General features: G+C 41.6%; 4 protein-coding genes, 2 long non-coding RNA genes and 1 other non-coding gene across 13 annotated transcripts; 4 read left to right on the top strand and 3 right to left on the bottom strand.

Annotated features, from left to right (window-relative positions):
- Window positions 1-97,997: 97,997 nt before the first annotated feature.
- On the bottom strand, window positions 97,998-98,099 carry LOC140707921 (U6 spliceosomal RNA). Its single transcript, XR_012088051.1, has one exon. It is a non-coding gene; the product is annotated as a U6 spliceosomal RNA (small nuclear RNA).
- A 67,719-nt stretch (window positions 98,100-165,818) lies between these two features.
- C1QTNF7 (C1q and TNF related 7) lies at window positions 165,819-212,516 on the top strand. 2 transcript variants are annotated; one of them, XM_073001049.2, is made up of 3 exons: window positions 165,819-166,015; window positions 187,834-188,061; window positions 210,976-212,516. In XM_073001049.2, exons 1-3 carry the CDS (start codon window positions 165,949-165,951, stop codon window positions 211,605-211,607), a joined length of 927 nt encoding a protein of 308 aa, XP_072857150.1. In that variant the 5' UTR covers window positions 165,819-165,948; the 3' UTR covers window positions 211,608-212,516. The 2 variants fall into 2 exon arrangements, with proteins under 2 accessions (XP_072857150.1, XP_020662247.1); XM_020806588.3 differs by having other exon boundaries at window positions 165,851-166,015; window positions 187,834-188,079.
- Window positions 212,517-234,589: 22,073 nt separating this feature from the next.
- CC2D2A (coiled-coil and C2 domain containing 2A) lies at window positions 234,590-378,930 on the top strand. Of its 5 annotated transcripts, none has more exons than XM_020806583.3 (34): window positions 234,590-234,757; window positions 240,017-240,105; window positions 241,214-241,312; window positions 243,521-243,622; window positions 245,279-245,458; window positions 247,765-247,927; window positions 251,183-251,319; window positions 262,005-262,136; window positions 263,910-264,119; window positions 264,554-264,660; window positions 277,322-277,462; window positions 277,956-278,112; window positions 285,121-285,359; window positions 289,794-289,971; window positions 304,823-304,979; window positions 315,738-315,885; window positions 319,117-319,255; window positions 320,384-320,587; window positions 326,031-326,123; window positions 327,149-327,240; window positions 338,073-338,240; window positions 340,535-340,640; window positions 343,680-343,789; window positions 344,190-344,286; window positions 348,141-348,242; window positions 348,389-348,565; window positions 352,695-352,898; window positions 354,051-354,140; window positions 354,792-354,905; window positions 361,187-361,321; window positions 362,880-363,002; window positions 377,258-377,316; window positions 377,857-378,034; window positions 378,589-378,930. In XM_020806583.3, exons 2-34 carry the CDS (start codon window positions 240,046-240,048, stop codon window positions 378,775-378,777), a joined length of 4,590 nt encoding a protein of 1,529 aa, XP_020662242.2. In that variant the 5' UTR covers window positions 234,590-234,757; window positions 240,017-240,045; the 3' UTR covers window positions 378,778-378,930. The 5 variants fall into 5 exon arrangements, with proteins under 5 accessions (XP_020662242.2, XP_072857151.1, XP_072857152.1 ...); XM_073001050.2 differs by having other exon boundaries at window positions 234,618-234,757; window positions 239,999-240,105; XM_073001051.2 differs by lacking the exon at window positions 234,590-234,757 and adding an exon at window positions 243,860-243,914 and having other exon boundaries at window positions 240,026-240,105.
- Window positions 360,857-368,923, bottom strand: LOC144589451 (uncharacterized). The gene is made up of 2 exons (XR_013545553.1): window positions 368,812-368,923; window positions 360,857-361,017 (listed from the first exon to the last, which is right to left on the bottom strand). It is a non-coding gene; the product is annotated as an uncharacterized LOC144589451 (long non-coding RNA).
- A 10,749-nt stretch (window positions 378,931-389,679) lies between the features above and the next one.
- Window positions 389,680-484,041, bottom strand: FBXL5 (F-box and leucine rich repeat protein 5). The gene is made up of 11 exons (XM_020806573.3): window positions 483,841-484,041; window positions 445,553-445,768; window positions 442,600-442,695; window positions 438,651-438,840; window positions 426,354-426,536; window positions 425,305-425,430; window positions 417,023-417,171; window positions 416,730-416,812; window positions 405,097-405,810; window positions 402,664-402,812; window positions 389,680-390,409 (listed from the first exon to the last, which is right to left on the bottom strand). Exons 1-11 carry the CDS (start codon window positions 483,922-483,924, stop codon window positions 390,333-390,335), a joined length of 2,067 nt encoding a protein of 688 aa, XP_020662232.2. The 5' UTR covers window positions 483,925-484,041; the 3' UTR covers window positions 389,680-390,332.
- Window positions 412,474-415,089, top strand: LOC144589450 (uncharacterized). Its single transcript, XR_013545552.1, has 2 exons — window positions 412,474-412,597; window positions 414,670-415,089. It is a non-coding gene; the product is annotated as an uncharacterized LOC144589450 (long non-coding RNA).
- A 34,676-nt stretch (window positions 484,042-518,717) lies between the features above and the next one.
- LOC110085956 (ADP-ribosyl cyclase/cyclic ADP-ribose hydrolase 1) lies at window positions 518,718-569,069 on the top strand. 2 transcript variants are annotated; one of them, XM_020806580.3, is made up of 8 exons: window positions 518,718-519,535; window positions 545,806-545,935; window positions 546,569-546,704; window positions 547,098-547,180; window positions 549,538-549,614; window positions 554,123-554,215; window positions 567,486-567,572; window positions 568,763-569,069. In XM_020806580.3, the coding sequence occupies exons 1-8, from the start codon at window positions 519,297-519,299 to the stop codon at window positions 568,824-568,826; spliced, it is 909 nt and encodes a 302-aa protein (XP_020662239.1). In that variant the 5' UTR covers window positions 518,718-519,296; the 3' UTR covers window positions 568,827-569,069. The 2 variants fall into 2 exon arrangements, 1 of the variants encoding a protein (XP_020662239.1); XR_012087568.2 differs by lacking the exons at window positions 567,486-567,572; window positions 568,763-569,069 and adding an exon at window positions 552,901-553,090 and having other exon boundaries at window positions 554,123-554,214.
- The last annotated feature ends 7,647 nt before the right edge of the window (window positions 569,070-576,716 follow it).

Below are 576,716 nucleotides of genomic sequence, written 5' to 3'. Positions count from 1 at the left end.
GATGAAAAAGAAAAAGAAAGACAGCAGAGATGGAAACCTGAGTGCAGTTGGGCTAATTGGCTACCAGATTTTCTGATTTACCAGTTTGTAACAGTAAGGGCCCAGCCTTGGAGGGCTTTATCTTTGGTTCAATATTTGGACCTAATATATAGGGCGTATGTCGATTACCTGGGTCACACATAGTTGCTCTATGATGATTCATTTCATATGAGAGCTGCGATACACCCCAATTTGTGCTGGGATGAGCCCCACCCAGGGCTCTGGCTTAAATATATTACACCTGCACATCCTAACGTGAGCGACAGTTTGACAGTGGCCATTTAATCCATAGAGCAAGCCCTAATCCCACCGCTAGGACCCCCTCCACTCAAACTACTTGGATTTGCTGGGAATATAACTCCTGTGGAGCATATGCTGAGAAAGCTTGTAAATTCAGACACAAATTTTCATTGTGTGGTGTGCAACACACTAGCATTAATTGTTTTCATGCCCCCACACATAAAGAGGCAAGGGATGCTGGAGTGAATAGAAAGCAGGACGTTGGCACAGGGGGCACTGCTAAAGGGTCCCAGCCCAATTAAAGTTGATGTACTGGATAGATGGTTGTTGGCTTACCCCAAGGTGGAGGATGCCAAATACTTGTCAAATGAATTTAAACTTGGTTTTAGGATTCCTTTTGTAGGTGAAAGGAAAGGTAGTTTTGCACAAAACTTGAAATCAATGCAAGGTATGGAAGTAGTTAGGGAGAAGATGGGTAAAGAAGTCAAAGAAAGTTGAGTCTTCAGCCCCTTTCAGGCCCTCCCCATTATCACACTTGCAGGTCTCCCCCCTAGTGGTTGTTCCTAAAAAAGCCAAGGGTGAATACAGACTTATTCACCATTTGTAATACCCAGAGGGTGACTCAGTTAATGATGCCATTTCACAGGAGTTGTGCTCAGTATGATATACTTTGGTGTGCATGGTCAAGTCTTGTGGTTTCGGGGCAGAGATGTCCAAATGCGACATTTAGTCAGTGTTTCATCTTCTTCCCGTGCATCCGTAGGATTTCTATTTGTTAGGTTTTCAGTTCCAAGGGGACTTCTATATATATAGGCCTTTACCTATGGGGTGCTCCATATCCTGTGCTGCATTTGAGTGTTTCAGCTCATTTTTAAAATGGAACCTTAGGAGCAGCGCAGGGCATGGCAGCACTACTCATTATCTAGATCACTATCTTTTTTGTGGTGAACAGGGGTCAGAGATATGCAAATTCATTCTTGAAACATTCCAGAGCATGGTTACCATCAGCCGAGATAAAAACACAAGGTCCATGCATGGTTTTGACCTCTTAGAAATTGAATCAGATACGAAGCTCCAGGCTTACAGGCTACCTGACTCCAAATTGAAAGACTTAGATCAAAGGCTTAGAGAATTAATAAAGAAAAAGAAAATCTCCCTTAAGGAGTTACAGGAGCTGGCAGGGCATCTGAATTTCGCATGCCCGGTGATTGCACCGGACAGACCCTTTTTATGATGACTCTGCAAGGCAATGAGTGGCCTCAGACGGCCATTCCATCAAACAAGAATGATAGTCGGTGTTACGGTAGCTTGGAAGCCACCTGTCTGTCATTGCTGTAGCGGCATGTCATCTGCCAGTAGCGTGAAGGAAGGTGGGACATAAGGGGTGGAGCCAATGTATATAAGGGGAGTGAATGGTTGTGAGTGCTTTAGATAGGGACTGGTTAGGGACCGGTTAGGGTGTTAGGGTTTGTTCCTATTGTGAAGAACTGTGCTATATAGTAAGGGTCTGTGAGAGAGTGTGTGAGTGTGTGGTACTTTATTAGTTATTGCCTTATTATTTGAGTGATTAAAGTGATTTACCATTTCTTTTGTTATTACCAATAAACACAAGTTTTTATTTTCCAAATCATTTATTAGTCTGAAGAGTCTTTTGAGGGAATGGTTGGTGGCAGCGTGAATAAAGTGAGTGTGTGAGAGTAACGTGGCAACTCCTTGGTGATGTGTGAGGAGGCTGTCACAATAAAACTGGTGTCCAGCGGCGGGATACGAGTTGTCCAGTAAAGCCTTGACCAAAGTGACCAGAGCAAAGGTTTCAGTTAGGGGCACCTGAAGTGGAAAGCGTGGGTTACCTTCTAGGATTTGGCTCACGGGGAGCAAATCTAGTAGAGGCACGCTATAACTTCAGTGTGTAAACTGAGTGTGTCCTTGTCCAGCTCTGTGGTGTCCATTCTGTGAGGGAAAGTGACCCAAAAGCAAAGGCTGTGGTGGTTTGGTCAGCGTGTCCAGAGTTAGGGAAACTCTGAGGGGACATAGCGAAGACCAAAGGCAGCTAAAAGCTGAGGGATCTCCATTTAGAACAGCAGAACCTAGGTGTGGGTAGAGCTGTATTAAATTTAGAGTGGTGCCAAAGGCAAAATAATAAAGTATCCTTAGTTTGGCAAGGGGCCCAGTGTAAAAGGGCAGAAGCCAAAGAATCTTAGTTACTGTTGCTGGCTGTGTGCTGGTGAACACTGCAACTAAATATCACAGACCATAGCACAGAAAGGAAAAAAAGTGACTTTAATCAGAGGCTTGAATCTAGAGAGAAGAGCCTTTTGTGTGAATAAAATGCCCTTAACCTGTAGCAAGAAAACTGAACTTGAACCAAGATCTGCTGAGATGGCAGCTAGTTCAGATGAAGAGTTTAATGGATAAGAGGCAAGATTTTCCTCAGCGCAAGAGGAAGAGTCCTCTAGAGAAAATTTATCAGACCTCAGAAAATTTGAGTTAGCACAAGCACATGAATTCAGAATGAGGCAATTAGAACTGGAAAGAGCGAAAATTGCCCTGGAAAAAGAAGAAAGAATAGAGAGGGAAAGGATTGCCCAGAGAGACAGGGAGGCTGAAATAAAAAGAGAGAAAATTGTTCTGGAGAAAGAGCATATGTCTTTTGAAATTAAAAGGCTGGATATGATAAATCAAAATAATAACTGTGATGAGATGGTATTTGTAGTTAAAATCTTGTAAGGAACATGGGTTTTGTAATTAAGAAATGTGCAAGAGAGGGTCCATCTTGGTTCTCTGTATAAAGGATCTGTGCTATGCTGACATGCTATGTTTGCTAGTGAGAGCGAGGCGGGTGCTATTCTGAGAGCATGAGAAAGGACTCTGTGTGATAAGATAGATGGGTATTGTTGTGACTGCTAAACCATGTTACACATGGGAGAGAAAGTCATGTGGTACAACAGGACTGTTTGCCTAGCAACACACTCTGATTGGATGACATCGTGGGAACGAATGATAAGCCCTTACCAGTTACTCTTGAAAAAGGAACTTTTCCACTATGGACATTGTCTTTTGGGACCTACTCTTCAGTCTCTCGTGACTCACTCATGGCCTACACACATTAATTGCCCATACTAAGGGAATTTTCATGGACTATTTCTTATGGAATACCCCTTATGGACTATAATCTTGGATTTTTCTCAGGACAATGGGACATGTGCTTATTCTCTTGGATTTTTCTTTGGTACAGTATTTTTCTTCTACAGGATTATTGAGGACTATGGACTTTTTCTGACTTGATTGAAATATTCTGTTTTTCCTAATGGACTACTCTATTGGAACAGTTTTTGTTATTTTTTCTTGGCTTTTTGTATTCTTGTAATATTTTTTGACACTTGCATATTTTTCATGTTTTCTTTACATCCCTGCAACTTTGTAAATAACCAGCACAATGCTTAATTGCTTGCTTTGGCCTAGATTGGTTTTGATACTTAAGAACATGCTTTTTCTTTAATAAAATAATGATTATAAAAATCAATTGGTTTCCTGAACAGTAAACTTGTCTTAGGGTCATCTGAGAGTGCTGCCTTGGCCTAGCATACTTAAGGAGTCCTGCCTGTGGTGCAAGGGAAGTCTAAGGACTACAAAGCCCACATGGTTTTCTATTAATAACATTCAAAGGTACAAGAGTGTTCTTATTAGGGCAGACTTGTAAGAAGGAGAGTTGTTTCATGGCTAGCTGAGCTCTAGGACTCCCTCAGCACCTTTTAGCATGTTCAGTCTCCTGATTACTCTCTGTCCAGGCATACACACGTGCTCTCGGGTGCCATATTTGCTTACAATAACAACAGAAATTCCAATTCTGAAGAAGGGCAGTTGTCAAAATCAGATTTAAAGAAATTTCCTACATTTAAACAAGGAGACTGTCCAGAAGCATTTCTAACTCTTTTTGAAAGGGCATGTGCAGATTTCTATGTCAGAGAGTCAGCGAAAATGATAATTTTAAGATCTCAAGTTAGTGGGTGTCTGGCCGAAGTCTATGCTGACATGCCAATCGATATGATTAAAAATTATTCAGAATTTAAAAAGATGGTGTTTGCTAGGTTTGGCATAAATGCAGAACAGCTGAGACAGAAATTCAGAACACTGTCAAAGAAAACAGATGAATCTTACACACAGCTTGGTGCCAATGTAGTTAAATGTTTAGATAAGTGGTTAGCGCAAGAGGGTGTGCAGACAATTCAACAATTTAAAAATATTATAGGGTTGGAACAGTTCTATTCCCTTTTACATGGTGAAATTAAATACTTGGTGAAAGACAAATGACCATCAGATGTTAAACAGACAGCTGAGATTGCAGATTTCATTTCCCAAATTAGAAAGCCTATGTATTCTGAGGGAGAAAACATGAAGAAAACATGGGAGGACAACACTAAATATTTCAAAGGGCAAGTTAAGAGCCAGCAGAAATTGGGCGGCCATTTTGTTGGAAAGCCTTCAGAACAGGGCCAAGCCAAGAGCCAGATTTTGGAGGGAAAAGAACAATTAGCTAGAAGAAGCTCATGGAGTGACCGAATTTGCTTCAATTGCCATGAGAAGGGCCATATTGCTTCCCAATGTCATAAAACAAAAGAAAATAAAGAAATTTTACCTCAGAAAATGAATTTAAACAAGGCCAAATCTGTTTACTGTATTCAGAATGATCAGATAGCTTCCCCTAGAGAGGAGCCTGTTGTCATGGAAACGCCAGCAGAGGGCTCTACAATTGATACATTTAGTGGAGAGGTCTCAAGTTATGACGATAATCTTCCTATTACTGAAATAAGACACTGTCTATGTATAAGAACTGATTCCCAATTATTTGAATCAGCTGGTGATAATATAGGAATATTTGAAAACAACTATTTAGCTTTAAGAGACACGTGCTCACAGGTTACCCTTTGTCACCCTGATATTATACCTCAGAGGCACATTATTCCTAATGAACATATGACAATCAAAGGGATTGGAAAAGAGGTGATAGTTTTGCCTGTAGCAGAAGTTTTAATTTGTTATCAAGGATGGCAAGAAAATTGGCGTGTTGGAATTTCCTCACAAATACCTGCAGCAGTACTTATAGGGACAGACCTCCCAAAACACGTTAAGAGTGTGTTAGTAATTACTCAATCACATCAAGAACAAACTGAGGCAGCTGAAAACGTTACTGACTGCCAAGGGGGAGATGAAAATATACCCCAAGCTGAGGCATTTTCACTAGAAATACCACAGAAAAATATATTTTCCCAAGAGCAGCAAGCAGATCCCACTTTAAAATGTTGTTTTGATAAAGTGGCTAGCAGAGAATTATCCCCTGAATTCCCTGAATGATTCCTTATCAAACATGGTTTGCTGTACAGAGAAACTCTGATGAATATTTCTAAAGGGGGACAGGAGATTAGATGCTAATTAGTTGTACCAGACAAATATCGATCAATGATTTTAGAAAGGGGACATTCAGACATATTTGCTGTGCATTTGGGTATAAATAAAACCAAACAGAGAATAACTCAGAACTTTTATTGGCCTGAAATAGGAAAACAAATTAGAAATTTCTGTCAGAGATGTGATGTGTGCCAAAAACAGGGTCATAACCGTGACAGGACTAAAGCTAAGCTGTGCCCTTTACCAGTAATCTCCACACCTTTTAAATGTATTGGAGTAGCCATTATTGGACCATTACCTAAAGTTACAAAAAGGGGAAACAGGTTTATTCTTACCATTATTGATCATGCCACAAGATACCCTGAAGCCATTCCTTTGAGAAACATTGAGACCCATACTGTAGCTGATGCCCTGGTAAACTATATGAGTAGGATGGGTCTTCCTTCAGAGATTATAACAGATTTAGGAACATCATTTACATCCAAACTGATGAAGAGATTGTGGCAGATTTGTGGCATTAAACATTTAGAAACTTCTCCCTATCATCCTCAAAGTAATGGGTTAACAGAGAAATTCAATGGGACCCTTATGAGAATGATTAAAGCATATTTAGCTGAGAACCCTAATAACTGGGACCAGAAATTACAATTACTTTTATATGCGTACAGATCAGTCCCACAAGAGAGTACCGGGTTCAGCCCTTTTGAATTACTATTTGGGAGAAAAATGAGAGGTCCACTTGATCTAATTAAGCAAAATTGGGAACAGGTTGTAGAGGAAGATCCTCAAAATGTAGTCACCTATATAGACTCATTAATGAACAGCCTCAAAAGAAATCTAGAATTGGCTGCTGAAAACTTAAAAGCACAAAAAAATTTGGTATGATAGAAAGGCTCGAGAAAGACAGTTTAACCCTGGAGATGAGGTACTGATGTTGAGACCCATCAAGGGAAATAAGCTACAATTAAATTGGGACGGACCTTATAGGGCCATTTACAAAATGAGTGACCTTAATTACATTATCGAAGGAGATGAACACCTAGGCAGGAGGGTAGTTCATGCAAATGCCCTTAAGCCATATTATAGAGAAGAAAAAATGTGCTTTTTTCAATGAAAGCAGCTGAGAAAGAAGAACATGATTTGCCATTCTGGGAAGGAAGGGGTGAAACTAAGTTTAACCCAGAGGACATGAAGATCAGCCCTGCTCTAACTATAGAACAGCAGAGTGATCTAAAAGCACTGGTTACTAAGTATCAACAGGTTTTCTCAAGCAAACCTGGTGTAGCCAAGGGAGTGTTGCATAGAATAAAGACGGGTAACGCACCCCTGCAAGCTGTAACCCCATATAGAGTAACTGGACCTTATGTAAATAAAGTGCGCCAAAAGTTAGATGCTATGCCAAAAGATAACATTATAGTACCATTGTCTAGCGCTTGGTCAGCTCCAATAGTTCTAGTGGATAAACTGGATGGAAGCATCAGGTTCTGTGTAGACTACCGAAAATTAAATGCAGTGACCAAACCAGATGCTTACCCCATGGCTAGACTTGATAACCTGATTGAGACCATTGGGGGTTGTCGTTACATTTCCTGTTTGGACATAACTAAAGGGTTCTGGCAAGTGAGAATAGACCCTAGGGACCAAGAAAAAACCGCATTCTGTAGCCCTTTCGGCTTGTTTGAGTTTCGGGTCCTCAGTTTTGGCCTTAGAAATCCCCCAGCTACATTCCAAAGGCTGATGGACAAAACTCTACAAGGGCTCAGTGCATTTACAGTGGCTTGTAGACGATATAGGGATCTTTAGCAACACCTGGCAGGATCACCTATGTCACCTGGAAATAGTAGTGCAGCGGTTGAAAGAAGCAGGGTTAACAGTAAAAGCCAGCAAATGTCAACTAGGAAGCCCTAAAATGAAGTACTTGGGTCATATGGTAGGGGGAGGTGTAATCAAACCCCTAGAGGCCAAAGTAGAAGCCATACTTAAGTGGCCTAGACCCAATACTAAAAAGAAGATAAGATCCTTTCTGGGTTTAGGGGGATATTATAGAAAATTTATCCCCAGATTTAGTGAAATTGCAGCGCCTTTAACCGAGCTGACAAAGAGTGATGACTGCATCCCATGGTCCAAGGACTGCGAGGTGGCTTTCGGGAAGCTAAAGGAAGCTTTAACCAACCACCCTGTGTTGCATGCTGCAGACTTCAACAGAGAATTCATCATCTACACCGATGCATCTAATGCTGGGGTAGGAGCCGTGCTGTGCCAGTGTGATGACTACGGAGACCAGCATCCCATGTCCTACCTGAGCAAGAAACTCCAAAAGGGTGAGAAGCACATGTCTACCATCGAAAAAGAATGTTGGGCCATCGTGTACGCGATCCAGAAACTGAAGCCTTACATCTGGGGAAGACGCTTCATTTTGTGTACGGACCACTCACCTCTAATGTGGCTAAAGACAATGAAAGCCCAGAACAGTAAACTAATGAGGTGGGCTCTTCTTTTGCAGGACTATGATTTTGAGGTTAAGGTAGTCAAAGGGACTTTGAACTGTGTCGCTGACGCCTTATCCCGAAGACCAGAAGACGACGGATGATCTAAGTTGGACTCTTGAAATTTATAAATAAGTTTAATATGGTTTTAAAAGCATGTGGTTATTAAAGTAATGTTTTTGTATATGTGTATGCAATTAATTACATAATTGTAAGTATATTTAAAATGATATAGTTGTGTAACCTTGTATAATATTTTATTGGTAAGTGTTATAATATGGGAAATGTATTGTTTAATGCTGTGTTCAGTTGTTTGGGGTGAAAAGCACCTTAGCTTTCCCCCACAAAACAACTTTTATAAGGGGGGAGGTAATGTTATGGTAGCTTGGAAGCCACCTGTCCGTCATTGCTGTAGCATCATGTCATCTGCCAATAGTGTGAAGGAAGGTGGGACATAAGGGGTGGAGCCAATGTATATAAGGGGAGTGAATGGGTGTGAGTGCTTTAGATAGGGACTGGTTAGGGACTGGTTAGGGTGTTAGGGTTTGTTCCTATTGTGAAGAACTGTGCTATATAGTGAGGGTCTGTGAGAGAGTGTGTGAGTGTGTGGTACTTTATTAGTTATTGCCTTATTATTTGAGTGATTAAAGTGATTTACCATTCCTTTTGTTATTACTAATAAACACAAGTTTTTATTTTCCAAATCATTTATTAGTCTGAAGAGTCTTTTGAGGGAATGGTTGGTGGTAGCGTGAATAAAGTGAGTGTGTGAGAGTGACGTGGCAACTCCTTGGTGACGTGTGAGGAGGCTGTCACAGTTGGTATGAGAAATGACTTCCAGGTATGGCTCCAATTCCTAGATGGTTTTAACAGTATTTCTTTTTTGAAATTAGAGATAAACTTGGGAATGCCTTGCAGGTGCACACAGATGTGGCAGGATATAGAGGATATGGAATTTACTTTAGAGGGTGGTAATGCGCAGGAGCCTGTCCAGACAAATGGGTGCAGTCTGACATTTCCTGTGACCTTACTTTCTTGGAGTTTTTTCCCATTTGGGGTGCCTTGTGGCTATGGTCCAGTGAATGGGCAAACTCTGTCATTTGTTTTTGGTGTGACAACCTGGTGGTTGTTCACATAGTTAATAACTAACCTCTTGCTCTGAAAGAATAATGTGCTTAGTTAGGGCATTCATGCTGAGAGCCTTGCAGTTCAGCATTACCATACATGCTATGCATATCCCCAGTGTGGACAACAGTATAGCTGATGCTCTGTCCCGTCAACAGATCAACAGGTTCAGTGAATTGGTGCCAGGAGCCAGCAAGCACCCAGAGTTACTCCCACCAGAGGTTTAGCAAATTGGAGGGAAGACGCTGGCCGAGCGATAGGTTTGCCATTGGCCCCACGGATGCGTAAAGGGTGCGTGGCCATGAGTAGAGAATTTCAGGAATTTGGGGGTCACATAAGCTTGGGCCAAACATGACCAGCTCCAGTCTAACATATTCAGCAATATATGGTCTTCTTGAATAGGAAAGGATTGTCCAGCAGCTCAATCCTGGGCTAATTGGCAGCTTTAGCATTTTACGGTAAGACACAGGGTTACCAAGATTTCACTTCAGATTATCATATAAGGAAGATGTTGAAAGGGTGGGCCAAGGAAAAAGCAAGAATACCTGACAGTAGAGCTCCCATAACACCTGCCATACTGGAAAGACTTAATCAACATTGGGATAACCTATGTTTGAACGCTTACGAGGCGGCCCTGTTCAAGGCTGTGTTCTTAGTAATATTCTTTGGAGCCGTTAGAACAAGTGAGGCAGTTGCAATGAGTAAGTCGGACACATCACTAATGGCCTTGCAGAGACAGGACATCCTCATCGAGAATGGCCCCCTATTGATACATATATGACAGTCGAAGGCTGATCAGAGAAGGAAAGGAGTGCATATTGCGTTAGGCAGGTGTTCTATAAATAGCATATGCCCCAATCTGGCCATGGAGGCATATTTGACCTCTAGGGGTCAACATCCAGGCTATCCTTTCATACTTAGTGATGGATCACCGTTAACCAAATACCAATTTTGGAAATTAACAGACAAGGTGCTATAGCAATCTGGTGTGTTGGTGTTACGCATTGGCACTCATTCATTTAGGAGAGGAGAAGCGTCAGCAACTGCCACTCTTGGTTATGGCTTGGAAGATATTAAACTTCAGATGCTAGAGTTCCGGCTGTTAAAGGTGTTACGTTTGTGTTTTCACTTTGGTTTAGGCTTGTTGCTGGCCTTTTTTCTTTTGTTGCAGGTGCAGAGAGGCTCCAAGTCCTGATAATTGGGCATAGCCATGCTGCGAAATCACCGTGGGGAAGCAACTTAGGACTTGAGGCCTCAGCACAACTGGAATGGTTTGGCAGGAGGGGTATGCGGTGGGATGCGTTCCTACATGCAGTGCCTCATGGTCCTCATAGCTGTCCCCCCCATGTGTTAGTTGTTCATCTTGGTGGTAACAACTTAGCTAAGTGTAGCGAAAAGTCATTAGTATTAGATATTATACACGATTTGCATCTGTTGAAAACCGAGCACCCTGCAATGGCCATTCTGTGGTCCACAATAATACCTAGAGCACAGTAGCATGCAGATTGCCCACCACAGTGCATCAATACAGCTCACAGATGAGTTAACAGGGAAGTTTGCCAGGCTGTCAAAAGTTATTGGACAACACATTATTAGTTTGAATACAGGCATGGAGTTATTCTCAGACCAGGGCATGGAGTTATTCATTCATGATATTCAGAGGGGCCTGGGTTCAGTTATTTATAGTTTAGGCATGCAAGGGACTTAGTCATGTTAGTCCCTTTGCCGTGGCGGGTAGTGTGGAATGAAGTTGGATCGGTGAGTCCTAAGAGCACAGGAAGGTTATAGCTCACCCAACCTCCCAGCACTGCAGATGGTGAGATTACAGCATGGGGGGAGGGTGCACTGGGGCCTCGCACAGACCAAGGACCACCAAACATGTGGGGGCTTGAGGCCCAGGTGAAGTCAGTGCCAAGGTGGCCAGGGTTATGCTGTCTTGACAACTGCACAGGCTTGAGGCAGAGGACTCGCCCATATTGGCAAAGGGTCCCAGGAGACCCAGTTATTACTTTCTGCACTACAGCATCCCCCCTCTTTGTTATAGTTTAATAAAGTGGGGCCCTGGTTTAACCCAACTATCTTGTCTCGGGTCATTATTTCGGATGGGGTGACAAATAAAAGCGACCTTGGATTCCCTTGCCTCCGGCAAGGCACCTGGGAAGGATAACATCCCTGCTGAAATGCTGTAAAGAGATCATCACCACCGAGCTGCATGAAATCTTTTGTCTTTGCTGGAGGGAGGGTGGAGTACCACAGGACATAAAGGATGCAAACATTGTCACATTATATAAGAACAAAGGATACAGGGGTGACTGCAATAACTACCGTGGCATCTCTCTTCTCAGCGATGTAGGGAAGTTGCTTGCCCATGTTGTGCTGAAGAGGCTCTAGGTGCTTGCAGACAGAGTCTATCCAGAATCACAGTGTGGATTTCAAGGTAATAGATCCACCACTGACATATTTTCCTTCAGACAGTTGCAGGAGAAAGGTAGGGAACAACAACAGCCACTCTTTGTGGCCTTCATAGACTTGCAAAGGCCTTTGATTTGGTTAGCAGGGATGGCCTTTTTAAAATACTTTTGAAGATTGGATGTCCACCTCAACTCCTTAGCATCATGAGGAAATGAAGGCCACTGTAGTTTTTGATGGCTCAACATCAGATACTTTTCCCTCCGAAGCAGAGTGAAACAGGGCTGTGTCCTCCCACCAACCCTGTTTGGGATCTTTTTTGCTGTTATGATGAAGCACACTTTTGGAACTGCAACAGAAGGTGTCTATCTCCAGACTAGATCAGATGGAACATTCTTTAATCTCTCTAGATTGAGAGCAAACAGCAAAGTCCAGCTGAAATGCATGCGGGAATTCCTCTTCATCGATGATGCAGCTGCTGTTGCCCATTCTGCTGAAGACCTTCAACAATTTATGAATCATTTTAGCAAGGCCTGCCAAGACTTTGGATTAACAATCGGCCTGAAGAAAACACAAGTCATGGGCCAGGGTGTGGACTCACCTCCTCTATTACCAACGAAGGGGGAAGCGCTAACTTTTTGGGATTACAAAGTGCTGATTTTTCTACAGAGACTGAAATCATGTCTGAGAAACTTGGCTCAGTGCCAAAGTTGATATATCCTGTGATGCTTTTGGAAAAGGAAGGGGATTCTAACCAGCCTAATCTCCAAGTTGTGAATGCTAGTAATGATTCTGGAATGTCTAATATTTGTTTGAATAATAATATGACTTTGGGATCGATGCAGGAATTGACCAAACAAACAGGTGATACCGTTAGGCCTAAAAGCATTCCTGAGGCTATGCAGAGAGCTCCCGAGGGAAATCAGATGCCACAGTGGCCTCTTGAGACCAAACCTGATAGCACAGTTAATTCAGAAAGAACACCAGCAATTCGGGTTTACAAGTGCATTGCATTTCTTGACCCAGAGATTCCTGACATTACACCTGTGGTAACAGAGGTAGACCAAGAGAATAATGAGCAAGGTGGAGGAAGTGGAATTGAAGACATTGATCAATTTAGCCCAGAACAGATATTGGAGTCTGTGTTAAATCATTACCAAGATATTTTTTCGAATTCACCTGGAGAGACTAATATGGTGAAACATTCTATTACAGTTAAAGATGGTTTGACCGCTGTTTCTGTTCCTATGGACCTAGAAGGGACTAAGGGCAATTTAGTGTCTGGAACTGTTGAAAGTCTTATTTCACAAGGAGTGATTGAACCATGTAGAACAGCTGTATTCAATACTATTTCAATGTGTCAAGGCGAACAGGATGATCTCAAAGTGGAATTAGATTTTAGCCAGTTAAATAAGTTCACTGAGACAGAGACTATTCCTACAATCAATGTTGACACGTTGGTAGAAATTGTTGCAAACGCTGAATGCATTTCTGTGGTTGGAATAAAAGGAGGGCTTTATCAAATTTTAATTAAAGAGGAACATCGCCCTTACACGTCATTTACTTGCTCTAAGGGAATTTACCAACTCAGAAAGTTAGCACCTGGAATGAAAAATACCTATGTTACTTTTCAGAAATTGGTTGATGAGTTGCTTGGTGATTTATACTACGTGGTTGGCTATGTAGACAACATTGTAATTCACAGCCCTGATCCAATGTTACATGTAAAACATATAGAAACGGTACTTCGCAGATTGAGGAGTGCAGGATTGAAAGTGCAAATGGATCATTGTGTTTGGTTTGATGGCAGTGTACCCTACCTAAGATATCGGATTGGAACTAATTGTTCTCTACCTGAGTATTTCAGAGTGAAAGCTATTAATGATTGGCCTGTTCCTACAGAAAGAGAACAGATATTGGTATTTTTAAGATTAGTTGACCATTTCCAAGGATGCATTAATGGTTACAGTGATTTGGTGTCACCTCTAAAGAAATTAATAAGAAAAGCAAGATCTGTTGCAATGGAGTGGACACGAAAATGCAACCAATCTTTTGAGTGTTTAAAGATGTTACTTATAACGGAACCAATCTTGCAATCAGCTAATTTTGCTAAACCCATGATAATTCAAACTGCTTTTTCAGAAAGAGGTCTGAGCGCTATCTTATTACAAGAAGATAACAATAAGTTTTTACACCCCTTAGCTTATGTGGCCAGAAAATTAAAGGAGAGAGAGAGGAAGTATAATTGTCAGGAGGGAAATGCTTATTCAATTTTGTGGGCTCTTCACGTTTTCAGAATATATGGATGTACACGGAAAGTGGTTATTCAAGCAGACAAAAATGCTTTGACATTCTTAGAGAGACAGAGGTATCGAAGTCCAATATTAATGCAGTGGCATTTCAGATTGCAAAAATATGATTTTGACATTGAACATCTACCTGGAAAGAAGGCCTTAATTGCTCACTGTTTATCTAGAATGTTCAGTGCAGATGCAAGGGGAGAAAATGGCTAGAATTGTTAAAGCTCTGATGTTTAATTTTCTTGATATTCTGTATGACAATGTTCCTGAGCATACATAGAGTGTTTTATCCATTATCATTTCATGTCAGTATTTTAGTCTACCAAGATATTGTTATGTTAACCATTGTTTCACTATTTTACTGTTTGATGACTAGAGTATTATCTGAGCATATGCAGAGTGATGTATTTGATTAATTATGCTAACTTGTTTATTCTTCTGTTTTTCAGACTAGTAGAAGTGTCTAACGCAATTTTCTCTCATGTATTGCTAATACTGTGATTATAATGATTCGTCTGTATCAATTGTTTTGCTAGTTCATAAGCATATTTGAAATGTATTACCCTAGGTTCAAGTTAATATTTTTCTCTATTTTGTTGATGTTGAATTATGGCATCTCATCTTATTCAGTTATCAAAATTAAAACTTAAATTGTTTGAGAATTTTGTTAATCTTCCAGGGGCTTGTGATGAGATGGGTTTTTGAGTTAAAGTCTTTTAAGGAATATGGGTTTTGTAATTAAGAAATGAGCAAGAGAGGTTCCATCTTGTTTCTTTGTATAAAGTATCTTTGCTATGCTGACAGGTTGTTTTCTAGGCAAGCGGAGAGAATGTTATTCTGATAGCCTGAGAAAAGGACTCGGCGTGATTAGATGGGAATTGTTGTGACTTTTTGTGAAACCACAGTAAACCCAAATAACATCTGGTGTGTATGGGAAAGAAGTCATGTGGTGTAACAGGACTGTTTGCCTAGTAACGAACTCTGATTGGATGACATCGTGGGAAGGTGCGATAAGCCCTTGCCAGTTACTCTTGAAAAAGGAACTTTTTGCCTATGGACATTGTCATTCAAGATCGACTCTTCATTCATTCGTGACACACGGGACTAACCTTTACTATACTGGATTACCCTTGGACTTATGGGCTTTTTCCTAAGGACTATGCATGGACTATTTCCTATGGACTGTTACCTATGGAATACCCTTTATGAACTTCTTTTCTTGAAATACTTCATATGGATTATATTCTTGGACTTTCCTAAGGATAATGGGACTTTTACTGAATTTTTCTTTTTAGTACAGGATTCTTGTTCTACAGGATCACTGAGGACTATAGCCTTTTTATAACCTACTTGGATTATTTTGTTTTTCCTAATGAATTACTGGACTGGAACTGTTTTTATTCTTTTTAATGGCTTTTTGTGTTTTTGTAAGGTTTTTGAACACTTTTCTATTTTTCATGTTTTCTTTGCCTCACTACATCTTTGTAACTATCCAGCACAATGCTAGTTTATTTGCTTTGTTTTAATTTGGCTTTGATACTTAGAAACATGCTTATTCTTTAATAAAATAAAGATTATAAGAATCAATTGGTTTCCTGAACAGTACACTTGTCATAGGGTCATCTGAGAGGGCTACCTCGGCCTAGCATACTTTAGGAGTCCTGTCAGTGGTGCAAGTTAAGTCTAAGGACTACAAAGCCCACTTTATCTTTTCACAGCAATATCTGAGAGTACAAGGGTGTTTTTATGTGGGCAGACTTGTAAGAGGGAGTGTTGTAGCATGGCTAGCTGAGCTTGGACTCACTCAGCCCATTTTAGCATGTGCAAACTCCTGATTGCTCTCTGTCCAGGCTTACACGTGTGTTTTCGAACCCGTGTTTGCTGACACCATCTCCACACAAGAATTGGAGGGTGTTCATGACTTTGTGTACCTTGGCTCAATGATCTCTGACGCTCTCTCCCTAGTTGTCAAGCTGGATAAACGCATTGGCAAAGCAGCTACCATGTTCTCTAGACTCACAAAGAGAGTATGGCTTAATAAGAAGCTGATGGCATATAGAGCCTGTATCCTGAGTACACTTCTGTACTGCAGTGAGACTTGGACCCTTTGTGCATGGCAGGAGAGGAAGCTGAACACCTTCCATATGTGTTGGCATCACCTGGCAGGACAAAGTTCCAAATAGAATAGTCATAGAATGAGCTGGAATTTTTAGCATGAATACATTACTGAAAGAGCGATGTCTATATTGGCTCGGGCATGTCGTGAGAATGACTGATGATCGGATTCCAAAAGATCTCCTGTATGGAGAATTAGTGCAGGGAAATCGCCCCTGAGGGAGACCACAGCTGCGATACAAGGATATCTGCAAGCAGCATCTGAAAGCCTTAGGAATAGACCTTAAGAGGTGGGAAACCTTGACATCTGAGTAATCAACCTAGAGGCAGGTAGTGCCTCATGGCCTCTCGCATTTTGAAGAGACACTTGTCCATCAGGCCGAGGCAAAGAGGCAGTATCGAAATCAGCAAATTCCGGGAGCTGGAAAGGGGACAGATTGTATTTGTCTTCAGTGTGGAAAGGATTGTCACTCTCAAATTGGCCTTCTCAGCCACACTAGATGCTGTTCCAAGTCCTCTATTCAGAGTACGTTACCATAGTCTCTCGAGACTGAAGGATGGCTAATCTAAGTTAGAAGCTAAGACAGTGAGGTGATGGACACACATAAGAACAATATTTTAGGCACAAAACTCATTGAATATGACTCTTTCATTAATTTTCTCCAAACCAGTCAAAATCAGAAAATTATGACCCAGAATGACAACCTCTAATGAATGTAAACCAACCAAATTCACTACACATATGTAACAAAATGAGACTGAAGCAGCAAGCCATGGGACATCTTCATTAACCACATTTCCATTCTCATTAAGGCAGAAAAATTATATTGTGCAAAACTGCCGATAATGGCAATTTCCAAGTAACACAGCCCAATGAAGTTCACCCATTCCATTCTGTTCCAGTTATTACTAGGTTCTACAATTAAATAATGTGACTTGTTATGCTGAAGCCAATGTTCTGTCCCTCTGATAAAGAATGTGCCTAGGGAATAGAGGAAAAGTGCAGTGCTATGTTTTTACAAGAAAGGGGCTTAAGCTGCTGTGTTTCTTTTCTTTTTTTCTTTTAAGTCATCAATCAATGACCTAAGTGCATTAGGTAATTTCATGGACGAATCTTTTCTAATTGACGAAGAAAGGGAGAGAAGAGTACAAACTTGTTTCTTGTTTCCAACACCTTTCGGTCATCTTACAGAGTACTTTTTTTATTACAGGCATAAACATTTTTATATTTTAATACTATACAACAACAACAGAAAAGGAATATAGTTCCTAGAAATTTTATACCCTTAAAGAAATAGTAGACTGGCACAATGTTATTATCATAGCCAAAAAGCATTAATCATTCTATAGGCTAATTGGCTGGAAGAAAAAAAAAAACTAACTGATTACTAGTGTACAGAAAAATAAATACCAGGCATATGAAGTCTGATTTGCCAGGTATTTAACTTAAACTGGCCAAAGAGTCTGTCAAGAGGAGCATTTAAATGGATGCCTGCAGGAATCAGCCATCAAAGGCCTCTTTATTTGTTAAAGTTGGATTATTTTTAAATAAATTACAGAGCACTTCCACTGAATAAAGAGAGCCTCAGTGGTTGTGGCATGCTGTACATTTCTTAATTGAGCCACAGAAATTGTAAATGACTGACTACAGGACTAAGTAATAACCTTTAAATATGCTGATAGGGCCTGATACTTTTATGCAAAACCCAAGCATCTGGGGTTCCTAAAGCTACATTATCAGGAGGAAAATAGAAAGCTGGGATGCAGATTTTTTAAAAACGTCAGACTTTAAAAAGAACTGATGTGCTGTGAGAGATGTATGCAAATTTCACACAACACATTTAGTTTGTGCCTGAGATTTTTCAACAGTCAATCTGTAATAAATTTACAATTTAAGTTACAGAAACTGCTCCTCTTGGAGTTTTTTTGAAACAAAGCTCCTTCAGGAGAAGAATCAATGGCATTTTGCCTTTGTTTCAGATAGATGTGCTACCAAAAAAATCTGCATTTCATGGCATCGAAATGTATTGTAAAATAAATAAATAGAAGAGTGTGGTTTAAAAAATTGAAATGTGAGTTGGCTGGGCTGGGCTAAGGGAGAGGAACCAACAGTGCCAATTTCCCAATTTAATAGCACCACTTAAAATGATAATTTGTCATCTAGGAAATCCAGCAGTGGATTTTTGTCAAACTGGAGCTGGGAAAGATAAATACAGAAAAACAAAGGGAGACGGCCTTATATTCTCAGCCTCAGAAAGTGTCTTATGTTAGTCCAGAGGGCTTTACCTCTCCTGGGTTGTCAGACAAAACAGCCATCTTTACCACCTCCACTAGGAGATGTCAGAATTAGAACCTGGTACCTAGGTACATCACCTTGCCAACAAAAGTCCGAATAGTCAAAGCTATGGTTTTTCCTGTCGTGATGTATGGAAGTGAGAGCTGGACCAAAGAATTGATTCCTTTGAATTGTGGTGCTGGAGGAGACTCTTGAGAGTCCTCTGGACTGCAAGGAGAACAAACCTATCAATTCTAAAGGAAATCAACCGTGAGTGCTCACTGGAAGGACAGATCCTGAAGCTGATGCTCCAGTACTTTGGCCATCTCATGAGAAGAGAAGACTCTTTGGAAAAGACCTTGATGTTAGGAAAGTGTGACGGCAAGAGGAGAGGGGGACGACAGAGGATGAGATGGCTGGACAGTATCTGCGAAGCAACCAACATGAAATTGACACAACTCTGGGAGGCAATGGAAGATAGGAGGGCCTGGCGTGCTCTGGTCTATGGGGTCATGATGAGTTGGACACAACTAAACGACTAAACGATGACGGCCTGGGCCATGGTAGACCACTTCTGAGTATTCTCCCTGAAAAACACTGAAAAAGGATCACCATAATTCAGAGCTGACTTAATGACACATGTTTGATGATGATGATCATCATCATCATTGTTGTTGTTGTTGTTGTTGCTGTTGCTGTTGCTGTTATTTATTACTTCTGGTCCAGAATGCCAATCAAAGCTATGGTTTTTCTAGTAGCAATGTATGGAAATGAGAGCTGGACCGTAAGGAAGGCTGACCACTGAAGAATTGATGCTTTTGAATTGTGGTGCTGGAAGAGACTCTTGAGTCCCCTGGAGTGCAAGGAAAGCAAACCTATCCATTTTGAAAGACATCAACCCTGAGTGCTCACTGGAAGGACAGATCCTGAAGCTGAGGCGCCAATATTTTGGCCATCTGATGAGAAGACTCCCTGGAAAAGCCCCTGATGTTAGGAAAGAGTGAAGGCAAGAGGAGAAGGGGACGACAGAGGATGAGATGGTTGGAAAGCTACCAATATGAATTTGACCAGACTCTGGGAGGCAGTGGAAGACAGGAGGGCCTGGTGTGCTCTGGTCCATGGGGTCACAAATAGTTGGACACAACTTAACAACTAAACAACAACAACAAAATGAAAGCAAGCTTTATATGTTCACTGAATATTTATCTCAACTTGGGTAAAATGTTCTTTTATTTGTAGAATTGAATTTCAGTTACTCTGAACATTTGGGTAGAGGGAAGTAGAGAAGATAGTTTTCTGATATTGGCCCAAACCCTGTTTCTTGGTATACTAAATCAGTGGTTCTTAACCTTGGGTTACTCTGGTGTTTTTGAACTGCAACTACCAGAAACCCCAGCCAGCACAGCTGGTGGTGAAGGCTTCTGGGAGTTGCAGTCCAAAAACTCCTGAGTAACCCAAGGTTAAGAACCACTGTACTAAATCACACTAGCATAGGCCCATTGAATCAATGGGAATTTGGAAAGTCAACTCTTCTATGAGTTCCATTGATTCAAATGGGCCTACTGTAATTGCAGATTACTTTAGCAAAGCAAGTGTGGTGATACCTGTGAACATGCCCTGCTGCCTTGTCACAATCTGTGTTCTGTCTCAGGACCAAATTAACATGAGCCCAAGACAGGCATGGGGTTCAGGCTGCACAGAACCATGTTTGGTAAATGTTCCCTGTTTGTATTTGTGAAGGCTTTCACGGCCGGGATCTAATGGTTGTTGTGGGTTTTTTGGGCTCTTTGGCCGTGTTCTGAAGGTTGTTCTTCCGAACATTTTGTCAGTCTCTGTGGCCAGCATCTTCAGAGGACAGCACTGGCAAAACATTAGGAAGAACAACCTTCAGAACACGCCCAAAGAGCCCAAAAAACCCACAACAACCATGCTGCCTGTTTCTGTGTATGGAGAAACACCTATTTTGGATTCCAGCGGGGGAAAAAACTCAAAAATATTTCCATTTGAATCAATTAGGCTTACGGGTGGTTTGTTCCATCAAATTCCCCTTGACTCAATGAGCCTATTCTAGCACAATTTACTACACTAAGCAACAGAATCTTGACCATCATCAAAGATTTTAGGTGTTTCTAAAACTTTCTGGAGTGCTTCTTATTTTAATAATATAAAGAAACGAAGGCTCCGTTTCTGAGAATTCTAACCTTAGACTCGCCTTAGCTTAATGCATCCCACCTGACATTTTCCTGCCAGTGATTCTGTCCCAGGGCCAGAGGGAGAGACCATTTTGATAAGTTCAACTTCCTTATCTCCAAGTGACTGAGAATTGGACTAGTCACACCCACAGTGGCCTTGACTCCTGTCATTCTGGAGCAGTTGAGCTGCGCTGTTTCTGGGCAACCTGGGAAGATTTCTCCCCAATTTTTCACCCTGAAATTCTCCAGTTACAGAAAAACCACCTCAAATGAATTAAGTTATCCATTTCCATAGCAAATTTCCAACTTAATTCATCACTTAGTTAATGTCAATATGCTAGTGACATAAAAAGGTACATTTTTTCTGTGAGGCTACTGTACTAGATACAGTCCACATCATATATTGATAAACTTGATGGAAAGTCTACCTTAAATAGACATTTATCCCACTCCCATTCTTCCAGATGAAGAGCTGAAACATGTGGATGCATTTCATGTTGGCAGAATTGGGTCTGGATTAAGCTATTTAAGCATGCATCACCTCAAACCAAGGGCTCCTCAATTCTAGTAGCCCTTCCTTCTGCTCCTAAATTCTGTACATTATTAAGTCAGTGTGACAACCCCAGACCTACTGGAGTATACCACACTTTAATTAAGCTGCCACCAACCATTCCCTATAAGGAGTCACACAGACCAGGAATGGATTTTACTAAACAAAAGAACAAGGTTTATTTAAAGAACAAACAGGGTAAATAAAATGATCAAGTAAATAAGATACTGTAACGTGGCGTAGTCTCAGTCATGTACATACAACAGTTTGGTTCCCCTAGAACCCTTTAAAGTACAGCACAGACCCTGAACCTATCAGTTCTGGCTACCTATATAGAAACCTGAACCTATCAGGTAGGTACTAACTGACACACAGTTGTACTCAGTCTGACACACAGACTCCAACTCCTCTTCTCCACATCAGCTCCAAATATATATACAGTACAGCTCCTCCCCCCTGATGTCCCGCCTTCCACTCCCCATAGGATGGAACTTTCCCTCCAAACCCATGACAGACAGGTACCATCAGTGCTGTATGTAACAGTCAGTTATTCTCATAATGGAAGAGTAAGAATTATTGACCCAGTTGCACCTGTATCTTGATGGGTCTTCTTATATTTGGAAGGGATATACAGGGTTAGTAATGAAGAAACACAATTTGGTGAGCATCCAGATGAATTTTATGATAATTTCTATTTTGAAGACTTGCTGCTTATGGTTGTGGGACCTATGTGCAGGGCATGGATGGCCTTTTTGACTAATCAGACCTATTCACCAAGAGCTGTGGAGCACTGGAAGGAGCAGCTATAGAGGGTAATCATCCACAAGAGTGTGGATGCTGCCCTAGGTAGTGGAGAGGATTTCTCATCCCTTTTTTTATGTTCTCTTCCCCCAGGATATTCATCAGGTAGAGCTGATAGGAGGATATGGACTTACTTCTGTTGAAGTAACATTCACCCGGTTCAAACATTCACCCCGTTTTAATTGTCTTGTGGGAAGCTGCAAATTGTTGTTCTGAACTTCATTCAGAAACAGCAAAAACAAAAACTGTAGGAAACAAGAAAATGATCAAATAAAATCCTCTGTCACACAGAAATTCATTAAAATAGCCTAACTTTTTTTTATCAACTAAATAGGTGGAGGATTTTGTCAGGCTATTTACACAAAGCTATAAGAATTCAAAGAGCTTTTGTTCTACCAGGTGATAGGCTGCAAATATACCCAGGATATGGGTCTGTTTCTAGTCTTTGCAAGAAAAAAGATCTTTAACAATGATATTTAACACTGTGCTGCTTACTTCAAAAACATGGGAATCCAGATCACTGTATACATTGATGGTATAATTCATGACTTGAAGAACGAGTGGGCAGATGGGTAGGTGTGCTTGATCACAGACAATGACCCTGCTTTTGGAAATGCCCTTATTTTCCATCCAAGAAATATTATGAGATATGTATGGTTTATGTAATCCAATTGAACAGAGCAGCAAAACTATTTTCACTAGCATAGCTACCCATGCAACCTTTATTAAATTTACAAAAGTATTTGGCTGTTGCATTTTGTGCTAGTAAATATTCTCTCAGGATTTCTGACAACAAACTGTCACCTGACATAAGTTTTCAGAGGGGAAATTAACTCAGTGTCTGGGGAAATCTGAACTTTTGGATTTCCATTCGTAAACTGAAAATTACCTTAACTGAGGCGTTCATAAACTGAGGTACTACTGTATTGGGACCACAAAACGTAGCATCCACACTAAAATCAAAGAACATGAAAGACACTGCAGACTAAAACCGGAAAAATCGCCAGTAGCTGAACATGCCCTGAAACAAGCACAAAATGAAATCCTATTTCAAAATACAGAAGTACTGGACAACACCAGCAATCATTATGTTAGACTACATAAGGAAGCAATTGAAATCCACAAACATCAGCAAAACTTCAACAAAAGAGAAGAAAGTCTAAAACCTAACAAAGCCTGGCTCCCAGCACTGAAAAATACAGCCTGCAAAAAGATCAATGAACTCTACCCAACCACAAGGACTGGTGATCACTGCACACAAAAGACTAGCTAACAACACCTATCAATCACAGTAACAGATTATCACTCCCCTTATAACAAAAACACCCCAATCACCATAATCACGCAATGTCCTGAAAAGGACAAAAAGCTGATCCCAGAGCTACAAATACCCAACTGTCCCACATACTACATCACAACACAGACAGAGTTCTAACTCCTGTCTTCTGAAGATGCTGGCCACAGAGAATGGTGAAACGTTAGGAAGAAAAACCTCCAGAACATCTTGGCCATGAAAGCCTTTGAGAATTCACCAAATATTATTTGACTGCAAGACCCAGAGGCCCTTGCCAGCACAGCTGTGGTGAATTCTGGAATTTGCTGTTCACGAACTTCTGGGACCCAAGGTTTAGAACCACTTTAGAATATTTGGTATGCTTCTAAGGGCAAAGGATACAAGTGGTGCATGTCATGGGAGTCATGGAATGCTGTCCGTGTTTTCTCTTAAAGCTCATCAAATCACAGAAGAGAATTCATCAGGTCCAGGGGCAGAGGAAGAAGTACCAGAAATGGCCGTGTGAGTCAGTAGACACATTTTGACGCACATAGCATGATGCTGTATTTTGAGGCATTCAGCATGGGGTAGGAGTAGTTAAAGGGACAAGGGGGGGAAAGTTGGTTAGAAACTGGTCTGTTATGCAGTGGATGCAATAATGAGATATAGTGGCTTCTTAGATGGGAATGGGTGTGTAGGATGAGGGTTCTGCCCCTAGCTGCAATTCAGACATCTTCAATGGGCAGAAGGGTCCGCTTATGCTGCAGAGTATGTGAAAACCAGAAAATAATGTGCTGTTTTCTTTTGGGGGTTAGTGAAATGTGTGGAGGCAGGAGGGTAGCCCTTGCTGGAGTCTCAAGCACCAAGCTGCTGTAGAGGTCCTTTCAGCCTGGCTGTTCTGTATGTTCTGCATCACTCTTTATCAGTTGTGCTTGTGACTGCCATCTTATGTGTTCGTGGAGATATATCACCTCTGAAATGGAAGGTGGAAATACTGTGGCACAGGGGTTCCTGCAGAGGGAGCGAAAGGACAGCTGTGTCTAGGAGGTCATCTTTGACTGGGTGGCTTTATTTTTAGGTTTATGTGAGTAAGTTTGTTTCTGACTGTGTCCTCTCTGAGCACATGGTCTGAGAAGGCGGGGTTTCTTCTGAGTCCCTGGGGGTGAAGTCAGCAGCTTAGCTCCATACAAGTGCTTCCAGCAGCTTTCAAGGTCAGTTCCTGCAGAGGGAGCAGAAGGAGAGCTGTGTCTGGGAGGCCATCCTCAGGTGTGTGTGTGTGTGTGTGTGTTTAGGTTTCTGTGAGTAAGTTTGTTTCTGACCATGTGCTCTCAATGCTTGGCAAACAGGCAAGGCAAACAGGGGTGCTTACACAGTGTTTAACAAGGGTTTTTAGGGACAGTATCAGACTTCCTTTCTTTCTCTCTCTTTTTTAATTGACTGACCTTATTGTTCAATACGGAGAGTGATGGAGTCACTCCAGTCACCTGCAACAGCTGTGATATGTTTGCCAAAGGATTGCCTGGCTACAAATGCATCAAGTGCAAGTTGGTGTCCCACTTGGAAGATAAGGTCCGGCAGCTGGAGGCCCATGTTTATAATCTTCGGATTACTAGGGAGCATGAGGATTTCTTGGATGGGACAGGGAAGACCATCTTCAATACAGTACATATAGAAAACATCATTGAGGAGGAAGGCAGTTCACAAATACAGGAGGCAGACACGTGGAGGAATGTCACACACAGAAGTAGAAGGCCCAGGAACCATACAGAGAGTTTGGAGCTACAAAATAGATTCCAACCTCTCTCCCTTATTAATCAGGAAATGGAACAGCAGCCAGAGCAGCAATATCAGTCTGCAGAGAATATCCAGAGGACCCAGGAACAATCTGTACATCAAGTGTCCCCTACCAAGCTTCAGAGGAGACAAGTTGTGGTGGTTGGGGACTCCTTGCTCAGAGGAACAGAAGCCACAACGTGCAAGCCTGTCAAGATGAATCGTGATGTGTGCTGTCTCCCTGGAGCCCAAATTCGTGATGTAACAGAGAGACTGTCAAGACTCATTAAGCCCACTGACACCCTTTCCTTTTAGTTCATATGGGAACAAAAGACACTGCGAGGCATAGCTTTCAGGACATCACAAAGGATTATGAGGATATGGGTAGGAAGCTGAAGGACCTGGGTGTGCAGGTTGTAATCTCATCTCTCCTCCCTGTTGAAGGACATGGCTCACGAAGGGAGAGAAGAATATTGGAGTTGAACAACTGGCTCCACAGATGGTGCTGTTAGGAACAATTTTGCTTCATATCAGTAAATGTAAATGGCCTAAATTCACCCCAAAAAAGAAAAAGGGCCTTTCTACAACTACAAAAACAAAAATGTGATGTTATTTGTATCCAGGAAACCCATATGAAAAGAAAGGACTTGAAATTATTAGAATGCCCAAGATTAGGAAAACTATTTGCAGCTTCAGAAGTGAGTACGAAGAAGAAAGGAGTTGCTATATACATCAGGAAGGAATGGGAACCTCACCTGACTTTTGCCTCAGAGGATGGAAGGATAGTAATGGTGGAAATTCAAAGAGAATCCAAGAAATTGTTAATAGTCAATGTCTACGCACCAAATGGAAACCAGGAAAATTTCTACAAACAACTGCAACGGGAATTGGAAAATAAAGACTATGATCATTACTGTATAATTGGAGATTTTAATGCCGTCTTCGACAGAGAACTAGATACAAAATCAGGAAAAATAAGCAAAAAGAGGAGAAACATCATCCCCAGAAAGTTTTTACAACTAGCAGAAGAATTGAGTATGGTGGATGCATGGAGAACATGTAATCCAAAGACAAGAGACGATACCTTTTACTCTAACAGGCATAAATCATGGTCAAGGATTGATGCATGTTGGATCTCAACAAACCTGATGAGAGAATTAGAACTAATAGATATTCTCCCCAGCACATTCGCAGATCATAATCCAATTAGGTTACAAATTGGCAGCAGACCAAGAGAATTCAACTGGAAACTTAATATATTACATTTAAAAATGAAGAATTCAAGAAACAAGCAAAAGAAGAAATGGATCTCTTTTTTAAACAGAATATAATGCCGGATATTTCAATGCGCACAGTCTGGGAGGCAAGTAAGGCTTTCTTTAGAGGAATTGCTATAAGATTTGGAGCAAAATTAAAAAGAGAAAGACGGAAGAAATATGAAATTCTAGAAAACAGTTTAGCTCCGAAAGAGAAGCAGTTAAAACAAAATCCAACAAATAAAGATTTGATAGAAAAGATAAAACATATACAACACCAAATAAATATATTGCTCACTGAAGAGACCGCAAAGAAGCTCAAATTTGCAAAGCAAAATTTTTTTGAGAACGCAAACAAACAAGGAAGATGGTTAGCATACAAATTAAGGAAAGAGAAGGAGAAGACAATAATCCGAACTTTGAAGGATGAAAAGGGAATAGATAGATTTAAACAGGAAGAAATTAAAAAAAATTGCTGAAGATTTCTACCAGAAATTATATGAAAAAAAAGAAGTAGACAGAGAAGCCCAGGAAGAATATATACTGAAACACAACGATATGAAATTGAGCAAAGAACAAATCCAGGCCTTAAACAAGCCCATAACGTATGCTGAAATTATGGAAGCCCTTAAAAAACAAAAAAATGGGAAAGCACCAGGTCCGGATGGCCTACCAGCAGAATATTATAAAGAACTGGAAGAGGTGCTACTTCAGCCGTTTAAGAAGTTAATAGAATGCGTTGAGGAAGAAGGAGAAATACCAGCAACATGGGCCGAGGCAACAATTTCTCTTATACATAAGGAAAACACGGAAGGCAAAGAAATACAAAATTATAGGCCGATTTCACTACTGAATGTAGACTATAAAATCTATGCCACTATTTTAGCAACTAGAATGAAAAGAATTTTAACCCACTTGATCCGTCAAGATCAGTCTGGGTTTCTCCCCAAAAGACAGATGAAGAATAACATAAGAATAGTTTTAAATGCCATGGAATATTACGAAGCACACCCGGAGAAACAGATGGCCATGATATTTTTAGATGCGGAAAAAGCCTTTGACAATCTTGACTGGAACTTTATGATACACATGTTAGAAACACTGCAGATTGGAGAAAGATTTATGAAATTAATCAGAGCAATATATACTGAACAAAAGGCAAAAGTAAGAATCAACGGCGAATTATCAAAAGAAATTCAAATACAGAAAGGTACTAGGCAGGGGTGTCCACTCTCTCCACTTCTATTTATTCTGACTCTGGAAATACTTAACGAACAAATTAGAAATAAAAAGGAATTGAAAGGATTAAAAGTGAAAGGTCAAGTTTACAAACTCCAGGCCTTTGCGGATGATCTAGTTATTATACTGGAAGAACCATTGGATTCAATCGAAGACTTAATGATAACACTAAAAAACTTTGGGGACATGGCAGGAATGAAAATAAACCAAAAGAAGACTAACCTACTTACCAAGAACATGACAGAACAGGAACGACAAAAGTTAATAGAGAAGACGAACTTCCAAGAGGAGAAGAAAATTCGATATTTAGGAATACAAATCACAAAGAAGACAAGCACATTATTCAAGGATAACTATATGAAACCAATGAAGGAGATACAGAACAATTTGGAGAAATGGGATAAATTACAATTATCGTTGTTGGGAAGAATTGCGGCGATTAAAATGACTATCTTGCCAAAAATCTTATTTTCATTTCAGTCAATTCCTATCATGTTAAAGCAGTCATTTTTTAAAGAATTCAATAAGATAATTATGAGATTTATATGGCAAGGGAAAAAACCAAGAATTAAAATTAAGGCTATGCAAGATGCTAAGCAGAGGGGTGGCTTTGGTCTTCCTGACTGGGAATTGTATTACAGAGCTTGTATTCTAGATTGGATAAAAGAATGGATAACTTTAGAAAATGATAGATTACTTAGCTTGGAAGGACATGATTTACAACTAGGCTGGCATGCTTATTTATGGTATAAAAAGGACAAAGAACAAAAAAATTTTAATTCACATATGATAAGGAAAGCTTTGTTGGTAACGTGGAGAAAAATTACACAAGTTTATTATAAAATACCTGCATGGGTGTCACCCATAGAAGCCTTCACACAATCCAATCTTATGACAAAAGCAAACCTTCTAAGATATCAAGAGCTATTGAAAAAGGATGGTGAGTTAAGATCTAAAGAGGAATTAGAGTCGCAGAATGTTTATTTAGACTGGTGGCCTAGAATTCAGCTAGAATCCAGATATACAAAAGATAAAATAGAGGGTTTCTACTTCGAACAAACTATCTTTGATAAACTGTTATTGGGTTCAAAAGAACAAATTGTTAAGAAAATGTATAATTATATGTTGGAAATTCAAATGCAAGAGGAAATGGTTAAAGAACCTATGATTAAGTGGGCACAAAATATAGAGCACAACATTGATATTGATCAATGGCTGAAAATATGGCAAAATAACATAAAGCTCACAAGATCGGTTAATTTTAAGGAGAATATATATAAGATGTTCTATAGGTGGCATATGACCCCTGAAAAACTGTCAAAGATGTATACTGATGTATCAAATAAGTGTTGGAAATGTGAAACACAAATGGGAAGTTATTATCATATGTGGTGGTCGTGTGGGGTAGTGAAAAAATACTGGAAAAGAGTGCATGTTATGTTACAACAAATTCTGCTTTGTAAAGTACCACTAACCCCAGAATTGTTTCTATTAAGCATGATACCCGATAACATAGATAGGTCAAAGGAACATATAGTTATATATATTATTACAGCAGCCAGAATTATGTATGCTAGAAATTGGAAAAGTACAGCAGTGCCGGAACAAGAAGATCTGATGGAAAAGATACGGGAAATAGCCGAAATGGACATCTTATCGGAAATTATGAAGGACCAATCCTTGCAAAGGGCAACAGAAAGATGGGACTTATTTTATAAATGGACTGAATTAACAGGTAGTAGCTGAATATATATAGTGAAATGTGAACCTTATACATAAGGCAGAAAAGAGTAAATAGAATGATTTTGGATTTGATATGGCAATAGGTATAGATTGGATATTAGTATGCTATGATTTCCCCTCTCCCTCACAAATCCCCTTCCCTCACAAACCCTAACCCCCATGTCCCTATGTCACCCTTTATGTAAAAAATAAAATAAAATTATATATAAAAAAGGAACAATTTTGCTTCTTGGACCACAGTCTGCTATTTCACAAAGATCGTCTTTTGGCAAGGGATGGGGTGCACCTCACAGCTGTTGGCAGTAATGTTATTGCTAAGAGGTTCACAAATCTAATCAGGAGAGTTTCAAACTGAATTCGGGGAGGGGAGGGAGACAATAGTTTTCAGGACAGAAATTCAGCAAGTGCTGGTGAGAAAAGCCCATCAGGGCAAGTAGTACTAAACAACAACAAGGGGGAGAAAAACACACTAAATGTCTCTATACTAATGCACAGAGCATCGGAAATAAACAAGATGAACTGGAACTCTTAATACAGCAAAATAAGTATGATATAAAGGTATCACTAAAACCTGGTGGGATGAAACCCATGACTAGAATGTAGTTATTGGGGGATATAAACTATTTCTGAGAAATAGACCTAGCAAGAAAGGAGGAGGAGGAGCTTTATATGTTAATGATGTTTATACTCACGAAGAGATCCAGGACTTAAATCCAGGAACCTAGGTTGAGAGTATCTGGGTAAAAATTAAGGGGGAGAGAGACAAGAGGGATGTCATTGTGGGGGTATACTACAGACCCCCAAGCCAGCCAGAGGAGTTGGATGATGCCTTCCTGGAGTAGATGGTCACACATTCAAAAGGGAGAGATGCAGTAGTAATGGGAGATTTCAAGTATCCCGATATATGTCAGCAGTCAAATTTTGCCAAGAACATAAGGTCCAGTAAATTCCTTACTTGCCTTGCAGACAATTTCATGGTCCAAAAGTTGGAAGAGGCAACAAGGGGATCAGCTATTTTAGATCTGATCTTAACCAACAGGGATGACCTTGTTAATGGGGTACAAGTGGTGGGATCCTTAGGCGGGAGTCACTACGCTGTCTTGGAATTTGTTATACAGTGGGAAGGGGAAGCCAAGTGCAGCCAGACATGCATTCTAGACTTTAAGAAGACCAATTTCAGTATATTAAGGGAATTACTGGCTGTAATTCCATGGGCAAAGATATTGAAAGAGAAGGGAGTTCAGGATGGATGAGAATTTCTTAAAAGGGAGATACTAAAGGCACAATCTGAAACTGTTCTAATAAGAAGGAAAAATGGGAGATGTCTAAAGAAACCAGAATGATTGACTAAAGAACTTTCAGCTGAGCTAAGTGTTAAAAAAACATGTTCAAGAAATGGAAAAATAGGGAAAACACCAAAGAGGAATACAAGTAAATAGCCAGTATTTGTAGGGGGAAGGTAAGAAAAGCAAAAGTGCAGAATGAACTCAGGCTTGCCAGACAGATTAAAAACAATAAAAAGGGCTTTGCTAGTTACAGTATGCATGCAGCAAAAGGAAAAACAAGGAAATGATAGGTTCTCTGTATGGAGAAGATGGCCAACTACTAGTAGAGGACAGGGAACTTCTCAACACCTTCTTTGCCTCAGTGTTCTCCAAAAAGGAAAATAGTGCTCAACCTGAGGGACAAAGAGCAGGTGATGTAGTGGGGGAAATGCAGCACAGAATAGATAGAGAAGTAGTACAGGAATACCTGGCTACTCTAAATGAATTCAAGTTTCCAGGGCCAGACAAATTACATCCAAGGATATTAAAAGAACTGGCAGAAGTAATTTCAGAACCATCTTTGAGAATTCTTGGAGAACAAGAGAAGTCCCCACAGATTGGAGGAGGGCAAATATTGTCCCTATTTTCAAAAAAGGAAAAAAAGAAGACCCAAATGATTATCGCTCAGTCAGCCTGACATCAATTCCCAGAAAAATTCTAGAGTAGAACATTAAACAGACAGTTTGTTATTATTTAGGAAGCAATGCTGTCATCACTAAAAGTCAACATGGGGTTCTCAAAAACAAGTCATGACTAATCTGATCTCTTTTTTTGATAGAGTTACAGGCTTTATAGTTGAAGGGAACACTGTGGATGTAGCATATCTTGATTTCAGTAAGGCCTTTGACAAGGTTCTGCATGATATTCTTGCAAGGAAGCTAGCAAAATGAGGGCTAGACAGTGCTACTGTTTGGTGGATATGTAATTGGTTGTCTGACCAAACCCAAAGGGTGCTCACCAATGGCTTCTCCTCATCCTGGAGAGAGATAACTAGTGGGGTGCCTCCGGGTTTTGTTCTGGGCCCTGTGCAAGTCTTTATCAATGACTTGGATGAAGGAATAGAGAGTATGCTGATTAAATTTGCAGGTGATACCAAAGTGGGAGATGTTGCTAATTCCCCAGAGGACAGGATTAAAATTCAAAATGACTTTGATAGTCCTGGGCCAAAACTAACAAAATGAATTTCAACAGGAAGAAATGTAAGGTCCTACACCTAGGCAGAAAAAAATGAGCTGCACAGATATAGGATGGAAGACACCTGGCTAGACAACAGTACCTGTGAAAGGGATCTAGGAGTCTTGGTAGACCACAAACTGAACAAGAGTCAGCAGTGTGATGTGGCTGCCAAGAAAGCCAGTGCAATTCTTGGTTGCTTTAATAGTAATATAGTCTCTAGATCAAGGGAAGTGATAGTATCACTCTATTCTGCTTTGGTCAGACCTAACCTGGAGTATTGCGTCCAGTTCTGAGCACCTTAATTCAAAAAGGATGTTGAAAACCTGGAACATGTCCAGAGGGCGGTGATCAAAATGGTCAGATGTCTGGAAGCCATGTCCTATGAGGAGTGGCTTAGAGAGCTGGGAATATTTAGCCTTACAAAAAGAAGGTTAAGAGGGGACATGATAGCCATGTTTAAATATTTGAAGGGATTTCATGTCGTGGAAGGGACAGGTTTGTTTTCCATGGCTCCAGACACTAGGACAAGGAGTAATGGCTTCAAAGTACAGGAAAAGAGATTCCACCTGAATCTCAGGGAGAACTTCCTGACAGTCAGAGCTGGTCGGCTGTCATGAGTGCAGCTGAAGACCTGGAACCAGAAAGGTTAACTGAGGCTGAGGAGAATGCTGAGCAATTGATGGCCGCTTGGAGAGCCGACGCTTAGCACAGGGCAGTTCCCGTATCCTGCAGTCACCCTTGACAGCCCCTAATACCAGACCAGAGGATTCTGAACCTATGCAATTGGGAGCAGCTCGGCCTCGCCTCAGCCCTGAGGAAAAAACGCCGCTCCCAGAATTTTTGTCTGTACTGTGGGGGAGCAAGACACTTTGCTTCTGGCTGTTTGATTAAGCGGCGTAACCTCGGCTCTGTGAAACCATTGCCAGTAAAAGAATTGCCCCATGTCTGAATGGACCCTCAGACGTGGAGCACTTAGCTGGATCTCCTGAACCATACCTTAACATCCCGGGACCATTCCTTGTACCAGTTAAAATCTGCCTGCCGGATGGACGTTGTTTGTTTGTTCATGCCATGGTCAACTCTGGGGCGGATCGCTGTTTCATCGACACAACTTTTGTGAAACAGCACTGGATCCCTGTACAAGATAAAGAGATCCCGACCCTAGTCGAATCCATAGATGGACGTCTCCTCCACTCCAGTCCTGTGATCCAAGAAACCCAACCGGTCATCCTCCAGGTTCAACAGCATCAGGAACAACTACAGTTCAACATCGCCCGCATGCCCCATTTTCCACTTATTTTGGGACTTTCCTGGCTCCGAACCCATAACCCCCTAATGGACTGGACACGAGGATAGTTAAGTTTCAGGGGTCCGTGTTCGCATCTGGGTCCACCAGCTACCTTGGCCGCAGCAGGGTCAACAGACAAGTCCGTAATTCCCTCAGATTATGAGGACTTTGCTGATGTCTTCGAGGAGAAGGGGGCTGACCAACTACCTCCGCACCGACCCTTTGACTGTGCTAATAATTTGGTGCCTGGGGCACCCCTTCCTGTGGCACAGATTTACCCCATGTCGGAACCCGAACTCGCAGCCTTGAGGGCCTTTCTTGATAAAAATCTGAAACGGGGATTCATCCGGCTATCCACGTCACCTCTGTCTGCACCTGTCATCTTTGTTAACAATAAGGATGGGGAGCTCCACCGCTGATTACAGAACCTTGAATAAGATAACTATTAGAGACCACTACCCTCTACCATTGTTCAGCGAACTTCTGGATCGCCTTAAAGGGGCACAAATTTACACCAAGTTGGATCTCTGTGGTGCCTATAATTTGGTGCAAACTGGTGCTGGCGACTAGTGGAAAACGGTTTTTGAACACGTTATGGCCAGCAGGAATATCTGGTCATGCCTTTCAGATTAACCAACGCTCCAGCGGTGTTCCAGCGATTCATGAATGTCATCTTTCAGGGCTTGCTTGATCGCTTTGTAATCATTTACCTGGATGACAATCTGATTTATTCCCGAGACCCCGCTTGGCATATGGAACATATTCACCAGGTTTTACAACGGTTATGAGAACCTCGACTCTATGCCAAGCTGGAGAAATGTGAATTTAACCTGCAAGAAGTCGAGTTCCTGGGTCACATTGTATGTCCCCAAGGAATCCAGATGGACCCAAAGAAGATAGTGATGGTACTGAACTGGCAGAAACCTCGGAACCGTAAAGACGTACAACAGTTTCTCAGCTTCGCGAATTATTACCGTCAGTTCATACCATCTTACGCGGATGTAACCACGCCACTGACCCGCCTCCTCCAGCCCAAAGAGCCATTTCTTTGCACTCCGGAGGCAGACCATGGCTTTACCACACTAAAAACCCACTTTACCACTGAGCCCATTCTACGCTATCCGGATTCCCGGCTACCGTTTACCGTAGAAACAGATGCCTCCAGTGTCGCCCTGGGTGCAATACTGTCCCAGCGGGAGGACCCCTCACAATCCCTGCAGCCCTGTGCGTTCTACTCCCGGCAGTTCACACCCTTGGAGCACAACTACGCCATCTGGGAGCGAGAACTTTTGGCCATCAAAGCTGCTTTTGAGGTTTGGAGGCATTACCTCGAAGGGGCCCATCACCCAGTCCAAGTTTTGACGGATCATCGAAACCTGGAACACTTACAAACAGCCCGACACCTTAATCAATGCCAAATCCGATGGAGTCTCTTTTTCTCCCGGTTCGACTTCTGTATCACCTATGTCCCACATACCTAGAATCGGAAAGCTGATGTATTGTCCCGTAAACCAGAATACGTCGTTCTAACCTCTGAAGAACCTCCAATCACACCTATCCTGCCTCCTTCAGTCTTTGCAGCTGTAACCACTCACTCATCCCTGGTTGAAGAAATTTGAGCCAGTCAAGCTCGAGATCCCTGGGCCAAGCAACATCTGCAGGAACTTCAAGAGGGCTCTGTCAATAACTTTACCAACCACCAGGGCCTCCTATTACATTGTGGATGCTTATTATTCCTCCGGGGCCCCTCCGAACCAATGTCCTCCATCTGACTCATGATTCCCCTCCTGCAGGACATTTTGCTCAGTACAAAACTCTGTACTTGCTCACACGAGAGTTTTGGTGGCCCCAGGTTCGAGCTGATGTCACCCAATATGTTGGTTCCTGTGAGGTTTGTTGTCGAGCCAAGGACATACCAGCCAAACCTTCAGGTCTGCTACAACCATTACCTGTACCAGCCAGCCCTTGGGACCCAGTATCCTTGGATCTTATCACAGATCTCCCGCAGTCACAAGGGTATACTTGTATCTTAGTAATAGTGGACCTGTTTACTAAGATGGCTCATTTTGTTCCATGTTCCAAACCTCCCACAGCTCCTGACACTGCCCAACTCTACCTCCATCATGTTTTCCGTCTACATGGGCTCCCAACGCACCTAATTTCTGATCATGGTTCCCAATTCACTTCCCGGTTCTGGCAAGCCTTACACACCAGTTTGGGTACCCAGGTGCACTTGTTGTTGGCATATCACCCCCAAACAGATGGACAGACCGAGCGTACCAATGCCACCCTAGAACAATATCTCTGCTGCTACATCTGATACCAGCAAGATAATTGGGCTACCCTGTTACCCCTGGCGGAATTTGCTTACAATAACACTGTACCCACATCTACAGAACAGACACCATTTGAAGCCAACTATGGGTACCATCCTCGCTTTTTCCCAGCTACTCTACCATCAACCATGGTTCCTCCTGCCGATGCCCATATATGTGAGTTGCAGGCCCTCCAAGACTTACTCCGAGAGCAGCTTCAGCAGGCTAAAGAAGCTTATAAAACAGCGGCCGACCGAAACCAGGAGATCAGGTCTGGCTTTCCACCCGTTACCTACGCCGACCTGGCCGATCCCGTAAGATGGACCCTTGGTTTATAGGGCCCTATGTAATCCTGGAACAAATCAACCCTGTGGCCTTCCGGCTACAACTTCCAGATACTCTCCGTATCCACCCGGTTTTCCATGATCTCTCCTTGTTCCTGTCTCAGCACTGGACCCTGCCCAACCTTCGCCCCCGGCTCCACCTCCACCTATTCTGATCAATGGCAAAGAGGAATATGAGGTCCGTCAGATCCTGGATTCCCGAATCCACCGAGGAGGTCTTCAGTATTTTGTGGATTGGGAACGTTATGGTTCTGAGGATCAATCGTGGGAACCCACCAGTAATCTACACGCCCCTGATTTGATACCTATCCCAATTAACCCGGCCCATCTGAAGGGTGGAGACCTGGGGAGGGGGATAGTGTCATGAGTGCAGCTGAAGACCTGGAACCAGAAGGGTTAACTGAGGCTGAGGAGAATGCTGAGGAATCAGAGACACCTGAATTGCCTCCAGATTCTCCTTCCCCAGCAGACAGGCTTCGGGCCAGGCTTCGGGGAAGACTTATGGCAAGGAGGTCGGAGGATTGCTCGAGGGCTGTCCACAGAAATATCCGGTCAACTAGCCCTGAGTATTGACAGGATGAAAAGGTTTCCAGCAGCTCAAGGGGCTGCTTTGCTATAAAAACAGCTCCTAGTCAGCTAAGAATTCTGTGGAAGCAACAAGTCAAAACCTCTGACTTGCATCCACACTCCTACAACCTTGAACCGTGTTCCTGACTCTGGACTCTGACCTTGGACTACGTTGTGTGTTTGCCTCTGGACTCTGACCTTGGATTACGTTCTGTGAGTTGGTTTGGTAATTGGATATCGGCTTTGCATTCTTGTTATTCCTGACCTTGGACTGGTTTATCGGACTTCAGCTGTTGTAACCCCTGGGAACATGACATCGGCAGTGGAATATGCTGCCTCAGAATGTGGTGGAGTCTCCTTCTTTGGAGGTTTTTAAGCAGAGGCTGGATGGCCATTTGTCGGGAGTGCTTTGATGGAGTTCCATCAAATTTGATGGGGTTGGACTTGATGGCCCCTGTGGTCTCTTCCAACTCTGTGTTTCTATGATTCTATGAGGATGCCACCTTGGCTGTGTGAATGTATTGCTGTTTGAGACTGCCAAAAGCCATCCCTGAAAACAGATGGGGATAAAAATCACAGAATAAAAATTACTGGAAAGCATATTATGCAGAACCCCATCTATTTTATTTTATTTGTTTAAAATATTTTACTCCACCTTTCTCCTTTAAATAAGGACCCAACATTAAAAACACAAAAGCTAAAAACAGTAAGGTATATAAATTTTTAAAAAGAATTAAACATTATTTAATTCCTCAGGCAGGCAACCACTCTGATGATGAGGCAGGGCAGGGAGTCTCCTTGCACAGCCAATTAGTGTCTGGCTGCCTAGGAGGTGGGAAAAGTCTGGCTGGTTCCTGCCTGTTGGAGCACTGCTGCCAAAGGACCCCAGCAGCTTACAGAGGCTGGAAAATGGACTAGGTGGCCTGGATAAAGGAAGATGGAACTCAGCCCCACCTGTGGTGCCATGCTTCATGCCTTATACAAAGCCCAAAGCCCGCATCTCTAAATATGAATTCACTACAAGGCAAGGTTGAGGGAGTTAATTTGCCTGCTGCAGCCAGGCCAGGGAAGGTACTATCTCAGTTTCTCTGTGTGTCTTGACAGACTCAGTGAGAATATTCTCAACACCAAAAATTACTGCTCCTTTTCAGATTGTATGTTCTAAAGGAATCTCAGTTGTTTGAACACCTAAAAGAGATGAGTATGCCCTACATTACTAGACTTCAGACTTTGAGATTTGGTGCCTACATTTAATCCTTCTTAAAAGACAAATGATATCAAATGTAATTTTAAGTACATGTCTATTTTTTATTTACCCATGTCTTTTTTGTACCTTATCTGCTTCACCTGAATGCTGACACCACCAATGTCAAAGGAAAGGTAGTCTACAAGATCCCCACTTGTGCTCACCAGCATTCGAGCAGGGGAGATGCCACACAAACAAAAATCACAGAACCTGACTATCTTTTTTATCAATTTACCACTTCTCACCCAATTGTGCAAAAGATTTTCAATTTGTTTTTCAACCAGTCTTCTGGTATCTATTGCTTGAAAACATGTTATGATAACCATAATGTGCTGTGATAAATGTCTGTTTGTGGAGGACTAATTGACTGTGGCTCATTCACCCATATGATCATAAGCGATTGATCATGCTTACATGTGAACTTACCTTAATTTGATACCCTTGAAGACAGAAACAAAATTCAAAATGATCTTCATAGGCTGGAGCACTGGGCTGAAAACAACAATGAAATTCAACAGGAATAAGTACAAAGTACTGCACCTCAGAAAAAGAAACCAAATGCACAGTTACAAGATGGGGAATACCTGGCTCAGCAAAGCTACAAGTGAGAAGGACCTTGGAAGTATCGTAGATCACAAGCTGGATATGAGCCAACAGTATGATGTGGCTACAAATTGGAACAAGTTCAGAGGAGGGTGACAAGGGTGGCCAGGGGGCTGGAAACCAAGCCCTAGGAGGAAAAACTGAAAGAATTGGGCATGTTTAACCTTGAGAAAAGAAGACAGACGGGTGATATGATAGCACTTTTCAAATACTTGATCGGCTGTCATATGGAGGAGGGGTGGACCTGTTCTCAATCATCCCAGAGTGCAGGACATGCAACAATGGCCTCAAGTTACAGGAAGCCAGGTTTCGATTGAGTATCAGGAAAAACTTCCTAACTGTTAGAGTACTAAGACAGTGGAACCAATTACCTTGAGAGGTGGTGAGTCCTCCAACACTGGAGGCATTCAAGAAAAACTTGGATAATCACCTCGCACATATCCTTTGACTTGTATTCCTGCATCGAGCAGGATATTGGTCTTGATGGCCTTATAGGCCCCTTTGAACATCACTATTCTATGATTCTATGATTGCAGCTGTGTACTCAGACTTCACATTCTAGTGTTTTGGTGGATTCAGAAAATGGAGATCTTAATTTTTTCTTTCCATTTGCATCACTTTGTTTGCCCTTGATACCAGCTGAACATGATCTTTGTTCCTGCTACTGCTCTCATTTTTGAATATGGAGGATGCTAGTAGAATAGTTGATATTATTTGCTTCTTCATTCTTCTTGCTTCTTCATCTTATTTGTTTTTTTAAAATACATTTCTATCCAGCCTTTCTCCACAAGAGGGCCCAGAACACAGAACAGCAAATTAGCAAAATCAGGAATCTCATTTTTTAATGTAAAAGTTACAGCCAATTAAATGCCTTAATTCAAGTAATGTTATCCTCCCGCTCCCAAGAAATAGTCAAATAAATCCCCAGTAGTGATAGAACTTTCAGTGCTGCAATAAATGCATTGCTTTTTACATCATATTCATCTTCCTGTATCATGTGGGAAATGGTCCTCATCACCCCATGCCAATTCTACTACATGCTATTTCTCTAGCCAAAAATTTAAAAATGAAGAGAGTGAGTTGTGTTGACAGAGGGAAGGGAAGGGAAGGGAAGGGAAGGGAAGGGAAGGGAAGGGAAGGGAAGAAAGAAAGAAAGAAAGAAAGAAAGAAAGAAAGAAAGAAAGAAAGAAAGAAAGAAAGAAAGAAAGAAAGAAAGAAAGAAAGAAAGAAAGAAAGAAAGAAAGAAAGAAAGAAAGAAAGAAAGAAAGAAAGAAAGAAAGAAAGAAAGAAAGAAAGAAAGAAAGAAAGAAAGAAAGAAAGAAAGAAAGAAAGAAAGCTTTATTTTCTAAGCAGACATCCTACCTAAGTGTAAGTTACTGAAACATAAAACTGCAAGACAGGAGTGCAGGATGAAATATGATGTAACTGGTTGATTTTCCTACATCAGGAAACAGGCTTAGACATTAAAATTCTGGGACAATGTTTATGGAAAATAAAGATTCAAGAAGACACGGGGGAATATACAGCTCTATGGGCATAGAAGCATAATATTTTCAGGGATAATATGGATAAGGCTATCTAACTGCTACAGAAAGGCAACCAATTATACAGGGAAGGAATCTATGAAACAGTTATAAGATACTTATTGCCCCCAAAGGACAAGGACAAAAGGAAATCAGAAAACAGATAAGGAAGGCCTGTAGAAATAGTTATATTAAATGATTGGGAGACAGGGGAGTATCCATTTACCACTCGACATAAAAAACATCTGTAAGATTGCAGCAGAACATTGTGTGTTACCACAAGGCCAATCCTGAGTTGTCACCTTCCTTTCTTTTTTCAGTTGCAGATAAATAGAACAGGCAGAATCCAGTGCTGAATGTCTAGTTGTATCAAACACATTCCTCAAGGCAAGCACAAGGACAAAAATGTTACAGTTTATGCCTGTTATAATAAACCAACAGAATACTATATTTTGTCACCAGATATTTGTGTTGTGTATGTTCCAGAAAAACATCTACTTCTGCTTCATTGACTACACAAAAGCCTTTGAATGTGTGGACCACAGCAAACTATGGCAAGTCCTTAAAGAAATGGGAGTGTCTGATCACCTTATCTATCTCCTGAGAAATCTATATGTGGGACAGGAAGGAACAGTTAGAACTGGATATGGAACAACTGATTGGTTCAAAATTGGGAAAGGAGTACAACAAGGCTGTATATTGTCTCCCTGCTTATTTAATTTATATGAAGAATACATCATGCGAAAGGCTGGACTGGATGAATCCCAAGCCGGAATTAAGATTGCCGGAAGAAATATCAATAACCTCAAATATGCAGATAATACCACTCTGATGGCAGAAAGTGAGGAACAATTAAAGAACCTTTTAATGAGGGTAAAAGAGGAGAGCCCGATAAATGGCCTGAAGCTCAACATCAAAAACAAAAACAAAAACAAAAAAACTAGGTCCCATCACCTCCTGGCAAATAGAAGGGGAAGATATGGAGGCAGTGACAGATTTTACTTTCTTTTCTTTCACTGAAGATATTGACAGCAGCCACGAAATTAAAAGACGTCTGATTCTTGGGAGGAAAGCGATGACAAACCTAGGCATCTTAAAAAGCACAAACACGAAGTCGGATATGACTTAACAACAACAACTACAATGTTGTGCAGCTAACACAAAGTTTGCACTTGGCAGCAGACAAGATGATGATGGAAGCCAGAGCTTGGGTGGTAGCTGCATTTGCTCTTCTGCTGACACTGTGTTGGCATCCATAAATTAAATGAATGAGGTGTTTAGTGCAATATGGTGAAAGTGGCTCTGATTCTTTTTGCAACATAGTAAGGTGCCATAATTAGACTATTACCTAGTTAGCACCATTTAACCTAGATTTTAAGTATGTCACACCTGGTGCCCAGTATTTTTTTTTCCTGATCAAATGTTTCAAAACCAATTTGAATTGATCCTACTGTTTTTGCTCTTAATGTATTTTATTTTTTGCTCTGCCCCTAGGAGCCTCCACTTTTTTCAAGCCAGAATAGTTAGAGCAGAACTTTCCCACATGTGATCAGTTGATTCATTCTTTTAAAGATGGGACGTATGTCTGTGGATGGTGTTTCAGTGACATAGGTAGTTAGGACACAATGTTCATCTGATCACCTTATCACTACTATTGATATACTAGCTTAGCACTAAATCACCTCTAGACAAGGGGGTTTTATTTAAAAAAAATGACCAAATATGAAATAAAAAACTTACTTGCAGTATGTGGTGTTTCTGTAAACATTAAGAACTTTGGAATGCTGCCACCTTTTCCAGAAGACTGTACAATGCATTCAAAACTAAGCAGATTGACAGCAGACCATTAAAAGATTGGCAGAGGTGGGAGCAGAGGAAGGGAGGTGTCATGATCCTCACATGGTCCCTGCTTGTTTCACCAAACTAGGAGCTCAAGCTACGTGCCCCTCAGCTGCCACCAGTTGATTACATGAACATAACCTATTATTAATAAACGAGGTCCAGGCCATATGTCATTTTAAAAGAACCAAATAGAAATTGTTTATTGTTATAGATGTAGATAATTCAAGCAATGTTGTTAACTCTTAACAAACATCCTACTTCACCCCACTCTCAACCACCACTTTCCTGCCCAAACTCCAAAACCTTCTCTCAACTCCCTCTCAAAACTCCCCATCTCTCTATTTCCTAACTCAAATAAAACTCTCTATCTCCCTCTGTCTCCTGTTCAGTCTTTTATATCTTGTGACTCCACTCCTCCAGCACTCCCATTGGTCTATGCAGATAGCATATGAATATTCATGACCTGGGCAGATGCCACAGGAGGAAAGAAAGGGAATAGTGCTCTGAAATACAAATTATATTACATCAAGTATGAACATTGAACTCCCAAATCAATCCACAGCACCTACAGTATATGGTCACTGGCTGCAAATTCAGTTGTAATGCAGGCTGCAAATGAAATCACAGCAAAACTGAATCAGAGAGCTTCAACTTGCCAGTGTAATCACAATAAAAAGTTACTTTCTTGGACTACTACATCCCCTCCAATCCAATTTCTAATATGACTCCAATTACCTGCTATAATATAACCTATAGTAGTGACAGGAAACAGCAAGTAGTGGAGTGAGAATTTTAAGGAAAAAAAGCAAAACATTGGAGATGCTAAACTGGATTGGCTTTTGCTTTGAGAGAGAGAGAGAGAGAGAGAAATGAAATATCAAATATGGCAAATTAAAAATAAAATTAGTGATTTTTTTGTCTGTAATAATCCAGCTAGCTTGCTGGATCTCTCATTGATTTAGGTATTTGGCTGCAGGGCCAGAGGCTAGGAGTTCCCCACTGTGCCTCCTAGGAGAAGAGCCAGACCTGTGTGGCTTTGGACAAGCCACACAGTCCTAGGATGCCCCCCCTCCCAAGAAGGGAAGGGTAAAATACCTCTTAGTACTCCTTACTTAGAAAACCCTGAAAACAGTTGCCATAAATGAGAATCAACTTGACAGCAATAATCAAGCTATCTCTCAAAATAAAAAAACATGGTTTCCCCAAATTTCTGCATGAGCCCCTTTCTCCTGCATTTCCTCTTGCAAATCATATGGCAATATGCCACACATGGGGGATTCCTGTGCTCATAGATCTGTAGGGCTTTTGCCATCATTGAAACAGATGACAAAAAACCCTAAACAACTGCTGTCTCATGAACAGTGGAGTAGTCATGGCATCCCATGGGGGTTGAAGCACTAACCCTCCCAGATCACTCCCTAGTGGTTCTGTCAGATCACATTTCTATTCCCCTCCCTCACGTAGCCACGATCTCATGTCTCTTCAGACTGGCCCCTTCTTTAAAATTACCCTGTATTCACATCTCATAGAGAGAGATATAAATATCTGTCTCACTTGAGACACCCCTTCATGGATATATACCTTAATGTGGCAAGGGGGTTTGAGTGTATCAGTGAAGCTGAAATAAATGTTGTCAGGAGCCTACACTACATTACACACCTGGATCCCTAGCAAAGTCACCCAATGTTAGGGTTGCCAGACGCCCGGCAAAGAGAGGACATGTCCTCCTTTTGAAGCTAAAGTCCTCTGTCCCGCAGGCAAAGCTAAAAAGCTTTAAAATGTCCAGCTTTTCTATCTTCACCCCCTTCCCATGCAGCCAAACCTCAAAATGTAAATCACCTCTCCCTCCTTCCTTGGTTGTAAGGCACTTGTAAATCCTCCATTCTGATTGGAGATAAGCCAATTTAACTGGTCACCACTGTGCAACAAAGCCTGGAGCAATCATTGATTGCTTCCGGGGGAGGTGAGTGAGAGCACAAGGTAAAACTTCAATTAAGAAGGGAAGAAAGGTGCGAGAGAGTGACTGGTGGCTTGACAGAGCTTGTTTATAAGATTGTAGAAAATTTAGGGAGGGAGGGAGGGTGGGTGGGTGTATGTGAGTGAGAAAGAGACTTACTTTTATAAAACCATGAAAAAAGGTTGTTACTGCAAGGGAGAGAAGGCTCATAGGTATGAGGGAGGGATGGGTGGAAATGGACATGAGAGGAAATGGACATAGTGAACTGAAGCAACTGATTGAACATTGAGGAAGGGTTTGTGTGTCTGAGGGAGAGGGAGAGAGAGACACACACAGAGAGACTTGATTTTTCCATAAAACCATGAAAAAAGGAACATTGCAAAATTTAATCTCCATTGCATTTAGCTCTGCTGAGAACAGCAAGTATTTCAAGATTCTTTTTAGACTCTAAATCGAACTGGGTAGAACTGGAATATTTAGCAGACACCTAGTAAAAGACAACTGACACACCTGGGACTAAATTTCTGAAGTGTGTAGCAATCATGTTTCTCTGTTTCTCATGCCCATAGCAGGCAAAAGTATCATAGCTTATTCCCAAATCTGAATCCCAGTCTCTCTGCTCCTGGTCCTGCTTTGACTGCTACACCAAACAAAAGGTCTTACAAACAAAAGACTGTGACTTTCTTTATTGAGTCAATCCATCTCATGTGCTGGAAAACAGTTCTCCCAGATTTGGGGGGGGGGAGTCCTGCAGAAATCGAATCCACACACCAATACTGCAATCTTAAATCATTTGTGCAAGACAAGAATGAACAGTTTTTTTGAAAGACTCTTGCATGAACAGTGGAGTTTATTTTTCCAAAGTTGCCCAAATGCAAGTTGCTTTTCAGAGTTACTTAAAATTTGTGAATTATTCTTCTGTATTCCTGGACACAATGGCAATGTGGAAAGAGTATTCTCCTTGATTAATGCTCAGTGGACAGAGGAAAGGAACAGACTCTTACTTGACTCTGTAAAAGGAATCATTTTCACAAAGTACAATTTGAAGAATATTACTTGTGAACAGTTTTATGCATATGTGTGTAACAGCCACCCTCAAACCTCAAAGACTGGTTGCTACTTCACTTTAAACTCTGCTGCCACCAACTTATCCTTGAAAATCAAGCGAAGGACAAGTGTAACTTTGAAAAACAAAAACTGGTTTATTGATTACAGGAAATAAAAATAGTAAATCACTGGTAAAGAATCAATAAGTCAATCACTGTAAATAAATCACTGGCTTACACAGACTATTTCACACTGACAGGCTCTCTGACTCACTATAACTAACAATCACTTTAAACCCTCAGCTCAAACTCTCATCTCTAATCTATCTCTCAAAACTGATCTCTCAAACAGCATACACCCCTTTATATCCCAGCTCCTCCCCCTTTAGCACCACCTTCTGTCCCCTCATTGGCTGCTGTTCCACTGCCCAGCTGTGACAGACAGGTGAGGGCAGGGCTGAATGTTACAATGTGATTTCTAATGAAGATCTTCTGCGAAAAGTTGGCTCCTCTGAGAAATATGCCGTGTAATTAATAAAAATTAAAAGGTAGTAATTGTACAATTAGCTGTTTAAATAATGTTCTTTGGTATTTTGAAAAAAGCCTCCATTGAATTTATTTTTATTTTTTTAACATGACTGTTTCTTGGTCCAGTTCACTAAGAGACGTTTATTGGCAGGAATTGTAATAAAATTGTATTTATTGTGGGTTTAATGTGGATTCAAATGAAACATTCAATATGTCCTCCTTTGTCCTCCTTTTTGTCTTTCTATGTCCTCCTTTTGGTACCAATGTATCTGGCAACCCTACCCAAGTTGGAATAGTCACAGCTGAGACCCCAGATTAAGATACATCTTCAAGGCTAACAGTCACATCATCAGAAAAGGATGGATAGTTCTGGAGGTGATGGGGCAGCAGCTACTGGAAGAGATAATGGCAGTGTCACTCAAACTAATTTTTTTAGTACTCCACAGAAAGTGGCAAAGAGAACCATTACAGAACCTCTTTGTCATGCAAACCATATGATAAGACAGTCTAAAATGAAACAAGAGATAGTGCTGGAAGATGAGACCCCCAGACCAGAAATTGTTCAATCAGTTACTGGAGAAGAGTAAAGGACAAGTACAATTACTGCTATTGCTAAAAATGCAAGATTAAAGGCAAAAAGACATTTAGTGGTTGATTGGCACAGAAGTGAAAGGTAGGTCCAATGTTGCACAACACATACAGTTGGAATGTGGAATGTGAGAAGTATGAATCATGGTAAATTGGAAAGTGTAAAGCAAGAAATGTAACATTTAAACACTGCAGTGCTTGGTGTCAATGAACTAAGGTGGGTTGTAGTGGGATATTTTCAGTCACACAACTACAAAGGGTTTCCCCCTAGAAGTGGCAAACTCAGAAGAAAAGGAGTGGCTCTAATACTGAAGCAAGATGTAGGTTTGCGGAAAACGTATCAACATAACCATCTTTCAAATCTATGCTTTAACTTCAGACAATGAAGAAAATGAAATTGAAAGTTTTGTACTTACATCCAGGAGGAAACCAATCATACATCAAAACAAGACACACTTATGTAACTGGAACACAAAAGTGAGAAACAAAGCAGAACTAAATTTTGTTGGAAAATTTAATCTAGAGGAGAGAAACAAAGCAGAACAACTCACAGAGTTCTGTGAAGCCAACGATCTGTTTAGTACAGATGCATGCTTCAAGAAACCAGACAGATGACTCCACATAGACATCATGAGATGGTCAATACAGACATCAAGTAGACTGCATAATTGAAAGCAGGACGTGAAGAAGCTATATTGTTTCTGCCGAAACAAGGCCAGTAGCAGATTGTAGTACTGATGATGAACGATCAATAACCAACATTAAAGTAGAACTGAAGAACAGTAAAAGAATCTAGTGCCAAATTATAGTTATAGTATATTCCTGATGGATATAAAGTCTACATAAGGAACAGATTTGTATTACTAAATTCAGTTGACTGAGAACAAAGAACTGTGGGTTGAAACCAAAGTTATTATTAGAGAAGAATGCAAAAAGATAATTCCTGTAATAAATGAAAAGAGAAAATAGTAAAGGTCAGGTGTAAAGCAAACGTTTATGAGACAAACACGGCACCCGAAAGCACGCATGAATGCTCGGACAGAGAGTAATTTGGAGATTGGACACACTAACACGTGCTGAGTGAGTCCCAGAACTCAGCTAGCCGTGAACAACTCCCCATCTTACAAGTCTGCCCTAATAAGAAAACCCTTGTACCTTTGAATCTTTCTGATAGAAAATCATGTGGGCTTTGTAGTCCTTAGACTTATCATGCACCACAGGCAGGACTCCTTAAGTATGCTAGGCCGACGCAGCACTCTCAGATGACCCTAAGACAAGTTTACTGTTCAGGAAACCAACTGATTTTTATAATCATTATTTTATTAAAGAATAAGCATGTTCTTAGGTATCAAAACCAATCTAGGCCAAAGCAAGTAAATAAGCATTGTGCTGGTTATTTACAAAGTTGCAGTGATGCAAAGAAAACATGAACAATAGACAAGTATTCAAAAATATTACAAGAATACAAAAAGCCATTAAAAAAAAAAACAGTTCCAATAAGGTAATCCATTAGAAAAATAAAATAGTCCAATTATGTAAGAAAAAGTTCATAATCCTCAATAATCCTGTAGATGAAAAATACTGTACAAAAGTAAAAATCCAGTATAGGAAAATGTCCCATTGTCCTGAGAAAAATCCAAGATAATAGTCCATAAGGAGCATTTCATAAGAAATAGTCCATGAAAATTCCTTCAGTGCAGGTATGGGCAATCCATGTGTGTAGGCCATGAGTGAGTCACGAGAGACTGAAGAGTAGGTCCCGAAAGACAATGTCCATAGGCAAAAAGCTCCTTTTTCAAGAGTAACTGGTAAGGTCTTATCGCTCCTTCCCACGATGTCTTCCAATCACAAGCTGTTGCTAGGCAAACAGTCCTGTTGTACCACATGACTTTCTCTCCCATGGGTAACAGATGTTATTTGAGTTTCTGTGGTTTTCAAAGAGTCACAACAATACCCATCTATCTTATTACACAGAGTCCTTTCTCATGCTCTCAGAATAGCATTCCCTTGGCTCTCACTAGCAAACAACCTGTCAGCATAGCAAAGATCCTTTATATAGAGAATCAAGATGGAACCTCTCTTGCACATTTCTCAATTACAAAACCCATGTTCCTTACAAGATTTCAACTACAAATTCCATCTCATCACAATGGTGACAGAAATTGTGGTGACAGAAAGAATGCAAAATCAATTTGCACTGGTTATTATAATGTTTTATGTCTCTACATGTGGTTGAACCTTGAATACAGTTGTTCAACCACTATCATGTAGAGAAAATAAATCATTATAATAACCAGTGCAAAGAAATAGAGGAGAACAGCAAAAACGGGAAAACAAGAGATCTCTTCCAGAAGATCCAAAAAATCAAAGGGAAATTTAAGCCTAGATTAGGAATGCTGAAAGACTAATAGAAAAGCACGCTATCTGATGGGGAGGAAATAAACAGGAAGTGGAAGCAGTATATTGAAGACTTATACAGAAGAGATGGCAGACTACTTTGAAGAGGAACCATATTATTAAGAACCTGTGGTTCTAGAAATTGAAGTGGAAGTTTCTCTGAAAGCACTAGGAAGAATTAAATCATCAGGGTAGATGGGGCACCATTAGAACTATTTCAAGCCACAGAGATGAATCTGTCAAACTCCTAAAAAGAATATGTCAACAAAGAGGGAAAACAAAACTATGGCCCATGGACTGGAAACATTCAATATAAATTCCAAGGAGTGTAGTAAGTATAGAACCATTGCTCTAATTTCCCATGCAAGCAAAGTGATGCTGAAAGTGTTAGCTTAAAAGCTTTTACCTTATATGGAGTGAACGATGCCTGATGATCAAGCTTCATTTTGAGAAGGAAGAGACATTCAAGATCAGATTACAAATATCTACTAGCTACTCATGCACACCAGAGAACTTTAAAAGAAAATCAATCTATGCTTTATAGACGACATCAATACCTTTGACTGTGTAGATTGTGAGAAGCTATGGATTGTTCTGAAAGATGTGGGTGTACCTCAGCACTTGATTGTCCTGATGCTTAACCTGTATTGTGGACAAGAAGCTATCATTAGAACAGAATATGGAGAGACAGAATGGTTTCCTATATGCAAAGGTATCAGACAAAGGTATATTTTATCCAGAGGTGGGATCCAGCAGGTTCGCACCGGTTCCATGGAACCGTTTCCTAAATCTGATAATAGTTCGCCGAACCGTTTCCTAAAGGCCAGGTGACCAGCGAGGAGCGGGGGGGGGAGGGGGGCTATGTGTTTTTTCCCAAGTTAAACGTAACTAAGGCTGTTGCTCTGACAATTTGTGGAGACAAATGGCACACATTGATCGTTCACTCAAAAACAGGAAGACAGCTATCAGCTTTTTAACACTAGTAAGATTTACCACCAGGCCAGGGTTAAAGCAGAGCAGATCAACATATCAAAGGAACTATCCAGACCTTCAGGCTGGGGGTGGGGGTGGGGGCTGGAGGGACTGAGAGGAAGAGGAGGAAGAAAGGGCACACAGAGCATGTTAATTCAAGCATGCATGCTGCATTTGTCTCTGTGACCAGCATCTTCAGTGGACTGTTCAAACTGGCTTTCACAAGCTTTCATTTTTAAGATTATTCAAGTAAGTAGGTAAGTATAATACATAAAGCAGACTATGTCTGAGCAAAAAGCCGCTTTTTATTAAATATTTCCCTGCCTTAGCTGTTTGCCATGCAGTCTTGAGAAATGGAAGGAGGAAAATGAAATGATATTTTATCATGTAAAATATATTTTGAAAATTATTTCAACAGGATTCCCTTTAGGACCTTTTAGCATTTATGTAATTGTTATTGTGTTTGAGTTTAGAAAATTTGATACTTCTATTTTTTGAAATAAAGAAATACCTGAACTTTGGAGAAAAAAGGTCAGAAGCCTGTTGGTGATTAATTAGTTATGCAAAATTAACTTACAGCAACTAGGTTTTCAAAGAAAGTATATGTTTTTAAAGAGTGATTTTACAATTTCCACTCCTAGTGAATTTCCATGGCTGAGTGAGGATTTGAACCCTGGTCTCCAGAGTCCTAATATGCCAGACTATTCCTGTATTTGTGATTAACACATGCTTAAGTTTAATTGTGTTCATCAGGTGCCCCAAGAAACATAACCACATTTTGCCACCATGAGTTAATGCTTTTTAACATGAAGTTAATTTGCCTCCCTCCAGTGATGTCCTTTCAAGGGAAAATGAACATTTATGATATAGGCCACTATGTTTAGATTTTCAGGGAGGGAGGGCATAACATGCCACTTTTTTCATTGGTATGCAGAAATCTAGTATTTAGGATCTATGGAAAAACTAATGGGGAACCAGGCTTGGTCAGGAGGAGGGGATGGTATTATATTTTATTATGATGATGATTAAAAAATTTAAAAGCTGGTAAGGGCATTTATTTGCAAAGGCTTTCATGGCCGGGATCTGATGGTTGTTGTGGGTTTTTCGGGAAGAGCAACCTTCAGAACATGGCCAAAGAGCCCGAAAAACTCACAACAACCAATTAAGGGAATAACCTTTCAACTTTTTTGGAATTGGCAGTTAGATGCAGGGAATCCATACAAAGCCTGTGGTTTCTACTTAGGGTGACCCCAGGAATGAGCAATCTCCAACATGGCCTGGCCTCAACAGCCCTGCCCATCTGTTGCAAACTCAAGCTTGTGGTTTCCTTAGGGAGTAGGTCTATCTTGCATTTAGCCTTCCTCTTTTCCTGCTGCCTTCCACCTTTCCAAATATTATGGTCTTTTTCAATCTATGCCTGCCTTCTCATGATGTGCCCGAAGTAGGACAGCCTCAGGTTTGTTTGTTTGTGTGTTTTTTTCTTTTTGCCTCTGGAGATAATTTAGGCTTAATTGGATCGAGAACCCACTTACTCATCTTTTTTGGCAGTCCAGAGTATCTGCCATACGATCTGATCAGGCCAAGGGTGTCTGCAAAGATGATCATAATTTTGTTAATTGGGACAGTCCTCTGTGTGTCAGCAAGCTGTTTTAAGCTTCTGTTGTTGTTACATGCTATCAACATTGCCCCTTTGTGCTGTCCTCAACAGCCCTGCACAGCTACTGCAAACTCAACCCTGTGGGTTCTCTGATGGTGTCAATCCATCTCACATTTGGTTTTCCTCTTTTCCTGTTGCCTCCAGCTTTTCTGCAGAACCTGGAATGGGGAGGGATTAAATGATTGTGACGTTGTTCAGAGACCAGTTCCAAATCCCAGGGTGGCAGCCCTCTCTTGCTTGTGCTACAGAAAAAGCTTTGTTACTGTTGCTTTGTGGTAAGAACTTTTTCTTCAGAAGGGGTCAGAGAATTTGAGAGTTATTCTCAAGTTCATCTTTGCTTTACATGTGTGTTATGTGCCATTCAAGATGACCCTAATGGGCCTTTCAAGGCAAGTGAGATATTTAAAGATATTTGAGATATCTAAGGAGTGGCTTTACGTTTTACCAGTTCCACGCCCTCAGTGAGTTTCCACGCCTGAATGGGAATTCGAATGCAGGACTCTGGAGTCCCAGTCTGTCCCTCTCTGAATTGCATTACTTAATGTTAAGGGTTGTTGTGAAAGGCAGGATGTTATTATTTGCAAGCATATAAGCATGTCCTATTTTGTCTCTGTGAAAAATTTGATTTCTCTTGAAAAATTTCTCTGGAGAGAATTCTACTTCACTGTCATCATTAATACTACCAGCCTACAATTTCGTTACAAATGTGGTAGCTTTGGGGCATGAAATAGGAGCAGTCTAGAGGTAGCTTCCAGTAAACATTTATGGAAACAAGTCATTGATAATGTTAAACTGCAGTTAAGAGAACAAAAGCCAGAGGAACTTCGACAACCACATTGTTGGTGAATTGGGGGGTGGGGGGCGGGGGGAGGAAGTGTCTGGCAGCCTACTGCTGAGTCAACATGTTTTTACATCCCTGTCTTGTTCCTTGTTCAATCTGTATATTTCCATAACTAGATAGTGCTGTAGTAGATAATAATGTACTGATGAAGGTATGTGAAATCATTCAGGGCCACCCAAAGACAATTCGTGAAGTAGTGTGAAGCAGAAAATCCTGCAAGCACCTCTCCCCAATATTGTCAGTAAAAATACAACAAGTAACCCTAAATTACTAATAATTTCCTGCCATTTCATGACATGAGGTAGTTGTCACACTCTGCATAACTACAGGCTTGACCCTGAGGCAGTGGTTGCTGAGGTCTCCAGGCTTAAAAGGAAGGTCCCTTCAAATTCCAGATGCAGGGAAGGGGGATCAGGAGACAGGCGTCTAGTTGTCTCTTTGCTCCCAGAGGCATCTGATGGGGCCACTGAGAGATCCAGGATGCTGGACTGAGATGGGCCCTTGGCCTAATCCAGCAGGGCTCCTCTTAGGTTCTTATGCGGTTTTACTATTTTCCCATGTGTGCAGATATGGGGAGAAAAATGTGTCTAATTTTCTATATTTTAGACACAGACTGGGTTTTAGCAAATTAAAGTTTTGTGTAGCACAACAGCAGTTTAAGGAAACTTATGAGAAGCATAATTCTCTTGAATAATTTAAATATAATATCTATGTACAGCAGGGGTGAGCAACGTCTGTTGCCCCTGGTCTCAATTTTTGCCGCAAAGTCTGTAAGTTGCAAAGTCCACCTCCTTCTTCTTCCCAAAGCGGCTAGAATTCTAATTCTGGTTTTCAAAAAGAGTTATTTTGTGTGTGTGTGTGTGCGCGCGCGCATGCTCAGTAATGCCAAAGGGCCCTGTAGATATTTTGTAAGGTAATGTTTGTAAGCCGCCCCGAGTAGACGTTGTCTAGAGGGGCGGGGTAGAAATTGAATAAATAAATAAATAAATAAATAAATAAAATAAAAGTAAATCCCTACACCTGGAAGAGCAGTTGTTCACATTCTTTTCACCAGGAATCTTCTGAAGTTTTAAATTTCTGGTCAAATTTCTTTGTGTGTTGCAGTAGAAGTACAGAGATCCACAGAGCAGATGTGACAGGGTTCGTCACTAGGGTATGACAGTTCCTTGATTTTTGATATGGGGAGAAATGGAGAGGTCGAGTTCTTTGGAATAGAAATTTGATTAACAGCTTTAATGGATTTGTCAGCAACAACTTCTGCAGGTGTGCAAAGCTGGCCTCCAGTTAACAACAAACTGAGCTATCAGTCATTTCAGGAGCAGGAAAGGGGAGGGAAGCAATTTTTACTGGTGAGCTATAGGGCGAAATTGGAGGTAAAGGAAAGATGTGTCAGTTCTCTGTCAAACTTGGTCATAAGCACTCACTGTGAGGGGTGTGTGTGTGTTTGTGTGTGCGTTTTTGGCACAAGCCCATGGTGAGGGTAACAGCAGTGGTATGCCCAAAGAGATACAGTACAGTTATCCAGATGTCTTAATCATGTGAGAGGTAGTTGTGATAATAGGCAGTAGGGAGACCACTATGGAAGAAACCCTCATCAGATCCCACTGTCCTGGGCATTTATTTATTTATTTATTTATTTATTTATTTATTTATTTATTTATTTATTTATTTATTTATTTATTTATTTATTTATTTATCAATCAATCAATCATTAGGACATAGAACCGGTTGTTAATTTATTTGAATCCCACCACTGATTTTATCCCCTCATCTGTTCAATCTATATGGAGAACATATCATACAGAAAGCCAGACTAGATTTACATGAAGGAGGAGTGAAAATTGTTAAAAGAATCATCAATAATGTAAGATATGCAGACAACACCATCATACGGGCAGAAAGCAGCAAAGATTTGAGATTACTTTTTAGGGAAAATGTAGAAAGAAAGTGTCAAAGGCAGACTGCAGTTGTACATTAAGACCAAAATCATTACTACAGAAGAACCACAAAACTTAAATTTTGATCATTTGACTTAATATCAGATCATATTAAGCTAAGACTCTGCAAAGCATTCCAACATTTGTATTAAGGGGTTAAAGGAAGCTGGAGCTGGAGAAGAAGATTTATGAAAAACTATTCTATCCTAGCTGAAAGAAGTTGCCCTAGAACAGGACTGGGGTGTTTGGGACATGGAAAGAGCTCATAGAGTGGTTGTAAAAAGAATTCAAAGTGATCTGAGACACATCCTTGTGAGGTTTTGGAGTTATAAAAAGGAAATTTTTATGCAGACCTTTATGGATCGCCCAGGACTCTTGAAGATAAATGGGAAAGCCATAAAAGTTTATAATAACGTCAAAATGGACAGAAAAAACTGAATATAGTTGGGGATACCCTGTGTTTTGGAGGGTTTTATACGATGGAAGATTTCATTGTATGGTCCCTGTTGAAATGGCTCTGGCAAAATTGAGAATGGTGAGAACATGCTGAGTGGCTGAGATACAGCAGGTGACATTTCTTGCTACTACACAGACAATTGGAAGCCATGAGAAAAGAGAGTCAGTGTCAGTGTGAGTGACTGTTCAGACAGATTTCATGACTGTGTCTCTTTGTTTTCTGCTAATAAAATCATTTGGTTATTGTTGGTAAAGATACTTTTTGATATTATTGCAGTGAATTTTGTAATAATATATTTTGACTGAGCCTCAGAATGGATTGCTGGCTGAATTTGAAATATACAGTAAAATAACTGATGCTGTTGATGAGAGTGCATCCTATACAAAGCAAAATAAAGCTTCTTCCAGTCATTTAAAATATTGCTGTTATAGCAAAGAATATCTGTCGAGATTCTCCGCAAGAAACTTTAAATAAACATTTGATGCACTTTAGGGTTTTAAATATTGGGTTAAATCTTGGCCTACAGCAACAAAAGATATTTAAAGGGGGTATGTGGTAAAGAAAAGGTAAGAATCACTACCTTAAAGGAAACCAAAGGCTTGACTTTGCAATTGTTGAGCTGTTGAGGAGAGCACATTTTGGAAAATGTGCATCTATAGGATCACTAACTTAACAGCATGCAATATCAATAACAGCAATTGAGACAAATTTCACTTTTGGCTGGGGGAGGAACCATGTGCATGGGAAAGGGAGATATTTCATCCACTCTTTGCCTGTCTACCTGCTTTTCTGCTTAGGATGGCTCATTTGCTGTGTGGTTTTTAGAGACCCACTCTTTGTCTGCGCATGCACACAAGTTGTCAGGTAATACACATCTGCTCCCCCACCATAGTTGCAAATAAGTCACAAAGTTGAATATGTTAATGTGTGTGTATGCACGCCCTGAAAGAAAAGATAATGTTTCTAGGTGTATAAGTCTTTTTGGAGGACTCTGCACTTCTGAATTTGTGACTATCAACCAGACTATCAATAGTTGTGCATGACAAAATGTCATGATTTATTAGTTCTCTCTCCCCATTTCACACCTCAAACAATGCTGTAATATAGGTTTCGTGGAGAAGTACTGATTGGGCCAAGGGCACCAAGTAAGCTAGGTGACTAAGCAGATGCAATTCTAATCATACTTTTGTGACACTTACTCCTGAATAAATGTGGCTAGGATGAAATGGTAAACATTTATTTAGGCAATCCTTTTTTTATTAGATTGCTATCAGTATCAACAAATAGCAAAGCTCAGAAAAGTTACTTTTTTGATACCAACTTCAAATGTCTCCTAGTCAGCTAGCCATGCTGGGTGAGGATTTCTCAAAATTATAATCTAAAAATTAACTTTCCCCATTGTTTCATAATTACAAAACTGTGGAAAAATGTGCAAATAAATTTAACTGACAACATTATATAGATTTTAATTTGCCTTAATTAAAATTAATTTCTCTTTCATATTCCCAAAATATTGCCTCAGTTGGTACATGAAATCTTTATGTGTAAAGATTCTGTTAAACCTTTAAAAAAAAAAAGTTAAAACCATAATTGTAGCAAAAAATGAGGTGTGGGGGAAGAGGGGCAAGAGAAGAGGGGAATTATCCCAGCAGGCCAATTGACTGAAAAGTCTGGGACACTACTGAATGTGGCATTATTTCTGCTAGTCATGTTTCTTTCCTACCTGAGTTCCAAAGTAAGCTAACTATGTAAGCAGGATTGAAATACACAATCCCCTTGTGACTAGAAAGAGCAAAGCATTCTCCACTTGTGGTTTTCTTGAAATGACCCTGCATGGAATATGTGTTTAAAAACACTGAAACTCTTTATTAATCAAGTACTTCAGTTGACAGTGCCAGCATGAAGTTTCGTTTATGATTCAAAAAAGGAACGCTTAGAAAATGGCATGAGCTAGCATCTTTCTACACAAAGAAAACCAGAATATTTTTTTAAAAAAATCAGTAGCATAGTTGAAACAAATATCTGGGCAGTTAGTGGAGGGGGGGGCAGAATTAATTCATCTGTTATAAATGTGAGTGGGAACCACAGAATTTGGTTGTTTTGACAATCTACGGTAAAATGTAGCAAAGCCATAGAGATGTGAATTCCAGTAATACAGTAAGCAGTTGGTCAGCAAAATAACCCTAAAGCATTTATCTCCTTCCACAATTTCTGCTGATTTCAGCATTGGTGCCCCTCACCCTTTGTTATGCCAATGACCCATATCATAGATGTATTTGAGGGAGACCAAAGTTAAGCTACTTGCAAATATGAGATTTGAGCAAATTTCACCCAGCTGTAAATTACTGGGAGTTTAAACTTTAAAGGGTATGATTTTGTTCATGACAAAGAGAAGGACATCCGTTTTTAAAATTTGGTGGCTTTCTCAAATGAAATTAAACCGTTCAACTGAGATACAATATGCTCACTATGAGTTTATGAAAAACACATTTTCCCCAAAAAAAATTTTCAAGAATTACACACTTATAATTAAGGCAAGGGTTTCTATGACCTTAAAATATCAGAAATATCCAAGCATTAATGACCTTAAAATCCTTTAAATAAGACAAATTAAACCAAATATATGAGTTTGCAATTTTTCTGAAATTTGCACCTAAGTTTTAAAAATCTGTGATCATGCACACAAAAACATTAAAAGGTTTATTCTTTTTACTTCCAGTCCAGAAGTGCTAGTATTGAAGGAATCAAATGAATGAATGAAAGTAAAATGGTCATATCTGGATTAGTTTTTGTCAATGGCAGAATTGCACTGGATGATCATATGCATCTTGAGGTTATCAAACTCAGAACTTTTGTTGTCTCTTAGTATGTATCTGGAGAAACTCTGTTTATGGTCACTTGATGTTATAAGGACAAATTTGAAAAAATCCAACTCATCTGGAGACAATTCTGGCTCAAAGTCAAAGTTTGCTTCATGTCCATTTAGAATGCTCCTTATTCTGCAAAGTATTGAATAACTCACATTAGAATGCAGCACTCTTTGCAGTTTGCCACTAGTTTCTTTCAGCCACTTTGCTCACTTTAAATCACCCTCAGTTTTTTTAAAAAAATTCAGTGCATCACTAATTCCTACAGTTTCAAGGCAAGTCATTGCTCTTGATAATCAACTGAAGATTATTTTATATAAGTTAAGTTTTCAACCAAGGTTTCAGAAAAGGAATATTGTACCATCTTGATGGAGGAAGATTCAGAAGAGTCAAATTCTTTAACTATCTGATGCAAGGAATTATAATTTGTTGTCAACTTGTTAATGTTTTCTGGACATAAGCAGAGTTAGGAGATATCAAGATGCAAAGATACTATAACACTGAGAGTGTAAAATTCAACTTAGTCTATTTACAAATACTGTATACAGAGACCATAGATTTCAGATATTCAACTGGCAGCATGACATGAGAAGACACAATATTTAGCATAGAAATAAATGATCTGACTTACAGCAGATAACATATCCCCTTTACACATGTCCTTTTATACATTCTTGGAACCAATCACAAAATACATCACTTAATTTTACTCTTATATAAGGTTAAATCATTTTCTCCAGCTGCACAACCTTAAATCTTCAGCCCTGGTACACACCTGAATCCACTTAGTAGATGACTCAGATTATTTCAGCCATTTTACTTTCACTATACAACATTATATTTAATACATGTTTAGATCAAAAAAATCTCAACACCCCTCCTTAAATTAATTGTTGTATAGACCAATTTAATTACAGTGGTGCCTCGCTTAACGGGTGCTCCGTTTAACGAACAATCCACATAGCGACGAAGATTTTGCGATCGCAAAAGCGATCGCAAAACGATGTTTTCAATGGGGGAAAATCGCTTTGCGATTTTCCCCCTATGCCCCATTTTCGCGCAGCTGATAGGCGGGGCTTCGAGCCGATGGGGGAAGGGATTCCCCTCCCCATCCTCCGGAGCTGTGCTGAAATGCCGGCTTCAGCGTCAGCTTCAGGAGAGGAGGGGGAAGGGATTCCCCCCTCCGGAGCTGGGCTGAAATGCCGGCTTCAGCCTCAGCTTCAGGAGGGGAGGGGGAAGGGATTCCCCCCTCCGGAGCTGGGCTGAAATGCCGGCTTCAGCCTCAGCTTCAGGAGGGGAGGGGGAAGGGATTCCCCCCTCCGGAGCTGGGCTGAAATGCCGGCTTCAGCCTCAGCTTCAGGAGGGGAGGGGGAAGGGATTCCCCCCTCCGGAGCTGGGCTGAAATGCCGGCTTCAGCCTCAGCTTCAGGAGGGGAGGGGGAAGGGATTCCCCCCTCCGGAGCTGGGCTGAAATGCCGGCTTCAGCCTCAACTTCAGGAGGGGAGGGGGAAGGGATTCCCCCCTCCGGAGCTGGGCTGAAATGCCAGCTTCGGCTTCCCCCAGCTGACCGGCGGCGGCGGAGACGGGGGTGAGGGGTGCTTCGGGGAGAGCGGGGAGGCAGGGCAAGGCCCGGGTGTTCCGGCGGCCCTCCTCCCAGCGCTGCGGCGGCGGCAGCGGCGGAGATGGGGGTGAGGGGTGCTTCGGGGAGAGCGGGGAGGCAGGGCAAGGCCCGGGTGTTCCGGCGGCCCTCCTCCCAGCGCTGCGGCGGCGGCAGCGGCGGAGATGGGGGTGAGGGGTGCTTCGGAGAGAGCCAGGAGGAGGGCAAGGCTCGGGTGTTCTGGCGGCCTTCCTCCCGAGCCCTCGCTCGCCCACTGCCCAAGGACGCCTGGTGTCTCCCGGGCTGGCTAGCTGGCAGTGCTTTGCTATGATCGGTTCCCTGCTTGGGGAACTGATCATAGCAAAGCAATGCTTTTTTAACAGCTGATGGCCAGTTCCAAAATGGCCGCCTGTTTTCTGGAGGTATTCCTCGCTCACCGAGGCGGTGAAAATGGCCGCCCCTATGGAGGATCTTCGCTGAACGGTGAGTTTTTGCCCCATAGGAACGCATTAAACAGGATTTAATGCGTTTCTATGGGGTTTTTTGTTCCGTTTAGCGGCGATTTCACATAGCGACGTTAATCCTGGAATGGATTAACGTCGCTATGCGGGGCACCACTGTACTTAGATAAACATGTTTCTAAATGGTCAATGGCTTTGTGAAAATATCAGCAATATTATTTTCACTTGGACAATAATGTCATCTATCAGTTTTTGATCCACAGCACGCTTCACATTGCAAAACTTTATGCAAATGTATTTACTTCTACTTTTCATTCAACTTCTACTTTTCATTCTACTTGGGTAGAAGTGCACTGTGTAACACTCACTTCTTACCTAAAGAGAGGATAATGTTTGGATAGGGAGTCACTGTGGGCAGAAATCTACCACCTTTCTCTGAGGTAGGTCCTCTAAGCCTCAGAGGTGCATAGCATATGCCCCATGGACATGCCTGACCATTAAAGAAAACTTTTGCTTACTCTTAAAGCATTTAAGCATGGGCTCTGTTTCCTCAGAACACACAGACAGCTCTGCTAGGAAGGACCTCCCAATAGTAGAAAGTTAGTGACCTATTCCATTCCACTGGATTTAAGTGTAACCTTGCTGTTCAAGAGACTAGTTCTCAATGAGTTTTATACTTTTTATTAAGAAAATACAGATTCTTAGAAACAGTTTGTCTGCAAAAGCATTAGCACATACCCAAAGATTGCAAAGCTTAAATAAAGCTGCTATTTCTTATCAAAATAAGAAACACTAAAATCTAAGCTAAAATGGGCTATTCCCACCTCCTCCTTTCTCTTTTCTACGCTACATTCTGTAAGCATTCCCTCACATACCATAATCCATTCAAAAAACTCCAAAAAGCTCAAAAAGCTAGAAAAAGGTTAAAGAAAAACTTAGAACACATTGCATCATCCATCTTTTTCTTACATCTCTCAGACCTCCCACTTTTTACACTCAGTAGTTGTAAATCAATTAACTTCAAAGAGGCATAACACAATTCTCTACCAAGAACTCTCATGAAGACCCAGGTGCGTTATCTTCTCCCAATTAGGGATGGTGTGCCTGTTTTCCTCTTCACTGGGCCTCTTCATCCTTGCATGCTATCTGATTCCTCTCTGTACCAGACAAACGGTAAACTGAAAAATGATCTCATGGCCTAACACATTTCCAATGCCTTAAAATCATTTCACTTCGAACCTAACAGTCTCCATTTTCTCTGACTACAAATCCCACTCTCTTTCAGATAATCACACACTGTGACAGGTAAATCAACTTTAATGTTCACATCTTTAAGTAACTGAACAAACCATGTGATTTCTCCACATAAATCACTTAATGATGCATATTCTGCTTTAGCTGTGCTAGTGGAAACTAAATTTTGTTTTCTAGATTTCCAGCTTATTAAACCCTACCTAGATTTATTGCCATTCCTGAAATTGATTTCTTGTCAATCTCATATGAACCCCAATCTGAATCAGCATAACATTCTAAGTTTAGATCATTAGATACATTTAACTTCAGTTTACAATTTATTGTTCCCTTTAAATATCTCAACACCCTTTTTACAACATTCCAGTGCTTCTGCAAAGGTTTTGCAGCATTCTGACTTAAAATGTTTACTGTTGCTGCAATGTAAAACCTCAAGCCACCAAATGTGTCTTATATTGCAGGGTATTATCTGGCAATGTTTTCAATTTGTAAACCCATCTGCAACCTACTACATTTTCATCTTCTGGCAATTTTACTGGTGAAAAAACATCATGCTCCTGTAAAAACTTATACTCAGTTAACATTGCTTCTCTCCATTTTTCTTGTTGCACATGAGGCAATTTTAACATCTGCTCATAACTCTTAGGTTCAGAAATTGCCATGTTTACATATGTTGCTGTAAATCTCTCAGGTGGAACATCAAAATTAGACCTTTGTGAGCATCTTGGAACAAGTTCCTCAGCTTCATTGTTCCCCTCCTACAACTTCATTCTCTTTTTTTTCCTCAAACTTTTCTTGTCTGTTTCTAGACAGTGGCAAAACTATTTCACTGTTCGCATGTATTTGTGATCAATTTTCATTCTCACAAAAATTAGCTAATCTGCTAATTATTATATTTCCAAATTGATCACTGTCAGTTATTGGTCTCATAAATGAGATCAAAAACCACGAAACAGGAAAATCCAGGCTTCCTTCACTCCCGATTGAAGTTAACTGCTTGAGTCAAACACAGTTCCGGGACATGAACTCTTGGAGAACCTGCATTTAAGGCTGTTTCGATTTTACTAAAAAGAAACCACTTAATACCGTATCTTTACTGTTCAATGACTCAATCTTGGTAACGTAAGGCCAAATTCATTATCTATAGGGAAACTGTTCTGTTCAAAGGACTAGAAAGGCCAATTATTAAACAACATGAGTTTATTTAAGTGAACAAAGAAAACATTTCTCTACAGTTTCATTTCTAAGCAACAGCATAACGTTTCAGCACCTTCTATAAAAATTAACTATTAAACAAAACAAAATCTAAACTATAAACTAAGGTAAACAAACGATATTCTTACGCAGTCCATATTGTTAAATCAGGTTCCTTCGCCATGTTTTCAGATACCCAAAACTCTCTTCTTCCTTCTCTCTCTCTCTTCCTGAGTTCCTTTTTTCCAACCTCTTGGAAATTTCTCCAACCTGCCCCTTCCTGACATGTTCGACCAATCAAGAAGGAAAGAATTAGCATAGGGTACGCCCTACTTTCCCACCAACACCAAAGAATTGTTTATACTTCAGGTTAGAGATATTTTGACTCTGCTGTGTTTTTCACTCCAGCTGCAGCGATAAGGTTAGCGACATGAAGCTGAAAATAACTACTAGTAATTTTCCAGAACTTAGCCTGTGTCAGACTCAAAATGGATTTCTCTATGGTTAAGACATAACTACATAACCCATCTCTAATTAGAAAAATACACTTCATCACACCCCCCCGCTAAATTTCTTCTAAATTCAGAACAGTTATTCTGAGCTAATTTGAAGTAAATTGATAAAACAACTAAAAGTAAGTGATTATATATGGATTATAACAAACAATAACAGCAATACAATCTTTTGGCACACCATTCAGATATACAAAAAGGAAACAAGCATGTTAGTTTATTAACCACAGTAACTACTCCAACCACCTTTCATCTTCTTTAGCGGTCAGGAACATCTGGATCTTCGCAGTACATCCTGGAAAGTCCATCTGCCACCACATTTAGCTTCCCAGGTATATGTTGAACTTCAAAATCAAAATCCTGTAATGCTAAACTCCATCTTAACAATTTTTGGTTCTGAGACTTCATCTTTTGCAACCAGACTAAGGCTCTATGATCAGTTTGGAGTGTAAATTTACGCCCCCATAAATAAGGTCTTAAAAGATTAAGAGACCAATATATAGAAAGAGCCTCTTTTTCAAGGATTGCATAATGTCTCTCTCTTTCCAAGAGCTTTCTAGAGAAGTATGAGATAGGATATAGGTTCCCATCCTCCCCTTGCTGTAACAAAATATCTCCTAATCCAAATTTTGAAGCATCGGTTTGCAAAATGAAAGGCTTATCAAAATCAGGTGATTTCAGTGTAGGGGCATTAATAATCTTCGCTTTTAAGGTTTCAAAAGCCCCTTGGCACTCGGGGGTCCAATTAACTTTGACAGGCTGTCTCTTCTTAGTTAGCTCTGTCAGAGGTGTAGCCAATTCACTGAAATCAGGGATGAATTTCCTATAATAGCCAACTACACCTAAAAATGAACACACTTGCTTCTTAGTTTTTGGAATAGGCCAATCGTTGATAGCTTGAACTTTGGCTTGCAGAGTATGAATCTCACCTTGACCAACCAAATGACCCAAATACGTGACCTTCCCTTTCATCCATTGACATTTGCTAGCTTTGACAGTAAGTCCAGCTTGATGAATTCTAGACAACACAGTTTCAACATGAGACATATGAGAGTCAAAATCAGAACTGAAAATAGCAACATCATCAAGATAAGCACTAGCAAAAGGTAGACCTTTTAAAACTTTATCTATCATTCTCTGAAATGATGCTCCTGCATTTTTCAATCCAGATGGTAGCCTTTTGAATCTAAAAGTGCCTACATGAGTGATAAAAGCGGTTTTATCTCGTGAATTTTCGGCTAAATCCAGCTGCCAGTAAGCATTCTTTAAGTCAATTATGCTGATAAAATTTGCCTTGGCTAATTTTTCAATTAAATGATCCATTCTAGGCAATGGATAAGGATCTGAAACAGTAACACTGTTTAACTTTCTGTAATCAACACAGAACCTTATCTCATCAAGGATCTTACCAGTAGAATCTTTTTTCGAAACCAGTACCACTGGAGATGAGTATGGGGATGATGACTCCTCAATTACATCCAGAGATAACATCTTTTGTATCTCCTGTTCAATCCGTAGAGCATGATCGCTAACTGCTCTGTATGGACTAGACCGAATTGGTTGATTATCAGTAGTGATAATTTCATGACTGACCAAATTTGTGTAACCTGGCTTATCTGAAAAAACATCTTGATACTTTTCTAGGATTTGGTACAGCTTTTCCTTCTGGAGTGAAGTACCTGTCAAAACAAGATTGTCAGACCAAGTACCAGCATCTTCTAATTCAGCTAGCATATCTACAGGCTCATATTCAGACTGGTAACAAGCAACATTATATTGCAAAACCATTGCAGTTCTGTCTTTATACAATTTCAACCTATTGACATGGTAACTTACAGGCTTTTTATCAGAATTCAACATTTTTACTAAATAATTGTTATTCCCCAGTTTCTGTACCACTTCCCCTGGACCTTCCCAGCCAACTTCTAATTTAGAAGGTCTGAGGGGGTTTAAAACAAGAACCAAATCTCCCACAGCAAATTCCCTGTGCCTGGAATGTCTGTCATGGTAGAGCTTCTGGGTTGATTCAGCATTTAGCAAATTGTCTTTAGCCAATTTTTGCACAGCTAACAGTTTCTCTTGCAGATTTCTGACAAAATCAGCAACTGGAACTGTGCTGCTTTTCACCACACCTTCCCAATCAGATTTCAGGAAATCCAAAGGTCCTTGTAGATTCCTCCCAAATACCACTTCACTTGGAGAGAAACCACCAAGAGAAGTATGAGCAGAACTTCAATAAGCAAATAAAGCAAATGGTAACAGATCATCCCAAATGTTACCAGACACCTGTACCATGGTCTTGATCATCCTCAGTAAGGTTTGTTGACCTCTCTCGATTAACCCATGACTTTCAGGATGACAGGCAGAGCTAAATTTTATTTCTATTCCACTAAGTTCACAAATTTTGTCCATTAAGGAGCTACGAAATGCCCCCGCCTGATCGCAAATTATCTGAGATGGTACTCCAATACGTGAGCACAAGTCTATGATGATGCGTGCGATGGTGGAAGCTCTTAGATTGCTCAACGCATAGGCCTCAATCCAACGACTAGCTTGGCAGATGAAAGAGATGATGTATTTCTTCTTAGACTTAGTTGGAACAAAAGGTCCCATGACATCCATTTGCAAACACTGGAAAACTTGATCAGGTATTTCCATCAAGTGCATTTCAGACTTTGTTATATCTGTCTGATAACCAGTCTTTTGGCAATAGTCACAAGAGCTGACATAGTCCTTCACATTTTTGTTAATACCAGGCCAATAAAAATGCTGAGAAATTCTTTTTAAAGTTTTTTGCACACCTTGGTGACCACTAGATGGATTGTCATGAGCTAACACAAGAATCCTCAGTCTGTATTCCTGTGGTACTACAAGCTGTTGTGTGGGTTGCATGTTCAAGTGTGATTTGGGATGATATTCTCTATACAAAAGTCCATTTTGGCCCCACACAAAGTTAACTTGCTGTGGTATTGGGTTTTGAGCATAGTCATCTGCTTGTGCTCTCAAGGAAGCTAGTGAAGGATCAGTCATTTACTTCACTTTAAACTCAGCTGACCCCATAGGCACTGATTCCTCTATTTCTGCTTCTGTATTAGCTGCATTCCCTTGTTCTGCCACTAGATGTTGCTGCTGTTCTAAGTTTGTAGTAGGGACAGCTTCATCAGAACCACCCCCCAGTCTCTGCTTTTTGGCTTTGGGAACGGGTGACCACTTTAACAGTAAGACCTTCTTGGCTCTGCTTGAAACTCAAATAGGTGAGGTCATTTCCCAGCAAGAAGTCAGGTTTCCCCTCATGAGTGAGGCAAAGTTTAGTACCACGCCAATTTTTGAACGATAATTCCACAAACGCGAGAGGAATATGTTGTTCTCCCGCCTCACCTGAACCATAGGTCCTAATGGGTAACCTTAAATTGTCCAAAATCAGCTCTGGGTGCAAAAATTTTCGGGATATGGAAGAAAGTTCAGCACCAGAATCACTATAAGCATTTAAAACCACCTGTCCTTCATCAGTATGCAAAATCACCTCCTCAGAATAAGTCTTCATAGCCCATTCTTTCTGAGATTCAGGGATCACACAACCTGGGTCCATTAGGGTATACTTTTTCCCCTGTGGAGACTGTCTCATAGTTCCTAATTCTTCTCCTGCACGAACATCTAATATTTGAGACACATAGTAGTTTACCGCTGCCTGTCTATCACTGGCTAGTGAAGCGGTAGTACTCACGCTGGGTTGATTCTGTCTAGGCACTGTACCCATAACAGATTGGCTTTGAGTTGGTACTTGTTGGCTCTCTGGGGTGTTAGGGCTTACCAGAGATACTTTGGGTGTGCCTCCCTTAGATTTGCGTGGCGCAGGTACCGGTTCCTAACATCTGACTTCCTAGCTTGACTAGGGGGTCCTTGAGATAGTCCACAGTCCTTTTGTAGATGAGGCCCACCGCATTTAAAACAAGCAAAAGTGGGTCTGCTTTGATTTGGAGCTAAACTCCTGCACTGATCAGTTGAAGTCTGCCTATACTCTTGATAGTAAGGCTTTTTAAAATCAGGCTGGCTTTGTCTCTTAGGTGCCTCTGCTCTAGGCGCCTCTGCTCTGGCTCTAGGCGCTGGTTCAGGCTTCCTAAACGATAACATTTCGTCAGTCCTCAGCGCAAGGGATTGGAGGTCTTTAAATTCTCTTTCAAGCAAAGAACTCCTCAACTCTAAAGGGACCAAGTTCATAAATTGCTCCATGAATAATGCCTTTCTCATATCTGCTACAGATCTGATTTTCAGAGTCCAGCCATTGGTCTCCTAAAAATTCCAGCCTGTCAGCTAAAGCTGCATAACTCTCATTAGGCAGTTTTTTGATTTTTCTAAAATTCTGCCTCAGTAGCTCTTTTGTATAACCAAATCGTTGTTTAATAACCCAAACTAATTCAGACCAATCATAATCTTCCTCAGCCACTTTGGCTATGATTGTGGCCAACTGTCCACAAATTTGGGTACGGAGTAACTTAACATACCAGTCCCTAGGTATCTCCAAATCTTGGCAAGATTGCTCGAAATTCTTAAGGAAGCTTAACACACAATCACCCTCCTGGTATCTAGGTAGACTTCCCCTATCCACACTGGCTATAGAGTCTTTAATTGCCTGTTTAGCCTTTCTCTGTTCTTGCACCTTCTGCTCTCTGCACTTAGTCTTTACTTTCTCAGCCTGATTCAAAGTGTTAACAAACTCCTTTTGGGTCCTCACTAGATCTGCAACCAGCTGGGTTAACTTCTCAGACGCATGCATCGGTGTGGGTGGATTACGCCCCCCCGCACCAGACGGATTCTCACCAACGGCTTCCTCTGTAGGTCGGGGTTGGGGATGTTGCTCCTGCACTCGCCCTCTGGAATTTCTCCGGCTTGGAATAGGCAGTGGGTCAAACTCCTGGGGGTACCCACCCTTTTGTAAATCCAATTGGTCTTCTTCTTCAACCGAATCTTCAACAATCGATTGCTCCTCGTCAACCTCCGATTCCTCCATCAGCAAACGCAATTCGCTGGATGTTTTCCTCCGGCCAGTTTTCCTCTCAGTAACATGCTGAGCCATGCTGACTGCTTGCAGCCGCTGAGCTGTAAACCTCCCACTGTTTCGGCAATCAATTACCGCCAGCCATAAAACTGCCCTGAAAACCCTGATAAGGTGCCGTGACCTAGCTGTGCCTAGCAACGAAAAAGCTCACTTCAGAAATTTACACTTAGTCCTTTAACAGAATTCGCCCCCACAACTGACCCTTCTCAGCCAGGGCTTCAGTTGAAAAAAAAATAGAGCAGAAAAAAAATATTTAAACAGTTAGCAGGACAACCCACGCTGTGTTGCTGCCCTGTTTCAAACTGAACCCAGGCCGTGCCTGACCCTCAGCTTCAATTTACCACAGCATCTGGATAAATCCAAAGCAAACTGTGTGTAAAAAGAAAGCACGGGTGTAACACTACTGAAATCAGGTTGTAAATCAGGCCCGTGGATCATCCCACCGCGGCCACCATGTCAGTTATTGGTCTCAAAATGAGATCAAAAACCATGAAACAGGAAAATCCAGGCTTCCTTCACTCCCGATTGAAGTTAACTGCTTGAGTCAAACACAGTTCCGGGACATGAACTCTTGGAGAACCTGCATTTAAGGCTGTTTCGATTTTACTAAAAAGAAACCACTTAATACCGTATCTTTACTGTTCAATGACTCAATCTTGGTAACGTAAGGCCAAATTCATTATCTATAGGGAAACTGTTCTGTTCAAAGGACTAGAAAGGCCAATTATTAAACAACATGAGTTTATTTAAGTGAACAAAGAAAACATTTCTCTACAGTTTCATTTCTAAGCAACAGCATAACGTTTCAGCACCTTCTATAAAAATTAACTATTAAACAAAACAAAATCTAAACTATAAACTAAGGTAAACAAACGATATTCTTACGCAGTCCATATTGTTAAATCAGGTTCCTTCGCCATGTTTTCAGATACCCAAAACTCTCTTCTTCCTTCTCTCTCTCTCCCTGAGTTCCTTTTCTCCAACCTCTTGGAAATTTCTCCAACCTGCCCCTTCCTCACATGTTCGACCAATCAAGAAGGAAAGAATTAGCATAGGGTACGCCCTACTTTCCCACCAACACCAAAGAATTGTTTATACTTCAGGTTAGAGATATTTTGACTCTGCTGTGTTTTTCACTCCAGCTGCAGCGATAAGGTTAGCGACATGAAGCTGAAAATAACTACTAGTAATTTTCCAGAACTTAGCCTGTGTCAGACTCAAAATGGATTTCTCTATGGTTAAGACATAACTACATAACCCATCTCTAATTAGAAAAATACACTTCATCACAATCACAAAACCTGTAGCTTTTACTTCCTGTTTGATAGCCTAAGAAAATTAATTTTCTTGCTTTTAGGGCTACCTTTCTTTCTAAATGTTTTTGATACATGAACCCAAGCATGACAACCAAAAATTTTGGTTGCACATTTCACGGCTTCACCCCAATAACCTCTGGGTAAATTTGCATCAGCAAGTAAGAAATCTAACACAGTTTGAAAAACACAATTTCTCCTTTCTGCCAATCTATTTTCAGCAAGTGTGGCTACACTTGAGCACCTATAACAAATTCCTTTCTTATTAAGCCAAATAATAAAATGTTGTGCTAAAAACTCTCCCCCTTTAATGTTTGAATAGCAGCTATGAAAGTACAAAATCTTCATTCTACTATGGCAACAAACTCCTTAAATCTCTGGATGTGCTTTTATGTTTCATTATATTCACATAGCTGTAACATGAATAATCATTTGTTATTGTCAAATAACCAACCTTTTGTGGGTTGAAGTGGCCACAGAACATCAAAATGAACCAGCTGAAATATATTTTCATTGATCCTAAGAGATAGGAAGGAAACCAAGGAGTCAAAGTGAGAGAGATAAGTGGATTTTTCTCTAGAGTAACATCAAGAAAGGGCATGAAGTAACTCATAGGAATTGCCCAGACAGAAGCACCATGTACTCTACTTAAAGAACTGTGTGCTTAGTAGAACAGGAAGTAGACAGGGTCTAGAGGGGTGGGGTAAAAATCAAATAAATAAATAAATAAATAAAATAAACAGGAAGGGGTGTGTCCTTAACAGGAAGAGCTGTGTGATTGGCCTAAAAGAAAGGGGAGTGTCCTGATTACTGCTGAGGTCTATAACTAGCAGCTGTGAGTTCTGGGAGGGACCTTTGATTCCTGACTCCAGGCAGAGCACAGCTGACAAATAAAGCTAAAGGCAGACCCAGGGAGCTTGCCACAGGAGTTCACTGGGGGAGGCCAAGGGGGAGACCACAAACATTTTTTTTCTTTCTTTGGGTTTATGTACAACTACATTTAAACTAACAAAACAAAAGGGACAGGTATCCTAAACAAACAGCTGAAAGTAAAAAAGCTAGAAGGGATTACGGAGGGTGGAGATAATTCAGTATTGGTTACCTGCAAAGTTTGTGCTATGTTTGTCTTTGTTCCTGAGTGCAAAATGCAGTATACATGTAAAAAGTATAAACTGCTGGCACTGTTAAAAGATAAAGTCAGAGACCTGGAGCAGCTATAACAAGACTATAAGGGAAAATGATACAACCTGAGCAGCAGCAGCTGTCAGAGGGGGCATACTAGACATACTATGCTCCACAGGCAGGACTCATTAAGTAAGCTAGGCCGAGGCAATACCATCAGGTGACCTACGACAAGCTTACTGTTCAAGAAACCAATTGATTTTTATAATCATTATTTTATTTTTAAAAAAGTAAATTCCATAAAGAAAAATCAGTTTATGCAAAAGCATGCAAACAATCATTTTGCAGGTTAATTACAAAATTGTAGTGAAGTAAAGAAATCATGAAAAATATACAAGCATCCAAAAATAGTAAAAAGAATTCAAAAATCCAAGAAAACAAATAAAAGCTGGGTTAGAAGGCAAATAGGAAGATGCCTCCCCTTTAGTCCAATCACGTAATCCACTAGGAAAAACAAAATGAAGAAAATAATCCAAATGAGTAAGATAGTCCAAAGTCCATCATTATCCTGTAAAAAGAAAAATACTGTACAAAAGAAAAATCCTGTAAAAGAAATATCCTATTCTATTAATTCTACTACTGCTATAACCTAAGCCATCTTGTTCCCAACTTCCTCTTCTTCAAAAACCATGAATCATGAATGAATCAATCCTTGTCCATAGGTAAAAGTTCCTATTCCAAGCGTAGCTGGCATATCCTTTTCTTCCTCTTCTCATGCTGACATCCAATCACGGTACGAGGTTGGGGCAAACAGTCCTTCTGTACCTCCTGACTTTCTTCCCATGGGTAACAGTTGTTATTTGGGTTTCAGTGGTTTGCAATGAGTCACAACAAAGTCCATCTATCTTATCATGGAATGTCCTTCTCATGTCCACAGAAAAGCGTTATCCCATCTCTCACTAGCAGATACTTTGTCAGCATTGCAAAAATCATTTAGGCAGAGAATCAAAATGGAATTCCTCTTGCATTATTTACCTACTACACAACCCATCTTCAGTACAAGATCTCAACCAAATATCCCATCTCATGACATTGCTATCCTTGACTTGATTCTCAGCAACAAAGAGGACTTGGTGGGGGAGGTGGCAGTAAGAAGAATTCTAGGTGAGAGTGACCATGTCCTTCTAGAATTCTTGATTTCAAAGGAAAGGAAAAGAAAGTGTAGTCACACAGGTCTGTAGGATTTTTAAAAAGCCAATTTTAATAATCTCAGAACAAGGATAAGTAAGGTTCCACAGCAGGAGATCCCGACAAGAAAAGGAGTCCAAGAAGGGTGGGAGCTTCTTTTTTTTAAAAAATCTAAAGGCAGCACTACAAACAATTCCAAGAAGTAAAAAAGATGGGAGGCATTAAAAAAAGCCAGAGTGGATTTGCATAAAGCTCAGGGAGGACCTAAAAACAAAACAAAACATGTACAGGTAATGGAAAAAGGCCATGCCACCAAGAATGAGTACAAACAAGTAAACACAGGGATGACATTAGGAGGGCAAAAGCTGAGAATGAGCTGAGGTTAGCTAGAGACACTAAAAGCAATAAAAAGGCATGTGAGTAGCAAAAGACAAACAAAAAACATAGTGGCACAGCTCCGCAATGGAGATGGGAAAAAATGATAATAGAGGAAAAAGAAAAGGCAGAGGTGCTCAATTCCTATTTTAGTTCAATCTTTTCCCAAAAGACAGACTATGAACTTCTAAAGAAATTGGAAGTGCAATTGGGGGCGCAGGATTGCATCTGGAGATAGATAAACAAATAGTCAAGGAATACCTTACCACCTTGAATGAGTTCAACTCCCCATGGCTGGGTGAACTGCATCTGAGCGTACTGAAGGAACTGGCTGAAGAACTCTCAGAACTGCTCTCCATTATTTTCTTGAAATCATGGGAAACGGAGGAAGTGCCAGAGATGATAAGATGAAAGCAGGAGGGTAATCAAACTGTGAAAAAGGAAAAAGGTGATTTATATATATAATATATATATAAGGACAGGGTAAGGAATACAAAAAGTAAAGGGAAAAGGGTTAAGGGGATAGGAGAACACAAAATATACCATCATCCGATCAATTCATATTATAATAACAAATCAACTTTTTGCTTTTTCACAGTTTGATTACCCTCCTGCTTTCATCTTATCATTTAATTTTAGTTTAATTCTATGTTACTCCAACACTATCTGGTAACTGCAGCCATTTATACAATACATCCCATCGTTCAGTTTCCTTTAGAATTGAACAATCTTTCAGCCCATCTGACAGAATATCCATTTTTATCACTTCCCATATTTTCACAATGAGATTCTCTTGTTTCCGTATCTCTGCTTTCTTATTTTTAACATAATGCCTTTTAATTTTGGAAGCTGCATAGGTCACTGGATAACTCTCTATCCCATCTATGTTACCTGGTGTCATGCCCAATAAAGACGGTTCTAAAGTTTGTGCAGCTTCATTTAAGTTTTGTTTGGCATCTAATGTCCCCTCTTTCGTCACTTTCATCAAATCTTCTATTTTGCTAAGACCTTCATTCACTTGCTGAAATCCTGTTATTATTATCTTTTGCATAGTAATCTGCCATTTCTTTCTATTTCTTGTACCACTGTTCCAAAACTTTGGGATTGAACAGACCAAGTCTCCATTTGATGTCTTAAATTTTTGGAGGTCATCTCAGGCTTTCCAATGAACGGGGTTTGTATAGATTCTTGTGTGGAGATGGTAACAGACGGAGGTGAGTCCATGCCCTGGCCCATGACTTGTGTTTTTTTCAGGCTGATTGTTAATCCAAAATCTTGGCAGGCGTTACTAAAATAATTCATAAGTTGTTGGAGCTCTTCAGCAGAATGGGCTGGATCATCAGTGAAGAGGAAGTCCCGCATGCATTTCAGCTGGACTTTGGTCTTCACTCTTAATCTAGAGAGATTAAAGAGCTTTCCATCTAATCTAGTTTGGAGATAGATGACTTCTTTTGCAGTTCCAAAAGCGTGCTTCAGCATGACAGCAAAAAAGATCCCAAACAGAGTCAGCGTGAAGACACAGCCTTGTTTCACTCTGCTTCAGATGTCAAAGGGAACTGATTTTGAGCCATCAAAAACTACAGTGCCCTTCATTTCCTCATGGAAGAACCTGATGATGTTAAGGAGTCGAGGTGGCCATCCAATCTTGGGAAGTATCAAAGGCCTTTGTAAGATCTATGAAGGTGGCTATCATTGTTCCCTACATTTCTCCTGCAACTGTCTGAGGGTGAACACTGTATCAATGGTGGATCTACTAGTTCGAAATCCACACTGTGATTCTGGATAGACTGTCTGCAAGCACCTGGAGCCTCTTCAACACAACACAGGCAAGCAGCTTCCCTACAATGCTGAGAAGAGAGATGCCATGGTAGTTATTGCAGTTGCTTCTATTGCCTTTGTTCTTGTACAATGTGACAATGTTTGCATCCCTCATGTCCTGTGGTGCTCTACCTTCCCTCCAGCAAAGATGAAAGATTTTATACAAAGTTTGGAAAGGGTGGAGCTGGAAAGGAAGAGGGAAGGAGTTTGGAAGAGGTGGAGATGGAAAGGGGGAGGAGAGGAGGGGGTGGAGATGGAAAGGGGGAGGAGAGGAGTTTGGAAATGGTGGAGCTGGAAAGGGGAAAGGTTGGAGATGGAAGGGGGAGGAGATTTGTTTGGAAGGGGTGGAGATGGAAAGGAAGAGGAAAGGAGTTTGGAAAACAAAGAGCCCGGAAGGGAGAGGGAAGGAGTCTGTGCATGCCTTGCAAAGATCCCTAGAGGATGCAGGGGAGAATTTGAAGGGTGCCCAGAATTAACAGAAAAGTTGGTATAACAGAAATGCTAGAGAAAGAACTTTCAGTCCTGGAGAGGAAGTATTAATGATAATACTAATAAAAGGGAATAAGCTTCAGTTAGCTGAAAGACATTTAGTGGGAGAGGGAAGATAAAGCCCCTAGATGGAAAGATAGAGACTATTGACACATGGCCCATCCCAAATCCCCAAAAGAAAATCAGAGCTTTCCTTAGGACTAGCTGGATATTATAGGCGGTTTGTACCCAATTTCAGTGAAATAGCCACACCATTGTCCAATTTAACCAAAAAGAAGCCAGTGGAGAACTTTTTGTGGACTCCAGAGTTCCAGGAAGCCTTCAACCATCTTAAGACACTGCTGACCTTGAAGCCTGTTCTTGTTGCACCAGACTTCACCAAGGAATTCACCTACACTGCTCTACACTACATATACACCATCTACACTACAACATCGGACTTGGAGCCAATCAGATGACAGCAGAAATTTACATCTGGTAACGTATGTGAGCAAAAATCTCCAATCTAGTGAAAGACATTTATCGACCATCAAGAGGGAATGTTTAGCCATCATTTGGACACTGCAGAAACTAAAGCCCAACATGTGAGGAGAGATGTTCATTCTTTGCAATGACCATTCTCCATTAAAATGGATGAGGACTATGCAATCTAAAAGTAATAAATTGACTAGATGGGCCCTGATGCTTTTTTTGCTTTGATTCTACATGACTTTGATTTTGAAATCAGAAGTGTCAAAGAGTTCCTGAATGTGGTTGTGGATGCTTTGTCCTGAAAACCTAATGATTAGAAAAAAAATTATGTTATATACAAATGTTTTAACTGTATGCCGTTGCTGATTAGTCGTTAAGTCATGTCCAACTCTTTGTGACCCCATGGCCCTTCTGTCTTCTACTGCCTCCCGGAGTTTGAGCAAATTCATGTTGGTTGCTTCAATGACACTGTCCAACCATCTCGTCCTCTGTTACCCCCTTCTCCTCTTGTGTTCACATTTTCCCAACATCAGGGTCTTTTCCAGGGAGTCTTCTCTTCTCATGAGATGGCCAAACTATTGGAGCATCAGCTTCAGGATCTGTCCTGTATGGTAGTTGGAGTATTCTTTGGCACTACCCTTCTTTGGGATTTGGATGTAGACTGATCTTTTCCAATCCTCTGCCCACTGATGAGTTTTCCAAACTTGCTGGCATATTAAGTATAGCACCTTTACAGCATCATCTTTTAAGATTTTAAATAGTTCCACTGGAAGGCCATCACCTCCACTGGACTTGTTGTTAGCCATGCTTTAGGAACAAGATGCCGCCGATGGCGGACGGCTAGCGCGTCTCTCCGCCGCCTTGGTTCGCCTCTTGGCTTTTATTTTTATTTTTCGCTTTCCTTTACACTTTTTCCTTCCCTTTTTCTTTTTTCTCTCTTTTCTCTTTTGCCCCCATCCGCCACCCCTCCTTCTTCCTTGATACCTGTGGCCGGAGTGAACCAGGGCTGCGTGGCTGGAGCGGGAGCTCGCAAGCTGGGGCTGGGTAAGAAGCAGAAGTTCAAGTGCGATCTCCTCCGGTTTCCTGGCTGAGTTCAGAGGCTCTGGAGCTTTTTTGGTCATCAGAGGAGTCGTTCTCCCCCTCCCATCCCAAGGCGCTGGTGGCTGAGCTCGGAGAGAGCTCTGAATCCTGGGCTGTGGGGAGCTGAGCTGGAGCAGACGGACGCGGCCGAACGGGGCCGGAGTTGGAGCTCCGGACGCGAGGGCTCCCCTGCCTGTTCCTTCCCTGATCTCCAGAGGCACCCCAGCGGAGGCTCCTGGTGGAGAGACCCAGCAGTGGAGAGTTCAGTGGCTGGCACTCGGAGACTGGTTAGATCCCCGGCGGAGTGGGTGGACGGAGTCAGAGCTCTGAGACCGGAGGCAGCCATGAGGTGCAGGGTCTTCGCGGGAGCCAGAGGGAGCCTGTGGGGTTGTCGGAGCATCAGCGCCATGTTAGAAGATCTCTCCCCAGGTCTCCCTATCTCTGCTTGTTCTTCATCTGTTAAGGATGTCCCCCTAATTGCTTTTTTAGGTTGGGAAATGGCAGGGTCTGAGCCTTCTCCAACCTGATACTTGGTGTCTCTGACCCTGTTGATTTATAACATCGTGGACCCCGGGCCCATTGCTAAAAACTGTTACTCCTGGCCCTTTAAAGAATTCTGTAAACCAGCGCTGCCATTAACATCACTAACTCTAGTTACATCAGATAGAACAAGGACACGTGGGGGAGAAGGACTGCTCTGGGTGCCATGTGGGGGATAATTAAATAATTAAATAGTTTTTTCTCTATTTTAATTGTTACTTTCATTTTGATATTATTATTTTTGTATTTAATTTATGTTTGCCTATTTTATGTATATTATTTACATGATCACTTATACTGTATATGGTTAATTTTCTTTCTCTTTGTTACTTGATTTATTTGTATTAGGTTAATTTTGCTTTTTATTTCCTTTCCCCCCTTTCTTCCCTCCTCCCCCTTTTTTCCCCAACATGTCAACAGCCCCACCCACATGGGCGGCCACACACTTGACCTGGTCTTTTCCTCCAATTGGAGCGAGAGTGGTCCGATAGTGACTGACCTCGAGTCAGTTCCTTTGTCATGGTCGGATCACCACCTAATAAAATGTAACCTCAACATGGCCCTCCCCCCCTCGCAGGGAGCAGGGACCAATTGTTATGGTCCACCCTCGAAGGCTACTGGATCTGATTGGATTCCAGGATGCCATGAGAGGTGTCACGGCTGACCTGGCTGGCACTCCTGTCGAGGCTCTGACCAGCAGCTGGTTTGCTGCGGTGGCTAGGGCTGTAGACATGATCGCACCTAAACGCCCTCTCCAACGCAGACCCCGCCCAGCGCCCTGGTTTAACCAGGGCCTCAGGGTGTGGAAGCGGATTAGGAGACGGCTAGAGCGCAAATGGAGAAAGGACCCGACGGACTATAATTGGATAGCTGTTAAGGTCGCCACTAACCTTTACCTGGCCAAGGTAAAGGCTTCCAGTCGAGCATACTTCGCTAACCGGATAAGCGAAGCATCCAACCAGCAGGCGGAATTATTCCGTATCGTGTGCGACCTATCCGGAATTGGTCCGGGTGATGCGCCTCCCCCTAGTTTTTAACCGGACCAATTTGCAGCATTTTTAAAATCTAAAGTGGAGGCCATCCGCTGGGACCTCTCTCCTTTTTTGAATACAGTGAGTTGAGCTGAGATGTCCAGCGCTCCGTCTTGCCTGGAAATTTTTGATTCCTTTCAGCCAGTCACGCCTGATACTGTGGCCAGGGTGCTTGATCACTGTCGTGCCACCACCTCCTCCCTTGACCCTTGCCCAGCCTGGCTAATCAAAGCGGCCAGGCCTACAACAACGGAATGGGCCACTGTAATAATTAATGGGTCTTTCCTGGAGGGCAGATTCCCATCTGCCCTCAAGGAGACACTCATTAGGCCCATTAGGAAGAAACCAAGTTTGGCGGCGGACGAAATTGGCAACTACAGGCCCATCGCCAATGTTTCTTTCCTAAGTAAGGTAGTTGAGAAGGTGGTGGCCGACCAGCTTCAAGCGCACCTGGATGAAACAGATGCCCTGGATCCATTTCAGTCAGGCTTCAGGCCATGCCATGGTACAGAAACGGCATTGGTCGCCCTGTGTGATGACCTACTGAGGGAGGCTGACAGGGGAAATGTGTCACTGCTGGTCCTCCTCAATATCTCAGCGGCCTTTGATACCATTGACCACGGTATCCTCCTGGGGAGGCTCTCTGAGTTAGGAATTGGGGGCCTTGCCCTGGCCTGGCTTCATTCCTTCTTGGAGGACCGCCTCCAGAGAGTACAGCTTGGGGAGAGTGTCTCGGCCCCGTGGAGTCTCAATTGTGGGGTTCCACAGGGGTCGATTATCTCCCCAATGCTGTTTAACATCTATATGAGGTCGTTGGGAGGGGTCATTCGGGGATGTGGAGCTCGGTGTCATCAGTATGCCGATGATACACAGCTCTACATCTCCTTTCCACCTACCACAGGAGATGCCGTTCTGTCCCTTCAGCGCTGCCTGGAGACCGTACTGCAATGGATGCAGGAGAACGGGCTGAGGCTGAACCCAGACAAGATGGAGGTACTAAGGGTGGGTGTCCCCACAGTGGGGGGTTTAGGAAACTCCCTCTCTTTCGGGGGGGTGACCCTCCCTGCCAAGGATGGGGTCCACAGTTTGGGGATCCACCTGGACCCGGCGCTTACTATGGAATCCCATGTGGCGTCCGTGGTCCGAACCGCCTTCTATCATCTTAGGCGGATAGCCCAGCTGCGGTCCTATCTGGATGTGGGGGCCCTCACTACCTTGGTGCATGCGCTCGTAATCTCAAGATTGGACCACTGTAATGCACTCTAATTGGGGCTGCCTTTGAGGCTGATGCGGAAACTTCAGGTGGTGCAGAATGCTGCGTCCAGACCTCTCAGAGGTGTGAAAAAATACCAACACATTTCACACACTCTGGCCGCATTGCATTGGCTGCCCATCTGATTCCGCATCGACTTCAAAGTGTTGACGCTTACGTATAAAGCCCTAAACGGCTTAGGGCCTCGATACTTGGCGGAACGCCTACTTCCACCAAGATCTACCCGTGTCACTCGTGTGAGTCAGGGGATGAGGCTGAGGAGCCTAATGCCGAGGGAGGCCCGGAAAGAAAAGACAAGAAATCGGGCCTTCTCGGCGGTGGCTCCTCGCCTCTGGAATAACCTACCCCCTGATATCCACGCAGCTCCCTCACTGGGTATTTTTAAAAACCAACTAAAAACACTGATGTTTCGGCAGGCCTTCCCCTCAGCCAATTCCTGACTTTCACTTTCTTACCTTTTTCTAGTGTCTGTCCCATTTGCCCAAAGTTTTCCCCTTATTTAAAACTGCTTTTAATTACATTGTTATATTATTGTTGTAAACCGCCTAGAGTGGTCTTAACTGACTAGGCGGGATTAGCTAGGCATCCTTCAGTCTCGGAAGACAATGGTAACGTGCTCTGTATGGAGGACTTGGAACAGCGTCTAGTGTGGCTGAGGAGGCCAATTCGAGAGTAACAATCCCTTCCACACTGAATCCAATCTGTCCCCTGTCCAGCTCCCTGGTTTTGCTGCTTTTGTGACTTCCTCTTTGCCTCAGCCTGCTGGACAAGGGTCTCTTCAAATTGGGAGAGGCCGTGATGCAGTGCCTGCCTCCAGGCTGAACGCTTAGATGTCAAGGTTTCCCATCTGTTGAGGTCTATTCCTAAGGCCTTCAGATCTCGCTTGCAGATGTCCTTGTATCGCAGCTGTGGTCTCCCTCTGGGCCATTTCCCTGCACTAATTCTCCATACAGGAGATCCTTTGGAATCCGACCATCAGCCATTTTCACGACGTGCCCAAGCCAACGTAGACGTCGCTGTTTCATTAATGTATTCATGCTGAAAATTCCAGTTCGTTCTAGGACTACTCTGTTTGGGACTTTGTCCTGCCAGGTGATACCAAAAATCCGTTGGAGGCAACGCATATGGAAGGTGTTCAGCTTCCTCTCCTGCCATGCACAAAGGGTCCAGGACTCACTGCAGTACAGGAGTGTGCTTAGGACACAGGCTCTATAGACCTGGATCTTTGTATGTGTCATCAGCTTCTTATTGAGCCATACTCTCTTTGTGAGTCTAGAGAACATGGTGGCTGCTTTGCCAATGCGTTTATCCAGCTTGACATCCAGAGAGAGGGTGTCAGAGATGGTTGAGCCAAGATACACATAGTCATGAACAACCTCCAATTCTTGTGTAGAGATGGTAATAGAAGGAGGTGAGTCCACGCCCTGGCCCATGACTTGTGTTTTCTTCAGGCTGATTGTTAGTCCAAAGTCTTGGCAGGCCTTGCTGAAACGATTCATGAGTTGTTGGAGGTCTTCAGCAGAGTGGGCAACAATGGCTGCATCATCTGCGAAGAGGAAGTCCCGCATGCATTTCATTTGGATTTTGGTCTTCGCTGTCAATCTAGAGAGATTGAAGAGCTTTCCGTCTGATCTAGTCCGGAGATAGACACCCTCGGTTGCAGTTCCAAAGGCATGCTCCAGCATGACAGCAAAAAAGATCCCAAAAAGTGTTGGTGCGAGGATAGGCGGGATATTATTATTATTATTATTATTATTATTATTATTATTATTATTATTATTATTATTATTATTATTATTATTATTATTATTATTATTATTATTATTATTATTATTATTATTATTATTATTATTATTATTATTATTCTAAGGCCCACTTGACTTCACTCTCCAGGATGTCTGGCTTAAGGTCAGCAGCCACACTATCTGGGTTGTCTGGGACATCTTTTTGGTGTAATTCCTCTGTATATTCTTGCCAGCTCTTCTTGATGCCTTCTGCTGTGGTGAGGTCTCTACTATTCTTGTCCTTTATCATGTCCATCTTTGCACAAAATGTTCCTTTAATATCTCCAATTTTCTTGAACAGATCTCTGGTTTTTCCCTTTCTATTATTTACCTCTATTTCTTTGCATTGTTTGTTTAAGAAGTCCCTCTTGTCTCTCCTTGCTATACTTTGGAAGTCTGCATTCCATTTTCTGTAACTTTCCCCAACTCCCTTGCATTTTGTTTCCCTTCTCTTCTCTGCTATTTTAGGGCTTTGGTGGTCAGCCACTTTGCTTTCTTGCATTTCCTTTTCTTTGGGATGGTTTTTGTTGCTGCCTCCTGTACAATGTTACGAGCCTCTGTCCATAGTTCTTCAGGCACTCTGTCCACCAAATCGAGTTCCTTAAATCTGTTCTTTACTTCCACTGTGTATTCATAAGGGATTTGGTTTAGATTATACCTGAGGAGCCCAGTAGTTTTTCCTACTCTCTTCAGTTTAAGCTTGAATTTTGCTATGAGAACCTGATGATCAGAGCCACAATCAGCTCCAGGTCTTGTTTTTGCTGACTGTATAGAGTTTCTCCATCTTTGGCTGCAGAGAATATAATCAATCTGATTTCGATATTGCCCATCTGCTGATTTCCATGTATAGAGTCGCCTCTTGTGTTGTTGGAAAAGAGTGTTTGTGATGACCAGCTTGTTCTCTTGACCAAACTCTATTAGCTTCATTTTGAACTCCAAGGCCAAACTTTCCTGTTCTTTTTATCTCTTGATACTCCGCACTTGGAGTATTGCATACAGTTCTGGTCGCTGCACCTCAAAAAAGACATAGTGGAACTGGAAAAGGTGCAGAAGAGAGTGACTAAAATAATGACTCGGCTGGGGCATCTCCCTTATGAGGAAAATCTACAGTGTTTGGGACTTCAGAGAAAAGGCACTTGAAGGGGGACAGGATTGATATGTATACAATTACACACCTAGTTAGATTGCTAATGAAGAGATCATGAAGCACTTTGTCGAAACCTTTTCTGAAGTCAAGATATACTATGTTTACAGCATTCCCTCTGTTTGTCAGGGAGGTTACCTGATCAAAAAAATGAGATCAAATTAGTTTGGCAGGATTTGTTCTTGACAAATCCGTGTTGGCTTCTAGTTATTACTGCCTTGTTTTCTAGGTGCTTGCACAACGACTGCTTTACAATCTGTTCCAGGACTTTGGCTGGGATTGATGTCAGGCTGACAGGCCTGTAGTTCCCAGGTTCCTCTTTTTTGCCCTTTGTGAAGATAGGAACATTAGCCCTCCTCCAATCCTCTGGTGCCTTACCTGTTTCCCATGATTTTCAAGAAAATAACGGAGAATGGTTCTGAGAGTTCATTAGCCAGTTTCTTCAGTACTCTTGGATGTTGTTCATTCAGCCCTGGAGATTTGACCTTCTTCAAGCTGGTATGATATTCCTCGACTATCTGTTTATCAATCTCCAGCTGCAGTTCTGTACCCCCCCACCACCACTTGCACTTCCAATTTGTTTGGAAGTTCATAGTCTGTCTTATTGGAAAAGACTGAACTAAAATAGGAATTGAGCACCTTTGCCTTTTCTTTGTCCTCTGTTATCATTTTTCCATCTCTATTGAGGAGCTGTGTCACTGTGTCTTTTGTTTATCTTTTGCTACTCATACCTGAAAAAAATTTTTATTGCTTTTAGCTAACCTCAGTTTATTCTCAGTTTTGGCCCTCCTAATGCCATCCCTGCATTTCCTTGCTACCTGTCTGTAGTCATCCTTGGTGGCCTGGCCTTCTTTCCACTTCCTGTACATGTCTTTTTTGGTTTTTAGGTACTCCCTGAGCGTTTGTGAAGCCAGGCTGGCCTTTTTTGCTGCCTCCCATCTTTTTTTCTTGTTGGAATTGTTTGTAGTTGTGCCTTTAGAATTTCTTTTTTTTAGAAGCTCCCATCCTTCTTGAACTCCTTTTCTTGTTAAGATCTCCTGCCATGGGACCTTACTTATCCTTGTTCTGAGATTATTAAAATTAGCTTTTTTAAAATTCAGCAGAAGTGTGTGGCTGCACTCTGCTTTCATTTCTTTTGAAATCAAGAATTCTAGAAGGACATAGTCACTCTCGCCTAGAGTTCCCCTTACTGCCACTTCCCCCACCAAGTCATTTTTGTTGGTCAGAATCAAGTCAAGGATAGCAAATCCTCTAGTTTCTTTCTCCCCTTTTTGTAGGAGAAAATTATCAGCCACACAAGCCAGGAATTTCTTGGAAGGGCCATACTTGGCAGAATTTGCCTCACAACATATATCTGGATAATTACAATCTCCCATCACTACTATGTCGTCGTGTCTCTGAAAGCCCTGCAATTTCTTTTTCAAAAGTTTCATCCGCTTCCTCTCTTTGATTGGGTGGTTGGTAGTAGACTCCAGCTACCAAGTTCCTTTTGTTTTCTGCCCCAACTAGATTGATCCAGATGCTCTCGATGGGACAGCCAATCTCCTCCTCCTGTATTTCTGTGCAAGAATGCTTGTTTTTGACATATACTGCAACTCCACCTCCTTTTTAATTATCTCTGTTCTTTTTGATTAGTTTATATCCCTCAATTGCTGTATTCCAGTCATGGGTGTCATCCCAACAAGTTTCAGTTATTCCTATCAACCCATACTTACCCTCTCCCATCAATACAACATTGTGTGTCTTTGAAAACCCTGCAATTTGTTTTCCTAAAGTCTCCTCCATTTTCTCTCTTTGACTGGGTGGTCAGTAGTAGATTCCAACTAACAAGTTCCTTTTGGGTTTTTTCCCCAATTTGATTGATCCATATGCTCTTGATGGGACAACCAATTTGCTTCTTGTGTGTTTCTCTGCAGGAATGAATATTTTTGACATATACTGCAACTCCACTGCCTTTTTTTTATTCTCTCTGTTCTTTTTGATCAGTTTATATCCCTCAATTGCTGTATTCCAGTCATGGGAGTCATACCACCAAGTTTCAGTTATTCCTATCAACCCATACTTACCCTCTCCCATCAATACAACATAGTATGTCTTTGAAAACCCTGCAATTTGTTTTCCTAAAGTCTCCTCCATTTCCTCTCTTTGACTGGGTGGTCAGTAGTAGATTCCAACTAACAAGTTCCTTTTGGGTTTTTTCCCCAATTTGATTGATCCATATGCTCTTGATGGGACAACCAATTTGCTTCTCGTGTGTTTCTCTGCAGGAATGAATATTTTTGACATATACTGCAACTCCACTGCCTTTTTTTTATTCTCTCTGTTCTTTTTGATCAGTTTATATCCCTCAATTGCTGTATTCCAGTCATGGGAGTCATACCGCCAAGTTTCCGTTATTCCTATCAAGTCATACTTACACTCTGGAATTAAAATTTCCAATTCTTCTTGTTTGTTTCTCATACTCCTGGTACAGTGGAACCCTGACTTAAGAACTTAATCCGTATTGGAATGGTTTTCGTACATCAAAACGTTTGTAAGTCGAAGCAAAATTCCCCATAGGAATGCATTGAAAACCATTTAATACATTCTGGCTATTTTTCGTTCTTATCTAGAGGTGCCATTTGCAAGTAGAGGCATTAGTTCCCTTAGGAACCGGTTAATCCATACTCTACCACTAGGGGGAGAATTTTTTTCTTTGTTCTTCTTTTGACGTAAGATGAACTTAGGTTAAAAAAAAGGGCAGGAAAGGAGGAAGGAGGGAGAGGGAACACCTTTTAAACACAACACATTTTTTCCCGTTCACAAGTCGAAGCAAAATTTTGCGAACGGAGCGGTTCATAAGTCAAAATGTCCGTAGGTAGGGACGTTCATAAATTGAGGTTCCACTGTATTCATATACAGACACTGTAGGTTTTGTGATTTGTGGCCTGCCTGCATTCTACATTTTTATCATTTTTATGATTATGGTTATGATTTTTTTGTTGCTGTGATTATTATTGTTAATTTTATTATTTTTGCTCTTTTGATCAGTTTGTTATATTTCTCTTATTGTGTATAAGGCTTCATTTACCCTTAAATGTGTGCTTGCATCTCCCTCCCCATTCCCATTAAGTTTAAAGCCCTCCTGATGAGGTTCTTCATGCTGTGGCCATACACATTCTTCCCAGTCCTTGTTAGATGCAAGCCATCTCTTGCTAGCAGTCCTTCTTCCTGGAAGCTTAGCCCATGGTCCCAAAAACCAAACCCCTCTCATTGAGAGCACCTTTAACTGACCTTTTCCCAACCTCTTTTTTTGCCAAAAGCAGGCCAGACATCTCCTGTACCCACCCACTCAGCTCTTTTCTCCTCCTTACACAAATATATAGTCTTCAACATGGTAATGCATGGCAAGGGGAAGTGGAAAAGCTGAGTGGTATGGGTATTTGAGCTCTGCTATGAATGGCCAAAACACTAGTATGGAGGGTCAGATCAAGAGAGGTGTGACAGAAGAAACCATGCAGACATGAAGAAACAATGTCATTATTGTATTTTTTGTAAGAAAGGGACAGGAAAAACAGCAGTAGATGGTGCCACTTGAGGCAGGGAGAACAGTGTGGGTCCGAGGAAAAATGCCTTGAGGGTGATAGTAGTAAAGAAGCTGGTTGGAGTGTTGCACAAAAAATGCTTGGGGACTGGATGTGGCTCACAGGCTGCAGGTTGGGGACCCCTGCTTTAAAGGAATTTTTTTCACTGTTTAAACAAAACCTATATTTTCAGTCTGTTCCTCTAAATATCTCTCTGTTTATGAATGTATACAATGTATCATTTTGCAAAGCTCCTGCTGGCAAGCCTGTACTATGCATACTCGGTCTTATAACAAAGTGGCTGCTTTTCCCTTTTGAAAGCTCTTCTTTAAGGATCAGTATTTCAGCCTCTGCAGCCTGGATTCTTTTCAAATAGAAAAGCAGATCAACCAACTATTCTGTTTTAAGATAAACAAGATTGATGTTTTCGATGCATGCAATCTGTTTTACATATAGGAACATTAACAGTCACCTTTATCTGCATGCGGGAGGCATTTTTAGTTTTAAAAATTCTAAATCAAAAACTCTTTACTCAAATCTCCCCAAATTTAACCTTATAAAATATTGATTTGCTCTGCCAGCACAAGATCATTGCTGCACTCTCATGCAGCAGTGACATGTACTGACAAATATATTAGTAAGAATCCCAGTTCTAGTTAATGAAGGTAGTTATGCCATGGCTGCCCCTTCATTTCTTGAGATCAAAGGCAAAGATTTTAAAAAATTAGAAAAATAACATGGAAAGATTTTTACTGTCTAAGAGTACAGAACACTACAAATTTGAACAGTATTTTTTCAAAATACATCATAATTCACATGTCAGAATGATTCTGTAAGAGGGATTGCCACCTTCACACCATTACTCTTTCCCCTTACTTTTAAGTAATCCATGAAGGAATTAACTCATCTCTGGTTACATATATGGTTTTAAATTATTGGCATAATAAACTCTACGTATTGTGCTTCTTCATAAAATGTAAATTTTTATCCAGGTCCACTTTGCTCTCATGCTTTAACATAGTACTTGCACTGTGCAAACTGGCCTTAGCACTAGTAGCTATTACTGCTCTGGTTTCTGATTCCAAGTATTATCTGATGGTGCCTCAGAAATCATCCTAGTGCTTTTCAGCTTTCAATGGTTATCATTCTGTAAATTTGACTCTGTCTTGGAGCATGAGAGAGTGCAATTCCTGGTAGCAGTCAGAAAAATAGAAAAGTGCCTGCATGATCCAAGCCCATTTCACCAATAAGCCATAAAGATTTTTTTTTAATTGCCAAATGTTCTTTCAATTCTAGGCCAAAGACAACCTAGACAATCCATATTCCTAAGTCTGTCTGCCCGAGGATATGGCTTATTTGCTCTTTAATTGGCAGGTATAGACAACATTTCAGCTATAGAGTGAACCAAAGCTTAGTGTGAAGGCAACTTCTATTTCAGTTAACATTTTTTCTCATTTTAAGTCCTCTAGGAGATGAATAATAAGCTTCAGAAATCTAAACTACTAACACTTCTGAAATAGGTAGCAGAAGAGATTTATGAGATCTCTTTAAATGGACTAGTGTGGTCTGACTGTCCACTAAGGCTGTCAATCTCAAAGAAGCAATGCATAAATGTTAGAGCCTCTCCTACAGGGTATGAGAGGAAACATTATCCAGAATGTTGCTGTGATTGATGGGGTGAATGGCAAAGCAAACATTTAACTTTTCATTCCATCGCTTCTAGATTTTGGCAAATATCACTTGAATATGGAATATTTATCAGACAAACAATGGCAGTAATATTTTCAGGGCAGAGAAAGATGGGAAAGAAACTTTCATATTTCTGGTTTTCATGCATACTTGTAAGAGTGCTCAACTGTAAGATTGTAGAAAAATGTGGGTTTTCTTTTTCTTTTGCTGCCACTGGAAATGCTCCTGCTTAGAATTGTTCTGGGTTCAAAGGGCATAACTGTTGGCTATTTAGTAATCTTGATGTAAATTTCAAAACATGGGTGGAGGCATCTCCATCACAGACTAATTTGTTTGCTTGTTTGCATGCTAACTAATCGGAGGATCTTGTTTTTCCCAAGCTACAAAATCTCTGCCCTTGTTCTTCCCTTCTCCTCCACACGTCTTTCAGAGACTCCATTCTTGGGTCAGATCCTTCTTCATCTTGGAAGATGCTAAGTCTCCAGGCTGCATCTCTGCACCCTGGAGATCCTCCCAGTTGCATGAGCTGAGAAAACAAACCTTACCTTTGCTACTTTTTCTTCTATCAACTTTAAGCCTAATGAGTGCCTGTTTCAGAAATGAACTTTAAGTGAGTAAAGTATACAAAATCTTTTTATACTTAAAGTTTGCCTCCTGAGTCTTATTTCCTAAATGCTAGGCTTTGGTGAGGGTGGATACCAAGAACAATTGGGTAAAAGGTAGGGTTGCCAGATACATGTGTATGAAAAGGAGGACATAGAAAGCCAAAAAGGAGGACAAAGGAGGACATATCGGGGGGGGGGGCGCTCTGTGCACAGGGTGGGCGGGGGGGCATGTCACTTTTGGAATTAGGTATTGGGTAGAATAGCTCTTTGATCATGGGACAATACCATAACCATTCAACCTACTCAATCATGAAAGGTCAAGACTGGGAAAGTTACATTTTTTTGGACTACAAAACTCAGAATCTACTGGCTACTGTGTTTTTGTGTTTTAATTTTTTTTAAAAAAATAAAAACAAAACAAATCTACATATACACTTACTGGGCTCCCAGGACCAATGGAGACAATTATTCTTTCCTTTAATGGAGACCCATCCCCCTTGTTTTACTTATTGATTTTTTAAATTTTAATAAAAGCATAATAAAGTGAAATAAAAAGTTTTAAAAGTTGTGTGACAGACTTGAAACACTTTATAAAAACCAGAAAAAAACAGAAGGTATGGATTTCTCTCAGCTTGAGAAATGCAAAGGGTGGAGAAAATGGATTTGCAGACACACAAACACACACACAAAGCCATTTTCTCCACCTTTTGCAATTTCTCAAGCTGAGAGAAATCTGCTTTTGTGTGCAGCATGAGGGATAACTCTGCATATCCTCCTGGACCTGGAAATGCACTCTATACATGCCCCACAGTCTCAGAGCAGAAGGGGGGATAAAAGTGCCTCCTGTTTCCCGGCTTTAGGAGGAAGGAGGGACCGGACTGGCCCCTATGTCCCTGGCTTTGAATCGTCATCCCCTCTAAACCCCAGAACAGCCTCCCCTCTAGCAGAAAAGCAAGTGCATTCACTTCACTCCTGTCCATTTCCATCCATTTCTCTCGCACCTTCCTGCCTTATTCAGCTCCCAGGCAGAAGCAGCCATCCATAAGCTGGGGATTGATTGCTCGGGGCTGTCAATCAGGGCAGAAGCAGCCATCCACAAGCCAGGGATTGATTGCCCGGGGCTGTAGCCCTAAACAATCAAGCCCCCTTATCTCCCTCCGATCTCTGAAAGAACCGGATGATTTACAAGGGCCTCAACCAAAGAAGTAATGGGGAGAGGTTTGGCTGCAGGGGGTGGGGTGGGGGTGGAGATACAAAAGCCAGACATTTTGGAGTTTTTTAGTTTTGCCTGCCAGATGGAGGACATGCTCCTCAAAAGGAGGACATGTCCTCCTTTTGCCAGACGTCTGGCAACCCTAGTAAAAGGGGTCTTCTACAGCTAATTCTAACCTTAAGGAGCAGGCCTTCCACTGTGCATTTTTACTGGAACTTAAGCAAGTTTCCAGAACTCTCAACAATAACAAAGAGGGCTCTTGTGGTCCTAGCCTGTAGAATTACTCCCCATTTTCCTTCATTTTTTCTATTCTAGATGTATTCTGGAATGGCGATGCAAATTCTAAATAAATTACAGAGCACTACTTAAATGCCCCAAAATACAAATTCCAACTTGGGTGGAGGGGTAGGCTTAAGGCAAGTTCTTAGTAACCCCCTTTTTATATAGTCTATGTGGTGCTGGAGGATCATAGAGGCAGAAAATTGGATTCCAGACCTACTACAGTTGCTCACCCCAAACTAGACTCTTAATTGTTATGGTGTTTTGGTTAAATCATGTCCTCATTGGGGGAAATCCTGTTTGCATAACTTTGAGCCAATGTAACCTTGATTGGGCACCAGAAACATTTAATTAAAATTAAGTAAAAATATCCCATCCCCCTGTTTCATGTTCCATGGCCACCCTGAAGTACCCTTTGCCCTGGGGAAGCCATGGGACATGGTAATGGAAGACATTAATTGCCACCAAACCACCACCAGTGGACCTGATCCCATTAGTGATTATAAGCAGTTATTATTTACCATTAAAGAAAATAGCCCTGTCTCCCTGTGTCCTGAGGCAAAAATGTAGCCCTAGGGAGCCTTGAAGAGGGAATAAGACATTTTTAATAAATTTAATTTAAATGTTTCTAGAACCCAGTCCAGATTACACTGGGGCAAAGTTGTGCAACAGGATTTTGCCCTTTGTGTCATTATAGAATCATAGAAAAGTGAAGTTGGAAGGGGCCTACAAAGCCAACCCCCTGCTCAATGCAGGAATACAATCAAAGCATATCTGCCAGGTGATAATCTAAGTTTCTCTTGAATGCCTCCAGTGTTGGAGCACTCACCAACTTCCGAGGTAACTGGTTCCACGATCATACTGCTCTAACAGTTAGGAAGTATACCTCTGTTTATTCATGACTATAAATTGTTTTTATTTTGGAAAAGTAATTAGAACATTTTAATTTGAAAAGCATGATCTATTGTACTGAGCATGTGACAGGTTGATGCAGCAGCAGCAGCTGTGGGGATTGCTGCTTTAAACCACAAGTATCGAAACCTACTACACTCCATTTGGACCTGTGAAAAATAATAATAGCCAATAGGGCCTTTTAATTGCCATATTCAAATTGCCTAAGAGGAAACAGCAAAATACAATTCCATTGTGTAGAAGTGGGGCAATCAGGACTTGGAAAGAATTAGTTAGAGGTTAAATGTTAATGTTAGAGAGCAGGCGGCATAGGTGGGGCTCGTCAGCCTTGGAAGGCAGCCCATCTAGGAGAAGGAAAACTCTCAATTCAAACCTCCACTGCCTTGTGGCTATTTCCACTGATGGAAAAGGCTTCAGGAGTTAACCTCGAGACAAAATCCGGAGCTGGAGTTCTGGAGCCAATTTGTGTCATTCTGGCAACTCCTGCGACGTTACTGGAACCAGTTGTATTGGCTCTTGCCTTTCCACTGGACTATTTCAGTGACGTGGAGAGGGGGGATTTGCTGCTTGGATAACAGCCTATCCTCCATATTATTTTACCCACGCGTCATGCTCTGGAGAGGACGCTCCAGCTTCACATACAGCGTCAAAACAACACGGGAAGTAGCAATTGTTTAAGGTATTGTCACTCTCGAATTGGCCTTCTCAGCCACACTAGATGCTGTTCCAAGTCCTCCATACAGAGCACATTACCATAGTCTTTCAAGACTGAAGGATGCCTAACTAAATTCTGTACTTTTTTGGATCAACATCAGAGAAAGGCTCTGTAGCGTTCTCTTAAAACCTAATGCTTAAAAATCATTTGAAAGGTAACACTAAAACAGTTTTGCATGTAAAAAAATTTAGGTGGCATGATGTCTGCAGACAGCATATGTCAGTTCACTTTTCCAAATGTAAAAGTACCAATTGATTGATTGATTGATTGATTGATTGATTGATTGATTGATTGATTGATTGATTGATTGATTGATTGATTGATTGATTGATTGATTGATTGATTGATTGATTGATTGATTGATTGATTGATTGATTTGGCTGGATGGTTCCATGAGTTAAGTACCTGACTGCAGAGTCAGAGATTGGGAGTTTGATTTCCCAGTGTTCATTCCAAGAGAAGAACCAGCCTGTGTAAATTTGGGAGAGCTAAACAGTCCAAAAATGCCCCTAGAAGAAGGGAATGGTAGACCACGTCTGAGTACTCTGCTTTGAGTACTCTCTTTAAACTGTGGAAAGTCAGAATTGAGTTGATGCCACTATTATTTATTTAATTAAAATATATTTCCTCAAGATGATCCAAAGTAGCTTACAGTATTCAAACAGATAACATCAAAAGCTAAAAAAAATAAAATTGATTTACATGGATCTGAGCAGCACAATTCTGGTTATACTGTACACAGATTTTTTTCCAAATAACTAAATAAATATTTGAATAAATAAATATTCAATAAATACTGTGCTGATATTCATCACCAGCATGTGCCTTGAGAAAGGTGGGTCTTAGACCTCTTATGTTGTTGGTGGTGGTGTGGCAGCTCCTGGTCTGATTCCAGAGGCCTGACCAGTCCCTTCCCTTGGTATAGCTGCTCCACATGGTGGCTGGAGAGAGTGCTGGGGATTTCCAAGAGGCTGACACAGGTCGGGTTAGAGGTTGGTGAGTGGGTTTGGTTGTGTTAATCAACTGTTTATGCTTTGTAGTTACTTTTTGGGGGAGCAAAAGAATTATACATGGATTTTGAACTACATGTGGGCTTGGTGCCCCGAACTCCAGTGTTGTTGAAGGGAGAAGTATAAATTATTACAATATCAAAAAACAGTTAAACAGATTTTAAGTTTAAAAAATAATGGATGTCATGGTATAGATTATTAATGTCAAAATGTGATTTATGATTGGGATTTGTAGTCATGGAACATTGTAGAAGGAATTCATATTGGTTCTGTGTTGGCATGACTGTATGCTTCGAGAAGCTTTTCTCCTCGAGCTGAATGGAAAATTCCATGTAGCAGCCTTGCCCTGAGATGATAAGGAGCCACGACACAACACCGAGACGAGGAACAACACCTGTGCATCTCGTGGGAATCAGAGGTGTGGTGAGAAAAGACAGCCCTTTATGCTGATTGGTTAACATCGCAGAAGAGTGAAGAAGAAGGGTGGTCCCATAAGAAAGAAAATAAAGAATGGAGTGAGAGATAGGTGTTGATTGATTTTAGGACTGAGAATAGTTTTGAGTCCCAAATGCTAGTTTTTAGAGTTATGCTAAGATGTAGTTCAGAGAAAGCATAGAAGAAGGGGGGCTATGCCTGTCCTGCCTTCTAAGCTATTTTTTAGTTTTTTATTTTATTTTGCTAGCTGGAATTTGTTAAGATTCTAACTGCAATGCCTTATGGAAATGTACCTTATGCTATGCTTTTGCAACAAACTGAATATCTCTAAATACTTTATTTTTTCTAATAAAACAATAATTCTTAAAATCTTAAGTTTGGTCTCTTGAACAGCAAATCTGCAGAGTCTCATAGTAGAGGGCCACAGAGTGTGCTACCAGACTCCTTGGCAGACTCTTGGCAGACCCAAAACTCATGATTCCTATCTTTGTTTTTTCTCCTTTAATTGCTAATTAGAACAGACTTGTGGAAAAGGGTAAATTGTACTGCCTTGCTCGGTTATCCGGACTTGGCTCAGCTTTTTTAGAAGTGCACTTACACCCGGACCCTCTCTGTTCGACCATCAAGTATCTCTAAGGAGAACTTGGTGATGACAATGGATAAAAACAATTTCCAGTGGTCCCCAATCTTTTTGGGACCATGGACCAGCTGAGCCTCTGAGGAAGGTGGGGGCCCCCCCACAGGTGCACACAAGTGTGTACACACTCTTGGGTGCATGCATGAAGCAGTGGGGGAGCGCCCACCCACCTGCCAGTGCTGGCATGAGTGTTCTCCCACCCTTTCGCAGGGGGGCCTGCATGCCCCCCATGTGCACACCCATCCCTTCAAGTGGGTGCTCAGGCACTCGGATGCATGCATGAAGGGGTGGGGGAGCACTCACGCCAGCGCTGGCATGCGCACACATGCACAAAGCAGCTGTGGGGAGGGGAGTGCATGTAGGGGGAGGTCTATTTTCGCGGCCTGGTCCAGCTCAGGCCACGGACCAGCAGCAGGCCGCGAACTGTCGGTTGCAACCTCTGGTTTAAAGTATTCTGAAAACACTTTTTTAAAAACAGCAGGTCATTTTTAAAGAACCACCTCTTAGGCAACAGTTACTGAGAAAAAGTCTGCTTGAAAAGAAAAGTTTTTCCTGCTTATGTGGAAGGATAGCAAAAAAGGGGCCAGCCTGCATACCTTTCTGACAAAGTTTCACAGCCTGGGAGAAGCAAATACAGTGGTGCCTCGCAAGACGATGTTAATTCGTTCCACAAAAATCATCGTTAAGCTAAAACATCGTCAAGTGAAACACAGTTTCCCATTGAAATGCATTGAAAACCGGATAATCCATTCCAATAGGAATGAATTGTTGTCGTCAAGCGAAAATCGCCATAGGAAACATCATTAAGCGAAACGCAGTTCCCCCATTGAAATGCATTGAAACCTATTCAATGCATCTCAATGGGGAAAAAATTACAACAACAAATTAAAAAAGAGTCAAAACAAAGTCAAATTTGGTTAACAAAGGGTTTATTAAGCACACTTTAACATCATAAATACTGTGCAGGTGATTTCAAACATTTTAAACAGTAAACTTTAACTTTATAAAACAGAAAAACATTTAAAAAACAGCAAACATGAGGCAGGAACTTTAAGTTTTTTAATTTTAACTTTATAAATAACATAGAAAAACATTTTAAAAACAGCAAACATGAGGCAGGAACATTGGTTTGTACAAAACTCTTTAGAAAGTGCATCAACATACAGAAAGTCTTCATAAAGTGCACAAACATAAAGAAACATTACAGAAATTTTTAAGGACATTACAGAAACTTAACATTTTAACATTGCACCATAAACATTAAATAACAGTAACTTTTAACATTTTTAAACTGAACAAGTGAGGCTGAAGTCTCTAAACCATCTGGACCAGTGTTCAATGCAGGGACCTGGAGGCACACAGAACTGTCCCCAAGTCACAGCAGCAGTCTTCTAGGAGGATGAGGGGGAGGAAGAAGGCAACTGGGCACCAATGGTGGAAGGAGCAGGTTCCTCTTCCTGTCTTGGCCTCTTCATGAGGAACCTCTCCATGGTCAGCTGCTTCTGTCGTCTTTAGAGCATCCCTCTGAAAGGGGACACGATCCTTTCATCATAGGAGTTTGAAAAGTTATGTGCCAGAGCCGTGTCCAAGTGGTGCCACTGCGCTACAGTCTGCACAAACTGCCAGCAGTGCAAGAACTTCTTCAGGTCGCTGGTGGACAGCTGTTCCTCCTCTGGCTCTTCTTCCTGCTCCTCCATATCCTGTGCCTGCATCTCGACCAGCTCCTGGGTGGACAGTTCCTGGTCATGTCCCTCCACCAGTTCAGAAATATCCTCCTCTGTGACCTCGAGGCCCATGTTCCTCCCCAAGGTCACAATATCCTGCATCACTGTGGACTCTGGTGCAGGCGCAGAAACACCAGTAGCAACACAGTCTGGCCAGAGCATGCGCCACGCAGAGTTCAAGTTCCTCTGGCTGATGTCATCCCAGGCCATGGCAATCAACTTCAAGCAGGTGACGATATCAAAGTGCTCCTTCCAAAATTCACGGAGGGTGAGGTGGGTGGCCTTGGTCACCTTGAAGCACTGCCGGAAAAGCTCCTTCGTGTACCTCTTCTTGAAGTTCGCTATCACCTGCTGGCCCATTGGCTGGAGTACTGGGGTGGTGTTAGGTGGCAGAAACGTTATTTTAATGAAACTGAACTCCTGCAACAAGTCGTCCTAAAGGCCTGGAGGATGGGCAGGAGCATTGTCCATCAGGAGCAAAGCCTTCAGTGGCAGGTCCTTCTCCACAAGGTAACGCTTTACAGCTGGGCCAAAAGCATGATTGACCCAGTCCACAAAGAGGACGCGGGTGACCCAAGCCACTTCACCCTCAGCCGGGCTTTGTCCACCTTGTGCTTCTTGAAAGCCCATGGATTCTTGGACTGATACACCAGCAAGGGCTTAATCTTCAGGTCCCCGCTGGTATTGGCACAGAAGAGGAGGGTGAGACAGTCCTTCATGGGCTTGTGTCCAGGCAGCTTGCTCTCCTCTTGCATCAGGAAGGTCCTTTTGGGTATCCTCTTCCAAAACAGTCTCATCGCAGTTGAAGACCTTCTCTGGATGGCACCCCTCTGTCATCACGACCTCCAGGAACTCCGTAGCAAACTCCTCAGCCGCAGTAACATCGGAGGTGGCAGCCTCTCCGTGCCTCACCTTGCTGTGGATGCTGGATCTGGTTTTGAAGCATTCAAACCATCCTCTGCTTGCCTTGAACTCTTCTGGCTCGGCTGAGGTTCCGGGCTGTTGCTCCACAAGGTCCTCATACAAGGCCCTGGCCTTCTCACAGATGACGGCCTCAGTCACTGTGTCCCCTGCAAGCTGCTTCTCCTGCATCCAGATGACAAGGAGCTTCTCCACCTCCTCCAGGACAGCTGGCCGGTTCTTTGCGATCCTGGTGACACCCTTCGCTGCATCCGTGGCAAGGATCTTCTCCCTCATCGCTACAATGGTGCCGATGGTGGATGGATTCCTGTCGTACTCCCTGCTGATGTCCATGATGCACTTGCCTCCATCGTACTTCCGAAGGATCTCTTTTTTCATCTCCAGGGTAATCTTCTCCTTGGTCGGCTTGCCGACCTCGGCAGAAGCAGGCTTCTTGGGACCAATGTCAGCTGTTGCTATGTTAAAAAAAATGTCAGTGCTTTACATCCACTTCACCTACCTTTTGCTGTCCCAGAAGCTATGGAGAACTAGACTGCAGACCACACCACGCCACACCACAGGCGGATGCCTGACCAAAGAAATTTAGAAAGAAATTAGACTTAGCATAACAAACCCCCCCCCCCAGCACAAGGTAAAAAGAAGAAAATACAGGAGAAGAAATGTAGACCTACCTCTTCCTGTCCCTGAAGCAGCAAACTCCACGCAGGCCACACCACAGGAGAGGAGGCTGTCTTAACAAAGAAATTTTTAAAAAATTAAACTTAGCATAACAACACCCCCCCCAGCACAAGGCAAGAAGAGGAAAACACAGGAGAAGAAATGTAGACCTACCTCTGGCTGTCCCTGAAGCAGCCAACTCCACTGCAGGCCACACCACGCCACAGGAGGATGCCTGACCAAAGAAATTTTGAAAAAAATTAGACTTAGCATAACAACACCCCCCCCCCCAGCACAAGGTAAGAAGAGGAAAACACAGAAGAAATGTAGACCTACCTCTTCTTGTCCCTGAAGCAGCAAACTCCACGCAGGCCACACCACAGGAGAGGAGGCTGTCTTAACAAAGAAATTTTTAAAAAATTAAACTTAGCATAACAAACACCACCCCAGCACAAAGTAAGAAAAAAACAGCATAACTCCCCCACCCCAAACAGGAGAACAAATGTAGACCTACCTCTGGCTGTCCCTGAAGCAGCAAACTCCACTGCAGGCCACACCACACAAATGCCACATGAACCGCAGGAGGGTGCCTTACCAAAGAAAAAGAAATTAAACTTGGCCTAACCTCCCCCCCCCCAAAAAAAACAGGAGAACAAATGCAGACCTACCTACCTTTTGCTCTCCAAAAAGTTCTGGAAAATGCCAACATCACTGAAGACCACACCGCACTAACCTCACCAAAAGGATGATGCCTAAAATAAAACTTGGCATTACCTTCCCCCCCAACACAGGAGAAGAAATGCAGACCTACCTTTTGCTATCCCAGATGTTCTGGAAAAGTCCACCCACTGAAGGCCGCACACCACCACAGAAAGGATGCCTACAGTTAAAAAAAAATCAAACTTGGCATCAGACTTTTGCATTCAAACCCCCACAACAGAAGCTACTGTATCCCCTAAGTTTCCCCTGCAGGGTACCCAAAATTTTAAATCACATTTCTGCACTTTTCTCCCACACCGAACCAATGCAATAGCAGATCCAAATTCTCCCAGGAAAATTTTTTAAAAAGGCAGTCCCCCCCCCCAAAAAATAAGAATGAAACTTCTGCAGAACTCTCTCACACCCAAGGAAAGCAATCCAAGGGAAAAAAATTCAAAAAGGCAGTTTTAAACTTTAAATGCCAATGCAAGACTCTAGCCATCCCAAAAACACCCTGCAGTTCCCCCTCAAAAAATAAGAATGAGACTTCTGCAGAACTCTCTCACACCCAAGAAAAGCAATCCAAGGGAAAAAAAATTAAAAGGCAGTTTTAAACTTTTAATCCCAATGCAAGACTCTAGCCATCCCAAAAACACCATGCAGCCCCCCCAATAAGAATGAGACTTCTGCAGAACTCTCTCACACCCAAGGAAAGCAATCCAAGGAAAAAATTAAAAACACAGTTTTAAACTTTAAAATCCCAAAGCAAGACCCATCCAGACAAAAAGAACCCCTGCAGTTCCAAAAAAAAAATAAAATAAAATAAAAATGAGACTTTTGCAGGATTATCTCCCACCCAAGGAAAGCAATAGCAAGGCAGAGCAAGGAAAAAATTTAAAAAACACTTTTAAAATTTAAAATCCCAAAGCAAGACCTAGCCAGACAAAGAAAACCACTGCAGTTCCCCCAAAAGTAAAAATAAAATTAAAAATGAGATTTATGCAAATGTAAACTTACTTTTTGCTGGCTGGCCAAGAAGTTCTGCAGATCTCCAGAACAGACTAAGGTTGCTCCTCACGAAGTCAGCCTTGGAACTCCACATGCAAAAGTAAAGCCAGGCTGCATGGGGAAGGGTTTTTAAACCTTCCCGGCACAAGGCACAATGCATCCTGGGTATTAACAGTTGAGATTTGAACCCAAACAACAAAAACAAAAACAAAAACCCTGCAGACTGGCACAAGGCACAATGCATCCTGGGTATTGACGGTTGAGATTTGAACGAAAACAACAGAAAAAGAAATACCCTGGCCAAAGTTGTCTTGCAAAACAGTGACTTTTAAAACAATTGTATTCCGAAGCGCGGAACCCAAGCTGTCAAAAACATTGTAAAGCAAAACAGGGACTCAAAAATTAATCGTTGTGCGAAGCAAGGCCCCGAACATCGTTAAGCGAAAATTGCCCATAGGAACCATTGTAAAGCGAAGTGTAAAATCGCTCCAAAAAGTCATCGTTAAGCGAAGCAATCGTCTAGTGAGGCACCACTGTACTTCTTATGTTTCCTTTTCAAATTTAGATTTATACCAGATAACCCAATGTAGGCTAGCCTACTAAAATCCATATTTGACACAGTCAAGAATCTATTGTATTTCTTAAGGCTTCTGAGAGTTATAATCCAAGACAAGGCTCTGGTTCAGCTTATTGCCATCCCCAGTGTTTCTAATATTTCCACAGCTCAAACTTTGGTCATGTCGTAAAAGCGTTCCTTAGAACTGCCTTTACACGAAACAGAGAGGGATTCAGAATGATCCATCCCTATTGCCAGCAAAATCGGGTCCTGTAATTTTGCTCTAGGCGACTTCTCACTCCTTCGCCCACGTCTGTCTCGATTTTAAATAAACAATCTGGAAGATCTGCTCTTCCTTTTTTTATTACTTTAGGACCCTAATTTGGTAGCGTAAATGCGGCCAGATCAAATAATATATTTTTAAAGTAGCTAATTTTACCATAGTAGCTGTGGTCTAAACAAGGAGCCAACTTACAGACAAATTGTCTTTTTATCTTTTATTAAAACAAGATAGCATTCAAACAAACATACTAAAGCATAAGTCATTAATTATTTCCAATACCCCAGCCTTCACCACCAGATATTTCCTCTATAAAACGAAAACAATAGACAGTCTAGCTATATCTTAAATTAACATTCTTACGCAGTCTCCAAATTAAAGTCCTGCCAGATGCATCTCTCTCCGTGTGTCGTCTCTGGCTGTCGTGCAAGCAAACTCTCCCCCATCTCTCTTCTTCATCCTTCTCCTTCTCTCTTCGTCCATCTTTCTTAAATTAAGCCATTGTGTCCTTGCCCGTTGGAGTTTTGATAAGATAAGGGTCATCTTGTTCTTCTTGATTTTTTTTTCTGCTGGAAAAAGAACTGACCTTGTACATTTTTTTCTTCCTAATTAACACCTGGACATCAGTCAGCTTCTAGTTGTTTTGTTGCTGTTATGAAACAAAATCCATCTCTATTCTACTTTTACAATTTTCATAATCAAATTCATGACAGGTCATACCTCAGATTCCAAAATGGCGCAGGGGCCATGCTAATCTTCTCTGTATCATTCCAATTTTAGTATATGTGCTGTGGAAATTCAAAGAGAATCTAAGAAATTCCTAAGAGTCAATATTTATGCACCAAATGGAAATCAAGAAAATTTTTATAAACAATTGCAGTGAGAATTGGCAGATAAAGGGTATGATCATTACTGCGTAATTGGAGATTATAATGCTGTCTTTGACAGAGAACTAGACATAAAAACAGAAAAACCAAGTAGAAAGAAGAGAAGCACGATTCCAAGAAATTTCTTACAATTAGCAGAAGAATTAAATGTTGTGGATGCATGGAGAACATGTAATCAAAAGACAAGGGATTATACTTTCTACTCTAACAGGCATAAATCGTGGTCAAGGATTGATACATGTTGGATATCAACAAACCTAATGAAAGAATTGGAACAAATACATATTCTACCCAACACATTTGCAGACCATAACCCAATTTTGCTACAAATAGGAAGTAGAACAAGAGAATTCACTTATACTACATCTAAAAAATGAAAAATTTAAGAAACAAGTAAAAGAAGAAATGGACTTTTTCTTTAAACAGAATATGAGACCAGACATCTCAATGTTTATGGTATGGGAGGCAAGTAAGGCCATTTTTTTAGAGGAATAGCCATAAGATTTGCAGCAAAACAAAAAAGAGAAAGACAGAAAAAATACGAGACTCTGGAAAGTAGACTAGCCACAGAGGAGAGGCAGCTGAAACAAAACCCAACCAACAAAGAACTGATAGAGAAGATAAAATTTATACAACACCAGATAAATATATTGCTCACCGAAGAAACCGCAAAGAAGTTTAAATTTGCAAAGCAAAATGTTTTCGAGAATGCAAATAAACCGGGAAGATGGTTAACATACAAATTAAGGAAAGAGAGGAGAAGATAATAATCCGAACTTTCAAAGATGAAAAGGGAATAGAAAAATTCAAACAGGAAGAAATAAAAAAAAATTGTTGAAGATTTTTATAGAAAGTTATATGAGAAAAAAGAAGTGGATAGAGGAGCCCAGGAAGAATATATATTAAAGCACAACAAAATGAAATTGACTAAAGAACAAATTCAGTCCTTAAATGAGCCTATAACATATGCAGAAATTGTAGAAGCCCTTAAAAAAACAAAAAAAAATGGGAAAGCACCAGGCCCAGATGGGCTACCAGCGGAATACTACAAAGAACTGGAAGAGGTGCTACTCCAGCCATTCAAAAAGCTGCTAGAATGTGTTGAAGAAGAAGGGAAAATACCAGCAACATGGACTGAAGCGTCAATTTCTCTTATACATAAGGAAAACACGGAAGGTAAAGAAATACAAAATTATAGGCCGATTTCATTGTTGAATGTGGACTATAAAATATATGCGACTATCTTTGCAACTAGATTGAAAAGAATTTTAATCCACTTGATACATCAAGATCAATCTGGGTTCCTACCAAAAAGGCAGATGAAGAATAATATAAGAATAGTTCTAAATTCCTTGGAATACTACGAAGCACACCCGGAGAAACAGATGGCCATGATATTCTTGGATGCAGAGAAAGCCTTTGACAATCTTGATTGGAATTTTCTGATATATACGTTGGAAACACTGCAGGTTGGAGAAAGATTTATGAAATTAATTAAAGCAATATATACTGAACAAAAGGCAAAAGTGAGAATTAACGGCGAGTTATCAAAAGAAATCCAAATACAGAAAGGTACTAGACAGGGGTGTCCACTGTCCCCACTCCTATTTATTTTGACTCTAGAAATACTAAATGAACAAATTAGAGATAAAAAGGAATTGAAAGGATTAAAAGTAAAAGGCCAAGTCTATAAACTGCAGGCTTTTGCGGATGATTTAGTCATTATACTGGAAGAACCACTGTATTCAATAGAAGCCTTGATGGCAACGTTAACAATTTTTGGTGACATGGCAGATATGAGAATAAATCAAAAGAAGACCAAAATACTTACTAAAAACATGAGAGAACAAGAACGACAGGAGTTAATAGAGAAGACGAACTTCCAAGAAGAAAAGAAAATTCAATATCTAGGAATACAAATTACAAAGAAGACAAGCACATTGTTTAAAGATAACTACATGAAACTAATGAAGGAAATACAGAACAACTTGGAAAAATGGGACAAACTACAATTATTGTTGCTGGGGAGAATTGCCACGATCAAAATGAGCATCCTGCCAAAAATCTTATTCTTATTTCAGTCAATTCCTATTATACTGAAACAGTGCTTTTTTAAAGAATTTAATAGGATAATCATGAAATTTATATGGCAAGGAAAAAAACCAAGAATCAAAATTAAGACAATGCAAGATGATAAGCAGAGGGGCGACTTTGGTCTTCCAGATTGGGTTCTGTATTATAGATCTTGTATTTTAGATTGGATAAAAGAATGGATAACTCTAGAAAATGATAGATTACTTAGCTTGGAAGGACATGATTTGCAACTAGTCTGGCATGCTTATTTATGGTATAAAATGATAAAGAACAAAAGAATTTCAATTCACATATTATAAAATACCTGTATGGGTGTCACCGATAGAGGCCTTTACTCAACCCAGCCTTATGACAAAAGCAAACTCTTTAAGATATCAAGATCTATTAAAAAAGGATGGTGAACTAAAATCTAAAGAAGAGCTAGAGTCACAGAACATATATATTGATTGGTGGCCTAGAGCACAGTTAGAATCTAGATATACAAAAGATAAAATAGAAGGCTTCTACTTAAAGCAAATGATTTTTGATAAACTTTTATTAGGTTCAAAAGAACAAATTGTTAAGAAAATGTATAATTATATGTTGGAAATTAAGATGCAAGATGAAATGGTCAAGGAATGTATGATTAAGTGGGCACAAAATATAGGGCATAATATTGATATTGATCAATGGCTGAAAATATGGCAAAATAGCATAAAGCTTACAAGATCGGTGAACTTTAAAGAGAATATATATAAGATGTTTTATAGGTGGCACATGACCCCAGAAAAATTGTCAAAGATGTACACAAATGTATCAAATAAGTGTTGGAAATGTGAAACACAAGTGGGAAGCTATTATCATATGTGGTGGTCATGTGGAGTAGCGAAACAATATTGGAAAAGAGTGCATGCTATGTTGGAACAAATATTGCTCTGTAAGGTGCCATTAACCCCAGAATTGTTTCTATTGAATATGATACCTGAAAATATAGATAGGTCAAAGGATTATATAGTTATATACAGTACATAGTTATGGCAGCCAGAATTCTATATGCTAAAAATTGGAAAAGACCAATGGTACCGAAACAAGAAGATATTATTGAAAAGATATGGGAAATAGCTGAAATAGACATTCTATCAGAAGTCATGAAGGACTATCCCTTGCAAAAGACAACAGAAAGATGGGATCTATTTAACATGTGGACTGAATCAACAGGCAGCTTGTGAATAGCATATATTGAAAAGAGAACTCAATCTAGAAAGCAGAAAAGAGTAAATAGAATAACTTAAAATCTTGATATGGCAATAGGTACAGAATGGATGGAAGTATGTTATTGTCTCCCCTCTTCCTCATCAATTCCAATTCCCTTTTCCTTTCTGTCATCCCTTATATTAAAATTTTTTTAAAAAAGATTCCAAAATGGCCACCAGGTAAATAAAATGGCCGCCCACAGTGTTTTCACGCCCTTTCCTCGCTTACCAGGCAGCAAAAATGGCGGCCGCATGGAGGATTTTTGCAGAACACTGAGTTTTTTGCCCATAGGAATGCATTAAACATGTTTTAATGCATTCCTATGGGCTTCTTTGTTCCGCATAGCGACGAGTCCGTATAGCAATGATTTTTTGGAACGGATTATCGTCACTAGGCGGGGCACCGCTGTATTATGTAATCCTTACCAAGTACCAAATCCTTAACAAGGACACCTCAAGCAGGAGAAATACATCCAATATATTTAAAATTTATAGCAGAGCAAAGCATTTTGAGCTGTAAAGTCTGAATTGTCACATATTAAGTATTATTTTCTTTGCTAATGGGGACCACCCACAGTACTTTATCCTTGATACAGACCATATTTCCTATTATCATGGGATTCTTTCAAACAGGAGGCATTTGTACTGCCTATTTCTTGACCTCTTTATTCTGTTTTTTCCTGCAAACTCTTCATCTCCTCTGAAGACCTCTACTTCATTTTTAAAAATGAAAGACTAGAACAGGTTGCTGACACAGTACATATCTTGTTCATTGCTGTGCCTCATGTGTAGCTCTTATGCTTTTTACACAAAGGCAACAGAGCATTCCTTCCAGATGCCTGCTTACTGTCTTCTCTCCCTTACACCCCCTCAATTCCTGCTGAGAGACAGAAGTGGGGAATCTATAAGTAGGCTGCCACCTCAGCCTGTGACTGACCCAGGAAATGGCAGAGTACTAACCAGCTTGGAAGAAGGAGGGCAGTGCTGAAATTCCTCTGAAAATCCTCAGCTAAATTTCAGACAGGAAGAGCTATATGACAATGAAAACAATTACTTTGAGAGGTGGGTGGGCTACAATGCTGAAGTCATTTAAGAGAAAATTAGACAACCACCTGTCATTACTTTGATTTGGTTTCCTGTATTGAGTGGGGAATTGGATTGAATGGCCTTATAGGCCCTTCCAACTCCATTACTCTATGATTCTATACCATAAACTCCACCTTCTGGGACAAATATGTATGAGAAATGAATCAGAGGGTTGAAAACAGACAGAAAGGTCCAAGAAAAGAGGCAAGAAGCAGTAAGAAGTGTGATAAGGAAAATATCATCTGGCTCTTAGGAGAAATTCTAGTATGCTCAATCCCAGAATAGGAATATTTTTGTTATTCGGTACTGTCAAGTTGCATCTGACTTTTGGTGACCCTGGTAGGGTTTTCAAGGTATACAAAATATTTAAGGAGTGGATTTTCCATTGACATACACATGTCCAGTGAGTTTTTATGGCCAAGTAGGGATTTGAGCCCAGGTCTCCTAATCTGACACTCTGTCACTACAAGAGAACCTAAAAGGTTCAGGTGCCCTGTTTGGAAGATCCCATGGAGAATACTGTTTTTGTGTGTATAAGACACCCCCATGTATAAGACGGCCACACTTTTCTAACCCAAAAGAAATCTAAGTGGGGCTTAGCAAGTGGAGGGGAAAACAGGGATCAAAGCCCTGCAGGATCACTTTGATCCCTGCTTTCCCCTCCACTTGTTTTTCTCTCTCCTCTGGTTACTTTTGTTTATAAGATGACCCTTAATTTTTAGTCTAAAGATTTAAGACAAAAGTATAGTCTTATACATGGAAAAATACGGTATTTTCGCTTTCCTATTTATGATACACATACTTACAGAACATGCAGAAGAATGAGGGAGGGGAGGGTCGAGAGATGCAGATTTTCTTTCTAGTTCAATAGTTGGATAATTTTACTTAGTATAATAATGTTGCTCAGGAAAAAATCCTAATCAGTAAAGGGGAAAATTCTCTCAGTGTTTAACCAATGCATTTTTACATCTACTATAATAACACAATGCAACTTAATGAAAAATCTACATAATGATAAAGTTTCACAAGATTTAGGGTTTGTGAAGCTCAACATCATGTGCCATAAAATCTACAACATTTAAGTAGGTATTAAGAAGTGCTTTACAATTGTAACTTCTTTCTCATTACAAGCACTCTTAAATAATTTACTTTTCAGAGAGAGAAAAGCTGCTTAGAATACCAAACAAATATGTACAGTCATATTTCATTCATTCCATATAAAACCATGAAAAAAATGTTTTCTTAACAGTACAATAGTTCCCTCTAGTGGCGCTAAGAAGACAACAGCTTCTGAGGGCCATATAAGGGACCTGAAGATGCATGCTGTTCAAAGGAGATTTTTAAAGTACTACTCCACCAGTGTCCATAACTGTCCTGAATGAACAGGATATAGAAATATGATCAGAAATAATATCTGCACTGGACTTTATCAGTGATTCTGCTGCTTGTGCACTTTATCTATGGACTGTCAGGAATTAAAATGGGGAGTGGGAATCATACCTTATGGAAGAAATTTCTGCAGGGTGGAAGAAAATTCTGCAGAGTGCTACAGTAAGAAGAAACCAATAAAAATGAGAATTATTTCTATCATGTAACTACTCAGGATATTCATTACTTTTGGAGAAAAGTGTTGAAATGAGATGGACCAGGGATATTTGTGTATTTGTGACATAGCCAAACAGCAATGAATATACACATGGTACACATAATACCACCAATGTATGTTGTTCATCAGGAATAATGCTGCATCAATAGGAAAATATATATTTAAAATATAAAACTGTAGAGTAGATGGAAGTAGAGGAGAGTGGTTCTCTGTCATCTCCTTCAATGTTACAACAATCCACCAAATATATCACAGGATTGTCATCTCAGATAACACTGCCCATACCTTTATTTTGGTGCAGACTAACCATCTGCACAGGCTACAGAATGGCTAATTAGTAGCACTCCAGATCATGCCCCCAAAACACACAGTAGCATTACCTCTGTGCCAAAAATGAACAGGATAGTGCTAAATATTCGAGCCACTGCTGAGCCACGCTTTGGCAGCACGGGTTGCCTTTGCCTCCTTCCCAGAATATCACAAGACCTTTGAGTCTCATGTGAGTGACCTGAGAGGAGAAGAGGGAACAATAGGCGATTTAAGGACTGTTCACTCCTCTCTCCACCCTCTTCCTTTGCTGTCACCCCCCCCCCTATATTCTAGTGTGATTTTTTCTGTTTGCCTTGGGGGCTGAATAGGAATGTTTGACCCGTATCCTGATTAGCATTTGGATGCGGAGATTTTTTGCCTGCCCCACACTGGAAAAGGTGTGCTGGCAAATTTAAAGGTGGAATTCTTTGGTCACACAGGCGGGTAGTGTGGATAGAACAGGTTTTGGTGAGTCCCATAGCAATCTCAGTAATGTATAGTTCATCTGACCTCCCAGCGCTGTGGATCATGTGATTACTGTGCTATGGGGGAAAGATGTGCTGAGGTCACACCCAGACCAACTGTCAACAAGGCTTGAGGTCCAGCGGTGGTCAAATCTGGGGCGTCCAAGTTCCTGCTGTCTTTATGACCATGAAAACTTGGGGCTAGGGACTTGCCCATTTGTCTGTTAAGGGGTCTCTCTCTCAGGGATTTTTTTATATTAGTTGCCAGATTGTCATAGAATTTGTCTTTCACTTCTTTTGTGGAGGAAAGTATTAGTGCATATGCACTAAGGAGGATGACCGTTCCCACTGGTGAGTGGAGCTGCAGAGACAGGATTCTTTCACTCCCCACAGTAGGTGGAGCAATGGATCTCAGCAGAGTATTTCTGACCTCAAAGCAAACACCATGTTCCCTGGTCTCATTCAATGGTTTTCCCTGCCAGAAGAATGAGAATTTATTTTCTTTGACAGATCCCATGTCTGGCAATCTCGTCTCTTGCAGAGCAACAATGTCCATCTGCAGTCTACTCAGTTCCATGTCAATGACAGCTGTCTTGCACATGTTGTCTATTTCCTGCAGGTCATCAGCAAAGCAACGGGTCATTGTCCAAACATTCCAGGTGCCCAACTTTAGGGAAGATGTTTCCTTGTAATTGTTGCATGGTGCAGGGTTATGTGAGGGTTCAGTCTTTGGGGCTGTCTGTTCTTCAAATAAAGGACAAGTCGGTTTAGGTAAATCAAAAGGTTCAGTATTTATTGCAACGTCAACTCCAACAGGGTTCACCCCTAAAAAGGGGTTCAAAGATTCCTGCAACATATTACTCGCCTTCAATGGGGTCCATAAACCATTTATAAAAGGGTTTGTCGTCTCTGGGTTCCAAGGTCCTGTTAATAACGGCACAGTCCCCTGCCCAGGGTGCAATTCTTCGTCCAGCGATATCAGCGGTAAAGTCTCTTCATCCCCGCTCCACTCACCCCAGGACGACCCATCTCCTCCATCGACTCCCCAGGGACCGGGTAACCCCCCAGGTTCCTCAATTGTTTTTTCCTTTCTAGCTCACGGGCTACTGCTTCCCTTTCTTCCCGGAGCTTCCTCCTCCACTCCTTGGCCTCTGTCTCACCCCAATACGAAGGCTGAGGCTTTAGACCAAGCTGACGGCATTTCTCCACCTCTTCATGGGGGACACGGACCTGCTCCCACTTATGGGTCCAGGGATCCTCCATCCAGATCCACTCCCACCCCCCCGGTATCTCTGCCGGCTTCCCTCTTATATCTCCCGCCGCTGCCTCAATCTCCTCCCTCCGTCTTCCCGCCAAAGATCCCCCGGGTTCCGGGGTAAGGGTGAACCCTTTCATAGTCACCTCCAAATCTCCCGTATCTACCCCCTTATTTAGGGTAAGGGGTTCGGCGACCTCTTGTTCCCAATCTGGGGTCTCCACGCCTTTCTCTTCCCGACGCGTTGGGGACGGAGGTGGGGATGTTTGAGTGTGAAGGGTTCTCTTCGAGAGCGATGGCATTCCCACTAAGGCCTCCATTTTGGGGGCCTCACATACCCCCCCATCCAAGAGTGCCGCTCGCTCCTCCTCGCTCCGCGCCCACGGACCCTGCCGGGAAAAATAATCAACATTGGCATGTTCTAGACCCTTACGGTACTTTACATGAAAGGAGAAAGGCTGTAGAGCCAAGTACCAGCGGGTGAGCCTGGGGTTAGTTTCTTTCATATGGTTCAACCACTGTAAGGGGCATGATCCGTTATCAACGTGAATGGGGCTCCTTGCAAATAATATCTTAAAGCAGGGGTGTCAAACTCAAATTCATAGGGGGCCGCATCAGCAGTTTGGTCCCCATCAAAGGGCCGGTCTGGCTCCTCTCCGCGGCGTCCGGTTCTGCAAAAGCCTTGGCCCTAGCAAAACAGCAACCTATACTTATCTGTAAGTAAGCTCCATTTGATTCAATGGAATTTCCACCTGAGCAGACAGGTACAGAAATGCACTGCAAAACACAGGACCTTCTCTAATTTTTAATTCTCCCTCTGCGTGCAACCAAAAAGTCTTTCCTTTTAATGCTGCTACCAAGGGGAAGAAAGAAAAGAAAAGAAAGAGAGAGAGAGAGAGAGAGAGAAATAGAAAGAAAGAAAGAAAGAAAGAAAGAAAGAAAGAAAGAAAGAAAGAAAGAAAGAAAGAAAAAGAAAGAAAGAAAAAGTGTTTTGGGGGGAAACGAACCTCATTGAAAGGACAGGAATGTAATTTTATGTTTCTTTGCGTCCTCTCGTTAAAAAAGAAAAGTACTGGAGTGTATCCTGGGTTGCTACACACACACCCCTCTCTCTCTCTCCCCGGGGCCGTTTCCAACCAGCACGTTACAGGCAGCCCGAAGAGGAAACGTTGCTTGGGATCTTTCTGCCTGCTCGAGAAAGATCCTGCTGTTCAGCCTGAAAGGCACCGAGCAATTCTTGCTGGCCTCATTTCTAATGAAGAGGCGCGGGGTCGAGAGCGGGGGGGCAGAGAGAGAGGCATAACTGTTGTGGCGGCGGGGCTGTGTGTGTGTGTGCAAAACCAAAGTGAGGACAGCAACCCCTTTTTCGGATGCAAAGAGACTGCAGTGGGGGGGCTTGGCACCCAATGGCCGGAGAGAGAGAGGGAGCAAGCGAGGAGAGGAGACCGACTCTCCGCGGCCCCTTTCCAGCTCCCTCCAACCCTTCGGGGAGAACACAAAAGAAGCCTCCTGAAGGGGCGGCTGGACGGCCACTTCTCTCTCTCTCTCTCTCACACACACACACACACACACACACACACACACACACAGGCCCCTTGAGGGGCCGCGAACTCGCCTCCCTGAAGCCAAGTCAGGGAGGGCAGGCGGCCGGCCGGCGAAGCCCTCCTCCTCCTCCTCCTCACCTCGTTCCCTCAGACTCACCAAGAAGGAGCAGGAGCTGAAGCGCCATCGCCACCGTGGCCATCTCGCGCTCTCTCGCTCTCCCCCCTTCCGCGGCCAGCCACCACCTCAAACCCGCCTTCACTCCATGCCCCTCAGGAACCGCCACCCGACTCCCTGCACCCGGGGCTGCTGCCGGCAGCCACCACACTGCACTCTACTCCACCCTTCACACACACCACACTACACACCCACACCCGGGATGAGGAGGAGCTTCCGGCCGGGAGGAGCATCCCGCTCCCTGCCAGGCAGGCCGGAACCCACTCCTTTTTACCCGCCCGTCTCCTTAACAGTTAAGGAGGCACGGAGTAAATTCATTGAAAAAAAAGGGGAGGCTGCAAGGCTGGTGGCGGCTCCGCGGGCCATCCGACGAGGTCTGGCTGGCCGGATTTGGCCCGCGGGCCTTGTGTTTGACACCCCTGTTTTAAAGCATGGGTTGCCCATCTGATGGCCAGGGCTTCTTTCTCAATCACTGCATATTTCTCTTCCCTTGGCTTGAGTTTTATACTTAGATATAATATAGGATACTCAACCCCCTCTCTGATTTGAGATAAAACAGCCCCTAACCCACATTCGGAGGCATCAGTGAACAGCACAAAGGGTAGGTTGAAATCAGGAGAGAATTGTATGGGTAATTCACAAATGATTCCCTTTAGGGTCTCAAATGCCCTTTCATGGGCATCAGCCCACTTAACCTTTACTGGGGCTCTCTTTCTTGTGAGATCCGTAAGCGGGGCAGCGATCTAGGCAAACTGTGGAATGAATTGACGGTAGTATCCAATTAATCTCAAAAATTGCTGAACTTCCCGTTTAGTCTTGGGGCGGTACCAATTTGATATCTTGGTGACCTTCTCTTCTTGAGGCTGAATTTCCCCCTGCCCTACTTTAAACCCCAGGTACTCCACTTTGTCCAGTCCAATTCGACACTTCTTGGGGTTTACAGTTAACCCAGCTTTCTGAAGCTCCCTTAGCATCTTCCTCAGGTGCAAGAGATGTTCCTCCCAACTAGAAATAAACACAATGATGTCATCAATGTAAGCGGCCGCCCAACCTCTGCGATTCTAACAACCTATCCATGAGTCTTTGGAAGGTCGCGGCCGCCCCATGGAGACCGAAAGGCATTTTTACAAATTGGAAAAGCCCCTTTGGGGTACAGAAAGCCGTTTTCTCCCTATCCTGGGGTCTTACTGGGATTTGCCAGTACCCCTTCATGAAATCAATCAAACTCAAGTATAGTGCACTCCCCAGCTTCTCCAATAGATCCCCCACCTTGGGCATAGGGTACGCATCGAATTTCGACACTGAATTCACCTTCCGGAAATCTACACAAAACCTCAAGGAGCCATCGGGTTTGGGCACTATCACAGGGAAGCTTCTCCATGGCCCCTTAGCCGGTTCTATGACTCCTATGTGCAACATTTCATCTATCTCCCTCTCCATAACTGATACTACATGGTGAGGCCATGTTCTCCCATTTTCCCTAACTACAACACCTGGTGACGTCTCTGTCGTATGTTCCACCAGTGATGTTTGTCCAGGGACTTTAGAGAACACTTGGGGAAACTCCTTCTTTAATGCGAGGGCCTGTCTCCTCTGGGTTTGAGTAAGCACATTTCCCACCGTAATGTCCTCCTCCTTTTCCATTTCATCCACCTCCTGTCCCAAATCATCATCAGCTTCCCCATCGAAGAAGCATTCACGGTCTACCCAGGCTTTTAGTAGATTTACATGGAAAATCTGTAGTTTCTTTTTCCTATCAGGGGTCTCTACTTCATAATCTACCTCACTAACTCTTCGGGTTACCTCATATGGCCCGTGCCATTTCGCCAAAAATTTAGAGGTTTCCATTGGTAGCAACACCAGCACCTTCTGCCCCCTTTCAAATTCGCGGGGCTTGACCTTTTTATCATACCGCTCTTTCTGTTTCCCTTGAGCTTTGGCCAAATTAACGTGAGCCACCTCCCAAGCTACCTTCAGATTGTTCCTCATCTCCACTATTTGCTGCAAGGCAGTCCGTGATGCATCTTCTCCTTCCTCCCACTTTTCCCTTACCAAGTCCAAAATACCCCTGGGCTATCGCCCATACAATAACTCAAAAGGTGAAAAGCCTGTCGAGGATTGAGGGGCTTCTCTCACCGAAAACATCAAAGGATTTATAAACACATGCCATTTTTTGGGGTGTTCCAGTGATACCTTCCTCAACATCCCCTTTAGGGTGCGGTTGAACTGTTCTACCAAGCCGTTGGCCTGCGGGTGGTAAATTGAGGTTCGCAGGGGCTTGACCCCCAACATATCCCACATTTGTTTAAAAGTTACACTCATAAAATTGGACCCCTGATCCGTCAACCCCTCCCTAGGGAGCCCCACCCTTGAGAAAACCCCCAGAAGTTCCTTTGCCAGCACTTTAGCTGTAATTGACCTCAGGGGAATGGCCTCGGGGTATCGGGTTGCATAGTCAATGATTACCAGTATATACTGGTGGCCGCCTTCAGATTTAGTCAGGGGGCCCACTATGTCCATGGCACTTCTGTTGAACGGTCTGTCGACTAAGGGCATAGGCACCAACCCTGCCCCTGGACCAGTCTTGGGTTGTGTCAACTGGCACTCCGGGCACGATTTGCAGTATTCCTCTATTTGTTTCACCATGTTAGGCCAGGAAAATCTCTGTCGAATTCTTGCCAGGGTTTTCTGCATTGCCAGATGTCCGGCTACCAGTAGGTCGTGAGCCCAATGCATCACCCAGCCCCTTAAATGTTCAGGGACCACCAAGGTAGCTTCTTCGCTCTGTTCCTTTTTTTTTTTTGTATTTTGTATTTTTTATAAGGGATAACAAAAAGGAAAAGGGAATTGGGAATAATGAGGAAGAGGGGAGACAATAACATACTTTCATCCATTCTGTACCTATTGCCATATCAAGATTTTAAATTATTCTATTTACTCTTTTCTGCCTTCTAGATTCAGTTCTCCTTTCAATATGTACTGTTCACAAGCTGCCTGTTGATTCTGTCCACTTGTTAAATAGATCCCATCTTTCTGTTGCCTTTTGCAAGGGATAGTCCTTCATAACTTCTGATAAAATGTCCATTTCGGCTATTTCCCGTATCTTTTCAATAAGATCTTCTTGTTTCGGTACCGTTGATCTTTTCCAATTTTTAGCATATAAAATTCTAGCTGCCGTAACTATGTATATAACTATATAATTCTTTGACTTATCTATATTTTCAGGTATCATACTCAATAAAAACAGTTCTGGGGTTAATGGCACTTTACAGAGCAATATTTGTTCCAACATTACATGTACTCTTTTCCAATATTGTTTCGCTACTCCACATGACCACCACATATGATAATAGCTTCCCACTTGTGATTCACATTTCCAACACTTATTTGATACATCTGTATACATCTTTGACAATTTTTCTGGGGTCATGTGCCATCTATAAAACATCTTATATATATTCTCTTTAAAGTTCACCGATCTTGTAAGCTTTATATTATTTTGCCATATTTTCAGCCATTGATCAATATCAATGTTATACCCTATATTTTGTGCCCACTTACCACATCTCTTGAATTGTCCACCAAGTCCTTCTGTGAGGATCCAGGCTCCGTAGAACCCCAAAAGCCCAAGAGTTAATATCGTGGAGAGTTCTAGTGTCCCAGGGGTTTTTAACCAAACAGTTGGATGCGCTAACACAGCAGGGAATTCAAACCATATGCAGCCTCACCCAGATAAAAGGCAATCTTCCGGTATTTCCAACTTCTACTGTTTTTTTCCAGAACCAGATTAGTAGAAAAGGATAAGAAGAAGAAACAAAGAAAGGAAGAAAAGAGATCTTGCCTTTCCCACCTCAATATTTCCACAGTTCAGTTTCGTTCTTGCTGCAAAATCTCTGAAGAAAAGGGAAAAAAGCTCCAAAGTCAATTAGATATATAAAATCTGCCAATAATATTCTGCTTTCCTCCAGTAGGTGTCTTCCTCTCCTCACGCACAGTCTATCCAGTTCAATACATTGTGCATCCACTTAACAACGGCTTCTCCTTTCAGCAGACAAAGCAAGAGGGGGGGGAGTTTTCTCTCCGTAGAAATAAACCTGGCAATGATATTCTGCTTCCCTCCAGTAGGTGTCGTCTGCTCCCCATACACAGTCTATCTAGCAGAGTCGATTGTACATTGTAAATCCACTTAACAAAGTATGTGGCGGGGGGGAAATTTTCCCCCCACAAAGATAACATGTCGTCTCAAAGCTTCGGTACTCGATCTGTTATTAAAAGTTCTGTCAAGTACTTTGCCACAGTCAAACAGGATCAGTCCACAATTATTTAGTTCATCAGCAATTCCCAGGCACAGTCTTATTTTTCTGACCTTGGCACGGTCCGGCCAGAGTTAGTTTCGCTTTTAGGCTAGTTCATTAAAATAGGACCGTGCTTCAAAAGATTTGCCGCTTCTAAGCTTTCTTTCGGTCTTATCTCTTTTATCAGTTCGTTAGCTTAAAAGGCTCCAAGTTTTATTTATTATTGTCCATTTTTAACTGCAATCATCAGCTCTCCTCTTTCCTTGGACATTCCGGAGTACTCACTGCTTTTTGTCACCAAAATGGCGCTTCCGTTCCAGCTTGTGCCTCGTGGATCTCTTCAGAGGGAAAAAAGACAGGCCGCCGCCCCTCGATTCTTCCTCCGATGCCCACGTTCGGTCCAGAAGAACTTCTCCTAGCTCTTCCTCCACCCTTTTGGTCTCCTAAGGGTGCCAAGCTGGTCGGTTTTCGGCATTCCTCAGGAGCTTCACCCGAGTGCAGCCAAACAGTGCAGTGACAAGCTCCGCCTCCCGCTCTGTTCCTTCTTGTATACATGGTATAACAAACCCTGGCGCAATTCGAACCCCTCTCCATTGACCAGGATTTCACCCCCCCGCCGTGGCCTTTTGTAACGACGGTCCGAAGGAAGGGTCGTCTTGCTGCAATCCCCTTAATTGATCTTGGGATAGCTGCAATACTTCGTACTCCCCCTTTTCCCTGTCCTTTTCGCTAAGGTATCCATCTTCTACTTTTCGGGCTAGGTCTTCTAGGCCAGGCCAGTCTCTGCCTAGCAACATCTCTCTGGACAAGCCTGGGACCACTCCAACCTCCAGCACTGCTTTCTGGGTTCCGATGGTCACATCCACCCGAGCGGTTTCGTATTCCTTTGCATCCCTGTGGATGCATTTTACCACTACAGTCTCTCCTAGCCGAGGGCCCTCTAACTCCCTCACCAGTGACCGGGTGCATCCTGTGTCTATTAAGGCCCGTTTTCTTAATCCACTGACCTCGGCCGTTATGACCCGCCGGGGATGATGTTGGTCACCCACCTTGGCCAGGTTCGCGTATATATTCGTCCATGCGCATTCCTCCGCTGGGCAGAATTTCTTTATATGGCCGAACTGGCCACACACGAAACAGGCCGCCATTTTCTCCTTACCCTGGTTCCAGGTTGGGGCCAGCTTGCTCTTTGCCGGGTCCGTCATGATCGTCGGGCGGGGAATCCTTGATCCGGTCGGGTTAACGAACTCGATCCAGTCTGGGCCTTGCTTCTTGGGGACCACGGCCTGGTTTCCACGTGTAGCTCCTACGCTCGCCATCTCTGCCACTCTCTCTCTGCCATGGGGTTTTTCTCCCCCTACTGAGGGGCGGTTCGACCATGGTTCCTCAGCTCCTAGATAGTCCTCCAGGAGGGTGACAGCGCCCTCTACTGAGGTGGGTTTATGTTTCACTACCCAGTTCCTGGGTCTTGTACTCAATGTCGATATCAACTGTTCTAATATCATCAACTCAAGCACCTGTTCCGCCGTTTTCCCTTTTGGCTGTATCCATCTCGTGGCGTTTGTGATGAGATAGGTTTTTGAGTTAAAATCTTTTAAGGCATATGGGTTTTGTAATTAAGAAATGAGCCAGAAAGGTTCCATCTTCTTTCCTTGTATAAAGTATCTTTACTATGCTGACAGGTTATTTTCTAGGCGAGCAGAGAGAATGTTATTCTGACAGCCTGAGAAAAGAACTCGGTGTGATTAGATGGGAATTGTTGTGACTCTTTGATAAACTACAGTAACCCAAATAACATCTGGTGCGTATGGGAAAGAAGTCATGTGGTGCGACAGGACTGTTTGCCTAGTAACGAACTCTGATTGGATGACATCGTGGGAAGGTGCGATAAGCCCTTGCCAGTTACTCTTGAAAAAGGAACTTTTTCCCTATGGACATTGTCATCCAAGACCGACTCTTCATTCATTCGTGACACATGGGACTAACCTTTACTATACTGGATTACCCTTGGACTTATGGGCTTTTTCCTAAGGACTATGCATGGACTGTTTTCTATGGACTGTTACCTATGGAATATTCTTTATGGACGTCTTTCTTGGGATACTCCATATGGACTATACTCTTGGACTTTTCTAAGGGTAATGGGACTTTTACTGGATTTTTCTTTTTAGTACAGGATTCTTGTTCTACAGGATCACTGAGGACTATAGCCTTTTTATAACCTACTTGGATTATTTTGTTTTTACTAAAGAATTACTGGACTGGAACTGTTTTTATTCTTTTTAATGGCTTTTTGTGTTTTTGTAAGGTTTTTGAACACTTTCCTATTTTTCATGTTTTCTTTGCCTCACTACATCTTTGTAACTAACCAGCACAATGCTAGTTTATTTGCTTTGGTTTAATTTGGCTTTGATACCTAGTAACATGCTTATTCTTTAATAAAATAAAGATTATAAAACTCAATTGGTTTTCTGAACAGTACACTTGTCATAGGGTCATCTGAGAGTACTGCCTCGGCCTAGCTTACTTAGAGTCCTGTCAGTGGTGCTAGTTAAGTCTAAGGACTACAAAGCCCACTTGACCTTTTCATAATAATATCTAAGAGTACCAGGATGTTCTTATGTGGGCAGACCTGTGAGAAGGAGTGTTGTATCATGGCTAGCTGAGTTTGGACTCACTCAGCCCATTTTAGCATGTGCAAACTCCTGATTGCTCTCTGTCCAGGCTTACACGTGTGTTTTTGGACCCGTGTTTGCTGACAGCGTTTACCCTCATCTTTTGGGTTATGGTTCGGGGGTGGGTGCCTGGTTTCAGTCGTAACTCTCTGAAGCGCTTGCAATAAGCTTCTTCATTCAAGTTCAACGTGTTCAGTATTGCGGTTGTCACCTTCTCATAGTCTCCTGCTTCCTCTGGGTCCAGTGTGTCCACTATCTCCTGAGGCAATCCCGTTAGGTATGGGGTTATAATTAGTGCCCATTGCTCTTTCGGCCATCGTGCCGATACTGCTACTCTTTCAAACGTATTCAAAAATGCCGCCGGGTCATCCTTGTCAGCAAACACGGGTTCAAAAACACATGTGTAAGCCTGGACAGAGAGCAATCAGGAGTTTGTACACGCTAAAATGGGCTGAGTGAGTCCAAACTCAGCTAGCCATGCTACAACACTCCCTCTTACAAGTCTGCCCACATAAGATGCCCTTGTGCCCTTTCTCTATTGCTGAAATAAAACCATGTGGGCTTTGTAGTCCTGAGACTTATCTTGCACCACAGGCAGGACTCTAAGTAAGCTAGGCCGAGGCAGTACTCTCATGATGACCCTATGACAAGTGTACTGTTCAGGAAACCAATAGTCCATATGAAGTTTTATAAGAGTTTTATAATAGTCCATATGAAGTATTTCAAGAAAAGAAGTTCATAAAGGATATTCCATAGGTAACAGTCCATAGGAAATAGTCCATGCATAGTCCTTAGGAAAAAGCCCATAAGTCCAAGGGTATCCATAGCTATGGTTGCAAGATGGCGCCGATGGCGGACGGCTAGCGCGTCTTTCCTCTCCGCGTTTTTCCGCTGCCTTGGTCCGCCTCGGTTTGCCTCTTGGTTTTCTTCTTTTTTCTTTTCTTTTTTTTTCCTTTTTCTTTCCTCCCAACACTTCTTCACTTTCTCATTTTTATTTTTTATTTTTTATTTTTTCTTTCATTTACTCCCTCCTGCTCTCCCCCACACATACCCTGCTGATGTGAAGCAGGAGCCTGCGTTTCTGGCCGGGAGCTCGCAAGCAGGGAACGGAGTTGGAGCAGGAGCAGGAGAGGGCTCCTCCGGTTTCCCGCTAGGCTCGGAGGCTTGGGAAAGCGGCGGGCGTCGGTCTGGTGTGGAGGCGATTGTTGGAGGGGAGAAGATCCATGGGCTGGTGACGGACGCCCTGCCCCCCTCCCTGGAGACGAGCCTCGCCGCCCTGGACGCTGGACGCGCCGGGGAGATCTTGCCACGGGGCTCTGGCGTTGTGGATGGACGCCGCTACCAGCGAGCGCGGAGCATAGGACGCCGGGTTCGCCTGCGGAGCGGTGGTGAGCGGCTGCCTGAAGGAGCTTGGGGGACCCTTGTTTGCCTGGGAGGTGCCTTGCCCCGGTGGAGTTGGTGGAGGAACGGGGCATCTCTTGCAGACTGGGACCTTGGAGGCGCGCCTGGACGGACTGCTGGACCTGGGGGTAGTCGAGAGGGTCCAGGATCCTGCAAGCATCAGCGGGAGCTGGGAGGTCGCCGGAGCGTGGGAACGCCGGCGCCATGTTGGAGATTCCCCCCCAGCTCCTTCTTCCCTCGCCTGCTTCTTTGCCTCAGCCTGCTTGCTGCCATTTGATCTCCCCCCAATTGGATTCTTAAGGGGGGAAATGGCAGGGTCCAAGCTTTTTCCAGCTTGCTTACTAGCGCTTGTGACCCTGCCCTGTGTCCATACTGAGACCTCTGAGCCCGTTATTGTGACCTGGGACTCCGGCCTTGTTAATGAAACGCTATTGACTCCAGTACTATCTAAAGGGTCAAAATCAACTATCAGAGAAAAACAACTTTTGGCTATATGTGGGGGATAACCTTTGGGGGAATTCTGTAGTTATACTGTGAACTTTTTTTTTTTTAAATGTTGTTTATTGATATTGTTAATATTTTTTTTTGTCAGATTACTTTTGTTTATTTTATAATTGTATATGTTATTTATTTTGGGTTAATTGATTGTTTGCACTTAGTTGTCTTTTCCCTTTTTTTTCCCCTTAAATGTTGTTTAATTGATATTGTTAATATTTTTTTTGTTTTGTTTTTGTTAGATTACTTTTGTTTATTTTATAATTGTATATGTAATTTATTTTGGGTTAATTGATTGTTTGCACTTAGCTGTCTTCTCTCTCTCTCTCTCTCTCTTTTTTTTTTTTATATGGCTTGGAAGGCCTGCCTTCCCAGCGAGGGGCCCCAGAATATTTCTGTGATTACGGGTAGGGGGAGATATGGCGTTGGCTCCGTCCCTGCTCGTGTTAGAAGAACTAGGGACAGATGTTCAAAGGCTGTTCCTTGTTCTGAGACGGAGACCAGCCCCCAGTATCGAGGTAGCCAGACCAGCCTGCCTTCCACTCTACGCCTGGTGTTGTTGAACGCCAGGTCTGTATCCAATAAGGCCCAGGTAATTCAAGACCTTATTCTGGAGGAGGATACAGACCTGGCTTGCATAACCGAAACTTGGATCGGCGGAGAGGGGGGTCCCCCTCTAGCTCTCATCTGTCCGCCCGGTTATGCTGTCCAACACCAGGGCAGACTGGAGGGTCGGGGGGGGAGTAGCCATTGTCCATAAGTCCAGCTTGGAGGTCACTAGGCGCTCCTCGGTGATAAAGCCGGGTCTTGAGGCCCTCCACGTGTCTATTGGGGCCAGGGATGGTATTGGGATCTTGCTGGGCTACCGTGCTCCCCGCGACCCAGCCACCTCCCTACCGGAGCTGGTGGACTTCGTCTCCGCGACACTGTTGGGTTCCCCGAACCTATTGGTGCTGGGGGATTTCAACGTGCGCGCGGGGGCGGAGACCTCTGGTCCAGCTCTTGAGTTCTTGGAGACCATGGCCTTCTTGAACATGTCCCAACATGTCAACGGCCCCACACACGTGGGGGGTCATACACTTGACCTGGTTTTTTCTACCAATGGGAGTGAGAGTGGTCTGATGGTGACTGACCTTGAGTCGGTACCCTTGTCATGGTCGGATCACCACCTAATAAAGTGTACCATTAAAATGGCTCTCCCCCCCTGCAGGGAGCAGGGATCTATTGTTATGGTCCGCCCTCGAAGGCTACTGGATCCTGTTGGATTCCAGGATGCCATGAGAGGTGTTACGGCTGACCTGGCTGGCGCTCCTGTCGAGGCTCTGGTGGATGGCTGGTTTGCTGCCGCGACTAGGGCTGCTGACATGATCGCACCTAAACGCCCTCTCCGCCGCAGAGACCGTCCGGCACCCTGGTTTAACCGGGACCTCCGGGCGAGGAAGCGGGTCAGGAGACGGCTAGAGCGCAGATGGAGAGGGGCCCCGACGGATTTTAATAGGATAGCTGTCAGGGTCGCTACTAACCTTTATCTTGCTAAGGTAAAGGCTGCTAGTAGATCATACCTCGCTAACCGGATAAGCGAGGCGTCCAACCAGCAGGCGGAGTTATTCCGTATAGTACGCGACCTCTCCGGAGTTGGTCCGGGTGATGGGCCTCCCCCTAGTTTTTCGCCGGACCAATTTGCAGCATTTTTTAAATCAAAAGTGGAGGCCATCCGCCGGGACCTCTCTCCTTTTTTGAGTACAGTGAGTCGAGCTGAGATGTCCAGCGCTCCGTCTTGCCCGGTGATTTTGGACACCTTTCAGCCTGTTACGCCTGATACTGTCTCCAGGGCGCTTGATCGCTGTCGTGCCACCACCTCCTCTTTGGACCCTTGCCCGGCCTGGCTAATCAAAGCAGCCAGGCCGTTAACAACGGAATGGGCCACGGCTATTATAAATGGGTCTCTCCTTGAGGGCAGATTTCCATCTGCCCTGAAGGACACACTCATTAGGCCCATTAGGAAGAAACCTAGTTTGGCGGCGGACGAAATTGGCAACTACAGGCCCGTCGCCAATGTTTCCTTCCTTAGCAAGGTAGTCGAGAGGGTGGTGGCCGACCAGCTTCAGGCGCTCTTGGAAGAAACAGATGCCCTGGATCCATTCCAGTCGGGCTTCAGGCCGCGCCACGGCACAGAAACGGCTTTGGTCGCCCTGTGTGATGACCTACTGAGGGAGGCCGATAGGGGCAAAGTGTCCCTGTTGGTCCTCCTCGACATCTCAGCGGCCTTTGATACCACTGACCACGGTATCCTCCTGGGGAGGCTCTCCGAGTTGGGAATAGGTGGCCTGGCATTGTCCTGGCTCCGTTCCTTCTTGGAGGACCGTCCCCAGAGAGTTCAGCTTGGGGAGAGCGTCTCGGCCCCGTGGAGCCTCAATTGTGGGGTTCCACAGGGGTCGATTATCTCCCCAATGCTATTCAACATCTATATGAGGCCGCTGGGTGGGGTCATCAGGGGGTGTGGTGCTTCGTGTCACCAGTATGCGGACGACACGCAGCTCTACATCTCCTTTTTGCCAACCGCAGGAGAAGCCGTCCTGTGCCTCCAGCGCTGCCTGGGGACTATACTGGAATGGATGCAGGAGAACGGGCTTAGGCTGAACCCGGACAAGACGGAAGTGCTGAGGGTGGGCCCCCCCACAGTCGGGGATTTGGGAAACTCCCTCTCTTTTGGGGGGGTGACTCTCCCTGCTAGGGATGGGGTACGCAGCTTGGGGATCCATCTGGACCCGGTGCTCTCCATGGAGTCACAGGTGGCATCGGTGGTCCGTACCGCCTTTTTTCACCTTAGGCGGATAGCCCAGCTGCGGCCCTACCTGGAAGTGGGGGCGCTCACCATCTTAGTACACGCGCTCGTAATCTCAAGATTAGACCACTGTAATGCGCTCTACGTGGGGCTTCCTTTGAGGCTGCTGCGGAAATTACAGGTGGTGCAGAATGCGGCGGCCAGATTACTTAGTGGAGTGAAAAAATTCCAACATATTTCGCCCACTCTGGCCGCATTGCATTGGCTGCCCACCAGGTTCCGCATCGACTTCAAAGTGCTAATGCTTACGTATAAAGCCCTAAACGGTTTAGGGCCTCGATACCTGGCGGAGCGCCTTCTCCCACCAAGTTCTACCCGGGTCACACGGGCGAGCCAGGAGGTGAGGCTGAGGAGCCTAACGCCGAGGGAGGCCCGGAAAGAGAAAACAAGAAATAGGGCCTTCTCGGCGGTGGCTCCTCGCCTGTGGAATAACTTACCTCCTGACATTCGCGGAGCTCCCTCGCTGGGCACTTTCAAGAATCTATTAAAGACCTGGATGTTTCGGCAGGCCTTCTCATAAGATTATTTTTGATTTTCTTATTTCTTTACTGTCTTTTCACTTTTACCTGTTTTGTAATTTGTTGTTTTATTTTTATTGTATTTTAACTTTGTTGTAAGCCGCCTAGAGTAGTCTTCGCGACTAGATAGGCGGGATATAAATAAAATAAATAATAATAATAATAATAATAATCCAGTACAGTAAATGTTAGTCCCATGTGTCACGAATGAATGAAGAGTCGGTCTTGGATGACAATGTCCATAGGGAAAAAGTTCCTTTTTCAAGAGTAATTGGCAAGGGCTTATCGCACCTTCCCACGATGTCATCCAATCAGAGTTCGTTACTAGGCAAACAGTCCTGTCGCACCACATGACTTCTTTCCCATAAACACCAGATGTTATTTGGGTTACTGTAGTTTATCAAAGAGTCACAACAATTCCCATCTAATCACACCGAGTCCTTTTCTCAGGCTATCAGAATAACATTCTCTCCGCTCGCCAAGAAAACAACCTGTCAGCATAGCAAAGATACTTTATACAAAGAAACAAGATGGAACCTCTCTTGCTCATTTCTTAATTACAAAACCCCATATTCCTTACAAGGCTTTAACTCAAAAACCCATCTCATTACAGTCCTGAGGGCCCATCTTTTGTATTTTGATTGGTGGACACTGCACAATGGGGTTTCTCCCTTCCGTTGATACCGGTTGGGGGGACAGTCCTAGTTGCGTTCGGCCTAATTGTTCTATGATTAGCTTTTGCTGGTCCGCCAACTGTTGCATGAGGGATTCTTGCCCCTCGGTTATTTGTCTTATCCAACGGTCCTTTTCCTTTTGGTGTTGTGACAGCCCCCCGCATTGGGCGCCAATATGTGAGGGTTCAGTTTTTGGGGCTGTCTGTTCTTCAAATAAAGGACGAGTCGGTTTATGTAAATCAAAAGGTTCAGTATTTATTGCAACGTCAACTCCAACAGGGTTCACCCCTAAAAAGGGGTTCAGAGATTCTTGCAACATATTACTCGCCTTCAACAGGGTCCATAAACCATTCATAAAAGTGTTTGTCGTCTCTGGGTTCCAAGGTCCTGTTAATAACGGCACAGTCCCCTGCCCAGTGTGCAATTCTTCGTCCAGCGATATCAGCGGTAAAGTCTCTTCATCCCTGCTCCACTCACCCAGGACGACCCTTCTCCTCCATCGACTCCCCAGGGACCGGGTAACTCCCCAGCTTCCTCACTTCAGCTATATGCCATTGTTTTTTCCTTTCTAGCTCACGGGCTACCGCTTCCCTTTCTTCCTGGATCTTCCTCCTCCACTCCTTGGCCTCTGTCTCGCCCCAATACGAAGGCTGAGGCTTTAGACCAAGCTGACGGTATTTCTCCACCTCTTCATGGGGGACACGGACCTGCTCCCACTTATGGGTCCAGGGATCCTCCATCCAGATCCACTCCCACCCCCCGGTATCTCTGCCGGCTTCCCTCTTATATCTCCCACCACTGCCTCAATCTCCTCCCTCCGTCTTCCCGCCAAAGATCCCCTGGGTTCCGGGGTAAGGGTTAATCCTTTCATAGTCACCTCCAAATCTCCTGTATCTACCCCCTTATTTAGGGTAAGGGGTTCGGCGACCTCTTGTTCCCAATCTGGGGTCTCCACGCCTTTCTCTTCCCGACGCATTGGGGACGGAGGTGGGGATGTTTGAGTGTGAAGAGTTCTCTTCGAGAGTGACAGCACTCCCACTAAGGCCTCCATTTTGGTGGCCTCACAGGTTATACATCTGCTTGTCAGCTTTCACCTTAAACCCCATGCACCCCATAAGCTTAACAAACAATGGTGAGGTAGCACCTTAGTGGCTGGGAGCTGCCCAGCTTAAGGCAGGCGGTAGCTAGCTAGTGAGGTGCAATGCCCTCTCCCACTGTGAGAAGTAGCCCCCTGGCGTCATGCTCTATGCCAATTGAGCAAAGACATAACCGGTAACTGTTACATCCTGTGTTATTTTGAGACTATATGCGAAGCTGGAGTGTCCTCTCCATAGCATGAAGCCTGGGTAAAATAATATGGAGGATAGGTTGTTACCCAACCAGCAAATCCCCCCTCTCCACTTCACTGAAGTAGTCCAATGGAAAGGCCAAAGACAATACAACTGGTTCCAGTGACATTGCAGGAGTTGCCAGAACAGCTTGAACTGCCTCTGGGACTCTGGCTCCGGATTTTGCCTTGATTTTAACTCCTGAAGTGTTTTCCATCAGTGGATAGAGTGGATATAGCCACAAGGCAGTGGAGGTTTGAAATCAGAGTTTTCCTTCTCCTAGATGGACTGCCTTCCAAGGCTGATGAGTCTCATCTACCTGGGCTGCTCTCTAATAGTGCTTCCTAAGAGAACTCCCAGAGTCCAAATTATCACTTTCCACCAGAAGATTTTGTAAGCTGCAAGGGAAATATGACTCCTTGTCACAGAAAATGTCCCTGCATGTCAAGTTTGATGCTGTAGTTGACAAGCAATCAGGAAAGTGACCTTGTTACTCTATCAATGTAAGCTTAGCCACTAAGGCACTTATTTTCTGCTTCTTCCAGTGGTATACACACTTGAGAGGCATGTAGTCCAGATAGAAAAGTGGATGCTTCAAGTGGAAGAAGGTGGAAGCCAATGAAGAAGTCCCAGAAAAGGACATTAAAATTTTATATTCTCAAAGACTTCCACAGCCAGGATTCAATGGTTGTTGCAGGTTTTTGGGCTGTTTGGCTGTGTTCTTGAGGTTTTTCTTCCTAACGTTTCACCAGTCTCTGTGACTGGCATCTTCAGAGGACAGGAGTTAGAACTCTGTCTGTGTTCTGGTGTAGTATGTGGGATCAGCTTTTTAGCTGTGGAATCAGCTGTTTGTTCTTTTCAGGAGATTGTGTGATTATAATGATCAGGGTGTTTTTTTGTAATGGATGTATTGTTGTGATAAGGGGGAGATGATTTGTCATTGTGATTGATGGGTGTTGTTAGCTAGTCTTTTGTATGCAGTGATCACTGGTCCTTGTGGCTGGGTAGAGTTCATTGACCTTTTTGCAGGCTGTATTTTTCAGTGCTGGGAGCCAGGTTTTGTTGAAAGTCTAAAAGTCAATGAAGAAATTGAAATACCTACATATTTTGTATGTTTTGGTTCAATCATCAATTCTAATGGAGATTGCAGCCAAGAGATCAGGAGCCTCAGAAGAGCAGCAATGAAGGAATTAGAGCAGATAATCAAATATAAGGCTGTCTAACTGGAGACCATGGCCAAGATACTCCACACTTTTGTATTTCTGATCGCCATGTATGGGTGTGAAAGCTGGACAGTATAGAAAACTGAGAGGGAAAAAGTTGATTCCAATGAAACACTGTGCTAGAGGACTGTTTTGTGGATACCTTGGACTGCCAGAAATATGGATGCTAGAAGAAACCAACCTTGAAATATCTCTGGAGGCAAAAATGACAAAACTGAGGCTGTCCTACTTTGGGCACATCATGAGAAGGCAAGATTCCCTAGAAAAGACAATAATTCTGGAAAAAGTTGAAGGCAGTGGGAAAAGAAAAAGACCAAATATGAAATAAATTGACTTCCTAAAGGAAAAACAGGTTTGACTTTTCAGGAACTGATTAGGATTGTCAAGGACAGGAGAGATTTTGGAGATTGTTCATTCAAAAGGGTTGTCATGGGTTGAGGGTGAATTGATAGCACATAAAAACAACAACAGCATGAAGTGCCCCTTGCATTTCAATTAGAGTTTGCATATGATAGCGTGCTCATTTGCGAGAAGACATTAACATATGTCCCAGGGTTCCATGAGCAATGTTTTTCCTACCTGGGCATCTGGGGGCACCAGCTAGATAAGATGCTACGTCTGGAAATATGGAGTCTTAATGAGTACATTCTGAACTCTTTTGGAGCAGCTGTTGTTTTCTCTAGTACTGTAGCCCATAATTCACTGAGCAATTTTTTTGTCAGCCTTCTTCAGTTTCTTAGCCCTTTGAAGCATGATCCTCCTTGTTGGGGACAATGTGGCTACCTCATTGAATATTACTGTTTTAGGGAAGAACTGCAGGAGAACACATGCCCAGTAATGGTCTCAGTTCTGTGAGGCATGGAATGGAGGTATGGAGAGGTGGTGGAGAGGTGGTTGCTGTTTTGTTAAAAGGAATGTATCTACAAAGAGCAGGAAGCATCAATACCACACAAGGGGAATCACACTAAAAATGACCCTTTGCATGTGTCCTGCAGCACTAACAAGCACAGGCATCTGGGCCTGGCAGCAGTGTTGCATTAACAAAATTTTGCTGCAGAGCATGTAATAAGGGAGTCTTGATCGGAAAGAAGTAGCTTGATATAAAATTCATCAGGTCACCCTGAATATCTGAGAATAATTGGGCTCAGGAGGTTGGTGCATAGACCTCTACTAGAAAGACAGTATAGTAAGATATGACCTACAGTTTCCACTTGGCCATTGTTACACTGACACAGGCAGTCCAAAACAGGTATATGTTGAAATCTTCCCTCCATGAGCTTAGAGGATAAAACGTTAAGTCTTGCTAATGTGAAAGCTCTTCTGGTCTTTGTTTTCATTGTGCTAGTCAGATATAAGGATATCGTGAAGGCATTATTAGTAACAACATTGTATTTGCCTGACTGGCTCATATGATCTTGAAGTTCTATGTCCCATGTTCTTTGTTTGAGTGCTGCTTTAGCACCAACATGCCCCATTGCCAAAAGAATGCTGGTGGAAAAACCCATTGCCTTATTTCTTTTGTGAGTTGGAGTTTCCAGTCTTATTGAAAGGAGTCAAAAAGTGACATCTGTGCCAAGCCTTCTGAAGAGAAGCTTTAGCCAGTAATTAAACAGAAGGACTTTGGGAGAGGTGGGGCTTCATTGCGGTGCTGAACAGATCATAGAGGATGATCCCCAGGATGTAGTTACCTACATAGACACGCTGATGAATGACCTGAAAAGGAACTTAGAGCTAGCTTCAGAAAATCTACATACTCAGAAAGCTAGACAGAAAGCCTGGTACGACAAAAAGGCGAGAGAAAGACACTTTAGCCCTGGAGAGGAGGTGTTGTGGTTAAAGCCTCTCAAAGGGAACAAGTTACAATTAAATTGGGCAGGACCATATAGGGTCATCTCAAAAATGAATGACCTGAACTACATTATAGAGAATGAGGAACACCAAGGCAGGAGGGTGGTGCATGTTAACTCTTTGAAACCTTACTATAGGGAGAAACAGAGAGTTTTATTTGCCATGAAAGCAGCTGATAGGGAGGAGCATGAGTTGCCTTTCTGGGAAGGGAGGGGTGAAGTTAAATACAACCCAGAAGAGGTGAAGATCAGCCCTGCACTCACCCTGGATCAGCAGAGAGAACTGAGATCGTTAATCACCAAATACTATAAAGTCTTTTCAAATAAACCTGGGGAGGCTAAGGGAGTGATGCATAGGATTGATACTGGAAATGCACCCCCGCAGGCAGTATCCCCATACAGGGTGACGGGACCCTATAGGGACAAAGTGTGTAAGGAGCTGGATGAGATGCTCAAAGAGAAGATTATAGTTCCATCTTCAAGCCCTTGGTCCGCTCCAATAGTTTTGGTAGATAAACCGGATGGGAGTGTCAGGTTTTGTGTTGACTATAGGAAGCTGAACCTGGTGACCAAACCTGATGTAACAACCTCCTTCTCTATTTCACCAAGGAGGCCTGTTACACTACATCAACACTCTCTCACACTTCAGGTAGACTGCCACCAACCATTCCCTATAATGAGTCACACAGACCGGAATGGATTTCAAAAACAAAAGAACTAAAATTTATTGATTGGTACACACTTGGATTGGTAAACAAATAAAACAAGAGACTATTTAAATCAAGGCACTAGCATAAACAGACTCTAAATGTTTGTTCCTACAGAACACAGAGCTCACACAGAACTCCACAAAACTCAATACAGAACTGCTCCAGCAGAACTTAAAACAGAACCCCCTCATGACACACTTTCCCCAATATATATATCCATCCCAGCTCCACCCCCTGATGTCCCGCCTTCCTCCCACTATTGGATGTTAAACTCCCTCCAAAACCTTGAAGGACAGGAGACATCATAGCTGGCTGTAACATCAAGCAAAACAGAACTGGAGAAAGAGGGCAGCCTTGTCTAGTGCCTCGGCCTAGAGCTATTTGTTCTGTCATCCCGTCATTAACTATTACTACAGAGGTATTCTCCAAATATAATTGGTCCATTATCCCCCTAAATTTCTTTCCAAAACCCCAACCCTTTAACAAGATCTTTAATGTTGGCCATTCCACACAATCAAAAGACTTGAATATATCTAATGATAAAATACCTGCCTTCAGTTTATCTTTTTCTATATTGTATATAATATTCAAGACCCTCCTAGTTAAGTTCTCCATTTGCCTACCCTTTAAAAACCATTCTGATCCTCGTTAACATACTTTGTAATAAACTTATAAATTCTATTTGAAAGTGTTGCAGTAAAAATCTTTGCATCTTGATTTAATACTGAAATAGGTCTGTATGAACTTGGGCCTGCTAGATCTTTATTAAACTTTGGGATAAGAGTTATTAATGAATGTTTCCAAGAATCTGGTATTCTCTCTCCTTCCAATATTTCATTATAGAGCACTTTTAGCCTAGGGATCAATATTGGTTTAAAAGTTTTATAATATTTTGATCCTAATCCATCAAAACCTGGAGTTTTACCATTTTTTTAGTTTATTAATAATCTCTATAATCTCTTCCTCTTTTATCTCTTTATCTAAACCTTTTTTAATCGTTCTCTGATAATTTACTTTTAACATTATTTAACATTAAATCCTGCCTGCACATCGGTCAATATATTTTCTGCTTGAAGCCAGTCTGAAAGCCTCCCCAGTGGATATCTTGCATACAATTTACTGATAGTACTAAGCAGGCTTATCAGACAGTAATTAGCAGGGTCTCCTCTCTTGCCTTGTTTAAATATTAGTACTATAATGAATACACATTTTATAATTAATCCAGGAAAATAGGGAGGCCAGGACTGGGGCCCACAAGTCCACGTTTGCCTTCAATAAGTCTATTGGGATATAATCAGCAGCAGGAGCTTTACCTGATATTGTTTGGCAAATTAAGGAGGAGATTTCACCTGGGGATACCGGGGGGCAATTTGGTAAATTTTCATAAATTGTGAACAAACCTGAAGCACTCTCCAGATGCATAGCATTAATCCTTTGGAAATACCATCCCTAGACCATAAGGAAGGGTGCAGCAGTTGGGTTTGGAGAGTTGTCCTGCATACGCCCTGCCACAATCTTCCAGAGTCCTTACGTTTGGATGCTAATATCAGCCCTTCCCATCTCTCTCTCTGAGCTTGATATTTTTTCCTCCTAATCAAGGCTTTGTAGTTTTTTAGAGTATGAACCAGTCTGGAGGAATCTTAGCCAGCTTCTGTGTTTTGTACCACCCGTATAGGGCTATTAGACCATGCTTTGCTGTTTTACATTCTTCATCATAGTTTTAGAATGGACGGCTTGGGAGGGTCCAGGCTTTAACTTTCAGATAAAGTTTGTCAGATAAGATTGCAGATGATTTATCGACCCTTTATAGGCCTCTAGGGCAGCTGAGATTGAGTCAGCTGGTACAATGGAATTACCGAATGAGGAAAGGAACTCAGTTAATAGTAACTGTCTTGTAAGGGTGACCATTTCTGTGGACCACTTTACTCAGGCAGCTCTTATTTCAGCTGTCCACGTGAGGGCCAATTTGCTATCTGCAAATACTTTAGTCACTCTGCAATTGATTGATACGGACAAAGGGAAGTGATCACCATCAGGGTGGCGTTCCACCCCGAAGTCTCATATTAAGTCTACCAGATCCTTGGAGACCATAATGTAATTAATGGTTGAAGCTCCCATTGGTGAGATGAATGTATAGTCCCCTGGCCTGTCCCTCTCAATGCACCCATTTAGTAGGGCTCAATCCAGGTTGTTTGCCATCTGCATTAAGCATAAACCTGCATAATTACAACCTAGATCCTTAGATTGTCTTGGGTATAGATACCAGGAGGGGATACAGTCTGGGGGGATCATATGAAATCGAGCATAGATAGCCTCATCATTTTCTCCATTCCTAGCATTAAAATCCCCTAGCACCATTAAAGAAGCTATTGGATATAATAAAACCAGGCTATCAATATATTCTGTTAGTTTTGCCCAGTGGTCTTTGGACTGGGTACAAGCTGGCTGCGGGGGGATATAGACACTGTTAAGCAACAAGGGCTATATAGTAAAATTCAAAATGGCCACCAGTGCTAGGTTACAGGTGGGCTACAGGTTTATAACTGATATCTGCAGCTTCGTTGTTGTAAGAATGGCCATGCCACCTTTTAACCGGCTACCTTTTTCACTGAGAGCTGATTTAAGGGTGTGAGTTGCAAAACCAATATTCCCTCTTGTAGTAATAAAATGTCAGAATTAGAGACACTCTATAAAGGCAATATCCCCAACCTTGGCTTGCCACCCTGCAATATTCCAAGACAATTTTTACAACCATCTTCCTGTGATAAATTATACCAAGTTAGTGGGTTAAGTGCTGAGGAGTCTCCTTATCTATACCACACATTGCAGTTGACTCCTGACCAAGCGCTGATTGCATAATCCCGCTTCATCTGTAGCACTTAAATCCACGGTGGTTAAAGGAAGTAGAAAGCTATCAATCCTGTGTCAGATCATTTTGTTTTGAACATAATTGCCACTACTAAATTGGCACTTCCAAGCCTCATTAAAATTTGGAACTGCTTCAAAGTTTTGCTGATCTGTCCTCATCTGATTGGCAGTGGATTTCCTCCTCATCTCATTGTTTCCTCTAATCTTTCTTCCTTTATTTCTTGTATACCTGCCTCTGCTCTCAATAAGGACAGGGATAGAGATGCCCACTATAGAGTCAGAATTCTGAGGCCATTGGCTAACATGTTGTTCTTTTGAGCACTTAGTGTGTGGGCTCTGAGTGCACCAGCTAGAAGGGACAGGGTCAGCAGACATTCAGTGTATGTCGTCATGGGGTGTATACTTGAGCTGGTTGATGTTTCCATCTTGCTGTCTTGTGTTGTTCTTTCCTTTCAGGGTTGTGTTGTTGACTCTCTGGTCCCTTTTTGATCACTTATCATTTAGATGTAAATTATTGACATCATGCTTCTTCTTTGGACTGGTTGTGGTAGAGTCTAATAATTTGAATAGGGGATTGAATTTCAAGCCTTTGACTTTCTTGCCCATATGTTTATGATCCACTTTGAACGTTACCATCTTGCACTTGGTTTTCCTTTCCTCTGTTATTTCAGTGGGTAAAGTCAACCTGGGGAGGTTAGTTTTTACCAACTGAATGAAGGTTCCTTCGCTGTGTAAGCATCAACACCCCCTATGAGAGGCCCTGTGTAGACTAACAGGTCCTGATTTAAGGAGTCAGTTTTAGTACTGACAGCTTTGGGGGCAATGGAGTTTTTACAAGCTTCTGCCAAAGGGCCTACACAGAGGAGCAACTCCTCCAGGGACAGGCTGACAATTCTATTTATAGTTTCTGGAGATAGATTGTAATAGTCCATGTGCCCTGGGCCTTTTTCTCTGGAAGCTGGGCTGAGGGCGAAGGCCAGGTATGTTTGAATGGATGTTTTGCTGAGGTTTTCTTTCTGGGCTTTCTTTTTGTCTCCCGACCATATGGCCTAGGGGTGGGACTTCCTGCTTTAAAAGAGCGTTTGTATCTGGCCTTAATATGGTAAATAGGAAAGCCAATTAGATTTGCATAAGCCTGGGAGTCAGGAAAGTTTTAAGGATCAGATCATACTTTTGCACTATTAAAGAGCAGGCCGGGTAGGTGGGGCTCGTCAGCCATGGAAGGCAGCCCATATAGGAGAAGGAAAACTCCGACTTCAAACCTCCACTGCCTTGTGGCTATATCCACTCATGGAAAAGGCTTCAGGAGTTAACCTCGAGGCAAAATCCGGAGCTGGAGTCCCGAAGGCAGCATGTGTCGTCTGCCAACTCCTGCGACATTGCTGGAACCAGTTGTATTGGCTCTTGCCTTTCCATTGGATCATTTCAGCAATGTGGAGAGGGGGGATCTGCTGCTTGGGTAACAGCCTATCCTCCATATTACCTTACCCAGGCTTCATGCTCTGGAGAGGGCACTCCTCGATTCAGAGCATGTTACCATAGTCTCTTGAGACTGAAGGATGCCTATATGTGCCCTGGGTCATAAGTGGAGTTGTCCTCCTTTTTTTGCCTTGCAGGACCTTCTGGGGTCATTGAGGGATGTTCACTTTTTGTCACATGGCCCAAGATAACAGTCATAAGTTGTTAATTTCTTGAAGAGTATTTCTGATTTCCACTAGGAATGTCTGCATTGACCTGACATTGTTGGTTTATCTAACTTATCTTGATGTGCTTGAATGACTGCGGGAGTGGCTATAAAGGAAATTAAAAGACTATGAACCTTTGATTCTAATGTAGTAGTTTCATAAATAGGTGCTTCTGTAATGGACGGCTTTAACAGGGTGTTATTGGGCTCCCTTTGAGGTTAACACCTGGGCCCTTCATCGGGCTCTCTGATAATGTGATGGGGGCACATAAAAAATCAGATGTCCTTAAATTGCCGAAGTCCATATACACCGTGCTACTAAGCTGGCTGCTGTTTGAAAGCTCACCTCCCAGAGTCTGCTCATTCTAGTAAATCTATTTGTGGTGTTTGAGATGTTTCCCCATATGTTGGGAGGCGATTACCTTCATTCTCGGATACAGGAACTGATAAGGGAACTACCCTGGATTTGGAGGGCTCTATATAAGCAGCACACTTTGCTTTGCTCTTTGGATATCAAAAAGTCTGTAAATTTGGGTTGTCATGCCTTCCCTGTTGCTGAGTTATATTCACTCCTATCAATTTGGTTAGGGAAGTTCCAGAGGGACTGGAATGACTGTTTAGGATTGTCATCGCTTTCCTCCCAAGAAGCTGGTGTCTTTTAATTTCGTGGCTGCTCTCACACCATCTGCAGTCATCACAGAGCCCAAGAAAGTAAAATCTGTCACTGCCTCCCCTTCTGTTTGCCAGGAGGTGATGGGACAGGGGCCATGATCTTAGTTTTTTGGATGTTTAGCTTCTGACCATTTTTTGCACTCTCCTCTTTCACCCTCATTAAGAGGTTCTTTAATTCCTCCTCACTTTCTGCCATCAGAGTGGAGTCATCTGCATATCTGAGGCTGTTGATATTTCTTCCAGCAATTTTAATTCTGGCTTGGGATTCATCCAGTCCTGCCTTTTGCATGACGTATTCTGCATATAGGTTAAGCAGGGGGACAATATACAGCCTTGTCGTACTTCTTTCCCAATTTTGAACCAATCAGTTGTTCCATATCCACTTTTAATGGTTGTTTCCTGTCCTACGTATAGATTTCTCAAGAATATATAAGGTGGTCAGGCACTCCCATTTCTTTAAGGAATTGCTATAGTTTGCTGCAGTCCGCACACTCAAAGGCTTTTGCATAGTCAATGAAGCAGAAGTAGATGTTTTTCTGGAACTCTCTGGCTTTCTCCATAATGCAGTGCATGTTAGCAATTTGGTCTCTAGTTCCTCTGCCCCTTCGAAATCCAGCTTGTACTTCTGGGAGTTCTCGGTCCACATACTGCTGAAGCCTACCTTGGAGGATTTTGAGCATAACCTTGCTAGCGTGTGAGATGAGTGCAAAATTGTATGGTAGTTGGAGCATTCTTTGGCACTGCCCTTCTTTCGGATTGGGATATAGACTGATCTTTTCCAATCCTCTGGCCACTGCTGAGTTTTCCAAACTTGCTGGCATATTGAGTGTAGCACCTTGACATTGTCATCTTTTAAGATTTTAAATAGTTCAGCTGGGATGCCATCACCTCCACTGGCCTTATTGTTAGCCATGCTTTTAAGGCCCACTTGACTTCACTCTTCAGGATGTCTGACTCAAGGTCAGCAACCACACTATGTGGGTTGTCTGGGACCTCCAGATCTTTCTGGTATAATTCCTCTGTGTATTTTTGACACCTCTTCTTGATGTCTTCTGCTTCTGTTAGGTCCCTACCATTCTTGTTCTTTATCATGTCCATATATGCGCAGAAGGTTCCTTTAATATCTCCAATTTTCTTGAACAGATCTCTGGTTTTTCCCTTTCTATTATTTTCCTCTATTTCTTTGCACTGTTTATTTAAGAAGGCACTCTTGTATCTCCTTGCTATTCCTCGGATGTCTGTATTCAGTTTTCTGTAACTTTCCCTTTCCCTTTTCTTTGGGATGGTTTTTGTTGCTGCCTCCTGTACAATGCTACCAGCCTCCATCCATAGTTCTTCAGGCACTCTGTCCGCCAAATCTAGTCCATTTTAGTTCACTGATGCCCAGGATAATGTTTATTCTTGCCGTGTCCTGTTTGACCATATCCAACTTACCAAGGTTCATAGATCTTACATTCCAAGTTCCTATGCTGTATTTTTCTTTGCAGCATCAGACTTTCCTTTCACTTCTTTGTGCATCCGCAGCTGAGCATCCTATCAGCTTTGGCCCAACCACTTCATTAGCTCTGGAGCTACTTGTACTTGTCCTCCACTCTTCTTCAGTAGCATGTTGGACACCTTCCGACCTGAGGGGCCTATCTTCCAGCGTCATATCTTTTAGCCTTTTGTTTCTATTTATGGGGGTTTCTTGGCAAGGATACTGGAGTGGCTTGTTAGTTCCTGCTCCAGGTGGATCATGTCTAGTCAGAACTCTCCACTATGACCAGTCTGTCTTGAGTGTCCCTGCATGGCATAGCCCATAGCTTCTCTGAATTACTCAAGCCCCTTTGCCATGACAAGGCAGCAATCCATGAAGGGGCCTATTTCTAAGTGCCTATTGTGATGAGATGGGTTTTAGAGTTAAAATCTTTTTAAGGCATATGGGTTTTGTGATTAAGAAATGAGCCAGAGAGGTTCCATTTTGTTTCTTTGTATAAAGTATCTTTGCTATGCTGACAAGTTGTTTTCTAGGCGAGCAGAGAGAATGTTATTCTGAAAGCCTGAGAAAGGACTCTGTGTGATTAGATAGATGGGAATTGTTGTGATTCTTTGATAAACCACCGTAACCCAAATAACATCTGGTGTGTATGAGAAAGAAGTCATGTGGTGCAACAGGACTGTTTGCCTAGTAACATACTCTGATTGGATGACATCGTGGGAAGGTGCATTAAGCCCTTGCCAGTCACTCTTGAAAAAGGAACTTTTTACCTATGGACATTGTCTTTCCAAGACCGACCTTTCAGTGATTCGTGACCTACTCTTCAGCCATTTGGGACTCACCCTAATGTCTTTCGAGACAGGCTGGTGGCCTACCTACATGGACTGGTTCCTATGCTTTGCTGGATTACTTTTGGACTTATGGGATTCTTCCTAAGGGCTGTGCATGGACTATTTTCTATGGACTGTTCTATGGAATATTCTTTATGGACTTCTTTTCTTGGAATACTCCATATGGACTATGCTCTTGTAATGTTGTAAGGACTATGGTATATTTACTGGATTTTTCTTTTCTAAGGACTATGGGACATATAAGGGATTTTTACTTTTGTTAAGGGATTTTTATTCTATAGGATCACTGAGGACTATAGCCTTTTTATAACCTACTTGGATTATTTTGTTTTTACTAATGATTTCCTAGACTGGAACTGTTTTTATTCTTTTTACTGTCTTTTTGTGTTTTTATAAGGTTTTTGAATACTTTTCTATTTTTCATGTTTTCTTTGCCTCACTACATCTTTGTAACTAAACAGCACAATGCTAGTTTATTTGTTTTGGTTTAATTTGGCTTTGATACTTAGTAACATGCTTTTTCTTTAATAAAATAAAGATTATAAAACTCATTTGGTTTCCTGAACAGTACACTTGTCATAGGGTCATCTGAGAGTGCTGCCTCGGCCTAGCTTACTTAGAGTCCTGTCAGTGGTGCAAGTTAAGTCTAAGGACTACAAAGCCCACTTGACCTTTTCACAATAATATCTGAGAGTACCAGGGTGTTCTTATGTGGGCAGACCTGCGAGAAGGAGTGTTGTATCAAGGCTAGCTGAATTTGGACTCATTCAGCCCATTTTAGCATGTGCAAACTCCTGATTGCTCTCTGTCCAAGCTTACACGTGTGTTTTCGAACCCGTGTTTGCGACACCTATTTCTATGTAAAACCATTCCCAGACACAAAGCAAAAAACAGCTTAAGAAAGTGAGACCCTGAAAATTTGTTCTCTGTTCTTTTTTAAATATCATCTTAAATTTTTTTACAACCAGACACAGAATTCCTTTTCCAACATTAATGGCTATTTGGCTGGGAAAGGGTTTAAAAGTTGTCCTCTTGAGAATCAGCTAACTGGGTCTTGACTGACTGGACCAAAAATTTAGATTTCCCTAGATCTGAAGCTGATTTCCCCTTTGAAGACTTCTGTCAGGAGCCTGAGAGAAATCCTGAGAGAATGTTTACTGAAAGCACTAAGGGCTGAGACAAAGACAAGTACTCTGTACTTCTGTAAAGCAAAAATACTTTGAATATGCCTTACAATATTATATGCAAATTCCCTGGAAAGGACTGGAAAATATCAGTCTACATCCCTATATGGCAAAATGTTCATTTCTGAAGAACTGTCACTCCATTACTTTCTTTAAACCAAGTCTGTTTTTTCACTCTTCAAAGAATTCCTGTCTTCTGACTGCTTCTGTGATCTTTCCTTTCCTCCAAACATCTCCCTTCCTGGCCCACAAAGCTGCAACAAAGCATCTGCATTGGAACACTCTTGCCATACATGCTTGGTTTATAACATAGTCAATGCTTTCTGTTTTGAAAGGTCTTTTTTGAGGATCAATATTTCAGCCGTGCAACCTGGATTCCTTCCATATAAGAAAATTGAGTCATACCAACCATTTTCTTTAAATATAAGCAAGATTATTATTCTCATTTTATTTGATCTATTTTTAAATCTGGTGATGTTTAAGGTTGCTTTTTTAAATACAGGATAACACAGTTATACGTTTATAAAAATCGTAACTTGAAAATACTTTGCCTAAACATTGCCAAATTTGGCACAGAGTAAGAACAGACTGTCTGTTGCTCTGTGTCAAATTTGGTGCTGATCTGAGTCTCCCTCCACCTGTGTGCCTTTTCCATTCTCTGAGAACTTATCTGGGCTGCAATTGTCTCTATCTGGGTTCTCCAGCAGCACCTATGCAAGCTCTCCTTCCCCAGCCCCTGGTGCACTCATCACCACCAGGCCCAATTCCAGAAGAGGGACTGTGGTTTTCAGTGAGGACATGTATGGGAAGGAGAGCAGCAAGACACCACTTGAAACCAGAGAAGGCAGAGGCAGGAAGGAGGGTGGCTAGGAGGCCAGGAGGAGTCACGGGAATCAATTAGAGGGTTACCTTATGGTCTACTGCTCAGGTGTGGACTTGATATAGGAACTCCAGCAGTGGAAGGAATGTGGTGAGCATCAGGCAAGCCTTGAGATGTAGCAAGACAAAATCATCCCAGGGGTTCTTATGACTATTGAGTAGATATTAGGCAGTGCTCTGGTGTGCTACCATGTGACTTCTGGTCTGGGTTGTGTGGTTTGGGAATGGCCCCTATGTTAGCCTGTGCTGCATGGTGTCAGTGCAACTAGCAGCATAGTTTGCACGATTCCTTCATCTGAGTTGCAAATCCCAGATGTGGGCCCAGCCCAGTCTTTAATGGCTAGGCCTCACCGTAACTCCTGGCCTGGGTTGCATGACTACCCACCCTATGTTGCATGGCATGGACCCATCTTACAATTTGGCTTGTGTGATCCCACTCCAGGGTTGTATGACCAGCTGATCCTGTGAACTAGGATTGTTATCCTGTGGCCTTTTACTGTCATTGCCACACTGCAGACTTAGGGGTTCCATGGGCCTGGTTGGTGGTATCCACCTATCACCAATCCTGTGGTTTGATCCTCCATAGTCGCAATGTATGCATGTCTCTTCTGTGTCCACAGATACATGCTGTGAATTGTGTTATTCCTCTCACACTAGTGCTCCACTGCTAATATGTCTCTCATCTGATTGCTGTGGATACAATGTGGGTTGTGCCTAAGAGATGCTTGCATTTCTGGCCAGCTGCCAGGTGATGCTGTGCCACCCTGGCACAGGCTCTGGGGCAGAGGTTACTGCTGGTATACCACTGCTTGCACTTCCCTACCATGCTTTAGTGGTATGGGAATTAGGGCCCCCAGTTGCTCCATATCATCCACTGTTCTGACTTGCTCTTCTGTTCATCTTAATTTTCCTACAGTGTGGCCAATTGTTGAGGGTAAAGTCCATATGGTGGCAACTGTGTCACAAAGTGGATGTAGGTTCTGGTTGTATCTGCCAAGTGAGATGTGTCTGGGAGAGCAGGATGTAGGTGGGTCAACAGGTACAAATGGCAGCACGCTTTAGACAGGGTCTGCTCAATGGGGGGGCCTGACCAGAAAAGGTGGGTAGGAGGCTGCTTGATGGGGGAACCATGATAATTTGCAGGGGACAGTAGGCCAACAGGTGCAAATAGCAGGCTGCCAAATTGTTGTGTAATGGCTGTGGTGGAGACTTTATTCATGTACACTATCACTGCACAAGGGCTTTGTTCTGCTGTAGCTTCATTCCCTGCTCAATACCAGATGCACTGTGCAAGTGCAAATGAAATGCTAGTTAAGGGAATTAAAGGTGTTTAGGTCTGGCTGCTCTGTAAGACAAAAACAATATTTTCAAGAGTTAAAACTGTCTGCAAGACCAGAAGCAATTCCCATATTTGATTATTTTACTATAGTTGTGGACCATGTGTATATTTCTCTTGGGGTATATGTTCCAAGTCCAGTTTTGTGATTTTTAGTGTGTCTTTAATGTAGTAAAGGTGATAAGTAGATTCAGAGTTAAAGAAGGCAACTGTTTAATGGAGAAGTAATATTTATTTATTTATATATTATTTGAATATCAAAGTTGATGATAAAATTAATCCATCCAAGTTTTTGAGTATACAAATTACAGATTTGGAAGTACTAGGGGGAAATGACTTTGTGCAGGTAATTTGTCTTGATAACTGTTTCAAAGTGTTACCTGAAATTAAGGGTCGCGTACTCACAGAGAAGAAAAATAACCAGACTTGGGAATATTATTTGTAAAACAGGTTGCTATTGGAAGCATAGCCCCTCCAACTACCAGGGTCCCAAAATGGCAAGCAAAGGTACTCAGATTAGGAAAATACTAAATCTAGGTATGGGGAGGATGTACTGTACTTATTTGCAGAGGACACCACAATGGAAAGAAGCTGAGGTGTCAGAAGACTACAATCTTGCTCTGTCTGGGCTTGATCCTGTCACTTTTCCACATGGTGGTCTGGAAGGAGACCACATGCAATTGGCTCCTCAATTCCTCCAAAGAGAATTACCTATTCTGTGCTCAAGCCCCAAACTTTCTGACCTAGGGCCTTGGGCACCAACCCACTTGGAACATCTGAAAGAAACTGGATACTAAACACCAGGGAATAGGGTTGCAGGGGCCACTCAACAGTAGCTGCTGTTCCAGAAGCCCACTCGCCCTGCTTCCGCATGATGCAATGTTTACTAGATGTTGTCAACCCACCATGCCCCTGACATATAGGATCAGATTCTGTAGACACAAAGGACAAGAGAAAATACTTACTTTTGTGAAATAATCTGTTATTGCCTGCACCATGGAGTGGTGTCCAATAAAGTGGAAAGAGAACACAAATTCCTCACATCATGAATGTGGGTATGTTTGAAGTGATTCTTCCTGCCAATAATTATATGCTTATTTTTTTATCTGCTGTTTTATTCTGTCAAGTTTTGATGTACAGTATTTTCAGTTTTATTGGTTATTTTAAAGCAGTATATATTTCTTTTGTAATTCTTTGTCATTATATTATGCACAAAAGATGTAAATGAAAGTGCTAAATGTTTCTTAAAAACAGTGGCTTCAATATTAGTGTCATAAGCCAAAATAGAGTATGCCTCAAAAACACACTTGCACTATAGAGTTTTATTTATTCTTTAGCCAGGAAATAAAAGGGGAGGAAGAACCAAACTACATCAGTACAGTATTGTCTTTATGAGTGTTCGATATTTTAAGGTGATAGGCAGAAACAGCTGTTTCATAATGCACTGTGAAAAGGTTTGAAGTTAAGCATGGTTAGACAAAGATTTATTGTTCTAAAAAGCCATATGATCTTGGTTATAATAAAGGTAATGGGACTCATGCGATAAGTTTTCCCAGCTCATCTTGAAGTGCTCTTCCAGCAAGATCTCTCTTGTTTTTCTCTGTTCAGGATCATTTCATTTGCCACTCATAGAAACCTCAATGATTTAAAAATAATAATAGTACAAATACAACACCTGACCTCTGACCTGATTTCCTTTGATTAAAGCTCATTTTATAAGAAAACAATGACTAATGTCTCTTCCTTTCCCTTCAATAAAGTCTCACATATAATCTTTCTATTATTCTTAATATCTTATTCCCCCAATAAGAATTCTTGTGTCTTGATTGGGTTTCTCAGAATGGGTGGAATATTATATCCATAACCTACTGGAGCGCATTTCTAAGCAGCTATGTTGGCAAAGCTAATTTTGTTTTCACAGGTGTTTATACTTGGAAGGAGGTTAGTCAGAGTCTTGAAAAATCTACTGCATGAGTACATTACAGGAGAATAGTGTGCTGGGGGTCTTTGAGCTGTTAACAGAAGGCTGAGAGGGGAGAAGGAAGGGCAAATTAATCATTTATGATTTGTTTATATATTGTCTTACTTGTAGAGTCCAGAAAAGTGGATTCCAAGTTTTTTCAACTGCAGTTTGACATGATTTGTGATATCAGAAAAATGCTATCATGTTTGAAAACTTAAGAATACAAACACTTCCTGTTTTTGTCAGTTGTAATGTCTAGATTCATAAAAATAATCATTTGAATTAAACAAAAGCAGGACTTTGTTATTATTACTATTATTTCTATTAGTAATTTTTGTTTTTTTGTTAATTCTTTTACCCCCTTTTGATTAGTTACAGGTTTTAATTCATGGGTTTTGTATTTAATTTTATCTTAGGGATCTTTTACTTGGGGGAGTAGTTAATTATGTTTATTTTTATTTTATACTCCTATCTTCTTTCTTCTGGAGTGGGGAAGGCTTGTCTTTTCCAAAGAAGGGTGCCTGCGATTCTTATGAGGCATGCATCATTTCTGATGGTGACGGGTAGAGGGAGATATGGTGCCAGGAGGAAAGTTGCCCATTTCATAAGCTGGCCTCAGTCTTTAATGTCGATCCCAGGTTCTAATATTGTGGCCCTCACACAGATGCAAGATAATCAGCTCAATCCTTTGCCCTCTGCTCTAACCCTTTTGTTATTGAATGCCAAGTCAATCCAGAACAAGTATCAACAACCTTCCTTCCTTCCCTCCCTCCTTCTTTCTTTCCTTCCTTCCTTTCTTCCTCCCTCCCTCCCATCTTTCCTTCCTTCCTTCCTTCCTTCCTTCCTTCCTTCCTTCCTTCCTTCCTTCCTTCCTTCCTTCCTTCTATTCTTTCTTTCATTTTCTCATTCTTTCTTCCTTCCTTTATTCATGCCATCATTCCTTCCTTCCTTCTTTTCTTCCTTTCTTCCTTCTTTTCTTTCTTCCTTCCTTCCTTCCGCCCTCCCCCCTCCTTCCTTCCTTCTTCCTTCCTTCCTTCTTTCTTTCTTTCATTCATTCTTTCTTTCTTCCATCCTTCCTTCCTCTCTTTTTCTTCCTTCCTTCCTTCCTTCCTTCCTTCCTTCCTTCCATCCTTCCTTTCTTTGTTTCTTACTCCTTCTTTCATTGCTTCCTTTCATTTTTCTTTCTACCTTCCTTCCTTCCTTCCATCCTTCCTGTCATGAATTTGATTATGAAAATTGTAAAAGTAGAATAGAGATGGATTTTGTTTCATAACAGCAACGAAACAACTAGAAGCTGACTGATGTCCAGGTGTTAATTAGGAAGGAAAAATGTACAAGGTCAGTTCTTTTTCCAGCAGAAAAAAATATCAAGAAGAACAAGATGACTCTTATCTTATCTAAACTCCAATGGACAAGGACACAACGGCTTAATTTAAGAAAGATGGGCGAAGAGAGAAAAAGAAGGACGAAGAAGAGAGATGGGGGAGAGTTTGCTTGCATGACAGCCATAGACGACACACGGAGAGAGATGCATCTGGCAGGACTTTAATTTGGAGACTGCGTAAGAATGTTAATTTAAGATATAGCTAGACTGTCTATTATTTCGTTTTATAGAGGAAATATCTGGTGGTGAAGGCTGGGGTATTGGAAATAATTAATGACTTATGCTTTAGTATGTTTGTTTGAATGCTATCTTGTTTTAATAAAAGATAAAAAGACAATTTGTCTGTAAGTTGGCTCCTTGTGTAGACCACAGCTACTATGGTAAAATTGGCTACTTTAAAAATATATTATTTGATCTGGCCACGTTTACGCTACCAAATTAGGGTCCTAAAGTAATAAAAAAAGGAAGAGCAGATCTTCCAGATTGTTTATTTAAAATCGGGACAGACTTGGGCGAAGGAGTGAGAAGTCACCTAGAGCAAAATTACAGGACCCGATTTTGCTGGCAATAGGGACGGATCATTCCGGATCCCTCTCTGTTTCGTGTAAAGGCAGTTCTAAGGAACGCTTTTACGACATGGTGGCAGCGGTGGGATCTGAGCCTTACGTGCCGTGTTTACAGTATAGTGGCAGATGGGATTTGATTCACGAGCCATGGTGGCTGTGTTTGGATACAAATCCATGTGCCGTGTTTATGCCATGCTGACAGCTTAAATAGTTGCAGCTTGGGTTGCGCTTTGCTCGAGGGCTGAATTAGCGCTAGTAATTCTTTTATGAAGGCAGATGAGTGAGCAAGCAGATACACACTGCTAAATAAAGGACAAGAGAAATTCTCTGGCGTGAGCTTCAGAGCAAAGCAGGGAAGGTTGTAAATTATTGTGACTGGAGAAGATTCCTATGCAGAAAGCTCAGGCTAAAGTGATGCAAGGAGAGATTCTGCCAGTGGCTTAAGAGTTCTAAGGGAACAAGCATTGTGCTGTTTAAAAAGTGCCAGCTCGATTCGCTCAGGTGACAGAGTGGCAAAATTGTTTTCAGTGTAGCAGGAGTCTGTAAGGAGCCAGCCAGGATAATAAAAGGAATTTAAAAGTAATTAAATAAAGTTTAAAAAGGGAAAATTTCCTACCCGAAGCCAGAGCCAAAAGGATTTCCTGGAGGGAAAGTAGGATTAGTCAAAGCTGACAGTTTTATTGTTTTATTGTTTCTCCCGGGGCTTAAGTGCTTCGGCCAAGGCTGCAGGGAGGGGGGGAAAAAAGGAAAAATGGCTTTTAGCAGTCGGTTTTCACTGCCTGAATTATCAGTGGATAAGGAGATTTTGGAAGCAGTGGAACACTGGGAAGTAGATAACCCAGAGGATGAAGAAGATGCCCAAAGATTAATGGAAGCAAATCCAGATGTAATTAAACCTAAAGTGAAGCCAAGAAAGGCACAGCAGTACACTGGGACGGAACAAGTTCCAACTCAGCAGGACTTACTAACAGAAAAAGTTCCTGATGAAGAAGTAATCACCCAGAGGGGAACAGCAGGAGCAGAGGCCAGCAGCAGTCCAGTAGATGCAAAGGATATAAGTTTCAGGTTGCAAGAACAGCTTACCCTGATGATGGCAGACTTCCTGGGTTGCCAGAAGCAATGGGTGAATGCACACACAGCTAGTGAACTTCAAGCAAGAAGATACCACGAAATGAAACTACAGATTTTACAGAAGGAAATTGCTGAGAAACAACAAGCCAGAGACTCGATATTTAACATTGACAGGAGAAACATACCATATTACCAAGAGGGCGATGACATTTTTTCATTTTTATCACTTTTTGAATTTTCGTGGGCTGATCCGAATGTGCCAACACAATTATATTTAAAAATTCTACGATCTCAAGTTTCCGGGGAGTTAGCCACCCTTTTAGCAAGAAGTTCCAGCCAAAATTTAACTTGGGAACAGTTTAAACTCCTGGTTTACCAAAGAGGAGGTTTTACACCAGAACTGCTAAGGCAACAGTTTAGAAAATTGAGGAAGACTCCTCAAATGAGTTATTCTGCCCTTGCTGATCAAATAGAGGTGTTAGGCGACCGTTGGTTAGAGGCTGCCAAGGTCAATACATTCAAGGACTTAAGAATGCTATTGTGTATAGAACATTTTCTAAATTTGGTACCACCAGAGTTAAAGAGTAGCTTATTGGAGAAAAATTGCACAGACCTCCAAACGTTGGCGCTCAAAACCGATGAATTAATTTCCTTCAAGAAAAGTGAACCTATTACCAGAGTAAGGCCTATTCCAGAAGTGCTTAGAAGGCAGAGTCAATACGAATCCAAGAAAACAGTGGTTCCTGAACCAAGACAGTCTTTTGCTGGAGAGCGAAGAAGCATGGGCACTAGCCAGATTAGGCCACCCTTGGCTTGTTTCCATTGCGGAGGAGCCCATTTAAAAAGGGATTGTCCACGACTGTCGGGATCAGATAACCAAGACGGGAAGCAAGTTGGTAAACCAACTTTACCTGCCCCACGAAAATTCCAACAGACACCCTTACCAACACCAAGAAAATTTGAGAAGGCACCGATACCGACTCAATGGAAATTCAAATCAACTACCCCAAAAGTCAATTATCTCAGTGCAACATCTCTAGAAATACCAGAAGAATTACCAGCAGAACCACATGTACTTAATCAACTAAGGAATGTGCCACCCCAGAGACAAGGAGGAGTCAATCCAAATTTTTCTGAAGCCAGTGAAATGCAAGCAACGGAGCCAAGGATTGTGCCAAGGATAATGGGCTTACGAGTAGCTCAAGTCTCTACAACAGTAAACCAACAGACATCCTCAGGGGAGAAATTTTCAGTTATAGATCCCAGTAGCATCCTACCAGAAGAACAGTTTTATTGGTCACTGAAAAGTTTTTCGGAACCGGTAACCCTACATTTTTCTACAGGAGATTTGACCATAAACGCCTCTAGGGATACCGCCGCAGATATCTCGTCAATCAACAAACAGTTTGTAGATTCGGCACTAATCTTAAATAACCTGAGATGTCCAGTAAAAACTTATGGATCAGGAGAAATAATCGAGAGATTCGCACCATTAGTCTACGTGCAAATTAGCTACAAAAATTGGAAAGGCGCAAAATATCTATTAGTGCATGAAGGTAAACCCGATTTCTTGATAGGCAATGACTTGGCGTTTCTTAATCACCAACATACGGAAAAATCCACATCAATGCAGGCTGTAACAACGTCTCAGGGCAAAACAATGCAACATGTACCAACTGAAGAGGACTCGGAGGATGACTCAGAGGGACAATTGGCACAGCTGCAGCAGCACCTTGAGGACGAACTAGATAGTACAACCAGAACAAAGACGGAACCAGAGGATCTACCTGTAACAATGGGATCCGAAGTATTCAAACAGAAGCAGATGGAAGACCCTGCGTTGGATTCTTTGAGGTCACAGGCCGACGATTGCGCCAGACAACCGGTACAACAAAAAGTATCCTTTTTGTGGGGGAAAAATGGATTGTTATACCATGAATATTTCCCAAAATCCAGCGAACAGGCGGAACCAGTGCAGCAGCTCGTCATTCCAGAGGAGTATAGGGAAAAAATTCTACAGATGGCCCATGATAGTCCAAGTAGCGGACATCTGGGAATCCAAAAAATGTTAGGCAGAATTTCAGAACATTTTTATTGGCCTGGAATTTCTAAAACCGTCAGGGACTACGTTAGTACCTGTGATTACTGTCAAAGAACAGGGAAACAGACTGATTATACAAAACAAAAATACTATCATGACAAGAAGGCCCGTCACCGAGAGTTTGAAGTGGGTGATATGGTACTTGTACTAAACCCGCTCAGACCTTCAAAATTGGAAGTAGTCTGGGAAGGTCCAGGGGAAATCATACAAAAAGTGGGAAATGTGAATTATCTTGCGAAAATGTTAAATTCATCCAAGAAACCAGTTATGTATCATGTAAATAGTTTAAAAATGTATAGAGACAGATCGGCAATGGTGTGTCAGTGTCATGTGGCGTGTTTTCAACCAGAAAGCGAACCTGTTGATATGCTAACTGAATTAGAAAATGCGGGTACTTGGTCTGATAATATTGTCCTATCCGGTACCACAGACCAAAAAGAGAAACTTTATCAAGTTTTAGAAAAATACCAAACGGTTTTCTCAGACCAACCTGGTTATACAAATATGATTAGTCATGAAATTAATACTGAAGCCAGCCCTCCAATTCTGTCAAGTCCATACCGAGCAATTGGAGATCATGCAACTCAAATTGAAGAGGAGATTAAATATTGTTGCAGATAGTCTTTCACGAATGTACGCTGATAATGAAACTGAGTAATTAAGATAACTGTATATACACATGTGATATTGTAAATAGTCACTTGCATAATCAAATGTTAATTAAGTATAAAAATAAGAACTCTAATAGTTCTGTATTTTGTATATTTAAGGGGGGGCGTGTCATGAATTTGATTATGAAAAATGTAAAAGTAGAATAGAGATGGATTTTGTTTCATAACAGGGGACGTGGTGGCGCTGTGGGCTAAACCGCAGAAGCCTGTGCTGCAGGGTCAGAAGACCAAGCAGTCGTAAGATCGAATCCACGTGACGGAGTGAGTACCCGTCACTTGTCCCAGCTCCCGCCAACCTAGCGGTTCGAAAGCATGCAAATGCAAGTAGATAAATAGGGACCACTTCGGTGGGAAGGTAATAGCGTTCCGTGTCTAAGTCGCACTGGCCATGTGACCACGGAAGATTGTCTTCGGACAAACGCTGGCTCTATGGCTTGGAAACGGGGATGAGCACCGCCCCCTAGAGTCGAACACGACTGGACAAAAATTGTCAAGGGGAACCTTTACCTTTACCTTTGTTTCATAACAGCAATGAAACAACTAGAAGCTGACTGATGTCCAGGTGTTAATTAGGAAGGAAAAAATGTACAAGGTCAGTTCTTTTTCCAGCAGGAAAAAAAATCAAGAACAAGATAACCCTTATCTTATCAAAACTCCAACGGACAAGGACACAATGGCTTAATTTAAGAAAGATGGGCAAAGAGAGAAAAAGAAGGACGAAGAAGAGAGATGGGGGAGAGTTTGCTTGCACGACAGCCAGAGACGACACACAGAGAGAGATGCATCTGGCAGGACTTTAATTTGGAGACTGCGTAAGAATGTTAATTTAAGATATAGCTAGACTGTCTATTGCTTTCGTTTTATAGAGGAAATATCTGGTGGTGAAGGCTGGGGTATTGGAAATAATTAATGACTAATGCTTTAGTCTGTTTGTTTGAATGCTATCTTGTTTTAATAAAAGATAAAAAGACAATTTGTCTGTAAGTTGGCTCCTTGTTTAGACCACAGCTACTATGGTAAAATTGGCTACTTTAAAAATATATTATTTGATCTGGCCGCATTTACGCTACCAAATTAGGGTCCTAAAGTAATAAAAAAAGGAAGAGCAGATCTTCCAGATTGTTTATTTAAAATCGGGACAGACTTGGGCGAAGGAGTGAGAAGTCGCCAGAGCAAAATTACAGGACCCGATTTTGCTGGCAATAGGGACGGATCATTCCGAATCCCTCTCTGTTTCTTCCTTTCTTCCTTCCTTCCTTCCTTCCTCCGTTCCTTCCTTCTTTTCTTTCTTTCTTTCATTACTTCTTCCTTCCTTTCCTTCCTGCCTTCTTTTCTTTCTTTCCTTCCTATTTCCTTCCGTACATCTGTACGTCCAACCTTCCTTCCTTCCTTTCTTTTTCTTCCTTCCATACTATCTTCCTTCCTCTCTTCCTTTCTTATTCCTTCCTTCCTTCTTTCTTTTCTTTCTTTTTTCTTTCTACCTTCCTTCCTTTCTTCCTTAATTCCTTACTTCCTTTACTCCTTCCTTCCTTCTTTTCCTTCTTTTGTTCTTCTGTTGTTTTGTTTGTTTCTTCCTTCCTTTCTTCCTTCCTTCAAAACTTAGTTCCCTCCATGAGTCCGTTCATCCGTACATCTGTCCTTCCTTCCTTCCTTTCGTATTCCTTCCTTCCTTCCTTCCTTCCTTCCTTCCTTCCTTCCTTCCTTCCTTCCTTCCTTCCTTCCTTCCTTCCTTCCTTCCTTCCTTCAGTGCTCTTTATTTCCTTCCTCCCTTCTTTGCTTCCTTCCTTCCCTCCCTCCTCCTTCCTTTCTGCCTTTCTTATTTCCTTCCTTCCTTCATTCTTTTCTTTCATTCTTTCATTCTTTCTTCCTTCCTTCCTTCCATCCTTCCATCCTTCCTTCTATCTGTCCTTCCTTCCTTCCTTCCTTCCTTCCTTCCTTCCTTCCTTCCTTCCTTCCTTACATCCTTCCTTCCTTTCTTTTTTCATAATTTTTCCTTCCCTCCCTCCCTTCCTTCCTTCCATTCTTTCTTCCCTCCTTCCTTTCATCCTTCCTTAATTCCTTCCTTCCTTCCTTTCCTTCTTCATTTCTTCCTTCCTTCCTACCTACCTTCCTTCCTTCCATTCTTCCTTCCTTCCTCTGTTCCTTCCTTACCTCCTTCCTTCTTTTCTTTCTTTCTTTCATTATTTCTTCTTTCCTTTCCTTCCTTCCTGCCTTCTTCTCTTTCTTTCTTTCTTTCTTTCTTTCTTTCTTTCTTTCCTTCCTATTTCCTTCCGTACATCCGTACGTCCAACCTTCCTTCCTTCCTTCCTTCTGTCCTTCCTTTTTCTATTCCTTCCTTCCTTACCACCTTCCTTCTTTTCTTTATTTCTTTCCTTATTTTTCTTCAGTCCTTAATTTCTTTCTTTGTTTCTAATTCCTTCCTTTCTATCTTCCTTCCTTCCTTCCTTCCTTCCTTCCTTCCTTCCTTCCTTCCTTCCTTCCTTCCTTCCTTCCTTCCTTCCTTCCTTCCTTCCTTCCTTCCTTCCTTCCTTCCTTTTTTTAGTCCCTAATTTCTTTCTTTGTTTCTAATTCCTTCCTTCCTTCCTTCCTTTCTAAACTCCTTCCTTCCTTCTTTCCTTCCTTTTTTTTGGTTTTTATTTCTTCCTTCCTATCTTTGTGTTTTTCTTTCTATGTTCCTTCCTTCCTGCCTTGTTTTCTTTCTTTCTTTCTTTCTTTCTTTCTTTCTTTCTTTCTTTCTTTCTTTCTTTCTTTCTTTCTTTCTTTCTTTCTTTCTTTCTTTCTTTCTTTCTTTCTTTCTTTCTTTCTTTCTTTCTTTCTTCCTTCCTTCCTTCCTTCCTTCCTTCCTTCCTTCCTTCCTTCCTTCCTTCCTTCCTTCCTTCCTTCCTTCCTTCCTTCCTTCCTTCCTTCCTTCCTTCCTTCCTTCCTTCCTTCCTTCCTTCCTTCCTTCCTGACGTCCTTCCTTCCTGACGTCCTTCCTTCTTTCCTTCCTTTCTATTTTTCTTTCTATGTCCCTTCCTTCTTGCCTGCCTTGTTTTCTTTATTTTTCTTCTTTCGTTATTTCCTTCTTCCTTCCTTCCTTCCTTCAGTCCCTCCCTCCTTCCTTCCGGACATCCTTCATTTGTTTCTGATTTCTTCCTTCCTTTCTTCCTTTCTTTTATTCTTTCTACGTTCCTTCTGTAAGCTCTCAACTCTCCTAAGAGAATGCTGAGGCTGGAATAGAGAGGTTCCGGGTCCAGTTGACTCCTATTTAATTTGAGATGAGTCCTTGTCTCAACCAGGCTGCCTCACTGGCACCCTTCTACCAAGTCTATTCCCACTTAAAAATCACTGAAAAAAACAAGTTAAAATCATGAGTCTTAGAGTCACCCAGAACTCCCAAAACTCAGGAAATTACTGGACTCAAAGTAGCTTAATTTGTGGCCTTCAAGAAAAACAAATTAAATATGGTAGCAAGCTATCTGTTCAAGAGACCAAGCATAAGTTTTAAGTATTATTGTTTTATGAGAAAAATAAACATTTAGATATATTCAGTTTGTTGCAAAGCTTAGCATTCAAAAACATTTCCATTAGCCAAGGTAGTTAGAAATTTAGCAATTCCCAGCTACCAAAAATGAAATAAGAAAACTACTAGCTAAAAAAATGGATAAGGCTGAGCCTCCCTTTCTATTCTCCTACTAAGAACTACATCCTAGCAAATCAATGGGAACTCCAAAGTCCATTCAAAAATCCATAATCCAAGGTAAAATCCAAAAAATCCATAAAGCTAAAAAAGTCTCTCTCTGTGTCAGCATCCCTCCATTTTCTTCTCATGCCGGAACACCCTCCTTCTTTACTCTCCACTGACGTACACCAATCAGGACGAAGGCTTGCTCATCTCTCTCCACCTCCTTTTCTCATGTGATCGCAGGTGTTGTTGACATTCCTCCTCGGATGTTATGGCTCAGCTCTTCCTCTTCGGTCTCGGCCAAGCTACCCACATGATAACATTCCTAACTAGCTGCAAGAGAAAACAGCTTCTCGATGATTCTAGTAAGATGACACAGTCCAAGATGGATTCCTTCTACATCATTCTATGACTACAAATCCCATTTAGAAATTACGTTCTAGCTTCAATAACCTAAACCATGACACCCCCTTCAGATGGGCCAGGTCGATCAGGATAGGTGGCATGGAACTGTTGCACGAGGTTGGGGGCTGTAAGTTGCTTGTGGGTTCCCATGATTGATCCTCAGGGCATAGCCCTCCCAATCCACAAGGTACTGAAGGAGGGACCAATGGAAAACTGGGTTAATATGGAGAGTGGCTGAGAGTTGTACCTGAAAAGCGACAGGGTTAATTTGATCTGTGATTAGATAAGGCCCCACAAACTGAAGGTTCAACTTGCGTGACCGGACAGGTCAGCGTAGATCAAGATCAGGCAGGACTTCAATACGATCAAGCGTTCCATGTGGAGCACTATCTACCCAAATATTCGATGGGATGAGCCCCTGCTGGTTCTGTGGAGTCAACACATGACCCCAGCTAGGCCTAACAAAGGTCATAGTTTTGATTTTGATCATCTAAATAGGAAAAATGCCACCAATCAAATTCCCTGCCATCGTATGGGGTGGGCGGTTCAACACCACGTACCTTGCAACAGATATAGTTCCAAGGGCTCTTGTACAAGGCTGCCGGGTAGATCTAGACAAGAGTGCATTACCTGTGGAGGTGAGCTCCCAAATTCATCTGGTTGTAAAACAAGCACCCAGCGCCAGAGCAAGGGTGCAGGAGGGGTACCCCTTGGAATGGACCCAGCCCAATTAAGGTTGGGATGTTTTTTTTTAAAGAATGGTTAAACATATACCTGTGATGATTTGGGTTTTTATGTGTATTAGAATGGGATATGTAGTCCTAAGATTGTCCCAATAGCATCCATCTTGATTTAAAGTCTGCTCTGTAGTAGGAAAGTTTTTCATGCTGTTTCAGAGAAGCTTCGCTCTCTGATTATCTCGTTGCTAAGATGAGTAGAGAGCAGAGACTTTCGTAGTCAAAATAATTCTGCCACAAAACTTGATAACAACTCTCAAGCTCTCATGAGAAAGTTAGGCGGGACAACAAGACCCAGGAGGGGGTGTTCCTTATGAAGAATTCTGGGAAGAAGAAGGTTGTTGGTAAGGAGTTGAAAAAAGATGGAGTTGGACTGAGAAAGGTCAGACATGTGCTTTTTCCCATAATGGATTATAACTTTGCTATGGACTATTTTTCCTACCATGGACTGATGGAAGTCAACTGGATTTCATCTAGCGTCAGCCTGTGAAGACCCAAGACACGTGAGATGGACTGCGTTATGCTTTTTATTAGTTAGCATAATTCTATTTCTTTATTTTTATAGCTGGAGTGGGGAGGGGAGTATTCCGTTTGTCTTGATATGAAAATGTACCTACTGAACTATTTTATTATCAACTGAAACCTTTTCTAAAGCAATTCTTTTCAATAAAGCAGTAATGATTTGATCTGCATGCATTGGTTCTTGTACAGACTAGCTGAATGTCTAATTGGCCATGTGTGTTTGCTACCAAAGATTTAGAGCCAGATTATTCTGAGTATAACTCATGGATTTGTCTGTGTGTGTTGCTTTCTTAATAAAGGAGATTGGCTTTTGAGGAAGAAGTTTAGACAGGACCTTGCTGAGACCTAAGGGCTCTGCTCAGCAGTCAGAGGTTTGTCTGGATTTCGGATTCATCCCAGTCTCCGGCACCCCCGTAAATCTCTTTGGAGATAAGGGGCTGCTTACAATACCCACATAAAGAGAATGCCAATTACTGGTTTGATGATGAGTGGCAACAGAATGATGTTAACAGAGATTCACAGTCCTAGAATTCTCTCAGTACTGTGTGCACTTTTGATATTGGCCAAAGAGTGGTCAAACCCGGTAGTTCAATTTGGGGACAATCCAGCAGTTGTTTACATTGTAAACAACATTATGTAACGTTCAGAATGAGTTGACATCAGTCAGGGTATTTTCATTCAGGCACTGCAGCCTAGCATATTAGAGCGTGCATGACACGTACCAGGTCCAGAAGTTGGTTGGCCAATTCATTATGTTGCCAACAGTTTGAGCTTGCCTTTGAGCTAGGCCCAGGGAGTTCCCACAACCTCTGCACCCGGAGGTGTGGTAATCAGAGTGATGATGCATTAGGGGTGATAGGTTTGGACCTGGCACCAACGTCAAGTAAGAGTTATCCAGCTATGAGGATAAAGTTCCAAGGATTTTGGAAATTGGTTGACCTCCAGCCAGGCTGGCCGGCACAGGTAGAACATTTACAGTGAGTCATGGCACATTAAAGCAGATAGGGTCTAGCACCTGGCTATTCATGGAAGGTAGTCAGCACTGGCCTTTTCTTGGAAAAATTAAGGGTTCAGTCTTTACTCAGAAGATTACAGTCCAAGGATAATATAAATGGACATTCAAAAGAAAGGGGTAGCGTTCAAGATACCAGGGCTTCATATCTCCTCCATGGTTAGAATGCAGTTGTAAACACTGCAGGGAGGAATGTGAAAGGGTCCTATGTGAATCAGCATCACTAATGATGTTTGCAGGAGCTATTAGAGTTAACAAAATGGTTACATTAGGAAATGATGAGTCTAATCTAGCATGGGGATGGTAGGTTATTAAGGTAGAAGAAGGGAATGAGTTTCAGCAAGCATACATTTAGAATGGGTGCAGCTTCCACTGTTGTAAGCATAGGCCTAACCCAAGAAAGATCAATTGTCCAGGCCGGAGGTCATATTCCTGTTATCACATATATTTAGGAACACTACCTATCACGTAGGTAAGGGCTGAGTCTGGTTAAGTATGCACAGGTTACATTACATCGGGAGACAGAGGCATACTGCGAGTATCGGCCACAGACAGGTACACTGGGCTGAGCGTTATGCAACGGCATCCCCACAGGGATCAATCAGGTTTCGAGAGCTCATATCACTTTGAGACAACAGAAAAAAATACATTCAAAGTAACATGGCATAGCACTCCATTGTCTTCTGCTCCATGGTGGGCTTTTGAAAGCCCAATGTAGTGTTGCTTCTCTGTTAGTAGGAGGAGTGATGCTGCAAAGATAGAAATCTTGACATGCCTTGGTGGACTTGTGGATTTGGCCAGATATGCTCCCCCTCTCCTCCTTTATTCACTGCCATTGCACTTTTGCCATCATCACTACCATACCCTTCTCTTTAGATGTCTTTAAATAGGTCAGTTTCCTGGTTACTACCTCCTTGACCTGACTCCATTCCAAAACCTGCTTATTTTAGAAAAATGACGTTCTTCGAGGTGTGCCTCCACATTGTTACAGTGGAAATGGAACTGAACAGCTTCTTTATGAACAGCTACTGCTAAGATGAAAAATAAGAAAGAAACCTTTGTTTCTAAGGATAAATAATTAAGATCCTCAGAGGTTCATTATTGTCATGACCCAGCCTCCTGTTAGGGAGCACTTGATCGATGGATAGAGTGTCTGGGCATCTGAATACCCCTTAACAGCTGGATAGAGTCCGGGTGACCTCAGCCAAGATGTATTACAGACCCCTTCTCACAAGTCTATCCTAAAAAAGATTCTCTCTTGCATTCACTTAACTTAAGCAAGTACAAACACATGAGCTTTGTAGTCCTAAAATCTACTAAACTCAATAAGGTAGGACTCTATAGCAATCTGTGGCCTTGCCTCCCCCTCAGGGAATGGCTGTGACAGGCTATGCTGTTAAGAGACCAAAGATTTTATGATTGATCTTTTTTATTAAAAAAAATATAGATTTGGTGACAGGCAACATTGGCAATTATAGGCCCATTGCCAATGTTTCTTTCCTTAGCAAAATGGTTGAGAGGGTGGTGGCAGATCAGCTCCAGGCGCTCTTGGATGAAACCAATGCCCTGGACCCATTTCAGTTGGGCTTCAGGCCACGCTATGGTACAGAGACAGCACTGGTCGCACTGATGGATGACCTGCTGAGGGAGACCGACAGGGGCAATATGTCCTTGTTGGTCCTCCTTGACATCTCAGTGGCCTTTAATATCGTCGACCATGGTATCCTCCTGGGGAGGCCCTCTGAGTTGGGAATTGGTGGCCTGACACTTGCCTGGCTCCATTCCTTCTTGGAGAACCGACCCCAGAGAGTTCAGCTTGGGGATAGTGTCTCGGCCCCGTGGAGCCTCAACTGTGGGGTTCCACTGGGGTCGATCATCTCTCCAATGCTGTTTAACATTTATATGAGGCCGCTAGGTGGGGTCATCAGGGGGTGTGAGGCATCGTGTCACCAGTATGATGATGACACACAGCTCTACATCTCCTTTTCATCTACCTCAGTGGGTGCTGTCCTGTCCCTTCAGCGCTGTGTGGAGACTGTATTGGAATGGATGCAGTCGAATGGGTTGAGGCTGAACCCGGACAAGTCGGAAGTCCTGAGGGTGGGTGGTCCTTCCATCAGTGGTATAGGCAACTCCCTTTCTTTTGGGGGGATGACACTTACCACAAAGAGTAAGGTCCGCAGCTTGGGGGTACATCTGGACCCGGCGCTTACCATGAAAACCCAGGTTGTGTCCGTGGTCTGCTCTGCCTATTTCCATGTATGGCGGATTGCCCAGCTGCGACCCTATCTTGATGGGGGGCCCTCACTACTCTAGTCCACGTGCTTGTAATCTTGAGATTAGACCATTGTAACGCACTCTATGTGGGGCTACCTTTGAGGCTGACACGGAAACTTCAGATGGTCCGGAATGCAGTGCAAAACAGCCAGGCTTCTTAGTGGGGTGAGAAAACACCAACATATCTCCCCCACTCTGGCTGCTTTACACTGGTTGACCATCCATTTCCGCATTGACTTCAAGGTGTTAATGATTACATGTAAAGCCCTAAACAGTTTGGGATCTCAATATTTGGCAGATCGTCTTCTCCCACCCAGATCTACCTGAATCACCTGACATAGCCAGCAGGGACGGCTAAGGGGTCTGACGCCGAGGGAGGCCTGGAAGGAAAAAACAAGAAATTGGGCCTTCTCGGCGGTGGCCCCTTGGCTGTGGAATACCCTCCCTACTGAAATTTGGCTGTCACCCTCACTGGGCATTTTCAAAAGCCAGCTGAAAACTTGGCTATTCAAGCAGGCCTTCCCTTCAGTCAATTAAGTCATTCTTATTTTTTATTTCTCTTCTTTTGATTTTTGCCATCTTGGGACTGTTTGCCTTAAATTAATTTGTTAAAATTGTAAATCTACGATATTATATTTTATATCGTTTTGTTTTTGTCTACATGGAACTGTGTATATTTTAAATTGTTTTTCTCTTGTATGTTGTGAGCCGCCCAGAGTAGACTATGTCTAGATGGGCGGCATATAAATGCAATAAATAAAATAAAATAAATTTACAGAATAAATTCAGTTTGATGCATAATCACATCAATAATACATTTCCAAGGCTTATTACAATTACAATTACAATTACAATTACAATTAAGGCAACTAATTCCCTTATGCTTACAAAAACTCTAAAAATCTCTAAAAGCTTTCCTTAGGGTACGTAAAAGGCACAAAGCCTCCCCCCCCCCACTTTACTTCCTCAATTTTCTACATCCCCCAAGTCCTTTTCCTAGCACAGGGCATAAGGAAAAAAAGACTTAGAATAATTTTTGGTACCAACAAAGGAAAAAGTAGGAACACTGCACATGGTTCATTTTTCTATCTACCAAACTCCTCCTGTCTTCTTCGTCTTACAAGATGTCACCCAATCACGGCGCAGGGTGGGAGAAGTAATCCCCTCCTTCTGTTCTCGTGATAAAGCAGGTGTTGTTTGCCTCCTTCTACTCTCTGCTCCACCATAACAGGTGTCTGGTCTTCTTATCTTGTCTTGGCTGTACTGGCTAAAATAAAAACATGGACAACATTCCCAGCATTCAAAATCATTCTTACACAGAACCAATATGGATCCATTTTACATTTCTTCACAAGTACACAACCCATCTTCATACATGTTTTAACCCACATATTCATGATCACGACAACTATTAACTGGTTTGACTTGAACATGCAGTACAACAGTACATGCATTTGCAGGTTTGGTTTACTGCTCTGTGGTACCATTTTTAATAAATGTCACTACACTGGCAATACATATGCTGGTTTTCATGTGAAATGAAGGTGAGTATAAATACTTCTTGCTTTTCAAAAACAATACTCATTTCCAGGATTACAGTCCATTCGAAATTAGTTCTTGTAATCCAGGTGAAACACTACAATAACTTAAAATTTGAATGGAATCAAAATACATATGATTTAAAATTCTTCATTAACCTTATTAAAAGGGCTTACAATGCTTAAAAACTATGAACCAAAACATACGGGACAAAGGAGTGGAGCTTGAGACTACCTTTAGAATTGCTGACTGCAATTCCATGCTATTATGAACTCAAAGTCAGAACTTCAAGAGCTTAATTAAATGGCAATTGCATTTCATAACATCTCACCAGATGATAAAGTTCCACCTAATCAACAAATCTGGAGAGTAGCGTAAGGCAAGGAAGAAGGTATCTCACAACAATGAATGGGAGTTATGTATGGAAGGAAGTTACAAATGTGTTTCCTGTAGTCCAGTGGGCATCCATGACACACGATATTACATGCTCTACTGTAAATTACCTGCCTTAGCCATGTGGGCAGTAGTTGGGTTTCTGGTACTGCTTTGCAAATTAGTTGCAATCTAGGCACTTTTAAAATAAAGACTTTAAAAATTGGAGGCGGGGCTTTGTTGCAGTGCTGCCAGCAACTCCAGAGAAGAGCTCTCTGGAAAAAACTGGAACCCTCCGGTCCGGGATCCCCCTTTTGAAATGGGGATCAAAGGAGAGTCTAGAAGTCTCTCTGAAGCAGATGGTGAGCAGCAGAAGGAGAAGAAAGGGAGGCAGACCCGGACTTTTTTCTTCTGAAGAAATCACCGTGCACAGACTGGAGCGGGCGCCATTTTTGGCACTGAGCCGCGAGGAACCCTTTACCGGGGGAGATGAGAGCAATCAATATAAACTAATAATATATAACAAGTAAGTAAGCTGAAGCCTCTGATTTATGAAATAGCCTCATTAAGCTGAAATAAGAATGAAAATATTTGGCTGAAAGAATAAATGCAGCGGCGGGTTTATCTTATCAGTCTGACTCAAAAGCGATACTAAGCTTCTCCAAGTGAACTCTTAAAACACCAGGCTGATTCTAAAGCCGAGAGTCTGAGATGGAAAAATAAATCTTATGTTTCTGGAAAAGAATCCCAGACAGCAACACCGTCTGACTGGATTTAAGAGACTTCGGTGGATGCAGTGTGGCTGGGATACGTTACTCTTTGCCTTCTCTGGACTTTGTGAACTATAAATAATAGAATCTGGTGGTTTTCGGGAGAAGGAGCTGACGTGGCCGACTGGACTAAGGAGCATTAAGGGGTTAATGAAGATCACAAGACGAGCTTCAAAGACAATCTACTGGACAGTTTGAGACTTTATGATTGTTTTGTTTGTCGGACTGCAGACCACGTGTGTCTAATAACAGAAGCTTGCTGAACCCAGGAGAAGAAGAAATAACTGCGTCACGGTTCTAATTGATATTGTATTTGCTGGGCTAAAAGTTGATTTTTATATTACAATATTTGGATAAAGATTGGAGGGAGATCTAAGGGGAGGTTTATGATGAGGGGTTTGAATTGTTGATAAAATTGTGGAAACTGTGGAAGGATTTCTAGGGGGTGATTATTGTGGTATTTATACAAACCCCAAAGCCTGAGATGGACCCCAAAAATTCAAAAGAACAAATGGAGACTTGGTCTGTTCAATCCCAAAGTTCTGGAATAGTGGTGCAAGAAATAGAAAAGGAATGGCAGATTAATATACAAAGGCTAATATTAACAGGGTTTCAGCGAGTGAATGCAGGTCTTAGCAAAATAGAAGATTTGATGAAAGGGACGAAAGAGGGGACAGTAGATGCCAAACAAAACTTAAATGAAGTTGTACAAACTTTAGAATTGTCTGTATTAGACATGACACCAGGTAATATGAATGCAGTAGAGAGTTATCCAGTGACCCATGCAGCTTCCAAAATTAAAAAGCATTATGACAAAAATCTTAAGGAGGCAGAGATACTGAAACCAGACAATCTTATGGTGAAAATATGGGAAGTGAAAAAAATGGATATTCTGTCAGATGGGCTGAAAGACTGTTCAATTCAAAAAGAAACTGAACGATGGGATGTATTGTATAAATGGCAGCAGTTACCAGACAATGTTGGAATAACATAGAATAAAATTAAAATTAAATGATAAGATAAAAGCAGGAGGGTAATTAAACTGTGAAAAAGCAAAAAGTTGATATGTATTAGTAATATGAATTGATTGGATGATGTTATACTTTATGCTCTCCTATCCCCCCAAACCATTTTTCCTTCTCTTTCCCCTCTTTCTTTTTGTACCCTTTATCCCTGTTCCTAAATAAATATATTAAAAAGGAAAAAAAAGACTTTAAAAATTAAATTAAAAGGAAAATAAAGGTACTCATATTGAAGAGTGTGGGTTGTGTGATGGGTATGACATTGGATATGTATCCTCCTGGCAGAGGAACAATGAAAAAAATGCATTTTGTAGCCTTTTCTGTGATTCTACACATCCTTCCTCTGTGGCACATTTGCTCACTCCTGCAGTGTAATCCAAAAGCACACATCTGAGCCACAGATGCTGTGCAACTCAATACTCTTTGTGGCTTGGAGACATGCATCTGTTGACATGTTGTCACAGTGGACTATGTGTGTAATTTCCTGGAGGACAAAATATGAAGAAGGTAATTTTTCTGAGAAACACAACTCTTTATTCAAGCACTGAGCATGCTGTGCCATTCTCTGGTCTCCCTGTTTGCGCCTCCCTGCCTATAGCATGTCAAAATGCTGTATCTTGAAGAAAATTTCCAAACCTTCTGTTTCCTCCCTCTCCCAATCCTACAGGCACCAATTTCTTATTTAAACAAAAATACAGGTTTGGCAGAAGAACTCTGTGATTTTCCTTCTCTTAAGTAGGGTTAAGCCAGATAGGTGGGGCTTGTTAGCCTTGGGAGGCAGCCCATCTAGGAAAAGGAAAACTCTGAATTCAAACCCCCGCTGAGGTGCCACCATAATCGTCCATGCCATGGGGGAGCAGGCTGGGTAGGTGGGTCTCATCAGCCTTGGGAGGCAGCCCATCTAGGAGAAGGAAAACTCCGACTTCAAACCCTCACTGAGGCACCACCATTGTTGTCCATGCTGTGGGGGAGCAGGCCAGGTAGATGGGGCTCATCAGCCTTGGGAGGCAGCCCATCTAGGAGAAGGAAAACTCCGATTTTAAACCTCCACTGCCTTGTGGCTATATCCACTGATGGAAAAGACTTCAGGAGTCAACCTCGAGGCAAAATCCAGAGCTGGAGTCCCGGAGGCAGTCCATGTCATTCTGGCAACTCACTGGAACCAGCTGTATTGGCTCTTGCCTTTCCATTGGACTATTTCAGTAATGTGGAGAGGGGGAATTTGCTGCTTGGGTAACAGTCTATCCTCCATATTATTTTACCCAGGCTTCATGCCCTGGAGAGGACACTCCAGCTTTGCATATAGCATCGTACAGAGCACGTTACCATAGCCTTTCAAGACTGAAGGATGCCTATAGAAAAAATTAGGGTTAATAATTATTTTCATTGTTATTTCTTTAAAGTAAAGGAATTTCTTTTATCAAGTAATAATAACCTTTTCACCAGCTTCTACCCACTGAGATATGATGGCATGGCAGCAACACTGCCGTATGGCCACAGTAAGTACCATTATGATAACTTATCAACTGCAATTTGTGCCACCTTGTTAGTCTCTCTGCATATTATATTGATGGATGGTGGGTACTGAGAATCAGGAACAAGGGCAAGCCTGTTTTTGCCTTTCTCACATGTAACTCTAGGGTATTTTGCCAGCCAAATGGGATGGGGGGATGTGTTGTGAGTTGCTGAGGACAAGAAGCCATTACATTTGTTTACACCCCATATTATAAATAACAAAGACTGTGGCAGATGCTGTAAGTGCATGTAAAAAACAAGGCACTTAGGTCACAGTTGCTGCCCTTTATAGTGTACTCAGATAGTTCTGTCTCTGTGCAAGAAGGTATTTGATAAGTACTCCCACACTGTATTTACAGCTACTTTATTTATGGTAAATATTGCTGTAAATACAATGTGGGTAGTGAACAAAGGCTGAGGGCAGAATGATGGAACAAGATGATTTTGGAATGCAGTCCCAGGCTTCTGCTGCAAAACATGGAAGAGGGACAGCTTGGCAGGGGAAGAAAACCTTGGCTCTGTTTAGAATTTGGGGATGAGAAAAGGTACAGAGGGAATTGAGGTCTAGTCATTAGAATAGAGATACATTTTTGGATATTGTCAGGGAAATGAAAAACCTCAGCTACGACCCAGCCTCCTTGAGGGGATTGCTTGGTCTGCGGATAGAGAGCAATTAGGGAGTCTGAATCTCCTTTACAGCTGGGTCGAGCCCAGGTGACCTCAGCTAGGAAGAATTACAGATTCCTTCTGACAAGTCAATCCTAAAAGATACTTGCTTACACTTAACTAAGTTCAGCAAGAACATACACATGAGCTTTGTAGTCACCAGATCTATCAAAGCTCAGGCAGATAGGACTCTGTAGCATTCTGTGGCCTCACAATCTCTCTGGTACAAGGGTCAGCAGACTTGCTGTTCAAAAGACCATTCTTAAGAATGGTCTTTTTAACAGATAAGAATAATTTTTATTGAAAAAATAAAGTCTTTATAGATATTCAGTTTGTTGCATAAGCAAAGCATAAGTTACATTTCCATAGAATATTGCAAAGAAATCTAGGCATCATTCACTTAAATTATAGCTAAAAATACTAAAAGCTTCTTTAAGAGAAGACATAGGGTATGGCCCCCCTCTCTTTCTTTCTGAGGTTCTACATTCCAATTCCCTTCAATCTAACATAAGGAAAAAAGACTCAAAATGGCTCCTCAAGCCTCTCTATAGACTACGGAACAGTCCACATGGCATGAACTCGATGTTTTACTTTCTTGGCACCATCCTTCTTCTTCATCTCTCAAGGTGTTGACCAATAGGCAATTAGGAAAGTCCATTCTCATCCTGCTTTCTGTTCTCAGGAGAAATTCAAGTGTTGTTTTCCAGTCTTACACACTGCCCATTCTATGATGAGTTGAACAAGGTTCTCAAGGATGATGGCAAGTGTTAGTCCCCTATGTACTGCAGTCATGAGGCACCTGAGAGAACTTCTTTGTCCATTATGTTCCTCCTGCTCTGAACTGCGGGCCTTTGTGTGGTTGCTGCTCAGTTTGCTATGGCTCTAACTTGCTTACTATTTTTAAATAGAGGTCTTAGAGTCACAGGAAGACATATCAATGACCCTTGATCTGTTTTCAAAAGATGATACCCAGAATGGATCAGGATCATAGTGTTCAACTATGAGATCCTTGCACCCATGTGGTGCCAGGATTAATTTGCCCTGTCTTGAGTTTTTTGGCATAGAATCTGTGGGATTCATGAGCAGCAGCACTAGCATAGCAATTTTCACTGAGGGTCCCCACAGTCCATGTCCCACAACATGAGACTTTGCCCAGCTCAAAGAGGGTTTGTATTGTCCTTGATATGGATGCTGGCTGGCTGTCCCTTCCCTTCCCCTGGACCTTGCTGGTCCAGGATGACAACTGAGGTCGGGGGGGGGGAGGCTCCACAGTCAGTCAGCAGAAGTAGACCATTACACAGCCCACCCAGCTCCCTCAGGTGACAGCAACTCTTTAAGCATCAGCCAAGGCCCCTTCCTCTCCTTTTCCTTTTTATCTATCTCCTGGCTGCCTCAGGCAGGGGTTCCTAATTAGGCTGCTGCATGAAAAGCAAAGGAAATGGCATACAAAAGAGAGTCCTAGACATAAATCCACATGGCTTTTTTGTTCCCTGCAATGGACACTCTTTAAACTTGGTAGTCAATGATGCTGTGAAATGTTGTCTGGAAGCAACAAATTTCTTCAGTTTGATTCAACAGATCTATAATTATTTCCCTGCATAAAACCAGCGGTGGCAAATTCTAACTAGCCATGTAACTGTTAAGCCACTGAATTGAACAAGATGGGAGAATCGGATCGATGCTTTAAACCCCATAAATACCATCTTGATAGTATATAAGATGCTTTAATAGAGATCTTTGAAGACACAAGGCTAAAGAATTTATCTGGAAACACTTCTCGAATTCAAGCTAAGGTCCTTGCTGATGAAATTTGTAAGTTCAAATTTGTGGTATCCCTTGTTACATGGTACAACATTCTTTTTGAAATTAATCTTACAAGCAAGCTGTTACAAAATAAGGAAAATGATTTAAATTCAGCTACAAGCCAATTGCAAGTGACTAAGAATTACCTTGTGGGCTGTAGGTGTGATGGGAGTTTTCAACAAGTTTTGATGGATGCTACTGAGATTACAAAAGAGCTAGAAATATTACCAAACTTTGAGAAAGAACAAGTTAGAAAAAGAACAAAAAGCAGTTTGATTATGAAGCACAAGAGGAGGCACCACAAAATCCAAAGCAGAAATTCAAAATCAGTTTCTATTATGCTATCTTAGACATGGCCATGCAATCTGTTGAAGAGAGATTCCAACAGCTACAACAATATAATTCCTTGTTTGGCTTCCTGTATGACATATACAAGATCAACAAAAATGTACTGAAGATGTACTTAAGGCCTGAAAGAATTTGGAAAAATCATTGATGTACAATGGAAACAAAGATATTGATGCTGAAGATCTGTGATGCAAATTTATAGCAATAGCTCGAAGACTTCCAAAATTTATACCACCACAAGGAGTACTTCTCTTCATAGTGCAACAAAAACTCCTGGATAGTGTGCCTAATGTTTCTGTTGCTCTAGAGATCTTTCTCACACTTCCAGTGTCAGTGGCTAGTGGTGAACACAGTTTCTCAAAGCTCAAGCTTATAAAAACACATTTATACTCAACAATGCTGCAAAGTAGACTAGCTGGTTTGGCAACTATATCAATTGAACATGCAGAAGCATCAGCCATTGACCTGAAGGAATCAGTGACAAAATTTGCAAAAGAAAAGGCATGCAAAGTGAGATTTTGATGTGGCAAAAATAGAAACATTTAAGAGACATTACAGTTCATACGATGATTCAAGATGATTTGTGTGCTAAAACTGTTTTGTATTTGACAAAGAAAATTGAAGACTGTTCTGTTACTTGTTCTCTCAGTTTTTTAAAATAACATTTTCACAGTTTCAACATTTGTACTTTCTGTTCTTCCTACAATTTGTCTGTTTTTGAAAATTGGTTGGTGGGGGGGCGGAAGTAGTTAGTCTTGCCTAGGGCACAAAACAGCCTGGCACAGGCCCTGTGCACAGCTTCCCTGGGGCTTCTCTACTTCAATGGCACCATATATGCATGGGTTTCATCCTCTTTTTAATTAATGTTTTGTTGACTGCTTGTTTGCATTCCTTACAAAAGAGTGAAACTGGATATATTTGCCTTTCACTACATTAGGAAATCATCAGTCTGCTGCTGTACACTTCCATGCATAGATATGCATACAAAATCTGTATATTGCTATTTTCTTGTAAGCTGTAATGTGAGTTTCTATATACATTCGTTTTATACAGCAGGAGGGAATCACAGGAACTGATACCAGAGGCTAAACTTTGTTTTATGCCAGACAGTCAAATTCCTTGTGGTCACACATCCCCTGTTCATGCAGGTCTCTAGCTAGATGTTCATTACTGTTGCTCATGTTAGAAATAACTTCTCTACCCCTGATTGAAAACTGCTGGATCTCAGATCTTCTTGGAGAAAGACAGAAAGGGGAGGTAAAGAAACATAGATCATCCCGAACAAAACACAGCTGCTCACCACATGAGTATATTTTAAAAAACAACCACCACGAAGGATATAATGATGATTTGCAAGTTGCCCCTATATTGTTTAAACTTTTCTGATCTGAATCTTGAGGGAGGGGGGATTTATTAATTACCAGGAAAATGCTGAAAACGAGCCATTATTTCCCCTTCTATTTACTCTTTTAAACCAAAAAATTTAATTTCTGTTTTTAATCCACATATATATCAATATATATTTGTGAATAAAGTAGTTCAAGGGCAAAGTGTTTCATTTACATTATCTTACAAATCATTATAATTCTCAAGATAAACTGGTGGTATTATTGTTGTTGTTGTTGTTGTGCCACATTTCTCCCAACAAGGGACCCATTTTCATCCTATTATCCTCATATTCTATACCTGAAGGAAAAGTAGAGAGGAAACTGACGATGGTCACTGAGGAAAGGCCAGGTCACAAGGTTTGCTCTGAGTCATCAACATTCTAGGCCCTTTGAAATTCTCCAGCTGCTCCCAATGTGCTTATTGTTCTCTTCCGGACAAGGGGACAAGCCCACAGTGCAGGAAGACAAACTCCTATTACCTAACTTGTTCTAACAAGTTTTGAAAGCAGCCTGACTGGTCTTCTTATGTAGTCCAGCTCAGAAACCTAACAGGTGCCTATTTTGGCATACTAGAAGTTCTTGCAAGCATGTGTGATGGCTCCTTAGTCAACCTAGAAACAGCAATTACAACCATTCGGTGTCAAGGTATTCAAGGTCAGGAATTTGGAAGGCTCTCCCTAATGGTAGATCTGCAGCTCAGAACCCCTAAATAGCCACTGGAAACACCCTGTTGAGGCTGATTTAGTGGCAAAATGGGAGACAGGAATGTCTTGTCCAGGAAGATTTGGACTGCCTTCCTCTCTGATGACATTTTTGTTTTGCTGGCCTTCAGTTTGTAAAATGATTGGTATGCTTTTTTCTCCTGACCTTTTTCCTGTTTCTCTTCCTGTTCTGTGAGGAAAATGTACTGGGTTCCCAGTTATCTTAACACATGACCAGCAATGCAACCAGCATCTTGTTTATGAGTGGCGATTTGCCACCAAGATGTACATGCTCAGCAACAGGATTATGATTTCTATATGTTCTTGAGCTATATCAAGATTGATGTGTTGTTTTTTACTCTGTTTTGAGAGATCTTGACTGGCTATATTGGGGCAGAATGGCAGGATACAAATAATTTCAATGAACAAATTAAATACAAGGAAGCAGACAGGAATAAGTCAGCAACGAAAGGGAAGAAAATGGGTTTACTTGCGGTGAGAGAACAGAAAAGGGGAAAGATTAGGACAATGCCCCTGAGAAAGATACACAGATGTATGGCTGGCTACTGAGAATGTATAAGATTCCAGTAGAAAGACACAGTCTGTAAGATGCAGTTAAGGCCTCAAGGGAGAAATTGCCGGTCAAGTTTTACCATGTCTTTTACTAAGGAAAAAAAAAAAACAGACTCCTGTCACTTACAGTCTGGGTCTCATTTGCATGAGCCTATGAGAGGAGTGGAGGGGGGGAGTCAGCAGAAGGTGGCAGGGAGAAATAGAATAAGCACAGGGAAGCAGAGAGAGATAGAGAGATAATCAGTGAGATCATGAGAAGAAATAATAATAAAGATAAGCTGGTCAAGATAAGTAGATAGAGCAGGTGGTGAAGGTGGCAAGAGATATGATATTTGAATGATTTGATTATATGCATTGAATAAATAGCATCTGTGATTCTGATTAAAGTTAACACCTTTCGATAAAGCAGTTCTGTTGGCAGCAATCTGACAAGTGTCTGAATAAAGTTCTTTATATGTTGTGGATAAAGGAAATCCACTGGTGGCAGTGGAAAAAAGGGAAACATCTTGATTGTTATCCGCTGATAAGAAGACAAACAGGGGTTACATGGAAAACGTCACACAGGCCATCTCATAATATAAATTTGGAGAGGCCAACTCTATTGTACAAATAAGCCAAACATCACATTACTCAGGAGAACCAACAATGTATCTCCCAAAGCCTTTCTTTTCTTTTTGCTCTTTTTATTTATTTATTTATTTATTTATTTATTTATTTATTTATTTATTTATTTATTTATTATCAACTAAGAATAAGGCAGGAAATACAAATAGGGGGAAAGTAGAGAGAAAGAAAAAGGGTTGGGGGTAGGAGAACACAAAGTATACAATCATCCAATCTATTCATCTTACAATAACAAATCAACTTTCTGCTTTTTTACAATTTAATTACCCTCCAGCTTTCAACTTACAATTACATCTTAGTTTAAATCTATGTTACTCCAACACTATCTGGAGACTGAAGCCATTTGTATAATAAATCCCATCGTTCAGCTTCCTTTTGAATTGGACAGTCTTTCAACACGTCTAAAAGAATATCCATTTTTGCCGCTTCACATATCTTCTCAATAAGTTCCTCTAGATTTGGTATCTCTGCTTTCTTCCAATTTTTAGCATAAAGCTTTCTGACTGTAGTAGCTATATAGATCACTGGGTAACTCTTTATCTCATCTATATTGCCTGATATCATACTCAATAAAAGAAATACTGGAGCTAGTGAAGTTTCATTTAACTGTTTGACATCTAATGTCGTCTCTTTCATCTGATCTGTTATTTATCTAAGACGTTCATTTACTTGCTGAAATCCTGCTGTTATTATGTAGTATCTCCCAAAGCTTTTCTAAAAGAAGTGAGGGGAGGACAAAATTGTCTGAGTGGTTAAAAGAGGCTTGGGGATTCTGGGACTTATAGTAAAAAAAATCCCCTGTCACAATTCTACTTATGACTGACTTACTCTGTTATGAATCAATGCCTCGGGGCTCTGATTCCCTGTTTCAAACTTCACCAAGAATAGGGTATTTCTATTCTTTGCACAAATGGAAACAAGTTGGATTATTAAATATTGTATTGTGACTCCTAGATTTTCAATGTAATCTTGTATGCAGAAACAAGTCCCATTGAGTTCATGGGACTCGATAGGCATGAGACTGCAGCTTGAGTGGCAAATTACTGCAGTCTGGGAGCAAAGCTAATATCATGCCCCTCTCTTATGCACAAGGACGTCTTCTCCAAGTTTTATAGCAAAGTTGACAGTTGCTTTAAATTAGAGTGGCTGGCTGGTGTTCAAGGCAATGAGTGGGAGTTTATTTAGCTGAAAAAGACAGTTGCAAAACTTAGGAAGTGAATTCCAAATAAGACTGGAGAAGTCTGCTATTTAACAGTAAGATACGTTTCTCTGTTTTTGGAAGGATTTTGCACACATTTGACATGCCTATATTTTCATGATTTGGGTGTGTGTGTGAAAAATATGTTGCAACACCAAAGGAAACATACAGTTTTCTCAGAAAATTTGAATTCAGTGGCAGGAAAGCAAGGTAAGAAGTTTGTGATTTTGTTGTAAAGCAATTTGAAAAAAACATTAACAAAGGTGGTAAAAATGGGAGGACTTGCAGTTATTAAAATGGTGGCTTGTACAGAAGAACAGCTTCGTTAGAAATCCAGTAATGTTGCCACAGATACTGTATATTGTGTCATACAATGTGGCTTTATGAATTCCAAACACTGGGAGAATAACTTTACCTTCAGTACAATGGGAGCTTGTAAAATTATTCAGTTGTACAAACAGAATGAATCTAGCAGCCTACTTTTCTCAAATTTGTAACTTACATCTAGGAGTCATATTACAGTTTCCCAAACATGGGTGATGGCTTTCCCTCGCAGGCAAATAATTCATTAATTATGCAGGTGAACAAAGTGTTAGTCATGTGGTAAACTGGGAAAAAGTGAACTAATCAGCCCAGTTTCTTACAGCAAATTACCCATTTCAAAACTGCTTTATATAAAACAAATGTTTTTAAAAAATACTATTTGGCCAAATAACTTTTAAGACAAATGCATGGATTGATGTATTTATACTTTTTATATGCCACCTATGCAAGTAAATTCCTTAGACACTGTCAGAACACTGACGTTCCTGGGAGTAAGCCCTCCTGACTGTAGGACACCTTACTCCAAGGGAAAAGGACAGCATACTAGTGTTAATCTAAGTTCAGTAACTCCAATTTCATTTAATCATACACAATGTATGCAAGGAAATGTGTTTCTTTTCTGTTTCAGGATTAGCACTTTCTTTTTAGCTAGTCTTAAGTGCCTTTGCCTGGTTCCTATATTGATACTGATGGAATAATAATAATAATAATAATAATGCTAAATGTTATGGGAATGTTCCCTTAGCCTTTTTAGAACATAATGTTATTAATCTGCATTGTTCAGTAATGAGATGGCAGGGGAAAGATGAGGGCTGGCCATTAGGATCACTGGGCCTTGAGGTTAAGATGGAGGATAGAGAGAGAGATAAAAGTGTGGGCAATAGTAAGACATCTGAAAAAGTGAGCTTGGATCGTTGTGAGGAATATTTTTTCTTGTTTTACTTGCAGTACATGAGCCTCTTTTTAAAAAAAGAGAGCCATAACCTCTTAAAACTCACAAAAGGAAATGTTACCAAAAGCTGGTCTGTCTATTCGATGGCACAGACATGTTTATAAAATTGAAAATGTATCCATTAATAAGCACCACATACTTTTGCACACTGTGACCAAATATGGCAGAGGGATACTCTCCTGTGGCTAAACTGAAGTACAGTGGTACCTCGACTTACGAACGTCCCTACTTATGAACATTTCAACTTACGAACAGCTCCAGCTGCAACTTTTTGCTTCGACTTGCGAACCGAGCTTCCACTTATGAACAGAAACAGGCAGGGAAAAAAGGCGGGCAATTCAACTTTTTAACTGTAGGTGGTGACGAGTCTGCTTCTTTGTGCTGTAGCTCTTTCATCAGTTATAGGGTGTGTCGCAGTTGTAGGCTTGGGAGAGCCTCCTACTTTGGAGTGAGCCTGTGTGTCTGTCTGCAGGGAGGTAAGCTGCTGTTTTCTCCTTAAAAACTATTCTGAGTGGGTTTTGGTGGCTCTGCTTTGGAGTGAGTGTGTGCATGTGTCTGCAGGAAGGTTTTGTGTCTTTGCTCTGCTTCAGAGTGAGCGTGTGTGTGTGCGTCTGTATTTTTGAAGTTTTTTTTCCTTCTTAAATCTCAGCAATGGAGGTGGCTCTAGTGTCTGTTTTTTTGAGATTTTTTTCCTCTGGGCAGTGGTTAGAGCTGTGGCTGCTGAGGGTTCTCCGGAGGAGCAGGAGGAGGCAGGCGGTGAGGCAGGTGAGCACTTCCCGGCCAGGTCTCTGGCCCTGGCCCTGTTCACTTCGGCCAGTCTTTGAGGATCCCTTTCTCTCCTGGGTTTTGTTTTGTTTTTGTTTTTGTTTGGGTTTTTTTGTTTTGTTTTGTTGTTGTTGTTTTTTGCAGCCCCAGCACGTTCCTATGGGGCTTGCAGTGGATTTTAAACATTATTTTTTGGCTATTTTTTTCTTCGGCCAGAACAGATTAATCGGTTTTCACTGTATTCCTGCGGGAAATGGTGCTTCGATTTATAAACGTTTCGAGTTACGGACATTGGTACAATACAGATTAAGTTCATAAGTCGGAGGGACCACTGTATATGTCACTTTAGGCAGCTCAGTGGAGCATGAGTCTTTTGTAAACCAAATGAGTACTGGTTTGAGGATGATGGGGAATTTGAGTGAAGCAGCTAAATCCGCTGATCTGTAATCTGAATGACATATATTGGGAGAATTTTTGGTTGGCATATCAAACAATCATAGGCAGAAAATGTTACTTTTCAGGCACTGTTCAATAATACTACATAGAACAGTGTCATGATTTTTATTATTTTTTTTAGCTGTAGGGTGGACTGCAAAATTGATTAGTGTTTTCCCTTTGGGCTGCATGTTAAAAATCTACCCACAATCAACAATCTCCCTGTTTCTGTCCATACGGGACAAAGTAATTAATTGCCTGTTTAATTCTATAATTTCATTCAAAAAAATTGCATTCACCTGAATGCATTCACCCAATATTTAAGGTGTGGATTTCCTGAATGACCAAGGAACTGGACCCAATGATCCTTGGAGTCTCTTCTAATTGTTGTTGTTTAGCCATTAAGTCATGTCCAACTCTTCGTGACCCCATGAACCAGAGCACATGAGCCCATGAACCTCCTGTCCTCCACTGCCTCCTGGATTTTGGTCAAATTCATGTTGGTTGCTTCGAAGACACTGTCCAACCATCTCATCCTCTGTTCTCCCCTTCTTCTCTTGCCTTCACACTTTCACAACATCAAGGTCTATTCCAGGGAGTCTTCTCATGAGATGGCCAAAGTATTGGAGCCTCAGCTTCAGGATCTATCCTTCTAGTGAACACTCTGGGTTGATTTCCTTCAGAACAGATAGGTCTGATCTCCTTGCAGTCCAGGGCACTCTCAAGAGTCTCCTCCAGCACCACAATTCAAAAGCATCACTTCTTTAGCAGTCAGTCCTCTTTATGGTCCAGCTCTCACTTCCATACATCACTACAGGAAAAAACATAGCTTTGACTATGCAGACCTTTGTCGGCAAGGTAATGTCTCTGCCTTTCAACATGCTGTCTAGGTTTGTCATCACTTTCCTCCCAAGAAGCAGGCATCTTTTAATTTCATACCTGCTGTCACGATCTGCAGTGATCATGGAGCTCAAGAAAGTAAAATCTCTCACTGTCTCCATATCTTCCCCTTCTATTTGCCAAGAGGAGATGGGACCAGTGGCCTTGATCTTAAGGTTTTTTTTAATGTTGAGCTTCAGACCATTTATTGCACTCTCCACCCTCATTAAGAGGTTCTTCAATTCCTCCTCACTTTCTGCCATCAGAGTGGTATCATCTGCATATCTGAGGTTGTTGATATTTCTTCCAGCAATCTTAATTCCGGCTTGGGATTCCTCCAGTCCGGACTTTCCCATGATATATTCTGCATATAAGTTTAATAAGCCGGGGGACACTATACAGCCTTGTCGTACTCCTTTCCCAATTCTGAAATCAGTTGTTCCATATCCAGTTCTAACTGTTGCTTCCTATCCCACATATAGATTTCTCAGGAGATAGATAAGGTGTTCAGGCACTCCCATTTCTTTAAGGACTTGTCATAGTTTGCTGTGGTCCACACAGTCAAAGGCTTTTGTGTAGTCAATGAAGCAGAAGTAGATGTTTTTTCTGGAACTCTTTGACTTTCTCTATAATCCAGCACATGTTAGCAATTTGGTCTCTTTTTCCTCTGCCCCTTTGAAATCCAGCTTGTACTTCTGGCAGTTCTTGGTCCACATACTGCTGAAGACTACCTTGTAGGATTTTGAGCATAACCTTGCTAGTGTGTGAAATGAGTGCATTTATATGGTAGTTGGAGCATTATTTGGCACTGCCCTTCTTTGGGATTACGATGTAGACTGATTTTTTTCCCAATCCTCTGGCCACTGCTGAGTTTTTAAAAATTGCTGGCATATTGAGTGTAGCATCTTAACAGCATCATTTTTTAAGATTTTAAAGAGTTCAACTGGAATGCCATCACCTCCACTTGCTTTGTTGTTAGCCATACTTTCTAAGGCCCACTTGATTTCACTCTTCAGGATGTCTGACTCAAGGTCAGCAACCACACTATCTGGCTTGTCTGGGACCTCCAGATTTTTCTGGTATAATTTGTTTCCCTTCTCCTCTCTGCTATTTCTAAGGCCTCGTTGGACAGCCACTTTCCTTTCTTGCATTTCCTTTTCTTTGGGATGGTTTTTGTTGCTGCCTCCTGTACAGTGTGAGAAGCCTCCATCCATAGTTCTTCAGGCACTCTGTCCACCAAATCTATTTCCTTAAATCTGTTCTTCACTTCCATTGTGTATTCATAAGGGGTTTGGTTTAGATTATACCTGACTAGCCCAGTGGTTTTTCCTACTTTCTTCAGTTTAAGCTTAAATTTTGCTATAAGAAGCTGATGATTAGAGCCACAATCAGCTCCATGTCTTGTTTTTGCTTACTTTATAGAGCTTCTCCATTTTTGGCTGCAGAGAATATAATCAATCTGATTTTGGTATTGCCCATCTGGTGATGTCCATGTGTAGTCACCTCTTGTGTTGTTGGAAAAGATTGTTTGTGATGACCAGTGTGTTCTCTTGACAAAACTCTATTAGCTTTTGCCCTGCTTCATTTTGAACTCCAAGGCCAAACTTACCTGTTGTTCCGTTTATCTCTTGACTCCCTACTTTTGCATTCCAGTCCCCTATAATGAGAAGAACATCTCTCCTTGGTGTCAGTTCTAGAAGGTGTTGTAAGTCTTCATAGAATTGGTCAATTTCAGCCTCTTCAGCATTGGTGGTTGGTGCATAAACTTGGATGACTGTGATTTTGAAAGGTCTGCCTTGGATTTGTATTCAAATCATTCTATCATTGTTGAGATTGTATCCCAGTACAGCTTTTCCCACTCTTTTGTTGACTATAAGGGCTACTCCATTTCTTCTATGGAATTCTTGCCCACAATATGATATGATGATTGTCTGAATTGAATTTTTCCATTCCCATCCATTGCAGTTCACTGACACCCAGGATGTCAATGTTTATTCTTGCCATCTCCTGTTTGACCACATCTAGCTTCCCAAGGTTCATACATCTTACATTCCAGGTTCCTATGCAGTATTTTAATTTGGAGAATTGGACTTTCTTTTCACTTCCAGGCACGTCCGCAGCTGAGTGTCCTTTCTGCTTTGTCCCTACCACTTCATTAGCTCTGGAGCTATTTGTACTTGTCCTCCGCTCTTCCTCAGTAGCATGTTGGACACCTTCTGACCTGAGGGGCTCATCTTCCAGCGTCATATCTTTTAGCCTTTTGTTTCTGTCCATGGAGTTTTCTTGGCAGAGATACTGGAGTGGCTTACCAGTTCCTGCTCCAGGTGGATTGCATTTAGTCAGAACTCTCCACAATGATCTGTCCATCTTGGGTGTCCCTGCACGGCATAGCCCATAGTTTCTCTGAATTACTCAAGCCCCTTTGCCCCAACAAGGCAGCAATCTGTGAAGAGGGTTCTAGTTGTACAATTCTATTATTTTATGAACCCAAAACCAATTAACCAAATGAACAAACAAGAAGAAACAGGATATTGGCAAACAACTTTAGACTACACTGCACAATACACTATACCAATCACATCTTCCAGCAACACTGGGCTACATCGCAGGGCTAATGTAATCCATTCTGTCTCTCAGATCTCTTTCCAATATGGATATAATTTAATCCTTTCAAAAACCTACGGTTTACAAATGAGAAATATTGCTTCTGTATCCACAATCCAATACAACAGGAAATAGTCTGACATTGCCTTGCATTGCATTGCTTCATTGCCAGCAGGAAAAAGGATGCTAAACTTTACATAGCAAAGGGCAGCCTGAATGTTGATGACATCATTGCCAGCAGTCAAGATGGTCTATAGGACACCCTTTTGTACTCACTACCTTGCACAAAAAGAAAACAAGCAAGGGAAAATCCCAGAACCCAACTCCTTTCTTCATCAATTCCCCACTTCTCACCGAAACACAAAGCAATTGTCATAACTATTTTTTGACAAGCAGGTGTATGAAGCCATGGTTCCTGAGCCCTCTTCTAGCACCCTATCCTGTACACCACACTGGTTTTCATATTAGGGTATTCAAGAGATGTGAGAGATTCAAAGAGCAGTTTGCCATTGCCAGTCCAGTAGGTTTCCAGATGATTTCCTCAGTTCAATTATTTGAACTGAAATCTATCCAAATTATGTGAGCCTGATGTCTTTATATGACTGAATTTTGTGTGTTTCTGGATTTGGATATCTACTGATCTACAGTTGTCTAAGAAATAAGCTCCACTGCACATGGTCTACAGTTTACATCCATATCCATCTTTCATCCAGTGAGCTCAAATTGGCATGCATAACTCTTACCCCTCCACTTTCTCTTCACATTAACCCTGTGAGATATGTCAGGATGAGAGAGAATGACTGAGAGAATGACTGTGCTTTCCCCCTCCTTTTACTAGGGTAAGATGGAAATCATTCCCCCATTGCCCCTTTAAAGCCTCTCCACCACAACTGTCAAACTGAGTTTGCCATCTGGCTTTTCAGAAGACCCCTCTAGGTGTTTTTCAAATTATGACTGATCTTTAAGGGGGAAAACATTATCCTCAAGCAAATATCTCCTTTACTGTCTTGTTCCAATGATGAACTGGCATAAGTAAGGGCAAGAGGCTAACGTTATCTCTTTTACCTTTGTGGCTAATTTCTCTTTGTTTCTCTTTCTCTCTCTGAGCCACCTCTCTTTTCCCCCCCTCCTCTATTTCTCTCCTTCCCTGATATCTCCCTTTGTCTCTCTATGGCCTTGCTCTTGGCCTCTCTCTCTTTGCCTCTACTCTCTCTCATTCCATCACACCTCTCTCACGAGGCTGCAACTATATGGTAAAATACTGTGGGATTTGCTTCATTTACAAAACAGGTGAATTTGACATACTTTTACTGGCCACATGATGCAAACACTGCTTTAAATCACTCCAGCCATTTTTGTTCTGAAAGCAACTTTTTTTTTCCTGCTGCTGGGAGGCTTCCACTTTTTCAGGCTGGATCAATTTGAATCAACTTTTTCCCATGTGGTTAGTTGTGACCTTTTTGTAAAGACCCTATATAATGCATCCCTATAAGTAGTGTTTTAGCAGTGTAAGCAATTGGGACATCATGTTCAGGATTTGGGGAGCATGCCTCTGCATCCTTTCCTCACACCTGATTGTCCTCTGATTTTTTTTAACTCTTACATATATGAGATTAGTGCTAGATTACATTATCACCTTGTCACTGGCTTACTATTATTATTTCCTGTATTTATGTTCCTGTCTGTTCCCCATCTGATTAGCAGATGTAAGACCAGAGGAGGGAATGATAAGCAGAAACAGGACCAGAGGAAGGATGGAAAGAAGAGTGGCTGGGAGCTAGAATGCAAATAACTAACTCCCTAATCTTTCTACAGCCCCTTTTGAACACTGACTGTGATTTCAAATGAAATACTCCAGTTCAGTATTTCTAATATAGTTGCACTGTCAGTCTCCTGCTCTCTCCATCCATGGCTTCTCTTCAGTGAGCATGCACACTTATGTAATATAAGCATTTTTAAGGTGTTTCTTCTAAATGACAAGACGGATCAAAATCAAATAAAGAAAAGCTTGCAGCAGGAATAATTTCCTTTTGAAGAAGCAATGGTTGGTATATGAAAAATAACTACTAAACTCACTATGACCTACCAAAAAGGTATTTTACATGTCAACATGAGAAGGATTGAGTTTCTGAAATAATAAATAACATATTTAATACTTGGCAGAAAGCATATCCAAAATCACTTTGCCAGAAATGGTCCTAATTCTGTGCATCTCTAATACTGGCAAATTTTACTTGAATTAGTAGGATAATTTTAAATGCTTACAAACTCGCGAGAACGAGACATGGCTTTTTTAATGAAATATGATCTGACGTAGAATGTTTTTACTGCTGTATTTTGTTTGGACCAGGTCAAACCCGGCCCATCAGGCAATGAGAGTAATCCTATACCCCAAATTTTCCTTTACATATTCACTCAAAATTAAGTCCCACTGTATCAGGTAGGATTCACTCCCATGTAAGTGTGCCAAGAACTGCGGCCTTATTTAAAGTGGGTGTTGGTAAAATGTACTACAACCTTCTTTTTTCCAAAACATTTTAATTGCTGCAAACATAGGAGCTTATGCTGGAAGTTAGGGTAGAGACAAGTGTTGTGTCTAGTTGTGTCTAATGTGGAAATTTAAATATGCAGGCTGTTGAAATACTTGATTTCTTCTTTAAATTATAGAATTGTAGAATCATAGAATAACTGATTTGGAGGGGGGCTATGAGGCCAGCTGGAAGTCTCCTCTTCCTCCTTCCTGGATTTTCCGCTTTAGAAACCACTATTGTGTACAATATTGTGTATTGGCTTTTCACTTTCTTTTGCTCACTTATTTGAGTGTTTTGGGTTTGGCTTTCCCAAGAAAAACATGAGCATCATTCCAAACATTCACTTTAGCTCTGTTGCTATGGCTACCCACACACTAATTTCTTTGAACTGTTCTGTAAATGAAAATAAGCTGTAAGGCTCTGGAATCATGTTTTGGCAGATCATAAGCAATTCCAAAACAGTTCTTCACCCGTGCACACAAAAATGGTTGCTCAGAATTATAGCTGTTTAAAATTTGGTGAGAGAAAGTAAATAAGCTCGTGCATCAGAATTAAGTCTTCTATCAAACAGCCCCATCCTCAAACATACACTCAGTGAGATTTACTTTATCTATAAACACATTTTTACCATGCCTTTCCTCCCACACAGGGCTTTCAGGGCAGCAGTCATTCATTCATAAAACAGGAGTAATCATGATTGAAAATAAAATGTCCAAGGGCTTGATTCAAATATATGTATCTGTAGACTGTAAAAGTAATTAAAAGTGATTAAGCTTTTCCTGAACTGTATACCTTCAGATTGCAGAAATGTTGGGAGTAGCCTTGCAGATTTCATAGCAGTTGAGAGTAGCTTTGCTCACAGGGTTGAGGTGGAAAAGATCTGTACCAATTATTGAAAACCTGCACTTATAAATATCTAAGAAAATTCATGGTTTGGTCAAACTAAAGGATTAAGTAGTCCAGCATTCTTCTTCTTCTTTAAAAAATACATTTTATTGGTTTTTCAATCTATCTATATTTGGTTAATGCTTATCAAACATCATGTTACATGTCTTGCTTACAATTATTTGTTTTTTGCATCTTGATGTCTTCTCAATTTTCCCCCCAAATTCCACACATCTTCCGATCATTCAAACCATTCATGTATGTATTTTAGTATACAGTATTGGCTATTATCATAATATTACTCTCATAGTATGCAATGTTTTTAAAATCCTCTAATAACATACTTAATAAAAGTCATTCCAGTTCCAGATCTATATACAGTGGTGCCTCGCAAGATGAGCACTTCATAAAACGACGAAATCGCATCACGATGAAGTTTTTGTGATCGCAAAAGCGATAGCAAAACAATGCTTCCTATGGGCTTGTTTCGCTTTGCAATGATTGGTTCCCTGTTTCGCTAACCGATTATCGCAAAACGAAGATTTTCGCACAGCTGATCGGCAGTTTCAAAATGGCCGCCGGGTAAAAAAAATGGTTGCCCGCTGTTTTCTGGGATGGATTCCTCGCTGCACGGGCAGCGAAAATGGCCGCGCTATGGAGAATCTTCACTGGACGGTGAGTTTGAAGCCTATAAGAAACCATTAATCGGGTTTTTATGCGTTTCTATGGGCTTTTAAAAATCGCTTTACGATGTTTTCATTCTACAGCAATTTTGCTGGAACGAAATAACATCGTAATGAGAGTCACCACTGTAATTTGAGGTAATTTAACCAACAAACAGTAATTTATACCAATGATAACTGAGTTCTTAACATGTAATATATATTATCTAGAGCACTGGTTCTTAACCTTGGGTTACTCAGGAGTTTTGAACTGCAATTCCCAGAAGCCTTCACCACCAACTGTGCTGGCTGGGGTTTCTGGGAGTTGCAGTTCAAAAACATCCAAGTAACAAAGGTTAAGAACCATTGATCTAGACCATCTTATACAGATTTTCTTTGTATAGTTGTTTAGCCATTTCTATCTCCACATTTTCTATCCTATCTATAGCAATGTCATATCTAATGCATGTTCATTATGTACTATTTGTTTTGTTTGTTCAGTCGTTTAGTCGTGTCCGACTCTTCGTGACCCCATGGACCAGAGCACGCCAGGCCCTCCTATCTTCCACCGCCTCCTGGAGTTGTGTCAAATTCATGTTGGTTGCTTCGATGACACTGTCCAACCATCTCATCCTCGGTCGTCCCCTTCTCCTCTTGCCTTCACACTTTCCCAACATCAAAGTCTTTTCCAAGGAGTCTTCTCTTCTCATGAGATGGCCAAAGTACTGGAGCCTCAGCTTCAGGATCTGTCCTTCCAATGAGCACTCGGGGTTGATTTCCTTTAGAATTGATAGGTTTGTTCTCTTTGCAGTCCAGGGAACTCTCAAGAGTCTCCTCCAGCACCACAATTCAAAGGCATCAATTCTTCGGCGGTCAGCTTTCTTTATGGTCCAGCTCTCACTTCCATACAACACTACAGGAAAAACCATAGCTTTGACTATTCGGACTTTTGTTGGCAAGGTGATGTCTCTGCTTTTTAAGGTGCTGTCAGGGTTTGTCATTGCTTTCCTCCCAAGAAGCAGGCGTCTTTTAATTTCGGGGCTGCTGTCTCCATCTGCAGTGATCATGGAGCCCAAGAAAGTAAAATCTGTCACTGCCTCCATATCTTCCCCTTCTATTTCCCAGGAGGTGATGGGACCAGTGGCCATGATCTTAGGTTTTTTGATGTTGAGTTTCAGACCGTTTTTTGCACTCTCGTCTTTCACCCTCATTACAAGGTTCTTTAGTTCCTCCTCACTTTCCGCCATCAGAGTGGTATCATCTGCATATCGGAGGTTGTTGATATTTCTTCCTACAATCTTAATTCCAGCTTGGGATTCCTCCAGTCCAGCCTTCCGCATGATGTATTCTGCATATAAGTTAAATAAGCAGGGTGACAATATACAGCCTTGTTGTACTCCTTTCCCAATTTTGAACCAATCCGTTGTTCCATATCCAGTTCTAACTGTTGCTTCCTGTCCCACATATAGGTTTCTCAGGAGATGGATAAGGTGGTCAGGCACGCCCATTTCTTTAAGGACTTGCCATAGTTTGCTGTGGTCCACACAGTCAAAGGCTTTTGCATAGTCAATGAAGCAGAAGTAGATGTTTTTTCTGGAACTCTCTGGCTTTCTCCATAATCCAGCGCATGTTAGCAATTTGGTCTCAAGTTCCTCTGCCCCTTTGGAATCCCGCTTGTACTTCTGGGAGTTCTCATTCCACATACTGCTGAAGCCTACCTTGTATGATTTTGAGCATAACCTTGCTGGCGTGTGAGATGAGTGCAATTGTCCGGTAGTTGGAGCATTCTTTGGCACTGCCCTTCTTTGGTATTGGGATGTAGACTGATCTTTTCCAGTCCTCTGGCCACTGTTGAGTTTTCCAAACGTGTTGGCATATTGAATGTAGCACCTTAACAGCATCATCCTTTAAGATTTTAAAGATTTTAAATAAACTGTTTGTTTACCCCAACCTTATATCTAGCTTCAATTTACCTTAAAAATAACACCACCATATTATGTCTTTTATCCTGATTAGTGCTCCCTTATTTTAGTTTAATTCTCTTTTTTAATATATAAGATATGCCCCTTTGCAATTCCAGAAGTTAGGTATATACATGATTTCCAACATTGAGGGCCACCTTCTTGTTTTTCCCTTTTCCATCTTTCTATGTAATTCCTTCTTTTAATCTTTTTTCAATTTTTGTTTCTGTCTTTCTAAACATTCTGCCATCTTTTATGTCATCTAAGGTCATTTAATGCATTTGATTTACATCCTTTAGCTCAGTGGTTCTTAACGTGGGCGATAATGCCCCCCAGGGGGAGGTTTCATTTTTTAGGGGGACAGTAGAACGAAAAGGGGTGGTGTGGGGGCAGTGGAACAGAAGGGGGGCGGTAGGGGGTGCTGGAGCAAACCAAACCTGTGAAGGCAGCTGCAGCCGTGGTGCTGGCAGTGGATCTGGTGCTGCCACCGCCAGATAATCCAGCTCTTTCTGCCTGCCACATCTCGCCTTTCTCCCTTAGGGGAGCACCAAGTGTGGATGGGGTGGAAGGAAAGGGTCTCTCGGGTCCCCATACTCGCCCAGTGAAGCGCTGCCTTGCCCCTGGGTGGGGAGGGAGAGACAAGCCCCGTTTGTCCATCCTGCCTTCCTGCCCACCTTCCTGCCTGTTGCAAGGGAAGCGGGGAGAGAAACAAGTTGGTTTGGGGTGGCACGGCAGGATTTCTAGGGACAGGGCTGGCTCGGGTCATCCTGGGTGGGTGGGAATTCGGCAGCTTTTCTGGCTTTTCTTGTTGTCCTGTTGTAGCTGGCTGGCTGTCAGGGGGGAAGAAAGTTCACCTGGCCAACTTTAAATGGCTTTGAGGGACATCGAACTTGAGATCTTCCCCTGTCCTCTGTGTACCTGGGTGTGATGTGCCTCTATGTGTAAATCCTCTGGGAGAGAAAGCTCTCAAATTGAACTGAGATCGCTGAGGGCAAAATCCACGGGGCTGTCATAGAGAGACAAGCAAATGCACTACGGAAAGTCAGCCGCTCCTCTTTCTCCCTGAACCCTGAGGATCTGTTCAGTGAAGGCAAAAAGGGCAGCATGTCAGTGGCTTGAGTATAACAGTTTGCTTCAAGAAGGGCGTGGTGGGGGTGCTCCAAAAGGTTTAGACTACAACTCCCACAATCCCCTGCCCTTGGCCTACCTTCCCGCCCATTGCAACGGAAGTGCGGAAAGAAACGGGTCAGTTTGGGGTGGCGTGCCATCTCTCATTGAGCTATTCAGCAGTTCAGTTGTTTATTGTTCTGTTGGGTACTTGGAAAGTTGTTTTTAAGGTAATTTGTTATGGATGTTGTTGTAACCCTCCTCCCCCAAAGTAATGTGTGTGAGTAAATGTTGCAAAGCGTGTTAGTTACTCATTACTTTCTGACTAGTGTAAAACCCTTAGGACTGTGAAGTGATTGGCATAAAACTTGAAAATTCTTCTCAAAATCTTCTGAAAAGATAATGTGAAAATGTTACATTAAACAAGTTTCGTGTGTAGAAGGTTGCTTTGGTCAACAGACTTTTGCATTATTCTAACAATGCTCCTTGAATTAAAAAAAAAAGAATTTAAAACTGATACAAGGCAATATACAACCCTAATTTGCTTCTCTATTTCCTTAATATAAAGTCTACTAGCTATAGAATTTCTCTCTAACATTGCTCTGCTTTTTCAAAAAAATTATTTTGAGACCAAAGTGGGTTGCTATCTTGAATTTAGGGTTCAGAGAGCAGCAAAATCAATATTCCTTTCCTTTCAAACAAATATTTATTTATTTATTTATTTGATTTATACCCCGCCTATCTGGACCAATGGACCAGATAGGTGGTCCAGAATAATACTCTATTATTCTAAGATTCTCCAATTCTTAAAATTTTGTTAGGACTTCTGGCTGAAGTGACAAAACCAATTGCTAGTATATTATTGCCAGCAATGGCAATAATATGCCAGCTGACATATTATTGGTCAGTATGAAGACTAAGTCTTTTGGTGAAACTAGAATGGGCCATTAATACATATTCCTGGCTATGTTTTCATCAGGATGTGGCCAGAAGCCATAGAGACATATTGTTTTTAATTGCTGCCCTTTAGTATCAGAGGTAGGTTGTGGAAGATAAACTGAAGAGATATATATGCAGTGGTGCCTTGCTTGACGATGATAATCCATTTCAGCAAAATCGCTGTACAGCGAAATCATCATCAAGCGAAAGTAAAAAACCCATTAGAATGCATAAAAAACTGGTTAATTCATTCTAATGGGGAAAATACCTCATCGTCCAGCGAAGATCCTCCATAGGGCGGCCATTTTCCGGTGCCTGTAAAACGAGCAATCACAGTGGGGAGCCATTTTGCACAGTGGGGAGCCATTTTGTGACCTGCCGATCAGCTGTTTCAAAACCATCATTAAGCAAAAAATCGGTTCCCGAAGCAGGGAACCAATTGTCGTAAAGCGGATTTCCCCCATTTAAACATCGTTTTGCAATCGCTATTGCAATCGTAAAAAACTCATCATAAAGCGGATTTGTTGTGGAGTGGGGTAATCATCAAGCGGGGCACCACTGTATATAATTTGTCGCTCTGATTTTTGTTGCTTTCCTTCTGTAAAATTTTTCTTTTTGTCTTTTTAACCCTTTTTATAGTGTGCATGAATATGTATTTTCCTTCGTCTTGAAATTTTTAGTTCCTGCATTGCAGTTTGTTTTTAAGCCCTTTTTATATTTCTTTTTACATCTTAAAATTCACTTGCAACTAAATCATTAAATGTTACTGTTTTTTTTTCGGGCATTTCATTTTCTTGCAATTGAATTTTATTTTCAGGGGCCATTGGATTTAAGTTTCTTGAATAAATAAATAAATAAATAAATAAATAAATAAATAAATAAATAAATAAATAAATAAATAAATAAATAAATAAATAAATAAATAAATAAATAAGATATTGCCATGGGGAGGGGGGCAATGATAACTTCCTCAATGGCTCAAGGTGGCGTTTTTTTCAAAAAGGTTAAGAACCACTGCATTAGATCTTTATACACTTGGTCTAACTCCAATAGATCTTCCAGGCTATTTTTAATTGATTCTGCTGATTTTCTCCTCTTATGTTCCCTTAAGACTCTCAGCTCCACTAGATTTTCCCCATTAATTTCCTCCAGCCTTTCTTTAGGTTGGCATCCACCATCCACCACCCTCTCAATCCCTTGTTCATTATTTCCTGTCTCTTGTAGACTATAATTCTTCAACTGTGTTGTGAATAATTTTGATTGGTCATTGTGGGATCTCACTATTTCTAAGACTGTTTGAAGGGTAGATTTTATTTCCTCCCAAAATTGTCCTTGTTGTATCATTATGTTCCAATTTGTCAAAAAAATTTATTCCAAGTTAAAGTTGTTCATATGCTTAAAGTAATCAATCCAGTTCCATTAAGCTTGAATCCACTCTCCGTCATAGAGAATTTTCCCCGCCTAAAGGCTCAACATCCCATCCAGTTCAGCATCCAGGATACATTTTGTAAGTTCCACTTTGGCTAAATTAGGCTTTCTAGGGTTAATTTGTCTGTAGATCAGTTCCATCCTCAAAGAGAAAGGGAGTTCCAGTCATAGAACATTCAAGGCCATTGATTCTAAGCATTTTGCCAGTGCCTTAGATAGCTGTTACACATAGCATAAACAGATTTTGTTTTCCAAATTTGTTATCAGTAGTGTTTTCAGGGGAAAAAATTCTTAAGTTTTAATACCAAGCTTCCTTCCTTTCAGTATAATTTAGTATCTAATTAGTGCCCAGTTTATTTTCCTTGTGTCTCCCTCTGTCTCTTCCTCTCCCCAGCTTCTCCGCAGCTCAATCAATGGTGATGGAGAGCTGTGAGACGCTATTTCTGCTGTAGAAGTTGTCTTGTCCAGGGATAGTAAATAGATACAGTTTTTAAATATGTTTCTTGCCGTTTGTAGCACAATGTTAATTAGGCTGCTTTATCGCTTCTTCATACCCGGCTGCCGATGACTTGCAAGGAAGCTAGTTCAGCTGCTTGTTTCTGTCCACTGGTCGATTGGGGAGTTTCCTGAATCAAACGTGGGTAACCACCAGTGCCCTGTGACCAACAGGCTTCTTCCCCGTTTCACCACCTCTTTGGGCTGGTTTTAGCCGTCTGGGGGGTCCCAGACAGGTCAGAATTCAGCCCAGGAGATGGAGCTCCGTCCTGCTGCTGTCTCAAGCTGGAAGTCCTCACTAGTCCAGCATTCTGTTTCTGCCCCATGCTCAACCAAATGCTTCTGTGATGTCCACAAAGAGGACATTAGTATAACAACACCCCCATGGCTTTACTCCCAACAGCTACAACTGAGTGCCGTTCTGCCTCCAAGAAATATATATGTAGAAGAAGACATATATGTAGCCTTCATGGCTCATAGCTATTGATGGTTAATCCTTCATGAATATGTCTAATTTCTTCTCTAATGTCACAGTCATCAAAATATCTTGTGGTAGCAAATTTTGTAGTTTAACTATGAACTTCCTATTTTGAATTTTCCACCATTCAACTTTGTTGGTTGGTCTGTGATTCTAATATTATGAGGTCGCTGTGTCACTCATATTTTTTCAATCACCCATATTTTTTCTAAGTTAAAACATTCCACGCCTTACATTACAGATTTATATGAAAACATTGTGATGTTAGCAGGTTTATTTTTAATTCTTTTCCTAATGATCCCAACATACAATTTGTCAAAGCACATACAGAGCCAACGTTTTCATCAAACTATCCATCACTGACCATTTCCTGGTCAGTCACCACCCAGCCGTTTGGACTGTAGCACTGTATATGTGAAATTAGGATTTTATCCCAGTGTACACTGCTGTATATTGAAATACATTTGCTATTTGAATGATGATTCTCCCCAAAATAGAACGCTGGAATTTTTAACAGTCCTTTTTCATTAGCCACCCTAAAGAATGTGGTGTTATCTAGATCCATTATGAACAAGTTAAAAAGCACTGCTCCTAATGACAATGGGGTGGGAGTGTAGGTGGGTGTATGTGTGCCTCTACTGAAACACAGTCAATTTATTCTTAATTTGCTTTCTTCTTAAATAGTTACTGACTTATTAGATTCCCCAATTTAAATTTTGCTCATCAGTCTTTAAATTAAAGCCTTTTAAAATTTGTAAGAAAACTATGTCTACTAGTTCACGCTTATCTGCATGCAGGTTGGTAGTGTTAAACAGCAATATCAAAAGGACAATGATAGTTGGACAGGCCTTTACAAAAGCCATACTGATTCTCCTTCCACTATACCCTCATATATATGCTCCCCCTTAATTATGCTAGCTCGCTAGATCGGTCAGTGGTTAGGTATCTGGCTATGATGGAGACAGAGGTTGGGAATTTGATTCCCCACTGTACCTGCAAACGAGTATAGTCAGCCTGTGTAGCCTTGGGCAAGCTGCACAGTTCCCAGGTGGTCCCCAGAAGGGAATGGTAAACCACCTTTGAGTATCCTGTATCTAGACAACTCTGAACTGACTCAACAATACATGATTATTTATTATTAATTATGTTATCCAACAATTTAGCCAGCATCCATTTAAGGTAACTGGCATATTAATTTTCCCTATTTGTACAGTGGATCGACTTATAGACGGCTCAACTTACAGACTTTTTGAGTTACAGACTTCTCTGGCTGCAAAATTTAGGTTCAACTTGCAGCCTGAGAATCAACCTACAGACCAGGAAAAAAACCAAAATGGAACAAAAATGGAACAAAAACGGCCAGTTACGGGATTAATCGGTTTTCAATGCATTGTAGGTCAATGGAGACTCGACCTACAGACTTTTTGACCTGCAGCCACCGTTCCAATACGGATTAATTCCATAAGTAGAGGGTCCACTCTATTACAATGGTCACCTTCTAGTCCTCTGATATATGTCCAATCATTTGCTTACTTCTGAATAATACTGAGGAGTACTGATTGTACCAGTTGATGCAATGAATTATTTATTACAGTATATGGAATCAGTAAGTGAACCAGATGCAGGAACTCCTGAGGAAGCATGAAATATTAGAACAATGGAGTTGAAAAGGGCCTATAAGTCCATTGAATCAACCCCCTTCTCAATGCAGAAATCAAAGGTAAAGTATATTTGACACATGGCTGCCTAATTTTCTCTTGAATGTGCCCAGTGCTCACCAACTCCTGAGGTAAATCGTTTCACTGTTGTACAGTTAGGTTGTTTTTCCTGATATTGAGGGGCAGGTAATGTGCACCTTTGATGTTATCTGACAGAACAAGGCAACATTCTATAAGACAATTCTAAACGGGGGAGCCCAAACAAGAATTTATAATTTTAACCTGGCCTTTGGATAGGCACCAAATTTGGCACATTTGTAGCAAGCAACCAGCTCTTGCTATATACCAAGGATTTTCAAGTTATGAGTCTTTAAAAGTAGAACTGTTTTCCCACATACAGAAACAGGCAACTTCTAGCTATTGAAGATTTTAAGTAGCATATATAAATTGGAAAGACCAATCTTTCTTATCGTGAAAGAGAATTGTTGGCCGCATCCACTTTTCTTTATTTGGAAAGGATCCAGGGGCTGAAATATTGGTACTCAAAAATACCTTTCAAATAAGGGAAACAGTGATTTCTTATAACACTGACCATGTATGGTACATGCTTGACAAGAAGAGTAGCTTCAGCAAAGGTTTGGGGTGAAAGGAGGGCAAAGGAACTATTAGGAGTGCTGCAAACTAAGCAGCTCAAACTGAAAGAAACTAGGAAATTCCAAAACATAAACTTGGTTTAAAGAAAGTAATGGAGTAACAGTTCTCCAAAAAGAGTACAGGCCCGGAACAAGGTGGTTGTTCTGACTTACAAGCAGCTCAGCCAATTTGATGGCTGGCAAGGGATCATTCGGATGAATATCAGGAAAAACTTCCTAACTGTTAGAGCAATACAACAGTGGAACCAATTGCCTTGGGAGGTGGTGAGTGGTCCAACACTGAAGGCCTTCAGGAGCAACTTAGACAATCACCTGCCAGATATCCTTTGATTTGCATTCCTGCATCGAGCAGAGGGTTGGACTTGATGGCCTTATATGCCCCTTCCAACTTCACTATTCTATGATTCTATGATTAAGCTTGCCTCTTTCTTTGTTTCCCTCTCCCTCTTCTTTGATGCTCACTCTATTAGGTTGCCTTTTGTTTGATTTTTTATCTTCTTCTTGCGCAACAGGAAGTGTGAATATAAACAGGTGGCCTAGCAATCAGAAGTTCTTCCTTGCCCTAGACATTTTGTATATGAAGGGTTAGTTCTGTTGTGGTCTGAATTCCTTCAGATATAGTATGATACAGTTCCCAAAGAAGTGGTAGATGGAGCCAGAGACAAAATCCTTTTCTCTTTCTGTATCTTTGATTTTTCAACATCCCCTGGTCCCACATCTTTCCTGCTCGAGTCTGTCAGGAAATGGACAAATTCATTTTTCCAATTCATATCTGAGCAGTCAAAAATGGCTTTTAAAAAGGGCAGGGGAGGTTAGAAGGACTTACTCCAAAAGTTTACTCCTATAAAATCAACATCAATATTATTCCAATGAAATCAACATCAATATTATGGAGACTTCAGTGTCCATGCAGTTTTTTAAAAATAATGTCTAATTCAGTCAGCATATGTAAAGTGTGCATCATTTATCCTGCTGGCAACAGAGACTTGTTATTGTGCAGCAATCGCAGGCCATTTTCTGGATTTTTGAATTATGGGTACAAATGCCCATTATCCCACATTCATAAACCAGAGGTTTTATGAAGAATTTAATTAAATGAAGTACAAATAGTAGCCTTACAAAGGCATGAGGATCATTTGGGCATTGTTCTCCGAGTGATGTCCCTACAGGTACTGTTTAAACACACACTTCTTTGACTGCCACTTGAGCTTCTATTTGCTGGTTATGCCCTGTTGTGCTGACCTAGAACATGTTCCAGCTTTCTGTCACCATATAATGAGTTATGGATATGGTTGTTGTGGGTTTTTCAGGCTCTTTGGCGGTGTTCTGAAGGTTGTTCTTTCTAGCATTTCACCAGTCTCTGTGGCCAGCATCTTCAGAGGACAGCACTCTGTGCTCTGGTGTAGTTGGCTTGGGAGTGGAGTATTTATGGCTGTGAGATGGGCTTTTGTCTTTTTCTGTAGATGGGTGATTAGTGTTTCTTGTTGTGGGTGTATTGTTGTGATAAGGAGAGATTATCTCTCACTGTGGTTGATGGGTGTCATTAGCTGGTCTTTTGTGTGTAGTGATCCCCGGTCCTTGTGGCTGGGTAGAGTTCGTTTACCTCTTGCACACTGTATTTTTGAGAGTTGGCAGCCAAGTTTTGTTGAGTTTCAAACTTTCCTCTTTTTTGTTGAAGTTCTGCTGGTGCTTGTGGATTTCAATGGCCTCCCTGTGCAGTCTGACGTAATGATTGCTGGTTGTGGCATACAGCTCTGCTCTCACCTGGGCAGGGGAACCTCAGCCAATGAGAGGACGGAGGGTGATGCAGAAGGGGGGAGGAGCTGGATTATATAAGATGAGTGTGATGTGTGAAAGGGGGAGTTTTGGGGAGTTTGAGAGATGTGAGAAGTTGTTTGAGAGAGTGAGATAGATTTGTGAGAGCTAGTCAGTGAGGGAAAAGTCTGTGTGATTTAGTAATTGAAAACTGTGATTAACAACCTGATTTACTTCCTGTGATTCACTCCTTTTATTTTCTCAAATCAATAAACAACTTATTTGTTTTAAAAGAAACACTTGTCCTTTTTGAGTATTAAGGATAAGTTGGTGGCAGCAGTTTGAAGAAGAGTAGTGAGCACTCTTGGAGGCCTGTATTGGTAGAGGCTTGAGAGTGGCCCGCTACACTGGTGTTGTCCAGTATTTCAGTATTTTGAAATAGAATTTCATGTCCAGTTTGTTTTAGCGCATGTTCAGCTACTGCAGATTTCCCTGGTTGTTTTAGTCTGAAGTGTCTCTCATGTTCTTTGATTCTGGTGTGGATGCTTCATTTTGTGGTTCCAATATATACTGGACAACAAAAATTGGGTCCCAGCTCTCAAAAATACAGTGTGCAAAACGTCAATGAACTCTACCAAGCCACAAGGAGCTGGGATCACTAACAAAAGACCAGCTAATGACACCCATCAACCACAGTAAACTTCTGTCTGCTGCTATTAACAAACAGGTCTCTTAAACACAGAGAATTTCTTTTCCTTTTAGCTTACTGGGATTCATTCACTTTGAATCCCAGAATTTGAAAATTTCTCTTTACTTTGGCTTACTGGATTTCTTTCACTTCGAATCCCGCCGCTGGTCACCACATTATGTTACGCACCCCCAGTTCACCTGTTTGTTTTTCTACCCACCCAGGTTCCCTTTCAGGCACAACATGTACTTTTCACCCTTTTTCGCTGCCACCAGAGGATATGGTCCTCACTTTACCAAATATGACTATTAGATCAGTATTGTCAAATATAAAAATGTTTATTTATGGGTTTGTAGGTAAATCACATAAAGAAAATCATGGATGGTCTTTTATTATTCATTTCAATCAATGTTGCTTAGATTACATTTATGTTTGCCTATGTAGGTTCACTTTAATCAGGGTATTACTATAGTCAACTATTTATTTATTTCTTAGCACTTTTCACTCTTTGCAATCTTAACCACACCAACTTTCCAAGTTCTTGTTTTCAGTCTTTCCTTAACTATTCCTTTTAACTCATTCAATCTCTCTATATATCCCTGTCTCTTCTAACTCTCTAACTGCCCTAACTGCCTAAAACTATCAATAACTGTCTATCTTTCTCCTTTTATTTCCATGATTCTGCCCCTCCTGTCATGTCATAGGCTCCCACATCCAAGCTCTGACCTGACTGACAGGAGTGTTCTGAGCTGCCCGTCACAACACGTATAATCTATTTTCAAGATTTACTTACAGCATCTTAATTAGTTACATCTGTGTTCTTTTTCAGCACCAAGGATGTTTGCATTGCTATACATCATAAGTTTTGCCATCTATATAAGTGGGCAAACTTTCCACAGCCAGTTTAAAGGAGAAAATTATTCTACAAAATACATTTGTAGTGTACCTGGATTGCCGGGTTCTGCAGGTTTTCCTGGAGATCGTGGACTACCTGGACCTCATGGACGCATTGGTATCCCAGGACGAGATGGCAGGGATGGCAGGAAGGGAGAAAAGGGTGAGAAAGGAAATGCAGGTATTGAATGCCATTTTTTTAAAAAGCCCTAATGTGGATATTTGTGTTATAATTATATCCTTAGTATTCCTAACATGGATATACAAACCTTAAGGGTTTGCTCTATAATTAGTGTAGAAAAGTAGCTACACAACAAATTCCACACCTGTTCAGTAACTGGCCTTATGCAACTAACTGTCTGTCAGCTTCACCACCATCTGCAATATGAAACAATGCTGACCTGGCTGCAGAGCTCCAATGTTGCTAATGAGGACTGGCACTGACAACTCTTTACCAATTTATGAACTTTACTAGCTCATTATAATCTGGTATCTAAAATGACCCAAGTGGCTGAAGAAACAGAGAATGAGAGGAACCTCGGTCCAAGTGGATTCATTCCATGGTAGATCCATGTTATTTCCCCTCTCTACCTGAGCCACTAACAGTGCTAATGGTGATTTAAAATTGACATCAATGTTTTACATTGTGGGTCCATTACAATCCAGCAGCTGAATGTGGAGTATTTCAGGATGCAATCCCTTAATCCCTGCCTGAGATTAATATGGCAAATGCGTTAATGCAAGAAGAATCCTGAGTCAGGTTGCTTCCTCTTTAGAATCACTTGTAATAGCGCCAGTTCCCAGATTTAGCAGGCCAGTGTTCTGTTGTGCCTGCAATTGAACACCCTGTTGGAGTATTATTGTACTGGCTTTAATAGCACTTTTTGTTCAGATTATAATCAATGGATTTGATGGACTGCTGGATTAGAACAGTTGAGGTTGAGAAAGAGAAAAGAGTGGAACCATGAAGGGAAGTGGAGAAGATCAAGATGGAACTTTATGGCTGGATATGTGAATTATGATTAGTACTGCTCATGCCCAAAAATATGTGTCAGTGTTGCTGAGGATAGTGTAATCAAATGACTCCACTGACAGAAATGGGAAGATCAATGAATGATTAAATATATGGACCAATTTGAAATAGATCAGGAAGGGCACTGCAAGGGTTGATAATCTAATGCAATCAGAATTGAAGAAATCCATCTGGTTAGAATGAATCTGATTGTCTTGTGCTAAAGACAACTAAATAACTGAAAAAATGAATGATTAATGAAAATGGATAAGTAGTCTATGCCTAATGAATTAACATCTTCACTTTATCCCAATATTAATGAATCAACATCTTAATTAATGAATTAACATCTTAATTTAACTCATCATCTATTCCCACCAGGACTAATTCCACCCCCACTGGGAGGCTGGTTACTAGCTACTATTATACCTCCTACTCCTGGTTCTATTTTTAAATTTAATTATTTTTAAAATTTATATTAAGCATTTCCTTTTGATTATATTTAATCTGCCTTATTTGGCCTTTCATTTAATTCTAAATTTATTTAAATTTTGTAAAGGTAAAGGTAAAGTTTCCCCTTGTCATTTTTAATCCAGTCATGTCCGACTCTAGCCGTAGAGCCAGCGCTTGTCCGAAGACAGTTTCAGTTGCAATGTGGCCGGCATGACTAGGGAACGCCGTTTTACCTTCCCACTGAGATGGTACTTATTTATCTACTCTACGGCTTTTAGCTAATACAATAAACTTAAACTTGACTTGACTTGGTACTTATTTATCTACTTGCATTTACATGCTTTCGAACTGCTAGGCTGGCGAGGAGCTGGGACAAAGCAATGGGAGCTCATTCCGTTGCATAGATTCGATCTTACAACACTGGTCTTCTGACCCTGCAGCACAGGCTTCTGCGGTTTAGCCCACAGTGTAGTTAAATATAAATGAATAGGACATTTATTTTATTTATATTTAAACTGGCTTATAATTGGCAATTAATTTTCTGTGTTTTTTAACTTTAATTTTATATTTAGTGATTTTAACCCCCTACTATTGCACTTTATTATTTATTGTTCTATTACTACACTATTGCACTTTAAATTGCAATTACTGAAGGCATGTCATTTAGTGAAGTGGATATGAATAATATCCAACTAGTTACTTGCAGAGGGAGATATGGCATTGGCACAGTAGCTAACAAGTCCAGAAGAAAAAGGGACAGATGCTTGAAGGCTGTTCCCTGTTCTCGTTCTGTTGTCAGCTACCAGACTCAAGGTAACCCACTCAGCCAACCCTCCACTCTATCCTTGATGTTGCTAAATGCCAGATCTGCCCTAAATAAAGCCCTGCTTATCCAGGATCTAATCCTGGATGAAGGTGCAGATCTGGCTTGCATTACTGAAGCCTGGGTGGGCACAGAGGGTGATATGGTCCCCTCTCTAATCTGTCCACCCAGGTATTAGCTCCAACATCCAGGTAGATTGGAGGGATGATGAAGGAAGTTGTCATTGTTCATAAAAAATAAATTGGAGGTTGCCAGGCTGTCTGCCCGGTCAATCCCAGGTCTGGAGGAACTTCACATTTTGTTGTGGATCAGGTATTTTGCTGGTTTACTGAGCTCCCTGTGACCCAGCACTCTCCTTTCCGGATCTGGAGGCCATTGTCTTGGCAGCACTGTTATGGTTCCCCAGACTGCTTGCTCTGGAGACTTCAACATCCATGCCAAGGCTGAGGTCACTGTGTCAGCTTTTGAGTTCTTGGAAACCATGGCTTCCTTGGACATGTCCCAATTTGTCATTGGCCCCACACACATGGTGGGTCATACACTAGACCTGGTGTTTTCAATGGGACAGTGAGAGAGTGACCTGAGAGTGCCCATTCTGGTGACAATCCCTCTGTCATGGTTGGATCACCACTCAATTAAATGCAGTCTCTCAGTAGTGGGGAGATGCGACATATTAAGATGGTCTGCCCTTGCAGGCTATTGGATCCAATTGGATTCCAAGATGCAATGTGTGGTTACTGGCTGATCTGGTTGGTGCTCCTGTTGAAGCCCAAGTCAAAAGTGTTGGAGTATGCAGATCAATTGTGTTCCAGTATGCAGTGGGTGATTCTGCCAATCACTCAGTTCTACCCTGCTATTGGGGCATTGTTGTGCATTTATCACTTCCTGCCCCTCCTCTCTCTTGCGTGCCGTCTTCCTTGAAGAAGAGCCTATTCCAAGATAGAGATTCCCTGAGCACATGCTATATGATTGCTCTCTCTCCATCCACACTTGTATCCATGCCATGCAGCTTTAGGGGGTGGTTTACCCAGTTTAGAAATGTTCTTTAAAGCTAAAGAAACTTACCTGGAATATGTAAGACAAATGCCTTTGTTTTTAACTCAAATGCTATATTTTGACCTTTACTACTGAAACTAAAGTCTGTAGTTAATAAACCTAAAGTTATTACAAGTTAACTCCATGTTTTTGACTCTGTACTTAAATTTAGCTCATTGAAACACGTGATAATCTCTAACACAAAGATGGTATGTTCCTGCAACTCAGGCAGCTGAAACAATCACATCCAAATGCCCTCTCCACTGCCGAACCTGTCCTGCCTCTTGGTATACTCAACAACTATGGGCAATGAAGCAAAACAGGTGAAGGGTTGAGAGAATCTAGAGGCATGCCCCAATGGAATCTAACTTAAAAGCTGCAAAAACTTTGTCTGGCATTTATTCAGCAAGGCTACTAGAAAATCACACTTTGCTAACCAGATAAACAAAGCCCAAAACCACCAGGCCAAGTTATTTTGCATTGTACACGATTTATCTGGAATTGGTCACAGTGATAGGCCTCCCAGTAGTATCACCTGTGACCAATAGAATAAAGTGAATGCCATCCATGGGACCTTGACCACTACTCTTTTTCAGTAGATTGAGCTGAGATGAACACTGTGCTGGCTCATCCAATGATTTTAACTCAATTTCAGTATGTTATATCATCTGAGGTTGACAGGGTGCTTGATTGCTGTGAGGCCACCACAGCCTCCATGAACTGACGCATAAAAGCTACCAGGACAAAAACAATGGAATTGGGCCACTTCCATCATAAATGCCCATGAGGGCAGGTTCCCCCACACCCTCAAGGAGACACCCATTAGGTCTATTCCCAAAAAACCTAATGTGGCAGCAGATGATATTAATAATTATAGACCCATCGCCAACATTCCTTTTTTAAGCAAACTAGTGGAGAGGCCAGTGGCCAATCACCTACAAGCACTCCTGAAGGAGACCAATGCCCTCAATCCATTCCCCTCCAGGTTCAGCCTGCATCATAGCATGGAGACAGCATTGGTTGCTCTGAAGAATTACCTTTTGAGGGAGACTGACAGGGGCAAAATATCCCTGCTAGTCCTCTTTGACCTCTCAGTGGCCTTTGATACCACTGAGCATGATCTCCTCCTACGGAGGGCCTTGGAGCTGGGGACTGGTGGACTGGCTTTGTTCTGGCTCCAGTCCTTCCTCGAGGACCATCCTCAGAGTGCAACTCAGGAAAATGGTGTCCACTCTTTGGACTTTCAACTGTGGAGTCCCTCAAGGGTCAATCATCTCCCCCATTGCTATTTAACATCTATATGAGACTGCCAGGGGAGGTTATCAAGAATTTTGGAGCTTCATTTCACCAGTATGCAGATGACACCCAGCTCTATCTCTCCATCCACTCTTCTGCAGTGGATGCTGTCTCATCCCTTGAGTGCTGCTGGATGGATGAGAGATAATAGATTGTGGCTGAATCCAGACAAGATGGAGTGGATGCCCCTAGTGTGGGCAGTTTGGGTGTCTCCTTCTCTTCTGGGTTTTTCTTCTGCTGCTAAGGATGAGGCAAGCAGTCAGGGTGTATTCCTGGACCCAGCACTATCACTACCCAGGAGGTGACTGAGATCCAATCTGCTTATTTCTATCTCGGACAGATAATCTGGGTGATTCATTTGCAGGTCTGTTTGTACAAACAGGAAGTTTTATGGAAACCCCTCAATGGAAGAATAATGACTATCAGTTTTAATTTAACTCAGGTGCTCCTGTTCAAGGTTCCAGTCATTCTGGGAAATGATTTTTATAGTTCTTTTGTGGGCATACAGAAAAGAGGAAGGTTTCAAGAGGAAGAAAGAAAAGAAACCTTCCCTTCCTGACTGCCCTGTCTTCCTGGATGCTTTTTCCCCTCTTGCCCCACTATAGAAATGGGAGCTGCTTATAGAAAATAAAGGGGAAATCCAGGATTAGATCATAGCTATGACTGGATGGCATGCCTCCCCAGTATACTCCCGCAAAGGGTATTTGCAACTCTGGGCACTACTGTTTCATGTGAAGTTGTTAGTTCTCCCTATAAGCAATTAGATGTTTTATTCTAGATCTTATATGTGTTATCTTCAATGATCTGTAAGTCTTTGAAGGCTGAGGGGTTTGGAGGTGTGGGAACAGTTAAGTCTTTGCTTATTTTCAGATATCTATGGTTCTCTACATCTAGGAAGTCTATCAAGACTAGCACATTATTTTGATGGCCCCATTTCACTCTCAAACTGATTGGCACTTGAATGTTCATATTGTCATGCGAAGGTGAGATGACTTGTTGTCTATATGTGTTGCTTATCCACAGAAAGGGAATACGGTGGTGGGGGGGAAGAGCGTGAAGAATAACACACACACAAAGATGCTAGGAAGGAAATGAGATCATACTAGTTGGGATTGTAATTGTTTATAACAGGGTTAGGGGGCCTATGGTCATCTAGATATTGCTGGATGACATTTCTACCAGCTCCAGCCACCATGGCCAAATACTGTATGGTGAATGTTATACCCCAGCAATATAGGAAAGGAAGTACAGTACTATAAAACTGATGTTGTGTCCTTTATTACATCATCTTCAACAACAACAACAACAACAACAAAAAGCCATTCAAATTTGCTATGCAGTAATGAAATTACAAAAAAGGCAGGCAGGGATTATATATTATTTGTTACTGCATCAGGGCACTAGCATTGGGCAATGTAGTTTACTCCATCACTCTCATGTGTGGTAGATATATCAGAAATAAATGTGTTCATATTACAGTAAAGAAATTCCTGTGGGGGGAGGGTCCATAGTTTAAACTGGAACAGTAAATATTTGTTTGTTTGTTCATTTGTTTAAAAAATTTTAACCCAAATTTCTCCCTTAAAAGGAACCAAAAATTAAGACCTTATTTAAGTTAGTTAACAATGAGTATACAATACTAAAATGATAAATTAATACAATACCAAAAACATAACATCAAGACACATTCAATGAAGTACATTACAACATTCCATTTAAAAAAAACCCACTCGGTAGCCATTCACTCAAGGAAAGCTTGCCTGTAAAGAAACGTTTTTCCAGAAGGACAGTATAGATTGGGTCAGTTTAGCTTTCTGTGGGAGGGAGTTCAAGAGTCTGGGAGCAATCCTCTACCATGTCCCCACCAAACATACCTGTGAAGGTGAAGGGACTGAGAGAAAGGCCTCTCCTGATGATCAAGCAGCCTCCTAAAGGGAGATGCAATCCTTGGGATAGCTTGGACCCAAGCTGTTTAGGACACATAAGTTAGAACTAGGGATGGGGAATTTGTATACCAATACAAATATCCCTGCACATCTGGATGTAATAAGGGTCCGGGCCGCAGGACTGGACCATCTGCACATGCATCTTGCTGTGGCACTGGTCCCGCTTGTCCTACCAGTGGTGCCTGGAGCCGTGCTCTTTTCCCAGTCAGCTGGCCACTCCAGGTAGTGGGTGGGAGGACAAGTCTCCCTGCATGGCTGCTGAGTGGCCAGCCGAGCAAGAAGAGAGCAGAGTTCTGGGCACCATTGGCAGGATGAGTGGGACCAGCGCTGCAGCAGGACACATAAGGGGCCAGACCCTTGTTAGGTCCAGGTGCATGGGGATTTTTGTATCCATACACGAATATGACTATCTTCATCTCTAGTTAGAACCAGCACTTTGAATTGTGCCTGAAACCAGATCAGCAGCCAGTGGAGCTACTGTAATATGTTGTGCGCTCTCTGTTAGCAATCTGGCTACTGTGTTTTGGACTGACTGACGTTTCCTGACACTTTCCATAGGCAGCCCCACACAGCGTGCATTACAGTAATCCAGCTGGGATATAACCAGGGCATGTGGCACTGTGGCCAGATCAAACCACAGTGAGCATAGCTGGCTGTAACAGAACTGGCGATTCAGTTCATTACTGACACCAGACACTGATCTAGAGACAAAACAGCTTCCTCAGATTCAGATGGCAAGGAGAGATAGAATTGAGTGTCATCCGCATACTTGTGACAGTGAACCATGAAACTTCAGATAGTCTCTCCAAATAGTTTCATGTAGATGTTAAACAGGCATCAATAGTTTGTTGCATAAGGTGGAACAGTAAATAGGCATCAAACCCCTGCACTTTCTACTTGCAACAACGAGAGTGACTGAAAAAAGGCCCAGTTTCTATATCAGATCATGCCATGGTGCATCTTCTGATGCGGCAGTTTCAGGGACAGAATATATAGTGACAAAGACAGATGAGCCAGGAACAGTGACAGTTATCATATTGTATTGAATGTGAACGTCCAAATGTAGGGAGAGCCTGAATTTGTAAACACAAAGATGTTTTTGGGTTACAATGTGATACACAGTTCAAAGATGCTGTGAAGAATGTATTTTGCTTCTTCCCTCTCATGTTTTCTGTTGGTGTTGTTGGTGTTGTTGATGTTGTTCTTCTTCCTCTTCTTCTTGTTATTAAAAAGCACCAGGCCCAGTCAATCAAAATTATAAAAATATTGGCTGGTATTATATACCAGATACAAGTTCTAACCAAAAACATAAGTATCTGTTAAATATTGGCACAGTATGTATACTGTTCCTAATATTGCTGTTTTTATAGCTCTGATGCAGATATTCCTCAGATCTGCAACTGCTTATATTGCTGTGTAAAATTTCTTGATATTGTTCCCAAGACCCCAATGACTATGGGGACTACTGAAGTATGTTTCATCCACAAGTGAGTTGTTTCAATTGCCAGGTCTCTGTATTTTGTTAGTTTTTTCCAACTCTTTCTTTGCAACTCTGGTATTTCCCAGAATTGCAGTGTCAGTGATCCAGAATGGAATGATTCATTCCATCACTACTATGTCTGGTGTGTTATGTTCAAGGTGTCTATCAGTTTGGATCCAGAAATCCCAAAAGACCTTGACTTTATCATTTTCTGACACCTTCTCCATCTGATGTTCCCATGGATTTTTGGAGGCTGGCAAGTTACATTTTTTGCATAATGACCAGTGCACTAATTTTGCCACTCTATCATGACTAATTTTGTAATCTGTGGAGTCTTTGGACATTTGCAGATGACACAGTTTCATCTTTTTCTTGGCAGAGTCAACATTTGGTCTTAGCACTCATTCCTTGGATCTCAGCTTTCATCACGTTGGTTTGGAGCACTTGTTCTTATGAAGCAAAAAATCAAGCCTTCAGTTTCTTTTTTAAGGGTCCCCAGTTTTAGCCAAGCCTATGTTGAATTATTATCATGCTTTCCATCAATATGTCTCAGGTGTTGTCCATGTAGTGGTTTATTTTTCCAGCTGTTTAATTTATTTCCTAATTGTTGTTTCTTATATTGAGCTTTTGTTTCTGTTATTTTCAAAATATTCTCTATTTTCACTGCCTTGAGTAATTTTGCTCTACTTGTACTGATTTAATGATTTAGGCTTCTTTCCCCCCCCCCCCCCTCGTCTTCTATCTGCTGTATTTGCAGTAATCCATGGCCTCTGATTCTTCATGGTAAACATAATCTGTCCTCATCACTTTTTAGATGTAATGTGTGATACATGTTCATTAGTTTCCATGTTTTTGCATCCAGTTCTTTAAATCCAATCTACTATCGCAGCCAGGTATATGATGACTGGAACTGCCTATGTGTTTATGGCTTTGGTTGTATTTCCACCATTTAATTTTGATTTTAAGATTTTCCAGTTTTTTGATGTATTCCCTTTCTGTCAGTTCTTTAACTTTTGTGTGCATGATGTTATCTGCTTCTAGTATTCCAAGGTATCTATAAATTTCATCACTTGATAGTAATTTTATAATATAGCCATTTTAAAACTTTATTCCATCTACTTTTTGGATCTTGCCACATTGTATAGACAGAGCTGCATCATTTGTCAATTCCAGATTTCAATTTGATATCTTCACTAAATATCTGCACTGTGCTTAGCAGTGATTCTATCTCCGTGGAACCTTTTGGTTATAGTTTTAAGTCATGAATGTATAACAAATGATTGACTTTTCCTGCTTGTTCTGAAATGCGTTAGCCCAATCCAGTTTTATTTAAAATTATTGACATGGGGATGGTGAGATGTTAAACAGAACTGGTGACAAAGAATATCCTTGAACTATTCCTCTCTCTCCTCTGCTGACTTCCCCAATTTCTTCACCATGGGCCATGAAGATCCTTTTCCATTTTTCCATGTTTTTCTTGAGGAACATCTGTTTACTAATCCCAAAAAAATTTACGCAGTTGTTAATCCAGCTGCATGGCAATGAGTCAAGTACCTTTTTATAGTCTATCCAGGCCATGTTGAGGTCTGTTTTTTGTCTTTTTGCATGCTTCGATATCATTTATTAATAAGCAGCTGATCTCATGTGTCTCTTAACTTTTTAAAGTTCCCTTTCTGTTCAGTTGGGTATAGGGAGTTTTCAGTTAAGTAATTATATATTTATCTTGCAAGTACTCCTGTGAGGACCTTGAACATTGTTGGAAGGCATGTAACAGGTCGATATTTACTGGGTCCATTGCCCTTTTAATGATATTTTATTATCAGAAATGTGTGGCCTGTTGTCATCCAATCATCAGTTGTAGAATTTTGGAGTACAGTGGTGCCTCGCATAGCGACGTTAATCCATTCCAGGATTAATGTCGCTATCTGGAAACATCGTTTTCCGAAACAAAAAAAACCCATAGTTCCTATTGGGGAAAAACTCACCGCTATGCAGGGAATCCTCCATCTGGCCACCATTTTTGCTGCCCGGTAAGCGAGGAATCCGGGCCAAAACACAGGGGGCGGCCATTTTGCCAGCTTCCCTGCTCCCCCCTCCCCCTCCCCGCCTTACAGCTGATCTGCGGTGCCTCTTTGAAGCTTCCGCAGCAGCTAAATAGGCAGGGAAAATGCCCTGGGGATGCCTCTGAAAGCCCCGCTTTGCCGGGGTGGGGGTGGGTGGGGTGGGTGGGGGTGTGGCAGAGACAGGCCCGCCACCCCCCCCGCGGCAAAGCGGGGCTTTCAGAGGTGCATTTTCACTGCTGAAAAAAGCCCCAGAAGGCTTCCGAAAGCGGCGCTTTGCCGGGGTGGGTGTGGGTGGGGGTGTGGTAGGGGCAGGTCCACTGTTGAGTTTTCCAAGCTTGCTGGCATATTGAATGTAGCACCTTAACAGCATCATCTTTTAAGATTTTAAATAGTTCAACTGGAATGCCATCACCTCCACTGGCCTTGTTGTTAGCCATGCATTCTAAGGCCCACTTGACTTCACTCTCCAGGATGTCTGGCTCAAGGTCAGCAACTACATTGTCTGGGTTGTCCGGGATATCCAAATCTTTCTGATATAATTCCTCTGTGTATTCTTGCCACCTCTTCTTGATGTCTTCTGCTTCGGTTAGGTCCCTTCCATTTTTGTCCCTTCCATTTTTGTCACAGTTATTACTTACCTGTTAATCATTTAAGTTGTTTAAACGGAACTGCAACTCCCAGAAACCCTAGCCAGCACGCTTTTGGCCAAGCAGTGATGATTTTATCTTTATTTTATTTAACTTTATAGGGTTTTACTGTTTTTATTTACTTGAAACTGCTACCCTACTTTCCAGCTGGGTGCAGTGAGCAAGCGTTATTTTATCTTTATTTTTACAAACAAACCTTATAGTTTTCACAGTTAGCGATAGTCTACCTGCAGCCAGAACCGTACTACTTCGTGAAGAAAGAGTGCAGATAAGGCCGGGTAGCCTTGTGGATATCTGGTGGATACCATCAGCTCGGTCCTTATCAAGAAGAGCCTTAATACCAGCAAACAACAGAAGATTACAAAACTCCAGTCTGGGGAAGGAATTAGACAGTGTGGACAAGTCACTGCTTCTTGCCAGCTCCTTCCTGAAGGAGGGAGGGGAAGAGAGGAAGATAAGAAGCCTTGTTGACCTGGAGGTGTATTGCAGCTGCTTACAACTTAGCCTGGCTCTGAGTTTCTACCCTGGTACAGTAACTCCTTTTAAGGTCTAAGCAGATTGAACTGCTTGGGCTCCTTCCTTGCTTTTACAAACTTGATGTCCAGATTCTATAAGTTTAGCCAGGAGGAACTCTTTGCAACATTCCTGGCCCTACTACTACTAAGAAGGGAATGACTACTACGGTAGAACCAGAAGATATCCTGGATTTCACATTAATGACCCCTGTGCTGCAATCTATTCAAAATAAATTGCTCCCACGCATTGTTCCCTTTTCAGAACTCAGAGACGCAGGAGCATATGTTGAGGCAAAGTCCTTGTGCCAGGAGCTATTCAGAACGCCTGATAAGGATGGTCTACCCCCTTCCCCTCCGAACAGCAACCCAGAAGAGATCATTAGGGCGGTTGAGAAAGCGGGAGGTGTAACAACCAAGAAACATTGGAAACAAACTAAGATCACAAACTTGGTTAATATCAGCGAGCAATCTACTCATAGAATGGACTACAAGGAGCTCGACTTCCTTGGGAAGTCAAGTAGCCCCATAATTGACTTGCCAGACAATGTTGCTGATAATTCTCACCTGCTGAACACCATATGTCTATCGAGTGAATTGGATGCGGATTTTGGTCGTATGAGATCACCAGTCCTAAGCCCCTTACCAGATGCTTTTCTAGGTGCAACAGCCCGGCCAAATGCATTGAAAAATCCAAGGTACACTGGAAAGGATCACGCCCTGGCAGACGCCACTGAGGCCGAAAAAACCCAGAACACTCTAGATCAACCCATTCCAGCAACACTTTCATAAGCGATGATCCTTGTGCACACAACCAGACCCATTTATCAGAAATCAGGGATTTCCTATTTGACATCAAAGAACTTATGATAGTCATAACAGGCTACCTGATGAAATCACAGCAGCTTCCTGCAGCAGAAAGTGAACTCCTGAGGAGGCAGAGAAAGGACAATTCTACACAAGAGTCTGATATGGATTATCACAATCTGTCTCCGAGCACAATAAACAGAATTGCTGGACTGTCCCTGGAGGAGTTACTGCTTTGTGTGGATCCTAAGAATGTAGAGTATCATGGACCTAACTCTCTAAAAGTCCCTATGGAAGATACAGAGGACAATCATCAGACCTCGTTGGACGACAAGGGCAAATCAACTCAAACCACAGAGCCCCCAAGCGGAACAATAAGAAGTCCAGCTGTGAACAGTGGCAAAAAAGATCTGGGCATAGGTGCACCAACAGTTAGAAGGAAGGGGAGAAAGAAAAATATTGATAGGTCTGGTAGTAAGAAGTTGACCAATCTCCTGCAGGGGAAGGTAAAGAAAGTAAAGAAAGGCATTAATTTTAGACCACTCTTTAAATTATTAGATGTGGATGCTACCACTGATAATAATAGAAGGAAGCGGGAGACTAATAAAAGCTCCCCCCAATGTGTCCCCAAGCAAAAAAGGAAACAAATAAATAAGGATATAATAGTGACACACAATGTAAAGGGACCAGGCCTTGATACACCTTATGCATACCCAAATTGCCCAGTTGTCGGCAGAGTAGCACCTCCCCAAATAAAAAGACACCATCATCCAACATCAAATACTGGTCCCAAAATACTAGCAAAGAACAATCAACAAGGGAATGACACTGAGCCCGTCGGTAACCCAATACCTGTTATAATCGGCAACAGGAACGCCCGCAAAGGATTCGGGAGGCGGAAAATAAGCAGAAATTAAACATACAAGGTTACTGCCCCCCACCAACGGAGATGGGCTGGGAATTCATACGAGGCCTATGGTCCTCCACAGCTCCATTGGAGGTCTCAGATATGGGATAGACATTCCCAAGGGCACCAGAACCGCATATGCATAGAGGTTGGAAATCGGTTTGTAAGTGACTGTAAATGACCTTATACGACTGTAGCAGAGAATCATGACTCCCATTCTCAAATGTTGTTACTCTTATTATGGAATGTGATGGGTTGGGCCAGTAGAGTGAAAGATGATGGCACTCGTGGGTATTTGAGTAAATATGATGTTATAGTAATTCAAGAGACATGGTGTACAGAACCCATAGGATTCGATGGTTACAAAGCCTTTGATTTGGAAGCAGAGCCTTCCAAGCACGGGAGGGCCAAGTGTGGCCTAGGTATTTTAGTTTCAACATCACTAAAAGTTAAAATTGATAGGCTACCCTCTCAGCCTCCAATAGCCATGGCAATAGTTATACATTACCAACAAGTCTCATGTATTATAATAAATGTCTATTTAACCCCAGCGAAAACTAAAGCGCAAGTAGAGACAGAGTGGAGGAACTTGGAAGCCTATATCTGGAACATAATACTAAATAATCCAAAAGCATATGTCATTATAGGCGGAGATTTTAATGCGAGAATAGGGCTGGACGATGTTAGTTTGTACTCCAGTATGAAGATATGTCCACCGGAATCAGGGAAACACTTACTGCCTCTACACAAGATGTCCAAAGACAGTAAAGTGAATTATGCTGGACATAAGTTAATACAGATGATCAATCAAAAGAGTCTCCTTATTTTAAATGGGTCTTACCCAGATGACCACCCTGCAGAATTAACATATTGGTCAGGAGAAAGGATGAGCATTCTAGATTACTTTATAGTTTCTGAGTCTGTAGCCCAACACATTGAATCCTTTAAGGTTGGTGATTTTCATGATAGTGATCACCTACCTTTGATTATGGTGCTGGACTTACCATGGTCTAACCCACGCATCAAAGACCTCTACAAAGAGGTTTTAGTCCAAGATAAGTCTGTGAAAGTGGCTAGATGGAACCCCAGAATAGAAAACAGGATAACCAATTTGCTGGCCTCAGACCAACTAGACGAGATTTTACAGAAAATCTCTATGATCGATAACCCAGAAGGCTGCATCGAGGGCTATGAGGAACTAACCCTAGTCATCTATAAAACCATAGAGGAGGCCAACAAGTACACCACAAGAGCAAACAAATGGTTTTCTGCACCCTGGTTCGACCAAGAGTGCAGAGTAGCAAAAACAGAACTAAGAAATAGCTACAGTAGGTATAGAAACAACCCAGAAGGGACCCAATATTGCGTACTAAACAACAATGAGCTCGTTATAAACTCTTCTCCGATGGAAAAAAAAGAGGCAGAAGGTAGAATGTGGAGTCAATTAAGCTCAGCAGTTAAAGCTAAGAATACTTCCCTTTTTTGGCATCTGGTATCTGACCGTCCAATCAGCTCCCCCACGGCCAGGAATAATTACATCCTACCAGAAGCCTGGGAACATTTTAGAGCCCTGTATAGCAGCACAGAATCTGCAGAGTATGAAACTGATGAACTGGACAATCTCCCTCAATGGCCACCAGTGAATTTGGCAGAAGTGAGGAATCTCATTCAAACCCTGAAAGCTGGTAAAGCTCCGGGTTCGGATTTAATCACTACAGAATTAATTAAGAAAAATACTGATTGGTGGGTACCAATTATAACATCCTTATTTACAGCAATTGACAACTCTGGGAGAATTCCCAAGGATTGGGGGCTGGCGATAATTGTTCCTATATATAAGAAAGGCAATAAAGATCTTCCATCAAACTATAAACCTATTAGCTTACTCAATATATTAAGTAAATTGTATGCTAGACACTTGCAGTGAAAATTACGAGATTGGATTGATCAAGAGAACTGTATGGCTGAAGAACAAGCAGGATTTAGAGAGGGTCACTCAACACTGGATCAATGCGTGATTCTGGAGCACTTAATCTCAAAATATGCTTCGAAGAAGCTTATATCCCTTTATGCAGCATTTATTGACTTTAGAGCCGCCTTTGATTCAATCTCAAGGAATATCCTATGGGCAAAATTAAGAGACTCTACTATTGACAAACGTCTCTTATTTTTTGTATTCGCGAAGGCTTTCACGGCCGGGATCTAATGGTTGTGGGTTTTTCGGGCTTCTTGGCCGTGTTTTGAAGGTGGTTCTTCCTAACGTTTCGCCAGTCTCTGTGGCCGGCATCTTCAGAGGACAGCAAACTGTTTGCTGTCCTCTGAAGATGCCGGCCACAGAGACTGGCGAAACGTTAGGAAGAACCACCTTCAAAACACGGCCAAGAAGCCCGAAAAACCCACAACAACCGTCTCTTATTTTTAATTAGGGCGCTATATAAAAATTCCACAATACGAGTTAAAACTAATGCACAAGGCCATCTTACAGCTTCTATCAAGACCGAGAAAGGTGTAAAACAGGGTTGCATACTGGCCCCCCTGTTATTTAACCTTTACATAAATGATTTAGCCACTCAGTTAAATCTACGGGAGCATCATTCCCCTAAGTTGGCAAGTATACATATTGCTACATTGTTGTATGTGGACGACGCCGTGCTTTTGTCAAGGACACCAATAGGACTTAAGAGAATGTTGTGGGCACTCTCCAAATATTGCCAACAAAACCGTTTAAAGATAAACTATGACAAAACAAAAGTCATAGCCTTTGCTAATAGACCAAAGAGGCATACCTGGTATATAAATCACGTCTGCATTGAACAGGTACAACAATACAAATATTTAGGTGTCATTATTCAGGCAAATGGGAAGAAAAACGCGCATACAAAGTATGCTGTATCTAATGCACAAAAAAGTGCTAGTGCAATACAAAGATTTTTTTTGGACCAAAGGGGGGCGTAATGTGACAGCTGACATCAAACTATTTTTGGCAAAATCCGTGGCACAACTGACCTATGGTGCTCCAATTAGCATTGTAGCAGACAGGTCCATAATGGAAAAATTTCAAACCAAATTTTTAAAAACCGTACTATCACTGCCAATCAATTCATCAAACTCAATGGTCCGCCTGGAAACAGGATTAGTAACAATAGAGGCCAGATTATGGATAAGTGTCCTGTCATATTGGCTAAAACGTATTCACACTAACTCTGGGCTTACCCACCTGATATTGAAGGACAACTTCGTATCCCCATGGAGGCAACTGTTGGAGATCAAACTGGGGTATTATGGATTCCCCACAACAGTATTTAATGTCAATGACCTACGACCACGCCAAAGGTCTGATTAAACAACGGATCTTAGACATGGAAAGGCAGCATGATCTGAATAGAGTCAAAGCGCACATAAGGGATATCATTGGCATCAACAGAAACACTTCAATGCCTTATATAAGAGAACTTGAATATTCCGAAAATAGAAGAGCGTTTATGCTTATGCGTATGGACATGCTGACTTCGGCCGTCCTGGAGGGCAGATATAAGAAAATCCCATATCTGAATCGGCTTTGTGTATGTGGTGTAGGAAGCATAAAAACCCTGTAGCACACACCCTTAGACTGTAAAATTTACGATAAGAGCCGGGAACGATATATTAATTCAATTAATTTGAACAGCAAGGGTAGCAACAGGAAGGGCTGTCTTCAGACCCTGCTGGAGGACAGAAATAAAGTTACAACTTACAATGTGGCCAAGTTTGGACGCTTGGCCATCAAGCTAAGGCAAGCTTGGACCAACCAAACGGATAAAGACCCCATTAAGTAGCGTATGCTTATCTAAGGTCATTTGGGCTAGTTAAGGCCCCTCAGGTCATTACAGGATGACAGTGTAAAAATAGATCTATCATATAAGACTCTTTGATATATACTGCACATATTAAACTTTACTGTTTTTGGAATTTTTATTTATGGTCATGAAGGTTTTGAAGATGTTGTTTTATTGGTTTGTAATTGACTTCATGTATTGATCCAACGTTTTAATGGCCTTTGGCTTAAAATTAAATAAAATTGAAAAAGTTGTTTAAACAATCATCCATTTTTCCTTGAGTCTCTTTACAAATGTTTTAATCCATGAAGCATCATTGTTATGTCTGGTTGGGCTTTCCCACATTTCATTCCAAACTTTACATGGGCCTAATTAAGTTTGCTCTCAATTTTCTCCTAGTGATGTATAGAACAACTGTCGGTTATTCTGAAATTGCATGTTTTCTCTATATTGTTTCAAGCATCATATCTTTCCGTTTTCTTTGCTGTAGCTGTTTTAATTCTTCATTAGTTTCAAGGATTGTTTTCCTTTCTAGGTCATATATTTTACATAGTCTGGCTTTTGCGTTTTCATTTTTAAGTTTGGAATCTTTCAAGTGTTTTAAGTTGGTGATGTTTGCACATAATTTATTTAATTTTTTTTTCCAGCCAAATTTTCCATCCTGGAGTGCCGGGAGTTTCCTGGGGTTTTTTTTGCAGCTTGTAACCAAGTTCCATGGTTGTTGTTTTTGCCTTCTTTGCCAAAGAAGTATGTCAATCAATCACTCAAAAACCTTTATTGGCACTAAAACCAGTAATCGTACAATCAAGATTATACTTTCCACTGCAATAAGATCAATATGGTGATGTTATGTCAAGGCTCCTTGAAATATTCAGCCTAGTTTATTACAACAGCAAGATATTCAGCTACACAGTCAGTCAAATCAGGTGGTTTATCTGCTGACATCATTTGGATTAAGCTCTCAGGGGAGCCAAAGAAATTTGAAATAAAAGAGAACCGGTGGTTCTTAAAGGGAATGTTACGATATCTCCTGGAAATAACAGCTGAGGAAAATATATTAAATCTGGCCAGCAAAAATGCCCAGCACTACAGTGGTTTAATGAGATTGGTGAAATAATTGGCACCAGTTACAGACAAAGGGGGCAAACCATAAAAATGAGGAGAGCAAATTAAATTGGAATCAGCTGCCAGAGTCTGAAGTTCAATGTCCTGAATTCTTTGGTGGATAATATGGTAAAGTTGAATTTTTCCACAATTTGTCACGGAGTTCAGGTTAATACCTATGGAAGTGATTTTAAAGTTAATAAAAGAGTACCATATGGAGATAAAGGGATCACTTAATAAATCAGTCAAAAGGGATTGGGAAGATTTCTGAAAGTGTAAATGAAGTCTAAATATAATAGGCAAGGGTAGTTGTAGAATGAAGCTCAAATTCACTTAATAATGTTGCAAGTCTAATCGTATTTGGGATGCCTAAAATCTTGCACAGAAAGAGGGCAGCTACATGTTCTATCTCATAGTTGGCCACAGTAATCCATATGGGGACCCCCAAAGAGGAGCTGGTTAGTGATTTTCGCCTGGAAAACTTGGACAGCAACAGAGACATATTGATGTCCAATATGGAAATGGAAATGGACTAATGTAGGAAACTGATTCATAGGCAAAGAATCTGCCACCTTACGATGGTAAGAACAGTTTAATTTGTAATGAAACAATAAACCTAAATATCGAAAAGATTTTACTTGTTCTATTGGCTTCCCATTTATTTTCCAGCTGGTACATTTCCAAGATTTGGAAACTGTCAGGATCTTTGATTTATCAGTGTTGATGGTTAGATCATTCTTGGAGCAGAAATCAGCAAAAGCTGAGAGTAATTCTATAAGACCTGACTTAGTGGTAGATAAGAGAACAGTATCATCAGTATACAATAGCAATGGAACAGAATATGAGTTCATCCTAGGAGCATGATGTTCAATTATGGCAATATGGTCTGGTAGATCTGGCATGAATAAATTAAAAAGAGCAGGAGCAAGGACACAAGCTTGTTTAATTCCATTAAAGATTGAGATATCTTTGGTCAGAAGACTTTTATTATTGATCCGAACTTGGCAACTATTGTCAGAGTGAACTTTATGTACCAAGAACAGCAGATGAGGGTCTATTCCTTTGCTGGCCAGTTTATTCCAGAGCAGAGATTGATTGATGGAGTCAAACGCTCCTCGAAGGTCAATAAAAGCAACAAAAAGCTTGCCATAGATAATATTTCTCAGCTAGAAAAACGAAAGTGAGTGAGTTTTCGAGCATTGAGGATCCCACTCAGGAGCCCACCTGTTCCTTACCAGGCAGGTTAAGATCAGTCATCCATTCTAAGAGATGTTTTGCTTGATGCTTAGCATATATTTTACCAAGTATTGAAAGTAAGCTAATAGGGTGGTAATTAGCTGGTATACTTGGATTGCCCTTTTAAAACACTGGAATAATGATAGATGTTAAACAGGAATCAAGAAAAATACCAAAATGGTCAATTAGAGTGAAAAGATGACACAGAGGTTTCACCCACCAGTGCAGATTGTTTTTAATTAAATCAGCCGGGATTCATCTGGACCCGGAGCCTTTCCTATTCTAGGGAGGCAATAAGTTCTAAGATCTCCTGTTCAGAGACTGGGGGCCAAGGAGGGACATCACAAGAAATTTGCCCAGCGAATTGAGTTGCCAGTATGTGTAAATTACTAGTTGCAAGTTTAAAGTATGGAGGAGAATCATAAGATATGTTTAATGTTGTGCAATCTTGTTTCCAAAAGGCAACAGTCTTTTACTGTAAATAATTTTGCAACAGAGCATGCTAAACCTGGTGCTTTTGGTATGGTTGTGTGACCACCATCAAGATTTGGGGGGAGCCCTCAGGGGTGTGTGTCTCCTTGGCTATAGGCTCCATGAACTCCAAACCCTTGTTATAGAACTGTTTTTTATTTGGATAAGGGAACAAGGTACAAATTTTATTTGGACAGCTGGTCCTCCCTGTCCTGACAGTCTTTAGGGGACTTAGTTAACTCCACTAGTTCCTGACTGCCTTCAGCCCTAGTTCTATTAATTGGCCTCCTGCATCTCCAGAACAGGGGCATGTGTCTAGTTCTCAACACTTAGCCCAGCTAATGGGTGGCCTTTATGAAGGACTGGAAGTGCAAGGCCAATGGAGGTCCCTGAGTCCCAACAGTTTGTCCTGCCTCTGGAGGATCTGTAATCGGTGCTCATTGTGGCACTTTCTCCATCAGCACTGCCTAACCCAGGTTAGGAAGGGCCCAGAGGCTTAGAACTTGACTGAGTGTCTGTGCTATCATTATGAAGTCCAGGATTAGGTGATGACCAGTGCACTCCTCTCACATACTTCACCTGTGGAAAAACAGTCTATATAAATGGAAAACCCCCTCCCATAGAAGTTGGGATAAAATTTAGTTACACACTAGATAATCAACCAAGCAAGCACATCCAAATCACAAAATGTAAGTCATTACCAAATGTAAAATGTCACAATAATTATTAACTCATTACTGTATGTTGTTTCCTCCGGGGTTCCTTTGGCCACTAACCATTGTTGCTGTTCATGGAACAAAGTTTCAAAGGGAAAGAACTGAATATCAAACAAGAGTCTTAATTTTATTAAGTGTGAAAGGCTACATTTACTCACACAATTTGCAACTTCTTATTTGGGGGCCATGTATTTATTTATTTATTTATTTATTTATTTATTTATTTATTTATTTATTTATTTATTTATTTATTTATTTATATGCTGCCCACTCTACCCAGAGGTCTCTGGGCGGCTTACAATAATTAAAATTCAATACAATAAAATGACTAAAATACAATTAAAATACAATTAAAATTGCCATCATCAGGACCCACAGTTGTTATTTCAATTAAAAGCCTTCTGGAACAGGAAGGTTTTCACCTGGCACCGAAATGTCATCAACGTCGGCGCCAGACGAATTTCAGTCGGGAGGGCGTTCCATAGTCTGGGGGCAGCTGTCAAGAAGGCCCTTTGTCTACAAGCCATCCCTCTTACCTCTTTGAGGGATTGCTCTTTCAAAAGGGCCCCCTGGCTAGATCTTAACTGCCGGGTAGGCTCATATGGAAGGAGGCGGTCCTTCAAGTATCCAGTATCAAGTATGCCATTTAGTCTCATTCTCATGTCTGAAGAAGTAGACTATGTTCATGAAGGTAAAAGGTAAAGGTTTCCCTTGACAATTTGTCCAGTCGTGTCCAACTCTAGGCGGCGGTGCTCATTTCTGTTTCCAACCAACCCATAGAGCTAACGTTTGCCCACAGACAATCCCCCGTGGTCACGTGGCCAGCATTGTAGCGTACAGCCCTGCCCTCACCTGTCTGTCACAGCTGAGCAGTGGAAAAGGAGCCAATGAGTGAACGGAAGGCGGTGCCAAGGGGGGAGGGGTTTGGATATAAAGGTGGGTGTAGGGAGTATGGGAGGAGAGTTCAGTGAGTGATAAGAGTTCAGTGAGTGATAAGAGTTCTGTGAGTGAGAGAGATTCTGGTAGTGAGAGACTGTGTGAAACTTAAGAGTGAACTGAGAGTTGATAGAGCTTTAAAGTTAAAGTAAAACTGCTTCAGATTCAAGTGATTATCAACCTGTGATTTACCTACTGCATATTAATCAGATGTTACCATTCCTGATCAAATAAATAAGTTAAGTTTCAAAGTTACACATGTCTCCTTGAGTGATTGGTATTGACACAGCAATACCTGGTGGCAGCTAAGAAGGAAGAAGAGCGAGAACCTCGTGGAGGCCTGAGGGAATAAGGGCTTCAGAGAGGCAGCTACAAGCATGACTAGATATGCAACACCGTTTACCTTCCCACCAAGATGGTACCTATTTATCTACTTCCATTTTTGCATTTTGCATGCTTTCGAACCGCTAGGTTGACAGGAGCTAGGAAAAGTGATGGGGGCTCACTCTGTCACGTGGATTCGATCTTATGACTGCAGGTCTTCTGACCTTGTAGCACAGAGGCTTCTGTGGTTTAACCTAAGTGCCACCACGTCCCTTTATGTTCATGAAAGCTCACATTAAATATTGCAGTTAGTCTTTAAGGTTCCTCCTTTTTGTCTTAAATTTTTTGTTTATGCATTTGTTTTATTTATATTTCTTCTCTGATATACAAGCAGGCGTGTGAGCTGAGGATGACATCTTCCTCCAACCACTAGGTATTGTTTTCAACTTGGCTGCAAATTATATTTTGTCTCAACTTCTCTGGTATGGGATTTACCATATTCTATGCGCCTCTGTTTTCAGCCATAAAGAAACCATGTCCTTTGATATAAAGTAATGTGAGAGGAGGGGTGCTGAGTTACCATATTTTTCTGTGTATAAGACACCCCATGTATAAGACACTCCCACTTTTCTAACCCAAAATTTCTTTCTTAGCAAGAAAGTGGAGGGGGAAAGCAATTCCTCCTTTCCCCCTACATTTTTGCTGCAAAAAGCAGCTTTCCTCCTCCTTTCATGTATAAAATGACCCTCAATTTTTCCTTTAATTATTTTAGGAAAAAGTGTCATTTTGTACATGGAAAAATATGGTACTTTTGGTATGGTTGTGTCAAACAAGACTGCAGTGATATTCTAATTTACATCCTAGGAAATAAAATTTGAAGCCTACTACCTCTGAACTGATACTACAGCCCACATTCTGGAATTTGGTTTAAACAGAGGGACATCCAGCCATACTTTTTGACAGACAGACAGACAGAAACCTTTATTGGCATACTGTACAAAAGTAAAACACATTAAAATGCAAATAAAACATTCAACAGCTAACATGTGGCAGGGGACATCCAAATGCATATTAGGGCTCGGTATTTATGTTTCTTCTGTACCATCCACAGCTCTGTAATGTTTAGTCCGATGAAGGCTTCTATAGGAGTCAAAGGTTAGCTTGTGATGTATTAATAGGCTAAGGAAGGTACCATTCACCCTTGTTTTCAGATTGGGTACAAAGACCACATTTTCTTGTTTTTTTGTTGGACATCGAATGTATTTTGTTGACTTGGTTGAACCTGGTCATTTAAAAAATTGATAACAAAATTAAATTGGGTAACATACACACAAGTAGTGATTATCTACATTTATCTTTGGAAAAAGGGATCCTTAACAATGGATCTTTAAGGGATCCTTAAAGAAATGGACCAGAGTTCTCCAAAACAGAATTGTCACTAATTGTATGCCTGTTTCTGTCAATTGTTTAATAATAAACTCTGCTACTTTTCAGGTTTAAGAGGGAAGACTGGTCCTGCAGGACAACCTGGGGAGAAAGGAGATCAAGGAGAACTTGGTAAAAAAGGACCTACAGGATTGTTAGGTGCTAAAGGTGATGTGGGTTCTGTTGGTCCAGCAGGCCCAAAAGGAGATAAAGGAGAAAGAGGAAAAACAGGTTTACCAGGAGTCTGTAAGTGTGGAAAAATAGTATTAAAATCTGCCTTCTCTGTTGGGATTACCACAAGTTATCCGGAAGAGAGAATTCCAATCATTTTCAATAAAGTTCTTTTCAATGAAGGAGGGCATTATAATCCTTCAAACGGGAAATTCATATGTGCCATCCCAGGGATTTATTACTTTTCATATGACATCACCTTGGCAAATAAACATCTTGCCATTGGCCTTGTCCACAATGGGAAATTCCGGATAAAAACTTTTGATGCTAATACAGGAAACCATGATGTAGCTTCTGGGTCAACAGTGATTTATCTTCAGTCAGAGGATGAAGTATGGCTTGAGATCTTCTACACTGATCAGAATGGCCTCTTTGCTGATCCAACCTGGGCAGATAGTCTGTTTTCAGGATTCCTCTTGTATGTTGATACAGACTATCTTGATGCCCTGTCAGATGATGATGAACTGTGATGCTTAAAATGTTTATTTAACTCTACATGAACATAAGACAACAAACAGATTCTGATCTTTATTGTTAATCAGAAAAATCAGTAATCAAAATTGGCCTGGGAATTTGATTTTGTTCTCAGGGCACCTGTAGTACAAGAATTGTTCAGTGATAAGTACTTCTGTGGTTGCTGTTTTTATCAAACAGATGATTCTGCTAATTCTGTGTAGTCCTCTCAAATCAATGTTTATAATAATATTTAAACAATATAAGATAATGTGTGTGCAGTGTTATATAAAATATGTTGGTTAATAATATGCTTCTTAAGTAATGACATGGACATGAATAGTTAGTGCTATGAAGCTGGGTAAGAAAATCAACAATAAACTTTTTTATTATTCTAAAGAGTTGTTCATGTAAAGAAAATCAGTTATGGTCTTAAAACCTGTGTAGAGGGCTTTGTGGATTACAGCCATCCTACAGCACCAATAGTTGTTGTTTCTACCTGTTACATACAGCACTGATGTTACCTGTCTGTCATGGGTTTGGAGGGAAAGTTCCATCCTATGGGGAGTGGAAGGCGGGACATCAGGAGGAGGGGCTGTACTGTATATATATATGGAGTTTGTGTGGAGCTAAGAAGGAGAAGCTGGAGAAGAGCTGAGAGAAGAAGCTTGAGTGGGAGTCTGTGTGTCAGACAGGGTACTACTGTGTGTCAGTCAGTACCAACCTGATAGGTTCAGGTGTCTGTAGGGTTAGCCAGAACTGATAGGTTCAGGGTCTGTGCTTTAGTTAAATGCGTTCTGTGTGAACCAAACTAGTGTAGGTATGATTGAGACTAAGCCACGTTACTGTATCTTATTCATTTGATCATTTTATTTTCCCTGTGTGTTATGTAAATAAACCTTATTCTTTTATTTGTTAAAAGTCCATCCCTGGTCTGTGTGACTTCTTATAGGGAATGGTTGGTGGCAGCTTAGTGAAAGTGGGTGACATATCCCAGTAGGTCTGGGTTTGTCACATTGATTGGTGTCCAGCGTGTGGGATACGACTGGTCCAGTTGTCCAGTGGTCCAGCAAAGCCTTGGCAAGTGTGCCCAGAGCAAGGGGGGTCTAGTCAGGGACAATCTGAGGGCGCATAGGTAATCTTCTAGGCGTACCTCACGGGGAGGTGCGCTAGTGGAAGAACGTGCCAACTGGGGACTAGATTAGGGAGCTCTGAGGCAACCTGTTTTGGCGGGAAAAAAGCTGAGGCAAAACTGTGTAAAGTAGCAGTGATCTAGCCTGTCTGCTGAGAGGCCTAGCAGAGGGGGGTTGGACTCTGGCTGGCAACAGTTGCAAGTTAGTGCTGAAGAACAGCAGCAATCTAGAGAAGGCTGGTTCTGAGGCAAAAGAGAAAAAAAAAGTGGTCGCTTTATTTTGAGGCTTGACTTTTGAAAGCAGCCTGTTCTGGGGGGGGATTAGGCCCTTGACTCGAAGCCAAATGGCAGAAATGGGTGAAGTAAAAGACCCCCAGGTTGACCAAGGTTCTGAGGATGAATTTGGCTCAGTGCAGGGTGACACGGGAGAACAGAACCCAGAACTCAGGAAAATGCTCATAGCCCAACAGCATGAACTGAGGATGAGGCAATTGGAAAGAGAAGAAAGATTAGAGAGAGAAAGAAGGGAGGAAAGGGAAAGGCAATTTGAAATGGAAAAGGAAGAGAAACAGGAAAGGGAAAGGGAGAGGCAAAGACAATTTGAATTGGAATTGCAGAGAGAGAAAATGGCGTTTGAGTTAAGAAAATTGGAACTGATGAATCAGAACAATAATAACAATAGAGATTCTGAGGTGGGCCAATTGTCTAAAACTGACCTGAAGAAATTCCCTGTATACCATAAGGGAGATTGCCCTGAGGTGTTCTTTTCCCTAGTGGAAAGAGCGTTTGTGGACTTCTCAGTAAGGGAAACTGAGAAGATGACCATCATGCGATCTTTAATCAGTGGCAGCCTGGCAGAAGTCTATGCAGAGATGCCAGAGGAACTGATGAAAGATTTTGCAGAGTTTAAAAAACTGGTGTTTGCCAGACATGGGATAAATGCGGAACAGCTGAGGCAAAGATTCAGGTCACTCACCAAGAAACCAGAGCAGACTTTTACCCAAGTGGGGGCCCAACTGGTGAGGCTGCTAGAGAAATGGCTATCTCAGGAGGGAACAGAGACCTTCCAGCAGCTCAAAGACCTGATAGCGCTGGAACAGTTCTATTCAGTCCTGCATGGGGAACTGAAGTTCCAGGTGAGGGAAAGGAAACCGAAATCTGTGGCAGAGGCGGCCGAAATCGCCGATTTTATTTCCCAAATAAGAAAGCCCTTAGGTGCTGAGGGGAAATTGATGGGTAAACCCAAAGAAACCTACAGCAAGTACCCTCAGGGACCAGGGAAAAACCAGCAAGGGGGAGGGGCCCATGGGGAAGGGAAGCCCTCAGACATGAAACCAAGACCTCAGATTTTGGAGGGAAAACCAAAACAAGATGAGAAAGACTCAAAATACACCAGAAAATGTTATTTCTGTCAAGGAAAGGGCCATCTAATCTCAGAGTGTGAGAAATTAAAGCAGCTAAAAGGAATTGTGCCTCATGATTCGAGTGGAACCAAGCCAAAAGCTGTGTTCTGTGTCCAGAAAGAGCAAAGCTCCTTGTCACTGAGGGAGCCTGTTGCCATGGCTACTCAATCTGGAACAGTGACATCTGCTGATCAGGCTGAGGAAAATGGTCCTCTTGTGGAGGTCAAGCGCTGCTTGCTAGTGAGAACAGATTCTCAGTTGTTTGAAACAGCAGGGGTGGACGTAGGAATACTTGACCATCAGTATCGGGGGTTAAGGGATACTTGTTCCCAGGTGACCCTGTGCCATCCAGATATTATTCCTAGGGAGTATATAATCCCGAATGAGAGCATAAAGGTGGCAGGGATTGAGGGACAGGTGATCTCGCTGCCAGTAGCTGAGGTACCTATGAACTTTCAAGGCTGGAGGGGAGTTTGGCGGCTAACGATTTCATCGACTCTGCCAGCAGCCGTGCTCGTGGGAAATGACCTGGCTAGTGATTACACGTTCACAAGCCACCACGGGGACAGTTCAGGGGGGTAATGATGAGCCCGAGACGGAAGCAGGTGGGGGGAGTTCCGAAGCTGTGGTGGAAACCTTAACCACAGACAGCAGATTTGGCCAAGAGCAAAAGGCAGACGCCACTCTCCAAAAGTGTTTTGAACAGGTGACAGACGCCCAGCTAACACCTGAAACCCCAGTGAGATTTCTAGAGAAAAAGGGGATTTTATATAGGGAGACCCTGAGGAATATCTCAAAAGGGGGAGATGGGATCAGAAGTCAGCTAGTGGTACCTGAAAAGTATCGCCCCATGATCTTACAAAGGGGGCACTCTGACATGTTTGCTGCGCACTTAGGGGTGAACAAGACACAGCAGAGAATCACACAGAATTTTTACTGGCCTGACATAGGGAAGCAGATCAGGGAGTTCTGTAAAAAATGTGATGTGTGTCAGAGGCAGGGGAATAACCGTGACAGGACCAAAGCAAAGTTGTGCCCTTTGCCTGTGATTGACACTCCGTTCAAATGCATAGGGGTGGATATTGTGGGACCTTTGCCCAAGGCCACAAAGAGGGGGAACAGGTTCATTCTCACCATTGTGGACCATGCCACGAGGTACCCTGAAGCCATACCCTTGTCTAACATTGAAACTAACACAGTGGCAGATGCCTTGGTGGGGTATATGTCCAGGATGGGATTTGCCTCAGAAATAATCACAGATTTGGGCGCATCGTTTACATCGAAGCTCATGAAACGGTTATGGCAAATCTGTGGAATTAAACACAAGGAAACCACTGCCTATCACCCTGAAAGTAATGGGTTAACGGAGAAGTTCAATGGGACTCTAATGCGCATGATTAGGGCTTACTTGGCAGAGAATCCAAACAATTGGGACCAGAAGCTGCAATCCCTTTTGTTTGCTTATCGATCAGTGCCACAAGCCAGTACCGGGTTCAGTCCGTTCGAACTCTTGTTTGGGAGAAGGGTGAAAGGCCCCCTTGATTTAATCAAACAAGAGTGGGAGCAGATCACCCAGGATGACCCACAAGATGTTGTGATATATATAGACTCTTTAAGGAATGACCTAAAGAGAAACCTAGAGCTAGCAGCAGAGACCCTGCAAGCTCAAAAGGTCAGAAAGAAAGCTTGGGATGACCAGGAAGGCAGGGAGAGGCGCTTTAACCCAGGGGAGGAAGTGCTGTGGCCTAGGCCCTGCAAAGAGAACAAACTGCAGCTGGGTAGCCCAGAAATAAAATACTTGGGTCACATAGTAGGGGGAGGAGTGATCAAACCCCTAGAGGCCAAGATAGAAGCAGTTCGTGATTGGCCTAGACCCAACTCCAAGAAAAAAGTCAAATCATTTCTTGGGTTGGTGGGCTACTACAGAAAGTTCATCCCGAGGTTTAGCGAGATTGCAGCTCCGCTGACCGATCTGACGAGGAAGAAGACTGATGACCGCATCCCGTGGACCAGCGACTGTGAGGAGGCGTTCCAGAGGTTGAAGGAGGCCCTCATCAATTATCCAGTGCTGCGTGCTCCAGACTTCGACCGGGAGTTCATCATCTACACCGATGCGTCTAACAGCGGGGTAGGAGCAGTTCTTTGCCAGGAGGATGAGAATGGTGACCAGCATCCAGTGTCCTACCTGAGTAGGAAACTCCAGAAAGGTGAGAGACATTTGGCAACCGTGGAAAAGGAGTGCCTGGCCATAGTCTACGCGATCCAGAAGGCCAAGCCTTACATCTGGGGAAGACATTTTATTCCGTGCACTGACCATTCACCACTGCAATGGTTAAAGACAATGAAATCCCACAATAGCAAACTTATGAGGTGGGCTTTAAACCTGCAAGACTATGACTTTGAAGTGAAGGTGGTCAGAGGGTCAATGAACTGTGTTGCTGACGCCTTGTCAAGAAGACCTGAAGAATGAAGACGGCGAAGAAACATGGACTATGTATATATTTTGATGACTAAAGGTTAAATGCACCTGTTTTTTGAACTTGGTTTGTATGAATAAAGGTAACTTGATGTATTGTAAATGGTAAATGTTTAAATGCCTAATTGATATGTTTATCCTAGAGTAAGTATGGTATTGTATGTTAATGTATAACTGTTTTGTGTGTTTTAACCAGGTTGTTTTTTGTAGAAAAGCACTTTAGCTTTCCCCCTACAAAACAACTTATAAAGAGGGGAGGTGTTACATACAGCACTGATGTTACCTGTCTGTCATGGGTTTGGAGGGAAAGTTCCATCCTATGGGGAGTGGAAGGCGGGACATCAGGAGGAGGGGCTGTACTGTATATATATGTGGAGTTTGTGTGGAGCTAAGAAGGAGAAGCTGGAGAAGAGCTGAGAGAAGAAGCTTGAGTGGGAGTCTGTGTGTCAGACAGGGTACTACTGTGTGTCAGTCAGTACCAACCTGATAGGTTCAGGTGTCTGTAGGGTTAGCCAGAACTGATAGGTTCAGGGTCTGTGCTTTAGTTAAATGCATTCTGTGTGAACCAAACTAGTGTAGGTATGATTGAGACTAAGCCACGTTACTGTATCTTATTCATTTGATCATTTTATTTTCCCTGTGTGTTATGTAAATAAACCTTATTCTTTTATTTGTTAAAAATCCATCCCTGGTCTGTGTGACTTCTTATAGGGAATGGTTGGTGGCAGCTCAGTGAAAGTGGGTGACATATCCCAGTAGGTCTGGGTTTGTCACACTACCCTCCTCCTCTTCCTTCATAATTTATAAAAACACTGAAAATGACCAGGCAGTGTGGTAATAGAAAACGCACAGATTCATAATTTTAAAAATTGACACAGAAACATAAAGGAATTTAGAAAATCATACCTTGAAAACTGTTTGCCCAGACATTGCCATATCTGTGTCAAATTTGGTGCAGTTTCAAGTTACAGTTTTTTGTTTGGGATGCTCCAATCTTTTGAGTGGCCTTATGGAATGCTGATTTGCTTTGTTGCACAATATCTATTTTTGTGAGACAATAATATTAATTGAATGCTTTGAAATGTAGTACAGCCTCTTAATTTTACTATATTTTAGATGGAATATGTAAAGAATCTTCAGAGGAAATAATATTGGCAGAAACAGACATTAACTCTTGATAAATTATTAATATATTAATGTTTCAGTAGAAATGTGATGAATCAATAAATGGTAACTGCAGCTTAATGTAGAACACTATACATTAATGGAGCATATTTTAAACCAATCACTCTGCAATCACCTTGAAAACAATACAGTAATAACTAGAAGCCAACATGGATTTGTCAAGAACAAATCCTGCCACTTGAATCTTATCTACCATCACTTTGCTTTACCTGTTTTGCCCATACAATTCTCACCATAATTTTTATTATATTTTTTTTTCATTAAAACACATTTTCAGAATATTGAGCATCTTTACAGATTGCATGGCAATACACAAAAATACATGAAAAATAAACAATAACATACTATGGCTACAATCCTCTGGGGAAAAGCCACAACAAGGGGCAGTGGCATAGTGTGTGTGGGCTACAGGGGCAGTCACCCTGGGCACAACATTCTTAGGGAGTATGGGCCACCCTGGCTGGCATGCTTTTGCAGCCACTTCTTGCACTCCTCTTTCCCCTCCTGGCAGTTTGAGTCTGAGTGGCCAGGGGCACTGGGCCTGCCTCCGCCTCAAGCAGCTACATCACTGCTTCATGGCATAAATCCAGGGGCTTCTCCTCATGCCCTGTCCCACCCCACCGCGTGTTGCATCACAGAGCCCCACAATACTTGCCTTGCCCCACATGGTGGCCACTGACAAGGGACTCTCATGTGCACTGTAACACAAAAGACAAGCCTATCAAAGTGGTGAAACTGTTGCATGGTGGCTTTTGTACCTGTGCTCTTTTGCAAAATAAAATTTTGGATAATAGAGACACCAATGTATATCTTGTTGCTTAGTGTTGTTGCACTAGAACAGTGATTCTCAAACTTGAGTCCCCAAATGTTCTTGGACTGCAACTCCCAGAAATCCTGGCCATCACAACAAGTGGTGAAAGCTTCTAGGAATTGTAATCCAAGAATATCAGGGGAATTGCAATCCAAGACAAGTGGCGGGATCTGAATAGAGTCCAGTAAAGCCAAAGGAAAAAGCAAATTTTTCTGAGTCAAAGATACCTATTAGTCAGAGAGAGGTCTGTCATGAAGGAATGAGTGACTTGCTAGAGCTTTTGTGGAAAAGCTAAGTAGCAGGGGTCAGGAACGCAGATCTTGGGGGACTAAAGATAGGGAAAGAATCTGAGGGGAAAATTCTTTTTGAGGTTTACCTCAAGATTTGAATAGACCAGAGGGCTAGCTTGGGATCCAAGGCTCTAAGAAGGGAGCACTGGTGGACAAAAGCTGAAGCCAGGATCAGAAACAGGTCTGAGGTGACAGGAACAAGCAGAGACTTGGAAAAATAATCTGAAATAGTTTTGTGTCTGGAGGCAAGAAAATAGATTGTCTCAGACCAAAGAACAGCGTGGCTACTGAGGTGCCAGAAGAAACAGTGTAGCAATCCTTAGCTGCCGAGGGAGAGCTACAAAGTAACTCAGAAAGGAAAAAAGTATTTTAAACAGAGGCTTGATTATGTCTCTGCAAAATAGAGTGCTTGAAGCCATACCCAACTTTTTTGGACCATGGACTGGTTGAGGGCGGGGGCTCTGTGTGCGGACCGGTTGGGGGGCAGGGGCACCCCCACACTCACAGGTGGGTGTGTCAGAGGGGCATGTCATGCTTGTGAAGGGGCGTGTCGCACCTGTCCCCCAACAGTACCCCCCTCCATTCTCCATACCCCTGCAACCGGGCACTCACACTGCCAAGTCAATGCTCATCTCCTCCTCCTCTCCCCCTCCTCCTGCCCCCCACCCATGACACAACAAAACTCCTCACAGCATGAAAGGGACCAAATGGACACACTACTGCCCTCAGTCACCCTCCCCCCATGAGCGCCGCAACAACCTGCCCGGTCTTCAACACCCTCTACTTCCCCGCCACCGGAGAAAAGAGGAGCCCAATGGGCAACAAACACCCCAGCGCCAAATCCACCACCAGGTGCAACACTCCCCTCCACCCCACCCCTCCACCCATCGCAGCACCAAATGACACCCCCTAACCAAAACCACCAGTTCCCTGGCCTCCAGTGAGAGTGAGAAAGAAAGGGACAGAACACAGTATCCCTCCAAAAAGAGCTGCAGACACGAGCCTCAGAAAAGGAAGAAAAAAGAGGGAGGAAGGTGAGAGGAGAGCAACAGACAAGCAGCACATCCCGAACCCGCACACCATCCACATAATCCACCCCCACAACCCTCTACCCCCCCTCCACAGAAGCACTGGATGGGAGGAGACCGTCCACAGCAAATCCCACTGAAAAAAGGGGGGATGAAAGCAAAAAGCCCTGCCCACCCCCACTCCACTCCCAATCCAATCCACTCTCCCTCCCTCCCCACGAACACCAGAAACACCTCAGTGCTGTGCTACAACAGCTCTCCCCCTCCCTCCCACCCCCACCCCAACAGTGCCCCAAAACAAATTCTCCCTCAAAGCAGAGAAACAGCTGCCCCAGTGCCCCATGTGCCCTGACCCCCCCCACCCCTTCCCCATCCAACACCGTCACACTCAAAAAGCCAAGTGCTCGCCCAAAAACTGAAACCCCAAAGAAGACCCCCTGCTCCATCCCAGCACCTTTCCTTCAAAAAGATGACATCACCCAGAAAACATCACCCCCCCCTGCAGAGATGATCCCCTGTGCCCATGTGTGTGTGTGTCTACATGCCCCTTCCCCATCTCCATCTGGAAGTAGACAGCAGCTTCCCCATCATTTATCTATCTGTGAGATGGAAAGAAGAAAGCGAGAGAAGATACCCAAGGAGTGGGCAAGAGGGCCTCTCCCCAGGCGACAGCCTCCCTTCAAAAAACAACAACAACTGGGATGAAACAAAAGGTCCTCCCTGGAGCCCCAGCCTCCAAGTGAGCACCTGGCTCTCCAGTTGCAAAAATGCTGGACAAAAAGGCAGTGGCAGCAGCAGGGCAGCAAAGGGGCAGAGGAACCAGGAAGCACGGGCACCAAGGCAGCTGTTTATTTCTCTGCCCTGAGGGAGAACCAACCCCAGGACACCGGTGGGGTGAAAGGCAAGAAAGAAGGGGAAAAGCCACCACCGCACAACACTGAGGAATCTTCAACACTCACAAGGAGGGAGGGAGAGTGGACCAGACTGAGAGTGGAAGGGGGTGGGCCGGGCCCGCTGCCCCTGTCCCCCCCCTCCTCAATGGGACTGTCACACACCTCCAGTTCCCCTGTTTGTTCTTCTACACACCCAGGTTCCCTTTAGGGCATGACATTTAATTTTCACCCTTTTTCGCTGCCACCAGTGGATTTATTTTGTCCACAATGTAAATTATTTCACTCAGACACTAGCTGCCAACCACTGAATGTTTTTATTAAAATTACAGATGTTTATTTATTTACTCAGAATCACAATCATTGAAATGTCTTATTTACTTATTTGTCACTAAACCAACTAGTGTATTTACTTGTTATTTTTCTCACTTCTAACTTTGACTATCTAGCTCTTTCTCTAACTCCTAACTGCAATCCTAAATCTAACTCTTACCCATCCCTAACTGAAATCCCTAGCTGATCTTTAACTGTCTTCCATTCTCTTCTTATATTTCCTTAGATCTGCCCCTTCTGTTCAACCATTGGTTGCTAATTCAAGGTTCCATTGTGATGGACAGGAGTGGTTACTGACATGTCCGCCACAGGGACCTATCCTCAAAAAGTCTCCTGCCATCCAGCACCCCCACAGAAAGCGATGGAAAGCCATGGGGAATAGGTCACACAAACAGTGTGTGGGTTGGGGATGTACCGCCCACTGAATGCTCCCCCTCCCCCTCCCCCTCTCCCCCTCCCTTCCCTTCCTTCCTCTCTGAAACCCACATTCACAGACCCCCCCAGGGGGAGACCGTGCTCTGTCCCTTCGCCACCCCCACCGGAAGCTGGGGGAACAGTGGCTTTTGTAAGTGGGGGGCTCAAAAGGTCCATTGTCACCTGGTGCTTCAATAGGCAAAAGGGTTGGGGAGGGGCGGAAAAGAGTACCACGCCTGGTGGCAGAGGCGACACCGGGGCATCCACTGCCCATCAAGCTCCCCCCTTCAAGTGGCAAGGAGGCAGAGGGTGCCAGAAACCCAGCAGGCCCCCACAGTGCTCATGAAGGGACAGTGACAGAAAGCAGCCAAGCTTCTACCCGACCCCTCTCACGTGGGAAAGAGCTTCACCATGTCGCAAGCAGGAAGTAGAGCAGGAAGAGCGAGAAAGAAAAGGAAGAAATGATTGCCAACCTGACAGCATGAATACCTGGCTGTGGAAGGAACAAGGAATGGAGGGGGCACCACTGAAGGGCAAGCGCGACACCCCCATGCGGGCGGGGGGTGGAGATCTATGTCCGCAGTCCAGTTCCAGGAAGCCCATGGACCAGCACCGGGCTGTGGACCGGGGGTTGAAGACCCCTGCCATAGAAGAAATGTAGGAGCCCTCGTAGTCAGTGGGAAAAGCTGTACTGGGATATAATCTCAAAAATGATAGAATGATTTCATTACGAATCCAAGGCAGACCTTTCAACATCACAGTAATCCAAGTTTATGCACGAACCATTGATGCTGAAGAGGCTGAAATTGAACAATTCTATGAAGACTTACAACACCTTCTAGACTGACACCAAAGAAAGATGTTCTTGCCATTATAGGGAATTGGAATGCTAAAAAAGGGAGTCAAGAGATGAAAGGAAGAACAGATAAGTTTGGCTTTGGCATTCAAAATGAAGCAGGGCAAAGGCTAATAGAGTTTTGTCAAGAGAACAAGCTGGTCGTCACAGACTCTCTTTTCCAACAACACAAGAGGAACCAAAGATGGAGGAGCTGTATACAGTCAGCAAAAACAAGAGCTGGAGCTGACTGTGGCTCTGATCATCAGCTTCTCATAGCAGAATTCAAGCTTAAACTGAAGAAAGTAGGAAAAACCACTGGGCTAGTCAGGTATAACCTAAACCAAATCCCTTATGAATACACAGTGAAAGTGAAGAACAGATTTAAGGAACTAGATTTGGTGGACAGAGTGCCTGAAGAACTCTGGATGAAGGCTTGTAACATTGTACAGGAAGCAGCAACAAAAGTCATCCCAAAGAACAGGAAATGCAAGAAAGCAAAGTGGCTGTCCAATGAGGCCTTAATAATAGTAGAGAAGAGAAGGGAAACAAAATGCAAGGGAGATAGGGAAAGTTACAGAAAACAGAATGCAGACTTCCAAAGAATAGCAAGGAGAGGCAAGAGGGCCTATTTAAATGAACAGTGCAAAGAAAGAGATGAAAATAATAGAAAAGGAAAAACGAGAGATCTGTTCATGAAAACTGGAGCTATTACAGGAATATTTTGTACAAAGATGGACATGATAAAGGACAAAAATGGTAGGGACCTAACAGAAGCAGAAGACATCAAGAACAGGTGGCAAGAATACACAGAAGAATTATACTAGAAAGATTTGGATGTCCCGGACAACCCAGATAGTGTGGTTGCTGACCTTGAGCCAGACATCTTAGAGAGCAAGGTCAAGTGGGCCTTAGAAAGCTTGCCTAACAACAAGGCCAGTGGAGGTGATGGCATTCCAGTGGAACTATTTAAAATCTTAAACAATGATGCTGTTAAGGTCCTACGCTCAACATGCCAGCAAGTTTAGAAAACTCAGCAGTGGCCAGAGGTTTGGGAAAGATCAGTCTATATACCAATGCCAAAGAAGGGCAGGGCCAAAGAATGCTCCAACTACCGTATAATTGCACCCATTTTACACGCTAGCAAGGCTATGCTCAAAATCCTACAAGGTAGTCTTCAGCAGTATGTGGACCGAGAACTGCCAGAAGTATAGCTGGATTTCGAAGGGGCAGAGGAACTAGAGACCAAATAGCTAAAATGTGCTGGATTATGGAGAAAGCAAGTAAGTTCCAAAAAAATATCAGTTTCTGATTCACTGAGTATGCAAAAGACTTTGATTGTGTTGACCACAACAAACTATGACAAGTTCTTAAAGAAATGACCACTTTATCTATCTACTGAGAAATCTATATGCAGAACAGGCAGCAGCAGTTAGAACTGGATATGGAACAAATGATTGGTTCAAAATTGGGAAAGGAGTACAACAAGGCTGTATATTGTCTCCCTGCTTATTTAACTTATATGCAGAATACATCATGCGAAAGGCAGGACGGATGAATCCCAAGCCAGAATTAAGATTGCCGGAAGAATTGTCAACAACCCCAGATATGCAGATGATACCACTCTGATGGCAGAAAGTGAGGAGGATTTAAAGAACCTCTTAATGAGGGTGAAAGAGGAGAGCACCAAAAATGGTCTGAAGCTCAACATCAAAAAATGAAGATCATGGTCACTGGTCTCATCACCTCCTGGGAAATAGAAGGGGTAGATATGGAGGCAGTGACAAATTTTACTTTCTTGGGTTCCATGATCACTACAGATGGTGACAGCAACCACAAAATTAAAAGATGCCTGCTTCATGGGAGGAAAGCGATGATAATCCTAGACAGCATCTTCAAAAGCAGAGACATCACCTTGCCGACAAAGGTCCACATAGTGAAAGCTATGGTTTTTCCAGTAGCGATGTATGGAAGTGAGAGCTGACCGCCACAGAATCAATGCTTTTGAACTGTTGTGCTGGAGGTGACTTTTGAAAAGAGAACAAACCTATCCATTTTGAAAGAAATCAACCTTGAGTGCTCACTGGAAGGACAGATCCTGAAGCTGAGGCTCCAATACGTTGGCCATCTCATGAGAAGACTCCCTGGGAAAGACCCTGATGTTGGGAAAATATGAAGGGAAGAGAAGAAGGGGACGACATAGTACTTGAAGCAGACTAGATGGTTGGTCAGTGTCACTGAAGCTACCAACATGAATTTGACCCAACTCCAGGAGGCAGTGGAAGACAGGAGGGCCTGGCATGCTCTGGTCCATGGTGTCATGAAGAGTCCGATGTGACTCAACAACTAAACAACAACATGTACTCTGGATTTTGCATACGTCTTAATCAATTCTTGATCAAATATTTTTCCCCAAAGTGACTGTGCAACAATAGGAATGCATACCCAGAAGTACAGTCTATATATTAACAACTTACAGTATATCACAGAAGTGAGTACACCCCTTCACATTTCATAAATATTTTAGTACAGTGGTGCCCCACATAGCGACGATAATCTGTTCCAGATAAATCGTCGCTATCCGGAAACATCGCTATACGGGGCAAAAAAACCCATAGGAACGCACTGAAACCCCTTCAATACGTTCCTATAGGGGATAAACGCACCGCTAAGTGGAAATCCTCCATAGGGCCACCATTTTCGCTGCCTCGGTAAGCGAGGAATCAGCGCAAAAATGCTGTGGACGGCCATTTTGTTGACGCAGCAGCCATTTTGGAACTGCCGATCAGCTGTTTTAAAACATCGCAATGCGAAGATCGGTAAGTGAAACGCTTACCGATCATCACAATGCGATTTTTACCCTATCTAAACATCGCAAAAAAAGCGATCGCAAAATCCGCATCGCTATGTGGATTTGTTGTTAAACGAGGCACTCATTATGCGAGGCACCACTGTATATCTTTTCATATGAGAACACTGAAGAAATGAAACTTGGCTACAGTGTAAAGCAGTGAGTATGCAGCTTGTATAACAGTGTAAATAATGCAACACACAGTTAGTAATGTCTAAACCACTGGCAACAAGAGTACAACCCTAAGTGGACCCAAGTAGCCATTTTCCGTCCCTGGTGTCATTAGACCTATTAGTGTCACAAATCTCAGGTGTGAAGGGGGAGCAAGTGTTATCGCTCTCATTCTCTCAGCATGGTCACTGGAAGTTCCACATGGCACCTCATGGCAATGAACTATCTGAGGATCTGAAAAAAAAATTGTTGTTCTACATAAAGATGCCCTATGCAATAAGATTGCCAAAACACTGAAACTGAGCTGCAGCACAGTGGCCAAGACCATACAGTGGTTTAATAGGACAGGTTCCACTCAGAACAGGCCTCACCATGGTCGACCAAAGAAGATGAGTGCCTGTGCTCAGCATCATATCCAGAGGTTGGCTTTGGGAAATAGACGTATGAGTGCTGCCAGCATTGCTCCAGAGGTTGAAGGGGTGGGGATTCAGCCTGTCAGTGCTCAGACCATACGTTGTACACTGCATCAAATTGGTCTCCAGGGCTGTCATCCCAGAAGGAAACATCATCTAAAACTGATGCACAAGAAAGCCCGCATACAGTTTGCTGCAGATAAGCAGACTAAGGACATGGATTTCTGGAACCATTTCTTGTAGTCCAGTGAGACCAAGATAAACTTACTTGGTTCAGATGTTGTCCAGCATGTGTGGCAGCAACCAGGTGAGGAATAGAAAGACAAGTGTGTTGTGCCTACAGTCAAGCATGGTGGTGGGAGTGTCATGGTCTGGGGGTGCATGAGTGCTGCCGGCGCTGGGGAGCTACAGTTCATTGGGGGAACCATGAAGGTTCTGTGTACTGTGACCTACTGAAGCAGAGCACGATCCCCTCCCTACGGAGCCTGGGCCACAGGACAGTATTCAAACATGATAATAACCCCAAACACACCTCCAAAGCGACCACTGCCTTGCTAAAGAAGCTCAGGGTAAAGGTGATGGACTGGCCAAGCACGTCTCCAGACCTAAACCCTATTGAGCATCTGTGGGGCACCCAGAAACAGAAGATGGAGGTGTGCAAGTTCTCTAACTTCCACCAGCTCTGTGATGTTGTCATGGAGGAGTGGAAGAGGACTGCAGTGGCAACCTGTGAAGCTCTGGTGAACTCTATGCCCAAGAGGGTTAAGGCAGTGCTGGAAAATAATGGTGGCCACACAAAATATTGACACTTTGTGCCCAACGTGGACATTTTCACTTAGGGGTGTACTCACTTTTGTTGCCAGTGGTTTAGCCGCTAATGGCTGTGTGTTGCATTATTTTGAGGGGACAGCAGATTTACACCGTATACTCACTGAGCCTCATGGCACAGTGGCTAAATTGCTGTACTGCAGCTAAAACTGTGCTCACGACCCAGGTAGCCGGCTCAAGGTTGACTCAGACTTCTATCCTTTGGATGTCAGTAATGTGAATACCCAGCTCCGGGGGGGGGGCAATGTGTAGCCTGCATAATTAACTTGTAAACCACCCAGAGAGTGCTTGAAGCACTATGGGGCAGTATATAAGCAGCATGCTTTGCTTTGCTTTTGCTTTTGTTTTACATTGCAGCCAAGTGTCATTTCTTCAATGTTGTCACATGAAAATATATATAGTACTAAAATATTTATGAAATGTGAAGAGGTGTACGCACTTCTGTGATGTATCCAAAGATATATCTGTGGTATATATCTGTCGGAATGCAAATTCTGCCACGTATGGCCCTTCCAAGAAATTCCTGGCTTGTGTGGCTGATAATTTTATCCTCCAAAAAGTAGAGAAAGAAACTAGAGGGTTAGTTATCCCTGACTTGATTCTAACTAATAGATTTGGTGGATCAAGTGGCAGTAAGGGGAATCATGTTCTACTAGAATTCTTGATTTTAAAGGAAACGAAAGCAGAGTGTAGTCACACATATATGCTAGCTTTTAAAAAAGCCAATTTTAATGAACTCAAAACAAGGATAAGTAAGGATAAGGATAAGAAAAGGAGTCCAAGAGGGATGGGAGCGTCTAACAAAGAAAATTAAGGCACAATTTCAAACAATTCCAACAAGCAAAAAAATGGTGGGAGATTGGGGGTAGGGAAGAATATTTGGCAGATTGTCTTCTTCCAGCTAAATCTACCCGAATCACCCGATACAGCCAGCAGGGATGGCTAAGGGGCCTGACGCCGAGGGAGCCCAGAAGGAAAAAACAAGAAACCGGGCCTTCTCGGCGGTGGCCCCTTGGCTGTAGAACACTCCCTACTGAAATTCGGCTGGCACCCTTGCTGGGTGTCTTCAAAAGCCAGTTAAAAACTTGGCTATTCAAGCAGGCCTTCCCTCCAGTCAATTAAGTGATTTCTATTTCTCCTTTTTTTAAAAGTTATGCCATCTTGATAATGTGTCATTTGGAATTAATTGTTATAATTGTATTTTTTGTGATTTTATACATGTTATATTGATGTGCTTTTATCTATGTAAGCCACCCCGAGTAGACATTGTCTAGAGGGGTGGGGTAAAAATCTAATAAATAAATAAATAAATAAAATAAAATAAAAAGCCAGTGTGGCTTCATAAAAAGTCCAGAGGTACCAGATGTGTGGAGGAGGACTAGTGCTGGCCCTATCTACAAAAAGAGCAAAAAGGAGGAACCAGGGAACTACAGACCCGTCAGCCTGACTATGCAAGAACCTAGAAAACAAGCCACTAATAATTAGAAGCCATCACCCATTTGTCAAGAACAAATCCTGCCAGACTAATCTGATCTTAGTTTTTGATCAGATTGACAGAGGGAATGCTGCAAACATAGAATATTTTGACTTCAGCAAAGCTTTTGACCAAGTGCTCCATGATACTCTGATTAGCAAGTTAACTAGAGGTAGACTGCATAGAACAATTCTCAGGCAGATACAGAATTGTACTCAGAGGGTTATGATTAATGGCTCCTTCTCTAACTGGAGGAGGTAACAAGTGGGGCACCCCAGGGCTCAGTTCTAAGCCTAGTGCTATTCAATATTTTTATTAATGGCGTGAATCAGGGGATACAGGGAATACTAATAAATTTGTGAGGTTGACACAAATTGGGTGGAATAGCTAATACCCTAAAAGACAGAAACAAAATTCAAAATGACCTTGATAGGATGGAGCACTGGGCTGAAAGCAACAGAATGAAATTCAACAGGGATAAGTGCAAAATACTGCACCTAGGGGAAAAAAACCCAAACAGACAGTTATAAAATGGGGGATAACTACAAGCAAGAATGATCTTGGAATTGTCTTAGATCACAAGCTGAATATGAGCCAAGAGTGCGATGTGACTAAACTCTTTACACTGCCATTTACGTAAGATACCTGACTCTTTGGTTACAGAAGTGCTCAGCCTTACTGGCAATCCATCCCACCTCAGGCTCAAAAACTTACTGGCCCAGCATTAGCCATGATCTGGGTCAGAAGAGCCTCTCCCCATGGGGAGAGCATGCTCGTTTGATGAAAAGACAATTGAAAGGAAACCTCTGAAGCATGTTACCAATGTTAATTCCAACACGTTGTTAAATATAAAAGAACCTTTGATATTAGTGGATGCTGCCAAGAGTCCTCTATGTTGAGTATGATACTGAAGAGAGAACCGTACCAAGTCACAACTGTCCAATCACAGGGGCCATCTATGCCCACAAACAGCAACACAGAAATCATGCCCCTCCCTCATGTATTGGTTTCCAGTGGTGCAAAAATGTGGATCTGAGGCATGGATCCTCATGATATTTATCTAGGTCATCTCAAAACAATTGTCTAATCATGGTTCCCATTTATGCCCAATGACTCGTCGTCTAGTTGTTTAGTCGTGTCCAACTCTTCGTGACCCCATGGACCAGAGCATGCCAGGCCCTCCTATCTTCCACTGCCTCCCGGAGTTCTGTCAATTTCATGTTGGTTGCTTTGTAGACACTGTCCAGCCATCTCATCCTCTGTCGTCCCCTTCTCCTTTTGCCATCACACTTTCCTAACATCAGGGTCTTTTCCAGGGAGTCTTCTCTTCTCATGAGATGGCCAAAGTACTGGAGCCTCAGCTTCAGGATCTGTCCTTCCAGTAAGCACTCAGGGTTGATTTCCTTTAGAATTGATAGGTTTGTTCTCCTTGCAGTCCAGGGGACTCTCAAGAGCCTCCTCCAGCACCACAGTTCAAAGGCATCAATTCTTCGGCGGTCTGCTTTCTTTATGGTCCAGCTCTCACTTCCATACATCATGACAGGAAAAACCATAGCTTTGACTATTCGGACTTTTGTTGGCAAGGTGATGTCTCTGCTTTTTAAGATGCTGTCGAGGTTTGTCATTGCTTTCCTCCCCAGAAGCAGCCGTCTTTTAATTTCGTGGCTGCTGTCTCCATCTGCAGTGATCCTGGAGCCCAAGAAAGTAAAGTCTGTCACTGCCTCCATATTTTCCCCTTCAATTTCCCAGGAGGTGATGGGACTAGTGGCCATATTCTTAGTCTTTTTGATGTTGAGCTTCAGACCATTTTTTGCACTCTCCTCTTTCACCCTCATTACAAGGTTCCTTAATTCCTCCTCACTTTCTGCCATCAGAGTGGTATCATCTGCATATCGGAGGTTGCTGATATTTCTTCCGGCAATCTTAATTCCAGTTTGGGATTCCTCCAGTCCAGCCTTCCGCATGATGTATTCTGCATATAGGTTAAATAAGCCGGGGGACAACACAGAAATCATGAGTAGCTTTGCAGTGGTGCAAAAACACCAATACAAGAAACAAATCCTCATGGATTGAAATGATATTTAGCTAGGATAATCCCCAAACCACCGTCCAATCAAGATTATCTCTACACATATACATGACATAAACCATGTGTTCTTCAGCCTATAATTTTGCAGTGGTGGAAAAACATGGATTTGAAGAACTGATCCTCTTGGATCCATATGATTTTTCCAAAGATTGATCCCCAAACCACTATCTAATCATAGGCCTCATCTATACCCACAGACTACACCACAGAAATAATGGGCCCTTCAGCACATGGCTTTGTGGTGATGCAAAAACATGGATCTGACACATGAATTCTCATGGATTCATATTCTTTGTATGCAGTATCATCCCCTCTACTCCAGCATGGAGTAGTAATGGACTAGAACTCTGGAGAAGAGGGTTCAAATCAGCCATGGAAACACATTGGAGAAGTGAAACCAGTAAAACTACTTCTTAAATATCTCACTTACCTTGAAAGCCTTTTTAGGGTTGCTATCAATCGGTTCCTTGTAATGAGGGTGAAAGAGGAGAGTACAAAAAACGGCCTGAAACTCAACATCAAAAAAACTAAGATAATGGCTGTGATGAGATGGGATATTTGGTTAAGATCTTGTACTGAATATGGATTATGTGGTAGTGAAAAATACAAGAGAGATTCCATATTGGTTCTCTGCATGGATGTTTTCTGCAATGCTAACAAAGTATCTGCTAGTAAGGAGGAGGGAGAATGCTCTTCTGTGGGCCCGAGAAGAACATTCCATGATAAGATAGATGGACTTTGTTGTGTCTCATTGCTAACCACCAAATCCAAATAACATTTGTTACCCATGGGAAAGGAAGACAGGAGGTAAAGAAGGACTGTTTACCCAACGGCGTACCGTGATTGGATGTCACCGTGAGATGTGGAAGATAAGGATATGCCAGTTAAGCTTGAAAAAGGAACTTTTACCTATGGACAAGGATCAGTTCACTATGGATTATTAGAACTAGTACCATGTGGCTTAGTTATAGAGAGATGTGATTAATAGCAATAGCAAAATTAATAGAATAGGATATTTCTTTTACAGGATTTTTCCTTTGTACAGGATAATGATGGACTTTGGACTTTTATACTTATTTGGACTATGTTCTTCCTTTTGTTTTTCCTAATGGATTACCTAATTGGGATTATAGGGGAGGCACCTGCCCTTTTGCCTTCTTAACCAGTTTTATTTGTTTTCTTGGATTTATGGATTTTTACTATTATTAATTTTTTATACTTTTATATTTTTCATGGATTCTTTATTTCACTACTGTTTTGTAGTTAACCAGCAAAATGATTATTTGCATGCTTTTGCATAAACTGACTTTTTCTTTATAGAATTTTCTATTTTCTTTAATAAAATAATGATTATAAAAATCAATTGGTCTCTTGAACAGTAAACCTGTCATAGGTCATCCATGATGGTATTGCCTCGACCTATTTTACTTAATGAGTCCTTACCTGTGGAGCTTGGTATGTCCAAGGACTACAAAATCCACATGGTTTTCTATCTGAAATATCCTAAGCTACAAGAGTGTTCTTATTAGGGCAGACTTCTGAGAGGGGGTTGTGCACAGGCCTTGCTGAGATCCTGGACTCACTCAGCACCTTTAAGGGTGTTCAGACTCCTAATTACTCTCTGTCCGCCGTCCAGGTGTCCTCTAGGGGACCCTTGGTCGTTACAATGGCCATTGGTCCCATCATCTCCTGGCAAATAGAAGGGGAAGATATGGAGGCAGTGACAGATTTTACTTTCTTGGGCTCCATGATCACTGCAGATGGAGACAGCAGCCACGAAATTAAAAGACGGCTGCTTCTGGGGAGGAAAGCAATGACAAACCTTGACAGCATCTTAAAAAGCAGAGACATCACCTTGCCAACAAAAGTCCGAATAGTCAAAGCTATGGTTTTTCCTGTCGTGATGTATGGAAGTGAGAGCTGGACCATAAAGAAAGCAGACCGCCGAAGAATTGATGCCTTTGAACTGTGGTGCTGGAGGAGGCTCTTGAGAGTCCCCTGGACTGCAAGGAGAACAAACCTATCAATTCTAAAGGAAATCAACCCTGAGTGCTTACTGGAAGGACAGACCCTGAAGCTGAGGCTCCAGTACTTTGGCCATCTCATGAGAAGAGAAGACTCCTTGGAAAAGACCTTGATGTTAGGAAAGTGTGATGGCAAGAGGAGAACGGGACGACAGAGGACGAGATGGCTGGACAGTGTCTGCGAAGCAACCAACATGAAATTGACACAACTCCGGGAGGCAGTGGAAGATAGGAGGGCCTGGCGTGCTCTGGTCCATGGGGTCATGAAGAGTCGGACACGACTAAACGACGACGATCAGTCGGTTCCAACTTGATTGCAGGCAGCTTGCACACACATCATTCCCAAACCTTTGCCCAATCATAGGTCCCATCTGTGCCCAGACTCACTTGGGAAATAACGGATCCTTCAATGTATGGCATTGCAGTAGTAAAACACATGGATCCAAGGTATGCTGTATTTGTATGTGGGTAGATGGGGGTCTGGGTGGGACGTGGTGGCGCTGTGGGCTAAACCGCAGAAGCCTGTGCTGCAGGGTCAGAAGACCAAGCAGTCGTAAGATCGAATCCAAGCGACGGAGTGAGCGCCCATTGCTTGTCCCAGCTCCCGCCAACCTAGCGGTTCGAAAGCATGCAAATGTGAGTAGATAAATAGGTACCATCTCGGTGGGAAGGTAAACAGCGTTCCGTGTCTAAATCACACTGGCCATGTGGCCACGGAAAGATTGTCTTCGGACAAACGCTGGCTCTATGGCTTGAAGAGCGGGATGAGCGCCGCCCCCTAGAGTCGGACACGACTGGACAAAAATTGTCAAGGGGAACCTTTACCTTTACCTTTACCTAGATGGGGCTCATGATTCAATAATGGTTTGCACGTGATCCTATATAAAAAATCTTGTGGAGCCATGCCTTGGGTTGCCATTTTTGCACCACTTTGGGACCATAATTTGTATGTTTTAGTCTGTGATCAGAAATTGGTGTTTTCTGGATGATCCTGCATAAAAATCCTGTGGATGCATGAGGATCTGTATCAGATTCATTTTTTTGCAGCACTGTAAAGACATGCACTGGCAGGCCCATGATGTCTGTGTTGTAATCTATGGGCACGAATGGATCCTGTGACTGGACAGTGATAAGGGGTGTGGATCCAATTTTTTGTGCGACTGCACATTTTTTGTGCCACTCTGTTGGGGGACCCATGATTTCTGTGGTGTAGTCTGTGGGCAGAGATGATCCCTGATTGGGGATGATCCTGCATAAAAATCATGTCGATCCATGAGGATCTGTGCTTTGGATTCATGTTTTGGAAGCACTACATGGCCATGCTTTGAAGGACCTCTGATTTCTGTGGTGTTGTCTGTGGATGCAAATGGGATCTATGATCTGACAATGGTTTAGGGATGATTACATCCTAAAATCATATGAAATCATGTGGATTTGTGGCTCAAATCCATGTTTTCGCACCATTGCAATCATGTGTCAAAGGATCCATAATTTCTATAGTGAAGTTTCTGGGCATAGATGTGATCTATGATTTGATGGGGATTGGGCTAGGATCATACAAAAAATCATATGAAATCATCAGGATCTGTTCTTAATTTCATGAAACCACCTTTTACCCAGATTCTCCTTTGAATAAGACAGGGTCCACTCAGTCAAACTACTGCATGATCCTCCATGCTGCGCCGGAGAGGTAAATTTTTTTCTTTCTGCCATGTTCTTGTTTTTAATTTGTCACCCGCACTCATGTCGGTTTCGAGCTCTCTGGAGGCCCCATGGGATAACAAACAAATAATAAGTAGAGTGAAGGATTGAACTATCAGTCCTACACAATTTAATACTTCTTAACTACGTATAGCAGAAGTAAACACGAAGAGAAAACAACGGACACTTAAGGCAAATAAGAGCGCGCGCTTCATTTTTGCTTTTCCCCGCCGCCATTATGAAGCGTTGTTGCGACGACCCATTCGCGGCGCGTCTACCACAAAGAGACGCCCATTTCCCCCGCCCCCGCGCGCTCATCGGCCAGTCTTTTTCTAGCGTCCCGCCGGCCCCTTCCGAAAAAGACGCGCCTCCACGGTCGGCCCTGCGGTCAGCAATTCCCCAAGACGGCTTCGGCTTTCTAATTCTTTCCTAGCCGGCGCGTCGTTGAAAAGAAGCAGCCAAGGCGTTCGGCGGCGCAAGCGTCCAGCTCTCCTGTCTGTCCAAGGCTTGGAGGCGGCTCCGTTGCCAGCCTGTGGGAGGAACAGGCCTGAGGAGCCGCCTCTGCTGGGATGCGTCCAGGCGCGCAACCGCGGCAGTGCGTGGCGTCTCAGAGCCTCCCTCCCGCCCTTGCTACCCTCCTTGCCGCCTCCCGCGCCGTCTCCCAGTGACGGCGGGATGCAACTGCTTTGAGGGGGTGAAAGGCGGCGGCCTGCGCGGTGCTGAACCAGGTCGCGAGAGTAGCCAGAATGGCTGTTGCGCCGCAAGAGTGAAAAAATATATAGTGAAAAATAAGCCCTAGGCGTCTGGAGGTGGCAAAAGGTACGTGCTGATAGTAAAGGAGTCAGTGGGGCCGAGGAAGCAGGGCCTTTGGAGAGGCGTATAATTCGACGCGTCTTTAGCTGTAAGCGAGGCGTTCTGGTCTCCTAGATCCGCGCTAGGCTGATTCCCTGGGAGGGAGGGTCCGTCTGTGAAGATTAAATGTATCCTAAGTAAGCACGACGATCCATTCGCAGCAGCAGCAGCAGCAGCAGCAGCAGAGAGAAAACGAGGTCACTCCCTCCCTTGGCTGCAACACAGTAACACCGGAGTATTACTGCGCATTTTCTCCGTCATACATTGTTAAACTAGTAACCTAATGTTTGCTAGTTGGACTTCACTTACAGTGTAATTGTAACTTTAAAGTCAAGTAAAAACAAAACAAAAATGAAAAATTAAAGGAGACAAAAACTTTGTAAAGGCTTAAAGGCTAACTACAGCATTTTAATGAAAGCTTTCATGGACAAGTTCGCTTCTTCAGACAATTTTCAAAAAGGTAGTTGAAAGTTTCTTCCCATCTAGTCAGACCCATTTTCACAGCACAGCAAAGCCATGCATGGATGGATATACTGTATGATTCCTGTGGTATATTACGTGGGCAGACGCAATCTTATGGGGGTCAGAAATGGACCCTATGATTTTTTGCCACTGGAATGCAATTCTATGTAGGTCCCATAATTTCTGTGTTGTACTCTGTAGGCATACAATTTTACACTTTGAGGTGGATCTCATGTAAAAATCACGTGGGTTCCATGTTTGCGTCACTCATAATTCTCTAAGGGCAGTATTATTGCAGAATTTTGTATTCCAAAAAACCAACAAGAAGCAACTTTTGTCTTCATTGCAATATATTTTAACTCCCTTTTAAGTAATCTTTCCACCCACACTGGAGATTGTGTTGCAAGAAGGTCCTCTTCATGTTTTGTATTGATCCAGTTTGTCCCTATTTCAAATACCGTGACACTTCCCTTCCTGCCCCTTCAATTAATGGCACTCCTTCCATCCCCTTTCCCTATCTATTTTCACTTCAGCCACTTGTGTGCCATGATAATTTGTTGTTGTTGTTAAAAAGTGAGATGCATAAGCACTACAGCAATATATCTGCCTAGTATGGTCGATGTTATTTCACATTTCAGGCTATTGCTTACAAATTTCCACTGATTACTCTGCTGTAATCTTTATTCTTGTAGGAATGAACTGCATTTCTTTATAGCAGACGGCAAATAGCTAGTTGAGTATACTTTGTTTCTTTGTAGGTGCATTGCTGGACAGCCCATAGTTATATCAATAACCCGTTTATCTGTTACATTGTTTGTTTGTTTGTTTATTAGTCTTTCTGCCAAAACTGGGACCAAGGGTAGTTTACAGTGTGGTGAAAAACAATATAGATCAAATAAAAAAGGTTACAAATACTGAAATAGAATGAACTCAGTACAATATTAAAATACCAATCCCAGAATCCTGTTGGGATTTTATTTCAGAGTAAGCGAAATTCTCTAAAATATAGCTGTCCACTAAAGGCTTAGATGTCTGGCTGTGGAGCCAGAGGTTGGGGGTTCAGTGTTGAAGTGTGTTTCATTCACAAGCGAGATGTTTCAATTGCCAGGTCTCTATATTTTGTTAGTTTTTCCAATTCTTTCTTTGCAACTCTGGTATTTCCCAGAATTGCAGTGTCAATGATCCATACATTGCTTTGTTCTATCACTGCTATGTCTGGTGTGTTATGTACAAGATGTCTTATCAGTTTGGATCTGGAAATCCCACAAGATCTTGACTTTGTCATTTTCTGACACCACCTCTACCTCATGTTCCCATGGGTTTTTGGAGGCTGGCAAGTTATATTTTTTGCATAATGACCAGTGCACTAATTTTGCCACTCTATCATGACTAATTTTGTAATCTGTGCAATGACAGTTTCATTTTTTTCTTGGCAGAGTCAACATTTGCTCTTAGCACTAATTCCCTCAATCTCAGCTTTCATCACGTTGGTTTGGAGCGCTTATTCTTGTGCAGAAAAAAAATTTCAAGCCTTCAGGTTCTTTCTTAAGTGTCCCCAGCAGGGCTTAAAATTTTTAGAGTGTCTCACCAGTCAGTCAAAAATTTCACCAGTCAGCATGACTGGACAATAGCCTTGCAATTTATATTTAAGCTTAAATTTAAATTTGAACTAGGCACTTTCTACATAACAATGCGTACAAACCCAAAATAAATATACCCTCAGACTTGGGTTGCTTTATTACCTGCCTGTGGGGTCACGAAGCTTGTATTTCAAATGCCTTTCTTTTGAATGTTTCCAGCAAAAATAAAGCTGAAAGCAAAAGCACCCGGCCTCTTAAGGAGCCAGGTCGTTCTGTTGAAATTGGGAGCAGGGAATCTCCATATTCACCAGAGGAGAGAAGGAGTTGGATATGGAAATTCAACAGAAGCTTGGGGTTCAAAAAGCAGCATATAAACATCTAACTTATCAAAAGAAAAAAGAATATACTCATTCGCTATGGGCAGAAGTAATTCTAGCTGCAAAACAGATAAATTCTTCCAAGTTCTGGCAATTGGTTACTGTTAAGAAACAAAACCTCCCTTGCCAAATTGATCCTCCAATCTCCCAGTGTAAATGGGTTGCCTTTTATAATCAGCTTTATAAAGACTTTCCTCCCATACCAGTCTCAGCGGGAGAATTTGATGTTCTACTGGTTTGGCTACCAGTTTCCCAAGAGGAAATTATATCTCATATTGCTCGAATGAAAATAGATAAAGCACCAGGGTCAGATGGTTTGCCTCCGGATCTCTTCAAAGAGAATATTGACTGGTGGGCTCCTTTCCTTGCAGCATTATTTACATATATCAACTCTGTGGGCCTCTTTCCTGCAGAATGGAATACTGCAATAATAGTAACTCTATTCAAAAAAGGACTAAGAGATGAGCCGGCAAATTATCGCCCCATTAGTCTCCTAAACATTTATGGTAAACTATATGCTAGGCATCTTCAGGACAAATTGGTTGCTTGAAGAAAATAGGATAGCTGTAGAGCAAGCTGGTTTTAGAGAGTGTAGATCCACTATGGACCATTGTCTCCTTATCCAACACCTTATAGAGAAATATGCATCAAAGGGTCAAACCTCATTATATGCTGCATTTGTCGATCTGAAAGCGGCCTTCAATTCGATCTCGAGACAGCAACTATGGGCCAATTTAGAAGCCACCTCAATAGTTAAATTATTATTTCCATTGTTGTGTGTGCTACATGATAATACCAATCTCCAGGTTAGGTTCAATAGGAAAGAAAATTTAACAGAACCAATTAACACCTATAGAGGAGTAAAACAGGGCTGCTTACTGGCCCCCTCTCTCTTTAATTTATACATAAATGACATAGTAGAATACCTGAGCTCTTCTAGTCTCCACCCTCCAAAATTACATCAAAGACATATTTCTATCCTTCTTTATGTGGACGATGCCGTGCTTTTAGCAAGAACTCCAATTGGCCAAAAAAGAGCCCTTAAGAAATTTGCAGACTTCTGCAAAATTAAGGAATTAGAAATAAATTATCAAAAGACAAAAATTATGGCGTTTGGTAGAAGACAAAAGAAAAGGTCTTGGATTATAAATGGGCAATCTCTCGAACAGGTTTCCTGTTTTAAATATCTAGGTATGGCCCTTCAATCCACTGGGGACAGAAAGGCTCATATACAATATGCAGCTACCCGGGGGGGGGGAAGCAAATGCCATCTTAAAGTTCTACTATTCCAAAGGGGGTCGATATATTCCAGCAGCCCAAAAACTCTTTCAGGCAAAGGTGATCAGCCAGATGCTCTACGGCACCTTTATAGGGCCTCCATCTAGCTGCTTTGATTCGATAGAGCAGGTTCAGACTAAATTCCTTAAAGCAATTCTTGAAGTTCCAAGATGCATACCAAATGCACAAATTCGTTTAGACAGGCTCACTAGCAATGGTAGCCAAAATTGCACTAGCCTCCCTTCAGTACTGGCTTAAAATAAATTATCAATTACAGGGATTAACCAATCTACTTCTAGAGGACAATTTTCAATCAAAGTGGTTGAAAGCGGTCCTAAACAAATTGCAAGTTATGGGCTTCTCTCCACAAGCAATACTGAGTTTTCAATGGGATGAAGCAAAATCAGCCCTTAAACAGAGAATAATGGACATGGAAAGACAGGTAGATCTCGGTAGATGCCCCAACTTTAGAGTGATAGACACGCACAAATATCGCTTGCTCCCCATGGCCTATTTATCACAGCTTGAGACATACAGTATAAGTTTAGGAAAGCCTTTACTCTGGCTAGATGTGAGGCCTTTCCCTCAGCAGTTTCAGAAGGCAGGTTTAAGAAGATCCCGAGGGAACAGAGACTCTGCCCTTGTGGATCTGGTGAGATAGAATCCATTGAGCATATGATGCTCAGATGTAACAGACATAACATGATTTGAGGAAAATATATTACACCTCTCTTAAAAGACATGACAAGCCAATCAGACTCGGACTACTGTAACCAATTGTTAATTTATCAAAATCAGATTACTACAGAACTGGTAGCGAAATTTTGGGCGGCATGCCAAAGTAGCCAGAATAGATAGCCAAACTTAGACATTGGTCTTCCATTTGTAATTTTATTGCTTTTCGCTTATTTGATTTGGCTTTTTGCAGTATATGTCAGTACTTGAAGCACCGCATTTAATTTTGTTTTATGTATATGGCTTGATGCTATAACAATAAAAGTATATATATATGTATGTATGTACCATATAAAGACAAGACAACTCTAGCAGGAATGGCAGAAATGGTTGCAATTGTTGAATGCATGTTGTGCCTGCCAGGTCTACAAAAAATGCTCCCCACCCCTGGGCTTTGCATTCTCTTAATTCTGGGTGCATTTACCTGGATCTTCCTCATGACACTTGCTGCCAGTCAGCTGGCCCATGTGCAGGAGACAGAAATTATGGATGAACATCATTATTTCACCATGCTTCTGAGTGTCTAGAAATTTCTGGTTAGCAATGTTGCAAACCGAATCCTTCTCTAGATGGGCTTGCTTGGACTCAGGAGGTAAACTGTCATGTTCTGGAATGCTTGTACACAGTGTAACTCGGGTAGAATTTATCAGTTTCCCTACAGCTTAATTTTGGCATACTGACCTTATGAAAACATAATCTTTTAACTTAAATCTCATAGCTGTAGTACATTTCACATTGCTTTCTGTTGAGAAGAACTGATTGATTTTTTTTTTAAGTATAATTGTCCACCCTAGGCTTGCCTCCAGTTCCATCTGCATCAGAAATGAACATTGCGGAGTCTTCCTTGAGAACACGAATGAAAGAAAAGCTGAAAGCAGCACGGGTGAGAACGCATGTCTAAATTACTTATTGATTCCTAAGCTTTAAACTGAACTCAGGTGGTTCAGTGCCTATCCATTTGGAAGTGAAATGAGGCCAGACAAAATGAGGAAATGACTTCTACATACTTTGAGGATTCTTTAGGTGTGTAGAGGTATACAGGTTTGCAAACTAAAAATAAAATACTGTAACCAGACAAACATATATAATGCACAAGAAGGGCCCTTTTGCTTCCAAGGTTTTTGGCACAGAGATAAGAAAAATATATCATATTGGTGAGGAAACCTCAAGCTTCTCAGAGAACACGAAGTATTGGAAGCTGTGCCTTTGTAGATACTCTTATAAGGACTATTGATTTCTGTGGGCAGCTCCCTCTCCTATCCTTGGAAAGTTAAAAGTGCTTTGAAACTCAAGGTTTAATAGACTGTAGCCAGGATTCTGCTGTGGATCTACAGTGGTGTAAGTGCAATTGTGTAAATTATGGTAGCAAATTGCAGCTAGATAATAAGTTGATGATCATGTTCCTAATCATGTGCCAAGTTATGAGATTGGCACATGATTAGGAAAGTGAGCAGCAACTTGGTAATTGAGTTGGGAGTCCCAGAGTGAGAGCCCCAGACTGGAAGCAAGGTGAGATGTGGGCAGAGCTGGCATGGAGTTTTACATGTAGCTTCTCTGGAGTGCATGGGAGGCTGGGATGAGGGCAGGGTGGATTCCCACCCCCCCCCAGATTCCCATTATCCAGCAGGAAAAATTGAATTGTGTGTATGCAGATGAACTGGAGGACAGTGGATTCCAGTCCTGTCCACTAGGCAGAGATATAATGGGAACTAGGAGGCTGCTCCTGCTACTTTTCGGCTTATTGATTTAAATTGCAATAAAATGTATACAAAAAGTTTTTCATTGTGTGTTCATAAAAAATTGAAAGAGTTGGATCACAACCACTGAGCTGTTAGAAACTTGAGATTTTCTATATAACCTGCACTTGTAGCAACAGTTTCCAGTGTGGGTTGGTTGTGTAAGGCATCGAAATGTTTCTTATATTTGATGTTCATGGGTTGCTAGAGAAAGGTAATACTAAGTAATAACAACACTGTTTTTTTTTCATTTAGTTTAAAGCAGACAGTGATTTACTACAAGAAGCTCAGCCTCATGTACGGTCCCTGAAAAAACTTCGAGAAGGGAAAGGACAAATTGCACTTGATAATGAGGTAATTATAGCACAAGAATATCTGGTTTTTTTCACTTAATGTTTCACAATAAATATTTATTAATATAATTATTTTATTCTTTTTACATTATTGATAGAATTATTTATTTTTTTTATAAAGAAATATCCAGTTAGCAGAGGTTGCACAGTACATATGATACACAAGGTCAATCCAAGCTTGTTTTCAAAAGTTTTCCTTTCCTCTCCCAAGTATAAAATATCTTATGTTGTATCCACACTGAATATAGGGAGACCCTATATAGTTATGCACTTGACCTCATTTGCAAAGGAGTTGTTCATTTTGTTTGGAACACTGTAAATGTGCCATCTTTTAGGACATGATTTAAAAAGATAATTAATTAGACAGTTTAAATGATGGCTGAATCAATCAGTAATCTCCACTAAAATTTAAGGGATAGACTGGTTGAAGTTCAGAAATAGATAGATGAAGGTTTCTGTACAAAAAAGAAAGTGAATGAGCCACTCTGATGAGGCCCAATAATAATCTTCATAAAAATGTGCAAAGGAAAGCTGGCCACAAATCACAAAGTCTCGAGTGTCTATAAATGAATGCTACAATTTCAGAGACACAGTGTAGTAGAAATGAGAGATTTCAGTTATCCTGATATCTGTTGTGAGGTAAATTCTACCAAATATGGCTCTTCCAAGTAATTCCTGGCTAGCGTGGCTGATAATTTTCTCCTACAAAAAGTGGAGGGGGAAACTAGAGGAGTGGATATCCTAGACTTGATTCTAACCAGTAGAGATGACTTGGTGGAAGAAGGGGCAGCAAGAGGAACTCTGGGGGAAGGTGGACATGTTCTATTGAGTTCTTGATTTTAAAGGAAATAAAAGCAGAGTGTACCTACACATGTGCTCTGATTTTTAGAAAAAGCCAATTTTAATAAAATCCAAATAATTATATGTAAAGCCACATGCCAAGATATCCTAACAAGAAAAGGAGTCCAAGATGGGTGGGAGTTTCTTTAAAAGGAAATTGTAAAGGCACAAGTACAAACAATTGTAACAAGAAGAAAAGGTGGAAGATAGTAAAAAAAAGTGGTTTCACAAAAAGCCTGGAGAGAACCAGAAAATGAAAAGGGGCACATATAGGAAGTGGAAGGAAGGCCAGGCCACAAAGAAAGAGTGCAGATAAGTAGCAAAGAATTACAGGGATGGCATTAGAAGGGAAAAAGGTGAGAACTAGCTGAGGTTAGCAAGCTGCTGACACTTACATTTCTTGTTGCACTCTGAGTCATATAACTGATGTGCATGAAGAGTTGCAACCACTGGTTTCATAACTAATATTTCTGAATCTGGCAGTTATGGATCTACAGTCTCCCTATGAAAGAATGGCTCTAGTACACTTCCTCAGGTGAGGTCACGGTCTTGCAGAAGCTTGTGACCCACCATTTAAGACTGTGGCACTCAGTTTGGGGCATGAGACTTGTCTGCATGTGACATTAGGAGTAGGCAGAAGCTAGTTAAATAGGGTTGCTAGACACTTCATGATATTGACAAATAAATCACTTCCTCAACTCAGTGGAGGGGCCAAGGAAGTGAAAAAAAAAACACCTGTTGATTAAGGCAGGAAATATTTTCTTTAGTCTTCTAGGTCTTTAAAGTTATGCAATTTTATGCCCTTTTTTCGCTTCCTCACTTCCTTTTTTTATGTGACAGAACACAGGAGATGGTTAATTTGGCAATATCATGAAGTGGCTCTACTTAACTCACTTCTTCATATTGACAAATCAGAGGAAGGTTCACTTTTGGTCTGCTTCCAGTGATGGAAACAGACAAAACCAGAGGGATACCAACTGCGCCAATAAAGTGGAGGCCCCTGACAAGGACTAGAAGGGTGTGCGTTGGAATACTCTGGGGACAGTTTGGTTCATTCCAGTTGTGATGTTATGTGATCACTGTGAAAAGGAGCAAACCAACCTGTTCTTGCAGCAGTCAAAAAACAGTGGGCTAAATGCCTATCTGATAGTACCTATGGTTTGACATCTCTTCACCAGCTCTAATAAACTGCTGAACCTGATGGTTCCTTGCAGAAAGGTATGCATGTTGGGGGTGAGGTATGTGTTTAATCTCCCATATTTCTTCACATGAGAGCTAACTCATCTCTAGAAACATCCCCTCCCCCAGTTGTTGTTTAAAGCTTTCTAACTACAAAGTCAGTCATATAATTAAGTATTTTTTTGTGCAGATATGTGAAGATGAATCTAGTGTAATGCAAGAAGGTGGAAACAAGATATCTGCAAGAGTCAAGTTTCGTGATCCTGTCAGAAAAGCAAAGAAAAAATTGCAGGTAGGGAGTGAGGTTCCATTAGAACAACAACTATTTTTTATGAAATGTTTGCATGATTGTTTGAGTCTCATGATGCCATTCAGTATGGTAAACAACCTGGAAATACATGAGATATTAGAATATTGATCAAACACTATCTGGTGATTGTAATGAATAGTGATAACTTAAATGCATTGTGCTTGGTCCAGCTAGTTCCTTATGTGCATTATAGTTTGAGCTTAACATTCTACTTGCCAGGTTGTTGGTGTCAACAGGGGGGAGTCCAATGCACAGAGCAGCCAAGGAATTTGAGGTTAGTATAGCTGGTAAAAAAATAGCTTAAACTACCTTTCCCATTCTTCTCTGTGAAAAATGGCCTATAGTCTTGTTCCCATTGAATTTTTAAGCACCCTTTTAAATACATTTAAACTGTGACTCATTACATCTTAAATTCCACACATTCTACAGTTTAACTATTTGCTCTGTAAAGAAATGCTTTTATCTCTCCTGAATCTCATCCTGTTAAACTTCAGCAGATGACCCCATTGGGTTGTAGTATTGGTGGGAGACTTCTTCCTATGTGTCATGCTTAATTTTGTACATCTCTATGACATACCTCCATTTTTACATTATGTAAAATGTAAAAAGCCCCTTCTATCTGTTGTATAGAAGAAGGGGTGGTGCTAAGGGTTGTCCATTTACAAAGAGGGACTAAGGGAAAAATCTTTGTTGTGTATAGTCAGAGTATAATAGCTCTGCTTTGTATTCATTTTCAGGACGGTTGGATTTACATGAGGATTTTCAGATGAGATGCATTTTTTCATGATGATGATTTATTTTCTTGTTGTTTTGAAACATAGATAATGGCATTTTCTCATGTATTTGAAATCAATTCTATCTGCTTAATTACAGTGGTGCCTCGCTTAAGGAGTGCCTCGCTGAGCGATGAAATCGCTTAACGAGGCGCTCTGGACCATCGCTGGAGCATTCGCTCAGCGATGGCCCCTATGGCGATTTTTCGCTTTGCGATATTCGCTAAGCGATTCGCTTAGCGAATATCGCATAACGAAGCGGGGGAGAAGAGCTGATCGGCGGTTCCAAAATGGCCGCCGGAAGGTCCACGCCGCATTTTCGCGCCCTGCCCTCGCTTACCGAGGGCGCGAAAATGGCGGCGCTATGGAGGAACATCGCTTAATGGTGAGTTTTAAAGCCATAGGAACGCATTGAACGAAGTTCAATGCGTTTCTGTGGCTTTTTTAATTACGTTTAGCGATGTTTCGCTATAGCGAAGGTTAATCCGGAACGGATTAACCTCGCTATGCGAGACACCACTGTATCTTTTAAAAAGTCTAGGAGGGACAGACATAGGTCTTTATTTTTATGTACACGTGGTTTGAAATCATGTTGTGCATCTCTGCCTACATAACAGAAATGATTATATTGACAGTAGCAGGTTATTGCTGATTAAAAGTTTGATTTTGCGATTTTGGAGTGCAGATGTTTTGCACACAATGCAATAAAGTTGTGTTCACCCTGAAATTGCTACAGGAGGCCTTTAATTAGCAGCAGTGTGCTGATAACATAATTCCTGTTTCACAAGTGGATCTCACCAACAGGATTTTGACCATTACATTGTGAAACCCATGTTTAATGGTGTTTTTTTTAAATTTTCACTAGGTTCAGACTGGTTATCCATCTTCTGAAGAAGCCTACAGTTTCTTTACTTTCGGTTTTGTCCCTGAGCCAGAGAAAACAGAATCTGAAAATCAGAAAAGTAATGTTCTTAATCTTGTTGGCAAAGAAAGGGAAGTTCAGGAGTCTGCACTTGGTGATCAGGAAGAAGGAGAGAATGAAATGGTACCAGTGAAACTACATGTATCTCTTTTAAACTAATGTTTACTTATTTATTCATTACATGATTTTATATCCTGTCTTTCTTCTGCTATTCTTCCAACACCTTCCTTCAAGGTAGTTTTCATTTCTGTCTTCCTCCCCTTTTTATTCTCACAACAGTTAGGTAAAACTAGGAAAGTGTGACTGTGCCAGAGTCTCCCAATGAATTTCATGGCCAAGGAGAGATTCTCATCTAGTTTATGGTTTTCAGAGTTTAACACTCAGACTGTCACACCAGAATCTACATCTGGTAAACAGCAGAAACTTTTTTCCATGTCTTTGCATGTTGTCTGACACCTGAGTGCCAGCAATTGAGCTAATGATTTCTGTTCAGACTATGCAGTTGGGGTCAAAAGCATCAAATATGCCTTGGAACTTCAGGAATAAATATTTCCTGATAATGGACACTTTCATCTACTCCTTTGGCATTTAATTACTAAAATAATTAATTTTTAAAAACAATTTATCTATTTTTCACTAATAAACATATATTCTTTACATCAAAGAATATCCCTCAACAATGTTGTAAAGTCCCAGGAGAATTAGAGGACAAATATAACTTGCACATAAATGGGGAGGGGTGCGGAGTGCAAGTTAGTGAATATGTAATTTGAAATCCTGATATATCTCTTTAAATAAATATAAATACAATGGTATTAAATACAAAATACAGTAATACAAAATACAGTAAAATGGTATTAAAACATGAAAAAGTTTCTGAGATACCATTTCATATATATTATTGTTTACATTAGTAGCTGGTAATTCCAAATATTAACAACCGAAAAATGTGCCTCCTTCACAGAAGAGCGGACTCAATGATCCATAGGGTCACTTCTAGCTCTGCAGTTCTAAGATGGCGATGATTGTGATGTTGGTGAGGATTATGATGATTAAAATAAGATTTATGTCTATGTGAATTTATATTGTGAGTGATAATTTAGTAATGGGTACACTGGTGGTTACAGTATTGTCATGAGAGTGCCATACATTTGACCTGACTAAATGTTTGGGTGGACTTAAGGCTGTGATTATTGTCTTATAAGGTTTGTGTCTCCCAAATAGTCATTTCAGGGTACAGTGGTGCCTCACATAACGAGTGCCCCGTTTAACGACTAATCCGCATAACGATGCGGATTTTGCGATCGCAAAAGTGATCGCATTGCGATGTTTTGCCAACAGCTGATCGGCAGTTCCAAAATGGCCGCTGGGTCAACAAAATGGCCACCCGCAGCATTTTCGTGCAGTTCCCTCGCTTACCGAGGTGGCGAAAATGGCGGCCGGATGGAAGATCTTCGCATAACAGTGAGTTTTTCCCCCATAGGAACGCATTACACGGGGTTTAATGCGTTTCTATGGGGTTTTTTGCCCCGTATAGCGACGATTCCAGATAGCGACAATTTATCCGGAACGGATTATCGTCACTATGCGGGGCACCACTGTATTATGTTTCCAACTGGCTAGATAGCTAAGTGAGTTAAGAGTAGTTGGTGATAGAGCCAACTGACAGAGTCAGGAGTCTGATTCCCTACTTTGCTGCCTGGGAAAAGAGGCAACCCTTCACAGTCCCAGAGAGCCTCCAGAAGAAGGGAAAGATGAACCATTTCTGAGTACTTAATAGCTAGGAAATTCTGGAAAAGGTTACCATAAATCAAGATCAGTTTGATGGCACTTAATTATTTAATTATACATGTTATAGTTCCATATTCAAGATATCACACCCAAACAAGCAAAGTGATGTTGCATCTTACAGAAGCCATTGTGTGGGACCATGCAAAGGACTGTGAATCACATGTACCCACCCTCCTCTGCGTTGGCATTGTAATGCATTATGTTTGTCACCTTTGGTAAGATACTGTCACCATCATCATACATGGGGACCTGCAGCAGAGTTTTTCAGAAATTTAAGACTCCCTCACCCCCACAGCTCCCCAAGACCAAAGAGATCCTAACGGAGCCTACGAACTTTGTGGGTGGGAGAAATAGGAAAACATTTAATTACTAAAATGCAATGGCAGCTGGTTATGTCATCAGACTGGAGGTCTTTTACTATAAAATGTGAGCATAACTTGTCTAGCAAGACTACCTGAGAAGTATAATGCAGTTGCTACATATAGTCCTGAAATATGAAAATATAACCTTTTGTCTGACAATGGATAGGTTTAATCCAAATGGTTTGCTTTAAACAAGTATCGTATCTGTATGTTCAAACTGTATGAAATTTTTTGTTTAGTCTAAAATGTTTTAAAATACTTGTATCTAAAATGCAGGATGAAGAGAAGAATTTTGTTCATGAGAAAGAGGATGATGACCTGCTTCTTTTAGAACAGGCAACCCTTGACATACTAGTTTTTAAACCTGCTGAATATGAAAGCTACTCTCAACGGGTTCAGAAACAGAGAGAAATACTGTTTTTCCCCAACATGCGAAGAGGTATGTATGACTGCATCTTTCTCTATGAGCCTATCCAGGCATTAAGCTCATCGGGGAGGTTTTTCTTTCACTCCCACCACTCTGGCAGATATACTTGGTGGGGACACGGGCCTTCTCTTTTACTGTTCCCAGGCTTTGGAACTTCACCCCACAGGAAGCCAGACTGATCTGATCTGTGCTGTCCTGCAGGCAGACAAAGACCTTACCATTCAGGAAAGCTCTTCCTTGGTGACTGACTGTCTGAGATGGGTTTTTGTACAGATTGTTATGCTATATTGCTTTCAAATGTGTTTTAGTATTGATGTTAATTGCCGTTTTTAATGTAATACTTGTTTAATGTTTTTAATTTTTGTATACTTGCTGCTTTTAGTTTTTAAAAATCTTTTAAATGATATACTGTAATCTGGTTTGGGTCTTTTTAAGGAGAAAGGCAAAGTAAAAAAAAATATATATATAAGTAAAATAAATAAATAAAAATCAAGGCCAAAAACAGTGGGATGCAGTGGACAAACATCAGAACAATATTTTAGATCTCAAACTTTAAAAATATTATTCTTTTATTAACTCCTTATTGCCGGAATTAAGATTGCCGGAAGAAATATCAACAGCCTCCAATATGCAGATGATACCACTCTGATGACAGAAAGTGAGGAGGAATTAAAGAACCTTATAATGAGGGTGAAAGAGGAGGGTGCAATAAACGTTCTGAAACTCAACATAAAAAAAACTAAGATCATGGCCACTGGTCCCATCACCTCCTGGAAAATTGAAGGGGAAGATATGGAGGCAGTGACAGATTTTACTTTCTTGGGCTCCAGGATCACTGCAGATGGAGACAGCAGCCACGAAATTAAAAGACGGCTGCTTCTTGGGAGGAAAGCAATGACAAACCTTGACAGCATCTTAAAAAGCAGAGACCTCGCCTTGCCAACAAAAGTCCGCATAGTCAAAGCTATGGTTTTTCCTGTCGTGATGTATGGAATTGAGAGCTGGACCATAAAGAAAGCAGACCGCCGAAGAATTGATTCCTTTGAATTGTGGTGCTGGAGGAGGCTCTTGAGAGTCCCCTGGACTGCAAGGAGAACAAACCTATCAATTCTAAAGGAAATCAATCCTGAGTGCTCACTGGAAGGACAGATCCTGAAGCTGAGGCTCCAGTACTTTGGCCATTTCATGAGAAGAGAAGACTCCCTGGAAAAGACCTCGATGTTAGGAAAGTGTGAAGGCAAGAGGAGAAGGGGACGACAGAGGATGAGATGGCTGGACAGTGTCTGCGAAGCAACCAACATGAAATTGACACAACTCTGGGAGGCAGTGGAAGATAGGAGGGCCTGGCGTGCTCTGGTCCATGGGGTCACGAAGAGTCGGACACGACTAAACGACTAGACGACGATTGCCCTCAAACACAATGACCTGGAATGGCAGTTTATGAGTAGGATAATTGAACCAAATTAATGACACTTAATGTTGTTTTATGATACAGTAAGCCAGAAATCATCCTCTGTAATAACGTTCTACTACCATTTTGGGCAAAAAATTGATGTTGTGAAAAACAGCCTAGAACAGTGATTTCTGAGTAGGGCAGCCCAATCAAATTTGCCTGTTCAGTCCAACTAGGGGAAACTGATGGAACTAGCCCTCAAACACCGCTAGGAACAAAATTCTAGTACCGATTCCAAGCCATATAGCAAAAAAATGGCCCAGAATGGTGACTTCCAAATAGGGCAGCCCACCAAAAATCACTTCCCACCTCTTCCTAAGCATCAGTCATTGACAGTATATGTTTTTTGTTCTTTTTTAAAATAGACCTTTAGTCCAGTGGTCCCCAACCTTGGGCCTCCAGATGTTCTTGGACTACAACTCCAAGAAGCCTACACCACCACCTCTTCTGGCCAGGATTTCTGGGAACTGAAGTCCAGGAACATCTGGAGGCCCAAGGTTGAGGACCACTGCTTTAGTCACCTGGAACAAAAATTGTCCCAGTAAACCTATTGCTCTTGGCCTTTGGAGTATACTTTAGTTCTACCCAAAGTAATACCCCATGGGTTTTTGATAAATCATGAAGCCAAGAAGCAGAATTCTAAATGTCAGTAAGCTTCATTCAGAAATTGTGATGTTATTGGAATTCCCAGTAGGTTTTGGAAATATGAGAAACACAAATCTAACCTAAGCACAAAATGTAATACTAACTATAACCTTAGTGCTATACCCCTATACAGGTATTCCAGTGAATGTCAGAAAATACCCCAGAACTTGTTCCACACAAGATTTTTTATCCTGATGTATGAGAACGAAATGACCTCTCTATAAAATAATTAGAGAGGTCATATCTGAAGCCTATTCAGGTGTTCATATGGCTATAATCATGGTGAGGTGAATACCATTGCCTAGCTAGTCCAGAAATTAGTGAGAATTTTGTTCTCTGAAAAGTTGCTGTAAGTATTTTCATCTAAGTGGACTTACAGAGCTCCCATAATAGGGAACCCGTCCTTATCAGCATTCCTGATCGTGAGAGTTCTGCACATGTGTTTGGGTGAACAGGCTGACAAGCTCTTCTTCTGAGCATTGCACTCAATACATTAAGGTACGGCTGATTTCTGGCCTGAGGTTGGAGAAGATCTGCATGTGTCATTAAATAATTATGAGATTATTTGTCCTAATTTAATATGGATGATTTATCCTAAGGCCAAAAAAGCAGTTCACTCACGGAGTATCACTCTCTTAATTGTTTCATTTAGATCTTGACTGTCATTGATGTTGCAGTCTGAAGCAAAGCTACATGTGGATTACGTAGCTGCTTCTGAAATAAATGAAACAGGCCACTAAAATCTTTTTCTGTTTTGAACAGCTAGTCTATGATGAAAATAAGAGAGTATAGAAATTTTGGATAATGTGGAACATATGTGCTGTAGTAGTATAAGATGCAAACTTGACAGTAGTTCTGTGGCTGCAGTCTGATTTGTTAACTGATTGGGGCATCTAAAAATCTTGTCTAAAGGACTACTTCCTTTTGCACTTCCACCTGTGCCTGATCCATTGCCAGGCTCCTCCCAGCTAGTTGCTTCCACTTTTGCTTCAGTCTCAATTCCAGAGTTTACACAACTGGAACAATTTTATTTTTATTTAAATCATATTCAGTGTGGCTTGAACAAAGATTTGTGCTACTTGAAAGCGACATATATATGATGTTAACAGAAGTATGAACAGTAATTAATAATGGTGTGTGTATGTGTGTTATTACTCTTCCTTTTCTAGTGCCTGCCTCCTTGAAGGTACCTGATAATCTTCAGCCAAGGTATCTTGAGGATGAAGGTCTGTATACAGGAAAGAGCCCTGTTGTCTCACTGTCAAACCAAAACATCTTAGAAAATAGGATACTCAAGCAGGAACAGGTAAATTGTGTGATTATTTCTGCTCCTCCTTCTCTTCCTCTTCTGCTCCTGAAACTGCAAAAGGAAAACTAATAGCAGTTCTGTTGGAAGCATCCAACCAGAAATTTTTGGATGGCTCACCCAAGCATCATCTCACTACATCCCTCAAAAAAAAAAAAAAAAAAAAAAAAAGACAATTTCAGAGTGGATACTTCACATACTGTAAGGGATGGGAAAATCCTATATGTTTCCTTGAAGTGATATCGGAGGAATTGTGCAATACAAATGTAATAAAATTGTAAAATAAAATCTGTTCTTTTCCACCATGGAAAAGAATCACAGTTAGGAACAAAAGAGGGATAAGACACTCTTTCCCAGTGGAACTACAAAACTATTTTCAGTTACTTGAAGAAGAGTCGGTCAGACAGCATGCAGAGGACATGAGTAGGGCTGAAGCACAGCAGAATACAGACCTTGAAGCTTATGTTAGTCATCCTTCAGTCTCGAAAGACTATGGTAACATGCTCTGTATGGAGGACTTGGAATAGCATCTAGTGTGGCTGAGAAGGCCAATTTGAGGGTGACAATCCCTTCCACACTGAAGACAAATGCAATCTGTCCCCTGTCCAGCTCCCTGATTTTGTTGCTTTCATGACTGCCACTTTGCCTCGGCCTGCTGGACAAGTGTCTCTTCAAATTGGGAGAGGCCGTGATGCATCGCCTGCCTCCAGGCTGAAAACTCAGATGTCAAGGTTTCCCATTTGCTGAGGTCTATTTCTAAGACCTTCAGATCCTGGTTGCAGAGATCCTTGTATTGCAGTTGTGGTCTCCCTCTGGGGTGATTTCCCTGCACTAATTCTCCATACAGGAGATCTTTTGGAATCCGACTATTAGCCATTTGCACAACATGCCTAAGCCAATGTAGACATCACTGTTTCAGTAATGTATACATGCTAAAAACTCCAGCTTGTTCTAGGACTATTCTATTTGGAACTTTGTCCTGCCAGGTGATGCCAAAAATGTGTCAGAGGCAACGCATATGGAAGGTGTTCAGCTTCCTCTCCTGTCGTGCACAAAGGGTCCAGGACTCGCTGCAGTACAGGAGTGTGCTCAGGACACAGGCTCTATAGACCTGGATCTCGGTATATGTTATCAGCTTCTAATTGAGCATACTCTCTTTGTGAGTATAGAGAACATGGTAGCTGCTTTGCCAATGCATTTATCCAGCTTGACATCTAGGGAGAGAGTGTCAGAGATTGTTGAGCCAAGGTACACAAAGTCATGAACAACCTCCAATTCTTGCATGGAGATGGTAATAGAGGGAGGTGAGTCCATGAAAAGAAGACAAGGATATTAGTTGTAGTAGGGAGGATCCATAGACTCACCACGTATGCTGTCTCCCTGGAGGACGCATAAGGGATGTGATGGAAGGATTGCCATCACTCATAAAACTTACAGATACATATCCCTTTCTTCTTGTCCCCATTGGAACAAACAACACAGCCAAGGGGAGCAACTGAAAAATCATGTATGACTTTGAAGCTCTGGGAAGGAAATTCAAGAAGAGCCTCGTGGCGCAGTGGTTAAAACGCTGTACTGCAGCTAAAACTGTGCTCACGACCTGGGGTTCAAATCCCAGGTAGCCGGCTCAAGGTTGACTCAGCCTTCCATCCTTCCGAGGTCGGTAAAATGAGTACCCAGCTTGCTGGGGGGGGGGCAATGTGTAGCCTGTATAATTTTAAAAAATTGTAAACCGCCCGGAGAGTGCTTGTAGCGCTATGGGGCGGTATATAAGTCCAAAAAAAAAAAAAAAAAAAAAAAGAACTTTGGAGCCCAGATAGTTTTTTTCATCCATCCTACCAGTGCTCGGAAGAGAAATTGAAAGAGAAAGGAAGATCCTCTGGGTGAATGACAGGCTACGAAGGGGGTGTTGACGAGAGGGATTTAATTTTGGGGACCACAGGCTAAGCTTCTTGCAAGAAGGACTGCTAGCAAGAGATGGCTTGCATCTAACAAGGACTGGGAAGAATGTATTTGCCCATGGCATGAAGAACTTCATCAGGGAGGCTTTAAACTGAATTGGAAGGGGGAGGGAGACGCAAGCACAAAGTTAAGGGTAGATGAAGCTTTACAAACAATAAGAGGAATGGACCAAACTGATCAAAAGGGCAACAATAATACCATTAGCAATAATAATCACAATAAAAATCATAAAACATAATAATAATCATAATATTCATAACACTGTACAAAGACAAACAGGACACTAATCACACAACCTCTGTTGTCTGTATACGAATGCCAGGAGTATGGGAAACAAACAAGAAAAACCAGAAATTTTAATTCAGGAGGGTAAGTATGACTTGATAGGAATAACTGAAACTTGGTGGGATGACTCCCATGACTAGAATACAGCAATTGAGGGGTATAAAACTGATCAAAAAGAACAGAGAGAATAAAAAGGGAAGTGGAGTTGCATTATATGTCAAAAATGTGCATTCCTGCACAGAAATACAGGAGGAGGAGATTGGCTGTCCCACCAAGAGCATCTGGATCAATCTAGTTGGGGCAAAAAACAAAAGGAACTTGGTAGTTGGGAGTCTGCTACCAACCACTCAATCAAAGAGAGGAAGCAGGTGAAATTTTTGAAAAACAAATTGCAAGGTTTCTAAAGAGACATGACATAGAAGTGATGGGAGGTTTCAATTATCCAGATATAAGTTGGGAGGAAAATTCTGCTAAGTGTGGCCCTTTCAAGAAATTCCTGGCTTGTGTGGCTTATAATTTTCTCCTACAAAAAGTGGAGAAAGAAACTAGAAGATTTGCTATCCTTGACTTGATTCTGACCAACAGAGATGACTTGGTGGGGGAAGTGGCAGTAAGGGGAACTCTGGGTGAGAGTGACCATGTGCCCCATGATACCCTGATTAGCAATCTAACTAGCTGTGGGCTGGAGAGATCAAGTGTCAGGTGGATACATAATTGGCTACAGAATCATACTCAGAGGGTGATGAGTACTGGGTCCTTTTCTAACTGGGAGGAAGTGACAAGTGGGGTACCCCAAAGCTCAGTCCTGGGCCCAGTGCTCTTCAATAGTTTTATTAATGACTTGGGTGAGGGAGTGCAGGGAATGCTTGTCAAATTTGCAGATGATACAAAATTGGGTGGAATAACTAAAACCCTGGAAGATAGAAAGAAAATTTAAATTGACTTTGATAGGATGGAGCACTGGGCTGAAAGCAACAGAATTAAATTCAATGGGGATAGGTGCAAAATACTGCACCTCGGAAAAAGAAACCAACTGCACATACCTCGCTCAGCAAAACAACAAGCGAGAAGGATCTTGTTATTGTTGTAGATAAGTTAAATATGAGCCCACAGTGTGATGTGGCCACAAAAAGGGCAAATGCTTTTTTAGGCTGCATTAATAGAAGTATAATTTCCAAATCTTGTGAGGTGCTATTCCCCCTCCATTTGGCACTGCTTAGGCCTCACCTTGAGAATTGTGTCCAGCTCAAGGTGAGGCCTAACCAGAGGAGGGCAACAAGGATGATCAGGGGGCTGGAAACCAAGCCTTACAAGGAAAGGCTGAAAGAATTGGGCATGTTTAGCCTTGAGAAAAGAAGGCTGAGGGGTTATACTTTTCAAATATTTGAAAGGCTGTCATACAGAGGAGGGACAAGATCTGTTGTTGATCAACCCAAAGTGCAGGACATGCAAAAATGGGCTGAAGTTAAAGGAAGCCAGATTTCGGTTGAATATCAAGAAAAATCTCCTAACTGTTAGAGCAGTACAACAGTGGAACCAGTTATCTTGGGAGTTGGTGAGTGCTCCAACACTGGAGGCATTCAAGAAAAAAATTGGATAATTACCTGACTGATACGCTTTGATTGGATTCCTGTGTTGAGCAGGGGGTTGGACTTGATTGCCTTGTAGGCCCTTTCCAACGTCACTTTTCTATGATTCTATGATTTTCTATTATTCTAATTAAATTGGAATTTAAATGGCATCAAAAAGATGTAATAATAGTCATATGCTGTCGAGTCAATTCTGACTTACGATGATCCTTTTTAATCTTTTCCAGACAGAGAATACTCAACAAGTGTTTTACTTTTTGGGAGGAACCTGGGACTGTGCAATTTTCCCAGGGCCACAGAATCTGGCCCTGCAGGAGACACAGTGGGGAATCGAATTCCAGACCTGTGGCTCTGCTGCCAGACACATAATACAAAAAGCTATCCAGCCAGCTATTAAAAGGATAGAAAGTGCACACTTAGCATTGCGCTTGGAGTCACAGAAGGAGTTGCTAGTTAAGTGATCTGAGTGCCATGCCTCCAGAAGAGCTTTCTTTCCTACTCATTACTGCTATCTTTCTTTTATGTACTTGTGGAGAAACTAGTAAACTGGGCATTGGGCTCCTTGTGGAATGGTGTGTTTTTATATGGGGAGTCTGGGAGCAGCCATCAGAATTGTTCAGGGCAGGAAAGTATATGATGGATTACAGTTTCAGCAGCATATACAAGGGAAGGAGAAGTGAGTATTGGTTGCCCCTAAGCTGTCTCCAAAGTTAAATAGTTTGGATAGCTCTGAAAACAACCAATCAGCTGAAAGTGCTGCTCTGCTGCTAAATGCTAGCAGATTCCCAGTAAATGGGAAACAACAGCCATCTTGATACTGCATGAACATGTCACCGTGGCTTGTGTTGTAGTCTTGCTTTGATGAGCTTGAGAATATCAATCTCATTCAGCTTTATTTACCAGTATTTTCAGTGCAGCAGCAGGCAAGACCTGGGATGGTGCAGGGAGGTGGGCTTACAGTGTTCTGTCATGATTCCATCCCTCTTTCCAGATGTAGCATTCCCCAGTTCCCTGGGTTTGAATGTGTGTTTCTGAAAGTAGAGCCTGGGACAGAACAGGGATTATGTACTGCCCATTCTGCTGATATTGGCCCTGGTGTTGGATTCCCCTCAGCTTGTTGAGGGGGCCTTCAGTTTCCTTGCTGGATTCCCCTCAGCTTGTGCTGGGGACCTTCAGTTTCCATGCTGAAGCAGTTCTTTTAGAACTGGCTCAAGACTTCATGACTTCCATGTCAACCATGAGCCTGTCCTACATAATATTTGCCCCCAACCATGCTGCAGAGCACACTTTAGATCCAGTTTTCGGTGCTGGGGTAAATGTTGATGACCTGGGTGTGGAACAACTCTCTGTAGTTCCATTGTCATGGACAGATCATTATCTGGTGGGTTTTAGACTCACTGGAACTCAGAATCTTTACAGGGGTGGGGTACAGACTAAGATGGTTTGTCCCAGAAGGCTGATGGATCTAAATAGTTTCCTGACTGATTGTAGGAAGTTTTCTTACACCATTGGAAGGTGATTCTGTTGAAGCCCTCTTTGATTTCTGGAATGAGGAAATCAGAAGAGTCAGGATTGTTCCTAAATGTCTCCTCCCACAAAGTAGAGCCAGAAGAGGGATGTAGACTGCAGCGACAATAGTGGAAAACTTGGATTGAATCTGACCAAACATAAGCTATGGCCTATTGGAAGGCCTACTCCATTGCAGTGGTAGTGCCAAAGAAGTCATTTGTCTCTGCCACCTTTGTGATTGCACAAAGCTTTTTCCACTGGTCGAAGACCAATTATATCATGGCCCAAAGAAAGAGACTGCAGACCATACTGTATCTTGCTATGAAGACTTTGCACGACACTATGCAGGAAAAATTGCTTGGATCTGCTCTGACTTGGATGCTGTAGTTGATTCAGGTCCTGTGAATGTAACTATGGTCTCTCTTGTCCTGTGTTAAAGGACGTGTTTCGGTTTCTGCAGCCTGATGATGTGGACAGGACCCTTGGACAGTTGAAGACTGCCACATGTGTCTTTGCCCTTCTTGGCTTATAAAAGTTGCCAGAAAAGGACTGGTTTGAGTGGGTAGGTGGTATATGCCTCCTTGTAGCAAGGAAAGTTCTCAGCACGCTTAAAGGAGGCAATAGTAAGACGCCTGTTTAAAAAGCCTTCTTTGAATAATTACCAACCAGTCTCTTAAAATTCCATTGTTTAGCAGGTGCTGAAGTGGGTTGTGGTTTCTCATATTCAGGTATTCCTAGATGAGATAGATTATTTAGACTGATTTCAGTCTGGTTTCAGACCTGGTTATGGGATAGAGACTGCTTTGGTTGCCGTGGTGGATGACCTACACTGGGAACTGGACAAGGAGACTGTGATGTCCAAGTATCCCTAAGGAGAGTATGGAGTTTGGACAGGGAGTCACTTTGGGCACAAATCTATCTCTTTTTACTGAGGTAAGTCCTCAAGCCTCAGCAGAGCAGAGCATTTGTACCATTTACAAGCCTGACCATTAAAGAACACATCACTTTACTCAGTACTTTGAAAGTACTTAAACATGGGCTTTGTGATTCCTCAGAACTCACAACAGCTCAGTAAGGTAGGACTTCTCTATAGTAGCTAGTTAGTGACCTTTTCCATTCCACTGGATTTTGTCTAACCCTTCTGATCCAAGAGACTAGACCTTAATTGAGATTTTATAATTATTTTTATTAAGAAAATAAAGATTCATAGAAACAGCTTGTTTGCAAAAGCAGTAGCATTAAACATGTCCAAATATTACAATAGCTAAATACAGCTGTTATTTCTCATTAAAAATAAGAAATAGTAAGAGCTAAGTTATGGTGGGCTATTCCCACCCCTTACCATTCTACATTCTCTACATAACACAATCCATCAGGAATTCCTTCTAGCTTGGCATAAGCTAAGAGAAGCTCCCTAACATGTCCTCTCCTCCATCATTTCTACATTTCTAACACCTCCCTCTTCTTGACACTTCATAGCTGTAAACCAATTAGCTTCAAAGAGGCATAACACAACTCTCCACCTATAATTCTCATGAAGATGCAGGTGCGTTATATTCTCCCAATTAGGATGGTATGCTTGCTTAGGCTTCACACTGGACCTCCTTCATCCGTTATCTGAATTCATGCTGTACCAAGCTCAACAGAAAAAAAAAATTCTGTACCTTCAAATTATTTCACACAGAACCTAACTGACTCCATTTTCCTCAGACTACAAATCACACTCTCCTTCAATATCATCACAGGGAATATGTCCCAGTTGGTTCTGCTGGATCTTTCAATGGCTTTCAATATAATCTACTATGGTATCCTTCTGGCTGTCTCTTGGGGATGGGACTTGGAGGCATTGTTTTACAATGGACCATGTCAAGGACCATGTCTCTCCCCCCCCCCCAATTAGGAGATCATTGGGAGAGACCTTTCTTTTGGTCCCACTGCCCTCTCAAGGGCATTTGATGGAGACACATTTCTGTTTCTGCTCCTGAGACTCCCATATAATTCCTTTTGTCATCAGGGGAGCTGTGGAATGGAAGGCGGAAAGTCTTTAATTCTGGAAAACCACCAACACCAGAATGACTATATCAGCAGTAGGAATTTTTGGTAATTAAAGACTTCCTCCTGTCATCCCATTGCCCCTAGAAATATTGAATTTCTGAAAAATTGCCACCAAGTGGGTGCCTGCCAGAGGAGATGGGGCTGGGAAGCCTGTGGAACAGCTGTGTTGTTGGAGGGCCAGACTGATGGTTTGTATGCATCTCTAACCAAAATTAATAAAATTGAATACCAAATCTTCAATGAAATACAGTCCCCTCAGGGCTTGAATTGTTAGGTAAAAGCTCTGCTTTTCTCTAGCTCTGTTTAAACGTCCAGTGAGGGAAGTAAGTTGTTCAAGGTATTAGCAGCATTAGATTTCAGCTACTGAATTTACAGTGAACAGTTTAGTATCCAGTTATTTTCCAGGTTTTATTATTTGTCTTATTGTGTGTGTGTGTGTGTTTATTAGAAAATTACTGTTTTTGGAAAATTATTATTTTGAGTGAACAAATGTGGTAAATTAATGTTCTATATCTGAAGTATCCTAATTTGATCATTGTATATGTAAGGATGAAGGTACACACTCATGCTTTTAAACAAAGAGACATGAAAGCACAGGCCACCAGTTTTAGTGCACCTAAATTCTTTAGGTTGAGGTATTGTTGAGGTTGAGGGGAATTTTTTGTCTCTGGAACATGCAGTATTTCTTTATAAGGAAAATACAACCTAGCCTCTTTGTGGGAGAGTTCATTAATTAATTCTTTATTTATTTATTTATTTATTAGATTTTTACCCCGCTCCTCTAGACAATGTCTACTCATCATTTAGACAGCATGCATTTTAGCCAATCAGTATAGGGATTGATAGAGTGTCTTAACTGGAAGAGAAAATTCCTTCACAAAGAACTGAGCATATTCAGAGTCTGTAGTTGGCAAACAGTTCACCGTGGCAGTGGTTAAAACGCTGTACTGCAGCTAAAACTGTGCTCACGACCTGGGGTTCAAATCCCAGGTAGCCGACTCAAGGCTGACTCAGCCTTCCATCCTTCCGAGGTCGGTAAAATGAGTACCCAGCTTGCTGGGGGGGCAATGTGTAGCCTGTATAATTAAAATTGTAAACCGCCCGGAGAGTGCTTGTAGCGCTATGGGGCGGTATATAAGTCCAATAAATAAATAAATAAATAAATAAATAAATAAATAAATAAATAAATAAATAAATAAATAAATAAATAAATAAATAAATAAATAAATAAATAAATAAACTATAAAGCAAATTGCATTCATACATCCAAATGAACAAATAGTTTCCCATGGAAATAAAATTTCTCATGTACAGTACATATATACGTACGTATTGTCAGCGATCAGCTCCCCAAGAGGATGCTTGATCGGTCGGACAGAGAGTAATCAGGTGATTGTACACCCTAAAATGTGCTGAGAGAGTCCCATAGCTCAGCTAGGCGTGTTCAACTCTCCATCTTACAAGTCTGCCCTAATGAGAACACCCTTGTACCTTTGGATATTACTGATAGAAAACCATGTGGGCTTTGTAGTCATTAGACATACTATACACCACAGGCAGGACTCATTAAGTATGCAGTGTCGAGGCATGTACCATCAGATGACCTAAGATAAGTTTACTGTTCAGGAAACCAGTTGATGTTTATAATCATTATTTTATTAAAGAAAAAGTAAGTTCCTTAAAGTAAAAGTCAAGTTATGCAAAAGCAAGCAAATAAACATTATGATGATTAATCACAAAACTGTAGTGAAGTAAAGAAAACATGAAAAATATATAAGTGTCCAAAAACATTAAAATAATTCAAAAAGTCAAGAAAAAGAATAAAAACAGTTCCAATAAGGTAATCCATCAGGAAAAACAAAATAATCCAAACAGGCAAGAAAAAGTCCAGAGTCCTTCATTATCCTGTAAATGAAAAATTCTGTTCAAAAGGAAAATCCTGTAAAAGAAAATATCCCATTGTCCTGGTAATAATCCACTAGAATAGTCCATAGGAGTAGTCCATAGAAATAGTCCATGAAAGGAGTCAAGAATATTCCCTGTGTGTGTGTATGAGTAATCCATGTGAGTAGGCCATGAGTGACCTAAGAGTAATTAATGACTTAAAGGTTGGTCCTGAAAGACATTAGAGTGAGTCACGAGTGACATTGTCCATAGGTAAAAGTTCCTTTTTCAAGAGTAACTGGCAAATCCTTATCTGCTCCTTCCCACAATGTCATCCAATCACAATCCGTCGTTAGGCAAACAGTCCTGCGGTACCACCTGACCTTCCTTCTCACGGCTAACAGATGTTATTTGGGTTTCTGTGGTTTTGCCCCAAGTCACAACAATACCCATCTATCTTATCACAATGTTTCTTCTCATGCTTTCAGAAAAGCACTTTCCCAGCTCTCACTAGCAAACACCCTGTCAGCATAGCAAAGATCCTTTATACAGAGAAACAAGATGGAACCTCTCTTGCACATTTCTTAATTACAAAACCCATGTTCAATACAAGATTTTAATCACATATTCCATCTCATCACACGTATGTATATACATACATAGATACATACATATGTGTGTGTATGTCTCTCCCTCTGTGTGTACATACATGTATAAGACTGATTTTCAAACAGAAATATTTAAGACAATCATAAGTTACTTCACCAAATTTCCAAAATCTAGCTACTTTCTATCATATGCCTTTGTTTATTCTTTAAAATTTAGCAAACTCATGGGTATGATCTGTCTCTGTGTTTACATAGTTGATAACACATTTTTTAAAAAAATTGGTACACAGTAGGCAATGCCATAGAATTCAGTTGAGCTCTTCCATGCACCCTGGTTCATGAAACAAAAGGATGTGTTCAATGGGAATGGAAAATTCTTGCCTGGAGTATTGTGTGCTTGCTATGTTTATCTCTGTATTGAGGTGTCTGCACCTTCGCTGAAGTGAGATGCTATGGTGGGGCATATTTGTCCATTGTGTTCTTAGATTGCATTACTGATGCTAGACCATTGTCCCCAACCTTGGGCCTCCAGAAGTTCTTGGACTACAACTCCCAGAAGCCTTCACCACCAACTCTGCTGGCCAGGATTTCTGGGAGTTGAAGTCCAAGAACATCTGGAGGCCCAAGGTTGGGGATCACTGTGCTAGACTACAGGCATATGTATCATAGACACACGTTATCTTGTAGCATTGCTGTAACTTTGTGGATGTATATTTCCTTAGTTCATTGGGATTTTATTTTCTGAAGTTTGTTGAGATATTCTTACAATTATTTTATTGTTTTTTGTTTGCAGGGGAAGCAGTGGTTTGGGGATGATGGCCGAATTTTAGCTCTGCCCAATCCAATGAAGCAATCCATTACCAGGCCTCTAATATTTCCAACTGAGGAAAGTAAAAAAACAGATCTATTAACATTTTATAAGAAGGTGAGTTTGTTGCAACATCTTACTAGATTCTTGTGTTAGATGGTTTCAAATTGCTTCAGACTCCTTAATTAAATGTCTTCTAGAAGGTGCTCTTATTAGCAACCCTGCTCAAGTCTTGCAAGTTGAAGACAGTGGCTTCCTTTACTGAGTCAATCAGTTGCATACTAGATCTTTTCCTACTGCCTTTTGCCTTTTTTAAGCATTGTTGTCTTTTCCATTGAGTCTTGTCTTCTCATGGTATGTCCAAAATCTATCTAAAGCTTTATTTCAGTTATTTTAGCTTTTGGTGAAATTTCAGTCTTGAATTAAACTGTAATGCACTTATTTCTCTCTCTTGTGGTCCATGATAACCCTCCAATACTATATTTTGAATATGTTTTTTCCCCTGTTACCTTTCTTCGAATGCTTAAATTTCAGGGATACATTATAACTGTGTGTAGTAACAGTTTAAATGAGGTTGGACTTGGTTTTGAGGGACACATTCTTATGCTTAAAATATTTCCATGCTATATATACTGCATTCCATTTACCTGCCCTCTTCCATTTTGCTTGTAAGATATTTCAATGTTATTTTTAATATATTCCACTTACCTCCCCTCCACCCTTTTCCTAATGAGGAGAATTTGGGAAAAGACAGGGTGCCTAAGTTAGGGTTCACATTCAGATCCCAGAGGCTGCATTTCGATCTCTCCATTTCTGACTGTTACCTCTCTCTCAGGCACTTTGTATTTTCCCTCAATTATTTTTGCAAGGGAAAGGAAGGAGGGGAGAGGAGTGGGATCTCTGGATTAAAAAAATCCTATTTGAATAATCTCTACATAATAAAACTGTTGGCTTATGTCTGTTGTGTAAGCCAGGAAGAAGTGTAGTAATGAGCACTTGCAAATTAGTTTAGTCATGGTGGTTGGGATCTTCTGAGAGTTGTAGTCTAAAAAGGTGCTTTTGCAAAAATATTTTAATAATTTTTACTTGGCACGCTTTCCACAATCCCCCTGCCAGTAAAGTAGCATGGGAAACATACAAGACCTTGAAGGAGGATTCATAGAGACAGTCTGCTGGTCCACCATCAATGTTCTGATGGAATGTTCCAACCTTGCAATGGAATGTCTGTCTCTGTGTATCTGTTTCTCTTCTTGTACATGCTGCTTTTCTCTCACCCATTTACTTAACCATGTCATTAACTCTACAGTAGACTTTGAAAATATTTTGGCAAGGAGGAACTATAGTTGTATTACAGATTCTCTTTGTTCTGCCCCCCTCCAATATACTTTTCTGGGCAGATAGAAGTGCAAGTAGCTCTTAGTGTTGGGTGGTCTTAGGAAAGAAAGGGAGTTAATGTTTTGAATGTGTGTGTATTATGTACATGAACCTCTGTTTCAAAAAGCCAGGAAGTTCAATCTTTGGCTTGTCCTCTTGAAGACAGTTTGAACAGGTGAAAATGAAATTCAATCTTTCAAAAAAAAAAAATCTCAGTTTTATATATGTGGGATATTTTGCTTCTGTATCCACAACTGAATGTGTGTGTATTGCGTATGTACATAAACCTATGTACAGGCCAAAGAAAGAAACATGATTTACTTACACTAGATGCCTCGTGCGAGTTATCTTTATCCAGAGTGCACAGTGGCATGTCTATATATCCTGCCTCTCCAAACTGTCAGTCAGATCCATCTTTGAGATTTTGTGGCTTATTGATCATGCATAGAATAAACATTTCAAGTGAAGGTTGTATTTAATGGAGGGATGGATATTGAAGTCTTAATATTGTTTTAGGCTATAAAAATGAGGCTTGCCAATCAGTACATTGTGGGATCTGAAGACCCTGAGGAACAATTTCAGCTGGATGTTGATATTTTGGGTTTAATATTCACTCATCATCCTTGCTTTAGCCGTGAGCATGTTTTAGCAGCTAAACTGGCTCAGTTGTTTGATCAGTATCTGACAAGAAAACAGAAAAATGTTACCAGACTTCTTACAGATAAGGTAAGAAGTTTTTGTTTGTTTATTTTTGTGTGTTTTGAGAAGCTTAAGAGACAAAGAGAAAGAGAAATCTCTATGGGAGTCTTACAAATGCTAAATATATTTCATATTTGGGAATGATAAATTTAGTCTTAAAGGGCAAATATATTTACTTTATGGGATAGAGTAAATAATACTTCTCTGCCTTAGGCAGTGTATGTTAACTATTGCTCAGCTATCAGTTTTATGTGAGCTTCTAACTATTGGCCCAAGTGTTAGGATGTCATAAACTTTTCATGAGTATTCTAACTGCTTCAGAATAGTGGTTATGAGACTTGGCTTTGAATGAGGAAGAAGAGAACATATGTTATCTAGACTCAATCAAGTTATTGTGGCTCAGGTTCAGGATCATCTCACTTATATCTATTAATTTAATGTTTTCCTTTTTTATTTTTAAGTTGCATGGTCTCAGAAATGCGGTACATAGCATTTTGGATACCAGTGAAAGAGACATTCTGAACCCATTAGCACAACAAAGCATAACTGAATATAAGCTTGAAATTAAGTAAGTAGAATAATTTGTTGTATCATTTATTTTGTGTGTGCACAGAAGTTACCTAGTTTGAATCTGAAATACTAGCACTTGTAAAGTAACTGGTTCAAGACTAAGGGTGCAAATCCTTGCTCATCTTGTTCTCTCCTAGATCTGTGATAAGGATAAGGTGTCTTGTTGCACTTTCATTAAGAGAAGAGATTTTCTTAGCAAAATAGTGCAAAATGCAATAATGCTTTAATGCAGGTAATCCAGCTGGCATAAAGGGATGGTAGTTTCTAGATTTTGTGTATGGTTTCTTTCTTTTTTGGAATGGCCTTTTAAGGATGAGAAGTATCAATGAAAGTATTTGGGTCTCCTTTAACCATCAGATGGTGCTTCTTCTCCATGTATGTGCTTTGTTTCTCTAAGGAAATAGTCACACATTTGTACAGTTTGTGGAAGTTATGGAGGCCTGTAAGATTAAAAAAAAAAACAGCTCTCTTCTGGAGGTAAGGAATCTCATACAAGTTGGGAATTCCTTGTTCTCAGGAAGTTGAGTCAACGTAAAATGATGACAATAAAGAATTTAACTCATATTTTTATATTCCTTGTTAAGATAAATGAAGTGGTAAAGATTGTTTTTCACTGGAATCTTAATAAAGGCATTATTTTGCAAAATGATATTAAGTATATGTGTTATAGGAGACTTAGAAAAAACAAGCAGATACCCAAAGATGCACCAAAGGAATTTTTTCCTTCGGGTTACATCCAGGGAGAGAGACCTTCAAAGAAATACCAATTTAAATTACCTCATGACCTTTTGAATATACTTTCTTTATATTTGCTTGGCATTTCTCTTGTTTCTCTGAACTGACCTTATACAGTCAGGACCAAAAATATTGGCACCCTTGCAATTCTGTCAGAAAATGCAACTGTTCTCTCAGAAAATTGCTGCAGTTGCAAATGTTGTGGTATTCACAGTTCATTTCTTTGGTTTGCATTGGAACAACACCCCTCCCCCGCAAAAAAAAAACCAGAGAAGAAAAGTCAAATCTGATACAATGCCACGCAGAAACCCAAAAATGCACTGGCCTAAATTATTGGTCGAAATTGTAAGAAATACCGTGTGTCCCGCAAAATAAGACAGGGTCTTATATTAATTTTTGCTACAAAAACACATTAGGGCTTATTTTCAGGGGATGTTTTATTTTTTCGTGTACAACAGTTTACATTTATTCAAATACAGTAATGTCATCTTCTTCTGGTTGCTGCAGAATGGTGGATGGTGGGGTGTCACTTAACTGGGGATTATTTGTGGGGTAGGGCTTAGATTACGAGCATCCAGAAAAATCATACTAGGTTAGGTCTTATTTTCAGGGAAACAGGGTAATTGCTTTTCAAGCATATGATGCTCCTTTAATTTGTATTTAGACACACTTGTCACAAGTAAGAGGTGTGGGGAGTGTAGTAATCATACTTGCAACCAGTAAAGATGGAGAAATGTTGATTCAACCTTTGTGTTGTGTGTGACACTGAGCATGGAGAAAAGAATGAAGTGTAAAGAGTTGTCTGTGGATTTGAGAGATGCAGAAAAACATTGACAGTCTCAAGGCTACAAGTCCATCTCCAGAGATCTTAATGTTCCTGTGTCCATTATGCGCAATATCATCAAGAGGTTTACAGCCCATGACACTGTAGCTAACCTCCCTGGACGTGGATGGAAGAGCAAAATTACTGAAAAATTACAATGAAGGATTGTTCAAATGGTGGATACAGAACCCAGATTAGCTTCCAAACAAATTCAAGCTGATCTGCAGACACAGGGTACAAGAGTGTCAGCTCTCACTATCCATCACCATCTGAATGAAAAAGGATGCCCAGGAGGACACCACTGCTGACACAGTATGCCAAAACTTTATGTGACAACACCAGAATCCTTCTGGGAGAACGTACTGTGGACAGATGAGACAAAAGTAGAGCTTGTTGATAAAGGATCATGGCACTTTTTACAGAAAAAGAAATGAAGCATTCCAAGAAAATTACACAGTCCCTACAGTCAAACATGATGGAAGTTCAAAGATGTTTTGGGTTGCTTTGCTGCTTCTGGCACTGGATGCCTCGACTGTGTGTGTTAGCGTAAACATGCTGTAATTCAGCAGGGCCTGGTGGTAAAGTGACTCACACAGACACAATCAGCCTTCAGCACCAGACGTGTATTTACAGCAGTATTTACAGATGTACAGACCAACAGCATGACGGCATGAACTTATCAAGAAGAGAAGGAATACATATTCTATACACAGTTCACATATATACACTTGTGCATCTGGCTGTGTCCAATCAGCACAGATGTTGCATCATCCCTGAGCCAGCCCTCCTGAGTCACTATGACTCAGCACTTTAACACACCTGAACATTGTGGTTGCTCATTAAGACATTTGTACTGCTCAGGCCTGTAAATTTTTACTTTGACACCCCTCCTAATTTACTCCTGAGCAGAACATATACCCATTTCTTTGGTTATTTCTTTATGTCTTTGTGCATTCAAAGGTTTAGTCATAATGTCTGCAATGTTTCTTTCTGTTTTGCAGTATTGTAATTCTATCAATTTTTCTTTTATTTCTTCTCTGACATTATGGTATTTGATATCTACATGTTTGCTTCTGTTTCGCATCTTCTCTGGTACGGCCATGTGAATGTAAGTAGTGTTATCCTCAAACACCTTTATTGCACGATTTACTTCAACCCTTAAGTCTTTGATCATTTGTTTATACCAGATGATTTCTGAACATATCTCTGACAAAGCTGAGAACTCAGCCTGAGCTGTCGATGTAGCGATGGAATTTTGTTTTCTAGATTTCCATCCTACTAACACATTAGCAAATCATACTGTGAACCCAGACATTGATTTTTCCATCGGTTTTTATTGTTTGCCCAATCACTGTCTACATATGCCATTAGTTTCAATTCTTTTGAGGGTTTTAAGACCAAATACCTGTCAAGTGTCCCCTTCAAGTACCTAAATACTCTTTTCACTCCTTGCCAGTGTTTTACTGTGGGCTTGGACACATGTCTGCTTAATATATTTACCGCTGCTGCAATGTCTGGCCTTGTCCAATTTGCCAAGTACATTAGACTTCCAATTGCAGACTGGTAGATCTCCTGATTTTCAGATTCCTCGCTTTCAGACTCTGATTTCTGAAAATCTGCAATCATAGGGGTCTCAACATTTTTAGACTCTCGCATGTTGTATTTTTCTAGCATTTGCTCTATTTTTATCTTTTGGCTTCTACAAAACCTTTGTTTTGTTTCTGTATTTGCAATTTTTCAATTTAAATTCTTTCTTCAACTGCTTCTCAAACAAATCTATTTGTGATGTCCACAAAGGTGGACAAGGTCCTTGATCACTGCCGAGCCACCACCACCTCCCTTGACCCTTGCCCGGCCTGGCTAATCAAAGCTGCCAGGCCGGTGATAACTGAATGGGCCACTAAAATAATAAATGGGTCTCTTAAGGAAACGCCCATTAGGCCCATTAGAAAGAGACCGAGCGTGGCGGCAGACAACATTGACAATTATAGGCCTGTCGCTAATGTTTCTTTTCTTAGCAAGGTAGTTGAGAAGGTGGTGGCCAACCAGCTTCAGCCTCTCGTGAATGAAACAGATTCCCTGGATCCATTTCAGTCGGGCTTCAGGCTGCAGCATGGCATGGAAACAGCATTGGTCACCCTGCTGGATAACCTACTTAGGGAGGCCGATGGGGGTAAAATGTCCTTGCTCATCCTCCTTGATATCTCAGCCGCCTTTGATACTGTCGACCATGGTATCCTCCTGGGGAGGCTCTCTGAGTTCGAGATTGGTGGCCTTGCTCTTGCTTGGCTGCAGTCCATCTTGGAGGGCCATATCTAGAGTGTTCAGCTTGGGGAAAATGTATTGGCCCGGTGATCCCTAGATTGTGGGGTCCTCCAGGGTTCGGTCATCTTCCCAGTGCTGTTTAACATCTATGTGAGGCTATTGGAGGGGTCATCCAAGGATGTGGAGCTTCGTGTCACTAACATGCTGATGACACCCAGCTCTACATCTCATTTTTTCATCCTCAGTGGATGCCGTTCCATCCCTTGGGTACTGCCTGGAAGCCGTTCTGCAATGGATACAGTTAAATGAACTAAGGTTGAACCCAGACAAGATAGAGGTCCTGTGGGTGGGTGGCCCTGATGTCAGTGGTTTGGGGAACTCCCTCATTTGGGGGGGTGACTCTCACCACAAAGAATTCAGTTCGCAGTCTGGGGGTCCATCTTAACCTGGTGCTTACCATAGGGACCCAGGTAGTGTCCGTGGTTCGGTCTATCCATTTACATCTTCAGCTGATCGTCCAGCTGCATCCCTATCTAGACGTGGGAATGCTCACCACACTGGTCCATGTGCTTGTAGTCTTGAATAGACTACTGTAATGCTTTCTCCGTGAAGCTTCCTTTTAGACTGATGCACAAGCTCCAGAACATAGCGGCCAGGCAATTAACAGGGTGAAAAGATTTCACCATATTTCACCCATCTTGTCCGCCTTATGCTGGCTACCTATCCACTTCCGCATTGATTTCAACATGCTAACCATTACATACAAAGCCCTTAACGGTTTAGGCCCTTGATATCTGGCAGTGTCTTCTTCCACCCAGTTATACCTGTATCACCCACTCCAGTCAGGCTGGGTGGCTGAGGGGCCTAACACCAAGTGAGGCCTCATGGGGAAAAAACTAGAAATCTGGCCTTCTTGGCAGTGGCCCCTCACCTCTGGAACAACTTACCTGTAGAAATCTGCCTGTCTCCCTTGCTGAGGGCCTTCAAGACTAACTTGAGGACATGGCTATACAGGCAGGCCTTCACTACAGCCATTACCTAGCCTATCTCCCCTTTTCTTTATTCTCTCTTTTTCTTCTTTTTCTTCTTTTCTTCCTTTCTCTTCTTGGACTCTGTGATCAATCTGGATTTTATTTTTATGTTATATGTAAACTGCCCAGAATAGACACGTTCTAGATGGCGGTATATACAGTGGTGCCCCACATAGTGATGATAATCCATTCCAGAAAAATTGTTGCTATGTGGATTCGTCGCTATACGAAACAAAAAAGCCCATAGGAATGCATTAAAACACGTTTAATGTGTTCCTATGGGCAAAAAACTCACTGTTCAGCGAAAATCCTCCATACGGGCGCTATTTTCGCTGCCCGGTAAGCGAGGAATCGGCGCAAAAACACAGCGGGTGGCCATTTTTTTTACCCAGTGGCCATTTTGGAACCGCCGATCAGCTGTTAGAAAAACATTGCTATGCGAAAATCGGTAAGCGAAACAGCTTACCGATCATTGCAAAGCAATTTTTCCCTATTTAAAACATCGCAATGCGATCGCTTTTGCGATCGCAAAAACTTAATCGCTGTGCGGATTCTTCATTAAATTAAGCGCTTGTTATGTGGGGTACCACTGTAAATCTAATAAGTAAGTAAGTAAGTAATCTGGATTTCCATTTCTGACTTTCTAGTCTTTTTGGGAGGCATTTTTATGTTTTATTCCTTACAATTACTTTGAAACATTTACCTCAGGAAATACTGGAATTCAAAACCTGCCACTTTATTTTCAGTGACCAGTTTATTGTTTCCAGTGACTTCTTGCGTTACCCCAAACTTAATAACCTCAAAAGTTCAGTTATTGGTGTTTTAAACTCAAACCTTTTCTTTCTTTTTCCCCAGTTTTTCTACTACTGCCTTACCCAGGCTTATTACCGCAGAGAAAGCTTTAGATTTTAAACATTTTCTAGAAGCTGCTTATTATACCAACAAAATTTTACCTCAGGAGCCTTCTATACTTTCAACCAGGTCTCATCTCCCAACTTTCCACCAGTTCTCTTACTTTTACCCAAGAACAGTTACCTCGGAGGTTGGTGTTAACTACCAGAGTAACTAACTTTTTTAAAAAACAAAAATCCCAACTCTCTCACAGAATTCCCCCTTTTAACCATTACGTCTAAAATCCCATTTTAGGATTTACTCGAGACTTCTCTAGGACATCCAAAATCTTTTCCTTAGATTTCTGGATTCTGTCCCTTTCTCCTGTCTCTGAATCCTTTCTTTTTGGACTTTATTTGGAACTCTTCTGGCTTCATAAAAAGTTCTGCTGGACCCTTTTCAAATTGCAGTAGTCCCAACAACAATTCTATACTGAACACTTTGCCTCCTCAACATTTTCACAGAATCTATTGTAACTTCATTGGACTTTCATAAATCTAGGATCCCTCAGATCCCACAGATACTTCAGTTCCCACAAGACTGTCACCAGTTTATGTGACCTCTCCTGATTCCTTAAAATCTTTACTGGATTGATCGAATCTCACAACGCTGCCACCATATGTGGCCAGCCCAGTCTGGTTAATCACCTTTAACCTGCTCTTCTTTTTCTGGGCTTGCTTACATGCTAATATGATGAAAACCAAGCAAAGGTTTCATATGAATGAAATTGTCATTTTATTAACAGCAAATTAGTTACAATAAAAATACTCATGTATGTGGTCTTTGGATCTTTGGAATTTGGCTCTTGTATTTCAGATCATCCATTCCAGAATTTTTTCTTCACTTCTTACTTTCCAATATATCTTCTGCTGGCACTGTCTGATAGGTTCTCATCTCAGTCACCCATCAGCCAGTCATGAACCAGTCTGGTGTTGCTGGGTAAACTTCACCACTGCTATGGCATCGCCACAATGAGCTCAAGTTACAAGAAGCCAGATTTAGGCTGAATATCAGGAAAAGCATCCTAACTGTTAAAGCACTATACAATACAATACAAATTTATACTACAGCCAAAGGCCCTATAATTAAAGCACTATGACTATGGAACCAATTACCTTGAGAAATGGTGAGCTCTCCAATGCTGGAGGCATTCAAGAGAAACTTGGACAACCATCTGTCAGATCTGTTTAGATTTGGATTCCTGCATGGAGCAGGGGGCAGGACGCTATTGCCTTATAGGCCCCTTCCAAACCATTTATTCTATGGTTCTACTCATGTCAACAAAGTTCACGCAACTGCGTATTGAATCAGTTTGCAGAGTTTTAGTTGATCTGGAAAGACAGTGTCAGTTTGATCCATTCACACATGTTCACAGTTTGGTGCAATCTATGTGGCATTATCTCCTTCTTCATGGATTGCTGCCTTGTCATGGTGAAGGGGCTTGAGCAGTTCAGAGAAGCTATGGGCTGTGCTGTGCAGGGACACCCAAGATGGGCAGGTCATAGTGGAGAGTTCCGACTAAACACAATCCACCTGGAGTAGGAATTGGCAGGCCACTCCAGTATCTTTGCCAAGAATACCCTATGAGCAGAAACAAAGGCTAAAAGATATCACGCTGGGAGATGGGCTCCTCAGGTCGGAAGGTGTCCAAGATGCTACTGAGGAAGAGCAGAGGACAAGTACAAGTAGCTCCAGAGTTAATGAAGTGGTTGGGCCAAAGCCGAAAGGATGCTCAGCTGTGGATGTGCCTGGAATTGAAAGGAAAATTGGAGATATTAAAGGAAACGTTTGTGTAAAGATGGACATGATAAAGGACAAAAACGGTAGGGACCTAACAGAAGCAGAAGATATCAAGAAGAGGTAGCAAGAATACACAGAGGAATTATACCAGAAAGATTTGGCTATCCCGGACAACCCAGATACTGTGATTGCTGACCTTGAGCCAGACATCCTGGAGAGTGAAGTCAAGTGAGCCTTAGAAAGCTTGGCTAAGAACAAGGCCAGTGGAGGTGATGGCATTCCAGTTGAACTATTTAAAATCTTGAAAGATGATGCTGTTAAGGTGCTACATTCAATATGCCAGCAAGTTTGAAAAACTCAACAGTGGCCAGAGGACTGGTAAAGATCAGTCTACATCCCAGTCCCAAAGAAGGGCAGTGCCAAAGAATGCTCCAACTACCGTACAATTGCACTCGTTTCACACACTAGCAAGGTTATGTTCAAAATCCTACAAGGTAGGCTTCAGCAGTATGTGGACCAAGAATTCCCAGAAGTACAAGCTGGATTTCGAAGGGGCAGAGGAACTAGAGACCAAATTGCTAACATGCGCTGGATTATGGAGAAAGCCAGAGAATTCCAGAAAAACATCTACTTCATTGACTACGCAAAAGCCTTTGACTGTGTGGACCACAGCAAACTATGGCAAGTCCTTAAAGAAATGGGAGTGCCTGATCACCTTATCTATCTCCTGAGAAACCTATATGTGGGACAGGAAGCAACAGTTAGAACTGGATATGGAAGCATTGATTGGTTCAAAATTGGGAAAGGAGTAGGACAAGGCTCTATGTTGTCCCCAAGCTTATTTAACTTATATGCAGAATATATCATGGGAAAGTCTGGACTGGAGGAATCCCAAGCCGGAATTAAGATTGCCGGAAGAAATATCAACAACCTCAGATATGCAGATGATACCACTCTGATGGCAGAAAGTGAGGAGAAATTAAAGAACCTCATATTGAAGGTGAAAGAGAGTGCAAAAAATGGTCTGAAGCATGACATCAGAAAAACTAAAATCATGGCCACTGGTCCCATCACTTCCTGGCAAAGAGAAGGGGAAGATATGGAGGCAGTGACAGATTTTACTTTCTTGGTCTCCATGATCACTGCAGATGGTGACAGCAGCCGTGAAATTAGATGACGCCTTCTTGGGAGGAAAGCGATGACAAACCTCGACATCATCTTCAAAAGCAGAGACATCACCTTTCCAACAAAAGTCCGAATAGACAAAGCTATGGTTTTTCCTGTAGTGATGTACCATCTTCAATCGCGTGTCGGAGACATTTAGCGACACTTCCCCCCTGTATCCCCACGTTTCAGGGAGGCTATCCAAAGACCATCAAATCAACGATGCGGGGACCTACCTGGCACAACTGTGCCTGCTCAGAGGCTTAATATGGCTAAACGGTCTTACTGAGGCAGACATCGAGGGTGAATTCACGTTTATATCCCCCCGTGGTTCCAGTACAATAGATTACATCCTGATCCCCATCCCCTTGTTACCATACGTGGCCGATTTCCGGGTGGGCGAGCCTCTAGCCAGTGACCATCTTCCTCTATCCTGCAGCCTCGCCCCCTACATAGACCCGATACCCCCGATGAACCTGGCTCCCCCGGAGCACTCACCGACCCTGCTCAGAATTCACTGGAACCTCAGAGCCAAACAACTCTTTGAAAAAATAACCAAGCCAGACATATCTCCGTATAGTTCTCTTAACTGGCTATCGTCATCGAAGCCCGAGGACTACATCCAAGGTTTTGAGAACCTAACAGATACCATAACAGCTAACCTGGGGCGACCCATCCCCCAATCCCTGTCAAAACAGGCCTCAGCCCCCTGTTACAGGCTAGACAAGGTTTCCATTGCCCTGAAGCAGCACCTGAGAAAGATCTACAACAACTACAGATCCTCCAAGGCTCCCAAGCCCCCTTCCCTTTACTTCGAGCTGAAAACCCTCCTCAGTTCAGCCATTAAGAATCTCCATCACCGCTCGGCAATGGCCCGATGGTCCCAACTAGCCGAGGCGCTCCATTCAGGTAACAACAAAAAATTCTGGGAAGTGGTTTCCGGTTCTTTCATCTTCAAGCAGACATCACCTGATCTCCCCTACATACCAGCCGAGATGTGGGAACATCATTTCCTGGCCACCTTTCACGACAGCTGTAAGCCAACAACTCCATCAGCTGCGCCTCCACCCCGAGACCTTCCAGAGTGGGCCCCAATCACAACCAGCCAAACAACAAAACTCATAGGCCAACTCAGAAATGGTAAGGCCCCTGGCCCCGATGCCCTTCCTCTGGAACTGATAAAGGCATATACGGACTGGTGGGCCCCGGTACTTGCTGCCCTATTTACCGCTATAAACGAATCTGGCATGATGCCCAAGTCATGGACACAGGCAATAATAATTCTGATCCTAAAGAAGGGAGACAAGAAAACTCCAGCTAATTACAGACCCATAAGCCTCCTTGACATTATAGGGAAGTTGTACGCCAGTCACCTACTTTTCAAACTGCAAGACTGGCTTCATGATCAAGACATCATGGGCCTAGAGCAAGCGGGCTTCAAGGAGGGAAAGTCAACACTAGACCACTGCCTGATCCTATCCCACATGATTTCTAAATACGCCTCGCAGCCAAACACTCGCCTTTATGCAGCCTTTCTAGATCTCAAAGGGGCCTTCGATTCGATCGACAGAGACATTTTATGGCTCAAGCTTGCCAGGTTGGGTATCGACAGAAGGCTACTTTTTCTAATCCAAAAACTGCACGCGGGTTCCACTTGCCGCATTAAAATCTCGTCGAAGGGGGCCCTCTCCAACCCAATTCCTGCCAATAGAGGAGTGAAGCAAGGCTGCGTCCTGGCTCCAACCTTGTTCAACCTATCAACGATCTCGCCCCTCTCTTACGCACTGTCAACGGTCACAGCCCCAAAATTGGCCACCTCTCGATACCAATCCTTTTGTACGCGGACGACATGGTTCTCCTCTCACGCTCAAGAGTGGGCTTAAAGAGACTAATTACTTGCTGTCTTGAATACCTGTCACACAACAACCTTCAACTCAACTTTGAGAAAACCAAAATTGTGGTCTTTGGCAAAGCGTGGAAACCCTCTGTATGGTCATTCCATGGGAATTCCATTCAGCAGGTCAGAGAGTTTAAGTATCTGGGCATTACTTTCCATCACCGACACTCCTGGTTAACTCACCAACGGGCAGCAATCAAGACAGCCAAACTCTCAGCCCAAGCCATCCTACGATTTCACCACACCTGGGGCCATGGCTTTATTCCCGTGGCTTTACAGATCTTTAACGCGAAATCAGTTGCTCAGCTACTATACGGCGTCCCTATTTGGTTGTCCTCACTACACAGCTCTGTGGAGAGAGTACAATCTGTATTTTTATACAAAATCTTTGGCCTCCCTCACTGTGTTTCATACGCAGCTCTGTGTCTTGAAGGTGGCCAACTCAGAATTGAGACCAGGGCCTGGCTCAGATTTCTCAAATACTGGGTCAAAATTTGTTTTTTCTCTCCCAAGGACACCCTTTTGCAAGCGTTGCTAGCCGATAGCCTGCTTCCCAATGGCTTGGCCCTATTCACAAAGAAAGTTAAGACTCTAGGGCTATCTCCCGACCTTCTGGGCCTTATACCCCCCTCCAAGGTGTTTCCAACCATCAAAAACAGGGTCCTGGACATTGAAGGGCAAACTTTGTTTAGTGCGGCACAAAAAGTCTGCTCTCCACTTCGTCTTCACCTCTCACTCACTCTCGGACGCAGCCCAAGCTACCTATATTTCCTTGAACAGCCACTAGAGCGCTGGGCATTTACTCTCGCCAGATGCAACATAGTTCCATCAAATCTAGTGCAGGGCAGATACTTGGGCCTACCCACAGACCTGAGAACCTGTCCATGTGGCCAGGGAAAAACTGAATCTCTGCATCATATGCTATTTCATTGCATTCTGTACACGGATATCCGCCTGCTCCACCAGTCGGTCTTTCCCCCCTCCTACACGCGATGGGATGACCTAAAGAAAACCCAATATCTTTTAAATGGTACTAACAAGGAAGTTACTGTATCAACTGCTCGATATGTTCACGCCATTATTCAGAGACGTCGCAACATGCCCTCTCTAAAATGAGGGGCTCAACGTTGTTTTTTTCTGCACATGAACCCTGTATGTGTATTTTACTGTATTTATTTTGCGGCTCCTTCTGCTGTATGCCAATAAAGGTTTATTATTATGTTATATTATTATTATTATGATGTACGGAATTGAGAGCTGGACCATAAAGAAAGCTGGCTGCCGAAGAATTTATGCTTTTCATTTGTGGTGCTGGAGGAGACTCTTGAGAGTCTCCTGGACTGAAAGGAGAACAAACTTATCCATTCTAAAGGAAATCAACCCTGAGTGCTCACTGGAAGGACAGATCCTGAAGCTGAGGCTCCAATACTTTGGCTATCTTATGAGAAGAGAAGACTCCCTGGAAGAGACCCTGATGTTGGGAAAGTGTGAGGGCAAGAGGAAAAGGGGACGACAGAGGATGAGATGGTTGGACAGTGTCACCAAAGCTGCCAACATGACTTTGACCCAACTCTGGGAGGCAGTGGAAGACAGGAGGGCCTGGCGTGCTCTGGTCCATGGGGTCATGAAGAGTCAGACATGACTAAATGACTAAAGAACAACATGTGCCGTTATGAGCTCACTGGAATAGGAGGTGCAGGATAAAAATACAAGAGTCTATTCTTCAAACCCTTGAAATCTTGAGTTGTTTTATTTGTGTATTTTTAAGTGAATGGATATTGGATTGAAACAATAGTAACACCAACCATTTTTCCAGCTAGCTATTCCATCCCACCCCATCAAAACAGGAAAGTTTGCAAGGTCTATATATCTTTTCCCTTATGGGAATAAAGTACCTGGGGGAGGGGTTACTATTAGAGGACAAGTCACTCACAGGGAAAGAGTTAAAGACAAATTGACACTGTGTTGCTCTGCAGTGGTTGCCTGCTAATACTGAACTGGAAATTGTATTTTTAAAAAATGTCTTTTTAATTTGCCCAGAAGGTTCAATGAGATATTGTATGCATTCAGTCTCCTGTTCCCACTAATTGTGTGTGTTTGCATATATCTATAGAGAAACAAGAAGACTTCGTGATATTGAGGAAGAAAAAGATCGAGGCTTGCTTAAGGCTATCATCAAAGTATGGAAAGAAATCAAGTCCCTGCGTGACTTTCAGAAGTTTAGTAACACACCCCTGAAGTTGCTCTTGAGAAAGTATGTTTGAAACAAATTCCGTTGCATAAATAACAGCAGCATTGTTTTAATGCTTACAATTGATCATGGCATGGCATGTCTTAAGGCCTATTTGTCACAGAGATGGAAATCTTTTTCATGGCATAGATGGGAGCTAATGTGGTATATTTCTTCCTCAGAGTAATAGAATTTTGCAATCAATCCACATAGAAAACTAGCATGTCAGGAAAAGATATTTTATATTGTTTTTAAAATTAAAATTTCGGTTAAAATAAAAAGGAGAAAAATATAAATAAAATAGCAAGTGTTTGTTTATGTACAGAGAAACTAGAAGACATTGTGATCTTGAATAAAGCAGTAATAAAATCAATCAGTAGAAAACAGAACAGCTGAAACTATCAGACCAAAAGCCTTCCAAAACATAAGTTTTGAAGTCACAACTGTTTTTGTTTTAGAAAGGAAGAATTGTTTTGACACGACATACAGTATTCTAATACATGAATTGTTTTTGAAGGGAAGAGGTTGATCAGAAGTTGGATGAGAAGGCATATGAGGCAGAAATTCAGGCTGAAATATCTGAATTGTTAGAGGAAAGCAGCGAAGAATATGAGAAGAAAAAAGAAAGATATAAACTAGAGCTTCAGCAATGGAAATCTTGGAGGAAAGCACAGGTTTGAGTTAACGCAATTGTGTATTTGCTTCTTGAATATGCTCCATGTTGGCCAAGGGATAGGATGTGACAATGAAAAATGTAGAGTTAATGGCAATACAGAGCAAGTAGGTAAAGTTTCGTATGTTCATGTGCCCAGTATTAGTTATGTAACTGCTACTGTCAGTAATTACAGCATTAATTTTCTATCTGATATCACTGTCTGCAATCCCACCCCCAGTTGTGTGCTGCACATTATGTGCTATGTAGTTGTTTCTGACTCATAGCTGTGACAAACCCAGACCTACTGGGATATGCCACAGTTTCACTAAGCTGCCACCAACCATTCCCTATAAGAAGTCACACAGACCAGGGATGGATTTTTAACAAATAAAGGAATAAGGTTTATTTAAACAACACACAGGGAAAATAAAATGATCAAATGAATAAGATACAGTAACGTGGCTTAGTCTCAATCATACATACACTAGTTTGGTTCACACAGAACGCATTTAACTAAAGCACAGACCCTGAACCTATCAGTTCTGGCTAACCCTACAGACACCTGAACCTATCAGGTTGGTACTGACTGACACACAGTAGTACCCTGTCTGACACACAGACTCCCACACCAGCTTCTTCTTCCCAGCTGCTGCTTCTTCTCCACACAAGCTCCTCATATATATACAGTACAGCCCCTCCTCCTGATGTCCCGCCTTCCACTCCCCATAGGATGGAACTTTCCCTCCAAACCCATGACAGACAGGTAACATCAGTGCTGTATGTAACACCTCCCCTCTTTATAAGTTGTTTTGTAGGGGGAAAGCTAAGGTGCTTTTCACCAAAAAACATCCTGGACCCAAAACAAACAAAAACAGTCATATAATAACATACAATACCATACTTACTTATACTTACACTCTATTAGGCATTTAAACATTTACCATTAACAATACATCAAGTTACCTTTATTCATACAAACCAACATGTTTAATAAACAGACACATTTGACTTTTTGTCATCAAAATATATACATAGTCCATGTTTCTTTCGCCGTCTTCATTCTTCAGGTCTTCTTGACAAGGCGTCAGCAACACAGTTCACTGACCCTCTGACCACCTTCACTTCAAAGTCATAGTCTTGCAGGTTTAAAGCCCACCTCATAAGTTTACTATTGTGGGTTTTCATTGTCTTTAACCATTGCAGTGGTGAATGGTCAGTGCACAGAATAAAATGTCTTCCCCAGATGTAAGGCTTGGCCTTCTGGATCGCGTAGACTATGGCCAGGCACTCCTTCTCCACGGTTGCCAAATGTCTCTCACCTTTCTGGAGTTTCCTACTCAGGTAGGACACTGGATGCTGGTCACCATTTTCATCCTCCTGGCAAAGAACTGCTCCTACCCCGCTGTTAGACGCATCGGTGTAGATGATGAACTCCCGGTCGAAGTCTGGAGCACGCAGCACTGGATAGTTGATGAGCGCCTGCTTCAACCTCTGGAACGCCTCCTCACAGTCGCTGGTCCACGGGATGCGGTCATCAGCCTTCTTCCTCGTCAGATCGGTCAGCGGAGCCGCAATCTCGCTAAACCTCGGGATGAACTTTCTGTAGTAGCCCACCAACCCAAGAAATGATTTGACTTTTTTCTTGGTGTTGGGTCTGGGCCAATCACGAACTGCTTCTATCTTAGCCTCTAGGGGTTTTATCACTCCTCCCCCTACCATGTGACCCAAGTATTTAATTTCTGGGCTACCCAGCTGCAGTTTGTTCTCTTTGCAGAGCCTAGGCCAAAGCACTCCCTCCCCTGGGTTAAAGTGCCTCTCCCTGCCTTCCTGGTCATCCCAAGCTTTCTTTCTGACCTTTTGAGCTTGCAGGGTCTCTGCTGCTAGCTCTAGGTTTCTCTTTAGGTCATTCCTTAAAGAGTCTATATATGTCACAACGTCTTGTGGGTCATCCTGGGTGATCTGCTCCCAATTTTGTTTGATCAAATCAAGGGGCCCTTTCACCCTTCTCCCAAATAAAAGTTCAAACGGACTGAACCCGGTACTGGCTTGTGGCACTGATCGATAAGCAAACAAAAGGGATTGCAGCTTCTGGTCCCAATTGTTTGGATTCTTTGCCAAGTAAGCCCTAATCATGCGCATTAGAGTCCCATTGAACTTCTCAGTTAACCCATTACTTTCAGGGTGATAGGCAGTGGTTTCCTTGTGCTTAATTCCACAGATTTGCCATAAGCGTTTCATGAGCTTCGATGTGAACGATGCGCCCAAATCTGTGATTATTTCTGAGGCAAATCCCATCCTGGACATATACCCCACCAAGGCATCTGCCACTGTGTTAGTTTCAATGTTAGTCAAGGGAATGGCTTCAGGGTACCTCGTGGCATGGTCCACAATGGTGAGAATGAACCGGTTCCCCCTCTTTGTGGCCTTGGGCAAAGGTCCCACAATATCCACCCCTATACATTTGAACGGAGTGTCAATCACAGGCAAAGGGCACAACTTTGCTTTGGTCCTGTCACGGTTATTCCCCTGCCTCTGACACACATCACATTGTTTACAGAACTCCTTGATCTGCTTCCCTATTTCAGGCCAGTAAAAATTCTGTGTGATTCTCTGCTGTGTTTTATTCACCCCTAAGTGCGCAGCAAACATGTCAGAGTGCCCCCTTTGTAAGATCATGGGGCGATACTTTTCAGGTACCACTAGCTGACTTCTGATCCCATCTCCCCCTTTTGAGACATTCCTCAGGGTCTCTCTATATAAAATCCCCTTTTTCTCTAGACATCTCACTGGGGTTTCAGGTGTTAGCTGGGCGTCAGTCACCTGTTCAAAACACTTTTGGAGAGTAGCGTCTGCCTTTTGCTCTTGACCAAATCGGCTGTCGGTGGTTAAGGTTTCCACCACAGCTTCTGAACTCCCCTCTGCTTCCGTCTCTGGCTCATCAGTACCCCCCTGAACTGTCCCCGTGGTGGCTTGTGAGCGTGTAATCACTAGCACCCGTTTCACATGTTCAGCCAGGTCATTTCCTACGAGCACGGCTGCTGGCAGAGTCGATGAAATCGCTAGCCGCCAAACTCCCCTCCAGCCTTGAAAGTTCACAGGTACCTCCGCTACTGGCAGTGAGATCACCTGCCCCTCAATCCCTGCCACCTTCATGCTCTCATTTGGGATTATATATTCCCTAGGAATAATATCTGGATGGCACAGGGTCACCTGGGAACAAGTGTCCCTCAACCCCCGATACTGATGGTCAAGTATTCCTACGTCCACCCCTGCTGTTTCAAACAACTGAGAATCTGTTCTCACGAGCAAGCAGCGCTTGACCTCCACAAGAGGACCATTTTCCTCAGCCTGATCAGCAGATGTAACTGTTCCAGATTGAGTAGCCATGGCAACAGGCTCCCTCAGTGACAAGGAGCTTTGCTCTTTCTGGACACAGAACACCGCTTTTGGCTTGGTTCCACTCGAATCCTGAGGCACAATTCCTTTTAGCTGCTTTAATTTCTCACACTCTGAGATTAGATGGCCCTTTCCCTGACAGAAATAACATTTTCTGCTATATTTTGAGTCTTTCTCATCTTGTTTTGGTTTTCCCTCCAAAATCTGAGGTCTTGGTTTCATGTCTGAGGGCTTCCCTTCACCATGGGCCCCTCCCCCTTGCTGGTTTCTTCCTGGTCCCTGAGAGTACTTGCTGTAGGTTTCTTTGGGTTTTCCTACAGATTTCTCCTCACCTAAGGGCTTTCTTATTTGGGAAATAAAATCTGCGATCTCGGCTGCTTCTGCCACAGATTTCGGTTTCCTTTCCCTCACCTGGAATTTCAGTTCCCCATGCAGGACTGAATAGAACTGTTCCAGCGCTATTAAGTCTTTGAGCTGCTGGAAGTTCTCTGTTCCCTCCTGAGATAGCCATTTCTCTAGCAGCCTCACCAATTGGGCCCCCACTTGGGTAAAAGTCTGCTCTGGTTTCTTGGTGATTGACCTGAATCTTTGCCTCAGCTGTTCCGCATTTATCCCATGTCTGGCAAACACCAGTTTTTTAAACTCTGCAAAATCTTTCATCAGTTCCTCTGGCATCTCTGCATAGACTTCTGCAAGGCTGCCACTGATTAAAGATCGCATGATGGTCATCTTCTCAGTTTCCCTTACTGAGAAGTCCACAAACGCTCTTTCCACTAGGGAAAAGAACACTTCAGGACAATCTCCCTTGTGGTACACAGGGAATTTCTTCAGGTCAGTTTTAGACAATTGGCCCCCCTCAGAATCTCTATTGTTATTATTGTTCTGATTCATCAGTTCCAATTTTCTTAACTCAAATGCCATTTTCTCTCTCTCCCGCTCCATTTCCATTCTTTCTCTCTCTAATCTTTCTTCTTTTTCCAATTGCCTCATCCTCAGTTCATGCTGTTGGGCCATGAGCATTTTCCTGAGTTCTGGGTTCTGTTCTCCCGTGCTGTCACCCTGCACTGAGCCAAATTCATCCTCAGAACCTTGGTCTACCTGGGGGTCTTTCACTTCACCCATTTCTGCCATTTGGCTTCGAGTCAAGGGCATAATCCCCCCCCAGAACAGGCTGCTTTCAAAAGTCAAGCCTCAAAATAAAGCGACCACTTTTTTTTTTCTTTTGCCTCAGAACCAGCCTTTGATAGATTGCTGCTGTTCTTCAGCACTAACTTGCAACTGTAGCCAGCCAGAGTCTACCCCCCTCTGCTAGGCCTCTCAGCAGGCAGGCCACATCACTGCTACTTCACACAGTTTTGCCTCAGCTTTTTTCCCGCCAAAACTGGTTGCCTCAGAGCTCCCTAATCTAGTCTCCCCAGTTGGCACGTTCTTCCACTAGCGCACCTCCCCGTGAGGTACACCTAGAAGATTACCTACGCGCCCTCAGATTGTCCCTGACTAGACCCCCCTTGCTCTGGGCACCCTTGCCAAGGCTTTGCTGGACCACTGGACAACTGGACCAGTCGTATCCCACACGCTGGACACCAATCAATGTGACAAACCCAGACCTACTGGGATATGCCACAGTTTCACTAAGCTGCCACCAACCATTCCCTATAAGAAGTCACACAGACCAGGGATGGATTTTTAACAAATAAAGGAATAAGGTTTATTTAAACAACACACAGGGAAAATAAAATGATCAAATGAATAAGATACAGTAACGTGGCTTAGTCTCAATCATACATACACTAGTTTGGTTCACACAGAACGCATTTAACTAAAGCACAGACCCTGAACCTATCAGTTCTGGCTAACCCTACAGACACCTGAACCTATCAGGTTGGTACTGACTGACACACAGTAGTACCCTGTCTGACACACAGACTCCCACACCAGCTTCTTCTTCCCAGCTGCTGCTTCTTCTCCACACAAGCTCCTCATATATATACAGTACAGCCCCTCCTCCTGATGTCCCGCCTTCCACTCCCCATAGGATGGAACTTTCCCTCCAAACCCATGACAGACAGGTAACATCAGTGCTGTATGTAACAATAGCAACCCTTATTAGGGTTTTACACATATAAGGTGCTCAGAAGTGGCTTAGCACTATTTCTTTTTGGTGGCACTCTGGTACTCTGCAGTTTGCCCAAGGTTACACAGGTTTGTTCTTCCCTCCAGAGGCATAGTAGGGAATTAAACTCCTGACTCCTTATTCCACAGCCAGGCATTCCAATTCTAATTAGTTGTTTATAATATTTGAAATACTGGATAAAACTCCAAATCAGTGGTTAAATGATACATGAAAGTCCATGCTGTAAAAGAAATCTGTATTGAAGCTGTTAGTTTAAACAGACTATTCTCAGTACTACATTTTTCCCTAGTCCATCCTCCAGGGCCCTACCCTTATTGGGCAATGATCTAGGTTCTGCTATTCATATTCTCTGCCTAACAGCAGCTTCAGTACAGGTGACACCATGGCAGGAGCAAGAGGGAAGGAAGATGTGAAAGGCTGGGAAACCTGTAAAAACAATCTGCGAAGAGGGTTGTTTTGGTAGTAGATGGTGCCCTCCAATGTGTAGTCTGCATAATTAAATTGCAAACTGCCCAGAGAATGCTTTAAGTTCTATGGGGTGGTATGTAACCAACATACAGTACTTTGTTTTGCTTCCCAAAGAGAGCTTAATTGGCAGTTAGGTGAAATCTATTTCCGTGGTAAGAAATATCTTTTAAATTCTTCTACTTCTAAAACTCTTGATAGAATCCATTGTGGAGGTTTCTTGCTTCACCTATTGTTTTTACTTGTTTTTAAATTTTATTGCCATTGACTTACAAACTGCTCTGGAAATGATACATCTTAATAAATGACATGAGAACATGTGAACAATTTGTACTTTAAAAGACTAAATGAGAAATAATAAAGGTAGTTCATCATTCTTGTTGTATACAGTGGTACTTCGACTTATGAATGTCTCTAATTATGAACATTTCAAGTTACGAATGGTTCAGTTTGCAAAATTTTGATTTGACTTGCGAACAGAGCCTCAACTAATGAATAAAAAAAACCTTTCCTGCCCCCTTTTTGACCTAAGTTCATCTTAGGTCAAATGAAGAAAAAATAAAATTAAAAAATCTACCCCTAGTGGTAGAGTATGGATTAACCGGCTTTGCATTAGTTCCTATGGGAACTAATGCCTCTACTTGCGAACAGCGCCTCGACGTAAGAACGAAAAACAACCAGAACGGACTGAATGGTTTTCAGTGCATTCCTATGGGAAATTTTGCCTTGACTTATGAACTTTTCGGTGTACGAACGCCGTTCCAATACAGATTAAGTTCATAAATTGAGGAACCACTATAGTATGTCTTTAAAGTCATAAACAACTGCATGATGCCTTGGGTCCTTTTAAGGAGAAAGGTGAAATAAAAATATTTTAAATAAAATAAATAAAATAGACAAGGAAGGAGTTTATAAAGAAAATAAATCAATTTTAATTAACTTAATTAGATTTCCAGGTTATCAGAACTAGATAATCCAAAACTATATCAAACAGTGTTTTTAGTGACTGGGAAAATGTTTTTATGCACACAGAAAATAAGAAAGAAAAAGAAGAAAAAAGTATGTCAGAACCCTGAAGATGAAGAAGAAGAAAATTCTGAGTGTATAGAAGAACCTATGAAACCAATTCCTCCACCATTAGTTGACAGGCAACAGATAGAACTTCAAGTTCGAGAGAGAGCTGCCACTATCAAACGGAAACCCGGAGAGCCTATTTTAATTCCTGAGTTGCACTTAACAGGCAGTGTCACTCCAAATGAGCTTTGTCCTAAGTGAGTTTGCCCAATGATAATTTTGTAAGAGTGGTGTGAAAATATTTGTTGTTCATTTATTTTGCTGCTACTACATACATCCTTTGAGACTATATGTGAACAAAACTATTTTGCGGCTGCAATCCCCTACTAGAATATTCTTGGTATAGAAAGAGATTAAAAAAGAAAAGCTAGGTTGACACAGGGAGCAAAATATTTAGTGTAGGCATGAGGAAAGTGTCAAGTCTTTGTCAAGTTATGTGGCAAATGTGGGTGGCCTCAGAGAAGCCCCACCCCACTTTTCTCTTTGTCTGAATCCAAACCTTTTGAATTTGTGGCTTCCCTGAGGGGCAGATGTGGTGGCAGAGCAGGAGAAGAGGTGAGAGGTGTGTGGCAGAGCAGGAACCAAAGAAGCCTGAAAGAGCCAGAAGTGAAGCCAGAAGAACTCTACCACTGCCATCATCAGCAGCTCGCGAAAAAACAAAGATAAACTTCCACATTGCTCCTCGGTGGTGTGGCAGAGCACCAGGGAGCTACAGGGCACAATGGTGCACATTTTGGGAACCCCTGGCCTAAACTGATCTTTGGAGAAAAGGCAGGAAAAACATAAAATGATTACAGCAGTTTTGAAATAAACCACAGAAAATAGTCTTGGTTCTTAAGCTACTGCAGTCCCTCTGTTCATTAGACTATGTAGAGGGTGCCTATGGAAGTGAGAGCTGGACCATAAAGAAGGCTGGCCACCAAGGAATTGATGCTTTTGAACTGTGGTGCTGGGGGAGGCTCTTGAGAGTCCCCTGGACTGCAAGGAGAAAAAACCTATCAATTCTAAAGGAAATCAAGCCTGAGTGTTCACTGGAAGAACATATCCTGAAGTTGACGCTCCGATACTTTGGCCATCTATCTTCCACTGCCTCCCAGAGTTGGGTCAAAGTCATGTGGGTAGCTTCCGTGACACTGTCCAGCCATCTCATCCTCTGTCATCCCCTTCTCCTCTTGCCTTCACACTTTCCCAACATCAGGGGCTTTTCCAGGGAGTCTTATTTTCTTATAAGATGGCCAAAGTATTAGAGCCTTAGCTTCAGGATCTGTCCTTCCAGTGAGCACTCAGGGTTGATTTCCTTCAGAATGGATAGGTTTGTTCTCTTTTCAGTCCAGAGGACTCTCAAGAGTCTACTCCAGAAGCACAATTCAAAAGCATCAATTCTTTGGTGGTCAGCCTTCTTTATGGTCCAGCTCTCACTTCCATACATCGCTACTGGAAAAACCATAGCTTTGACTATGCAGACTTTTGTTGGCAAGGTGATGTCTCTGCTTTTTAAGATGTTTTAAAATTTCACTATACTAGTTATAAAATGGCAGAGTGTGACCTGATGCAGTGGTGTGTTCTTAGAACATCTTGAGGAAAGGAGGTTGATTCTTCGACTTGCAGCCGGAGAATCAACCTACAGATCAGAAGAGGGAGGCGGGGAAAGTGACAAATTCAGTCCATAGGCCGTGGATCTGCCTCCGGATGCTTTCCAGGGCTTCTCCGCCGCCATGGGAGGCATCTTGGAGGTCCCCCACTGCCACCAGTAATGCCTCCGAAGCACAATCGGCGGGCTCCCATGGCTGCGGAGAAGCCCTGGAAGGCATCCAGAGGTTCCCTGCTGCTGCCGCCACTTGGCTCCCAGCAGTAGCGGCGGGGGAAGTCCAGGAGTCTGAGCATGGCCAGGATCACCTGGCATGGCTCAGCTCCCAGTAGCGGCAGCGGTGAGGGACCTCCGGAGCCCTTCCCTCCTGCCATGGGAGGCCTCTCGGAGGCCCCCCACCGCCGATAGTGCTTCAGAGGCACTATCGGCGGCAGCGGTGGACCTCTGAGAGGGGAGTAGACCGGGCCTACTGGGGGAAGCCCTCCCCTGGTATGCCTGGTCCACCCTGGGAAAGCCTGCGTCAGCAGGTGCAGGGGACCTCGAAGAGGCCTCCGGCAGCGGCACTGAAGCCCTTGGAGTCCTCCGGCAGCGGTGATGGCAGAGGCGGGGGACCCCTGGAAGGCTTCGGAAAGGTAAGTTCCCTTTTTAAATTTTTTTGTGGGGGGGCATTTTCTTGGGCCGGTTATGGATTAAATGGTTTTCAATGCATTCCTATGGGAAATGCATTTTCGACCTGCGGACTTTTTGACCTATGGACCCCATTCCAATACGGATTAATTCCGTAGGTCAAGAACCCACTGCAGTTATAGCACCTGCCTTTTCTGCAGAAATGAGTGGTTTTCTTAGAAGCAGGAATAGAAATAGTTTATTTTTATTTATTTATTCAATTTATACCCTGCCCATCTAGACAAAAGTCTACTCTGGGTGGATAATAATACATAGAAGTAAAAACAATATAATAAAATAAAGGCAACAGTAATACTATAATTGAAAATGGCAAAAGTAATTAGGTGAGGACAGGAAGGAAAGCCTGCCTAAAGAGCCAGGTCTTACGTTTGCTCTTAAAAACACCCATCGAGGGAGCCAGACAGATCTCTGCGGGCATACTGTTCCAGAGGTGAGGGGCCACTGCCGAGAAGGCCCAGTTTCTTTTTCTTTCTCTCTGGGCCTCCCTTGGCATTAGGCCCCTCAGCCACCCAACTTGGCTAGAATGAGTGAGTTGGGTAGATCGAGGTGGGAGAAAGCGTTCTGCTAGATGTCGAGGTCCTAAACCATTTAGGGCTTTATATGTCATCATTAACACTTTGGAATCAATGCAGAAATGAATGGGCAGTCAATGCAGGGCAGCCAGAGTGGGGTAAATACAGTGGTGCCTTGCACAACGAGTGCCCCATAGAGCGATGAATTCGCTCTACAGTGACGCTTTTGCGATCGCTAATGCGATTGCAGAGCGATGCCCCCAATGGGCGAAAATTGCAGAGCGAAGGTCGGTAAGCGGTTCGCTTACCAACCTTCGCTTTGCAACCCGCCGATCAGCTGTTCTGCGGCTTCAAAATGGCCACCGGAACAGCCGAAATGGCTGGCCGCAGCGTTTTCACGCCCTTGGTAAGCAAGGGGAGGGCGCGAAAATGCTGCCGGAGCAGCCAAAATGGCTGCGCGCGGCGTTTTCGCGCCCTCCCCTCGCTTACCAAGGGCGTGAAAACGCTGCGGCCAGCCATTTCGGCTGTTCCGGTGGCCATTTTGGACCCGCCAGACAGCTGATCGCAGCCATTTTCGCACCCTCGTTCAGTGAGGGGAAGGCGCGAAAATGGCTGCCGGCCATCGGAGAAACATCGCTGAACGGTGAGTACAGCAACCGATTGGAATGCATTAACACTGTTTAATGCGTTCCAATGGGCTTTTCTGCCCCGCTCAGCGATGTTTCACACAGCAAGGGTTAATCCGGGACAGATTAACCTCACTGTGCGAGGCACCACTGTATTCTGATATATATTCTCACTCCAGTGAGAAGTCTGGCCACTGCATTCTGCATCATTTGAAGCTTCCGCATCAATCTCAAAGGTAGCCCCACGTAGAGCGCATTACAGTAGTCTAATCTCATGATTATAAACTCATGGACCAGAGTGGCGAGTGCCCCAACATCAAACTGGGCAATCTGCCAGATATAGAAACAGGCAGTGCGGACCACTGACACTATCTGGGTTTCCATGGTCAAACCCCCAAGCTGTGCACCTCACTCTTTGCAGTGAGAGTCACTCCCCCAAATCACCAATGGAGGGGCCATCCATCCTGAGAACCTCCGTCTTGTCCGAGTTCAGCCTCAGTCCATTCTCCTGCATTCATTACAGTACAGCCTCCAGGCAGTGCTGCAGGGATGGAACAGCATCCACTGTTGTTGGAAAAAATATGGAGAGCTGGATGTCATCAGCATACTGATGACACGAAGCCCCAGACCCCCTGATGACCGCACCCAGTGGCCTCATATAGATATTAAACAGCATTGGGGAGATAATCAAGCCCTGTGGAACCCCACAATTGAGACTTCATAGAGCCAATACACTCTCCTCAAGCTGTGCTCTTTGAGGACAGTCCTCCAAGAAGAATCAGAGCCAGGGAAGCACCAGACCACCAATTCCCAACTTGGAGAGCCTCCCCAGCAGGATATCACAGCCAACGGTATCAAAGGCCACCGAGATAGTGAAGAGGACCAACAGAGACATTTTGCCCCTGTCGGCCCCACTCGACAGGTCATAAAACAGGGTGACTAATGCTGTTTCCATTCCATGGCATGGCCTGAAGCCTAATTGGAATGGATCCAGGGCATTGGTTTCATCCAAAAGGACCTAGAGAATTGATGATCAGGGTTGGAATGCGTAGTCCTCTTTGCCCACAGTGCATCATCTGATTGGAGCTGCATCTTACTTTAAACAGTGAATTTTATATATTTGTAGTTAGTATTTAAAATGCTGTTAAGTACCCCAAAAGGCCAGATAATATTTTTCAGAGAAATACATTTTAAGTGAATTTTTTGATGTATTTCTAGAGGTGAAGTTTCAAGACGTGAAGATGTAAAGAAGCGCTCTCTATTCATAAAAGTTCTTTTCAATTCTAAAGAAGTATCAAGAACAGTTTCCCGCCAATTGAGCTCAGATTTCAGAGTTCATTTTGGGCAGATATTCAATCTCCAAATATTCAATTGGCCAGAAAGCTTGAAATTTCAGGTAGGTCATATTTGTCTTTTTGTATAATGTCTTATGCATACAAACCAACACTAATGCCCTGATGAAGACCTGTACATAGCCCCAGGCTTTGTATGAATTGTTGTGTTTTTTTTTCTAAAGTTCAGCCCCTTCCCCCCATGCTGAACAACAGTACTAGAGCAGCTTACAATATTAAAAATAGATTGTTAGAAAACATGGAATCCAGTATAAGCATCAGTAACTTAAATAGTTAAAATGGTTGTTTCCCCCGTCCAGGTAGACACACACAGCTTGATAACTCAGGACTTCTCATAAAGAACATTGGCATTAAATGTTCTTGTACAGGCCTCATACTGCCCAGATCGCAAGCTCAGCTGAAATCACACTATTGCAGGAGATGGTGTCTTTTGCTACAGTGCTTTTCAAAGTGGTGATCTGCAGACTGGTGCTAATCCATGAACTGCCACCCATCAATCTACAGCGAACTGCTAGGGAAAAAAGAAGTATGTTCTTCATCATGGCTTCCATGTGTGCACATAAATGGGTTCTGTGCCTGCATGAACACCAAATCAGAATGTTTCCCCCTAGCCTGTGCTGTGTGTGTGTTCAGCCTGCTCCTCTCAGTATTGTATTGCCCATTGTTGTAACAGCACCCAGAGACTGCTCCAGAGCTTCATTTTCTTAGAATATTCATAATTATTAATTACTTTTCTTCCTTTTCTCTTTATTTCCCCTTTTTCTCTCCTAAAATAAAAAATGCTATATAGTAGATTTAGTTATTGTGTAGTTCCTGCACCCCACCCTCACTGTTTAACCACCATTTTTTCTTGGTGGTTTATGGGTGTTTCAACTTCAATTGAATGTGCTAGCTGTGGCTCAGAAATCCCTCAAATAGATGGTCACAACCAATGTCTATTTTGTTTAGGGAAATTTCATTTGACTCACACTTCTAAAATTTGTAAGGGATTATTTTTTTAAAACATGGCAATCCCATTTACACTAATTTCTTTGGGGAAAATCACTTAAGGCTACTCAAAGCAGGCAACAGCTGGCCAAAATTTGTTTAAAAACCTAAATTCCCCAATGGGATGATATCTACCAGAGAACAGATCTTGAGATAAAGATACCATAACCTCTGTGGCTTCAAAACTGTCTTTGAAATCAACAAAGAAGACTGACTATGGTAGTAAAATCATAAGACTGCTACCAAAGCTGAAGCCGAAAAGCAGCAGCAGCAGAAGAAGAAACTGGTCTCTGCCATACCAATAGCAGTTCCTACAATTTCTCAGTCACCTGTGAGGGATCCAGTTGCCATTCAGTGTGAACCTATAGAACGTGTTGGCTCAGTATCAGATGGGAAACATTGAAGTCCATTTATCCAAAGTGTTCCTCTATCCTCACTAAAGTTACCATCCCATGGAATTTTCCTAGGAGGCGCTTACCATCTCCAACAATATTGAGGTGGCTCTTGATGTTGAGGACTCCTCGTGAAGGACTCCTCGTCCATTGAGATGCCACACACATCCAAATCCAAATAGGAGGAGGGAATCTAGGAGATCAGTCCATTTTGAAATCAACTCCTGATGTTATTCCTGCTCTAGGTCACCTTCAGTGTGGTCTCAATATCGAGAGGATCAATATTGTGCTCCTTTCTTCTGCCCACCACCTTACTTCTACAGAAATACGGGGTGATAATCACCATCATCATACATGAGTCAATCTCATTCTAGATAACTTATTGATATCATACCAGACAGGATAGATATGAAGCTCAATATGCAGCTCGCAATCAATCATGATCTCACTCCTCAACTCATAGGGAAAGGATGTCAGCACCAAAATCCACCTGATCATCATCTAGACCCCTAACCCCTGGGGGTAGGAAAAAGAGAAGTGCACCAGAGGAAGAATCTTGATTGTCAACACATACAAGATGCCTGATATCACCACCCAAGCACACATCAAAGAAGAGGGACAATATATCTGCAATCTGCCCAGCTCAACCTTAATGTTGGCTACTAACCTGACTATCCATATGATTTTTGTTATACCTACCATGTCCAGTCTTCCCTCTTGGCCCGACCCCAGAATCTTTCTGGACAAAGCATGAGGCTGAAATCAACTTTTAACTAAGATGGAAAAGGATACAAGTGACACTAGATTCTGATGCTGAATGCACTGAAGCTTCAGTGACATTGCTAGATCCTCACCTGACTCCAATGTGCAGGATTATGCCCCATTGTCTTCTTCTAAAATCTGTTGTCATATAATGACCTGATTGAATGGCAAAATCATTATAACTAGCAGTTTCAAAGTCAATTCAATTTCCTAAATTTTCCATTTTTCCAGAATTCAAAAGAAAACTAACATCCTGTTGTGCTGGAAACACTGACTGATTTGATTAGAAGGTTGTGGCAGAAACCATGTATCATTCCACTGAAATCCAGACAAATTAAGAACTATTACAGAGTACAATAAGAAGGAGTAACATTCTTATTCAAACATTCCACTACAAATTCTATCATAGTGTAGACTATGCAGATCAAGGACTCCAGAGGTGCCCCATCTAAAAGACAGGAAGAAATTAGATCTTTTAGCTAGGGAAGTTTATTCTCTGGCAGCTGTTCATATACACATTGCTAATTATCAGGCAATGATGGGCACTTCATTTGGGAGATATTCCAGCTGTTTATTTCCTGTTTCTCGCACAATAAAAAGTCACTTACCCAGTCTTTTCAACAGGAGACATTGCCTTGCAGGTCAGCAAATTCATTGCACTTGACTGTGCTGCAAAAAGTAGGGCAGTGAACATTACCCTTAGATGATATGCTTGGCTAAGATGTTGTGGACTCACTGATTATTCCAAATCTGGGGGAGATGGGATGAATCGTAACAGAAGTTCATCCCTCACTGAGCTAAATTTAGCAAGCATGGCTCAGCGAACTTTAGATGGGGAGATTATGCAAGCATTAGAACAGAGATTTGTGACTCAGAGAGGAGCAAGGCCAAAGATTACCGGCAGTTCCAGTGTTTCTTTTCAACTACCCAGTGGATTACAAAAGGGCAGCTTAATGTCCCATTTTCCTGAGGATACCATACAAAGGATACTTGCAGAGGATCCAGACCAGACCTGGAGTAGATTGAGAGAGATGGAGACCCAAGAAGAGCAGCAGGAGGACGTTGGGAGGGAGGAAGTTCCAGTCCAGACGGGCCTGCCAGCTGGTGTAATTCCTGAGGATGTCCAAACGCCTGTGGGAGATGCTTTGGCAGATGCCAGCAGGAATGTTTCTGATCAAAGGAGCCCAAGTTTACAAGGAGGTGATCAGCTAACGCTCATGATGGCCGACTTCATGGCTTGTCAGCGATAGTGGGTGAATGCTCAGCGTGCTGGTGAGTTGTTGTCACAAGAATACAGAAAATAACTTGCTTTATTACGTAGAGAGACTTTAGAAAGAGAATGTGTCAAGGACTCTTTAGAGAGCATTGACAGAAAGAATTTGCCTTATTACCAGGAGGGCGATGATGTTTTATCTTTTTTGACGAATTTTGAAATGGCTTGTAGGAATTTGAAGGTGCCAATTCAGCTGTATGTTAAATTGCTTCGTACACAAATCTCAGGACAGTTATCTGTAATTCTAGCAAGACAAGGAGACAGAGAAATCTCCTGGGATGATTTTAAAAATATTGTGCAGCAGAGATTCGGGTTTACACCTGAAATTTTGCACCAGAGATTTAGAAAAGTTAAAAGGAGTTACCAGGAAAGTTATTCTGCACTGGCAGACAGAATTGAGCAGATGGGTGATCAGTGGCTTGAGTCCACAGGAGTTAGAATGTTTGCAGAATTGAAAAGGTTCTACGTGGAACATTTTATGAACTTGGTACCATCAGAGATAAAAAGTACTTTGATGGAGAGCAATTATCAAGATTTGCAGACTTTGGCTTTGAAAACTGATGAGATACAGTGGTGCCTCGCACAACGATGTTAATTGGTTCCAAAAAACCCCCGTTCTGTGAAACATCGTTTTGTGAAACACCATTTCCCATAGGAATGCATTGAAAACCGGTTAATCCGTTCCAATTGGCTTTCAATGGAGAAAACAAAAATTCACCAAAAATTAATGACGCCTCAGAACAACACCAAATTAAGTTTGCTTACGTTTCACAAGCTGGACTATCGATGCCAAGCATTTAAAACAGGTTTCAAACAGTTTAAGGCACTTTTACAGGAGCGAAAAGGGACATCGTTGTGCGAAAATTCCCCATAGGAAACATCGTTGTGTGAGGCGGCAAATTTTTCGGGAAAAGCCATCGTTGTGTGAATTTATCGTTGTGTGAGGCACTCGTTGTGCGAGGCACCACTGTACTGTCTTTTAAGAGAACTTAACCTGGTGCTAAGCATAAGCCTATCTCAGAAACTCCTAGAAAGCAAAGTATGATTTTAAGAAGCCTGCAAAGCCTGCCTTTCAGGAAACCAGGCAAACTTCATTAGGGGAGCACAGAGGCAAGGCTCCTAGCCAAAATAAGCCACCTTTCCAATGTTTTGAATGTGGGGGAGAACATTTAAGAAAAGACTGTCCAAAACTGAATGTGCCAGCTAGCAAAACCCCTACTCCTGCTCCACGCAAGGTGAAGCAAAATACTCCTAAGGTGACATATCTAAGCTCTACCCCTCTGGACAGCCAGCAATTGCAAACAGAAAGCAGTTCAGTTCATGTTATTAACCAGTCAAGCCTTTTGCCTACACAAGGACAAGAAGGAGTTAACCTAATAGAATCTCCTTCTCCAGCCAGCGGAATGCAGGCAGCTGTAAATCAACTTGTTCCTAGAATTTTGGGGTTGGAAATTGCTGAAATATCAACTGAACCTGTTAAACAAGCTGAAAGAGAAGCTAAGTTCACAGTGGTGGACCCTTGTTCTTTAGTGTCTGAGGCGCAACGTATTTGGAGTACAGAAACATTTACAGAGACTATAGATTTGCAAACTTCTGATCGTGTTGTTACCTTGAGTGTGTCACGCGACAGTGCAGCTGATATAGTTCCATCAGCAAGAAATTTATTGATCCAGCATTGATTTTGTATAATTTAAGGTGTCCTGTAAGAACTTATGATCCTGAAGGAGCTGATAAGAAATTTTTTACCTCTAGCCTATGTTCACTTATCTTACAAGAGTTGGAATGATTACAAATATATTTTAACTCATGAAGGAAAACCTGATTTCTTGCTGGGTAATGATTTGGCTTACCTAGATTATCAAGAGAGTTTAAAAACTCCAACTGTTCAAGTGGTTATGCGTTCCCAAAGCAAACAAATTCAGGATGCTAAGTCTGATTTGTCCTCAGAGAACAACTCAGATGGAAACCTAATGCAACAGCAGCCTCTTGTGACCAAACCTGATAGTGCAGCTACTAATGAAATTAAGCCTGAGGTTTTAATTACAACAGGATCAGCTGAATTTAAAGCAAAGCAACTGAATGATCCTACTTTAACTGCTTTGAGGTCTCAAGCAGATAATTATGCAGTTCAACCTGTGCAACAGCAAGGTAACTTTTTATGGGGACAGAATGGACTTTTGTACAGAAAATTTCCCCAAGGCTAAGTTTAATGCTCAGCCTGTACAACAGTTAGTAGTTCCAAGGAAATACAGAGAAAAGATTCTGGAGATGGCTCATGATAACCCATGTAGTTGACATCAAGGAGTACAGAAAACTTTAAATGTTTATTGTCAAAGAACAGGCCATCAAACTGACAAAACAAAGGCAGAGATATAACCAGTACCAATTCCGAATCAAGTGTTCCAGTGTTTACAAATGGATGTATTAGGACCTTTTGTTCCTACTAAGTCTAAGAAGAAATACATAATCTCATTTATCTGTCAAGCAAGTAGATGGATCGAGGCCTACAGTATCAGCAACGTGTCTGCTCAAACAGTAGCACGTGTTGTGGTGGATTTGTGTTCACGTATTGGAATACCTTCTCAAATAGTTTGTGACCAAGCTGGTGCTTTTAAAAGTGAACTGATGAGGAAGATTTGTGAGATAAGTGGAATTCAATTAAACTTCAGCATATCCCATCATCCACAGTCTCATGGTCAAATTGAGAGAGGTCAACAAACTTTGCTTAGGATGATTAAAACTTTGGTTCAAGAATATGGGAAAAGTTGGGACAAACATTTGCCTTTTGCTTTGTTTGCTTATCGCAGTGCACCACATTCTTCTTTGGGAAATTTTTCTCCAGACGAGATTGTTTTTGGGAAAAATCTACAAGGACCTTTGGACTTGTTGAAATCTGATTGGGAAGGAGTGATACAGAGTAGTTCTGTACCTGTTGCTGATTTTGTTAGAAATCTTCAAGAGAAATTGTTAGCTGTGCAAGATCTGGCTAAAGAGAACTTATTGAGAGCACAAGCTAAGCAAAAGTATTTTCATGACAGGAAAGCCAGACACAGAGAATTTGCAGTTGGTGACTTGGTGCTTGTTCTGAAACCACTCAGACCTTCTAAGATAGAGGTTGTCTGGGAAGGTCCAAGAAAAGTTATTCAGAAACTGGGAAATGTTAATTACCTGGTCAAAATGTTGAATTCTGGGAAGAAACCTGTTATGTATCATGTCAATAGTTTGAAATTGTATAGAGACATATCTGCAATGATTTTTCAATGTCATGCTGCATGTATTCAACCTGAACAGGAACCTGTTGATATGTTGTCTGAATTACAGAATGCAGGTACCATGTACCATCTCTCTCTTCTGGAGTACCTGACAAAATAATATTGTCAGACCACCTACCCCCAGAACTCACTGGCATCATCTCCTGCACCCTAATTGTGGCAGTAGCCTGGCTGCCACAGCCCCATCTCCCTGCTTGCTCAGCCACTCAGCAGCTGAGCAGGGAGACTTGCCCCCTTGCTAGAGTGGCCTGGTGAGCAGGAAGGTCTCTGCAACAGCCAGAGATGCCGCCAGCCATGGAGACTGCGCACTGTACACCAAGTGGTCCAGCAGGTTCTGTGGGTGGGTGGTAATCAGGTCAGCCACCTGTGCTGGCAGGCTTCGTATTCATATACAAATACACCCTCATATCTAGCCTAGAACAAAGATTTTTAACCTTTTATGAGGTTGGAACCCCACTGAATCTCAAAATTCATTCTCTCGCCCCCTGAAAAATGTGTTCCAGTTTATTTGTTAGAAAATTACATTTATTGCAAACTATTTGCAAAAAACAACAACAACACAGATATACATGTACATATTGATGAAAACTTAAAATAATGTCTCAGTTTTTATGGTTCATTAGTTGTTTATTCATAATAATATTTTGAAAGTGATGTTCCTTTTTCAAAATACCTATGCATACATCATAGAATCATAGAAAAGTGAACTTGGAAGGGACCTACAAGGCCATCAAGTCCAACCCCCTGCTCAATGCAGGAATACAACCAAAGCATATCTGCCAGATGATTATCTAAGTTTTTCTTGAATGCCTCCCAAGGTAACTGGTTCCACTGTCGTACTGCTCTAACAGTTAGGAAGTTTTTTTATATATGCAACAGAAATTTGCTTTCCCTTGAGCCCATTGTTGCATGTTCTACAGTCTGGGATGATCGAGATCAGAATTTGTTCCTCCTCTGTGTGACAGCCTTTCAAATATTTGAAAAGTTCTATAATATCATCCCTCAGTCTTCTTTTCTCAAGGCTAAACATGCCCAATTCTTTCAGCCTTTCCTCATGAGGCTTGGTTTCCAGCCCCCTGATCTTCCTTGTTGCCCTCCACTGAACTTGTTCCAATTTGTTAGCATGCTTCTTGAAGTTTGGTGTCTAGAACCGGACACAATCCTCAAGATGAGGCCTAACCACTACTGAATATAGGTGGAATAGCATCATGCCGGATTTGGAAACTGTACTTCTATTAAAGCAGCCTAAAATAGCATTAGCCTTTTTGTAGCCACATCACACTGTTGGCTCATATTTAGCTTGAGATCTACAACAATTCCAAGATTCTTCTTGTTCGTAGTTTTGCTGAGCCAGGTATCCCCCATCTTGTAACTGTGATTCGTTTTTTTTCCGAGGTGCAATACTTTGCACTTATCCCTGTTGAATTTCATTCTGTTGCTTTTGGTCCAGGGCTCCATCCTATAAAGGTCATTTTGAATTTTGTTTCTGTCTTCTAGGGCAGTGGTCCTCAACCTTGGGCCTCCAGATGTTCTTGGACTTCAACTCCCAGAAATCCTGGCCAGAAGAGGTGGTGGTGTAGGCTTCCGGGAGTTGTAATCCAAGAACATCTGGAGGCCCAAGGTTGGGGACCACTGTTCTAGGGTATTAGCTATTCTGCCCAATTTTGTATCATCTGCAAATTTGACAAGCATTCCCTGCACTCCCTCACCCAAGTCATTAATAAAACTATTGAAGAGCACTGGGCCCAGGACTGAGCTTTGGGGTACCCCACTTGTCACTTCCTCCCAGTTAGAAAAGGACCCAGTACTCATCACCCTCTTGAGTATGATTCTGTAGCCAATTATGTATCCACCTGACACTTGATCTCTCCAGCCCACAGCTAGTTAGATTGCTAATCAGGGTATCATGGGGCACTTGGTCAAAAGCTTTGCTGAAGCCAAGATATACTATGTCTACAGCAGTCCCTCTGTCTATCAGGGAGGTGACCGGATAAAAAATGAGATCAAATTAGTGTAGCAGGATTTGTTCTTGACAAATCTGTGTTGGCTTCTAGTTATTACTGCCTTGTTTTCTAGGTGCTTGCACAATGACCGCTTTATGATCTGTTCCAGAATTTTGCCTGGGATTGATGTCAGGCGGACTGGCCTGTAGTTTCCTCTTTTTTGCTTGAAGATAGGGACAACATTAGCCCTCCTCCAATCCTCTGGCACCTCACCTGTTTCCCATGATTTCAAGAAAATAATGGATAGTGGTTCTGAGAGTTCTTTAGCCAGTTCCTTCAGTACTCTCAGATGCAGTTCATTTGGCCCTGGAGATTTGAACTCGTTCAAGGTGGTAAGGAATTCCTTGACTATTTGTTTATCAATCTTCAGCTGCAATCCTGTCTCGCTCCCCACCCGCCCCCCACTTGCACTTCCAATTTGTTTGGAAGTTCGTCGTCTGTCTTATGGGGAAAGACTGAACTAAAATAGGAATTGAGCACCTCTGCTTTTTCTTTGTCCTCTCTCATCATATTTCCATCTCCATTGTGGAGCTGTGCCACTGTGTCTTTCGTTTGCCTTTTGCTACTCACATACCTGAAGAATGCTTTTTATTGCTTTTAGTGTCCCTAGCTAACCTCAGCTCATTCTCAGCTTTTGCCCTCTTAATGCTATCCCTGCATTTTTCTTGCTTCTTGTCTGTATTCATCCTTGGTAGCCTGACCTTCTTTCCACTTCCTGTAAATGTCTTTTTTGGGTTTTAGGTCCTCCCTGAGCTTTTTGTGAAGCCATACTGGCCTTTTTTGCCGCCTCCCACATTTTTTCCTTGTTGGAATTGTTTGTAGTAGTGCCTTTAGAATTTCTTTTTAAAGAAGCTCCCATCCTTCTTGGGCTCCTTTTCTTGCTAGGATCTCCTGCCATGGGACCTTTCTTATCCTTGTTCTGAGATTATTAAAATTGGCTTTTTAAAATCCAGCAGAATTGTGAGGCTGTACTCTCCCTTCGTTTGCTTTGAAATCAAAAATTCTAGAAGGACATGGTCACTCTCATCTAGAGTTCCCCTTACTGCCTTTTCCCCCACCAAGTCGTCTCTGTTGGTCAGAATTAAGTCAAGGATAGCAAATCCTCTAGTTTCTTTCTCCACTTTTTGTAGGAGAAAACTACCAGCCACACAAGCCAGGTATTTCTTGGAAGGGCCATACTTGGCAGAATTTGCCTCCAAACATATATCTGGATAATTGAAATTTCCCATCACTACTACGTTGTGTCTCTTAAAAACCCTGCAATTTATTTATCAAATGTTTCACCCACTTCCTCAGTGGAGACTCGACCTACAGACTTTTCGACCTGCAGCCACTGTTCCAATATGGATTACTTCCATAAGTAGAGGGTCCACTGTACTATGTTTTTACAATATCCTTGCATTGATATATTTAATTCATTCAGATGAGTGAATATATCTGCTAAGTAGGCCATTTGAAGTATTGCATCTCTTCTTGCAGTCTTTAACTATATTACAATTTTGGTTAGTAAAAACCTGAGTAATTTTTTTGTGCATTGTGATATAATAGCACAGTATGGTCAGCACCGTTTTTTTCTACAAAATCACGAAAAATACAATAGGTGCTTGTTCTTGGATATAGTAGGGACGTGGTGGCACTGCGGGTTAAACTGCAGAAGCCTCTGTGCTGCAAAGTCAGAAGACCTACAATCGTAAGATCGAATCCATGCGACGGAGTGAGCTCCCATCGCTTGTCCCAGCTTCTGCCAACCCAGCAGTTCGAAAGCATGCAAATGCAAGTAGATAAATAAGTACCACCATGGTGGGAAGGTAACAGCGTACCGTGTCTAATCGTGCTGACCACGTGACCACGGAAACTGTCTTTGGACAAACGCTGGCTCTGTGGCTTAGAAACGACTGGACTAAATGTCAAGGGGAACCTTTACCTTTACCTTGGATATAATTTACTACATTTACTGCAGTCACTAAGTGTTGTTTTAAATTTTATGGCAAAGTTTTTGATATGAGTGCATGGCAGTGCAACATGCAATGTGTTATTTTAATGTGTTGTGCTTCTTTCTTCATATATGCAAAAACGTACCTAACATCGTGGGGGCACCATCAGCGGAAATTGAGCCTGTTAAATCCATTGGTGTTAGGTGTTTCAAAAAAAGTCTTCAATGAGATTGAAATCATCAGTTTCTTTTGCCATCAACTCCATTTGCTAAAAAAAAAATCTTCCAAAATTTCCTTTTCCTTTAGCATTGCACAAATACTAATCACTGACTGCTATTATTAACATCAGCTGACATGTCCAATTTCAGAGGACTGGCTTTAATATCTTACGCTACTTGCAGTAAATATTTCTATCCTGCCTTTTCTCCCCAGAAGGACCAAAGGAAGCTTACATAATTAAAAACAGGATTTAAAAGCTAAAACCAGTAAGTGTATAGCATCCTGATACATTCTGATTGGTCAGAATCATTTGCTGTGCAAATAATAGGAAACACATTTAAACATACATATATACAGATACAAATTCTGTGTTGTATAAATATATATACCAACAGGTCTACCAGTAAACCTCAACAAATCTCACCTAGTATCAATACAAATGATACAGTACAACTTCAAATGGCCTCCGAGCCATACAAAAAGAGTTCATGATATGATTCAGACCATAAAACAGGTAGTCCTGTTAGGTCAGGCAATTATGCATTCCGTTGAGAGGTTATTTGACTTCATGGCCTCAACAACAACAGTCATTGCTCATTGAAGACTCAAAATGAGGCCCCTACAGTCTTTCCTCCCTGTAACTTATGATGATTGGATTGATCTGCCAAATAAAACACTGTTTCTTTTGCCCCAAGTCAAAGCTTAACTGAGGTGTTGGATTAATTGGCATAATCTGCAGTTTGGAATGCCATTCTCTCAGCGAAAACCTGCTCTCCTGATTGTCACATATGGCAACAAAACTAGTTGGGGAGCTCAGTGCAGTAGCAGGGACCTACCTGGATGCCACACAAGGTGTCTCATCATATCAACTTCCTTGAGCTTCTTATGATTCACAAAGCTCTGAGAGCATTCAAAAGGGTGATAGCTGGTCAAATCATCCAAATCACCAAATCATCTACCTCAGTGGATGCCGTACTGTCCCTTCAGCGCTGCCTGGAGACTGTACTGGAATGGATGCAGTCGAACGGGTTGAGGCTGAACCCGGACAAGACGGAGGTCTTGAGGGTGGGTGGTCCTTCCACCAGTGGTATAGGCAACTCCCTTTCTTTTGGGGGGACGACCCTTGCCGCAAAGAGTGAGGTCCGCAGCTTGGGGGTACATCTGGACCCGGCGCTTACCATGGAAACCCATGTGGCGTCCGTGGCCCGCTCTGCCTATTTCCATCTATGGCGGATTGCCCAGCTGCGACCCTATCTTGATGGGGGGGCCCTCACTACTCTAGTCCACGCGCTTGTAATCTCAAGACTAGACCATTGTAATGCACTCTATGTGGGGCTACCTTTGAGGCTGACGCGGAAACTTCAGATGGTCCAGAATGCGGCAGCCAGGCTTCTTAGTGGGGTGAGAAAACACCAACATATCTCCCCCACTCTGGCTGCTTTGCACTGGTTGCCCGTCCGTTTCCGCGTTGACTTCAAAGTGTTAATGATTACATATAAAGCCCTAAACGGTTTGGGACCTCAATACCTGGCAGATCGTCTTCTCCCACCCAGAACTACCCGAATCACCCGACACAGCCAGCAGGGACGGCTGAGGGGTCTGACGCCGAGGGAGGCCCGGAAGGAAAAAACAAGAAATCGGGCCTTCTCGGCGGTGGCCCCTCGGCTGTGGAACACCCTCCCCACTGAAATTCGGCTGGCACCCTCGCTGGGCATTTTCAAAAGCCAGCTGAAAATTTGGCTGTTCAAGCAGGCCTTCCCTTCAGTCAATTAAGTCATTTTTATTTTTATTTTCTTTTATTCTTGCCATCTTGGGACTCTTTGCTTTAAATTAACTGTTAAAATCGTAAATGTATATTACATTTTGTATCATTTTGTTTTTAATGTAAACCTGTATATTTTAAATTGTTTTTATCTTCTAAATTGTGAGCCGCCCAGAGTAGACTATGTCTAGATGGGCGGCATATAAATGCAATAAATAAATAAATAAATAAATAAATAAATAAATAAATAAATAAATAAATAAATAAATAAATAAATAAATAAATAAAGGCAACATGACTGCAATATATTACCTGAATAAATGGAGGAGGGGGAACAAGTCTCTATTCTACTCTACTCCATGGGTGTGCTATGGTAGTAGTACATAACAAATCGCTTCTACCCAACAGCAGTACATGTAACGGGAATGGATAGCCAAAGAGCAGACCTCAGTAGGTAACAAAAGCAGAATCTTGAGTGGGAACTGTCTCAGATGATTTTGATTGGTTGCTGAGAGGTAAGTAGATGTCTTCACTACTCATCACAAGAAGAAATACCATATGTACTGTTCAAGGGCAAGCAGAGGGAAATATTCCATCAAATGGCAAAGGTCACTGATGTACATGTTCCCACTGATTCAGTGGACTATTGTCAAAATATGGGAAGACATAGTGAAGATAATATTGATCACACCCTAGTGGCCTCATCAACAGTGGCAGTGTGATGGCTCAGACTACCCCTACATCATGATCTTTCTTACATTTGAGGAATGATTCTACACTTAGATGTTGACTGCATGGAGGATATCCCACTAATCAAACATGTCTTGCAGAATGCATGAAAGCCTTCAACCAATTGACTTTACACTTACAAATGGAATAGATTCCTGGACTATACATCTCTGTGGCAGCCTTCTCTGCAGATGATTTTGAAATCCCTCCTCCATTTATAAAAGAATCTGGTCTTTCAGTCTCTTCCCTAAAAGTTTATCTAGCTGCCACGGTGGATTATCAGTCAGGAGATCACCTGTCCTTGTAACTTTTTATACAACCTACAGTAGCCACTTGGTCTAAACTATTGTCATTTGTGAACTACTACAGATAGAATTTGATGACACAAAGAGAGACCTCTTTTGGAAAGCCTGTGTTTTTCTATTTTGGCTTAACACCCATCTCCTAATTGTAAAGCTTGCTAGTTGCCTATTTATGTCCATACATGGAGGCCACAATGAAGGACAGGTTACTTACCTGTAACTGTGGTTCTTTAAGTGGCCGTGCATGTATTCATACAACCCACCCTCCCCACTTGTTTCACTGTCTCTAAACACTTGCAGATTTTATATTTCAACACTCTAATTGATATTGTGTTGTGCAAGATGAGAAAAATATGTGCACATTTTGTAATAATGGGCTCAAGTTACAAGATGCCAGATTTGAGTTCAATATCAGGAAAAAATTCAGCACAACAAAAGAATCAATTATCTTGGGAGATGGTAAGCTCTCCCGAAGCATTTGAAGATTTGAAGCAATATATGTCCAAATGCTCCAATTGCATGCATGACTGACTGATCTTTATGATAGGAATACACATACTAGATACCTCTATGAGTCTGAGCCAGTGACCTCCATTATACAAAGAAGCATCTGCAGTCCAGATATTTGTTCCCCACTGTTTGTGGCACTGTCCTCATTCAAGCCATGGCTTGAGAAGCTGGTAAATAAGGAGCAGATTCACTTTCCATTTTATGGAAGTTAAGTGTTTTAACTTCAACATATATATTTGAAGACATATTAGTACATATTGCTTCTTAAACCAAGCTTATGTTTTAATATTTTCAGTTAATAATAATAGAATTTGCATTCTCAAAGGTTTTCACAGCTGGGATCTGATGGTTGTTGTAGGTTTTTCGGGTTGTTTGGTTGTGTTTGCCTGTGACCTCCATTCCATACACCTTTGTTTCTAGACCTAAGAAGAATTTAGAATGGAGGAAAAATGTTTCTTTTTCTCCTGTGTATAACTTCAAGCTGCTGCTGAACAGGGGTCTTGTCCCCACAGCTATTCTAGAGGTTTCTGCCATGCAGTCCTCATGGGATCTGTACATTTACTTACAGTTACAGGCAGGCAATTCTGCCTTCTGCTAGTACAACATCAAAACCCTTAAACATATGTAGTCTTGCTCACTATCATGAGAACTTAGTTCCAAGGTAGCAGAGGATGTTATGTAAATTTATTTTAAGTTTGAGAACATCCGATAGTGTCTGGAAATAAAAAACCTTATTTTCTTTTCTCGCAGCTATATGAATCAATCGGACTTGGCAGTGCCAACTTGTTGATGGAAGTGTTTATACCAATCCCTGAGACTACAGTTCTAACTGGGAGAGCTCCTGTAGAAGAACTAGAATTCAGCAGTGACCAGTCTATATTGGTGGACCATGAAGGAGTGGGGAGTGGTAAAGAGTTTGTTTTCTTACTATTTTTTAAATTCAGGGATAAGCAGTTCAATGTACTGGATAGAGTGATGAACTAGGACTCAGGAGGCATGGGTTTGAATTGCTCAGCCACAAAAGCTCACTGCAGGTGTGGAATTAGAAAAGCCTCCTGTTACCTATCTCATTTATTTTGAAAGCTCTATTAAGGTTGTTATAAGTCAGTTATTTAGATGCTCATGGTGATGTAGATTGTCATGTTTTAGATTAAGATCCCCACTTAGCCATGAGCTGCTCTCAATCTTTCCATCTAAGAAGATTCTTTTAAAGACGTGGGGAATGATATTGTGTAAACCCCTCTGAACTCCTTTGACGGCAATAATTGCATTGAATATACCTGGTTATATCCCTTTATTTTGCCCTTATCAAAATTCTTAAATTAGATTAAATTAAAAGATGGTAACTGTGTCAACTCCACATTGCGTGCATCTTACATATAGGTAGGTGTCGGTATGCATGATGAGTAATGGGGGTTTGATTGGCTATGATAAGCTGGATGTGTGTCAGAAGAGTTGTAAGCAGTTAGGAAAGAGAAATGTGGGTTCTGATTGGCTGCCTGAGTGTAGAGATTCTGTGTGTCTGCATTTATTACATATTCATTTTCCCTCTAGTTATAACTGTTCTGGCACACATCCAGCTTATCACTATGAATCAAAATCCAATCACTCACCATACATACCAATACCTACACATAGATACACATAGATATGTATGAGTGTGTGTGAGAGAAATCAGTTTTAGCTGATTTCAGTTTTTAGTACAGTGAGTTTAGGTTAAGAGACAGAAAAAACTAGGATGCTTTCAGAGTGACATCAGAGAGAGTGAAGGAAAAGTGTGGGAGATTAGAAATAGTTTAAGAGCTGTGTTATTAGGAAGAGCTGGGTGTTTTGTTTTTGTGAAGAAGCTGGAAAGTTTTCTTGGAATATGTGGGATACCAAGGATCTATTCAGACTTAAGCTATATAAAGGAGAGAAGTAAAGTAATTATCACTCATAAAATATTATACCATACATAACTGCTGGCTGGTGCTGGGAAGCATAGTCAGGGCTATGTCACCAAAATAATAAAGTTTGTGTATGTTTCACCAAAGTTGGTATTACTCTTTTTTTAAAAATCAGGACAGTTAAAAAACTCTGCACTTATCTATGACAGTGTTTAAGGAGCAATGTAAAGGTAACATTGTCTGTTTACCTACTTTTGGTAAAAGTAATATTCTGAGGGAAGAAGTCCCTGTTACTCCAGTAGTATTGTGCTTGACATGAGTAGCTAAATATATGTCTTCATTTCTTTACCAAATGAGTTAAAAGTTGCATGCGGTATAAGCACTTTCCTATTCCAAATATTTTGATTTTTTTGCAGGATTAAAATATCAGAAATAGTTGTTCCAAATATATTTTAGGTCTTTCATTGCTCTAGTTGTATAGTAAGAATTCATAGTGCTTATGTTTTAAAACAACATTGGAGATTGGCTTTATACTTTTCTTAATTAAATATTAAATAGAAATTTTGAATACAGTATATGAGTTTACTAGGGTTGGACTTTGCAATCTGTTGAGGCTGTCTGAAATTTTGGGAACTGCCCAGAGGTAAATATGTCACACTGTTAGAATTTGGTGATATAAATCAAAGGATAGTATTGGCATCCTGTACCCTACACCACATATGATCTGAACCCCCATTTTTTGAGAATAGCAGCTGGACAATGTTAGCAATAACATCCTTTCTATATTGTGAAAACTCAAAATGGGAAACCTATGAAAATTCAGATTTAATTTTTTCCCCAATTAGTACTTTGACAGACTTCTTATTTTTATTAATGACCTAGATCAGTGGATTCATGGAATGCTAATCAAATTTGTGGATTACACAAAATTGGGTGGAATAGCTAACACCCTGGAAGATAGAAATTAAATTCCAAATGATCTGGATAGGCTTGAGCACTGGGTTGAAAAGAACAGAATGAAATTCAACAGGGATAAATGCCAAATACTGCACCTAAGGAAAAAAAAGCCAAACACAGAATTATAAGATGGGAGATATCTGGCTGAGCAATACTACAGCTGAGAAGGATCTTGGAATTGTTCTAGATCACAAGCTGAAAATGAGCCAACAATGTAATGTGACTACATAAAAGGCAAATGCTCTTTTCGGCTTCATTAACAGAAGTATAGTCTCCGAATTCCATGAGATACTAGTTCCCCTCTATTCGGCATTGGTTAGGCCTCATCTTGAGTACTGCGTCCAGTCCACCGCACTTCAAGAAGCGTGCTGACAAGTTGGAACAAGTTCAGGGGAGGGCAACAAGGATGATCAGGGAGCTGGAAACTAAGCCTTATGAGGAAATACTAAAAGAACTGGGCATGTTTAACCTTGAGAAAATAAGGAGAGATGTGATAGCACTCTTCTAATACTTGAAAGGCTGTTATACAGAGGGGCAGGATCTGTTCTCAATAATCCCTGAGTGCAGGACATGCAAAAATGGGCTCAAGTTACAGGAAGCCAGATTTCAGTTGAATATCAGGAAACACTTCCTTACTGTTAGAGCAGTATGGGAATGGAACCAATTACCTCAAGAGGTGGTGAGTGCTCCAGCACTGGAGAAATTTAGACAACCACCTGGCAGACATCCTTTGATTTGTTTTCTTGCACTGAGCAGTGGATTGGAATCAGTAGCCTTATAGGCCCCTTCCAACTTCATGATTCTATGGTTCTATTATACAGGAACATAAAGAAGAGCGCCTTTGAACCAGACCAAAGACCTGGCACCCATTTTCCATATTGACCAGTCTGATGCCTTGTGTATTAGTATGCCTCATAAAGACAATGGCAATTGCCAACTCTAGCTAATGCTCCCCAGTAGTTAGGATTCAGTGTCATACAATATGCAAATATGAAGTTTCCATATAAATGTCATGACTCATGAGCCCTTATTGGAGCTCTTTCAATTTGTTTAATCCTCGTTTAAAACCCACTGGTAGCATTCATTGTATCTGGTAGGAAATCCATTGAATTGATTATGCATTGTGAAAAGAAAAGTATTTTCATCAGAACAGAATCTGCTTCCAGTCAATTTAGTAGATGACCTTGAGTTTTAGCTGTAAAAAAGGAGGAAAAACATATTTTTCCACAGTAGGCATCATTCTATAAACCTCTTTTTAAAAAACCAGAAAGCATAAAATATTGTAGTTTTGCTACATCTATAAATTTCCTTAACTCCTGATCACTTCAGTGAAATTGTTTCACTCTGCTGTGGCCACAATTGTTTTACCTATATACACAGGTGTATAAACCATAGTGGCAAATTACCATGAATTAAACAGTCATTCTTAGTATTCCTCAGTGCTCACCAAGCCACAAATGTGGCATGCAGTGAGAACTGTATTATTGTATTGATTTTTAGTTGTATTCTCTCTCTTTTCTGAAGATCTGTGCTATTTTTGGCATTGTTATCGTAACTACAAATGGTGACTCCTTAACCAGTGGCAAGTCACAGCTGTGATTTAAGCTGTTGCACTTATGTTGGCCTACATTCTGTCCCTCCCCCCTCTTTTGAAGCTGGTTTGACTTGGACAATATTCAAACTTGCAGCATGGATTTATATAAGAGCATTGTGACAATTGATAGACTATTATCTTTCTGAATAGTTCCCAGGAGCGAGTTTTTCACTGGCTGGCAGTATGAACTGAAAGTCCATGGTCGCTTTCAAATTCTTACAGATGTCCAGTCACCCTGAGTTGGAGAACTAACTCTTCTGCTTCGTATTCATAACTGGTAGCTATATCTGGTCTAGTACTGGTTGTAAGGTATAAAAGTTAATGTATAGTGTTCTATAATTACTATTATTTGCTAGAGATTCACTTTTTTCCTTGTTCTTAAGAAAATCTGTCTGCATGGGTGTTGTTGCACTGTGGGCATCTTGGAGATCTAATGTTTCCAGAAGCTTCAGTATCTTTTGTTTCAGATTTAGTAGATCAGACCCACCTGTGTTGACACAAGCACTGATGCACCCGTGCTGAGAGAGCTCAGGAGATAGCACCAGCCATAAAGTTACAAAGTTACATACAGATATATTATTAGAAAACCAGGAAGACCTCAGTTTGTCCCCACAAGGGAAGAAGACAATTCACAAGTTGACCTGTTCCCTTACTGTAATATACTGGTTACACAAAGACAGAGTTCCTGCCTCCAGGGCAGATTATCTCAAGTATCCAAAAGGGGCTTCAAAGGCTCTTTGAAGTATCTTTTGGCCAGAATTCCCCCGAAAAATATAAACTGAAAGACAAGTCCTGAAAACATAAGAAAGGGCTTAAATATTTAGCTTGGGAAGAGAAAGGGGAAACAGAGGTAGCTGAGAAGAGGAGAGATGAGTCCTTTGGATAGAACAGCTAGCGAGTAGGTTAGAGCCATCATGTTTGTCACATGTGGCTGATAGAATCTTAGTTAGCTGTAATAGCCACATTCTTTTGTCTTTTGCCTGTTGCTAGAATCTCATGCTTTGCTTGAAGATCCTTAAATGTAATCTTGAAACTTAAATGCTTTTTACTAGAGATGGGGTTATTCAGATTCATATATGAATATCCCCTCACAGGTGACATTAATGAGGATCCAGCCCCATGGGGCCGTGGATATAGACAGTGTGATTCTATGAATGGCTTCACAGTGCGCGATCCAATCACCACTCCTGGCAGAAGGTGGGAGGACAAGACTCGCTGCACAGTTGAATAGTGGCCAGCCCTTGTTGGATCCTGACAGCCTAGGGGCTTGGAGGAAAACCCTGGTGCAAGTGCTGCAAACCCATTTGGAGTTCAGGATGGAGGGTGCTCTGGCTTTTCCTCCTTCCACAGTAGAATGGAACCCTTTCCACCTGCATGGTGGTGAGGTGGCACCAGCGCAATGGGAGGTGACTTTGGAGACCTCCCCGGGTGGCTGCAGCCTGGCAAATTCCTTGATACAATGACACCTTCTGCCACCTTTTCAGTTGTAATGTCAAAATAATATGTTGCATCCCCTACCTCTTTGATTTCTATCTCTTTGTTAAGATAGTTTAAAATCTCTTTGTAGTGCTGTTTCCTTTAATAGCTATATGTAAGCCATCTACATAAGAATACAGGTGAAATGTCCATTTATGCATCTGGTAAACAAGTACTGATCTGCATCACCTTGCTTGAAACTTTGTTGTAAAAGCATCTTTTTCAGTTCCTGGTTCCACACCCAAGCAGCTTCCTTCTGTCCATACAGGCCTTTTTGAAATTTGCAAACAGAATCAGGATGCTCTTGGTTAATGAAGCTAAGTGGCTGCTCCATATACAACTCCTCTGCAATCTCTCCATGTAAAAATGCAGTCTTGACATCTAGGGGCTTGACTTGCATTTTTCTGGAGGCTGCCACACTCAGGAGCATTCTTATTGTGTTCTACTTAACAACAGGAGCAAAGGTTTCATCAAAGTCTTTTCCATATATCTGTAGGAACCCGTTTATAACTAGTCTTGCTTTGTAGCACTCTGCTTCTCTGTTTGCACCTTGTTTCAGCTTGAATGTTCACTTGCATCTGATAGCTCTCTTGCCTGGTGGTGGTAGCTCAGTTAGTATCCATGTCTGATCCTTATGCAGTGGTTCTATTTTGTTCCTTTGCACATTTTCTCCATCTGTTGGCTTCAACTGCCAGCATCTGGTCAGTCTCTCAGGTTACTGGCTTATTTCTCTACAATGATCTTGAGAGATAGGACAGGCGAAGAGCTGTACACTTTTTTTAAGTTGCAATGAGAATCTGATGGCTGGCTTTGGAACATCTTGTGATGCCTGTAAAGAATGTGCCTCCTTAAAGGAGCTATTCCACTAGGGCAGGGGTGGGCAATTAATTTCTATAGGGGACCACATGAAAAATCTGAACTATGTTTGGGGGCTGAACCATAAATAATAGGCCCCCAATTTGTGCGTAGTAATAGGCCATCATTGGGTGAGGCCCTGCGGTGAACAAACTACAAGGCTGGCATAGTTATCTCCGTAAACTTTTTATTTAATTTTTTATTTTATTTAGGAACAAGGATAAAGGGTACAAAAAGAAAGAGGGGATAGGAAAGGAAAAATGGTTTTGGGGGATAGGAAGCATATAGTATAACATCATCCAATCAGTTCATATTACTAATACATATCAACTTTTTGCTTTTTCACAGTTTGATTACCCTCCTGCTTTTATCTTATCATTTAATTTTAATTTTATTCTATGTTATTCCAACATTGTCTGGTAGCTGCTGCGATTTATACAATACATCCCATTGTTCAGTTTCTTTTTGAATTGAACAGTCTTTCAGCCCATCTGACAGAATATCCATTTTTTTCACTTCCCATATTTTCACCATAAGATTGTCTGGTTTCAGTATCTCTGCCTCCTTAAGATTTTTGTCATAAAGCTTTTTAACTTTGGAAGCTGCATGGGTCACTGGATAACTCTCTACTGCATTCATATTACCTGGTGTCATGTCTAATACAGACGATTCTAAAGTCTGTACAACTTCATTTAAGTTTTGTTTGGCATCTACTGTCCCCTCTTTCGTCCCTTTCATCAAATCTTCTATTTTGCTAAGACCTGCATTCACTCACTGGAACCCTGTTAATATTAGCCTTTGTATATTAATCTGCCATTCCTTTTCTATTTCTTGCACCACTATTCCAGAACTTTGGGATTGAACAGACCAAGTCTCCATTTGTTCTTTTGAATTTTTGGGGTCCATCTCAGGCTTTGGGGTTTGCATAAATACCACAATAATCACCCCCTAGAAATCCTTCCACAATTTCCACAATTTTATCAACAATTCAAACCCCTCATCATAAACCTCTCCTTAGATCTCCCTCCAATCTTTGTCCAAATATTGTAGTATAAAAATCAACTTTTAGCCCAGCAAATACAATATCAATTAGAACCGTGACGCAGTTATTTCTTCTTCTCCTGAGTTCAGCACGCTTCTATTATTAGACTCACACGCGGTCTGCAGTCCGACAAACAAAACAACAATCACAGAGACTCAAACTGTCCAGTAGATTGTCCTTGAAACTCGTCTTGTGATCTTCATTAACCCCTTAATGCTCCTTAGTCCAGTCGGCCACGTCAGCTCCTTCTCCCGAAAACCACCAGATTCTATTATTTATAGTTCACAAAGTCCAGAGAAGGCAAAGAGTAACGTATCCCAGCCACACTGCATCCACCAAAGTCTCTTAAATCCAGTCAGACGGTGTTGCTGTCTGGGATTCTTTTCCAGAAACATAAGATTTATTTTTCCATCTCAGACTCTTGGCTTTAGAATCAGCCTGGTGTTTTAAGAGTTCACTTGGAGAAGCTTAGTTTTGCTTTTGAGTCAGACTGATAAGATAAACCCGCCGCTGCATTTATTCTTTCAGCCAAATATTTTCATTCTTATTTCAGCTTAATGAGGCTGTTTCATAAATCAGAGGCTTCGGCTTACTTACTTGTTATATATTATTAGTTTATATTGGTTGCTCTCCTCTCCCCCGGTAAAGGGTTCCTCGCGGCTCAGTGCCAAAAAATGGTGCCCGCTCCAGTCCGTGCATGGTGATTTCTTCAGAAGAAAAAAGTCTGGGTCTGCCTCCCTTTCTTCTCCTTCTGCTGCTCACCATCTGCTTCAGAGAGACTTCTTCTAGACTCTCCTTTGATCCCCATTTCAAAAGGGGGATCCCGAACCGGAGGGTTCCAGTTTTCCCCAGAGAGCTCTTCTCTGGAGTTGCTGGCAGCACCGCAACAAAGCCCCGCCTCCCTTATCTCCGTAAACTTTTAAGGGAGTTAACTATGTGAGCGTTGTAATTCATTCACCATGTGTGTGTGTGGGGAAACCCAGACACTGAGGTAACTCACCTGTTCTCCATTCCCCCACAGCCTTCCTCTCCGACTGTCTTCTATCCCGCACAGGTGATGTGCTGCATCATCACATCACCTGTGCAAGGATCGCTTCCGGCCTCTTGAGCCACAGGCTCTACAGTGTGCGGCTCAAGAGTAACAGTCAAAACTTACGAGATCCCAGCGTCAAATCTCGTAAGTTTTGCTTACTGCCATGCTGGGTGATGAGCCGGAGCTCCGGCTCACTCGGCGGTGATGGGCGGTCCAGACAGGAGTGGCAATGGGTGGGCCGGACTGGAGCGGCTCTCAGATTACATTGCAGAATATCAAACCCTTCACCTTAAATTTTCATGGAATCACCATTAGCAACTTTAATATTTCCATTAGATCTCTCATCAAGATTTATAAAGAAATCTTTTTGATTTGAGTCAAAGATCCAGCCTGAGTCAATGATCCAGCAATTTGATTTCTGTTCACAATCATGGCCCGTGCATACTTTCCATTTACATACTGTTCCAGCCTTTCCATTTGTCTCTCTGTTTGTCAGACTCTACATATTTTCTGTCTTTGTTGTTTTATTTAAAACTACTAGTGCTTCTATTGGTTAAGAAATCTTTTGGGAATGGACACTCATTTGTCATGTGACCCATCTTTCCACATCTCCAGCAGTTTTCTATTTCCTTTCCTACTCAGCTTCTAATTTGGGCCACTTTCAGTTGAGATCTCATTTTGGTCTATGCACTCTTCCCTCAGACAGAACACAGACACTCCTGAAAACTTAGCTGTTTAGTCTACGCTTTCCTTTCAGCAGTGCTGGGCTTAGGAGTATCGGAGCCCTACGTAGTTCGAAATCCAATGCTGGGGCCAGGATCTGAAGTCTGTCTGGAATTCTGGGCAGTCAATCTTAGCACTTTTCATTGGAGGTTGCTTTGCATGCAGGTTTTCTCAGAACTCATTGGAAGCTGAGTCTCTTAAAGACAAAGAAAACTTGCCTTTGTCTATCTCGTTCTTCCTTGCCCCCATCCCCTACTTCCTTTCCATGCAATAGTGTTTGGCCATGAGTTACTCAGCTGCCCTCTGCTTGTCAGTTTCATTCCAAAGGTGCTTTAATTGTCCTGACATGTATATTATTGCTGTGTGGAGTTCTTTCTCATTCTATGCCTGAACAGTCTGTTGCTCGAATCCAATAAGCCCAGCTGCCAGGACAGGTGTGTGTGTGGGGGGGGGGGGAAAGAGAAACCAAACCTATTATAGAATATTTTTGAGGGGGAGAAAGAGGAAGAGGAGGAAGAAAAAAATCCATGTGTAACCAAAACTCCACTGGTCAGACCCAAGCAATCCAAGGAAGAAGTGTACAAGTTGGACAAAAAAGCATCAAAGCATTCACTTAGTGAGGCTGTGAGAATGCCCATTTTATGTCTACCAGTCAGTTCAAAGCCAGTTAAATGTAAATCGTTGAACACTGTTAACAGAGCAGAAATGTGTTTTTCACAATCTTGCTTGCTATCAAGATGAAACCATACCAGTTCCCTAATAAAAACTGACTTTGTCTTAGCGCTAGAAAAAACATAAGATCTTTCAAATGCTTCTAGAATCTCTAGCAGTTTCACAGCCTTTAATGTATACCATCTGTTTATCTGAGAAACAACATGAAATTATTACTTTTCCTATACGACCCTCATGTTTCCATTCAGCCCTGGCTTGTGCTGCTTTTGTTTTTTTTTTTTTTTTTGTCTTTGTAAACAAACATGCACTATCAAATTTCTGTGGCCTGTTTTCACCACTGATAGAAATTCAAAACTCTGACATTTTGCCCAAAATTCGTTTCTGTGATCTAGAGCCATTTTTCTTCTTTTCTTTCTGAGCAAGTTTGGTTAGCAATCTTAGAAAAGAAACAATTCTCTTCAGCCAGTTATGAGGTGTTTTGGGAGACAGGGGAGAAGAAGAAGAAAAACAACACTTAGAAAAACAACAGTGCCTGAAAAACACTTGTTAGCAATCTGCCTGTTTCTCTGGTCACTGGAGATTGGGCCCTTTAACTGTTATGGAGTTTTGAATTTTGGCTAAACTCTTCTAGATGCATAAAAGTGCAAGGATTTACAAAGCAGAATTGGCTTCAAGTCTCCCCAGAGTAGGCCACCCTTTGTTCTCATCAATTTGCAATTATAGTCTTAACTGCTTACTTTGAGACATTGGTAAGCAGAAGAATAAAAAAAAGTTCCATTTATTCGCGATTCTGCTCAAACAACCTACTGTTAAAAAATGAGTGCTTATAGCAACAGGCCTCAACAGACTCAGCCTGCCTTTAACAGACTCCTGCAGACTGTATTCCAAAGTGCACTAACAGTATTAACTGCCAGCAGACTTAAAAAGGAGAAAAAGTCACTTAAGCAGAGGCTTTTAAAATCAGGCAGGAAAGGAAATGCTGGATTGAATAACAGTCTCCCCAGCCCACAAAGCTCTCTCCTAGCTAAACCTACTAAAGGCAGCACATGAGGTTGAAAAAACTCTTATTTGTGAGAAAAAGTGGAGATAAAATGGATAAAATAAAACAACCCTGTCCTCCATCTCAGCACCTTGTGATCCTCATTCTGATGTGTTAAACAATTGTCATTCAGTTCTACACAGTGTTCTGGATTTCATTGGTATGATCTCAGGTTGACATGATTCTTGTTTGACATCTTGACTTATTAACAAACCTCTGTTTGAGTAAGCCATTATTTACTGAGTTTGGTCACAGCAAAGAATTGTTATTTGCTGCTGCCGGTCGGTTATCATCTCTCATGATTAAAAGAGGGGACAAAGGTTTTGTTGACACTTGCACATAATGACAAACCATGGTTTGTGTTATTATGTTTGATATCTTGCTCCAGGTGTACCATTTTCATTTGAAGCTGATGGCAGCAATAAGATTATTTTAATGACCTCTGGCAAGGTGTCTTGCAGTGTTTCCTGGGCAGATAAAGAAAATGGGATACCCTTGATTCCTCCAGTATCACATAAAACTTCTGGAATCTCAAGGTAACAAACTTCAATAAGTATTTGAAAATGTTTTATAGTTTTGTGATGCATAAATAAACTGCTTTCATGATGAGCACCTTTATTTTATTATATATTTGATGAATTATGTAATAGAAAGAAATATACAATTTTTGCTATAAAGGCCATTATTTCATTTGTTACACCATATTTGGTTGGTCTTTGTTGCATTAGGTAAGAGTGCTTGTAGATTTCACATTATATTCATAGAAACTCTAAAAGCCAGAGTTCATATATCACATGGGAAGCAGCCATGCAATGCCCTGTCTGTAAAGAAAATCAGGAAGAGAAAATTGGAGATTATTGTAGACATATGTATAAGTAGGTACAGTTCAAAAAAAAAAAGCAAAAAGGTATGTGGTATTTGTACACAATTCAAAGGTCAGCCTTCATTTCCAGCCAAAACCTCCTAGGGAGAATGAGCACAGGCTCCAGCAAAACCCCAATTCAGATCACTAGGCCCTCCCACTAGGCCATGTGATGAGTGAGAACAAAGAGAGAGAAAAACAGACTCCTCCACAAAATGCCCATGGAAGCTTACCTAGCCTTCATTTCCAGCCAAAACCTCCTAGGGAGAATGAGCACAGGCTCCAGCAAAACCCCAATTCAAATCACTAGGCCCTCCCACTAGGCCATGTGATGAGTGAGAACAAAGAGAGGAAAAAAACAGACTCCTCCACAAAATGCCCATGGAAGCTTACCTAGCCTTCATTTCCAGCCAAAACCTCCTAGGGAGAATGAGCACAGGCTCCAGCTAAACCCCAATTCAAATCACTAGGCCCTCCCACTAGGCCATGTGATGAGTGAGAACAAAGAGAGAAAAAACAGACTCCTCCACAAAATGCCCATGGAAGCTTGCCTAGCTTACATAAGCTACAATTGTGAGTAACTACTGTGGTTACTATCTACTGGAAAGAAATCCACATAATACCTCTGATCATGGGGCAACAAGACTTTCTCAAGAATATTCAAAACATTATACCTAATGGGCTACACCAGATAAAAACACGGAGCTAAATTGTTAATCCCTGTTATGGAGATGTTAGCAGTAGAAGTGCAGCAAATGGTGAACTTTATTATGAACTTTGCTGTGAAATGGAGAAGAATTGAGATGATGGGACAGATGCTGTGGCAGATAGGACAAAGGAGTGGATACATGGAGTGGATGAAGCTCTTGAGAATGGATGCATGGTACATAAGATGGAAAATGAAAGATGGCATTATAAGAGGGGCACAAAATATTGGTTAGAATGTGGAGATAAATGTTAAATTTAAGAAGGTATTTTGTGGTGAAAAATATGATAAAATAAACACAAACTAATGGTTATAACATTGATTTAGAACAATAGATATCAACTTGGCAGCATTTTAAACCTATAAAATTGGTAAACTTAAAGATAAAAAGAAAGAGAAGGTCCAAGAAAATGAAAGATTTTGAAGCAGAATAACCCACATTCATAAGCCAGAGGGTTTTTAAATAATAATACAGTGGTGCCTCAACTTACAAACTTAATTGGTTCCAGAACTCCGGTCGTAACTCGAAATGGTTATAAGTTGAAGCACCGTTTCCCACAGGAATGCACTGAAATGAAATTAATCCTTTCTGGCCGAAGGAAAAAAATCACCAAAAAAAGAGAACACTGCAAGACTGATCGGAAACGCAATTAATCCATTCCGGCCGAAGGGGGGGGAGAAAAGAAAACAAATCATGCAAGACCCTTCGGAAATGCAAAAACTGCAAAGCAAAAAGCAAACAAAGCATGCAAGACCCATTGGAAAAAAGATTAATCCATTCCAGCTGAAGGGGGGGGAAGAAAAGCAAACAAACCATGCAAGACCCTTTAGAGATACAAAAAAAAAGCCAAGCAAGCAAACCATGCAAGACCCATCGGAAATGCAAAAAAGCGAAAAGCAAACAAACTATGCAAGACCCATCAGAAATCCAAAAAAAACAAACAAAAAAAAAACAGAAAGCAAACAAACCGTGCAAGACCCTTCGGAAATGCAAAAAAAGCAAACCAAAAAGCAAACAAAACCCGCAAGACACATCGGAAATGGGGGGAACCCCCCCAAAAGCAAATAAACCCCACAAGACCCATCAGAAATGGGGGGAACCCAAAAGCAAACAGACCCCGCAAAACCCATCGGAAATGGGGAAAAAAACAAAAAAAAAAAACCCCTGCAAGACCCATCACAGCATAGAAACATAATCCCACCACACAGCCCAAAACCACACTGCAAAATCCACCCAGAACAGTTTTTAAAAAGTAGAAAGCAGCACCTTACCTTACCAGGCAGTCTGAAGCCTCCTCTGATCACACACTCTCTAACCGAGGGGCGAAAGAGCTACAAAGATGCAGCCTCCTCGCTACCAATGGTTAGCGATTTGACTTCCCTGCCTTTTTCCCCTGTTGTAACTGGAAGCTCTAGCCACAAGTCAAAGCAAAATTTTATGGCCAGCGCTGGTCATAACTCGCAATAATCATATGTTGGGATGTTCGTAAGTCGAGGCAGCACTGTAATAAAAATAACTAAAATAATAAACCAAATCAGTTGCTTATGTTTTGAAATGTTCTCTCTCATGTGATCATTAGTTGCTACCTAGGATTGCGTGTTCAATTCATGTGGGAGAAGAAGAAAGCCTAACAAATCTGAGAAAGTAACAATATCCAAGTCACTTCATTTGAAATGCAACATACGAATTTGTTATATCTGATCATTCTGGATAAAATATTCAGGAAGATAAGTACAGGAAATAGAACCTAGGAGATGGGCTTGAATACAATATAACATCATTTTTTAGATTTCCTGCATCAAAAGTCAAAGTGACTAGTAAGAGAATAACAACAAGAAGTCATCTGGCTGGTGCCCAGTATAAACTGAGAGCAAATTCCATATATATGTCATGGAAGAATTGTTAATAGAAGTGTTTATACTGATTCCTAATGGAGTGCTAATGGAGAGAGCTCCAGTAGAAGAGAAAGAAGTGACTGAAGGATTGGAGAATGGTGTAGTTTGTTCCATAACACATTATGTTTCACATTAATGTTATACTTTTTGGATGTAGTCATAAAACCCTCAATGTACAATGTACTGTAATGCTTTGTAAAACTGTGTCATGTACAAGGTTAGGTGCCACTTTTTTGGCCCCCAAAAATCAGAATTTTAAAACAAATTTTTTGAATTTCTGTTTGTTTGTTTTTATATTTCCAGTACTTTAAAAAATATTGATGCCATTGCATCCATTGGCACATCAGGGTTAACTGACATGAAGAAACTAGCCAAATGGGTGGCTGAAACAAAACTTGATCCAAATGACCCAAACAATGCAGCCCTGATGCAGCTAATAATGGTAAGACAGACCCATTAAACATGACACTGAAACTTTAGTTTTGCCAAGTTGTTTCCACAGTTTTAAAAACGAAGATGATTACTTGACAGGGAAATACATTCTATCCTATCTTGTTATCACAGTGTTGTTCTGCTTGTTAGAAAGGAGAGTAGAGAATTTTCTGGTGCTTTTAATATAACATTTTTGTTGATGTGAGTACAGGGTGTTGTTTTCTTTTAACTGCCTTCTTTCTGAAAAAGTGTGCAGATTGTACAATTTTATGCAATTTTACAAATTGTGCAAATTGCCCAAAACTAGGATGACAGCTGGTTTAAGAATTGCATCTTTCTTAGCATTCATGTAGTCCATCAGCACCTGTTACGTTTGTTTGGGCTTTGATTCTGAAATGGACACTGTAAGACATTTTATGCAGTTACAGAGACCTGAGGAAGCACTTTCAGCTGAAAGCAAGGGTTCTCACTAGTGACTGTAATTCTTCATTGAGGACTCTTGTAGTGTCTATAGCTAAATCAACAACAACAATAACAAAACTGTGTATTCTTTCAATCCTTTCTGCCCAGTAACTGGCTGATTGCATCACATTTTTATTTATAGTTGAATGGCCACAGATTTGCAGGTGGTATAAGACAGTATGTATGATACTGTATACTCAAACTTATGTCTTTTGTTGTTTTTTCATGTGCTAGTAAGTTATATACAGTATATTAAGATGTTTCAGAGGCATATATTAATTGAACTAAGGGAAATGTAGCCATTGTATATGGGTTGCAGATTGGTGTCTTAGTAGTGATTCTAAGATCAAAACACTTTGCTTAAGTAAAAGCAAGTATAAGTAAACTAGACTTTGACACCACTTCTTCAAATAATAGATTTTATAATCTGTAATAGCACGAAAATACATAGGTTTATAACAAAAGAGTTCACAGTTTTTTCTGTGATGTGGGGCATTATTTCTCTTAAAGTCCTTTATCCACAGTACCTCTCTTTCATTTTGATTAAGCAGGTAGGAGGGAATGGAGGCTAAGCCATATCCAGAAGTAGCAGGTAACTGTTGGCAGTGACTTCTTAAGCCTGAGAACCCCCCTTTCCTTCTTTTCTTTTTTATTAAAATTGTATTTACTTGTTTAGGTTGCTACAAGCGGCGATGCGTCTGTTCCCAGTTTCTTCAGGCTCGAGCAATTACAAGAAGAATTTAATTTTGTTTCTGATGAAGAACTTAACAGATCCAAAAGATTCCGACTGCTTCAACTCAGAAACACAGAAGTGACTGAATTTCAAAGTTGTAAGTGTATTCCCTTACTGGAAAGAGAAATCAGTGAAAAAGCATTGCAGGTAAGCTGCTCTAAATTCATGATAATTGAACTGTTTGCTGTTTTTTTTTTTTCATTCTTGGTTTAAATATCCTTGTTCTACATTACTGCTATAGAATTCTAAAGCCCTTATTTAGAAAGCCCTTATTTATAGAACCCTGCTTTTAGAACATTTAGAGGATCCCACATGAAAAATTAGCTGAGGAAAAAAGGTGAAGCAGAGAACATGATATAAGTATATAAGGCTAAGCATGCTGTGGAGAAAATTGATACAGAGAAGTGTTTTAGAGGGGCATGTAAGAGTACCAAAATTTGGATTTGGGTGTCTGTAACAAAAAACAGAGAAAAGAAACTGTGGCTCAGCTACTAAATGGGGATGGGAAAATTATAGCATCTTGTGAAATATCCCCTGCTTCATTTCTCAAATGATATTTAAGAGATTCAATTGACTATTCCAAAAGCTTCTTTGGGGACCCCTATCCCTCTAGAGCAGTGGTTCTTAACCTTTGTTACTCAGATGCTTTTGAACTGCAACTCCCAGAAACCCCAGTCAGCACAGCAGGTGGTGAAGGCTTCTGGGAGTTGCAGTCCAAAACTCCTGAGTAACCCAAGGTTAAGAACCAGTGCTCTAGAGCCTCCTTCTAAAAACTACAGCTATCAATTAAGGATGAACATTTTAGGTTTCCAAACCAGCAGCTCTACCATAGAGTGTGCTGTCATGTGTGAATGTCTGGACTACATCAAATACCTTAGAGCAGGGGTCTCAAACATGCGGCCCGGGGGCCATTTGCAGCCCCCCAGATGATAGTTTGTGGCCCACGCCTTGCCTGCCCCCCCAAAGCATCCACACGTCCTCTGCTGTCAAGAGTAAAAAAAAAAGCCTTGCCTCACTCGCCGGCTCTCTCCCAAGACAGCACCTCTTGCACCCTCCATCCAGAACTGCAGCCTGCCAGCCAGCCCACCTGTCTGCTGGCTAAGGAAATTCCTGGGCCGCTTCCTCGGGCTCTTGCTCCACTTGGCGGAAAATCTGATGCGGCCCAGCCTCACTCAGACTCTGCCTCTAGCAGCCCCCAGGTAAATTGAGTTTAAAACCTCTGCCTTAGAGATACCTCCCCATGAGGTGTGCTCAAATCAGTTTTCTCTCTGATTGTAGGATGTTGGGATTTATATAACTGGGGCAAAAAAAGACTGACCACCCAGTTGAGAAGATAATGCAGATAAAACTTTTGAAAAACAAATGGCAAGAACTTCAAGGAAATACGATTAGCAGTAATGTGAGGCTTCAATTATCTTGATATATTGGGAGACACATTTTGCCAAATATAGACCTTCCAAGAATTCTTGGTTTGTATGGCTGATAATTTTCTCCTACAAAAAGTGGAAGAGGAAACCAGAGGAGGAGCTATCCTGGACTTGATCCTAACCAATAGAGATGACTTGATGGAAGAAGTAGTAGCAAGAGGAACTCCATGGGGGAGTGACAATGTTCTACTTGAGTTTGTGATTTCAAAAGAAGTGAAAGCAGAGTGTAGCTGAACTTTCGAAAAGCCAATTTTAATAAACTCAGAACAGTCATACAATCATTGGTAATGTCCCATGGCAGGAAACCGTAACAGGAAAAGGAGTCCAAGATGGGTGGGAATTTCTTTAAAAAAGGACATTCTAAAGACACAACTATAAACAATTCCAACAATAATAAAAGATGGAATTCAGCAAAAAAGACCAATGTGGCTTTACAGAAAGCTCAGAGAGGATCTGAAAACAAAAAGGACACTTAGAGAAAATGGATAGAAGGCCAGGCTACAAAGGAAGTATACAGTCAAATAGCAAAGAATTGCAATGATGACATTAGAAAGGCAAAAGGTGAGCAAGAGAAGCTGAAAGCACAAAAAGGCATTCTTCGGGTATGTGTGTAACAAAAAATAGAGCAAAGAAATAGTGGCTAAGCTACTCAATGGGTTTGGGAAAATTATATGAGATGGCAAAGAGAAGGCAGAAGTGGTCAATTCCTACTTTAGCTTGGTCTTCTCCCAAAAGACGTCTATATTTCTCCAGGACATACAATAATTGACTCAAGCGACAGAAAGCCAGATTTAGGCTGCATATCAGGAAAAACGTAGACCAGTATGACAGACAATTGAACCAATTAGCTAGAGAGGTGGTGAGCGTTCCATTATTGGAGGCATTCAAGAGAAAATTGGAGAACCATCTGTCAGATCTACTTTGATTTGGATTCTTACATTGAACCGGGGATTGGACTCTATGGATTTATAAACCCCTTCCAACTCAATTATTCAATGAGTCTGTGGTTCTGCCACCTTGGCCAGACCTCCTTAAACAGACCTCTTCTCAGCCAAATAAGAGAAGGAATTCACCTCTTTTTGGTTGCATGGCTGCTGCATGAACACCTCTGCTTCTACCGTGTCCTTCCTCTTGGGTGGTGTCTGTGGAGGACAGACCCCTGCCATGCTTGTCAGGACAGTGTTGCAGAAGCTGGCCCTGTTGTTGCAGGGGTGAGGGACTTGGACCCTAGAATACAACTGCTGGTATTGCTGTTTGGGACACTATGAACATTGCTGTCAGACTATGAGAGATTTGGGATTTCCTTCATGAAGGGAAGCACATAATCCAACTATTTAATGTAGTGAATCTTGCAGTCAAGACTGAATGGCTGTAAAAGGAGATTGTATTCAATTAATTAATGTATTTGATTTATATATCACTCCTTTAGTGCAAGCACAACTCTGGGCTATTTACAGATTAAAATTAAAAAAAACCAAGACCCCACATGACTATTCTTTCATAGCCTGTTGTGGGAAATTATATCCCTCCTGATTTACTTAAATCTTTTCTGGAGTGATGGACTCCAATTTTAGAAACTCTTTTTCCCTATACAGTATAGATATGGAGGGTAGTATTCCAAAGGAATGGACCTCAATTGTGCCCATTTTTAAGAAAGGAGAGTGAAAGGACCCAGCTAATTATAGACCTATAAGTTTACTTGATGTCATAGGCAAACTGTATGCACAACATCTTCTCCTAAAACTGGAAGTCTGGGTAATAGAAAATATTCTTCTATCTCCTGAACAGACTGGTTTCAGGGAGGGTCACTCCATGTCAGATCATTTTTTTGTTAATCTAATTAACAAATATACTATAGTATCCTCTGAACAATTATATGAGGCCTTTATCCATCTCAAAGCTGCTTTTGATTCCATTCCAAGAGGATGACTATGGGAAAGACTTATAAACCTTGTAATAGATCCTAAATTATGGTTTTCAACAGAAGACCTCAGACTCATAAATGGTCAATGGGTGGGAGAATATTAGAACAGATAACTCATTATAAATATTTGGGCGGGATGTTCCACCAGTCAGGTTCCTGGGCAGCTCAGATTGACTTTGAAAAGCAGAAATTTGAAAAAGCTATGCTTGGTATGGTGATTGTGAGTTTTCCGGGCTGTTTGGCTGTGTTCTTAAGGTTTTTATTCCTAATTTTTCACCAGTTTCTGTAGCCAGCATCTTCAGAGGACAGGAGTCAGAACTCTCTCTGTGCTCTGGTGCAGTTTGTTGGATAGTTGAGTATAGCTCTGTGATCAGCTTTTTTTCTTTTCTCCTGAAAAGGATAAAAAAAGAATCTCCTGAAAAGGATAAAAAAGGTAATCCCACAGCTGTAAATTCTCAACTATACCATAAAACTGCACCAGAGCACAGACAGAGTTCTGACTCCTGTCCTCTGAAGATGCCGGCCACAGAGACTGGTGAAACATTAGGAATGAAAACCTCAAGGACATGGCCAGATAACCCGGAAAACCTACAACAACCATAGAAATGATTGATTATAAATTTAGTCACAGCAGCTAAATTAATAATAGCAAAGAATTGGGAGGTTAAGTGCAATCTCCAACTAAATGAATGGTATAAAGAAGTGTGGAATATAGCTCTTAATGATAAATTAACATGTGAAATTAGAATAAGAAAAAGAACGTGTACCTTAGCAATAGTCAATGTATTTTTGGAAGGGGAATGGGGCTCCAGAAAAGGAAGGACAAGATTACAGTGGACCCTCTACTTACAGAATTAATCCGTATTGGAATGGTGGCTGCAAGTCAAAAAGTCTGTAGGTCGAATTTCTATTGACCTACAATGTATTGAAAAACGATTAATCCCATAACTGGCAGTTTTTATTCTATTTTTGTTTCATTTCGGGTTTTTTTCTGGTCTGTAAGTCGATTCTCCGGCTGCAAGTCAAAACTAAATTTTGCGGCCAGAGAAGTCTGTAACTCGAAAAGTCTGTAAGTCGAGCCGTCTGTAAGTCGAGGGTCCACTGTATCTCCATTGGTCTTGGGGAAGGGGAACATAATAAGTGTTGTTGTTTTATTTTTTGTTGTTTATTTTTGTTATATACAGTAATAACATAATATATACGTAAGACCTGCATAGTTTAACTTAAGCAAGTGTAAATCAGCAATACGATTCTAGCAAACATTTTTCATACTTAATTCATCTCTCATAAGTATTGTCTGAAACTCACATGTTTTCCTTGTAAGTTAAAAGATACTTGCCTTTTTGCCCTGCTTATTACTTCACCCATTCTTTTGAGTAATGAAAGGGTGATGGATGACAATTCAAATATATTATTTATCAATAGTGTTTTAATACAGTGGGGCCTCAACTTATGAACGACCCTACTTGCGAACAATTCAACTTACGAACGCCCTATAGGGGAAATAAGGACTCAACATACGAACTTCCCTCGAGTTACGAACAGGAAAAAAGTGCCCCCTCCCTCCCCTTAGAGGTTTCTGGAGGGGAAAAAAGGGTCAGAAATGTAAAAATAAATAAAAGAAAGTTCCTTACCAGGCCTTGGTAGCTCCAAAGAGCAGGAAAAAGAGCAGGAAACAGCTAAAAGCCCACACCAGAAGGGAGCCTGGCAGCCATTTTGTGCTTTTCCCCCGCTCCTGCACCCTCCTCTCCCCGCCTATCAGCTGATCGGCTGGCTCTGAAGAGGCTTGGGGAGGCTTGCTCAGCACCTAAAAAGCCTGCCTGTGTGTCTTTGTGCTGAAAAAATCAGCACAACGTGCTTTAAAACATGATTTAAAATTGGCTTCGTTGAAAAAAAAAGATTTCTAAAGTGCTTTGCAAACTGTTCCCTGCCTTCCTCCTCGTTTCCTGAACCTAAGGGAAAAAAAGGAAAAATATCCCCCTCTAGTGGCAGAAGGCAGAATAGCAGCTTCCCATTAGTTTCTATGGACAGAAAAGAGCAGATACAGATTAAATGGTTTTCAATGCATTCCTATGGGAAATGCAGATTCGACCTACGAACTTTTCGACCTACGAACCACCTTCCAATATGGGTTAAGTTCGTAAGTCGAGACCCCACTGTATATCACTTATTTGCTTAAGGGCAGCTCAAGTAAAGTACAACAGGTAAAGGGCACATAATTGTTGAACTCTTCTCCTAGGATTATGAGAAAAGATTACATGAGAGGGATGTAGTTGATACCAAAGATCACCTGGATGGCCACAGAACTGTAGTTGCAAAATACCTCCAAAAGGTAAGAAACAAAATTAGAATGGTTGTTGTGAGTTTTTCGGGCTCTTTGGCCATGTTCTGAAGGTTGTTCTTCCTAATGTTTTGCCAGTCTCTGTGGCCGGCATCTTCAGAGAGGACAGCATTCTGTGCTCTGGTGATTAGAATACTGGTAGACTAAGGAACAAACTAGATAACTGGCTGCAGTTTTGCATATACTATGTAATGTTTTTAAAGTGCAAGTTGCATTAGGTGGGATGAGAGCAGATGGGGAGGAAGAATTTAACTATTTCCTCCCCCATTAGAGTCTTCAGGAAAATCATTCTTCTGAAAGAGATATTTGCTTTGGTGTGAAACCTGTGCTATTTTGGTGAATTTGGCATGTTGTTTTTTTCAATTATTTCATTTTCTGTTATTCAGTTTTAAAAGTGATTGTGGAGCTAATGCAGTGTAACTGGTTATAGTGCTGAACTAGGACTCAGATATCCAGATTTCAAATACCCATGCAGCCATGACACTCACTGTGGTAACTATGGGCATTCTGTGTCTGTTGTGAGGAGTGAGAAAAACTATTTGTGCAACTTTGAGCTTATTTGAGGAAAGGTCAAATAAGTAATGAGTAAGTAATGAATAAATGATAAAAAGATTATATATGTACTCTGCCTAGATCAACCTCTGGGAGAGACGTAGGCTAATAGTTTTAATATAATGGGCAATATAGGAAATCTTTGAAACAGTGCTTAAGATTAGTTAAAAGTTGCCATACCTTTTACTGGGGACATATGACAGAGTTATAAAAGGTTGTATAACTAATACATTTAATGAAAAGTAAGAAATTTGCTATTAATTTTTATGTCAGTAAAGCCTACAGTCCTTTATTTGGCTTGTTGAAAACCAAATGAAAAATTATCAGAAGTACCACATTAGCAAAAGTAGTATTTCTAATAAATTTTCATTTACAAAAATTTAGCAAAAGTAGTAACTACACTTGGTTATCTTGTTAGTATGTGGATTTAATTGTTTCAAATTCAGATTGTGATCTTTTTTTAGGCTAGGGAATCAGTAATTGACCGATTCTTAATCGCAAAACACCATGTTCTGCTGCCAGATATAGTAAATGAGGAAGAAATCCCTACTCTTGGGTAAGGAAAACAGTATAAAATTAAATCAAAATCATAATACATCTGAAGTAAAGCAGACACTTTCTTGTGTGTTTGATTTGCATTTTTGTTTACCTATGTTTATATCTACCGTGTTTCCCCGAAACACAGGGGTCTTATATTCATTTTTTCTCCAAAAATGCATTACGGCTTATTTTCAGAGGCTGTTTTATTTTTTCATGTACAACAATCTACATTTATTCAAATATAGTCATGTCTTATTCTTGTTGCTGCAGAATGGTGGAGGGTGGGGTTTTACTTAACTTGGACTTATTTTGGGGATAGGGCTTATATCAGGGATGGGCAAGTAATTTCTGTAGGGGGGCCACAGAACTGTGTTTGGGGGCAGAACCAACTTTACTTAAAAATAAAATGAAACAGTGATGTTATTTGTTTTTTATTTTAAACTTGTTAATTTTCACAAATACTAAAGAGGTTTTTTGTGATATGTTAAAGATAAGCAACTGATCAACTTTAGACAAAAAGCTATAAATGGTTTTGATGTTCAAAACTGTCTGCAGGCCGGACAGGAGCGGCTCGCGGGCCGTTTGTTGCCCTCGGGCCATACTTTACTCAGTTCTGGCTTATATTATAAGCATCCTGAAAAATCATACTAGGGCTTATTTTCAGCTTAGGTCTTATTTTTGGGGAAACAGGGTAATTTTATTTGGTCCAAATCCAAGAGGAATGATGTCATTATCAACAACAGATTGCCGCTATCTGTAGACTTTCTTTTTCAGGGTGCTTATGATTTCCATCTATTGTGTACAAGCAATCCACACCCTGTAATCAAGATAGGAAGTATTTAATCAGCAGGAGCCTGCTGGTGATGATAATGTCATTTTGGTTGAGCAGGCAGAGCTGCAAAACAGGATTTGGGCCAGTAATTGATTTAAAGGATCAGGATTTCTGTATCAACTTCAGGCATAAGTATGAACAAGTAATGTTTAATTGCTATACAGTTAATTTCCATGTACTTAAAATAATATAGTCCTCTATGAATCCTCTGTCCTTTATAAATTCTAATGCAATCACAATTAAAAGATCTTTTGAATAGTGAAGTTTTTTACGTTTTCTGAAAAAAAGAGAAGCAGTAATTGCAAGTTGATAGATATACCCTGTTTCCCCAAAATAAGATCTTATCTGAAAATAAGCCATAGTATGATTTTTCAGGATGCTCGTAATATAAGCCCTACCCCCAAAATAAGCCCTAGTTAAGTGAAAGCCCACCCTTCACCATTGTGCAGCAACCAGAAGATGACATGACTGTATTTGAATAAACATAGATTGTTGTACATGAAAAAAACACCCCCAAAATAAGCCCTAATGCGTTTTTGGAGCAAAAATTAATATAATATAAATTAATATAAAACCCTGTCTCATTTTCGGGGAAACACGGTATGTTGTTTGAAATAAAGAGAAATGGGATGGGAAGGCAGCAGTAAAAAAAAGCTAGGCACTTTCCATCTAGTAGAAAGAGGGAAACTGTTAGCAAGGATATCTATCTTTAACACTGTTTAAATGAACAAGATGGGGAAGAGGATAGGATGGGTGACTTAAGAATGGATCATGGGCCAATTTGTGCCCTTAGGGGAAGCTGTATCCCCTCAGTGATTTGAACAAAATTGATGTAAACTGGATGCATCCCTTGAACATAGCTTTCTAGTTTTTAAATTGTGTAATCTCTGTTTTAAAAGTTCCATCTGCTGGACATTTCAAAATAACAAGAGCTACAAGACCTGTAAAACTGAATGTTGTTTTTTAAGAAACATTTATCAATATGGTTTCCATAACATACTTAAAATCTGAAAGTTCTTAAACAGATGCTTAAAGGTGCCAGGAAAAGGCAGTAGTGTAAGTGTGGCGGTAATGATGATGATGGTGAATCATCATTTTTTCATCATATTTTACAGAGTAACAAATGGTGGCATAGGGTCCTGTTCCATTCATGCTATCATTTTTGTGTGTCTGAGACTTTTTGCTGTTTGAAGCAGAGTTCAAATGTGCGTCTTTCCCAGTAAGGTTCTTTTTCTTCCTTTAAAAAATTGTAGTCATGTGATTCTTCATGTTGATTCTTCCCTGGGAACAAGTCCCATTGATCATGACACAACTTACTTTTGATATGGCATCTTCATCCTGTTTCCCTCTTTAATGCATACTCTCTCTTTCTTACAGTTATTTCTCACTATGACACCCAGATTTATTATTGAATGCATAAACAATAGCTTTCCTGCAGGGTTCCTCTGTCAGACCTTCCGTGATGATTCAGAGGGCCTCTTGCTATCAGCCCAGGAAACCATGAAACCAGTGATGCTGTGAAGATATCAGACTTCCCGTAGGAGGGGAAAAGCAAACCAAGAACACATTTTTTTCAGGATAAAGAGTTGTTTTACTCTGTTCTTCCCAACCAGGCTGCTCCAACCAAGTTCCAAGTTTCATGTCTCCTCTTCATCACACTGCATGTTTCTAGTGCAATTCTAATTTGTAACATGGCTCTAGGATCTGCAGTTTGCATTCCTTCTCCACCTCATCCCCAGTATTGCTGTTACTGAGCTAGCACAAAGAGGCCTGATGGTGGGATCAGTTTGAGTGAGCAAGAAAATTTGTCAAAGTCAAGTGCAACCTGCAATAGTAGGAGACATTGTTGTTCTTCCTCTCTATTACTAGTAGGCAGTAACCGTGCACAGATGGAATGTTGCAGTGGTAGCAGATGTTGAAATTTTAAACCACTGAATGAAGAAAAAGGTTTAGCTTGAATTATTTAGCCCAGTTTTTCTAAAAGATTCAGCTATCTTTCAGCTACTCTTTATGCTAGATATTTTGAAAGTTTCTTTGCTTGTATAGAATAATAGAATAAAAGAGATGGAAGGTGCCTATATAGCCATTGGGTTCAACCCTTGATCAATGCAGAAATCCAAATCAAACTACAGTACTGTATACTTTATCTGACAGATGGTTATCTAACTTTCTGTTCAGTGCTGTCAGCATTGGAGCATTGAAGTACTACAACTATTAGGAAGTTTTTCCTGATGTTCAACCGAAATCTGCCTTCCTATAACTTGAGCCCATTACGACATGTTTTCTACTCTTGAGAAGATCAAAGACAGATTTTGCCCCTCCTCTGTATGATAATCTGTCAAGTATTTGAAGAGTGCTATCATGTTTCCCCTCAATCTTCTTTTCTCAAGGCTGAATATACCCAGTTCTTTTAGTCTTTCCTCATAATGCTTGGTTTCCAGCCACCTGATCATCCTTGCTGCCCTGCTCTGAACTTGTTCCAGTTTGTTGGCATCTTTCTTAATGTATGGTGTCCAGAACTGAACATGGTTAAATTCTGGACACCATACATCAATGGTTCTCTGCCATTTGGCACTGGTTAGGCCACTCAATGTGTGGCCTAACAAGTGCCAAATGGCAGAGAACCAGTATTTCTTGGGATTTGGAGAATTCCCCTTCTTTGCTGCTGCATCACACTGTTGGCTTATATTTAGCTTATGATCTACAATAATTTCAAGATCCATCTCACTTGCATTATTACTGAATCAAGCATTTTGTAACTGCACTTCGTTTCTTTTTCCTGGGTGTAGAATATTGCACCTATCCTTATTAAATTTCATTCTGTTGTTTTCAGCCTTATTCTCAAACCTATCAAGTTCTTTTGAAATTTTAGTTCTGCCTTCCAGTGTATTAGATATTCCAGCCCATTTGTGTCATCTATAAATTCAATTAGCATTTTCTATACCCCCTCATCCACGTCATTAATAAAAATGTTGAAGAGCACTGGGCCCAGGACCACACTTCTTATGTCCTCCCAATATGAGAAGGAGCCACTGCTAAGTACTCTCTGAGTAGAATTTTGTAACTAACTATGGATCTACCTGGCAGCTGTTCTATCCACCCCACCCCTAGTTAATTTGCTAATCAGAATATCATGGATTACTTCGTAAAAAAACTTTGCTGAATTAAAGATATATCACTGTCGAGTCCACCCTGTGTCCTTGGTTCATGTTCCCTAAACCCAAGTCCATCCACTGGATGCATTTCCTTATTTCACGCTGCCACCAGGTATTATTCACTCAATACCAAATAGATAGATCTTAGACATGTGCTGCCAATACAACAGATTTATTGATATTATAGATGTTATGCAAATCACAGGAGAAAATCATGGATGTTTATGATCATTCATTAAATATCATTTGCTTTCACATTGGTTTATATGTGTATTTATTCACTGTTACAATATTCTTTGACTATTTATTCTCTATACTTTTGAACTCTTTCCTATTCTTTCTAGCATTCCATCTTAACTTTCTCAATTCAGTCTCCTAACTCTCTCTTCAATTCCCTATCTCCAAACCTCTTTTCTCCAACTCTCCTCTCTAACCAACTGTCTAACTGTCCTTTTGGTTCCACCTCCCCCTGTTCTCTCATAGGCTCCTGCCCTTCAGCTCCCCATGATGGACAGGCATGATGTGGGGATTCTGCCACAATCACATCTACAGCATTCCAACCAACTTGCAGTGAGGTTACCCTGATCAAAAAATGAGATAAGATTAGTCTGGCAGGATTCATCCTTGACTAATCCATGTTGGTGTCTGGTTATTACTGCATTCTTTCCAATGTGCTTGCCAAGTGATTGGTTTATAATTTGCTCTAGAATTTTCCCTGGGATTGATGTCAGGTTGATTTGTTTGCAGTTCCCAGGTTCCTCTCTTTCCCCCTTTCTGAAGATAGGGGCAACCTTAGCCCTCCTCCAATCATCTGGCATTTCTCCATCATTTCAGGAATATAATAGACAGAGATTCTGAGAGTTCTTCAGCCAGTTACTTCAGTGTTCTTGGATGCAGTTCACCTGGTCTTAGAGACCTGAACTCGTTTAAAGAAGTAAGGTATTCCTTGACCATTTAATTATCAACCTCAAGATGCAAACATGTTCCCTCCCTTTGTACTTCACATTTGCCTGGAGCAATGTTATCTCTAAGCACACCCACTTGCCCAGGATTCCTTTGGGGTTGCACACATGCAGCCAGGTGCTGGTTTGTTTACTTCCCATTTCAAATGAAGCCCTGCCCACCCCCATACACATGGAGTGAGGCTCCTGCATAACGAGACAGAAACTTACAGGGAGTGCTAGCCTGGCATATCATAGATTGTCGTTCAGGGAAAAACAGAGCTGAAGTAAGAATTGACCACTTCTGGCCTTCCTTTGTTATCTGTTACTATTTTTCCATTCCCAATGAATAGCCAATCTACTATTTCTTTTCTCTGTGTTTTGCTATGCCTGTAACTGAATAATGATTTTCTGTTGCTTTTAGAATCTTTTGTTATCCCTTTCTCATTCTCAGCTTTTTCCTTCCTAACACTATCTCTATGCTTCTTTGCTCCTTGTTTGTATTTCTTTGAAGTCTGGCCTTTCTTCCAGTTCCTGTAAGTGTCCTTTTGTGTTTCCAGGTCCTCTCTGAGCTTTTTGTGAAGTCACATTGGTCTCCATTGCTTCTTTTTTTTTTCTTGTTGGAATTATTAGTATTTGTGCCTTTAAGAAGTTCCCACCCATCTTGGACTCCTTTTCTTCTTAAGAACTCCTGTTTATTTACTTACTTACTAGGTTCTTACTTATCATTGTCCTGAGTTTATCAAAACTGGTTTTCTTAAAATGCAGTGTACATGTGCATCTACACTCCACTGTTGCTTCCTTTGAAATCAAGAATGCTAGTATAACATGGTATAATCCCCCCCAGCTCCCATTATTGCCACTTCATCTACCAAGTCATCTCTATTAGTTAGAATGGAGTCCAGAATAGTTACTTCTCTAGTTTCTTCTCCGCTTTTTGTAGGGGAAATTATCAGCCAAACAAGTCAGGAATTTCACAGAAGGGCCATGTTTGGCAGAATTCATTGCAGAGTTTTGAATTTCTGATTTCAGATTTAGGCTGAATATCAGGAAAAGCTTCCTTAAGGCAGTATGAGAATGGAATCAGTTACTTCAGGAGGTGGTGAGCACTCCAGTGCTGGAAACATTCTCTCAGGAACGCATCTCCTTAGATAAGTCATTCCACTAGGGGAAGGAGCCAACTGTAATTCCCAGCATCCACAACCTTTGCAACCTAGACTAGGTGAGTGCGGGTAGGTCCATGTGTGGGCAACTGTGGACAAGCTTCTGACCCTAGATTTCCAATTACTGACTTACATAGGCATCCTTCAGTCTCAAGAGACTATGCTAATGTGCTCTGTATGGAGGACTTAGAACAGTGTCTAGTGTTTCAACACTGTATGTGAAGCTGAAGTGTCTTCTCCAGGGCACAAAGCCTGGGTAAAATAATATGGAGGATAGGCTGTTATCCAAGCAGCAAATCCCCCCTCTCCACATCACTGAAATAGTCCAATGGAAAGGCAAGAGCCAATACAACTGGTTCCAGCGACGTCGCAGGAGTTGCCAGAATGACACAAACTGCCTCCGGGACTCCGGCTCTGGATTTTGCCTTCAGGTTGACTCCTGAAGCTTTTTCCATCAGTGGATATAGCCACAAGGCAGTGGAGGTTTGAATTGAGAGTTTTCCTTCTCCTAGATGGGCTGCCTTCCAGGGCTGACAAGCCCCAACTACCCAGCTTGCTCCCCCATGGCATGGATGACGATGGCGGAGCCTCACTGGGATTTGAAGTTAGAGTTTCCTTCTCCTAGATGGGCTGCCTCCCAAGGTTGATGAGCCCCAACTACCTGGCCTGCTCCCTCATGGCATGGATGACGATGAGCTTAAAACTATTAGCTGTGCACACCAGCCTTATCAGGCAGGACACCCAAATAACCAAAAATAGCAAATAAAGCCCTTGTGGTGAAGGCACTTTGTTTAGGCACTCTCACCCTTGCCCCAAGAATCACACTGGGGTAAAATATAGAATATTTATTTAAAAAGAGTAAAAAGTTGTAAAACAAAGAAAATATAAAAAGACACAATTGTACTTGTTAAATGCAAAGCATCTAGGTATTAAGTAAGCTTCTGTAAGCCTTTCCCATAAAACAATAAAATACTGACTAGCAGCTTTGATACTTAATTGCTGACTATTCTGAGGTACCATGGCTAAGTCTCCAATCCATCCTCGAAACAGTTGTTTGCAAAACCATTAGCGTAAACATATCCAAAAGATTACAATGGTTAAATAAAGCTGCTATTTCTTATTAAAATATGAAACACTAAAAACTAAGCTAAATAATCATTGTAGCTTTTAAGGTGGGCTATTCCCCCTCCTTCTTCTGGTTTTAAAAAGACAAACCGATTTTCCTTGCTACATTCTGTAAGTATTCTGTCCCATAACACAATCCATTTGATACTCAATTCCATGGATACAGATACTTTAAACACATTCCATCATCCATCCTTTATTACATCTCTAAGACATCCTACTTTTGACACTCAATAGCTGTAAATCAATTAACTTCAAAGAGCTTTAACACGACTCTCCATCCAGAATTCTCATGAAATCCAGGTGTGTTCTCTCCCTGCCAATTAAGACGGTATGCATGTTTGGGTTTCGCTGAGCTTCTTCATCCTTGTCTTGTTATCACAGTTTTCTCTGTACCAGGCAGTCAGTGAATCTGCAGTCTCACGTCCTAACATATTCCTATGCCTTAAAATCATGTCACTTTGAACCTAACAGTCTCCATTTTTTCTGACTACAAATCCCACTCTCCTTCAGATCATCACAGTACAACGGTACACCACTAGCAAAAATGTTTTGGTTATCAGTCCTGAGAAACACCCTTGGCTCATTTTCACATGAACAGTCTCCAGGCACAATGAACATCTGCAAATCCTGGGAAATAAGTATTACAAAACTCGTATCCTGACACGTTCAAAGAATTTATTTATTTATTTATTTGATTTATACCCCGCCTATCTGGCCCACCGGACCACTCTAGGCCGCTTCCAATATAAAATCAGATAATAAAAACATAGACAAATACATAATAATCAAACAGCAACAGCAGTGAAATAAAGAAGGAAAAGTAAGAAAGAAATCAAGAATTGGCTGGAGGGAAGGCCTGGATAAATAACCATGTTTTTAGTTGGGTTTTAAAGGTGCCCAGCATGGGGGCCGCACGAATCTCCGGAGGGAGATTGTTCCAAAGGCGAGGAGCCACCGCCGAGTAGGCCCGGTTTCGTGTCTTCTCCTTCCGGGCCTCTCTCGGCATCAGGCTCCTCAGCCTCACCTCCTGACTCGTGCGGGTGATCCGGGTAGACCTTGGTGGGAGGAAGCGTTCCGCCAAATATCGAGATTATTAGACAATTATTTATCAGATATACTTTGATTTGGATTCTTGCATTGATCAGGGGTTGGAAAATTGCCTTATAGACTCTTTCTGACTCCATTATCTGTGGTTTTTTTGATTCTATCATGTTCCTTTTATTTTTCACTCCAGTGATATTAATCCAAACACTCTGTATGGGAAAACCAAGCTGTATATTTATGACATATAGTGCATATCAGCCTCCCTTTCTATTCTTTCTGAACTATTTATATCCTTCAGTTGCTTGAATTTCAGTCATGGGAGTCATCCCACCAAGTTTCAGTTATCCCTATTGAGTCATATTTACTCTCCTGAATACATATTTCCTGTTCTTGCTTCCCATACTCATGGCATTCATCTATACTGTGTGAGATTGTGTGAATTGTGGCCTGTTTTCCTTTGTACATTTTTATGAAGATTATTAGTGGACCTCATTGGAGCTGCTTGGTCCATTCCTCTCATTGTGTCCTCTTATTGTGTGTAAGGCTTCATCTACCCTTAACTCTGTGCTTGCATCTTCCTCCCCCTTCCAATTCAGTTTAAAGACTTCTTGATGAAGTTCTTCATGCTGTAGCCAAACACATTCTTCCCTCCCCTGCAAAACCCATCACTTGCAAGCAATCCACCTTCCAGGAAGTGAAACCTGTGGTGCCAAATCCAAATCTCTTATGTTGGTGCTACTTTTGTAGCCAGTTGTTCACCTGGAATATTTTCCTTCCCCTTTCTATTCCTCTTCCAAGTACTGATAAGATGGACAAAAAGACTATCTGCCCCCCCCCAATCCTTTGAGTTTTTCCCCAGAGCTTCAAAGTCTGATGTGATTTATTCATTGTTTCCCTTGGCTCTGCCCTTTGCACAGTTCCCACTTGGATGAGAGGAAAGGGATCTGCATCTGTGGGATTTATGAGCCTTCTGTCATATCCCTGATCCATCCTCTAGAGAGACAGCATACCTGGTGGATCTGTAGAACTTGGCAACATATTTTGGTTTCAATCCCATGCAGTAGGGGGTCTCTTTCTACATCTGCCCTTGTTGTAGGGTGTGCATTCAGTTACTCTGCTTGACTGGGTTTCACTTTTTCTTATGTTCTCCTATCGAGTCTTCTGTATTTCTTCTTTTGTATGTTGTCTGTCAGATTCCAAGAATCAGAAAATGGCTTTGCAGTTCCATTGGTGAAGAATGTCTTCTCCTTTTGCTTCTAAATGTGACCCTTTCCCATAGTGCTTCCTCCACTATGTTTATTCTCTCTTCAGCATTCTTCTCTACTTTAACCTCCAGTGCCTTCTTTAGCTGCTGCTGCTCAAGAGTTCTACCTATGTACTCTTCAACTATGTATCAACATAGTTCTTTAGTGTTGGACTTTGTGGGCAGAATTTGATTGCTTACACATACGGGCATAAGATAGTGTCATAAATTAAATAGATACATTAGTAACTATAGTAATACTGGGAAAATCTTCAGTTTTTCTTTTTATGTCTCTTTGTAGTATAATTGTACAAATTTATGTAAATGTACTATTTCACTCTCTGGATTTTTACCCTATCTCTATCCATACTTACCCCCCTACCCTAAATTCTGTTCCCCATAATCCTATCCCCTTTGAAAAGAATAAAAAATTAAGAGTGAAAAAAAGAATAGTGTCATAAATCACAGCTGCCAGTTGCAGCTAGTTAAGAAGTCACCACTTGTATTCCTCCTTCTGTACCGAGTCACATGACTGATGCACAATGAGGAAAACTATCACTGATTCTTTAACAGCAATTCACTTCTGTGATTTACATTGCTGCACTTACACTGGTATACATAAGCAGTCAGGCTCTGACCTATGTGTACATTTTAATGCAAAAGTGCTCTCAAATGAGCTCTCATGTTTATTTTCATACTATCAGATAAGTGTGTGCCATAGATTTTTACCACATCCATGGAGCTTTTGCTGTAATTCTCACTGGTTTTCTAGTTTATGTTCTACCTTCAACTTTAAACTTGAATGTTGGCTTCAGTATTATTTCTGAGAGGCTTGGAAAGTAACCAGCATATTACAGCTGCTTCAGTCACCCACAGAGAAAAACTAAGTTCCACTCATGTGAGGAGAAATGTAATTTGATGTATTATTTCTGGAGTGTTTTCTATTAACTTTGCTTGTTGCATACACACATCCTTTTTGGCTTGATTTTTATTTACTTGGTAACATTACTGTTTATATTGTGTAACTGTTTTATTCTCTTTTTTTCCTTTTTGTTCTGCTTTGCGTTCTGTTCAGTTCTGAGGGTCCAGGGTATGTTGCTACACATAATAATTTCTGTTTCACTGTAAGTGGTTGTTTTGGTATTGCACAAATCTAAACAGGCATGTTTCTACAATTATAGTGTAGCTACCTATTGTATTAAACAATATTAGCTGTTTTATACTTCCCATATATATTTCCTCGCATGTTTAAACTTTAATGGAATGTTTTTCACATTTTGTTATAATAATGATTAAAGTCCATATTTGAAAATATCTATAATTCTGCTTTTCTTATAATCAGCATTTTGGGGCTAAGCCTTTTCAAACTGGCAGAAACAAAACGACCCTTAAAACCAAGACGAAAGGAAAGGAAAAAAGTAACTGTGCAGAATCTGTCAGATGGTGATGTAAAACTCTTCGTGAACATCGTTAGAGCTTATGACATCCCCATTAGAAAGCCTACAGGGAGGTAAGAAAGTTTCATTCACATTTTCATTCATTATGTATTAAATGATTGTGAAATGATCATCAGTGACAAATTATTTAATTTAGTCCACAACAAAAATAGAAAGCAGATATTTTGCACCAGTTGAGAGCCCATTTTAATATTTAACAGTGAAACTGCTTGGAGGTAAATTAGCAGCACATGGCCGATGCTGATAAAGGACATCTGTGTATAGCAATCCGTTGTGCATATATAGCTGAGATGAATGTGCATGTGCATCAGTGACCATTTTTGCATCAGGGTACATTCTTGGCCTGCACTAATTTGGCTCTGAGCAGTATGCCATAATGTTTTTATATGCTGTAGAAATAATCTCAAATGTCTTTTTAAATAACTGCAAGTATTTGAAATGAAACACTTCAGTGCAAAAATATTCAAAATGTATACATAATATGGACTCAGTGGAAAAGAAGGTATTGAAAATTATTTAATTTATTAATGTATTTATGTATTGATTATGTATAAATACATAATATAATACACAGACCTACGTGTGATGCCCAAGCCTCCCTAAGGAACACTTAGCACTCGGTCAGAGAGTTCGACAGGCCACTTACCTACCACCTTTGCACTGAGGCAAGTCCCAAGACCTCAGCAGTGCATAGGCTAAGCCCCTTGAACAAGTCTGACCTTAAAAAGAACATTTTACTTTTACCCAGTACAGACACATGAGCTTTGTGATTCCTTAGAATTCACAACAGCTCAGTTAGGTAGGACTCTTAAAGATAGCTAGTTTGTGGCCCTCTGCATGCACTGGATTTATCCAGACCCTGCTGTTCAAGAGACCAGTCCTTTTCTATGAATTTTTATAATTAATTTTTATTTAAAAAATAGAGTTTCATAGAATCAGTTTATATTGATCAAGCTTTAGCATAAAGAACATATTCAAAGATCATTACAGTTAAATAAAATCACTAATCCCCATTAAAATAATAAACACTACTAAGCTGGACTAAAGTAGGCTAGCCCCACCTCCATCTTTTTCTTCACTTATATTCTTTCTCCCTCAAGCCACATACTCAAACATCACATCAAGTTTTTTCTCTCCCATCATCATAGAATCGAACCTCTCCCACATAACCCATCGTCCATTTTCTACATTCTCTAACTCCTCTCTTCTTCTTGACACTCCATGGCTGTTAACCAATGAGCCCCAAGGGGCTGTAACACTTTCCTCCACCCCCAGTTCCCATGAAGACCCAGGTTTATCTCTTCTCCAATTAGCTTGGAATGATGAGTCTTTCACAGGCCTCTTTGTCCAACCAACTTTATCTCGAACCACACTGTACCAGTTTCAGAAAAACACTCTCATAGCACTTAGAAAAACACATTCCAATTTCTCTCAAATCATCCTGACACAGAAACTGTCCCAACTCCATCCCGTATTTCTCTGACTAAATATCCCACACTGCTTCAACTCCATCACACTATGTATTTATGTATTTCATAAATACATATATAGACTTATCCATTTATTTGTAAATAAGCTTGCCTATTTCCTCGGGTTGAAGACTTTTTGGGAGGTGGGGGGAGATTTATTACAACTTTATAATCAATTTTATTTTAAATAGTTCTATATTTCATCTGCTCCATATGCTATTTAATTTTGTGAAACGAAGCCTTTTTAAAAATTATAGCAACAAAAGTTTATCTTCCATGGTACTTTCTAACAAAGATTTCAGTGGGTGAAATCCTGTTTATAGTGTAAACCCAAGCATAGCTTCCTGTTCGTTGTTGCCTGGTTAAAAAAAACACAGCAGTGATTCTCAAGGAATGTGCACACATGTTAGCTTGTAGCATTTGCATGCACAACCCTCTTCCTCAAATTGTGGCAGTGTCACCTTGTTTAGTAGAGAGGAAGGAACAAAACGTTATGCTTGGGCTTGTTCTACAAACAAGCTTTCAGCCAAGGTTTTTGGAAACTCTGAGCCTCATGGCGCAGTGGTTAAACCGCTGTACTGTAGCCAAAACTGTGCTCACGACCTGGGGTTCAATCCCAGGTGGCCGGCTCAAGGTTAACTCAGCCTTCTATCCTTTCCTAGGTCGGTAAAATGAGTACCCAGCTTGCTGGGGGGGGGGGGCAACGTGTAGCCTGCGTAATTGACTTGTAAACCGCCCAGAGAGTGCTTGAAGCACTATGCGGCGGTATATAAGCAGCACACTTTGTTTTAAAATCTTCCTTTCTTCAGTTTCCTTAGTTTCCTTCCCCTAGTTATTTTAAGATACTTATTGATATTTTTGCATATATTCCTATCAAGCAAACTCCAGCAACCATCTAGATCATCTTGGTCCTTCAATGAGATGTTTGCTGCTTCTGCAACCCTTCAGAGCCCAACACACAGTATAGAATGGGCTTTGAACCAGGTAAGTTGTGATAGTGTAACTTCTTTCTGTCACTGTCATCATCATCTTAGAACTGCCATTGAAATGTAAAGAAAAAGAAGCATTATTTCATTTTAAAATAGTACAAAATGCAAGGCTTTTCACTTTTTTCCTTGGATATAGAAAAGAGAGTACTGTACTGCTTTTCCTGTTAAAAACAAAGAGGGTTTTTTCTTGTTAGAGAGGGGATTATTTTTCCTTAGCAGGCCCCTCCTCCCTTCATGGCTTCTAGTCATTCCCCTCTTACTGATCTGTGGGCTGTCTCTTAATGAATAAGTATGCTACTGGCGTGCTCTGGTCCATGGGGTCACGAAGAGTCGGACACGACTAAACGACTAAACCAAAACGATGCTACTTGTGGCAAAAAGAGCCCTCAGTTGAATCCCTCAGTTGGACCTTCAGGCTGTCATACATACTTTGGCTATCTGACCCAACTCACCATGAGTACTTCTCATCGTCGTTTAGTCGTGTCTGACTCTTCGTGACCCCATGGACCAGAGCACGCCGAGCCCTCCTATCTTCCACTGCCTCCCAGAATTGTGTCAGGTTCATGTTGGTAGCTTCAATGACACTGTCCAACCCTGTCACCCCGTCGTCCCCTTCTCCTCTTGCCTTACAATTTCTCAACACCAATTTTTTAGTTCAAACACTATTCATGTAACATCTATTGCTCTCATTCATTTAAAACATAAGATAAGGATAGCAAAGAGGCCCTTTTCACAATTCACATGCACACCATACTCAGACACAGCAACCAAACTCTTCCCCAATAGTTGATCAGTCCTTCGGTAAGAGTGATGAGAGCGACATTGCAGCACTGTTCAAAGCCCACAGTCTCCTCCTTGGTCATCCTTCTTGTAGCCATCTGTCATGTCCCCACCTGTCCATTGGTTGTTTCACAAATCAAAGAGCACAAGCTACATATCGTTCAGCTTCTGCAGTGTCCATATGATAGCTAGACACTCTTTTGCTATTGTGGACAAGTGTTTCTCACCCGACTGAAGCTTCTTGCTGATGTACATCACTGGGTGCACATTTCCACTGTCATCGGCTTGGCTCAACACAGCTCCCAGTCCTACATTTGACACATCCGTGTAGATGATGAACTCACAGTTGAAGTCCGGTGCAATAAGGACAGGTCCTGAAGTCAGTGCCCTCTTCAGATGATTGAAGGCTACCTGGCATTCTGACATCGATTTGATGTTTTCAGCTTGCTTTTTTTGGGTTAAGTTTGATAATGGGGCAGCCAACTCACTGAAATTTGGCACAAAGCTATGATAGTAGCCAGCTAACCTGAAAAATGCTCTGATTCTCTTTTTAGACATTGGAGTGGGCCAATTGTTAATGGCTTTTATCTCAGGGTTTTGATCACACCTCCCCCGACTAAATGGCCTAAATATTTCAATTCTGAACTTCCAAGTTGTTATTTGATTGCTTTCACTGTTAAACCAGCCTCATGCAACTTCTGTAGCATGACCTCTAGGTGGACTTTGCGCTCCTCCCAGGTCTGGCTAAAAATTCCAATATCGCCCATGTTGTTTAGTCATTAAGTCATGTGTGATTCTTCATGACCTTATGGACCAGAGCACGCCAGGCCCTCCTGTCTTCCACTGCGTCCTGGAATTTGGTCAAAGTCATGTTGGTAGCTTTGATGACACTGTCCAGCCATCTGGTTCTCTGTCATCCCCTTTGGGAATCATCATAAGAGACATTTTCTTTAATTTGCAGTTTTGTAAATTGTCACTGCCATTTTAAATGAAATGTTTCTAAAGTGTTTTAATTTCAAGTCAAGTCTTTAATACAGTCAGAGACCAATATCCAAATGTACAAATAAAACAAACTAAAGAGCATTACATTATCATGTATTAAAAGTGTATGTGCAAAAGTAAATTATCCTAACAGAAATGATAAGTACTGCTGACTCAGTGAATTAATAGCAGGTTTTAGCTATCAGTGGGAATTCTTAAATTGGATTTGAACCTTTTAATTTCAGTTGTGTTTAATACTGATTTAATTAGTTTTTAAGTTGAGTAGTGTTTGATTTTAGCAACACTGGTTTCTAACTGCATTACATCTATTATGAGAGAATAACGGTGTAGAAATGAAATAAAATGTTTTGTGCTATCAAGTCACTTCTGACTAATAGTGATTCTATGAATTAATGAGACTGAAATATGTTTTTTTATTATCAGCCAATCTCACATTTGGTTCTCTGTTTCCCTGCTGCTTTTCCCAACTTTATCATCTTTTCAAGTTAGGCTTGCATTCTTATGATGTGCCCAAAGTACAATAGCCTCTGTTTATTTTTTATTTTAGAGAAAGTTTAGGCTTAATATGACATCATGTGTTGTTAAGTTGGAACTGACTTACAGTAACACTACCAGGGTTTTCAAGATAAGTGAGATATTTAAGGAGTGGCTTTACTAGTTCCACTCCTCCAGTCAGTTTCCATGGCTGAGCGGGGATTTGAATCCTGTTCTCCAGATTCCTCGTCTGTCACTCTATCCACTACACCACCCTGGGGATCCATATGACCTAGCACTCACTTTGTTTTTCCAGCAATATTCCTAAAACTCTCTTCCAATAAATTTCAAATGAATTGATTTTTCCCCTCTTAGTTTTCAGCATTGTCCAGCTTTCACATCTGTATATAGTACAGATGTGAAATATGGTATTATATATCTGATAATATCATATTGCAAATTATTTTCATCTTGGTCTCCAGTGATACATCCTTGCACTTGGGATCATTTTCAATTTCTTCAAATGCAGACTACTATTGGTTTGTGTGTGTGTCAGGTTTGAAGGAGAAGCTATACTCTTAGAGTTTGCTTCTTTGGATGAGTGTTTCCTTGGATGAGAATCACATTGATTTTTGACTCTGCCTGTAATTCAAATATTATGTAGAACCTTGAGATGCACCATGACCTAGAGATCAATGGAAGTTATATTTCAACAGAATGTTAAATATCCTGCTGTAAGATTTGGAAAAATGTGTCCCCTTTTTCTGTTTTCTGTTAGGTTTTAGTCCGGCCTTTTGTAGAAGTTTCTTTTCAGCGAATGGTTTGTAGGACAACCACTGCTGAAGGGCCAAACCCAAACTGGAATGAAGAGTTGGAACTTCCATTTAGGTGACAGTGCATCTTTTACATTTGGGGGTGGGTGTGTACAAAATGCAGCTTGTAGCTTTTGGTGTCAAAGTGCTCCCCTCAGCAACCCTAGTTCCCCTATGCACTCAAAACAACTTTTTTTAAAAATTGCCTGAAAAATCCACTCTTGGTAGGAGGTGGGGACAATTTTGGACTCTGCAGCACCCAAATTTTTACTAGGATGAATCAAAGGACCATCTTCTGGTTTTAAAAAAATAAACTAAAATTAAATTAGTGGCAATGGACACAGGAGTGGTTGCAGTCCTTGAAAATCTGGGATGGGCATGTGCATTATCCAAACCTCTGGAAATCACCATCCTTGTTCTAAAAAAAATCTGTTTTGTGTTCTCTCATCTTTTTTAAAAAACCTCACAAAATATAGAGCTCCTGATGATGATTACAGTACCTCCAGCCTGCAGTCAGTGAAGGATGGGATCTTCATTAACATATTTGATGAAGTATTATATAATGTCTTAGAGGTGAGCAATACATCTGAAATATTATGTTCATTTTGTACACTTGTAGGTAAAAGTACAGAGAGGCAAATCATGGGAAACATACATAGCTGCTATAAAAGAACCCCAAAAGATAAGGTTTGTTGGCTGCAGTCCAGTACTCATTAAACTCTGATGAGAGCTGAGCTAAAATGGTAAAGAGGGTGGAGTGGATAGCAGTCAGTGGTGTGTGTTTTTTAAAGCCAGTTATTAAAAATAACATATTCTTAAAATTTGGTTTGTTCAGAAAAGCCCTGTGTGGTGGTAGTTTTCAGTTAGAATGTGCTGATAATAAATAATTTCCAGTCAGGTCAATTCTGATTTATGACAACCCTTTTCATGGTTTTCCAGGTAGAGAATGCACAGAAGAGGTATACCATTCTGTAGCAACCCCAGACCTACTGGAGTATCCCACCCTGTAGTTAGGCTGCCACCAACCATTCGCTCTACCAAGTCACCCAGACCAGGAATGGATTTTAATAAACAAAAGAACAAGGTTTATTGAAAAAAGCAAACAGGGTAAATAAAAGGATCAGGTAAATAGGATACTGGAACTTGGTATAGTCCCAATCATACACATACAACAGATTGGTTCTCACGGAACACTTTAAGGTAACGCACAGACCCTGAACCTATCAGTTCTGGCTACCTAGATAGAAACCCGAACCTATCAGGTATGTACTGTCTGACGAACAGTTGTACCCAGTCTGACCCACAGACTCCAACTCCACTTCTCCACGTCAGCTTCCCTACGATGGACTTCCCCCCAATATATATACAGTACAGCTCCTCCCCCCTGATGTCCCGCCTTCCACTCCCCATAGGATGGAACTTTCCCTCCAAACCCATGACAGACAGGTACCATCGGTGCTGTATGTGACACATTCCCTTCTTCTGGGAGCATCCTGGGATTATGCAGCTTGCCCATGGCCACACAGACTGGTTCTACTTGCAGAAGGCACAGTGAGGAACTGAACTCCCAACCTCTGGCTTCGCAGCTAGATATCTAAACCTGTCTTACACCTCAAAAATCTTATTATGGAATAAGGATTTTAAATTCTAATTCTAAATTATGAGACAATATATTAATATACTTTTTTAAAAAAATAGTAAATAGAATCCAACAGTTCTTAAACTAAGGCCTCAGTTTTATGAAGTTGTCTACGCTTTGGTATAAATTATTTAGATTAATATTTTAGTTTTCCCCAAATGTTCAGTCCAACACTCAGTCTAGGATACCATTAGAAAATTGTGCTGTTTTCAAATTACATTTATATTTCTAGAGATAATATACTTTTTAACAATAAATGAAAATTGGCCAGCTCTGTTTTCTAGTTATGAGGGGTTACCCCAATCCTGGTGATTTTTCCCCACTCCTGGCATTGTATAATTCCAACAGGGAATTCTTAGAAGCCCTATTAAAATATCCAGGATTGCTTTCAGAAGTTTACTTGTCCAATGCAAATCCCTTCTAGGGTGGTATAGGTAAAACATGAACTTGATATTAAAATATGTGAAAAGAACATAATTGTAGGGTTTTGTTTGTTTGTTTGTTTGTTTCTTTAAATATCAGTGCAGTATGTATGGATAGGATAGCTTTATTATGGTCAAGGACCAGCAAGACGAGAATAATATAAAATAAATGCATACAATTGCAATTTCATAAAACTAAGCAGAATTATATTTTTTCCATTAAAAAACATGATAAATCAACCCCTTCTTTCAAATTAATAACATCATAATGAATTAAGTTGACTATATCTTTAAAATAAGTGAAACCTTGGCCAGTGTCATGTTATAAAAGCATCTTATATCACAACCCAAACTAATAGTAATGATTAACTATTGCTGAATGACTAACTTTTTAGGGACGTGGTGCTTTAGGGACATGGTGGCACTGCAGGTTAAACCGGCGAAGCCTCTGTGCTGCAAGGTCAGAAGACCAGCAGTCGTAAGATTGAATCCACGCAACAGCGTAAGCTCCCATTGCTTGTCCCAGCTCCCGCCAACCAAGCTATTCAAAAGCATGTAAAAATGCGAGTAGATAAATAGGTACCACCTTGGTGGGAAGGTATCGGCATTCCGTGTCTCGTTGCACTGGCTACTTGACCACGGAAACTGTCTTTGGACAAACATTGGCTCTACAGCTTGGAAATGGGGATGAGCACCGCACCCTAGAGTCAGACACAACTGGACTAAAGGTATAGGGGGACTTATACCTAACTATTGCTGCAGCACAGAATTTGGCCATTTGTCTTGCAATATAAGGGGTATTGTCAGAGAGTAGCAACTGTATATAATACTCCTTTGATCTCCCAGGAGATTTACAAATAATAGGAAGTAAAAGCTCTATACGTAAATCCCAATACCAAGTACAATATAAAAGAACATGCCCAACTGTTTCAACTTTGTCATTATTACAAGGGCAGAGATAGTCCAATGGAGGCAAACCTCAAAACCTTCCCTCCAGAAACTTAAAATGTAATACATTAAGTCTAGCTAGTGTAAAAGCCCTTGTGGCTTTAGAGGAGATAGGTAAAGGTTCCCTTGACAATTGTCCAGTTGTGTTCAACTCTAGGGGGTGTTGCCAATCCCCGTTTCCAAGCCATAGAGCCAGTGTTTGTCCATAGGATAACTATTCTTAACTATAGCTATTTTAAAATAATGGGTGCCAAGGCAGCTGCTGAAAAGGACAGCAACAAAGTGAGATAGTTTAGGGGGAAGCAATTTCTGTCACCTTCCTTTGCTGTCTCTGGTTGTTGCATGCAGCGACCTTCAGCACTTTTTCAGCATGTTCACAGGAACCGACCAGTGACAAAGTAACAATGTCTTAGAACTTAGCAATACATCTGCATTCCAGGGTGTACATTTGAAGTATCTTCATTAAACACTTGATTCAGGATACAATTGTACTAAAGAGATACATACCAAATCCATGGGTAACTATCCTAGTGATCTGATCTTATAGACACATCAGATTTGAATTTGCTTTATATGATTGAGCTTTGGGCAGGAGGTTTCTAACACCTACTCTCAGTTCTGAGGAGAGGGAAATATTTTGCTTACTTTTTCATCAAACTTTAAAATCACTTTATAGTGCTGAGGTGAGGAGAAGCATGTACCAAAGACCTGATTTCAGTTGCTCCCCTGAGCATAATTACTCCTTTGTCCACTTTTGTTGTTGTTTTTATGAGATCTGTATCCCATCTTACATTTTGAAATAGTCTCAAGGCAGATTATAAGAATAACAGAATATGAAATAGAATGAAATAGTGTTAAAATACCAGACATACAAACATCAGATAATACGACAGATAAAAAGAGGTGCACAGGATTCTTTCTAGGCTGTTAAAGCATTGAGATACTGCTAAAAGCAAAATAGAAATGGATGGACCTAGCTTGGCATCTAAAAAAGAGGTAACAAAGGACCTGTCTCAGAAGAGATTCCCATTATTTGAGTGCCACTAGGGAAAGATTTTCTCTGTTTCCCACTTATCCTGTATGCAGATATTTTATCTATGCAGCACGATGAAAATGGAAGTGTGAAGAAAGTTGACAACAATAGTGCTGCTCATGTTGCTCATTAAACTCTGCATGCTCATTTCCTTTGTTTTTGTTGTAAATACTAGCATCTCTAAGATCATAGTACTGTATCAGCTTGCATTGTTTTTTTTTGTTTGTTTTTTTTTGGTCAGAAAAAATAACATTCCTTTTTCCCAACCTAGATAGAATAATAATGGAGAGTAGTCATCTTTTAAAAAAGAGAGAGAGATGGAATTCAAGAATATCTTTTCTGCTGTGAATTTTTAGCAAGATCTTTGTGAATTGGTTTTTTTAAGGATGATCGTGAAAGAGAAAGTGGTGGAGTCCACACTCGTGTTGAAAAACACTGGCTTGGATCTATTCAGATTCCCTTTACAACAGTATATTTTCAAGGAAGAGTAAGTACACATTCTGGAGGCTTATCCAGAAAACAATTATATTAAAATAAGGCTTTTAAAAAATGAACAGAAAAGAAAATATTTACTGTTGGCTGTTGGTGCTCAGCTGCATATTGATGATCACAGTTCTGTTTTTTTTACTTTAGATTGATGGTACATTCAGGATAGACATTCCTCCTGTTCTTCTTGGGTATAGTAAGGGAAGAAGTGTGGGAACTGAAAGAGGATATGATTCCATTCGAAATCTGAGTGAAGGCTCATTTCTGTCACTCTTTATTACTATTGAACCACAGCTTATTCCTGGAGAATCCATTCGGGAAAAGGTAAATCACATCAATCTTTATTTTTAGTCAAGATTCTAAAATCACTTTCTACTTAACAGTTGCCGTTTACCAAATACTGAAAGGTAAACATCAGAATAGACAGACAGACTTCTTGGACATGTTATTTTGACTTCTGAGCAGATGCAAATATATTTTTCCCAGCAGAATTTAGGTAAACAAGAGAGTAAAGTCACAGTCACAATGTTTCCCTACCATGTAGAAATCACAGCAAAATCATGAAACCTTTTTGTTTCAGAATTGGACTTATAGTACATTTTCCTTTCAGGTTTTGTTAAGGCTGTATTTATTGGTGCTCAGCTGCCAGGCCATGGACAGGGAGTTGGGGACCTCTATGCTATATAATACTAGTCAATGTTTTTATAATTTTGATTGACTGTGCCAGGTGTTTTTGAATAATAATGATAATGGCCTGGATAGTTTATAAAAAGGAATTTGACACATTGCCACACATCTGGCGTAGCAGCATCTTTAGGAAAATTGGGATTAGTAAAAATATTCAGAAGTTCCTCAAGAAAAACATGGAAAACTGTCTTAATGAAGAATTTGGCAAAGTTAGCATCAAAAGAGGAATATTTCAAGGGGATTTTTTGTCATCACTACTGTTTAACATTTCACTAATCCATATGTCAATAACTTAATAAAACTGGATTGGGCTGCCATATTTCAGAACAAGCTAGAAAAATCAATCATGGATGACCAAAAGCTATATGCAAAAACTTCCACTGAACTAGAATTACTGCTAAACACAGTATGAATATTTAATGAATATATTCAATGAAATTTGGAATTGATAAATGTGCAGTTCTGTCTATACAGCGTGGTAGGATCCAAAAACTAGATGGAATAGTTTTAAAATGGTAATATTATAAAATCACTATCAAGTGGTGAAAGTTATAAATATCTTGGAATACTAGAAGCAGATAACATCCTGCACATAAAAGTTAAAGAACTGACAGAATGGGAATATATCAAAAAACTGCAGAAAATCTTGAAATAAAAGTTAAATAGTGGAAATGAAATTAAAGCGATAAACACATGAGCAGTTCCAGTAATTAGATACCCAGCTGGAATAATAGTTTGGACTGAAAATAATGTGAAGAATTGAATAGAAAAACACAGAAACTAATGAACATGTATCATGTATTACATCCAAATAAGTGATGTGGACAGGTTATATTTGCCACAGCACAGGAGGAAAAAAGATGCCTAAAATATTAGTACTTAAGGTGGTGAAAACGAAGAATATTTTGAAAACAACAGAAACAAAGGATAAATATGTTGTTGTTTAGTCCAGTGGTTCTTAACCTTTTTGAAAGAAACGCCCCCTTGAGCCATTGAGGAAGTTATCATCGCCCCCCTCCCCGCGGTGATGATTTATTTATTTATTTATTTATTTATTTATTTATTTATTTATTTATTTATTTATTTATTTATTTATTTATTTATTTAAGAGACTTAAATCCAATGACCCCTGAAAACAAAATTAAATTCCAAGAAAATGAAATGCCCCCCAAAAAGTAACATTTAATGATTTAGTTGCAACTGAATTTTAAGACGCAAAAAGAAATATAAAAAGGGCATAAAAACAAATGCAGGAACTAAAAATTTCAAGACAAAAAGTCTGAAACTAAATTAAAATGGGAGGAAAATATATATATTCATGCACACTGTAAAAAGGCTGCAGCCATCTTCACAGGTTTGGCTTGCTCCAGCGCCCCCCTACCGCCCCCTTCTGCTCCAGTGCCCCCACACCGCCCCTTTTCATTCTACCGCCCCCCTGAAAAATGAAATCGCCCCCTGGGGGGCATTATCGCCCACGTTAAGAACCACTGGTTTAGTCGTTAAGTCATATCCGACTTTTCATGACCCCATGGACCTGAGCACACCAGGCCCTCCTGTCTTCCACTGCCTCCCAGAGTTGGGTCAAATTCATGTTGGTAGCTTCAGTGACACTATTCAACCATCTTGTCCTCTGTTGTCCCCTTCTTCTCTTGCTTTCACACTTTCTCAGCATCAGGGTCTTTTCCAGGGAGTCTTCTCTTCTCATGAGATGGCCAAGATATTGGAGCCTCAGCTTCAGGATCTGTCCTTCCAGTGAGCACTCAAGGTTGATTTCCTTTAGAATGGATAGGTTTGTTCTCCTTGAAGTCCAGGGGACTCTCAAGAGCCTCCTCCAGCACCACAATTCAAAAGCATCAATTCTTCAGTGGTCAGCCTTCTTTATGGTCCAGCTCTCATTTCCATACATCGCTAGTGGAAAAATCATAGCTTTGACTATGCAGACCTTTGTCGGCAAGGTGATGTCTCTGTTTTTTAGGATGCGGTCAAGGTTTGTCATCGCTTTCCTCCCAAGAAGCAGGCACCTTTTAATTTCGTGGCTGCTGTCACCATCTGCAGGGATCACGGAACCCAAGAAAGTCTGTCACTGCCTCCATATCTTCCCCTTCTATTTGCCAGGAGGTGATGGGACCAGTGACCATGATCTTAGTTTTTCTGATGTCAAGCTTCAGACCATTTTTTGCACTCTCTTCTTTCACCTTCAATATGAGGTTCTTTAATTCCTCCTCACTTTTTGCCATCAGAGTGGTATCATCTGCATATCTGAGGCTGTTGATATTTCTTCCAGCAATCTTAATTCCGGCATGGGATTCCTCCAGTCCGGCCTTTTGCATGATGTATTCTGCATATAAGTTAAATAAGCAAGGGGACAGTGTCCAGCCTTGTCATACTCCTTTCCCAATTTTTAACCAATCAGTGTTTCCATATCCAGTTCTTCCTGTCCCACATATAGGTTTCTCAGGAGGTAGATAAGGTGATTAGGCACTCCCATTTCTTTAAAGACTTGCCATAGCTTGCTGTGGTCCACACAGTCAAAGGCTTTTGTGTAGTCAATGAAGCAGAAGTAGATGTTTTTCTGGAACTCTCTGGCTTTCTCCATAATCCAGCACATATTAGCAATTTGGTTCCTAGTTCCTCTGCCCCTTAGAAATCCAGCTTGTACTTCTGGGAGTTCTTGGTCCACATACTGCTGAAGCCTACCTTGGAGGATATTGAGCATAACCTTGCTAGCGTGGTTATGTTTTCCTTAGAGCCAGCTAAAAGAAAAGAAGAGAGATTGTGGATTCCCCCCTCCCCTCCTTAATGCTGCATTCTGGTCTCATTCTGTATCTCTTCATCCTTAGCATTTCAATTTCAGAGGCTTCAGACAATTAATAAAAAGAGGAGGGTAAAGAGAAGGGATGCAGATGAGCAAAAGAAATAGTGGGAATTTGAGTAAAGAAAGAAGTTTCTCCTTTTGTTTCTAAGAAGGACATGTGAAAGAAAGACAAGAAAAGGGCAAATTAAAAGAGAATTAGATAGAGTGTAGATCCAGAAAAAGAGGTATCTTGATATGCAAAGGTAATTGGTTCTATTGCTTTCCCTGATTATTTTGAGGAATTTCTAGGCAATTGGTCATAAAAGTTTATGACGGCAGCAGTGAGCTTGTTCATGCTGGGCAACATTGGCTTGCAACAATATCAAGTAAAAGTATCTTGGTCAGAATTTCTCTCTAGGCTATTGTTGCCTATGTTTTTGTGTTGGTGTCACACAGGCTGGTTCTCTAAATCAGCCTTTTGCAGCTTAGTATTTTGAAACATACTGGACTAAAATTCCCATTATCTGGAGACAATAAATCTGTAGGTACTTTACCTGTGCACCTTGAGAGTACCAGATGGGCAAAAGTCACTCTAATTGAACTTCTCTTCATATTGTTTAAAACTGTATAGTTACTTTGATGGATGTAAGTGCCCACCGAACCTGAAAGCCCAATTTCTGAGTCAAAATGCAGGTAAATGGAGTGTAAATATTCTTTTTAGCTGCTTAAGGTAGCATCCTTTTCCCTACTAAAGGATAGAATAACCATCCCCTATCTAGTTCATCCTAACAGGTGCACTGGTCTAATAAACTGATATTCCCAAAGGAACTTGAAGGGAACTGCAGGTTGAGTGCATTACGATAATCAAAAGAAGTGACTAAGGCATGCATCATTAAAGCCAGATGGGAAGATTCCATTTGGATACTTATCAATACTTGGAGGGCATTAATAAACAAAATTATTTCATTCAAGTTTGACACTCAAGAAGAAGAGAAACTTCTCCAAGCAGCTGAAAGATACCAAACTGAATGTGCACTGAAGTTTCCAAGTCGTCAGTGCCTGACAACAGTAACTGACATTAATGGAAAAATTGTCTTTATCACAAGATTCATCAAGCCTCTCAACCCACCAGAGGAGCTCCTGCAGGCTCATGTTGACAATCCACAGGAAACCTCTGTAAGTCTTTCCAGGGGAGGTGGTGGAATAAGATTCTGACTAGGACACTTTGGAGGGAAGTTGAAAAGTCTTTAATTCTGTAGAAATTAGCAAAGAAGAGAGAACCAGCCTAAACAAATTTCATTGGTATAATGAGATACTGTATGACTAACTTAAACACAGAAATTGTACAAACCTGTACAAAGCCTTTGAGAATACATTGTACAAAGGAAGTTCTTTTTTTTAATGGGGTTCTCAGTGGGCTGAAACATGGCTTGGCATGGGAGAACATTTTAGTATGCTTTGTCCCAATTTACCGCATTAGAAATAGTGGTGAGATGTTTTGTTACAATATTTTGTGCTTCCTTTTTTCATTCCTTTTTTGATAACCCTATAAATATTAGAAATGATAGCCGTGTTAGTCTGTGCAAGCATGTCAGGTAAAATCCAAAGGGAAAAAACAAACACCACACCCCAAAGACAAAAACATGTGGTACCTTCAAGACTATTATATTTTAATGTGAGCTTTTGTGAATCATGTCTGCTTCTTCAGACATGTGGAATAAAATGAAATACAGAATTAAGTACCAAATTCACAAGTAAAACATTCAAAACATTCATTGGTAAGACTTTTAAAGCCAGTCATTAGTCCCATCTAGAGTAGGGTTATTGGATCAATGGGGAATTAACAAGTCAGGTCAACATAAATTTGATTAATTCAATTGATCTATGCTAACATTGGTTTGGAGCCTAAGGCAGAGCCAGAGCTGGTCAAGAAAAGAGAGTAACTCTTTGGTGAATATCCTTTTGCATTTTTTTCAGGTATCACTAGCAATGGCAGAATGATACCAATTAAAGTAATCTTTTTTCAATTTCTGAGTGTACAATATAATTGTACATGAGTTGCATGGACCTTGACATCAAACTCTGGGTGCACAATATAATTGTGCATGATTCGCATGCACCTTGAAATCGAAAAGGAACTTTTAAATTAGTCTGCTACTATTGGTAACATAACTCCTTTTGTGAGGTGGGTGCTACACAATAGGATGTGTAATCGAAATATACTCTAGTCATTGCTGGGCTTAAGTTGCTTGAAATGTTGCTGTTAATTTAATTAAAAGTAGTTTTATCATTGGACTGACAGCACTGCTTTCTGTTTGCTTTGTAAAGGAGCTGGTGGCCCACTATGTTGCCTTGATTCCTTTCTTGCCTGATACTGTATCTTTTGGTGGGATCTGTGATTTATGGAGCACATCAGATGTAAGTTCATGGCTTGGATTTTGTTTTAAAATGTGACTATAAATTATTCAGTTTCTCTTCAGTTTTCTATGAACAGCTGATCTGGTTAATGCCACTCAGGTTGTGTTTGTGTCCCCTTGGAATTTGTTCCTCTGCAGTTGTTTTCCACTGCCTGTTGCTTGTCTTGTAACATGCTGCTTTCCAGTCTCAGTTGCTCCTGTTGCAGCTTTTACTAATTGAATTTTGGCAAGCTGGTTTCTACAGAATACAGTAGACTTTTAACAGGAAACATTGTCCTGAATAGCTGTGTAATGGTTCTTTTTGAAGTCTGCCATTAAGTGAGTAAAGACTGTACTGCAGACTAAAGATTTCAACAAATGAAAACGAATTTCAGTTCTTCAAAAAACTTTTGGTTTATAAAAGTGGAATATTGTACTTCTATATCCATGATTCATAACACCAGAAAATGGCCTGATGTTGCTGCACAATATTGTGCCGGCATTGCCAGCAAGAAAAAGGATGCCAAACATTACATAGCAAAGGGCAGCCTGAATGTTAATGACATCAAGGACAATAGTAAAATTGTCTACAGCAACTACAGGATTCCGATATACTGCAGTTAACAGTAACTGATGATATTGGTAATTCAAATTATTTGCTTGTGTTCACTAGCAATTCCTTGATCTTCTGGCTGGAGATGAAGAAGAACATGCCGTACTGTTGTGTAATTATTTTCTTGCTCTTGGCAAAAAGGCCTGGCTTCTTATTGGAAATGCTATTCCTGAGGTAAATCATTTATTATTTGTAATCAAATTATTTCATGTTTGATAGAATAAAAATTATTTACAGTTTGCTGACTCACAAACAATAGATTTATCTTGCAGCTGGAAATTTTAAAATTATTTTGTGTACCTAAGAAGAGATGCAACAAGAACTCCAATTTTGAACTCCAGCCCTCAAAGTTTGACTAGTAGTACTGTCTCAGTTTCCAGATGAAAAGTAACTGCACTGTGTTAACTGATTTTTACCATGTACTTGTCAGGCTCCATGGTAGGATAGAAGCTTCCCTGCATTCACCTGAATTAGATTCATATCTTGGAAGTACACCCCCCAATCAGTTCATGTTGCTGGTGTGGACTACAATGAAGTGGCTGAATTCATTGTTGCCCAGCTGGACTTCTTCCCCTTCACAGAATCATAGAATAATTAAGTTGGAAGGCCATTGAGTCCAACTCCCCTGTTCAATGCCTTTATCATGTGTGCTTAGTTATGATAAGTTCTTGAAAATACAGGGGCATGTCTATAGGTGGTGTTTTGCTGACATTGGCAATTGGTGCATGATGTTCAGGGCCAGCGGGGTACTTGCAAAAGCAAAGCGTCATAATTTTAATGTGGGGGATTTGGTGCTAGCCCTGAATCCTGTTGGATCATGTGGGAAGGAACTTTTGATGTGAAACAAAAGCTTAGTGCTGTTAATCACTTAACTGGTGGGTCTGAAAGCCTCTTTAAAATCACCATCCCCTTTCAATCCATTACTCTTTTCCTTACTGTAATAAACCATAGAATAATGAAGTCTGAGGGAGCCTATATGGCCATTGAGTTCAACCCCCAGCTTAGAGCAGGAATACAAATCAAAGGATATCTGCTAGGTGATTATCTAAATTTCTCTTGAATGCCTCCAGTGCTGGAGCACTCGTCATCTCTTGAGGTAATTGGTTCCATTCCCATACTGCTCTAACAATTAGGAGGTATTTCCTGATATTTTACTAAAATATGGCTTCCTGTAACTTGAGCTCATTACTGCATGTCCTGCACTTGGGATGAACGAGAACAGATCCTGCCCTCTCCTCTGACAGCTGTTATATCTCCCCTCAATCTTCTTTTGTCAAGGCTAAACATGCCCAATACTTTAAGTCTTTCCTCATATGGCTTGGTTTCCTGCCCCCTGAACATCCTTGTTGCCCTCTTCTGAACTTGCTCCAGTTTGTTGGCATCCTTCTTGAATTGCGGTGTCCAGAACTGGACACAGTATTCATGATGAAGCTTAACCAGTGCTGAATAGAGAGCAACTAGTACCCTGTGGGATTTGGAGACTAAATTACTGTATAATGCATCATAATATTGCATTTCCCTTTTTTTTAGCTGCACCACACTGTTGGCTGATATTCAACTTGTGATATACAATGACTCCAGTGACTTGATAAGAATGACTGAAACTTGGTGGGACAATTCCTGTGTCTGAAAGACAGCAACTGAAAGAGGAAGAAACTGGCTCATTGAGAGCATCTGGATCAGTGTAGTTGGGGCAAAAAACAAAAGGATAGTTGGAGTTTTCTATCAACTGCCCAATCAAGGAAAGGATGGAGATGAAACTTTTGAATAACAAATTGCAAGCATTTCAAAAATGGGAGATTTCAGTTATCCTGATATCTGTTCAGAAGCAAATTCTGTGTGGCTGATAATTTTCTCCTACAAAGTGTAATGAAATAAATTAGAGGACTAGTTATTCTTAATTCTAACCAATAGAGACGACTTGGTGGAGGAAGTGTCAGTAAGAGGAACTCTGGGCGAGTGACCATGTTCTTCTAGAATTCTTGATTTCAAAGGAAACCAAAGCAGAGTGTAGCCACACATATGCACTGGATTTTTAAAAAGCCAATTTTAATGAACTCAGATCAAGGATAAGTAAGGACCTATGGCAGGAGATTCTATGAAGAAAAGGAGGCCAAGTAGGGTGGGAGTTTCTAAAGAAGGAAATTCTAAAGGGGCAACTACAAACAATTCCTACAAGAAAAAAAGTGGGAAAGAGCAAAAAAGGCCAGTGTGGCTTCACAGAAAGCTCAGATAGGACCTAAAAACAAAAAGGACACATATAGGAGGTGGAAGGAAGGCCAGGCCACGAAGGCAGACAAGAAATTGCAGGGGCAACATTGGGAGAGCAAAAGCTGAGAATGACCTGAGATTAGCTAGAGACACTAAAAGCAACAAAAAAAGCATTCTTCAGGTATGTGCAAAGTAGAAGACAAAAGAAACAGTTTCCTCCATCTCAATGGAAATGGGAAAATGATAACAGAGGACAAAGAAAAGGCAGAAGTGCTCAATTCATTTTTAGCTCAGTCTTCCCCCAAAGGACAGACTATGATTCCAGACAAATATGAAGTGCAGTTGGAAGGGATGAGATTGCAGCTGGAGGTTGATAAACAAATAGTTATTACCTTGAATGAGTTCAAATCTCCAGGGCTGGATGAATTGCATCCAAGAGTATTAAACAAACTGGCTGAAGAACTCTCAGAACCACTATCCATTATATTCTTGAAATAAAGGGAAATGGGTGAGGTGCCAGAAGATTGAAGAAATGTTTTGTCTGTCTAAAAAATGGCAAAAAGGAGGAACCTGGAAACTACAGCCACCTTGACATCAGTTGCTGGGAAAATCCTGGAACAGATTATAAAACTGTCACTATGCAAACACCTAGAAAACAATGCAGTAATTAGAAGCCAACACAGATTTGTCAAGAACAAATTCTGCCAGACTAATCTGATCTCATTTTTTTAAATCAGGTAACCCCCCTAATAGAAAGAGGGAATGCTTAAGACAAATTACAGCTTGACTTCAGAAAAGCTTTTGACCAAGTGCCCCTTGATATTCTGATTGGCAAGGTAACTAGGTGTGGGCTGGATAAAAGAAGTGCCAGGTGGATACACAGTTGGCTACAGAATTGAACTCAGAGGGTGATTATTACTGGATCCTTCTCCAAATGGGAGGAGATGACAAGTGGGGTACCCTAGAGCTCAGTCCTGGGCCCAGTGCTTTTCCATATTTTTATTAATGACATGGATCAGAGGATACAGTGAATACTAAATGAAATTTGTGGATGACACAAAATCAGGTGGATTTTCTTTCTGTCATCCTGGCAGACAAACAAAATTCAAAGTGATCTAGATAGGCTTGAGCATTGGGCTGAAAACAACAGAATGAAATTCAACAGGGATCAGTGCCACCTAGGAAAAAGAAACCAAACATACAGTTACAAGATGGGAGATATTTGGCTCAGCAATACCGTAGTTGAGAAGGATCTTGGAGTTGTTGGAGATCACAAGTTGGATATCAGCCAACAGTGTGATATGGCTACAAAAAAGTTAAATGCTATTTTAGGCTGTATTGTCTCCAAATCCTGCGAGGTACTAGTTTGTCTGTATTTGCCACTCGTTAGGCCTCATCTTGAGTACTGTGTCCAGTTCTGGACACCAGACTTCAAGGATGCTGACAAATGAAACAAGTTCAGAGGAGGGCAACAAGGATGACCATGGGTCTAGAAACTAAGCCCTATGATCTGGGCATGAAAGAACTGGGCATTTTTAACTGAGAAAAAAAAAGAGTGAGGGGAGCTATGATAACACTCTACAAGCACTTGAAAGGCTGTATTTCAGAGGAGGGGCCGGTCTGTTCTTGATCATCCCAGAGTGCAAGACAGACAACAATGAGCTCAAGTTACAGGAAGCCATATTTCAGTTAAAAATCAGGAAAAAACTTCCTAACTGTTATAGCAATATGGGAATGGAACCAAATGCCTCAAGAGGTGGTGAGTACTCCAGCGCTGGAGGCATTCAAGACAATCACCTGACAGATATCCTTTGATTTGTATTCCTGCTCTAAGCAGGAGGTTGAATTCAATGGCCTTATAGGCTGCTTCAAACTTCATGATTCTATATTCAATTCCCTTATGGCCTTAATTCTGGGAACTAGCTGCTCTAGTTCTCTCACTTTTTCTTCTAATAGTGCCACCAGTTTGCACTTGCTCAGTGTGTATGCCATGTTACTCTCAAAACTTCACAAGTCGCCACAACTGAAGTGCCTCTTCCCTCCATAATACCTGTTAGCTTTTTGCTTTAATCTGTTTGTCTATGAATGCCCTTTTCATTTATTTTGGTTTTTTTTCTTTGCCTTTGCCTTCTTGGTGTCTGCTTTTCTTTTGTCTTTTCCAGTAGACCTTTCCATCCTTCCTATCTCTTCCCCATGAATTTCCTGTAAACCCTCCCTGTTAGCGGAGTCTAGTTGCAAACTCCCTGGGTCTGCCTCATCTGTATTCCTCATCTGTGCTCTGTTAGGAGTCAAGAATCAAAAGGCCTAGAGCTGTGAACTGTTTACTGCCCTTGGCCTTTTTGTTAAGGAAGTTGTGTGTAGGAATAACTCTCTCTAGTGGAACTAGAATACGGGCATTATACATTTCCACAAATCTTATTTAGACCTCTCTCTGTGTAAAGTAACTGGCACAGTGCAGTCAGTTACAGCACTTTGCTGCAAAGCCTGGGATTGGAGTTCAGATCCCCCCCCCCTGTGCCTTCTGGGAAAGCAGCCAGCTGAAATCACCCAGGGCATGTGTGAGGTTGTTTATTGGGCAAACTGCATGGTCACAGATGGAGGGACTAATAAACAACTTCTGAGAATTTGTACTAAAAAAAAGAGAGAGAGAAATCCACACACCTGGTGCCAAACAAAAAAAATACTCCTGTAAGTCAGAATTGGTTTGACAGCACATAATGATTATTAACAATAATTGTTTGCTGTCAAGTCAATTCTGACTTATGGCAAGCCTTTTCATGGTTTCCTAGAGAATACTCAGAAGTGGTTTATCATTTGCTTCTTTTGGGAGTGCCCTGGGATTGTGCACCTTGCCCCTGGCTGTACAGGCTGGTTCTTCTCACAGGAGGCACAGTGGGAGATCAAACTCCCAAACTCTGGCTCTGCAGCCAGATACCTATCCAACCAGCTTAAGAAAAGTATGCCGGCCACAAAGACTGGCGAAACATCAGGAAGAACAACCTTCAGAACACGGCCAAAGAGCCCGAAAAACCCACAACAACCAAAAAAAAAAGTTTACTGTTCTTTTTAAAAAGCACAGCTGAGTCTTAGATCACTTTGTTGGAATGTTCTTTCAACATTCTGGTGTTATGGGAACATGAAGATGTGTAGTCAGCTGTAGGCTATCTTCCCTTACTGAATTTGTATGTCACCCTTAGATTGAAGATGATGAGCAGGTCTATTTAGTGCTTTCTAAATATTGAAAGCACATCTTAAGGTTGGGAAACCTTTGGTTTTCCAATGTTTTGCCTATTTCTCCTTATACCTTGGCTATGCTGGCTGGGGTTTTTCAGAGTTGAAATCCAAAACACTCAGAGGGGCTAGGTTCCCTAATCTTGCATTATCTTGCTGAGGTCCTTAAAAAGCCCTGGAACATCTGCCAACGTTATTATTCTACCTATAATTCAATGGGGTAATGGCTTTGAGGCTAAGAATGGGTGGCTTCTTTAACACTATTATGTGATTCTTTGGAAGTTCAACCTTTATGCTGTGGCACAGAGCCTTGGTCACACTATAAAAACTGTTTTTTTTAGCAAACTGCTCTCTTGCACTGGACACAGTTTTAAACTCATGAGAGCTTATGAGACTCACTAGTATGTGGAGGGGGTTTCTCTTGTCTTTTTTACTTTTTATTATATATTTGAACTAACAAAGAAAACAAGAACAGAACAGAACAAAAAGGCAGCATATACAATGATGTTAGTACTCACTATAAACCACTATTTAAAAATCACAAACTAGTAGGTTTTTTGAATCCAAAATATACACCCCAAATTAGGGTGGGTACATACAACCTTTAACTATAGTAGCACTGTAGAATCTTCTCTTGATCTTGGTATTAATTAATTCCAAATAAATGAACACAAATTGTATCATTTTGTTGTATCATCTATGAGCAGAAAATTAAGCAAAGTTTCCAGTTATACAGAACTTTTTAGCAGTTAGAATATAATTGTTTCTTCTCCATTGTTATTGTACATTAATGCAATCCACAAATTATGGACTTGTTTTTATTATTGTAAGCCACTTTGGATACCTGAGAAGATAAATTAGAAATAATTTAAATAAATAAATAGCCTACACTGTAAAGAAAATGGCTTAGTTTCTACAAAATGTAATATACTATTAGGCGTCCCAGTCACTGTTCGTTAAATATTGTATGTAAAATTCAACATTTATGAGATTTCTAAAAATTTTCTACCTAGGGACCAACTGCATATGTGCTAACCTGGGAACAAAAACAGTACATAATTTGGAATCCTACTTGTGGCCGTTTCTATGGGCAGTATGATGCTTTCTGCCCACTGCAAAATGTAGGCTGCTTAATATCCTGTGACAATGTAAGTAATTCACATCCATGTATTGCTCTTTTATTTTATGAACTCATGTACCTGCCATACTATAGGGAGTCAGACCATTGGCACAAGTAAGCCAAAATCATGGATAGACTTGTGGTGGTTCTTCAGGATATCTTTCACAGCTCTGCTGGAATCTGAAATTTACTCTTTAACTGGAAAGGCCAGAAATAAGTCACATGAATTTCTGCACCCAAGATAGTGTTGCAAATCTGTGGCTTATTTTGTGTGTCTGCTTTAACACTTTCTTGGCATCAGTCCTGCAAGAGCTGGGATGCCAGTCAGTCTTGCAGACTCCTGTTTTAGACTAGCACAATACTACTGTATATCCCTCCCTTGCTTCTGCATCATGGCTCTGGTGAGAAAGGTTGAAACCTGCCTCTCCCACATACAAACACATACATGTGCACATATACATGTGCTTCACAGTAGTAGGGTGACAGAATTTGTCTTTTGACGAACCACAAAAAGGCAGGAACTAAACTCTAGTGTTAATGGGTTGTATATGCCTTTATTTCCATATTAACACTACACAACAGATATATGTTGAATGAAGGAAAGTGAGATGTTTTTCTAATGTGGAACAATATTTAAAACTTGGTGTATTTTCTTGAAATCATCCATTTGGCTGAAGACTTGCATTTAAAATCTATGTGGTCTCTTAGAACTGGCTGCTTCAGGTTGGGTCTGTAGCCATCCACTTTCATGCTCTTTTAGGTGAAGATGGGTTCTGTAACTATGCACTGGCTAAATGTTGATATATGCAAACATTGGTATAATATGTCACTGTGTAGTAGTATGGTTTTGATAGAATGAGAAAGCAGGAAATATATGCTGTCATGATATAGACCACTGGTTCTTAACCTTGGGTTACTCAGGAGTTTTGGACTGCAACTCCCAGAAGCCTTCACCACCAGCTGTCCTGACTGGGGTTTCTGGGAGTTGCAGTTCAAAAGCATCCGAGTAACAAAGGTTAAGAACCACAAATATAGACTAGAATCATAAAGACTTGGGTTGTGAAACCAAGAGATATATTTTCTCCCAGCAGTACTACTCCCCAAAATTCTAACAGGAAAGTGCATCTGAAATGGAGGGAATTTGTAAAAGTACTTTGTGATCTGGCATAAAGTTCAGGTGTTCAAAGGGAACATGAAAAAAATCTCATAAAAAAAGCCACACTGAAAATCCAAAAACAAGAGTAGGGCCAGTAAAATATGAAAAATATGTGAGCTTTTGAGTATAGCAGGATTCTTCATTGGGACATTACAGAGCTTGCAGGGTAGGGAGGAAAACAGAAAAAACAAACAACAACAAAAAGAACAGAAAAACTTCATGTAGTCCTTGTATACAATCCAAATAACAAACCTATCATGTACTCTTGTCTTAGAAAAATGCAGAAATCCCCACTAACAAAGTGCCACTAAGCCATATGCAAGGGCCAGCTTTACCTCAGCAAGTGTAATTCTCCAATGCAAGCAAAACTGGTTTGTATTAATTTGCTGTTAAGATGGGAACAATGATTAACCAGGTTATTGTCTTATAGGTTTGGTTCAATATTCAACAGTATGATTCCCCACTAAGAATAAACTTCGATGTCAGCAAACCTAAATTGTGGAAACCTTTTTTTTCAAGAAGTTTACCATTTCCTGGTCTCTCCAGTGTACAGGTATTAGATATTTCATTCAAACAACTTTGTAGCACAGAGAAAATATAGGAAGTCTTTCATCTTTTTAAAATTGTATTGACTTCTGTAAGGGAGACAATAGGGGGCAGGTTCTTGAAATAACTGAAGGAAAAAGTAAAATTAATTTAGGAAATGTATAGATATGCTTCATTTGTTGTTAAGTGGTATATGCTCTCCATTGAACAAGTTACTTGTTAGGTATCCATTCTACCATTTATTTGTGATACAAGGTTTCTGTGCTTCAAATATTATTTCTGACATATTATAGTACGTTGATGCTGAAGCAGACTGTTAAATAGTTATGGACAGCTTAATATATTAGTAGAAGAATAATATGGGTAACAGTCACAAAGTTTTGCATTCTTCATGCCAAGGAAATGAGTCAAAATAATTAAATTTTAATCCACAAGGCAGAAATGTGAAAATGATTTACAGCTGCCCAGCACACAGATACTTGAGTCTAGATTTGTGGCATGTCCACCAGCATGATGTTGCAGCAAGGTGATAAGACTGTATGTTACAGCACGATGGGTCTTACTTCTTAGGCAGCCAAGATAAAACTTATACTTAGCATGGATATATTGCTTGGTTGCTTAATTAACTGAGTTACAGATGCTATCGCCATACATTTATTATGGCTTGCCAGCATGTTCCTTTGTTTAATCAGGGATGTTAAGACAAAAGATAAGAGTTCTTACAGGTTTGTCTCAAATGGTTTCTGTCCCTACTCATGCTGCAGGGCACACTTTAGACCTGGTTTTCTGCACTTGTAGATATTGGTGATCTGGGTGTGGAGTTAAAACAAGTTACTCTGAGTGGTCATCTGTGAATTCATACTAATGGGTTAATCTCCGCCTGAGCAGAGCATTCTCGGAAGCTTCTATAGCTTTAAGCACTTGGTGCCAGGACCTCCCCTACACCGGCTATATAACTTCGCCCCCAGCACCTAGTGCCTCAGTTCAAAGGAACCGACCACCACTGCCCAGCTTGCAATGGCACATTTGACGGACAGAGGGGAGGAGGGCAGGGAGTGTGAATTCACAGATGACCACTCAAAGAACCAGAGTTACAGGTAACTTCTTTTTCTCCTTCGTGGTCTCTGTGAGTGCACACTAATGGGTGACTGGCAAGCTGACTAACCAGGAGGAGAGACAGCATGAAAATGCAGAAGCCAGGACAGCTCGACCTACTGCAGCCTGAGTGTTCGGACGGACATCCAGGAGGTAGTGCGAGATGAAGGTAGACGGAATGGCGCATGTGGCAGCACGGCAGACATCCACGATGCCCACTCCATGGAGAAAGGGCATTGAGCATGCTACAGATCTAGTAGAGTGAGCTCTCACTGATTTTGGAAGAGGAGTCTCTGCCAAGTTATAGGCAAGATGGATGGCCTGGATTATTCATCTAGAGATGTTCTGAGAGGAAGCTGGTGCTTTGAAGGAGGAGCCAGCAAAGATGACATAGAGATGTTGTGAGGCACGAAAAGTGGTCATGTAGCGCACATAATATGACAGAGCACACTTCACATGCAGGGCTGTGTCAGGAAGGACAGTTGGCTGGTTTAAATGGAAGGCAGAAGATACCTTAGGCAAGAAGGTAAGGTCTGGCCGTAAGGTTACTTTGCAGAAAGGAGGTTTTGCTCTTAGCCAGTCCTCCAGCCCTATGAGCTGAGGTTCTCGCCAGGAGAAAGGCAGTCTTGAGGGTTAGCAAGCAGAGTGATGCTGGTGCCGAGGGCTTGAAGGGAGGCCTCATAAGCCGCTGAAGTACTAATTAAAGAGACCACTGAGGTGTTAGTGGTCTTATAGGCAGGGCACATATTTTCCAGGCCTTGGAGAAATAGCTTGCAAGTAGAATGGGCCAGTCCCAGGTGAAACAGGTATAGGAGAAACTGAAGAAGTGTGTCCAGAGACGTTGGCCTAGTAGGCGAATGTAGTCTTGATGCAAAGTGACGGAACGCCTACCAATTATAGGAGTAGGTCAAGGTGGTAGAAGGTTTGAGAGCATGATTGAGCATGTCTGTTACAGCCCGGAAAGTCTGCAAGCCATCAAGTGGAGGGACTTGAGGTCCGGATGAAATACCTAATATCTGTCTCGAGACAGTAGATGAGGGACCAGCTGCAGCCTGATGTATTCCGCGGCCCTTGAGAGCAGGATCAAGAGCCATGGCTGGCGAGGCAACCAAGCATGATGTTCACACTCTCATGTCAGACTCAAATGACAGTCTTTTGAAGAAGGGGGAAATGTGGAAACATGTAGAGGAGGCCCTGTGACCAATTCATCAGGGAGGCGTTGCCTAGGGAGTTGTGGCTGATGCTGTCCCAGGAGGAGAACATTGCCCACTTCTTGTTCATCCAGGATGCAATAATGTCTATGTCTGGAGTCCCCCAACAATGACAGCAGCAGCGAAAGATGGCATTGGCAAGAGTCCACTCGTGAGAACAGAACTGTAGTCTGCTGAGATGGTCTGCTACAGAATTGTTCTTGCCTGTCAAATGTACAGACACTGGATAAAATGTGGCAAGTGTAACACCATTCCGGAAGGTCGCTGGTGTGAAAGAGAAGGCGTAATGAATGAGTGCTGCCTTGCTTGTTTATATAATAAACTGCAGTGGCATCGTCTGATGCGACCTGGACCATCTGACCAAGGAGTAGGGGTTTGAAGGGCTGAAAGGCCTTGGTGATTGCCAGGAGGTCCAGCATATTGATATGCAGGCCAGCTTCTATCATGGACCAGCGGCCATGGACAGCATGGTGTGTAGACAAGCACCCCCAGCGTGACAGGCTGGTATCCACAGTTAACTGAACCATTGGGATCAAGAGACCAAAAGGTCTCCCTAGCCATAGGTTGGGGGGGGGATTTCCACCAGTTCAGTTGTGCAGCAAGCTCCAGAGTCACCTGGAGCAATTGGATGGGTGGTTGCAAAATGTCTGAAAGAGTGAGAGAAACCAGGCTTGAAGGCAGCGCATCCTCAGTCAAGCATGCTGTACCACAGCTGTGGTAGATGCCATCCGCCCCAGAAGTCGCTGGACCTGTAGGGCAGGGACCAAGCACTTGAAGATAAGGAGCATAACCAACCATGCATTTTCCCAATCTTGTTGTCAGGAAAAAAAGCCTGCTTCAAGAAAACATCCAAAGTTGCATTAATATAATTTACACATTGTGTAGGCTGCAAAGTCGACTTCTCTAAGTTGACTTTTAGTCCTAACGCTGACAAAAGAGACAGTGTGTTTACAAGGTTGTGACTTGGACTCAGCGACCAGGAGCCAGAAATCCAAATATGGCTAAACAGTGATTCCTCCTACTGAAAACCTGAGAAAGCATTGGTGGTCTGACCGGATGCTAGGATAAAAATGAGCATCTTACAGTTCAATCATGGTAAACCAACTCCCTGGACGTAACATGTGAATAACAGAGTTCAAGGAAGCCATACGGAATCTTTGTGGAGTAATAAAAGAATTCAGGCCTCCAAGATCAAGGATGGGTCAGAGGCCTCCATCCTTTTGGGGGATGGTGCAAAGGAACAATAGCATCGTCCCCTAACAAGACCTGAATTTCATCTTCCAAATGGGGTGGCCTTAACGTGGCCTGTGACAGGGGGTATATCGAATTCAGTGGCATAGCTGGTAGCTATGATAGAGAGTACTGAAGTGTTAGACGTGAAGGAACACCAATTTGGAAAGACAAGGGGTCAAACAGACTGATTGGTCAATGACAGAGAAATCAGGTGCAGCAAAGAGACTGCTCAGTTTTGCGGTCCTGCCTGCGATTTTGTTGGTCAGGGCGCTGCCTGCCCACATGTCTAGGGGGTGGTGGTTGGTAACTTTGGGGTTGGGGCCTTTGATGTTCCTGGGATGCCCTAGGCTGGTAAGAACACCTCCAGGTACTCGAGGTTGTTGTGCTGCAAATGACCATGCTGTCTTCTGGAGCTTGAGCAGTTTATCAAGAATAATGTCAGTCAGCCCTACACCATCAAACGGCAGGTCCTCGATCCACCAGTTGTTTGGATGCTGGTTTCAAGGCATGCCGAGCAGCAATGTGCTCATGACGTGCAAGCCCCATTTCCTCCTGGTGATATGAGAGGCCCTGGCTATAAAGGTGTACAGGAGCTACCAGCAGAAGGTCAGTGCCAAATTCCATAAGCGGTAATGATAAGCACCCATGGAATGGAGTAATTGGCTACATGGCGGCCAGAGAATAAAAACGCCAACCAAAGATATCCTTATTTGTGTTCTCTGTATCAGTTGGGAATATGAAGAACAACCTTCTAACGGTAAAGGAGAGTGACTATCTGTGGCCACTCATATGGGTGTAGGAAGATTGGTTGGAAAATCTTCCTCCCCCTCTGACTCTTGTGAGTCCCAACCTGAATAAGGTAAGTCCTTCTGACGATCAGGGGATAAGTATTAGTGTGAACCTGACCAAGATCAGTCTCAAGAACAGCTGCCGGGACAAAGAAGGCTGAATTGGGTTAACAGAGGGTTCGGTTGAACCTGGGGACACTTTGCTGCCGGATCCGAGTTTGAGGGAACATTATTCCTTTGAGGCGTAGGTGGGGGCACAAAGCGTTCCTCGGCCTGTGGCTCAGAACAGCGCTAGGTAGAGTGGGGAGGCGGTGGTGGCAGAAAGGGTGGCAGATAAGACTCATAGCTCCTATACCAAAATAAGGCACTGGTCCTGCTTGAACTTGTCACTGTGATAGGACCCTATTGAGGAGCAGGAAAAATACTTGGGTCTGCTTGACAGCCACAGGATTCCTGTGATTGGGTCAACTCCTATGAGTCCTTTTCCTATGAGCCTACGCAGGCACTGGCAGCTGAGGTGAGACTGCAGGCTGCTGTGTGAACGAGCCCATTGATAAATGAGGGCTTTTTCGTGCCAATTTATCAAACTCCAAAGAGGTGTTACTCCAGTCAGGAATATCACTGATAGGTGGGAGCTGCAGGGGGCCCTTTCCCCAAAGGCAAAGCCAAGGCTTACTGTATGTTGCTGGGATATCTTCAGCCTCGGCACCCAGCTCTCTCCAGACTTAGCAGCTGTGAGAACGAGTCCATTGATGAAGGAGGGCTGTTCAGCGCCAAATTACCAACCTCTAAAGAGGTTTTTACCCCAGTCAGGAATATCACTGACAGGTGGGGAAGGCATCAGAAACTGCAGGGGCCCCTTTCTTCTCCCAAGAGCAAAGCTAGGGCTACCCTATATTGCTGGGATATCTCCAGCTTCGGTGCCCAGCTCTCTGCAGACTTAGCTCAGATGTTGTCCTCTTCTTCTTTGACACAAAGAGGAAGATTGCAAAGAAGTTTATAGTGCCGCTGTTGCTCTTGAGCCTGGGGGTAGCCTTGTTACGAAGGTAAAAGAGACTTTTTTTAAAAAGAGAAAAGCCCTGAGGGCTCCAAAGCCAGCTTTGTAAAGCTCTTACAAAGAATACACAACACCAGCTGGTGCTCTTCCCCCAGGCAGAAGAAACAACTTGTTACTGAAGAAAGAACAAGGAAGGTCAAAGAAAAGGAAAGATAAGGAATAGAATTGTTTTTCACTTGTGAAGTTCCTAATGAAGTTGCTGCTGCAGCTGGCGGTTGAAAAAAGAACTGAGGCACTAGGTGCCAGGGGCGGAGTTATCTAGCCGGTGTAGGGGAGGTCCTGGCACCAAGTGCTTAAAGCTATAGAAGCTTCCGAGACTGCTCTGCTCAGGCACAGATTAAGGTAAGTCCATTAGTGTGCATTCACAGAGACCACGAAGGAGAACTCTCTGTTGTCATGGACAAATCATCATCTGATAGGGTTTAAACTTACTGGAACTTGGAGTCTCTGCAGGTGTGGAGGACTAATTAAGATGGTCCACCCCAGGAGGCTGATGGATCCAAATGGTTTCCTGTTGTCTCAACAGGTGATTCTGCTGAAGCTCTGGTTGACCTCTGGAATGGGGAAATGAACAAGGTGGTTGACACAATCTCTCCTAAGCGTCTCCTCCCATGTGGCAGAGCTAAACTAGTGCCCTGGTTTAATGGGGAGCTGGTGGTGATGAAAAAATGGGATAGAGGCTAGGGTTACAATGGCAGAGTGAATCCAAACAAACACAGGCTAGAGCACACTGGAAGGCCTATTCCATGGTAGTGATGGCAGCGAAGAAGTCATTCTATGCTGCCACCACTGCATTTGCACAAAGTTGCCCAGCGGAGCTCTTCTGTGTGGTCAAGGGCCTCTTACATCACAGCCCACAGGAAGATAGTGTTGACTACTGGGTGTGTGTGTGTGTTTAGTCGTTTAGTCGTGTCCGACTCTTCGTGACCCCATGGACCAGAGCACGCCAGGCCCTCCTGTCTTCTACTGCCTCCCGGAGTTGTGTCAGGTTCATGTTGGTTGCTTCGCAGACACTGTCCAGCCATCTCATCCTCGGTCGTCCCCTTCTCCTCTTGCCATCACACCTTCCTAACATCAAGGTTTTTTCCAAGGACTCTTTTCTTCTCATGAGATGGCCAAAGTATTGGAGCCTCAGCTTCAGGATCTGTCCTTCAAGTGAGCATTCAGGGTTGATTTCCTTTAGAACTGATAGGTTTGTTCTCCTTGCAGTCCAGGGGATTCTCAAGAGCCTCCTCCAGCACCACAATTCAAAGGCATCAATTCTTCGGCGGTCTGCTTTCTTTATGGTCCAGCTCTCACTTCCATACATCATGACAGGAAAAACCATAGCTTTGACTATTCGGACTTTTGTTGGCAAGGTGATGTCTCTGCTTTTCAAGATGCTGTCAAGATTTGTCATCGCTTTCCTCCCAAGAAGAAGGCGCCTTTTAATTTCAGGGCTGCTGTCTCCATCTGCAGTGATCATGGAGCCCAGGAAGATAAAATTTGACACTGCCTCCATATCTTCCCCTTCTATTTCCCAGGAGGTGATGGGACCAGTGGCCATGATCTTAGTTTTTTTGATATTGAGTTTCAGACCGTTTTTTGCACTCTCCTCTTTCACTCTCATTACAAGGTTCTTTAATTCCTCCTCACTTTCTGCCATCAGAGTGGTGTCATCTGCATATCGGAGGTTGTTGATATTTCTTCCGGCAATCTTAATTCCGGCTTGGGTTTCTTCCAGTCCAGCCTTCCGCATGATGTATTCTGCATAAAAGTTAAATAAGCTGGGGGACAATATACAGCCTTGCCGTACTCCTTTCCCAATTTTGAACCACTCAGTTGTTCCATGACCAGTTCTAACTGTTGCTTCCTGTCCCACATATAGGTTTCTCAGGAGACAGATAAAGTGGTCAGGCACTCCCATTTCTTTAAGAACTTGCCATAGTTTGCTGTGGTCCACACAGTCAAAGGCTTTCGCATAGTCAATGAAGCAGAAGTAGATATTTTTCTGGAACTCTCTGGCTTTCTCCATAATCCAGCGCAAGTTAGCAATTTGGTCTCGAGTTCCTCTGCCTCTTCGGAATCCAGCTTGTACTTCTGGGAGTTCTCGGTCCACATACTGCTGAAGCCTACCTTGTAGGATTTTGAGCATAACCTTGCTAGCGTGCGAAATGAGTGCAATTGTACGGTAGTTGGAGCATTCTTTGGCACTGCCTTTCTTTGGGATTGGGATGTAGACTGATCTTTTCCAATCCTCTGGCCACTGTTGAGTTTTCCAAACTTGCTGGCATATTGAATGTAGCACCTTAACAGCATCATCTTTCAAGATTTTAAATAGTTCAACTGGAATGCCATCACCTCCACTGGCCTTGTTGTTAGCCAGGCTTTCTAAGGCCCACTTGACTTCGCTCTCCAGGATGTCTGGCTCAAGGTCAGCAACTACATTGTCTGGGTTGTCCGGGATATCCAAATCTTTCTCATATAATTCCTCTGTGTATTCTTGCCACCTCTTCTTGACGTCTTCTGCTTCTGTTAGGTCCCTCCCATTTTTGTCTTTTATCATGTTCATCTTTGTGCAAAATGTTCCACTAATATCTCCAATTTTCCTGAACAGATCTCTGGTCTTTCCTTTTCTGTTATCTTCCTCTATCTCTTTGCATTGTTCATTTAAGAAGGCCCTCTTGTCTCTCCTTGCTATTCTTTGGAAGTCTGCATTCAATTTTCTGTAACTTTCCCTATCTCCCTCGCATTTTGCTTCCCTTCTCCTCTCTGCTATTTCTAAGGCCTCGTTGGACAGCCACTTTGCTTTCTTGCATTTCCTTTTCTTTGGGATGGCTTTCGTTGCTGCCTCCTGGACAATGTTACGAGCCTCTATCCAAAGTTCTTCAGGCACTCTGTCCACCAAATCTAGTTCCTTAAATCTGTTCTTTACTTCCACTGTGTATTCATAAGGGATTTGGTTTAGATTATACCTGAGTGGCCCAGTGGTTTTTCCTAATCTCTTCAGTCTAAGCTTGAATTTTGCTATGAGAAGCTGATGATCAGAACCGCAATCAGCTCCAGGTCTTGTTTTTGCTGACTGTATAGAGCTTCTCCATCTTTGGCTGCAGAGAATATAATCAATCTGATTTCGATATTGCCCATCTGGTGATTTCCATGTATAGAGTCGCCTCTTGTGTTGTTGGAAAAGAGTGTTTGTGATGACCAGCTTATTCTCTTGACAAAACTCTATTAGCCTTTGTCCTGCTTCGTTCTGAACTCCAAGGCCAAACTTCCCTGTTGTTCCTTTTATCTCTTGGCTCCCTACTTTAGCATTCCAGTCCCCTAGAATGAGAAGAACATCTTTCTTTGGTGTCAGTTCTAGAAGGTGTTGTAAATCTTCATAGAATTGTTCAATTTCAGTCTCCTCAGCAATGCTGGTTGGTGCATAAACTTGGATTATTGTGATGTTGAATGGTCTGCCTTGGATTCGTATTGACATCATTCTATCATTTTTGAGATTGTATCCCATTACAGCTTTTCCCACTCTTTTGTTGACTATGAGGGCTACTCCATTCCTTCTACGGGATTCTTGCCCACAATAGTAGATATGATAATCATCTGAGCTGAATTCGCCCATTCCTGTCCATTTTAGTTCACTGATGCCCAGGATGTCGATGTTTATTCTTGCCATCTCCTGTTTGACCACCTCCAGCTTCCCAACGTTCATAGATCTTACATTCCAGGTTCCTATGCAGTATTTTTCTTTGCAGCATTGGATTTTCCTTTCACTTCCAGGCACGTCCACAGCTGAGCGTCCTTTCGGCTTTGGCCCAACCACTTCATTAGCTCTGGAGCTACTTGTACTTGTCCTCCACTCTTCCTCAGTAGCATGTTGGACGCCTTCCGACCTGAGGGGCCCATCTTCCAGCGTCATATCTTTTAGCCTTTTGTTTCTGATCATGGGGCGTTCTTGGCAAAGATACTGGAGTGGCTTGCCATTTCCTACTCCAGGTGGATTGCGTTTAGTCGGAACTCTCCACTATGTCCTGTCCGTCTTGGGTGTCCCTGCACGGCATAGCCCATAGCTTCTCTGAGTTACTCAAGCCCCTTCGCCACGACAAGGCAGCAATCCATGAAGGAGTGACTACTGGGTAGCTCTGAAAAATCTGCACAGCACTTTGCAGGAAAAAATGTTCTTTTCCACTCAAATGCTATAATTAATACAATTTCTATAGATGTAACTATGGCTCCTGCTTGTCCAGTGTTGATGGATAAGTTTCAGTTTTTCCAACATGATGTGGACAGGATCCTTGGACTGGTGAAGGCTACCACTTGTGTCCTGGACCCTTGCCCTTCCTGGCTTATAAAACTGCCAGAGAGGAACTGGCTGAGTGGGTCCCAGGGGTAGTGAATGCCTCCTTGCAGCAGGGGAGGATCCCAGCAAGCTTAAAGGAAGCAGTAATAAGATCATTACTGAAAAAGCCCTCTTTGGGCCCCACAATACTGGATAATTACCAACCAGGCTCTAATATCCCATTCTTGGGCAAGGTGCTGGAGCAGAATTTGGCTTTTCAGCTCCAGGGGTTCCTGTATGAGATCGATTATCTAGATCCATCAGTCTGGCTTCAGGCCTCATTGTGGGACAGAATCTGCTTTGGTTGCTTTGGTGGACAACCTATGCTGGGAACTGGAGAGATGGAGTATGTCCCTGTTGATTCTGCTGGACATCTCAGCGGCTTTCAATACCATCAACCATGGCATCCTTCTGGGCCATCTCTCTTGGATGGGACTTGGAGGCATTGTATTGGATCTGGTCCTTCCTGGGGGGGGGAGAACTCAGTGGGTGGTGCTGGGGGACTACTGGGGGACCCTGTTCAACACCTCAGGGATCTGTTTTGTCCCCTATGCTATTTAACATTTACATGAAACCGGTGGGATATATTGTCTGGAGTTTTGGGGTTCGATGTCACCAGTATGTTGATGGCACCCAATTCTATCTCTCCTTTCCATCTAAATCCAAGGAAGCTGTTTTGGTTCAGTGTCTGATGTCAATAATGAACTGGATCAGGGCGAATAAAGTGAAACTTAATCCAGATAAAATGGAGGTGCTCCTGGTCAGTTGAAAAGCAGATCAAGGAAAAAAATAGGGTTGCACCCTGTGCTGAATGAAGTTAGGCTCCCTCTGAAAACACGGTTGTGCAGCTTGGGGGTGTTCCTGGATTCATCTCTGAGCCTAGATGCCCAGGTTTGGGCAGTGGCTAGGAGTGCCTTTGCACAATTAAAACTAGTGAGCTGGCTGCACCTGTTTCTTGAGAGGGCTGGTTTGGCCACAGTGACACATCCTCTAGTTACATCTCGACTGGATTACTATGTGGGGCCTTTGGAAAGTGTCCGGAAATGTCAACGGCTCCAACATGCAATAGCCAGAGCGCTGACTGGGACTGGTTACAGAGATCATGTGACAACTCCCCACCCCACCCCAGTTACAGTAACTCCACTGGCTGTCAATCCATTTCTGGGCGCCATTCAAAGTGCTGCTCTTAAGCTATAAAGCCCTAAACAGCTTGAATCCAAGCTATCTAAAAGACTGCATCTCCCTCTATGAGCCTTTGCAAGCATTAAGATCATCAAGGGTAGGCCTCTCTCTTGATCCCACCACCTTCACAGGTGTGCTTGGTGAGGACACGGGAGAGAGCCTTCTCTGTTGCTGCTCCCAGACTCTGCAACTCCCTCTCATGGAAAGCTAGGCTGCCCCCATTATTGCTGTCCTTCCTCAATTAACTTGTGGTCTGAGAGGTTTTTTTTAATGAATGGTTGTGCTCTCTTGTTTTAAATGTGTTTTGGTATTGATTTCATTACTGCTTTTAATGTAATACTTGTTTAATTTGTTGTTGTTTTGAAATATTTGTATACCCACTGTTTCTAGCTTCTACATACTGTCTTTTTAATAATAAGCTGCCTTGGGTTATTTGTAAGGAGAAAGGTGGGATAAACATATATTTTTAAAAAACTAAAATAAATAAATTATAGCTAGGAGTTTTCATGTAAAACAACAGGAGAAAAACAAAACTATTGTGACATCTGAAAGACTAACAGATTTATTTCAGTGTGAGCTTTTGTGATTTAGTATCCATTCATTAAACACTTGGAGCATAATAGTTCATATAGAGTACTGTATTTTTCAGTATATAAGAGACCACTTTTTCCTAAAATAGTTAGAGTAAACATTGAGGATCATCCTGTACATGGAAGCTGAACCTATGTGCCACAGCTGGCACACAGAGCCCTCCCTGTAAGCACACGAGCCATGCCAATGCTGCTGCCCATGCCAGCCTGGTGCAGAGCACTTGCTGCCTGGGTTCAGCTCAAGCTCACATCGCCACCTTGTCCCCCACCTGAAGGGAGCCTGCAAGTGGCACTGGAGGCAGTGATCAGGCAGTGACAGCAGCAGGAGGAGGAGGCAAAGGAGGAGCTGCACCTGGCCACCCCTCAGTGTGAAATCGCTGCTGCCCATTGAGTGCCTACGGTGCCACAGGAGAGTGAGTGAGCAGGGCAGAGAGCAGCGGAGCACAGGGTGAAGGGCTATATTTGGGGAGGGGGGGAAAGGCGTCCCCTGGCCACCCTCCAGAGGACTTGCCAGCCCGGAGGGTGCTCAGGCATTTGGGCTCAAATGGGTTAAAATGGGTGTGTGTGTTATACATATGTGTCATATTAATGGAAAAATATGGTATATGGTAGAGAAGTGGGAAGCAAATTAGATGGAGAAGAGATGTCACAATTAGCTGATTTTTAAAGCTATTAATAGGATGTCTGTTTAATCAATATTTCAGCTGTTCATTAGCAGTGTAAATAATACTGTTTCACTGTAGACATTCATCATCAGTGTATCTGTCTCCCTTTTTTCCATTTTAGCTGTTTGTGGGAAGCTTCTGCCCAAGGCCATTAGCTCTTACCTGTTTCAGTGAGAGCAAACTCTCCTGGCAGAGAGCGACAGCTGCCAGTGGGTGGGGTGACACCTCAGTCTGCCTTTTCCCTTAGAGTTAGTTCATAAGTTCAAAGACTTTCTCTGGCCAATCCTAGTGACGATTAGGTAACTAGTATCCTATCTGAATTCTCACATTTTGTGGAATCGTGCTATGTTAATAAAAGAGTTCTCAAGGCGTCTTCTTGAGGCTCTGCTGGCTTGGCCATCTGTGGTTGACTCTGTAATTTCTCTGAAGGCTAATTGCCTTCTCTTTGTTCCGTGATCACCTACATCATTAGCCTTCCTTTTGGTTCTGTGATCACCTATACCTGTTCCCTATCCTACTCCCATGAACTGTTTATATAAACCACATGCTTAAGAAAGTGGACTGTAATCAACAAAAGCTCACATTGAAATAAGTAATTAGCATCCTGTTCCTTTTTGCTGAGTGTAGCAGCTCCACAGGCTGATGCAAGCTGGAGATTGCCCAGTTGCTTTAAACAAGCCTTTCGCTTCCTCCTTGCATGAGCAGTTACACAACGGACTGTTCTGCAGTGTATTCCCTGCAGTAGGATACTACCCTTAGTTTTTAACATGTCACAGTTCTTTGGGGTTTTCTTCTGTTTATACATATTTTAGCAAGGAGGCTTTCTACAGCTTTTGGAATGTGCTCACTATTAGTGTTTCGGAAGGTGATGCTTTAAATTTTAATGCATTAGATTCTATCATTATAATTGAAATCTGGAGAGACATATATCTGAGTGAATGAATACAAAACACCTTAGATCGCAGAGACTGCCTCTGAAGCATAAATGCAAGACTGGCAAATTTTCTTTCCGATCCAGCAGTACCTAGGTATTCCCATTGTGCTCTGGTTAGTTATCTGTCTAAAAAACAAAACCCCAATGTTAGAAGAATGCACCAATATTATGAAGCTGGTCCTGGAGATAATTTCAACACATTTGCTTATTTAACTTTGAACCACAGTATTTTAATAAATGAAACAAACGCCTGCTGTAAAAAATAAGTTTTGCACAATTTTTGACATTAGGTATGAAATACAAATAGGATGATCCTTCAAATCCTGAAAAAATGTAGAGTGGTATTTTAAATTATATAATATCCATATTCTATTAAGCTTCCATTGAGTGGGAAATATTGTAGCACATCAACACAACAGTAGTGTCTCTGGCACTGGCACTGCCATTATACAAGTGGTTACTTTCATGAAGAAAGCTTGCCCTTTGCACAACAGCAATGCTTGCACAAGCAGTGTGATTCATCTTACTAGGTGGTGGTGGTGGCTTTCTGCTCATCTCAGTAGAATACTGGCAAATGGTTGTTGTGGGTTTTTTGGGCTCTTTGGCCATGTTCTGAAGGTTGTTCTTCCTAACGTTTCACCAGTCTCTGTGGCCGGCATCTTCAAAGGACAGCACTCTGTGCTCTGCTGTAGTTGGCCTGGGAGTGCAGTATTTATGTGAGATAGGCTTTTGTCTTTTTCTGTAGATGTGTGATTAGTATGTCTTGTTGTGGGTGTATTGTGCTAAGGAGAAGAGATTATCTGTCACTGTGGTTGATGGGTGTAATTACCTGGTCTTTTGTGTGTAGTGATCCCCTGTCCTTGTGGCTGGGTAGAGTTCGTTGACCTTTTGCATGCTGTATTTTTGAGAGCTGGGAGCCAAGTTTTGTTGAGTTTCAAACTTTCCTCTTTTTTGTTGAAGTTCTGCTGGTGCTTGTGGATTTCAATGGCTTCCCTGTGCAGTCTGACGTAATGATTGCTGGTGTTGTCCAGTATTGCAGTATTTTGAAATAGAATTTCATGTCCAGTTTCTTTTAGGGCATGTTCAGCTACTGCAGATTTTTCTGGTTGTTTCTATTTAGGTGAGATTACATATTTCATATTTCATGCTTCCTAAATACCAAATTTCAATTTGTTTCATGTTTTGTTAGCCTGAAGAACTATTCTATCAACCTGCAAACAAGGCAGCTGCGTTAGAACTACAGAGCAGGTAAGATGGTCTAATGTATTTTGCAACTGCATTAACAATGATTTATATCTTATTACAGTTGCCTAATGAATATTAAACTGTTTTGGTAATGAATTTCTTTGATTTTTTGCTTTCCCCAGTTCAGTTTTCTAAAGTTTGCAACTTAAAGGAATTGGGAAAATTATATGGACTTTAACTAGCTTACCCTGTGCTATACTTTCTAATGTACGTGTCTTTTTTAGCACCCTGGCTTAATTCTCACAAATAGCAGATGACACCATAAACCACAGTTTGGGCTAATATTTACATGGCAAATGACATTTAAAACAACTGAGTGTTCTTCTGTGTTAACAAAAATCTGCAAGGAGAAAACTATTCTGCCTGAAGACTAGTCTGATCTCCATTGCTCTTGCCTAAACAAAACAGATTTTATTAGGCAGATGTCGATCTCACAGTGGTCAACCAGTTATCTTTCAGATGTTCAATAAATCATGAAGCCAGAGTTGCACTGAAGAAACATTTCAAACACAGTTGTTTGAACTGTTCTTTTGTTTCAAATAGACTTGAGAAGATATTGAAAGAAAAGATCATGGAATGGCGGCCAAGACACCTGACTCGCTGGAACAGATACTGTACTTCCACACTTCGTCACTTCTTGCCTGTGTTGGAAAAAAATCATGGCAAAGGAGTGGAAGATGACCACCAAGCAGAGTTGCAAAAACAACTGGGAGATTACAGGGTACTGTCTCTAATTTCTGTCCCTGGGGAATAGGGAGGTCTCTGCAAAGTATATTTACAGTACTGAGTTAACAGTGGGGTTCCAGGCCCAACTCAAAAAGGATGTATATCTTATACTGTACATTATGACAACCTTCCCCAAAGAAGGGTAAGGTTCTGGGCAATCTGATCCACTTGCTTCAATCCATCTGCAATGGGAAACCTCTTTCAGTTGAATAAGCAACTCAGGTGGCTTCCTTATAGACTGTGTTGGAAAATTCGTATGTCTGCTGTGTCCTGCAAGTTAAATTTTACATGGCTGGCAGCAAAACACTGGGGGAGTGGGGGGGGGACAAGGCTTTCTGAGAGGAAGAGGAGAGGCAACATATCTGTTCCTTGACTTTCCTGCTTGTCTTCCTGTTTTAAGTGTTTTCTAGTTTCCAACAATAGCTACAAGGCCACATGCTCTCCAGCCTGTGAGAACTGAGCATGCTGTGAATTGCCTAGCCTCAAATGGTTTTTCACCACCTTTTGTTATTATAATTTCAGATTTGCATTTTTTTTTCTTCCTTGCAGGTATCAGGGTTTCCTATCCACAGGCCATTCTCCGAAGTTACATCTTTAATAGAGGCTGTATACAGCACTGGAGTTCACACTACTGATATTCCAAATGTAGAGTTTGCATTAGCAGTATATGTTCATGCTTACCCTAAAAATATTCTTTCAGTGTGGATTTATGTTGCTTCATTAGTTCGTAATAAATAGATGCATTTCTTCAATGTGTTCCACAGACCTGCATGGATAGTGACTGAATCATTACTGCTTTCATGTTTGAATTTAATAGTTCCATTTTATGCTGCAGTCCTGAAACATGGTGTATTTCTGAATATTAAATGTAGACTCCTTCTAATCACTTAATTCATAAATTGCAGTCTCTTTTCTTAGTACTTGGAACTTGATGAATTTACTCCAGAAAGACTGCATAGTATGTTAAGAAGTAACAACTGACTGGTAGTATGCAATGCTGGAAATCAAGGCAGCTCTGCCATTATGCGGAACAAAACAAGGTACTAAAGGACAAAGCTATTTTTACTGTACAGCATGGCTGACAAATCATAAGTTAGCCTGAAGTGCTGTATACTCTCTAGTCACTGCTATAGAAAGGAGGGTTCTGTTAGAAGAGATGTACATTCTGCTTCGCATTTCCAAAGCGCTTCTTCTTTAGTTTTGCTTATTAAATATCACTCAGGATTTCCATAACCTTCCTGTGAAAACCTTCCTGGCATACCTATCAGACTGTCTTTCAGATTGTTAATCCCCAATGATTTTATAGTAAGCATTTTTTTGCAAAGAAATACCCACACTTCACATCTTTGAGAGTGGTTTAAATTGAGATCTTGCAACATCCTTTGTGTTACTCATCCTTTTAGCCTCTCAAATTCCAGATATGTTCTGCTCCACTCTTGAGCATAAAAAACAAACCTGAAGAAAGATGGCTGGGACTTCTTTTCCAATATGGATGGTGGAGAGTGCTGTGCCTTCCAGTTCACAGTTAACCTGAAAGACACATATTTTCTAGATATTTGATTATTCTGTGGCTTCAAATTATAGATACCTAGGAAACGTGTTGGAAAACAGCCCCAACAATTGCTTTGTGTTTCAGTGAGAAGTGGTTAACTGATGAACAAAGGAGTCAGCTTCTGGGTTTTTCCTTTGCTTTGTTGTCTCTGAATGATAGTGAGTAGAAGAGGGTATCCTGTTGACCAGCGGTCCTCAATCTTTTTTGTGGGGTGGGCTCCATGCATGGGGGGCGGGGGCACCAGAGCATGCGTTATATTCCCGAGTGAGTGTGACATGCCCCCATGAGTGCAACACGCCTCCTGCATGAGGCTGAACCCCCCATATGAGCATAACATGTCCACCATTTGTGGAGGCAGGTGGGGGGGGCAGAGATCCATCTCCATGGCCCAGTTCTGGCAAGCCCATGGACTAGCACAGGGCTGCGCACCAGGGGTTGGGGACCTTTGCTGTAGACCATCTTGGAGTTGTCAACATTCAGCCTGCCATTTGCTATATAAAGTCTGCCATCCTTCTTTCCTGCTGGCAACACAGAATATCAGATTATTTTCTGATATTGGAGTTGTGGAGACAGAAGCACAATATCTCACATTCATAAACCAGAGGTTTGGGTTTTTTTTGGATAATTGAACTACACACATTCCAAAAGCAACTTCCCTAATGTAGAATTACCCAGTGCTAGAGGATCACAGAAGATGATTACATGATCTGTGTGACGGACAGGTCAGTAACAACTCCTGTCCATCACAATGGAACCCTGATTTAACAACCAATGGTTGAATAAGGAGGGGTGGAACTAAAGAAATATAAGAAGAATGGAAGGCAGTTAAAGATCAGTTGGGGATATGGGTTAGAGTTAGGGACTTCAGTTAGGGATATCAGTTGGATAAAAACATTCTTCATAAGCAAATATAAATGTTATCAAAGCACAATGTATTGAATGAATAAAATAAGACCATCCATGATTCACTTTACATGATTTAAACACATAAATATTGTTATATTGGATAACTGTGATTTAGGAGTGATTTTTGATAAGAGGAAGAAATCCTCTGGTGGCAGTGGAAAGGGTTGAAAAGTAAATACCCAAAAGTGAACCTGGGTGGCGTAGAAGAACAAACGGGAACTGGGTGTGTGTGACATGGTCAATGGGAGAGGGCACAGCTAAGAACAGCTAGGATGTGGCTGCAGTCCTTCTGTTCCAAAATATTTTAAAGGGCTGTTTTGGACTTTAATGACATGATGAAGCAAAAATGTGAGTGCAACACATCTAGCAAATAAACAGACACATCTTTTAAACCTCTCAGATAAACAAATGTTGCCATGCCTACTGTGCAGAATGGAGTTTTAAACTCTTGCTCTACAAACATGTTGTATGCATGTTTTCCAAAATATGTCCCCTCATCTTATGAAATAAAAAAAGAGGGAGACTGTGGGTTAGCAAAAACTCACTGGAAACCAAGGTCAAAATCATCTATACTATGTAAAAGAGAAACAGTGAAGGGGGGGAGGAAATCAACTCATTTAAAATGTGGTGGTGGTGAGTAGAGATGGGGACAAATACAAAAACGAATCATGGTTTTTGATGAATACTACTGATTCATCACATATTTGTTGCTCCTTATTCATCAGTTCTGGAGCCCCAATGAATAAAAAAAGATGAAAATTAACCCAGTTTTATTTGTCTATATTCATCAATTTGTCACCCCCTTTTTAGTCCAGACTATGAGAGACAAAGTCTCAGGATGTACAAAACAGAATCAAGTTCTTTATTTTGTATTCTTCAAATGGGTCATTAAAAAGCTCTGGCTCAACGTATTTCGGTGAAGCCTTCTTCAGGAGTGAGCTGCTTTATACTCTCTGCAACTTCTTTTGGTCTATACCAGATTGAAAATTAATTGAAAGTGTCTGAAAGTGCAAGCACTGAGAAAAGAGGCATTTGTATACAGCTGTACGTGGAGATGAAGGCGGTGAGATGTACAGCTCCTAAATAAGTGGTATGATAGGAAAAGAGGAAGATTTAATGTGAGTTGAATTGACTAAAACAAAGAAATCTGCAGATGTTAAGTTTGTAAGACCTGAACAAAACTTACTGGAAAAGACTGTATTGCTTGGGGGGGCAGTAGGAAGTGAGAACATAATATAAGATGCTATTAGTTTGCAAGATCTCAGCAGATGTTATGGCTAGGACATCTGGGAAGTCATTAACTCGTACACTGTCAAGGAAGTATTGAGGTGCGCTGAGCAAAGCAAAGAGTACAACTATCCTTCAAGGTTCTCTTAGAGAAGACCAGTTTCTTCCTTAAAGCTTATATTACATATGTACAGTCTTTACAAAATAGTCCAACAGCATATCCTCTAGCAAATCTCCAAACTCTCCATACAACATGTGTGTTCCTCTGTGCATATAGTACATATGACCAATCAGGTAACATTACCTCACCTCAGGTGATTTTATAGGCTTCTGCCTAGTCAACATGACTCAGATTTATGCACAGCTGTACAATATGGCTGATTAACAACTTCCTTTACACATTCAGTTACCAAGTAATTAATATAATGAAAATTTGGAAAAAAAAAACAAATTATGGATGGGTTTAAGCACCAAAGCTCTGCTAACACTGAATAAGACCATCCCTATCTACAAAGTAAAAAATAGTTTGTCAGGGTGTAGAATTTTATAGGCCTGAACCCATATATGTTTCATTAATGAGCTGCCATTATGTGCAGATGAGAGAAAAGCTGAATCATCCTAAGCTGATGCAATGAGGTGAAACCAGAAAGAGCCCAGGTGCAGAGATGAGGTCACCTGGAACCCGATTGGACTGGACAGAGACAAGATTATGTATAAATATGGACTGTGTCTGTAGAATGTTCTCTCCTTCTTATGTGATTTTCTGCCACGCATGCTGTCGTACTGTATGAAGACTTCTAGATGTGCTGTAGAGACCTGCCTGTATATAAGTGTACATATATGTAAATATAACTGTCAAAGAAGAGCTAGTAAAGTGTCTTCATTTACTCTGCGCCAGAAGCGTAAACAGAGGTCATGGGCCCAGAAATGTGCGCTGCGCAAGACAGACGGTGGTGAGTAAACGTGGGTGAAGTAAATAAATGAAGGAAGAGAGCAAAAGTGACAGTGGCAGTGAAGTAGAAGACTTGAGAGAAGACAGTTCGTCTGTTAGCCCAGGAGGGGAAAGGAAACAGAGAACTGCGAGAGAAGGCAGGATGGCATACAGCACGGGAGGCGTAGGAGGCTTGACCATAAATAGACTGAATGGTAAAAATTACAGGACATGGGCAGTCAAAGCAGAAATGTTATTACGAAGAGAGAGCCTGTGGTCTTATGTGAACCGTCCTCCAGCCCAGTTAACAGAAGAGCAAGAGGAAGAGCATGAGAGAGCTCTGAGTACTATTATTTTGTCCCTAGAAGATGAAGAATTAGTACATATACAAGGACTGAACACAGCCAAGGCAGTCTGGGACAGACTGAGAGGCATCTATCTGAGAGAAACAGCAGGCACAAAGATTTCCCTAACCAGGAGGCTTTATAAATGCCAAATGAGGTCTGGGGAAAGTGCCTCAAAGCACTTACATACCATGAAGGGACTGTTCAATGAACTGCAGTTAATGAACATTGTTTTCCCTGAGGAGCAGAAGGTTTACCTGATTTTGAGCAGTTTAAGTTCAGAATTTAGCTTGCTTATTACAAGTTTAGAAAGCCTTTCCGATACACAACTAACTCTTGAATATGTAACAAGCAGAATCTTGCAGGAGGAGGAACATTGGAAAGACAGATTCCAAGCTGCAGAAGAAAGCCACGTGGGAGCTGACCGGGAGAGACAGAGACGGAGTCCAGAAGGCAGCATGAAAAAAAGGACGCCGGCTACAGACAGAGAGCAGCGTGGGCGTGCCATGATGATCAAAGCCTGTTACCAGTGTGGGTCCAAAAAATCATTTGCAAAAAGATTGTTTGAGAGGAGAGACGTTTCCAAACAGAAAGGATTCCGAGGCAGCAGTTTGCAGGCGCTCTGCAGAGAGCAGCAGGAAGAGATCGGTCTCTCTTGTCAGCAGAAAAACAACAGATAACTTCAAGGACACTCACGCAGCTGAATGGCTAATTGACTCGGGGGCCGTAAATCATTTGACTAACAATGTAGAGATGTTTTGTTTTCTAGGAAAGACAGAGCTGAAGAATGTGACGCTGGCAAATGGACAAAAAGCAGACGTAACAGGAGAAGGGAGAGTGTTTCTCCCCAGTCTGAAGTTGGAGATAAGTAACGTGTTACTTACACCCACAATTGATTATAATATTCTAAGTGTGTCAGCACTCGATAAACAGGGGTTTTGTGTAATGTTTGAAAAAGGAAAATGTATAATTAAGAAAAATAACAAAGTAGTGGCCAGAGCGAAGCAGGAGAGCAATTTATACATATTAAAAGGCCAAACACACAGAGACACACACATGGTACACAGAAATGAACCCCAACATGACAATTGTATACACTTACTACATAGAAGACTGGGTCATGTAAACTTTAAGACAGTGCAAAAAATGGAAAATATGGCTAGAGATGTGAACATAAGAGACTGTAAGAATTACCTGGACTGTCAAATTTGTAAGCAAAGCAAAACACAAGTTGCCCCAAAAGGGAGACAGAGTACCAGAGAGACAAATAGAACATTTGAATCGGTACATGCTGATCTAATAGGGCCATTTCCACCTTCATTAGGAAAAGCAAGATTTGCATTGGTAATTGTGGATGATTATACACGATTTTTGTTTTGTTTCACACTGAAATCCAAAACAGAAGTTTTTCAAACATTTAAGAATTGGCTTAGATCAGTTGAGCGGCGCTTTGGCCACCAGGTGGCGCAATTGCAGACTGACCGAGGTACAGAGTTTACAAATACACAATACCAGAGGTGGTTAGAATCCACAGGAATCAGACATAGAAAAACAAGCCCTTATAGTCCATTTCAGAATGGAGTGGCGGAGCGAAGGAATGGGGTGCTCCAGAACATGAAAGATGCACTGCTGGCTGACGCAGGGTTGCATCATGTGCTTTGGGCCGAAGCTCTGAAAACTGCGAATTTTTTAATTAACAGAATTTGGTCATCCTCGATAGATCAAACCCCATATTATTTACTGTTTGGTAAGAAACCTTGTTTGAAGTATTTAAGAGTGTTTGGATGTACCACTTGGGTACATGTGCCAAAGCAACTCAGGAGAAAAGGTCAAGCGAAAACAAAGAAAATGAGGTTCCTGGGTTATGAGCCTAACTCAAAGGCATATAGATTTCTAGATGGTGATAGAAGCGTTGTAATTTCTAGGTCTGCCAGTTTCAATGAAGGGGAGAACTGGGACAAAGTACACGCAAATTCACAATTATACATTCCACTGAGTGAAAAAAGAAGAGGTCAGTTTAGACAGAAACACATGAGCAAGACACGAGGTCCTCTGCTGATGAAAATGGAGAAGATGAAGATGGAGAAGTTATTGAAGAACACGAAGAACACGAAAAAACACACGCTAGCGAGGTTAGTGAGACAGAGGCACAGACAGAAACACAAGGTCCCAGAAGGTCCCACAGGACAAACAAGGGTATACCACCCAAGAGGTTTGGAATGGGTGGTGTGAGAGTGTGTCATGTTTATATAGAACCAAAAATTACAAAGAAGTTTTAGAACTTCCTACTTTTGAAAAAAGAAAATGGTTAGGGACCATGGATGAGAAAATGGAATACATGAAGAAATGAAAGGTGTTCACAGATGCAAAGGTGCATACAGAACACACAGAGGTTACAGGTAACAAGTATGTGTTAAAATTAAAAGTTAAAAAATAATGTGTAAATGTGTTGGGATTATGCTGTGTTCAGGCATAAAAATTAGGAGGGGTGTCAGGGTATAGAATTTTATAGGCCTGAACCCACATATGTTTCATTAACGAGCTGCCATTATGTGCAGATGAGAGAAAAGCTGAATCATCCTAAGCTGATGCAATGAGGTGAAACCAGAAAGAGCCCAGGTGCAGAGATGAGGTCACCTGGAACCCGATTGGACTGGACAGAGACAAGATTATGTATAAATATGGACTGTGTCTGTAGAATGTTCTCTCCTTCTGATGTGATTTTCTGCCACGCATGCTGTCGGACTGTATGAAGACTTCTAGATGTGCTATAGAGACCTGCCTGTATTTAAGTGTACATATATGTAAATATAACTGTCAAAGAAGAGCTGGTAAAGTGTCTTCATTTACTCTGCGCCAGAAGCGTAACATAGTTATATTACAGCTTAAATGAGTGAGCTTCTGAATATTTGTTCTGGATTCTTTTTTAAATATACTTTTAAAATATTTTCAATATCTTTAGTGTTTATTTTTTAATATGGTATTTGTGTCTCTGTTTTTAGAACCAGACACAGAATGTCCTTGCAAACATGAATCTGATAACCCTGCTTGGCCAAGGAGGAGTTAAAAAGTTAACTAAGAGTCAACAAACTGGATCTTGATTTGATAGGGTCAATATGTTAGATTGACCCAGAATTGGATTTGATTTCCCCTTTCAAAACTTGTGTGAGGAGACTGATCTAAGGAATCCTGAGAGAATGTTTACTTGAAATATCTCCCTCCTCCAACTATGAATGTATACCATGTTTCATTTTGCCAAGTTCTGTACCATGAATGCTCAGTGTACAAATAAAGTGCCATTTTGCTTTTTTGAAAGGCCTTTTTTTTGAGGATCAGTATTTAAGTCGCTGCAGCCTGGATTCTTTCCTAATTTTAAAAATTGGTGGGGTGAACCATTCTCTTTCTAATTTTTTTTATTTTTTAAAAGAAATACAGAAAAAAAACCTAGTAGCACACAAAAATACAGAACTAAAAAAGCCTTAATACACACATAGACAAAACAACCTATCCAGTTACATAATACATCCCTCCACCAGGACCATTTGAAGATAGACTGAATCAGTTTTCCCACTATGAAGACCCACTTCCCTTCCAAAACTGCATAAATTCTTTCAGAGGCACACAGCCCTTCACATAACCAGTGTAAACTACCCAAATATAACTGAAAATACTTTTTTACCAAACCATTTTCAACCTTGCTGCTCTTAATAAATTTGTTACTAATTCTTTTACTGCCCATTGTTTCATATCAAATATTGTTTACACTGCAATTCTAGGACTTCAATATTTCATTAACTTCTTTAAAAACCAGCCTCCAAAATTTCAATATACAGTGGTGCCCCACTTGCCGATTACCTTGTTAGAAGAGGAAATTGCTTTACGATGAAGTTTTTGCAATCGCTTTTGTGATTGCAAAACAATGTTTTAATAAGGAAAACCGTTTTACGACGATCGGTTCCCTGCTTTGGGAGCCGATTTTTCGCTTAACAACAATCTTTACAGCTGATTGTCGAGTCTTCAAAATGGTCGCCCACTGTGCAAAATGGCTCCCCGCTGTGTTTTAGGATGGATTCCCTGCATTACAGGCACGGGAAGATGGCTGCCCTATGGAGGATCTTCGCTGGATGCTGAGGTATTTCGCCCATTGGAACACATTGAACCGGTTTTCAGTGCATTTCAATGGAATTTTTACTTTCGCTTGAGAACAATTTCGTTCTATAGCGATTTTGCTGGAACGGATTATCCTCATCAAGCGAGGCACCACTGTATTCTTGCATTCCCATCAAATATGGAGATAAGTATCTACATCTTGAAAACATCTCCAGCATAAATTGGGATGTTTCCTTTGCTGTTAGTATCATCTTTTTCACTGGTGTTAGATACTATTTCCAAACTAATTTATATATTTTTTATTCTTGACATACACTTTAATATTCTTTCATCTCAAATATTTTTCCATATTTCAGTACTTACTTCCCTTCCCCATAATACTAATAATATCATGTGGTGCTCCATTTCTATCAACATCTGATAAATTTTACTTGTTATCCTCTACATTCATTTATCATCCGTCAATACCATCTCTTCAAATGTTGTAAAATTCCTACACTTCCATTTTTTCATCCACTTAGTCCATTGTACCTATTGGATCATATTAAAACAGGATAACTCCCGCCTTCCAACCCTACTCTTATTTACTCCTTATTACTCATCTTCTTAAGCCTCTTTTAATCTATTAAATTTTTTCTTCTTTAATAATTTTCTAAACTCTCTTAAATTTCTTGGGAATTTCTCTAATTCTACTATAGGATATAATGGAGACATTAAAGAAACAAATGTCTTCCTAAGCTTATTCCAAATTTGGAACATTTGGAAGTAGGGATTTTCTATTGTTTTTACAAAGGTCATATTTTGTTTAAAAAGAGTATCTTCAAAAAAACGTATCATTTCTTTAAATTAAAACTTTGCCCATATTAAATTATCAGGCTGAGATTTAATATCCAACATATGTCCCATTTTATTGGTTACATAATATAACTTTGTATCAGGAAGATCTAATGCTCCTTATTTTTGTGATCTACACCATCTTTTTTTAATCAACCCCCGCTTTTAAAAACCACCATTACAAATGTTATTAATCATATTTTGCCATTCTTTCAACTCTTCTTAATTGGCAGCATAATAAACAAAAAAATAATCTTAGATAAAAATTTCATTTTACCATTATCTTTCAAGATAAGCAAGACTGGTCTTTTCAATTCACTTGAACAATTTAAAATCAGGGGATATTTAGGGTAATCTATTTTAAAATGGCGGAGATCAATTTTTTTATTGTAATTGAAATCCTTTTCTCCACATTTCCCCAAATGTGGCCCAGAGTATGAGCCAACTGCTCCAACTGTGCCAAATTTGGTGCTCATTCTAAAGCCCAGTTTAAAAGTTTTAATTTTTTTCCTTGGTCTGCCTCCATTTTTAGAATTGCTCTAGAGAATGTTTATTTGCTTGGCCAGAACAAGATCACTGCCGCACTTTTGTGCAGGCTTCACCTGCAGACATCTACAAACAGGAATACAAGCAATCAAGAGAACTTCCATTTATAGAAAAATTAGTTGTGCCATTCTTAAACAGTACATACACTGCTTTACATGTTAATTTTGTTTTTGTAATGTAGTCAAACATGCTAATTATAATTAAACAAAGCTAAGAAAGCTAATGGTTGAGTACAGTGGTGCCTCGCTTAACGGGCACTCCGTTTAGCAACGAAACCACATAGTGATGAAGATTTTGCAATCATAAAAGCGATCGCTTTGCGATGTTTCCTATGGGGTCTTTTCACTTTGCGATGATCGGTTCCCTGTTTCGCTTACCGATCATTGCAAAGCAGTGATTTTTCAACGGCTGATCAGCAGTTCCAAAATGGCCGTTGGGTAAAAAAAATGGCTGCCCGCTGTGTTTTTGCACGGATTCCTCGCTTAAGAGGCAGCGGAAATGGCTGCCGTATGGAGGATCTTCGCTTTAAGGTCATTAAACAGGTTTTAATGCATTTCTATGGGCTTTTTAAAATCGCATAGTGACGAAATCGCTTAGCAGCGATTTTTGCTGCACGGATTAACATCGCTATGTGAGGCACCACTGTAGTTTAAATCATTATTTACCAGCTAACTGGAATAGCTAATGATTCCCATTCTCTGCTTCTTTCCACCAACCACTGATGAATGAACATCTGTTCTGTTTTTTTTTCCTGACAAATGTATAAACAAAGTATTTTCATAGCTAACAGCTCAGTTGTAAAAAACACAAAATAGGCATATTTTTAGGACTGTAGTTTGCTACATGTAGGATGACACATGGGAACATTTTAACATATTCACCATAAGAGCAAAGGCTGAATTTATTTGCCTATCCGTTTAATCAGCATCACCCTATAATATACACTTTTCTTGTTATTTTCTGACCAAAGACACCCAGGGCCAATGTAAAAGGCAAATTAAGAAGTATCAAATGGGATTTAAAATTTTTTTTAATGAAAGGCAACTTCAAGAAAAAAAGTATTTAACAGTAGAACAGATTGGCGAAAATCCTTCTACTATATTTGAATAGCATTTAATCAGCAAGCTTTTAGAACAACGTGGTCAGTTTATACTTTCCCTCATTCAAATGAAAACATTACCACAGACAAGTCCTTAAAGCTGCATTTATTTGTTTGTTTATTACAGCTGCTCTCATGGCAGAGAATTCAACATCATTAGTGGGTCTATATAGAAGATACAGGGGAATATGGTTGCTATGCAACTACAGTTAAGCATATACTTTCTGAGGCTCACAAGATTATGTGGAGAACAATAATTGGCTCTGTTGTGTTAACATATCAGACTATGAAACTGATGCTGATGGGAATGTTTCATATACTGTTTTTCAAAGCTAAAATTGTAGTCAGTGATAAAAAATAGGCGACAAAACATTATGGGAGAAATTACTACTGAGCAATATATATTGTTATTCAAATGTATTCACCATAAAGTTGAATACATCTGAGCCTTAAAAATAATATTATGGGGTACAAATTAAGTTTGAAACAATAAAGGGAGAAGCATCAACACAATCTGACATGTTTTCCCCAGCACAAACAATTAAACTCCTCACCTTCGAAATCAGAGTGAAACACTGTGGAAATGATATGACACTAGATAGTTTAGAGGATTCTGAATCATGGAGCAAAAAAGACCTACTCATTATACTCCAAAGAGGAACTGTTAGCACAAGATGCAGACTGTAAGTAAAGTGCATGAGAAGAAGCCTGCTGAATGAAATGAAGTAAAGGTAACAACTCAAATCATTCACCAGAGCGGCAGCAGGCTCGGAAACCACACTGTAAGTTCTGGCATCCACTGGCTGTTTCAGCATGAGGACCTGTGTAAAAACAGAAAAAATATGAAAGGAAGAAAAGGGTAATAATGATACAATATTTTGCGTGGAAAAAACATGTCACTCATTCTTATTGTAGATTAAAAGCTGTATTTGGAATAATAATAATAGTATATGTAACTGTGTTTCACACTAAAATAAATACCTTGGGCTTTTCATACAAGAGGCTAAAACACATAGTTGTATCAGCATTTAGTAGGGCAAAAACCCTGATACACATCTGCATTCAGCTTCTGTATCACTATTTAGATTCTAATCTAAATAGTTCTCAAGCTTTCTAGTTACATGAGCTACTTCAAAAGGCTATAAACTGCATAAGTCCCACAAAACAGAAGTGGGCAGAGACTGATTTTTGTAGCAAAAACTGACATCATTTTGTGATTCTAGTTAATCCCTCCTTAGTAACTACTAAGTTCATCACTATGATTTGATTCTGTAACAGAGTTCAACAGATCAGGTTTTCTCAAGTAAAATACTATACATCTACAGGCTTTTAAAACACCACAATGACATCCCTTTTTAGATTTCTTACTCTTCCCTCTTTTATACTTATTTCCTCCTCCTGCTTTTAAATTCACATTTTCATCCTAGAACAGTTATTTTCACTTATCACTTTCCTGTTTCTCTCCATTTCTAGTTTCCTTTGCAACTTGCTATCTCTTTCCTCACAGAAGGGAAAAACCTTTGTTTCTTGGATTATTTTATCCAAATTATGCCTTCTCAGCTGCTTGTCTCACACCAATCATCCCAAATCACTGCCAATTCTCTGAGGTGAATCAAATAGAGGCAACACACAGGAAAGGAATCTTGCAAAAGAGAACCAGGAGTCCTAGAATGAGAGCATAAGTGCAGCAAAAAAGCCATGGAAAAGCCAACCACAGCAGACTTCACAGTCCTTCCTCTTTCATAGAATCACAGAATAATGGAGGTGGAAGGGGCATTATAAAGCCATCAAGCCCAACATCCTGTTCAGTTACAGGAATCCAAGTAAAAGTATATCTGAGATGGTTGTCCATCTTTCTCCTGAATGCTTCCAAGCATTGGAGCACTTACGACCTCCAAAGTTAATCGGTTCTATTTCTGTACTGCTCTAACAGGAAGGTTTGTGGGGTTTTTTGATATTCAACTGAAATCTGACTTGAGTCCTTTATTACATGTCATGTGCAGTGCTCTCTGAACTTGTTCTCAACATCCGTTTCAGTTTTTTTATATATCAGTCCTTAATATATTTGGATTCTAGTCCTCTTAAGTGATCTTTGAGCTTTTTAGTTGTTTCCATCTTTTTCTTTGTTAAATTATATGATTCTTTAAAATCTTAAACCCTTGCCGTAATTTTCATAGCGTCCCATATTGTCCTTTCTTAATGCCTTCAGTATCATTAATTTTCCAAATTTCCATTAATTCCTTTTCTAATTTTTTTCAATATTTTATGCCTAAAAATGTTTAAATAAATTCTTCATCTCCTTGCCTCTTAAATATTGCCTCATCACTTTAATATCCACAACTATCTTCACATGATCACCTTTATTAGTGATAATAGATAATAAATAATCTATCCTTGAATACCTTTTATTCATCATTAAGTAGAGAAATCTTCTCAGCATCAATTTTCTCCATTAATTCCTATTTACACATATCACTTGGAGTTATAATGTTGTTTCTTCCTTCTCCTTTGGTAGGATTAGTTTTATCATTGTCCATCGCCATATTTAAATTTCCTGCCATTATAACATATCCCTTTCTTCTTTCTGTTGATTTTCAATACCATTTTATAAAATTATCTCTGATTCTCACTAGGCATATAAATATTAACTAATGCATTTCATTAAGTCATATCCGACTCTTCATGACCCCATAGACCAGAACATGCCAGGCCCTCTTGTCTTCCACTGCCTCCCAGATTTGAGTCAAATTCATGTTGGTAGTTCCGATGCCACTATCCAACCATCTCATCCTCTTCTCCTCTTGCCTTCACACTTTCCCAACATCAGGGTCTTTTCCAGGGAGTCTTCTCTTCTCATGAGATGGCCAAAGTATTGGAGCCTCAGCTTCAGGATCTGTCCTTCCAGTGAGCACTTTGATTTCCTTCAAAATGGATAGGTTTGTTGTTTTTGCAGTCCAGGGGACTCTCAAGAGTCTCCTCCATCACCACAATTTAAAAGCATCAATTCTTTGGCAGTCAGCCTTCTTTATGGTCCAGCTCTCACTTACTTTGTTTTAAAATTCACACTTTTAGACATAACTTGCCACTCCTCTAGATCTTGAATTACCATGTACTTCCCCACAATAATTTTAATTCATTCTCCCTACCTATTTTTGTGAGTTTCCTGTAAAAATATTATATCCACTTTACCTTTATTTAGCAATTGTTTTTTTCTTTTAAACAATATTCCCTAAATGTTTTACATTCGCTGTTCTTATACATTTCATATCTCTTCCTTTGTGCCATTTTCTCAAACAACCTAAAAAGCATAATTTTTTTAAATGCCCTACTTAAACTCCATCCAGACTCCCTGCACACATTCCTACTACTCCTATATCCAATATCCTCTTCACTTTCCTTCTTTCTAGGACCTAAACTCCAGATCATTAATAGATTTCAGCAGTCAAGAAAGAAGAAGCATCTGTCTGAGCCCCTGGTGAACATAACCACATTTCCTGAGCCTCTTACCTCTTCATATGACCCTACCCTCCTACATTTTAAATTGACCTAAATTTAATCTATATAAAATACTTCAAATCTAACTCCTTTCTTTATAGAGAACATAGAAATATACCTAGAACTTAGTATTCCTAAAACCTATTGTTCCAGCTAGCTCCTATTTTCACCCCTTTGGTCTATATCCAACATTCCCACTGGACTCCTTTATTTCTTCTCCAACTGAATACATACTATTTAAGAGAAGAGCAGTACAAAAAGAGGAGCAGAAACATTAATTTAAAGGCAAAAGAAAAAGAAATCAACACACCCCTTTATCAGTTCATTCATCAACATAGAATTTATAACTACCTTAAGCCCTTTGGAAAACCCAAAAAATTATATTTATTTTAATACTTTATTTTTAAACAATATATATAATTTACTTCCTCTTCCCCCTTCTCCATTTCTCTTCTTTTCATTTTCTCCTCTCTCCTAAGTTTTTTCCAGCTCTTTTCTTTAGATCTTCCCTACCCATGTCCTTCCCCTGTTCTTTATAATCTTTTGATTTTTTTTAGTAAATCCCTAATATTTCTAGCATTCTACCACTAGCATGAAATGCACAATCTTTTACTTACAATTAGTATACTAAATTGTTTAGTTTAGGGTTACACAAAAGTTACTTAGTAACACAACAGTTACTAAGCCTCCTCCTTCTCAGTACTCTCCTCTCCCTTCACCATTGCTTGCTCAGCTGAAGTGCACGGCTGGATCACTTGAGATAATGCTGATTCCCTTTTGTTTTATTTATTTATTTATTTATTTATTTTATTTTATTTTATTTTATTTTATTCCATTTATACCCCGCCTATCTGGTCATATTGCGGCTTACAACACACAAAGGGGAAAAAAATACAAGAACAATATATAAATAAAAAGGAATTTGTATATAATTAAAAATTCAATAAGATGGAGATAGAAAACATAATAATGAAGGAAAGAAAAAAGGTCAGGGATTAACTAGGGAGGGAAGGCCTGCCTGAACATCCATGTTTTCAGTTGTATCTTAAAAGTACCCAGTGGGGGAGCCGCGCGAATCCCCGGAGGTAGATTGTTCCAGAGGAAAGGAGCCACCGCCGAGAAGGCCCGGTTTCTTTTCCTTCCAGGCCTCCCTCCGCGTCCGGCTCCTCAGCCTCACCTCCTTTCTTGCTGCTCCTCTCCTTCATCTTCTTCAGAACTGGAACTAGAGTTGAAACTTGAATCCCTTTGATTGTCCTCTAATTTTCCAAATTCACATGTCCTTTGCACTTTGTTGACAATTTCTATTTCACATAGCCAATTCAAAATTTGCTCTCATGTTTCCAGATGATAATACTGGCCATTGTGTAAGACTCTTAAGAAAACTGAATAACCCCAATTGTAGTTACCGTATTTTTCGCTCCATAAGACGTACCTTTCCATAAGACGCACCAATTTTTTAGGAGAAGAAAACAGGAAACTATAATCTGTTTTCTTCGCTCCATAAGACGCACAGACTTTCCACCCCCCTGTTTTGTGGGGGAAAAGTGTGTCTTATGGTGCAAAAAATACGGTAATTTATTTCTTCCTTAAGATATGTGGGATAGTTTATATTTGTTTTCTCCATCCTAAGGTTTCAAAACACAAAGTGGGAACAAATTTTTATTGTTGCCTCCTTGAATTTTAATTCCTCTAGTTTCTTTTTAGCACACCGAATAAAGATTTTTTTTTAATGGCTTAAAAATTTGATGACAATTTCTCAGGAAATTATTAGATTTTCTTTTAGGATCCACACAATGTAATCTTTCTACATCTTACCTTGCTCAATCCACCCCGGGGACATAAATTTTCACCTAGACTAAAAAATTCTCCAAAAGATGATTCTTATTGTCTGAACTTCCAGGTACTCCTCTGATTCTCAAATTGCTGTGGCGGGCTCTGTCCTGCATGTCAATCATTTGTTCATGCATCTCATCAAGTTATTAGAAGAAGTACAAGTTCTTGTACTTGTTCTAATAGTTTATCTTCAGTTATCTTCTTTGTCATCTCATCTTGTTCCCGAGCTTCTATTCTTGTCAGCTGATATCAGAAACTGTTACTCAGCCTCTGTTGTTCACTGACTATCTGGAGAGTCTTTGTGCTCTGGGTCTCTTCTAGATATCCACTATTATCATATTCAAGGACCTCCAAATTCTTTAATCCAGATTATGATGACTATATACAAAACATTCTGGCCTGTAATGTGTGGCAATATCCAATAGATAGCACCCTCTGATCAAAAACTGAATTTTAATTAAGTTCAGCAATCACTCAAGAAAAGTTCAGTAGAGGGAGTAGTGCTCAATTGTTGGCAGTAAAGTGAAACTAAATCCATTAGTAGAGAAATGAAGCTAAAAAAGAAAAAATCCATCTCACCCCATCAAACAGTCAAACTTTAAATACAGCTCTTTTTTAAAAAAAGAGAAACCTCTACTCTACTCCTTTCATCATTAGCCTTAATTAACAAACATTAAACATTGAACTGAGATAACAATTAATTCCATCTGTGCCTCAAAAGAAAAAGCATTTGAATCAGTCCGTCAACAAACATTCCAACCTTCATACATACTTCATATAGTGTTTAATTTCTTCTCTCTGATTGCCAGACAGCTTCTTAAAAAGATAAGGAGATAAGACAGGTTTCCAGCTTATTTTAATTTCTGCTGATGAGACACAAATGGTCAGCTCCAACAAATTATTTATGTTCTATCAGGATGGCTCCTGAAGACAGTTTTGGTGAGGCTTCAAAGAAACCAAAATTGCTGTCTGTCCATCTTGGAACCTGGCCACCCTCCCTAAAATCTCTCTTTTTGAGTTAGTAAAAATTACTACAGCAACCTATACATTAAAATTATTAAACATGCAAATTTGCTCTTTAGACCATGTCCCTCTCCCTTTAGCCCTTGGACTGCAACTGGTGTTGTTGTTCAGTCGTTTAGTCATGTCCAACTCTTTGTGACCCCATGGACCAGAGCACGCTAGGCCCTCCTGTCTTCCACTGCCTCCCGGAGTTTGGTCAAATTCATGTTGATAGCTTCGATGACACTGTCCAAACATCTCATCCTCTGTTGTCCCCTTCTCCTCTTGCCTTCACACTTTCCCAACATCAGGATCTTTTCCAGGGAGTCTTCTCTTCTCATGAGATGGCCAAAGTATTGGAGCCTGAGCTTCAACATCTGTCCTTCCAGTGAGCACTCAGGGTTGATTTCCTTTAGAATGGATAGGTTTGTTCTCCTTGCACTCCAGATGACACTCGAGAGCCTCCTCCTCCTAACAACTGTTAGGCTGGCAGCAAAGCTCAAAAATTGCCTTCAACAATGCATAATCTGATACAATGCTATTCTGGAAACAGCAGAATACTAGCCATGAGCTGCGAAATTGACTCCCAATCTGTATAATCCCTTTATCCAGAAGCAATGGTGCTTCTGTAGTGCAAGGATCAGGTGATAGGAAGATACTGTTGCCCAGCAGAGGTTCCTGAATGCATTCAAAGGTCTCACATTCTTTGGGGAAGTTCCCTATTTATTGCTTTTCCAGGTATTCTGAACAATGTGGCATGTATATACGTTTCTGGCTGTGCATCTGTTATTTCATTCCACACTGCAGAAGGACAGATATGGAACAAACTCATTTCATCACTTCTGAAAAATAAGTCTTTTTTCCCTAAACTGTTTGCATCCCAGGAAGTCACAGTAACAACAACAATTTGTTTGCATCCTGCCTATACTTTCTGTCTTATGTCTTTTATTGTTCCCTAAGGCATTCTAGGTGCGTTTTAGCTTCAATTGGGTTAAAATGTTGATATAAATGAGTTATTAGTAAATACTGAATCTGTCCAAAACATACTCAAGTTACACTGTTGGAAAATCTTTTAAAAAATCAATAATGACAAGTGAAACTGTGGAGGCATGGAAAAAAAATAGAAAAATGGGAAAGCTCCCAGATCAGATTGACTCCCAGCTGAGTACTATAAACACTGGAAGAAACTTTAAGTCCAGATTTTTAAAAGTTAGCAGATTACACAGAAACAAGAGGGAAAATTCTAGATTCATGGAAAGAAGCGCTTATAAAACAAATTAAGAACTACAGACCAATCTCTCTTTTGAATGTTGATTATAAGATATATACGACAATCTAGGCAAGTAGATTAAAGAAGGTACTGATGGAAATGATACACAAACACCAGACAGGCTCCATCCCTAAAAGGAAACTAATGTCAAATATAAGGTCAATAACAGACATTTTGGAATATTATCCAGAAAAGCAAATGATGCTGATCTTCCTGGATGCAGAAAAGGCCTTTGATAAAGTCAACTAGGAGTTATTTCGTTGTTGTTTAGTTGTTAACTCATGTCCGACTCTTCATGACCCCATGGACCAGAACATGCCAGGTCCTCCTGTCTTCCACTGCCTCCCGGTGTTGGGTCAAATTCATGTTGGTAGCTTCGATGACACTGTTGAACCATCTCGTCCTCTGTCATCCCCTTCTCCTCTTGCCTTCACACTTTCTCAACATCAGGGTCTTTTCCAGGGAGTCTTCTCATGAGATGGCCAAAGTACTGGAGCCTCAGCTTCAGGATCTGTCCTTCCAGTGATCACTCAGGGTGGATTCCCTTCAGAATGGATAGGTTTGTTCTCCTTGCAGTTCAGGGGACTCTCAAGAGTCTCCTCCATCACCTTCAGTGGTCAGCCTTCTTTCACTTCCATACATTGCTACTGGAAAAACCATAGCTTTGACGATGCGGACCTTTGACGGAAAGGTGATGTCTCTGCTTTTTAAGATGTTGTCTAGGTTTGTCACTGCTTTCCTCCCAAGAAACAGAAACCTTTTAATTTTGTGGCTGCTGTCCCCATCTGCAGTGATCACGGAGCCCAAGGAAGTAAGCTCTGTCACTGCCTCCATATCTTCCCCTTCTACAGGTATTTGCCAGGAGGTGATGGGACCAGTGGCCATGATCTTAGTTTTTTTAATGTTGAGCTTCAGACAATTTTTTGCGCTCTTTCACCCTCATTAAGAGGGTCTTTGATTCTTCCTCACTTTCTGCCATCAGAGTGGCGTTCAGATGAGACGCGAAGAGATCTATCATGGGCTATCCCCATCGTCGGCATATGTCCAGAAAAATTGCCTGGTTGAGGGCCCACTCGTGCATTCTGGTGGGCAGCCTGCTTAGGTGGTCAGCTAGGAAGTTGTCCCTGGACGCAATATGGATCGCTTCAGGGAAAATGTGGTGCATACGACACCATTCCCAGAAATGCATAGTTAGTTGAAGGAGGGGCCGGGATCGCGTTCTGCCCTGTCTGCTGATGTAGTGCATCACTGTGGTATTGTCTGTTACCAACTGTACTGCATGCCCCTTGATACGTGGCAGGAAGGCTTGGAAGCCTTTTATAGCAGCCAGTAGTTTGAACTGATTTATGTGAAGGGTCTTTTGATGTGTAGTCTGGCGGCCATGTACTCGTAACTCTTGGCAGTGCGCCCCCTGAATCTGGAGACATGCACATGATATCCTGAGCCATCTGGGCTGAAGGAATGTGCTCCTCAGTATAAGAGAGTTCAATTCCTTCCCTCGAAGACTCCTCGAGTAATATCGAAGGAGCGGGAGGAGGCAAAGCAGGTAGCCTAGATGGCTTCTTCACTTTTTTAGGTTTGTTGTTGGGTTTTCTTTTTTGCAGAAATGGGGAGATGAGAAGGCACCTTGGCTTTAGGTGGTTTAGAGACCTCCTTGGACTTCACAGGTAAGGAGATGGTAAGAGCCACCTGTTCAGCAGGAGAAGTCACCTGTTTGGAGACCTCCGAACGCGGAGGAGTTGGTGCAGGGAGGGAAGAAACCTCCATAGTGGGAAGAAGAGTCTTTTCATAGAGGAAAGACCAGAGTCGTTGGCGCCTGAGCTTAATGGCTTGTTTAGAAAAAAACCTGCAGGCAATGCAAGTCTGATCGAAGTGGGATTTTCCCAAACAAAGCAAGCATTTATCGTGGTCATCTGACAAAGGAATTTTGCGGGAGCAGACAGCACACAGCTTGAAGCCCCGAGGGGCCATAAAATAAAAAGGGATCTGTTGATTTGGGGGGGGGGGGGAAACACGACAGAACAGCAGCAAATTAAATGAGGTAGGTTCTGCTGAATAAACAACAAATAAAATATAAAGGAGATGAAAAAAGACTAGCTAAGCTTACTTAAAGAGATATTCGCTCTGCTCTTCTTAACATCCTACAGGAATGGCGGAAAAAGAGGAACTGAAAGGAAGCTGGAGGTGGTGGAGCTTATATACCCTCGGAGGAGGGGAAGCTTAATTGACTCTTTTTTTTCTAAAGCTCTAGAATCTTCCGGACGTCCTGAGCATGTGCAGGATTAACCCATTTGTGTGCATTCACAGAGACCACTACGAAGAACAATATCTGCCCAATCTTCTGCACTAACCTCATCAAAATGAGAGGTGATAGTTCAGTCTTATGAATTTAGAACTCATTTGTTAAAGGCCGAGGAAAACATTTAACTCCTTGATTTGGTGTTCATTCAAGAATACTGTTGTTTTTAACACTGAAGGTTTAAATTGATGAAACAAAACACATAACTGTAAGGTTATTTTCACAAGTAGAATTTCAACTAAGAGAGTAAGGTGAATACAAGGGAGCAATTGGCAGGGGGGTGACCTAGCTGACCACACACACTGGGGCCTGAGAGATTGAGAGAAGGACCTTTTGGAAGATCTTAAAAACCAGATGGAATTGGGTGTCATCAGCACACTGGTGGTATCACACCACAACATCCTGTACAACCTCTTTCAGGTTTTTCATGCATATGTGAAATTGCATAGAGAATCATGGAACTCTGAAACAGTCCACAGGCTAAAGGTCAAGATGTTGAACAGGCGTTTCCCAGCACCGACTCAATTTTTTTCATCAGTTCACCATTTCTCACCAAAAACAAAGCAATTGTTGGGGCTGTTTTTCAACAAGTGTGAATGGTAGTGAGCAGAAGAGGGTTATCTTGTAGACCATCCTGACTGCTGCCATTGGTTTTGTCAACATTTAGTCTGCCCTTTCCTATGTAAAACTTGGCATTCTTTTTCCTGCTAGCAATGCGGGCACAATATTGTATAGCAATGTTTGGCCATTTCTTGTTTTTTTAAATTTCATGACTTTTTAAAATTGGAGTTTAAATGTAAACTAAACAGAAATTCAATCAGAAATTTCTCTCATATAGAATTACCCAGTGGTAGAGGATTCCAGAAGATAAGCATATAATCTGCATTATGATTACCGGGAGAAAACAGAAGTGAGAACAGCCTGGATGTTCCTTTTTGCCAAAATATGTTATGTTCTAATTTCCAATCCCTTTTTTCAAGTTAGGGAAGCTGAGGAAGAAAAGCTGTATTGGACCAAAAGCTCTATGGATATGTTGTGTGCATGTTTTCCAAAAGATGTCACTTTGCTTTTTGAAAAGGAAGAGGTTGGAATATCACTGGAAATCAAGGTCAAAATCATCCATACTATGTACAAAAGGAAGATCATGAGGAAAAACAGAGGACAAAAATCAAGTCATTTGAAATATACTGTTGGTACAGATACTACCTCTTAGAAGATGAGATAGTGACATCCTGAGGAATGTCTTTTCTGATAAGGTACCTCACTGCACTTATTAAAAGTAATACCTTAATGTCACGTATCAAGCTAACACAGCGTAGACCCCTAATGCATACTAAAAAAACCTTTCAAAGAATAAGAAAAGAGGGGAGGATTTTTTTGACTTTATGTAGATTTAGGATTGAATATCATGCTGGATGGGGTATAAGACAGCTGGTCATCCTTTGTTATGTATGGGTCCTTTGCTGTTCTGGACACCCACAAATGCAGTTGTGATTTTTCTGATTGCTGAGCTCAAAATAAACCACTTTTTCACTTCAAGAAACTCTATGGTCTTTCCTCTGCTTAGTTTTCCTGAGGAGCTGTTCACTTTTTGGAATGGTTTAGAGTGACAGTTGTTTCTGCATGCAGGGTAAAAACAGCATTACTTTTGAAAAAGTAATTCAAAAAACTTTTGCCCAAATGTCCCCAAGTTTGACAAAGAGCAGGAGCAGACTTCTCCCACTGTATCAAATTTGGTGCTGATCTGATGCCCAGTTTTTATGTTAGAATTTTTTGTTTTGACCGCCATCTTTGTTAGAGTTAACTGGTAGAGTGTACTTTTTTTAAAAAATGTGCAAATATCATGAATGGGTTCTCACTCATAATACCCTGCTTAACACAGGAAATGGAACACTAACTGTAATAGTGATCACCCCTGGTATGAATATTCAGCAGTGTATTTGGATGTACCAATTAGAGCTTTTGGGAGGCAGAGCCAGAGAAAATAGAAGGGAGGGGGGAGTCAGAGTCTAGGGAGTTCAGTCAGATAGAGTTTTGAAGGAAAAGTTTTGGGGCTTGAGGCAAAGAGAGAGAGAGTTTAAAGTAAAATACCGAAGCTTTGTGTAACTTTAAGAATGTGCTTAAGAACTATTCCTAAAACAACTTTTAATTAATAAATCTGTTTCTGTTTAAAAGTTCAGTACTGAATGGACCTGAGTCTTTCATAGGAAATAAATATAGGTTGATAAAGAGATCAACTGGTGGCAGCATGTTAAAGGGCACGTTGAGATACTTGTGTGAGCTCTGTGGTTGGTGAAACAAGCAGGGGTCACAGGGTAAACGCCACACTAACCAATCAGCATTAAGTGGGGCAGTTTATTGTGCCTTAGAGGATAAGGCACTCTTGCCAGGAAGAGGAAGAGTATGACACACATACAGAACAGGTAAAAAGCCATAGAGATTTTGCTAGGGCCGGATTTACTTGAACACCTGCAAATAAGCAGCAAAATACAGAAACCAGGAATTCATGCTTTAACATTTAACATTGGCTGTCCATGATACTAGTATTCTCCTTCCAATCCATGTAGGCATTAAATTGTACCTGTAAACCATATATTAATTTCTGTATGTATGCATATAGAATGAAAGAAATTAACAGCTAGAACTCTCCCACCCCAAATGAAACTGAATTCTTCATGACTGATCAGGAGACTGTTTTGTTAAGAACCAGGATTTATTTGAAGAATCACTTGTTTAGGATCAAATTCAAAATTTAAGCCTTTATCCTTAAAGCAGCGGTCCTGAACCCCCGGGCTCCATACTGGTCCCAGTCCGTGGCCTTGGAAGGACCGGGCTGCTGAGATGATTTTCAAGGGCCAAAAGAACATACGCATATGCGTGTGAACACTCCTGCCCACCTGCATGCACACACTCCTGCACATACCTGCCTGCCCCTCCACACACACTTACGCCCCCCTGTCTCCCAGATGTATGCCTGCACCCCCGCCCACCTAGCCAGACATTCTCCTGCACCCTGTACGCATGCACGGATGCTTGCCCCCCCCCGTCCTTGGGAGAATGGACTCCAACTAAACCTCCAACTAAAGGATCTGCAGCTACAGAAACCAAAGTGGGTGATCCACATTACATGTGAAACCCTGTCAAGTCAGAAGAATATTTTATTCAAAAGACATTACCGTTAATGTTGTCACAGTAGTAAAAGTGTTCGTGATTTAGAGAAGGGCACACTGAGACCAACTCTTGCAGGCCTTCACCTGTTACAGTCAAGCATCCAGACAGATTGAGATGTTCTAGACGAGGAAGCCCACCTCCCAGAGTCAACATCCTAGGATCAGAAACAAAAGTAAATTTAAGACTATGCCACAAGTGGTCTACAATCAAGAGTCAAGCATTAGTTTAGAATGGCTTCACTATAGCACAGAGTTGGGCAACAAGCAGCCCACATGGGGCCCAAGAATTCACTGTCAGCAGTTACAAGGCACCCAAAACTCTAAAACTTATATGTGCTTTTTGTTTTAAAAGGATGACTTTTAAGTCCTGTCTTCTAAGTAACACAAGGTAAATTCTGCCATGTTTTGAAAGGCAACCTTCCCAGGGCCATGAGAAACACCCTCAATTGCTATTTTAAATTTTGGCCACAAGACAGCTCAACAAAACTTTTGTCATAGCTTTCCCCCTGGTTTTGTAAGAAAAAAATGGAGGGGAGCTACAGGAAGAGATACAGTCCTAAAATGTCCAGGGTTGGGAATGTGGGGCCCCTGTTCCACTGGACGTTACACACACATGCTGCAGCACTTATTAACTTTGTTAAAGCTTAAGATTTTTCATGTGAAGGGAATATGAGACTGCTGCCATCCATATCATGGACAAGCTACATAGTTCAGTCCAGTGGTGAACCCAGAAGACATGGGAAATGGACTATAGAGAGAAGCAAAACAGTTCTTCCAGTTTTAAAAGAGCAAAAATGCCCTCATACAGTTCCTGCCTCATACGCTATCAAGGCTATCCAGATATCACAGCTTTTAAAATACAGTGAAATCTCGAGTTTTTCTAAAACTGCAGGTAAACCTGCCCATTCATGGTAGATGAGAAACTATTTCAACATTGATTCCAACTATCAAGGAATCTACAATATACCATTCAGTACCTTACATACTGTTTCTGAGAAGCCCTTATACTCTACCAAGGAGGAGCAACAGTGAAGTTTAAAAAATGCACAACACTTAAAGTGTTGAAGAGTATGGATATATAGTGTCATTGCATCACATAGGCATCCTTCAGTCTCGAGAGACTATGGTAACATGCTCTGAATCGAGGAGTGTCCTCTCCAGAGCATGAAGCCCGGGTAAGGTAATATGGAGCAGATCCCCCCTCTCCACATTGCTGAAATGGTCCAATGGAAAGGCAAGAGCCAATACAACTGGTTCCAGCAATGTCGCAGGAGTTGGCAGAACGACACATGCTGCCTTCGGGACTCCAGCTCCGGATTTTGCCTCGAGGTTAACTCCTGAAGCCTTTTCCTTGAGTGGATATAGCCACAAGGCAGTGGAGGTTTGAAATCAGAGTTTTCCTACTCCTAGATGGGCTGCCTTCCATGGCTGACGAGCCCCACCTATCCGGCCTACTCTTTAATAGTGCGAAAGTATGATCTGACGCCTAAAACTTTCCTGCCTCCCAGGCTTATGCAAATCTAATTGGCTTTCCTATTTACCATATTAAGGCCATAGATAGAATTTGAGAAAGCCCAGGGGAAAAAAAACTCAGCAAGGCATCCATGCAAATAAACCTGGCCTTCGCCCTCAGCCCAGCTTCCTAGGGAAAAGGGTCCAGGGTCCTGGGACACGCTCTTTTAAAGCAGAAAGTCCTACCCCTAGGCCCCACCCCCAGGCCATGTGGTAAGGAGACAAAAAGAAAGCCCAGGAAAAAAAAACTCAGCAAGGCATCCATGCAAACATACCTGTCATTGCATCAATAATCCTATAAGGCAAATAACTACAATTGTTCACCATATTACAGATGGGGACTGAAACTGAACTAGCTTTCCTCACAACAGGAGATATAGAGGTGTGGGAGAGGATACTCATATAATCAGAATGACAAATTGATTTGTGTCTCACTTTTATCCATATTGTTCAACCTATCTGGTGTTACATCAAGTTATATGAAGATCCTAAACAGTGTAAATGTCTAATGCCTAGTAAATGAAAAATAGGCATGATACATTCTTAATATCTGTGCAATCCGATTTTCAGCAATGGGAATGACATTTTTTCTCTTACCTTTGCACATAACATGTACTTGATCAAAAGCAGCCAAATACAGCATTGCCACTATTCTGCAAACATCTTCAATTAAATTACAATGGAAGAACTAATAGTTCTTTAAATTCTTTAATTTTAAACCACTCACTTTCACAGGCATTTTGAAACAAAATTCACTCTGCTGCACAAAGACTTTCTCCACTTGAAACAGTCAATGAATTGCTACCACCAGACTTAGCATTTTAAGAAATGACGAAATAAAGGGACAGCTGCATTATTGTGTGCTTTGGGTTTTTTTATAAGACTGCACTGATCAGCTGCAGCAAAGGCTTCAAAGGGGCTACATACCTGAGACCACTGTCTGTTATCTGATAACATCCTGATAGACTCAGAAACTGAAGAACTCGTGCAGTCTCTTGTTCTGATTTTATACTCCTGGTGTGTGCCAAGCCTTTTGTCTCTGACAGTTTAATAGTCCTTGGTGCACATTTAGATCCTGCAAATGCCTGAATAGTTCTTAATGCTGTTCCAGCACAACAGAACGAGTGGCCACAGTAGGTCAAAGCAGCAGAAGCACAATGCTGCTGCCAGCATATACTAGTCCTTAACCCAAAAATGTCTTTGCTGCAGCATGATGCAGAACAAGCGAAACTGGATGCTTGCTCTACCATACAAACTCCCTCCGTATTCCTGTGTTTCCACTCTGCAGCATCTTCAATATCTGCTAGGTCTTCTGCATCTAACATCCAAATATAGGTAGAGTTAAAACTCTCTGATCCAATGGGTGCTTTCCAATGGCTTTCAGTTCCTTCTCCCTTTATCACAAACTCATTTGTGGTATCATGCAAGCCGCAGTCCTTTTTGTTAGCCTGCAAGGTAACATCGTTGTTTCTCCACACTGTTTTTCCACTCCTGTTTTGACAGATTTTCTGAGATCCTGCTTCAAAGGACAACAGAATTCCCAAGGCTCTGGAAATCTTCCTTACAGCCACATCTGTGATTTTCTCACATCCAGAAAGATCAAGATGTCGGAGATTCTGGCAGCAACCAACCCAAGACCAACTGAAACAAACATCAACATCTTAGCTGAATGATACTTACTTTTCAAACAACCCAATATGTTTAAGGTACAGCAAACAGAATATTCAGGTTCAAAACTTAAAACAGTCATTTCCTCAACCTACACATTTAGGCCAGTAAGCTATTCCTTTAAAAAGGAACAAAGGAAAAATCATGTAAACACACCAACCCAACTCTGGCAGGTACCACATTGTGACCAATATCACAAACACTGGAAGAAGCAATATGTGACAAGAAAATAAGATAACACTAATGAGATTTGCTGTCTGTTGCATGTTTCAGGATACCAGCTACAAATGCAAATTTCGTACTAATGGTGGACTCAGGAAGATATGATGGAGTACACCATATAGATGAGCTACTTACCTATAACCATAGTTTTTTTAGTGGTCTTCTGTGAATTCACACATGTGGGTTGTTCCGTGCCTGTGTGGTTGACCTTGGAAACATCCAAAGCCTAGGCAGAAGAAAGAGTAAGCCACTCCCTATTAGAGTGCATGCTCTCCCATCCTAGATAGCAATCTCAGTTCGCTGAGCCTGCTACCATCTCCTGAGGACTTTTTCATGTGACAGGCTGAGGGGAGGGTGGGAGGGTTGCGTGAATTCACAGAAGACCACTTGAAGAAACTATGGTTATAGGTAAGCAACTTGTCCTTCTTCACTGTAGTCTCTGAATCACAAATGTGGGTGACTAGCGAGCCCACTTACCATCTGATGACACACTTTAACAGAAGATATAACCATTCTGCTGAACACAGTGCTTTGTTTGGCACAAACCCTGAGATAGTAATGGTGCACAAATGTTGATGGCTGAGCCCATGTGGCTGCCTGACAGCCATCCCTGAGGTGTATGTCCCGAAGGAATGCTGTGGAGCTTGACACTGCTCTTGTGTAATAACCCTTCGGGGGCTGGGGTGTCTTCTGTGAAAAAACTTGTTTTTTTTTTAAACCGAGAATGGCCCCAATATACTGAATGGATCGTGCTGACACAAGCCTGGACTTCTGCAGATTGACACAGAACCACAGTAGGTCCAGCGTGAATTGAATGTCCTGTTCAGCCTTTGCCTTTGAGTCCACCACAGTTGGGCAATTGACAAAATAGAGGAGAAAACTATATTCTGTAGCCTGAGGAAGGCTGCTATGGGCACTAGGCACTTCATGAATACCCAGTATGCCATAGTCAGTCCATATAGGAGGGTTGTGAATTTGCAGATGTGGCTTCCTACTGTGAATTGCAGGAAGCTACAAAGACAAGGGTTGGTCATGATATGAAAATAGGCATCCTTTAAATCAATCACTGCAAACCCATCTCTCTTTCTGAGCAGCAGAAGAATGGTTTGCAGTGTGACTATCTAGGATGTCTTGGTCTTTATGTAAAGATTTACAGTATATCACAGGTGAGTACACCCCCTCACATTTCATAAATATTTTAGCATATCTTTTCATGTGACAACACTGAAGAAATGACACTTGGCTACAATGTAAAGCAGTGAGTATACAGCTTGTATAACAGCGTAAATGTGTTGTCCCTTCAAAATAATGCAACACATAGCCATTAATGTCTAAACCACTGGCAAGTATGAGTGCCGAAGGAATAGGCACATGTGCGCATGTACGCGCACACACACACACCCCTTGTTAATTTCTTCTTCATTGCTTGAATTGTGGTGGAGGGCAGTAGCGAGAAGTATTGGGAGCAATATGGAATCTGTGAATTGTACGGCCATCTTCATAGTTTGACTATGATTTGTCATAACAGTATTTGCTGAATTAAAATTGTTCTCTCACAAAAATGACATAGAAGGTGTCTGCAGCATTGTTCCTATTTACTTCCCTAATTTTTCCAGTGGTTGTATTTGTTTTGTATCCTTTGCTTATTTTGTAGTATTTCTTTATCTTGCAATATTTATTAAAATTTCTTGTACTTAGATGCCACTGGTCTAAGCTTCAGCATCCAAAATCATGATGCTGTCCAGTCGCCAGTGAGAGATGAAGATTAATATTTATTCTCCACATTCTTCCTTGAAAGAAAGAAAGGAAAGGAAAGAAAGAAAGATGTGAGGCTTATGAACAGTGATTCTAGATGCTTCTTCACTTCATTAAAATAGGATGACAGAGAGAAATGGGGAAAAGCTGGAAATGATGCCAAGTTAATTTTAAATATAGTTTATATGGTTTCCTAACTATGTGATCAGAGCAGGTGAGTGATACGCATGGAATACTGGTAAGAAAGGTAATGATTGGCTGGGAGAAAATTAGATAAGGAGGGTGTGTGTTCAATCTGACAGAACAGTCTGATGTGGAGACATCAGGGAGAGGAAGATTTTAGAATCTGGGGTCTGAGAGAAGTATTAATATACAAGCAGTCAAGTGTAAGATGGAGGAGAACATGTGTTAGGAATCTTGGATTTTAAGGTGATGTCTGCGCAGGGGAGGGAAGAGGAAATAAATACAAGATTGTGCTGAATCCTAGAAGTGTGATGATTGTATACTGCCCCATAGTACTTAAAGCACTCTCCGGGCGGTTTACAAGTTAATTATGTAAGCTACACATTGCCACCCCCATCCCACAGTGAGCTGAGTATCCATTTCACCGACTTGAGAAGGATGGAAGGCTGAGTAAACTTCGAGCTGACTACTTTGGATTGAACTCTGGGTTGTGAGCAGAGTTTGGCTGCTGAACATTCTTTTTAAAATTGTTATTTTAAATAAAAACTTATCTGTTCTGTTCAAATTGTGGTTCAATGTGTGAGAGCTGCCTATGTGGCGGGTGTTTTATGAGCTTGAGTGAAGGGTTAAACATACACATACTATTATAGGAACAGCTAAAGGTTGCAGGTAATGAAAGAGGAAGAGAGGAAATATTAAAGAAAACACATTTATCTCTGTGGGGATTTAAGGAGACAATTACCTCACTAGCCAAGTGACAAAACAAAGGGAGGTTAAACATTGGTAACAGAGAATCATAGAATCAGAGAACAATTGAACTGAAAGATGCCTATGAGGCCATTGAGTCCAACCTCCTGATCAATGCAGAAATCTACATCAAATCAGATGTGACAGATGCCAGTCCAATTTTCTCTTGAATGTCTCTAGCACAGGAGTGCACACCACTTCCAATTTATTTATTTATTTATTCAATTTCTATACTGTTCATCTGGCTACAAGGCCATTCTGGGTTGTTCACAACATAATTATTAGTTCCACTGTCATACTGTTCTAACAGTTTAGCTGTTGTTCCTGATACTCAGTCTAAAACTGTAACTGGAGCCTAGAGAAATCAGCTGCATGGCAGCACAGCTGCTGGATGTTCCCTGCCTCCCTTGTCGAAACTTCTATTCCACCAGCTGGCATGTGTCGCTCCTTCCTTCCAAGTTGTATGTCCCCCATCTTATAACTGTGTGTTTGGTTTCTTTTGCTGAGGTGCAGTACTTTGCACCTATCCCTATTGAATTTCATTCTGTTGTTTTCAGCCCAGTGCTTTGGTCCATCATGATTACTTTGAATTTTGTTTCTGTTTTCCAGGATATTAGCTATTCTATCCAATTTTGTGTCATCTGCAAATCTGAGAAGCATTCCCTGCATTCCCTCATCCAAGTCATTAATAAAAATGTTAAAGAGCACCAGACCCAGGACTTTGTTCTGGAGTGCCCCACTTGTTACCTCATCCCAGCTGGAGAAGGAGCCATTAATCATCAGCCTCTGAGTACGATTCTCTAGCCAACTGTGTATCCACGTGATACTTGACCTATCCAGCCCACACCTAGTTAGCTTGCTAATCAGGATATCATGGGGTACTTTGTCAAAAGCTTTGTTGAAGTCAAGATATACAATGTTTACAGCATTCACTCTGTCTGTCAGGGAGGTTACCTGATCAAGAACTGAGATCAGATTAGTTTGGCAGGATTTGTTTCTGACAAATCCATTATAGCTTCTAGTTATTACTGCACTGTTGAAGATAGGAACAATCTTCCAATCATCTGGCACCTCACCCATTTCCCATGATTTCAACAGAATAATGGACAGCAGTTCTGAGAGTTCTCCAGAGCCGAGGTGGCTGGAGGAGGAGGAGAAAGCACTGCCGGGTGCTGAGGCGGCGGCTGGCGGGGCTGGTGCTGGGGGTGCCGAGAGAGAAAGAGAGCCCAAGAGCTGCTTCCCTGGAAGAGGTGGCGGCAGCAGCTGATGGCGGCTTGGAGGCGCTCTTCAAGGACGGGCTGGGAGCAAACTCCAATCTCAGGCATTACTCGGCGGTGGCTCAGGCGCTTGAGGAAAAGGGACGGCAGTCCGCCTTGCTCGCCAGCTGTCCCCTAGAACAGCGCCTCTTGCGCCCTCCATCCGGAACTGCAGCCTGCCAGCTGGCAGGCAGGCGCGCTGGCTGGGAGGCTGCAATTCTGGATGGAGGGTGCAAGAGGCGCTGTCTTGGGAGACAGCAGGCGAGCAAGGAGAGGCTTTTTTTGACTCTTGACAGCAGAGTATGCATGGGCACTTCAGGGGGGCAGGCAAGGCGGGGGTCACAAACTATCATCCAGCAGGCTGCAAATGGCCCCCGAGCCACATGTTTGAGACCCCTGTGATAAGATATTCCTTCAGCATTTGTTTTATCATTTTCCAGCAGTCCTGTCCCCTCCTCTTGCTCTTCACATTTGTGTGGAGGCTCATAGTCTGTCCTATGCAAAAAGATTGAGCTAAAATACGAATTGAGCACCTCTGACTTTTCTTTGTAATCTGTTATCATTTTTTCATCTTCATTGAGTAGCTATGCTCAATTTCTATTCTTTGTCTTTTGCTTCGCACATACGTGAATAATGTTTTACTTCTTTTAGTGTGTCTAGCTAATCTCAGCTCATTCACAGCTTTTCCTCTAATGCTGTCCCTGCATTTCCTTGCTACTTATCTGTACTCTTTCTTGGTGACCTGGCTTCCTTTTCACTTCCTATACATGTCTTTTTTTTAATTTTCAGGTCATCTCTTAGCTTTTCGTGACACCACAACAGCCTTTTTGCTGCCTCTCACCTTTTTTTCTTGTTGGGAATTGTTTGTAGTTATGCTTTCATAATTTCTTCTTTTTAGAAACTCCCATCCTTCTTGGACTTTTCTTGTTAGCATCTCCTGCCATAGGACCTTTGACAAAGGTAGGTGTTTAGTACTCTGAGATCTAGAATGTATCTGATGCCACCGTCCGTCTTGGGTACCACAAAATAGCGGGAGTAGAAACCGCGTGGAATGTCTTGATGTTGTACACGTTGAATAGCCTGTTTCTGCAGAAGAGATGATATTTCTTCTTCCAGAGCAGATGTGATTTTGACGTGGCCAATGGGAGGATATTCTGTGAATTCCAAAAGGTAGCCAAACTGAATGACAGCTAGCACCCATATGTCCTTGGTGATAAGCTTCCAATTGTCTAAGAATGGGGCTAGTCTTGACTGCAGAGGTATGGTGTTGAGAGCTACGGATGAGTCAAAGGCACTGTTTTCCTTTCTTTGCAGGCTGATGGTAAGACCGACAGTGTTGAGCAGAGGCCTGACGCCTGAATGGAGCATTGGCTGAAGAAGATTGTGTGGATCTTCCTTGTGGTGGTGACCTATAAGGAAGGTAAGGTTGTTGCGAAGACTGTTGATATTGTTGCTGGCCGAATTGTTTGCACCATTGGTATCTCTGGAATCTGGGCTGCTGTTGGATAGCATAGGACTGTTTTCTTGATTTTATGGAAAGTCTCCATAATCTCATCCGTCTTCTCGTTGAATAAGCCAGCCCCGTCAAAAGGCAACTCTTCGATGCGCACTTTGGCATCTTCTACAATCCCTGAAGACCTCAGCCATGCATGGCATTGTAAAGAAATTGCACATGTCAAGGATTTAGATGCAATGTCTGCTGAGTGGCGAGCTGCTACTCTTTGATGTTTGGCTACTGTCACCACCTCTGTATGGGCATTAACAAGAGCTGCCCTAATCTCTTCAGGGGCTGCATGAATAGTGGGTAAAACTTTAGCCCCCAGCTGCCTCTGGTATGCTCCAAGAGCCGCCTGGTAATTTGATACCCTAAGTAAAAAGGTAGCAAAAATACAATCTGTGCCCTAAGACATCCAACTTCCTTCCCTCACAATTGGATGGGGTAACCTTTGCCTTCCCTCCTGTCCTAGATAGGTTGGATAGGATGATAATAGAATTAGGCACCAGGTGCCTAGACAAAAACATGGTATCAGCACCATGGGTCCTATAATGACCCTCCATCCTCTGAGGAATCTGCATTGATGTAGAGGGCAGATTCCAAGACTCTGTAATGAGGTCCATCATAGCTGAAATGAACGCAAGGCTTAAGGGGTGAGTCTCCTCCCAATTTGAAATTCTAATAACAGTTGCCTGCCTGGTAGACACAGGGCTTGAATGGGGAGAAGCTTGGCTGGAAGGAATCTCAGCCTGACCATGGCTAGGACTCAGAGAATGGCTCTGGATGGAAACTGAAGCCTGAGCCTGTGAAGTCAAATGGATGTAGCGCCGTCTGAAACAGACTCGGTATCAGGCTGGTGCCAAGAAGACTCCTCAAAAACAGGGGATGGAACTGATACCGAGAGCAGAGGGAGATCACGGGGTCGATCCTTAGAGGTACACTTATCTTTCTTCTGTTTAATCAAAGCTTTTTCTTCAGGCTTTCTGTGGACACATGCTTTGGAGCCAATGTCGAAGTCGAGGTGGAAGACTTCTTCAAAACAGACCCCGAGGATTTTCTGACTGATTTTGTCAGGGATTTTGGCAATGGAGTGACCAGTAAGGTGAAAATCGGAGGCTTGGGATGAGGGGTAGAAGGTTGGGGTAGGGTGGACTCCATGGTAGGCTTAGAAGGGGAAAGGGATCTGTCCCACAGATAAGCTCTAAGTCTTCACTCACGCAACTTTAGAACAGGTTTGTACAACTTCTTACACTGTGGGCAAGATTGCGATTGATGGCCTTCCCCCAAACAAATCAAACAGCGGTTGCTGCTGTCAGTGAATGGTATTTTGGCGGCACACGAGGAACACCACTTGAAGGGGCCTGAAGTGGCCATAAACTAGTCAAAACACAAGAAAGAATAACTCACAGTTTGCTAATCCAGTCCCAAACCGCTGATCATAAAGAGAAGTCAAACCGGACTGAGATCAAACTGAAGAAATACACTGAATGAGGCAATAGTCCAAAATACAAAGGTAGGAAACTGTAAACGGTCTGAGATCAAACGCCATGAAATCACAAATGAATTAGTCCAGTAATCAAGATGAGAAATGTTAAACTCCATAAGCCAGGAAAGAACAAATGAAGGCAATGAATGAATCAATCAGTCTGAAATATGAAGGCGGGAAGTAGTAAACGGTCTGTGATCAGAAGCCAGGAAACAATGTGCAATCAAGTCCGGAAGGCAAAATTGTAGTACTAGAAGTCTGTGATCAAATAGAAGAGATAATCCAAGAGAAGTACGAAAATCTAAACCAGAATCAAACTGGAAAAAGCAGAAAATACGAAGCTGTAACAAGAGACGTTCCAAACGCAACAGTGGAAAAATGGAACTGAGGTGCACAGGCCAGTGGAGCATTCGTAGTAGGAGGCAATGTGCTACTAATGTTTCTTATTTTAAGCTCTTGAACAGGAGTCTCAAACTCCATTTACCTGGGGGCCGCTGGAGGCAGAGTCTGGCTGAAGCTGGGTCACATCAGATTTTCCGCCAAGCGGAGCAGGAGCCCAAAGCTGCCCAGGAGTTTTCTTAGCCCAGCTGGGGCTCCAAGGAGGAGGAGGAGGGGTGCGAGAGCCCTCCTCGCCAGCCACAACCCCCTCCAGCTCCTTCTTCACTACCACCACCAGCACCAGCAGCAGCAGGATGAAGAAGCGGAGAAGGGAGGGAGCGCCAGTGACCGCCTAGCGGGGGTGGAGAAGGGCATGAAATAAAATTTTAAAAAAATTCACAGAATTGCCTTGCCAAATGAGAAAAGCCCCCATTGGTACTGCAAAATTAAACAGAATAGGGTGGGCCCCCCAAAGGTGCGCACACACAAACACACAGACACGGAGATCCGGCAACCATCCTATGAGGGCCCCCCTCAAAAAAAAGCACACTCAGCAGCATTAGCAGCTACCCCCACCACAACAGAGGAGCAAACTTTGCAAGGTAAGCACAGGTAGCCTCCAGAGCCGAGGCGGCTGAAGCAGGACGAGGAGGAGGAGAAGGAAGCACCGCTGGGCACTGAGGCAGCCGCTGGCCGGGCTGGTGCTGGGGGTGCCGAGAGAGAAAGAGAGCCAGAGAGCCATTTTCCTGGAAGAGGCGGCGGCAGCTGCTGTTGGTGGCTTGGAGGCACTCTTCGAGGAGGGGCTGGGAGCGAGCTCCGTTCTCAGGCATCACTCGGCGGCGCTTGGGGAAAAAGGCCAGCAGCACGCCTTGCTTGCTAGCTTTCCTCCAAGACAGTGCCTCTTGCACTCTCCATCCGGAACTGAGCCTGCCAGCTGGCAGACAGGCGGACTGGCTGGTAGGCTGCAGTTCCGGATGGAGGGTGCAAGAGGCGCTGTCTTGGGAGACAGCTGGCGAGTGAGGTGAGGCTTTTTTTTACTCCTGACAGCAGAGAACACGTGGGTGCTTCGGGGGGGGGCAGGCAAGATGGGGGTCACAAACTACCATCCGGTGGGCCGCAAATGGCCCCTGGGCTGCATGTTTGAGACCCCTGTTCTAGAATATTCCAAGGAGTTCAGTGCAAGTACAGACTGAACCCAGTTGTGTGGATTCACAGAGGCCATGTAGAAGAAATCACAATTTTTTGTCTCATACCAATATCTTTTATTTATTCTTGATTTTTTTTTACCTTGATTACAAAATGGACCACAGAGGGAATCTACACCCAGTGACTCTGATCAGCAGGAGATTCCGACCTGGTGAGAGACATTTGTCTGCCTATCAATTGTTTGGATGCTGCAAAGACTGAAACCCTACATTAGGGGAAGGAGGTTCATTCTTTGCACCAACCACTTCCCTCTGGTGTGGCTACAAACTGTGGAATCCATTAACAGGAAGCTTGCAACATGGACACGGAACCTGCAAGACTCTGACTTTGTAATCCACAGTGTAAAAGGGACTCAGCGTGGATGCTGATACCTTGCCTCGAAGGCTAAATGACTAATGGGTGGATAAAAGAGAGTAATGTGGTATTACATGTTCTGTTTATGTATAGTTATGAAAAATAATTAAAATGCAAAGTTTGGATGGTGATGAACGAGAGGTATAGAATGAGGGTAAAAATAATGGTGAGTAGCTTTTTTGATGTGGAGGTAATGTAATGTAAATTGTGTTCATGTAAAAGTTTCATAATTATGTTATATTTCTGTAAGGTTGTAATGTTAAATGTCGTAAGTAAAAATTATAAGGTAAAGTATATAATTGAACTGTATTGAAGTGTTTAGAATGATAAGATATTGTGATTGTTATATAAGATGTTGTTATTGCTTGCAGAATTTTTGCCAGAGGGTAAGTAGAGTTTTTGTGCAATGATGCATGTTTGTTTAGGAGGGGGAAATGAATTTCCCCCTCCTAAACAAACATATTTAAGGGGGGAAGAATGTAGCGTTCACCCTAAGTTATACTTTGTAAGTTATGCATTATTCATGTTATATGTTAATATGGTTAAGAGGCGGGGCCGAAAGAGATGCTCTAAAGGCGGAACCTGAGAGAGGAGTCAGTCAATCTGAGTCAGGAATCAGAGAGAGGAGGATAGTTTGGGGGTCTGAGGCTTAATTAGTTAGAGTGTAACCTGTGATAATTAATATAGAAGGTTAATATTGATGAATCTTGAAGAATGTGCTTATCAATTATTCCAGAAACCATCTGTAATTAATAAACTTGTTCTGTTGAAACATCAGTACTGGATGAACCTTCGTCTTTTCTAAGTAAACTAAGTTGATAAAAGAGATCAACTGGTGGCAGCGTATCAGAGGACGTGCTGAGGTACCTTGTGAGCTCTGTGTTTGGGGAAACAAGCTGGGGCCACGAGGGCGATCACCACAGCATGCATCTAAAGGCAAGCTGCTATCCTTGCAGATACTGGATGGGACTTCTACTCTTTTTTGACCATTTCTTTCTGTGTTGTATTACGCTGGGGTGGCCCTACAGAGATTACTGTCAGTGCCATCACCAGTGGTTGTACTAATTAAGGGTGGTATGAGTTACAACCAACATCTAGAGGACCAGATTTTACCCATCCTGTTTTAGCCAGTCTAAACATTTTCTTGCTTTATCTTTTTCTCCCTAGCACCAGGATCAAGGTCACAGCCTTAATATGTTTGCTTATTCTTTCCCACAAGCACCAGGTAATTAAGCTGCCCCTCAAAATGAAGAAAGCTTATACATCTTGCCGTGATAAAATACTGCAAACATGTTTCACAATCAGTAGTCTTAATATTGAGAATTGAATATAATCACAGAAAAATGTAATCATTACTGAATTTCAGGTTTAACATTCATACACACTTTTGTTCAACTTTTAGCTGAGGAATGTGGCTATTCTTATACCATTCCAGAAAATGAAAAAAGTCTACATAATTATAGCAAATCACATGAGCATTATTCATTATTTCTGATATCTCTTACATCTAGGCTTTGCAATCTAGTTTCGCAACCCAGAATTTTGTTTCAAAAGGACACAGGCACAATAATGCTGTTCATTATAATACAGATTATAATACAGATTAAGGTCTCAGAGTCACCCTTACTTTGAGTACTGTTTCCTCTTGAGATGCATATAGACTATGAGTTAAACCAGCTTCCTTAGCTAAATTCTCCAGCCCTCAACAGTTTAACCAATTTAAGTATCAAGATTCGATTTGTTTCTGATTCATCAATACTTCACTATTTTTAAAGTTAGTAAAAAACATTTAAAAACTAGAGGTACCAACCTGTCAAATGCAGAGTCCGAAATATCAGTTTGTGTGAGATCAAGATACTCCAGGTTAGGACATAGTTCTAAGATCTGTCTCACCTATGTTTTAAAAAGTCAATTGAAAAAGGAGACAAGTATAAAATCATTTCAGTTTTACAAACTCTTTTTAGCATATTATGATTTTAATCTATTTTGAATATAACTTTTGCCTCCAAAAAGCATCACATTATTTTAAAAAATGTATTTGTGTTCTATATTATTGTTAATCATTACAGTTTACAAATATTCACTCATTTTATATAAACTTACCATTTTGTTAGATATGGCTGAACTGTATGCCAACACAATAGTTTTCACTGAATTGCCTACACATGGCAGAACATTATGAATTAAACCTTGGAGTAAGTGTTTCTCTTTCTGAACAATGCTGATAGCCAAGGATTCTTCTGCATTTTCTTCTATAAAGAAATAGAAAGAAAAAATCAAAAGCAAAACAAGTACACCAGACACTAGATTTACTAGTGAAGAGCTATTCATATTATAACACTACACTACAACTAGCTGAAAGTGGAGTCATGGCAACTGGATTTCTTGCTTACTAGGTTGAAATGTTTCACTACTCATGCAAGTAGCTTCTTCAGTTTGAGGAGAGCTGGTAGGAGAGCCCTGTTATATCCTCCACATTGGTTTCAGTTCCCTTTTGTCTGAATAGACTTGTTAGATGGACAAAGGATGGAGAGTGAGTGAAAATCCTACTTCAGTAGTCCTTCTCCACCCACTGTCATTGGTTGTTCACAGATAACACTACAGCTGAAAGGATAAAATTACAGATACAGTATTTACATGTCAAACTAAAGATTAAAATGAGGCAGATAACCAAGAATGAGCTGCAATGTGTCTTGGGCTCCAGCCTTTCTTGTCTTGTGTGTCCAAGAACAAGTTTAGAAAAAGTTTTTCCCCGTTTATTTGTGAAACAACATGCAGGTTGTTCTGTATCTACATAAAACTTGTCAAAATATTCTAGAGGTCAAAGTAAAAAGATGGTTAGGACTGGCCCCCACTGCGCAAGTCAATGTGTTCCACAAGTCTGCCACTGTATATAACTTAACAACAGTATGCCAGACTGACAGAAAGATGGACGGGTTGTGTAAATTTGCACACAAATAACTAAAGTCACAGATATGTAAGCTGTTCTTCATCGTGACCTCTGTGAATCACACATGTGGATGACTAGCAAGTTCACCTACCAACTGGTGGGATATCAGGCCAAGACAGATGTAATGACCAGTCTTCCTAAGGCAGCATCATGTTTGGCCCCAACATCTAAACTATAGTGTCTGACAAGTGTCAAGGGTTGAGACCATGTTGCTGCTTTGCATATGTCTATTAATTACCCTTCTGAGAGAGGCTGTGTGGAAGCTGCAACAGCCTTCCCCTCAGAGAATCAGGGACTGGTTTCTTTGCCAGCATACAGGACAATTTAATTGTGCTGACGAATCACTCTGATAACCTTTGGGGGAGGTTGATGTTCTCACCCAGTCTTTGCACCTTGATAGCTGACAAACAGCTTGTTAGACTTATGAAAATACTTCTTTCTAGAAGTATAGAAAGTCAGAGCTTTATGAATATCCAAGAGAGGAAAAGCATTCTCTGATTCCACAGTAGGTGATAGGAAAAATGTTGGGAAAACTAGAGGTGAAATGAAGTGAAAGTCTGAAACCACTGTAGCGGGCACGCTGGAGCCTATAATAACTCAGGCCTCCAGTATGTGCTCACTCCTCTTCTCAGGTAGCTGCCACCAGGTATTGCTGCTCCAATACCAAATCTTCACTGACACTTGTATTTACTTTAAAACTTAAACTTGTTTATTTGATTACATAAAAGAAATAGGTAAATCACAATTAGATAATCAATTTCTTTTAATCACTGAACTCTCTAAAACACAGACTCTGCTCTCACTGACTCATTAACACACTGCCTTCTCACTCAGATCTCTCCTCTCTCTCTCATCTCTCTCACTCCCAAAACTCTCTCAATCTCATCATACATCCCTTTTTATCCCAGCCCCTCCCCCTGTAGCACTACCTTCCGTTCACTCATTGGCTCTTTTTACACTACTCAGCTGTGACGGACAGATGAGGGCAGGGCTGAACGCCACATACCTCCACCCCTTAACAAGTTGTTTCATGGGGGAAAAGCTATAGTGCTTTACCCTCATGAACAACGAGGAGCTTATTTCATTAAAACATTACAATATTACACTCAAAATTATCACACCATTTACACAATATCACATTCACACTTAACACATTTGAACATTTACAATTAATCAACAACTTACTTGCATACTATACATTAACATTGCAATTCAGTTACTAATTACATCAAACACTTCAACATTTCAATTGTTTACATAGGTGCATGCTTATTAACCTACCATAACGTTTAAATTACTTACATATATTTTCCTTTTGAATACATATCATAACATTACACAATGTGTACATGAACATTTTTATTACTTTCACCATTTTGCTAGAGTCCTTTTTCTTCTTATTTAGTCTTCTGGTCTTCTTGAGAGGGCACCTGCAGCACCATTTTTAGTCCCTTTGATTACGTGTACCTCAAAATCAAAGTCCTCTTCAAAAGTCCAAAACTGTAGTTATGGTGGAATAGTAGTGTCCATAAAGGAAATGTCCTACCCTCCAGCGCACCTGGAGGTCTGGTGAAGTCCAACACCCTCTGCACCTTTACAAAACTCACAACTTGCAGATAGCTGGGGTCCCTCGCCAACCTGTAGTTTCCCTCTCTGGAACAGCCTCGGATGAAGGATCTTGCAGTCATCTGCCTGGCCCGGTGCGACTCCTGTCTCGAACCTGGAACCCTCCATGATGGGGACGCCTCTCTGGCACTCGGGACCTCTCCGCAAATGGTCTGCCTCCGGCGCTGTCTTCCATCTCTCTTTCTGTCTTGCAATTTTAGCTTCTCTACAGAGTTTCACCTCTGGAGCTGCCAATATGATGCTCTCGATTAAACCCTTTAAGTAGGGCCTAGCAAGCTCGAGCCTAACTCGCCATTCTTTTGCCCTTCGCATCACTGGCAGGGTCAGGCTACGTCTCAACCTATTTAGCTTTCGAAAGGTCACCCCATCTACCTTCCCAATATGGCCATGCATGCTTTCTCAGTGCCTTTATCCTTCTCTTATATTGACCGAACTTTGCTGTTTGGCCCTAAAGTTTAGCTGGATAGGTACGTCCTCTATAAGGTGAAACCACCTGTAGGTGTGCACCCCCGGTGTCAAACCTTTGCACTACACCCTTGGCTATTTTGGACTTGGTAGATAAAACCTGCTTGCCCTTAATAAGCACGTCTCCAGCATCTTTTTGGTTTTCTGGGGAAATTGAGGTACAGACTTGGTCCTCCTCTGAGGGGTAGTTGAGTTTACACCTCCCTTCCCCGCAAGGTAACCCAATTCTTTCCCTGTCTGCCCCTTCCAATGCTAGCAAGACAAGGTCTCCTTTGCCATAGAAGTGCTTGTTTATTTTCCCCTGGTATCCTGTCTGTCTTGTCTCTCCCTCTGACAGATTGATATAATCTCCCTCACTCACTTGGGAGATCATTTGCAGCATTCCGGAAGCGAAATAGGTTTCTAGAAACTTGAAGAGCTCAGAGGTAAACCTGCTGCTACCCATTTGCCTCAGCAGTGCATTTGCCATGTTCTGAGCCTCAATATTTTCAGGGGAACTGCTTCAGGATAACCTGCCACACAGTCAACGCTATACAGACTGAATTTGTTTCTCCTCAGGGTAACTCTGGTCAATGGCTCAACTATGTCAAACTCAATGCTATGGTCTGGATTCGAAACGACAGGTAAAGGACACAGCTTGACGTCAGGTTTGCCACTGCAATCCCCTTGCCTCAGACCTCCTTTACACCTCTGGCCATGTTCTTTTAACTGCTCCTCCACTTCAAGGCAGTAAAGGTTTTGTCCTAACCTCTGGTCAGTGTTAGTGAAGTCTATGTGAGCTGCGAGGAACAATCAGTTGCTTGAGGTGAGTCTCCCCTCCACCACTGGGATTCACACAGGCCTCACTGTCCAAAAGGTCTTTATCTAGAAAGAGCCCTTCAGGACTCTCGGGAGTTAACTGACCTTTGCCAACTTTCTTAAACCATTGATCTGTACTTTGTTCCCTTTTAAAAGTGTTTTCTAGTGGACTTTTCATTAGCACTGATTCAGGTGTAGGGTCCTCTCCCCTCAGGGTAACTGTGGGCAATGGTCCTACACTAACTTTTTCAAAGCAACGTTTCAGCATGGAATCTGCTTTTTGTTCCTGAGTGAATGTATTGCTTTGGGGATTATTAAGCTGAATTATCTCGGCTGAGTCACTAATGTCTGTCATTATCTTCGTATGACTTTCATTTTCTTCCTCAGCTGTCCCTACATTTTCTTTTTGGGAACGAGTCAGAACTAAAACCCTCTTCACATGCTCAGAGAGGTCAGTACCAATCAAAACAGCTGATGGCAATTGTGAAGAAACCCCAGTCCTCCATTTTCCTTCCCACCCCTGATATCTGATGGGTATTTCAGCCACTGGCAGAATAACAGCTGCCTCTCCAATTCCCTTAACAGACATGTGTTCCCCTTTCAAAATGTATTCTTGAGGGATAATATCAGGATGACATAAGGTTACTTGCGAACACGAGTCCTTCAGCGCCATATATTTATTGTTAAAGACATAAATACTATCTCCAGAAGTTTTAAATAACTCCTGGTTCGTCTTAATGAGGTAACAATGCTGAATTTCTGCCACAGGAAGATTAGGTTCTATGTTGTCAGCTTGTGTAGAGAGCTCCGCTTGTGTTGCCATGGCGCCTAACTCCTCCCTCTGAGTGTTAACCTCTTCCTGCTGCACACAATATAGTGGACCCTTGACTTACAGACGGCTTGACTTACAGACTTTTTGAGTTACAGACTTCTCTGGCCACAAAATTTAGGTTTGACTTGCAGACTGAGATTTGACTTACAGACCAGAAAAAAACCAAAATGGAACAAAAACGGCCTGTTACGGGATTAATCGGTTTTCAATGCACTGTAGGTCAATGGAGACTTGACTTACAGACTTTTTGACTTGAGAACCGCCTTCCAATACGGATTAAGTTCTCAAGTCAAGACCCCACTGTATACAGCTTTAGGCTTAGGCACATTTACTTTTGGTGGCCCAAATTCTCTATTTTTACCACACTGAGTTGAAATGTGGCCCTATTCCCCACACAGAAAACAGGTCCTAAAGTTCAATTGATCTTTACCAGAGCTCTTAACCACTTTTCCCTCCAAGTTTTGGTTTCTGGTCTGGTTCTGATCTGAGGGCTTGCCCATAAAATGTCCCCCAACCTTCTGCTGGTTCTTAAACTGCCCTCTGAGATATTTATTTGTGTCCTCCCACACTTTCCCCATAACTTTTTCCTCATAAACACTTGGTTTTCTAATTTGGGAAATAAAATAAAATAAAATAAATAAATAAATAAATAAAATAACAGCCTCGTGGCGCAGTGGTTAAAATGCTGTACTGCAGCTAAAACTGTGCTCACGACCTGGGGTTCAAATCCCAGGTAGCCGGCTCAAGGTTGACTCAGCCTTCTATCCTTCCGAGGTCGGTAAAATGAGTACCCAGCTTGCTGGGGGGGGGCAATGTGTAGCCTGTATAATTAAATTGTAAACCGCCCGGAGAGTGCTTGTAGCGCTATGGGGCGGTATATAAGTCAAAAAAAAAAAAATCAGCGGCCTGTCCCGCCTCTTGCAGATTTTTGGGTTTCTTGTCCTTTACTAAATACCTCAGTTCACCAGGTAGGAGTGAAGAAAACTGCTCAAGACCAATGATGTTTTTAAGATCTTGTACTGTTTCCACTCCCTCCTGTTGGATCCATTTATCCAGGTATCTGGTCAAATTTGCCCCAAACTGCAAATAAGACTCTTCAGGTTTCTTTGTCTGAGCCCTGAACTTTTGCCTCAAATGCTCTGCATTGATGCCATACCTGGCAAAAACTATCTTTTTGTACTCATCACAATTTTTAATTAATTCCAAAGGCATCTCGGCGTAGATCTCTGCTAGGCCTCCACTAATTTGAGATCTCAGCACTATCATTCTTTCAGATTCCCTCACTTCAAAATCTTCACATGCTCTCTCAAACATCACCATAAATGATTCAGGGTCATCCCCCTTTCTAAAAACTGGGAAGCTTTTCAGGTCTGCCTTTAACAAATGTCTCTCCTCAGAGTTAGCTCTGCCATCATTGTTATTATTGGCTTGAGCTGCTAGCTCTAGCCTCCTAATTTCAAAAGCCATTCTCTCTCTAGTTCAAAATTCTGCTGCCTCTCCTCAGCTTTGGCCTTCATTTCCATTTCTTTCAACCTGTATTCATGTGCTCGATCTTGCTCCAATTTCCACTTTCTGAATTCTATTGATTCATCCCCCTTTGAGGCTTCAACTACCTGATCTGAGGTAATTTCCTCCTCAGAATCCCCATTTTCTTCATCTGACACAACTGCCAACTCACTGGGCAAATTTTCAGCTTTCTTTCCTCTGGTGGAAGGCATGTTTCTTAACTCAGGCTTATTATTTAATTTCCAAGCCTCGATTTAAAAAGCACACTTTTTTACTTCAGTGAGAGTCTGTGTTACAACTTAGCTTTCCCAGCACTCATCCACTGGTAAACTAAGCTACTGTTTCCAGGCCTCTGTCCTCCAGCTAGGCCTTTCACTAAAGACAGAGTTTCACTCCCTGCCTCAGGCACCAAATAACCCTAAAATAACAGCTTCAACCCTTCCCAGTTTCAGCTGACTTGAGCCCCATCAGGCTAAGGAATTGTTGAGCCATGAAAGCTGTAATTCCTGTATTTGTTTGAACTGCCTTATCAATATTAGTAGTATGTCTTTTCTTTCCTGTGGCAAGTATGCTCTGGCAAATTTGGAAATCAGTAGTGTAATGTACATAATGTATATAATGTATCCTCCTATGTGATTCTAAAATGGATTATTCTAGATTCATGTTGAGATCCCATGGAAGAGAGAGGATGAACCAGATATCTTTCTCCGTCTTTGCCGTGGAGTAGCCACTATCAACCAGCTTTCTATATAAGGAAACATCATTATGGCATGGAGTCTGAGGTAGGTAGCAACCAGTGCCATTTGTGAAAATCCTCAGTGCTATAGGAAAACCAAAAAGGAGTGCTTTAAACTGGTAGATGTTGTTGCCCAAAGCAAAAAATAGATTCAAGGATTGTAACTAAAATGGATAGGGAATCCTGTAAAGGCGCCTTGTCTGTCTCAGAATTAGGAGAATGGGTGTCAACTGTAATAAGGGCTTGCTTTTGTGTTGTAGTTTTCAAGGGCTTTGGATGCTTTTCAGTTCTGGAATATGGCTGACTAAGTATATCCATTCAACTTCCTCATTTTGAAGTGTATATATTGTGATGTAATGATTTTGAGATGCAGGTTGAGTTAAGGTTACGGTACTTTTGTCTCAATCAGTCATGGTGTTTGGGCTTCGTTTTCTGACTCTGAAGACCCATCCTGACAGTGCAGAGTATGCTTGTCCCTCTTTGATGATGAGGCCAGTTGGTCTCAAGATCAGTTCTTTATTGGTGTTGGCAAATTCAGTTCACTGAGCAAGGCTCAGACCAAGACCATGTGTGTCAGTTTTGTTGTTTCCCTGAGGCTGGTCAGTTAATGAATTTTGATGAGCTGGAGGATGGAAAGATAGAAATCTCTATCCTTCAGTTCCAAAGCTCTTGGTGCCCAAAGGGTCTCCTGAGCTGCAGATCAGTGATGCAGCCTGGGAGTCCACCTTCTTTCTGCCCTTGTGAAACTGTTCCACAGTGGGTAATGTTGATACTGAGCAGCCAGGAATAAGCTCGATTGCAAAGTAGGTGGCATGTTTGCTATGCCTCTGTGTTGAAGTGGTTGCCTTTGCTCCACTTATGCTGATATAGTGTCCATGCCAGTGTGTCAGTGGTCCAGGTGCCAGGTTCCAGAGTATTAGCTATTCCACCTAATTTTGTGTCATCAGCAAATTTGACAAGTATTCCCTGCACTCCCTCATCCAAGTCATCAATAAAAATGTTGAAGAGCACCAGACCCAGGACTGAGTCTTGGGGTACCCCACTTGTTACCTCCTCCCAGTTGGAGAAGGAGCCTTTAATCACCACACTTTGATCTCTTCACAAGAGTGGGATCAGGTTTGGTGACTGCTTATGGTTTCTGGAAATTGTGGAGATAGTTTTCAGCGCTGATATCACTCTAGAGGCAATTGATTGGACACTTAGTGCTCTCAACATCAACAGTGCAGCATTGGTTTTGACTCAGAGAAAGTTCTCTTGATCTATAATCACCCTTGGTAAATAAAGCCATTTGAATAGCTTCGATGGCTATCACAGTAACAATGCAGTCACAGAAATAAAGCAAGCCAAGCTGGAAAACGTCTGCTCCTATGAAGACAGTGAACGATCTTAAGGTGCTGTATTTTAGTTTAATTGCAGTCAAAACTATTTTTGGAGTGACAAAACTACAGAAGGCAGATATAACTCTGTCTTACCAGACTCATCTATATCAGCATCTTCATCCCATTCCTGAAAGGCACGACTTTCATCTTTTCTGTTTTCTACCCATTCCTCATCAGGGTCTGTATCAAGTTCACCTGGTGGGCCACTGGACCAGTCTCCTGATGCAGTGAGAAAGCATTTAAAATTATTAAAACAGGGCTGGGATTAGCTACTAGAAAGGACCACACTTGCTAGGAAGCAAAGTGGCAAGTAGCAGAAATCACACAGGGTGCTTGAAACACCATGCGTGTCATTGTCCTTATTTTTAATTCCTAGGGAACAGAATGCAAAATTATAAAGTGACAGTATCCCTTCCAGTATAGGAGCATTCCCAGTAGTTAGGTCTTCTGCAACTATACTCAAGAGTTAAGTGTATCCCTAGTCTTTGCCAAATGTCTGACCAACTTCCCTTTCTTTATGAAATTTCACAAGTGTATATTTTGTCATTGAGAGAATTAGAAAAAGATGCACATCAGAAGCCCCCCAAATCAATATTTTAACAAAGATGAAGGGGTAAGAATGTATTTACTTACAATTCAGTAGAAGTATTGCCCAGGTTTCAAGAACAATAATGTTTTGTTAGATGCACTCTATAACATGAATACTAAATGCAGGGTAATCTAGACTTCAAAAATTCCTTACTTTGCAAATAACTCACTGTCTAAACATGACCACACATACTACCTGATTGCATATTGGACTGCATCAAAATAAAATTTAAAAGGTGTAAACCAAACATTATGGAGTAAAACACACAAATGTACAGATTTGTACTAGCTTCATTATGTATCTGCAGACACACTAAGCAACATCACTTATCTGAACTATTATAATTGAACATAGTATTAGGTGCAGCATGCTAATAGCCCAGATTTTCTACAATCAAGATGAGCAATCACTAATGAAAGAAATGTTTGTCCACGAAGCAGAAAATAAACAATGTCTAACTGACATGACACGGATAATATACAACCCAACAATTCCTCCTACCCTCCCCTGCTGTTGCTTCTACACAGGAGAACCAGAGAATTCAGTTACTCACCTCTGGCCCAGCGCACAGGATAAAGATGTTTCCAGAGAAATCCAGTTTTAGCTAGTTGAGACCATTTGGTGTTTACTTGACTACATCGACACAGCTCTTGAGGGCTAAGGTAACTAAAAATGGTCAGGATAAGCTCAGAAGGAAGATTAATAATACTACTGGCTTGCTCTGTTTCTTCTGTTTCTGAAACATATGAAAGCAGGTTCAGAATTGAAGATTGTTATATTATTAAGACTCAACCACAAATATCCACTGCTGAAAGAGAATGTTACTTTTGTTTTTTAACTATCAACTTTTATGAATCTCATTCAAGGTTACAGTAGTGGCTGTGAATCCTTTTTAAATGGATTTCTGTGATTTAAAAGATATCGGCCATCCCAAATGACTAAACAACTGAAATTATTTATTTATTTATTGTATTTATATCCCACCCATCTGATCAATTGACCACTCAGGGCGGCTAACAACACTTAAAACAATTTAAATATAACATCAATATATAGCATCAATAATCAATTGTTCAAAACGGAAAGTAAAAAGGAAAAACATAAATCAAATAGTGGCTGGAGGGAATGCCTGCTTAAACAGCCAAGTTTTGAATTGGCTTTTGAAAATGCCCAGCGAAGGGGCCATAAGAATCTCAGGAGGGAGATTATTCCAAAGGCAAGGATGAACAGAATGGTTCTAAACTTGCTGGTTTATGACACAGACCAGCAATGGTGAACCTATGGCACGCGTCCCACAGCTGGCACGCAGAGGCCTTTCTGCGGCCATGCAACCATAAGTCGCCGGATCACTACTCCCCTCCCCTGCATCCAAACCTCAGGAGACGGCTGCAGCCACGGTGCTGGTGCTTCAACAGGTGGAGGGCCAGGATCCAGAGCAGCTGGTTCTGGCGGCAGAACCGGAGTGGGGTATCAAGACACCTCCATGCTCCAGCTCCCCCCTTCCGCCGCCACTTCTGGTTTCACTGCCGCCACTTCCAGTTCTGCCGCCGTTGCGGCCTGCTGTTTTTTTTCTTTTTTTTCAGTTTGGGAACTCGGGGCCCAAAAAGGCTCACTGCCACTGACCTAGATCTATTATTGCTGAGCACACTGATATCACAGGCCATTATTAACCACCCAGAGAGTGGCAACACTAATAGAGTGGTATAGAAAGAAACAAAGAGTTCTTAATTTGTCTATTTCTTGCCCAGGGGAAAATAGGTTTAGTCAATAGTTATTAAGTTTATTCAACAGTTATTAACTATTCAACTGAACATCAAAAACAGAGAATGTAAAAAAAAAAAACCCACTACAGTGGTGCCTCGCTTAGCGATTGCTTCGTTTAACGATGTATTTGCTTTGCGATGGGTTTCTTTGAGGAAATTTCCCCATCGTTTAACGATGTTCTCTATGGGGGAATTTCACTTAACAATGTCCATTTTTGCTCTTTTAAAAGTGTCTTAAAATGTTTAAAACCTGATTTAAATGCTTGGATTCGGTAGTGCACCTTGTGAAACATGTGCAAACTTAATTTGGTTTTGTTCTGAGTCTTCGTTAATTGTTGGTGATTTTTTGTTTTCCCCATTTAAATCCATTGAACGGACAGTTCAATGGATTTAAAGGGGGAAAACAAAAAATCACCAAAAATTAACGAAGACTCAGAACAGAGCCAAATTAAGTTTGCATAGGTTTCACAAGGTGCGCTACCAATTCCAAGCATTTACAACAGGTTTCAAACATTTTAAGACACTTAAAAATGAGCGAAAACGGACATTGGAAAGCCATTCAAAAGCACTGAAGCCGGCTTCAGTGCTTTTGAATGGCTTTCCCTTGGGGGAAACATTGTTTCATTTAGCGATGTTTCCTATGGGGATTTTCGTTTAAGGACGGCAATCCGTTCCCACTGGAACAGATTAACCGGTTTTCAATGCATTCCTATGGGAAATGGTGTATCGCTTAACGATGTTTTCCCATAGCGATGTTTTTTTTTGAACCAATTAACATCATTAAGTGAGGCACCACTGTATTTTGAAAGCAATCCCTGATATCTTTCTTAATACCATACAGATTTTGTCTTCTCAAAAGTTGTGCCATGAGCTTAAGTATTCAATTCTATATAAACCCCACTTTTTCAGGAAAGTTAATCCTAAATCCCCTTTTCTTAAAGAAGCTGAGGCAGGAGGTGAAGTATGTTGTGTAGACATTTTGATAAGGTATTTTTTCTAGGCTGACCTTTGTTCTCCCTGACAGCATGGTCTGAGGAGGTGGGGTTTCAGCTTTAAATGAGGGTGAGCAGAAGTGCACGCCTAACAGAGTGTGAAATTCTCTGATTCTAATTTTGTCCCTAATCTGGTAAATAGGAAAGCCAATTAGCATTGCATACACCTGGGAGTAGGAAAGTTTGACAGGTAGGATCATACTTCTGCACTATTAGAGAGGAGGCCAGGTAGGTGGGGCTCATCAGCCTTGGAAGGCAGCCCATCTAGGAGAAGGAAAATTCCTATTTCAAACCTCCACTGCCTCGTGGCTCTATCCACAGATGGAAAATGATTCAAGAGTTAACCTCGAGGCAAAATCCAGAGCCGGAGTCTGGGAGGCAGTTCATGTCATTCTGGCAACTCCTGCGACGTTGTCCTTTCCATTGGACAAGACCTTCGGGTAGTATGGGCGGCATATAAGTTAAATAAATAAATAAATAAATAAATAAATAAATAAATAAATAAATAAATAAATAAATAAATAAATAAATAAATAAATATAAATTTGAGCCGCATTTAGAGGGGGGATTTGCTGCTTGGGTAACAGCCTATCCTCCATATTATTTTGCCCAGGCTTCGGGCTCTGGAGAAGACACTCCAGCTTCACACACAGCATCAAAACAACACGGGAAGTAGCAGTTGCTGGTTATAAGTCTTTGCTCGATAGGCATAGAGCATGACGCCACGGGCTACTTCTGACAGAGGGAGAGATCACTGTACCTCACTAGGTAGCTACTGCCCACATTAAGCTGGGCAGTCTCCAGTCAGTAAACAGCTACCTTGCCATGGTCTGTTAACCTCATGGGATGCGTGGGGTTTAGGGTGAAAGCTGACAAGCAGATCGATAACCCTGCACCATGCAACAATTGTAAGGAAACTTCTGCCCTAAAGTTGGGCACCTGGAATGTTCACACAATGATCCCTGGCTTTTCTGATGAACTGCCTGAAGAACTTTGGATAGAGGCTCGTAACACTGTACAGAAGGCAGCATCAAAAACCATTCCAAAGAAAAGGAAATGCAAAAAGGCAAAGAGGCTGTCCAACGAGGCCTTACAAATAGCAGAGAAGGGAAACAAAATGCAAGGGAGATAGAGAAAGTTACAGAAAATTGAATGCAGACTTCCAAAGAACAGCAAGGACAAGAGGCCCTTTTTAAATGAACAATGCAAAGAAATAGAGGAAAATAATGGAAAAGGAAAAACCAGAGATCTGTTCAGGAAAATTGGAGATATTAAAGGAACATGTTGTGCAAAGATGAACATGATAAAGGACAAAAATGGGAGAGACCTCACAGAAGCACAAGATATTAAGAAGAGGTGCCAAGAATACACAGACATCCTGGAGACTGAAGTCAAGTGGGCCTTAGAAAGCATGGCTAACAACAAGGCCAGTGGAGATGATGGCATTCCAGTGGAACTATTTAAAATCTTAAAAGATGACGCTGTTAAGGTGCTACATTCAACATGCCAGCAAGTTTGGAAAACTCAACAGTGGCCAGAGGACTGGAAGAGATCAGTCTACATCCCAATCCCAAAGAAGGGCAGTGCCAAAGAATGCTCCAAGTACCGTACAATTGAACTCATTTCACACGCTAGCAAGGTTATGCTCAAAATCCTCCAAGGCAGGCTTCAGCAGTACGTGGACCGAGAACTTCCAGAAGTACAAGCTGGATTTCGAGGGGGCAGAGGAAATAAAGAACAAATTGCTAACATGCACTGGATTATGGTAAAAGCCAGAGAGTTTCCAAAAGGTTTGGCCCTATTTCTTAAGAAAATCAAGACCCTGGGGCTGTCACCAGATCTGCTGGGCTCAATACCCCCCACCAGGGTGTTCCATACAATCAAAAACAGAGTTCTGGATATAGAGGGGCAAACTCTGCATAGCGCTGCCCAAAGAGTCTGTTCCCCACTTTATTTTCAGCTGCCCTCACCCATGGCAGTAGACCGAACTATCTCTATCATTTAGAACAGCCACAATATTGATGGGCATTTACCCTTGCCAGATGCAATATAGTACCATCGAGCTTAGCGCAGGGCAGGTGTATGGGTTTACCTATAGAACTGAGAGTATGTCCGTGTGGTCAGGGAGAGGTTGAATCCCTGCAGCATATGTTATTCTACTGTATTTTGCATAAGGACATCCGTCTGTCTTATTCGAGCACTTTCCTCTCCTCCCACTCCGGATGGGACGATCTGAGAAAAATTCAACATCTCCTAAGAGGCACTATTAAGGAACTGCTAGATACGTATATGCCATTACGCACAGATGTCATAGTGTGCTTCACAGAATGATGAGCCCTAAATATGCATCTAGCTGTTCCCTGCTACCTGTCAGCCATTGAACATTTTAGCTCTATTTCATTGTTTTAATTTGTACAGTATGTCAATAAAGGTTTCTGTCTGTCTGTCTGTCTGTCAAATTGCTAACATGCGCTGGATTATGGAGAAAGCCAGAGAGTTACAGAAAAACATCTACTTCTGCTTCATTAACTATGCAAAAGCCTTTGACGGTGTGGACCACAGCAAACTATGGCAAGTCCTTAAAAAAATGGGAGTGCCTGACCACCTTATATATCTCCTGAGAAACCTATATGTGGGACAGGAAGCAACAGTTAGAACTGGATATGGAAACACTGGCTCAAAATTGGGAAAGGAGTATGACAAAGCTGTATATCGTCCGCCTGCGTATTTAATTTATATGCAGAATACATCATGCGAGAGGCCGGACTGGAGGAATCCCAAACCGGAATTAAGATTGCCAGAAGAAATATCAACAACCTCAGATATGCAGATGATACCACTCTGATGGCAGAAGGTGAGGAGGAATTAAGGAACCTTGTAATGAGGGTGAAAGAGGAGAGCGCAAAATATGGTCTGAAGCTCAACATCAAAATAAACTAAGATCATGGCCATTGGTCCAATCACCTCCTGGCAAATAGAAGGGGAAGATATGGAGGCAGTGAAAGATTTTATTTTCCTGGGCTCCATGATCACTGCAGATGGTGACAGCAGCCCCGAAATTAAAAGACACCTGCTTCTTGGGAGGAAAGCGATGACAAACCTAGACAGCATCTTAAAAAGCAGAGACATCACATTGCCAACAAAAGTCCGAATACTCAAAGCTATGGTTTTTCCTGTGGTGATGTACAGAAGTGAGAGCTAGACCATAAAGACTGACCGCCGAAGAATTGATGCTTTTGACTTGTGGTGCTGGAGGAGGCACTATAGCGATCGCAAAAAACTCATCATTAAGCGATTTCGTCGTGAAGCAGGGTCATCGTCAAGCGGGGCACCACTGTATTGCATAAATGCAGAACACCTTAGGTGAAAATTTCGTGCCCTTACTAAAAGACCTGAAGAATCATATGCTCAGTTGGTGTCTAAGTTACTCCAGTATCTGGACAAATAGATGACACGTGAAAAAGTTACCTCTCTAGAAGACATTAAAATTGTGATAGACTCGGAACAATTTTACACTATTTTACCTGGGGAATTGCACTATCTAATTAGGGATAAAAATCCTAAAACTCTAATAGAAGCTGGTGAACAGGTTGATTATATTAGGGAGTACAAAGACCCCAGATTCCCTGAGGTAAAAGTTAACAGGCCAACCTGGGACAACCATAAGAAGCCCTTCAACCAACCTCCATGTTTGGGGAGTCAGGCAGGGGCCATGAGGTTCTGGGACTGCATCTTCTAAATCTCCATGTAGCTAGTCTGAGACAGGCTGGATCTGGATGAAGAAGAGCTCCCTGGCCAAGGGAGAAGATTTGGCGAAGTTGGGGAAGACTTGGAGAAGCCATAGTTACTGTGATGTTTACCACATGGCCCCTGCTTGTTTCCCCAAACAAAGGGCTCATGCTATGTCATCCCACCAGCAGATACCAATTGTGACGTTCCCTCTTTTTCTCACTGCCACCAGTGGATTTCCTTTATCCACAATATATAAAGAACTTTAGTCAGACACTTGTCTGGTTACTGCCAACAAAACTTATTTATTGAAATGTATTAAATTTACTCAGAATCACAGATGTTCTTTATTCAATGCATACAATCACATCATTCAAGTCATTAAAATATCATATATCTTGCCATATAACTAATCACCGCCCACTCTATTTATCTTGACCATTTTATGTCTTATTAGTATCAGTTCTCACTATCTCCCTGACTATCTCTCAATGCCAGTTCTATATCTCCCCCTCCATCTCTTCTGCCACACCTTCTTATATCCCCTGACTCCGCCCCTCCACTCCTCTCATAGGCTCATGCAAATAAGATCCTGAATATGAGTGACAGGAGTGACATGGGGCAATCATCACAGTTACTCTATGGAAAGCTAGAGAAATTGAGGAAACCAAATGAAATGAAGCCAGACAGGAGCCACCAAAATTACTGTGGCCTGTTCCAGTTTGATCTTCCAGAGCATTTTCAGTAACAGAGTTATTGGTTGCTATGATGTGCTGTCAAGTTTCCTTCATGTTATGGTGACCCTATGAATGAGCAATCTCCAAAACATCCTGTCCTTAAAAGACCCGCTTAGCTCCTGTGAAGGCCTGTGAGCCTGTGGCTTCCTTTAGGAAGTCAATCCATCTTGTCTTCCTCTTTTCCTGCTGCCTTCAAACTTTCCCAGCATTATTGTCTTTTCCACAGAAACCTGTCTTCTCATGATGTGCTGAAAGTACCAGGCAGCCTAAACTCAACACTTTTGCCTTCAACAATATTTCAGGCTTGATTTGATCTAGGATCAAATCATTTTTCTCTTGTTCATCTTGCTGGCTGTCCAGGGAATCCACAAAGCTCTTCTCCAGCACATTTCAAACAAATCAATTTTTGTCCTGTCAACTTTCTTTTCTGTCTAGGTTTCACACCAGCACATGAAGATTGAAAATACAAGAGCAGGTAATTTTGGTCTTGGTCTCTGTCATGAGACTGAAGGAGAATAAGACTTGTAGTCAGAGATTAAAGGAATGTGGGAATTGTAATCAATGAAGAGGAGAGAAAATGGAATCGGCCAGGTTTTAAAAGTGGGAATGAGAGAAAGGCCGAGAGGTTGTTTTTCTTAATTTACAGCCAGCCTGGTACAGCATGAATCCTGATAAGCGGACAAGGACGGGAGGCGCACAGACCCAACAAATCCTTTTCTAATTGGAATGGAGATAAACCACTTGCATCTTCATGAGAATTATGGGTGGAACAGACAGTTACGCCTCTTTGAATTGATTGGTTTATGGCCAAGAAGGAGGTGGTCCGAGTAATGTAGAAATGGATGATGGATTATGTGGGAGAGATTATTGTGAAGTTCCTGTTCTGTTCGAGATCCAAAATGATGGATTGATGGCTTGAGTATGTGGCTTGAAAGAGAATGAGAATGTAAGTAAGGAAAAAGAAGGAGGTAGGGCTAGCCCATCTTAGCCCAGTTTAGTGTTTGTTATTTTAATGGGAATTAGTTGTATTTAACTGTGTATTCTTTTGAACATGTTCTTTATGCTATGCTTGAGCAAAAACAAATTATATATATTTTCTTAATAAAAATTAATTATAAAAGTCTTCACAGGATCCAAGGATGGTCTCTTGGATTAGCAGGGTTTGACTCAATCCAGAGGAGTGGTAACAGCCATTGACTAGCTACTAGAGAAGTCTTAACTCACTGAGCTGTTGTAAGTTCTAAGGAACTACAAAGTCCATGTGTCTGTATTTTCAAAGTGCTGAGTTAAAATAAAGTGTTATTTTAAGGTCAGGCTTATTCAAGGCACAAAATGCTATGCACTGCTGGAGGTTGAGGACTTGCCCCAGCGCAAAGGTGGTAGATTTGTGGTTGAGGGATTCCCTGACCGAACGATCCATGCTCCTTAGGGTGATATGGTTCCTGACAGTCTCCAGTGACACATCCTTACACTTCATTATCTTTCCAGGTTCCTTCATCGCTGCTCTTCCAAGGCTCAATGTTCTTCTGGTTTCCTGGCTGCAGTCTCCGTTTGGATTGATGACTGAACTCTGTATGTAAACTCTTTAACAATTTCAATTTTTTCCTTGTCAATATTAAAGATGTGTCATTATTTGTAATTACTGTATGATTCTGGTCTTCTTCATGTTCAAATGCAGTTTGGTTCTTTCACTTCCACTAGACGTTTTTTCAAGTCCTTGCTGCTTTGTGCCAGTAAGATGGTGTTATCTGCATATCTTAAATCACTGATGTTTCTTCCACCAATTTTCATTCCTTCTTTCTCTGAATCTAGTCTGGCTTTCCATATGATATGCTCTGCATGAAGATTGAACAGATAAGGGGATATGTTATTTGACCTCTTTGCCTATAGGAAACCATTCTGTCTCTCCATATTCTGTCCTAATGGTAGCCTCTTGTCAAAAATATGTTATGCATCAAGTGCTGAGGCACACGCATTTCTTTCAGAACCCATAGTTTCTCAGAATCAACACTGACAAAGGTTTTGCTGTAGTCTATAAATATAGACTGATGTTCTTCCAAACTTTTTGGCGCATTCTAGTAGCCAGGGGATATCTGTAATATAATCTCAAGTGCCTTTTTCTTTTCAGAATCCAGCTTGAACTGCAGGCATTTCTCAGTCCATATATGGTAAAACCCTTTGTTGCAACACACTAAGCATCACTTTACTTGCATGGGAAATTAAAGCTATGGTCTTTTTGGGGGGGGGGGGAACTGGAATATACATTGAACATTTCCAACATGTACACCATTGTTCTGTTTTTCATATTTATTGGCAAATTCTTGTCAGAATTTTGCGGTTCAGTCTCTGGGTTGAAACAGATATACCAGGATTGCTTCTACCCCGAGTGATTTATTTCTTCCTAGTGCTTTCACTTCACTTTCTAGAACTGCATGTTCTTTGTCATAGGACCCCTCTTCAAAGGAACCTTTCATCGTTTTAATTTCTTTTGTATAGCTTTTCAGTATACTGTTTCCACCTTCTCTTTATTTTCTTCTGATCAAATAGTGTGCTTGGTTGGTCTTTCAGCATTCTTAATCTAGTCTTAGCTTGCTGGATAGCTCAGTGAGTTAGGAATCTGGCTGCAAAGCCACATATTGGGAGTTCAATTCCCGACTGTGCCTCCTGTAAGTAGAACCAGTCTGTGTGGTCTTGGACAAGCTGCACAGTCCCAGAAGAAAGGAATGGTAAATTGCTTCTGAGTATTCTCTACATGGAAAACCCTGAAAAGGATAGCCATTAATCACAACCGACTTATTGGCACATGATCATTATTATTAATCTGGGCTTAAATTTCCCTTTGATATCTTGGATCTTCTGGAAGAGATCTCTTATTCCCCCCTTTGTGATTCTCGTCTCTTTCTTTGTACTGACTGCTGCAGTACTTCTCCTTATGTCCATGCAGTGTTGAGGCATCTGAGCTTCTGCCACTAGTGTATAAAATGTGGAAAGGAACCTCTGAAGTGTGGTATGTTTTGGAATTCCAAAGAAGTCTATTAATCATGCCCTGAATCAGTCCAAGATGGGTTGGAGCCTCAGTGTGCTCAGACTCCATTCTCCTGGGTTTACTCTGTGCATGTTCAGATAATCTGGTATAGTATTGGTGGTTCCCTGAATGTGCTGGATAGGCAGAGACAGACAATGAATTTCTGTCCAGTGGAAAAGAACCACTGCCTTGCCGTGAAGGGAGGAGGGGATCTTAATCCTCCTTGCTTGTTTAGGAATGTTTTGACCACTTCCAGTTCTGCAGTTCTAAGATGACAACAATGATAATGATTATAAGAGGGGCATCCCCTTCTTTGAAAGCCAAGACACCTGAAAGCATAGCTGCAATCAGGGTGTCTACCACGGGGACTTTTAAATTCTCCTTCACCTGAACAGTAGGGATTGAAATTTATGGGGAAAAGCAGTATTTTTCTTACTCATTCTGCCTTCATCAGTTAGTCAAAAATGCTGGGAAGGGAGCATCTCTGCAAGATGTGTTTACCTAGAGAACATTGATGTACCATAACCTGAACTCTTAGGCACCAATTCTGTTGGTATTTGTTCAGAAGCTCTGCAGTGCAGCAACCCCAATGTAGCTAATGCCTTTGATAATGGTGGGAGAAAATCATCATCATCCTACTGAGCATTCCCCTGGATGGAACCCTAGCCAATCTGCACAGTAACAAGAGAAACAAGGTGACTGGCTGGGGGGGTGTTGCAGTTGGCCAGACAATCCAGAAGACCCTGAAGGATGAGGGGCCTGGAGAGAGCTGAAAAAAGAGAGTGTTAGAATGTTACTGAAGAGAGAGGTTGTGTTTTGTGCAGTTGGGTTGTAACTGGAAAAAGCTGATATTGAAATCTGTTTCCTTATAAGTTATTACTTTGTAATAAAGAGAATGCCATTTGTTCAATTCTCCAAGGGATTGATCTAATATGTTTCATAGCTGGAGTCAAGCCCTTTAAAAAAAGGTTATTTTAAAAGACAAGCCATGGCCTGAGGCTGATCCCACCATCTGAAGACTGGGCAGCAGAGTGAACCATGTCTGTATCTGGTGACACATCCTCTAAGTCCATATGAGGAGGAGAACAGGATGCACTTTGCAATTTGCCCTGAATCTCCCCTAAAGCCACTTTAATCTTGTTAACTAAAGCAGTGGTCCCCAACCTTGGGCCTCCAGATGTTCTTGGACTTCAACTCCCAGAAATCCTGGCCAGCAGAGGTGGTGGTAAAGTTCTTCTGGGAGCTGTAGTCCAAGAACATCTAGAGGCCCACGGTTGAGGATCACTGAACTAAAGGATCTTCATTAAAGAGAGAGAATTCAAAATAAATGTCAAGAGGTAGTAATCGCAAATGGCCACTGTCCTCAGCCTGCCTTAGAGCTGCAAAGACACCATCTAGATATTTCTAATAGAGGAGCATCTAGAAAAGTCAGAGTTTCTCTCAAAAGTGGCTTGCATCCTGGTTTTACCAGCAAATAGCCCCAACCTCTCTGTCCCCAGGGACCTGCAAACTTCCTTTATGATGCTGTTGATCCATGTCCTTTGAGTTGATGGCTTCAAGCCCTTTCTCGCTGCCAACACAGAAGGGGTTCAAGGCTGAGCCTGAGGCATGACCCCTCCAAACAAAAATCTAAATCAATTCCCCCTTCTGATGCCTCAGCTGTATCCACCAGGGTAAGTCGCTCTGTTTCATTTAAAGGATGGTGGGCAACCTCAAACCACACAAAACTTTAGGAGACAATACTGAAGGGTGGTGATCCAGAGAATAAAGCACCTGCTGCCCATGCCAGACATAGCTGGGTAAGGTGCCACATGGATACACTTAATGGATGAGGATTTAGAAGAGACTTTGCAAGATTTACTCATTGGGACAAAAAGAAAAGAAAAACCAACAGCAAGAAAGGCTTAAAGCAATGTAAGGGAAAAGGTATAGGAAGACTGAATACTCTTTCTTTTAAGAGAAAAGAAGAAAATGTGAAATTTGAAAGAAAGGAGCTTTATAAAAGGCCAGAAAGAAGAGATATATCAAAGGCCAAAAAGTGGAGAAAAGAAGTGAGAGTTGTTCTGGGAAAAGGCAGGAGAAGTAAACTGGGAGGAACTTGTGGAGCATGACTGCTAAATTCTTTTAAGTTCACTCCTTCCTGGACTGGGCTGAGAAATGACTTAACCCATTGGTTGTTGTGGGTTTTTCAGGCTCTTTGGCCGTGTCCTGACGTTTCACCAGTCTCTGTGGCCGGCATCTTCAGAGCACTGGAATAGAAACTCCAGCAAAACATCAGAAGAACAACCTTCAGAACACATCCAAAGAGCACGAAAAACCCACAACAACCATTAGATCCCGGCCGTGAAAACCTTCGCGAATACATTGACTTAACCCATTAATGGACGGCTCTTTCCCGCAGATCCAGAAAGAAAAAGATCCGTGACCAGAATTTAGCTAAATATAATAACAATCACAGAGAAGACAAAGTAGAAGTGACCTATGCAAAATGTTTTACAGAAGATCACTTTTCACCACTAGACTTTTTCAACATTATTTTCTAAGAAGCTAGATTACATGCATTCAGAAGGCTACCACTATTTAAGTTGAATTTACTTTGTTTACCTTGATCTGTTTTTTCATCCACAGAATACTTGAAAGCTTTTTGGAGCTCTTCAGCTTGATTCCACAGACTACCACCTCTACGTATTTCTGTTGAAGTTTCCTTCTGTGAGCGGTGTTGTGCAATTACTTTCTTTTTTATGTCTTTTAATTCTTCGTAAGTAAAATATTCCATCAACATTGGCTGGAAAACCTATGATGCAAAAAAAAAATCAGTCTTGAACTCATGCCAACTGTTCTACCTTTTGAAATGCTACATATATTTTTTTCAAGTTAATACTGTTAATACAAGGTTCCCCTTGACAATTTTTGTCCAGTCGTGTTCGACTCTAGGGGGCGGTGCTCATCCCCGTTTCCAAGCCATAGAGCCAGCGTTTTGTCCTAAGACAATCTTCCGTGGTCACATGGCCAGTGCGACTTAGACACGGAACGCTGTTACCTTCCCACCGAGGTGGTCCCAATTAATCTACTCGCATTTGCATGCTTTCGAACTGCTAGGTTGGCAGGAGCTGGGACAAGCGACGGGAGCTCACTCCATTGCGTTGATTCGAGCTTATAACTGCTGGTCTTCTGACCCTGCAGCACAGGCTTCTGCGGTTTAGCCCACAGCGCCACCACGTCCCTATACCACCACGTCCCTATAGCACACACACCAAGTCAGTCTTTTTTTTTCAGATCAGCATCTAAAGTAAAAATAACTACAAATTTTATATTAGCCTGTCTCACAGATTTTCTAGGAAATGAATTTAGAATTCTGCTATAATTTGTACATTTACTTATGTATCAAGAGTAGTTTTCTAAGCCAGTCAGTTTTGGGGTACCTCTTCCCCAGATATGTAAACAACAGAAACAGAAAAAGTATAAAAATCAGTCAGTTTCTGTATATAATTCTTCTTTGAAAAGTAGACCACTGCAGCACATAGTAAACAGTTTTACAAGTTTAAATCATTTTCAAAAGTGTTAGCTGCGTTGTAAAAGTGTCTTAATTCAAAATGCCACATGTAAGGTTTGACCATACTGATACAATGGATGTTATGATTCTCTGAATCTTCATACACAAGCTTGTTTGTGACAGAACTTACCTTCAGAACAATTTTTGCACTGCAATTTTTAATTAATGTCTTTATTTTGAATTCAAAATAGTTTCACTTTGCAAACTTTTCAACATCATAGCATTTTCCATAACGACTATAGCATTTAAAGTCCAACAGAGCTGTTCTTACAATGCAAGTTCACTACAGCATTTCCCATTAAAAGCTATCACAGTACAGTGGTGCCCCGCATAGCGACGATAATCTGTTCCGAAAAAATCGTCGCTATGCTGAACAAAAAAGCCCATAGGAACGCATTAAAACACGTTTAATGCGTTCCTATGGGCAAAAAACACACCGTTATGCGGAAATCCTCCATGCGGCCATTTTCGCTGCCCGGTAAGCGAGGAAAGGGCGCGAAAAAGCAGGTGGTCATTTTCTTTACCCGGCGGCCATTTTGGAACCGCCAATCAGCTGTTGGAAAAACATCGTTATGCAATAATCGGTAAGCGAAACGCTTACCGATCATCGCAATGTTTTACCATTTAAAACATTGCAATGTGGTCGCTTTTGCGATTGCAAAAAACACATCGCTATGCGGATTCGTCATTAAACGAATCGCTCGTTATGCGATGCACCACTGTATTTACTAAAATGCAATTGAGACTTAGACACCCAAATATAGCTGTTACTTTTTTACTGTAGCTTCAGCAAAACATTTATTTGTGCACCCAGTGCTGTCAAGCTTGAAGGTTTTTATTAAGCTGAAGACAACCAATATCCACAGGATTTTATGGATAAGAGAGGTCCATGAATGGAGAGACCCATTGTCTAACATCTTGTTTAGATGATGGTAAGTTCTACAAACGCTACAGATCCAGTAATGGGACTCTGCTAGCAGCAATTACATATCACACGTGTTTGGGAAGGATCTGAGTTGCCTAGATCAGTGGTTTCCAACTTTGGGTAACCCAGGTGTTCTTGGAGTGCAATTCCCAGAAGCCTTCACCACTAGCTGTGCTGGCCAGGGTTTTTTGGAGTTGCATTCGAAGAACACCTGGGTTATCCAAGGTTTGGAACCATCATCTTATATTCAGAAGCCTCCTGTTGCCCAACACATTCTTGATCAATAGGGTGGCTACAGCAGCTCCATAGACAATGTAGCTGTTTCACCTCTCGATAGAAACAATGGGAAGAAGATTAGAAACATACTTTTCACTCTGGACAGCAGGAGTGAAGCAGGGCTTAGGTAACTCTTCTGCCACATACTCTCTTTCCCCTATGTGCACAGGATTACTCAGCCCACCTCAATATAGTATTCTTCAGCAAGAATACAACACTGTTGAAAGAAAACTAAATGACAAATATGCCTAACTGGAGCTTCACTTTCAGAAACATGTTCTGTAAAACCACAAGACATAATTAATTAATTAATTATTAAACTCTTGCACTAAAAATCCTATGAATAAATAAGCTCATCTTCAGGTTCAGAGATGAACCTTTTCATTTGAAAATTTCATAAGCTTGCAGCTCTATTTATCCTTCTCATAGTTTTCCAAATATATTCTAATTTATGGTACAAATCACCATGTAACAATTTCTTTAAGGCCAAAAGGGCAAAATCTATATTTTTAAAGAGTTAAAATTCTAATCAGAGTATTCCAAGTACACACTTTTTACTATAAAAATTGACAGAGGACTTTTTAAAGGAACAACAAAGATTCTTATCATCATCATCTTAGAACTGCAGAGTTGAAAGGGATCCTCTGGATCATCGAGTCCAGACCCTGTCAAGCAGGCACAGTGGGGAATTCGAACTCCCAACCTCTGGCTCCACAACCAATGGCCTAAACCACTGAGCTATCCAGCAGTTCTTGTTCTAACTTAATGATTAACAAGACTGGATTTTAAATTTTTTTAGACTACAAATCCCATAATTCTTCATTTAAGAAGCCTTCACCACTTCATTTAAAGTCTTCCAGTTTAGGCTCATCTTAGAGCCACATTTAGGTGTTTGTAAACTCTCTGTCCCTCAGACAGAACTCCCAGGATTGAGAATTATGGAATCTGTAATCCAAGTTTAGTGGTTTAGGTACTGTATCTAGCTTCAGAGCACGAGGTTGGTAGTTTGATTTCGTACTGTGCTTCCTGTGAAGTAGAGTCAGAGGGTGCACTCAGAAAAAGAGAACAGTAAACTACTTATGAGTATTGATCTACCTGGAAAACCCTGAAAGGGGTTAGGAGTAGAGATCGGGGTATTCATATTTCCCCCACAGGTGGAGATAACAAGGGCTCGTCATCCCACCTTCTGCTAGGACTGGCTAATCCATTGTGGACAACAGAGCGATAGGAAAAGTTCCGTCGAGCTTGTGTCAGTGGCGGAATCATGAGTGGACAGTTTCTTGTTATCTCCACCTGTGGGTAGGATATCCATATTCATATACAAATATCCCCATCTCTAGTTAGGAGCCTTGTGGCGCAGTGGTTAAACTGTTGTACTGCAGGCAAAATTATGCTCACAATCCAGGATTCAATCCCAGGTAGCCAGCTGAAGGTTTATTTTTATTTTATTTATTAGATTTAGATTTTTATCCCACCCTTCTGGACATATGTCAGCCTTCTATCCTTCTGAGGTCAGTAAAATGAGTACCCAGCTTGCCGGGGGGAGGGGGAATGTGTAGCCTGCATAATTAATTTGTAAACCATCCAGAGAGTGCTTTAAGTGCTATGGGGTGGTATATAAGCAGCATGGTTTTGACTTGATGGAAACATAATCAAGTTTCTGTCTGAAAAACTTTATGCCACATAAAACCTGTTAATATTTAAAGTGTCACAAAACTCTCTTGTTCTCTGAGCTGCTCTGCCTTGAAATGTTAAAGGAACTTGTTTTTAAAAAACATTCATTTGCTTGCAATTCTTACCTCCTCCTCTTCTTTCATGTGAGGAAGGAAATCCCTGGTGAAAGCTTCCAGCCTCTCCTTTAACTGTTTCGCATAGTTTAGCTGTTCACATTCATTCTAGGAACAATTTAAAAAATCACATCAGAGAATCTCTTGTAAGATTTGAAGTAACGCTTAGAATCTAATTTGATATTGCTCAAAATCCTACTGGTATTTTTGTAAGGTTTTATATTGACTGATGGGGTGCTAGGGTACATCTTACACAACTAGACCCTCAACCACAACACATCCCAGACCCTCAATTAGCTATGGCAACCCTACCAGGACACCAACAGGATTCTGGATGTTATGAAATTATAACATCATGAAATGAAATAAAATATGAACTGACAATAGAACTGCACTTCAATTACAAAGTACAAACAGGATGTAAGATCACTGCAATAACATCATTTCTAAAAACATTTACCACAATTTAGTAAAATGTATAAATTTTCTAAAACCTTAGTACTGTACCTGAATATTAATGTTTCCCTTGGGTGATGTCTGTTGCCTTAGTTTCATTTTTAAATGATTTGTGGAGCAAAACATTGAAACAGTTTTGATACTCACTGGCCAAAATCCTATCAGATATTTAAGCATGTGCAATAGGAACCTCAGACATTACCATGATTAACTGTGTTTAATTGACTAGGTCCCGGCTTTGTGGGAGATGAGACATACGAGATGAAGTACTCTGATGTCAAGCAGTGATCCAAATTTTGCTAAGTTAACCACAGGAACTTCCACAATTGCTCCGTGAGCTATGCGAACTAGCCACAGCAGCTTCCATGTATGCTTTTGCAAATGCATAAATATTCAATACAGTTCTGCTCTTGCAAAGGCATAAATAGTCAATACAATTCTGGTCATGGTGGCATAGCTATTATGATTTAAGCTCTTAAATACCAGGATCATATAACAGTTAAGTTAGAATGGGCCTATAAGGCCATCATGTCCAACCACGTTAGATGCAGGAGTACAAATTAAATGATATCTGCCAGGTGGTTGTCTAAGTTTTTCTTGAATGCCTTCAGTGTTGAAACACTCACCACCTCTCGAGGTAATTGGTTCCACTGTCAAAATGCTCTAACAGTTAGGATGTTTTTCCTGATATTCAACTGAAATCTGGCTTCCTGTCACTTGAGCCTATTATTATGTGTCCTGCACTCTTGAGAACAGATCTTGCCCCTCCTTTGTACAACAGCCTTTCAAGTATTTGAAAAGTATTATCATATCACCCCCTCTGTCTTCTTTTCTCAAGGCTAAACATGCCCACATCTTTCAGCAATATTACAAGTGAGAAGGATCTTAGAATCATCGTAGATCACAAACTGAATATGAGCCAACAATGTTGGCTCATTAACTGGACACAATACTCACAGTGTGGCCTAATCACTGCTGAATAGAGGGGAACTAGCACATAGTGGTATTTCAAGGCTATAATTCTGTTAATTCATCCTAAAATAGCATTTGCCTTTTTTTGTAGCCACATCACACTGCTGGCTCATATTCAGTTTCTGATTTACAATGATTCTAAGATCCTTCTCACTTATAATATTGCTGAGCCAAGTATTCCCCATCTTGTAACTGTGTATTTGGTTTCTTTTTCTGAGAGCAAGTACAGTGGTGCCTCGCATAGCGACGATAATCGGTGCAGCAAAAATCGCTGCAAAGCAATTTCGTCGCTATGCAATATTAAAAAGCCCATAGGAATGCACTGAAACCCCTTCAATACATTCCTATGGGCTTAAAACTCACCTTAAAGCGAAAATCCTCCATACGGCCGCCATTTTCCCTGCCCGGTAAGCGAGGAATCCGTCCCAGAAAACAGTGGGCAGCCATTTTTTTACACGGCAGCCATTTTGGAACCGCTGATCAGCTGTTAGAAAATCACCACTTTGCGATGATTGGTAAGCGAAACAGGGTACCGATCATCGCAAAGCGATTTTTCCCATTTAAAGCATCACAATGCGATTGCAAAAGCGATCGCAAAAAGTTCGTCGCTATGCGATTTCATCGTTAAACGGGGTGCCCGTTAAGTGAGGCACCACTGCACTCATCCTCCATCTAGGTGCTACTTTGCTCTGTTTTTCAGTTTGCAAAATATAGATATTTGAAGCCCTGTTGAATTTCATTCTATTTTCATCCCAGTGCTCCAGCCTATCAAAATCATTTTGAATTTTGTTTCTGTCTTCCAGGGTATTAGCTATTCCACCCAATTTTGTGTCACCCACAAATCTGACAAGTATTCCCTGTACTCCCTCATCCAAGTCACTAACAAAAATGTTGAATTGCACCAGACCCAGGACTGAGCCTTGGGGTATCCCACTTGTCAGCTCCTCCCAGTTGGAAAAGGAGTCATTAATTATCACCCTCTGAGTATGACTCTGTAGCCAATTGTGTATCCACTTGATGATAACACCAGTGGAATTCAATAAACAGGGGGAGGGATGTGAAATCTCCAAAGGTATGCCTCCTGATAAAGGTGAAATATGGATAAGAAATTGTATAGTCTGTGTTACAGACAGGTAGTAAAGATTACAGTTTCAGTGTATCTTCAATGAATGAATGAATGAATGAATGAATGCATTTTTTGATTGTCACTATCAACCTTTAATTGTCCACGATCCATTTAGTCCTCTACATTTCTCTGTGATTCATGTTTTACTAGGACAGTTATTCAGACTAGTCATGATGCAGAGGTTCTTATAATACTGACTAAAGTATTCTCAAGAGAAAGGGGCAATTTGCCAAGAAGGACACCATAACTTTACAGATAAGCAAGGTTAAACTACTTGACAAAATGGGAATTACTTCCAGGCAAACATGCCTAGGACTGCAATACAAAAAACAAACTTAAGGCAACTGATTTAGAAATGCAATTTCACATTACACAATGCAGATACCCAAAGCCTTCTATCTGGAGGCTTACCTTCACGTTTTTTAACCCTTTCTCAAAGAGGCTTAGCATTTCTGACAACTTGTTGTCCGAGTGTACATTATATATAGTCCTGCTGCGCTGCTGAAGTAAACCAATGATGTACTCATTCTCAATCTGCTCATGCATTTTAAATTCCTTAAAAGTGGCATATAGGGATTGCAGAAGAGCCCGGAAATCGTTGTTGTTGGAGAAGTTGGTCTTGGATAGCTAAAAAAAAGAGAAAGAACAATTTTCTGTTTGTGTCAGCAAGAAAAGCTATCTTCTTAAATAAAGTTAAAACAATCACATTCTATATCAAATATGTTCCTAACATATCCTTCAAACTCTGTTTAGAAAGACTCCCAACCAAAATTTTAAAACAGGCAATAATTATTAAGAAGATATTTTAATCTACTGCTGATATAATGCGAAACATTTTCAGGAATCAAGTCCAGTATTCTGTTTACAAATTGATTTATATAAAAAAAGCATTGGTCAAAATCTTGTTCACGTCAATTCTGTGGCATAGGGCTGATGACATCATCTGCAAGGGCAACTATTGGATAATGAAACAATTCCCCCTCCCACACCAAGTTATTACATGTCCTGAGTAATAACTTCCATCATCTGGAATCCATGAGATTTCCTCCTACCATCCCTTAATCTCCATGGGTCCCCAGCAATAAAAGAAATTAGTGAGGACATGTAGTAGGGGTTAATTTTCAGATAATTGCTCAGCTATGAACAGCTTTATGCTGCAGGATTTATAAAAACAGAATTTTAGCTATTGTTTTGTATTGTTGGCAGTCAGGAAACAGTGAAATGATCCCCAGTCAAACTAAGGAACAACACCAACAGACAGGAATATTTTTAAAATTTACTGTATTTTTTGCACCATAAGACTCACTTTTTCCCCACAAAACAGGGGTGTGGAAAGTCTGTGCGTCTTATGGAGCTAAGAAAACAGATTATATTTTCCTGTTTTCTTCTCCTAAAAAATTGGTGCGTCTTATGGAAAGGTGCGTCTTATGGAGCGAAAAATACGGTATCTATGACATGTTCATAATCAAGCATAAACAGATCTGGAAGACTCATTTTCCACACTAATACAGGATCATTTTGAGACTGAATAAGAGTTACTGGACTGCAATCAAATCTACATGGAGTTTTCTTGGCAAAGATACTGGAGTGGCTTGCCAGTTCCTGCTCCAGGTCGATCGCGTTTAGTCAGAACTCTTCACTGTGACCTGTCCGTCTTGGGTGTCCCTCCACAGCATAACCCATAGCTTCTCTGAATTACTCAAGCCCCCTCACCATGACAAGGCAACAATCCATGAAGGGGCAAATCTACAGAATTAACTCCCAATTTGCAACAAGGAACAAAGTCCCAAAGACACATTCTAGTCAAATTTATACACAAGAAAGCTAGAAACCTTATATTGACTAGGGTTCTGGTTCCAGTTGGGTGAGACAACATCCTTTGTTTGTGTTGTGTCCTCCAGCCTAATGTTTTAAAGTTTTCTTTAAACAATTATCCTGTCCAAGACAGCCTAGTAATTATTAGTATTCTTGCTGTGCTTCACGCCGAACAAAGAAACAGAAACAGATCCGAAAACAAACAACTTGCAAACTAGACTTTGCGGTTTGTTATGCATACCTTTGATGATAGGGCAAGTATAATCAAGCAAAATACAACTGCTGCTTCAGGGAGCTGACATCAACAACATCTGAGGACCCAAAGCTGGAGCTACTGGGTTAAAATGATTCATCAAATATCTAAATTCTGTTTAAAACAGTGATCCCCAACCCCCAGTCCCCGGCCCAGTCCCAGTCCCAATCCCCAGCCTGGGCCAGACCAGGCCGCCAAGAAAGACCTCCCCCCGCCCCCCGTGCCACCTGTTTGCACCCCCGCACGCTCCAGCTTGCCCACACGAGTGCCATGCCGCTATTTGCACATGTGTGCAGGGAGACGCAGGCCCGCACGAGCACACATCGCCATTTGGTCATGCGCAAATGGCAGCGCTGCACCCGCCCACCCGTGCAAGAGAGCACAGACGCTTATTCGTGCATGCGTGTGAGTGTGGAGGTGCCCTGCCTTCCCCAGCTGGTCCGCGGACTGGAAAAGGTTGGGGAACACTGGTTTAAAGAGTGTGTGTATACTCCTGTTACTTTAAGGACAAGTCGTCGCTGAGGCCAAGAGGCTTGGAAGAGAAGGCTCACCCAAGGCAGGGAATAAAAGCTTTGTTTGTTTGATGGCAGTCCCTACGTTCCCACTTCCTCTACACTGCTCGACTGCTGATTAATTGGTGAGAACCTCCAAACCCAAGGAAAGCCAGCTGAAGTGCCCCACTTTCTATAACTTTAATTGAAAAGCTTTGTAACTTCTGTATAAAGCAGGTACTCATTATCAAGTACTCACTATCAAGTAGACATTCATGGAGTAAGAACAGCAGGTGTGGCAAACCATTTGAGATTACTTCTCCACTTTGAGAATGAAACTCCCTCCAAAATTTGATATTTGTTGCCACAAAGTCTGAAGACAGCTAAAGTCCTAAGACAGCTTTACTTTGTCTTTGGATGGTTGGGAGCCAAGATGGACACCCAGTTGTGGGCTTAAGAACTCTAAAGAAAATTTGGGAGTGCCTGCTCTGTGTCTGTTCGTATTTCTATTATCCCATTCAAGTTTGTGGGAGCTCCCCACAGTTTTTAATTTTCAATTCTGGTTGATGGACTTATTACAACTATATATATATTTCAGTATTTTCTGAACTTAGTATTGATTAGTCGAATCGAATTTGGAATTTTTTGCATTTATAGTTTTATAGTTTTATATATAGAGAGAATTTATTTTAGTTTATTATTATCTTACTTTTTTTCCCTATTATCTTGTTATCTTATTATTATTATTTGCTGAATTTAGTCTATTACAGCAATAATCTGATTTTATTGAATAATGGTTTTTACTAGACAGGGGTATGAAAAACATGGGATTTCCACAGCACATGGCAGCTGTTTAGAAGAAAAGGGAGACAAAAGAAAATCATTAATTTCTTTTCTCCCAAAAATTAGGGCATTAAACACACAAATGAAACTTTACACTAGTCAATTGAGAATAGGTGTACAATAATAGAATCAAACAAAGAAGATCCTGGTTCTAACCTGGCAATGGAACTAGCAGCTGCAGAAAAAGCACTGGACACCAGTGGGGTGGAGAAGAAAGGAAGAAAGGAGGTAGATGGCTTTATATTAAAACAAATAGAGGAATTAACACAAGGAGGCACCCAAGTAGAAAAAGGACCCCTGAAAAAATAATTAAGGCAAGTGATAAGTCTGATATCAGCAAACTATTCCACTGGGTAAAAAATATAGTTGAGATGAAGTTAATTAAATCATTCCTTTTTGAATCTCATGAGCTACTAACTACATTAATCAACTTAAATGCAATAAGCAATTTACCCAGAAACAATAATATGCAAACTGACCAAAGTACTGCACCCCCACTTCCACTGGATGATTTGTCCAAAGGGGGAAAATTCTAAAAAGAAGGGTAAAAACGGCACAGGTACGGTTGAATGGATGTACAAAAAAGACTTAGAATGTTATGCACACAAACAAGACAAAAAAGTCATCTGGCAAGATAGATTTCCATAATCTATTTAAACTTATTGAGAGGAAACCAAAGAAAGAAAGAAAACCTTCTAGATCCAAAAGGAACTTTGAAAAGTTAAGATACTGGCCAGGCCCTAACAAATTTAGACCAAATAGCTATTACTTCCCCCATATAGGACATTGAGGATAAAATAGATGTAGTGGGAAATGATCCATGGACTTACGTGATAAATAGTAACCCTAAGAATAATAATCAACTAACAGCCCAGTTGATGCAGCCTGAGACTAGAACTAGATGGAAGTTAAGATTAATGGCTAACACTTCAGCATTCTGTGGATACCCAAAACAAAAAGGGAAACTTACCCAGAATGAACGCAAATGGAACTTGATTAGCACTCTAGAACCTATAATCCCTGAATTAACTTCCATGTCCCAAATTCCAAATGTGGACTACTTATTGTACAATTATAACCAAGCACATGTGATAGTAATATTGAAAGATAGCATAATAACCAATAGGATTTATAGCAGAAGAAAGGAATTAGCTGTGAGGGGTATAACTGCTATATGATATTTTAAAAATAAAGCACATCTCTTGTGTGGGTACAATAGAGAAATGGAAAGAGAGACCCTAGCTTATGTACAGGAGAAACATACAGAGGAAAACCTTATTCAAATTTTAGAAGATCACCCAATGGATTGGCAAAATTATTACAAAACTTTTATAAAAATTGTAAGGCTGATAGACATTCAACAGAAAAGATCAACCCAGGCCTTGCTTGTCCAGAAGAGGAGGTAGAGACTCATCTTATCCTTTAGTAATTTGCCAGCTGATGTGTGGGCATCCTTATTTAATTGCCTGGAATCCCTGGTTGCAACTTTGAGGGATCTAGAACAGCCCCCAAATTCCAATGATGACCTAGCAACCCATCAACTGCCCACACAAGGATGCCCAGTGGAGACACAAGTTAAGGACAGAATGAAAATCCCCCTGGAGCTCATGGTAATAATAAATAAAAGGGTTCCAAGTTCTAGCTTGACAGTGTCTGCTGATCATCCCAATCTCTGTTTGATAACCGAGGCACCCCTAGATAATGCCCAGAATAACCCTCCTGATATTATTGAAATAAATTCAATGGCGAGTTCAATGTCTGACTTAGAATAATCCATGGATTATCCTGGTTCAAATTGATAATTTGCAATTCAAAGTGAGCATGATCTAAAATGCATTTCATGGAATGTGTCTGGATGGCTGAACAAAATCCATCATTTTTGTCATTTATGAAGTTTTGATATTATCTTTATTCAGGAGACATGGTTATTATTTGAGTTGTTATTAAATGGATTTACTTCATACACTCTTGCCTCAACTCCTGCAGTAGCTAGAGGTCGCCCAAATGGAGGGTTGTCTTGTCTGATATCCACCTCAGTGGTCTGTGCTGTTTTACTACTACCATCTTTAAGATCTATTTCAATGGCCATTCTCCTGACCTTCAAGGATTGGGAAATTTTGGTTGTAAATGTTTATATTCCATCTTACTCGTCTTCTTTCTATTATGAGCACTGCTGGTCTGATTTAGAAATGTACATATATGATCCTGACACAAAAATTTCATGGAGCGCAAACAATACTGCTTGGAAATTTTAATGTACATCTAGGCAATAGCCATTTAAGATCTGCCTATGCCGAGCATATTGGTGACTTTTATAATCAGTCAAAAAATACAAAAGATCCCCTACTGAATAATTCCAGTCTTATTCTGAAGGGGAAAGATCCCCTTCTGAATAAGACTAGAAAAAGTTTTTGGCAGCTGATTGATAAGCCAAATTTGGTAATATTAAATGGTAATTTCCAAGGTGATGAATTGGGGGAGAACATGAACATATTTTAATTACAAAAAAATGGGAAAAGTGTACCTGACAGCAGCTATAGAAAAGAAAAAATGTGTTGCAATTAACATTAAAAATCAAAGAATCAATGTGGTAGAAGAATACAAAGATCCAGAGGAAGATTCATTATGCTGATGGTCAGATTCTCTGATGGGAAACCAACACACTAATACATACATACATAGACCTTTATTGGCATTTGATTACATTAAAGAGAAGTAAACAGGTTGCTAGGTAGAAAATATAAGGGACAGGTTAGAACTAAAGTTGGGAGGGATGGGGGTTGCGGTTGCTCATAAGAATGGTTGACAAAAATTCCGCGACGAGATTAGTAGTGATTGGGAGGGAATCACTAAGGAGGATTGGGAGGGGATCAGAGAGGGAGGGAGGGAGGGTTTGGAGAAAGGGGTTTAGTAGGGAAGATCTAAGGGCGGAGTGAGATGGGCAACGATGTAGGATGTGGGCTACTGTGTCTGGTTCACGGAGGCAGAATGTATATAGTCTGTTTGGTCGGGGGGTGTTGGAGTATCTACCAAGATGATAGGCAGATGGGAAAATGTTTAAACGAGCGAGGAGGAAAGCCCTCCTTTTCCTTGGGTCTGTCAGGTGAAAGAGGTAACTGGCTAGGCGGCCCAGTAAGGGGGGGAGCCCGAAATAGGATGGTGAACAAGTGGGATTGAGGTTTGATAAGAGGGTACGGGTTTCTTGTTCGAGTAATTTAGACTTAATGATAAGGTGGGCTTTAGGAAGGTCGAGGTCAGCCAGGATTTCAGGGGATAGGTCAAGGGTAGAAAGCTTGGTGTCTACTAGTTTAAACCAGTTGGATATGTGAGAGTCACGGATAAGGTCGTATAAAATGGAGGTTGGGTGGGAATTGAGATGGAGTTTCAACCAAAATTTGAAGGTGGAAATCCAAGCAAGGGTGGAGGGAAGATGGATACCTAGTTCTGATGCAATCGTGGATAGTCTAATTAGGTTGGGAATCCCCAGAATCTTACGGAGGAATTTAGAGATTGAACAGTCCAGATCGGAATTGGCAGCTTCGATCCAAACAGGTGCTCCGTACAATAGTTGAGGAATAGATTTGAGTTTAAATGCCTGAAGAGCAGCAGGGATGAACTGGTTGCCTTTGTCAAAGAAAAATCTAGCTATGGCATTTTGAGATAGAAGAGCTGAGGATATGGCAGATTTACGATGGAGTGACCAAGAATGACGGTAGTGAAATGTAACTCCAAGGTACTTGAAGGATGATACTTGCTGAAAGCTAAGGTTTTGTATTTTCCATGGGGACGGGGTCCATGATTTGGAGAAGACTAAAATTTTGGTCTTCTCAGAATTAATGGATAGATGGTTGATTAAACAGTACTCATGGAAAGTTAGAAGCAGCTTACGGAGACCACGTTTAGAGAGAGATAAAAGGACAGCATCGTCGGCGTATAGGAGGAGGGGAATATGTGAGTTGTTCAGGGAGGGGGTGGGGAGGTCAAGAGGGAGTAGGGCAGAAGGAAGGTCAGCTAAGTAAAGGTTGAATAAGAGGGGAGCCAGGATGCAACCCTGTCTGACGCCTTTGTGAATAGGGATGTCTTCAGTCGAGGCGCCTGTACGATCTAAACGGACGCGACATGAGTTGGAAGAATGTAGCTGTTGGAGGAGGGAGAGAAGGCGGGGTTCAATATTCCAGTTCGTTAGTTTCTTCCATAGGATGTTCCTGTCCACGGAGTCGAAGGCTCCCTTGAGGTCAATGAATGCGGAATAAAGTTTGGCCTTGTGAAACAGAGTATTTGTTAACAAGGAAAGAGAGAGTGAAAATGTGGTCCAGAGTCGAGGCTCCTGGGCGGAAGGCAATTTGTTCCCTAGATGGGAGGCCAATGTCTTCCGCCCAGGCAGTGAGTTTCTTAAGAAGGAATCTTGAATAGAGTTTACCAATAAAGGACAGAAGGCTTATTGGTCTATAATTGTTAGGGAAAGTAGGGTCACCTTTTTTGTATATTGGGACAATAATTGAGTTGAGCCAGGATTCAGGAATGATACCTGATTTATTGGCAATGGTGAAAAGATGGGCGAGAGGAATAGACCACCATGTATGGTTGTTGGTAAGAAACTCAGTGGGAATTCCGTCCGGGCCAGGAGTTTTCCGGGATTTAAGAGAGTGAATAAGCTCAATGATTTCGTCCGGTGTGACGGGGGGCCAGTCTGGTAATTCAGAAGAAGGGTAGGGGTGTTTTGTGACAGGAGTCAGGGTGGAGAAAACGTTAGTATAGTGGGTTGACCAAGAGGAGGAAGAGATGAGGGAGGGAGGAGTTGGATCTGAGTGGGATAAGGATCGGGAGACAAGGGACCAAAAGAGGCTGTGGTTGTTGGAAAGAATTGAATGGTAAAGCATACTCCAGTTTTGTTGAGCATGTAAATGTTTTTTGTGCTCGAACAAAGTACAGCAGGTTTTTTTAAGGTGAGAATAAATTTGGATGAGGTCGGGAGAGGGGTCTGCAAGAGCTGCGCGGAAGAGTTGCCTGGTAAGTTTCTTAGCTATCAGACAGTCAGAGTCAAACCAGGTTGGGCGGTGAGAGTGTGTTGGGGGGGGGACCGGGAAGGACTAAGAGATTGAGTGAGAGATTTAATTAGGGACTCATAAGCGAGGACGGCCAGGTGAGGAGAGTTAGTCTTAGATAAGGTCTGCTTGAGATCAGCCACGTCGTTTTTACGAGTCCAAGCTCTGAAGGACTCTTCAGAGTTGTGGGTCCATCTTAGTCTGCGGGGGGGTGGAAGGGAAGGGGTAGGAGAAGAGTCATCTGACTCAACAGGAAGGGTAAGAGATAGATGGGTGATTGTAGGTAAGTGGTCGCTTTCTGTCCGTAGATCGACATAGAAGTCAAGAATTTGGGGAAGGGCTTCTGGGGAACATAGGGTATAGTCAAGTACACTGGCCCCTCTGTAGGAGAATTGAGTAAATTTGCCGGGTGAGTCATGGTCTGAGGAGCCATTTAAGATTACTAGATTAAACTCCATGAGCAGGTCTACCAGTTTGGAGGTGTGTGGATTGAAAGAACAGTCTTGGGATAGCCTTGGTCTCTGTAATATAGGGGGGATTAAGTCTTCAGAGTCCCAGTTCATGTATTGAACTAGGGTGGAGTTGTCAGGGCCTAGTCTGGTGTTAAAGTCCCCAAGGAAGAGGAAAGAAACAGAGGGGTTAAGGTTAAGAAAGTCAGAGGTAAAATGTTGAAGTTCATCCCAGAGCGGAAGGGCTTTAGAAGAAGGGGGAGGAATATATATATTGAGTATTAAGATTTGAGAATCTATAGTGGAGAGGAGAAGCGCTTGGAAATAAGGCGATCGGGTGGGTTGGAGGGTTAGGAGGCAGCTGAGGGAGTGCCGTATTAAACAGCAGAGTCCTACACAAGGACGGCCTTTAGGATGGATTTTGAAGGCCGGAAAGGGGTAAGAGGTAAATCCAGGTATGTGGAGGGAATTGAACAGCCAAGTTTCTTGTAGAAAAATCAGGTCATATGAAGAGAGGTAGTTTAAGAGGTCTGGGTCCATATTCTTGTTAATCCAGCCAGCTATATTCCAGGATATTAGCTTTAGATATGTTCGTTGGTGAGCAGTGGGCAGGATAGAGGTGATTAGTCAGTCTGAGCAGTCGGGGTTTAGAGAGTGATCAGAGGGGAGGATAGAGGTCTGGAAACTGTTTGACGCGGGAGGAGTGTGCTTGCTGGAGGGTTGGGGAAGGGTGAGGGAAACAGTTGAGGTAGGGAGGGGAGGACTAGGGAGGGAAGGTTGGGGAAGGGAGAGTGGATTGGCTGGGGAGGGGTTTACAGAGGGAGGGGGGAGGAGTTGGGGTTGGTGAGTTGGGAGTTGGTGGGAGGGAGGACAGGAGCTGTTGCATCCACAAGCAGGAAGGAACCTGTGTTAGAAGATTTAACTATATGGCAGATTGGGTAGAGTGAGGGGACAGTACTAAGGGCCTGGGCGGGGGTTGCAATGGGGAGGTCACTGTTGTCTGTAGGGATGGTAGCCAGAGAGGAGGGGGAATCAGGGAGGATTGCATTTGAATTGGACTGGGATTCCAAGTGGGTATGGGGGGCAGATGGGGGTGGAGAGGGATTGGAATTCACAAAATTGGTCTCAGAGGAATCAGCTGGAATAGGAAAATCAGTGTTTCCCTCAAGGTTTGAGGGACTTTCCAGAGGGCAGAGGGAGGGGGTCTGGGATAAGCAGGGGTTCAGAGTCCTGGTTGGAAGGGTAGCTGGTAAGTGAGTCGCTTCCCTTGACTCCTGGAGTCGGGTTCTGGATTTGAGGAGGTTCGAAATTTGAACATTCTTAAAATGTCTCTGGGTGAAGATCCCGTCGCGGCTCAAGGTAGAGGAGCGCTGGAACAGCATCCTTGGTATCCAACTGGAGTGAAAGAACAGCAGGAATCTGTCCGTAAGATAGGGCGAAGTCAGTCTCACAGTCTTTTCAAGATCAACTTGCAGCGGTTTTATTCTTAGTAAGGATGCCAGGTGGATTTTGGCTGGGGTCAATCTGTTCCAGTCCCGTCGATGCTGGGCCCAGTTAGTTACGGTAATGGCAATGGAGTTTGGATCATAGATCAAAGATACCAGCTTCTTAGGGTGTCCCATAGAAGAAGGGGGATTAGAATGAGCAGGTAGAGGTGATTTTGGTAGTGTCTTAGAGTCCTGGGGGTAAAGTGCAGCCTTTAGGGGGAGTAGGGAGGATACAGTTCATGTCTCCTTTAAAAGTTCTTTTAAAAGGCTCACCACATTTTCCAGATAGGAGAAGACCGAGTTAATCGTAGAAGTAACCTTGAGGGAGTGCTGGAGTAGTAAATTATCCAGATCTGAAGGCTGGTAGGAAGCAGAATTTATGGCAGGAGGCTGCTGCTGGAAAGATTGTGAGAGATTGGTAGGAGGAATAATGGGCTCCGAGGTGGTAGTCTGAGAAGAGGGAGGGGGAGGGGGAGCGTCCGTTGGAGCGATTTCAACAGTGGGGGGGTGAGGGGAGGGGAGAACAAAGCTTTCCAGTCTTGTTTGTTTGAATCTTGAGCCGTTTGGGAGTTCGTTTGGTCCCGGGGATAAAGTTCTTTTCTTTCCCATAGAGAGGGTGAATAGGGGGGAGCCAGTTGGGGGGATTGGTACTCACAGCTGGTGTTAACGGCCGAGGATGACTGCTTGAGGGGTTTGGTCCGAAGAGCTGCAGGTTGTTGCAATCGTGTTTCTCAATTTCAAAATAAGGGTTGAAGCCAGCTCTTCCAAAGCATGCAAAGTTACTTATTGTGCCAAAAATATTCTGCTGGTGTTCAATATAAAGCAGATCCATGACCACGGGACTTGCTGGTTGAAGGATTTCGAATATTTTTGGCACAATAATATAATAGTATGCTCCAAACAACACCAAATAAAAGTTTTATGAAAAGTTTTTTCAGTTTCCTTTAGATTTTCAAGAAGGTGAGATTACAATATTTGGAGATATGAATGGAGTAATGAACAGTAAAAAAGACAAACCTAAGAAAATGAAAGAAGGCAAACTCTCAGGCCATACAGGGCTTCATCTACCCTTTGGAGAATATAATTGACGGGAGGCGGGGCTTTGTTGCAGTGCTGCCAGCAACTCCAGAGAAGAGCTCTCTGGAAAAAATTGGAACCGTCCGGTCCGGGATCCCCCTTTTGAAATGGGGATCGAAGGAGAGTCTAGAAGAAGTCTCTCTGAAGCAGATGGTGAGCGGCAGAAGGAGAAGAATGGGAGGCAGACCTGGACTTTTTCCCTCTGAAGAAATCACCGTGCACGGACCAGAGCGGGCACCATTTCTGGCACTGAGCCGTGAGGAGAGCAATCAATATAAACTCATAATATATAACAAGTAAGTAAGCCAAAGCCTCTGATTTATGAAACAGCCTCATTAAGCTGAAAATAAGAATGAAAATATTTGGCTGAAAGAAGAAAAGCGGTGGCAGGTTTATCTTATCAGTCTGACTCAAAAGCGAAACGAAAGCTTCTCCAAGTGAACTCTTAAAACACTAGGCTGATTCTAAAGCCGAGAGCGTGAGACAGAAAAATGAATCTTATGTTTCTAGAAAATAATCCCAGATAGTAACATCATCTCACTGGATTTAAGAGACTTGAGTGTGGTGAATGTAGTTTGGCTGGGACACATTTCTCTTCGCCTTTCCCTGGATTCTGTGAACTGTAAATAATAGAATTTGGTGGTTCTCGGGAGAAGGGAGCTGATGTGGTCGACTGGACTAAGGAGTATCGAGGGGTTAATGAAGATTGCAAGACGGGCTTCAAAGACAACTATTGGACAGTTTGAGACTTGGTGATTGTTGTTTTGCCTGTCGGATTGCGGACTGCATGTGAGTCTGATAATAGAGCTTGCTGAACTCAGGAGAAGGAAAAAAATTGTGCCACTGTTCTATTTGACTCTGTATTTGCTGGGTTAAAAGTTAATCTTACATTATAATATTTGGATAAAGATTGGAGGGAGATCTAAGGGGAGGTTTATGATGAGGGGTTTGGATTGTTGATAAAATTGTGGAAACGGTGGAAGGATATTTAAGGGGTGATTATTGCAGTTAAGGGTATAGTACTGTCTATACAAACCCCAAAGCCTGAGATGGATTCCAGAAATTCAAGAGAACAAATGGAGACTGGCTCTGTTCCATCCCAAAGTTTTGGAACAGTGGTACAAGAAATAGAAAAGGAAAGGCTGATTAATATGCGCAGGATAATAATAATAGGGTTTCAGTAAGTGCATGAAAATCTTAGCAAAATAGAAGATTTGATGAAAGGGATGAAAGAGGGGACAGTAGATGCCAAACAAAACTTAAACGAAGCTGTACAAACTTTAGAACCGTCTGTATTAGGCATGACTCCAGGTAACATAAATGGGACAGAGAGTTACCCAGTGACCTATGCAGCTTCCAAAATTAAAAAATATTATGTAAAAAATCTTAAGGAAGCAGAGATACTGAAACCAGAGAATCTTATGGTGAAAATATGGGAAGTGGAAAAATGGATATTCTGTCAGATGGGCTGAAAGACTGTTTAATTCAAAAGGAAACTGAACGATGGGATGTATGGTATAAATGGCAGCAGTTACCAGACAGTGTTGGAGTAACATAGAATAAAACTTAAATTAAATGATAAGATAATGGAGGGTAATCAAACAGTGAAAAAGCAAAAAGTTGATTTGTATTTGTAATATGAATTAATCGGATGATGGTATATTTTATGTTCTCCTATCCCCCAAACCCTTTTTCCCTTTTCCCTATTCCCCCCTTATTTTCTGTATTCTCCATCCCTGTTCTTAAATAAATACTTAAAAATGGGGGGGGGGAGATAATATAATTGACATGATTCATTTTGGAGACCACGGTGTACAGTCCAATTAGCGCTAACTACAACTTATTTCCTTTTGTGGGTCTTAACATTAATACTTCTCCAGGACCAAATGTTCTTTCTTGGATTTTTTTGTCGTACCAACTTTTCTGTCTACTTTGGGCTCCATTTAAGTTTTCCTCACTTACCTCTAGGGATCTTTGTACGGTGTTCATTAAATTATCCATGTATTCTACAATCGACTCAGGGTCCTTTTCTTTATAATCTTCCCAGTTCTGTCATAACAGATCTAAAGGCCCTCTTTCTTTATGACTGTGGCCTCCGCCCACGTCATGAATATTAGTGTGATATCTGCATCCATAGTGCTGGAAAGGTGGAGTCACAAGATATAAGAGACTCAGCAGGAGGAGGGGGAGTTAGTTGAGAAGACTGAGAGCTTGGAGACTTTGGGGAGTTTGGGCAGGAGAGCGGTGATTAAGAGTGGATGAAGGAGGATGTTTGTTTAAGAGTTAACATTGCTTGTTCTGTCTACATCTGTAACAATAAACAACTTCTATTTGGTTCTTTTAAAATGACACTTTGCCTGGACCTCTGTGATTAATAATAAACAATGATGTAATCAACTGGTGGCAGCTGAAATCCATGAGCTCTTTGTTTGGTGAAATAAGCAGGGGTCATGTGGGAACATGACAAACTGGGGGCACAGTGCTGGGAAACAAACCGGTGAAAAATTGAATGGGCTTGAGTTGGAAAGTATTCCTAGCTAGGAGGGGTTAGGATCTGTGGTAACAAGTGGTTACCTATTACAGTCTTGTGGAAGACTTAGTTTCGGGGCTTCTGAACCCAGATCTGGAGAATCCTAAGATAAGGAAAATACCTACTTGAGAGAAACTATTTACCTCAGGATTTACAAGACCTAGCAGCTAGCTCAAAATCTGGAGCTATCTGACAATTAGAGGGACGAAGATAAATGTGCTGGAACAGGTGCCTTGATGTGAGGAAAAAAAGAATATTCTTTCCTCACTAAAATATTAATAAATAGAAAAATCCCATTTCATGGCAAAACCCTGAAGGAGTTTGATTTGGGAGTCAAGAAGATATAACTTGAATAGCAAAATGAAAACTAGAAATTTCATGATAGAAATGAAACACAAACTGAAGCTGTCAGAAGATCTACAGTTTTCCAGTGGAGAATCAGGATAAGAACAAGGAGAAGAAGAACAAAAAGTAGAAGGCAAAAAATTAAGCACTCCAACCCCACTGAGGAGAACCAGAGGAAAAGAACTGAGAGATAAAACTGGTAGTAAAGGTCACTCAGATGTCTAAACAAATTAAGTTTCTGTCAGTGAATGTCAAAGGGCTGAACTCACCTCAGAATAAAAGGAAAATTTTCCATAAATTTTTAAAGCTAAGGCAGAAATTATATTTATTCAAGAGATTCACATTTAGGAATTGGACAAAAAACTGTTAGAAAATTAAAAATTGGGTAAGACCTTTGAGTGTCAAATCAACAAAAGAAAAAAGGAGTAGTAATGTATATAAAAAGAGAATTAGACCCGAAAATGGTATATGCTTCAGAGGATGGGAGGCTATTGATGGTGGAAATCTCTAATGAGGGAGAAGAAATATTATTGGTGAACATATATGTGCCAAAAGAAATGCAACAAATTTTTTATCAACAATTGAAGAATCAGAACAGAAGGCCAGAACAGAAAATGTGTATCATGGGAGATTTTAATGCAATAATTGATAAAGAAAAGGATTCGTCAACGGTGAAGGGAAACGGGAGGAAGAGAACAAGAAATGTGATACCCAAGGTGTTTTTGGAAATGGCAGAAGAATTAAGTCTAATCAACATATGGAGAACCAAGTGTCCGCAGAGAAGAGACATTTTATTTGAATAGATAGAACTCATGTTTAAGAATAGGTAACTGTTGTATCTCAGAGGAAATAACACATCAAGTGGAAGAAATTGAAATTCTACTGAATAGACATGCAGACCATAACCCATGATCTGATAAAGTTAGGGCAAGCAGTAAGAAGGTGGTTTTGGAGATTAAATAGTCACCTACTGAGACAGACCTTCTTGAAAAAAATTAAAAATTAGTTAAAATTTCCTCGGTTTTGCGATGGAATTTAATGCACAAAGAAAAAAGGAGAGAAATAAACAATACCAAATATTAACAACACCCTTAAAAGAAAGGAAATGGAACTAAAGAAAACTCCAACAGACAAGGACTTCCTAAACAAGATAAATATTTTACAACATAAAATTAATTTACTAGAACAAGAAGAGATGGAGAAAAAATTAAATTTGCCAGGCAATTTTTTTAAAAAAAATGCGAATAAACCAGGAAGATGGTTGGCACATGGAATAAAAAAGAGAGAGAAAACTATGACTAGTGCAACACTGGATAAGCAAGGAAAGGAAATATATAAATAAAAGGAGAATGGAAAATAATTGAAAATTTCTATGCTGGACTCTACAAAAAGAATTGGAACAAGAGAGAAGTGAATTACCTGAATAAACTTCCAGCTTGGAGATTTAACTCTCAACAACTGGAGAAACTAAATCAATCAATCACAATGAACGAAATCAGAGAAGGGTGGAAAAGACAGAAAAGTGGGAAAGCCCCGGGGCCAGATGGACTTCCAGCAGAATACTACAAAGCATTCAAAGGAATTCTGAGCCCACAATTCAATTGAAGAAACTGAAACTAGAGGGGAAAGCCCGGACTCATGGAAAGAGGCACACATATCCTTAATATATAAAGATGGGACAGGGAAAAATCAAATTAAGAATTATAGACCAATATCTCTCTTAAACGTTGATTGTAAGTGTGATGAAGTGTATTTTTCTAATTAGAGATGGGTTATGTAATCATGTCTTAACCATAGAGAAATCCATTTTGAGTCTGACACAGGCTAAGTTCTGGAAAATTACTAGTAGTTATTTTCAGCTTCATGTGTCTAACCTTATCGCTGCAGCTGGAGAGAAAAACACAGCAGAGTCAAAATATCTCTAACCTGAAGTATAAACAATTCTTTGGTGTTGGTGGGAAAGTAGAGCGTACCCTATGCTAATTCTTTCCTTCTTGATTGGTCGAATATGTCAGGAAGGGGCAGGTTGGAGAAATTTACAAGAGGTTGGAGAAAAGGGACTCAGAGAGAGAGAGAGAGGGAAGAAGAGAGTTTTGGGTATCTGAAAACATGGCGAAGGAACCTGATTTAACAATATGGACTGCGTAAGAATATCGTTTGTTTACCTTAGTTTATAGTTTCGATTTTGTTTTGTTCAATAGTTAATTTTTATAGAAGGTGCTGAACGTTATGCTGTTGCTTAGAAATGAAACTGTAGAGAAATGTTTTCTTTGTTCACTTAAATAAACTCATGTTGTTTAATAATTGGCCTTTCTAGTCCTTTGAACAGAACAGTTTCCCTATAGATAATGAATTTGGCCTTACGTTACCAAAATTGAGTCATTGAACAGTAAAGATACGGTATTAAGTGGTTTCTTTTTAGTAAAATCGAAACAGCCTTAAATGCAGGTTTGGCAAGAGTTCATGTCCCGGAACTGTGTTTGACTCAAGCAGTTAACTTCAACCGGGAGTGAAGGAAGCCTGGATTTTCCTGTTTCGTGGTTTTTGATCTAATTTATGGGACCAATAACTGACAGTAAGATCTTTACAACCATCTGGGCAACAAGGCTGAGGGAGGTACTTGAAGTAATAATATATAAAGATCAAACAGGTTTAATTCCTAAAAGGAAATTATCAGCAAACATGAGGACAATAATAGATACTCTGGAATATTATGAAATACATCCAGGAAAGCAGATGATGTTAATCTTCTTAGATGCAGAGAAAGCCTTTGACAATGTTAACTGGGCGTTTATGTTGATACAATTAAAGAATATGGGAATGGAGCAAACTTTTCTACAAACAATGAAAGCAATATATATCAAACAGAATGCCAGGGTTACAGTTAATGGCAATTTAACTGGAAACATACATACTGAACAAGGCACAAGACAGGGATGTCCGCTATCCAGATTATTATTTATTTTAACACTGCAAACTATGAACAGACAAATAAGGGAGAATGATGGAATTAAAGGACTTAGAATTAGAGGAGAAGAATTTAAATTGCAAGCATATGCAGATGATCTTGCAATAATACTAGGAAATCCTCTAGAAAGTCTGGAAGAATTTGAAGCAGTGGCAGGTCTTAAAATAAACTATCAAAAAACAAAATACATGACTAAAACATAAAGAAAGAAGTTGTGAAAAGATTGGTAAGGAAAACTAATTTTAAGGAGGTACAGAAATCAAAATATTTCGGAGTGACCATCACAAAAAAATCTCAAGTAATTTAATGAAAGAAAATTATCTCACAACACAGAAGGAAATCCAGAGAGATTTGGAAGAATGGAACAAGCTGCAATTTTCTTTGATGGGAAGAATTTCCACAATAAAAATGATACTACCAAAACTATTATTCTTATTTCAAAATTTACCAACTCTATTAAATTGGGGGTTTAGGACTACCGAAATGGCTATTATAAGGCTTGTGTTTTGGCTTGGATAAAAGAATGGATAACTCTTGAAAATCAAAGACTATTGAAATTGGAGGGCCTTGATCTAAAATGGGTTGGTTGGCATGTGTGGTACGGGAAATATAAAGAACAATCACGTTTTGCAGAACATATTCTGAAGAAAGCGCTATGTTTAGTGTGGCAAAAATTCCAAACAAAAACTTACAAGAAAATTCCAATGTGGGTAGCTCCGATAGAGGCATTTACGTTGAAAGTGTTGAACCAGAAGGGAGTGTTACTTACATGTAAAGAATTACTAACTAAAGAACAGAATATAAAAGATAAACAAGAGCTAGAGGAAGAAGGACTGGCTACAGACTGGTGGTCAATGTTGAAATTAGAATCGAGATATAAAAAAAATTATGGGGTTTTTTGAGGGGAAAGCTCAGGTGGATGAATTGTGGATATATACTAATGAGAAAATAATTTAAAAAATGTACACATAATTATTGGAGTATGACTTGGAGGATAAGAGGGTGAAGGAGATGATGGTAAAATGGGCAAGTAATTTTGGATATAACATTGATATTGATGATTGGAGAAAGATGTGGAAAGAGTGTCATAAAATGATTAATCATAGGGAAAATATCCTCAAAATGTTTTACAGATGGCATTATACCCCTGTAAGATTGGCAAAAATATCAGAAGGTAACAGCAATGTTTGTTGGAAATGTAAAAAAAAAAAATCCAGGGACTTATTATCATATGTGGTGGACATGTGAAAAAGTCAAAAGATTCTGGATACAGGTGTGGGAAATGGCAAAAGAAATTATTCAACAAAAATTAAATTTCAAACCTGAAATGTTATTGTCGAATATTATGCTGCACATTATTGATAAGAGAATAAAGTACTGTATTGTCTAATGTATATATTTACAGCAGCTAGGTTATTCTGGGCCCAAAAATGGAAGAGTGAAGAGAGCCCAACGGTGGAGGAGCTTCTAAAGAAGCTGTTGGATATAGCAGAATTAGATACACTCTCAGAAGCATTACAGGATCAACCAAGAGACTATGTAAAGCAAAGCTGGAAGCTGATATAGAATTGGGCCTGGAAAAAGACAGGAGCTTAGGGCAAAACTTACTATTTTATGAACTCAGTGCTCACTGGAACCCACTAGGAGATACCCGAGGTCCAGACAACGATGGAATCTCTGTCCTAAAAGGGGGGGGGGAAGAAATGTTTAGATTGGTTGTTTTCCATTTCTTTTTGTTTTTGTTGGTTGGTTGGTTTTGTACTATGTATTTTTGATTATATGTTTGGAGTCTTTGAATTTAAAAAAATCTGGAGCTCTGAGGGAAAAGAGCAGTAGCGGATGGAGTCAGGATAGATCGGGGGTGATAATAAAAGCTAAAAGTAAATAAAAGCTAAGCAGAAAGTTGTTCTTATCTCAGGAGACAAAAATTGCCCAGACAGGGAAATACTGTGGCAAGGGTTGTGAGCTTGGGAGTAGCTGAGGTAAGCTGCTGAGAAAAGTGCAACCTAGTTATTGTGGTGCCTCGCATAACGGGCACCCTGTTTAACGACAAATCCGCATAGCGATTAAGAATTTGCGATCGCTTTAGCGATCACATAACGATGTTTCCTATGGGGGGAAATCGCTTTGCGATGATCGGTAAGCTGTTTCGTTTACCAATTTTCGCATAGCAATGATTTTTCCCCAGCTGATCGGCGGTTCCAAAATGGCCGCCGGGTAAAACAGGGATAGATTCCTCGCTTACCGGGCAGCTAAAATGGCCGCCATATGGAGGATTTTTGCTTAAAAGGTACATTTTAAGCCCATAGGAACGCATTAAACAGGTTTTAATACATTCCTAAGGGCTTTTTAATTTCGCATAGCAACGAATCCATATAGCGACGATTTGTGCTGCATGGATTATCATCGCTATGCAGGGCACCACTGTATAAGGAAAACCACTGAACGAGAGGTCCTTTTGACTCCGGTGAGGGAAAAGAACCAGTCTAGTAATAAGGAAATGTGTTGTTTATGCCCAAATGAAATAAAAAGTTGGTTATGAAGGCACATGTTGAGTTCCAGAGTGCTGAGGGAAATGGGAACCCTCAAATTCAAAGTGAGGAAGAAACTGGGACTCAGTAATAATTGCCTCAGTGGGAAAAATATCCAAAACTCCCAAGATTTTGAAAAATGGAAGTCGGAACAAGAATACAAACGCAGGGTACTAGAGATTAAAGAAAGAGAAAGGAAAGGGGTATTTGAGCTAGAATTGGAAAAAGAAAAGATCAGAGAACTTGAAAGAAGGGAATTTGAACAAGAAAACAGGCAAAGAGAAATGCAGTTCCAAACTGAGATGAAAAATAGGATTAGCTGCCCAAAATAATAATAATAATAATGATTCCAGTGTGGTAAACCACTCGAAGATCGACCTAAAGAAACTTCCCCAATATCAGAATGGAGATTATCCTGAATCTTTCCTGATTTCATTTGAGAGAGCTTGTTGGGACTTTGGGGTTAAAGATGATGATAATAATAATAATAATAATAATAATAATAATAATAATAATAATAATAATAATAATAATAATAATAATAATAATAATAATAATAATAATAATTGTCATTGTAAGTATATACACATACAACGAAATTCACAGACACCCAGAGACCAGACACATGCACACACATAAAATTACCCAAACACTCCCCACCCACTAAAAGTCCCCCACTAAAAATACAAACATCTACACCGCAGGCCAAGTAACACAGTCCAACTAATTATTCACTACTAGTGGTCTTTAAGCTCATTATTAATTGCAATTATAGCTCTGGGATAAAAACTATTGAGAAAACGTGTGGTCCGAGTCTTAATTGTTCTATATCTTCTGCCAGATGGTAACAGTTCAAAAAAGTTATAAGCAGGATGGGAAGAGTCTCTCAGGATGCTGTGTGACTTCCTCAGACAGCAGGATGTGAAGATGTCATCCAGGGTTGGTAGCTGGAGCCCGATGATATTCTGGGAAATTTTAATGGTTCTCTGTAGAGCTTTTTTGTCCGCTACAGAGCTACTCCCAAACCATGACAGAATGCCATAGGTTATGACACTCTCAATGGTGCTACAACAGTATGACAGAAGTAAATGCTGAGATAAATTTAACTTGCCGAGCATTCTCAGGAAATACAGCCTCTTCTGTGCCTTCTTCATTAGCATGTTGGCATTTATAGTCCATGAGAGGTCCTCTGAGATGTAAGTACCCAGAAATTTAAAACTACCAACTCTCTCCACTTCCTCACCGTTTATGTACAGTGGTAAATGTACATTTCTCTTCCTCCTAAAATCAATTCTGAGTTCTTTAGTTTTTTTGATGTTAAGTGTGAGATGATTTTCTTTACACCAAAGTATCAACCGTTGTACTTCCTTTCTATAAGCAGACTCATTGTTTTTATTTATGAGCCCCACCACTGTCATGTCATCCGCAAATTTAATAATTGCATTGGTGTTATACAGTGGGGTGCAATCATGTGTGTACAGGGAATAGAGGAAGGGACTTAGCACACATCCCTGGGGAGCTCCTGTACTTAGTACCAGGGTAGAAGAATGGTGAGATCGCATCCTTACTGACTGTGGCCTATCTGTCAGAAAATCCTTTATCCACATGCAGATGATGAGAGGATGATAATTTTAAGGTCACAGATAGAGGGAGCTAGAGATTTTGAATTTGAGATGTATTTGGTGCACACATGGGACTCTCTCGCACCAAGCAAAGAGTGGCACAGAACTTTTATTGGTAAGGGATGGGGAAGCAAGTTAAACAATATTGTCAAAGCTGTGATACTTGCCAAAAATAAGGTGCTGGAAATGACAAGACGAGGGCTAAACTATGCCCATTTCCAGTGATCTCAACCGCTCTCCAACGCATAGGTCTGGACATAGTGGGACTGTTACCCAAAGTGACTATACATGGAAATTAATTCATCCTAACTATTATAGATTATGCCACTAGATACCCTGAAGCAGTGCCCCTAAATAATAATAATAATAATACAACAACAACAACAACAGAACTTCTAGTAAAGCATGATGCATATATAAATGCAGAGAATCTGTGGCAGTTCACTCCTCTGCATGAAACTGCTTCTAAGAATAGAGTGGAAGTATGTTCTTGTCGCGAATCCCATGTCCCTTGTTAATTATTACCTCACAAAGGCCAACAGGCATGTTCTCTTTACACTGGAATCAGTGGATTATCTGAATCCACAATATCATTAACATATGACTGGACACTTGTCTTGTGAATAAACAAAACGTATTTCTTGAAGTGAAACAGTACAGTGGTGCCCCGCATAGCGAGGTTAATCCGTTGCGGATTAACCTTCGCTATGCGAAAACATCGCTGTAAGGGGCAGGAAAAGCCTATTGGAACGCATTAAACTTAGTTTAATGCGTTCCAATAGGCGCCAAAACTTACCCCTCCAGCGATGTTTTCGCTGGTCTGGCAGCCATTTTGGAGCCGTCAAACAGATGTTCGGTGGCCCCAAAATGGCCGCCGGATGACTCGAAATGGCCCCCCGCAGCGTTTTTGCGACCTCGGTAAGCAAGGGGAGGGCGCAAAAACACTGACAGGGGGCCATTCTGGGTCATCCGGCAGCCATTTTGGAGCCGCCGAACAGCTGTTCGGCGGCTCCAAAATGGCCGCCGGACACCCCAATCGTCGCAAAGCAAGTGCGGCAATTGGGGCAGCTCCGTATAGCGATCCCCAAAAAGGGATCGCTATACGGATTCTTCGTTATACGGTGCGCTCGTTAAGCGAGGCACCACTGTATTTCAAACAGTATTAGAAATCTTTCAGGTAATCAAAGTTCACTGGCCTTAGCTTATCCGTTGTCAGCATAGCCCCCAAACTCCAAGGAGATACAGGGGTGCTGGAGAATGGAGATTCCAAAGTTTAGTCAGTCCTTTAGGAGCTAAGATGAGCCCAAGATGCTCAGCTAGGCCCTGACTAACACTTCTTCCTCAAATCCACCTCCTTTATTAAGAAAAGCAACACACACAGACAAATCCATGAGTTTAAACTCGGCTAATCTGGGCTCTATATCAGGTAGCAAATACACATGGCCAAATCAGAAAGACTAGTCTGTTCAAGAAACCAATGCATGCAATTCTAAATCATTACTGTTTTATTTTAAAAAGGATGGTTCAGAAAAGAATTCAGATTATTGCAAAGTAATTCAGTTACAAACATTTTCATAACAAGGCAGACAGATCACCCCCACCACTCCAGCTGGAAAAATAATACAAGAAAACATACTAAGCTAGAATTATGCATAGGCGTTGTCTTTCTTACGTTCCTATGATTCAATACTCCATGATCACCAGGAAAAGTTAGATTCCAGTCGTAATCCAAAAGTTATACTCCATTTTGGGAAAAAGCACATGTCTGTCCTTTCTCAATCAAACTCCATCTTTTTCCAACTTCTCCTCAACTTCCTTCTCCTTCCCAGGATGCTTCATAAGGAACACCCCCTCCTGGGTCTTTTTGTCCCGCCTAACTTTCTCATCGGAGCTTGAGAGTTGTTATCATGTTTTGTGGCAGAATTATTTTGACTACGAAAGTCTCTGCTCTCTACTCATCTTAGCAACGAGATAACCAGAGAGTGAAGCTTCTCTGAAACAGCATGAAAAACTTTCCTACTACAGAGCAGACTTTAAATCAAGATGGATGATGTCAAGACAATATTATGACTACAAAACCCATTCTAGCATCTCATAAAAACACAGATCATCACATGCCCCCCCCGATTATCGTTAAAATTCACAGCAGTTAATCTGATCTAATTTTAAGAAATCAAGCATAAGTAACTAAACAGTAATTCAAAGTAACTAACTGGTTATATATCAAAACTCAACTACAAAGTAACTATGGCAATACTGAAACATAACACACTGTTGAATACATCGTTTCAACGTTCACGTTCATAAGAATCTTCACAGTACATTCTAGAAAGACCATCTGCCACAACATTCAATTTTCCAGGAATGTGTTGAACTTCAAAATCAAAATCTTGCAATGCTAGACTCCATCTCAACAGTTTCTGGTTGTGAGATTTCATCTTCTGCAACCAAACTAAAGCTCTGTGATCTGTTTGGAGTGTAAATTTACACCCCCATAGGTAAGGTCTAAGTAAATTTAGAGACCAAAATATAGAAAGAACCTCTTTTTCAGGTACTGCATAATTTCTCTCTCTTTCCAAGAGTTTTCTAGAGAAGTATGAGATAGCGTAAAGGTTCCCATCTTCTCCTTGCTGTAACAATACGGCTCCAAGGCCTAATTCAGAGGCATCTGTTTGTAAAATGAATGGTTTCTCGAAATCAGGGGATTTCAGTATAGGTGCATCCATAATCTTAGCTTTTAAAGCATCAAAGGCACCTTGACACTCTGGTGTCCAATTTATCTTGACAGGCTGTCTCTTCTTAGTGAGCTCTGTCAGAGGTGAAGCCAAATGACTGAAATCAGGAATGAATTTTCTGTAGTAGCCAACTAGGCCCAAAAACGAGTGCACCTGTTTCTTAGTTTTTGGAATAGGCCAATCATTAATAGATTGTACTTTGGCTTGCAGAGTTTGAATTTCTCCTTGCCCAATCAAATGACCTAAGTACATGACTTTTCCTTGCATCCATTGACATTTCCAATTTTTGAACAATTTCACCTGGACCTTCCCAGACAACTTCTAACTTAGAAGGTCTGAGTGGGTTCAGAACAAGTACCAAATCACCCACAGAAAATTCCCTGTGTCTGGATCTCTTGTCGTGGAAGAACTTCTGACTTGCTTGAGCGTCCAACAAATTGTCTCTGGCCAACTCCTGGACAGCCAAGAGTTTCTCTTGAAGTTTTCTGACAAAATCAGCAAGTGGCACAGTACTACTTTTAACCACACCTTCCCAATCGGATTTCAGGAAGTCCAATGGTCCTTGTAGATTTCTTCCAAACACCACCTCACTTGGAGAAAAGCCACCTAATGAAGAATGAGCTGAGCTACGGTAAGCAAACAAAGCAAAAAGCAAAAGTTCATCCCAAATGTTTCCATATTCCTGGGTCAAGGTTTTAATCATCCTAAGCAAAGTTTGTTGACCTCTTTCCACCATACCATGAGATTGAGGATGATGGGCCGTACTAAAAATCATGGTTATTCCACTTATCTCACAGATCTTACGCATAAGTTCACTTGTAAAGGCTCCTGCTTGATCACAAATTATTTTGGATGGTACTCCAATATGCAAGCACAAGTCCACGATGATTCTAGCTATGGTGGTAGCTGTAAGGTTGCTAATAGCATAGGCTTCGATCCACCTACTGGCTAAACAGATGAAAGAAATGATGTATTTCTTCTTAGATTTAGTAGGAACAAAAGGTCCTAGCACATCCATTTGCAAACACTTGGAACACTTGGTTAGGAATCTCCATAATCTGCATCTCGGCTTTTACCTTGTCAGTTTGATGGCCTGTGCGTTGGCAATAGTCACAAGAACTGACATAGTCCTTTACAGTTTTTGAAATACCAGGCCAGTAAAAATGTTGAGAAATTCTCTTTAGGGTTTTTTGTATACCCTGGTGCCCACTGTAAGGATGGTTGTGAGCCATTTCTAGAATTCTCATTCTATATTCAGAAGGCACCACTAACTGTTGCACAGGTTGCGCATCCACGTTTGATTTGGGGAAATATTCTCTGTACAAAAGTCCATTTTCACCCCATAAAAAGCTAACTTGCTGATGCGCAGGACGTTCAGCATAGTTGTCTGCTTGTGACCTCAAAGAAGCTAGAGTGGGATCATTAAGTTGTTTCAGTCTAAAGTCAGCTGATCCCGTTGGGGTCACATCCTCCATTTTAGTTTCAGTTGTAGCTGCATTATCAGGTTTGGCCACAAGAGGCTGCTGTTGCATAAGGTTTCCATCTCTGTGGATTCCTGCTCCAGTTCAGGATCATGCATCTCCCTACTTTGAGAACGGGTGACTACTTGCATCGAAGCTGCATTTTGACTTTGCGTGTGATCCAAAAAAGCAAGATCATTTCCAAGCAGAAAATCAGGTTTTCCCTCATGAGTTAGAATATGTTTGGACTCTGACCAATTCTTGTAAGTTACTTTTACATATGCCAAAGGCCCATAATTATGCTCAGTCTCTATAGACCCATAGGTTTTTACTGGACACCTCAGGTTGTTCAGGATCAAGGTGGGGTCTAGAAAATATCTGCTTATCGAAGAAATGTCGGCACCCGAGTCACGAAAAGCACTTAAAGCCATATCACCTCCAGGTGTGTGAAGAAAAACTACCTCAGAAAATGTGCGGGTTGCCCACTCCCTTTGTGTAGTTGGTACTATGCAATCAGGATCCATAATGGAAAATTTCTCTCCTGATGCTGTCTCTTTTACAATTTCTGATGAAATTGCAGCAATTTGTAAGTCCAAAACTCTAGGCACATAGTGGTTTACTGCTGCCTGCATCCCACTGGCTTGCGAAGGGGTTACAGTTAAGTTAACTCCTTCCTGACTCTGTGAAGGCACAATGCTTGACTGGTGAGGCACAGAAACTGCATTACTGGCAGCTGGCACTAGCTGAGTTTCCGCTGGCACAGAACTTACATACGCCATCTTGGGAGTGCCTGTTTTAGATCTGCGTGGAGCTGGGACAGGTGTTTTTCTAGCTGGCTCCTTAACTTGGCTAGCTGGCACATTCAACCTTGGGCAATCTCGTCACAGATGAGAGCCACCACATTCAAAACATTTAAGAGGCGTTTTACTCTGGCTAGGAGCTAGGCTCCTGCGTTGCTCAAATGAACTTTGCCTGGGCTCTTGAGAAAAGGCTTTCTAAATTCAGGCTGACTCTGTCTCTTAGGGACTACTGGTGAAGTCTTTACCCTAACAGCTTGTTCAGGCCTTTTAAAGGACAGAATTTCATCAGTTTTTAAAGCAAGGGTTTGCAAGTCTTTGTAGTCTCTCTCTCCAACAAAGTACTCCTTATCTCTGAAGGCACCAAATTAAGAAAATGCTCCATGTACAACACCATTCTTAAGTCCTCAAAGGTGCTAACGCCTAACAAGTCCAACCACTGGTCTCCTAGATGTTCTATCAGGTCAGCTAATGCAGAATAACACTCATTCGGCTGTTTTTTCAGTTTTCTAAAGTTTTGCCTCAGTATTTCAGGAGTAAAACCAATTTTTTCTTTACCACCTCTTTAAAAGTAGGCCAGTCAGTGTCCTCATCAGATAATTTGGCTACAATGCTGGCAAGCTATCCGCTGCACTGCGTACGCATTAACTTGACGTAACAGGCCTCAGGTAACCTAAGGTCCCTACACGCTTGCTCATATATAGATAAAAATGATAAGACATCTTCGCCATCATGATAATAAGGTAGGTTGCTTTTATCAACACTGGCTATTGAGTTTTTAAATTTCTCCTTTTCCTTCAGCTCATAAACAAAATGCTCTACCTTTTTCTCTCTGTACTGCTTCAATAACTGATCAGCAGTGTTCTGATTATGAACTGATTGTGTATGACAAGCAACAAAATCAGCAAACATAAGGGTTAACTTATCCACTGGTGATAGACTCTTGTTAGGATCAGGCCCCTCAGCACTGGCTGCTGCTGCTGCCACTCCTGCTGTCTCATCAGAAATGATCCTGGCTGGCACACCCTTTCGGATTGGAGTGCTGGTGTCCTCCATGTCCTCTGACTGCTCCATTTGCCTCAATTTAGACCAAGTTGGATCTATGTCAGATCCAAGTAGTTCCTGGATGTCCTCTGCTGGGAGCTTAGCCATTATGTTGCCCTTTTGTAATTCCCTTCTTAGTTGTGAAGAACCATAAGTAATCCTTTGCTTAGCTCCACTTTGAGTCAAGACGCTGCTTTCCAGGTAATTCAAAAGAACTCTGGTCCTCAAACTGTTCCTCCATGCAAGCTGCGTTCAAATCAGCAGCTGGTTACCAAAACGAAAAATCCTTTCTCTCCAAAAAGCCTTTCAACTCTCCTGCTGCTGCAGCCGAAGCATTAGGGCGGGGTAAAAGCCGTAAAACCATAAATCCATTCCGACGGAAAACAGATCTACCCTGGAGCTTAGACAAGCGACCATTGAATTGAATGAAAATGCCTCTCTGAATTCTCATAACACAACATAACCAAAACATAACCAAAGCATTGGTCCCTTAACAGACTTCGCCTAAGCTAAGTCTTTTTCTTTAAGACCCTTCACTGAAAAGAAAAGAGCAATTTAGCTGATTTATAGCCCTTCAAAGTAAACAGCGTGGAAGAAATTCCTCTGCCAAGGCTTGGAATTTCCCAGCTGCGAAAAGCACATGCATCGAGATGCCTGTTGCTTTCAACTTAAGCAAAAGTAAATGCAATAAATCAAAGCCCGTGTTTCAACCCACTGCTGCCACCATGTCAGCATAGCCCCCAAACTCCAAGGAGATACAGGGGTGCCGGAGAATGGAGAGATTCCAAAGTTTAGTCAGTCCTTTAGGAGCTAAGATGAGCCCAAGATGCTCAGCTAGGCCCTGACTAACACTTCTTCCTCAAATCCACCTCCTTTATTAAGAAAAGCAACACACACAGACAAATCCATGAGTTTAAACTCGGCTAATCTGGGCTCTATATCAGGTAGCAAATACACATGGCCAAATCAGAAAGACTAGTCTGTTCAAGAAACCAATGCATGCAATTCTAAATCATTACTGTTTTATTTTAAAAAGGATGGTTCAGAAAAGAATTCAGATTATTGCAAAGTAATTCAGTTACAAACATTTTCATAACAAGGCAGACAGATCACCCCCACCACTCCAGCTGGAAAAATAATACAAGAAAACATACTAAGCTAGAATTATCCATAGGCATTGTCTTTCTTACGTTCCTGTGATTCAATACTCCATGATCCACCAGGAAAAGTTAGATTCCAGTCGTAATCCAAAAGTTATACTCCATTTTGGGAAAAAGCACATGTCTGTCCTTTCTCAATCAAACTCCATCTTTTTCCAACTTCTCCTCAACTTCCTTCTCCTTCCCAGGATGCTTCATAAGGAACACCCCCTCCTGGGTCTTTTTGTCCCGCCTAACTTTCTCATCGGAGCTTGAGAGTTGTTATCAAGTTTTGTGGCAGAATTATTTTGACTACGAAAGTCTCTGCTCTCTACTCATCTTAGCAACGAGATAACCAGAGAGCGAAGCTTCTCTGAAACAGCATGAAAAACTTTCCTACTACAGAGCAGACTTTAAATCAGGTGGATGCTGTCAAGACAATATTATGACTACAAAACCCATTCTAGCATCTCATAAAAACACAGATCATCACATCCGTTCCCTCATTACTTTGTTTCTCTTCGTCTACAGTATCGTAAACACATCACCAACCTATCTCTTACTAGCCAGTTCTTTTTATCTCCTCATCAGTTCCCTAACCAGTCCCTATCTCATCCCTATCTGACTGCTCGTCCTTCAGCCAAGCCTCATACAGTGGTACCTCGACTTACGAACTTAATCCGTTTTGGAACAGCGTTCGTACATCGAAATGTTCATAAGTCAAAGTACCATTTTCCATTGAAATGCATGGGAACGGAATTAATCCATTCCAGCATTTCAAAAAATTACCTTTGGAGGTCTCAAAAGGCTTTCCCCCTGATATTGGAGGAAGTCTTTTGAGAACTCCAAAGGCAAAAATGCAGGGCAAAAGGGCGGGAAATTTGAATTTCCAGACCTTTCTCCCTGCCTTTTTGCCTTCAGAGCTCTCAAAGGGCTTCCTCGAAAAGTTCGTATGTAGGGATGTTCATAAGTCGAGGGTTGACAGTTTGACAGTCTTCATTAATTTTTGGTGAATTTTTTTCTCCCCCATTGGAAAGCATTGAACTGTCAGTTTGACAGCTGTCAAACCTGCAGTTCAATTCTTTCCAATGGGGAAGAAAAAATTCACCAAAAATTAACAGTCAGAACAAAGCCAAATTAAGTTTGCAAAGGTTTTAGAAGGTGCACTAACAATCCCAAGCATTTAAAACCATTTTTGAACCTTTTAAGACACACTTAAAATTGCAAAAACGGACATTGCAAAACCATTGGAATGCACTGAATAGGCTTCAATGCATTCCAATGGGGGATACATTGTTTCGCTTAGCGATGTTTCCAATGGTGATTTTTGCTTAAGGACGGTAATCCGTTCCCATTGGAACGGATTAACCGGTTTTCAATGCATTCCTATGGGAAATGGTGTTCCGCTTAGCGATGTTTTCCCATAGCGATTTTTTTTGGGAACCAATTAACATCGTTAAGCGAGGCACCACTGTATTGATGAACTGCCATAATGATCACCTATGTACCTGCTGAGTCATAGTGACTAAGAAGATGATGCAACATCTGGGGATGATGCAACACCCATGTAAAGGAAGATGATGCAACCCTTGAAGTGACTGGACAGAAGCATCAGTTCAACTATATATAAGGAAACATTGTGAACATGAATGTATCTCCTTCTTTCTTCTATGCTACTATCCTCCATGTACTATGCCTCTATTTTTGCTGCCATGCCGAAGGTCTGCTGCTTTGTATATTTGTATATATTTTGTTAATACATGTGTCTTTTTGTAGAAGAAGAGCGTGTTTGTGTTTTTCTTCAATCAGAGAACTCTGCACATTAAACAGCAAGATTCCTATGTAGTCAATATATGCTACTCTAAACTCTCTCAGCCCTTGTAAGGTTTGGTCTACTAGCCCCTTCCTTTTGTTCTTTTCCTCTCAACTTTCCCCTGCCCTACCTCACTGCTTACTTTTATACTTTCCTCTTTTCTGGCCCAGGTAGTCCCCTCTATTGTCATGTCCTTTCACAGGGTTTCTGATTCTTCTGTCTTCAAACTTAACCCTTTCAGCTCCTCTATCAAAGACATTTCTGGTAGATTCAAAGTCTCTCTTGGAGGGGAGGACGGCACACCTTTTTCATCTTTTGGGCTGTCTGCCTCCAGATCACAATAGTCAAGAAGCCAATTTCACCTGATTCCTTGTTTGTTCCTGTATTTGAATCAAGCTACAGACAATAAAAACAAGCCACAGAAAATACAAAAAGCTTTTCTTTTCTTCTACCTAGTCATGTCAAGAAAATAAAAAATTCTATTCAGATGCAAACAGATCACTTCAATTAGCCATAAGCAGTTTAAATCTGAACCTTTATAGGGGAGAGGGACAACAGAGTCCGAGAACCAATTTTGCCAACCCACATCAACTCCCCCAAATATTGTAGGCCCTCAAATGTCAAATTGCACCATTATTTAGGCAAAAACAGTACAGTTTAGATCAAAATTTCTTTTTTTTTTCCCCTATACTGTAAGTGACTGACCAACCACTTCTACTTTTCAAAAGTATTTTAAAGATCTAAAGATCTTTTCTGGCCTAAAACTAGCTGTGTTAATTAGCAAACTGCACCCCTCTGAAGCTTCTTGGGCACAAGACGCCAATTTGCAGAAAGCATTTGTTGGTGTTTGGAGGATGTTTGGTGACCCACAGTGGTATTTTGCTCACCCCAGCTTTACTCATGTGTAACAGCAGTGTAAAGTGTACTTTACACATGTTTACATTTGAAGTACACTTCACTCATGCAACAAATGGAAGGATGCTATGCCTCCTCTCTGCCACTGAAAACAATCACAGAACTTTATGCTCTGGTCTGCAGGATGTAAGTTATTAAGACCTAGAAATGAGAAAGAAAAAGGAAAACCATTATTACTTCTAGAAGTGATGGTGGAATGGTTGTTTCTCATCTCATCACATACTGCTGCAGTCTGCTTGAATGGCTTTCAGAGGTGACAACTGTCCTATTCTAACACTGGTATTTTTAGAAATTTGTCATGTTTCTTGGGAATAAAATAAATGGTATTTTAAATTATAAACCTGTCCATCTGTTAAGGAAGCCACAGCCTTGAGTTTACAAGAGTTGAACAGGGTTGTCATTACAAAAGTTGTTACAAGAGTTGAACAGGGTTGAGAACAGGAAATTTTGGAGATTGTTTATTCATAGGACTCTCCGTAAGTTGGAAGTGACTTGACAGCAAGTAATAACAACCTGTCCATATTAAAAATTTCAAAGGTGATATATTTGAGAAACATTTAATACTACATGATGTTCCTCTTAGGCCAAGTACTATATGTCAAGGTCACAAAGCACAGCCCATCAGGTGTTTTTGGCCTTCAACTCCTCACAATCTTAGCAAGCACAGCCAATGTTACGGAATGCAGGAAGTTCCAGTCTTAAATTTGCCTATCCCAAGTACATACATACTCAGAAATATATCTCATTTAGCTATTTCCTAGGTAAGTGGTGTGAGGATAAGGGTCTGTAGTACTTGTTTTTCTGAGGTCCAGAGATGTTCAATACCTCAGCCTGAGAACCAGTCAATTGTTGTGGCTTCCAGCTGAAGGAGTCTCAAGAGTGATAAATACTGAATTCCATCCTAATTGCTTAACAGCCTGGCAACAGGAGACCCGACTCTGGAAAGTTACAATTTGGACATGGACTTGTGAACAAAAGACTGTGTGATTAGATATCATCATGATGCAGAGACTTTGACTTAAGCTATAGAAAGACAGGGATAAGTGTGCATGTGAGTTGGAGAAGCAGGAGTAGGGAGTGACAGGTTTTACAGCTTTCCTTGATTGATTAGGAGACTTAGCAATGGTGAGTTAGAAGAGAATGGTAATTAAGTAGTAAAATCATTATAGGTAAAGGTTCCCCTTGATAATTTGTCCAGTTGTGTCCGACTCTAGGGGGCAGTGCTCGTCTCCGTTTCCAACCCACAGAGCTAGTGTTTGTCTGAAGACAATCTGCCGCAATATCATGGCTCCACTAGAAGTGATAATTATTAACAAAGAATAGCATACACTGGAACACCTATTCAAATGTTTTTCAACATGTTGTGCTAGGATATGAATAGGGGAACTAACCTGCATGTCTCCCTTCCACTGCTAGATAAATGTACAAACAAATACTGGCAGTAAATGCATTGAATATGTGTCAGTCAGTAACTGATCAGGTTTAATGATCATGAGCAGGGCTTGAAAATTTTTAGAATGTCTCACCAGTTAGTCAAAAATTTCACAAATCAACATGACCTGACTATAGCCTTGCAATTTATGTTAACAAATTTAAACTAGGCACTTGTTCACTTTTATTTCTATGTAACAACGCCTACAAACCCAAAATAAATTGTATTATGCACATGGTATTTGTCTACATCTTCTTAGTGGAAGAAAAAAGGTGTATAAATATTTTAAATTAAACAATAAATAAATTAATAAGATTTTGGCGCAGTTCTCCAGTGGAAAGGTAGGGAGCTAGCTTCGTCACTTGTATGTCTTTAAAACTTTTCTTTCATAGTTTTTTGCCTTTTCCTTTGCCTTCTGCTTTTCAGTTTGCTTGGTTGAGGGTGGAGGAATTCGAAATTCCCTCCATTTCCTGCCTTAGACTGCAATTCCCAGAAGCCTTCACCACCAGCTGTGCTGATTCCCAATCTAGGATCCCCCCATGTGTTCTTAGACTGCAATTCCCAAAAGTCTTCACCAGCAGTTGGCCAGCATGAGAACCAGTCCAAGGACACCTGGGTGACTCGAGATTGGGAATCACTGATTTATACCCTCAGACTTGGGTTGCTTTATTACCTGTGTGCCTATGGTATCATGAAGCTTGTATTTTGAATGCCTTTCTTTGGAATGTCTCCAGCAAAAATAAAACTGAAAGCAAAAGTGCCCCGCCTCTTAAAGAGTCACGGTTCCTTCCCACTCCAGGTTGTGTCCTCGTTCGGTTGAAATTGGGAGCAGGGAATCTCCATATTCACCAGCATGGGACTACTCTACATTCTCTTGCAGAGCTCTATCTCTATGTGCTGCTTAAACTCTCTTCTCACAAGAAGAGGGCAGTTTTCCTTTTGCAATGGGAGGGGGGAGGGAAGCACTGCAGGATGAGAGAGAGAGAGAGAGAGAGAGAGAGAGGTGGAAGGGAAGGAGGCAGGCAGGCAGGGAGCTGTGACTCGTCAAACAATATTTTTCACTCATCACAGACCAGTGGATGAGTGCATTTTTCAAGCCCTGATCATGAGTACACACTTGAAAAATACTGTCCTCAATGTAAAACTGAAAATGATAATTCAGTTTATAAACATTCTTTCGAGAAAAAAAGATAACCTAATACAGTCTTGTACGTTGTTGATTCCTTTCTTTGCCTTATAATGTAGCCCACTGGGCAAGTACTGGTGTAGAAAACTGTGCAGCATGCTGGCACCTGTGAATGTGTTGTGCCTTTTCTTTCCAAAAGAGAAAACTTGAGCATTCAGCTACGTACTTTCCCACAGTAAGCAGTCTTTCTCCCACTTTCAGCATCAGAAGCCTACCAGACTTAAAAACATAGACATAGAAACAGAACTGCTGCATGGTATCATGGCTAGAAGGGGAAGAAGCAGAATATTCCCCTTTCCATCACAAGACAAATTAGCAACAGTGGCATTTTGCATGAAGAGGCAAACTTTACAGCAAGCAAGTAGAGCAGTTTCTATGTAGGAATAGCCCCAGTAGAAAAGAAGATTTAGTGTTCTGTCTTTGCATAGAATTGGAGATGTTTTAAATTACTTTGGGATCCCACTGAGCACAGAAAGGAAATAAATACTATGAAGAGATAAATTTGCAGTATTTTAAAATAATACTGATGACCTTAAATTTTAGAAAATTATCTAAATTTTCTAAAACTTAGGAGGCTAAATCCTATGAAAGATGAAATTTAGGAGGCTAAATCCTATGAAGAATGACTAAAAGAACTAGGTATGTTTAGCTTAACAAAGATAAGAGTGAGGGGAGACACGATAACAGTCTTCCAATATCTGAAGGGTTGCCACAGGGAAGAGGGCATTGATTTATTCTCCTTTGCGCCTGAGGGTAGGACAAGAACCAATGGGTAGAAACTTGTCAGACGGAGATCCAACCTGGGAATAAGGAGGAATTTCCTGATGGTGAGAACCATCTAAACTCCTCTCCACCCCCTTTACTTTCCATCCCTTCCCAACTCCTTTCCTCCCCCTTTCCTTCTCCACACCTTTGAAACTCCTTTCCACCACCCTCTTTTCTTTTATACTCCTTTCCATTCCCCAAAAGCACAGGCTTCAGGAGTTAATCTCGAGGCAAAATCCGATGCCGGAGTCCCAGAGGCAGTTCGTGACGTTCTGGTAACTTCTGCAACATCAGTGGAACAAGTTATATTGGCTCTTCCCTTTCCATTGGACTATTTCAGTTACACGGAGAGGGGAGATTTGCTGCCTGGGTAACAGCCTATCCTCCATATTATTTTACCCAGGCCTCGTGCTCTGTACACTCCAGTTTTGCATACAGCGTCGAAATAACACGGGAAATACCAGTTACCGGTTGTAGCGGAACCCCCATGTCATGCCTGTCCATCACTGGAAGCTCAAGGGAGGAGCCAATGAGAAGACAGGAGGGGCGGAACCAAAAGGATGTTGAAGAGTTAGATAGTTAGGGAGGAGAGTTGGAGAAAAGAGGTTGCAGATAGGGAATTGGAGAGAGAAAGTTAGGAGATGGAATTGAGAAAGTTATGACAGACACTGGAAACTTGGAAGACTAGAAAAAATAGGAAAGAGTTCAAATACATAAAGAATAAGTAGATAGTCAAAGAATATTGTAAAAGTAAATAAGAACACATACAAACCCAAGTGAAAGCAAATATACTTAATGAATAATTCTAAAGATCTGTGATTTCTCCTGTGATCTGCATAACTTCTATATTATCAATACAGTAAATCTGTTGTTTTGGCAGCACGTATCTAAGATTTTGGTATTAAGGGAATAATACCTGGTGGCAGCGTGAAGTGAGGACATACATCCAGAGAGTGGTCTTGTGTTTAAGGGAAAATAAACAAAGGACACAGGGTGTACGTCACACCGGTTATAAGTCTTTGCTCAATTGGCATAGAGCATGATGGCCAGGGGCTACTTCTGACAGTGGGAGAGGGCATTGCACCTCACTAGGTATTTATTTATTTATTTATTTATTTATTGGATTTATATACCGCCCCATAGCGCTACAAGCACTCTCCGGGCGGTTTACAATTTTAAATTTACAATTTATAAAATTGGCAGCCCCCAGCCAATAAGACGCTGCCTGGCCACGGTCTGTTAACCTCACAGGGTGTGTGGGGTTTAGGGTGAAAGCCAACAAGCAGATTGATAACCCTGCACCAACAACAATCATAAGAAAACTTCTGCCCTAAAGTTGGGCACCTGAAATTTTCGCACAATGTTTGGATTAACAATCAGCCTGAAGAAAACACAAATGATGGGCCAGGGCGTGGATTCCGCTACCTCTATTACCATCTCTACAGAAGAATTAGAGGTTGTTCATGACTTTGTGTACCTTGGCTCAACGGTCTCTGACACACTCTCCCTAGATGTTAAGCTAGATAAACGCATTGGCAAAGCAGCTACCATGTTGTCTAGACTCACAAAGAGAGTATGGCTTAATAAGAAGCTGACTGTATACGGTCTGTTACAGAATTTTGCCTGGGATTGATGTCAGGTTGACTGGCCTGTAGTTCCCAGGTTCCTCTTCTTTGCCATTTTTGAAGATAGGGACAACATTGTATCTAGTTGAATATATTAATATAACCCACTTAAAAAAATATATAACCTTTTGAATTCACATCTCAAGTTACTGCAGATACACTGGTCAGAAGCTATTCTGTATTTATATGGAATACATATACAGTACAGGACCAAAATGATGGCAGACATAAGATGGTATTATTCCTTTAGAAATGTGTAATGCACATTCCAACTTGACTGCCTTTTACCAGAAGACTAACATTAGGTAAATTTACTCATCTGTAGTTCTGCTACTTCTTTAAGTCTCCCACTCTCAGTCGATCTGCAAAAACATCTCATTATACACATGTGAAACTCAGTTGATTGTAGTCAGTACACCAATCTTGAGAAGCCTCTCTGTCATGTATTCATTGACAAGAACGGAAAGTCACCTCACTGAGAGCAGCAGGCTATTATTAAGCGTATGCATGATGCATGCACACACATAAACCATTTGTATCACTCTATCAGAGTAAAAAGGGAGAGGAGACATCAAAAGCACTGCTTACTGCTTAATAAATTCTAATTACTGAAAGTCTTCCTCAGGGATGAGGATAATGCAGCCCTTTTGAAGGAGAACCAAAGATGTTATGCACAACTGGAATAATTATTAAACCCAAAAGAGGTTGAGCAATAAACTATTTCTAGCACTCCTCTGAGACTTCCTCTCCTTTCATTCCAAGTCTCTCACACCTCTCTTCCTTCCAGTTAATTAATTTACACAATGAAAAATAACACAAAAATTCCTACTTTATACTCTGAAATTTGCAACAAAGGTGAAGAAAAATTAGTTGAAAAACTTATGTTTGCATATACTTAGGCTTTGATTTAGCACTGAGCCAGGACAAAGGGCTGCATCAAAGAACAGGGAAAAATTAAAAGGAGATGACTCCACGCCACAAACCCAGATGCCAATTCTGCTCACAGATCTATTCTGGCAACACAATCACAGGACCTAACAATGTCACACAATATCTAAAGCAGTTTCACTTGTTCCTCAGCTAATGAGATATACGCCATCTTTGCCAACAATGCCCCTCTGCACTCTACACAGAGATCTCTATGGAAATGGATCAACTGCCACAAATCTGACATGAAGCCCCAATACACAGAAAGCTGGCTCCAACCATTTCAATCTACTGGGTCACTCTGTGGAAGATTTAAACATCAGTATTTTAGAACAGAATCATTGCAAATCAAGAATATTTAGGGAAACAGCTAAAACAAAACTTATATACATGATGGGTACCCATAGATACGGACTGAATACAAACCTATATTTCTTAAGCCATTACTAAATGTTCTAGTCGTCTTCACTATACCATGCCCATCTCTCAACACAAAGCTCTTAAGATAAAAACTTTCTGTATTCCCTACATTAACACACGTGATTCCTCTGCTAACTTCTTTCATTCTTTCTCTTCCCTCTTGAGGGTTCCTGCATCCTCAAACCCCTCAAAACCCATCTCTCTGTTCTCCCCCAACCTCTCATCTCTGCTCAGACGTAGTGATTGTTTTGTTTTCCTGAAGTATTTATACAACAGGATTGTAAAACAATCATGAGCCTAGTTAGTGCAGCTAACCAATGGACATTTAAAAGCAAAACTGATATTTCATATATATTTCATTCTGTCTCTTAATGACTGCCCAAGTGGACGTGTCCATGAAAGCTTAGAATAAAATATAATGATTTGTCTATAAGGTGCCACGTTTTTGTCTCTTTTTCGTATGTTTTGTTTCTTTGGATTTTGCCTGGTATACATGCGAACAATACTAATTTAAACGGATTTTCAGCTGGAAATCATGTCTTAGGTGCGGGCAAGTCAGAACCTTTCCGGAAAGGCTTGGGGCGGAGCGGGAAAGAGAAGTGGCATCCCGCAGGTTGCTACCACCGGAGAGAAAAATAGTTACGCCTCCATCAACCAAATGGCTTCCACTGTCGTGACGTCCGCGATTACACTGGGAAAACATCGTAAAACGCGCACAGGAGGAGGACGAAAGCAGTCGCTAAGCAGGAGGGAAACTCCTCAATTAAGGAGCGGGGAGGGGGGGTAGAGTAGCGCCGCGCGCGAGGCGGTGACAGCTGCGCAGTCGCTAAACAGATCCCCCCCCCTCTTCCCACAGCGCGCGCACACTCCCTTACGCACCACCATACAGAACGGACGGAGGCCGAAGAGCGGCGTCTCGGCCTCCATGGTAAGGGGAACAGTTGTCGAGTGTTGCGCTTCTGCTGCCAAATCTCCCCCTCCCTACCTTGTCGCAATACAGCCCGACAAGTTGTTTCATCCTCCAGTGCGGGGCCGTGAAAACATCCACCTCCTCAGGGAAGGGAGCCATCTTCTTTTCCCCATATAGAGACGCTCGTCCGGCAACCGCGATCGTACCACAGCACAGAGACCTTTTTGCGCAGGCGCGCCTAACTGCCACTCGCCACCGAAAGAAGGTGGTGCGAGTATTGCTATTCCGTGCCAAGTCACGTGGTACGAACAGACCAAGAGGAGCGAGCGCAGGCAAGGCGTTGCCTTTAGAGGTGTTCTTTGCGGTTGCTTCGTCGGGGCCATTTTCAAATGTTCCTTGTTCCTCTGTGCAACCAGTAGAAGTGAGAGTTGCCCGTTGAATTAAATAAAGTAATCCAGAATTTTGTTTCTTGTTCTTTTGTCATATACATCAAGAATTAAACATAAGGCACCAAGAAAAGAGGAGTTGTCCCTGAAGTTTGATCTGTGTAAAACGTTTTAAACCACCCCAGCTAGTAAATATGGCAAGCTTCTATGCCAATACTGTATAGCCTGTTAAAGTCAACTTAGAACTTAGAATGTTAACAGTGAAGCGTGAGGACTGGGAGAGACAGAATACATCAGCCTATCACTATTATTATTAATAACAATATTATTGTTGCAGTAGGATCCCCTTATCTGCAAATGAGTATCCACTAATTCACTTATCCACAGTCTGAAAAATATTAAAAGAGAAATCCCGTACAGTATACAGTATATTTCTAATGATGAAGTTACCAGAACTGGCCACTAGAGGAAGCTAGATACCATGTACACTTACAGCATTCTTTATTATAATAGTGTCTGCTGTAATCTGCATTTTTCAGCAGCGGGGGCTTGGAACAGATCCCCCACAGATATGGGGTTCTACTTTATGTATTTATTTATTTATTTAAAATATGTATATGCCATCTTTTCCTCAAAGGATACAACATATTAAAGAAATAAAGTTAAAAGCAAAATAATTAATTATTTAAATATTTTAAAAGCAGTAAGTATATTAAAATTCACAATAAGAACAATATTGAAAACAGAATAAAATGCTTCTTTTAAAAAATCCCTGAGATCAAACTAATCGTCTAAAGGAAATTCTGCCTTAATAAAAAGGTCTTCATCTGCTTGTGGAAGGGCAGCAAAGATGCAGCCTGGCCTCCAATGGGAGGGAGTTACAAAATCTGAGATCAGTGACAGAGAAGGTCCTCCTCTGTGTCCTCACTAAACCTTCCTTTGATGGTTGTGGGACCAAGAGAAAGAGCTCACCTGCTCATCTCAATATCTGGGAAGGCTCATAAAGGGAGATACAGTACAATCTTTTGGACCAGCAATAGTCAAAGAAGGCTTGTCAGTTCATTAAAAATTGCTAATAAAGTATGTTTCTGTGGTGCCAAAACTGATTTGGATTTTCAAGGTGAGGGAATCTTATCCTAAACAGCTGTTCAGGTTGCAGCAAAGATTTGTCATGTAAACTGCTGCCTCAACTGTCCCTCCCAGCCTAAATCCAGTGTCAGTTGCAATAATCCACATTACCGGAAATCCAATAGTAAATTGCAATTAAAGTAGGCCTATTGAATCAGTGGGGATTTGGTGAGAAAACACCTATGAAAATTCCATTGCTTCAGTGGAGCTTACACTAGTTACAACTTACTACTGGATTTCAGCAACTATATCCTTATTCTATTCATGCAGTCATGTATACATAGCTAATATGTTCAGTTTCTAAATGTACCCACTTGAACCTCAGACAACTGTACAAAAATCTGACTTCTGGTTCCTTAGCTTTGGTACCCTAGAAGGGAAAAAAACTTCTGAATAGATTGATTTTAAATGTAAGAAATTATCATGTGATCTATTGATAGAAACAAAGTTCAGGCTTTACTGAATCACCAAAATGTGGCAAATAAGATGAGCTCAAGGAATTGTTTCTGAAGAAAGGTGGCATAAAATTTGGAGTTAAGCGAAATAGTTCCAAAATTATGCCAGATGTAATACCTCTACTGTCTTTTTTAAAAGTTTCTGTTGACAAAAGGCTGACTTTCCCTACTTTCACCACCTACAGATGTCTCCATTGCCTTTGGAGAAGCCAGATGGACCTCTTTGGAGGCTTTAAGTACCTGTAGTAAAACATGCAAAAATATCTCAGTCTTAAGCTTCAAATTTCTCAAGCTTGCAACAAGTGTTTATTATAATAGTTCAGTTCTCCTTCTAACATCTTAAATCATCCTAAGAGTGTTCCATATACGCTATTAACTTATAATTATAGCAATCTGCATATTATGCCTTTAGGAGGTTTGGATGGGAGGAACTTTGGAGCTGAATGTCAATCACTTAGCAGCAGCCAATTCTTCCCTCTCTACCTCAGATTTCTTTTTCACCTTTTTGCTCAGTGTCGGGGTTCTGAGTCCATTAGCAATATTAAGGTTCTGTATGTATTATAATCTGACAGCAATGGAGTCAGCAGAGTCTGAGTGAAGTGTTTATGTAACCAGTCAAATAATGAAGTTAACCAGTTAACTATGTAACAGTATGTTTTGTCTGTTATTCTGACATATAAGATTTGTGAATAAAAGAGAAACATTTTATTCTTTCTCCACACCAGAGTCTCTGACTAAATTTATTGAGACTGTATTTCCAGTTCAGGTAAAACTGACCAACAGTTGCTGTTATAGTTGTTTGGTCATTTAGTCATGTCCGACTCTTTGTGAACCCATGGACCAGAGCACGCCAGGCCCTCCTGTCTTCCATTGCCTCCCAGAGTTCAGTCAAATTAATGTTGGTAGCTTCGATGACACTGTCCAACCATCTCATCCTCTGTCGTCCCCTTCTCCTCTTGCCATCACACTTTCCTAACATCAGGGTCTTTTCCAGGGAGTCTTCTCTTCTCATGAGATGACCAAAGTACTGGAGCCTCAGCTTCAGGATCTGTCCTTCCAGTGAGCACTCAGGGTTAATTTCCTTTAGAATGGATAGGTTTGTTCTCCTTGCAGTCCAGGGGATTCTCAAGAGCCTCCTCCAGCATCACAATTCAAAAGCATCAATTCTTCGGCAGTCAGCTTTCTTTATGGTCCAGCTCTCACTTCCGTACATCACTACAGGAAAAGCCATAGATTTGACTATGCGGACTTTTGTTGGCAAGGCGAGGTCTCTGCTTTTTAAGATGCTGTCTAGGTTTGTCATCGCTTTCCTCACAAGAAGCAGGTGTCTTTTAATTTCGTGGCTGCTGTCACCATCTGCAGTGATCATGGAGCCCAAGAAAGTAAAATCTGTCACTGCCTCCATATATTCCCCTTCTATTTGCCAGGAGATGATGGGACCAGTGGCCATGATCTTAGTTGGGTTTTTTTATGTTCAGCTTCAGACCGTTTTTGCACTCTCCTCTTTCACCCTCATTAAGAGGTTCTTTAATTCCTCCTCACCTTCTGCCATCAGAGTGGAATCATCTGCATATTGGAGGTTGTTGATATTTCTTCCAGCAATCTTAATTCCAGCTTGGATTCATCCTGTCTGGCCTTTCACATGATGTATTCTGCATATAAGTTAAATAAGCTGGGGAACAATATACAGCCTTGTTGTACTCCTTTCTGAATTTTGAACCAATCAGTTGTTCCATATCCAGTTATTCCATATCCAGTTCTAACTGTTGCTTCCTGTCCCACATATAGATTCCTCAGGAGATATATAAGGTGGTCAGGCACTCAATTTCTTTGAGGACTTGCCATTGTTTGCTGTGGTCCACACAGTCAAAGGGTTTTGCATAGTCAATGAAGCAGAAGTAGATGTTTTTCTGGAACTCTCTGGCTTTCTCCATAATCCAGCGCATATTCGCAATTGGGTCTCTAGTTCCTCTGCCCCTTCGAAATCCAGCTTGTACTTCTGGGAGCTCTCTGTCCACATACTGCTGAGTGCAATTGTACAGTAGTTGGAGCATTCTTTGGCACTGCCCTTCTTTGAGACTGGGATGTAGACAAATCTTTTCCAATCCTCTGGCTACTGCTGAGTTTTTCAAACTTGCTGGCATATTGAGTGTAGCACCTTAACAGAGTCATCTTTTAAGATTTTAAATAGTTCAACTGGAATGCCATCACCTCCGCTGGCCTTGTTGTTAGCCATGCTTTCTAAAGCCCACTTGACTTCACTCTCCAGGATGCCTGGCTCAAGGTCAGCAGCCACACTCTCTGGGTTGTCCGGGACATCCAAATCTTTCTGGTATTCCTCTGTGTATTCTTGCCACCTCTTCTTGATATCTTCTGCTTCTGTTAGATCCCTCCCATTTTTGTCCTTTATCATGTCCATTTTTGCACAAAATGTTCCTTTAATATCTCCAATTTTCCTGAACAGATCTTTGGTTTTTCCCTTTCTGTTATTTTCCTCTATTTCTTTGCACTGTTCATTTAAGAAGGACCTCTTGTCTCTCCTTGCTATTCTTTGGAAGTCTGCATTCTATTTTCTGTAACTTTCCCTATCTCCTCTGCATTTTGTTTCCCTTCCCTTTTCTGCTACTTGTAAGGCCTCGTTGGACAGTCACTTTGCTTTCTTGCATTTCCTTTTCTTTGGGATGGTTTTCGTTGCTGCCTCCTGTACAATGTTACGAGCCTCCATCCATAGTTCTTCAGGCACTCTGTCCACCAAACACAGTGCCTTAAATTTGTTCTTCACTTCCACTGTGTATTCATAAGGGATTTGGTTTAGATTATACCTGCCTAGCCCAGTGGTTTGTCCTACTCTCTTCAGTTTGAGTTTGAATTTTGCTATGAGAAGCTGATGATCAGAGCCACAATCAGCTCCAGGTCTTGTTTTTGCTGACTCTATAGAGCTTCTCCATCTTTGGCTGCAGAGAATATAATCAATCTGATTTCGGTATTGGCCATCTGGTGATTTCTATGTGTAGAGTCACCAGTCACCCTGTCTATGCATATGTATGAGTGTATCAGCATGCACCAATAAGAATTGTTGGGAGGAGGAGCCAATGGAACATAAAGAGAGGGGTGAAGCAGAGAGGAAAGGCAAAATTTTTTGGTCAAAAGTTGAAAAGCAGTTAAGAGTATGGAACGTAGAGTTAAGTGTAGAATAAGTTATTACAAAACTACTGAAAGCTTTTGGGATGTGGCAGCATAGCGGGTTAAACCGCAGAAGCCTCTGTGCTGCAAGGTCAGAAGACCAAGCAGTCGTAAGATCGAATCCACGCGACGGAGTGAGCTCCCGTCACTTGTCCCAGCTCCAGCCGACCTAGCAGTTCGAAAGCATGTAAATGCGAGTAGATAAATAGGTACCACCTTGGTGGGAAGGTAAATGGCGTTCTGTGTCTAGTCGTGCTGGCCATGTGACCACGGAAACTGTCTTCGGACAAAAACACTCGCTCTATGGCTTGGAAACGTAGATGAGCACCGCGCCCTAGAGTCAGACATGACTGGACTAAATGTCAAGGGCAGCCTTTACCTTACTGAAAGCTTTAATATCTTTTCAGAATCTACTTATGTGAAACTCAAGATTTGAACTGTATCCAAGAAACCTGTTTGCATTAAAAGTTACATGCAGTATGGATCTCAGTCTTTCCAAGTAAATAATGTTAACAGAGATCAACTGGTAGCAGCATAAATAGGAATGTGGCGTAGGCCTTAGGTTAGTGAAATAATCCAGGGACACGCAAGGGGCATGTCACAGAGGGAAACTTGTAATTATGATAATCTGTTCTGTAGGTCTCTTTCCGGATTTTTTTTCTCTGTCATGTACCTGGAGGTTTTAAGCCAATAATTTCCATGATCTGCCAATAATTAATACATGTGATTCAGCACCACAACACTTTAGAGGAATTCTGTGTTTTCTTTATACTTTAAGAAAAGATCCTCCACGAATATAGAAATCAACAAGTGTACTAAGAAAGCATGCTTCAAATCCTTATTTGATGTTTTTAAGCAAGGGATCTTCAGACTTTTGAAGACTACAAATCCAATAATTCTCCGTTCTTGGAGTTCCACCTGATAGACCTACAGACACCTAAATGTGGTTTAGCTGGAGAAATAAATAGCACTGCCCTACTGTCCTATTCAGAAAGGAAGCTGCCCCACTGCCAGCTGGGAGCTTTCTTTCTAAACATAAGGAAGGGCAGAGGTAGGCTTCAGATAGGTCTCAAAGCCTTCCCAGCTAGGCTATTTCTCCAGATGTGGCAAATTTAGGTGTCTGCAAATTTGAGATTATCAAGTGAAACTCCCACAATGCAGATTAACGCGATTCATAGTCCAAAAAAATATCAAAACCTCCAATTTCTATCTCTTCACACAATGCAGATTAACACAATTCATAATCCAAAAAAATAAAAATAAATAAAAATAAAAACCTCCAATTTCTATCTCTATCTCTTCTGCTAGTTTTTTATTTGCTTATTTTTAAGGACCTGCACATGAACAGGTATGCTGTACATATGTAGTCCCAAATAGCAGTTGGTCCCAGTCAAGCTATTGCAGTGACTCTCCCTCAGCTTCTTTGTGTACATGTTCTATGCAGTCAAATCAGAACTTACTTATAGTGATCATAGTATGGCTTTTAATGTAAGTGAGATAGTTAAGGAGTGGTTTTACCAGTTCCACTCTCCCAGTGACCAAGTGAAGATCTGAACTCAGTTCAGCAGAGCCCTAGTCCATCACTCTGTCTACTGCACCACACTGGGAATCCCTCAGTTTAGGCAGCATGATTTTCTCTACAGGACTTTACATCACAGTGGAGGATTAGCTTTGCAGCCAAGAAATTCAGTCTGTCAATGGGGAAAATGTGGCATACCTGCTGTTGTATTCCTGTCATTGTCCTAATATTTAAAATGCCAAGCATATACAGCCTTCCAAACTTTACTTAACAATTAATGCTTTCCTTTCTCAATATGTTCAGTACACTGAATATGAAAAACTAGTTGAAATATAATCAGGTGTTTGTCATTCAACCCCACCCCACAATCTTTTCCATTATTACTGCTGCACAGGAGTGCAGCAACAGTTTTTGTGCAGCAGAGCAAATCAACATTTCACAAGGCAATTCTAAAAATGGGGGAAACTTGAACACAAATTATAACTTTGAAACTGGACTTCAGACAAGCACTAAATTTGGCACAGATGTAGCAGACAGTCTGCTCTTGTTCTGTGCCAAACTTGGAGAAGTTTTGGCAAACAACGTTTGAGTTATTATCTCTAAAATTAAAATTGTTTTCCCCCTTGTGCAGACATAGGCAACCTTTTCTATCTGCAGATTCAAAACAGATTTTAAAATTTGAAAATACCATTTTTGTTCATCTCAAAAGAGGATGGCTAGTCCCAGCTGCTTTTTTATTATTGTAATTTTGAAGAATCAAGTCTGCATGGGTTGCAATACTGACTGTAGAAAATCCCTTTCAAAGGGAGGGAAAACGGACTTTACTAACAGAAACATTCCAAAACATTGTTGCAGCTTGAGAGGGAAGGAAGATAGGTGATCTGAACTTTTGACCCTGCCAGTCAGGAAAACTTTTAAACTCCTTTCTAACTAAAAATACATTTTAAAGGGATTGTGCTTTTGGTGCAAAAATATTTTTTAAATTATTTTTTAAAAGAATACCAAAAAATATTGAGAAGCTCATTTTTTTTTTCAGCTGTCAAATTGCTGGTTTGTGTCTTGTGCCTGGGCATGGTTTTGTTCAATGTTAGCAGAGCTAACTCGATGTTAGCAGATCTTGTCACCATACATTATACAATTAGGTAATTAAGAATTCTCCTGTATGGAGAATTAGTGCAGGGAAGCCGCCCTCGAGGGAGACCACAGCTGCATTACAAGGACATCTGCAAGCAGGATCTGAAGGCCTTAGGAATGGACCTCAACAGATGGGAAACCTTGACGTCTGAGCATTCAGCCTGGAGGCAGGCGGTGCATCATGGCCTCTGCCAATTTGAAGAGACGCCTGTACAGCAGGCCGAGGCAAAGAGGCAGTCCCAAAACAAGAAAAACCAAGGAGCTGGACAGGGGACAGATTGTATTTGTCTTCAATGTGGAAGAGATTGTCACTCTCAAATTGGCCTTCTCAGACACACAAGACACTGTTCCAAGACCTCCATACAGAGCACGATACCATAGTCTCTCGAGACTGAAGGATGCCTACACAATTAAGAAAAAAACCTCCAAAGATGCTATATGCCATCAAGTCACTTCTGATGGCACATAGCCAGCAGAATTTTGACTTTCAAAATCTTCTATCATTAACAGCTCTGCCCAGATCTTGCAATTCAACAACATCTCATGTTAGGTTGTTTTCTCTTCCTACAGCCCTCCATTCCTAGAAATACTGTCTTTTTCAATAAGTTCTGCTCAGATCTTGCAAATTAAGAGCAGTGGTTCCTCCATTCAGTCAACCCATCTCATCTTACATCTTTTCCTACTGCCCCACCCTACTTTCCCCATCAGTATAATCATTTCTGGTCATTTCTGTATTCCCATTGTATATGCATGATAGAATAGCCTCAGTTTACTCATTTTTGCTCTTGAGAGAGTTCAGGCTTGGCTTGACTGAGCACCCACTTTTCTGGTTTTCTTTGGTATCTTAATGGCACTCCTTCAACACCACATTATAGTTGATTTTTCTCCCTATCTTTCTTCACTTCCTTTCTTTCACATAGTATGGATGATTCTGACCTTGGTTTCCAGTGACAGCCTCTGCTAACTCCAATCTCTCCCCCACTTTTTTTTTAAATTTCAAAAGGCAAGGGGACATCTTCTGAAAACCGTGCACACAACATATCCATAAAACTTTTGGTCCAATATAGCTTTTGTTCCTCAGTGTGCATAACTCTAGGAGAGGGTTCAGAAATTGGAACACAGCTTTCTAGTCTGTTTTCTGCAGAGCAGGCATTAGTTTACCTGAGAGGTTAAAGGGTAAACTAATTGCATGTACTGTATTGTATCTACTGGCACCTTTGCTTCACCTTTGCTTCATTGTCCAAAACAACCTTTCAAAATATGTTGGCACAAAGGGACTAGAGACACATCCCAGCTGTTCTTGTTTCTGTCCTCTGCCAGCAACCATAGTACATATCATGTGCACCTCTTTTGGGGTCCTCTAGCACTCAGTAATTCTACATGAGGGAAATTTTTGCTGGAATTTGTATTTAGTATATGTGTATTTAAACTCCCATTTTAAAAAGCAAGGAAATTCAATTCTTTTTTAAAAAGTGGTTTATGAATGGAGTCCTTCTATACCCACAATTCATAAAGCAAGGAAATGGCCTGGTATTACTGCACAATCTTGTGCTCCCACTGCTAGCAGGAAAAAGGTTGCCAAGCTTTGCATAGCAAAAGGCAGCCTGAATGTTGACAACACCAGTCTACAGGATACCTCCTTGTGCTCACGTATTGAAAGACACCCCAATGATTGCTTTGTGTTTGGGTAAGAAGTGGTTAACTCGGGGGGGGGGGAAGAGTCAACGTCTAGGATTTTTGCTTGCCTTGTGTCACTTTGTGAATGATAGAAAATATAAGTGTGTCCTGTATCAGTGGTTTCCAACCTTCGGTAACCCAGGTGACTGCAATTCTCAGAAACCCCATTCAGCACAACTAGTCCAAGAACACTGGGTTACCTAAGGTTGGGAACCACTGCAGTAACCCATCTTTATTGCAGGAATTGGTGTTGTCAGCAATCAGGCTGCACAAAAATCTCACAAAAGTTTCCAATTGTGTAGGAGAGCTTGCACTCATTCCACAGGCTTACTCTTTGTAAACATGTCTTCAGTGTGTGAACAATGTCAGAGTTGGTACCAGATCATGTAGCAGTCTTATTAATGTGGAGAGAGTAAAACCCGAATCAGACTACAATATTCGTCTGTTAAAAAGTGAAGGAGATTTGGTTTAGCACTTGTAAAAGCTCCCATGCTAGTATATAGAGGCATGAGAACCTTTGTCCATGCAGGTATGTATATTCTGAGAGTATTCCTTGATTTTGCATTCTGCCTGGATACTCAGATAGTAGCTGTCATGAGGAGTGCCTTTGCACAACTCTGCTTAGTGTACCAGCTGTGATATTCCCTGAACTGATATAGCGCCATACATGTGTATCAGAAAATAATTTTAATTAACCATATTAATCAAGAAATATATTAATAGCAGGCAGATAGAACTTGTAGTTTGATCTCTCTTACAAAGTTTAAGCTTCTGAATGACAAGCTATGGAGAAACGGTTGCAGCAGTCTGGAAATTAATGTCAGAGATTAATCATGACAAGATACGTTAAAAAGAAGAACTTGAACAGAAGTTAACCCAAACCACAACATGTACCGTACTTTCTAAAATTTGTTGCAACCTGGTTAAGTCCCAAGTCGTGTGGAGAATTTCAAGAAGCCATCTGGATACAACTAAAGTTTGCACACAGTTTATATATTCTGTTGTTGTTTGTTGTTACGTGCTGTCAAGTTACCTATGACCTACCGTGACCCTATGAATAGGAGATTTCCAAAACGTCCTGTTTTCAACAGCCCTACTCAGCTCCTTATAAACTCAAACCTGTAGCTTCCTTTCGGAAGTCAACCATCTTATATTTCATCTTCCTGTTTTCCGACTGCCTTCAGCCTTTCCCAACATTATTGCCTTTTGCAAAGAATCTTGCCTTCTTATGATGTGCCCTAAGTAGGACAGACTCAGTTTCAACTTTTTTGCCTCCAGTGATAGTTCAGGCTTGATTTGATGTAGGACCCATCTGTTCATCTTTCTGGCCATCCAGGTTATCAGCAAAGCTCTCCTCAGCTTCATATTTCAAATGAATTATTTTTTTCCTGTCAGCTTTATTTACTATCCAGCTTTCACACCCACACATGGTGAACAGGAATACAAGAGTGTGGATGATTTTGGTCTTGGTTTTCATTAACACATCCTTATGATAGATTATCTTTTCTACCTCCTTCATTGCTGCCCTTTCTTGTCTCAGTTTTCTTCTGATTTCCTGGCTACAGTCTCCATTTGGATTGATGATTAAACCAAGGTTTGTATATAAAATATTTAATTATTTCAATTTCTTGTCATGATTAAAGATATGTAATTCTTATATAGTTATGATTCTTCATGTTCAACTGCAGTCCTCTTTTTGGCCCCTTCTTCTTTCACTTCCACTAAACATTTCTTCAAGTGTTTGGTACTTTGTGCCTCTAAGATGGTGTCATCTTCATACCTTAAATTACGTTTTTTGCAACAGTCTTCACGTCTCCTTTATCTGAATCTAGTCCAACAATATGATATGTTCTGTTTAGAGATTGAAGAGATAAGGCATAAAATGCATACTTGTCTGACACCTTTGTCTATAGGAAACCATTCTGTCTCTCCACATTCTATCCTAATGACAACTTATTGTCCATAATACAAATTCCGCATTAGAATAATTAAGTAATGAGTTAAACTCATTTTTTTCAGAACACATCACAGTTTCTCATGATCCCACAGTTTCTCATGATTCTCAGTGGTCGCTCCCCACCTCTGAAGCACCCATCTGCCCAAAATCCACTTAGCCCCTTCACTAGAAACTTTTAAACGATCGCTAAAAACATGTTTTTTTAGGCAGGTCTTTCCAGACATTATAACATCTTAATACAATGTTTCTTCTAACATTTATATTGGTCCTGCCAACTTGCCTCCATATCATTTTAATTATTTTCAGTTAAATATGTAGGTGTATATGTGTTTAATTTTGATTTTGTAGTTACTTTTGTCGTTTTAAATTGTTGTTTCGTGTTATATTTGTTTAACATGTAAACCGGCCAGAGTGGCCTGGGCAGCCAGATGGACTGTATAAAAGTCAAATAAATAAATAAATACAACTGGAAAATCTGTAATTTAGGGCCAACATACTTAAATCTCATATCATCACTTTTTCTCCATAATGTTAACATTAATTTAGAGAGTTAGGAAGCAGTTTTAAATGTTCTTTCTAATCAGGGGTAAACTCCAAGTGTATAGCATGTTGTGTGGCAGCAGTGATATAAATGGAACAGGAAAGAGGAGATGTATATATAGTTTCGCTATAAGTTGTGGTCCACAAATAATCTGGTGTTTGTTTGTTTGTTTTGGTCAACGTTTCGTTTAGTGGTGTCCGACTCTTCGTGACCCCCATGGACCAGAGCACGCCAGGCCCTCCTATCTTCCACTGCCTCCCGGAGTTCTGCCAATTTCATGTTGGTTGCTTCACAGACACTGTCCAGCCATCTCATCCTCGGTCGCCCCCTTCTCCTCTTGCCGTCACGCTTTCCTAACATCAAGGTCTTCTCCAAGGAGTCTTCTCTTCTCATGAGATGGCCAAGTACTGGAGCCTCAGCTTCAGGATCTGTCCTTCCAGTGAGCACTCAGGGTTGATTTCCTTTAGAATTGATAGGTTTGTTCTCCTTGCAGTCCAGGGGACTCTCAAGAGCCTCCTCCAGCACCACAATTCAAAGGCATCAATTCTTCGGCGGTCTGCTTTCTTTATGGTCCAGCTCTCACATCCATACATCACGACAGGAAAAACCATAGATTTGACTATTCGGACTTTTGTTGGCAAGGTGATGTATCTACTTTTTAAGATGCTGTCAAGGTTTGTCATCGCTTACCTCCCCAGAAGCAGGCGTCTTTTAATTTCGTGGCTGCTGTCTCCATCTGCAGTGATCATGGAGCCCAGGAAAATAAAATCTGTCATTGCCTCCATGTCTTCCCCTTCTATTTCCCAGGAAGTGATGGGACCAGTGGCAATTATCTTAGGGTTTTTTTGATGTTGAGTTTCAGGCCGTTTTTTGCACTCTCCTCTTTCACCCTCATTACAAGGTTCTTTAATTCCTCCTCACTTTCTGCCATCAGAGTGGTATCATCTGCATATCTGAGATTGTTGATATTTCTTCCGGCAATCTTAATTCTGGCTTGGGATTCCTCCAGTCCAGCCTTCCTCATGATGTATTCTGCATATAAGTTGAATAAGCAGGGGGACAATATACAGCCTTGTCATACTCTTTCCCAATTTTGAACCAATCAGTTCTTCCATATCCAGTTCTAACTGTTGCTTCCTGTCCCACATATAGGTTTCTCAGGAGATAGACAAGGTGGTCAGGCACTCCCATTTTTTAAGGACTTGCCATAGTTTGCTGTGGTCCACACAGTCAAAGGCTTTTGCATAGTCAATGAAGCAGAAGTAGATATTTTTCTGGAACTCTCTGGCTTTCTCCATGATCTAGCACATGTTAGCAATTTGGCCTCGAGTTCCTCTGCCCCTTCGGAATCCAGCTTGTACTTCTGGGAGTTCTCGGTCCACGTACTGCTGAAGCCTACCTTGTAGGATTTTGAACATAACCTTGCTAGTGTGTGAAATGAGTGCAATTGTATGGTACTTGGAGCATTCTTTGGCACTGCCTTTCTTTGGGATTGGGATGTAGACTGATCTTTTCCAATCCTCCGGCCATTATTGAGTTTTCTAAACTTGCTGGCATATTGAATGTAGCACCTTAACAGCATCATCTTTTAAGATTTTAAATAGTTCAACTGGAATGCCATCACCTCCACTGGCCTTATTGTTAGCCAGGCTTTCTAAGGCCCACTTGACTTCACTCTCCAGGATGTCTGGCTCAAGGTTAGCAACTACATTGGCTGTGTTGTCCGGGATATCCAACTCTTTCTGATATAATTCCTCTTGCCAACTCTTCTTGATGTCTTCTGCTTCTGTTAGGTCCCTCCCATTTTTCTCCTTTATCATGTTCATCTCTGCACGAAATGTTCCTCTAATATCTCCAATTTTCCTGAACAGATCTTTGGTTTTTCCTTTTCTGTTATTTTCCTCTATTTCTTTGCATTGTTCATTTAAGAAGGACCTCTTGTCTCTCCTTGCTATTCTTTGGAAGTCTGCATTCAATTTTCTGTAACTTTCCCTATCTCCCTTACATTTTGTTTCCCTTCCCTTTTCTTCTACTTGTAAGGCCTCGTTGGACAGTCACTTTGCTTTCTTGCATTTCCTTTTCTTTGGGATGGTTTTGCTGCCTCCTGTACAATGTTACGAGTCTCTATCCAAAGTTCTTCAGGCACTCTGTCCACCAAATCGAGTTCCTTAAATCTGTTCTTTACTTCCACTGTGTATTCATAAGGGATTTGCTTTAGATTATACCTGACTAGCCCAGTGGTTTTTCCTACTCTCTTCAGTTTAACCTTGAATTTTGTTATAAGAAGCTGATGATCAGAGCCACAATCAGATCCAGGTCTTGTTTTTGCTGACTGTATAGAGCTTCTCCATCTTTGGCTGCAGAGAATATAGTCAATCTGATTTCGTTATTGCCTATCTGGTGATTTCCATGTATAGAGTCGCCTCTTGTCTTGTTGGAAAAGAGTGTTTGTGATGACCATCTTGTTCTCTTGACAAAACTCTATTAGTCTTTGCCCTGCTTCGTTCTGAACTCCAAGGCCAAACTTACCTGTTGTACCTTTTATCTCTTGGCTCCCTACTTTAGTATTCCAGTCCCCTAGAATGAGAAGAACATCTTGTTACATACAGCACTGATGTTACCTGTCTGTCATGGGTTTGGAGGGAAAGTTCCATCCTATGGGGAGTGGAAGGCGGGACATCAGGAGGAGGGGCTGTACTGTATATATATGTGAAGCCTGTGTGGAGAAGTTAGCAGAGCTGGAGGAAAAAGCTGAGAGAAGAAGCTTGAGTGGGAGTCTGTGTGTCAGACAGGGTACTACTGTGTGTCAGTCAGTACCAACCTGATAGGTTCAGGTGTCTGTATGGTTAGCCAGAACTGATAGGTTCAGGGTCTGTGCTTCAAGTTAAGTGTTCTGTGTGAACCAAACTGTGTGTATGTATGATTGAGACTAAGCCACGTTACTGTATCTTATTCACCTGATCATTTTATTTTCCCTGTGTGTTATTTAATAAACCTTGTTCTTTTATTTGTTAAAAATCCATCCCTGGTCTGTGTGACTTCTTATAGGGAATGGTTGGTGGCAGCTGTTACATACAGCACTGATGTTACCTGTCTGTCATGGGTTTGGAGGGAAAGTTCCATCCTATGGGGAGTGGAAGGCGGGACATCAGGAGGAGGGGCTGTACTGTATAAATATGTGATGCCTGTGTGGTGAGAGAACACACACTAAGAGAGATGCTGAGAGACACTGGGTTGTGACGAAGCAGCAGCTGGGAAGAAGAAGCTGTTGTGGGAGTCTGTGTGTCAGACAGGGTACTACTGTGTGTCAGAGTACCAACCTGATAGGTTCAGGTGTCTGTTGGTTAGCCAGAACTGATAGGTTCAGGGTCTGTGCTTTAAGTTAAGGTTCTGAGTGAACCAAACTGTGTGTATGTATGAGTGAAATAAGCCACGTTACTTTATCCTATTCACCTGATTGTTTTATATTTCCCTGTGTGTATTTAAAATAAACCTTATTCTTTTTATTGTTTAAAAATCCATCCCTAGTCTGTGTGACTTCTTATAGGGAATGGTTGGTGGCAGCTTAGTGTAACTGTGTGACATATCCCAGTAGGTCTGGGTTTGTCACATTGATTGGTGTCCAGCGTGTGGGATACGACTGGTCCAGTTGTCCAGCGGTCCAGCAAAGCCTTGGCAAGTGTGCCCAGAGCAAGGGGGGTCTAGTCAGGGACAGTCTGAGGCGCGTAGGTAATCTTCTAGGTGTACCTCACGGGGAGGTGCGCTAGTAGAAGAACGTGCCAACTGGGGAGACTTAGATTAAGGTGCTCTGAGGCAGCCTAGTTTTGGCGGGAAAAAGCTGAGGCAAAACTGCGTAGTAACAGCGAGCTAGCTTGCCAGCTGAGAGGCCCAGCAGAGGGGGGTAGGCTCTGACTCGATACTGTTGCAAGTTTAGTGCTGAAGAACAGCAGCAATCTCTAGGGAGAGCTGGTTCTGAGGCAAGAAGGAAAAAAGTGGTCGTTTTATTTTGAGGCTTGACTTTTTAAAGCAGCCTGTTCTGAGGGGGGGGTTATGCCCTTGACTCGAAGCCAAGTAGCAGAAATGAGTGAAGTGAAAGACCCCCAGATTGACCAAGGTTCTGAGGATGAATTTGGCTCAGTGCAAGGTGACAGCACAGGAGAGCAGAACCCAGAACTTAGAAAAATGCTCATAGCCCAACAGCATGAACTGAGGATGAGGCAATTTGAAGTGGAGGAAAGGGAAAGGGAAAGGCAGAGGCAATTTGAAATAGAGAAATTGGAAAAAGAAGAAAGATTAGAGAGAGAGAGAATGGAGAGGGAAGAAAGAATGGAGAGAGAGAAAATGGCGTTTGAATTAAGAAAACTGGAACTGATGAATAAGAATAATAATAACAATAGGGATTCTGAGGGAGGCCAACTGTCTAAAGCTGACCTGAAGAAATTCCCTGTGTACCACAAGGGGGATTGTCCTGAGGTGTTCTTTTCCTTAGTGGAAAGAGCGTTTGTGGACTTCTCAGTGAGGGAAACTGAGAAGATGACCATCATGCGGTCTTTAATCAGTGGTAGCCTGGCTGAGGTTTATGCCGAGATGCCTGAGGAACTGATGAAAGATTTTGCAGAGTTTAAAAAAACTGGTGTTTGCCAGACATGGGATAAATGCAGAGCAGCTGAGACAAAGATTCAGGTCCCTAACCAAGAAGCCAGAACAGACTTTTACCCAAGTGGGGGCCCAATTGGTGAGGCTGCTTGAGAAATGGCTATCGCAGGAGGGGACAGAGACCTATGAGCAGCTTAAAGATTTGATAGCACTGGAACAGTTCTATTCAGTCCTGCATGGGGAATTGAAATTCCAGGTGAGGGAAAGGAAACCGAAATCTGTGGCAGCAGCCGCAGAGATCGCAGATTTTATCTCCCAAATAAGAAAGCCCTTGGGTGAGGGGAAATCTGTAGGTAAACCCAAAGAAACCTACAGCAAGTACTCTCAGGGACCAGGGAAAAGCCAGCAAGGGGGAGGGGCCCATGGTGAAGGGAAGCCCTCAGACATGAAACTAAGACCTCAGATTTTGGAGGGAAAACCAAAACAAGATGAGAGAGAATCAAAATACACCAGAAAATGTTATTTCTGTCAGGGAAAGGGACATCTAATCTCAGAGTGTGAGAAATTAAAGCAGCTAAAAGGAATGGTGCCTCAGAATTCTAGTGGGACCAAGCCAAAAGCTGTGTTCTGTGTCCAGAAAGAGCAAAGCTCATTGTCACTGAGGGAGCCTGTTGCCATGACTACTCAGTCTGGAACAGCTACCTCTGCTGATCAGGCTGAGGAAAATGGTCCTCTTATAGAGGTGAAGCGCTGCTTGCTGGTAAAAACAGATTCTCAGTTGTTTGAGACAGCCGGGGTGGACGTAGGAATACTTGACCGTCAGTATAGGGGGCTGCGGGACACTTGTTCCCAGGTAACCCTGTGCCATCCAGATATTATTCCTCGGGAGTTTATAATCCCAAATGAGAGCATGAAGGTGGCAGGTATTGAGGGGCAGGTAATCTCTCTGCCAGTAGCAGAGGTACCGGTCAACTTTCAAGGCTGGAGGGGAGTTTGGAGGCTAGCGATTTCATCGACTCTGCCAGCAGCCGTGCTCGTGGGAAATGACCTGGCTGAACATGTGAAACGGGTGCTAGTGATTACGCGCTCACAAGCCACCACGGGGACAGTTCAGGGGGGTAATGATGAGCCAGAGACGGAAGCAGAGGGGAGTTCAGAAGCTGTGGTGGAAACCTTAACCACAGACAGCAGATTTGGACAGGAGCAAAAGGCAGACGCCACTCTCCAAAAGTGTTTTGAACAGGTGACTGACGCCCAGCTAACACCTGAAACCCCAGTGAGATTTCTGGAGAAAAAGGGGATTTTATATAGAGAGACCCTGAGGAATATCTCAAAAGGGGGAGATGGGATCAGAAGTCAGCTGGTGGTACCTGAAAAGTATCGCCCCATGATCTTACAAAGGGGTCACTCTGACATGTCTGCTGCACACTTAGGGGTGAAAGGGCCCCTTGATTTGATCAAGCAAAATTGGGAGCAGATCACCCAGGATGACCCACAAGACGTTGTGACTTACATAGACACCTTGATGAATGACCTAAGGAGAAATCTAGAGCTGGCAGCAGAAAACCTGCAAGCTCAGAAGGTCAGACAGAAAACATGGTATGACCACAAAGCTAGAGAGAGGCACTTTGACCCAGGGGAGGAAGTGCTTTGGCTTAGGCCCTGCAGAGAGAATAAACTGCAGCTCAAATGGGCAGGACCATATAGGGTCATTTCCAAGATGTCAGACCTGAACTACCTAATAGAGCAGGAGGAGAACCAAGCAAGGAGGGTGGTTCATGTGAATGCCCTAAAACCCTACTACAGAGGTGAACAGAGGGTTTTATTCGCGATAAAAGCAGCTGAGAGTGAGGAAGCTGAATTACCCTTCTGGGAGGGTAGAGGGGAAGTAAAATACAACCCAGAGGAGGTAAAGATCAGTCCTGCACTCACCCAAGACCAGCAGCAAGAACTAAAAATGCTGCTTAGTAAATATCAGCAGGTGTTTTCCAACAAGCCGGGGATAGTGAAGGGAGTGATGCATCGGATCCACACAGGGGATGCACCCCCGCAGGCAGTATCCCCATACCGAGTAACGGGACCCTATAGGGACAAGGTGCGGAAGGAGCTGGACGAAATGCTGAGGGAGAACATAATCGTCCCCTCTTCTAGTCCTTGGTCCTCTCCGATAGTCCTTGTGGACAAGCCTGATGGGAGCATTAGGTTTTGTGTCGATTACAGGAAATTAAACCGTGTAACCACTCCTGATGCCTACCCAATGCCCAGGCTAGACAACCTGATTGAAACCATAGGGGGTTGTCGGTTCATCTCATCATTGGACCTGGTAAAGGGATATTGGCAATTAAGAATTGATCCCAGGGATCAAGAAAAGACTGCCTTTTGCAGCCCTTTTGGTCTCTATGAGTTTCGAGTCCTGAGCTTTGGTCTCAGAAATGCACCAGCCACATTCCAAAGGCTGATGGACCAGACCTTGGCAGGGCTCAGTGACTTTACAGTGGCCTACATTGACGACATAGGGATCTTCAGTAATACCTGGGAAGATCACCTGATACACCTGGAGTTAGTGCTGCAGAGGTTAAGTGCAGCAGGGCTAACAGTAAAGGCCAGCAAGTGTCAGCTGGGTAGCCCAGAAATAAAATACTTGGGTCACATGGTAGGGGGAGGAATGATAAAACCCCTGGAGGCCAAAATAGAAGCTGTTCGTGATTGGCCTAGACCCAACACCAAGAAAAAAGTCAAATCATTTCTTGGGTTGGTGGGCTACTACAGAAAGTTCATCCCGAGGTTTAGCGAGATTGCGGCTCCGCTGACCGATCTGACGAGGAAGAAGGCTGATGACCGCATCCCGTGGACCAGCGACTGTGAGGCGGCGTTCCAGAGGTTGAAGGAGGCGTTAATCAACTATCCTGTCCTGCGTGCTCCAGACTTCGACCGGGAGTTCATCATCTACACCGATGCGTCTAACAGCGGGGTAGGAGCAGTTCTGTGCCAGGAGGATGAGAATGGTGACCAGCATCCAGTGTCCTACCTGAGTAGGAAACTTCAAAAAGGTGAGAGACATTTGGCAACCGTGGAGAAGGAGTGTTTGGCCATAGTCTACGCGATCCAGAAGGCCAAGCCTTACATCTGGGGAAGACATTTTATTCTGTGTACTGACCATTCACCATTACAATGGTTAAAGACAATGAAAACCCACAATAGCAAACTTATGAGGTGGGCTTTAAACCTACAGGACTATGACTTTGAAGTGAAGGTGGTCAGAGGGTCAGTGAACTGTGTTGCTGACGCCTTATCAAGAAGACCTGAAGATTGAAGACGGCGAAAGAACATGGACTATGTGTATATAATGATGACAAAAGTTAAATGTACCTGGTTTTTCTGAATTTGGTTTGTATTAATAAAGGTAAATTGATGTACTGTATATGGTAAAATGTTTAAATGCATATTTGCTATGGTTAACTTGGAGTGTAAGTATGAGTAAGTATAATATGGTATGTATAACTGTTTTTGTGTATTTTATACAGGTTGTTTTTTGGTGAAAAGCACCTTAGCTTTCCCCCTACAAAACAACTTTTAAAGAGGGGAGGTGTTACATACAGCACTGATGTTACCTGTCTGTCATGGGTTTGGAGGGAAAGTTCCATCCTATGGGGAGTGGAAGGCGGGACATCAGGAGGAGGGGCTGTACTGTATAAATATGTGATGCCTGTGTGGTGAGAGAACACACACTAAGAGAGATGCTGAGAGACACTGGGTTGTGACGAAGCAGCAGCTGGGAAGAAGAAGCTGTTGTGGGAGTCTGTGTGTCAGACAGGGTACTACTGTGTGTCAGAGTACCAACCTGATAGGTTCAGGTGTCTGTTGGTTAGCCAGAACTGATAGGTTCAGGGTCTGTGCTTTAAGTTAAGGTTCTGAGTGAACCAAACTGTGTGTATGTATGAGTGAAATAAGCCACGTTACTTTATCCTATTCACCTGATTGTTTTATATTTCCCTGTGTGTATTTAAAATAAACCTTATTCTTTTTATTGTTTAAAAATCCATCCCTAGTCTGTGTGACTTCTTATAGGGAATGGTTGGTGGCAGCTTAGTGTAACTGTGTGACATATCCCAGTAGGTCTGGGTTTGTCACAGCAGCTTAGTGAAACTGTGGCATATCCCAGTAGGTCTGGGTTTGTCACATTGATTGGTGTCCAGCGTGTGGGATACGACTGGTCCAGTTGTCCAGTGGTACAGCAAAGCCTTGGCAAGAGTGCCCAGAGCAAGGGGGGTCTAGTCAGGGACAATCTGAGAGCACGTAGGTAATCTTCTAGGTGTACCTCACGGGGAGGTGCGCTAGTAGAAGAACGTGTAACCTCAGATTGGGGACTAGATTAGGGAGCTCTGAGGCAGCCTGTTTTGGCGGGAAAAAAGCTGAGGCAAAACTGTGTAGTAGAAGTGATTTAGCCTGCCTGCTGAGAGGCCTAGCAGAGGGGGGTAGACTCTGGCTCGCAACTGTTGCAAGTTAGTGCTGAAGAACAGCAGTAATCTGTAGAAAGCTGGTTCTGAGGCAAAAGAAAAAAAAAGTGGTCGCTTTATTTTGAGGCTTGACTTTTGAAAGCAGCCTGTTCTGGGGGGGGGATTATGCCCTTGACTCGAAGCCAAATGGCAGAAATGGGTGAAGTGAAAGACCCCCAGGTAGACCAAGGTTCTGAGGATGAATTTGGCTCAGTGCAGGGTGACAGCACGGGAGAACAGAACCCAGAACTCAGGAAAATGCTCATAGCCCAACAGCATGAACTGAGGATGAGGCAATTTGAAGTGGAGGAAAGATTAGAGAGAGAAAGAAGGGAGGAAAGGGAAAGGCAATTTGAAATGGAGCAAAGGGAAAGAGAGAAACAAAGACAATTTGAATTGGAATTGCAGAGAGAGAAAATGGCGTTTGAGTTAAGAAAATTGGAACTGATGAATCAGAACAATAATAACAATAGGGATTCTGAGGGAGGCCAATTGTCTAAAGCTGACCTGAAGAAATTCCCTGTGTACCACAAGGGAGATTGTCCTGAGGTGTTCTTTTCCCTAGTGGAAAGAGCGTTTGTGGACTTCTCAGTAAGGGAAACTGAGAAGATGACCATTATGCGATCTTTAATCAGTGGCAGCCTGGCAGAAGTCTATGCAGAGATGCCACAGGAACTGATGAAAGATTTTGCAGAGTTTAAAAAACTGGTGTTTGCCAGACATGGGATAAATGCGGAACAGCTGAGGCAAAGATTCAGGTCAATCACCAAGAAACCAGAGCAGACTTTTACCCAAGTGGGGGCCCAATTGGTGAGGCTGCTAGAGAAATGGCTATCTCAGGAGGGGACAGAGACCTTTCAGCAGCTCAAAGACTTGATAGCGCTGGAACAGTTCTATTCAGTCCTGCATGGGGAACTGAAATTCCAGGTGAGGGAAAGGAAACCGAAATCTGTGGCAGAAGCCGCCGAGATCGCAGATTTTATTTACCAGATAAGAAAGCCCTTGGGTGAGGGGAAATCGATGGGGAAACCTAAAGAAACCTACAGCAAGTACTCTCAGGGACCAGGGAAAAGCCAGCAAGGGGGAGGGGCCCATGGTGAAGGGAAGCCCTCAGACATGAAACCAAGACCTCAGATTTTGGAGGGAAAACCAAAACAAGATGAGAAAGACTCAAAATATAGCAGAAAATGTTATTTCTGTCAGGGAAAGGGCCATCTAATCTCAGAGTGTGAGAAATTAAAGCAGCTAAAAGGAATTGTGCCTCAGGAATCGAGTGGAACCAAGCCAAAAGCTGTGTTCTGTGTCCAGAAAGAGCAAAGCCCCTTGTCACTGAGGGAGCCTGTTGCCATGGCTACTCAATCTGGAACAGTTACATCTGCTGATCAGGCTGAGGAAAATGGTCCTCTTGTGGAGGTCAAGCGCTGCTTGCTCGTGAGAACAGATTCTCAGTTGTTTGAAACAGCAGGGGTGGACGTAGGAATACTTGACCATCAGTATCGGGGGCTGAGGGACACTTGTTCCCAGGTGACCCTGTGCCATCCAGATATTATTCCTAGGGAATATATAATCCCAAATGAGAGCATGAAGGTGGCAGGGATTGAGGGGCAGGTGATCTCACTGCCAGTAGCGGAGGTACCTGTGAGCTTTCAAGGCTGGAGGGGAGTTTGGCGGCTAGCGATTTCATCGACTCTGCCAGCAGCCGTGCTCGTGGGAAATGACCTGGCTGAACATGTGAAACGGGTGCTAGTGATTACACGTTCACAAGCCACCACGGGGACAGTTCAGGGGGGTACTGATGAGCCAGAGACGGAAGCAGAGGGGAGTTCAGAAGCTGTGGTGGAAACCTTAACCACAGACAGCCGATTTGGCCAAGAGCAAAAGGCAGACGCCACTCTCCAAAAGTGTTTTGAACAGGTGACTGACGCCCAGCTAACACCTGAAACCCCAGTGAGATTTCTAGAGAAAAAGGGGATTTTGTATAGAGAGACCCTGAGGAATATCTCAAAAGGGGGAGATGGGATCAGAAGTCAGCTAGTGGTACCTGAAAAGTATCGCCCCATGATCTTACAAAGGGGTCACTCTGACATGTCTGCTGCGCACTTAGGGGTGAACAAAACACAGCAGAGAATCACACAGAATTTTTACTGGCCTGACATAGGGAAGCAGATCAGGGAGTTCTGTAAACAATGTGATGTGTGTCAAAGGCAGGGGAATAGCCGCGACAGGACCAAAGCAAAGTTGTGCCCTTTGCCTGTGATTGACACTCCGTTCAAATGCATAGGGGTGGATATTGTGGGACCTTTGCCCAAGGCCACAAAGAGGGGAAACAGGTTCATTCTCACCATTGTGGACCATGCCACGAGGTACCCTGAAGCCATACCCTTGACTAACATTGAAACTAACACAGTGGCAGATGCCTTGGTGGGGTATATGTCCAGGATGGGATTCGCCTCAGAAATAATCACAGATTTGGGCGCATCGTTCACATCGAAGCTCATGAAACGCTTATGGCAAATCTGTGGAATTAAGCACAAGGAAACCACTGCCTATCACCCTGAAAGTAATGGGTTAACTGAGAAGTTCAATGGGACTCTAATGCGCATGATTAGGGCTTACTTGGCAGAGAATCCAAACAATTGGGACCAGAAGCTGCAATCCCTTTTGTTTGCTTATCGATCAGTGCCACAAGCCAGTACCGGGTTCAGTCCGTTTGAACTTTTATTTGGGAGAAGGGTGAAAGGGCCCCTTGATTTGATCAAACAAAATTGGGAGCAGATCACCCAGGATGACCCACAAGACGTTGTGACATACATAGACTCTTTAAGGAATGACCTAAAGAGAAACCTAGAGCTGGCAGCAGAGACCCTGCAAGCTCAAAAGGTCAGAAAGAAAGCTTGGGATGACCAGGAAGGCAGGGAGAGGCGCTTTAACCCAGGGGAGGGAGTGCTTTGGCCTAGGCCCTGCAAAGAGAACAAACTGCAGCTGGGTAGCCCGGAGGTGAAATGCTTGGGTCACATAGTGGGGGGAGGAGTGATGGAACCCCTCGAGGCCAAGATAGAGGCAGTTCGTGATTGGCCCAGACCCAACACCAAGAAAAAAGTCAAATCATTTCTTGGGTTGGTGGGCTACTACAGAGGGTTCATCCCGAGGTTTAGCGAGATTGCGGCTCCGCTGACCGATCTGACGAGGAAGAAGACTGATGACCGCATCCCGTGGACCAGCGACTGTGAGGAGGCGTTCCAGAGGTTGAAGGGGGCCCTCATCAACTATCCAGTGCTGCGTGCTCCAGACTTCGACCGGGAGTTCATCATCTACACCGATGCGTCTAACAGCGGGGTAGGAGCAGTTCTTTGCCAGGAGGATGAAAATGGTGACCAGCATCCAGTGTCCTACCTGAGTGGGAAACTCCAGAAAGGTGAGAGACATTTGGCAACCGTGGAAAAGGAGTGCCTGGCCATAGTCTACGCGATCCAGAAGGCCAAGCCTTACATCTGGGGAAGACATTTTATTCTGTGCACTGACCATTCACCACTGCAATGGTTAAAGACAATGAAAACCCACAATAGTAAACTTATGAGGTGGGCTTTAAATCTGCAAGACTATGACTTTGAAGTGAAGGTGGTCAGAGGGTCAGTGAACTGTGTTGCTGACGCCTTGTCAAGAAGACCTGAAGAATGAAGACGGCGAAAGAAACATGGACTATGTATATATTTTGATGACAAAGAGTCAAATGTGTCTGTTTATTAAACATGTTGGTTTGTATGAATAAAGGTAACTTGATGTATTGTTAATGGTAAATGTTCAAATGCCTAATAGAGTGTAAGTATAAGTAAGTATGGTATTGTATGTTATTATATAACTGTTTTTGTTTGTTTTGGGTCCAGGTTGTTTTTTGGTGAAAAGCACCTTAGCTTTCCCCCTACAAAACAACTTATAAAGAGGGGAGGTGTTACATACAGCACTGATGTTACCTGTCTGTCATGGGTTTGGAGGGAAAGTTCCATCCTATGGGGAGTGGAAGGCGGGACATCAGGAGGAGGGGCTGTACTGTATATATATGTGAAGCCTGTGTGGAGAAGTTAGCAGAGCTGGAGGAAAAAGCTGAGAGAAGAAGCTTGAGTGGGAGTCTGTGTGTCAGACAGGGTACTACTGTGTGTCAGTCAGTACCAACCTGATAGGTTCAGGTGTCTGTATGGTTAGCCAGAACTGATAGGTTCAGGGTCTGTGCTTCAAGTTAAGTGTTCTGTGTGAACCAAACTGTGTGTATGTATGATTGAGACTAAGCCACGTTACTGTATCTTATTCACCTGATCATTTTATTTTCCCTGTGTGTTATTTAATAAACCTTGTTCTTTTATTTGTTAAAAATCCATCCCTGGTCTGTGTGACTTCTTATAGGGAATGGTTGGTGGCAGCTTAGTGAAACTGTGGCATATCCCAGTAGGTCTGGGTTTGTCACACATCTTTCTTTGGTGTCAGTTCTAGAAGGTGTTGTAAATCTTCATAGAATTGTTCAATTTCAGTCTCCTCAGCAATGCTGGTTGGTGCATAAACTTGGATTATTGTGATGTTGAAAGGTCTGCCTTGGATTCTTATTGACATCATTCTATCATTTTTGAGATTGTATCCCATTACAGCTTTTCCCACTCTTTTGTTGACTATGAAGGCTACTCCATTCCTTCTACGGGATTCCTGCCCACAATAGTAGATATGATAATCATCTGAGCTGAATTCGCCCATTCCTGTCCATTTTAGTTCGCTGATGCCCAGGATGTCGATGTTTATTCTTGCCATCTCCTGTTTGACAACTTCCAGCTTCCCAACATTCATAGATCTTACATTCCAGGTTCCTATGCAGTATTTTTCTTTGCAGCATTGGACTTTCCTTTCACTTCCAGGCACGTCCACAGCTGAGCGTCCTTTCGGCTTTGGCCCAACCACTTCATTAGCTCTGGAGCTACTTGTACTTGTCCTCTGCTCTTCCTCAGTATCATATTGGACGCATTCCAACCTGAGGGACCCATCTTCCAGCGTCATATCTTTTGGCCTTTTGTTTCTGATCATGGGCATTCTTGGCAAAGATACTGGAGTGGCATTGCCATTTCCTACTCCAGGTGGATTGCATTTAGTCGGAACTCTCCACTATGTCCTGTCCCTCTTGGGTGTCCCTGCACGGCATAGCCCATAGCTTCTCTGAGTTACTCAAGCCCCTTTGCCACGACAAAGAGCAATCCATGAACGTAGTGGGATTATATTGGTTTAAAATTATTAAACACTCACAAACATGCTGAGTTCTTCAAGTCACAGTATCTGAGAAAGTATGAGATCTGAAGTCCAAAATATGTGTAAAAACCCAAGAACCAGAATTATTCTCTGAAATAGAGTCCCCCCCCCTTGGCGGGATCCTTTGCATTTAACAAAGAGTAACAGGCTGCTGTGAGTAAACAAGAGCTGATATAAACAAAGGGAGTCAGCCATCTCAGCAGATCACTGGTGAAATTCCAGTTTGGCCAGCCACCCAAGGACCACCCCATTCAAAACCAACTAATGAGAGAACTAGATATGCTGCCTTGAGCTCGGTGGAGAAAATTTAGGCTACAAATATCTCAGACAAATAAGCCTATGCATAGAAGCAGCTGGCTGGATAGCTCAGTGAGTCAGGTATCTGACTGCAGAGCCAGATGTTGGGAATTAAGTTCCCCACTGGGCCTCTCAGGGCAAGAACCAGTATGCAAGAAGATTGACTGTTTGGATATTATAGACTTACGAACACTTTAATAGGGAGTACATCATTTTGAACATTAAAGATGCTGTACTAAAAACTCACAGGTAGTAAGGATGGCTGAGAAGGTGGTAGTTTTTCTATCAAGATTATCTACCAGATGCTGCACAAAGGCTTCTGATCTCTCCTAGGAAATTGAATGTTGAATTTCCTCTCCAAGAAATTTCCTGGGATCCATATGTGACGGCTGCGATGACATCACCTGCCTATCAATGTTATGCTGGAGCTCAACTGCCTATAGCAGGGCAGGAGGTGGGACTCCAGGAGGTGGAGCTATGTATATAAGGGGGGAGTGGATGATGTGTGAGAGATTAGCTAGGATGAGAAGATAGAGTTTGAGTTAGGGCATGTATGTTAGGAAGTACTGTGTTAGATAAGGTCTGAGTGATAGAGTGACTGAAGGGATTCTTTATTTTATTGATTGACATATTCTGTTCTTATAGTGATTTACCTTATATTAAGTTGTACTAATAAATGATAATTTTTATTTTTAAAATCCATACCTTTGTCTGAAGAGTCAGATATATGTGTGTGATTGGTGGCAGCGTGTTAAGAGAAAGAAAGTGTAAAGTGGTGTCCCCTCTGTGACGTATGAGGAGGCGGCCACACCATATTATAATACATAAGCTAAAGAAATGTGGAGAATAAGTAGACGAGAGAATAAGGGAGAGGAAATATGAAATAAAGTATTTCACTGTAAAGGCAGGTAATGAAGTTTTCAGAAATGGTTGCAGCTAGTACCATCTTTCCCAAGCTCAAAATAAGGACAACCAGAAGAAGTAAAATTATGGATGAGATTGGTATTCTAGTAAGGCTATTCATGAATGCATCTAAGTTTGATTTCAGGATAACATCACCTTAATAGTTAAGGATCTCTCCAATTTAAAAATAAACTAATTAGATTTTTTAGCTCATTAAAAATGAGTGAAATTAGCAGTTTTCAGAGAAGTAGCCCTGTTTGTCTATTTTGAGGGGATGGGCCGGCGCGCGCGAAGGGCGCTTTCGCGCCGTTGAGCCCCGCGCTTGGTTTGCTCCCTCGGCTCCGGAGATGACGCGGGCAACCTAGGGCCTCGCGATGGTTGGGGCGAGAGCCCTGCTTATTTAAACGATTGGCGTGCGCAGCCCGGGCCTCTTTCGTTTCTGGCAGCAGAGGAGAGAGCAGCGCTGGAGCTTAGGTTTGGGGGAGTGGTAGCTTTGAGCTCCCTCCCCGAAGGTTGAAGGGTTGTGAGAGCGGGGTGGTGTGTGAATGTGCGAGTCTGTGTGAGAGTGCGAGTGTGTAAGGTGGGGAAGAAAGAGGAGGTGACGGGTGGTGATTTCGGGTGTTGCCCCCCCCTCCCCGGGTGGTTTTTTCGTCGATTAGGATCGGCTGTTCGCCCCTCCGTTGCTGCGAGGGTGACGGGGGGAGCCGATCTGATAAGGGTGAGAGGTGGTTTTTGTGGTGCCGGGGCTGGGCCAGTCCCGAGGGGGGTGCCGCGCGGCTGCGGATTGCTCTGGGGCCTCCAGCCCATCAGCTGATCGGCGGGTTTCATCCCGCTGGGGTTGGCGGCGGTTTTGCGGCATCAGGAGAGTCCGGGGTTTGGCGGCCTGGAGGTGGAAGGCCGGGGACAGCCCCCGCGCGGCGAAGTATCTGGGGAAGGTGGACTGGGAGGACACGGCTTGGTCCCAGGGTGGTAGGGGGACTGGAGGGAGCCTGGCCACCCTGTCCCTTTATCACCGCCCACCCCCACCCCCCCGCTTGAGGGTAGGAAGAGCAGTAGGAGCAGGGAAGCCTGCACAGAACAATTTTTTGGCCTTTTCTCTGGGAGGTGGTGTGTGCGAAGTTCACTGCGCTCCTGGTAGTAGTTTGGAAAGGGTCTGTTTCTCTATAAGAAGGGTTAGTTAGGCAAGGTTTCGCTTTAGGGAAGGAAGGAGGGTTTTGTGCTTGGAGGCCATTTTGTGCCTTGGTAAGAGCCGCATGGTGTTTACGGCGGCCATTTTGGGTGTAAGTTTCGCTTTCAATGCCTAAGGGCAAAGGTTGATTGTTTAGAATAGGAAGGAGGTAAAGGAACACATGCTTAGATAATTAAAAATTAGAGGAGTAAATTCAGATAAATAATAATAGAATACCTGGAGCGGGTATTTAGAATAAATAAATAGAGAAATAAAATAAAAAATAAAGAAAAAATAATAATAATAATAATAATAAAAATAAAAAATAAAAATAAAAATAAAAGTACAAATAAAATAATAATAATAATAAAAATAATAATAGGAGGATAAGGAGAGAAGGGCAGAGGACGAATTTATTATGTAATTAGTGAACTAGCTTAGCGACAGTGATTCCAAGGGAAGTGGATAAGCACAGGCAGGATTGTGAGAGCGGCCGGTGGGGTTTGGTTGAGTGATAGTGAGGAATTGGTCAGCATTTCCTGGTTGGTAGGGGCCGGGTGAACGGTAATAATGCCGCCAAAGAAAGGGGGTGGCAATAAAAAAGGAAAGAGTAGGGCTAAGAAGCGGGCTGTGCCTCAATTGTCCCCGCCTCAGTCGTCGTCTGATGAGGAATCATGGGCTATGCTGAAGGAATTGCAGGCAAAAATAGCGAGTTTAGAGGCCAGGAATTCTGAGGGGCAGGGGCCTGGGGGCAATGAGGTTACACCACGTCGGTCTGTTAGGGAGACACGGGAACGCCGTAGGGCGGAGATAAGAGCTATGACTATGGAGCTAATGAAGCGTTTTGATGCACTTGATCCTGAGCAGGGGCGGCATCCTGAGGGGCTGGAGATGGAACAGGATTTGGACACGACGCCGGTCGGGGCTGGCAGGCAAAAACGATGGACTGAGGCGCCAGGTGCTCAGGATCCAGGAGAAGGAACGTCTTATGAGCAGGACCCTCTGGAGGAGCTTCCCTACAGCGGGGGAAGGGCCGTTGATGCTTCAGGTGATTCTAATAGGATTACGGGTGAGTACGAGGCCTCACGCAATACAAGTAGTCAGGCTACACAATGGCCGTGGATGGGGGGCCCACAACAGTCGGGTGTACCACTAAACACCCCTGCGACACCGGGTATGTCATGGCCGGGCAGTTTCTGGCCCCCCATGGGGCCGCAGTGGTTTGGATGGGGTATGCCTATGCAGCCTCCTTTACATAATACACCAGCTGACGAAGGTAAGAGAGGAGTTGTACAACAGCATCCATCAGTGCCGAACACTGGGTACAACACGGTCCCAATAGCATCTATGCCGTACTCGGATTACAGTACGCCTCTGGGTGACCATTTGACGCCCGCGGTTAAGGAGCGGATTTGGAGAGGCGATTTCATTGATTTTTATGATCTCCTTAACCGGGAATTTGAAGTCAAAGAAATCGATAAGGACGATGAGAAGTTAAAAGAAAAGCATAGGCGTAAAAGGCCGGACAGGAATTGGAACAATTGGGTCACGGGCTTCACCATATATGCAGGTGTGTTGGTTAAGATGCAGCCTTGGAAGGCTTCGGCATTGTTTCAGTACTTTGATATTATGCGAAGAGCGAAGGCGGAGTTTGAGGGCCAGGCTTGGTCGCGTTATGATGAGGCGTTTAGGATGCGAAGTGCGATTAGACCGGAGTTGCGCTGGGACGAGACACACCCGGGTCTCTGGTTGCAGCATATGTCACCAGCTAAAACAAACCTGGGCGATAGATTTGATTGCGGGCACTTGAATATAAAGTACTCGAGTGGTGCCGGTGCCCGCCAGGGGGCGGGGCAGGCGGTTCAACCCCGCCTGCCTTGCTTTGAATTTAATAATAAAGGATCCTGCAATAAATCTCAATGCAGGTTCCGTCATGAGTGTATTGGATGTGGGGGAAGACACCCACGAAGCAACTGTTTTAGAGCAGGGGGACAGCGTCAGAATAAGACAGGGGGAACGCAGAGGAAACCTGATGGCGGGGGCGGGGCTCCGGGAAAGGGGGCCCACGCCAATCAGAGTTGAGGTATTACAGGAGGGTTTGGCGGCTTATCCCAGTAGGGAGGACGCAGCGTATTTGTACTTAGGTTTTAAGTTTGGGTTTAGGATTCCTGCAGCGGGGGTTAGGAAGGCATTTCTGGTGAAAAACCTGAAGTCTTTGCAGGGTTTGGAGGCGGTGGCGAAGGAGAAAATTAGTAAGGAGGTTAAAGAAGGTAGAGTGCTGGGTCCGTTTAGGGAGCCACCCTTAATTAACTTAAGAGTGTCGCCATTGGGGATCGTGCCCAAGAAGACGCCGGGAGAGTTTAGGCTGATACACCATTTATCCTTCCCAGAGGGGGAGTCGGTAAATGACGCTATCCCAGAGGAGTTATGCTCGGTCCGTTATACGTCATTTGACGAGGCGGTGAAAATGATTAGGGATTGTGGGTTGGGTGCTGAACTAGCTAAGGCGGATGTGAAATCGGCTTTTCGGATTCTTCCGGTGCATCCGGAAGATTTTAGTTTGCTAGGATTTCATTTTCAAGGGCACTATTATGTGGATAGAGCCCTACCTATGGGGTGTTCAGTTTCCTGTGCAACTTTTGAGAAGTTCAGCACGTTTATTGAATGGTGGATTAGGCAGAGGGCTGGATGTAATGACACAGCTCATTATCTGGATGATTTTCTGTTCTGTGGTAGGGCGAACTCTGGGAGGTGTCAAAGATTGTTGGATACGTTTCGGGAATTGGCGGGTGAGTTAGGTTTACCGTTAGCAGAGGAAAAGACAGAAGGGCCAGCTACAAGATTGACGTTTTTGGGGATAGAGGTAGACACGGTTTGGCAGACTTTTAGATTGCCCCAGGACAAACTGTCAAATATTAGGAGGATGATGGCGAGTTTACGGCAGAAAAAGAAGGTAACTCTGAAAGAGCTGCAGGAGGCAGTTGGCCATTTGAATTTTGCTTGTAAAGTGATAGCCCCTGGGAGAGCCTTTGTAAGGCGGCTTTGCAGCGCCATGTCTGGACTGCGAAGGCCGTTTCACAAGGCTAGAGTTACAAAAGGGATGCGGGAGGATCTTAGGGTTTGGGAGCAGTTTTTTGATCAGTTTAATGGTGTTTCGTTTTGGAGGTCGGAAATCAGGCTAAGGGCGGAAGTCCAAGTACACTCGGACGCGGCTGGTGCCCTGGGGTTCGGTATTTATTACCGAGGTAGATGGTGCGCAGGAACCTGGCCGGAAGAGTGGCATAGGTGGGGTATCACTAGGGATTTGACATTTTTAGAGTTTTTCCCGATTGTGGGAGCCCTTTGGCTCTGGGCTGAGGAATGGTCCAATACGGTTGTTCATTTTTGGTGTGATAATCAGGCAGTGGTATATATTGTCAACAACTTGACATCTAGATCAGATAGGGTTATGAATTTGGTTAGGGCATTCACGTTAAGGGCATTGAGATTCAATATCGTGGTACATGCCCGTCATGTTCCGGGCGTCGATAACAGGATAGCTGATGCTCTTTCGCGTCAACAGATCCACCGTTTCCGGGAATTGGCACCGGAAGCCAAGGATCTGCCAGAGGCTCTTCCGGCAGAGGTATGGCGGATTGGCGGGATGAAGCGACAAGAGCGATAGGTATGGCATTGGCCCCGAGAACATATAGAAAATATAGAGCGATAGGTCTCGAGTTCTCAGAATTTAGGGAGTTAAGACAATTAGGCCAGTTATGGCCTGCACCGGTGGAACATATTCAGCAGTTTATCGTTGAATTGCACTGGAGGGGTTTGACGCCAGGCACCATAAGAGGCAAGCTGGCGGCTTTGAGTTTTTATGCTAAGGCAAATGGTATTAGAGATGCATCAAGTGATTTTAGAATTAGAAAGATGATCGAAGGATGGTCAAGGGAAAGGGGAAAGAGGAAGGACGATAGGATTCCCATATCTCCGGCACTGCTGGGTCGGCTCTGTGAGTGTTGGGGAGTGATTTGTAAGGACAAGTACGAGGAGTCGCTTTTTCGGGCAGCTGCTTTGCTGGCCTTTTTTGGGGCCATGCGAATCAGCGAGCTTGTAGCATTGGGCAAGAAGGATGTTTCTCGGAGAGCTTTGCAGCTGGAGGACGTGACGGTATGGGATGGCCAGGTTAGGGTTAGGTTGAGAAGCTCCAAAACGGACCAGTATGGGAATGGGAGTATGGTTATTTTGGGCCAGTGCAGTTTCGTTAGCATATGTCCGGTAAGAGCGATTAGGGAATTTGGGATACTGCGGGGGACAGATAGGGGCTATTTCTTTCAACACAAGGATGGCACACCACTCACCAAGTACCAATTTTGGTCATTAACTGACATGGCGCTGAAAAATATAGGGATTGAAAATATGAGGTTTGGTACACATTCATTTCGAATAGGGGCTGCGTCAATGGCGGCCGCATTGGGTTACGATGCTGGGAAAATTAAAAGATTGGGTCGATGGTCTTCTAAATGCTTTCGGAAATATATCAGGCAACTACCTAACGTGTAGGCAGATGTTGTTCTTGTTTTTCAGATGGCGAGATGCTGGAGGTCCGGAAGAACATCTGGATTGTCGGCCATAGTTACGTATTTTGGGCCGCTCGTTATGCGGCATCTTCCCACTGGGGAAGTGATTTAGGGCTTGGCGCCCGTGCATCCATTTGTTGGAAGGGCATGCGTGGCATGCAATGGGTACAATTTGCCAGAGTGGCCGCTTTTGGTAATGCACCTCCGGACATCTTGGTGGTCCATTTGGGGGGCAATGATTTGCCCCGATTGCCTGGAAAGGCTTTGATATTGGATATTTTAAGGGACCTGTGCAGACTACACGCATTATACCCAGCCATGCGGATAGTTTGGTCATCAATCATACCGCGATTAATGTGGCGTGGGGCGCGTGATATGTTTAAGGTTACTAAGGCTAGTCGCCGGGTCAATAAGGAGATTTGTAGAGGCGTCAGCAAATGCGGCCTCGGGTCTGTGATTGATCATCACAGAATTCAAGTATCCAATGCGGATCATTTTCGTAAGGATGGTGTCCACCTGTCCGAAGCAGGTTTGGACATATTTTTGGAGGATATTAGAGGGGGCCTGCTGGCGGAGCTTGGCGTTCCTGGTGGGCACATGGGACATAGCCAAGGCTAGTCCTCATGTTTTGGCGGGTAGTGCGGGAATAACAGATTGTCACGGTGTCTCCCTTTGGTAATTTGCATAAAATAAACGGCGCTACAGTCCTGACGGCACTGAGGATCGTGCGGTCACAGGGCCGAAGGTGACTGAGACGCTTGACCACTTACGGACCAAAAGGTTATCAAATGCGATGGCTGGAGGTCCGGGGGGTTAGTGAAGGCCTTATAGGTTCCTCCTGTCGTGGGACAGCGGGAACCTGGGGTCTGGGACTCGCCCATTGACTTATAAGGAAGGATTTGGCGTTATTTCCCCGCACTACCGCAGGCCCCCTCAAGTTTGGTGTTGGATAATCTAAGTTGGTTAATAAAGTGTGGCCCAGATTTAAATCCAATAATGGTTGTCTCGCGTCTTCATTTCGGGGCTTGGGGAGCAAGCAGGATGGCAGAACCAAAATGTATTGTGTAAGACTAATAGATTTGTTTGAGTGTGAGCTTTTGTAAATTTTGAAATCTGCTTCTTCATTCGCAGGGAATATAATACCTGAGCCACAGATTTGAAATTAAGTATGTTAACCACTTTTGACTAACTTCCTCATTTCTGGAAAAAGCTGTGTAGGCACAGCTTTTTCCAGAAATGAGGAAGTTATATATATGAATGTGACAAGCCTATTTGTGAATACATGTCATAAACGTTCGCTCATTAAGGAGCTCTCATTGACTGTGGCATCCTGTGTTTTGCTGCAACATGGTATGTGCAGTGGCACTCATTTCTGAAATGGGTCCTCTGTTACCAAGGGAAATTATCCTGATAATTACCAAAAAGTGTAGAGACACAAATTGTCGTAAATCGTCTTTAAGATACCACAAGAAATTAGCATTGAGAACAATAGACATTGACAATTATTAGAAATTATTTTTTTACTTGTCTTGTTAGCAAAGGTGTGTGTTTTAAGGAGAATTCAAACTATCCATGGAATTTTATCCACGAAAGCTTGCAATTTGTTTAATTTTGAGTCATGCCCAGTCTTATATTTGTGTGATCTTGGAGACCAGATGACCTTTTCTTCTTTCTCTATTTTTCCTGATTACTTTAATCAATATGTTTGCAGTGGAGGTTCTTCTTAAATGCAGACACTGTGGGTTTGTATAGTGCCACGAAAAGGTGAAATATGAAACAAATACTGTATGAAACAAATGTGGTTTTGAAGGTACAGAGGATTCTTTGCTATCTAGTTTAAATAGTCTTCATTTTACATTTTAAAATGACCCTTCTAGTTTTTTTTCAAAGGGGGGAAATGAATCTCCTCCCTGTCAGTTACCCAAGACTTCAGGGAAGATAAAAATATAGGCTAGTTAAAAACAGGAAAGACTGGTCCCTATTTTAGCAGTCTGCATCTACTCGGACAGATAACTGTGAATGTGATAATCTTCCAGTGGACTGAGTTAATTTCATGCTATCCAATAGAAATGCACTACAGGCCCCTCTGTTTCTTTGCTGTTAAGTGAGTCAGTGATTGTCCAGAGAGAAACAAAAAAAAAAGGCGGAGGAACAGGAACAGTGTGTGACTTTAGAAGCCTATTTTTCTTTAGTGGTGGGGGAAGAAAGGCAGCAGCTCTTGCTGCTTTTCAGAAACTTCCACCAAGATGTCATTTCCAAATAGCTCTTCCAGGACCCGAAAACACAAATTGATATTGTCTGGGGTTGTGGTTCCTTTAGTTATACTACTTGTTATTGTGTTGCTTGTTGTGTTGATACCAGGAAGGAAAAAGAGTCCCACTTCAGAGGGTCTGGAGTGGAAAGGCAAAGGGACCGATGAATACTTCCATGAAATCATCCTGGGGAGATGTTACAACTATATTGCTACAATAAACTCTGAGCTCAGGTGAGTACTAAGAATGCACTAATTAAAAAATTAAAAAATTAAAGTAGGATGCAGGCTGGAAGGAATTGTAAATGACTATGAACATCAGTAGCTGAACTGGGTTGCAGGTATCTACAACATTTTTAACTTTATTATTATTTATTGCGACCATAGGTCAGCCAGGTCAGACACACAAAACTAAAATGAAATAACAGATCATATAGTATTTACAAGCAATATAAAGCAGACTAAAATTCAAATTGCAATTAAGTGCAAGTTTATAATCTGATTATTCCAGTGTGTATCATTTGTTTTCCACTGGAGAGAATTTTGCAACCTTAGCTATAATTTAATTTTTGGAATCAGAGAGGAAAAAAGAAATGTAAAATGTATTGGATCTACCTGGGTAATGTTTTAAAACTGGAGAAATAAGTAGTGCAGTAGAACAGGACATATTCCAGTTTCCATCATACCAGATTGTCAAGGGCAAACATGTTGCTCATAAGGAATATGTATATTCCTTCTAGAATGGCTAAAGGCAGAGAAGTGAAATAAGTCAGGGTGAAAGCTCTCCTGTGTCTCACAAATTTTAATTTGCAAAAGTAATCTGCTGGGATGAAGATCTTGCTGTGATTCCCAGCTACTAATATGAGGCCCACACTTTATTAAGTTGGGGGCCTATAGCCCAGATCCACTTCCTACTGGTCTCTTTGGCATTAAATTACAGATGTAACAAAGCTGAGGGGGATAATTCATATAACAATTTCTCTTCCATTGCTCTTGTCCAGCCTGAGATATGGTTGTGTATTAGAATCAGAGGTGCTAAACCAATAGGATTATGTTTTAATTTCATCCAAAGATTGATTATTTGAAGTCACAGATTTGCTTCAAGTGGGGAGTCATTCTAATCTGAGTAGGACAGAAGGAATATAGCATGGCACACCAAATACAGTTCTCAGGAATTTAGACTATACTGCCTCAAGGGGGTAGAAGTCTTTATGTATGCATAGGCCTGAACTACAGGTATATAGAAGTTGGGCCTTGGAAGACTTTTAGGTTGCAGGTATCTGTGTCATATGGGGTGAGATAAGAAGCTGATTTTTCAGCCAAATTCCTTTTTAGAAATAATAAAAAGCCATCTTGAAAACTAGTGAAACAATCCTTGTATTGGGCTGACATATGTTCACATTTCGTACATGAATATGATTTTCTTTGGCTTGTCAACCTTTTTCTTGAACCAAGGACCATTATCTACATTTTCAAAAGAAATGTAACTTTTTCTTGTATAGTGTGTGTGTGTGTGTGTGTGTGTGGACTCTGTATGTTGATTTGGTTTATTATGTCTATGTGAAAGCTCACTAACGATCTGAAGCAAGAATTTTAAATGAAGTGTAGAAAAGGAATGTGTAAGATTGTCTAAGTGCACACGTGATCAAATGAGGGCAGAGATGTTATTAAAAATAATAGAACTACAAAAATTTCTAAGTATTCAAAGAGGTAGAAAAAGCTTGTATAATCGCGTAGTCATCCATTCAACAACCACACAAGGTGTTATCTCCATATTGCAGATGGTGGAGAGGTCTAATGAAGAAAAATTCTTAGTTGGTGATTTCATCAAGTAATTTTCATGATAAAATTCAAATCGTCCAGCTAGTGATAATTTTTGGAAATTAAAGATTTCCACCCAATCCAGCAACCCCCAATGGTATCACATAATTAATAAGATCCCAAGCTATCCTCAGAAGTTTGGCTGGAGGATCAGGAATTTGTCATCAGTCTTACTCACCACAAGCTACTTTACTGGATTTCAGCTAACAAGTTCATTGTATCCTACTCTCATATGAGTACACACAGGACAGCAGCCTTGAATCAGAATCCCATGTGATTCAGAATTAAGATCAACTAAGTTGAATGGCGTTTAATTTTAACATTGCAGCTTTAGATCCAGCCTGGGAGATAATTATTGAAATATCTAAGTAAATTGAATAATATGTGGCCATTTGAGCAGGGAATTGGCTAGATGGTTCAGTGAATTAGGTATCTGACTTCAGAGCCAGAATTCAATTCCTCGCTGTGTCACCCAAGAGAAGAGCCAGCCTGTGTAGTAAACTGTGTAGTAAACTGTGCCTCCAGAAAAATGCAATGGTAACTAACTTCTGAGTATTCTATACCGAGAAAACCCTGGAAAAGGGGAACCATTGATCAGCATTTACTTGATGGCACAAAATTATTATTATTATTATTATTATTATTATTATTATTATTATTATTATTATTATTATTATTATTATTATTATTATTATTATTTTGGAGTGGGGCCTAGAATTACAAAGAAATGTGCTAATTTGTAACTATTTATTGCCTCAACATTTTTTTCAAAAACTAGATAAGCAATAGTATTGAATGTGTTGCAAAAGCTTTCAATGAACCTGATAAATGTGTTGTAATGCTTCTACCAAGACGTGAGTACTCAAAAGACACGTCATACAAGAAAAGTTTGACATTTCTTTTGTAAAGTCATAGAATCATATCCCTGACAAATGGTCATCTAACCTTTCTTTAAGAGAAGGTACTGTAGTTATTCCATTGTCAAACAGTTCTTACTGTCTTATAATCTGAATCCATTAAGTAGAGTCCTACCTTCTTGAGCGGTAGAAAACAAGGTTTCTCTGTATTTCACATGTGGAAGAAAGATCAGTGCTCTGTATTTCTGTTAGAGGCTTAATGTTGAGCCATCTCATGTTTGTGAGGAAAACACAAAATCAGCAGAAAGAAAAGTTACCCACTTCTGGTCAGCGAATTCTGTTAATGGTTTAGATATCTGACTACATAGCAAGAGTTTGGGAGTTCAGTTGCCCCCGGCACCCCCAGAAGGGAATGATAAACCACTTTTGAGTATTCTCTATCTGGAAAAGCCTGAAAAGGGTTTCCATAAGTCAGAATTGACTTGATGGCACATTATGATGATTATTTTAAACTGTTAAAGGTATTTCTCGTTTATGTTACTTTATATATTTTTCATAACTTTGTATACTCGTAAGTCCATAATATTTGGGCTCTTGCTATAGTCCTTTGGATACTTACTGGGGATTTTTGATGTAGAAAGACTTCTGTGTCACATCGTGTTTTGAAACATTTAGTTGTGCCTTTTTCCTGAAGCAAGCTGAGAGAGCCACCAGGGTGTAATCACATGATCAGGGTCCTCTGTCTGTATGCTATCACAGAAGATAAGATTTGAAGATGTCTCTTCATGAAGGAATCTCTGATAAGTTTCTTCCAAGAAATCTTAATAGGTGGGTTGTTTTGAAATACAAGCTAAATTTTGTAACATTTCCATTGCAGATTTTTGTGACTTAATTTTATTAGCATTGCCTAAGGGGCACCCAATCAGAATTGTCCAAGTCTTCATGGCCCTAATCTATATTACTCTGACTCGCCCATAATAAAGAGAAATATTATCTCACATAATCTGCAATCACAAGTAGAGCTAAGATTAATTTCTTTCAAGCAGATGGTGTCTTAGAAGATATTTGTTAAAAATAGAAAGTCTTATTTTCAGAAATATGTCAAAACTACATTTGTGTAGTTTTAATTTTTAATAGACATTTGGGTCTTTGTGATGTGTTGCTAAGAGAACTGATCATATCATATTATTTTATTGATTTGACTATATGCTTGACTATAAGCATATCTGACTATATGCTTATCTTTTGTCATCACAATGGTTCCTTTAAATTTCATTGCTCCAACGTTCTGCTGTTGTTCAAACAATGAAATTGACATCAAAGATTTCTCAGTGATCTGTGATCCTCAGGATTATTAGTGATGGGACCTTATGAATATCTGTCAAATCCTACATGTCATATTTTAGCTTTTGCTTTACCCAGGAAAAGAAATAAAGAAACCAAGAACTGACAAAATTAGATAGTTACAGAACATCTTGAACACATTTTTATTCTGAGGTACACAAGATATAAAGAGGGACAGTTTCAGGTTATAACAATATCAAAACATTTAGAATCCAACCATCAACTACTTCAGAGACCCCAAAATATATACTGCATAAAATAAAATTTAGGAAATTACTAATATTTAATGGAGTTCTGCGGAATGATCTAGGTTCTTTTACTGGTAATATTAACAGAGTCTGAAACAGGTGATGAACTTATAATTTGAAACAGCTAGCACTTCCAAATATTAGAGAGTTAGTAAATTTGAACTTTACTCAGGTTTAAGGCAAATTGTTAATAGCCTTAGGCAAGGATTAATTTCAGTATTGGCTCAGTGATAGACCACATGCTTTCCATGAAAAGGATTCCAGCTTCCATATCTGATGTATCTTGGGACAGGGGTGAAGTGAGGTTATGTGTCACCAATACAGAACTGATTATAGCGACCCTAACATGGTTTTTGAGTTGAGTGAGATATTTATGGAGATATTTTACCAGTTCCACCCTCTCACCCCTGAGTGAGTTTCCATGTCTGAGCAGGGATTCAGACTCAAGACCTCTTCCAACTCAATTATTCTATGATTCTATAGGTCACAGCAAGTTAAGGAAACCTGAGGAGATCCTTATTATTTTTGATCTTGTATCTTCTTGAGTTTAAGCTGAATTGCACCTAGTCATTTCCAGCAGAGACAACAGATACTTGCAGTATGATATCTAGTATCTAGAGTAGACTTTGGTCTAGATGGGCGGGGTATAAATAATAAGTATTCATTGTAAACATCTAGCATTTCTCACTACATATATGGTAAAAGTCTTTATTGTAAAATCTTGAATGTCACTTTGTTTGTAATGTGAAATTTATATATATATATATATATATATATATATATATATATATATATATATATATATATATATATATATATATATATATATATATATATATATATATATATATATATATATAATTGCTACTCTCCTTTGTGTCTCATTAAAATATATATATATATATATAATTGCTACTCTCCTTTGTGTCACATTAAAATGTGCATTGAATGTTTCCAGTCTGTTGCCTGTTGTTTTGTTTTCCATGTTCGTTGGCATGTTCTTGTTAGTATTGTGATAGATTTGGGTTTGTAGCCTGAAAGAGTTCTACGGATATATCAGTTACTCTTGATGAATTATTTTTTCCAACTTGTTTCAAAGCAGCCTTCATTTCAGTTTCTTAAATTGAAAGTTCATCAAGTGCTCTTCTTCAAAGGATTTTGTCATCCTTGCACCTCTTCCATATAGTTCTTTAGTATATTGTTACCAGTTTTATTTTACCTTGATAAAATATTTCCCAGGTGATATTTTAGCTTCTATAAACTTAATTTAAATTTTGCTTTGATTTCTTGTATCTTAAGGAAGAGTTCTCTTATTTTTTCTCCTTTTCAATCCTTACTATTTATTTTACTGTAATAAATCTCTTTGTTGCTATATTTAAGTTACTGAAAAGATGCATTTAGGATTCTGATGGTATTTCTGTCACTTGTTACTTTTGCTTCTCATCTGTGATAGAATCATAGAATGATTTAGTTGGAAGGTGCTCTAACAGTTAAGAAGTTTTTTCTGATTTTCACCTGAAATCTGGCTTTTTGTAATTTGAGCCCATTATTATGTATCCCACACTCTGGGATGATTGAAAACATACCTTGCCACTCCTCTGTTTGATTATCTTCAAAATATTTAGTCTTTCCTCACAGGGCTTGATTTCCAGTTGCCTGTTGCCCTTTTCAGAATGTGTTCCAGTTTGCTGGCATCCTTCTTAAAGTGCAGTATCCAGAACTGCACATGGTACTCAAGATGAGGACAAACAGTGGAAAACTAATACTTAATGGGAGTTGGATACTATACTTCTGTTATTGTAGCTTAAAACAGCATTTTTTGCAGGAACATTGCACTATTGACTCATATTCAGCTTTTGATCTACAACAGACCTGGACAAAGTGCGGCCTGCTGGCCACATACAGCCCACGAGCCACTCCTGTCCGGCCCACTGGTCGTTGCTTCAGTCCTAAAAAAGTTTAGGGAGTTAACTATGTCAGCCTTGTAGTTCGTTCACCGCAGGGCCTCACCCAATTGGGCCTATTTCTACCGACAAATTGGGGGCCTATTTTTAAGTTGGTTTGGTCTCCAAACACAGATCAGATTTTTCATGTGGCCCCTTGTAGAAATAAATTGCCCACCCCGATCTACAACAATTCCAAGATCCTTCTGTCTCTTAATATTACTGAGCCCAGTACCCCCCCATCTTGTAACTGTGCATATGTTTTTTTCCTCCTCGGTGTAAATCTTTGCACTTATTTATCCCTGTTAAATTTAATTCTGTTATTTTTAGCCCAGTGCTTGACTATATCTTGATTAATTTTTGTCCATATCTTCCAAAGTATTTATTAGCTATTCCACCCAATTTTGTGTCATCAGCAAATTTGATAACTATTCCCTACACTCACTCTTCCAAGTCATTAATAAAAAGGTTGAAGAGCATCAGGCCCAGGACTAATCCTTGTGGTACCCCACTTGTTACCTTATTCTAGTTTGAGAAGGAATACTCTGAGTACGATTCTGTAAGCAGTGGTATATCCACTTGATATCTCTATGCAGTCTATACTAATTTAGCTTGCCAATCAGAATATCATAGAATCATCATAGGGTTGGAAGGGTCCTTGGAGGTTTTCTACTCCAAACCCCTGCCCAGGGCAGGAGACCTCATTCCATCCTGGAAAGATGACGGTCCAATATTTTCTTGAAAACCTTCAGCAATGGGGCACCCACAACATCTGGAGGCAAGCTGTTCTACTGCTTAATGCTTCTCACAGTCGGGAAATTCCTCCTTATTTCCTGACGAGTTTCCACCCATTGGGGAATGTTGTCAAGATGTATTACTTCCACATCATTCCCACCCTGATTGAAAAATAATATAATATTAGTCTGGAAGGATTTGTTTTTGACAAATCCATGTTGGCTCCTGGTTTTTACTGCATTGTTTTCAAGGTGCTTCCAAAGTGAGGCTTTATGATCTGCTCCAGAATTTTCCCCAGGATTGATACTGTATCAGGTTGATTGGTCTGTTTTTCCCGGGTTCCCCCTTTTTGCCCTTTTTGATGACAAGGATAACATTAGTTGTACTGCAGTCATCTGGCACTTCATCCATTCTCCATGGTTTCAAGAAAACAATAGACAGTGGTTCTGAGAGTTCTGCAATTTTGTCCCCTCCATTTGTACTTCACATTTGCTTTGAGGGGTCATAGCCTGTCTTTTGGGAAAAGACTGAGCTAAAATAGAAATTGAGGTCTGGAGTGATTTTACCAGTACCACACCCCCAATGAGTTGGGATTTGATTCCAGGCCTCCAGTGCCCTAGTCCATGACTCTATCCACTATACCACACTGGGTATCCTCTTATCAGCCATTAACTGTTTAAAAGTTTAATCCGTCACCATAAATTAGTCATCCAGTCTGCAATTTCTGTCATGGGGTTGAGTTTAACTGTACACATCCCATGGCCTCGTTTGTAAATGTGCTTGTTCACCCTCCCTTACTCTTTTTTTTTACCAAGTTGATAGTTCTTGAGATCTTGAAAGCTTACACAGTTTTTCTGCAAACTGTTCAGTCCCACTTACTATAGATTTTGGTTATTTTCATGGAGCAGCATTGTTACCTTTCCTTTTTCACTGTAACAATGATTTTTATTTTCCTGATTAACTGACACCACATGGAGTTTTCACAGCATATTCCCCCCAGTTACAAGACAAAGCAAAAATTAATACTGATTTTATCTTCCATGTTTTTAAACTAGAAATAGGTTTAAAAAAAAACAGGCCCTGCATAGAATACATGAGTCTTACAGATTTCAGCTTTACCATTCTTAATTTGAACATGACCTGAAATCAAGTGTGCTCTAAACCAAAGCAGACCGATTAAATCAACAGGATTTGCACAAATAGCGATTCATCATTCAGTAATTGATTCATCTACTTTAGTTAAGACAAAAAACTGGATTTAGGCCCATATATTTATTTGGTAAGGCATGATTCTGGGCATATAACTATAAAATGTAGATTACATTGAATGGACAAAAAGTAGAAATGTAAGATTATCTACTGCATAGTGAAAGGCTCTATGCTCACAATAGTTTGGGAATGGCACACTATATTACCTTACTATTGCAATCATCAGAGGAGAATGGAAACATTTGGGCTGCTTACTAGAGTTTCTGATTTACATTTCCACTTCACATGAAAACCTTATATTTTGGGCAAATGAAAATAAAGAGTATATAGTAATTAAAACCAATTTCCAAAATAAAAAAAATCATGGCAATGGAAGAGCAAGGAAAAAAGAGCTTTTAGAACAAGTACAACATGTGTTGTAAGACCAGTGGGAAGAAAAGAGGCTTCTAATAATTAAATTATGTCCTTATTATAGGAGTCTTTTGTCTTTGTGGAAATCTAAAAAATCCAGTCTCATCACTGAGATAAATGGGAAGAAATTCAAGATAATCCTAATTTCTGGGAAGCAAAGAGACAAGGTGGAAGAATTTAAACAAAATGTGATATCTGAGTGAGAGCTATTTTAAGAATTACCTTACTCTGTCAATTGAAGAGAGCTGCTTTAACTTGTTTTTTCTTGTTTCTGTTCCTTGGTTGCTGACTAAGAAAATGATGGATCTAAGCATCTTCACATTCCTTTTACGCTGTTTACAAAGTCATTCCAGCAACCATTTCAGGAAAATAACAACTTCCCCCTCTTGATGGGGCTGCTGGCGCAAACATATTTCTAATACACATTTCTAAAAAATAATAGAAATAGAAAAGGTCAAAAGCACCATCCACCATGGAGTGCAGTTTCTCCACCCCTCCGTCCCAAAACTGGCTCTGCCAGGCTGCAGAAACCATGGACCTTAATTAACATAACCCCCAGCAAGACAATGGGAGGACCATGATTGCTGTTTATTTGCATCTCAACAAGAACCGGTTCTGGTAATCACAGCAATATTAACTCAAATTTACATAGATATCTTCCTCCTGGACACTCCACACTCTGAGCACCTGGACAGGTAAGGTGAACCAGTTCCTCTATGCTAATGAGCTTCCTGAATTGCTTTGCTTTTTATTTTTTTATATAAATGTAATTAGATATGGTAGTCCTATTTCGCTATTCATGCATTGATTTCAGCAAAAGACCACACAGAAAAATATCTTGTTAAAATGGGATATTTTAATAACCAGTACACTTCAAACTTGAAACTGCATTTTTGTTTGAAACTCATAATTAATCCCGTCATTCTCCAGCAACATATCACAGGGTTCTATGCACTTCTTTCGGTCCTTCTTTCTCTGCCTTGCTTTATTTGAATTCCAGGAAAGATCAGTACATCCTACTTCTGAGTGATTCAAAGACAGTGTTTGTGAAGAGGAAAATACTTCTTTGTTTTAGTTTTTGACCTTTCTGCAAAAACTAAACACATTTGAATCACAGATTCTTGCCCAAACTTCCTTTCATCCTCCTTCAGTTTGTTAGTCTCTATGTAACATTAACCACCTTATTTCAAGTATTTCTGTCTCTATGTAACATTAACCACCTTATTTCAAGTATTTCTGTACTTGACCTAGTTCTGCTGAAAAGTCCCACTGAATTATTCATTTCCAGAGCTTAATGAATATTTATTTATTTATTTATTTATTTATTTATTTATTTATTTATTTATTTATTTATTTATTTATTTATTTATTTAACTTATATGCCACCCACACTATCCGAAGGTCTCTGGGCGGCTTACAGCATTTAAAATACAATAAAAAGGCAAAATAAAAGGGCAAAATAATTAAAATGCAATTAAAATATATATTCTAAAAATTGCCATCAGACCAACAGCTGATATTATTTCAGTTAAAAGCCATTTGGAACAGGAAGGTTTTGGCCTGGCGCCGAAATGTCATCAGCGTCGGCACCAGACGAATCTCAGTCAGGAGGGCATTCCATAGTCTGGGGGCAGCTGCCGAAAAGGCCCTTTCTCTACAAGCCCTCCCTCTTAAAGGATGGCTCTTTCAAAAGGGCCCCCTGGTTAGATCTTAACTGCCGGGTAGGTTCATATGGAAGGAGGCGGTCCTTCAGTTATCCAGGGCCCAAGCTGTTTAGGGCTTTATATTTCACTTTGAATTGGGCCCGGGCAGCAACTGGTAACCAATGTAAATTAAACAGAATCGGCTTGATGTGATCTCTAGCAGCTCCACCACTCACCAGCCGCGCAGCTCAATTCTGGACCAGTTGCAGTTGCCGGACCATCTTCAAAGGCAGCTCCACGTAGAGCCCATTGCAATAATCTATACGAGATGTTACCAGTGCGTGTGTAACTGTCATGAGACTCCGCTCGTCCAGGTACGGCCGCAGCTGGTATAATTTCCGCAGCTGAAGGAAGGGGCCTCTGGCCACCGAGTCCACCTGGGCTTCCAAAGTTAGACTGGTGTCCAGGAGCACCCCCAGGCTGTGGACCCTGTCCCTTAGGGGGAGTGTAACCCCATTCAGGGCAGGGAAATGGCCCTCCAACCTGTCCGGTGAAGCACCCACTAACAGCACTTCCGTCTTGTCTGGATTGAGTTTCAATTTATTAACCCTCATCCAGTCCATTATCAGGTCCAGACACAAGTTCAGCACAGAAACCGCCTCACCTGGATTGGTGGAAAATGAGAGGTAGAGCTGAGTGTCGTCAGCATATTGCTGACTCCTCAGCCCAAACCTCCTGATGACCTCTCCCAGTGGTTTCATGTAGATGTTAAACAGCATGGGGGACAGTATTGAGCCCTGAGGAACCCCATGACATAACTGCCATGGGGCAGAGCAACTGTCCCCCAACACCACCCTCTGGACACGGTCAGCCAGGAAGGAGCGGAACCACCGTAAAGCAGTGCCCCCAACTCCCAACCCAGCCAGCCTATCCAGAAGAACACCATGGTCGATGGTGTTGAAAGCCGCTGAGAGGTCCAGAAGTATCAACAGGGTCACACTCCCCCTGTCTCTCTCCCGGCAAAGGTCATCGTACAGGGCGACCAAGGCAGTCTCTGTACCAAAACCAGGCCTGAAACCCAATTGAAATGGATCCAGAAAATCCGTTTCATCCAGCAGCGCCTGGAGTTGCCCAGCCACAACCCGCTCCAACACTTTGCCCAAATAAGGGAGGTTCGCTACTGGTCGGTAGTTAACCACCAGCCTTGGGTCCAGGTTAGGCTTTTTAAGGAGTGGGCGAATTACCGCCTCTTTCAAGGTGGTAGGGACAACTCCCTCTCTCAAAGAGGCGTTCACGGCCTCCTGGACCCAGGTGCGAACCCCCCTGGCAGATCTTTCAGTCAGCCAGGATGGGCAAGGGTCAAGTGGAGTGGTAGTAGGACGGACAGATCCAAGCACCCTGTCCACATCCTCAGGTCTCAACAATTGAAACTCATCCATTAATACTTGATTATTGTGATTGTTTTAATATGTGATTGTTTTAATAAATATTAGTTCTTAAATTCAGCTCAAATTTGCGTTTACACGTTTGGAAGTTGACTGTCAGTATATGCAAGTAAAGCCAGCAAAATCAAGTAGCAAATCTTTTTCTATTTCAAGTTGCAGTTTCAGACAGGATGGGTCAATAGCATGTTTTAATGCTCTTCTCTTCCAAAGTAAAAACTTTGGTTCCCCCCTCTTCCCCCATTTTCCTATATAGAAAAATAATGTGCTCCTGACCTTTCCTGACTTGTGTTTATTGTACAGTCATAGACCCAAAAATACAAGGATAAAAACATTACATAAAATATACAAAATAAGTTAGATATTAGAAGATAACAGGAATATAAAACTTGAATCATGCAGCTGTCTTAACACAACACTTTACGGATTCTTATAACAGAATAAAAACTTAGCCACTGACTGTGATATTAATTGGTTCTCTCCAGACAGCAGAAACTTAAGGTAGTCTGCGGGAGGTATACTAATACACATTGTTGGGTAGAGGTAACAGATACGTTCAGACTTATATAAACTACATTCTAGAATGGTGTGTGCCAGGGACTCAACTGTTTTTTCCCCATAGGGGCATATCCTTTCTCCATAAGGAATGTTATTAAAGCACCCTTTTAACAAGGCTGAGGGAATGCAATTAAACCTAGGCCTTGAGAAGACAAAACGATACCTTGGTACATTGATTTGATATAGATAATTTAGTAACTTGGGAAAGTTAAAATTTATACCAAATTATGTTGGTGAGCAGGTCCTGTCTGCACCTGCTAGTGAGTACTGGAGATCTATGTCTTTAATGCATTGCACAAGCATTGTCTTGATGTTGTCATAAGGCTGACTCAGGAAGAAGTCCGTAGAGAAGCCTAAGAGATGTAATTTGTCAATAAATCCCTTGTGCCATGAGCTGGTAAAGACATCTTTTTGTAAATAGTGTAAATACCCACTGGTTGTGGGAGCATATACCACCTTCAACCAGAATCGGAATGCATGCAACCAGGCTTGACATTCCACCGAATGAAGGCCAGCCTCCAAACGCAAGGCAGCTGAAAAGACACATCTTGGCATAGCGAATAGGATTTGCAGTGAGTTTGACAGAACACTTTCAACGGAGGGATTGAAACTGTTTATCTAAATTGCAATACCATACAGGAGCTGTGCAAGAATTTTGTACTTAACTATCTGTAGAGCAGCAGGGATGAACTGCCCACCCTGGACATAGTGGTATCATCTAAGATATTGTTAGCCACCTGCACTGTTGCTTGTCTATGGTAACACCAGGAGAGGGTACGTGAGAAGACAATTCCCAAGTATTTAAACGTTTTAACTTGTTCTATATGCTGGCCCGCAATAACCCAATCTTTAACTTTACTATGTCTAGAGAAAATCATTATTTTGGTTTTCTTGAAATTAATTGTTAACAGGTTGCTCCTGCAGGAACTCATAAATGCACGTAAAATTCATTTAAGACCAACTTCTGATAGTGACATGATAACTGCATCATCTGCATATAGTAGAAGAGGCACACTGATTTTAGCCAATTTCGGGGAGTGAAATTCAGGAGCTGTGCAGCTTTTAGGAAGGTCATTTAGATACAGATTAAATAATGTAGGCGCCAGAATACAGCCTTGGTGAACCCCTCTCTCTGCCTGAATGGGGGTTTGATAGATTCCCATCGACTCCACATCTTACCCTAATTGTGGTCTGTTGGTAGAGGTAAGATATAGTAGCTTCTTATCAATCGAGGAAGAGTAGAATTTTTCCCATAAATTTCCTCTGGGTATTGAGTCGAAGGCAGACTTTAAATCTATAAACACTGCAAACAGGCCATTCCCATGACAACCCATATACTTCTCTGCAAGGTGATTCAGTACTATACAGTGGTCGAAAGTGGAGCGGTTCTTCCTGAACCCGGCCTGTTCATTCCCTAAGATATCCTCCTCCTCAATCCATGTGATTAGTCTATTATTCAGATATTTAGCATAAAGCTTGCCCACTATTGACAGGAGGCTAATTGGTCTATAATTTGAGGGTTCGTCTTTGTTCCCCTTCTTACAGATTGGTATCACTATTGCCTCTAACCAGGAGTATGGAATTTGCCCAGTGTTATTAATGAATGTAAATAAATGAGATAAAAGGGGAGCCCACCAGTCTACATTGGTCTTTAAAGACTCTGCTGGTATTAGATCGGGTCTCGGTGCCTTCCCTGATTTTAGGCAAGCTATTAGTGGCCTTATTTCATTTTCATTTACTGGGTCCCAGTTTGGCAATTTGTTTAGATCTAAGAATGTGATGTTGACAGTTTGGGAAGCTTTAGTTTCCTCAAATATTTTGGTGAAGTACCGTTCCCATATATTTGCCGGGATACTACAGTAAGCTGATCTGTTTGGTCGCCTAGCGCTCCAGAAACCAAGGTCCAAAATAGCTTAGAGTCTTTGTTTAGCACTGAGTCAATCAAGATGTTTCATTGTTTTTGAATTGATTGTTTCTTTTATTGGGCAATCAGGGTTTTATATTGGTTTTTAACTACCTAGTACTCCTGGCGGAGAACTGCCAGATTCTTCATCCTATACTGCATGTATATTTCTCTAAGTTGGTTTTTTTAATGGGAGCATTCCTTATGAAACCATTTAGGAGTATACCTTCTTGGTTGTTTATGGGTGTGAGAAATTTTTGGGGCTTAGAACAGATTGTATTGTTAAAACTAGGGAGTTGTAGTTTGTTACGATGGAAGCCAAAGTAGATTTTGTAGGTGCTGTTATTAAGTTTCTTAATTTCTCACTGGGAGGAGATTTTAAGAAACTGAAGACTTTTGATTAACTTCATCTGTCCAAATTAGACGTTTATATCTTACAGATAAGACATTATTACCTAAGTGATGTTCAGGGGGAAGATGTATTGGGTTTAGAAGTGACAAGGTTAAGAGTAGGAGTAAGTGATCACTATCTGTTCTATGTCCAACAGAGAATTCCTTAACCAAACTGGTTAAAGATGAAGAAATTAACACATAGTCTACCACACTACTACCCCTCCCTGATACAAAAGTAAATTCTGCACAATTATCAAACAATTCATTGCCATTTACAATATAAAGAGTAAGATGTTCTGCCATCCGTGCCAGGCTTAGTCCACTATAATTGATCTTCAAATCTTTTGATGTTCTATAATTCATCAGGGTGTGGTTCTCTACAGAGTCTGTACCCCAGACATTGGAAGGGTAAAATATGTCATTATTCGATCCAGTTCTTGCATTCAGGTCTCCCATAAGTATCACATATGCATTAGGAGCTATAGATTCTAAGTTTGTAATATAAAGTTCTAATTGGTTCCACATTTGAGTTATTTGATTTTTAGAAGACAATGGAGGAATATAAGCATTGGTGATCAGATAAGTGATAACAATAAGGCAGCCATAGCAATTTTGTCACAAGGTGGAAACGATTTGACCTAGCTTCCAAAGCAGTAGAGAACATTAGAGCCATCCCTGCTTTTGGGCGACCCTTTCCACTGCTAGGAACTGTATAGCTGTTAAGTACCAGATAGTCATTCAAACTAATATTATCAATGCTCCAGGTTTCCAGTACTGCAATTATATCATGTAATCTTAAATAATCGAGTATTCCGGGTCACCCTGTCTGGAGGCCCAACCAGCTATGTTCCACGAAAGGATTTTCAATAAACAGGCCGGAAAGGGCATGTGATGCTAGGAAGAGGTCAGATGACTTGGAAGCTCAAAGAACTAGAACTGAGCATCCCATATGAGAGGCTCCAGACTGAGATTAGCTCACTTTAAAATGGCTCATGTCCTTGTTTCATAATTTTGCTTAATCCAGAACAATTCAATGTAGGTCAAGGGAGTGCACTCATCACTTTTGTCCATTGTCAGCACACAAATACAAGTTCAAACCTCATCCCCATTTTTAAAGGCCATATGGAGACAATATCTGAGACTTACTTTGAGCCTTGAAGTACAGTAGTGGAACAGAGCATGGCTTCTTAACTTGCTTAATGGACCTTTATAAATATTCAAGAACTTAAAGAGATACTGAATGGAAAATTAGATGGTAAAATATAATCTAAACAATAGAAAATTGTATTAGAATCTATACAGGATGTTTCCTTAGACTTCAAATTGAGCCAACAAAAAAGTAGTATTTAGAGTATATTGAACTCCACAATGGCTGTTTAGGAAGGGATTGTCAAACTTTGACAGATATTGGAGAGGTAATACTGGAAATGCATCCTTTTTACATATGATCTGGGTTATCCATTTACTTTGGATTCAAGTTGTTACTTGTATTGATGCATGGTTTTACAGTGGCTCAGATCTTTCCTGGAGGAGAGAACTCAGTAGGTGGTGCTGGGGAATCCAATTTGACTTCCTGGCTGGTGACCTGTGGGGGTTCTTCGAGGTTCTCTTTTGTCTTCTATGCTATTTAACATCAAGATGAAGCTGCTGCGAGTACTTGTCCAGAGCTAGAGGGGTTACTGTCACCAGTATGTTGATGACACCCAACTCTATCCTTGGCCTCTAAATCTGAGGAAGCTGTTTCAACTCTAGATTAGTGTCTGGTGTCAGTAATGGACTGTGTGAGGGAAAATAAACTGAAACTTAATCTAGACAAGAGAGAGGTGCTGCTGGTCTGTCAAAAGGCAGATTAAGGAATACAGATTCATCCTGTGCTGGATGGTGTTACACTCTGTAGCGATCGCCCCTGTTATGAATATTCAGCAGTGTATTTGCATGTGCCGATGACAGCGATCGGGAGGCAGAGCCAGAGAAACTAGAAGGGAAGGGTGAGTCAGAGTCTAGGGAGTTCAGTCAGAGACAGAGTTTGGAGAGAAACAGTTTGGGGTTTGAGGCAGTGAGAGTGTTTAAGGAGTCAGAGTGTGATCTGTACAGTATTAATTAAGATAGAAGAGGTTAAAGTGAAATACTGAAGCTTTGTGTTACTTTAAGAATGTGCTTAAGAACGAGTCCTAAAACAACTGGTAATCTATAAACCTGTTTCTGTTTAAAAGTCTAGTACTGAATGGACCGCAGTCTTTCATAGGAAATATAGGCTGGTAAAGAGATCAACTGGTGGCAGCATGTTAAAAGGCATGTTGGGATAACTTTGTGAGCTCTGTGTTTGGTGAAACAAGCAGGGGCCACAGGGTAAATGCCACACACTCCCTCTGAAAATATAGGTGCACAACTTGGGGGTGCTCTTGGTTTCTAAGCCTGGATGCCCAGGTTTCAGCAGTGGCCAGGAGCTCATTTGCACAGTTAAAACTAGCATGCCAGCTCCACCCATTTCTTGAGAGCTCTGATTTGGTCACAATGATGCATACCTATCTGAATTACTGCAACACACTTTATGTGGGGCTGCCCGTGGAAAGTGTGTGGAAATTCCAGGGGGTGCAAAAGGCTGCAGCCAGGTTGTTAACTGGGGCTGGTTACAACAGTCCCACTGGCTGCCGATCACTTTCCAGGCACAATTCAAAGTTTTAGTTTTAACCTATAAAGCCCTAAATCAGGGGTCTCAAATATGCAGCCCAAGGGCCATTTGTGGCCCACCAGATGATAGTTTGGCCCTTGCCTTGCCTGCCCCCCAAAGCACCCACATGTTCTCTGCTGTCAAGAATCAAAAAAGCCTCACCTTGCTCGCCGACTCTCCCCCAAGACAGCACCTCTTGGATCCTCCATCCGAAACTGCAGCCTACCAGCTAGCCCACCTGTCTGCCAGCTGGCAGGCTGCAGTTCCGGATGGAGGGTGCAAGAGGCGCTATCTTGGGGAGAGCCAGCGAGTGAGGTGTGCTGCCGGCCCTTTTCCCTGAGCGCCTGAGCCTCCGCCGAGCGAAGCTCACTCCTGGCCTCTCCTCAAAGAGCGCCTCCAAGCCGCCAACAGCAGCTGCTGCCACCGCTGCCTCTTCCAGGGAAGCGGCTCTCTTTCTCTCTCAGCATCCCCAGCACCAGCCCAGCCAGCAGCTGCCTCAGCACCCAGTGGTGCTTTCTCCTCCTCCTCTTCGTCCTGCTTCAGCCGCCTTGGCTCTGGAGGCTGCCTAGGCTCACCTCGCAAAGTTTGCTCCCCTGTCGTGGAGGGTGTAGCTGCTGCTGCTGAGTGTGCCTTTTTTGAGGGGGGCCCTCAGAGGAAGGTTGGCGGACCTTCGTGTGTGTGTGTGTGTTTGTGTGCATGCGTATGCGTGCACCTGTGGGGGCCCACCCTGTTCTGTTTAATTTCATGGGTACCAGTGTGGGCTTTTCTCCTTTGGCAAGGCGAATTCTGTGAAAGTTTTTTTAAATTTTATGTCGTGCCCTCCCCCCTGCTAGGCGGTCGCTGGCGCTCCCTCCCTTCTCTGCTTCTTTGTCCTGCTGCTGCTGGTGGTGATGGTAGTGAAGAAGGAGCCGGAGGGTGTCATGGCCGGCTATGAGGGCTCGTGCACCCCTCCCCCTCCCCTCTTCCTCAGAGCCCCAGCCGGGCTAAGGAAACTCCTGGGGGCTTCCTCAGGCTCTTGCTCCACTTGGCGGAAAATCTTATGCGGCCCAGCCTCATCCATACTCTGCCTCCAGCGGCCCCCAGGTAAATTGAGTTTGAGACCCCTGCCTTAAATGATTTGGGTCCCAGCTATCTGAAAGACCACATTTCTCTTTACAAGCCTGCCTGGGCATTAAGACCAGAGGAGGCCTTTCTTCTCAGTCCCACCACCCTCACAGGCAGATTTGGTGGAGACATGGGAGAGGGACTTCTCTGCTACAGCTCCCAGACTTGGAAATTCCCTTTTAATAATGTACGCTGCCTGGAATCCTTTTAAGGAGAAAGGTGGGGTAAACATTGTGACAAACCCAGACCTACTGGGATCTGCCACACAAGCCTGCCTGGGCATTAAGACCAGAGGAGGCCTTTCTTCTCAGTCCCACCACCCTCACAGGCAGATTTGGTGGAGACATGGGAGAGGGACTTCTCTGCTACAGCTCCCAGACTTGGAAATTCCCTTCCATGGGAAACTAAGCTGGCCCTATATTTGGGGCAAGGACCTTTTCTCTTCAGACTGGCAGTCTGAGAGGGATTTTTCAAATTGGATTGTTGTGCTCTGTTGCTTTTAAATGTTTTTAGTATCGATTTTATTTACGGTTTTTAATATGATACTTGTTTGATTCTTTTAAAATATTTGCATACTAACTGTTGTTAGCTTTATAAATATTGTCCTTTTAATAATGTACGCTGCCTGGAATCCTTTTAAGGAGAAAGGTGGGGTAAACATATTTTAAATACAGTAAATAAATTTTGAATTTTGAACTGTTTTGTTTTGGGAAAAGTTTTGTGTTTCTTTTATTTTGTCTTGGGAAATTTCTCTTGGAAGCAGACCCCTTTCAGTTCCATATGTTAATCAGGTCCTACATTTATGGTACAATAACAGACGTGGTGGCGCTGTGGGCTAAACCGCAGAAGCCTGTGCTGCAGGGTCAGAATACCAGCAATCATAAGATTGAATCCATGCGACGGAGTGAGCTCCCGTCGCTTTGTCCCAGCTCCTTGCCAACCTAGCAGTTCGAAAGCATGTAAATTGTGAGTAGATAAATAGGTACCGCTTCAGTGGGAAGGTAAAATGGCGCTCCCTAGTCACGCTGGCCACGTGGCAACGGAAACTGTCTTCAGACAAGCGCTGGCTCTACAGCTTGGAAAAACGGGGTGAGCACCACCCCTAGAGTCGGACACGACTGGACTAAAAATGTCAAGGGGGAACCTTTTAGACTGGACAAAAGGCCAATAGACATATGGACTGAACTAGCCAACAGATATATGACCTGTGGGATGGACTACTGACTTTTAGAATGGCCTGCTTATGAAATAGCATGAGACGTTGAGGAAATTTTTGATTTGCTTTGTACAGAGCACAATTGACTGCTCCCTGTTACAAAAAGGGCTGAGAATTCATTCCAGCCTGGACCTTTTGCATGATGGAATGAGCAAAGAGAGACAGATACATGATTGCTGTGGCAACAAGGCTCTGGCCAAGCTGAAAGACAATGAAACACTATGGACATGCTACAAGGTCAAATACTTTCAGTGGCTCCAGGCCCAGAGGACAAAGGGGTGATTTACTTTCTGGGAATAAAGAAAAGTAGTGCAATGCAGTTTTTTTCCCCAGTTCGCCATCTACCAAAGCAGAACTGAATTTTAGGTTGAAGGGAAAGAAGCCAGCCATAATTATGGAAATGTAGGGACCTTGGTGAAGCAAGAAACAATTGTTGCTTGGGACTCAGAATCACAGTCACTCACATGCAGATGCTTTTCAGTTCACTTTTTCTCATGTAATTTTTTCTTTTGCAGATTTTGACTGCTCTGGGGCCATTAGACTTTAGCTTGCCTTGATTTTGACAAAAGCTTCAGTTTTTACAGTAGATTAGACTAATCCTTGTGGGAGATGCTGAGAAAGGAAGAAATAGGCAGTTTATTCTTGTTTTACCACTGACCCTTCCTTTCCCTTCCTTTCCCCTCCTTTCTCTCTTTTTCTCCCTGTCTTCATAGTGTGTAGCACTGAAGGTACTCTGAAGCAGTACACTTTCAGATAGCAACTTGTTTTGGCCAAGTCCTGTAGATAAATGCTGACAATTTTTCATTGGCTGAAGATGAACCAAAAGTCCTTAGTTTAACTACATGTCTTTCTGATCACCTTGCCTGTAAATAAAGGAGGTCAGTAGAAAACACCAATTCTTTTGAAAACCTGTGATCAGTAAGATAAGCCCCTCAATAGAAAGACTGAGCAAACACATAAGAGTGCTTAGACTTTGGGCAGTACAGTGCTGCCTCAACTTTCAAACGTAATCTGTTCCAGAAGAACGGTCGTAACTCAAAAGGTTCATAAATTGAAGCACCATTTCCCATTGAAATGCACTCAAACCCCATTAATCCGTTCCGGCCGAAAAGAATAATCAAAAATAATTAAAAGAACACCCACACTCACACACCAAGCTGCATCAGAATGCTGCGGGACTGGAAAAAAATCAACACCCCCCACACACAGCCAGCCCCATCGGAACACAATGGGGCTGAACCCCCCCACAGCCAGTCCCATCGAATGCAATAGGGCTGAAAAGAAAATTAAAAAACAAAACAAAAAAACAGACCAAGACCCAATGGAACACGATGGGGCTGAATAGAAAACAAACAAACAGACCAAGCCCAATTGGAACATGATGGGGCTGGGGGAAAAAATCACCCCCCCCCACACACACACAGCCAGCACCATCAGAACATGATGGGGCTGGGGGGAAAAATCAAAGAACCCACACACACAGCCAGTTGAGACCCCTGCTCTAAAGGAAAAGTCCTGTTTATTTACCTCATGATTTGGAAGGCCACTGGGCTACCTTAAAATCCAAGGCTCTGAGAGTTAAGGGAGCGCTTGTGGATAAAAGCGGAAGCTAGAGGTCAGAGCAGATCTGAGGAGATAGAAGAATCAAAACAGAGGCTTGAGATATAAAATTATTTCAGTGACTGGAATTAAAAGCAGAAAGACAGGTCCTTTTTAAAATCAGTACAAACACTCAAGACTAATCTCAGGAATAAACATGCCCCCCCCCCCAACGTAGCCAAAAGGGGAGTCGTGAGGCAGAGAGTTTATCACAAGAAATGGAGGGAAACGGAGACCCTTTAACTCTAATGGAACAGGAGGAAATTGATGAGGGTGCCTCAGAGAGCCAAAAGGAATTAAGTTCCCAAGAGTTTGAAAAATGGAAACTGGAACAGGAGTACAGACTCAGAGAGGAAGCTCAGGAATTACAGCTCAAAGAATTAGAGATGAGAGAAAAAGCTGAGCAAGAGGCCAGACAAATGGAATTAAGACAAAGAGAAATGGAATGTTATTCTCTGTTAGGAGCTAAATTAGTCCAATGTTTGGACAAATGGATGGAACGTGAAAATGTCACTTCTCTAGAGCAGATGAAAAATTTGATTGGGTTAGAACAATTTTATTCTATTTGCTTGGGGAATTGCGTTATTTAGTTAAAGCCAAAAATCCTAAAACTCTATTAGAAGCTGGTGAACAGGTGGATTACATTAGTGAGTTCAGAAACCCCAGGTTCTCTAAGGTAAATTTTAACATTTTGGACAATAAGAGACCCTTCAATAAAGATTACCTCAGAAACACATCAGGGAAAGAAGGCCAGAGTAATGCCTCACCTGAGTTGTCAAGGCGTAGTCCTCTGAAGAGAGGGAACCCTGAGGAAAAGTTTAATAGATCGCCTCAGAGTGAGAGAAGGACTTTTAAGACAGTGTTATAACTGCAAAGAGTTTGGGCATATTCAGTCAAACACTACCAAAAACAAGAATAAAATGGAGAAGATGATGGACAGACCAAAAAAAGTATACTGCTTAAAAACTGTAGAAGCCACTGAGGGAAGTTGTGACAATGGTTCTGTCTCCATGGCAACTAGCATGATGGAGAATTCTGATCTGCCACTAGCCAGGGCCGTTCAGTGTTTTCTTGTAAAGACAAAATATTTTAGTACAGAACCCTGGTGAGGAAATTCTTATTAATGAGAAGTCTTACATGGGAGTTGTTGATAACTGTGCCAACAAAATCTTGTTGTGGTACCTAAAGAACAAATACTTCCAAACCAAACTGTTACAATCAAGGGAATAAGTTCTATTCCAGTGACTCTACCTATGGCTAAACTTTATATTAGATGAGGCATCCTTCAGCTAAAGTAAAGATGAAATATAGATATTGGGTCGGAATTTGGGATGTGGCAATTTCTGATCAAATTCCAGGACCTTGTTTAATTGGGCTAGATCTCACTAAGCATGTGCAGAATGCTTTTGGAGGAACATGTTCCCTGGGAGAGGAATTAACAATCCCTGAGGGAAGACTGGAATCCCTAACCTCTGAATCAAACAAGGGATGCCCCAGGTTAGAGAAGAACCCTGAGGTAGCAGAAATGGCTGATGAGGTTATATTGAAAACCTCTAATGATACTTCCTGTATTGGTGAACAGAAGGAAAATAGTACTTTAATGATTGTATTACAAAAGCTAAAGAGAACCCCATTCTGCTGACCCCTGGACACCTAGAGAGGTCTATAACTGACAAAGACCTGACGTATAGAGAGGGTTAAAACTTGATAGAGCATGTTAAGAGTGCTTTTGTACTAACACACTCACAAGGGGGCCAGAAATTACCCACTGCAGCAGAAATGGATACTGGACCAGAGGGAAGCCTGGAAGGAGAAAGTTTGTTGCATAGTCAGCTTAATAGCTGTTCAGAAACTAATCTCATGCTTTTAAAGATTCCTAATAAAAATAGTTTGGCCCAGGAGCAGAAGAAGGACACTAACTTGGTGGGTTGCCTTGAAGTGGCCAGTTCACCTACTTTATTGTCTCCTGAATGCCCTGAGAGATCTTGCCTGGATAAGGATCTTTTATATCGGGAAAAGTCCTTAGAAGTGGCAGAGCCAAGCTTGGGAAGGACTCCTGAAAAGGAGAAAAGCTTGTATGAGGCCCAGGAAAGATCATTCTGTCCTGAGGACAAAGTGCTGGAACTGGGATCTATAGAGGGGAGTAAACTGCTTTTGGAAGAGTCAGAACCTATAGAGGTATTGCACCAGCACTGGAGGGGAAAGTCTCATAGCTCTGCAGCTGAAATAGACCCTAAAACCTTGCAAGGCAAACCCCTACCTAGCTTATCAATGAATGCAGAAATAAAACCAGAGGAGAACCTCTGTCCATCTAAAATAAACCAAGTGTTTGAGAGTGCACTTAAAGATAACCTGCCCGTGGATTTTGAGATGATCTGTGATAGTGGTCCCCCACATAGGGAAAACTTTGCAATGAAAGTCCCTTTGCGTGAATTTGTCAGTGAGGAGGAAGGTGTAAACCCTGACATTTTAAAGAGGGACAGATCCAGAGTTGTTCAGGAGGAGGAGAGGGAACTGCCTACCCTTTCCCCAGCTGAGAAAGTGAAGCCCCGAGCCAGAATGATAGCAGGCTTCACTAATAAACTGCAAGCAGAGAACGTCCAGTGGACAACAGAGGGCCCTATGATGGCTAGTCAACTGAAGAGAATGTGGAAGAAGGAGCCAGAGATCATCAGAGGGATCCCAGAGTGCCAGCAGTCATGTGACTAGTTCAAGGAGGTGGTAACGACCGGACTAGTCCACAGCGTACCTGACTACAGCAGGGAGTTCACCATCCTCACAGATACATCGAGTGTTGGACTTGGAGAGGCGCTGTGCCAAGCAGATGACAACAGGAGTCTGCAGGATTTGAACTTCGTAATTCACAGCATAAAAGGGACTCAGATCGTGGATGCTGATACCTTGCCTCAAAAGCCAAATGACTTATGGGAGGGATAAACAAAGTTGGTAATGTTATCATAAATGTTCTGTTTGTGTATAGTGATGAAAAAAATGAATATTGATGGACTGAGACTTGGAGAATGGTTCTAAGACTTCTAAAATAAACCAGAACGAACTATTGAGTGACTATGTATTCGCGAAGGCTTTCACAGCCGGGATCTAATCATTGTTGTGGGTTTTTTGGGCTCTTTGGCTGTGTTCTGAAGGTTGTACTTGTGATGAGATGGGTTTTTGAGTTAAAATCTTTTAAAGGCATATGGGTTTTGTAATTAAGAAATGAGCCAGAGAGGTTCCATCTTGATTCTTTGTATAAAGTATCTTTGCTATGCTGACAAGTTGTTTTCTAGGCGAGCAGAGAGAATGTTATTCTGAGAGCCTGAGAAAGGACTCGGTGTGATTAGATAGATGGGAATTGTTGTGACTCTTTGATAAACCACCGTAACCCAAATAACATCTGGTGTGGATGGGAAAGAAGTCATGTGATGCAACAGGACTGTTTGCTTAGTAACGAACTCTGATTGGATGACATCGTGGGAAGGTGCGATGAGCCCTTGCCAGTTACTCTTGAAAAAGGAACTTTTTGCCTATGGACATTGTCTTTCAAGACCGATCCTTCAGTCATTCGTGACACATGGGACTAACCTTTACTATACTGGATTACCTATGGACTTATGGGATTTTTCCCTAAGGACTATGCTTGGACTAATTTCTATGGACTGTTACCTATGGAATATTCTTTATGAACTTCTTTTCTTGGAATACTCCATATGGACTATGCTCTTGTAATTTTGTAAGGACTATGGTACATTTACTGGATTTGACTTTTCTAAGGATAATGGGACTTTTACTGAATCTTTCTTTTTAGTACAGGATTCTTGTTCTACTGGATCACTGAGGACTATAGCCTTTTTATAACCTACTTGGATTATTTTGTTTTTACTAATGATTTCCTGGAGTGGAACTGTTTTTATTCTTTTTAATGGCTTTTTGTGTTTTTGTAAGGTTTTTGAACACTTTTCTAGTTTTCATGTTTTCTTTGCCTCACTACATCTTTGTAACTAAACAGCACAATGCTAGTTTATTTGTTTTGGTTTAATTTGGCTTTGATACTTAGTAATATGCTTATTCTTTAATAAAATAAAGATTATAAAACTCAATTGGTTTTCTGAACAGTACACTTGTCATAGGGTCATCTGAGAGTGCTGCCTCGGCCTAGCTTACTTAGAGTCCTGTCAGTGGTGCAAGTTAAGTCTAAGGACTACAAAGCCCACTTGACCTTTTCACAATAATATCTGAGAGTACTAGGGTGTTCTTATGTGGGCAGACCTGTGAGAAGGAGTGTTGTATCATGGCTAGCTGAGTTTGGACTCATTCAGCCCATTTTAGCATGTGCAAACTCCTGATTGCTCTCTGTCCAAGCTTACACGTGTTTTTGGACCCGTGTTTGCTCGCAGTACTTCCTAACGTTTCACCAGTCTCTGTGGCTGCCATCTTCAGAGGACAGCACTCTGTGCTCTGATGTAGTTGGCTTGGGAGTGCCTGTTTAACTATCTATGTAAAAGGTTACTGATTATGTTATATTTCTGTAAGGTTGTAATGTTAAATGTCATAAGTATAAATGATAAAGTATATTATTGAACTGTATTTGAATGTTTAGTGTAATAAGATATTGTGATTGTTATATAGGATTTTGTTATTGCTTGCAGAATGTTGTCAGAGGGTAAGTAGAGTTTGTATGCAATGATGCATGTGTGTTTAAGATGGAAAACGTGTTTCCCCTCCCAAACATATTTAAGGGGGGATGTTTGTAGCATTCACCCTAAGTTACGTAATTAGATATGTAATAGTTATGAGATATATACTAATGTAGTTAAGAGGTGGGGCCACAAGAGATGTTAAAAAGGTGGAGCCTGAGAGAGGAGTCAGTCAGTCAGAGAGTCTGTGTTAGGAATCTATGAAAAGGATAGTTTGGAGTCTGAGGAGTGATTAGTAACCTGTGATATTTAAGATAGAAGATTAATATTGATGCTTGGTGAAACTGAAAGAATATGCTTATGAATTATCTTAGAAACCATTTGTAATCAATAAACCTCTTTTATTAATGTCAGTACTGAATGGATCTTCATCTTTTCTAAGTAAAGTACGTTGATAAGGAGATCAACTGGTGGCAGCGTGTGAAGAGAGGTTTTAGTTTGCCTTTGTGAGCTCTATGTTTGAGGAGACAAGCAGGAGCCATGAGGGGTGAACGTCACAAAGGGTTACAACACATATAAGGCAACCCATTACCACCACCCTAGAAAATATTTAGCGACCCTCATGGGGACCACAACTCTCTGGGTGGGAAATGCTGTCTTAAACAGTGGTTGTTTACTAGATAGAGAAACAAGTCCTTATTTCATGTAATTTTGATCAAATGGTGACTTGAATTGCAAACAATATATAAACCCCTTTAAAAATCTTTTTGCAGAGATACAGATTGCCTTAAAATTTGGAAACTACTGCAGAATGCATTTATGTACAAGGACCCATGCAGTGTGACAGAGGAAGATTATAAACCTCTGATGGAGTTTGCAAGACATCCCATCCCATGTAACAAGGTAACACTTTTCTGTCATTTTATTTTGTGTGCAAGGATTACTACTATATTGCCATATTTGCCCTGATTTCTTCATAAAGTGGTTTTGAGTAGCTGGGGAATCTTGTGATGTGAAGTGCCTATCAGATATTCCTTCTTCCATTAGGTGGCACAATTCCCTGCAAACCTATCCCATCATATAAACATTGCCCATTGAATTGTATTTAATTTATATATTTTACTTGTTCAGCAGCTTCTCTAGAATGGATTAAACACCCATAAATCCTTTTTTTTCTCTCTGTCTTTTAAAGCAGTACCCTGTCATTTTGTGCACATTGCTCATTTTTTTTAATTGGAGATTGTGGCCCTCATACTGAAAGACTCCTGCGATAGAGGAAGTAAGTTCTAGTTGTTAGCAGAATCTGATTCTGTACATGGAATGGGAGAGAGGCATCTTTGCTCAGACAGCAAAATGCCTTGACTTAGTCTTGAAAACCAAGATTACAAAATAAAGGAATGCATTTAGAATAATATAGACAGCAAGTAATCTGATATTTGGGCCAAATGTAGTATATGTTTGCAATTGTTAGGAACATCAATCATGAGAGGAAATCTGGTAAAGCCTTGAATTATTTATTGACCCTTTTACTTTTAGTCACTGTTCTGGAGCAAGACAAATGACCTTGTACATCGGTACACAAAAGCTAACCGTGATTTCCTCACATTGGAAGACACTTTGCTAGGCTACATAGCAGATGGGATTTCATGGTGTGGAAAACCCTCCAGTCCAGGTAAGAGAAAGTGTTCTGTACAGAAAAGACAGACAAGATTTCATCATGGTATGTTAGAGGGGGGAAATTGCATTGAACATGGAAAGAAGCCTTGCAGTACAAGATGTTTCATAGTGGGCAGGTAGAAAGTGATCAAAAGATTGATGGATGTACCTTTAGGATTAAAAAATGCAATAAAAAAGGGAAATAGATTAGAATGTATTTAAGTTACATACACAATTAAAACAAAGATTTCTCCCACACAAGAGGAAAAGTGGATCCTGCTTTGCTCTTCCATGAACAAAAGGATTACTTCCATTTACAAAAGGGACACTGTGTAAAATCTTAGTCTTTCCCACTTTTTTCACAAAATACAAGACATCCTATTTATATTTGTGTTTAAAATATTTTTAGGAGTCAACTACAAATCTTGCCCAAAGTGGACTGAGTGTGAGAATAACCCCAGTACAATATACTGGAAAATGGCTTCAAAGATGGTATGTTGTACAGAATTCTAGCCAGTAATATATATTATGGTTCAGTGATATATATAGTGTTTGGGATCCTATTTCCAATTACATTTGCACAAACTCTAAGTCTTGGCAGCAAATTACTGCTCATTGATTGTTGAAATGCACAAGAGTTTGTACACAGCAGTTCAAATGCAGTATAAAAAGCTGTATAGAATATGAATTGTGTGTTCCCTTGTGTGTTCCCGCACTTGAAATAATATTCATATAATTTTGATAAAAACTTTAAGAACATTTACTGTAAAACATCTATATAAAATATACTGAGTGCTTGAAACATTTGGCTTAGTACAGACTTGTGCTTGACAGACTTATAATAGTTTAACTTGGTATATTCTTATCAAACATAGTAACAGATCAGATTCCTAACAGACAAGCGGACTACTACTAACATAAATCTGCAATAGCTAACTCTCAGATCAATTAACTGAATAACATAACTGACATTTTAATCAATTCGGCAATTTTATCTGATTGGTTACAAAAATTAGAATATGTAAATTACACATCTCTAACTTTCTTGTATGAAAATACATACACATACATGCATGGTTGCACTTATATATTCCAACATTGATAGGGTGCTGGTTGTGTTCCTATGTTTCTGATCACTTTCCACAAAGACTTACATGATTTCCATAATGCCTGCGTAAACTGGAAATAGAATTCTGGCTGACATACTCTAACATCAGATAGTTAACTTTGAAAATAAACATTGAATAGCAAATTCATCAGATGTTGACAGTTCTTGTTAGGTATGTGTGACGTTTACCCCATGGCCCCTGCTTGTTTCACCAAACACAGAGCTCACACGAGTATCCCAACACGCCCTTTAACACACTGCCACCAATTGATCTCTTTATCAACCTATATCTCCTGTGAAAGACTGAGGTCCATTCAGAACTGAACTTTTAAATAGAACCAGGTTTATTGATTACAAGTTGTTTTAGGAATAGTTCTTAAGCACATTCTTAAAGTTACACAAAGCTTCAGTATTTTACTTTAATCTCTTCTATCTTAATTAATACAGGTCACACTCTGACTCCTTAAACACACACACACACACACACACACACACACACACACACACACACACACACACACACTACTTTGAACCCCCTGACTCCTTAAACACACACACACACACACACACACACACACACACACACACACACACTACTTTGAACCCCAAACTCTTTCTCTCCAAACCCTGTCTTTGACTGAACTAACTAGACTCTGACTCACCCCTCCATTCTAGTTTGTCTGGCTCCACCTCCTGACAGCTCTCATTGGTACATGGCAATAATCTACCTGAGTCAAAGCAGGGTGATCGCTACATACCTCCCCCTTAAGAAGTTTGTTCTATGAGGGGAAACCCAGCAGTTTGCCCTCATAAACAAACAGCTAAGTACATGCAAGCCAGACCAGACTCCCCTGCAATTCTTACTGGGCCCCCAAAAGAAATAATAATAATAATAATAATAATAATAATAATAATAATAATAATAATAATAATAATAATAATAATAATAATAATAATAATAATAATAATAATAATAATAATAATTTATTGTCATTGTAAGTATATACACATACAACAAAATTCACAGACACCCAGAGACCAGACACATACACACACATAAAATTCCCAAACACTCCCCACCCACTAAAAGTCCCCCACTAAAAATACAAACATTTACACCGCAGGCCAAGTAACACAGTCCAACTAATTATTCACTACTGGTGGTCTTTAAGCTCATTATTAATTGCAGATTTGTTTAGATTGATCATTGTTGGGCAGTTTAAAAAAACTTAGGCACCTCTTCCAATTAGAGATGGGCACTTACTGCCACTTGGTGGTTCGGTGCAGATTGGAGGATCTGACCCACACGTGTTGCTCAAGCACCCAGATTCTGTGCCCCACCACCTCCTGCAGGCACATTGTGAGAAGCAGCACCACAGGCTTTCCTGCCCTGCCTCCTCCTTTGAGTGGGCACCTGGAGGAAAAGGCAAGGCATGGAATCTGGGGTGCCCCTGTATCACCTGTGGGCCAGATCCACAAAACCACACTGGACCCATCTCTACTTCCAATTAGAACTAGATTGACAGTGGGAGCAAATGATGCTACAGTCTTCATGTAGATTGTATTTCCTATGCTTGTTATAAGATGGGGGGGGGGGAAGGAAAAGGTGCATTTGTTCATTGTGCCTAAAATATTACACAAAAATTGTGAAGAAAGTAATACAGATTTTTGACAATTCCAGTATGTATTTACTGTTTTACAAATAGCTAAGAACTAAGGATTATGCCACTACTTGTTTTAGTTTGCAGAAGCAGCTTGTGGTACTGTTCAGGTGATGCTCAATGGGTCAACAGAAGCTGATGCATTCAGAAGTAACAGGTATCTTTACATTTGCCTATTACAACATTGGAGTAATGTAAATAACACGTAATTGGGTGTCATATCCTGGAAAACAAAACAAAAAATTCAAAAAGATATTGATAGACTTGAGCACTGGGCTGAAAACAACAGAATGAAATTTAACAGGATGAAGTGCAAAGTTCTACATCTAGGGCAGTATTTTCCAAACTTTTTCAAGTCTAGATCTCCTTTTATAATAGTCAAGTAACATCCCCCCGCCACATTTGGGTAAATAGGCATTTTAAATGGGTGAAGAAAACACATTAAAATTGATGGTTTTTTCAGAATATAATTCTCACCTATTAATATTAATATAATAATACATAATTATTGGAAGGGGTGTAAATGTGCCTCTATCAGATTATGAGGATGAAAAAATGTCAATATACTTTGAATGTAATTTACCTTTTTGGGTTTGGAAATGACTCTCCCTTCATCTCTCTCTCCCCCCTCCCAAAAAGCCTCCTCAGTTAAGAGCCCTTCTTCCTGAAGCCCAAATAAACACCTCCGCACAGCCCCCTGTGCCCTCCTCTCTGGTTCTCATCCCTCACATTTTTGCCCCTCTTGCCTTCCTCCTTCTTGGCTCAGGAAGGGCCTGGAGGCATGTCCCACGCAGTTTCCTCTACCTCCATTTCACTGCCACCGCACCTGGAAGAGTGGTCAATTCAGGTGGAGCAAAACATGCCACTGTCACAATCTTGCTGCCCTCTTGGGCACCAGCATTTCTGGCACACACCTTGCACTTGCCTCATTCAGGTGTCTTTGAGCCTTGCTAACACTCAGGACTGACAGTTTTCCAAATGTAGACACAGAGGAACAGAGAGAAACAAATGAGAGTGACTCTCCTGGAGAGGATAGGAGTGATGTGCAGGGATAAAAGGAAAATCTGCCCAAAGGAGTACAAATAAACTTCTAGGTTGCCTGAAATTCTGGTTCAGATTAAATTTATCTTTCTGTGGGCCAAGCTGATTAAAATAAAACAGCATTGTGTATACCATATTTAATATAATAAACATTTTAAAAACCCAACTAAAATACTTTGTGACACTGAGCAGGGGTGGGGAATATAGCTCATGTTGTCTGTATCTTCAAAAATGCAAAAAGAATGAACTGAGGAGCTACAGACCAGTCAGACTGATATGAATATAAGGCAAAATTTTGGAGCAGATCATAAAGTGGTCACTCTGTGAGCACCTTGAAAAACAGTGGAGTAATAACTAGAAGCCAACATGGATTTGTCAAGAACAAATTCTGACATACTTGTCTTAACTCGTTTTTTGATCAAGTAACGTCCCTGGTAGACAGTGAGAATGATGTAAAAATAATGTATTCTTACCTCAACAATTCCTTTGACAAAGTGCCTCATGATTTCTAATTAGCAAGCCAACTAGGTATGGGCTAGATCAGACCTGGGCAGAGTGCGGCCTGAGGGCCACATATGGCCCACGAGCCACTCCTGTCCAGCCCACAGACAGTTTTGTGGACCAAAACTATTTATAGCTTTTTGTCCAAAGTTGATCAGTTGCTTATCTCTAACATACTGCAAAAAACCTCTTTAGTATTTGTGAAGATTAACAAGTTTAAAATAAAAACAACCTTAACATCACTATTTCATTTTATTTTTAAGTAAAGTTGGTTCAGCCCCCGAACACAGTTCAGATTTTTCATGTGGTCCCTCTATAGAAATTAATTGCCCACCCCTGGGCTAGACAGAACAACTGTCAGGTGGATACCCAGTTGGTTACAAATCATACTCAGAGATGTCTCCTTCTCAAAATGAGAAAAGGTAACAAGTGGGGTACCTCAAGGCTCAGTCCTGGGCCGAGTGCTCTTCAACATTTTTAGTAACAACTTGAATGAATGAGTGCAGAGAATACTTATCGATTTTGCAAATGACACAAAATTGGGTGGAATAGCTAATACTTTGGAAGAAGAGGAACAAAATGAAAAAAGATATAGTTAGGCTTGACTACTGGGCTGAAAACAACAGAATGAAATTTAACAGAGATAAGTGCAAAGTTGTACACCTAAGGGAAAAACCCCAAATGCACAGCTATAAGATGAGGGATACTTGACTCAGTCATATTACAAGTGTGAAGGATCTTGGAATTGTTGTAGACCAAAAGCTGAATGTGAGCCAACAATGCAATGTGGCTGCAAGAAAGACCAATGCTATTTTAGGATGCATTAACAGAAATATAGTCTCCGAATTCCATGAGGTACTAGTTCCCCTCTATTCAGCACTGGTTAGGCTTCATCTAGAGTATATCCGTCAGCATATCCGTTCTCCTAGAAGAAACAGACAGCTCGGAATAGAGAGGTTCCAGGTCTGGTTGACCCCTATTCAAGTTGAGATGAGTCCCAGTCTCAACCAGGCTGTCCCACCAGCACCTTTTCCCAAGTCTATTCCCATTTAAAAATCATTGAGAAACCAAAATAAAATCATGAGCCTCAGAGTCATTTAGATCTCTCAGTACCCAAGAAAATATTGGACTCAAGGTAGTTAATTCTGTGGCCTAAAAGAAATCAATTAAGTTTAGTATTGGTAGCAGGTTGTGTCTGTTCAAGAGATCAAACATAATAGCTTTGGTATATTTGTTTTATTAGAAAAATTAAGATTTAAAAAGAAATTCAGTTTGTTGCAAAAGCAAAGCATTCAGAAACATTTCCATAACTACAGTTAGAACTCTAACAAACTCCAGCTAGAAAAAATAAAACAATAAAATCACTAGCTAAGAAAAATAAGGAAAAGCATTGCTTCCCCTCTAACTCTTGAAGAACTACATCCTAAAAGAATTTCAGGAACTCCAATGTCCACCTAAGAAACCATAGTCCATTAAAATCCATAAGGCAAAAAAATCCCTTTTAGAAATCCCTGATGGAAAAGTCCTTTTAGAAATCCATAAGGTGAAAAAGAAGTCTTAAAAATCCATGAGACGAAAAAGGACTCTGCAAAACTGCATTTTCTTTTCTGTGCTGGAATACCCCCCTTTTCCTCTCACCCGTTGACAGCTAATCAGGAAGAAGGAAAAGTTATCTCTCTTAGTCCTTCCAGTCTCATGAGAACACAGGTGTTGTTTTGATTTCACTGCTAGAATGTTTAGACTTCAGTAGGAATGGAATGTTTAGAATTCCGTATCCTGGGTGACTAGATGAGAACAAGGACTTCTGTGAAGGAAAACAGCATCTGGAAACTTCCATTAGAATTACACAGACCAAGAATAGATTCTTTCTAGCTAATTTCATGACTACAAATTCCATTTAGAAATTACTTTCTGGCTTCTATGACCCATGTCATCACACTGTGTCCAGTTCTGGACACTAGAAGAAGAATGCCACAACCTGGAAGAGGTTCAGAGGAAGGCAACAAGATTGATCAGGAAAGTGGAAACCAAGCCCTATGAGGAAAGACTGAAAGAACTGAGCATGTTTAGCCCTGAGAAAAGAAGACTGAGGTGAGCTATACAGTGGTGCCTTGCAAGACAATGTTAATCCGTTCTGCGGAAATCGCTATCTTGCGAAAACATCGTCTTGCGAAACCACATTTCCCATAGGAATGCAGTAAAAATTAATTAATGTGTTCCTATGGGATTTTTTTTTAAAAAAGGCACTTAAGGGGTAGGGAGCTGGGGAAGCACCATGGGAGGACTGGCAGGGGGTCCTCTCACGGCAATCGCTGGCTTTGGAGGTCCCATGCCAGTCCTCTGATGGTGCAGGAAAAGCCTCCAAAGTGCTCTAAAGCTGGTGTGGGTAGTTTTGGGGCACCCCTGCCAGGATTCTGATGGCTTCCCCTGCACCATCAGAGCCCTGGAGGGGGGCCCCATGGCCACATTCTTCTTGTGAAAAGCGGCCATTCGGGATGGTCATCTAGCGAAGCACCAAAACCCTAGCCAGATCCATTCGTCTAGCGGGTTTTTCGTGCTGTGAGGCGATCATCTTGCGGGGCACCACGGTAATAGCATTTTTCTAATTCAAGTATCTAGAGGAGGAACAAGATATGTTTTTGATCATTCCAGAGGGCAGAACATTTGATAATGGGCTCAAGATACAGGCAGCCAGCTTTAGGCTAAATATAAAAAAAAAATTTAACTGTTAGAGTAGTACAACAATGAAACCAGTTACCTCAGGAGGTGGTAAACGCTCCAAAACTGGAGGCATTCAAGATAAAATTTGAGAACCATCTGTTAGATCTGCTTTGATTTGGATTCCTGCATTGGGCAGGGGGTTGGACTCAGTGATCTTAAAGGCCCCTTCAGCTCAATGATTCTATGATTCTATGAAATAAATAAGTAAATAAGTCCTCCCCACCCTTCTCAGCAGGTTTTTAGGGAATTCAGAGACCTGACAGATGGAAGGGAATGTATCGACTCTGGCACCGCCAATAGGATCCAGCAGAATTGCACCACTGGATTTAATCCCTTTTGTGACAATTGCTGATCAATCATTTATTAAGTATGCACACACAAATCCTTGTCCTGTTCTTTCAGCATCTTTGGCAGCATTGAAATTTTTAACTTAAATCCGGATAAAGTCTCCAAGGTGCACATTTGGCTGATGCATGACATCGATAGACCTCAAAGGTATGGTTTGCTGAAGCAGAATAAAATGTTTAAATGGAGTATGTAAAAATATTATATTTCTACTAAACGGATTTGCTTGTTCCCAGAAGAAGGACTTCTCCTTCATTGGTTTTACTGTTTTTGTTTCCAGAGCAAAAGCACAATCTAGGCAACCATCTTGAAATAGCTTTGTTGTTGTTAAATTAACATTATAAATTGATGCACTTTTTATCTTTCTTTCTTTCTTTCTTTCTTTCTTTCTTTCTTTCTTTCTTTCTTTCTTTCTTTCTTTAGTTAGTTAGTTAGTTAGTTATTTATTTATTTATTTATTTATTTATTTATTTATTTATTTATTTATTTATTTATTTATTTAACTTATATGCCGCCCACACTACCCGAAGGTCTCTGGGCGGCTTACAACAGATGTTGTAATCTTTATGGAAGAACATTGGAATGGCATTGCAGAATATTAAAGAAAGAGTTTTTTAAAAATATGTACACTGTCTAGTACTGTATCACTATTTGTGACATTATTCTCTGCCTTTTGTTTTATGTCAGAGGCCTAAGTTTAAAAAATTCTCCAAATTGTCATTTGCTATAAGTACTGTGTTACATTATCACAGTACTTATAGTACAGAACTGTACTTGAAAAGATGAAATGCTTGACTATTAAAGCAGTTCAAGCAGTTCAAGTCTGTAATCTATATATGACTTTTTGCCAGTAGAGGGCTGGATATCACAGAAAAACATTCTGTTTCTGCTGTTTGAGATTATAAATCATGGTAGAAATATCTACTAGTAGTTGTTCATTGTACAGATAGCAAACAGCAGGCAAAGTAACCCTAAACCTTAGGACAACAGGAACAAAATAAGACCCTAGGGGGAAAAGAGAAAGAAAGATGCACCCCCCCCCAAAATAGTTGAGGGCTAAAAGAAGAAACAGAAGTTAAAATAGGGAAAGGAAGGGGAAAGTAACAGACAGTGTATACCAGTCCAGTCTGGAAACAGCAGTACAGTACTGAATAAATCTATGTTATATAAGAGATACAGAAAGTTCTAGCATATGGATGTACCTGTATCCCCCCTTTTTATTTTTTGAAACAGAGATAAACACATATATTTTGTTCCTCTCATCATTATGATCCTGATTTAAGTGCCTTTGGCCAAAATCCTCTTGAATAATTGATTTTATTTATTTATTTCGAATATTTTTACTATGCCTTTCTCCTTGAAAAGGACCCAAGGCAGCTTATAACATTGAAATACAATATTAAAGTTTAGAACAATGAATATATAAGGGTAATTAACATCTGTTACATACAGCACTGATGTTACCTGTCTGTCATGGGTTTGGAGGGAAAGTTCCATCCTATGGGGAGTGGAAGGCGGGACATCAGGAGGAGGGGCTGTACTGTATAAATAAGTGATGCCTGTGTGGTGGAAGACAGACTGAGACACACTAAGAGAGATGCTGAGAGACACTGGGTTGTGACGAAGCAGCAGCTGGGAAGAAGAAGCTGTTGTGGGAGTCTGTGTGTCAGACAGGGTACTACTGTGTGTCAGAGTACCAACCTGATAGGTTCAGGTGTCTGTGGGTTAGCCAGAACTGATAGGTTCAGGGTCTGTGCTTTAAGTTAAGGTTCTGTGTGAACCAACCTGTATGTATGTGGGAGTGAAACTAAGCCACGTTACTTTATCTGATTCACCTGATTGTTTTATTTTCCCTGTGTGTATTTAAATAAACCTTATTCTTTTTATTGTTTAAAAATCCATCCCTGGTCTGTGTGACTTCTTACAGGGAATGGTTGGTGGCAGCTTAGTGTAACTGTGTGGCAGATCCCAGTAGGTCTGGGTTTGTCACATTGATTGGTGTCCAGCGTGTGGGATACGACTGGTCCAGTTGTCCAGCGGTCCAGCAAAGCCTTGGCAAGTGTGCCCAGAGCAAGGGGGGTCTAGTCAGGGACAGTCTGAGGCGCGTAGGTAATCTTCTAGGTGTACCTCACGGGGAGGTGCGCTAGTAGAAGAACGTGCCAACTGGGGAGACTTAGATTAAAGTGCTCTGAGGCAGCCTAGTTTTGGCGGGAAAAAGCTGAGGCAAAACTGCGTAGCAACAGCGAGCTAGCTTGCCAGCTGAGAGGCCCAGCAGAGGGGGGTAGGCTCTGACTCGATACTGTTGCAAGTTAGTGCTGAAGAACAGCAGCCTAGAGAAGGCTGGTTCTGAGGCAAGAAGGAAAAAAGTGGTCGTTTTATTTTGAGGCTTGACTTTTTAAAGCAGCCTGTTCTGAGGGGGGATTATGCCCTTGACTCGAAGCCAGATAGCAGACATGAGTGAAGTGAAAGACCCCCAGATTGACCAAGGTTCTGAGGATGAATTTGGCTCAGTGCAGGGTGACAGCACAGGAGAGCAGAACCCAGAACTCAGAAAAATGCTCCTAGCCCAACAGCATGAACTGAGGGTGAGGGAAATGGAAATCAGAAGAAAAGAAAGAGCTGAAATCAGTCAGGCAGAGGCAGATGCCAAGAAAAGGGGAATGGACATGAGGATCAAACAGATGGAACTGAAACTCCAAATTAGAATGGTACAATTAGAATTGAAGTTCCTAAATAAGTTCATTAACAATTTATCAGTGGAAGAAATGTCAAAGAAAGAAAAGTATGAGGCTCAGGCCAGACAAAGGGAGCAAGATCTTGAAAAATATAATCAGCAAAAAGACATTAAATTAAAAGAAATCAGAGATAAGACGGAAGAAAAAGTAAAAGAGATAAAAGCTAGGGCTGAGGAAGAAATTTTACAGATCAGGGCTGAGTTTGAGGCCAAGCAAAAGGAGCTGGATTTGAGAATAAAAGGAAAAAGCCAGCAAGGGGGAGGGGCCCATGGTGAAGGGAAGCCCTCAGACATGAAACTAAGACCTCAGATTTTGGAGGGAAAACCAAAACAAGATGAGAGAGAATCAAAATACACCAGAAAATGTTATTTCTGTCAGGGAAAGGGTCATCTAATCTCAGAGTGTGAGAAATTGAAGCAGCTAAAAGGAATGGTGCCTCAGGAGTCTAGTGGGACCAAGCCAAAAGCTGTGTTCTGTGTCCAGAAAGAGCAAGGCTCAGTGTCACTGAGGGAGCCTGTTGCCATGACTACTCAGTCTGGAACAGCTACCTCTGCTGATCAGGCTGAGGAAAATGGTCCTCTTATAGAGGTAAAGCGCTGCTTGCTGGTGAAAACAGATTCTCAGTTGTTTGAGACAGCCGGGGTGGACGTAGGAATACTTGACCGTCAGTATAGGGGGCTGCGGGACACTTGTTCCCAGGTAACCCTGTGCCATCCAGATATTATTCCTCGGGAGTTTATAATCCCAAATGAGAGCATGAAGGTGGCAGGGATTGAGGGGCAGGTAATCTCTCTGCCAGTAGCAGAGGTACCGGTCAACTTTCAAGGCTGGAGGGGCGTTTGGCGGCTAGCGATTTCATCGACTCTGCCAGCAGCCGTACTCGTGGGAAATGACCTGGCTGAACATGTGAAACGGGTGCTAGTGATTACACGCTCACAAGCCACCACGGGGACAGTTCAGGGGGGTAATGATGAGCCAGAGACGGAAGCAGAGGGGAGTTCAGAAGCTGTGGTGGAAACCTTAACCACAGACAGCAGATTTGGACAGGAGCAAAAGGCAGACGCCACTCTCCAAAAGTGTTTTGAACAGGTGACTGACGCCCAGCTAACACCTGAAACCCCAGTGAGATTTCTGGAGAAAAAGGGGATTTTATATAGAGAAACCCTGAGGAATATCTCAAAAGGGGGAGATGGGATCAGAAGTCAGCTGGTGGTACCTGAAAAGTATCGCCCCATGATCTTACAAAGGGGTCACTCTGACATGTTTGCTGCACACTTAGGGGTGAAAGGGCCCCTTGATTTGATCAAACAAAATTGGGAGCAGATCAACCAGGATGACCCACAAGACGTTGTGACATACATAGACACCTTGATGAATGACCTAAGGAGAAATTTAGAGCTGGCAGCAGAAAACCTGCAAGCTCAGAAGGTCAGACAGAAAACATGGTATGACCACAAAGCTAGAGAGAGGCACTTTGACCCAGGGGAGGAAGTGCTTTGGCTTAGGCCCTGCAGAGAGAATAAACTGCAGCTCAAATGGGCAGGACCATATAGGGTCATTTCCAAGATGTCAGACCTGAACTACCTAATAGAGCAGGAGGAGAACCAAGCAAGGAGGGTGGTTCATGTGAATGCCCTAAAACCCTACTACAGAGGGGAACAGAGGGTTTTATTCGCGATAAAAGCAGCTGAGAGTGAGGAAGCGGAATTACCCTTCTGGGAGGGTAGAGGGGAAGTAAAATACAACCCAGAGGAGGTAAAGATCAGTCCTGCACTCACCCAAGACCAGCAGCAAGAACTAAAAATGCTGCTTAGTAAATATCAACAGGTGTTTTCCAACAAGCCGGGGATAGTGAAGGGAGTGATGCATCGGATCCACACCGGGGATGCACCCCCGCAGGCAGTATCCCCATACCGAGTAACGGGACCCTATAGGGACAAGGTGCGGAAGGAGCTGGACGAGATGCTGAGGGAGAACATAATCGTCCCCTCTTCTAGTCCTTGGTCCTCTCCGATAGTCCTTGTGGACAAGCCTGATGGGAGCATTAGGTTTTGTGTTGATTACAGGAAATTAAACCGTGTAACCCCTCCTGATGCCTACCCAATGCCCAGGCTAGACAACCTGATTGAAACCATAGGGGGTTGTCGGTTCATCTCATCATTGAACCTGGTAAAGGGATATTGGCAATTAAGAATTGATCCCAGGGATCAAGAAAAGACTGCCTTTTGCAGCCCTTTTGGTCTCTATGAGTTTCGAGTCCTGAGCTTTGGTCTCAGAAATGCACCAGCCACATTCCAAAGGCTGATGGACCAGACCTTGGCAGGGCTCAGTGACTTTACAGTGGCCTACATTGACGACATAGGGATCTTCAGTAATACCTGGGAAGATCACCTGATACACCTGGAGTTAGTGCTGCAGAGGTTAAGTGCAGCAGGGCTAACGGTAAAGGCCAGCAAGTGTCAGCTGGGTAGCCCAGAAATAAAATACTTGGGTCACATGGTAGGGGGAGGAATGATAAAACCCCTGGAGGCCAAAATAGAAGCTGTTCGTGATTGGCCTAGACCCAGCACCAAGAAAAAAGTCAAATCATTTCTTGGGTTGGTGGGCTACTACCGAAAGTTCATCCCGAGGTTTAGCGAGATTGCGGCTCCGCTGACCGATCTGACGAGGAAGAAGGCTGATGACCGCATCCCGTGGACCAGCGACTGTGAGGCGGCGTTCCAGAGGTTGAAGGAGGCGTTAATCAACTATCCAGTCCTGCGTGCTCCAGACTTCGACCGGGAGTTCATCATCTACACCGATGCGTCTAACAGCGGCGTAGGAGCAGTTCTGTGCCAGGAGGATGAGAATGGTGACCAGCATCCAGTGTCCTACCTGAGTAGGAAACTTCAAAAAGGTGAGAGACATTTGGCAACCGTGGAGAAGGAGTGTTTGGCCATAGTCTACGCGATCCAGAAGGCCAAGCCTTACATCTGGGGAAGACATTTTATTCTGTGTACTGACCATTCACCATTGCAATGGTTAAAGACAATGAAAACCCACAATAGCAAACTTATGAGGTGGGCTTTAAACCTACAGGACTATGACTTTGAAGTGAAGGTGGTCAGAGGGTCAGTGAACTGTGTTGCTGACGCCTTATCAAGAAGACCTGAAGAATGAAGACGGCGAAAGAAACATGGACTATGTGTATATAATGATGACAAAAGTTAAATGTACCTGGTTTTGAATTTGGTTTGTATAAATAAAGGTAAATGGATGTAATGTATATGGTAAATGTTTAAATGCATATTTGCTATGGTAAACTTAGAATGTAAGTATGAGTAAGTATGGTATTATATGGTATGTATAACTGTTGTTGTATGTTTTATCCAGGTTGTTTTTTGGTGAAAAGCACTTTTAGCTTTCCCCCTACAAAACAACTTATAAAGAGGGGAGGTGTTACATACAGCACTGATGTTACCTGTCTGTCATGGGTTTGGAGGGAAAGTTCCATCCTATGGGGAGTGGAAGGCGGGACATCAGGAGGAGGGGCTGTACTGTATAAATAAGTGATGCCTGTGTGGTGGAAGACAGACTGAGACACACTAAGAGAGATGCTGAGAGACACTGGGTTGTGACGAAGCAGCAGCTGGGAAGAAGAAGCTGTTGTGGGAGTCTGTGTGTCAGACAGGGTACTACTGTGTGTCAGAGTACCAACCTGATAGGTTCAGGTGTCTGTGGGTTAGCCAGAACTGATAGGTTCAGGGTCTGTGCTTTAAGTTAAGGTTCTGTGTGAACCAACCTGTATGTATGTGGGAGTGAAACTAAGCCACGTTACTTTATCTGATTCACCTGATTGTTTTATTTTCCCTGTGTGTATTTAAATAAACCTTATTCTTTTTATTGTTTAAAAATCCATCCCTGGTCTGTGTGACTTCTTACAGGGAATGGTTGGTGGCAGCTTAGTGTAACTGTGTGGCAGATCCCAGTAGGTCTGGGTTTGTCACAACATCATTAAAGGACAATATTTAAAGCTAAGAACAATGAATATAAACAGGCATCTTACATAATTAAAAGGCAGTATTAAAGCTAGAAACAATATGCATACAAATATTAAAAGAGAAAAAAGTCACTCTGAGAAATGAAGAACACAGTAACAATCCATCTAAAAATCAACACAATAACAATCTATCCAAAAATCAGAAACAGGTAGCTAGGTTACTAAGGGAAGGCTTGCCTGAAGACAAAGGTCTTTGCCTGCTTGTGAAAGGACAGCAAAGATGGGGTCAGTCTATGGTGGCCTAAGTTATGCCCTCCTCTTGTGGGAGGGCATAACTTAGGCCACCATAGAAAAAATGACATCATCTTCATCAGCATGACCAGATGTCTGGGCTTTAGCTAGTGAGTGCTAATTTTAGTCCTCTCTTGGATGCTGGTTGATGCAATTGACATAATTTCCTCTACAACAGCATAAATTGTGCAAGATGATTTTGATCATAATTTTCACATGTTCTGAGTACTTTTTTGCTTTTAAAAAATTAGGATTAATAAACTATTGGTTTGCTCTTATATATCAGGGAAGTAGAAAACCATGGAAAGATTGAGTGAAGAAAGGAGATGACAAATATTAATTGTATACTTGGCAACAGAAGTAATACATAGGACTGTATAAAGCTCTTCCCTCTCCTGCAACCTTTATGAACATTAAGTCCAGAATCTAAACTTACCTACATACATCATTAGGTAATTCACTGAAAAAGAAAAGGGGGGAAATTAAATGTTAATTCAACATCACCCCTGTTTTTCTTGTGTTTTTCTGGTAGTGCTTCTGAAGTTCCATGGTGGAAGAAAGCATAACAAAAGTACTGAAGTGTAATTTACATTATAAGGGAAGGAATATTATTTGTACTGATTATTTCTGTGTTAGCCAGATCCATTTCCCCCTTTTGTTGTTAAACAAAAAATAGTAAGGCAAAATATCATTATTGCTGGTTTTTATATTTTCCAAAGTAGGATTCTTAGAGGATGTAATGGGGTGGCAATGTCAGGGCAAGCCCATTCATAGCTTCTTATTTTTAGGTACAAGAGGGAGAATGGCTCTCTTCTTGTAAATGAAGGCACTGGAATTTCAAAAAGCATTTAGGAATGAGACACTTTTCTTTTCTTGAAATGCATTTACAACTAATACAGAATTTAGAACACTTTACTTAAACGGGAACGGAAAAACCCATAGGAATGCATTAAACTTCGTTTAACTTCGTTTAATGCGTTCCTATGGGGATAAACTCACCGTTCAGCGATGTTCCTCCATAGGGGGGGCATTTTCGGTGCCTCTAAAGTGAGGCAACACAGCGGGACAGCGATTTTGGAACCGCGACCAGCAGACCGAAAATGGGGCCTTTGGCATTTTCCCCCAGCTGAGCGGCAGGATCTTCAAAGGCCCGCCGCTCAGCTGGGAGAAAATGTCGGCAGTTGGTCGGTGGTGGCTTTGGAAGGACCCCGAAGCCACCGCCGACCGCCGACATTTACCTTCCGAGATCTCAAAGGGCTTCCCCCCCCCCACATAGGAGGAAGCCCTTTGAGAGCTCGGAAGGCTCTCAGCGGCGGCGGGGGCAGGGTAGGGGGTGTCCGGATGGCTTCCAGGCGAAGCAATGGAAGCCATCCGGACCCCCCTACCCTGCCCCCGCCACCGGGAGCCGCGCCACGCCCGCCTATCCCAGCCATGTTGGGACTCCCGGGAGTCCGAGCATGGCTGGGATAAGCGGGTGCAGCGCGGCTCCCGGCGGTGGGGTCAGGGTAGGGGGGGTCCGGATGACTTCCAGGCGAAGCACTGGAAGCCATCCGGAACCCCCCCTGCCCCCGCCGCTTGGAGCCCCCCGTGCCCGGCCAGCGCGTCCGAGCGGCGGTGGAGAAGCCTTCCCCCAAGGCCTCTCGGAAGCGCTGGCCACAAAAATGCTGCCCAGTGCATCCGAGCAGTGGCAGCAGAGCCTTACCCCTCCTCCTGGCTCTGCCCGACCCACCCCTCACCCTCATCTCCGCCGCCACTGGGTTTCGGAAGCCAGTTCCAAAGCCCAGTGGTGGCGGCGGAGAAGGGGGTGAGGGGTTGGGAGGAGGGCGGCCGGGAACACCCGAGCCTTGCCCTCCTCCTGGCTCTGCCCGACCCACCCCTCACCCTCATCTCCACCACCGCTGCTGGGTTTCGGAAGCCGCATCCAAAGCCCAGCGGCGGCGAAGGGGGTGAAGGGTTGGGAGGAGGGCGGCCAGGATCCGCATCGCGGCCGGCTACCCCATCTATGGTCGGACTCTCGGGAGTCCAACCATGAATGGGGTAGCCGGCCGTGAGGCGGATCCAAGCGGCGGCGGCGGCAGGGTGGGAGGGTCCAGATGCCTTTCAGGCATCCTGGGCTTGGATCTGCCCCGCGGCTGGCTACCCCATCCATGGTCGGAGGCTCCCGCCGCTCAGCTGGGGGAAAATGGGGCCTATGGGGAAAAAATCGCAAAGCGATTTTTCCCCATAGGCAACATCGTAATGCGATCACAAAAGCGATTGCAAAAAAGCCATCACTATGCGGATTCATCATTAAACGGGGCACTCGTTATACGAGGCACCTATGTTAGGCATCCTTCAGTCTCAAAAGACTATGGTATCGTGCTCTGTATGGAGGACTTGGAGCAGCGTCTAGTGTGGCTGAGGAGGCCGATTCGAGAGTGACAGTCTCTTCCACACTGAAGACAAATCCAATTTGTCCCCTGCCCAGCTCCCTGGTTTTGCTGCTTTTGTGACTTCCTCTTTGCCTCAGCCTGCTGGGCAAGGGTCTCTTCAAATTGGGAGAGGCCGTGATGCAATGCCTGCCTCCAGGCTAAACGCTCAGATGTCAGGGTTTCCCATCTGTTGAGGTCCATTCCTAAGGCCTTCAGATCTCGCTTGCAGATATCCTTGTATCGCAGCTGTGGTCTCCCTCTGGGGCGGTTTCCCTGCACTAATTCTCCATACAGGAGATCCTTTGGAATCCGACCATCAGCCATTCTCACTACATGCCCAAGCCAACATAGACGTCGCTGTTTCAGTAATGTGTTCATGCTGAAAATTCCAGCTCGTTCTAGGACTACTCTGTTTGGAACTTTGTCCTGCCAGGTGATACCAAAAATCCGTCGGAGACAATGCATATGGAAGGTGTTTAGCTTCCTCTCCTGCCGTGCACAAATGGTCCAGGACTCACTACAGTACAGGAGTGTGCTTAGGACACAGGCTCTATAGACTTGGATCTTCGTATGTGTCGTCAGCTTCTTATTGAGCCATACTCTCTTTGTGAGTCTAGAGAACATGGTAGCTGCTTTGCCAATGCGTTTGTCCAGCTCGACATCCAGAGACAGGGTGTCAGAGATGGTTGAGCCAAGGTACACAAAGTCATGAACAACCTCCAGTTCTTGTGTGGAGATGGTAATAGAAGGAGGTGAGTCCACACCCTGGCCCATGACTTGTGTTTTCTTCAGGCTGATTGTTAGTCCAAAGTCTTGGCAGGCCTTGCTGAATCGATTTATGAGTTGTTGGAGGTCTTCAGCAGAGTGGGCAACAATGGCTGCATCATCTGCGAAGAGGAAGTCCCGCATGCATTTCAGTTGGACTTTGGTCTTCGCTCTCAATCTAGAGAGATTAAAGAGCTTTCCGTCTGATCTAGTCCGGAGATAGACACCCTCGGTTGCAGTTCCAAAGGCATGCTTCAGCATGACAGCAAAAAAGATCCCAAAAAGTGTTGGTGCAAGGACACAGCCCTGTTTCACTCCGCTTCGGATGTCAAAGGGGTCTGATGCTGAGCCGTCAAAAACTACAGTGCCTTTCATTCCCTCATGGAAGGATCTGATGATGTTAAGGAGACGGGGTGGACATCCAATCTTGGGAAGTATTTTAAAAAGGCCATCCCTGCTAACCAAGTCAAATGCTTTTGTAAGGTCTATGAAGGCCACTAAGAGTGGCTGTTGTTCCCTGCATTTCTCCTGCAGCTGTCGGAGGGAGAATACCATGTCAGTGGTGGATCTATTAGCTCGGAATCCACACTGTGATTCTGGATAGACTCTGTCTGCAAGAACCTGGAGCCTCTTCAGCACAACACGGGCAAGCAGCTTCCCTACAACGCAAAGAAGAGAGATGCCACGGTAGTTATTGCAGTCACCCCTGTCGCCTTTGTTCTTGTACAATGTGACGATGTTTGCGTCCTTCATGTCCTGTGGGACTCCACCTTCCCTCCAGCAGAGACAAAAGACTTCATACAGTTCAGTGGTGATGATCTCCTTACAGCACTTCAGCACTTCAGCAGGGATGTTATCCTTTCCAGGTGCCTTGCCGGAGGCGAGGGAATCCAAGGCCGCTTTTATTTCTGCTAAGGTTGGTTCACTGTCCAGCTCTTCCAAGACAGGCAGGCACTCAATGTTATTTAATGCTTCTTCGGTTACTACATTCTCTCTGGAATATAGCTCGGAGTAGTGCTGTACCCAGCGTTCCATCTGCTGTGCTCGGTCCTGGATGGGCACACCTGTAGCAGACTTCAAGGGAGCAGATTTCTTCTGCATTGGACCTAAGGCCTGTTTGATACCGTCATACATTCCTTTGATGTTACCTGTGTCCGCTGCTATCTGTATCTGGGAGCAGAGCTGGAGCCAATAATCATTGGAGCATCTCCTGGCAGCCTGTTGGACTTGGCTACGAGCAGCTCGAAGAGCTTGCAAGTTGTACTCGCTAGGACAGGTTTTGTATGCTGCTAGAGCTCTTCTCTTATCCTCGATGGCTGGCATTAGCTCCTCTGAATGGGCTTCGAACCAGTCAGCCATCTTTTTGGTCTTCTTGCCAAAGGTGGACAAGGCGGTGTTATAGACAGCGTTCTTGAAGTGTTCCCATCGTTTAGGTGCATTTACATTAGCCGGACCTGGGAGAGCTTCCTCGAGTGCTTGGGTGAATTCCTTCACTTTTCTTTGATCACGAGTCTTGCTGATGTCAATACGTGGTCTTCCTTCCTTTTTCGTGTGATATACTCTCTTTGTTCGTAGTTTTACTCTACTACACACCAGGGAGTGATCAGTATCACAATCAGCACTCTGGTAACTGCGTGTGATCGTAATACTAGGGAGGCTAGAACGTCTAGTGAGGATCAGATCAAGCTGATGCCAATGCTTGGATCTTAGATGTCTCCAGGAAACTCTGTGTTGCAGCTTCGTATTAAAGAATGTGTTGCTGACACAGAGACCATAATAACAGCAAAACTCCAGCAAGCGTTGGCCATTTTCATTCATCTTTCCAATGCCAAAACGGCCTAGACAAGTGGGCCAAGAATTATGATCAGCACCAACTCTAGCATTAAAGTCTCCAAGAATGAACAGTGCCTCTCTTTCAGGGACTTTTTGGATAGTAGCTGCCAGATCGTCATAGAATTTGTCTTTCACTTCTGGAGTGGATGACAGTGTTGGTGCATATGCACTAATGAGGGTTACTGGTCCTGCTGATGAGTGGAGCTGCAGAGACAGGATTCTTTCACTCCCCACAGTAGGTGGAACAATGCATCTCAGGAGAGTATTTCTGACTGCAAAGCCAACACCATATTCCCTGGTCTCATTCAATGGTTTTCCCTGCCAGAAAAATGAGAAGTTTTTTTCTTTGACAGATCCCGAGTCTGGCAATCTTGTCTCTTGCAGGGCAACAATGTCCATCTGTAGTCTACTTAATTCCATGTCAATGACAGCTGTCTTGCGCATATCGTCTATTTCTTGGAGGTCGTCAGGAAAGCCATAGTCAGGAAAGCCAGGGGTCATTGTCCGTACATTCCAGGTGCCCAGCTTAAGGGCAGAAGTTTTCTTGTGATTGTTGCATGGTGCACAGTTATCGATCTGCTTGTCGGGTTTGACCCTAAACCCCACGCACCCCGTGAAGTTAACAGACCGTGGCGAGGTAGCACCTTACTGGCTGGGGGCTGCCCAGCTTAAGGCGGGCGGTATCTACCTAGTGAGGTGCAATGACCTCTCCCACCGTCAGAAGTAGCCCCTGGCGTCCTGCTCTATGCCAATTGAGCAGAGACTTATAACCGGTAACTGCTACTTCCCGTGTTGTTTCGACGCTGTATGCGAAGCTGGAGTGTCCTCTCCAGAGCACGAAGCCTGGGTAAAATAATATGGAGGACAGGCTGTTACCCAAGCAGCAAATCCCCCCGTCTCCATGTCGCTGAAGTAGTCCAGTGGAAAGGCAAGAGCCAGTACAACTGGTTCCAGTGACGTCGCAGGAGTTGGCAGAATGACACAAACTGCCTCCGGGACTCCAGCTCCGGATTTACAAGGCACCACTGTATCTCTAATCTTATTACTTAGCATAGTGATTTGCACTGACGTATTTGGGTACTGTTAGATTCTTTTAAGGTAATTTCATTGATTGTGCCATGCTCTGAGATCTTTTACATAGTAAATAACAACTAGAGTAGGCTCATTTGAATCAAAGGAGATGACTCACCAAATCCCCACTGAGCCTACTCTAGTTTGCCTTGTTATGCTAAACAACAGGATTTCAACCATTGTTGTCAAAAGAACCATTATTATGGTCCCATTAATTTCCTTATTACTTGTAACATATGATGTCAAATCTCTAGACAGCTAGCAGTAAATATTACAGTGGCAACTATCATTTGGTAGGACATTTGGAACAGAAACATGATTTCTTTTATTTCCAGTGAATCTTGCACAGGCCATTCTGTAGCAAAGCTGAAAGAAATCCTGGAAAGCCGACGAATAAGTGTCTCATGTGAAGATAATTACAGGTAATTTGCTGTATTATTTTATGTGCTAGTTATCAGCTTGTTTAAAATAGTAAAGGTAAAACTGAATAAATTCAGAAATCCTGTATTCTCATGTCAGTTCACATACAAATTGGACGGTGAAAGGAGAGTTGAACAGTAAAAGTTGTACACAAAAAAAGTAGTCTCCCCAACTTTCTGTTTTCGTACTCTTATGTTCTCAAGGTTGTTTGGTTTAGGGAGCCCTGCTCTCCACTCTCAGTTCTGATTACAGAAAGAGTCTTGAAACAAGAACAATGTCCAAAGGAAGTACATTAAGAAGGGAGATAAGTGAGCCCTTCTCTTCCATTTATACCTTTTATTATCTGGGCTAGCACATAAAAAGAAATGTATGGCTGCTGGTATCCCATCTGGTTTAGCCTTCAGACTATTTTAAATTACTAGCATAATTCACTTGTAAAACTGAGCTTATGGTCTCTAAACATAACTGAACTATATAGAGATCTACAGTAGTAGTAGTAGCAGTAGCGGTAGTACCAATATGAAAATTAGTTTGACATGGACACTAGTTCAGAGAGCTGTGGTGGCTTTAGACCTAGTTTTCATCAAACACACATTCCCTGTGCAGATACTTGCTGACACTCAGTGTTTTGTTTTGTTTTAATGCAATCTATGATACGGCATTTGGTGCAGCTGCTTGAATGAACAAGTTAAAAATGCCATTAGACTCATGTTGCATAGATGTAAGCCACTCTTTCAATTCCTATTTATAGTCCTTAGAGACTTTCATAGAATTAAGGCTATTGCTAATTGCTTGTTTTATAAACTGACAACTGCCTTAACACAATTCTTTTTTGGAATACATAGATTCCCCTGTAAACACTGGATGTTGGAGATCTGCCTTTTCTTTATCTGATTTTGCAGATGTACAGCTCAATCCAGTAAATTAGCAAACATGGTTTAGTTTTTACAGAGAATCAAAGCTTTCTTACATCATCAATGCATTTAAAAAGAATATGCAGAATGTGCCTTATTCTATTGTAATTGTATAAATAATTGAGAACTGTCTTAACGTTATGAGCATATAAAGGATTGTAATACAAAACAGATTGTAGAGTACTTGAGTCGATCTGTAGTTTCTTGTACTGAACTTGACCCAAACAGCTACTGTATGAATAGACTTGCTTATGTATTTCTTTATCATGTTACAACAGGCCAGTTCAGTTGCTTCAGTGTACCAACAATCCCAACCATAACACCTGCAGAATCTGTTCCTGACAAGATGGCTCGCTGCTTCATTTGATTCTTCGTTTATTTTTAAAACCTTGCTTTGCATTCTATCATTTTACTTTTCCCCCTTTCCTTTAATGTGACTTCAAAACTTTGGAGTGCAAACCCATAAATATGTTACTATAATGTTTTGCTTGGTCTTTTAACTCATAGCATTAATGTGTTAACTAGAGATGAGCTAAACCCAGATGGGGACTAGACTTTTTATTAAACCTTCATTTTGTGACTAAACAGATGCCAGTTTTGGTGATTTTTCATGGACACATAAACAGGGGCAAAAAAAAGAGTCCTATCTGAAGCAGCAGCTGCCTTTTAATAGGAGAAAACCTACCAATCAATTATTGTTGGCCTAGTGCTGAGCAGTCCCTGGGCTATCTACACCTACGTACAAAGAAGCCAACACACTTCTCTTTGGAAGAAAAGGCCCCAACTTTATTGGTTATACCAGCAGTCCCTGGCTGAGCATTCAGGAAACTGGATCCATTGCATCAAGTGACCCGATTGCCTCCTGATGTCCATCACTAACGCCTTCAGCAGCTGCTGAAGGTTTCACCAGGAGTGGCAATTGTCTGGAGACCAGATGAGCATATACCACTCCATAGATCCCTGCTATCTGAAAGCAGGGCTGTGTTAACAGTACCTGAGCCATGGCCTTGCCCCAGCTCCTTCCAAGAGGATTCCTTTTAACAACCTGGGATAGCAGGTTGAATCCAACCCCAATGCACCAAACTGCCAACAAAGTTTTGACAAAGGCAACATGACACATAGTACCTGTACAAGTGGAGCAATAACTCCTATTACCCAAGCAATAAACACACCCTGTATTGCCATACCATCACTACCAAAAACAGAGGTGGGGTGAGGTGGTGAGATGTGAAATGGCCAGAGTGGTTCCTCCCACTCCTTTTAAGTTTATTCTAGTGGCAAGATACCATTTTCTAATAGTCATATTAAGTACCTACAGTGCTTGAGTGAAGGTCATAAAACGCAGAACTGCAATATTTGCCAGAATTTCACAAATGTGCACAAAAATAGACAAGTTCACCATACTTTTTTTCTGTGACAATTGTTTGAGGTGATAGATTCAATTTCTATAGATCAATATCGGCAGCAGTTTCCTCTATTTGTAAAACTTCATTGTAAAAAATGAATAATGGGGGTTGTTCACTCAAATGAGCAAGAATCTATTCCTCATGGCATCAAATTTCAGTTTTCAGACTGAAAAAAAAAAAAACAAAGTTCCTGGGTATGTTATTACATTGAAGCTGCCAAAACCTTCAAAACTGACCTCTTTGTCAGTGAAAAAAAGGAAGGAATTCTCAGAAATGGAACATCCAAAGCCTAAAATAATCAAGAGGAAAGATGCTGGCCATAGAGACTGGCGAAATGTTAGGAAGAACAACCGTCAGAACACGGCGAAAGAGCCCGAAAAATCCACAACAACCAATTAAGAGGAAAGAAAAAATGGTTGGCATTTATTTATTTATTTATTTATTTATCTATTTATTTATCTATTTATTTATTTATTTACTTACTTACTTACTTACTTACTTACTTACTTACTTACTTACTTACTTACTTACTTATGTATGTATGTATGTATTATTTATTTATTTATTTATTTATTTATTTATATTCCACCCATCTAGACATGGTCTACTCTGGGCGGCTCACAACATACAAATAGAAACAATTTAAAATATACACAATTTACATAGATAAAACAGAGAAATATAAAATCAAAGAACTTACACCTTTAACAATTAATTTAAAGGTAAAGAGTCCCAAAATGGCACGAGTTAAAAGGAAAGAAATAAGAAATAAGCATCACTTAATTGACTGAAGGCATCTGCGGTAGTTCACCTATCTATACCAATGTCTACTTCTGATTCCAGGGAGACTGAAAATATTGTTTGCTTGGGCTCACTGCCAAATAAGGAAAATGGTCTCTTAGGGGAGAAACACAAATGTCACTGTAAAGGAGTGTTAGAAGTAGAAAGAAAAGCAGTGAGTGAGCTGTCCTTCAAACCATGAAGACTGAAGCAAAAGAGAATACGGAGAAGGGTGTGACTGATAAGGGAAAGGAGTCAAATACAGAGGGAGAAAAAGAGGAGGGGCCAAGTGTGAGGAAAAGGGAGGTGGAAGATTGTTTGGCAGAGGAGAATAAAGGAGGCAATAAAGAGGAGTTGTTGTCGCTCTGGGAGGAAGAAAAGAAGGAGGAATGAGAGTGTTTAGGATAACCATGAAGCCAGGATTGGGAAAAGAAGGGGAAAGGAAAGAGCAAAAGAAGGCATATAAAATAAGAAGTGAATCATTAGAAGATTTTCCCAATTTGAAAGTGAGGGGCCTGCTGCCAGATCCACCTGAGAGGAAACCGGGCAACGTGGTACCAGATCCACTAGAATGGATTGTGATAGTTTTTCCTTGAGGCCATGGCCCCTGGAAGAAGGTGGTCCGGCTGGGACCTACTCATACCAGTGCCTGTCCAGAAGGGGATTGGGCCCACCACCCCTGTTGTGGAACCACATGTGCAGTCCAGAGCAGAGCTATGAGGAAGCCTCATAGGAACACTTTGGGCCAGCCCTGAAGTAAATAATGAGAGACTAAATAGAAAGTTGACGTCCAAGACGGAACCGCTATTGAATGTTAAGTCATTTGACCCCACAGAAATTATTGTTGATTCTCCTACTGTTAAATCAAATAAAAATTTTAATGTGCAAGAAGAGAATCTATTGTTTGTTCCCACCAAGGAACTGTTCAAATTGTTTAACAAATCCAATCACAGTCACCAAGAAGCAACATGGATGCTTCTTTTGTCTACAGATGAGAACTGAGTTCACTTGATCTCAATAAAACCCTCTTAGTTTGAATAATAGACATAGATCCTCTGAGCCTCACTCTCAGTCAGCTTCAAGATTCTGATGGTGAGAAAGATAATGGGTAGGGGGAAATGATATTCAAGATCATCTCCAGAGGGGGAAGACCAGTGGTTCCCCCATATTACCTCTTTGTTTCTGTCTGCAGACATGCATGCTCTGATTATGATCAGATATGAGCTCAAGAAATATACTAGGTCGAGGTCTCCTTCAGGGCTATCAAGTTGTAAACCATCAGCATCCAGACCATCGACACTGAGATCACCAATAAAAGAGTGTAGATTAGGTCTCTTTCTGTGCCATTGAGCCACAAACCATCAATATTAAGAATGTTGGCATTAAGAGGTCCACCAATACCAGAAGGGAGTTCTAGGTTAATAATACTTAGAACAATGAAGCAGTTTCATGGTATACTGTAAAATGCCCTGGGAAACCATATGCAAATGACTGCTCTATATCAGATTTAGTATTATAATCATGTTTTTATAAGGTCTAGTAAAAGGATGCATATTCATTTCCCATTTCCCTGTTTTCCTAAAGGCTCTTTCCCTGAGCATTTTGTACCATGAGGTTTCTTCATTTTTATTTTTCACATAGAATAAACACTTTTCATCCATGCTTCTGTTTTGTATATTTTCTGATTTCTTTAAATTAAATGTTGGTAGTATTACAGATTCCTGATAAATAGAATGAAATGCATTGGAATTCTTTCAATCCTAGTGGTAATTGCATTTGTACAAAATATGTTTTAATATTTGGGCCTCGGTTTTGTTAAAAGCTATATTCACTATGCAAATATAAAGATGTGTAAAAATGCACAGGCTGAAATCTTGTTTCACACGCTACAATTTATCATCATCCACAGTGGGACCAAGACTAGTAACTGTGATTGAGCACAAAAGAGTTCCATCCCTGAGAGGCAGGGTTTTGTCATGGCAAGAACTAGTCGGGTTTCAGGCAAGCTCTTGAAACTGACTGGGTCCCCTTGGTTCCGCCCCCCCAAAACCGGGAGGGGGGAGGATGCAGCTAGGAGAAGCAGTGTCTGAAGCAGCAGAGATGACAAAAGGGGGAATGGAAACAGTGATGGCTGGTTCCCCCTCCGAAGTCACATCTGAGTGCATGGACTGAGGAGGAAGCCATCTTGACAAAGATCTGGGAACACCCCAAGCAGAGAGTGAGAGAGTGCAAAATGATATTGGAAATATGTCAACCAGAGACTCTGAGTAAGTTAAAGTATTTGTTCATGTAAGGAAAAGTTCCATGGAGCCAAATAACTACACAGAAAAGAGCAAAATGGACTTTAACTTAAAAAAAACTTACTGTCACAGTAGAAGTAAGCCCCCCCCCAGATTGGATTGGGAGAAGAAGAGAGAGGAGAAAAAAGGAGAAGTGGGAGAAAACCACCTTGTTATGAAAGGAGAACAATCTAAGATAAAAGTCTCACTCCTGTGACTATCTTGAAATATTGATATCAAATCCTATTTGCTTCAAAGTGTTGCAGATCCTTTAAATTTTTATTGCTGTGATTTGGTGACTGTGAAAATCTTCATCTCTGAGGGACGCTCCACCCTCTCTTGTATCGGATATGTAAATAAGACTGAAAAAGAAAAGTTTAGTGACATTTGCTGACAGAAGATTTAAACAGCACTCCTTAAAGAAAAAAAATCTGCTGACAGAAGACTTAAAGCATCCCTTATTTACTTAATTTAATAAGGGGGGAAATCAATATGGCGACAAAAGGTGGAAAAGAGAGAACTCAAGGGTGCCTGTCTTCTTCCTCGCTCTTTGCAGCGTTTTGAGAGTGGATTTGGAGACAGTCTTCAGACTGCCTGGTACTGCCTGGTATTGCCTGGTACAGTGCTGTACGGACTGTATTTTTATTTTTGGGCTTTTTTTTTTACATTTTTGATTTTTGGATTTTTAAAAGGTGTTCCCTCCCTCCTTTGCTGCCCCCCTTTCCCCCAAAAGGTGCTTGTATTGGCTTGTCTTGATTGAAGAGGTGCTTTTCAACGTGATCTGTTGTCTGAAAGGTGCTTGGTATTTCCTAGAAGGTGCTTGTCTTGGCTGAAAAGGTGCTTGTAACAACCTCCTTCTCTATTTCACCAAGGAGGCCTGTTACACTACATCAACACTCTCTCACACTTCAGGTAGACTGCCACCAACCATTCCCTATAATGAGTCACACAGACAGGAATGGATTTCAAAAACAAAAGAACTAAAATTTATTGATTGGTACACACTTGGATTGGTAAACAAATAAAACAAGAGACTATTTAAATCAAGGCACTAGCATAAACAGACTCTAAATGTTTGTTCCTACAGAACACAGAGCTCACACAGAACTCCACAAAACTCAATACAGAACTGCTCCAGCAGAACTTAAAACAGAACTCCCTCATGACACACTTTCCCCAATATATATCCATCCCAGCTCCACCCACTGATGTCCCGCCTTCCTCCCACTATTGGATGTTAAACTCCCTCCAAAACCTTGAAGGACAGGAGACATCATAGCTGGCTGTAACACCTCCCCCCTTATATGTTGTTTTTGCGGGGGAAAGCTAAATTGCTTTTCTCCCAAAAACAACCAGGAGCAAAATCAACAGGTTAACATTGCAATACAAACATACTTACTTCCATAAATCACTTATTATTACAAAACATAAAAAACACATTACCAGCTTACCTCTCTTTCAATTCACTTACCAAGACTATGCAACCTATATTTAAGTTATTCATTTCATATGCAAACACATAACAACATTTTAAACAACACATGTTTAGAAACATTTCAACCATTTTTGCCAAGTTGCACAGTCCATTGTCCATCCGGTGTCTTCATTCTTCTGGTCTTCGGGATAAGGCGTCAGCCACACAGTTCGCTGTCCCTTTGACGACCTTAACCTCAAAGTTGAACTCCTGCAACATCACAGCCCACCTCATCAGTTTGCTGTTGTGGGTTTTCATTGTCTTTAACCAACTCAGTGGGGAGTGATCAGTGCAAAGAACAAAATGTCTTCCCCAGATGTAAGGCGATAATTTCCGAACTGCAAATACAATCGCAAGACACTCCTTTTCCACGGTCGCCAAGTGTCTCTCTCCTTTCTGCAGCCTTTTGCTAAGGTAGGACACTGGATGATGGTCTCCGATGTCATCTGCTTGGCACAAGACAGCTCCTACCCCGGCATTGGATGCGTCGGTGTACACGATGAACTCCCGGTCGAAGTCTGGAGCACGCAGCACTGGATGGTTGATTAGCGCCTCCTTCAACTTCTGGAACGCCTCCTCACAGTCGCTGGTCCACGGGATGCGGTCATCGGTTTTCTTCCTCGTCAGCTCGGTCAGCGGTGCCGCCATCTCACTGAACCTAGGAATAAATTTCCTATAGTAGCCTATCAGACCAAGGAATGATCTGACTCTTTTCTTTGTATTGGGTCTACGCCAATCACGTATAGCCTCTACCTTTGCTTCTAGGGGCTTGATTACTCCTCCCCCTACAACATGACCCAAATACTTGATCTCTGGGCTACCCAGCTGGCACTTGTTTGCTTTCACTGTCAGCCCTACTGCACCTAACCTCTGCAGTACTACTTCTAGGTGTCTTAGGTGATCTTCCCAGGTGTTGCTGAAGATCCCTATGTCATCGATATAGGCTACTGTAAACTCACTAAGCCCTTCTAAGGTTTGGTCCATCAGCCTTTGGAATGTAGCTGGTGAATTCCTGAGGCCAAAACTAAGGACACGGAACTCAAACAAACCAAAAGGGCTCCAAAAAGCGGTCTTCTCTATAATGTAGTTCAGGTCATTCATTTTTGAGATGACCCTATATGGTCCTGCCCAATTTAATTGTAACTTGTTCCCTTTGAGAGGCTTTAACCACAACACCTCCTCTCCATGGCTAAAGTGTCTTTCTCTCGCCTTTTTGTCGTACCAGGCTTTCTGTCTAGCTTTCTGAGTATGTAGATTTTCTGAAGCTAGCTCTAAGTTCCTTTTCAGGTCATTCATCAGCGTGTCTATGTAGGTAACTACATCCTGGGGATCATCCTCTATGATCTGTTCCCAATTCTGTTTGATTAACTCAAGTGGTCCCTTCACTTTCCTCCCAAACAGAAGTTCAAATGGGCTAAAACCAGTACTGGCTTGTGGTACAGATCTGTACGCGAATAACAGTGACTGCAATTTCTGATCCCAATTGTTTGGATTCTCTGCTAAGTAAGCCCTGATCATTCTCATCAGGGTCCCATTAAACTTTTCAGTTAACCCATTACTTTGCGGATGATAGGCGGTGGTTTCTGTATGCCTGACCCCACAGATTTGCCATAGACGTTTCATGAGCTTTGAGGTAAACGTTGTTCCTAAATCTGTAATTATTTCTGAAGCAAATCCCATCCTTGACATATAATTTACTAGGGCATCAGCTACTGTGTTGGTCTCTATGTTATTCAAGGGAATAGCTTCTGGATACCTCGTGGCATGGTCCACAATAGTGAGAATAAATCTGTTCCCCCTCTTTGTGGCCTTGGGCAATGGCCCTACAATGTCCACACCTATGCACTTAAATGGAGTTGAGATCACGGGTAAAGGGCATAACTTTGCTTTGGTTCTGTCGCGGTTATTTCCCTGTCTCTGACAAACATCGCATCTTCTGCAGAACTCTTTAATTTGCTTCCCTATTTCAGGCCAATAAAAATTCTGTATGATCCTATGCTTAGTCTTGTTTACTCCTAAGTGTGCAGCAAATATGTCAGCGTGTCCCCTCTCCAAGATCATCTGGCGATCTTTTGCTGGCACCACTATCTGTCTTCTAATCCCATCTCCCCCTTTTGAGATATTCATCAGTGTCTCTCTGTACAATATTCCCTGTTTGATGTGGAACCTCTCTGGAGTTTCAGGTGATAACTGTGCTTCTGTCACCTTCTCAAAGCAATTTTTAAGTGTAATATCTTCTTTCTGTTCATTTGAAAAGGTACTGCTCTTGGGCAAATCAATTGTAACTGCTGCT

This window comes from Pogona vitticeps, chromosome 5 (assembly GCF_051106095.1).
Source record: "Pogona vitticeps strain Pit_001003342236 chromosome 5, PviZW2.1, whole genome shotgun sequence".
Taxonomy (NCBI): Eukaryota; Metazoa; Chordata; class Lepidosauria; order Squamata; family Agamidae; genus Pogona; species Pogona vitticeps.
The sequence above is the reverse complement of the archived record's forward strand: the minus strand, read 5'-3'. Positions and strand labels throughout refer to the sequence as shown.

Bases quoted from the DNA above. Each gene is read 5' to 3' on its own strand.
- C1QTNF7 (XM_020806588.3), top strand. From the start codon at position 165,949: ATGTTGCAACACCAAAGGAAACATACAGTTTTCTCAGAAAATTTGAAT. The intron at 166,016-187,833 runs GTAAGAAGTTTG...GTTCTTTTTCAG, and splicing joins TTCAGTGGCAGGAAAGCAAG to CACCAAGGATGTTTGCATTG. The intron at 188,080-210,975 runs GTATTGAATGCC...GCTACTTTTCAG, and splicing joins GGGTGAGAAAGGAAATGCAG to GTTTAAGAGGGAAGACTGGT.
- CC2D2A (XM_020806583.3), top strand. From the start codon at position 240,046: ATGAACATTGCGGAGTCTTCCTTGAGAACACGAATGAAAGAAAAGCTG. The intron at 241,313-243,520 runs GTAATTATAGCA...TTTTTTGTGCAG, and splicing joins AAATTGCACTTGATAATGAG to ATATGTGAAGATGAATCTAG. The intron at 326,124-327,148 runs GTAAGAAACAAA...ATCTTTTTTTAG, and splicing joins TTGCAAAATACCTCCAAAAG to GCTAGGGAATCAGTAATTGA.
- FBXL5 (XM_020806573.3), bottom strand. From the start codon at position 483,924: ATGGCTCCCTTCCCTGAGGAGGTGGATGTTTTCACGGCCCCGCACTGG. The intron at 425,431-426,353 runs GTGAGTAACTGA...TCACTGCATCAG, and splicing joins TCCTGTGCGCTGGGCCAGAG to GAGACTGGTCCAGTGGCCCA. The intron at 390,410-402,663 runs GTAATGTCTTTT...GTTTTTACACAG, and splicing joins CTACTGTGACAACATTAACG to GTCCTCATGCTGAAACAGCC.
- LOC110085956 (XM_020806580.3), top strand. From the start codon at position 519,297: ATGTCATTTCCAAATAGCTCTTCCAGGACCCGAAAACACAAATTGATA. The intron at 519,536-545,805 runs GTGAGTACTAAG...ATCTTTTTGCAG, and splicing joins ACAATAAACTCTGAGCTCAG to AGATACAGATTGCCTTAAAA. The intron at 549,615-554,122 runs GTATCTTTACAT...CTGTTCTTTCAG, and splicing joins GATGCATTCAGAAGTAACAG to CATCTTTGGCAGCATTGAAA.